This window comes from Trichosurus vulpecula, chromosome 1, assembly GCF_011100635.1.
Source record: "Trichosurus vulpecula isolate mTriVul1 chromosome 1, mTriVul1.pri, whole genome shotgun sequence".
Classification (NCBI taxonomy): domain Eukaryota; kingdom Metazoa; phylum Chordata; class Mammalia; order Diprotodontia; family Phalangeridae; genus Trichosurus; species Trichosurus vulpecula.
In genome coordinates this window covers 134389435-134966150 of record NC_050573.1, presented here as the reverse complement: position 1 = coordinate 134966150, position 576716 = coordinate 134389435, and the positions used below count along the sequence as shown (strand labels likewise).

Here is a 576716-nt window from a genome sequence, read left to right as displayed (position 1 = left end):
AGCCCTGTTTGCCTCAGGTTCCTCATCTGTAAAATGAGCTGGAGAAGGAAATGACAAACAACTCCAGTATCTTTGCTAAGAAAATCCCAAACAGGGTCACAAAGAGTTGAACACAACTCAAAAATGACTGAAAGACAATATTCTTAGTTGCTTGGGTTGCACTAAGTAGCATACTCACATTAATTGAGTCAGTATGTGTCAGAAGCAGGACTTAAACTTAATTCTGCCTGACTCTAAGACAAGGCCTCTATGCATTGCAGCTTTCTGCCTCTCCCTAACAATTACATAGATCCACCTGCATAAAGACATACATGTCCTCCAATACTTCAATGGACCTGTTATCTCATCAACATGTGTTCCCTCCATTATTTAGCTAATGTCTAAGTAAATAGACTTATAGGTAGTTTTGATCACATATAACATTTTGCAGGGATAAATAATTGAATACTTGATAATGTTAAAAATGAAATATAAAATCTACAAGTATTATATATGTACAATTCAATCATAAAATAAATCACAAACATTATAGTACTATACATATACATATACAAATACACAGATACATAAAAATAGAAATAATCGCTTCTTAGTATATTCTGCTCAAGAACTCATTCTGAATATTGCCTAATTCCTCATAAATGTTGATGTACATGTCCCTGGTTCGTCTGATGGACTCCCACACCATCGACTTCTTCATCAAGTCAGCATACCTCAGACTGACCTTTAATTTAGATAACACAACACCATTAGCTGTATCCCATCCTCCTAGGGTCCCCCACTATCAGCAAGATGTAGTATAAATCCTGTAGCCTTCCTAAGCCAGATGTTTACAGACCATCTTGTTTTTAATTTTGCCATACCTGGCTGGATGAAAGGCTGAGTATTCATTTTCAAAGGCTAAGATAACCTCTATGATGATGGCAGTGCAGTTCATATCACTGTCTATCTGTGCCCATTCACCCTAGGTGTCCATGTTTTCCATATGTATATATGTGTACATATAGGTGTATGTGCACATATATACACATGCATACACGCAAATATAATCACCCACACCCCACATTTACACAGTGCTTTGAAGTGTACAAAGTTCTTTTTCACAACAACCTTATAAGGTTGTTATGGCAAATATTTTCCCCCATTTTACAAATGAAGGAACTGTGGCTCAGAGAGAGTTTAAATGGGTTTCCCTGGTTCACACAGAATATATGTTTTTAATTGAAGCTTATGTACAAGCAGGGGGAGGGGGGAGAGACACACACACAGAGAAAGACAGACAGACAGACTGAGGCAGAGAGAAAGACATAGAGACAGAGATACAGACAGAGAGAGAGGGGCAGAAAGAGAGAGAGAAAGAGAATTTTTAAAGCTGGAAAGCTGTTCTGAGATTAAGTCTATGCAGTTAAAGCCAAGTAGAAAGTAGAGTAATTATCCAGGGACAGGTATAAATGCCCTGCCCAGACAACTCAGATGTGTCCAGTTTTAGACAGCACAGGAATATCAGGCTTCAGCCAAATCATTCAAAATTGCCAGAGGTACCTGCCTAGGCAAAGCAGCAACTAAGAAAAAGTAATGGTAACTGGAAAAGAGATATTTTTGCCTTTCCTAATCAACTAATTTCAAATATTTTAATAAATAAGTAAAAATTCTTGTTTAATTTAAGCAGTTTGATATGATTTCACCTGAATTCAAAATGCCCTTATTTTATCTCTTGAAGATTACTATGGAAACAGCAGAGAATCACCATGCAGGGCTTGCTTCACCAGAGTTAAATGAGTCTCCAATAAAAAGTGTGAAATCACAACCAAAGAACCATAAAATATACATCATTAGCCCAGCAGAGTTCTCTGCTTCCCTTGCATTAATACATGTTCTATGAGGCCTGAGAACAATTGGGTAAATGAAATTCTTTCCAGAGGGAGCGTCTACATTTAGAATATATTTCTTACTAGATTCTCTGGTCAGGGATATGAGTTTGCCTTTTGTGCAGTTTCAAAGGAATTTACTTCTTGACACCATGTGGGCTTATGACACTGCTTTCTTCTCTGTGACTCAGAACCCTGTATTTTAACCCATACCAAGGCATTTTCTGCTATTCCCTGAATCAGACATTCTGCCAGTTTAATGTCAGTAACTTCTATGTCCCGAGACTGACACTTTTCTGTCTTAGAGTTAAAGCATCCTAGAAACCCATCTGGTAAAGCTGCCTTGTGGGATTGTGGCAAGGAGAAAATTCTCCTCCCTCTAATTCTAGAAGGTTCAATGAAATCAAGCAATGAGCATTTATTAAGCACCTGCAATATTCCTGAAATTGTTCTAGGCATTGGAAAAACAAAGACAGAAATGAAACTGCAAGTATCTTCTGTTTTACTGGGGGAGATAATGTACACATATAAGCCTATACAACATAAAACCATTTGCAGAAGGTGAATACAAATGAACAAACTGTTAATGTGATAATGTGGCCTGAAAAACAGGCTCCTCATTTGGGGGACAAGGGTACGCCCAAACAAAGGAAGCTTTCTTCTTGAATTTCACACCTTTGGAACATATCTTTGTCGCCTAATTCCTCTAAACATTCTTCCGAACAGAGAGTCATCTGAGACATCAGTTGGTCAATAAACATTTATTAAGCACCTACTATGTGCCAGGCACTGGCACTGTAATATCATAACATTATGCATGGCTAGCTATAAAGAACCATTAAAGTATAAGGAATCTTGGAGGATAAACCACATACAGACTGACAAATTTCACACTGATAGTAGTTACACATTATAACTTTGTCCAACTTCAAAGAATTCCTGGGTTTGGGGGAAACCAGGTCTTTTCTGGCTGCATCGCCTAGTTCAGGCCAAAGTCACCCTTAGAACCCACACATTTTTCACACTGGAACGGCCTCATTTTATGGATGAGATACTTGAGGACAGAGATATTGAATGACTCATCCGTGCTGGGGTTTTTTTCCACTTTTCCTCATTGTCAATCTTCCTCCTAAGTATTTCCCTTGATATTGCAGGTGGATGGCTTTTTCCTCCATATTTTCCTTCACTAATCTTGCTGGGTATGCAGCTTGGAAGCTTCCCCAAATTTTATCCCGTTCCTGTTGCTTGCCCAGATTCTTCTTTTTCCCCTTCTTTATTTTGTTGTTCCTCAGTTTTCCAAATCCATTGCTCCCTACTCTACCTCTCTCTATCAACATCAATGATCTGCTCCACTCCCCACTGGTCTGTCTCTTGTCAGACCATCTCTGACATTTCACACTGTTAGCATCCATTAAAAATCATATTTTTACTTAACCTACTTCTCTCCATATGATACCTGTCTATTAAAAAAGAGGGATATATAATTCACACAGAGTTTGGTAGAGCATACTGTTGTCATAAGGGACACTTTGTTGCAACTACCTTGTATGTATTTCTATTCTTTTCATATTTATTTGGTCCATATTTATGTACATTCTTATTGTCTCTTCCTCCTTGTAAGTAGGGATTGTTTTGTTTATTGCATTTGTATCATCAGTACCTAACACAGCTCTTGGCACAGAGTAGACACTTAAAAATGTTTATTGATTAATTGACGTTCTCCAGGGCAGAAGAATCAAGGACGTGAAACGAATTTAAGGAAAGGAATTAGAGAGAACCAAATATAAGTTATACTTATATAATGATATAAATTAATATGATCATTTATATTTATATCATTTGACACTCACCATGATACCTCGAAGAATATCATGAGAAGTTTGTACCAATATTGTGACCTAAGCCCATATGAACAAAAACCAACATGGTAGTATTAAAAGAGCATTGAAATTGGTAGCAGAAGACTTGCCTTTAAGTCTTGCTTCAATAATTTATGACTTTTTTGACCTTAGGAAAATCAGTTTAACTTCTCTGTACCTCTATTTCCTTATATGAAAAAGAGAGTTATGTGTGTGTGTGTATATATACATACACACACACACACACACACACACACACACACTATATATATATATATATATATATATATATATATATATATATATATATACATATTTATGATTTGTTAAGGTCCCCTACAGCTCTAAATTCTATAATCCCTTACCTCTGCATACCACAAACACCTTTGTCAGTCATTCATCTGCTGCTGCTAGAACACCAGAGTTATTTCAAGCTGTACTGAATTTTAAATTGCTGGAAGCAAATGTAGCATCATGTAATTTGATGTTGCATGTGTATCCCTAGGAGAAGGGGGTGGTATTCTCAGGATTCTGCTTTGCCCTGGAGAGGTGGTGAATCATTAACATACACTAATTGAGACAAGTGAGGAGAGTTTAAAGTTGAAGCCTACAGCATCTCCAGTGAGGAGCAATCAATAGAGAGAATTTCAGTCTTTGAAGTATACTATCCCTTAGGTGGGTTGATTCAGACAGAAGTTGGTAGGAGAACCATAAATTTATAGAAATTTTAATTTTCCTTGCTATTTAGTTTATTAACTGACATATACTAAAAGGATGGTGGAGAAAAAGATGTTATTAGGCCAGAGAAAAAGCTAAAATTTCAGGTAATTTTGTATGTTTTTCCTCAAATATGGGGGCAATGTCAGTCAGTCAATAAGCATTTATTAAGTGCCTAATATGTGCCATGTACTATGCAAAGCCCTGAGGATGTAAAAAGAAGGGAAAAACCGTCCCTGCCTGAAAGGAGCTCACAATCTAGAGGGGAGACAACACACAAATGAATTTGTATGAACAAATTATATGCATAGGAAATATTCAAAAAAGGAGGGGCAATAGAATTAAGAGGGGTTAGGAAAGGCTTCTTGCAAAGGATGGGAATTTAAGTAGGACTTGAAGAAAGCCAGGTAAGCCAGAAGGCAGAAATGAGGTGGGAGACTATTCCAGACATGGGGTACAACCAGAGAAAACGGTCAGAGCTGAATCGGAGCATGAGAAAGGAAGTTAACAGAGATGTTAGGGCAACACAGGTAGATTTGAAAAATCAGCATAGAGATGAGCTAGAGCTATTCCTGGCATAGCCAGGAAGCTAGTGTCACAGTATGGAACAGTATGTGTTGAGGAATAAGGTATAAGAAGCCTGAAAAGGTGGGAAGGAAGTAGGGTATGAAGAGCTTTGAACACTAAACAGACAATTTTATTCTTGATCCTGGAAGCAATAGGGAGCCACTGGAGTTTATTGAAGGGGTGGGGGAGTAACAAATCAGATCTGAGCTTTAGGAAAATTATTTTAGTGGCTAATGAAGGATGGATTGGAGTGTGGAAAGACTTGTGGTAGGCAGACCCACCAGCAGGGGATTGCAATATTCTAAGCATGAGGTAATGAGGGACTATACCAGGGTGGTGACAGTATCAGGAGAGAAGAGGGCATATGCGAGACATTTTGCAAAGATAAAATTGACAGTCCTTGGCATTAAAATGGATGTGGAGTAAGAGACAATAAGAAGTTGAGAATAACACCTAGATTACAAGCTTGAGGGACTGGAAGGATGATGGTACCCTTGACAGTAATAGGGAACTTTGGAGGGGGAAAGGATTGGGGGAAAAAAGATAATGAGTTCAATCTTGGACATATCTGATTAAGCGTGTCTATTGGACATTCAGCTTGAGATGTCTGAAAGACACTTTGAAATATGAGAATGAAGGTCAACAGACATGTTAGGACTGCACAGGTAGATTCAATAATCAGCACAGAGGTGATCATTAATTCCATGGGAGCTATTAACATCACCAAGTGAAATAGCATAGAAGAAGAGAAGAGAACCCAGTACAGAGTCCTCTTGGACACCTGCAGTTGATGGGAGGGACCTGGATGTGGATCCAGCAAAAAAAAAAAGACTCGAGTGTTCAAAAAGCTAGAAGGAGCACCAAAAAACTATTTTTTGAATTAGAAAAAAAAATAACAACAAAATTCATTTGGAAGAACAAAAGATCAAGAATATCAAAGGAACTAATGAAAAAAATATAAAGGTAGAAGATTTCGAAGTACCAGATCTTAAAGTATATAATAAGGCAGTAATTATCAAAACTATTGGGTACTGGCTAAGAAACAGAAAGGTAGATCAGTGGAACAGAGTAGACATACAATCTATAGCAGCAAATGACTATAGTAACCTTGTGTTTGATAAGTGTAAAGACTAAAGTTTTGGGGATAAGAACTCCTTGTTTGGTAGAACATTGTTGGTAAAGCTGGAAAGTAGTCTGGCAGAAATTAGGCATGGACCAATATCTTACACAATTTACCAAGACAAGCTCAAAATGGATAAATGATCTAGATATGAAGAGAGCTATTACAGGAAAATTTGAAGAACATGGAACATATTATTTATCAGACTTATGGATAGGTGAACAAGTTATGAATAAATGAGATAGAGGGCACTGAGAAGTGTAAAATGGGTAATTTCAATTACATTAAATTAAAAAGGGGTTGTACAAATAAAATAAATGTAGCCAAGATTAAAAGGGAGGCAGAAAATTGGTGAAAAAATTTATAGACAGTTTCTCAGATAAGTTCTCATGTCTCAAATATATAAAGAATTTTGTCAAATCTATGAGAATATGAGTCATTCCCCCAATGACAAATGATCAAATGATATGAACAGGCAGTTTTCTGATGAAGAAATTAGAACAATTTATAGTCATGAAAAAATGCTCTAAATCATTATTGATTAAAGAAATGCAAATTAAAACAACCTTGAGATATCATTTTACACTTATCAGATTGGCTAAAATGATAGGGAAAGTGACAAATGTTGGAGGGGATATAGAAAAATTGGGACATTAATTCACTGTTGGTGGAATTGTGAACTAATCCAACCATTTTGGAGAACAATTTGGAATTATGCCCAAAGAATTATAAAACTGCCTATACCCTTAGACCGAGGGATACCACTATTATGTCTGTTTCACAAGATGATTAGGGGAAAGGAAAAAGAACATAAAAGTTCTAAATTATTTATAGCAGCTCTCTTTGTGATGGCAAAGAACTGGAAATTGAAGGGATGCCCATCAATTGAGGGATAGCTAACAAATTGTGGCATATGATTGTGATGGAATACTACTAAGGGATGATGAGCTCAATGATTTTAGAAAAAACATGGAAAGACTTGAAAGAAATAATTAAGAGTGAAATGAGCAGAAACAAGAGAATACTGTATACAGTAATAGCAATATTGTTTTAAGAACAACTTTGAGCACCAGGTCATTTTGACTATTATAAATATCCATATTAACTACAGAGTACTTATGAAGGAATATGCTATCCGCATCCAGAGAAAAAAAACTAATAAATAGACGTATAGTATGGATTTACATACGCACATATTTATATCTCATGGTAGCCATCTTAAGGTGGGGGGGAGAAAAAGTTACATAATAATTATATATGTAAAAGGAAAAATAAATTGTACCTAATCAAAAAAAAGGTAGGAGGAGAAACAGGAGAAAATGGTATCCTGAAAGGTTAGAAAGAAGAGACTATCAAGGACAAGAGAGTGACCAATAGTTTCAAAGGCTGCAGAGAGAGCAAGAAGAATGAGGACTGAGAAGAGGCCATTGAATTTGGTAAGTGGGGAATTATTGGTCACTAGAGAGAGCAGTTACAGTGAGATAATGAGGTTGGAAGCCATCTTATGGAGGCTTAGGAAGAGAGTTAGAGGAGAGAAAGCGTAGGCATCTTTTGCATCTCCTGTAGGTAGCCTTCTCAAGGAGTTTAGCCACAGAAGGCGAATGCAGTGTGGTAGAAAGAATACTAGCTCTGCACTCAAGGCACCTGGGTTCATATCCCACCTCTGATAGTACCTAGGAGAACTTGGCCTTGTCACTTAACTCCATTGGGCTTCAATTTTCTCATCTGTAAAATGAAATGCTTGGACTAGATTGCCTCTGAGACCTCTAGATCTAAGATCCTGTATTTCTTGCAAGTGTTTTGCGCTCTTGTTTCAAGAGTTTCCTATTGCCATAGAATAAAACAGAGTATGAGATAGGACTGGGGGTCTATTTACAGTGATCTGAAAGTAAATTTTGATTAGTTAGCTTATTTCACCAGGTTAGCATTCATGTCCTCTTTGGAATGCACTTTGGAATGAGAATATTCAATTTGTTGCCATCAAATACCAATTCAACTGCATTTTTAATGTATTTCTTTTGTTTTTAAGTTGTCGTAATCTTTAGCACAAACCATTTCATACTCCCTGCCTCATTGTGTGCATATCAGCTATACCAGTCAGAATGGTAACACCTATCCTTTGTTTGTTCTGGGATTTGGTGAACATAACTGGGCTTATCTTATCCCTTCACTTGATAAGCATATTTAACTATATCTTTTTCCCATAGAAAAGGCTAAACTGATGAAATAAGCAAACCTTGCAAGACCATGACAGAATCATCAAATTTCAGATTTGAAAAGGACTCAGTAGCCATCTAGTCTAATGCAAAAAACTGAAAAAGAATCCCTCAGGGCAACATATTAAAAAGTGGTCTTTCTAGCCTCTGCATGATGACTTCCCATGAAGGAAAATTGACTCCAACAGCTCTAATAGTTAGGAAGTTCCTATCAAAGTGGAATTTGATCCTTTGCAATGTCCACCTTTTTATTCTCAGACTAATTACTTCATTATGCTTCTTCCCTTCCAACATTTAAACTGCCCATGAAACCTCACCCCTTCAAAGAGCTTTTCTCACTAACTAGCAGACATGCAAGCGCCCTTTTGGAATGAATCTTCCTCCCCTTCACTTCTTTTTCTAAAGAAAAGGTCAGCACCTTGGCAAATTTATGTTATCTAACCTCAACTGCATCATGACAATCATTTTATTCCTCCCTAATTGGTTATATATCCTACTTTCCACAGAAGCAATTTCGAAGCTTTTTTCATCTCCTCAAAAATCCCTCACTTTGCCCTCCTCCCACCCTCTTAGCTAAGGACATCACATGAGAACAAGTTCTCTACTGAGAAAAAGAAGTAATTCACTCTGAGCTCTCATTTAAAGATTCTTTGACATCACCTTCCATTCTCTTCTTTTTTCCTCTAGTATCCAATAATGAGGTGGCCCCTCTGCTAGCTGTGGCCAATACTTCTACATTTGTCCTTCATCCCATGTCCTCCTGTTTGCAATTGATTGCCACCCAAATCAATTACTCTCTCTGTAACTCTTGTTCATTCTCTCCCTACCTACTGTTTCCTTCCCAACTGCCTACAAACATCTCCAAGACTCTCTATGTCTTTAAAGAATATTTGCTAGACACCATGATCCCTTCAAGGTATTATCCTATTTCTCTCCTCCCCTTCTCAACAAGGCTCCTACAAAAGTCTGTCTATACTCACTGCCTCCACTTTCTCTCTTCTCACTCACTTCTTAATCTGTTGCAATCTAGCTTCTTATCTCATCATTAAAATGAAATTGCTCTCTCCAAAGTTACCAATTATCTCTCGGATGCCAGATCTGATTGCCTATTGAAAATCTTCATTATTCTTGACCTTCCTACTGAATTTACCACAATTGACCACTCTCTACTCTGACTACAGCTTTTCAGTCTCCTTTGCTGCGCAATTTCCTTAGATTTTATGGGTTTAGTGTGTGTGTGTGTGTGTGTGTGTGTGTGTGTGTGTGTGTGTGTGTGTGTGAGTGTGAGTATGTGTGTGAGAGAGAGAAAGACTGAGATAGAAACAGAGACAGAGAGAAAAAGTTATCACCTTCCCCCTTCCCAAATCATCTTTCTACTTCTAGCTTCTTTATTTCTATTGATGTGGCTGCCATTCTCCCAGTCACCCAAGGTCAAAACCTTGGAACCATCTCTGATAATTCCCTTTTCCAATCAATTCTGAAGTTATGTAGATTCTACATTGGAAATAGAACAAGAATTAGTCCACCCCTTTGAACTCACACTGTTATGGAACTCCCTATGACACTGGTTTAGGCCCTTATCACCTCTGACCTGTGCTACTGTTATAACCTTGTAAATGGTTTCAGTGGTTCCCACCCCTTTTTTCTCCAATCCATGCCTCATAATCCTAAAAGAGAAATATTGCTAATGTCTACACCTAATTACATAACTCTCCTGTTCAAAAACCTTCCATCCTTCCCACTAGTTTCTAACTAAAATGTAATCTTAGTCTGGCATGCAATGACCTCCAGAAGCTGGTTCCAAACTAATTTTTCAGTATTACTGCTGACTATTCATGAATTCTATACTCTAATTATACAGAACTATTTGTTTTTCTCAGTCTTTCTCTATCCTTTCCAACCTCTATACACGTATGTATGCCATCTTTCATGATTAGTGTGATTTTTCTCAAGATTTCTGCCTACTGAAATCTTTCTTTTTTCTCTAAGACCCAGCTCAGGTCTATAAACTATCTACCTCCGCTATAAACTATCCATGATCCACTGAGCTATAAGAGATCTCTCTTTTCTTAAAACTCTTATAAAGCAGATTTGCACCTATTATTATAACCATTAAGGCAGGGCAATTGATTTAAGGGCAGGAAAGCAGAAACTATTTGCTGCCAATGTCCTTGAGAAAATCATGAATTTGTCTTTCTTATTGAGGTTGTCTGAAGTCAGATTATAAAAGCAAGGGTAGCCTAGGTCCCTAGGCCAGTGTTTATAAACTGATCCTTACAATAACAATAGCTGGCATTCATATAATAGTTTAAGGTTTACAAAACACTTTCATCACAATTGCCCTGGGAGACAAAGAGTGCAAGATGGATTATTCCCATTTTATAGGTTGGGAAATTGATATTTCAGAGATTAAATTACTTGCTCAGTGTCACAAAGCTAATAAGTGCTAGATCTTGGCTTCAAACCAAGGTCACGTGACTCTAAGTCAAGCTCTTTTTCCACTATACCACTTGATCTCATGATTATATTGCAGACCAGACAATATTGATAAGTGGAAGATCAAAAGAGTTAGTAACTTTGGTGAACCTGGTTACAGGTGGCTTTCCTTGTATATCTGTGTCTGAGTTTGCTAGCATATATCTGTCCTGAGGAAAGTCTCTTCCAATAAGATATATTTAAGTTGTTTGAGGCAGACACAAAAGAGTTAGACAATAGCAACATTGTGTTACCAGACTAGTGATATCTGAATCTTTGGCCACATATTCTAAGTAAGTCCTTTTCCTGTCAGTTATGCCTGTGCCAAAAATTAATGGGCCCTAGCAGTCAAAGGTCCCAGAACACCCACAGGGTCTTTCCCAAGTACTGAAGAGAATACTTATCATATTTTAACTTGTATCATAATTTTTGCCTCGTCTCTCACTCCTCCTTGATTTGGAATTATAAGTTCCTTGAGACTAGGGGGAGAATATAATTTTGCATATTAAGATTTAGTATGTTGCATTTATTGGGAAGTTAAAGGTTTGTCATTTGTTGAATTTAAAAATTGATTTCCCATCTACATCCTATTAAGTAAACCCCTTGAAATAAATGGAAAAATGAAATATGCGTTTAGAAATATAAATCCATCACCTATGAATATTAATAATCATACTACTAATAAAAATAAGTAAATTATTAATATTTAACTAGCCAATGAGTCCTTATTTTTATATGGAAGCTATCTGACAGGCTTTACGCTACCACCTTTGAATCAGTCCCCATTTACTATTATGAACTGATAAAAACTAGTTTGGCTGGTAGGGCTCCCACCAGACAGGATGCATGTTTGTTAAAGCTAATAAACCAAGAGACTGAGCTTTACCCCTAGCCCTCTTGCTAGATTGGAACAATTAGAGTTGTTTCCTATGTCCTTGAGCCTCATTCCTCACTATTTATTAGCCAGTTTAGAAAGTATCTTCATTTCATTGATCCTTATCATGGGACTATCTCCCCCTCTAGATGATAGGGCAGTCATCTCCTGGCACTAGTCAGCTCTTTGTTTAAAACTCTATATAAGTTTTAGCCCTGAGGGGCTCTAGGCCTTTAACCAAAGTGTAAAAGCTATTGTGTGTTTCCATGTCTGGAAGCTGCCACAGCTGTGTTCTGCCCTCATTTAAGGGCTGGAGACAATGAGACCACACATTGAGCTATCTGTCCCCTGTTAGTGTTTGTCCTCCTCCTCCTCCTTGTGAATAGTAACACGATTTTGTTCATTGCTGTCCCTGTGGCAAACTCTCTTGCACCACAACCTTCACTATGACCTCCTACAGGCTGCTGGGTCACTTATAACACCTGACTGAGGCTATGTGAACTTTGAGGAGCTAAACCTTGCCTGGTTCCATACATGAGTCTTGATTCATTCATGACAGAAAAACTAACATGGTTGTCTTTATTTCATAAGACAGACCTGGAAAGCGTCCAGACAGTCCAACCTCCTCATTTTATGGTTGAAGAAACTAAGATCCAAAGAGGTTAAGGAATTTGTTCAAGGTCACAATTGATCAATCAGTCTATGAGAATTTAATAAGCACTTACTATGTACTGTGCTAACTGCCGAGGATACAAAGAAAAGGCAAAAAATAGTTCTTGCACTTAAGGCACTTATGTTATAACAGGGAATATAACATATCTCATGTATATTCCTCCTTCTCTCCTCTGACACTGTTACCACCCTGGTGCAGGCCCTTGTCGCCTCACCTCTCCTCACATCACATCACATCTCCTCATATCTCACATCACATCACATCACATCACATCACATACTGCAATAATCTGCTGTTTGGTCTCCCCTACTTCAAATCTCTCCCACTCTAGTCCAACCACTTAAGCACAGGGCTCATCATGTTAGCCCCCTTATTCAATAAACTGATAGTTCAGTAGAGTGGTTTTCACCTACAGGATCAAATATATGATTCTGTTTGACTCCTAAAATCCTTCAAAACCTGGCCTCTTCCCACCTTTCCAGTTTTCTCCACCTCATTCACCACCACATGCACTGATCAATGACACTGGCCTACTTGCTATACCTTGAACACATCACTTCTCCTAACTCTGAATATTTTCATTAGATGTCCTCTATGTCTCCTCTCCTCTGCCTCGTGGCTTTCCCTAGCATCCTTCAAACCTCAACTAAAGTCTCACATTCTGCAAGAAGTCTTTTCTACCCCTCCATCTTAGTGGCTTCCCTCTAAGATTATCCCCAATTTGTCCTGTCTTTATGTTGTTTGTCCATGGTTATTTACATATTTTCTCCCCTCATTAGACCGTGAGTGCCTTGAGAGCAGGGGCTATTTTTGTTGATGTTTTTCTCTCTTTATTTTGCCAGCCTGTAGCACAGAGCCTGACCAATAGTAGGCATTTAATCAATTCTTATTGACTAACTGACATAAAAATCTGAACCCACAAGTTAAATACAGACTATACGAAAGTTTCCTTAAAAGTGATGGCACTAGCAAGGTCCAAGTAGTTAGTAGGAGACCCTAAATTCAAACATGGTTTCTCTGGGCCACATCCAAAGTTTTTATCACTCTACCACACCGCCTATCCAGTTATCAGTGGTACTTCAAATGGTGAATTTACTCATCACGATCTTGTTATTCCTTTACTCCTTGTCATATCCCATTTTACATGACCTGGCTTCTCTGCCTCATTCTTGTAACTCACAAAGCCAGAGTTGTGGATTCAAATTCTGAATATCCCAAAATTTTATTGATTTAGTTTTTTAATCAGTGAACAAATATTGATAAGTTATATTTGTCATTGTGTATTTTAGATTAACTAATGTCAGCACAGTATGAGAATATTTGCTATAATACAATATTTTAAATTAACTCTCTAGAAATCTGAGCATCTAAACAATAAAGTCACATGGAAATTGCCACATTCATCTTCATCAAAGAGAAAAAGAAAGAAACTCCCCTATTGGCACATCATGTATAGCATCCTTGTTTATGCTATAACTTGGATTACAAGAACAAGTTTCAAGGAAATGGACAAGCTTCTAGGAACTATGTTAAGTATTTATTTTGTTTATTATAAATATTCATTATAAATCTAATTTATTAAACAAATTTGTCAAGAAAGAAAAATACTACAGAAGTAAAAAAAAGTTATAGCTTTTCAACTAGCAATGCAACAATAATCCACCTGAAGCAGGAATTTTTTTTATTCATTCAGCGCATATTGATTGACCGTCTCCCATGTCCAGGACATAGTTCCACAGGGGAATGCACAAGTCAGTAAGCTAATCCCTGCCTGAAAGGAATTTAGCAGATAAATATTTGGTAGAGTACTTATGGTCAAACATTGAGAAAGCAAAGGCCTTAGAGATTACCACAACTATTTACAGATGAGGACCCTGAGGCCCATAGAGGTGACTTGGCTTGCTCAGAGTTGCACAACTAATAAATAAGGAGACAGGATTCAGAATCGGGTTTTCAAACTATAAATGCAAGGCAATCAACCACCTCTGCCCTACCACACTGCTTCTCTTTTTTCATTAAGATTTTTTATTTTTAGTTTATGACACTTAGTTCCACATGTTTTTGAGTTCCAGATTTTCTTTCCCTCCCTCATTTTCCCCCTTCCCCCCAAAATGGCATGGAATCTGATATATGTTCTACATATACCTTCCCATTAAACTTATTTACACAATAGTCAAGTTGTAAATAAGAATTATTATCAGTGGAATGAATGACAAGAAAGAAGAAACAAAATCAAAAAAAAAAAGAGAGCAAATAGTTTGACTCAATCTGCATTCAGACTCCATAGTTCTTTCTCTGGATGTAGACAGCTCTTTCCATCATGAGTCTTTTGGAGTTGTGTTTGAACCTTGTATTGCTGAGAAGAGACAAGTCTTTCAAAGTTAGTCATCACAGAATCAATATATCTGTGGTTGTGTACAATGTTCTCCTAGTTCTGCTCCGCTCACTCAGCATCATGTCATGTAGGTCTTTCCAGGTTATTATGACGTCCATAACTTCCCTATTTCTTATAGCACAATACTATTTTATTACATTCATATACCACAACTTGTTTAGCCATTCCCCAATTGATGGGCATCCCCTTGATTTCTAATTCTTTGCCACCACAAAAAGAGCAGCTATAAATATTGTTGTACCTACAGGTCCCTTTTCCACTTGTGTGATCTCTTTGGGATACAACCCTAGAAGTGGTATTGCTGGGTCAAAGGGTATGAACATTTTTATAGCCCTTTGGGCATAGTTCCAAATTGCTCTCCAGAATGGTTAGATCAGTTCACAACTCCACCAACAATGTGACTGGGTTCCAATTTTCCCACATCCTCTCTAGCATTTACCATTTTCCTGTTTTGTCATGTTAGCCAATCTGACAGGAGAGATGTGGTACCTAAGAGTTGTTTTGATTTGCATTTCTCTAATCAATAGTGATTTTGAGCATTTTTTCATATGCCTATAGATATCTTTAATTTCTTCCTCTGAAAACTGCCTGTTCATATCGTTTGACCATTTCTCAATTGAGGGATGACTTGTATTCCTCGTTCCCTGTACATTTTAGATATTAGGCCTTTATCAGAGACACTGGTTGTAAAGATTTTCTTCCCTCCTAATCTTTGTTGCGTTGGCTTTTTTATACAAAAACTTTTCCATTTAACATAATCAAAATTGCCCTCCTCACTTCTAGGGTCATCTCTCTATTGATTATCTCCAATTTATGTTGTACACAGTTTTTTTGTACGTAGTTGTTTGCATGTTGTCTCCCCTTTTAGATTGTGATCTCCCTGAGGGCAAAGAATGTATTTTGCCTTTCTTTTTATTTCCAGTGATTAACACAGTGCCTGGAACATAGTAAGAGCTTAATAAATGTTTATTGACTAAGTACTTTCTATCTCATAGTCATTGCTAGGATATTACATGTATTCCTTTTAGGACTGGTTGCAACATAATTTCAAATAAACCCAACCTTGTGCCTGCTGGGAAGCCTCTGTGGCTGACAGACAAGGACTGGGAAGAAAATTAATCTAAAACTAGAGTTGCAAGCAGCAACAGGCTTTGCTAATCATGCCCGCAATGTCTGGCCAAAGCAGAGGCTGTGTACTCAGGTACCACATAGCATCATTGGCAGGACTGTCTTTGAATAAGGAGCATATTAAAAGAGTTTTGTATTCTTTTTTTAAGTGATGGAGGTGCAAGAGAGAGAAATGTTTGTTCATTTAAAACAGAATTTAATGTAAAAAAGAATAAAGGAATAATCACAACATGCCAGAAATCTCTCTAAATGTGCATAATAGAATTCCATCTGAGTTTATTTGGGGCTACCTGAGGAGAATAGAAATATTCAGGGATGGCCTTTGGCCAGAGAGCGAAGTAGCTGACTTTTCTCTCCATCGATTATATAGATGTAAATTTCATTAACAAACAGCCAAATGTTAATATGTAAATTCTGCATATGAAAATTTGGCAATTATACATGTCACTATCAACACAAACAGTGAAATATACTTTTGAACATAAGAGCTATTAATATCTTCTGTATTTACATCACAATCATTTCTAAACATAACACACACACACACACACACACACACACACACACACACAGAAGGAGCTTCCTCTGGTAAGAATGAAACCAATTGACACGATCTGACAACGTATGCAGTATTGGACATCCATAGTCTCTCACCTCTCCAACGAAAGAAGTTAAGGTTCAGCACTTCTTTCATTACTCTTTTTCTCATCATCTCTCTCTTTTCAGCACTACCACCAGCTCCATTTGTTGTCTACACACTATCCGGCTACACTATTTCAGAGAAACATATCTGTTCAGCCTTTCCCTTAGGATAACCCCATAGGTAACCTAACCCTTTGATATATGCCTCTGGTCTGGCAGCTTGTCTTACTTGTCTAGCTTACTAAAAAACAGGCATAGGCCCCTTTTCTAGCTTCCATCAAAACTGAGCCAAACTTCCACAATGATAACAGATTATATTGTTCTAGCTCTTTCTACTTTACAAAATGCTTTTATATTCATTAGTATAGCAAAAAGACTGTTAGATCCATATTCAACAAGGACTCAGGTTCAAATCTTGAGCTTTTAAGCCTTATGACCTTGGGTAAGTCACTTACCATCTGTGACTTAGTTTCCTTCTTGGTAAAGTGAGTTTAGATTAGACGACCTCCAAGGTCCCTTCTAGTACCAGAAAGACCATTGGGTTTGGCATCAAGAAATGTGTGTCCTGGGGCTTATTCTACCATTTGCTAGTTCAATTCAACTGAATTTAATTCATCAAACATTTATTAAATGACCACTACATGGAGCTTTGCCCCAGAGATATAAAGACAAAAATAAAACAGTCCCTGCCTTCAATTAGCCTACATTTTACTAGGGAAGGGAGGGGCTACAGTATACATTGTAACAAGTAAGTGAATTTTAAGAGTCACCTGATGTTACCTAAAAGAAATATCTTAAATGGTGGGGTGAATAACTGAAGAGGGGAGCAGTCAGAGCTTTATGCCTACCTCTTAGTGCCTGAGATCATAAGACTCAAGCAATTACCTAATCTGCCATATTTTTCTGTCTGCCAGGGCTATCCCTTCATAATTGAATGGATTACTTTAGAGAGAAGGACTTACAGTCTTTACAAGTTTATTTTTTTCTAGTTGTTAATTTATTGACGTTTCCATGGTAGATTCTAGTTATAATAATAATACAAGTATATAGTATTATACTATGCCATACCGAACTACCATACCATAAAATGGACGGCTTTAATAACTCATAAACAGCAAGGTGTAGCATAGTGTTATCAAATTCAAATAGAAATGGGAACCCATAAACTGTATATAAGGATCCCTGTGGGCATATATTAACTTGGTAAACCACATATTAACATTCTCTATGTTTTATTATAATAGTATTCATTTTGTTAAATATTTACTATTTACATATTTATGTGGTTCAGGCCTCACTCGGGAGTGTTACCTGCTTGAATCCCACAAGGTGTATGTTTCACACCTGTGGTAAAGGGATTAAAATCCTGGACTTGGATCAGGAAGATCTGAGTTCAGATATTGCCTGAGACTTATTATCTGTATGTCCCGGACAAGTCATTTAACATTTCTGTGTCTGTTTCTTTTGAATGAGAGGATTTAAATTAATAGTCTCTAAGCCTTTACTGCATCTAAATCTATAAACCTATAAGTCATTAGGCTTCCTGAAGAACAGAATAAGAATGCCTCTGCTCTATAAAGAAAGTAACAAGAATCCCTGTGCTCTATAAACTCCATTGTCTCCGTATTATCTCAAAGATCAAATATAAGTTCCTCTATTTTGCATTGAAAGTTCTTTACAACCTGGACACGACCCAACTTTCCAACCTTATTACGTCTCTTTTTTCATGCACTTTACTGGGGTCCAGGGTTTTTTCTCATTCCTCACACAGAGCATTCCATCTTCTTTTTCTATATCTTTGCACAGGCTGTCTGCCATGTCTGAAATACACTCCTTTCTCCCTCCTACCTCTTTAGAACTCTGTTTTATTTTTCAAAAAGATTGGGATAGTGATTGCTTCCTTGATTTTACTGAGGTATTTCTCTAGTAAGGAAACTCCCTTCTCTGCAACTTATAGTCTTAGAGCACTGACTTGACCAGAGTCACATAGGCTCTATGTTTAGGTCTTCCTGGCTCCTAAGCCAGCATTCTATCTCTATCCCATGAATGCCTCTTTTCTTTAAAACTCAGCTCAATTCCTGATTCCCTGCTTTGAATTACTAGCTTTGTGACCCTGGGCAAGTCGCTTAACTTTTCTGTGCCTCAGTTTCTTCAACTTTAAAATGAAGAGATTAGACTAAATACCACTGCCCCTCCCCAGAAATTACCTTGAATTTTAAAATGTATTTCCTAGATGCTTATATTTTATATTTTGTCTCCCCCAATAGACCTTAAGCTCTTTAAGGGAAAAAATTGTTTCATTTGTGCCTTTGTATTCTCAGTGCTTAGAAGAATGCCTGGGTTTACTTATGTAGGTGTTTAATAAACGTTTATTATGGTTATTCCTTCCACATCATAGGGGTTAGGGGTCCAGCACCCCCCAATCTGGAAAATCCATGTAAAATTTTGGGACCTCCTTTCATACCAGAGAAAAAGTCTGAATTATTATGGTATTATAAATAAAATATGTTGATATTATATACTACTATACATATATTTTAGTTTTTACACTTTTTCTGTGTCATCTGCTGGCCTTTGCACATCATCTGCAGCTTCTGCAAAACTCCCCCAAAATTCCCATTTAATTTCTTATGCTGATCAGCAACATAGTGAAACCACAACGGCGAAAGTCATGATGTGGAAGAGATAAATATAATTAGATAGTACTGATAGTGAGCTCTATGCACCCCTTACAGGAGACACAGATGACTTGTGTTGAGTTCGTCAAGAAGGCCTAGCCTGCTGTGTTTCTGAGACAGAAGAAAGGGAGAGCATCTCCCTTCATTGTGGTTCTAAGCTGGGTCGACCATGCCATCAGTTCCTGTTGAGGCCATATAGCTGGTTGGGAAGGAGGAACACAGCACTTGAAATTCTGTTCTGATGTTTTTCCAGCTTCATTTTCCTTCAGTGTAGCCAAGGCTCTATCAAAGACTTAAAAAAAGAAAAAGAAAAAGTGACTCAAGACACTTAGCAACATTAGGATTTAATTTCCATATATATAATATGAGGAGGTTGAATTAGATAACTTCCAATGTCCTTTCCTGCTCTAAAGTTATGACCCCACCATCTCCAAGAGGATGAAGCATTTCAAGACCCCCCAATCTCCATAAGGAGAACTAGACTTAGTATCGACATAGGTTCTCTATGATAGGTTCCTGGTTTAAAAGATCATCTTTTTCTTCTCTCCAAGTTGATTGGCCCCTTGCCAATTCTGCAGGCATTGCTCTTAAGCCAAGGAAACTAAAGGGAATATCTCTCCTGCTTTCAAGCAGGCTATTTCATGACCTCAAACACTATCTTCCATTTTATAAAGCTAGTCTATAGATCTTGTAACAAACCAAAATGGAAATGAGGGAGAATGTTAAACAATATAAGGTTGAATTTTAGCTGTCTGTGTTATGAAGAGATGGGTCCTGGGCCCAAAGCAGAATTTAATGTTTTTGCATCTGTTCATGCCTTCAAATCTAGGGCTAACAAGATTGATCCCCACTCCTGATCCAAACACATTACAATGCATTAGGGCCAAGGAGAAGATGAGAACAGGAAAGTAAAAACAATAAGAAGAAGCTCAAGAAAAGAAAAGAAATCAAGAAGAGTGGTTTGAGGTGGGAAGAACAATATCAAAGGCATTTTAGAGCTGTTTCACCTCTCAGAATAAAATGAAATTAAAACACTCCAGTCACCGGGGACCCAACTGACCAGTTCCAGTGGGGCAATACTTCCTTCCTTCCTTTCTTCTTCTTCCTTCCTTCCTTCCTTTCTTCTTCCTTCCTTCCTTCCTTCTTCTTCTTTCCCTCCCTCCTCTCTCTCTGTTCACATGGGGAATCATACCCTTGGACATGTGGGTCTGTTCTGCCCAAATGAATATAAATTTTAATTGCAGAAGCCTCGCAAGATATCTTGGAGCTTGGGAGCTAGATTTTTTTCCTCTTCCCTACTTATTTATTCTATTTTTTAAACTGGGACAATTAACACTTTTGTCCCATATTTTTTCATTTATGATTTCTTGAGAGAGACCTCTGAAAAACCAGGCTTCGATAAAGCCCATGGGGATTCAAATGGAGCTACTTGACCATGCCTTAAACCCAAATCACTCTGACTCTCTTTGATTGGCCAATAATAGGTCCCAGCCCAAGCTTCATTTGGTCTTGTTTGGGTTTTGATGTCTCAGAGTGAGTGTAGACAGCAATTGTTTCTGCTCTGGCCAGAAACCCTAATGGTCTTCCTTTTTTGAGTAGGCAAATTAGGCCCTCTTTTGCCTCATTTCTTACCTAATCTTAAATAACTGAATGGGTATTGCCTCAGATGCACTGAAACCTGGGAAAAACCTTAGCTTAAAAAGGCCAAGGACTCCCACTGAATCTGGGGTCATCTCCACTCTTCCTTACCTGTGTCTTGCCACTGGACTCAGATGACCCTGGAGGACAGAGTGAGGCTGATGACTTTGCACAGCACTGCCTTGCTTAAATCCAATTCACTCACAAGTCAAGACATCACCCTCCTGATGTCATCGGTCCTCTTCAAAGGAACAGCCAACAACAATAATGCCCCACAAGCTAAAAAGGATTCTAATAGTGCACGTTTACATAGTTCAGTTATTTACACCTTTCAAAGGAATTTCCTCACAACAGTTCTTTCTGGTAGGTATTATAAATATTATTTCCATTTTGTAGATAAGAAAACTGAAGGTCAGAGAAGTTGATTTGCTTTTTGTTGACTTTGCTTTGCATGCAGCCTATTATTTCGTTCACTTTCAACGTATGAGCCATCTTGTCTGGATATATCTTCTCAGTTAGACATATACCCACACACGTCTTAAACACTCAGTAGGATGATTTGCTTCAGATGCTTATGTCCTAGAAAACTAACACCCCATATAATTTCTCCTCCAAATGAATAGAATCCCTTGCTTCCTTCAAAGCACAGCTCAGGTGCTATCTCCTACACAAAGCCTTTTGTGATCCCTACAGTTCTTAATGCTATCTCACTCTTTTTTGTTTTTCTTTTTAGAGAGGGGAAGGCAGGGCAATCGGGGTTAAGTAACTTGCCCGAGGTCACACAGCAAGTAAGTGTGTCAAGTGTCTGAGGCCATATTCGAACTCAGGTCCTCCTGACTGCAGGGCTGGTGCTCTACTCACTGCACCACCTAGCTTCCCATTGCTATCTAACTCTTAAAAACACTATATATAATTTTGCATTTACTTCTCTATGTGTATCTTGTACAACCTTAATAGAATATAAACCCCCTGAGGGCAGGTAATGCTTCATGGTGGTTGTTTTTTTTTTTGTCTTTTATCCTCACTATCTAACACAACGCTTTCTATATTATACATGCTTGATAAATATTTGTTGTTTTACATTAAATTGTATTGAATTTATTTTTGCAAATCTTTTTTTTTAATTTATTCAACATATTTAGTTTTCAGCATTGATTTTCACAAGAGTTTGAATTATGAATTTTCTCCCCATTTCTACTCTCCCACGAACTCCAAGATTGTGTATATTCCCCACTCCCCTCCCATCCCCTTTTCCCTTCTTCTCTTGTAGGGCAAGATAAATTTCTATGCCCCATTGCCTGTGTATCTTATTTCCTAATTGCATGCAAAAACTTATTTTTTGTTTTTGAACATCTGTTTTTAAAACTTTGAGTTCCAAATTCTCTCCCCTCTTCCCTCCCCACCTCACCCTCCCTAAGAAGGCAAGCAATTCAACATAGGCCACATGCATATGATTATGTAAAACCCTTCCACAATACTCATGTTATGAAAGACTAACTATATTTTGCTCCTTCCTAACCTATCCCCCTTTATTGAATTTTCTCCTTTGACCCTGTCCCTTTTTGAAAGTGTTTGTTTTTGATTACCTCCTCCCCCTATCTGCCCTCCCTTCTGTCATCCCCCCCTTTTTATCTTCTTCCTCCTTCTTTCCTGTGGGGTAAGATACCCAATTGAGTGTGTATAGTATTCCCTCCTTGGGTCAAATCCAATGAGAGCAAGATTTACTCATTCCCCCATACCTGCCCCCTCTTCCCTTCCTACAGAACTGCTTTTTCTTGCCACTTTTATGTGAGATAATTTACCCCATTTTATCTCTCCCTTTCTCCCTCTCTCAATATATTCCTCTCTCATTCCTTAATTTGATTTTATTTTTTTAGATATCGTCCCTTCATATTCAATTCACCCTGTGCCCTCTGTCTATACATATATATATATATATATATATATATATATATATATATATATATATATATATATATACACATATATGTATATATATATATACCTACATATATACAGACACACATACATATATGTCTATATATACATATACACACACACGCATATATATACACACACACATATACATATTTGTATATATATATATATATATATATATATATATGTATATTCCTTTCAGCTACTATGATATTGAAGTCTCATGAATCATACACATCATCTTTCCATGTAGGAATGTAAACAAAACAGTTAAACTTTAGTAAGTCCCTTATGATTTCTCTTTCTTGTTTACCTTTTCATGCTTCTCTTGATTCTTGTGTTCGAAAGTCAGATTTTCTATTCAGCTCTGATCTTTTCACTGAGAAATCTTGAAAATCCTCTATTCTATTGAAAATCCATATTTTGCCTTGGAGCATGATACTCAGTTTTGCTGGGTAGGTGATTCGTGGTTTTAATCCTAGCTCCATTGATCTCCAGAATATCGTATTCTAAGCCCTTTGATCCCTTAATTTAGAAGCTGCTAGATCTTGTATCATCCTGATTGTTTTTCCACAATATTCAAATTGTTTCTTTCTGGCTGCTTGCAGTATTTTCTCCTTGATCTGGGAGCTCTGGAGTTTGGCAATAATATTCCTAGGAGTTTTCTTTTTGGGATCTTTTTGAGAAGGCAATCTGTGGATTCTTTCAATCTATATTTTATACTCTGGCTGTAGAATATCAGGGCAGTTCTCCTTGATAATTTCTTGAAAGATGATATCTAGGCTCTTTTTTTGATCATGGCTTTCAGGTAGTCCAATAATTTTTAAATTATCTCTCCTGGATCTATTCTCCAGGTTGGTGGTTTTTCCAATGAGATATTTCACATTGTCTTCCACTTTTTCATTCCTTTGGTTCTGTTTTATAATATCTTGATTTCTCATCAAGTCACTAGCTTCCACTTGCTCCAATTGAATTTTTAAGGTAGTATTTTCTTCAGTGGTCTTTTGGACCTCCTTTTCCATTTGGCTAATTCTGCCTTTCAAGGCATTCTTCTCCTCATTGGCTTTTTGGAGCTCTTTTGCCATTTGAGTTAGTTTATTTTTTAAGGTGTTGTTTTTTCAATATTTTTTCTGTATTTCTTTGGGTCTCCTTTAGCAAGTCATTGACTTGTTTTTCATGGTTTTCTCACATCCTTCTCATTTCTCTTCCCAGTTTTTCCTCTACTTCTCTAACTTGCTTTTCCAAATCCTTTTTGAGCTCTTCCATGGCCTGAGACCAGTTCATGTTTTTCTTGGAGGCTTTTGATGTAGGCTCTTTGACTTTGTTGACTTCTTCTGGCTATATGTTTTGGTCTTCTTTGTCACCAAAGAAAGATTCCAAAGTATGAGACTGAATCTCAGATCATTTTTGCTACCTGGCCATGTTCCCAGCCAATTTACATGACCCTTGAGTTTTTTTGTCGGGGTATGACTGCTTGTAGAGTAAAGAGTACTTTGTTCCAAGCTTGAGGGGATGTGCCATTCTTTTCAGAGCTATTTCTATACAGCCAGCTGTGCCACACCAGCACTCCTCCTTCCCCAAGAACCACCAACCTGGACCTGACTCAAATCTTAAGCAGGCTCTGCACTCCTGCTCTGATCTGCCACTTAATTCCTCCCACCAGGTGGGCCTGGGGCCACAAGCAACTGCAGCTGTAGTTCTGTAGCTGCACCACCCCGCTGCCGCTGGGGCAGTGGCTGAACTGAGAACTCTTTTCACTCCATGCCCTGCAGCTTTTCCTGCTAACCTTCTTTGTTATCTTTGGTGTTTGTGGGTTGAGAAGTCTGGTAACTGCCACAGCTCACTGATTCAGGGTGCTAGGGCCTGTACCGCCCAGCTCCTGATCTGGTTGGTCCTGCTGCCACCCACGCTGGGCTCCGCTCCCCTCTGTTCCCCTCCTCTCCCAGCTCTGTGCACGATAGACCTCACCCAGTGACCATCCAGGCTATCCTGGGCTGGATCCCTGCTTCCCTCTGCTATTTTGTGGGTTCTGCAGTTCTAGAATTTGTTCAGAGCCATTTTTATAGGTTTTTGGAGGGACCTGGGGGGGAGCTCACCCAAGTCCCTGCTTTCCAGCCACCATCTTGGCTCCACCCTCTATTGTATTGAATTTTAATTAATTTAGTGTGGATAATCACAAAATTATATTTTAAAATCATCTATTTCTTATAAGCCACTAAAGAATCACCCAGCTATAATCTAATGGGGTAGGGATACTAGTAGATAGCACCCTTTTGAGGCTTATGCCCCCAACTAGCCCCAGAACTAGAAGTGCTGGTGTTCAGAGGGGCAGTCACTACTACTTCTCTGAGGGTTCTCTGGGTACATCTGTGGATAACTAACCTTCTGAAGCTCACAGCCAGTCACGTGTTCTTCCCCTTGCTAATCAGTCAAAAGAGAACCAATTCTTTCGCAGGGCATTAATGCAAAGGCATAGCAAAAAACACTAGTTACAAAGCATTCCCTCTTGCCTCAAGCTAGAGTTTATTCTCCCCACAAAGAGGAAGGAGGAAGGAAATAAGCATTTATTAAGTGCCTACTGTGTGCCAGACACTGTGCTAAAGGGCCTTAGAAATGTGATATCTTTTGAGCCTCACAAAAACCCTGGGAGGTAGCTGCTATTATTATCCTGTTTTACAGTTGAGTAAACTAAGGCAGAGTGCAGTTAAGTGACTGGCCTAGGATCACACAGATGTCTGAGGTCTCATTTAAACTCGGATCTTCCTGACTCCTGGCCTAGCATTTTGTGCACTATGGCTCCACCTAGCTGCCTCTGCACCATAAATACCATAGAGACCACACAGGGGAAGAGTGAATATGAACTTACAGTACATAGCACATTTCAGTGGTAGTGAGACATGCATGGAGGAAAAACATGAGTTTTGGGGGTAGCTTCCTGGCCTAGGAGGTTTTTCTCTTTTTTTTTTCCTCCTTCATGGAAACTTTCAATGTGGAGCAGGACATTGGTGATGAAAAAAATCACTCTGTGGTTGCCTACTATGTATAGATTTTGAGGGGAGAGAGGAAGAAGGGTGATGGGGGAATCTGCCTTGATTTTACTACTATAGGAAACTTCTCCATGATTTAATAGCCCTAGAGACCTGAGAGTTTAAATGATTTGCTCTGGGCCGCACAGCCAATGTGTAGAAGAAGAAAAATCATTTGAATTCAGGTCTTTCTGACTTCCAGGCAGGTTTTCTATCTCCTTTATCATGCTGTGTCTCACAACATGATTGCTTTACTTATTTAGCCGACAAAAAGAATGAAGCTAAGCAGTAGCAGTTCTAACAACAGTGTATTAGACAAAGTCCAGAAGCCATTTGATGAGTGAATGGTAAACTTGCCACATACCTAATATCCTTTATTACTTCAGTGGATGGAGGATCTCACTGGTGCAGGTAGTTACCCTACTTGGGAAAGTCACACCCTAGCCAATCTCTTCTTGGATGATTCTTCTCTGTGTTCCTCCATAAAGCCTCTAAAGAGGCATATCCAACTCTCCTAGGGCTAACCTTCCCCCAAGGCTCTGTGTGGGACTTTGCCTAGGACCTCCTTCATGACCCTGGGGAGTCCCTTTCCAGGGGTAACTTGGAGCATACCTCTGGCAAATGCATATCTCCCTGCTATATACTTGGCTTGAGACAATACTCAGCTGCTCACTGAACCAAGTTAACTCTATAGTTTGACCTATATTTCTGTGATCTTAATTGCTTTACTTGTGAAATATATCTTAATTAAAGAGAATTTTTAACCTGTTTCAAAGCCAAGTACTTTTATTAATCAACAACAAACAGGGAGAGACCTCATATAGCTGCCACCTAAGGAATTAGTTGGCATGGTGGATAGAAGGCTGGACCTGGAATCAGGAAGACCTGAATTCAAATCCAACCTCAGACACTTACTAGCTGTGTGCCCCTGGGCAAGTCACTTAATCTCTTTTTGTATCAGATTCCTTATCTGGAAAATAGTGATAATAAGGGTAACTATCTTACAGGGTTACCAAGAAGATAAAATAAGATATTATTTGTAAAGCACTTCAGAAACATCAAGGTGCTATATAAACGTGGTATTATTATTAATACGCAGTCACTCAATGAACCAGGTTCGCTCTATAGTTTCACTTGCCATAGAAATTTGCATGTTTTAAATACCTTATGTATGAAAGACATTTAACCTAAGACAGCCTTTAACCTATTCTACTGATATACACATATACATACATATAGATATATGCACATATATATATGGAGGGAGAGAGAGAGAGAGAGAGAGAGAGAGTGTGAGAGAGAGAGAGCGTGGAGAGAGACTGAGAGAGAGAGAGAGAGAGAGTGAGAGAGAGAGTGAGAGAGAGGAGAGAGAGGAGAGAGAGAGGAGAGAGAGGAGAGAGAGAGGAGAGAGAGAGAGAGAGAGAGAGAGAGAGAGAGCACTCTATGCCTCTCCTTCCATAGGGTGACTAGGATGATAGGCTCTGCTGTGGAAACTCATCTGCCAGAAATTATCTGTTGCCTTTCTTTTCACCAAGAATAACCTCCATATATTCAAAGACCATTCTCATAAAGATTTTAGGGATGAGAAAATGGGCCTATGGGTCAGTAGTTGCTGATGCCTTTTAAAAGCTATAACATCTTCTGTGATGTTTTTCATTTCTTTTAAATTTTCTCCTCTTGACTCTGTCTGGAAAATCGATTTTCCAAGTGTCTTTAAAATCATGTTACCTCTAAAATATTTTTGTAGGTCTTTGGATACTTTTTTTCCTCCAGAAAATGGCTACAGAATGGTAAGGGGATAGATGGTGTTATATGCATTTGTGATTATAGACTTCATATTCTTTTCCTACTCCCAAATATGAAACCTAATACATTAGGTATTAGAGCTTTGCAATTGGTGGAGACAAGTAGTTTACCTTTCCAATAATGCAGAGACAAAGAGAAAGTAATTGAAAGGACAATAGAAAGGAAGAGCAGCCTGAGCCCCCAAATGACAAACTTTAGGCACAATTTATTTTTCGCATTAAACAAAACTTCAGGCTTTTTCACAAGAAACATGAAAACAGCATCACTTTGCTGGTAGGTTATGTTATATAACGTGTTTTCATTTGGCCAAGGAAGAAAAAGCATTCCTTCTGCTAATATTTGAAATGTCGGCAAAGAGAGATTTTGTCTTTTCCCTATTAAATGAAGGTTTTCCAAATACCTCTTTATTCCTTCTGAGGTTTACAGACAGCTTTGAAGTAAAGGGCCCAGTACAGTTTCCCACTCTTCTTAAATGGAGGGGAAAATCCCAAATAACAAAGCTTTTCCTGGAGCCCTCTGTTGTAGTATGTTAGTTGCTCCTAACTGCAACAACTAATGTCTTGTACACAGAGAATGAAGAATGATGCGGTAGAAAATCATGTAACTGTGGCAATTGAGTTCATTATAAATTTATTCTTTTATTCTCCCCTGACTTTCACATATTCCAAAACAGATATTCCATACCTTCACCCTTTCTCCTCAAACATCCTATATTACCTTTTTTTCACCAGCTCAGCAGAAGACCTTAAAACATAGAGTCTCAGCATAGAGGCCATATGTTATAAGTTCTCCTCTCCCTAGCTCCACGCTCCAAAACTCTGTTTTTGCATTGCTCATTATCTCTGTTCCTGCTTTTGATCTCATCCCCTCCCATCTTTTCTAGGAGACCAACTCCTCAACTATTCCTCTTTTTCACTTTCAGTCTATTAGCTTAGTTCCCTGTAACCTACAAGTATATTCACATCTCCTTTATCCTCAAGCCATAGTTGATCCTACCAACTCCTCAAGGTATTATCTTCTATTTTTTGGAATGTGGGGCTAGAGAGAGGAGAGAACTCATAATATTTGACCTCTGTGCCATCCCCTCAAGGTATTATCTTCTACTTTTTCTCCACTTCACAACCAAACAACTAAAACATATGGTCTGTGATCATTTACTCAATTCTCTCACCTCCCACTCATTCCTTGATCCCTTGCAATGAAGCTTGATTCAGTCCATACCACTAAACTGAAACTGTTCTCTCTCTCCTGCTAAGTTCTCTCTTGTGCTTAACCCTCACACACACATATATATATACACACATACATACATATATATATACACACACACATATATATACATACATATATACACACATATATACACACACATATATACATATATATGTATACATACATATATATACATATACACATTTGTGTGTGTGTGTGTGTGTGTGTGTGTGTGTGTGTGTGTGTGTGTGTAGAAGAAATGTAGGATAGTAGAAAGAAAACTGTCTTGAAGCCAGGAATACTTGGGCTCCAATCTTGCCTCAGACACATCCTGGCTATGTGAATTTGGCAAGTTACTTACCCTCTCAGTGCTATACACCAGAGGTGTCAGTACTCTTCAATGTGGGCTGAAAGAGATTAAAATGTACTTGAGGAATATTTAACAAAATAAATAAAAATACAATACAATATAGATAATGTTAATATATGGTCCTTATATATAGTCTAGTGGTCCCTTTCTATAGGTGCTGTGTATGTGTGTGTGTGCGTGTGCGTGTGTGCGTGTGTGTGTGTGTGTGTGTGTGTGTGTAATATTTCATGACTACAAAGAATTCCTTAGTGAGAAAATTTCTTCTACCTACGCAGGGCTATACACTTCTTTGCAGTTTAAAATCTGTAAGAGTTGGGGGCAGAGCCAAGATGGCTATGTGAAAACAGCATCTTACCAGAGCTCTCTCACAAGTTCTGTCAGATACCTCTAAAAAAATGAATCTGAGCAGATCTGAGAAAGTTAGAAGCCACTAGTAGCCTGAGTGGGGCAAATTTCCAAGCCAGGAGAGTCCAGAAAGTCAACGGGACGGATCTGTAGGCTGGGAGAGAGCTCGGCATGTGAAGCTGCAACAGACCACACTAAAGCAGAAGCAGCTGCAGAAACCAGTCAGTGATCCAGGCTGGGAGAAAGCTGGGTGCCCGAAACTGGTGGAGATCCCCAGGCCTCCCAACATAGGACAGGAGTCTGTCAAAGCAATGAGAGGCAGCAGCGCAACACCGCCGGCCGTGAGACATCTACTCCTGAGGCTTGCAGCCCAAAGGTCTGAAACGCACCTTCTTGAACTTCCAGGAGACATAATGGCCAGGTAAATGGCTCTCATCCCTCCCTCCCTGACCCAAAGAATTCCTCAGAAAAAATGCTGGAATCGAGGAGACAGAAGTGGGGCTTAAGTGGCCGAGCAGTGGGAGTTCCTGAGTCTCAGAGGGGCGGAGCCAGCAGGGGTGAACACCAGGAGCCCTGACCTGCCTTTGCACAGCCAGAGGAAGTGGCAGACACCAGCACAGACAACAGCTGAGAGAGCTGGAGAGCACCCCCAAGGGAAGAGGAGACTTCTGGCAGCCAGACCACCCCTCCCCCACATCTCAGGAAACCATAGGCCATAATACACAAAGCCAGTAACTAGGCTCACAATCCCCAGAACAAGAACCCTGGGACAGAGACCCCTGAGCCCCAAAATAAGAAATCCACTGTAAAGCCAGGAAAAAGCTAACCAACATGAAGAAGAACACAAAAATCCGAGGACCATTGATTCTTTTTATGAAGACAGGGAAGATCAAAATACCAATTCAGAAGAGTACAGCATTGACACTATACCCACATCTGATACCTCAAAAGGGAATGTGAACTGGTCTCAAGACTGAAAAGCATTCCTGGAAGAACTAAAGGAGGATTTTAAAAACCGAATTAGGGAGGTAAAAGAAAAAATGGAAAAAAAAACCACTTATGAAATCAAGTCTTTAAAAAATAAGATTGGTGAAATGGCTATGGGGATTAGGAATCTAAATAGAGAAGATGGCACTCTGAAAGGTAAAATCAACCAATTGGAAAAGGAGACTCAAAGCAAAATGAAGACAGCGACTCATTAAAAATTAGAATTGAGCAAGTGGAGGCTAATGACTCTATGAGGCATCAAGAAGTAGTAAAACAAAATGTAAAGAATGAAAAAAATAGAAGAAAATGTGAAATATCTAATTGGAAAAATAACTGACCTGGAAAATAGATCCAGGAGAGAGAATTTAAGAATTATTGGTCTATAGGAAATCCACAATGAAAAAAAGAGCCTAGACAGAACCTTTGAAGAAATTATCAAAGATAACTGCCGAGAGGTCCTAGAACCAGAGGGGAAAATAGTCGTTGAAAGAATCCACCTATCACGCCCTGAAAGAAATCCCAAATTGAAAACTGCATGAAATATCATAGCCAAATTTCAGAATTACAAAGTCAAGGAGAAAATACTGCAAGTAGCCAAAAAGAAACAATTCAAATATCGTGGAACTCCAGTCAGGATCACGCAGGATCTTTCAGTCTCTACTTAAATGACAGAAGAAATTGGAATATGATATTCTGAAGGGCAAAGGAACTTGGACTACAACCAAGGAACCCAGCAAAATTGAGCATAATTTTTCAGGCAAGGAGATGGACATTCAACAAAATAAGGGAATCCCAGACCTTCCTGATGAAAAGAACAGAACTCAATGGAAAATTTGATCTTCAAATACAAAACTCAAGAGAGACATAAAAAGGTAAATGGGGGGGGGGGGAAAGCCACCACAAAAATTGTTAATCAATAAGGCAAAATTGTTTATATCTTTATATAGGATCATATCATTTATGTGTGTGTGTGTGTGTGTGTGTGTGTGTGTGTGTGTGTGAATCTTGAGAATAGTACAATTATTATGACAACTGAAAGGGATACACATAGACTGTGGTTGTCAGTAAAAAATAACTGACATGATAAAAAAACCTAATTAAGAGATGTAAAGGAGGTGTTCTAGGAGAAGAGGTAAGGAGGTAGTAGAAAAGGATAAATTACATCAAATGAAGTGGCACAAAAGTGCATTATTGTGGAGGGAAAGATGGGAGGGAGAAGAATAGTATACGAGCTTTACTCTCATCAGATTTGGTTCAAGAAGAGAATAACATACTCAGAAAAGCATAGAAATCAAACTTGCCCTACAGGCACTAGAAGGGGAAACGGGAAAGAAAAGCAGGGGAGTGGTCAGAAGGGAGGGAAGAAGTAGCAAGGGGAAAAGGGTAAGATAAGGGAGGGAAATCAAGAGGGAGGTAAATTGAGGAAGGCGGAGGTCAAAAGCAAAACTCTGTTGAGGAGCAGAAGGGGGAGAGAGAAATAAAAGCATAAATGGGGGGAAACAGGATGTAGAAAAAGACATAGCTTGTAATCACAAATGTGGATGTGAATGGGATGAACTCTCCCATAAAAAGGAGGCAGATAGTAGAATGGATTAAAAACCATAATCCTACAATATGTTGTTTACAAGAAACACATTTGAAAAAGGGGGATACACACAGGCTAAATGTAAAAGGATGGAGTAGAATATATTGTGCTTCAGCTAAAGTAAAAAAAGCAGTCTCAGACAAAGCAAAAACAAAGATACATCTAATTAAAAGAGATAAGGAAGGACACTATATCCTGCTAAAAGGCCCCATAGACAATGAAGCAATGTCATTATTTAACGTATATGCACCAAGTGGTATAGCATGCAAATTCTTAGAGGAGAAGTTAGGGGAGTTACAGGAAGAAATAGACAGCAAAACCATACTAGTGGGGGACCTCAACCCCTCCCTCTCTGAACTTGATAAATCTAACCTCAAGATAAACAAGAAAGAAGTTAAGGAACTGAATAGAATTTTTAAAAAGGCAGATATGACAGATCTCTGGAGAAAACTGAATGGAGATAAAAAGGAATATACTTTTTTCTCAGTGGTACACGGCACATACTCAAAAATTGACCATGTACTAGGACATAAAAACCTCACATTCCAGTGCAGAAAGGCAGAAATAGTCAATGCATCCTTCTCAGCTCATGACACAATAAAAATTCTTTGTAATAAAGGACCATGAAAAGATAAACTAAAAATTATTTGGAAACTAAATAATCTAATTCTAAAGAATGAGTGGGCCAAAGAACATATCAGAGAAACAATTAATAACTTCATTCAAGAGAATGACAATAAGGAGACAACATAACAAAACTTATGGGATGCAGCAAAAGCAGCTCTTAGGGGATGTTTTATATCTCTAAATGCTTATATGAATAAAATAGATAAAAAGGAGATCAATGAAATGGGCATGCAACTAGAAAAAGAACAAACTGAAAAGCCCCAATCAGATACTAAATTAGAAATACTGAAAATCAAAGGTGAGATTAATAAAATTGAAATCAATAAAACTATTGAACTAATAAATAAAACTAAGAGCTGGTTTTATGAAAAAACCAATAAAATTGATAAACCCTTGGTCAATCTGATTTTAAAAAAAAGTTAGAAGAAAACCAAATTACCAGTATCAAAAATGAAAAGGCTGAATTCACCTCCAATGAAGAGGAAATTAAGACAATAATTAGGAATTATTTTGCCCAATTGTATGCCCATAAATTTGATAACCTCAAGGAAATGGATGAATATTTACAAAAACACAAACTGCCCGGGTTAACAGGAGATGAAGTAAATTACCTAAATAACCCCATCTCAGAAAAAGAAATTGAGCAAGCCATCAATGAACTCCTTAGGAAAAAAATCGTATAAATTCCATCAAACATTTAAAAAACAATTAATTCCCATACTTTATAGACTATTTGGGAAAATAGATGAAGGAGTCCTACCAAATCCTTTTTATGACACAAATATGGTACTAATACCTAAACCAGCAAGAGTCAACACAGAGAAAGAAAATTATAAGCCAATTTCCCTAATGAATATTGATGCAATAATTTTGAATAAAATATTAGCAAAAAGATTGCAGCAACTTATTAGGAGAATAATATACTACAACCGGGTAGGATTTATTCCAGGAATGCAAGGCTGGTTCAATATTAGAAAAACTATCAGCATAATTGATCATATCAATAACAAAACTAGTGGAAACCATATGATTATCTCAATAGATGCAGAAAAAGCTTTTGACAAAATACAATATCCATTCATATTAAAAACACTAGAAAGCATAGGGATAAATGGAGTCTTCCTTAAAATTATAAATAGCATCTACCTAAAACCATCAGCAAGCATTATATGTAATGGGGATAAGCTAGATGCATTCCCAATAAGATCAGAGGTGAAACAAGGATGTCCATTATCAACCCTATTATTCAGTTTGGTACTAGAAATGTTAGCTTTAGCATTAAGAGAAGTAAAAGAAATTGAAGGAATTAGAATAGGCAAAGAAGAAACCAGCTTATCACTTTTTGCAGATGACATGATGATTTACTTAGAGAATCTTAGAGATTCAAGTAAAAAAACTACTTGAAATAATAAACAACTTTAGCAAAGTTGCGGGATATAAAATAAACCCACATAAATCCTCGGCATTCTTATATATTACTAACAAAGCCCAACAGGAAGCGAAAGAAGGAGAAATTCCATTTAAAGTTACTGTAGACACTATAAAATATTTGGGAGTCTACCTGCCAAGACAAACCCAGGGCCTATATGAATACAATTGTGAAACACTTCTCACATGAATAAAATCAGATCTAATTAAATGGAACAACATCTGTTGCTTGTGGTTAGGCCGAGCTAATATAATAAAAATGACAATTTTGCCTAAATTAATTTACTTATTGTTTTAACAATCTGGCTAGCAGCTTCTGTGGGGGTGTAAGATTCGCCCAGAGCCAGCATCCAGAAAGCTGCCAGCAGCACAGGTTCTTTTGATCTGCTTAATTAAGGAAAGCAAGGTGAAGGGGTTGACAAGCTTACTTTTAATTCAGCATTCAAATATCATTCAGTTAGTTCAGGGGAAAAATCCAGCACCCTGAACTTCAAAACAAAATGCAAACAAATTACAAACATCAACAGACTTTGTCTGATTCAAATCCCAACACGCAGTTACCAGAGTTCAACAAAGTTTCAGCATCCAGGTTTACAAGCTGGAGGGCTCCTTAGCTACAGCTGCCCAGAGTCTCCTCATCAACACCATCTCCAGAGCCCCGCACAACTGGCTCTGTCCTCCCTTCTTATAGGGCTTCAGACATCATCAAACATCATCTGAATCACCAGAGCTCAGGCTCTGGTGATCGGTTCTTGAGTTGGCCCCTCCCCTTAGGACCCTGGGAGGTTCACATCCACATGGATTACGTTAACACCTAATAGGGTTTGGGCCTGGGGCTTAGCACCTAGTAAAGCTCACTGAGATAAATTGAGTCACTCAAAGAAAAGAAAGTCCATTCTGGTTACACTTATTCAGTGCCATACCAATCGAAATACCAAAAAATTATTTTACAGAACTGGATAAAATAATAATAACAAAATTCATCTGGAAGAACAGAAAGTCCAGAATATTAAGGGAGCTAATGAAAAGAAGTGCTAGGGAAGGTGGCGTAGCCATACCAGATATAAAACTGTACTATAAAGCAGCAGTCCTCAAAATTACCTGGTACTGGCTAAGAAACAGAGTGGTAGATCAGTGGAACAGGTTAGGTTCACAACACATAGTAGTCAACGACTATAGCAATATACTGTTTGATAAACCCAAAGAATCCAGCTTCTGGGCTAACAATTCACTATTTCACAAAAACTGTTGGGAAAATTGGAAATTAGTATGGCAGAAACTGGGCATAGACCCATTTCTTACATCATATACCAACATCAAGTCAAAGTGGGTGCATGATTTAGGAATAAAGGCTGATACTATAAACAATTTGAGAGAGCAAGGAATAGATTACCTGTCAGATTTATGGGAAAGGGAAGAATTCATGACCCAACAAGAGATAGAGAGCATTACAAAATGCAAAATGGATAATTTTGGTTATGCTAAACTGAAAATTTTTGTATAAACAAAGCCAATGCAACAAAGATTAGGAGGGAAGCAGAAAATTGGGAGAAAATCTTTACAACTAGTGTCTCTGGTAAAGGCCTCATATCTAAAATATACAGGGAACTGAGCCAAATTTACAGGAATACAAGTCATTCCCCAATTGAGAAATGGTCAAAGGATATGAACAGGCAGTTTTCAGAGGAAGAAATTAAAGATATCTATAGGCATATGAAAAAATGCTCTAAATCACTATTGATTAGAGAAATGCAAATCAAAACAACTCTTAGGTACCACATCTCTCCTGTCAGATTGGCTAAAATGACAAAACAGGAAAATGATAAATGCTAGAGAGGATGTGGGAAAATTAGAACATTAATACATTGTTGGTGGAGTTGTGAACAGATCCAGCCATTTTGGAGAGCAATTTGGAACTATGCCCAAAGGGCTGTACAAATGTGCATACCCTTTGGCCCAGCAATACCACTGCTAGGGCTGTATCCCAAAGAGATCACACAAGTGGGAAAGGGTGTACAAAAAAATGTACAAAAATATTTATAGTTGCTCTTTTTGTGGTGGCAAAAAATTAAAAATTAAGGGGATGCCCCTCAATTGGTGAATGGCTGAACAAGTTGTGGTATATGAATGTAATGGAATACTATTGTGCTATAAGAAATGGGGAAGATATGGACTTCATAATAACCTGGAAAGACCTACAATGATCTGATGCTAAGTGAGAGGAGCAGAACCAGGAGAACATTATACACAACTACAGACATACTGATTCTGTGATGACTAACTTTGATAGACTTGGCTCTCCTCAGCAATACAAGGCTCAAAGACAGCGCCAAAGGACTCATGATGGAAAGAGCTATCTTCATAGAGAGAAAGAACTGTGGAGTCTGAATGAAGATTGAGGCAAACTATTCACTCTCTTTTTTTTTCTTTTTTTCCCTCTTTTTTTGATTCTGTTTCTTCTCTCTCATGATTCATTCCTTTGGTCATAATTCTTTTTTGCAACTTGACTATTGTGTAAATAAGTTTAATGCAAAGGTCTATGTAGAATCTATACCAGACTGCATGATGTCTTGGGGAGCAGGGGGGAGGGGAGGGAAGGGAAGAAAATTTGAAACTCAAGAACATGGAAAACTAAGTGTTGTAAACTAAAAATAAAAAATCAAATTAAAAAAAATCTGTAAGAGTTCAAAAGTAATAGTGTCAAACACATAGAAATGAGGATCACTAAACTATACATAAAGATCCCCATATTGACTTAGAAAACTATATACTAACATCATCTATGTTGTATTATATCATATATGTTTATGTGTATATACTGTATTCTAGGTGTATATGTTTGTATGTGTGTGCATGAGAGAGAGAGAGAGAGAGAGAGAGAGAGAGAGAGAGAGAGAGAGAGAGAGAAGGAGAGAAAGGAGAGAGAGAGAGAGAGAGAAGGAAAGAGCTACTTATATGTAGCCTATGTATTCTCTGAAGATCCTTAGCTCCTACTCCCCCTGATGACCTGGGTCCTCAGAGGGTGACTGACTACACATCCTTCTCAAGGTTTGGGGGTTATCCTAAGGGGTTGGGAGTGATTCTCTAATACCATTAGTTTGAACCCCACATCTGTGCTTCTCTTCAAGATTATTAGTTGAGAATCAATTGAAACAATGAGTCTTAAGAAGCTCTTATTTTACTTTTACATATAAAAAACAAAGATATTTATTTATTTATTAGATAACTAGGCTTAAAGTCAATGCAAAATTGTCTAACATGATACATATATAAATATATGTATATAAATGTATGTATATAAATACACATATAAATACAAATATGTATATAAATATACTTATATAAATGAGTAAGAATTATAATGAGCAGCACTTCAAACTTGTGGTTGCATGTTGAGGATCTCAACAGAAAGAGGTCCAACTACACAGTGTCTTGGGACTGTTGGTTGGGGAACCAATTAGGATTATAAACTGAAAGTATGTAAACTTATCAAATAAAATTATCTGCTCATGGCCTTCCTTTGACAATAAGTTATGAGATACTAGGAAAATTGCCCATGTGCCTAGAGGCCAATGTAATTTGCCAGAAGGAATTAAAATCTCCCTTATTTTGTTGGTGTTTCTGTTTTCAAAACCATTTTGTATTAAGGAGTTATGTCCATCATGAGCCAATTAGAAATAAATCACTAAACAAAGGTAAGTCCAATGTATCTCATGGCAATGACAGCAGCCTTCAATTTTAATGATGTGAATTCCCAGTAGTAATGAATAGCTCACGATTTTTCTCTCAATTCCATTCCAGATTTCTGCTTAAAAGAGCATATTTTTAGTTTCTAGACTTAACCTAATCCTGATAAAGTACTACATGGGAATGAAATATGCTTAGAAGTATCTTTGACTTTTCATTGACTGGCCATCTGACCTCTGCACTTTTTTTCTAAAGGCACAGTAAGTGGTACAGTACAGTAGTACAGTAAGGACAGTCGGTGTAAAAACTTCCCCCCACCCCACCCCCCAAAAAATCCATGATGCACTCTCCCACTAAAACATAAAGAGTCCAAGGAAAAGCAGGCTTAAGCTTAAAGAGTACTTATGTCAAAAGAGTAACTCATAGCTGCTAGTTTCTAACAGCTCTTTTCTCCCATTCATGGTGATTTCAGGAAATTCCCCTTAAGCATGGTGAATTTGCCTTGTTTGTACTTGACGTTATGTAGACATGTTGCCAGCTAATTTAAGAATGCCAGTTAGAGGGGCATCTGGGTGATGCAGTGAGTAGAGCACTGACCCTGGAGTCAGGAGGACCTGAGTTCAAATCCAACCTCAGACACTTGACACACTAGCTGTGTGACCTTGGGTAAGTCACAATCCCAATTGCCCTGCCTTCCCCTCCAAAAAATATAATGCCAGTTAGTTCACTGATTGGAAAATGGGAATTCTCACATTTTCATGAATCTTGGAAGCAGAAAAGTCCTCCTCAAGCTAGAAGGAGTTAAGAGGAAAGGATACCTGGCCAAGACCACTCTCACCAACTTCCCATGAAATCAGTTTCTCCTCAGGGACATGCTGGAAAGTAACAGTTTCTCAGATTTCTGCAATTTCATTTCAGCTAACTCTGTGGTTGTTTTTGTTTCTATTTATTTATGCTTAACATTTTTTTTTATTTTTGAGTTTCAAAACCTCTCCATCCCTTCAACCCCTCCCTCATCCTTTAAGAAAAAAACCAATCTTATATCAGTATTACACATATGAAGTCATGCAAAACATATTTCCCTATTAGCCATCTTGCAAAAAAACCACAACATCCTCTCTCTGGATGTGGATACCATTGTCTCGGATCATTGTATTGATCAGAGTCAATAAGTTGTTCCCAGTTGACTAGAGTTACAACATTGCTGTTTCTGTTCTGGTTCTACTAACTTCATTTTGTATTAATTCAGATAAGCCTTTCCAGGTTTTTCTGAAACCATCTCCCTCATTATTTCTTATAACACAGTAGTATCCCATTGTAATTGTATGCCACAACTTGTTCAGTTATTCCCCAATTGATGGGTATTTCCTCAGTTTCCAATTCTTTGCACCACAAAAAAGCTGCTACAAATATTTTTGTACAAATAGGTGCTTTTCCTTTTTCTTTGATCCTTTTGGGATAGAGACCCAGTAGTGGTATTGCTGGATCAAAGGGCAGAAGCTGTTTTATAGCCTTTTGGGCATAGTTCCAAATTGTTCTCCAGAATGGTTGGACCAATTTATTACTTCACCAACAATGCATTAGTGTACCTATTTTTCCATACCTCCTAAACATATATGTATATATATATATATGTATGTATGTATGTATGTATGTATGTGTATATATATATATATATACACATATACATTTTGTCCACACAATCAATCTTGTGACAAAGGTGCTGTAATTGCCTATTTAATAGTCTAATTGTCATGGAACCCGAGTCTGAGAGAGGTTAAGTCACTTGCTAAGGGTCATACAGTCCCTAAGTGTCATAGCTAGGAATTTGAACTCTGGCTTCCTCACTCAAAGACCAACACTCCATCCACTGTACCACCTAGATGCCTAATATATCAGCAGAGTGTGCAGACTGGATAAAGAGCAAGGAAGATCTTGCTAAGGAAGACCTATATTCATTTCCCCCCTCTGATACATATCCCAAGTAGCTCTCCAAGGCTTTAAATTGAAGAGCAGGTGCCAATCTGCATTGGAAGGAGTTTTATGACTGAGAGTTGCCAACACTAAAGAAATCATACAGATATAGATAGGTAGGTAGGCAGGTAGGAAGGTAGGTAGGTAGGTAGATGATAGGTAGATAGATGATAGATGAGAGAGAAAGAGGGGGGAGTGAGGGAAGTAAATTGATAGATTGATAGCGATAGGAAGATAGATAGATAGATAGATGGATGGGTCTAGATAGAAATGAGAGATAGGGATTGATACAGAGATAATATTTATCTCCGTAAATGTTGTTTTTCTCCTTTTGAATGAAAGCTCTTTAAGACAGGGACGAGTTTGTGTTTGTATGCTCAGTACTTAGCACATAGTAGACCCTTAATAAATGATTGTCAAACCAAATTTAATTGAAGTCTCACTGTCATTTCAGAAGATGAAGTTTGGGAGAACAGCTGGACCTGAGGAAATAGAAAGTTGCAATAATAACAATTGACATTTATTTAATCCTGACATTTATTTGTGAAGTGTTTTACATACATTATCTCATTTGATCTTCACAACAAACCTTAAATGGAAAATGAATTCTCTACATAGAAAAATGATTTTCCTACTTTGAAAGAATAAAGTTATATGTATATTTTACTACCTTATCTGATAATGAACCAATTCAGATGATTATGGATTTTTTGATGAATACATGACTTCATTCTAATCCCTCTACCAGTTCAGTTCCCAGACCCTCTCCTCTATACTTTCTTTTCTCTTGTAGTTCTCATAATTCAACAAATACTTATTAGCATCTATGTGGTGGGCATCAAGGAAACTTAGCATCATGAAAAGAAAGATCTCCCTCAGAATAGGGAAGAGATTGGACCAAGTCTTGCCTCTGGTATCTAGAGGAAAATACGATGAAATAAAGGCATGCTGTGGAGTTGTCACTTCTGTCATGTGTTCTGCATGAAGGAGGGACTCAGAATGAATATAGCTCTTGCCATGGTTTCTTGTTGTATTCTTATAACTACACCTACCTATGGCCTAAATGGCTATAGCCTTAGCTTTGACTGACTCTGTCAGGAAATTGGAAGTTGGAGTTAGTGAAGATGTTGAGGAAGAGAGGAAGAAAGGAAAAGGGATAAAAGACATTACAATTTTTGAGAGATGAGATATTTGGGATCAATAATCAGGTCCACAAATCTTATGCAGGCAGAATTTTTCAGTGTGATCCTGTAATTTTTCTGCATAACAAATTCCCACTGTAAAAACTACTTCTGCCAATGGAGATCAGCTACTCTCTGTAATTTGTAGTCTTAGAGCATTGCCTGTGTCACTGAGTAGGTAAGCAACTTAACCACATTAATATAGCTTTTATGTGTCAATAAAATGGTCTAAACCTAGTTATTCCTGACCCAAAGGCAAGCCCTCCATCTACCATACCAGGCTTCACTTTGCCTTGCACATAACGGATGCTTAGTAAATATTTGTGAAATTGATTTTTTAAAAAAATATCCCATATTAAGAACAAAGGGAGAGAGAGTTTGGGATCTGCATTGCATTGGTAGAGGAATTACTGACAATGATATGATCTTGGAACCACGAAAATATTTAGAACGATCTGAATTGGTTTATTTTCTGCCAAGGTGATGACATATAGGTAGAACCTATTTTTCTAAAAAGAAGAAAGTAATTTTCCTGTATAGAAAATTCATTTAAGATTATTTTGATTCAGTGGCAAATTGGGCCTTTTATAAATGTTGAATTTCATTGATAATTTCACTACAGAACATTGGCAAATTGCTTCTACTTGCACTTCTGCCAAGGACTTTGAATTTCCTTGGTTTAAGAACATAATAGCTGGTTATAGGCAAAGGGAAAAGGATAACATAGTGAATTACTGCTTGTTGCATGATGCTTTTTCTTAGAATTTTATGTCATATTTTCAAAGATGCTGTGATCTATGTCCAAAAATTCACACAATTTACACACTATGAATTTATACTCTACCATCACAGAATTTTGAAATTATATACCATCTATCTTTTTTATCTTATTTTACCTCTCATTTTTATATCACCACAGTTTTGGAAGATATTTCTCCCCTCTCCCATATTCAGCAAGTTATCCTATGTAACAGAATTTAAAATGAAATAGGAGGGGAAGCAGCTTAGGAAAGGCAATTTAAACTAATCTGCTATGCCTGGCAGTATTTGCAATATTCCTTACCCATAGTTTTCTATCTCAACAAAGAAGAGGAGGCACATTTTCTCAAGTCACATTTTCTCTAGGTCCCAGTTTGGTTATTGTAATTACATAGCATTCAGTTTCAGGTTTTATGTTCTTTCCATTTACATTACTCTAGTAAATTTCAATTTTGTTTTTCTGGCTATTGAGCATTTTGTGTGTCTTCACAAACTTTTTAAAGAATATATTCTTATCTGTCATTTCATATAGTACAGTAATATTTCATTATATTCCTGTATCACAAGTTGTTTAATCCATTTCTTAATCAATGAATTCCCCAAACTATTTCTGCTCCATTGTACCAACTTGCTACCTCTTTTGGGATCCTTATTTTTATCCAACTTTATCTATCACTGCCATCTCTTTAGCATCTACAAATCTGATAAACACACTATCTACTTCTTTAAAAAATGCTAAGTAGCATAGGGCCAAGGATAGGGTTTAAAATGTTGAGAGGAAGTGACCACAACATTCTGAGAAATAAAAGTCAAGTATAAACTGACATACTGCTATGTCTTATCTTCAAAATAATTTTGTTTTGACTTTCATATGTACCTATTTTCTTCCCTGACCAGACTATAAACTCCTTGAGGGAAAAAAATTTTCACTTTTGTCTTTGTATTCTGAGTGCCTACCACAGTTCCTGGCACATAACTAACATATAATAAGGGATTGTTGAGTGAGTAAATGACTGAGTGATATGTGCCTTAAACTTATGAGAAGCAGATGTTTTTCTTTAAAATTGATGTTTTGTTTTTTCATTAAATTTACAAATTATTCCCTCACGAGAGGTCTCTCATGAGAAAACAAAACAAGTAAACTTCATAATATAATGACTTGATCTAAATGTATGTAATCTGCAAAAAAGTATTAATTTTGTTTTTCTTTATCTGTGGTTATTTCCTCAATTTATTTTTCTTATAGTATTGCTATAGTCAGCACTTGCAGTATTATGGCAAGAAGTGGTTCAGTGAATTTTTTTTGTTTTAGTCCTGTATTTATTGGAAATGATAATAGTTTATCTCTATTACAAATACAGGTACTTTTTGTTTTGTACATATATATATATATGTATGTATGTATATATATATGTATATATATATGTATGTATTTATATTCAACATCTATAGCACCTTCTCCTTCTCTTTATTAAAAAAGATAACAAATATATTTTATTTCCATCCCACTCCCTACACCACTGGAAAAAGAAAAGAATAAAATGTTTTTATAACAAACATGCATCATCAAGCAGAATAAATTCCTTCAAACACACAAATATGTGTGTGTGTGTTATGCATCCTAAATCCATCAACTTTCTGAAATAGTTGCCATGTTTCACCACTGGTCCTTGAGAATCATGAATGGTCATTGTATTAAACATAGTTCTTAGCTTTGAAAGTTGATTATTTTTATACTGTTGTTATTGTGTAAATTTTTTCTTGGTTCTGCTATTTTCATCCTCCATCAGTTTATATAAGTTCTCCAAAATGTTCGCTTTTATAACATTGATTTTATAAATTAACTATAGATTTTTATTCCTGTTCTGCTTACTTCATGATGTATCAGCCCGTATGTGAATTCACATCTTTTTCAAATCATGCATTTCTTCATTTCTTACAGAATAACAGTATTCCATTACATTCATAAACCACAGCTTATTCAACCATTCCTCAAGTGATAGGAGTTCCCTTGTTTTCTAGTTGGTTGTTGTTTTGCCACCACCAAAAAGAACTGCTATAAACTTTTTTGTACATTTTGTAAGGATTTTTCTTCTTTCTTTGATCCCTTTCTGTGTATAGACTTACCAAATGTATAATAATAAGAGTTATTCCTCAAACTGATAATTTAAGAATTTGAGTAGAGAGTTCTCAAGGGAAGAAACTCAGGCTATCTATAGCCATATTTTAAAAGTGCTCCCAATCACTAAAAATTAGAGAAATACAAAATAGAACATTTTTTAAAGATACCACATTACACTCATCAGAGTGGTAAATATGACCAAAAAAGGAAATTTATAAATGCAAGGGATTATGGGAAAACAAATACATTGATGCACTGTTGGTGGTCCTGTGAATGGTTACAACCCTTCTGGAAAGCAATTTAAAAATATTTGCAAAGACGTTAAAATAACATATTACTCAGATTATGCAGTATAATCAGGCTGGATTTATGCTACAAAGGCATTGTTAGTTTAATACTAGAAAAACTATAAATTTAACCACATTGATAACAAAATCAATAAATCATATAACTATATCAATAGACGCAAATGCTATCATTATTATTATTATTATTATCTCTTCTATCACAATAGAAATATTTAAAACACAAAAGATTAATAAATTCAAACAAATAATTTAAAATAAAAAAGATGTAGGAAAAATCTTTTGACACAATACACCACCAATTTCTGTTAAAATCCTAGGAAACATAGGAATAAATGAACTGTTCCTTAAAATGGCAAATATGTATATATCTATACATATATATGTGTATATGTATATAAAACCCATATGTGCCTTTTTGTAACAGAGATAAACTATTAGCATTTCCAGTAAATATAGGACTAAAACAAAAAAAGTTCACTGACACTACTTCTATTTGGAATAATACTGCAAATGCTGACTATAGCAATATTACAAGAAAAGAAATTGAGAAAATAACCATATTTAAAGAAAAACAAAATTAATATATTTTGGCAGATCATATGATGGTGTATTTAAAATGATGGCATATTTAACTTTAGTGTCAACTAGAATTGATTGAAACAATAACTTCAGCAAAGTTGCAAAATACAAAATAAATCCACACTGATCATTAGCATTTTTGTATATTACCAGTGAAATCCAGTAAGAAGAGATAGGAAGAGAAATGCCATTTAAGATTACTATATAATGTATTGAATACTTAAAGTCTAACTTCCAAAATATTCACAAGAACCATACAGCTACAGCTACAAACCACTATTTACATAAACAAAGACAGAATTTAACAAATGCAAAAAAATTTCTTGCTCATGAATAGCACAATATAATAAAATGATAACTCGTGACCCCATGGACCATACTGGAGTAGTCTGACATTACCTTCTCCAGTGGTTTAAGGCAAACATAGGTTAAGTGACTTGTCCAAGGTCACACAGCTAATAAGTAACTGAGGAGATATTATGTGGATTGGAAATGAAAGAACAAAAATAAGTAATAGAGAGCTGTCATTAATGCCTTGCTACTCTCTCTCTCTCTCTCTCTCTCTCTCTCTCTCTCTCTCTCTCCCTCTCTCTCTCTCTCGCTCTCTCTCTCTCTCTCTCTCTCTCTCTCTCTCTCTTTCTCTCTCTCTCTCCAATGATTACATGAGAGATTTTTTTTTCCAAGTGCTTTATTAAAGTTTAAGTAAACTATATGTATAGCATTCTATCTGTTGAGTAATCCCATCATAAAAGGTGTTATTCTGGTGTCTGTTCCAGTGGAATAAGAATTTGTTTTTCAAAGAAACCCATATATCCAAATCATATCAGAATAGAAGTCAGAGGAAAGTATACACAGAAGAATATCTACCAGACAATACAGAGGGAAAGAACTCTCACCCTAGGAGTGATGTTACTCAGTTCTACCAAGAAAGATAGTCCTAGATCTCACCAGAGGCTAAGTTCCCCAAAGTCTCTAGTGCAGCAAGCTGGGGACAAGGGCATGATGGAGACTGCTAGCTGCTGTCATATTGGCAACCTGAAAAAGCATTTATATAGCACCTACTATATACTATAGAAAGGAAGGAAACAAACATTTATTAAGAGCCTACTATGTGCCAGGCATTGTGCTAAGTACTTTACAAACATTGTTTCATTTGATCCTCACAACAACTCTGTGAGATAGGTGATATTATTATCTACATTTTACAGTTGAGAAAACTAAGACAAACCATTAAGTGACCTGCCCAGGGTCAAACAGCTAGTAAGTGTCTGAGACCAGATTTGAACTCAACTCTTACTGACTCCAGGCCCAGCACATTATGCATTGTGTCACCTTGCTGGTTAGGTCAAGCTTATCAGTTTTAAATCAAGCTCCAATATTTTTACTCTTTGAAGATCAGGAAAATCATTGCTTTTCTCCAGTCCTACAACATCTATCCCATCCTCTGACTTTTTAAAGATCAGCTGAGATTGACCCAGAAATCATATCTATCAATTATTTGATTGTCCTAGACAATGTTGTCAAATTCAAAAAAGAAATGGAGGCCACTAATCTTACTTAGGTTTCAAATATAATATTTATTATTATCTAATTAACAATCAGTTAACATTTAAAACATTACTTGTGCTTTATTATATTCTAATTTATTTTAGGCAGCTAGATCACAAAGTGAATAGAGTGCCCAGCCTGAAGTGAGGAAGGCTCTTCTTCCTTACTTCAAATCTGGCTCAGAAACTTACTAGCTGTGTAACCCTGGGCAAAGTACTTAACCCTTTTTGCCTCAGTTTCCTCATCTGTAAAATGAGCTGGAGAAGGAAATGGCAAACTACTCCAGTATATTTGCCAAGGAAACCCCAAATGGGGGCCACAAAGAATCAAACACAACTGAACAACAATTTATTTTATTAACTACTTCCCACCTAAATTTTAATCTGGTTCAGGCTGCACTTGGAGTATTGTGGGCCACATGTGGCTCTATGGTTGAGTGTTTCATACATCTGCCCTAGGATGTAGTTTAACTTGGCCTGGTGATTTAAACTTAGGAGCAGCCGAGTGCTCTCATAATATTGCCTTATTTATTATTGGATTGAATTCCTTATTCACAATTTCTATTCTCTCTTTTCCAGTCCAAAGAGTGTTCTTCCCAGTAGCAGGATAAGAGCTGAGTTTTGCCTTGTTTCCATCACTGATTATAACCATCACATCTTTAGTTCATTATGCTCGTTACTCATGCCTTATATATTTATGTATAAATATCTGATTTCTTTCTCAGATTTTATATTTTATTAGTTACTTGCCATCCCTAGAACTCTTCATCTTATTTTATAGCTATTCCCTGTGGATGAAATTGAAAAAAGCATTTATTAAGAACTTTCTGTGTGTCAAACACTGTGCTAAGTATTAAGGAAGGGCTGTCCAACCTATTTATTATTTAAACAATAGACAATATATTTTGATTTGCCATTTCAGTGAGAGCTCTGCAGTAGCTCAGCTTTGTTTACTAAAGCATTTATGTAAATTTCTATGCTTGTAGGCTGACTGCCTACGGTCTGAGGGCCACAGTTTGGACAGCCCTGTATTAGGGCATACAAAGAGAAAAACAAAGTCCTTGCTATCAAGAAGCTTCCATTCTAATTAGGGAAGACAAGATATGTATAAGAGTTCAGATGCAAGGCAAACAAGACAGATGACAAAGCCTAAGAGTCCTTAAAACTCAAAAGGAGTTGAGAGGTCAATATTCTGAAGTCCAGAGTAAGTGGTAGATTCAAACGTAGCTCTCATAGGAATCTTTCTCCCTCCTTTATTTTCATTTTAAAGCCTTTTCAATTATGTTTTCATGGCTCAAGCAAAAAAAAAATTATCATCTCTATTAGATACACTCCATTCCTGGCTAAGAGCCCATTATTTCTATCATTTAAACTGTGGTCCAAAATTTCAGATCCCATCCTCACATACTATCTCCTTAACCTGTTATTCACTTCACAGCTCTGCTCCTCTCATCTGAAGCCCTTACCTTTGATCAACAATAGTGATGGGAACACCACCTGAGCCTTTTTATTTTATTCCTGTTTTCTTGCCAAGACGAATGACCTCTGAACTGGAATGTGCAGAACAAAAAATGGTTTACAGGGAGTTGATAACTATGATAAGGAAGGAGACAATAAGTGAGCAGTGAGCACTTATCTACAGTTGATGAATTCAAGTCACCTGACTCAGACAAACTGCATGCTTGGGTGTTGAAAGAACTGGCACTTGTGACTGCCAAATCACGCAGTGATGTTTTAAAGATTAGACAGAATGGAAGAGGTGCTACAGGATAGGAAAAAGGCAAATGTTGATCTGTGTTACACACACACACACACACACACACACACACACACATACACACACATACACAAACACACACATTTACATATGAGTATGTGTATGTATTCAATTATCAGGCATTTATTTTTCTCCCTCCTATTTTCCCCCACCCATTGAGAAGGAAAGAAGGGAGGAAGGGAGGAAGGAAGGAAAGAAGGAAGGAAGGAAGGAAGAAAGGAAGGAAGGAAGGAAGGAAGGAAGGAAGGAAGGAAGGAAGGGAGGAAGGGAGGGAGGAAGGGAGGAAGGGAGAGAGGGAGGGAGAGGAGAGGAGAGGAGAGGAGAGATAGAACTCTTGTATCATCTAAGCAAAGTCAAGCACACCTGGTTTTGACAATAGGGAAGAAAATAGAATCTCCAAACTATAAGCCAGGGAACTTGACCTTGATTCCTAGAAAAAAATCTAGAATGAATTATTAAAGATAAACTTGGTTGAGGACTTATAATCCATGCCAGATGTGGAAGTAAGCATTCCTAGTCAGACTTGGATGTGGTAGGGAAATTCCTTCGATTGTTTATCAAGACTCAGGACAGGGAGTTTCTTCGTCAGAGCTCTAAGGATCTGAATCCATAATCGAGGATCCCAGAAATGGGTGGTACAGTTACTGCAGTCAGCCAGGGGCCTGGTCTAATCAAGACCATGATCAATTACATGTTTGACACAGAGTCAAAGAGAGTCAGGACAGTTGAAAAGTACAAGCTGCCATTGTTTCAATGTTCGTGGTCATTGGGACTATTTAGCTTAAGTGACTCCATACTGGAGTCCTATAACTTATAACCACAACATTAATGTATTTCAAAAATCACAACTGTCTCAGAAACACATTGAATTTTTCAGTGCTAAAGGCAACTTTCTAAATCTTCAAATTACTAAAGAGTTGCAAATCTGCAGTGGTAGAGAGAGATCCATACACTGATTAAATCTATCTGTACTCTAAGTTTAAAAAAATGTACCAGGGATAATGATAGGCTTTGGAGATACAAAGACAAAAACAAAACAATCCCTCATATTCAACTGGAGAACTAACATGTATTTGGTTAAGTGAATACAAATTAAATACAGTTAATACAGATTAATGGAGGGTGCCACTATCAACCAGGGAGTATCAGTATAGGCTTGGTTGGGATTCAGAGAAGTGGAAGTGAGCAAGGAGTGCCCTCCAGACATGAAAGGGAGTCTGTGTAAATTCATGGAGGTAGGGCATGAACTGTCATAGATGGGAAACTATAAGCAGGCAAATTTGGTTAGAGCCTAGAGGGTACAAAAGGTAGTAATGTGGAATAAGTTTGGAATGGTAGACTGGAAACACTGTGAAGGGCTTTATGTAACAGATGAGTTCTTGAGCAGAGGAATTACGTGTTTATACCTGTACTTTAGGGAAATATCAACTTGACATCTATGTGGAGGATGGAAGAAAAAGATTAGTGGTAGAGGAGACCAATTAGAATGTGATTGTAAAAGTCTGGGAAAGAAATGAAGAAAACCTCTGTCATCACTTGCATTTCTGAGATTCTGTGAAACCTTCTAGCTATGCCTGAGGATTGTAAGTATGATAAATGTCCAAGAAGCCTCCTACATATAAATATTGAAGCAATGAAATCATCTCACTTTCCGTTTACTTTTTCCTCCTCATGTCCATTCAGCAATTTGAATTAGCCCACCTTACTTGTGTGATTCCATAGCCTTTGGGTTTTTCCTATCCTTTCTTTAGATTTACTTGCTCTGAGTCATGTCCTCTCAAGGCTCTGCATTTTGCCAGCTAACTCAGAAAATGGGACAAATTGAAGTACACTAATATGTTTGGGGGCTCTAGTAGGTTAATATTTCTATTTAACTAAGGCCTTTTGGAAATGGTGCCTTTACTAAAAGAATAGCTCTATGTTCAAAATTGTGGCCCTTGTGCTAGTCCCTTAGTAGAGAAATTTCAGAGTAAGTCTACCCATCAGAATCTCACCATTCCGGTATGCTACTGTTCCATTCTTAAAGCATCTAAGTGGCACAGTAGATGCAGTACAGGGCCTGGAGTCAGGAAGACCCACATTCAAATCCAGCCTCAGACACTTACTAGCTGTGTGACTCAGGGCAAAGCAATTAACCTTTGTTTGCCTCAGTTACTTTAACTCAGTAAAATGGGGATCATAATGGCACCTACCTCCCAAGGATTTTGTGAAGATCCAATGAAATAGTATTTGTAAAGTGCTTAGCATGATGCCTAGACTTATTAAATGCTTCTTTATTTCCTCCCTCCCTCTCTTCCTTTCTCTCTCCCTTCTTCCGTCCCTCCCTACCTCCCTCCCTTCCTTCCTTCTTTCCTTCCTTCCTCCCTCCCTCCCTCCCTCCATCCCTTCCTTCTTTCCTTCCTTCCTTCCTTCCTTCCTTCCTTCCTTCCTTCATTCCTTCTTTCCTTCTTTCCTTCCTTCCTTCCTTCCTTCTTTCCTTCCTTCCTTCCATATATACATAGGGGCCAGACCAGATAATATAATAATCATCACACACATTTATATTGCACTTCAAAATTTGCAAAATGCTTTCCCCAAAACAACCCACTGAAGTAAGTGGTACAAGCATTAACTTCAATTTACTAATGAAAAATTTACTAATGAGGAAATTAAAGCTCAAAGAAGCTAAATGGCCCTACTGCACCATAGTCATGTGGTCCATCGTCATATAACTAGCAAATTTTAAGAACCCATGGCTTTTGAAAAAGTGAAGATGAATGACAAAGTATTTATTAAGTTCTGATTGGATTGTGTGACAGCCACCCTGCTAACAACTAAGCTCCTGTCTTCAAGGAGCTGACATTCTAATAGAGGAAGAAAATTATTAGGGAGAAAGCTAGAGAGGCCTGGTTTGGTCTGAAAAGTCACAAGGAGGGTGAGAGGAGCTGGAGGACAATTGACTGACACATCTTTTCCAGGAATGGTAGTGTTGATTTGATTAATTTTCCCAGAGCTAGGAACTTGGGGAGACATGGGCAGAGAGGTTAAAAGGAAAAAGATACTAGTTCAGCAGTATAGTACAAAGGTGGCCAGACAGCAGCGCTGTGGAATGGCCTTAGGCTAGATATGGAGGATTCTGAGCAGTGAGGAGACCAAGGTCCCACCCAGAAGCCCAGAGCCGCAGGGCAGAGGCTGGAGTGCCCAGGGGGATGCAGAGGTGGAAGCCAGTAGAACTTCACCACATCACCGCAAGATATTTAAGGCTAGAGTCTAATGTCTATGAATATTTTGAGCTTTTTGTCCAAATTGCCACTCCCATTTATTTTCCAACTGATGTAAAGAGCTTCTGGAATCTGGGGCTCTGGGTTCAAATTCCACCTGTGACATGTATTGTTTGTGTGATCTTGCCCAAGTCTCTCTACTTCCCAAGGCCTCAGTTTCCTAATCTCTAAAATGAGGGGATTGGACTAGAAGGTCTCTGATATCCTTTCCAGCTCAAGCTCTATCATCTTTTTTTTTTCTTGCATGCCTCTTGGCCTGCATTTGGGAAATATATTTCTCTCTGAGATAGTCAAGGTCTGAAATACTAGAAAGACAAAAGCTCCTAGTTGATAAGAACTTAATATGCCCCTTCCTGAGTTCTCTGTATGCTACAGTTATATCCCTGAATTGGCATAGTACATTGCATATAACTATTCAATGAATATTGGCTGGTTTGGGGCTGGAGACAATAACTTGATGTAAATGCCATTGTTTTGTAAATGTGAATTTTAGGTGGGTAGGAAATTGATTTATAAACATGGGACCACAGTAAAACACACAGTTTGAGGCCAATATAACTGTGAGCCAGGAGGTATGAGGCACTATGGGAAATATCAGGGAGGAGAGTGAAAGAGAAGAAACAAAGAATGGATGGCATGAGCCAAGAGTAGAAAGGAAATAATAAATCACTCCAAAGCTGAAGTGAAGAGAATAGCAGCTTGTGCAACTGGACCAAGACTGGGAATTTATGGAAGAGATAAGTTCAGAAACTTCTAGAATGGCAGAGCACTGCATGGATAGCTGTTAAAACCCCAATCTGGACACTATGACTAGAGTTTAGTCATAATGGACCTTCCTTGCCATGAAAATCAGAGGTTGAGCTTACCTGGCCTAAAGTGGCAATAAATGCAGGGTTTCTGAAAAAAGTCAGAATTAGGTGCGGGGATGAATAAAGATGGATTGTATAAATATTCTAGGTATACCAGAAGTGTCAAAATCCCCTCTGAGTTTAACTGGGAAATGTTTAACAAAATAACTAAAAAGACAATACAATGTAGATAATGTCAATTTGTGGTTACATTGCCCACGAGGATCTTTTTTTCTACTTGAGTTTGATTCCTCTAACTTCCTACATTTAAAAAATTAATATTTTCTGAAATGTGTTTATTTGTTTTAAGAATCTAACATAAGGAAGGTACTAAAATTAATGGAGTAGCTCCAAAGACTGTGTGTCCAGGTTGTAAGAGGGTTGAGGAAGGAGGTAATTAGGTTTTTTTTTAAACCAGACTTCCTCATCTTTGTTTTCCTAGTGTCCCTTCCCTGCAAAAAAGAAACACTCGCGTGGTAATATTTGATTGGATATGTGCTTTGTCAGTATAATTAATTAGTGGTACAAGAGAAAGACTGCTGGATTTGGAGTCTGTGAGTGTGGGTTCATATCCTAGCACTACTAACTACCTGTTTGGGCAAGTCACTTAATATCACTAGGATTCAGTTCATCATCTTCAAAATGAAAAGTTGATCTAGGTGACCTCTAAGGTTCCAGTTCTAAATCTAATTATATTCACTTGAAAAATCTCTCTTTTTGTCCCACATCCCACTTATTTACTTCTCGGCTGATGAAGAATGGAAGAGAATGAGCATTTATATGGTACCTACAGGCCCTGTACTAAGCACTTTAATCTTATTTGAACCTCATTAGCAATGGTGGGAGCTAGGAGCTATGATAGACAAGTAAAAAGAGCTTAAATGACTTGTCCAGGGTCATGCAGCTAGTAACTGTCTGAGGGTAGATTTGAATTTAGTCTCCCTGACTCTAGGCCCAGCACTTTATCCACTGTGCCACCTAGCTGCCTCTGATGAAATACCGTTGGTCCAGGAACATAGGAGTCATCCAGACTGGAATTTTGGAGGAGTGATCTTCAGGTGACTGACCAAGGGAATCAAATACGTGCCAGATATCAAAGCCCCTGAATTTACCACTGGTCAGGTGGATAAAGAAGCACCATAAATTATGCTTCATATGCAGCCTGACTGACCTTTCAACTAAATGACAATTCAAGCTTCTTTTTTAAAAAAAAATTTATTGACATTTTTAGAATTTACATCTCTTTTATTTTTAAATCTATTCTTCTGTCCTCCACTATCAAGAGGATTATCCCCAGCAACAAAGAATAAAAAGAAAAAACAAAAGGTTCAGCAAACCTAACTAACACGGTGACTGCATTTGATAGTATAATGAAGGAGATACGTTTTCTCTATCCTTCTTAGCAAAGTTTGTTCATTATAATTACAATGTTGAGTTTATTTTGTGGTTGTTATTGTTATTTCCATTTGGGTGTAGTTGTCACTGTACATATTGTTTTCCTGATCCTGTTTATTTCATTCAATATCAGTTTATTCAAGCCTTCCCATGTTTCTCTGAATTCTTCATATTTATTGTTTTTGACAGTGCTATAATATTCCATTCCACTCGTGTTGAGACAGTACCTGATCAACAGAAATCTAATTTATTCCTGAACTTTCTGTCTATTGGAGTGGTGGCGGGGCGGGGGGGGGGGGGCGGGGTGTGTGACATGGGGGTGGTGAAAGAGCTTCTAATTGTCTCCTATTTCATAAACTGATCTTGTATCCACTTCACTATAGCTGGGCCTTTTCTTCTACGTTTTGACCCAGGACTCAACACTGGAATTTGATACTTTCCATTGTAAGCCCTGAAAGGTGTTTTTTTCAGGATCAATTAACAAGAGGCTAACCACTGATTTTGAAGAGGCTTTAGTATTCTAGGGCCAACTGGGTTTGGGGAAGATGGATTTATTTTCTGGACTTTCAGTTGAGGTAATACTATATGCATAGGAGCTACAAAAAGGAAGTGAGGGTCAGGTTAACAACCCCCTGGGCCAACAATGTAGCAGGAAGGTTGCACTTTCAAGAAGAAAATAGCTTCTAGGAACCTTCTCTTACACGGCTGGAGTAACAAAAATCTACCTTGAACTGGATTTCTATTAGAATTCTCTTGGACCTAGGAACAAGAAGCAATGGAAATATAACAGAAATGGGTGGAATAGTTAGAATCGTTTGACAAAATGTACTAGAACTCCAGGGCCAAAAAGTTTTAAAAGTAAACTTGGGTCATTCCTACCCTCAAAATTATGCCTTTCACAAACCACTTTTTAATATTTTTTTCACAGACCCTAGAAGATTGAAATGGAAATGCTTCAGAATCAAATTAATCTTCCTTTTCTCCCTCTACAATTTGAGAGGTGAGAAGAGCCAATTCTGTCTTTTTGTGAGGGGAAACAGTCCACAGGTTTCTAAAGCAGAGAGTGAGAAATTGATTTCGGCTCAGACCCACAGATGTTTTCAAGATGCAGAGACTCTGGTTATCTCTTCAACTCAGAACTGAGGAGGTTTTGCTAGCCCCTTTCTCACTGTGAGTAGCATTGAACAGCAGGTGGCTGACTCAGAGCCAGAAGTTCCATCAAAAGAGGAGTGAGCACATCCACATTTCAGGTTAGCTTAGCTTAGAAATGTGAATTTCTGCAGTGCTGCTAGACTCCCGGTGAGTGGCTGAGAGCCCTGCTTTCTGCCAGGTCTCTCGCTTGTGGTTTGTTGTGTTGTTTTTTTTTTTAAAGTCCTCTTGGTTAAGGCCGTCAGAAAAGGAATTCTCTAAAGAAAAGATTCTGAATTGATGAATACTGGGTAGGAAGATCATGTGCATGTGTGTGGGTGCTCTCATTAAGGGGACAGTCTGTCATTTGACAGCTTCACTGAGGCTGTATGGTCTATCGTCCCTTGGAAAGGGCTGGGAGGGTGGAGAGGGTGGAGGGAACTGCAGTTCTGAGGACTGACTGAGCAGCTGCCAAGTGAGCTCTTCATGAAATAAAGTACAGACAAGATTTTCTGCAGGACTGGGAACTTGGACCTGTTACCTTTTCAGCTACCCAGGAAACCAAGCTGTGCTACAGAGGACAAGGTAAGGGAAGAAGCCCATCTATCCCTATCTGGTGTGCAGGGACAGAAAAGCATTAGGCAAAATTGTGGATCCTAATATTTGCTATTTTATTGCATAGGGACCTCATCCCTTTATAGGAAAAAGGGAAAGAAATGAATTGCTAAAATTACTGATGTTTCTCTCTGATTTTTTTTCATCCTTGTGCCTTTCCCTCCCACTTTATATTTCTCTTCAACAGAGAAGTTAGACTTTAAATTTTCAGTTCTTTGTATTTAGTTTCCTGTTTCAACATCACAGTCAGAATAAAGAGCTCTCCTTTTCTCTTTTTCCTCTCCCATTCAGTTTTCCCCAAGTGGGGTGGGGAAGGCAGGGAGAGAAAGGCTTTATTCCTGTAAATTATACCAGTATGCTATCACATTCTACAAGAGAAGGGTAAAGAGAGTTACTGAATCTCTGCTAGACACACCACAGAGGGGGGAGAGGGAGCTCGAACGAGAAGTTAAAGTTACATGGGAGGGATTGTAATTTGCTATGAAGTGGCAAAAAGGTGAATGACTGTCTTATACAATTATCCATTTGTACCCACTTTGCTACAGGGAGGGCAGTAACACTGAATGAAAGTGAAGACCCTAGAAGATAAGATGTGCTGAGCACCAGGGGCTTGGGAGAAGCTTCAAGCTGCTAAAGATGGAAAATAAGACAGGAGGTGAACTGAACCAGACCCAACTTCAGGCCCGAGCATTGGTATCTCTAGAATACCAAGTGGTCACCATTCTCTTAGTTCTTATCATCTGTGGACTGGGCATCATAGGCAACATCATGGTGGTCCTAGTGGTGATGAGAACCAAACATATGAGGACCCCAACTAACTGTTACCTGGTGAGCCTAGCGGTAGCTGACCTTATGGTACTGGTGGCTGCAGGTCTCCCCAACATCACTGACAGTCTCTATGGTTCCTGGGTCTATGGCTATGTAGGATGTCTCTGTATTACCTATCTCCAGTACTTGGGCATTAATGCTTCTTCTTGTTCCATCACAGCATTTACAATTGAAAGGTACATAGCCATCTGCCACCCCATCAAGGCCCAGTTCCTCTGTACCTTTTCAAGAGCTAAAAAGATCATTATCTTTGTGTGGGCGTTCACCTCCATTTATTGTATGCTTTGGTTTTTCTTGCTCGATCTCAATATGGTCACTTACAAAGATGCCACTGTAGTGTCCTGTGGCTACAAAGTATCTAGGAATTACTACTCACCCATTTACCTGATGGACTTTGGCATATTCTATGTTGTACCAATGATTCTGGCCACTGTCCTCTATGGACTCATAGCCAGGATACTATTCTTGAATCCCATTCCTTCAGATCCTAAAGAGACCTCTAAGGCATGGAGGAGCGACCCAACTTATCAGAAAAAGAATTTGAATACTAAGACAGCCAGCAGATGTTTCAATAGCACCATTTCTTCACGGAAGCAGGTAAGAAATCCAATTAAATGAACAAGCAATAGGGGGTGGAATACAGGAGTGAGTTGGGACTTTCTTTTAAGTGCTAAGCTAATGAAAAACATAACATGTCCAGTTTCCCGTGTTTCCTATCTTCGTTCTTCCCATTTAGCTAATGCTAAAATCATCAAGTCCAATTCCAAAGCAACTAAAAAAATCTAAAAACTGATATGATAAGGTTTTGAGTATATATGTTAAATCATAAAAGTTGAGCTATTAATAAGATTCAAAGGAATACTAAAAATCTGCTTTTAAATTTTTATTCATCTCTGGGAAATGTTGTGTTAACTATGTTACACAGACCAGCATCGAGAAGGCATTGTCATCTGAGAATGTTAGAAGTAAGGTTTTATTGAATGTCAAGAAAATGACAAGACCATAAAGATGAGTGAAAATATGAGAACTTAAAGAAAATCCTCTTGTCATTCTCCAGTAACTTACAACTCAGACTCACAATCTCTTTTGGGATCCTAGAATTAGTGCTCTAAACTACAGCAAACAGAGGCAGAGAAAAATGAGCTGATAGATTTCCTTCCTCTTCCCAGAAGGATAGGAATTCTCAAGAACAGTATTTAAGAGACTGAGCAACAAGCCCAGTCTAATGCAAATAGTGATTGAATTTTAAAGACTACCTTTCATTTTTGCAAAGCTGATTCTTACCAATTACACTGTTATCAAATGCAATAGAAGCACATGTGGTCACAACTGCATGGCAAAACTATAGGGTAGCTATGTGTAACCATAATTATCCAATTAACATCAAAACAGAGAGATGAATAGCCAGCAAATTACATATAAAGTTCATATATGTTTACATTTGACTACATTCCTTGTTTACATATAGTCATTCTTTTCCACATGAAAGAGCACGTATGAAACATTTAGTCTCTTTCAGTTCTTTGCTGAAGAGACAATACTTAGTAAACACCAATTGTCATTGAAAAAAGTAAACACACTGGAGAGCTGCTGTTTTCACATGGATGCTGAATGTCGTCATTATATTTGGATGATGAATGCTGTTCTTATTATGTGCAATCAAAAGACAGTATATTTTTACATGTTTTCTTAAGGGTTGAGAGTTAAAGTAGATTCAGATCAGGCATAGAATACCCTTTTCCTTTCCAATCACTTCAGATCTGTGAAAGAGACACTGGAAATAATAGGCAGCTGATAAATGTTGTTGAATGGGATGGAATGCAATGGAATGGAGAAGGGAGCATGTACAGTGGAAGGAGCAATAGCTTCACTTAGAGGCCCTGGGTTCCAATCGAGACTTTGACACTAAGTGATATTATTCAAGTCATTAAAAACCTCACTGGTTCTCAATTTCCTCCTCTGCTGGCCTAGGTTGCCTGAGTTTAGATCTATGATCCTATGCACATACTGGAATGGAAAACAAACTTTTTCATTGGTACTTTCCAATACAAAGTTTCAGCATTGACCAATGCATTTGGCAGAGATAGTGAAAACCCTAATTTGATTTGGGGAACTGTAGAGAACAAATTGGTTGACCACTGCCAAATCTATAATTAATTGACATAATAAAACAATAAAGCAAAGGCAACATGGTGGGGAGGAGATGACATGCTGAGTATCAGAAAGGCCTGAGTTCAAATTTCTTGTCTGATATTGTGTGGCCTGAACAAATTACTGAATGTCTTTGTGCCTTGGGCATGTATCTAGGACAAATCTACTACTATATCAAGTAAACAAAGCAACTACTATGGGCCAGGCACTCAGTTTCCATTGGTGAAAGGATTTTCCCCAGTGCAGATGAAATCAAATACATATATTACAGAATGAAGTCATGATAGGGACTAATATCTGAACCAGTTAGGAAGTTAATTAATTATACTATTTAAAATTCTGTTATCAATTCTATACACATTAGTCTGAATAACTTCAATGCTTAGCACAGTACCTGGCATATAGTAGGTGCTTAATAAATGTTAGTTGATTGTGTGAATGAAAGTTCTTATCCTCTATCTCATTATTAATATCTAATAATGAATGAAATGTTTCAAATTTAATGAGTTACTTTTTTTATACTCATGCATGTCAAAGCAGAAATAGAGGATCTACTCTCCATCTTCTCCCCTCACGTACCAATACTTGTATGCAAGGTAGAGAATTTGTTGTTTAGTCATTTTCAGTCATGTCTGACTCTTCATGACCTCGTTTTGGGTTTTCTTGGCAAAGATACTGGAGAGGTTTGCCATTTCTTTCTCCACATAAATTTGTCTAAGGTAAAATTTATTTATTCATTTATTGCTTCAACAAAAATTCTTTTGAGTCTCTTCTGACTATTCCAACCTTAGATTGCTACTGCCCCAAGGACCTTCATTTAAATCTTGTCTTTTCCCTTTACCAGGCAGGTGCAATTTACATTTTAATAAATGTCTTGTCTAAGTCAGCTCTTTGTTTATAATATAGCCAATTTCACACAACTCAAAAGAGCTACAAAAAAAAGAAGTAAGGGTATGAAAAAAATTTCTGGGAAATGTAAGGGGCAAATAGGACTTTTTATGAATTTCTATCTAATGGAGGGACAGCAAAGACTGAGGTGTTGCTATAGTAGAAAGAACGTTAGACTAAAAACTAGGAAACATGGGTTTGAATTTTGGTTCTGACATATATATGCTATGTGACTTTGGTCACCCTTATCACCTCTCTGAGTCTCATTTTCCACACCTGTGAAACAAGGATAATATTTACTATATCTCTTTCATAGGGTTATTGTGAAGAAAGTGTTTCACAGAATCCATTAACTGATTAAGTATAAATTGCTGTAATATTTAGAGTCCTTTCTGATGTTCCCTAATGGTTGTAAAATCAACCCTGAGTTCTCAAAAGCCATAATATCAGAGCCCATCTCAAGTAGGTACCACTAATCTAGAAAGACTTTGAGGTCTGTTGTATGTCTGACCTGTCTAGGTTAGTTCAATGAGATTTCAGCACATAAGCACAAAGTGACAATCTTTTGGGACTCATCAATTCTCAAGATCATATGCTAAGTCATGGAGAGGTTGTAATCTATGTTAGCAGAGGGAGTGCCCCAACTGGTGAAGTCAATAGTCCATGAAATAAAGAAACATTATTATTGTACACAGTGGAGAAAAGTGGAGGCAAGATCCTTTTCCTAACAGGAACAGATTCAACCACATTTAAAAGTCATACCTAAACATCTGGTTAACTGAAGCAAATCATTGAAAAAATTGTCAAATTGGTCCTTCAGCATCACAGATAAACCAATCAGCTGATTTTCCCCCTTTTCTACTTGTTTGGAGGTTGTATAGACATCATCTGAAATTAGGATCATTTCCCAATTGTTTCCTTGCTGGTGATTTTTTTTAAAATTCTATGTGCCAAGGGTCGAAACAGCCAAGAATTCAAACAGCATCCAAATGACTGATATCATGCAAACAAAATATCCCAGTGGTGGACTGAATTCTATACTGATCTGACTATATATTTTCATAGCGTGAGCACAGCCACAGCACAACACACTTTGGTAAAAATATTGGCTTATAGGCAAATTGTGATACAGTGGAAAAAATTGAATTTAGATCCAGAGGACATGGGTTCAAATGCTTCTTCTGCTATGCTTTGTGTTACCTCAGGTCACACAGCGACTAATGGGCCGTAGTTTTCCTTCCAACTCAAAAATCTATAGTCTAATAGGAATGTTTACTTTTAAAATTACTGCCTTCTGTTAAGTACAAAGAGAAGCAAGTAAGATATTTTTCACTGCCGACTTGTGCTTCTGTCTTCTGCCAATACCCATTAAAATGCTCCTTTGCTTTCCTCAGAATGAATGGTGTAATAACAATGTGTCATTATCCAAATGAGAAAACTTGAAGAGAGTTTGGGAAAATGTTTAGAATAAGCTTTGCTGACTACTAGGTGTTTTCAACCAGTATCAAAATCTATGTACCCATCAATGTTTCCAATACTTGTTTCGTCAAAGGAGCTATTTTTGTAGAAAAGTAGAAGAAAAAAAGCAGTCTTATTTTTATTCACCAACAATGCTGCAGACTTTAGGCAAAATCATGGGTTGATTCCCTCTCTCCATTACAGAAAGCTTTCTCACCTCTTTGGTTTCCCTTCGCTTTCACTACCATCACCACAACTGTGTCCCTTTCATACTCTCATTTGCATATCAGTTAATTACTGCTAAGGTGTTAACTGATTATAGTCCAAAATATGAATACAAAGTATTTGTATTTAAAAAGGAAACTCCTGAAATGGAAAAGCAAAACTATAGTAGCATCCTGAGAGGCAGCCTTTCTGAAATTCAGAGAGAAGGAGCATGCAATACTTCTTCAATAGCATAGCACATATGTAGCTGTCAAGTCTGTTTATTCCTACGACTGGCCTCTGTCTTGCATAATTGTTAACCACAGCATGATGGGTAAGTAAATGGCCATTCACAAGGCCAAATAAACTCACTAATAAACATTCACTCTCATCAATGATGAGTATTATGAGAAATAATCCTTACCTTCCAGCCTATCAGTCAAAAGTGTTTATCAAGTACTTTTGATTAAACACTAAGGTCACAAAGAGAGGCAAAAACAGTCCCTGTCCTCAAGGAGCTTACATTCTAATGGAGAAAACTACACGCAAAAAAAAAAAAAAACCTATGTACATACTCTATAAGTAGGGTGTCCCAAAAGTCTTAGTGAAATGTTAATGAAATGTGACCTCAAAGGGAAAGCAGTAGACCAATAGTATAGAGGTGGGGTGTGGTAGGAAAAGCCTCCAGCTGAAGGTGGGATTTGAATTTCAGCTTGAAAGAAACCAGAAAAGCCAAGAGGGAAGAAGAATAGCATTTCAGGCATGGAGAGGGCACCAAATAGACATGGAGTCTAATGTGTGACTGATAGCAAAAAGGCCAGTGTCACTGAAACAAAGAATGTGGAGGGGAATAAAGTATAAAAGGACTGGGGAAAAGAAGGAAAAGGCCAGTCTGTGAAGGACATAAAATGAAGATCATTTTAACAGCTGGGTGCAAAATGGATTAGAGTGGGGAGAGACTTAAGGCAAAGAGATCAACCAAGAGTGAAAGAAGTCCTGAAATCATATTTATAGAATCCAAGAGAAGTTGAAGGATTAGGTCTATTATAAAAGACAATCTGAAGAATTCAGGCAAAATATAACATATAGGTATAAATATTTGGTTGTTTCTTCATTCTCAAAGAGGACCAAAGTGACTTCGCTATGCTAGAGTCAAATTTCAATGTGTCCGACTGTGACTGATCAGACCAATATCAGCTTGGAAGGTTCTACCACAGATCAGGCACAAATACTCCATGAGAACATTTAGGGTGGATATTCTAAATTTGTGCATCCTGTGTTTCCTTTGAGCTGTTTCAATTTTGCTTTGCTCATAGAGCACAGCACCTTCTCTGATGAGAGAATGGCATGCTGAGCAGTCCTGTGCCAGTGTCTCCCATGTCACACAATCAATTCCAAAGTTCTTGAGAGAGACCTTGAGAGTGTCCTTGTATTGCTTCTTCTGACCACCATGTGAATGGTTGCCCTGTGTGAGTTCTCCATAAAATACTCTTTCTGGCAAGTGTACTTTTTGCATTTGAACAATGTGGCCAGCCCATCAGAGTTGTGCTCTCAGAAGCAGAGTTTGAATGCTTGGCAGTTTAGTTCGAGTAAGGACCTCAGTGGCCAAAGACCTATGGTGCATCTCAACTACTCAGTGCTGACAAAGTCACATTGATGAGTGATAAGCACATGATCCCAGAGAGATGGGCTGGACACCGCCATAGTGTTCTCAACAGACCATCATCAATCAATGCTGAATCCATTGACCATTTACCTCAGGTTGAAGTCAATCTCTCCCTAGCCGAAGCTCCAACTGAAGAAGAGGTTTTGAAGGTATAAATATTCGTACGCTTAATAAATATCCCATAATAGAATATAAATTCCTGAAGATAAAGGATTGCTTGTTTTTATCTCTGTATCCCTAACACCTATTAAAATGCCTGGAACAGAATGGGCTATTATTTAATGCTTGTTGAATTAAATATAGGTGTCTATTGACCCAACCCTATGATAAAAATTACTGAAATGAAATAGTATATAGTTAAAGGAAATGGTATGAGAATAGCTAGCTTCCCTTGATAAATTTGTCACCTAGTTAAGAAGAACTACATCCTCTGTATTGAAATAATTGGCAGATATGATTGCTAAATCACTGTCAGTGATATTTGAACTACCATGGAGAGTGGGAGAGATATAACAGGAATGAAAGATACATGTTGTTCTTATTTTGAAATACATGAATGAGAGAGGGAAGGAAGGAAGGAAGAAAGAAAGGAAGGAAGGAAGGAAGGAAGGAAGGAAGGAAGGAAGGAAGGAAGAAAAGAAGGAAGGAAGAAAAGAAGGAAGGAAGGAAGAAAGAAAGGAAGGAAGGAAGGAAGAAAAGAAGGAAGGAAGGAAGAAAAGAAGGAAGGAAGCAAGGAAGGAAGGAAGGAAGGAAGGAAGGAAGAAACGACGGAAGGAAGGAGGAAGGAAGAAGGAAGGAAGGAAGGAAGGAAGGAAGGAAGGAAGAAAGGAAGGAAGGAAGGAAGGAAGGAAGGAAGGAAGGAAGGAAGGAAGGAAGGAAGGAAGAAAGGAAGGAAGGAAGGAAGGAAGGAAGGAAGAAAAGAAGGAAGGAAGGAAAGAAGGAAGGAAGGAGAATGAATTCTACAAATAATAGACAGCAAGCTGACTTCCATTCCTGGCAAAATTCTAGAATGAATTATCAAAACTATAGGAAGTAAACATCTGAAAAAGGAAGCAGCAATCACAATGAGCCATCATGATCTAATCAAAATAAGGTCATTACAAACTAACATCATTTCCTTTTTTTGAATGAGTTACTGAACTGGTTGATCAAGAGAAAACTATAGATATAATTAAATGAAGTTTTAGCAAAGTGTTTAACAAGGCATTTCATGTTATTCTTGTGGAAAATACAAGGCATGTCCAGGGCTTCTTAAGCTTTTTCTACTCGCAACCCCTTCAGCACTTCTTAAATTGTCAACCCACAGTTTAAGAAATCCTAGACGATAGTGCAATTTCATGGATTCAGCATTGATTGAAAGGCCAGACACTAAATAGTTACTAATGGTTCCTTCTCAACTTGAAATTAGGTCTCTGGTGGAGTTCTCTAGGGATATGTCTGACCTTGTGCTATTTACTACTGTAATATGTGCTACTTATGTTACTTTTTTTTAAACCAGTTCCTTAGATAAAGGCATTTTGTTGAGTCATTTCAATCATGTCTGACTCTTCAAACCCCCTTTGGGATTTTCTTGGCGAAGATACTCAACTGGTTTGTTATTTCCTTCTCCAGCTTATTTTACAGATGAGAAAACTGAGGCAAACAGAGTTAAGTGAATTGCCTAAGGTCACACAGCCAGCAAGCGTCTGAGGCCAGTTTTGAATTCATGAAGATTACTCTTCTTGATTCCAAGCCTAACTGCCCATAATAAAGGCATTAGTGACATGTTTATTGAGTTTGTATGTAATACAAAACTAGGAAAGACATCTAGGTAAGAATAAGGATCCAAAAAGATCGTGAAAAACTAGAAAACAGGAAAGAATTGAAATGATGAAAGTACATACGTATACACGTAAAGTCTTTCATTTGGGTTTAAGAAATCAATCTCACAATTACAAGCTATGGGAGCCATGATTAAACAGCTATTGTAGTAAAAGATATCTAGAGATTTTAAAGGATAGTAAACTCAATCAATATGAATCAGCAGTGTGAAATAATAGGCAAAAAAACTCAACAACAGCACACTAAAGCAATCTTGGGCTTCATTAAGAGAACCATACCTTTGAGAAACAAGGAACTAATAACCTCTCTATATGCTGCTTTATTAAGTCTATCTCTGGAGTGGTTTGTTCAGATCCCGGGAATACAGACATATCATAAAAAGCTAGAGAACATCTACAGGAGGGTAACCAGAGAATAATCTTGACTCCATGCCGTATAAAAATGATAGATTTAGAGCTGGAAGGGACCTTAGAGTCCAATGAGTCCTACCTCCTCATTTTATGTGTAGACAAACTAAAAACTGGGGTGGGGGTTACTCACCCAAGGTCACATAGCAGAGCAGGTTTTGAACCCAGGTCCGTCTGAATCCAAACCTAGCAACCTTGCCATTGCACCAGACTTCCTCATAAATAAAATAGGTCCTGCTTTCAAGGAGCTTAAAGGCCCAAGAAGGAGAAGAGAAGGCTGGAGTTGGGCAGATGGGACATTATAGTTGTTTTCAAATCTTTGAAGGACTGTCATGAGGAAGAGACATTACCTGTCTCTACAACAGACAATAGGAGCAACGGGCAGAAGTTGCAAAGAGGTACATTTAGTCTTGATAAGAGGGAAAACTTCTTTAGAATTCTTTAGTCCTCTGTAAAAATAGAATGGGTGCTTGGGTTGGTTGGTTGTTGTTGGTTTTTGTCCTTCATTCTCTATAGAGAACTATGACATCAGGGAGGCGATACCATGGCATGAAGCGAATTGGATTTAAGTCAGGGAGGGCTGTGCAAAGTCACCAGGTCCTTTTCTCCTCTGGAACCATCTGGGTCCAGTGGCCAGGCATAAATCAGGACAACTGGAGATGGCCCAGGATGCAGTGGGGGATTGTGGCCTTTTTAATCTAAGGGCTTTCCCAGGTCTGTTTGACTGAAGCAATGCCCATTCAATGATTAAGGCTTGGCAAGAAGTGAGTACCTCTGTTGGTAAACAAAGGCTAAAGAGTTGCCTGTGAAGTGTTTAGTGAAAGGGCTTCATGTATAGGTTAAACCAAATGGCCTCTGATGTCCTCAGCTCTGAGACTCTGTGATCCAAGGTTTCAGTGGTAGCTGACATCATGATGGTCCTTTATAGTGTAGAGCACATTTTTGTCTTATGATATCTCACTTGATCCTTACATATCCCTGTGAGATAGACAGTGGAAATAACTTTATTCCTATTTTGCATGTGAAAAAACTGAGGCATAGACTTGCCTGTGTAGAAACCAAATGTAGCCTGTGAGCAATGCTATTTTTCAGTATAGACCTATGTTTTCCTATCCTTTGAAAAAGATCACATTTTTAGGGGTGTGGACCCTGTTTGTTAGTAGCCTATATTCTCCAACATATATGCCACATTCAGCTCTTACACATTTGTCCCTACTATGCAGAGAGACACTTAATACAATTTAAATCACTGAGTAACTGGACAACTCTATATTTCACTTCTGCTGTGAAGCACACACTGAGAGAGAATCACTGAGTTTGTCCAATTTATTATGTCTGTCATGATAGCACCTGGGTTGGTGTATTGGAACTCGTGGGGTCTGAATTTCCTTGCTCTGTTAAACTTGTTTTTCTCTTCACGGGTTTCTGGCTTAAATATCTTTAAATATCTTCTGGCTTGATATCCTCAATCACACAGAGATGGCCAAGTTTAAAGGAAGGCAGTTTGATCACCAAGTACCTGGCTGCCTGTTTGCCTTTTCATTTTCCTTGTTAATATGGCACCTTTCCACAGCAACCAGCAAACAAAGCAGTATACTGTGCACAGTGAACACTTCATGATTTATACACTGGACATGGAAAAGCTTGTGCATGTATTCCATAAATCGACTGGATGGAAATATCCTGTAATTAAGACTTTTTTTTTCTTCTGTTAAAGAATAAACCATCTGTTTTCAACTAATTTTAGGTCCTTAGCCATAAACTATCTTTTCAACCCTAGGAAAAATGCTTTTGTCCCCCTAAATGTCCAAGAGAAAATAGGATCTTTACTTCTACAAATTCACCAATTTGAGCAAAGTAAAGTTCTTAAAATGACTATAATTCAATCAACAAAAAATTATTAAGTGCCTACTATGTTCAAGATACATCATTACGTACTAAGAATGGAAAGGCAACAATTTTTAAACAGTTACTGTCCTCAAGGAGCCTACATTTTACTAGGCCAACACAACATGTGAGAAAGAAGTATATTCTAGGCATAGATAATGGCTTTCATGAATGAACAAAGGCCAAGATGGATTGTTGAGCTTGGGAGATGACTAACAATCCAGTTTGGTTAGATCATATGAGAAGAAGTACAGAATAAGGCATTTTCTTTGTTATTAAGAGTTCAGCCCACTTTCTGACACACAGTAAGTACTTAATCATTGTTTGTTGATTGACTGAAAAGCTCGATTGATTGATTGATTTGATTTCAATCAAAGTTGATTGAAAGCTAGGTGGGAGCCAGATTGTGGGAGACTCCAAATACCAGGTTGAGAAATCAGGTTTTCTAAAACACTTTGTATATAAGTCCTTGCTCAAAATGTCTACCAGTAGCCTGCATATCAATCCATAGTGTCCTCTTTCCCTCTAGAGCTCCTCTTTTCCCTCTCTCCTTCCCTCCATCAAGGATAGATCCTAGAGTAAGGCTATCAGAAAGTCCATCCCTTCCCCTTACTCTCTCTTTCCTACCCTGACTTTGTGACATCTATTTTGTCTTTCCCAAGTTCCCCTTGTGGAATTAACTGAAAGTGAAGATCAAGAGTCTCTTGTGGTCCTCTGGAATCCCCTTCCTCCCTGTATTGGATAAAGATATAGGGGCTGGCCTAATCAAGTCTGTGTGGGTCTGTGGAGGCCCTTTGGTTGTTTAAATAATGTTTCCCTTCACATCCAATGATGAGCCCTGAGAAGAAAAAGAAAAAGAGAATTATCTAGGGCTCACCATTAGGATTTTAGATCTGGAAGGATCCTGGAGGCCAACTAGGTCAAAATTTTCACTTTACAAAGGAAAAATTGAAGCTCAGAGATGTGATTTAGTCACAGTCACATAAAAAGTTTGAGGCAGAATTGAGACTAAAACCCAGACTGCCTATTTCCCAATTCATTGATCTTTTCATTAAACACCACACAGATCATTTGTGGCTAGATTCCAGGTGGTCCATGAACTTGGATAGGAAAAATTACATCTTTATTTTCATTAACCTCTAACTAAAATTTAACATTCCCTTCAATTATGAAGGTAGATAATATAACATTACTCTGAAAAGAGACCTGTTCATAGATAGGCTTCACCAGCTTTTCAAAGTGTTCTATGATCATCCCGAAAAGGTTAAGTCTCCTTAAACTGAAAATCCTATGCTCAGAGCTGTAACTATGGTTTTCCAATCAGGCCTTTTCCCACTGTGGTGCTAAAATCCAAGTGATAGTAATTTTGTAGCATAATGTCTTTGTTTCTCCATTCCTCTTCCTGGACCTGGAAGATCCCACACACACATACTGTTGCATGACCACTGCTGTTCTCTCACTTAGCCCAGAGCTGCTACCCCTGGGTGTCTTATCAGTGCCATCTCCTGGAGTTCACATTCCCTTATCAGTAGCACCTCCTCTCATCTCTATCTGGAAGTTGGAGTCATCTGCTGGGACACAGGTCAGATTCTCTTGAGGACCAGCTTCACCTCCTCCACAACTGCAAGAACAGGCTACTTGGGCCTCATTTCTCACCACAAAATAAATTTTCCCCAGGTACTAGATTCACACTTATGTCTCTGCCTATACTGAATAAGGACACAAAGAATTTAGAAATTTTAGCATAGACGAGTTAGGTAATTCAGCTCATATGCTCACCAACTAAAGAAATCGATCAATCAGTTGATAGATATGTGTTGAGTGCCTATTTTATTTCCAGTACCACAACAAGTAGATACAAGAGAAGAGAACTTATGGAATAATCCTCCCTAATATTATTCATAAATTACGTATCTATAGATGATTAGGGGTAGCTAACACTTAACCTGCAACTTCTGGGTAGTCTTCATACCATTGCTTCTGCTGATCATCATCTTTATCTCCTCCCTCTGAAATTTTGGACTCCATCCCTTGATCTGCCACCTCTAATAGGTGAGATTTTGCCTTATCTTTCCAGGATGCAGGCCTCTATTCCATTTGACTGTCTCCTCTTCATGTTGCCTCTCCGGTTATGCCCATCCTTTCCTAGCACCTCTTTATGTGTTGTTTTCTCTCATTAGAATTTTAACTTCTTCAGGGAAGAAAGTATCTTGCTTGCTTATGCTTGAATCTCCAGAATTTAGCACAGTTCCTGACAAATAATAAGCGTTTAATAAATGCTTGTTAACTAATGGACTTCAAGTGCTTTCTTTGGAAGTACTATACTGGTTAAACAAAAATTAGTTAAATTGCTTCTCAGAATAATTCTTCACAATGGGAAGACCCAACTCTGAGTAAAATGGCATGTTTTCATCTTCAGATCCTTTCTTAGACTGAAGAGTACACAATTCAGGGCCAGGGAAGAAGGGCTTTGAGGTATTGCCATGGGAAGGTGATTTCTGCAAATGGCAAAAAGTGCAATAGAACGTCCTGATTCCAAAATCATTTTACAGTGAGTCTTTCAATAACAAATCCCTTACTCAAAAAAAAATGAATCCAGTCAATTTCATGGGCAATCATTCTTCCTTTGCTTTTTAGAAATTCTTCTAGTAGGAAGGATATCTTAGTTTTCTGTCTCCCTATCTGTTTTCTAGCAGACAAAGTTTATTTTTCATTCCCCCAAATGGCCTCACCACTACCTTGTTATTTTTCTGGTCTTAACAAATTAAAAACAATGCAAAACAAAATACTCCTTGAAATAATTATCTGAGCTCTAAGACAGTCTATTTTACCCATGATTCTTGACTTTCTCTACATAAAAAATAGATGATATTCTAAGATGTAAGCACATAACATGTAATAAATTGAGATTACCAGGGCCTGGGATGCTGGATACTTTTGTTTCTTCTGAAGTACATCACTGTCACTCCTTCCCAAGAACTTGGGAAGTGATAAAAGTGAGAGCTATTGTCTCCCCTCATGAGTTTTCTACATCATCACTTTATTCCATGTAAGGTCAATGGGGAATAAAATCTTCCCCACCTGTCAATAGGCCTCATGTGGAGCCCATTAAGGGAAGCTTGCTTGCCTGTAGGAAGGCTTACATACTTTTTGTTAATTTCTAATTAAGCACTGATTCAGGAGGGTTCTGGCTCTGAGCCTATTAGCTGAAAGAGTATATATTCTGAGAGGTGAGCTTTTTGGCTTGGGGGCTCGCTTACAAAAAGGATCTTGTAATTCCCTGGTTGAAACTCTGAGTAGCCATATGTTTAGAGCTTTCCAACTGCTCAGAGGTAAAGGCTCTCTCGATCCAGTGGTGAATGTAAAGTATATATAGCTATTTTGCTTTGATTCAGGCAGTAGAGCCCTGTCTGTTCGTCTTTATTTCTCTTCTCTGTATTTTTTCTGTTTAATTAAAGAAGATTGCTGACCCCTGAAATAGCTGTCTTTCCAGTAAAGCAGATAAAAGAACCTGCACTAGCGGCCATCCTGGGTATGCCTGTGTGGTTGCCATTACAAAACTCTTTTGCCTTTTTACTCTGTGGTTGTTTATTTCAGAAGGTACCTCTTTCCCAAATGAAGTTATACAAAATAGGATGTACTTCTAAAATCCAGAAAGGTTTTAAACCTGTTGTTTCTACTATATTTGCCAAGCAAGTAAGTTCTAGATTGTTTCCATCTCCCATTATTTTCCAAACATATAATAGAACCATGAGGTAGGGTAATCTGAGTAACACTATTCTAATTTCTCAAAGAAGAGAAAGTGGACAGGATAGAAATTGGATGTAATTTCATTTCAGCTTACTTTATCTGTAAAATTTGGGAAATTGATGGTTTTCAGCATAGATGTCACAGTGAAGTTTCAAATCTTATTTTGTTTTAAAGAAGGGTGATGACTGAATAGGCAGCTAGGTGGTGCAGTGGATAGAGGACTGGGATTGGAATCAGGAAGATTAGTCTTCAATAAATTTAAATCTGGCCTCAGACACATGCTAGCTGTGTCAACCTGAGCAAGTCACTTAACCCTGTTTGCCTCAGTTCCTCATCTGTAAAAATCAAGCTGGAAAAGGAAATGGCAAACTACTCCAGTATCTTTGCCAAGAAAATCCTGAATGGGGTTACGGAGAGCTGGACATGACTGAAACAACCAAACAATAATGACAGATAACTGAATGGAAAAATCATGGGCTCATTATGCAACATTAGTCCTAGTGTAGAAACTTCTGGCCTGTGGCTAGATAAGTTAACTTTCTAATGATTTTAGTTATCATTAGGCAAAGAGGGAGAACATATTTGAAAGTTATGCTGATTTTGCAACAGAATGCCTGTGTATAAGGCTACCTCATCCCTTTAATTTTTAGAAGAGATGCTAAGTAAATACATTGTGATTGGGTCTCTATAATTAATGTAAAATTGGTGTCAGTTCTATAGATCTACCCCTACAATACTGACAGGTAAGGTCAAGGCCTATAGAATCTTTACATACTTAGTAGCTACCAAGAGTTACTTGGATAACATGACCCCAATTATTGATATTAGGGAAGGAAAGTTGTTTAGTGGTACCTAAGAAAATGAAGCACACTTTTAGAAAAGCCATTTATTTATTGACATTTGTATTATAGAGGCAATTTGAAGTGGAAGCAGTTATCAAGAAACTTATCAAAAAAAGTTTCTGGAAATAAATGGAATCACTGAATTATAAACTGAAACTCTCCTGAGAAGCCAATGTTGTCTATAGTTGTAATGCTAAAGGAAAACAGAATATTCAAAAATCTTTCACAAACAATTCTCGGCTTTCCTGAGATTGCTTTGAGATTCTCAGAATACCAACTGCATGTATGTTTGCTGTATTTGAGCTCATTAGCACATAAGATTTGTTTGTCACATGGTAGTAGCACAGTTAATATGAACGAGCTCAGGGTCTTCATGTCGATGATGTCTAGTTTATATCAGATGGAGATGAAAGGTATGCGTAACCTTGGGTAGTATTTTAGTTCTGTGACAGCTGTCATGAGATTTCTGGGTTTTGAAATACAAGGTCAAAGTGGTTTAGCTTCAACAGCTTAGAAAGAGCACTGGGATTAAGAGTAAGAAGACCTGGTTTTAAATCTCCGTTCCATTGGTAGATGTGTAGGGAGAGGCGTACAAGTTTGGAGTTCAATTCTCTTATTGTGAAATGGAGACGATCAATAAATTAATTAACGAGCATTTATTAAGTGCCTTCTCTGTATAGGCACGATTACAGGCACTGAGGATACAAGTACAAAGCTGAAACAATTCCTACTTTTATTTTAATAACGGAGACAAGTACATATAAAAATATATACAAGTCAAATATAAAGTTAAGAATGATAATATTTGAATTATTATTATTATTATCCTACCTCATATGGCTATTGTATATTTGGTAAGCCATAAAGTATTATATAAATGTAGGTTATTGTTAATCAGCTCAAATGTTAGAAGAAAAAAAAAGATAATCTGATTTGGGTTTCTCACAATCCAGTTTCACTAATTTCTATCTGTGTGACCTCATACAAGTCACTTCATATCTATGGGACTCAGTCATCTCCAAAAAAGAGGATTGGCCTGGGTAAGCTCTAAGGACTCTTCCAGTTCTAGATTCTTTGAAATGAGTATATCCCTGCTGAGTATTCTTCATCAGTGAATCACCTCTTGCAGCTATTAAACCTTAAAACTGCAGTAAGACTTTTGGGAGAACCTATGTATGTCAATAGAACATTGCGATCCTTAGGAACCTTAGGGACCATTTAGTCCAAGCACTCCCATTACAGATGAATAAATGGAACTCGAGAGAGGTGAAGTGATTTATCTACCTCAGGCTATTCATAGTTTCAGTGTCTTATAGGCAGGGCAGTCTGAAGGGAGAGGAAAAGATGCTTTCCAAAAACATATTCCAAAAGTATTATTATAATAACAGAGATCCAGGAAGCTTCCATGCCCAAGGATAGAAGAGACCAAGAATTTCTTGAATTTCAGATATAGAGTTTATTAGAGTGAACAGTCCAGAGCCACAAGCACAAAAAACCAAGGAGCAAAAAATTTCCTGCTGGCAGGAAATTTTGTTTAGCTACATTTTTAAGTGATGTCCTAGTAATACTAAGAAAAGACCCATAGGAAATTCTCCAGACCAAACCCAGCACAATACAGAGTAAACTATAGCATTATTCTACAGGGTTTCAGGGAAGAATTCAGAATGGCTTTTATTTTCTAAACTGAGATATCATTATAATTTGAATCCCAATTCTACCAGCTGAGTTTTTTTTCTTTTCCTCTTCTCAGTATGTTTTCAAATGTTCACCTGTGAGCAAAAAACATCCAAGCAACAAGAGGAAACTAGGCTTTCATCATGTGCAATTTATAGGCCTCTGCAGTCAATATTCAAGTTTGCAAGTCACCATGGTTGCTGCCATCTTTGGAAGGTTTAAACTTGATCCTTCAGTCCAAACACAGGGCCTACCTAGCGTACCTACATATTTCCCCCCTTTTCAGCAGAGGCACACCTTGTAACAGGCCCATAAGGTAGGCAGAGTCATTATGCCTATTTTATATCTGAGGAAAGTTAGTCACAGAGAAAAGTAATGCACCCAGAGTCACAAAACCAATGTTAAACACAAACCTAGCATTTCTGCTTCCAAACGTATTAATCTTTCTGGTACACCATGATGTCTCTCAGGAGATTCAGATAGCCCCATTTTCCTTCAAAGAGAAGAGAAAAAGAAATAACAAACATTTACAAAGTGGCTACTACTGCCAGCCACTATTCTAAGTGCTTTATAAATATTATCTCATTTGATCCTGACAACAACTCTGGGAGATAGGTGCTACTGTTATCCCTTTTATAGTTGAGGAAACTCCAGCAAGACAAAGGTTAAGTTACTTGTCCAGAGGCATACAATTGGCAAGTGCCTGAGGGTGGATTTGAACTCTCATTTCTCCTGACTCCAGGCTCAGGGCTCTACCCATTGTACCGTCTAGCTGCCTCTAAAGGTTAAGAGAATTTTATAAATTTTAACCTTCTTCACTATTGCACTATTCTCTTCTTTTTCTCTCTCTTGTACATGCCCCAACAACACCCTCACTAACACCATAACTATCAGTGCAGAGAATCATAGAATCTACTAGTTGGTAGGGACCTCACTGGCTATCTAATCCAACCCTCACCCAAATAATAGTCCATCTAAAACATACACAACAAGTTCTCATTCAGTCTTTGCTTGAAGACTTCTAATAAAAAAGAACCAAAACAATTCATTCCACATTTGAATAGTACTAATAGGTAAGAAGGTTTTATGTGCATGCAGGTATGGGACGTGAGTGTGTGTGTGTGTGTGTGTGTGTGTGTGTGTGTGTTTTCTTTACAACCTTCCATTTCTAACCTTTGGCAAATTTTTTTTTCGTGGAAACTTTTAATATGGTCAAGTACAAGAACACACTGTACATTACTGGGCAGATTAGCCATTCTGAATATGAAGTATTTTGATATTGTGCTTAACTGATGGAGAAGAGAACTTTTGCATTAGTCTCGGTGGCTTCTTTTCAAGACAGCCATAAGCAATCTATGCTGAAGGACATAGCAGTTTCAAAAATCCTTTCACCATCAATCTTGACTGAAATCATATCCATTTTTATTCATTTGAATGAATTTGGTTTGTATCCCGACCTTTTCCAAGGTCCTATACTTCATTTCATTTAAAAGTACATGGTGCCCTAGATTATTTCCTCTCGTGATTCAGAATTCTCTGCATGGATTATGTTTTCTTAATGTTCACTCAGACACCCGAGAGCAAATGATACCTCCAGCTACAATGGCCATGGCAAAGAAAAGCAAAACAAACTCATGGAGGGGGGAGCGACATCCTCATGAAGCCCCTTAGCTCACAGAAGAGGTTTGGCTAAGTTCAGAGTTATTGCATTATTCCAAGTCCAGTTTACCTTTCAATTTGTTCAATTAATCTGCCAAAATGAAAAGGGGTCATCAATCATTTCGCAAGACATACCATTGAGATTTAAGTATTCCCTGTGATTGCATTAGTATATACAGCAGAGTTGAAGTCTATGGACCTAGCCCAAAGGCAGAGCAGTTGGATAAGAAAGCATTAAAATGTTAAGGAAGATTATTTGGGCTCTTGAAAAAAAGAAATGACCGAGCCAGTTTTTTTTCTAGCATGAAGTGGACTCTTTAAAATAGAATGATGCATCAAAGGAGAGGGAAGGAGAATGAGTAGTATGCTAATGTAAAATGCACTAAATTAGAACTGAACTCTGCAACCATATTCTTAAATTGAGAGCAAATGGCAATTTATATTTCAAACTTCCAGGATATAGTGTTCTCCTTGAGGATAAGAGCAATCTCTATTCTCTTTAATATTCAGTTCAATCCAACATGCTAGGCAGTGTGCTAGCTACTGAGGATAGGATAAGGCAGTATTGAAATTGGATCCATAATTTCATTTTTTATAAAAGAAAACTCCCTCCACCAAAGCAGATCAGCAGTTTCTTTGCAGTTTATAGTATTAGCGTGTCACCTAAAGTATTGAAGAGGTTAAGTCAGAAGACTTGAACCTAGGTCTTCCTTGCTTGGAGACCAGCTCCTATTCACTCTAATGAAATGGCCCTCAGGGCACTAGGAATACAAAGGAAAAAAAGTGAAGTGTTCCTTGCTTTCAAGGATTTTATTTTCTATTAGGGGGCTACAATTTAAAACTGGTGATGGCTCTAGACTCAGCAATCTCACTAACATGAAAACATCAATACTTTAAGTGTCTGTCATATCCTCTGTGTAGGTTCTCCTTCCACCAGTGCAGATTGCTTCTCTGTGATTTAGTAGATGATCCATCAGTCCATTTAATTGCCCTCCCTAAACCCCACCAAAAGGCCTACCTAGTTGTTTTCCCAAAGTAAACACTAAATAAATATTTGCTATTAATTTACATGGCTACACACTGAATCTATTCTGATTCTCATATACTGTTCAAGGGGACTATTTAGTAGTATTCCAAAGGGCAATTAATAGAGAAATTTACTGAGAACTAACTATTGTTATTGATAAATTGGCTTTAGGTGGGCCAACATTTTCAAGGAGTTGTTATACTACTAATACCAATTACATGGGCTACATGACTTAGTAGAAGGTCTTTAAGAGTCACTGTGGCTAAAAAATGTGTTACTCAGAGGCAGTTAGTGACACAGCAGATAGAGCTCTATACCTCAAGTCAGGAAGACCTGAGTTCAAATCTGACCTCAGATGCTCAATAGCTGTGTGATCCATGGCAAATCATCTAACTTCTCTTTCCTTCAGTTTCTTCAGCTGTAAATTGGGAATAGTGATAGCACCTACCTCACAGGGTTATTGTGAGGATCAAATGGGTTAATATTTGTAAAAAGCACGTAGTACAGGGCCTCGTACATAGTAGGGACTATGTAAATGGTAGGTATTATTATTACTCACCCAGTTTTATCACAATTCAGTTTCTACAACAGTGCTTCAATGGACTATGTTGACATTGATATTCAATAGATTGATCGCTATTAGCTGTTTATAGAAATGCGCTCCTATCCCCACCCAGCTATTTTACTAGGTGAGTTTCTTGAGGGCAAGTACTATACTTTTTACCTTTATTTGTATCTTCAACATATGGCACAGGCCTAGCACACAGTAAGTGTTTAATAAATGCCTGTTGGCCAACCGACTTAGTGACATGTTGTTGGTTATCTGGGAAGCAGGCAAAGAAGAGATGGATCAAGGAAAGTCTGTAAATGGCACCAGAATAAGTAATTCTAAGTGCCTGCCCTTTTGATAATGGGTCAAGAATGCAATATTTGGACATGAAGGATAGTCCTTTAGATTTCTATTATTAAAGAACCTATCAAAAAGACCCAATAAATAATTATTATGTGAGCAAATTAAAAGTAACTAGGGAAGGAACCTAGCAGCTATGGGTATGAGGAATATTAAGCATAGCTCTGAAAGAAATGAGTACTTCAAAGAGACAGAGGAAGAAGTAATACATTCCAGAAATGGCCAATATCCTGTGCAAAAGCATAGAGATGGGGGATGGAGGGTCATATCTGAGGAAGAGTAAGGAGACAAGAGTTGTGAAGCAAAAAGCGTACTAGAACTAAGTTGTGAAGGGCTTTAAATGCCAAGCAGAGGAGTTTTGTATTTACAGATTTGAACAATGAATGTATATACCCAGAACACAGCTCAGAGATGGGGCCAAAAGAATTCTATTGATTTCATCGTGAGGAGCTGGAAGTCACTAGAGGTGAGAGGCTACCAGTGCTCAAAGTAAGTTTTGGGGTATGAGGAAGGATAAGAGTAATTGAGAACATCAGAATGAAATAAGGGAGCCTAATAGAATCTGGGCTAAGCAAGATGATAAAGGCAAAAAGTTATATTAATTTTAGAAGTTCACAATAACAGTTTTAGGAAGAGTTGGAGCAGGAGTCTTTGGTGAGGTCAGGCTGAAGTGAGGTCTGACCCAGAAGGCCAGAAAAAATTTGGCCAGCCAAGAAGGTGGAAGACAGGAAGCCAAGGAAATGAAGAGAAATGTGATTTAGAAAAGGAATAGGCAGATAAACCAAAAGAAGAACTGAAAGTAAGAGAAGAACTGATGGGGAACGATAATGTGGAAAAGTGGCCCCCAGTGAATGTATGAATGAGGAAAAACTCTCACCCAGCTGGAAGTTTTCTTTGAACACTACAGAATTCACTATGATGAGGTGGGGATAGATGGCCATTATGATGCAGTTCCCTCTCTTATCCCTCATTGTGGAGACATGCCTGAGAGACCACTACTAAACTCTGAGCAATCCTGACTTGAAAGAATGAGTGAGGGAGTGAACGAATGAATGAATGGAATGAAAAATGATTAAGTGCTTGTTATGTGTTAGGCATTGTGCTAAGGGCTGGGAATACAAATACAAGTAAGCAAGACAATCCCTGTTCTAATATATAATACAATGCCTAAAGGAGAACTAAAAAGAGGGATGCCATATGTAGCGACATAGGTTAGAAATGACTGAAAGTGACTGGGAGGCCTGATTCCACACAAGATGACAGGAAAACTCATCTTGGAAAGCCAAGTGAGGTAGAGTCCAAGGTCCTAGTCAGAAAGGGAATCAGAAGAATGAGGATACTGGCCAACATGTAAGCAGCATGGCCAGGCTATAAAAGAGAGTTCACTGATAACACTAATCATTGTCTGATCTAGTAGTATGTTAATCATTCCCTGGGTGCTCAGAGATAGAGTGGCTTCAAAATGAAATATGGATTGAGAATAGAGTGTGATTAGAGAGTTCACATTGCAGTCGCTGTGATTAAACTTATAAAGAGAATAAATGTAATTGGGCCCATACCACCCCCTTCCAATGAAATTATTAAGTAGAAGAAAAGAACACTTCCAGGCCAACTCCAAATCGTGCTGCCTCCACTCCAGTCTTATTACCACCAGAAATTTGACATCTGTCCCTGGAACCACCCAGGCTAAGTTTGTAGGTAAGCTTTCACCTAATCTTGCCCAGATATATACCTACTCCTCTCTTCACAGACATGTGCAAACCATGCTGCTTCTGGTATACTTTCCCCCACCCCCTCCACCTCTGCTTTCTTGCTACCCTTTCGTATGGCCTAAGCCCATTAGAATGTTAGCTCCTGATATCAAAGGCTATTTTGCTTTCTTATATTTCTGTCCCTAGTCCTTAGGACAGTGCCTGACACATAAGAAGCACTTAATAAATGCTTTATCTATCTATATAGATATTCTTGCACACTTTGTTTTTTTCAGTCTTCTTTCCTCAGTGAGAGGCATAGGCTGTTTGGTGTGGAAAGGACATAGGTAATCATCTAATCCAAACCACTTATTTTAAAGATGAGGAAATTAAGGCCCAGAGCGGATAAGTGCCTAAGATATATTTAGTTTGTATCAGTGGCAGAGGTAGGCCTAGAGCACAGGTATCTAGACTGACAAATTGCTTTTTCCATAAAGTCTCCACTATTCTGTTTCACGGTAAGCATATGCCCTGGATTTTTAGCATCAAATAATTATTGTACCAACAACAGCAAATCCCGAAGCCATTCACTGAATTCCTCCTGCTTTATAGAGAATGTTCATGGTGATTCTCCATGTAGCTTTTGAATCCGAAATGAACTACTGTTCTCAGTATAGATTCTTCATAGAACATCAGAGCCCGAAGTATCCCAAGTTTTGATCCAAGGGAGCAGAGTCATCAAACAAAACCACAGGCTGTTTTCAGGTTACTAAGAAGTCAATCTTTAACAATCAGTTGCTGTGTGAATCAGAACCCATTTAATCAAAACCCTCATGAGAATACTTTTTAATTGGACTGCAGCTAAACAAACAGATGCTTCTGTTTGATTTTTTATTTAGCATTTCCAATCATTCTTTGTTTCAAATCACAGATTAAATACACACTTGGCACAGACTTTGCTACAAAAATATATTTTTCCATGTGTTGTATTCCTTACTCCCACCATGTTTCCCCATCCAAAGCTGAGCTAAGTGAGAAGCTCCAAGGTATGTCATCTATGGCAGTGTGGTAAGGACCACAGTATTAGCTGCAGGATCAGAATCCCTGAGTTTTAATCTGTTCCACAACTAACTTGCTGTGTGAACCTGGTCAAGTTATTTAATTCTCTGCAACTCAGTTTCTATATCTATCAAATAAAGGGTTGAGATTTTAAGGTACCAGTTACAAAAGCCTATAACTTTAAGTTCCAGGCCACCAGTAAATCTGTGCATCAATATCATACCCCACATCAACGTCAAAGTAGTTTGCCATCTCTAAAAGGAAAAGGCATGCTGGGGTCAGTAAAAGCTTCTCTGCTTGCAGCAGAGATATCCATCAGGTGCCTGGAGGTTATAAATACCCCATCCTCACCATATCAAACCTCAGTGTGAGGTTGGTAATTTATTTCCCAAATTCTTCATCTATTTTATCCCTTCTCATAGTCTTTATCTTGTTTCAAGGATTATTGTTGGTGCCACTTCCTACAGGAAGACTTCCCCCCTTGTCAGTGCCCTCTCTCTCTTCAAATTTACCTATTTACTAATCTGTCTATGTCTTGGATCCTCCCAGTACTGTGTAACATCTTTGATGCAAGAGACAGATTTATTTTTACCACTAGCATTTAGCACAGCGCTTTGTACATAGAAGGTATCTAATAACTATTTGGTGAAATGAATTTACTTCCCTCTTGTCCAAGTGGTCTGGAATATCCTCCCACAATATCATTTCCATTTTCCCCTCCATTGTCCCACTCCTAAACACTATTCCCTTTGTTTCTTTCTCATTCAATTCATGGATTTCCTCACATTAGCACTATTCTATAACCTTATTTTAAATCTATTCTGTTCCTTTTGAATAAAGGTTATCCTTTCGGAGCTACATTCCAGTCATGAATGCCATCCCAAGCAAGTTTTGGTAATAACTATGAGGTCAAATTTACCTCCTCACATTAGAATCTCAAGTTCACTTTAATTATTTCCTATACTTTTGCATTTGCAACCCCTGTGTAAATGCAGCCTGGCAATGGTTCCTGCGGGTACAACAGTCCCGGTTATTGAAGACGTAGAAAAGAAAGTTCTTCCACAGAGACCTTGTCACTAACATGGTTCTATGTCAGAAACTGGCATCATTTTGACAGTGGAAATGATAGTAAGAAAAAGGCATTAACCTCAGCTTTACTAGTACATTCAAAAAACTGGGACTTTTCCATCTTACTTGCAGCTGAAAACTTCCATATGTGTTGTTTCCCCCAATAGAATGTGATCACTGGGATCATGTTCCTTTTCTATGGTTAGTTCCACAACTTACCACAGTGCTTTCCATATATCAAGCACTTAATAAATACTTCATTCATTCTCTTTAAAACAAAATAAACAATAACCAAAATAACTGGAAAGCTATTTAGTTCTATGCTAATATAAAAATGAAAATACTGTCAAAATTCATTTGAAATTTAATGCTGTCAATAAGACAAAAGGATATTTGATAGAATCAGAGAAGATGATAACAAAATTCATTTTTAGGAATAAAAGATTTAGAACGTCCAGAGAAAAAAATAAAAAAAGGAATTATACTTCCACACTGCAAACTGTATTCCAAAGTAGTAATCATTGAATCCATTTGGTATTGGTTAAAAAATTAAAAGTAGATCAATGGAACAGACTAGACAAGGAAGAATCAGTAATAATCATATGATAATAACATAATGTTTGAGAAATCTGAAAACTTAAGTTGCCTTGAAAAGGATTTCCTATTTAACAAGAATTTCTGAGAAAGCTAGAAAACAGTCTAGTAGAAATAAGGTTTAGATCAGTATCTAATACCATATATCCCAATAAATTCCCAATTGATACTTGACCTAAATATTATGATTATACCAGAAAAAATTAGAAGTGAAGCAAATTGTATACTGTTCATGAATGATGAACATTAGGGAATAAATTCTCAAACAACCAAGGGATAGAGGTGATTTTATGAGATAAAATAGATAATCCTGATTAAGATAAAAATGAAAGTGGTTAACTGGGGAAAAATCACTATGTAAATTATCTCGGATAAGGTTCTAATGTCAAAGATAGATCACTAACAGGAATACATAACACCAAAAGCTATTCTCTAATAGTCAAATGGCCAAAGAGTTCTCAAAAGAACCATAGGAACATAGAACCATATGAAGGAATCTTTTGCATAAAATAAAAGTAAATAAAACAACCCTGGGGCTTCAACTCATACACAGCAAGTTGGAGAAATGAGGGAAAACTGGGAAGAGTCAATGTTGAAAGGCAGAATAATGCATTGGTTGGGGAGTTAGGAATTGATCCAACCATTCTGGAAAACAGTTCTAGAAGCAGAGACACTAAAATGTCCACGCTCTTTGACCCAGTTGTTGTACTGCAAGGTATATGCCCTCAAGGAGGTCAATGAGGAAAATAAAGGTCCTATATATAACAAAACACTTCTAGCAGCACTTTTTATGGTAGCAATTAACTGGAAACAAAATAGATGCCCATTGATTCATAAATGGCCAAAACAAATTACTGCATTATAAAAAGCAAATATGATAAATACAGAGAAGCACTGCGAGCTTTATACGAAGTGAAGCTAAGTGAAGTAAGGAGAACAAGGAAAACAATAAGCACGAGTACAAGGCTGATAAAGGAAAGAATAATAAGGATCATGAAGTAATCAATACCAAATGCTGCAAAATTATAATGACCAAGCTTGGTCACAAAGAAAAGTTAATTGAAGACACCCTTTCCTGTTTTGCAGAGGTAGGGAACAGTGACCGTGGTAGGGAGCAATGACCAAAGTTAGACTTTTTTGATATGTTGGTTAGTTTTGCTGAATTTTTTTTCTTCTTTCTTGTTTCCTTATTATAAGTGAGGGCTCTCTGGGAGGAATTCAAGGGAGGTGGAGAGTGCAGGAAATGTAGGTGATCTGAAAAAAGATGTAAATAAAAAGTAAACAAAAAAGTACTTTTGGAATCTGGCCACCAAACTAATTCTAAATCTATATAAATGGATTATTTTCTCTTTTCTTTTGGCAGTGGGAAAGTCAGGGCAATTGGGGTTAAGCGACTTGACCAAGGTCACACAGCTAGTAAGTGTGTCAAGTGTCTGAATGATGAACAGGTCCTCCTGACTCCAGGGCCAGTGCTCTACTCACTGTGCCAACTAGCTGCCCCCATAAATGGATTATTTTCTAATCCATCTCTGTCCATCTTCACCAAAACATCATGAGTTACTTTAACAAAAGTGTTGTCAAAAATCTAGGCAAACTTTATGCATTGCATCCTTGTCCCCTACTAGTTCAGTTAGCCTTTCACAAAAGAAAACGAGGTTAGTCTGGGATGACCTGTCTTTGATGGAGTCATGCTGGCTCTTTTTAATCACATCTGCTTTCCATCTCTTTCTTGTGCCTTCCATCTGCACTTCCTCTTAGGGAAGGAGGCAAAGAGCTGGGGCTGCTTCAATCTGTTCCAATGTGACTTGCTTCCTCCTGCCTGCCACTGCCTATCTAATCTCCAGTCTCTAGTCAGAAGGGCAAGAATTTCCTCTGACCACATGCCTTCCTTCAAGTGTTCCCTGAAGGAAGGTAGCAAGGGGCCATGTGACTACTATCTGCCCCAAGGTCCTCCTGCTGACTCCACCTGATTCCCAGCCTCAGATGAGAAGAGGAGACATACCTTTCACTTACTGTGTCTCTTCCATCTCCTTCTGCATATGTCCCTTGAGGGAAGGCTACTAGGGCCCTGCAGAATAACTTCCAACACAGTCAGCTTCCATCTTCTGTAGCCAGCCTAAGCAATGTGGAGAGTCTCCACTGCAAAGAGAAACAACTTTCCCTTTGACCTCAGGCCTTCCATCTCCTGCTGCCCCATCTACCCAATCTCCAACCTTTGTAGAGGAGTAGTGAGACAGGGTTTCCCATCTGACCACATGCTTTCCATCTTGTCTTGCTTTTGTCTCCTGCCTGATCTCCATTGTCCTATGGGAAAAGGAACTTCACCTTCCATTCAGTGATGAACATTCTCATATCTATTAATACCCTACACATCCTACTGATTCTGAATCCCTGTAGGTCATCAACCAAAGCCCATTCCTAATTCCCTGCTTTAACCAAACCCCATTCTCAATTCCCTGCTTCCAAATCCCTTATTCCCATCCCCCTCGAACCTCTCATCTGAAAGTCTTAACCAAACACTATCATTCTTTTCATTATGCCCTCTGAAATGCCTGTTTCATAGACAACAAACTTCCTTTCATCCTAAAACTTTTCTCATGCCTTCCATATTCTAGCAATCATTGGTACAGACACTCATCAATATTTCTGGACTATTGAAAAGCCTGCTTACGGATCTGCCTGCCTCAAGTCTCTCCCCTCTCAAATCCATCCTCCATTCAGCTGGCAAAGTAATTTTCCTCAGGCACAGGTCCAACCATGTCACCCCTTTACTCAATAAACTCCACTGGCTCCCCTATCACTTTCAGGGTCAAATACAAAACCCTCTGTTTGGCATCCAAAGTCCTTCACAACCTAGTCCCCTCCTACCTTTCCAGTCTTCTTATACCCCACTCCCTATCATGTACTCTCCAATCTGATAACACTGCCCTCCTGGCTGTTGCACAAACAAGACACTCCATCCATCAGTTCTGAGCATTTTCTCTGGCTGTCCTCCATACCTGGAATGCTCTTCCTCCTCGTCTCCACCTCCTGCATTCCCTTCAAGTCTCAACTAAAATTTCATCTTCTACATGAAGTATTTCCCAACCCCTCTAAATTGTAGTACATTTTCTCCTTTAAATATTTTCTATTTGTGTTTTTCCATTTTGTTTGCTTATTATATCTCCTATTAGATTGTGAGCTCCTTGAGGGTGAGGGTTGTCTTTTGCCTCTTTTCATATCCCCAGCCCTTAGCACAGTGTGTGATATATAATAGGTTCTTAATAAATGTTTACTGACTACTGACTTTGCTATGTTTGAAATCTGCTTTTCCGAAATCTAGGGTGCCTGTCAGACTATGCCCACATTTCTTCTCCTCTATCAATAACTATAGGATAGAGGAGTGATTACCTGGGTTCATTTCTAACCCAGCTACTGGTTACCAGTAGCCAAGATTAAAATCCAGGTCTTCTGACTTTAAATTCTACCATGTTCTACCATGCCAAGGTCACATTGCTTAGTAGTGGCAGAGCAGGAATTATGATCTGAACATCCTGATTGTATACATAGTATGCTTTTCACTAGATTTTGATGCTTCAGCAAGCCTCACTCTTCCAGTTAAAAGGGCATGAGAATACAACTGGCTTGAGGGGGATGATCTGGAGCAATCATACTTTGCTTGTGTTTTATGGGAATGAGGGAAAGACTTCTGAGCTGTCTTCTTCACCGGATTCAGGGCAACATTAACTATCACAGAGGTTCGTGTCTGCCTCCAAGATGCACCTTTTCCCACCTCTGGCTATACTCTTTCTTAGACACGAGGCCTGTTGACACCATTCCATCTTAGGGTTCACAGTACACATAGACTTTGATGTGAAAGAAACCTTAGAGATCATCTAATCCAATCCATTCATTTCTTATATGAGAAAACTGGGGCTTAGAACCAGATTATAGGATCATAGAATCATGGAATTAGAGATAAAAAGGACTTTAGAGATCATATTAATGATGAGGAAGACACTAAAGCCTAGAGAGGTTAAATGATTCACTTAGGGTCACACAAATAAGTTGAAGAGCTGTGATTTGAACCCAGGGCATCTTACCTGAAAAACAGTGCTCTTTCTGCTATAGCATGGTGCTATCATTCATAAGAGTGCATAACGATGGCTCCCAGCATTGATACTCCATCCAAAAGGGTAAATAGACTAGTTCACTTCGTGTTTATTTGCCTACTATTGAAATAGAATCCATGATCACAATCAATCACCAGTGAAGGACTCAGGAAGGACTCCTTTCATAGACTGTACCCATCATACTATTTTTTTAAAGAGAAACCTTCCCCTCTTTGAGAGAACTAAACTCTTTAATGGCTGATACAGCTTTCTTACTATTACAGAGTCAATTTTAATGATGAAGATTGAGAAGAAGCTGTCCCTTGCCTTATTTAGCCTGATAATGCTTCTCAATTTGCATTTTGTCATATTATTCAGGATTAGAGACAGTGACAAAACAAGAAACCAAGTAGCCAAAGAGCTAAGGTCAGCAGAATGAGAAAGCTAAACCCCTGGGTGTTCTCATTCCAGGTGTTCGCTCCTATGTTGATTCAGAATATCTGTTTTTTTTAATCTATACTAAGGCCAAAGGACAGGAATTGAAATACAAAAAAGTGGAATAAAAATATTTAAGCATTTTCGAAAGTTACGAGCTCTTAGCAATATTCAGTGATAACTGAAACATAATTATAGAGAGTATCCAAAACACACATGCTATTGTGCCACCACCACCTCCAGCCACAGATTTAATGACCAAGAGGATGATTTATCCTCTCTCCCTCCCTAAGTGAACACAATGCCCCCTTCACTGAAGGATCACCCCACTCCACCACCTCTACTGATCTTGAGAGCTCCCCAATTCTCTCAGCAGCCCCCTTCCCCCACTCTTTTTTTCATGAAAGAAAGGACTGAATGTAATCCTATTGAAAGGAAGGAGAAAGTTAGCATAGGCTAAATATATCATAATTGGGGAAGGCTTTGATGGTATGATGGTATTTAGGGCTAAAAAAGTTTTATAGGTAGCTAAACCCATTGCCTCAAAAAAAGGAGTCTTACAGGTGACCTAATCCAATCTCTGACCCAGAAGGATGAAATAAATTTGCCTAAGGTCACACAAGTGGTAAGGATCACAGTTGGGATTCTAATTCAGATTTCCTAACTCTAAATTCAGTATTCTTTCCATTACATCGTCATATTACCTCTCCATTCACCTTCTGAGGTTAATATATTTTCTCTAGCTTCCACTAGCTGCTTCTTTGCTATTAGAGATCTTCAGATCTTGAGCCAGAAAACAGTAGAGACTAGATTCTAGATACATCAGCCAATCTAAAGAACTAAGCAAAGGACTGAGTATGTCCAGAACAGTGTTTAGATGAGACGGTTTGCCCAGTCTTCTTGAGACATAGATATTTCTTTTTCCCACTACCTGAAGTGGGGGCAGGGTGGAGGAGCCTAATTCTGCTTATAGTGGGTGAAAGTGAAAGAAAGGGTGAAAATTTAAGCAGCAGGAGGATATGGATAGGGCTAGCATTAGTGACTGAGTCCTGGAATGAGAATCAGTGGACATGAGTTCTAGTCTTGGCTTTACTGTTACATAAAATCAAGAGAATGCCCCCGCCCCTACCTGCACAACCACTATGTTGTTCCTTCATCCAATAGAATGTAAGTTACTTGAGGGCCATAATCACTTCATTTTTGGCTTTATGTCCCCAATGCCTATAACATAGTATTTGCTCAAGGACTCAATGACAATTAATTGCTATAAAATAGGACAGTTATAAAATAATAATAGTAATAATAACACCTGTTCTTCCTATTCAATAGATATTTCATAGAAATTAAATTAGATAATAGATATGAGCATGCTTTAAAAAGGAACAAGCTAAATGAAAAGGCATGTTTTCTATATATGAAATAAATAACATTTTTAAACCAAACCTATGATTTCAGCAGTAGAGGGAACTACCAGTAAGGAATTTCCTCTTTCAATGAAACTGGCACTTTCCCTGCAATTTACAGTCATAAAGAATGGCCTGTGGCAAGGTTATATAACTTGTTCAAGGTCAAACCACCAATATGTGTCAAAGGCAAGATCTGAACCCAGAGCTTCACAACTCCAAGGCCAGGACTCAATCTGTTCTGTCACACACTGTTTCTCAAATGTCTAATAAATGCAGTAAATAAACACAATACTAGAAGTAGTTATGAGAACAATGTAAATATATCATGACTGAAAATGAATTAAAATACTTTCTGCTTCACTGAAGCAAACTAAGCATCCTATATGTGCCCCCCCCAACAAAGACCAGAAAAATACATAGACCTTCTTCTCAGTCCAGAATTAGCCTTCCAAATTTTTATAGATGTAAGTAAATGTTCACTGTCTATATTAAAGAACTCTACTATGCAACTCCATGACGATCTTCATCCAAGCAAATCAACACAAAAATCTTTCTGTTTCCCACTTGTGCTAGAACTGTCCACAGGTTCAATTTTGGTTTACGTGCATTGATTCTGATCAGAAGTTTGATCTTCCTGGCAGTGGAAGTATCCTAGCTCAATTATTTAAAGTCGTATTAATGTTTTTTAAAAAAATCTCTGTTACTTCACAGTGACTCCTACCCCCGCCAGCAAAAGAACACTTCTTTATAACAAAAAGTACAGCTAAGTGAAGCAAATCAATAGCACATTGGGCGTTCTTTGACATCTAGGAGGAGGGAGGTATGTTTCAGTTCTCTGGGTAAAGATGGGCAATTTCATTGATCAGAGTTCTGACATCTTCTCCTGCTGTCTTCTTTTACATCATTGTAGTCATTTGTAAATTTTTCTTTTGGCTATGCTACTTCTCTCCATATCAGTTCACAGAAAACTTCCCAGATTTCTTTGTGTAATAGTCCTCTCTAAAGTGAAAGGAGAGAAGGCAAATACTACTCCCCCAGAAGGGGGGAGCAAAGCAGACATTCATGATCTCTGGGATTTTGAATTTCTCTTCATCTCCCTGGTCAAGGAAATATCACACAGTTTGGGAGCTGGGAGAAGATTTAGAGAGCCTGAGGAAAAATAAGTTTTGGAAAGAGAAAGAAAAGGGAGGGAGGAGACTCCCCCCCACAAAAAAAATTGGAAGCAGTTTATTAACAGCAATGCCAATAACAGTGGCTAAGATACAGCTCCCCTCCCAGGTCTAAGGGGAAAAGTGAAAAATTGGGGATGATTGGAGAAGCATATATACAGACTGTTCTCTGTCATAGTAGCTTGCCTATATGATTGGAGCTCTGGTAAAGGCAGATGCATTACATGGAATGTGGAGAAACTGAACAATCCTTATCCATTCCCCTTTCCCCCCCCGCTTCTGCTAGGTATGACTAGCCCCTATTTTTGAGCTCGATTCCTTATGCTGTTAAATGTTACTGTCATCATTATTGCTGATGGTGTTGTTTTGACTAATCTAGTTTTAGTTCTGGTCATTTTAGCCACACAGGATGACTAGGCAGTCATCTTTCTGGCTCAGGCAGGACTGGAAGCTCCAATTCTTGGCCTGTTCTTAAATCTTAATTCTTCATACTCTTTATTTCTAATAATACAATCATATTCCATGACATTCTTTCACCACAATTTGTTCGGTCATTCCCCAAAGGGAACCCCATTATTTCCAGTTTTTGACCACAAAAGTACTATCGTGTACGTATATGTGTTTATAATATGTATATAACCCTCTATATATACATATGTATGCATATATATTTATTTATATTTACATATCTATGAAAGCTTTCTGCCTTGGGGGAAAGAAAACAGTAAGATAACCATAACAAAGAATATATACACTTTAGTGACTTTTCTAAGATAGTTCCAAATACTTTTATAGAACAATTGGACCAATTCATAGATCCATGAACAGTTCATTAGTATGGTTATCTTTCCACAGCCTCTCTAACATTTACCATTTCAAGTTTCAGACTGTGATTCTTTAGTGGATTTCTGCTCTCTACCAAGTAAAGTTTAAACAACTTTACCTGGTTTTTGAACATCCCCTACTATCTAGCCTCTTGCACTTTTTCCAGCTCTATTCCTGTTACTTTTCACAATTGTATTAATATTGACATATTCATCATATCCCTTAGTAGACAATAAGCTCTAAGAACACAAGGCCTGTGTCTTACCTAATTTTTTCTTGCCATCCCTTCTTATACAGTGATCTACACATATTAGGCACCAGCGGATGGTCTCTTTCTAGTCCAATGTCCCTGTTGGAGAATCAACTAATAGTTACTTATCTACTGTTGCCTATGAACATTACCTGCACTGGTTTCAACCACCCTTTAAAAATTTTCACCTGACTTTTTTAATGTCAAAAAAATTTCACAGGTCCTCCAGCTATCTAATTGTAGTTGACTAAGAAAACACTTGGAGCTAAAAAGCTACTATAAATTCATCAGTGTTTTTTTGTGAATTTGTATTTTACTCATTGCAACAGTATATACTTACGTTTGAAAAATAGTAATGCATGTATGGCTGAGTCACTCTTGATTCAGTCTACAGAACGTGTGCTTGTTTGTTTATTGCAATGAGTCAGACTTCACATTTTGTTGGAGTTAAATATAGATCAAAGTGACAAATGCTTGGTGTATCTGTGGATTTACAGTGCCATTGCAATAAGTCAGTATCTTTCAAAGGCCCAAGAGTTTTGTAACACTACTCTAGAAGGGAAGAGGATTGGACTCAGGTTCTTTGCATTTCTACATTCTTGTTTTGTCTCTTTGCACTATTGGTCATAAAGTCTGTATTCCTACCATTCGAAGAATAAAACTTAAAAGGCTATGTGCATGCCTTTATCTGAGACCTTGTTAAAGAAAACAGGGTCAAACACAGATCCCTTTGACACTACTAGAGACCACCTTCCTAGCTGATATCCAACAATTAATGGCTGACTGCCTTTGGGGTCCAATCAATTAAATGAGTTCTAAAGCCACCAAACTATACTATGGTTTAATTCAATAGTCTCTAAACTTTTTTATTATGTACCACAAGCGAATTTTTAGAAATTATACACTCATGCCCAATATGTACATGTTTACTTGTTTATAAAATATGTCTATGTAATAATAGCTAACATTTATACAGCGCATTAAAGTTTGCAAAGTGCTTTGGATATATCATTTCATTTGATCTGCACAACCCTATGAGATAGGTGCTATCATTAGCAACTAGGAGGTGAAGCAGATAGAGGGCAAGATTTGGAGTTAGGAAGACCTGATTTTGAATCTTGTTTTAGATACTTACTAGCTGTGTGACTTTAGGCAAGTCTATTAATCTCTCTGTGCTTCAGTTTCCTCTTGTGTGAAATGGGAATGATAAAAACCCATACCTCATAGGATTATGATGCGAATCACTTGAATTAATGTATATAAACACTTTGTAAACCTTAAAACATTCTATAAATATTCGCTATTATTGCTATTCCTATTATACAGATGAGGAAACTGAGGCTGAGATTAAGTGACTTGCCTAAGGTTACACATTTAGGATCTGAAGACGACTATGAACTGAGCCCTTTCCTAATTCCACGGCCAGCATTCTGTTCCTTCATATACAATTATATTTACAATTAGGCATATTATAAAACTTAAACAAAAACAGAAATTTTAAAAGAATAAGAAAATGATGAAATTATATTTATTTATATTATATTTATTGAAAGAGGTTAGACCAATTAAGAGGCTTTTGTAATAGGTTAGTGAAAAGTGGCAAGAGGCAGAACTAGGGGGTTAGTAGGATAGAAATGGGGAGGTTTGTCAAGTGATTGGATATAGGTAGTGAAGGAGAGTGAGGAAACAATGATATGAAACTGTGAAAATGAGTGTACGGATGAAAGGTACCTTCAATAGTAAAAGAAATTTGGAAGATTTGTGGGTTTGGGGAGAAAGACTATGTAAATAATGTAATACAAAAATAATCCACGATGCACACCACAATCCATCCAAGTCTGTTCTTGCTAAGTAACACCTAAAATGAGTTAGGGAAAGGTGGAGTTCTTACTCACCAGTCACTGCCCTCCCTCTAAGGGGGGTGCCTGTCTCAGCCAGTGTTAAGAGATTTTCCCAATGGTACTAGCACAGCCACTGCTTTGGATGCCTGAGTATTGGATGGGTTACAACAGCCCTGAGGGACCAATACGAGTTCAGAAGTGCAGAGGACTGAAGCTTGCAGAGGAGGGAGGGGACAGAATGGGGAATGTTGAAGGATTAGTGTCAGTGAAGTAATATTGGAGATAAGTCCCACTATGACTATATAGGGATGAGATTCAACTGCCTTCCATTTGGTTTAACACATAGCCCTTTGGGTCAGACCATGATCCCTTTGAGGTCAAGCCACATTTCCTGCTTTGGAGACATTAGTACAAGAATGACATAGAAGAATTTGTCAAAATTTTTAAAAATCTAAACTATATCCATAGTATTTCCTTAATTTGCCAGTCTAGGAGCCACGGAAATTAGGTCAGAAACATCGAGTTTTTGATGAAGGCATGCTGACTCTGAGTTATCTCTGCTTCTTTTTTAAGATATAAACTAATCAAACTTTCAATAATAATTTTACCAGACATTGCAGTTAAGACAGCCTATTCTGGTTTTCAGACTTCCACTCCTTTTATTCCAGTCACCCAAGGCTGTCAGCTGACCTATACTAGTTACTCACCTTAAGGTGAGACTACATCTTTGGTTGTTCTTAAGGCATGCATGTCCTCAGCCTACTACTATTCTCTTAATGCAGCTTGAGATGGTAGAGAAATGGGAAATATCTGAGCACAGGCTTTGGCAGCACAATATCTTATAGGTCTATGTTATAATTTTCAAAGATCTTTTGTATATTATCTCTTAATCTTCACAGGAACCTACTGAGGTAGGTATTATTTAGCCCATTTTAGAGGTGACAAAACTGAGAACTAAAGAGGTTAAGTGACTTACTCAGAGTCACATTGATAGCAAGTGACCAAGGTAGGACTATTATAACCCAAGTGTTCTGATCCCTAAAAAGTTACTTGTCTGGAGATACTGAGGACTTCTTTCCCATCAGTTCTCTTTTTATTTCTTTTTATCCCCCAACAGGTTACCAAGATGCTGGCAGTGGTTGTGATTCTATTTGCCCTTTTATGGATGCCCTACAGGACCCTGGTTGTGGTCAACTCATTCCTATCCAGCCCTTTCCAAGAAAATTGGTTCTTGCTGTTCTGCAGAATCTGCATTTACCTCAACAGCGCCATCAACCCAGTGATTTACAACCTCATGTCTCAGAAATTCCGGGCTGCCTTCAAGAAGCTCTGCAACTGCAAAAAGAAGCCTTTAGAGAAGCCAGTCAACTACAGCGTGGCCCTGAACTACAGTGTCATCAAAGAGTCTGACCATTTCAACACAGAGCTTGAAGATATCACGGTCACAGATACTTATCTGGCTACTACTAAAGTGTCCTTTGATGATACGTGCTTGACATCTGAGGTAACATTTAGCTGAACTCGAGTCACAGTATGAAACATGATGGACCACAAAGTGGAGGAGACTATTGGACCATTATGAAAGGAGAGGAAAAACTGCCTAAATGATTGGTCATATGTGAAGTGGACCAGGGAGAGGTTTTCCCTAGGTTCTTTAGTCTCCTTTGACTTGTTGCCCACTTGTCCAGGAGAGGAACTCAGATCTTTATCTTGGTAAAATTATCATCCAGAAAAATGAAGCTCATCAGAGAAATACTTAGGTTAGAGCCAATCAGAGAAATTTCCTCTTTTTAATTAGTTGAACCAATTCACCTTATTTTTAAGAATTCAGTAACTGAGTACAGCTTCTATGAGCTCTGGCCATCATTTTACTCAACTTACAAAGACTTTCTGATCTGAGATTATTCTCCCCACTCTTCCAAAAGGCTACATAATGCATTCAAATGACTTTTAATGCTTAAAGTATTTACTGTAGATTCATTTAAAATATTAATTTAAAAATCAAGTTTCCTTAATATTCTTAATAATATCCACTTAAAACACTCAGATTCCTGCTAGCTAATGGATTATTAAACTTTAATGTAAAATGAGTCTCAACTGTTTCCAAAATTGTACTAATAAGACTTACATTTTGAAGCTAAAGCCAGCTTCTTCTAACTATTTAAGTCTTTCATAAATAATGATTGGATAGGATGCAAGAAATATTTTCAAGGAAAATGTTTTGGGATATCCTTAGGTATAAATTATTGAGTCATGTCAAGAAAATTCACTTGAAAATCTAAATCATTTATAAAAACTCAGTTAACTTCTGAATTCTGCCAAAATTCAGATTCCAAATGTGGGCTATCTACAGAACAGTCTATAGTCTGAATTCAAAATAGTTTTCAATAGTCTTTCTTGTTTAATTTTCTTTTCATTATGCTTAGGTTCAACTTTTTTTTCTAGAGGTCAGAGATATTCTCTTAAACATTAACTTTTTAGAAACTGTACAATTTCTGCAGACTTTATTTTTCCTCGGTGTTTAGGCAGACTGTTTAATATCTTCAGTTGATATGTTCAATATATGGCTCATTCCTGTCCTTCCCATGAACCATTAAGCATGATTGAATGTGAATTTGCCTAGAATATTTTGTCATAGCTCTGCCTTGAATGCTTTCAAATATGTCAGTCCCTTGCTCAACCATTTGATAGAGACCGTACATTTGTACTCACTGCATTGTCATCAGCCAGATCCTCCCAGTCCAGAAGCTGCTCTTTGTAAGTTAAGCACCCAGCAAGGGAATCTCAAATGATTGACCCTTCCAACTCATTTTTGATGACAAATTTAAGAGATGCCAAACACTTGAAGTAAGGTATAGTCTGGCATCTGTCCACTCTAGCCTACATTTCTGGACCCTGAGTTAATTCTAGAACCTCAATCTCTTTTCTTTCTTATGAAGTCAAATCTATATACTACTTCTAGTGTTAAATCCTTCTTCGTGGTGGTCTTGCCTCTGGAAGTTCCATACAGGACTTTTGTGAAATGGACAATCGATTTAAAAGGGAGGAAAACAAAAGGCACGGTGACATCAGATTCTTCATTAGGCCCTTCACCAGATTCCTGAGGTAGCATATTACAGTGGCAATAATCTTTATTGCCTTTGGAGTCAAAGAAATTATGTTCAAATTCAAGCTCTACCACTTACTCCCATTGTGATCTTGGATAAATCATTTCATCCATCGAGGCTTCAGTTTTCTTTCCTTTAAAATGAGAGAGTTGGACTTGATGGCCTCTAAGGTCCTTTCTAGCTCTAAGTCTGTGATAGTTTTCTGATTAATTTTAGATTAGGCTGTTGCTATGTTCATAGAAAAGGTGAAATTGTGAGAACGAGGTTAAGTGAAAACCCAGCATAGTGGGAAGACTACAAATTCATGATCAGGAGATGCCTGGGTTTAAATTTTATCCCCAGTATTTTAGCCACTTGTGTGGTTGTGGAAAATTTAATTAATCTCTCTAAGCCTCAGTTTTTTCATCTGTAAAATGGGGTAATCAAAGCTGTTATCCCTTATCTCATAGGAATGTTATGAGTTTCAAATGAAATAATGTATGGACAGTTCTTTGATGTTAAAGACCTATGGAAAATCACCCTTTTATTAAATAGGTGTTCAGGACTTGTACTGGAAACTTCTAAGACCTTATGACAAAATTAGTTTTAAAAAAAAGTATCCTTGGCTTAGCAAAATGATCCTATAAAGTAACAAATAGAAAAATGCATATTTCATTATACATTAAAAAAACCACCTTTCCATTTGATTCACTTCAATCTAATATATGGGTTCAGTTGTATTCATTTTTAACTTTTCCCAAAAGGTTATTAGCTAATAATCTCTCAGCTCTGAACAAAAAGGGGAATTCAAAAGAACAGGGCTCAGAGCATTTCAACTCTAAAAGCAAATGTCATTACAAAATTAAATGTTCCCAAACAATGCCCTATAGACATGGTGCTTAGCCAAGAACCAATGATACATTTTAAATATTTGTTATCTCACAGTACCAAATCATTAAAGATTTCTGTAAATAATAAAAACCGAATATACGGTCAAATGAAAAATGAAGGGCCAGAGCCACTGATTACTAACGATACCACACTATTTTTAAAGCCCTCCTTCACCCAAATGCTTTGCACTTTCTCCCCTCTTTGTTTCCAGGTATCACTGGGCATATGCTCTCTTATGTTTGAACTTGAACCAGGAGATAATTTAGGCAAAGCCTAGAGAAAGTTGTTGGACATCACTACCTTGGACACTTTTCAGAAACATACTCTCTCACATCTCCTACCTCCCCACCAATCAAGAAAAAGAAAAAAAACTTTCCAATTCTTAAGATGAATGGAAAATAGCCAAATATTAAGCTAACTAGAGTAGGAGACTTTAGCTAAGACACTACAACACCCAAGGCAGTGGTCATTTCAACCAAATGTCCAGATAATCAAGTTGGGGGGAATAAATATATATATATGTGTGTGTGTATATGTATGCATATGTGTGTGTATATATATATATGTATATATGTATGTGTGTGTATATATGTATGCATATGTGTGTATATATGCATACATATATACATACATGCATACACGTATGTATATATATATACACACATGCATGTGTGTGTGTAAATAATCAATCAAAATGGTCATTTCATATCATAGCTCCTCACAGTCACCCTCAAAAACATTTGTTTGAATTTTTCCCTTTTCAACAGATTGTGTCGGCATTGTAAAGACATTGCCTTTGAAACTGGTTTCTTCAATATTGATGCATTGGCCTAAACAATTACTCTTTCCCATACCGGTCTCAAATCAGGAACATATCGCAGAATCATAGCTCTTGAGTTGCTAAGTTGTGTAGTTCAATCCTCTCACTTGATAGATGAGAAAATGGATTCTCTGAGAAGGGGAATGATTTGTTCAAAGTCAAAAATGTAGTAAATAGGAGAGGAGGGATCCAAACTTGATTTACTCACCTCCAAATCCAGTGTTCTTTTTTTTTTTTCATTATACCATGGCAACACAGTCATTCTTTTCAGGTCTCTTTTACATCCTGGGTAATACAGAACCAGACTTCAGTAGATCCCTAGAAAGGGACTTTTTAATAGGAATTTCTACTTTATCATGCACTAAATTAGACCAGGAGGAAAGAATAAGGGGGTATGACCTGTTCCAATCTATATGACCATGGGCAAATCATTTTATCCCTTTGGGGTTCTATTGACTCATCTATAAAATGAAGACAATAGCAGTACCTACCGCCTAAGTTTTTTAAAACATTTGTAACATTTTGTAAAATCTAGAATGCTTTGTAAAGGTACATTGCTCATTGCTATGTATAGAAAATACAGACCTTGAAGCAAATTTTCATTAGTGCTTTCTTGTTTCCTTGGTGATACAGAACAATTTACCAAAATATATAAGTATGCCATCATCTAAGAAAAGTTCTTTCGATTATTTCATTTCACTCTCAGAAGTGCAGAGGAAAGTGGTTTGATTGATAATTCCCATTATAAAAGTCCTTAATTACATATTAAAATGTCATTTGTAGCACCTGTAAATACTCCATTTTTAGATTTGACTGCATAACAAATACATTCATTATATGTAAATACTAGACAATAAAAGCCCTCAAGCAATCTTTTTTGAATTGTATTCATTTTTATAGACTGCAATAAAAAGCATAGACATTGTTTGATTAACATATAAAACAATCAAAAGCTATGAAATCTCATCTGGTTATATTACAGCATTCCTTATCTCTTAGGAGTACACAAAAGCAAATACTATTTGGTCCTGGGTTCATAAAATTAGAGCTGGAGGGGCTTGGAGTACCATAAATTTAGAACTGGAAGGGACCAGAGAGTCCATAGGCAGCAACCCCCTCATTTTATAGATAAAGAAACTGAGGGTGAGAGATGTTGTATGACATTCCAGAGTCAGAAAGCAAGGAAATGTTGAAAGCTAGATGTGAGCTGAGGTCTGCCTGACTCTAGGTCTATCTCTCTAGCTACAATGTCACCTAGGAATCTTAGAGGTCATATAGTAGAACTACCTTACTTTATTGATCAGGAAACTAAGGCCCACATAAGTGCATAATTTCAGCAAGATCAAACAGGTCGTGAGTGGCAGACTCAGGATTAGCACTTAGGTCCTCTGCCTTGAAATACAAGCTTTGCACCCCTATAACATGCTTTGGATAGTCCTGATTTTCATCCTGTGGCCAAATACCTACCTACCTCCCTCTCTGAAAGAACATTTAACCATCAGAGTTTCTTAGTTTTTCTGAGCCTGATCCTGAGTCCTTTCGATTTGTGTTTTTAAAAATTTCCCTCCTCCACTCCCCATCTTCTGGGAATTCTGGTTAGATATTTATTTATCAGAAGATGTAACTGTTTGGTATTTTTCTGAGTCTAAATCTGAGACTTAAGAACTGTGTCATATGATAACAATTATGAACAATAACTACATAACCTCTTTGGCAACATTGCTAAGCATTTCTTAAGGTATTGTAGCAATTTATGTGTTGATATTTCCATTGACATTTGCATAGGAGTTATTCAGTGATTGCTTGACTTTATGCAAGACATGATGGAAAGGACTATAGGCCAGTTGTGTTCTTTATATTTTGTCCTCTTAGTATAATCGCTAGTAATGCCTTAGCAAATTTCATGTGCCTACACTGAGTATTAGTGAGCATTATTATGCCTGAAAACGTTAGCTCTATTGGATTGTGCTAGCTTAACCTAATGCACTGTGTAACCTATTTAGATATTTCCATGCTATGTTTAAAAGTTGTACATTTATTAAGAATTGTACATAATACTGTGTTGCCTTTTTGCTTCTTGGGGAATGTACTCATGATATTAGACTCAATACAGATTTTTATAATCAAAGCTGCAAATAAAAAAAGGCAGAAAGAGACCTGGAAATTTCACACTGCTAGGACAGCACCCCATTGGAACCAGGATCTGAGTCTATCATGCTTTCAAGGGGAAGCTCTGCTGTGGGATTAATTAATGCCTGCAGTTGTGGTCGCTGAGACCACAAATTAAGACACTTTTCTGGTGTCGTCTGGTAAGACTGACTTTTAAAAAAATAAGCTTACCTGGATTCCCTTTAGGTCATCAAGGTCATGTTGTAGTGACTGAGAACCACTTGTCATTGGTCAAGAAGCATTAAAATACTTCCTGATAAATGGAACCATTGGGAATATTTTTTCTTTGGGTCCAGTTTGCCTGTATACATGAGTTAAACTCTGTGATTAATGCTGTAAGGCATGTGGCGAAGAATACAATGGAATCCAGTAAGCACTTTACTTAGGGTTTAATTTAACCAGTTCAAGGTACAGGGCTAGATAATGAGAAAACGGACAAAAAAGAAAAAAAAACAGTGCCTGCCTTCAAGGAGCTTGCCTACATTTTACAGTGGGATGCAATATGTAAACCGCTAAAGACTCCACATTATTATGTGAGAATGGTGAGAATACTGAAGCCTGAAGGATGAAAAATACCATCCAAGCCCTCAAGAATCATACTGAGTAGTTGGGAAGACAAGACTAACTTGCATGATATAGCAGCAAATAATACAAGGCACGCACGTAATTAGGTATTCATCTGTGTGGTCCAGGCCATAACTATAGGTAATTAGAAGCCTGATCGCTGGGTGGAATGAAATAGTCAGGGAGCGCTTCATAGAAGAGGTAGCACTTTGTACTAGGACTGAAAGAATATATACATATTCCTTGAGTAGAGGCACTGTTATATTTTTGCCTTTGTATCTCCAGTGCCAGAAACACAGTAGGTGCTTAATAAGTGCTTCACGATTCATTGAAGCATTGGAAGGATTTAGATATGCAAATGGAGAGGGAAGATGAAGGAAACAAATGAAGGAAACAAAAATAAACACTTGAAGATAGGGAAAGATTTTTGGGGTGAGTACAAGGTACATGGCAAAGAGAGAGAGAGAGAGAGAGAGAGAGAGAGAGAGAGAGAGAGAGAGAGAGAACTCTCCTAGATCCTTACACATGGTAAGCATTTAGTAAGTGCTTATTGAACTAAATTTAATTGTAGACTGAGAATGAATGAGCTTCATCCTTTTGGAGAGTAAAAATTTCATAATTGGAAAAAAAGGAAAATTTTGGGTGTAGATGCTCATACACGTACTTGAGAAACTCTTCGTACATACAAAAGAACATGAAACAAGTGTGCTTGTATATATAATCCTAAATCAACTGTGATTATTCTCCAAACATTGTGAATTCTATTTATTCTCTTAATAATATTGTACTATTTATTCTAGATGTGGCATGATACCGGAAGTAATTTTATGTCTTATTTTTCAAAGGTGGGAATACATTATCACTATATTATGTGGTCTCTATATATTATATATATTATATGTACATGTGAATATTTATGTGTATTTTTGCAAGACCCTTAACTAACTAAATCAATACAAATATATACCATAGTGGAGATATCCTTATTGAAACAAACTTTATAGTTGAGCCTTGAAAATTCTTAAGTGTTTAGGAAAGTTTGCATGGATTCTACTAGATTAGTTATAGCCTCCTTCTTCATTGCATGTAACTTGTGATCTAGCTCTAAGACTCAAGAGATACCTTTTTTCCTGCTTTAAAAACGTGTGTGCTTAGGAATAAAAAACCCAAGTCTCCAGGAGAAACAATACTCTTTCAGAAAGTGGAATGTTATGTCTGTGATGTCTCTGATCTAATATTTGTATGATAAATAATAAAGTATCAAAACAAAAGTCATGGCTATACAGCTTGCATTCTTTTTCTACAACACAGCTTTTCCAATAAAACCTGCCTATATATTATCAAGCTAAGAGAAACTTCTTCAAGCAGCTGAATTAAATAGGCAGCAAGATGATGCAGGGAATAGATCGTTGAACATGGAGTTAGGAAGACTTGAATTCAAATCCTTCCTCAGGCACATACTAATTGTGTGACCCTGGACAAGTCATTTAACATCTCTGTGCTTCAGTTTCCTCATCTGTAAAATGGAATAATAATAGCACCTATTTCCCAGGGTTACTATAAGGAAAAGACAAGATATTTGTAAAATGTTTTGCAAACCTTAAGGTGACAGATACATACATAGATTAATAGATAGATATTATTATTATATACCCATAACTTGTAATCCAGAATTAAAATGAGATATTATCAAATTTCCCTAGTGTTCTAAGTTTGGCGTGTGGTCTATTATATTTAATAATTGTTGTAAAATACCATATTGGTACAAATTGATATCACATTTCCCACACACACACACACAAATCAGACTTCTTTTTAAAAAATCTAAGTGCAGCCTACAATTGTGCTCTTTAGTGTCATAAGCCTCATAGAATTATTAGATTTAAAGCTTGGAAGGGACCTTAGAGGTTATATAATCTAAATATATCATTTCTCCAAAGCCCGAAGAGTTTAAATGACTTACCTAAGGTCACATAGATAGCACGGGGTAGAGTGAGGTTCAGGCCTTCTGGCTCTAAATCTGGCACTCAACACAGTCTGTCTAGCAGCAGAAGAACGGCAATAGCTTCCCCACCAAACTCTTCTCACCTCCTCATTCCCTGCCCTACCAACCCACATACACACACAAACTGAAGGACCTATGCCAGAGGGTGTTACTACAGGTTGTTAGGGCTCTTGTTCAATCCTGTTCAGTCATGTCTGACTCTTCGTGACCCCATTTGGGGGTCTCTTTAGCAAAGATACTGAGGTGGTTTGCCATTTCCTTCTGCAGTTCATTTTAAAGATGGGGAAACTAAGGCAAACAGGGCTAAGTAGCTCGCCAAGGGTTACACAGCCAGTAAATGTCTGAGGGCAGATTGGAACTCAGGTCTTCCTGACTCCAGGCACAGCATTCTATCCATTGTGCCACCTAGAAATGAAACAGATCATTTCCACTTGATCTTATTTCTGAGGCAGGCTGCTCATTTCTTCCTCTATCCTGTGAATCCCCAGGCCAGAGAAAATGACAAGGACCAAGTTCTTAGCAAAGGGTTTGTCCTATGTCACACTTTCAAGCCCTATTTCCAAAGTGGCGACGAGACAACATGGTCTGGTGGAAATTACTCTGGAGTCAGAAGCCCTGAATTCAAGTTTCACCTTTAATGTTTGCTACCTGTGTTTTACTTAACCACCCTAAGTTTCAGTTCCCTCATCTATAAAATGAGGTACGTGGAATAGAAAGCCTCTGAGTCTCCTTCCAGATACAGGTGCCTTTGATCCCATGATCTTAGCATCCAATAGTCATTCAAGTAATTCCCCTGATCTGGCTTTCTAATTATACCAGTTTCCTTTTTCATTTGCATCTCACCTCTTCCTGCCACAAGAAAAGATCACCATCCTTCTTCTTGCCTATGGGTTTCCCTAATTATTGGCTTTAGTCAGCCATAAACTGGGCAGGGTATGACATTTCCATCCAACTCTAACACATTGCCAGGAAGTGTAATGGTAGAACTGACTACCAAGTTGTGGTTATTGTTACTGTTCAGCCGTTTCAGTCATGTCTGACACTCAGTGACCCCATTTAGGGTTTTCTTGACAAAGATATTGGAATGGTTTGCCATTTCCTTCTCCAGCTCCTTTTTTGCACATGAGGAACCGAGGCAGATTTAAGTGACTTGTCCAGGGTCACAGTTAATAAGTGTTTGAGGTTAGATTTGCACTCAGATCTTCCTGGCTCCAGTTCCAGCATTCTATTCCCTGAGCCACCCAGCTTCCTCAACTTGGAGTCTAGTACCTTGATTTAAAAAAAATAGTTTGATAAACATATTTCAATAAAATTGGCTTCTTAGCCAGTTGGTACAGAGCATTGGATATAAAGTCAGGAAGACCTGAGTTCAAATCCAGCCTTAAATGTTTATGACTTGTGTGACTATGGACAAGTCACAACTTCTACCTACATCTGTTTCCTCCTCTTTAAAATAGGGATAATAATAGTACATACTTCCAAGGGTTATTGTGGAGATAAAATGAGATGATAATATCAACCTTAAAGTAAAATGTTACTTATTATTAGACATTATTATTATTATAATCCCATGCATTTTATTTTACGTAATTAAAGACATCACTTAAAAAAAAGAGTATGTGAGCTTCAATATAGGAATTCATGACACATAAAAAGTTAAGAATCCCTGGAAGTCTAATGGACCACACTAAAGGGTTTCTCCAGGAATTAAGAGGTTTGAGAGCTCCATTCAAGTCAAAGTGGTCAACCATCCCAACTTGCTAGCTCCATCAAGTGAGAGAGACTGTGACAGAATGTTCTTTCTGGACTCTAAGCCATGACTTGGTATGGAATATCTTTGTTATGGTAAACCAGTTTTTGGAGGGCTAGGCTGTACCCACTCTGAATTGATTTCACTCAGACAGATGTTTTTGCTTGCCTGTTCTCTTTAATCCAGCAATGTGTACATGTTAAGTCTAGTAGCCAATCAGAGGCAGCCTTATGACAGAGACTGCTTCACCCACTGGGAACTAGATGAGCAATGGAGGTAAGGGAGCAGGAAGCTGGTACAGCTAGGGATGTACCATGTCTGGCCTACCCACACTACTTGATCAAGGCAGAGAGCTACCTAAAAGAGATCCATACTTATCCTATATTACTAACCCAACTCTGCCTCATTACTAGGCCCTCAAATACTAGGCCCCCAAATGTAGAATCCCATCTATGGTGAATTCATAACCCCCTGCAAACTTTGTAAAGTACACTTGTGTTAGGCAAAATGATCAGTGGGTTCAAACCAGAGATTCAGCAGACCTATGTCCTCTGGGTTTAAGTAGGAGAACGCTTTGAGATCTTTAGGTAAGTATGGATACAACAGGCTTCAAAACCAAGAAGACAAGTTTAAGTCCCACTTCTGACACATATTGGATGTTTGACCCTAGCCAAGTTACTTAGCCTTTCAGTGCTCTGGGTAGTTTTATAAAATTCTAAGTTTCAGGGGTCATACCAACCTTTCTTGATCAAAGGGGTTTCCTCACCCAGGAGTTCCCCAAACCAATGAAATCACAGATTCAATCCCTATCCCTATGTTATTTATTATTGTTGTTGGCTACAATCATTATAATTCTACATATTTTATTTTATATATTTCAAAATATTATTCTTAGAAGGGCTTCGCCAGACTGCTAAAGAGATTACGACACAAAAATTTAAGAACCCCTGTAAGTCCAGTGGCCCTGTCTAGTGGAGGGGTTTCTCTAGGAGCTCAAAAAAATTTTATAAGCTCCAATCCCTATGCCTAGGCAAAATAGGCAAAAATGATCTCCCACTCCTAGTTCTGCTTCATTGACTACACTAAAACCTTTGACTGTGTGGATCACAATAAAATGTGGTTAAGTCCTCAAAGAGACGGCAGTAGCAGGTCATCTTCCTTGTCTCCTGAGGAACCTGTACATGATCTAGAAGCAACAGTTAGAACCAAACATGGAACAGCTGATTGGTTTAAGATTAGAGAAGCAGTACAAGGCTACATATTGTCACCTTATTTATTTAACTTATATGCAGAGTACATCATGTGAAATTCCAGGCCAGATAAATCAAAATCCAAAATGAAGGTTGCAGGGAGAAATACCAGCAATCTCAGATATGCAGACAATACCACTCCGAGAACAAAAAGTGAAGAAGAATCAAGAAAGCCTCTTGATGAGGGTGAAAAAAGGAGAACATAAAAGCTGGCTTGAAACTTAACAACAATAAAACTAAGATCATGGCAACTGATCCTATCACTTCCTGGCAAATAGAGGGAGAAGAGATGGAATCAGTGTCTGATTTTATAGTCTTGGGTTCAAAGATCGCTGCAGATGGTGACTGCACTCGTGAAATTAAAAGATACTTGTTCCTTGGAAGGAAAGCTATAGCAAATCTGGATAGCATCTTAAAAAGCAGAGACCACCTTGCTAACAAAAGTCCACATAGTCAAGGTTATGGTTTTTCTGATAGCAATGTATAGCTTGGATATTTGGATTATAAGGCAAGCTGATTGCCACAGAATTGATGCTTTCCAATTGCAAGGCTGGAGAAGACTTTTGAGAGTCCCTTGATTAAATCAGTTGATACTTAAAAAAATTAATTCAGACTGTTCACCTAGAAGGTCAAATACTGAAGTTGAAGCTTAAATACTTTGGCCACATAATGAGAAGACAAGACTCTTTGGAAAATACCCTGATTTGGGGAAAAATTGAAGGCAAAAGGAAAAGAGGATGGCAGAGGATGAAATGGATAGATAGCACCATGGAAACAATGAACATGAACTTGGATAGACTTCTAGAGACAGTGAAAGATGGAAAGGCCTGGCATGCTATGGTCCATAGGACCACAAAGAATCAGAAATGGCTGAACGACTAAACAACAAGATCCCCTTTCCAAAGGTAATGGGAATTTATTGTCTGGTGCAGCACAATATGAGGACTTGGATGGGACTTGGGAACCTGGTTTCTATTCCCAGAACTACTGAACAAGTTTTTCAGTTGTATTGAGCCAGTCTTCAGATAGTGCCCTACCAGAGTTCACTCTTAAGTAAATGATCATTTGAATGTGTTAAGTAAAGTTGAAGGAAAAATATTGGCTCCATGTAAGCTCTTTAGTTGTATAAACAATCTAAGTATGGGGGGTATAGCCCTATCTGAATGAATCTACTTGTTCATCAGACTAGAGACAATGGTCCCATGAGAGTTCTTAGGAAATAACAAGAAGATATAGAATCATAGATTTGGATCCAGAAGCACTTTAGACACTTTTTTTTACTTTTATGAATTAACAAGATAACAAAATTTTAGTTACTTTCAAAATATAACTTTGATATAAAACAGTTGATTTGGTTTTACTATGGGATTAACTTAGATGAGACTCTAGCAGTCATCTAATCCAGTTGCTTCATTTTCCACAAGAGGAAACTAAGACCCAGAGGGGATGAGTGACTTGTTCAAGGTCATACAGTTTAGTTAGAGGCAAAGAATTCCAACCTATATATTTGAGTTCCAAAGCCAGTGATCTTTCCCCATGGTGCACGGGTTCGTCCTGAAGTCCACCTCCCGTATTTGTTCCCCACTGTTATTCATCAAAAAGAAAACTAAGCATATAAGGCTGTGAGTTTTTGTAATGCCCTAAACATTATCACCCTCTGAGACCACTATTCCTTACCCTAGCTACTTGATCGGTTGGGACAAATAGCAGGAATGATGGTGTTTCCCAAAGTGGACATTCTAACAGTTTACAACCTTGTCCAAATCTAAGGGAACAACAAGTGAAAGATTGCCTTCTATACCTGGCACTGTCTTAGGTGACTACCGGGTTATCACACCTGGATTGTGCAACAACACTCCCATAGCTTTTTAGAGGTTCATGAACTTGTTCCAAGATCTGCTGGATCAAGAATTGGTACTTTATTTCAACAATATTCTCATCTGCCACCTGAGTAGAGGTCTTCCACGAATATCATCCCTCCAAACCAGTCTCAAGATCCAGGAAGGTATTCTACAGAAGGGATTATATACAGCCCTGTGCTTCGATAGAAGTGACTGTATCAGGAGAGGATGACAGGCCCCAATCAAAACTATGTATGGCATCAGAGCCAATTGAAGGAGGCAGTGAATAGAGAGCTGAACTGGGATCCGGGAAGAACTTAGTTATTTAATATCTACTTTAATAAGAGACCAAATCAAAGAACACACATTTAAAAAGCAAAACATTTAAATTGGGATTCATGCAAACTCACGCCCGTTTCCTACCAGAACATCCTGGGAAAACAGCATCTCAGAGACTTATGGCTCTGAACTAGGGGAAAAACCATCCTTGAGCTTTAAGATTATTCCAACCATCATTTCAGTTTCAGTATGAAAACCCTGGGAAGATGATGTCCAGAGGAATTATTCTCTGTTACTTACTATTTTTATGATCTTAGGAAAATAATTTCTCCCGGACTCAGTTTCCTCATTTATAAAATTAGACTATTGGCTGGGTTATCCTTAAATTCCCTTCTAGCTTTAATGTCTATTTAAACCCTGAAAGCTCCATGGCTCTGTTTCATAATCTGCAAAATAAGAAGATTGGACTCAGTCTCTAATATCTTCCATCTCTAAAGAGTCTCTGATTTATATGCAGCCCATCTGGATTTACTACATGAAATAAACATGTAAACAAAAAAATTATTTTGGTCTAGACTAGTGGTTTCACTGGTGAAGGGCACTACTGATATGGAAACTCGCTCTATTGATACAGATTTGCAACTCATATGCAAATTAGAGAATTGCCTGGGACACAGAATATTTAAGAGACTTATCCATTTTCATGCATTTAATATATATTTATATATATATGCATATACACACATACATATATATATATGTATATATATATATACATATATATATATGTATATATATATATATACATATATTAGAGTCAGAATTCAAACCCAAGTCTTTCTGATGATAAGGTCTATCACCTATCCACTATACCATCACATTGAAAAATAAAATAAATGAAACAAAATTATTATCTATTGAATGAAGCTAAAAGCTATTAGTTTTATGAGTCTCTCAGGGAGAAAAAATATTCCTATGCTCCTGGCCAAGCAGTAGTTCTAATATTTCAGCTACTGTATATTCTCCCTCAGGTCTTTACAGGAGTTCTTCCTGCTTTTTATTACTAATGGCAACTAAGCTATGATAGAGCCTCAGTTTAGATTAAAGACCCTAAGAATTAGAGGGAGAAATCAAAGTAGATTTCTAAAGTTAGTTGGTGTGGTGGCTAGAGCTCTGGATCTGAAATCAGAAGATCTGAGTTCAAATCTGACATTTGACACTAGTTGTGCAACGTTGAACAAATCATTTAGCCTCTGTTCCCAACAATTTCTTCAACTATAAAAAGGGCATAATAATAGCCCCTACCTTTCAGTGCCATTGTGAAGCTCAAATGAATTATGTGTAAAGTGCTTTTCACAGTGCCTGGCACATAGTAGGTGCTATTTAAATGCTATTGTTATTATATCAAATGAACATGTATTTATTGAGCTCCTACTATACAAGGCATTTTGTTGGGTGTTATCAAAGTAAAAAAAAGTCTCACATTCAAGGAACTTATAATGGTCCATAATGTAGTATATTGAGCAAAGCAATAGCCTATGGGTCAGAATACCTGGGTTAAGTCCTACTCTGTGATTTAATATTTGACTGATATTAGGTGAACCATTTATCTTCTCAGCACCTCTGCTTTCCCATGGGAAAACTAAGGAGATTCCCAGGGATCTATAAAGTCCATTCTAGCTCTAAGACACTGTGATTTTTCAGTATGCAATAATGGAAATAGCAATGAACTTGGCATCAGAAGTCCTGGAGTAGAGTCCCCGTTCTGCCACTTCCCATCTGCATGATCTTTACTAATTCAATTAACCTCTCTGAGCCTCCATCTCTTCCTCTATAAAATAAAGACAGTAATAATTGCACTCCTTACCTCAAAGGGTTGTTGTAAGGACCGAAAGATTGAATATACATGAAAGGACTTTATAATGGCAAGATACCTTTCAAAGATCAGTTATTGCCTTTACAAGCTAGTTTGGGAGCCAGGACAAAAATACATGAAAAATTAAATAACAATAAAAGATATAAATCACAGGCCAAGCCAACAATAAAAGAAATGAAAGATAGTGATTACTACATAAATTCTACAGACAATTTTATAAAGGAGAGAGGAATCAATTGGTCAAAGTATTTTATGAAAGAGGGACTTCAGCTAGGTATTAAGAGATGGATAGGAATTGGAGAGACTGGGAAAGTAGGGAGTTGGAAGAAGGGCATTCTACACAGTTGAATTTCTGACTATAAAATTAAGAATTGAAAGGGGTCATAGGGACAGGTAGGTGGCACAGTGAGTAGAGCACCAGCCCTGGAGTCAGGAGGACCTGAGTTCAAATCCGGCCTAAGACACTTGACACTTACTAGCTGTGTGACCTTGGGCAAGTCACTTAACCCCAATTGCCCTGCCTTCCTCCCTACAAAAAAAAAGAAAGAAAGGGGTCATAAATAAGACCAAGTCACTCATTTCCATGAATGAGAAAGCTGTCATGAGTAAATGTAATGAAGGTAGACTGAGGTACAGACTCTGAGCAAGATCAGTTTATTTACAATGACACATATAACTGTTAACAAAGTAGGTCAGCAAAGTAGGTCAGCAAAGGACCCTCTTTATTGACATACAGGAAAAGAGAGGGTCAAATTGGGAAAAATTTAATTAGCTATACTGAAAAAAGTGGGTTGGCATTCAGGTGCAGCTAATAACACCTCTGACAATTACGGAATTTTAATTGTTTTATAGGATTTGTCTGCCTCCTGTAATGTTTGTTAGATCAGCACTCCCAAGCTTGCTGTACCCTTGGAGGAGAACAAATCTCCCCTAATTGCACAAGGACAGGCAAGGAAAGACAACATGTCTTTTGGGGAATGGGCCCCAGGTTAAGCAGGTTGGGGTTTACAGATGACAAGTAGATGTCCCAGGTGCTAACAGTATAATTGATAACAGCATTCCCTTTTAATTATATATTTAAACTAACTAGAAGGGAAAACTGTATTCCTGAGTTTAACTCAGGGACAGAGAAATGTGGCATGAGCAATCATACAAAATGGGGCAGTAATACAAAATAGAATCAATTATAAAAGAGTCAATCTTAAAATGATACAGAATAATTTTAATTTCCTCAAAATTGAGGCTCAGAAATGGAAAGTGACATTCATAGCTCAAAAAGGCAGAATCAAGATTTAAACCCAAGTGTTCTCTCACCAAATACAGTGTCCTTTCCATACTGTTCACAAAATCGCTGAGGCAGTAGAAAAATAAAGAGTATTTGGGACTAATCAGCATTGGATAATAGAAAGGTCAGTGGGCATGTATTTCAAGCACCTGGGTTTAGAACTGAGTTCAGTTCTAAGCTCTGCTACCTAATACGTAAAGGCAGCTTTAGGTGGCCCAGCAGATAGAGTGCCAGGCCTGAACTCAGAAAGTCTTGTCTTCCTGAGTTCAAATCAAGCTTCAGGCTCTTACTAGCTGTGTGACCCTGGGCAAGTCACTTAACCCTGTTTGCCTCAGTTCTTCATCTGTAAAATGAGCTAGAGAAAGAAATGGCAAACCACTCCAGTATCTCTGCCAAGAAAGTCCCAAATGGGGTCATGAAGAGTCAGACACAACTGAAACAACCCCATAACACTTACAACCTATGTAACCTTGGGGATAATCACAAACTCTCTGCACCTCATTTTTTTCATAATGAGGAATCTTCTAGTGCATCCCATCTAAGTGTTCTTTCTACACCACCATACTAAGATGCACCCAAAGTGTTTTTAGTTCTTGAGCTTATGTTTCCATGGGGAGAAGGGGCTAACAGAAGGAATGGTCTCAGAAAGGTGAGCAGTTAGGTTGGGGCCAGGCAAAAGGAAAAATCAGCTGAATTGTGAATAAACACCCTACTTGCAAATTCAGAAACAATCATTCAAAGAGATATCACTGATTGTACTATGTTTCCTATGTTAGAATTAATTTTCTTAGGCACAGAATTATGTACTAGAGATGATGTAGTCTATTTCTAAACATATTAACAGCACAAGGCAGAATATTTCTGCCAGGATAGTTAGGACAGAGGCATCCATCAAAAAACCTAGCCTAGTAACAAAATTCATTGGATTGCTCTTTCAACTGACCTTTATTTTTGCAGATTTGCTCAATATAAGAGGGCAAACAAAGTCACCAGAAAGATATATAACCAATCAAGTAATCAACAAGCATATCTTAAGCGCCTACTATGTGCCAGGCACTAAACTAAGCACTTGGGAGACAAATATGGAATATTCTATAGGGGAAATCAATATGTATGTAAACATTTATACATTTTAAAAGATAAATTTGGGTCCAGGGACAAGGATATAGGCACCAAAGGCCATCAGAAAATCGTATTAGCAACTTATTTTAAATTTATCTATGGCCTTAGAGTGTTGCCCAGAACCCTGAGAGGTTAAGTCTTTTGTCTGTGGTCACATAGTATAAGTGAAAGGCATAACTTTAACCCAAGTCTTCCTAACTCCAAAATCATGAAATCACTTACACCATACTGTCTCTTTCTGGTACTAGCAGGAACTTTAAAATAATGCTTGTTTTATGGCTAATATGGGAATATGTTTTGCATGACTTTACATGTACAATTGATATCAAATTGCTTACCTTCTCAAGCAGGGGAGGAGGAAAAAAGGAGAGAAAAAATTCAGAACTTGAAAATTTCTTAAATGAATGTTAAAAAACTTTACATGTAATTAGGAAATATTTAACAAACAAATAAAAATATATTTTAAAAATCATGCTTATTTAATGGATTAGAATGGAGTGATTAGAATTGAATAGAACCAAAGACCAGCTGGGCTGCAGACACACACATAGCACACCAATAGTTTCTCAGCATATTCATAGAGGGATGTTTTGAGCCTGCTTTATCTTGAGCTAGCCAGATCCATTTGTTCCCAATGAAAGCATCTGTGAACATTTCCAAACAGCTTAAGCAGAGAAGGTAAGCATCTAAGGGAAACAAAGCGAAGAAGATTCAACTTAAAACAGTCTGGGAAAGGGGTATTTTAAATTAAAAATGAAAATAGCCAAGGCCTGTGAGTGTTCTGACACCTTGCCATTATCATTCACTGTCTTGTTCAGAAGCTTTTAATAAGACCTAATTATGCATGGAGCAGTTAGGCGGTGCAGCCGATAGAGTGCCAAACCTGGAGTCAGAAAGACTTAAGTTTAAATCTGGCCTCAGACACTTGCTAGCTATGTGACCCTGGGCAAGTTACTTAATGCTGTTTGCCTCAGTTTCCTTATCTGTAAAATGAACTTGAGAAGGAAATGGCAGACCATTCCAGTATCTTTGGCAAGAAAAAGCCAAAAGGGGTCAGGAAGAGTTAGGCATGACTGAAAAGTGACTAAACAACAGCAAATTGTATATGGGATTCTGTAGTAGTTCTCAAACATTTTAACCTCAAAAAAAATTATACTCTTAAAAATTATTGAGGACCCCCAAAGAGCTTTTGTTTAACTGGGTAGTATCTACCCATGTTTGCTATGTTAAAAAGTAAAAGTTATAAATTTTAAAATATTTATTCAACTAATTTTAAAGTAACAATAAACCTATTATATGTTAAAATAATAAATAATTTACGAAAAATAACTTTATTTTTAAAAAACTTAGAAAAGTGACAGGGCTTTAAATATTTTCACAAATCTCTTTAAAGTCTGTTTTAACAGAAAAAAAATTGGATTCTGATATTTGCTTCTGCATTAAATCTGTTGTGATATGCTATTTCGGGTGAAATATATAAAGAAAATCTAGCCTCACACAGAAAAGTAGTTAGAAAAGGGAAGAGTATTTTAATAGGCAAATAATATCTTAGTATTCCTATGAAAATATTTTTTACCTCACAGACCCCACTGAAGGAGATTCAGGGACCCCCTAGGGATCCTCAGACCTCAGACACTTTGAAATTTTCATTTATTGTATTGTAAGTCTTTGTGCTTTAATATTCTTCATTACTTCTAGAATTTGAAATGTACATTTCATATATGAATTCATGGAATATCACATTGTGGATATCCTTGACATGAATTGACTTGTATAGCCTTCATCTCCTCAAAGTCTTAGTTGTCAATCTTCGTGAACCTCTAAAGCTGAAAATATTCATCATTCTATGATCAAATCTGAAAGTCAGAGGTCAGTAATAGACAGTGAGCTAACCTTGGAGTCAGAAAAAAACAAAATCCATTGTCTGAGAGATACTGGCTTGTGACCCTGGGTGAATCCTTTAACTTCTGAAGGCTTGAAGAAATACTTTAACACTATAAATTGTGGAAAAGGTGCCAACCTTCATGGGTAGAGGGATTTTCATCATCGAGGAGCTCCCTATAACAATGAAATAATAGGTCCAATCCCTATTGACACCTATGACCAAACTTAAGTGGCAAGTTTTTCCAAATTTTATTAACCTGGACCTTGTATGATAGACACACAGTCTAGTTAATACTGGGGCCATACTAACAGATTTTTGCCATCTATTTATCGACCAGGAAACCAGGGATTCTGAGACACATATGTGAGGAGGGGGAGCATTTCAAGCATAGAGGATGGCCTACAACCATGAATTGAGAAGTGGTAAAGGTGGAACATAGGAGGGAATGGAATGTCATTTAGAGAGTACAGCAAGGCTAGTTAGGCTGTCCATTGTACAATCCTGGACTTAATCTCATCCCTATGAAGAAGATTACTTGTTGTATGGTGAGCTTGCAAGTCTTTGGCCCCAACCTAACTGCTCACCATTCTGAGACCTTTCCTTCTGTCAGTCCCTTCTTCCCATGGAAACATAAGCTCAAGAACTAAAAACACCTTGGGTGCATCTTAGTATGGTGGTGTAGAAAGAACACTTAGATGGGATGCACTAGAAGATTCTTAATTCCCTACCCTCACCTGGTGGAAAAACAAAGAAATTTTTTAAAAATGTAAAAGCACTGTCTTCAGTGTTCTGTTCATGAAACAAAATGTTCAGGGTTACAAATACGGGAAACCAAGTAAATAGAGGAAATTAAGCCTATTTTCAAACTGAAAAATTGCCATATGTAATTAATATATTTGATCCAAGCCAGAGCATTGTTAGACTTTCATGGTACAAGAAGTTTTAATTATTTATCTTTATGAGTTTGTAGGTGTGTAAGTAATAAACTATAACAGCGATATGCCAGTTGACGTTGTGATTAGGGCACTGTTCTTGGAGTCAGGGACCATCGATTCAAATCCTGCCTCACACCCTTACTAGCTGGGTGGCTGAGCAAATCATTTAATCTTTCTCAGATTCAGTTTCCTCATCTGTGAAAGTGGGATGATAATAGTACTCACTTCAAAGGGTCTTTGTGAAGATCAAATGAGATAACATTTAAAGTGATTTACAAACCTTAAAGTGTTATGAAAATGATAGCTATTATTAGCTAAGAAAAAGGTTTAAAATTCCCTGTTGGTCTCTTCCCTGTGACTATTGAGTTCTGCTTATATTTCTCACCTCTCTTTACTTCCTTCTCTTCAGCACCCTTCTCCAAGTCCTACCAGGCTTTTAACCTATGCCAGTTTAGAGGCCAGGAGGGGAGGTTTACAAATAACAAGCCATATCTATCTGGGCATCATGCTGTGATTTATTGAACGAGGTCGTGGGAATTGGAGCAGAAACGGACAACAGCCTGGTTTCAGGTTAGGTACTGGCCCACTAAGATTTGCATAAAACACTGACTTTTTCACATATCCACTTGCAGCTACAGGAGGAGCTAACACTTTTTTAAAAGCCTGGGGAGATGGGCCATGAAACCAAGACAGTAGAGTAAGGAAGGAACTCATCTGAACTCTCCCAAATTCACCTCCCAACAACTATAAAATAACACCTCAAAATTAATTCTGGAGTGGTAGAATCAACAAAAAAGGGGAGAAATCATTTTCTAACCCAAGGCAACTTGGAAGGTTGTCAGGAAAGATTTGTCTCTCTGGGGTAAAAGGGGAACACAGTTCAGTGCAGGCAGCATTCAAGCAAGTCTGCAGCCAGGCCTGAGCTCCAAAACAGCCAAGCAGCAAGGCCCATAGCACTGGGAGCAGATCATCAGTAAGGCCATACAACTCCTTGGCCCCCAGTGCAGCTTAGCAGTGAGGCCCTGCAGCCCCACTTGTAACACATCAGTGAGGCCTTGAAGCCCCTGATGCCCTGCATAGTCCAGAAGTAAGGCCCCAAATTGTAAATAACTTTAGAAAAGTTAGGTGTAATAAGACCTCTGGAGAAAATTGAATGGGAATAGAAATGAATATTAATTTTTCTCAATGATACATGGCACATACACAAAAATTGACCATGTATTAGGGCATAAAAACCTGACAATCAAAAACAGAAAAGCAGAAATATTAAATGCACCTTTTTCAGATGATAATGAAATAAAAATTACATTCAATAAAGGGAATTTTTAATAATAAGTGACTCTCATAAATGCCTCGTTTGTCAAATATATAGAGAACTGAGCCAAATTTATAAGTCATTCCCCAATTGATAAATGTTCAAAGGATATGAACAGTTTTCAGACAAAGTAATCAAAGCTATCTACAATCATACAAAAATGCTCTAAATCACTACTGATTAGAGAAATGCAAATTAAAACAACTCTGAAATACTATCTCACACCTGTCAGATTGGCTAGAATGACAGAAAAGGAAAACGATAAATATTGAGAGGGATGTGGGAAAATTGGGACACTGATGCATCGTTAGTGGAACTGCGAACTGGTCCAACCATTCTGGAGAACAATTTGGAACTATATCCAAAGGGTTATAAAACTGTGCATACCCATTGATCCGTCAATACCACTACCAGGTCTGTATCCCAAAGCGGGGGAGGGGGAGAAAGAGAGAGAGGGTGGTATATAAAAATATTTGTAGCAGCTCTTTTTGTAGTGGCCAAGAATTGAAAATTATGGGGATGTCCATCAATTGAGGAGTGGCTGAACAAGTTGTGGTATGTGATTGCAATGGAGAACTATTATGCTATTTAAAAAATGACAAGCAACATGATTTCAGAAAAACCTGGAAAGACTTACATGAACTGATGCAAAGTAAAGTGTACAGAACCAGAACATTGTACATAGTACTAAAACTATTGTATGATGATCACCTGTGAAAGGCTTAGCTATTCGTAGCCATACAATGATCTAAGACAATTCTAAAGCACTCATGATGAAAAATGCTAGCCACCTCCAGAGAAAGAACTGACGGAGTCTGAATGCAGAGTGAAACATGCTATTTTTAACTTTATTTTTTTCACAGTTTATTTTTTTTGGTGTGTTTTTCTCTTTTGCAATATGATGGGGGAAGCTAGATGGCACAGTGAGCAGAGCACCGGCCCTGAGTCAGGAGGACCTAAGTTCAAATACGGCCTCAGAGACTTGACACACTTACTAGCTGTGTGACCTTGGGCAAGTCGCTTAACCCCAATTGCCCTGCCTTCCCCCTCAAAAAAAATACAATATGACGAATTACATAAATATGTTTTGCATGATTGCACATGTGGAACCTATATCAAATTGCTTACTGTCACAACAAAGGGATAAGGAAGAGAGGAAGGGAAAGAATTTGGAATTCAAAGTTTTATGAAAGTGAAAACTAAAAACAAGTAAATAATGAATGTTAAAAAAAGTTTTATATATAATTGTGGAAAATAATAAGATATTATTAAAAACAAAAGGCATGGGGACTTTGATTTTCAGTTTTCAGTTCAGGTTTTGGATTTATTTATGTTTTGATTTTTAATTGATTTTGGTTGGAGGAAGAGAAGAACAGAAGGGCAAGGACCAATGAAGAGATTGCCAACATCTTTTGAAATTGATGATAGGAAAGTGTTTTTGTTTTGTAGCTTATCAAAATATCCCTTTAAAAGCATTTATTTTCTCTGAATGACATTAAACTGGCTACCAAGTGAAACTGAAACAGCCAAAAAAGCTAGGAACGTTACACTCATTTTTTAAAAATTCCCCATAATTAGGAAAGCAGATTTCCATTACCAGATGGTAAGCTGAAGCCTCTAGAAAAGAGGCTTTAACATCAGGCTCTAGCCCTATGGACAATCTATTCATGAATACTGTCTGTTTAGGAATATTTTTCTAGTTGTAAGCAAGGACCAAGCTTCAGGAGGTACATTTGACATTAGGAACACTTAAGCCGTGTGTAACCTCCAAGATCAGAAAGATAGTACAGGCAGTTAGCTAACCATAGGGATTGTGTCTGGTGTAGTAGATAGCAGTCTTGACACAGCTTTCTTCCCACACAACTTCCTTTGGTCCCAGCTTCCCTAGTGGCTTCTCTGGTGAAGTTTCCTACCCTCATGAAAACTGAGTGGCCCCAGCTTGTCCAACATAGCTTCCTGGCTAATAAAAAGCCCAAACCATGTGGGCTCCAGGCTTCTCAGACTTGGTGGGTACCGGAGAGTATGAAAGTTACTATACTTGATGACTGACAGAACTGACTCATTTTCAGATGAAGATGATGGAAGTCTAAACTAAGGAAATTAAGAGCCGGTGTGTCTTTGCTGTACAATCTTGCTGTGTGTGTGCAAAGTAAAGCTCCTCTTTTGTTAAATGTTCATTGCCTTGATAACACCTCATGTCATCCCAACCTTGAACCTGAACTAAGAAGGCATCAGCTTTACAATGCTACAACACGTGTCCATTGCCCCTACAGAAAGCTTTTACATTTGGTTAATCCAATGAAATGAGCACAGGTTAGAACTAGAATAGACCTTGAAAATGAGACAGGACTTCATGCTGGAAACAGCATAGGGAAGTTGGATTAGTGAAGACCTTGTCTTATTGTTTAGGATAATAGAGACAATACTAATCTAGGGCAAAAAGTGAAAGAGGCATTTAACAACAAAGGACGATGATAATGGTGATAATTCCCTTGAACAAAAAGAAATGAAGAGGATAGGTTGAAAGTCAGAGAAGGTGAAACCTTGCAGAAAAAAAGCAGTAAGAGGTCCAGAATGAGAATGAAGGAGATCAATATAAGGCCTGCAGCCCACCAGGGGATAGTTTGAAAATCCAGGAATAGGAAAAAAAATTAATCTGGAAGCCATGAAGGGGGAAAAAAGGAAAGACCTCTCTAGTACCTGATCAGTGGTCCTAGGGTGAAGTACAAATAAAGATGAAAATCCATTGAGAAGAGATTGAGCAGGACTGACTGTAAAAGAAAGATTTTAGCCCCAAGTCCCAGGTTCCCACATCCAGACCTGAGGACTGGAGGAAACAGAATCCAGGAGACTGAGAAAAAAAGCCTTGGAGATCAAATCTACCAACTTTGAGAGATAGACCCAATCTACCATAAAAGACAAGACCTGGCAGAAGGGTCAGAAAGGAAAGGCAAACTAAGAAGAATAAGGCCTAGTTTTGTGTACTAGTACACAGCACCTGCACTAATTCAGAAGAGCACATTTTGGGCACCTTATTCCAGTGTGCCGTCATAAGCGCCCCTCAAAAGAAAGGAGTTCACAATGATCAAAGAAGAAAATGTTATTTGTAAACCTATAAAATCAAAATAGAACTCAAATCAGAGCTTATGGAAAAGACTACCCATGTTACTGAGCTGTCCTTCGTCATAGACCTGTGGAGCTTCAGACACTTATGGTAGCAGATAGGTCACATTTGAATTCTTAGAGATTCTCAGCATGTGTTACATTATTGTTCTCACCTACTCCTAGAAAGTGGCATTACTGGCCATTTTTTTAAATAACTAGTAATAATTCACATTTTTTTAATTAACAAGCATTTAATTTCTCTCTCTCTGCCCTTCTCCCTTACTCCATTTGGGGGGTCAAGAGCACACACTCTAGTCTTTTCAACCTCTGCTTTATCTTTATTTTGGACAGCAAATTGTGATTTGGTGATGACGAAACACATTAATTTCTTCCTAATTGTCTCTTCAAGCACATAAGTCCTTCTGTGAATAATTGGGTGTCCCTGATACTGTATAGCCTTCAAAATTGTGACACCCAGTGTACCGGACTTCAAAGATTCCTTAGACATGTTTTCGACCCAATAGCTAACAGTCAGCACCTTGTTGATGAAATTTCCTAATTACCAACTAGAGGACAAGATCATCTATTCTATTTAATGAATTCTTTAGCCCTGGACTAGCACCTTGCTTATATCTGTAAAAATGGAGACACAGGTAAGCAGTTAAGTTTTCTGTCACAATTTTGAAAGCCACACACACAGATATATATTTCCTTTTTTACCTGAACCCCAGACTGAAGAAAAAAAATTCTAAGTTTTTATCATAAATTCTGTACATTCAAGGACAAGAATAGGTATATTAAAGTGAGTGTGGATAGGGAGAAAGAGGAAAAAGAGAGAGAGAACATGAGATTTTTATTCCCCTTTAAGGAATATGTGATTAATAAAAATTGAGTTGAAAATGATGAATGCTAAAATATTTGTTCATGCCTTTTTTTAAGCACAGAAGTAAAAATGGTGTACATTTACGTAGTAACTTGTATATATTATCTCATTTAAACATTATTATGCCCTTTTTACAGGTAAGAAACTGAGGCTTAGAAAGGTAACATGATTTTCCTGAGAAGTAGAGTTGCGACTCTGATTACAGTGTTCTTTTGTTGTAACAACTCAGCTAGCAGCTGTTGTGGGGGTGAAAGACCAACACAAGCCCAACAACAAAAACGCTGCCAGCACAGGTTCTTTTGATCTGCTTTACTAAGGAAAACAACGTTAAAGGCTTAACAATTTCAGTTTAATCGAACATACAAATATCATTCACTTAGTTCAGGGGAAAAAGCCAGCACCCTGAACTTCAGAGCAAATACAAATTACAAACATCAACAGACAGACCTTGTCTGATTCAAATCTCAGTGCATAGTTACCAGGGTTTAACAAAGTCCCAACATTTGGGTTTACAAGCTGGAGGGCTCCTAACTACAGCTGTCCAGAGTCTCCACATCAACATACCTCCAAGAGTGAGAGCCTGCAAAGGAGAACGCCAACCTCTGGGTTTATATATCTTGTTCAGGGTCAAAGGTGAGTCACACGTGCGACTCACCCACACGACCTAAAAGCATCACAAAAATGCTTTTTAAACCCCTGTGGTCTAAAAGACTCTGATGTCACAAACATGTCAGTCAAACTCATGTAAACTAGGCTTTCCCTTGAGGCAAAGAGGTCATCGAGGACTCCTAATTTAATCAAGGAAATAAAGACCAAACTCTTCAAGGGCACTTGATTGAATAAGTGCTAAAAGCCCATCTTGATTGCCAATACATGTTTCAACCACACTGAATTGCCTTTTTTTGGTGGCTGCACATGCCAGTATTCATTTATTCAAACCCACTGGGTGTCCCTACTTTTCTAAATTTTCTACATTCTGGTTTCTGACCCCATTATTCAACTGAAACAGTTCTTTCCAAGGTTAACAATAACATCTTATTTGCCATATCTAAAGTCCTTTTCTCAGTTCTCATCCTTCATGACTTTTCTGCAGCATAGAGTATTGTTAACTACTTTCTGCACCTGGACAGTCTCTCTTTTCTGGGTTCTTGTGACCCTGTTCTCCTTTGTTTATCCTCCTCTGTATGTCATCTTCTTTTTTATAGATCTTTGTCCATGTCATGCCCACTAAAAATGGATGTCCCTCATGGCTCTCTTCTATGCCCTTTTTTTCTTTTATCTCTCATTTGGAGATTTCATTAGTTGCCATTACTTTAATTAGCATCTCTATGAGAATGATTCTCAGATGTACATAAATAGATCTGGTCTCTCTCTTGAATTCTAGTCCTGCATCACTCAAGGCCTACTCACCATTTCAAGCTAAATGTCATGTAGGCATTTCAATCTTAGCAAAGCTATCTCTCTGCTGAATCATTATTATTATTTATATATGATTTATAATTATTATTATTATCAAGGGCAGCAGCACTTGTTCTTAACCTCATTGTCATCCTCAACTCCTGACTGTTACCCCTCAAATCGAATCAGCTGCCAAATTTTGCCATTCATTTCTCAACAGCCTTTCTCATAGATCCACCTTTTCTCTCCACAAACTTGACCACCATTCTACTTTAGCAGCTTATTACCTCTTGCGTGAACTAGTATAATAGTTTTGTAATTGGACTCTCTGCCTCAAAACTCTCCACACTTGAATCCATTCCCCATACAATGCTGCCAAAGTGATCTTTACTTTTTGGGGGATGGAGGCGACTGGGGTTAGGTGACTTGCCTAGGGTCAAGTGTCTCAGCTAGCAAGTGTCTCAGGCTAGATTTGAACTTAGGTGCTCCTAACTCTGGAGCCAGTGTTCTATCCACTGTGTCACTTAGCTGCCCCTAAAGTAGTCTTCTTAAAGCACAAGTGTGATCACATTACCTCTCAACTCAATGACTTATACTGGCTCCCTATTCCCTTGAGGTTCAAACATAAATGCCTCTGCTTGGTATTTAAAAGTCTTCACAATTTAGCCCATTTATGTCTTTTCAGTCTCCTTATACCTTCCTTGCTTCCACAGACTGTAGTCCAGCATATTGGGCCACTTGCTCCCGTCCCTGTCAAGCCTTTGCACTGACTGTTCCTCATGCATTAAATGAACTTCCTCCATATTTCTTCCACTTTGACTGACTGACATCCTTCAAGATTCAGCTCAAGCACTACCCACTACAGAAATGGTAATCTAAAGAATCTAATGAGATTCTACCCCCAGCTGCTCATACCTTCCCCTCTTAGATTACCTTATATCTACTTTGTACATATATTGTATAAACCTGTTTAATTACAACATGTCTTCTCTATTAGAATGTAAGATCTTAAAAATCAGGGACTGCTTTTGTACTTTTTCTCTCTCCCTCTCTCTCTCTCTCTCTCTCTCTCTCTCTCTCTCTCTCTCTCTCTCTCTCTCTCTCCCCTCCAGTTAGAATAGTACCTAGTACATAATGAACACTCTGTTGACTGACTGATTGATTGATCTCACTTTGGCAAGGTGGGGGGGGGCGCTTATTGAGATTTTGCTCTCTAAGTAGTAATGACAGCATCCAGGTAACTGAAAAGTAGAGGGAGTAAAATAGTGTGTTGTTCAATCATTTCTTACTCTTCATGACCCCATTTGAGGTTCTCTTGGCAAAGATACTAAAGTGGTTTGCCATTTCCTTCTCTAGCACATTTTATAGGTGAGGAACTGAGGCAAACAGGGTTAAGTGACTTGCTCAGGGTAACACAGGTAGTAAATGTCTGAGGGCAGATTTGAACTCAGATCTTCCTGACTCCAGTCCGAGCTCTATCCACTGTGCCACCTAGCTACCCCAAGTGAAACAGTAAATGAAAACAAGTTAAAGGAAGGAAGTTAAAGAACATCAATAGTCACACTGATGGTACGTACCATCATCACATGCCAAAGCAGCAGAACAACTCAGTCTGAGGCCAGCCTTCGTTTGTGGCTATACCACTCAGCGATTATGACAGGGAAGACAAACTCACCATGAGACCCCGGGCAGAGGCTATAATTTGACATCTGGCAATGGAAGTCTATTACTCCATATTCTTAGTTGCTTGTGAGTTTTAAAATATGCTTATAGCGTTCCTATTAAAGGCATTTATTGGTAGGTTATTAAATTCAAAATGATCATGGCACCATTCTCCCCACTGTTTATCCTCCCACAGCTCATTTCACAAGGCGACTTTTCCAGGAGTCCCCTCCCAAATTTTCATAATCTGCCTCCACCATCGTCTGAAAAGAGAGAGTTTTAGAAACCAACCAGCTCATTACTGCAGCCGCATGTCTACACAAGGCTATCAGCTTGGCAAAAATTCTTTATGTTTGTTTTTATCACACCTAGAGGATATAAACTTCTGTCATCTCTCTACTTCTAGTGCAAAGGGGTAAGTTTTACTAATCCACTGAGGCAGGTTTGAGAAAAAGTAATCAATATGCAAATTGCAGCGATGATGCAAATGCAATGGAAATAACAATCTGCTCTGCTAATGATTTGGTATTAAATTCCTCCTGCCTTAAAGCAGAGTCCACTCAGTGTTGCTATTTGCAAGTGAATTATTCTCTGGGGTTCCATACAAGTCTTTGGTGACCACTGAGGCAGAGGCAAACAAACAGGCTTAAGGCAAGAAATGGTCACAGATCAAAGAACCAGATGGTTGGAAGAGATCTCAAAGGTTATCTAATTCAACCGATTTCTAAAATCTGCATTGCCCTGCATATCCACATTGGTCATAACTAACTCATAAAGGTTCTTGACACACTGGGGTGTAGCAACAATCTACATATTTGCCTTGAGGAGGGGTAGACTGGTATCGGGGTAGGCAGCTGGGCTTAATGGAATGAATCCTGCACTTAAAGTCAGGAGGTCTGAGTTGAAGGCTCAGCCCTGGAATTTACTAGCTATGTGAATCTGGGCATATCACTTAACCTTACTGAGCCCCTTTTATAAAGTGAGGTTTGTGGGATAGAATAGATTATCTCTCAAGTATCTTCTAGTTATGAGATTCAGTGGTTCTATCCTGACTGTAGTACCAGAGGATCATAGGTGTAGACCTGGAAGGAACTGCAAAGGTCATGCAGAGGCTAGCTTCTTCATTTTACAAATGAGAAAATGGAGGCCAAGGGCAGGTTTGTTGCTTGCCCAAGGTCGTACAAATAGTGTCAGAGGTAGTTTCTGATACAAGGTCATCTGATGCCAGAGTCACTGCTGTTTCAATCAGTTTTCCAACACTGGTTCGGAGGTACTGCAGTATTTCCCTAAGTCCAAGAAATATAGAATCCACAGTGGTCATGGGGAACTCTCAGAGAATAATACATATTTGTAAAAACCAATATGGTCTTGTCAGGATCAAATGAGTTGCTATGCATGAAGTATTTTGCGACACTTGAAGCACAGTATAAATATTACCTAGGGAATTGGATCAGGTTAAACACCTCATCTCTTACTTTACTGAGAAAAGTGAGACTATGCAGAGTGAGATCCCTTGGACCATTTCTCTTCAACTTAAGAACTCTTGAAGCCATCTCTTGCTCTCTAGTGATGAAGAGACCCTTTTCTGTGCCAAGAGCAATCCTTTTACATATGTCCTTCATCCAGTCACCTCCCATCTTCTCCAGAAGATTGCCCCTACAGTCATTTCTTTGCTCTGATCTTCAATCTAAACTTTCTCCCTCTCTATTGGTTTCTTCCCTATTGCTTTCAAACATGTCTAAGTCTCCCCATCCTCAAAAAGCCTTCATTAAATCTTACCATCCCCTCAAGCCATCATACCACATTTCTACTTCATTTTGCAGTCAAACTCCAAAAACTAAATAAATAACTAAAATAAAAAGCTGTCTATACTCATCGCTTGTACTTGCTTACCTTTCACTCACTCCTCAGTCCTTTGTAATCTGGCTTCCCAACTAGTTGCTCAAATGGTACTGCTTTGTCCAAGTTACCAGTGATCTCTTAATTGCTAAATCTGATGTGTTTTTTCCCCTCAGGTCTCACCCTTCTTGACCTCTGCTGTATTTATTATTGTTGATCAACTTATCCATTTGGATACTGTCTCTCCTCTGGGTTTTTGTAACACCTCTCTCCTGATTCTCCTCCTGCTTGTCTGACTGCTCCTAATCTGTCCAAAACATAACTTATCTCTCCTCCAAGACTGGCTCTTTCAAAATCTCCTATTTCTGTCAAAGGCACCATCATTCTTCCTGTGTTCCAGATTCCTAACCTCTCCTAACTCTCCCTTACAGCACATATCCAGTCCCCTGACAAATCTTGCCATTCCCACCTCCACCACTCCTCTGGCATATGGTCATATGCTCTATAAGCACATAGCCATCTCTTAAATTTTGGCCCTTATCACCTCTTTCCTAGACAATTGCAACAGCCTCCTATCTGGACTTACCTCAAGTCTTTTCATATTCTAATCCACTCCCCAGAGAGCTGACAAATGATTTTCCTAAAACTCAGGTCTGGGCATATCATAATACTCAACAGACTCTAGTGGCTCTTTGTTACTTCTAGGAGAAATTCTTTTATTTGGCTTTTAAAGTCTTTCCTAATCTAATCTGGCCCATTCCTTATCTTTCCAGTTTTATTATACATCAGTCCCACTCTGTGATGACACAAAAATGGGCTTCCCTCCATTCCTCACATCTCACACTCCATCCTCCATGGCCGTGCACTACCTGTCCCCCTTGCTTGGAATATACTCCTTCTTCACCCCCACTTTATAAAATCCCTCTCTTCTTTTAAGAGAGAGTTCAAGCATCACATTCTACATGAAGTATTTCTTGATCCCTACACCAAATGTTTGTGTCCTCCCCACAACTACCTTGTATTTAATTACGTTGCATTCATTTATATGCGTTCACATGGTGGTCAGAAGAAGTGATACAAGGACACTCTCAAGATATCTCTTAAGAACTTTGGCATTGATTGTGTGACATGGGAGACACTGGCACAGGACCACCCAGCATGACGTGTCCTCATCAGAGAAGATGCTGTGCTCTATGAGCAAAGCGGAATTGAAACAGCTCAAAGAAAACAGAATGCACAAATTTAGAGTATCCACTCCAAAAGTTCACACAGACTCTTTGTGCCAGACCTGTAGTAGAGCGTTCTGAGCTTGTATCGGTCTGATCAGTCACAGTTGGACACGTTGAAACTTGACTCTAGCACAGTGATGTCATTTCGGTTCTCTTTGAGAACAGAGGACTACAACCACCATTCTCTTTATTTCTTTTTAGCGTATGCTTATGTGACTGGGAGTTGGTATATGCCACATTACCTCAGAGAGAAGGCTCCAGCATTAAGGGAAACTTAACAAGGCAGTAAATATATGCTTGTTGATGAATTGAGAAGTTTCTCCTAGTTAGTGCATCTGACTGGAAAGCTGGTAAAATTCAGACACTTTCATGATCTCTACTTCTTGATACTGTAAATCATCTGTGGACTCCATTTCTGCTTAGATGGTGATGGAATAAATCTTTCTCTGGAGATTTTGCTATAGGTATTACAGGAATAAACAAAAGGAAGAAAGTGAGGAGAAAAGCCATCTTCGGAAAGAAATGTGGTAAGTGTTAAAAATGTCAATTGTAATCTGGGTTTCTTGGACATTCATCATGATTTCTATCTATGATTATTGCTTTACATGACTGACAAAAATAATCTTGTTAATGTACAAATCTCATAATTTTCCTTCTCTCTCCTTGCTTCTTTCCCCTCCAAAATCTTGAGTGGCTCCCTATTGCCTACAAAATAAAACACAAACTCTTCTGCGCGGAATTTCCATTTAAAATCCTCTTTATCCTGAGTCCAATTGACATTTTTAGATTTATTTCACAGGATTCCCTTTATACACTCTATGTTTCAACCAAACAGGAACACTGAGCTTATCTTGCTTTCTCTGGATGTGGGAACATTCACATAAGCTGTTTCATAAACTTAGAATGCTTCCCCCTTATCTCCAACTATGGAAATCCTCTTCCTGCAAGTCCCTGATAAGGATCCATTTCATCTATGACTCATTCCCTGATAGCCTAATAATGAGAAGGCTAATAGATAGGATTTGTTTAGTACTGTAGGGTTTGCAAAGTACCTTATGTGTCTTATCTTATTTGGTCCTCACAACAAACCTGTGACTTGCTCAACATTGCACAGCTACCAAGTATATATGACAGAATTACAAGGAAGGCCTTCCTAATTACAAATCCAGGGCTTTCTCCACTGCGCCACATAGCTGTAGACCCCCAGTTTTGTATGTCTCCTTTGCCTGTATCACATTTTATCTATTATACTTTTTTGCGTCCATATGGTATCCTAATAGACCATAAGCTCCTTAAAGATAGGGATTATGCTGTGTTTCATCTATGTATCCCCAGGAAATGATAGCGTACTTTGCGTACAGCAGGAGTTCAATGACTTTTTGTTAACTTTAATTGAATAATTAAGAGCCATAAAGGTATGAACTAGGGCAAGTGTGAGAGGTAAACTGATTTATCTGTTTTAATGGACCGCTGAGCTCATTCAGCTGGCACATGTTAAAAATTGAAATACAAAATCAAATAGTAGAATGCATTGTATTAAGACACCAAAAAGCAAATTGATTCAATAGCCTTTTTTTCCCTCCCTTTCCCACTCTTTATTTCTCATCACATAGCTGGTCTTTGTATACTTTGTTGTTTTTTTTTAATCCATCTGAATTTTATTTGCACACTTCTGAGTACTCAATGTCATTGTCATAATAATAAAAACTTACTTTTACATAGCACTGTGCAATCGCAAAATAATTTTGTTACATGAGCTATCTTATTTAGTTCTTAGAGCAACCTTTTAACAAAGATATTTGGAAGATGAGGCTCAGGAGCGTTGGTCTTATAGTCAATAAGTGGCGGAGCAGAGATTTGAACCCAGGTTTTTTGTCTCTTTCTACCACACCATGCTTCCACATAAGGATTCAGCCATTCAAGTCAGTGCTGCAAGTTGTCTGCTCCAGGTATCCATGAATTTCGAATTATCCATTGTATTTTTGTTCATTGCGAGCTCCCCAGAAAGGCTTAGGTCTAAATCCTCACCCAGAGGTAAATGAATTACTACATTTTCATTAACAAATGAAGGGAAAAATTCAGAGACATGATCTAGCATGTATTAGCCAATCTCAAAGGGACTGCCAAAGCTGGAAGCCTAAAACCAATCTCAGAAAGTTCAGGGGAGACATCCTTTAGCAAACTACTCTCCATCTTTGCCCTGAAGAAATTCCTGGAGAAAGTTCCTGACAATTTTGAGGTACTGCATTCATTCAGCCTGTGGGTTGACCAGCTGAGATGTCAGGCACAAAATTGAGAAAAACACAGCGGCATCAAGTACTGTAATTAAGAAAATTGTCTTTCTGCTTTTCTATGAATATGAATGATTGAATAGATGGCTGAGCAATGCGACCTTTTCATTACCAAGACAACCTGATGCAAACAAGGCCCCCAGATCCTGTGAGAGATCTCAGAGGTTACCGGCAAGGACTGTAGCTTCAGTGAGTGCCTTTCATCAAAACACAGGCAATAGGATAGAGTTCAGCAAAGAGTTTTAGAGAGAGAGGCAGACCCACAGCTGGATGGAAACAACAGCTACAGGTGCCAACACTGAAATGTTAGCCTAGCTCGGGAACACATTAATAAAACACAGAGCCTTAAGGATGAATATGACCCAGGACATTGTGAAACATCATGTTCTGCCTGTAGTGAGTATCTGATGAATGCTGTTAATAGACTAATCTATATAAAAGCAGATTAAGTCATTCCTTTCTTCCAGGAAAAAAAAAATAGATCACTATATTCCAATGCTTAGAATTTTAAAAAATTATAGGATCATAGTCTTAGAACTGGGAGAGACCTCTAGGGTCATCTTATCCAATCAAATTGTTTAATCAGTTTTTCAGATGAGAAAATTGAGTTCCAGAAAGGGGAAGTGATTTGTCTAGGGTCATATAAGTGATAAAGTAGCAGGACCAAGATTCAAATCTGGAACCTCTGATGCCAAATCCAGTAATTTTTTTCTGCTATCCTACTTTTCATCAATGTAGATATTCCTTCCAGTGATAAAGATCACAAATCATGTTGTTCATTTCTTTCCATATGCTCACCAGAGCAGACTGGAGACCTTCCTTGTTTACCTTTGACACCACAAGGACACCCTATAGTACACAGTCTATCCATCAGTTAATACCCATTCCTCCCACATAAACCTCTCTTCTTGATATATTTCTCTTATGATATCTTTTATTCCAAATGTTCTCCAAAATTTCAAGTTTCAGCCTGTTTGTGTGTGTTATAAACCTCTTCATTGCTCTTTGGGCAATCTTCTATTTAAATTCTTCAGTGACCATAGTCTGCCAAGACTATGGGGGGGTAAAGGGAATGAGTATTTATTAAGCACCTATCATATGTGAGGCACTGTGCTAAGTGTTTTACAAATATCATCTCATTTGATCCTTATAATAACCCTATGAGGGATGTGCTACTACCATCCCCATTTTACCATTGAGGAAAGTGAGGAAAACAGAGGTTCAATGGCTTGCCCAGGATCACGGATTTGAACTCAGGTCTTTCTGACTTCAGGCAATGTTCTATCCACTGTACCACCCAGATAACTTCTTTCATGAGAAGATTATTGGGATTAAAAAGATAGTACTTTGTTTCAGGGAGAAGTTTGAGGTCATTAAAAGGATTCTTTGGCTTTCCGAGGGCAATCCAGAACAGTCCCACTTGTGTTCCATTTTGGGGCACAGGACATAACAGTGCTGCCCCGGGACGCCACTCTCCTGAATGGTGACTTCTCTCCCTGACCACTATTTCTGGAAAGCCCCAGATGCCCTTTACTTCACTCTCTCCTCTTCAGTCACCCCATCCATAGCCACCTTGCCAACTGCTGGTTGCCTATAATAAAGATGATGTCCTAAAGGAACTTTCCCCTTGGAGTCCTATTTTGCTTATTGATGACTGCCTCTCTGGGATTACTATTTCAGGAAAGCCTCCACCACGCCTCATTTCCCTTTCTCCTAAACAGATAACCTGGAATACTACTCTTTCCTTCCTTCTATCTCCAATTCTAAAACCATGAACCATAATCAAATCAATTTTGCCATTGTTCCTGGTGGACATACCTTGGAGGCATGTTAATCTATTCCCTTATGCTCCCACTCCAACCCCTTGGACTTTTCATCTGGCCACCACACCTCTATATTTGAAGTCTGAGGACATGGATTTGAATCCTGGCTCTGCTACTTATTACTGATATGTCTTTAGGCATGTCACTTCTCTCTAGCCCTTGGTTTCTTAAACCATAAAATGAAAGGAGACATTCTAATTGATCCTTCAGGTCCCTTTTAACTGTAAATCTGTGGTTTTAATGATGACCCAATGAGTTAATTGGTACTTTACTCTTCAACATTAAGAAAACAAAATCAGAATGCCTACCATACAGGCAAATCTTGTTAGAAACTTGTTCTCAGTAGTCTCAGTTAGAAAGAAAGTTAATTAGAAGTCCAAAGGGGCCATAGTCTTGAAACAGAAAAGAAAAAGGAGTCTTCTTCCAGGTTTTAGGGGGAATGGCTGTTATATAAGCAAGCTCTAGTAAAGGGGTTTGTTCTCCACATTTCTTTGTGTCAATCTGGTGAAGCCTATGGACCCTTCTCAGAATAATATTTTAAATGGATAAAATAAAAAAAAATAGGGTTACAAAGAAAACCAATTATATTAAAATAAAGATGAATTTTTCCCCTCATCTGTAATAGGATTTCCATAACCCAGCCTCTTTCCCCCTACCCACACCATGAGGTAGATGTAGGCCCTTCCTCCTACCCTCATTTGACAGAGATTAGCTTTCCTTAAAAGGAAACAAATCTGTCTCTGGGATATGATTAATCCTGGATTTCCCTAAATATCTTTCTGGCCACCTAAAGGCATAGAAGTCCCAGCCATGAACAGTCAGAAACCTTCTGACTTGGTGGATTCCTGAAGACCCAGGAGTCACGATGTCCTTCACCCTGATAATCAGATGAATTTCCATGTAGAGATGTGCAGGACCTGACCAGAGAATCTAAGCACCATTGTTTCCTTTGTTGCATTATACTTACTGTGTTAGGGCAAAGAAAACTTCCTTTTATTAACTGTTCAATGACATTTCATCCCATCATCAAACCTGAACTAAGAGAGTACTGGCATTAGAGCTACTCCAACACCATCTAAATTCACAGATTCCTTCAAATCTATCCAATGACAGCCTGGGGGTTATGGATGCATGTTAAAAAGCCCTACGGAGCCTTAAAGTGTTGTCTTCCATTAAGGCTGCTAAAGGTACATAGTTTCTAGTGGGACTTAGTATGGATACTAGTTCAGATTGATAGGTAAATAACCCATCTTAGCAAGAGCTAGTGAAAATGTTTGTTTGTTTAGGCCCAAATCCTTCTCACCCCAGCAGTAAGATCTGACCCTATGTCATCAATCCTTAGTTAAGTAAATTCAAAATGCCAATTTTCCATCAGATATACAGTGCTGGTCAATGATAATCAGTTTGGAAATCCTTGTAAATGTTCATTGTCTAATGCCCATTTCTAGGTATGTTTGCTTAAAATATATTCATTGAACCTGAGAACCTTCTGCCAACTGGGGACAGGAAAAGCATGGATAATTGAAATCCGTAGATAATCCAAAGGCCTTGTTTGAACCAAGAATTTTGTATCATTTCCTCTGACAAACTCTTTGTCCCTAAGGCTGAGGGGTTGCCAGGTGTATTGATTTGGGTTTCATCTCATCAAATACTCTATGAAGGAGGCACAAATAGACCATGAAAGAGCCAAAAAGACAGCAGCTGGAGGCACAAAATTGAGACCTGACTACTGGAGAGTCAGCCCTCAGGTCAGCCCTTTACTAAAACAACAACCACCATGCCAATCACAGCAACAGCAGAAGCGGGTTTGCAAAGTGCTTTCCATCTGTCATCTCATTTGATAAATCCAGAAACAGGTGAGGTTTGCTTTGATCGTCTTCTCTCTCAATTCCCTTCATCTGGAACCATTTTTCCCTTTTAAGATCTCTCCCTTTCCTATTCAGGGGGAGTGCAGGTTTCTCCTTGACTGTCCAGAACCATCCACTGTAGCTACCCCTGAGGTCGACCTTGACAATACTTGACACTATGCTCCTCATGTTCCAGACATTTCTTGGCATACTTTTCTAAATAATAATTTGCTTTCCTCTCTCCCATTCCTTCATGAACCTATTTTGTCTCTAGGTGAACTGGCTATTTAATGTGATAAATCAATCTAGGCTAATTTGTATAGTAATAAAGAATTTTCATTTTAAGACTGCCTTTCTGAACTCAAAGGAGGACCTCTATTGGGAATTTCAGTCAGCCAGTCCAGTCCAGGATTTCAATCCACAAAGACAAAACCCTCCACTCAGTGAACATAACTATGAGATTTATTGATGATATACAACTGGATCTAGTAGACAAAGTTAAGTCACTAAGCATTAATAAGTGCTTATTATTTGCCAGGCACTGTGTTAAGCATTGGGGATACAAGAAAGGCAAAAAAAGAAACCAGTCTCAGCTCTCAAGGAGCTCACAGTCTAATGGGGAAGACAACGTGTAAATAACTATGTACATACATGATATATACAGGGTAAATTAGAGGTGGCCTCAGAATATTGAGCATGCATATTCTTTAACTATCTCACTGTCAACTGGGTCTCAATATTGGTCATGGTTTGGAGAGATGAAGCAGTATACGATAGTCTTGGCAACCAATCCTGCCCAGAAATGCAGGCTAACTCTCAGCAGTCCAATTTGTGTAGAGTCTCTGTGGTTTTATGTTGAGGAAAACAAAGGGAGCTAGAGCCTTTACAGGTGCATTTACAACCATGAGCGGACTCCAAACCCCCTAGAACGCAGCATGAATAGGCCCAAAAATATAAGGCCAGAGGTTGTTTAAAAACAGAACAAAAAACCTTTGTGTCAGGACCTGTGCCATGGATTCATCTGTCATTCTAGGTACTTCTATCTACATGCCCTCCTTCTTTCCATGACAGGAAAGCTCAATCATCCCGCATCATTTAGACCCCATGTAAGGTTGATTAAAGAGATATTTTTGGGCAGGCAACTCTTTTGGTTCCCTTCAAATCATTCCATGCTGGCAGTTGCTTCCCCTGTGGATGTTAATGCTGGTCCCCTGAGGTCCTTTCTAGAACTAAATCTATGATCTTATAAACCTTTGCTTCAACAAGGTCTGAATAATTGAGCTTTGGCAGCACTTCACTGCCTCCTTGCATGGCATAACTCAATTACATATGGGGTACTTAGCTTGATTTAGTTTGATTTCATTCAGCTCTATGGAAGGGGTCCCTTCTGGACAAATCTGACAACTCCCTGATTTCTGACACATTGTCTATACCTCGCCTCAGCTTACAAAAAGATGGCCTGACAGCCTGCTTGTGAGACAGATTAGGTAGGCTCGTCTTTCCTGTGGAAGTTTATTGATCCGTGAGAGAACTCAATGGATAGATAAGCATTGCCTGGCCATTTCATTACAGTGGCAAGATGATAGATAGATAGACACAGCTTGGCCCTTCTTATCTGCTGTTGTAGGCGATAAATTGAAGTGAGCTGTGGAATGCCTTGGTTTCCACTGCTGAACTCCAATGAACTGCTCTTCAGACTCAGCAGAATAAACATTAGTCTCTTTCAGTCCATGAAGTTACACAGGAAGCCACAGATTAGTAACTATAAAGATTTTAGAGCAAATGAGTGTGATAATTTTTTAAATAAAAAAGTTCAATTTTCTCATACATATAAAAGTTTGAGGACTTGATTTCAGGGAACCATAATGAAAAATGCATTGCCTTTTGATATATTTGGATCAAGAGATGTTCATTTTGGGCATAGCAGGCTACTGATTATACAATACAAACAAGGAATTACAAAAGAGAAGGGGAACTAGGAATGTTAGCAAAGAAACAGATTTAGGAACTGAACCTGTGACTTCATTGGCAGAAGCAGCTGCTGGATAAGGAAACTTCATTTACTGAAGCAGATCAGCTCCTTCACTGCAACTTATAGACCTATTGCCTTGAGCATTGAGAAGTTAAGTAACTGCCCCAGGGTTCCACAGACTGTGGCAGAAGCAAAAATTGACCTATTTGGAACTCTAAGGCCAGTTATCTATCCACTGTACTAAGATCCCTTTCTTTCTTTTTTTGGAGGCAATTGGGATTAAGTGACTTGACCAGGGTCACACAGCTAGTAAGTGTCTGAGACCAGATTTGAACTCCTGACTCCAGAGCTGGTGCTCTACACACTGTGCCACCTAGCTGCTCCTCAAGAAGCCTTTCCTTGCAAGAAATATACGAGTGAAAAAGAAAATAGACTATACATTTTAATGGAATGACAGCCAATGGACAGCCTATGATCTCTGTTGATAACTTCAGTATATTAAGAGAAAGCCAGGAGTGATCCCAGAAAGTTGAGGTTCCCCACTCCCACAGAGAACTTATGGGAAGACATGAACTAGAAAAGCACAAAATGGGCAGGAATGGATAAGTTGTAATCTGAAACATGGGCGGGACTCCCCATAGTGATGAAATCATGGATTCACCGGAAAAATTGAGTAGTTACGTCTTCCCCCTTAAATTCTTCTAAAACTCTCTATCAAATGAAAAGGAATATTGGTACTATATTTTCTTTTCCTTAGTGTCATAAAATTAAAAAATTGAAGGTTAATGGGTGCTTCAATATGACATTTAGTCCATTCCCTTGGATTTATTAGGATTTCATAGCCAAGTCCACAGCTTCAATGATACAACTGAATCAGGAGAAAGTACAGCTTGTCCACTGGCCCAAGCTGATAGACACAGACACATCACATCAAGGCAGGGGAAATGAGCTCACACTATTGTCACAAAAAAGTAAAGCCTCTAGAAGGCAAATTATACCATCAGTCATCCCAGGACATACTGGGTAGAAAGCCTCCAAATTTCCATGCAGAATGAAATATTTGGCTTGAAATCCTTAGACTGGTTCCAGCTTTCTTCATCTGCCTCATTCTTTGGTCTTTGGCACAACTCTGGCTCTTGACCGAGCTTAACCTCTGCCTTATGCTCTCACTTGTATATCAGTTTAGAGGGTACCTCTTTCCCCAGAAAGGATATTTTACTCACAGTTTGCAAGATTGCCCTTAATCTTCAGTATATGTTGACTCCCTATGGGAGAATTTACTCTTTATTCTTGAAACAAGATAATTTTCTCCATTCCCTGTGGCCCTTCAGAGGAAAATCTCCATTCCTTTTTGGTCAACTATTTCAACAACTAACACTCTTCAAAAGACTTTTGTAGGATAAGGAATGCAAATGGTCTTAGAGGTCATCTAGTCTAATTTCCCCATCAATTTACAGCTGAGGAACCTAAAGTCTAATGAAGTCCAGTGACTTGACTGAAGTCAAACATATAGTATATGTTAGAATTCAGACATCAGTCCTCTGGCTCTAAGCACAGTATTCTTTTAAAGTCCACACATCTTATCTTGGGGAGCTAGGTGGTGAGATGGATAGAGCACTGATGTTGGAATTAGGAAGATTCAGCTTCCTGAGTTCAAATCTGGTCTCAGATGCTCACTAGCTATGTAACCCTTGGCAAGTCACCTAATTCTGTTTGACTCAGGTCCTCATCTGTCAAGTGAGCTTGAGAAGTAAATGACCAACTACTCTAGTATTTTTGCCAAGTAGACCTCAAATGGGCTCACAAAGAGTCAGAAATGATTAAAAGGACTGAACAACAACACACCTAACCTTTAGAGACAGTAAGTTGCGAAGAGGTTTAATGGAGAAAAGATGAAGGAGGGGGAGAGGGAAGGAAAGAGGAAAGGGTGACACAGAAAAGGGAGAGAAGATAATGAGAGAGAGAGAGAGAGAGAGAGAGACATAAAGAGACAGAGAGACAGAAACAGAGGCAGAGAGAGTTAGAGCGAATAAGGAGAAATAAAGGAATAAAGCAAATAAATAGAAGTTTCCTACCTCTTGGATAAAAAATGAAAATAGAAATTTTGTTTTTCGTCTACTTCCAATGCTATGGAAAATGACGGCAGTGAGGCTTGTGAGACTGCATCCCAGTACTTTAGATGACAACAATATTTTTAAAAGACGAGCAAAAACACTGACATTCTTGTGTCACAATACTTTTGATATTGGAAATGTCAAATATCTTTATTTTTCTCCTCTGTGAGTTCAAAGTGAGGTACTGGGATATAGTCTCACAAGCCTAATTTGGTGATAGTGCCTTTTATTTACTATTATTTAGTCTCATGACATACAGTGTTCTAATAACCTGTATGCAAAAGCTCTTCATTTTTATCCTTAGGTCTTGGAATGTTTCATTACCTTGTAGGATAAGTAAGGTTTCATTTCTAGTGTTTGAGTTTCAGTCAAGGCCAGGGAGGAAAAGGGAAGGAAAGAGATGTAGGAAAGAGGCATGACTGAAGGAAATTCCTTGTTGTATAATCCTGGATGAGTCACTTAACCTCTGTGTACCTCAGTTTTTTCAGCTGTAAAATGGAAATACTTATCTCAGGGTTGTTGTGAGAAGAAAGTGAGATAATAGTTGCAGAGCATTTTGCATACTCTGCGGCAGTTAGGTGGTATGGTGGATAGAATGCGCTGGAGACAGGAAAAACCTGACTTCAAATCTGGCATCCGATATTTATTAACTATTGTAAGCATCAAATGAAATAACATATGTAAAGGCATTTAGCATAGTGGCTGACACATAGCAGATACTTATAAATGTTTATTCCCTTCCTCCCTTCAAAGAAGCTTTTAATAGATATAAATATGTATATTAAACACATAAAATTCTCATAGGTGTCTATATGTGTGTGTGTGTGTGTGCATGTGTGTGTGTGTGTGCAAAGACTCTAAGGATTAGTGATTTCCTTAGCATGGGTAACTCCAGACATAGGAACTCTGCACAGATAGCAACATTCTATGACTTAATACTTAAGTAGATAGGTCCTAGGGAGGTATCTGAGCAGGAGTATATCGGAGCCAGCTTTTAATCTAGAATCAGCTAGTGTTAGAGGCATGATTTGACCCCTGGTCTTCTTAATACAAAACCAATACTCTATCCACCATGTTGTTGTTCAGTTGTTTCAGTTGTGTCTGACTCTTCATGGTCCCATTTGGGGTTTTCTTGGCAAAGATACTTGAGTGTTTTGGCATTTCCTTCTTCAGCTCATTGCACAGCTAGGGAAATGGAGGAAAACAGGGTTAAGTGACTTGCCCAGGGTCATATAGCTAGTAAATTTCTAAGGCCAGATTTGAACTCAGGTCTTCCTGACTCCAGGCCTGGTGCTCTGTGCTACCTAGCTACACTCTATCCATCTTGCCAAACTTCTTTTATGTATACATGCTTACATATTTGTATAACCTAGGCTCTTATCTCTTTTCCTGAGAATTAGCATAGTTGGTCATTCTTTATGTATACAGAACACACAGTTGGAAATCTTAAGGTACTCTACAAATGTGAGTTATTGCTGTTGTTCAATGTTTCTGCTAAGAATGGCTTTTAGGTTTAAAGAGAAGTTCCAAGAAGCTAAGAAAGGTCTTAGTCCAAAGTCACAGAGGAACTTTAGTAATATAGCCCTGCTATAGGATTCTGACATGGATCCTTTGGGTCTAAGTTCAGGACCCTTTTGAATTTAGTCCATCTAGCATTTGGAGATAGTTGGGAAGAGATTTGATGAAGGAAAGAGATGTAGGAGATAAGACAGGGTGACACAGAGAAGAGAGAGAAGGTAAGAAGGAGAGAGAAAGAGAAAAAGGAAGATATATAAAGACAGACAAAAAAGAGAGAGACAGAAAGAAAGAGAGAGAAAAAGAGGCAGAGAGAAGTATGGTGAATAAAGGGAGAGGAATAAAGGAACAAAGCAAGAAGATAGAAGTTCCCATCTTTTAGGAAAATAGAAATAGAAAGTTTGTTCTTCATTTACTTCCAATTCTATTTTAGGAAAATGAAAACAGAAAATAGAAAGTGTGTTCTTCATTTACTTCCAATTCTATGGAGAGTGATGACTGGAGTTAGGATGAAACTGGATGGATGCCCCACATGGCCTGAAAGACACGCTACCTTCTTGGTTTGCTTTTGTCCTTTTGTAGCATCGCTTCATTCTTGGAGAATGAGAAAAGTGCCCCAAATGAGAAAATGTATTGTCAGTATTTGATTAGGACTAATTCATAGGAGAGAGGCAGTGTGGTATAGTTACCTGAATAGAAAGTTAGCTTCATTGTCAGGAAAAAATGGGTTCAAGTCCCACCTCTTACATAAAGTAGCCATTTGGCCCTGGTGAGATCATAACCTCTTAGTCCATCTCAAGCAAATCTCCAAAGCTTTAAACTGTAGAGCAGGTGCTGACCTGCATTGGTAGAGAAACTTTCTTCACCAAGAGCTCCTCGAATCAATGAACTCACAGATCTAGTCAATATACATGCATACATCACCAGCTGTAGATAGGTTGATATGTAGATAGATGGTTATGCCATTATATATGTAGTTTTATGTACATATTTATATGATATTTCATATAATGCAGTTGCTTAGCAAAACTGTTACCAACAATTCTAGTACCCAGGGTGCAGTTCACAAAATGCATCCAAGGAAAACACAATGGGTAGGTGGACCTCAGACATCATGACACCAGTCTCTCTTGGATGAAAAACCCCAGGACACCCCATCTGAGGATGGGGCTAGGGAGAAACCAAGAATCTCTGGGGCACCAGTCCCAATGAACAGAGACACCTGGATACTATGAGGATGCTTCTGGGAAGGCTACCAACAGGACTTTGGGCAGAGAAATTCTTGATTGGGAAGAGTTCATCTGAAGGAAAGAGAAACCCATCTGACAGCTTCCAATTTTAATTATTCCAGTTGTTATTCTTGCTAAGCTCAGTTGTTTCTAATTGTTGAGAGAATACAAGCTCTATCAAAGTCCTCCAAAATCTGGCAAAGCCACAGTTATGGTTCAGCTGTTTGGGAGTTGCTGTTTTGGGGGCAGACTGGGTACTTCCATCTTCTTAGAATTATAGCACCACACTAGCTGGGCAAATTTGCTTTTGGAACAACCAGAAACATAGAGAAGATGAGATATGAATATTTACCATCAAATAACTGATCTCAGCCTACACGTCTTAGGCAATTCATATGAATCAACAATTTCTACCCACTGTAGATTTGTGACTTAGATTTTTTTGGACCCATTAAGCAAAGGAAATCATTTAAGAATGAAATGTCCAATTGTGACAACAACTACCTTTCAGAGAAAGCCCCAAAAATTCCTTGGTGTCAGTGGGAGCTTGGTAAAGGGAGGGGAGTGAATATCTTTAGGTTCGATCTTTTGATTTAAAGAGGTGGGAGAGTGAAAACCATGCAAAGAAACCACAATCTGGATAGGTGAGATTAGGTCATTTGGGCATCAATTTGAAGTTACTTTGTATAGTCAAATCTTTAGAGCTGAAAAGAACCTTGAAGATCATTGAGTCCAGAAGCAACATGTGGTAAATATATGGTTGTTGGAAATGAAAAAACTCCACAAAGTCCTCCTGTAATGGCTCATTGTGGTATGGATATGGCTCTTGGTTCTTGAAGGCTATGTCAGCTTTGGCAGGTTCTAGGTGAAAAGACTTCAAATATAGTCCTAACAGATTACGTCTGCTTTCCGGACCACCCTACAGAGAGATTGCCCGTCAGTAACCTGGCTGCTTAGTGATGAATCCTTTCACCATGACAACTCATAAAAACCAGAAAAGAAAAAAAATGGCCCTCAGTCAAAGGATCATAGAATCATATATCTAAAGCTAGAATGACCCTCAAAGGCCATCTAGTACAACTCTTATATTTTAAGGATGAGAAAACTGAGACTGAGGAGATTTACTTCTTGGCCCTCCTCTTTTTTTCTGAAATAAAAATGGCAAAAACAGGGGACAGATGATACAAAGATAAACAATTTTTAGACCTTAATACATTACCTTACTCTAAATATGAAATCCTTATCAAGAAAATAATGAGTGGGTATACTATTGGAGGAATTGAATAATAACAGTCTTGACATTCTCACCATAATGAAACTAGAAGATAAAAGGGATTTTCAGCTAAATGGATGAGTCACAGATTCTGCTTAAAGAGACAAATAAAAGAGTTAGTTTAATTAAAGTTCATTCAAAAGCAGGAAGAAACATCACTTAATAGATATTTGCTCATACACACACCCAATCTACCAACAGGCAGCAGGGAGACCAGAAATAGCTGTTTCCACTGAATGGAACCATTGGTTTTTGCCTTTTCCAACCAACCTCCATTTCCCCACTGTCTAGTTCCCAACATCTACAGGATTCCCACTGTCAGCTGGATACTAACCCCAAATCCTTCCCTTTTCTAGAGATATCCAAGAGCCACATTTCAACTTTAATCTTTAATCCTACTGTCCTCTTGATAGAGGACTGACCATCTGCCTTCCTGTTGCTCCCTAATATGCCCTGCTATTTTCCCTAAATAAGTACTATTTGGCATTTCCATCTGCCATGAATGAACATACATATGGATTTTCTTTTATGTGTTGTCTCTCTCAATAAGAATGTAGAAATGTTCTATTTGTATCCCTAATCTTAAGAAAAGCCTTGTCACATAGCGAGGGCTTAAAAAGTGCTTCTCCATTCCATTGTGTTCCATTTACTTCATATTACAATGCTCATGGTAAGAACTTGCAAAAAGACCATCATGAAAACCAATTGTAGTTATGTGTCAATATTGAATGCAGAGTATGAGCACGTAGACTCCATTAAAAATTCAATAAGACCATCCAAATTAAATCAATCATATTAATTTAATACTTGGTGATTTCCATGGATGGGTACACATAACACAGAATGGTGAAAAATACATTGGAAAAAATGGTTTAAGAATAAGAAATGAGGTGGGGAAGACAACAAATATTTAGAATAGTGCCAAGCCCTTTATAAATATTATCACATTTAATAATGATATCTAACATTTATAGAGCACCTTTTATGTGCCAGGCTTTTGTTTGATTCTCCCAACAAACTTAGGAGGTTGGTGCTATTTTTATCATCCCCATTTTCACATTTGAGGAAACTGAAGCAGATACAAGTTAAAGCTAGGAAGTATCTAAAGCCATATTTGAATTCAGATCTTCCTGATTCCAGGCCCAGTGCTCTATCCACTGTGCCACCTAGTACTAATCTGTATGAGAGGCTCAATCTAAACAATGACCCCAAAAACATTTTGAAGAAAGGACAAAATCATGAAACTGGTTATCATTTGGTCATTAAGAAACCCTAAACATTTCACTAAAAGCAAATAATTCAGTCATGTTAAGAAAGGCAACATGATTTAAGGATCTAAGGTATTTTTCCCCACTGGTTAAAAAGTTCCTAGCTCTGCTACCCAACTACTCACAGCTAGAACCCAGAGGTGGTTGAAGGAAAAACAAAAACATAAGAGCAGCTCTTAAAGTCCCAGCAAGAACTACGGAAATGCAGTCCTTTTTTTAAGCCCTGAAAACATAAGCTTAAATATACATTGCTATTTCCATGAGCATGACACATAGCCAGCTTCTTTTTTATAAGTGAAGCTCTCACCTATGTGCTATGCTAAAAGAAGCCCCGGGAATCACCACACCCCAAAATGTCTCAATGACATTGCCTGATATCCCACTCATTAGAAGTTCATTTACACTCATCAGCATCCTATTAAACGTAAATTCCCCTGGGAAGGTCAATCAGGTCTGTCATCAACATAATCAGTAACACATTTATGTTGTAAAAAAAAAGTTTAAATTGTTGTCCTCCTAAATCCACACTAAGAGCAATATACTGAATAGGAGTTTTGGGGTGTAGGGGTTGACAGATAATTTTGAGAGTTTGGGGCATTTTGGAAAAGGTCAGGCCTAGAGGGGGCCTGACCAAGGGTGTTTTCAAAAGTAGGATGCAGAGGTTTAGAAAGGTTTGAAGAAATGGAGGTGAGACAAATTTTACCTACCTAGCAATCCTGCCTCTCCCCACCATACACACATCCAGAAACAGCCTTGAATCACTAATTAATTTAAAGCCCACAAACACAGAGGCTATGGAGCAAATATTTTCATTAAAGAAAAGAATCTAGGGCAGAGCCAAGACAATGGAGTAAAAGCAAGGATGTTCTTGAGCTCTCCCCCAAACTCCTCCAAATATCTGTAAAAAATGACTCTAAACAAATTCCAGTGCTATAGAACCCACAAAATGACAGTGTGAAGCAAATCTCCAACCCAGGACAACCTGGAAGACTGACAGGAAGGGTCTACTACACTGAGCTGGGAACAGAGCGAAGTCAAATATAGGCTGCACTGGCACAGACCAAGCAAGAGCAGGCCTCAGGGAACTGAATCACTGGCAGCTGTAGAGGTTTCCAGACTTCTCAACCCACAAAGGCCAAAGATAAACTAGAAGGTCAGTGGGGAAACTGTCAGATCTGGGTGAGAGAAGAGCTTGGTCTGGCCCCAATCCTGGGACAGCAAAGGTGTTGGCTGCTGCTGTGGTAGCAGCAGCTGCTTCTGGAGCTCCAGGCTCACAGACAGTGGGGAGTTCAAGCAGCTAATCAGAGGGGGACTGCAGAGATCGCTTTGTGGGTGCAGAGGCAGGATTCTCTTGCTTTGCCCTATATGGATCTGGGTTGCAGTCCTAGGTATATATATAGACAGAGGGCACAGGGTGAGGTGAATATGAAGGGGCAATATCTAAAAAAAAAAAATCAAATTAAGGAATGAGAGAGGAATATATTGAGAGAGGGAAAAAGAGAGAGATAGAATGGGGTAAATTATCTCACATAAAAGTGGCAAGAAAAAGCAGTTCTGTTGGAAGGGAAGAGGGGGCAGGTGAGGGGGAATGAGTGAATCTTGTTCTTATTAGATTTGACCTGAGGAGGGAATAACATACACACTCAATTGGGTATCTTACCCCACAGGAAATTAGGGGGAAGGGGATAAAAAAGGGGAGATGATAGAACAGAGAGAAGATGGGGGAGGAGGTAATCAAAATCAAACATTTTTGAGAAGGGACAGGGTCAAGGGAGAAAATTGAATAAAGGGGGACAGGATAGGATGGAGAGAAATATAGCTAGTCTTTCACAACATGAGTATAATGATAACATAATGATTACATTAATAAATTACATAATAATTAATAAAACACGTAATGATACATGTGTGGCCTATGTTGAATAGCTTATCTTCTTAGGGAGGGTGGGTGGGAAGGAAAGAAGGGAAGAATTTGGAACTCAAAGTTTTAAGAGCAGATGCTCAAAAAAAAGTGTCATTTTTGCATGCAACTGAGAAATAAGATATACAGGCAACGGGGCATAGAAATCTATCTTGCCCTACAAGAAAGTAAGGGGAAATGGGATGCGTGGGAGTGGGGTGACAGAAGGGAGGGCTGACTGGGGAACGGGGCAATCAGAATATAAGCCATCTTGGAGTGGGAGGAGGGTGGAAATGGGGAGAAAATTTGTAACTCAAAATCTTGTGGAAATCAATATTGAAAACTAAAATATTAAATAATAAAATAATTGTTAAGAGAAAAAAAAAATAGAATAAATAGGGGGCAAGATAAGATGGAGGAAAATTTAGTTAGTCTTTCACAATATGACTATTATGGAAATGTTTTACATAACTACACATTATAACCTATATTGAATTGCTTTCCTTCTCAATGAGGGTGGGTTGGGAGGGAAGAAGGGAGAAAATCTGGAACTCAAAGTTTTAAAAACAAATGTTAAAAATTGTTTTTACATGCAACTGGGAAATAAGATATACAGGCAATGGGGATATAGAAATCTATCTTGTCCTACAAGAAAGTAAGGGGGGCGTGGTAGAAGGGAGGGCAGACTAGGGGAAGGAGTAATCAGAATGCATGCCATCTTAGGGTGGGGGGTAGGAGAGAGATGAGGAGAAAATTTGGAACTCAAAATCTTGTGGAAATGAATGTTGAAAACTAAAAATAAATACATTAAATCAGAAAGAAAGAAGAAAAGGATCTAGTCAGGGGTGCATGGAAGCCAGCTTTAGGCAGCTACATGGTGCAGTAGATAGAGCATTGAGCCTGGAGTCAGTAAGTAAAGCCTGAGTTCATATCCAGTTTCATTTACTTACTAGCTGTGTAACCCTAGGCAAGTCACTTAACCTCTGCCTCAGTTTCCTCAATTGTAAAATGAAGATAATAACAGCACTTCCCTAGTAGCGTTGTTGTGAAAATCAAATCAGATACCTATAAAGCTTTTGGCACAATGGAGAGGAGCTAGATGGCTCAATGGGCAGAGTATTGGTCCTGGAGTCAAGAAGATCTGAGTTCAAATCCAACCTCAGATACTTACTAGCTGTATGACCCTGGGTAAGTCACTTAACCTCTGTTTGCCTTAATTCACTACAGAAGGAAATGGAAAACCATTTAGTACCTTTGCCAAGAAAACCCCATGGACTTTATGGTCTGTGGCATCAATAAGAGTTGGTCATGACTGAATAGCAATAGCACAGTAGCACATAGTAGGAGCTCTAAAAAATTCCCTTCCTTTAACTGATTTATGAGTTGATTGTTGAATTTTTAGCATGAGGATTTACCTCATGAAATCAGAAAATCAGCAAACAGAAGAAATCAGGATTTGTTTTGTTGATTATATAGACTTAAGAAAGTGATACAGAAAATGTTAATCATACAAATTAAACTTAAAAGTGTTTGGAGCAATATATATACATATATATGAGCTGTTTGTTAAACATTCACTAACATATCCCTGGATCTACCTATGAAATATTCATTTGCCTCAAAAAACACTTGTGACCTTCCTCTGAGACTTAATATTTGGTGTGTGTAAGTACAGCACTCAGGCTCTCATTCTCTACATTCTATTCCCTCCAATAGTCATTTAGTAATCACGCCCTGTGTGCTGAGTGCTGGCATTATAATGACAAAAACGGAACAATCTGTGGTTTTAAGCTCCTTACTTTCAATTAGGAGGATATACATGTCCACATACTCGTAAAGGACAAGGCAAGCATTCTCACACCTGAGAGAATAAAAGGAGGTTTCAAAGAGGCGACAGTCCCTTGAGCTGAGCTTCGAAAGATCAGGGTTCTGAGAGGTAGAGAAGACGAAGAAGGTCATTCCTGCTTTGGGGTCTGGCTTATGCACATGCAGGAGTGAAGTACTGAGTTCAGAGAATATTCAGTCCAGTTTGCCAGAAATGTAGAGCTAATAGATAGTAATAGCGTGAAATGGTGTTTTAAAAGTAGTTGGCAACCAGACGTGAGAGGATATTTTATGCCAGATTTAAGAGTTTGTGTTTGGCAGTGGGGAGCCAATGAAGTCATTTTAGAACAGTGTTGATGTCTTTCTTCTGATTATACATTTCCTTAATGGTGTTCTTTACATGACATCTTGCATGCAAGTCCTTGTTGATAACATGCTACAACATACTTATGCCCACCAAGAGTTTGTCCATCGTCCTGTAGCTCACCTAGAGTTTTTATCCTTCGAGGATTGTGATGTTCCATGATTCCTAATCAAATAGTGTCATTAGAATTATATTGGCATAAAAAAAAAAGATGATGGTATGTGTATGACGAAGCAATTTGGAATCATTGAAAGTGCTGCACAGTTTCCCAAATATTAGCCATGAAATGATTTTTTAGCATTAAAATTAGTTTATCATCAAAGCATTTATATTATTGCTTCCATATAAACAGTGCTGTATCAAAGAGAGTTACTATATGTTTATGTTGCTTAATACTTTGAGACTCAGACATCAAGTAGCCTCTAGCCATTCATATCACTCAAATACTTATGAAAGCATTGTATTAGGAGGCAGGAGTCATGAATTTGAATCTTGGATCTGACATTGAGACAGCATCTAGAAATAAGGAGGTGATGGATAGTTTTCCCTGTTCAAGTCACATCTTAAATACTAAGTTCTGGGCACCACATTTTTAGGAAAAACATTAATGAGCTGACAAAGGTACAAAGGAGGGCTATCAGGATGGTGAAAAAAAAAAACCGTTCTCAAAATGATGCCCTATCAGGATTTGTTGAAGGCACTGGAGTTATTTAGCTTGGAGAAGAGAAAACTCATCTGAATTTTGAAGGAGGAATAAGATCTGTTCTGCTTGGTTCCAGAGGCCAGAAATAGGAATACTTGATAGAAATATCACAGAGTCCAATTTAAGCTTGATACATATAAGAGAAAACTTCCTGACGGTGAGATTCATCCCCCCAAAATGGAATAGGCTGCCTAAAGAAGTTGTGACTCTCATTTCCCTTGAAGTGTCAAAAATGACTACAGTGATGATTATTTAGTTAGCCAGTTGTAGAAGGGACTTTTCCGCCGGTCACTGACTGGACCAGACAGCCACAGGGTCCATTTCAACTCTGATAATTCTATGATTATTTTACTTAGGAGCACCATATATGATGAGAATTACCTTGGGCAAGTCACTCCTCTGAAACTCAGTTTCTTCATCTTTATAGTAATAACTTGCACTACTTGTATTTGCAAGGTTGTGAGGAATTTTTAAAACAATAAGAATATGAATTATTATTATTAACTAGGCAAATCATTCAGCAAAGTGTCAGGCAGATGAAGTGATTTCTATTTGACCAGCGTTATTGCTGAATACTAAATAATTAACGTTTGCAAAGTTCTTTGTAATGTGCCAATGTAATATATTCACATTTTTTGGGTCCCACTATCAAAATGTCAGCAATTCCTGAAACAAAGAAAAATTAAAAGTAGAAAATTCAAATTGCAAAAATCATGCTGTGAGTTCATAGCTTATTGACTGCTTGAAACAATAACATCTACGGCTCTTTTATCTTTCTGTCACCATCAAAAGCACTTATCCTGTCAATCCACATGTAGTAACAATATGGAAGGCTTTCTACCAAACACACTCAATATTCCATTCTGGTTCTTTATTACCCTAAACAAACATTTACAGGCAATTTAAATCAATAAAAAGCATTAAATAAACACGTCTGTAAGTTAAATAATTAGAGATTACACCAAGGAATGGCAAATGATAAGAGAATTATGTTGAACTGTATAATTTCTGCATACTAAAGGTATAGATGATGATCAACTCTCTTCTAATTAACCACTTTTTCATGAAGGAGGGAGGACTGAGAAATTGTTTTAATGGTAGACAGCATCACGATTCAATTCCATTCAATAGATGTGCATTAAGCACCAAGTGATCAACCAACAAGCATTTTTAAAGCTCCTATTATGTGCCTACTATGGCACTGCAAGTAGTAAGGTCATGCATTGAGATGTGATAGAAAAGTCCAAAGAAGCCTAAAAGGAGTATATCTGGTGGAAAAGGGGAACAAGACTCTCCTGGACCTCCTTAAACAGAGGCCCTGGAACCTATGGCTTTGTCCTCCAGTCAGAGGTCCAATCAGAGGGGTAGAAGATGCTGAGAAGATGTTAATATCAAGGTTGATTCAGTCTTGGAGGATGTATCCATGATAGAACATAAGGGTAAAACCCCCTGACCTAGGATGACAATTCCACAGAGGAATCTAGCAACCCCATAGGGGAAAGAACATGGAGTTACTAGAAAGTTGAGTTCTTTCCCTCAAACCTAAAAGTCTATTCAGCTCATAATACTAGTGTAGGTTCTGATTTGCTCCTCAATGGCTCTAGCTACTGATCTGTCTGGGAACCTTTCCTTTTCTTTCTAAGAGGCATGATCCCACAACTTGGTCTTATCCAGAAACCCTCCTTTACTCGGCCGCTGTTTCTGGCTTTTATTCCTATAACTCCCAGCTTGGCCCCAGAACTCCTAATCACTCTATTTTTGCCTTTTTCTGCTCATTTGTGGGGGGAGGTTCCTCACAGGTACTCAGGCTTCCCTCCAGAGAATTAAAACTTGATTCTGTTAGCCCCTCTTCTCTCCATGACACTAAATTTTGGTTCTCTCTCTGTCTCAGTACTTAGTCTTAACTTGAAAAAGAAAATGTCAAAAGATATATCTCAGGAATATGACTAGTCTCTACTCAATAAACAATCTTTAATGACTTGTGGGCTGATGGAGAATTCATACCTTATTAAGGAGATATCATCAACATCTAAAAAACAAAAGAGTTGACATTGTTAACATGCCATCCAGTGCATAAGCATATCAGAATCAGGCCTGAAGAAGAAAAAGGCGGCTCTTGAAAACTGACCCCAAAACACAACTAGCTAGTCATGAATACATATCAGTTTCCTAGACTGCACTTCTCCATGTGGCATCATTATACCAGTATAAAAGGAAGGCTCTAGGTAGGTATATAGATTTTGGTTAATCCTGGGAAGTCACTGAATTTCCTAACCAGAGTGAAGCTACCCGAGCTGTTTTCCTGAATGGGAATTTGCCCAAAGGGAGTAAATTTGCCTTGGGGTAGGAAGATTTAAAGTGCCTCTAATGGTGGCGCTATACTGTGGGGGTAGAGTGGGAGGGGTCAACAAAGACAGTGACAGGATAGAGTTGGCACTAGAGGAGCGGCTCAGTTTCTTCAGTGAGGAAAGTAAGAGGGCCCTGTCTAAATTCTGCTCTGGTCTCCTCTCAGGAAGGAAGCCCAGCCTTGGTCCCATAAACTCTCAGCACTGACTACTTTACCTCTGGCTTCTACAATAGATAGCCTAGACACTGGGAAGAGGGACCCTGCCTACAATTGGAACCTGAATCAGGGCAAGGCAGAAGAAGAGACACAGGGCCTTGGTCCCTTCTAGACAGCCATGTTTTCCCAGTTCCCAGAAGGCTATTTCTTTCCCTCAAAGTTATGTCTTCCTTGGCTTCTCAAATTTTTCTCTGGGCCAGAATTGGGGTGGACGTGGGAGGGTGGAAAACTTCATTTAAAGTATGGTGGGCAGCCCTGGGAGTTGAGCACAGTGCACTTTAGGGCCCCCCAGCCCAATCCCAGAACAAGGGTGCTGACTACTCTACAGAGGTGGAAATGATTCCCAAATCCTAGGAAGTCTTACATAGCTACTTCAAAGTACATTCTGCCTCAGAAGTAAGATGGTGGGGGGAAGGAGCAAGTGGGAAAAGGCAGGGAGCAAGCTAACCCCTCAGCCCTTGGTGGAGGGCCAAGCCTTACCAAGTATGCTGTTGCCTCCCCTCCTAAGAACTTGGGCTTTTCCTTAAAGCTTTGCCTCATCAAGGTGCTTAAACTCTGCCATGGCACAGAGCCAATTGGGAAGAGGCAAGGAAGAGCTCGAAGTCAGACTACATCTGGAAGCACTCAGAGGTCTTCATGTCTATTTGTCCTAAGTCACATGAGACCAGGGGGCCACCATTCCAGGGGATAGTAGTGTCTCCTCTTCCCAGTCCCATCCTTTCAAAGGCCAAATTTCAATAACCTGATTGAAAGAACATTGACCTTGGAGTCAATAGCTCTGGATTCTAGTCCCTTCTATGTCACTAACTCTAAATTTCTGGTTTCTCTATAATATCTGAGGGTTGGACAAGATGGCCTCTAAGATCCCTTCTAGATATGTTTGTAACTCTATATCTAGGCTCCATTTAACTATACCTCAGTTCAGCCTCAGTTTCAGTAAAAGCAGAATCAGCCTTTTTTTTAGTGACCTTAGATAAGTCCTTACTGATCTCTGGGGCCTCCCTTTCCTCCTGGGTAAAATCAAGAAATTGGATTAGATGTCTCCTAAGGTAGCTTCTAGCTCTGACACTTGGGGCTAGAGAGTGGGGGGGTAGGGGGGGGCGTGTAATGACAATTTAGATTTGAAGATCTTTCCCACCCATTAATAGGCCAGGTGACCTGCTTATGTCACAGGAAGCCTAAGTCACATATGGTGGGAGGAGCTTGCTGAGAGGAAAAGCAAAGTGTGTCACAGGAAATGCAGAGAGAGTAGTTAGAGCTGAGGGAAAGAGCAGACACATGCTGTGCTGTGCTGTGCTGTGATGTGATGTGAGTGATTGTTAGTGGCAAGGCCCCAGCAAGGGGGCAGAACGTTATGAGATGACTAGGCTCCATGCTGTAATATTGTGTTTTAAATTCTTTGCTGTGAGGATGAAGTGGGCTTACTGGTTTTGGGAGATGGTTGCTGCTATGATGGATTGGACTTATTGGTTATGGGATCTGGTCCTCTGATGTCTGAATAAATGTTTTACTTCTACCTTCTATATGGGAAGTCTCTCATATTTTGCAATATAGAATTACACAGGCATATTCACAATTATCATCAATGTTGTGTTTATTGCCTTGCTAATACAGGGGGAGAAGTGTGACTCCATCCCCTCCATAAAAGCACCTGTATCCTATAAAGGTTACCATCCTACCCCCATCCCCAGTAATCAGGTTTCTTGAATGCCAGTTATGAAGAAATGAGTGAATTTTATTAACAGTAATAACTAGCATTTACATAGTGCTTTAAGGTTTGCCAAGTACTTTTCAAATATTATCTCATTTGATCCTCACAACAGCCCTAGGAGGTAAGTACCATTATAATTTCCACTTTGCAGATGAGAAAAGAGGGAGACAGAGGTTAAGTGACTTGCCCAAGGTCATACAACTAGCAAGTATGTGAGAAAGGATTCAAACTCGGGTCTCCCTGACTCGGAACATGCTCTCCATTGCGCTAACACCTAGATATCAAAAGTAATTAATTTGAATAGGAAGTTTCTAAATCAATCACTTCCTCCCAACAGAGCCCCTATGGCAGGGGTGGGGAACCTGCAGGGGTGGGGAACCTGCAGCCTTGAGGCCACATGTGGCCCTCTACGTCCTCAAGTGCAGCCCTTTGACTGAAGTTTGGATTCAGTCAAAGGGCTGCACTCTGCAAGTTCTCCCATCCCTGCCCTATGGCAATTCAGGATTGTATCTTCACCCACAAGGCAATGTATATCGTCCCAACTGAGAGTGACTTTCATGCCACATACTGCAGGATTGGTTTGTGGTGTCCCAGGTATAAACATCTATAGGAAGGAAGGAAGGAAAGAAGGAAGGAAGGAAGGAAGGAAGGAGGGAAGGAAGAAAAGGAGGAAGGAAGGAAAGATGAGGCAGGAAAGAAGGAAGGAAGGAAAGAAGGAAGGAAGGAAGAAAAGAAGGAAGGAAAGAAGGAAGGAAGGAAGGAAGGAAGGAAGGAAGGAAGGAAGGAAGGAAGGAAGGAAGGAAGGAAGGAAGGAAGGAAGGAAGGAAGGAAGGAAGGGAGGAAGGGAGGAAGGAAGAAGGAAGGGAGGGAGGAAGAGAGAGGGAGGGAGGAAGGAAGAAGGAAGAAAGGAAGGAAGGAAGGAAGGAAGGAAGGAAGGAAGGAAGGAAGGAAAGAAAGATGCATTTATTAGGTACCTTCTATGTCCTAGGCACAGTGCTAAGCGCTTTACAAATATTATCTGATTTAATCCTTACAATAACACTATGAAGTGAGTGCTTTTATTATCTCCATTTGCAGATGAGGAAACTGAAACAAACAGGTTAAGTGACTTGTCCAGGGTCATATAGCCAACAAGAAATCAGGTCTACTTGACAATAGGCTCCTACCTAGTCTAATCTCTAAATTTTACAGATGAGAAAATGAGGCATAGACAGGTTAAATGTCTTCCTAGTGTCATAGAGTTAAAAATAAGAGGCAAAATCCAGTTTCTTACCCAGCCCATCACCAAAGGAAAATGGCACCAAGCATCCATTTCTCCCCCTCCCTCTTCTCTGCCACCAGTTTATCTAACTTTTGAGGCTGTTTCATTTAATTTCATTTAGCTCCCTGGATGGATTCTAAATAACTCCCCGTTTCTACAGTCATCATTTGTATTTTATGAAAATCCTTCAGAGGGTTTGCTTGTACAGAATTAAAGGGTTGTCTTGGGAACTGCTATTTATCTTACCTTTTGTATGGATTCTGAGGCCGTGGAGTTGGGATGTACAAATTCATTACCATCCATGCTCCTGACAGTGACTGGAGACTAGAGTAATTTGGATAGTTTAAATTTATTTTTTCAATTTGCTCCTTTTCATGGTCATATACTCATATATTTTCTACTTATTATTCTCACTGATAAAATTTTAAAGACATTTCCCAATCTTATCTATAACTCTGAAAAGGACCTTAAACACAGAACTATAAAACACCATTTACTGTTTGCATGTTGGATTTATTTATGATTTTATTTTTCTTTGTCTTTTTGTGAAGTAGATTCCTTAGCAAGCTGACTTCCAGAAAGCTTTTTGGCTTCCTTCGTTTTAACTCTGAGAATAACCTCATTTTCAAATTGATCTCAGGTAGGATTTCAATGTATTTGCATTCTCCACTAATTTCACAATCAGTTTGATCCTTCCTCTCTCTGCAGTGTGGGAGGTCAAGTAGGATACAGCCTATTTATGACTTATCTGGGTGGTCAAAGATGGATCTGTAGTACTCTCTTCCCCTGAGAAAGCATCAAAACACTTTGGACATGATCAATGCACAAATTAATTTTGCATGACTATGCATATGTTAACAAAGTTTTTGTTTTCATTTGATGGGGGAAGGGGAGAGGAAGAGAAAATAGATTTTTGCCAATAAAAAAATTAAATTTTTTTTAAGAAGAGAAAGAACTGCTATGCTTATACCCACTCATCTCAAGATCAGGGGTCTGATAGTTCAATGGGTTAGGAATCTAATGGGCCAGGTACCAGAACCCAGTCCAGTTGAGTCCCTTTAAGTACCAAAAAAGGATTGTTAACAAGATCACCTCCCCACACCCTGCCCCACATCACCTTTGCAAAAAGTAACTTAAGGGTCCTTTACTTCTTTCTTTGATCTCTTTGGAGTATAGTCCTAATAACCCCCTAAGATTTTTAAGACACATGCAGAAGTTGAAAGCAAAGTGAATACGTCTGGAAGAATGCAAAAGTGTGGCATAATTATTTAAAAATAACATCAGGAGCACTGAAGTTCAAAATGAACTTAGACAGATCACAAAAAAGAGCTTTTTTAAAAATTATATAATAAGAATAATAGGTAACATTTCCATAGAACCTTAAGGTTTGCATATTCTACCATCTGATCCTCACAACAATCCTATGAAGTAGGTGATATTATTATCCTCATTTTATTGATGCAGAGAGCAAGTTTGAGAGAGGTTAAGTGATTTACCTGGGTCATACAGTTAGTAAGTATCTGAGGTGGGATTTAAACTCGGGTTTTTCTGACTCTAAGTCCAACACTCTCCCATTGTACCACCTAGCCATTTCTGGATCGTACTGCTGCCTAAGGTGGATGGGAAGATGATGGTGATAATAATAATGGACTACAGGGAGGGGTCAGAACTAATCAACTCTACTCCACTATTTTGCTTCTGTTTTCTCTACTGAGGAAAGTGGTCTTTGGATTGGAAGGACAAAACCAAAATAGTAAACAGTTGGAACCCAAGAGAAGTGAAAAGATGGTAAGAGAATATCTAGGTGTCCTCAATTATTTTAAATGTAATATTGGTTTGTCGTCCAAAAGATAGTGAAGGAGAGAAAGTCTAACGGTCTAGATGTTTCACAATTACTGTCACACACACACACACACACACACACACAGATTTGCCCATGGAAACCCTGCAAGTGTGCTCAGTATCTCAGATTCTCCGATCAAGCAAGGCATCTTTGTGTGTGGTACATTTCAAGTTGAGTTCACTTTTATATTTTATCCAAGATTAAATAGTTAACCATTACAGACAATAAAACAATGCATTTTCCCTGTCTTCATTTTCTAAAAAATTTAAAATTGTTTCAAATTTTACAAAATTGTCTTCCAATGGCCTTTTCCATTTTTTTTAGAGAACCAGGAAACACCTTTTCTTCAGCATCATGATTCTGAACTCTCTACAGAAGCATTCACATGCCACATATTTGTATTTTTATAATTATCCCAATGGCCTTTATTGTTCCTTTTCTAGAGTCTTGTTTACCTCAGAGTCCATCTCAGATTTTCTTCAGTTCATTCCATCTTATCTTCAGATGCCAGTACAGCTGGACTTTAGACCTCTTTTTTCTAAGAGTAAAGTAACTAATACTTCTGTCCTTTGTCTCTAATATCATCATGAACAACTGTCAACACATCCCTGCCACACAGAGCAACCAGCAAATCAACTTATATTGTGTACTATTCTCATCCACACATCCATTCATACTCATTATCTTAGCAGTTGTATGTAAATGCTATCTCCTGTTCCAAAAATTGATTTCATTTGGTGTTGACAAATTCATCTAGTTCTAACAAACAGTAAAATAACAGAAACAACAAATAATGTACACAATAAGACACACAACTTAGTAAAAAAGTGGGGGGGGGGACAAAGTCACATGTGCCTTTTACCTTCTTTCCTAAATTTTCTCTCCTCTCTTCTCCCAAAGCTAAATCTATCCTCTCTCTCTCTCTCTCTCTCTCTCTCTCTCTCTCTCTCTCTCTCTCTCTCTCTCTCCATATGTGTGTATGTATATATAATATATACACATATACATTTTATATATATATATATATATATATACATATATATATCATATTTGTCTTCCCCATAAAAATATAACCCCATTGAGAGTGAGCCCGATTTCATTTTTGTCTTTGTATCCTCCGTACCTGGCATATAGTGGGCACTAATAGATGCTCATTATATGGGTTGATTGATTGATTGATTGATTGACTTTATCTAGATTAAACATCCAGATGTTTGATGGAATTCTTTACCTTAAATGTTTTGGCATTATGTCAACACAGCCAGAGGCTATGCTTACAAATGATCAAAAAATGCTGAATAAATCTGAAAATCAGCCATTGTAAAAGAAATACAAACCACTTGAACACTTCTGACTTGGAGGCAAATGATTTTCTGCTTTCCTGTGAAAACAAAGGGTTTTCTTCTTTTATCTCTTTTCTTTTCCTAGGGTGAGAGTAATCTGAGGGAAAAGGAAAGGTAATAAGTGAGAAAAATAAAAATGAGATTAAAAAGTGAAAGTATGAGAGCTGAAATTTGCCTACTAGTAAATTATACAACCTTGGAAAGGTCAAAGAAATATATTATACACTATCTTCCACAGAGAATTAAAAGTCTAATTATTATGACAAGGTCTGCTTTAAGAACACATAAATCTTTCTCTTCCTGTCATGCTAGAATCCTTAATCAAAATTAACTGTATAAAAATATCACTCAAACATTGAATCATTATCGTGATGAATAAGACCTCCTTTACATTAAAGGAGCAGATACAGCTAAACTAGCACTGAATTTGACTGTCCCCTTCACAGCCTAACTTTACACCTAACAATGTTCTCTCCAGAGTATGAGAAGAGACATTAGGGGAAGCTTTGCTTTGCTTTTCTTACAGAATCGTAAAGCTTGAAGGAAACTCCAGGAATCATCTCATCCAATCCCCTGCTTCTGGGTAGTAGAGTGCTTTAACAGACCAAGATAAACGGTTGTGTGATTTACTGTGACAGCTCTCAGGGGATGCAAATTCTATGATTCTGTTTCCTTTGTTTACTCACCTATGTGGTCAACAAAGTTTTTTACTTGTCTGACCAAACTCTTGTAACACCTCAGGTTCATTTCCCTTCATTAAATCCTCTGTGCAAATAGAGAATAATTGGTCTGTGTTCTGGCATATAATGGAAAAGTCATTAAATCACCCTTTAGATTTACTTTTCTCCAGGTTAAACAACCTCAACTATTTTCACTTTCCCTAATAAGGCCCATTTTTTTACTCCAACAGGTTTGCTGCTTTTCTCTGGACCTGCTCTAAAGAACCTAATACTTCAATGCAATCTCATTAACATGGGTGTTGCCTCCAATATTTTGGCTTGAAACCCATCCACCTTTCTCATCATATGTGACTCTTGTCCACATCTTCCCATAAATCTTCAGCAAGCTGAGTCTTCTAAGTCTTCTAACATTCCCCAATCTTGACCTATATTTCCTCTCCATATGCTGATGGAGACAGCCCTGAACCCAAGAACCTTTGGAATAGCAATGCTTACAGCTCACTGCCCTTAGTCCTCATCTTTGGATGCAACCACTGTGGAGATACGACTTAACTGCTCTTCCATATCTATTGAAGATCTAAAGAAGAAAATCTTTACCACCAAAATCCTTGGCACTTTTGAATAAACAGACATCAGAAACTAATATGATTTCATCAGTGCAAATGACCTTAAATGACCTGCTTTGCCTCTTCACCCTAAGGACTATGGGAACTTTCCATCTGACTTGCAGCTAAAGCCTTCCATGTGTGCTATCTCCCCCAATAGAATGTGAGGTCTTTGAGCGCAAGGACTGTCATACTTTCAATATGCCTCCCAGGTGCTTAGCATAGTGCTTTGTGTGTGGTAATTGCTTAATAAATGTTTCATTTACTTATTCATTCCATTGATGTCAGATCTGCAGCACTCACATTGTCCATGTGTTGTCTCGGACTCTAATTATATAAACATCTCACCTCTTTTTCCTATCATCCATTTCCTGGATATCATTTATGCCACTTTATGTATATTTCTTCTATGATAAAATACTGTAATCTGTTTTGCCTATCGCATGTTTCACCACAATTTTGATTTTTGGAGCTGTTCAGTGATCTAAAACTCACAGCCATATTTTCATCACCTGAAGAATAATGGGTTTTTTCAATATTAAATAAATTATTTCAAATAATAGGCAAAAAGGAATCCTAACAAACTCTTTTTACAAAGCAAATATGATGCTTATACCTAAACCAGGAAGATCAAAAATAAAGAAAGAAAATTATAGACCAATTTCATTGATGAATATGGAGGCAAAAATCCTAAATAAAATGCTAACTAGGAAACTACAACAGTACATCAGAAAGATTATACATTGAAACCAAGTGGGATTTATTCTAGGAATGCAGGGATGATTTAATATAAGGAAAACTATTAACATAATTGATTATATCAATAACAAAAATAATGAAAATCATATGAGTATATCAATAGATGCATAAAAAGCTTTTATATTTTAATAAATTTCAAGAAATTTACTATATAAATTAATAAATTTTAATAGAATTCAACACTTATTCCTATTAAAAACACTGGAAAGCATAGATATAAATGGATTTTTCCTTAAAATGATAAGAAGCATCTACCTAAAATCACTAGCAAGCATTATTTGTAACAAAGATAAGCTAGAAGCCCTCCTAGTGAGATCGGGAGTGAAACAAGGATGCCCATTGTTGAACATGAAAAAGCTGGGTCATTGCTCCCCTTGGATTAAGTTTCCTCTTGCAAATGGCAATGGTATAAGATCATTCCATTAAGGCTACTAGTAAGGCAGGATCATGGTTCCCTTTGGGCTGAGTCAGGTGGGCTTCCCCATCCTGCTAGTGAGTTAGCTTTGGTGACCAAACTGGCTGGTCTGTTCTGGCTAAGGCTGGCTGACCAGTGAACAAGACACAGGTTTTCATACTTTTTTAAAAGGGTGAAACTGTTTGTAAGGGGAGAGGTTGGCATTTCTGAGGTACACACACGGTGAGCTCAGCTACAGCCTAAGCACCAGCTGAACTTATCTATATGAAACTTATGCCTAAGGGTGTGACTATGCTTTTGAAGGTGCAACTATGCTAAGTTTATGTGCTTCTTTATATTAGGAAAGAGCGTGGGCACATGCCTTGCAGTTACATGTACACATAATATTAAAAATATAATTAAGTTGTGAAAACAGCTGACAGGGTAATGTCCTTTGCTGTATTCATTGCGCTGCATAAATTACCTGATAGTATACCTGCCCAGATAAACCCAGGAACTACATAGATATAATTACAAAACACTTTTTATACAAATAAAATCAGATTTAAATAATTGGAGAAATATTCATAGTTCATGGGTGGGTGGAACCAATATAATAAAAGTGACAATTTCTACCTAAATTAATTTATTAATTCAATGCTATCCCAATTAAATTACCAAAACCAATAGTTCATTGAACTAGAAAAAAATAATAAAATTCATTTGAAAGAACAAAATGTCAAGAATATCAAAAGAATTAATGAAAAAAATGTAAAGGAGGTCTAACCTTGTTAAATTTACAAGAATATTAGTCATTTCCTCAGTTGATAAAAGGTCAAAGTGTATGAACAGGCAGTTTTTGGATGAAGAAATCAAAGCTGTATATAGCCATATAAAATGCTCTAAATCATTACTAATTTGATAATGAAAATTAAAACAACTTTGAGATATCATCTCGCAGCTATCAGATTGGATAAAATGATAGAAGGGAAAATGACAAATGTTGGGGGAGATGTGGAAAAATTGTGTGTATACCCTTTGATCCAACAATACTACTATCAGGTCTGTTTCCCAAGGTGATCAGAGAAAAAGGAAAAGAACCTATATGGTGGGTTTTTTTTCAAATTAAGTTTTTTTTTGTTGTTTTTATATTTCAATTGGCAGATGCTTGGCAGGATAATAAGGCAGACTATGGTTATAGAACACCTTTTTATGCTTCCAGATCAAGGAGAAAATATTGCAAGCAGCCAGAAATAACCTATATGTTCTAAAATGTTTATAGCAACTCTCTTTGTGGTGGCAAAGAACTGGAAATTGAGGAAATTAGGTACTTAATTCCCCTTGTGTGTGTGTAAAATGGTAGCATTCTCTAGTGCAAGGTGGGAAAAGAGTTAATTCAGAACTTAAATTTTAACCAAAAAAGTAATCGAATTTTTTAAAAGAATAATGATGTTAAAGACGGGTTCTTATTTGGGGGAACACCTCGGGACTACTGTACACACTATTCAACTACACAATGTATATTATTGGGCCTTGAGTAGTTGAGAATTTCATTTAGAAAGCTCTGTAATATTCCAGGGTTTAAAGCAATGCCATGTGTAAATAGGAGCATCTGGAGGACCTTCCCATTTGTAGGAAATTCTGCTTCCTTTTGGTCTCTAGACATTTATTAGCTGTGACCTGGGCAAGTCACTCAACCTTGTTTGTCTCAATTTCTTCATCTGTAAAATGAGATGGAGAAAGAAATGACAACCACTCCAGTATCTTTGCCAAGAAAAAAAATAAAAACAAAAACAAATGGGGTCACAAAGAGTTGGACATGACTGAGCAGCAATCTTTTATCATTTCATATTTGCCTCTGCCCCTAATAAGACTCAGTGCTTCTGTCCCCCTTTCTTCTATTTTTCTACTATCATTGCATAAACAAAAGACAGCTATCTAGTATTAGCACTGCTTTTTTTTTTTGGTTTGTTTTTCGGTTACCTTGGTTGCCATGACTACGGAAGTCCTCCTGTAGTGGCCAGCCTACTTGTATCGAGCTTCTCTGTATGCAGCTAGGCTGGCCATACAGTCTGTCTCTGGGGTTGTACTCAAAACTTTTCTGGCATAGAATTTGGCCTCTGCCAGCAGTAGATTTCAAAAATTCAGGGTCACCTACCAAATATTACAGGCCACAGAGACTCTTCTCCAACACTTCTTTAAAATGTAAAGACTGACATTAAATAAATTCCCAGTTCTTACATTATATGTGGCTAGTACTATAGCCTAGTATCATGCGGTTTCCTTAAACGGTGACTAAATATGCTGACCCATATGCAATTTCTGATTTACTACAGCTGTGGGGTCTGTTTTCCCTCTGCTTATACTTAGATATTTTTCAAGTTGTATTTGAAGATGTTAAAAGCTGCTAGGTGGCATAGCAGATGAAATGCTAGACCCGGAGTCAGGAAGACATAAGTTTCAATCCTGCCTAACACTTATCCTGATACCTAAGTGACTATGTGAGCCTGGGCAAGTTTAACTCCTCTCTGACTAGTTTCTTCATATGTAAAGTGGGGGTAGTAATAGAACATACTTCACAGGGTTATTAGGATCAAATGAGATGAAATGCAGAAAGTATTTTGTAAACTTTAAAACACTGTATAAATGTTAGTTGTTACTTTTTCCTGGAGAACTTCGTATAGCCTTTTGGTTTTCTTTTTAGTCATAGTGGTACTAAAAGCTAGAGACCCTAGCTTTCCATCTATATCAGATTTAAAGAGTATCTCTAGAAGGGTTTTATTATTCTTTCTTCACTTGAGAACCGGCATAAGCACACAGAAACTAAGCCATCCACCACACATTGTTGGCCATGATCCTGTATGTGACTGTAGTTCTGGATTAAGCCATGAATGGCACTCCATTGTTTGTGCCTGGCTTTGAAGCTGGGTAATTCTAACCTCTCATCCCCCATCTCCATCCATATGATAAAAAGGCAGCGTGGTAGAGCAGAAAGAACACCAGAATTAGAGTCAGAAATTTCACCTTTGACCATGGCTATGTGATAATTATGAACAAGTCAATTGGTCATAGCACGTTTGTTCACAAATGTTCAAGGCACTTTTATTAAGCAATCACATGTAATGTCCTGTGTTAGGTCCTTGGGGCACAAAGACAAAAACGAAACAGTCTCTTTATTCAAGGAGCTTACATTCAATTGGCAGAGACAGGATATGATAAATAATTTAGGAAATAGGAACTGGACCTGTGATTTTATTAGTAAAGAGAACTCCCTCTAACTAATGTAGGTCAGCACCATCTCAGAAACGTGGTCTTAGGCACCCAGAGAAACTAAAAGAGTAAGTGACTTACCTAAGGTCACAAAGCCAGTATGTAGTAGAAGTAGGCCTTAAACTCAGTTCTTACACACACACACACACACACACGCACACAAAATTGGTCAGAGGCAAAATACTGGGTTATCAGGAAAAGATACATTTAAAAGGTGTCTCTTAAACTGACTTTTTTATCTTTTAACCTCTTTGGCTAACCTCATTTAAGTCACTTAGCCTCTTTGGTCCTCAATTTCCTTACCTGGAAAATGAGGATAATAATATCTGTAATACCTAACCCGCAGGCCTCTTGTAATGATTAAGTGAGATTATGTACACTATAAAGTACTTTGTGAAATCTATATAAATGCCACTTAATATTATTATAATTCAAAATAACATTAAAGGATTATCCAACAACACACTTACCCTCATTCAGAGGGAAGACTCGGCCTTTACATGTTTGAAAGACCTAGTTCTCTAAGGAACCTATGAAGTAATAGGACTCTATGGAACGCCCCTCTATATCATAATCTGGATAACAAGGACTCCCTATCCACTTTGTTTTTTCTTGTGTGTATGGTTAGGCAAAACTCTCCTGAGAGGTCATGGATCTCACTCAGAAGATGCTGTAGTGCTTTAGGGCTTGATGCATGCAATTTAATGTGATTCACAAATTAGAGTACCTGAAGGATCTTACCATGTTTAGATTATAAGTGAAGGCATCTCCCTATTTTATTCCTCCCTTGATACAAAAATCAGAAGGTTATCAAATAGAGTTATCTATGTTGGTATACCTTTTAAAGGGATCTTTTAAGATTGAGAAAGAATTCAAGAAAGAACAGGAAAGTTGAGTCCCTCCCATTCTAAACTAGTATAATGATCATCTTTTGCAGTCAGTCCCCACCTGGATCACTGCTTTGTTGGCGCAAGGACTTGCATAGCTCAACGAAACAATGAGTTATGACATGTAGGGTTACCTAAGATGGACAGGTGTGTTGGCAACCAAAAATGGGCTCCTTAGCACTTAGTCAACAAGTGCCCTTGACTAGTTTGGCTTTTTGCCCTGAACTGAATGCTGTTTGTATGTTGGACTGGAGTAAGCTTGTCGGCCCCTTCACCTTGCTTCCCTTGCTTAAGCTGATGGAAAGAACCTGTGCTTTCCCCGGCGTACCTTACACCCCCGCAGAAGCTGGATGGTTAAAAGCAGCTCCCGTTGGAGCCAGAGGCTGCTACAGCCACAGCCACAGCTGAAGCAGGAGCTGCCAGTAGCAGAGCTGACCTACGGGAGGAAGCTGAACAAAGACTTCAGGCCATTGGGTAATCTTTTTACCATAGAGGGGGAAGCATGATTTTGCTTTATGCAATCATGCTTCTCTGTAGCCTCCTGGTTACTCTTTCAAGGTGTACTTATTGGGCCTGGAAGCTTTTGATCAATATATCAAAATGGGGTTGCTGGTTCATGGGTTGGTTACTGTGGAGCCTAAATATATGTTTTGATTCTTCTGCCTTCTACTTTGAGAGTTTCTTATATCCGGCGGTTCCGAACCTTTCAGACATGTTTATGATCCTCTTTGAGATTATAAACTCTGCCCTCCTAATACAACAGGTCATAATGGCAAAAGGTGATCCACTGGAGAAGGAAATAGCAAACCACTCCAGTATCTTTGTCAAGAAATGCCCACGAACAGGGGGAACTAGGTGATACAATGGATTGAGCACAGGCCCTGGAGTCAGGAGGACCTGAGTTCAAATCCAGCCTTATATGCTTGGTACTCACTAGCTGTGTGACCCTGGGGAAGTCACTTAACCCCAGTTGCTTCACCAAAAAAAGAAAGAAAACCTCATGAACAGTACTAACATGATAAAAGAGATGACATTAGAAGATGAGACTTTCATGTCCAATAAACTACTGAAGAAGAGTGGAGGACAACAACAAGTAGCTCCAATACTAATGAAGCATCCAGGCCAAAATCAAAAGGAAATCTCAGTTGCAGATGCATCTGGTGATGAAAGGAAAGTCTGACACTGTAAATATCAATAGTGCATAGGAACCTGGAGTGTAAGATCTATGAATCAAGGTAAGCTGGATGTAGGCAAAAAAGGAGATGGAAAGATTAAACACCAACATCTTGGGTGCTGGTTAACTTAAATGGATGGGGGTGGGTGAATTTAATTCAAGTGATTGCTACGTATACTGCTGTGGGCAAGAATCCCTTAGAAGAAAGAGATGGAGTTGCCTTCATAGCCAATAAAAGGGTAAGACCAACAGTATTGGGGTATAATCTCAAAAATGACAGAATGATGTTTGAATCCAAGGTAAACCATTCAACGTCGCAGTAATACAAGTCTATGCTCCAACCATTAATGCTGAAGAGGCCAAAATTGATCATTTCTATGAAGACCTGCAACACCGTCTAGAAATAATACCAATATGGGGCAGCTAGGTGATCTACAACATCTTCTAGAAATAGCACCAAAAAAACCAATGCCACATTCATCATAGAAGATTTGGAATGCATAAGTAGGAAATAAGAGAAAATAGAATAATAAGCAAGTTTGACTTGGAGTATAAAATGAAGCAAGGTAGAGACAAATTTCTTTATCAAGAAAATTCACTGGTCATAGCAAACACTCTTTTTCAACAATACAAAAAGCAACTCTACACATGGATATCACCAGATGGTGAATATTGAAATCACACTGATTATGTACTTTGCAGCCAAAGGTAGAGAGATTCTATACAGTAAAACAAGACCTGGAGCTGACTTTGAATCAGATCATGAACTTTTTATTGCAAAATTCAGACTTAAATTGAAGAAAGTAGGGAGAACCATCAGACCACATTGGCATGACCTAAATAACATCTCTTCTGAATATGGGGGTAAATAGATTTAAAGGATTAGATCTGGTAGATAGAGTGCCTAAAGTACTATAGGTAGACATTTGCAATGTTGTATAGAAGGCAGCAACAACAACAAGGAAAAACATTCCAAAGAAAAAGAAGAGCAAGAAGCAAATGGCTGTCTGATGACAGTCTTCAGAAAGAAGGAAAGTGAAAGGTAAAGAAGGCAGAGAAAGATACATATCCAACTGAATGTAGAATTTCAGGGAATAGCAAGGAAAGACAAGAATATTTTCTTGATTGAGCAATGCAAAGAAATGGAAGAAAACATAAGAATGGGAAAGACAAGAGATCTCTTCAAGAAAATTAGAGATATCAAGGGAATATTTCCCACAAAAGTGTATATGATAAAAGAAAAAATGGTAGGCACTTAACAGAAGAAGCAAAAGAGATTAAGAAAAGGTGGCAAGAATATACAGAAGAACTATACGAGAAAGATCTTCACAACCCTGATGACCAAGGTGGTGTGGTTACTTATCTAGAGCCAAACGTCATGGAGAATGAATTCAAGTGGGCCTTGGTATGTCTTGCTAACAATAAGGCTAGCAGATGGAATTCCAGTTGAGCTATTTAAAATCCTAGAAGATAATGCTATTAAAATGCTGCACTCAATATGCCAGCAAATTTGGAAAACTCAACAGTAGTCACTAGATCAGAAATCATCAGTTTATATCCCAATCCTAAAAAGAGCAATGCCAAAGAATGCTCAAATTATCAAACAACTGTGCTCATTTTACATGCCAGCAATGTCATGCTTAAGATTCTATAAGCAGGGCTTCAGCAATATATAAACTGAGAATTACCAGAAGAGCAGGCTGACTTTTGAAGAGGCAGAGGAACTAAAGACCAAATTGCTAACATTATAGATTATGGAGGAAGCAACAGAGTTCCAGAAAAACATCTACTTTTGTTTCATTGACTATACTAAAGCCCTTGACTGTGTGGATCAAATCAAAATATGGCAAGTTTTCAAAGCGATGGCAGTACCAGTTCATCTTATTTGTCTCCTGAAACACCTATGCATGGACCAAGAAGCAACAGTTAAAACCAAAAATGGATTAACTGTTGAGCTTAAAATTGGAAAAGGAATATGACAGGGCTGTATATTGTCACCTTATTTAACTTTTGTGCAGAGTACATCATGTGGAATGCCAGACTGGATGAATCAAAAGCCAGAATCAAGGTTGCCAAGAGAAGTATCAATAATTTCAGATATGCAGATGATACCACTCTGATGGCAAAAAGTGAAGAGGAATTAAGAAGCCTCTTGATGAGGGTGAAAGAGGAGAATATAAAAGTTAGCTTGAAGCTTAACATTAAAAAAAAAAGAAGCTGAGACTTTGACAACTGGTCCCAACACTTTCTGGCAAATAGAGGGGGAAGAAATGGAAGCAGTATCAGATTTTGTATTCTTGGGCTCAAAGATCACGGCAGACAGTGACTGCAGCCATAAAATTAAAAGATTCTTGCTCCTTGGAAGGAAAGCTATGGCAAATCTGGACAGCATACTAGAAAGTAGAGACATCACCTTGCCAACAAAGGTCTTCATAGTCAAAGCTATGTTTTGTTTTCCCAGTAGCAGTGTATGGCTGTGAGGGTTGGACTACAAGGAAAGCTAAGCACTGGAGAATAGATACTTTTGAACTGTGGTGCTGGAGAAGACTTTTGAGAGTTCCTTGGATAACAAGGAAATAAAATCAGTCAATACGTAAAGAAATTGATTCAGGCTATTCAATGGAAGGTCAAATACTAATTCCGAAGCTTAAATACTTTGGCCACTTAATGAGAAGACAATTCTCATTGGAAAAGACCCTGATGTTGGGAAAGATTGAAGGTAAAAGGAAAAGGGGATGGAAGAGGTTGAGATGGATAGATAGTGTCATGGAAAAATGAACTTGAACTTGGACAGACCATGAGAGATATTGGAGGATAGAAGAGCCTGGCATGCTATGGTATATGAGGTCACAAAGAGTCAGATATGACTGATTAAATAATAGGAACAATTTGCAATCAATTAGTCAGAGGTTCCAAAAGGGAGGCTTTCAATTCTATCATTGTGATAGACTGTACCTGGGTTCTTTGTGATCTAACTTGCAGAAAGACTTAAGGTCCATAATTTTTCACCTCACCTCATCTACTTATAAGCAAATCAGCCTTCAGGGAGACAAGAAAAACTTGCCTCTCTCTTTCATAACTCTAAAATTTCAGAGTAGTCCTTATTTTTCCGGATTTATACCCTAGGGTTTTCTTATAATTCTGATCACTCAAGAAAGGGTTGGAGTTCAGTAGACTACAAGAACACACACCCAAATCTTGAAAATCTGGAAAATGTGACTATATTGCAACAGATTATTTTCAGTGTTCCTGGAGTAAGCACTCTATTTTCCACACTTTCACACAGCAGAGACAATGGCTCTGCCTAGGTTCTATTTTCCAAGAACAAAATAAAGATTTTTAGTAAAAGAAAATGCCAACTGTGTTATTCTTAATTATGGAGCTAGAAGCATATGAACATGTCAAGTAAATTTTATCTTGAATCCCATAATCTCTTGGCTCTGCGTATTTTACCTGTCTCCCATACCTGGAATATTCTCCTTCCTCATCTCTGCCTCCTGACTTCCTTCAAATCTCATCTAAAATCTCGTCTTCTACTGGAAACCTTTCCCAGGCCCTTTAATTCTAATGCCTTCCCTCTGTTAATTATTTCCCATTTATCCTGTATAGATTTTGTTTATACGTGTTCTTTTTTCTTATTGTCTCCTTCATTATATTGTAAACTGTTCAAGACCAGGGGCTTTTTGCCTCTTTTTGTATCCCAGCTACTTAGCACAGTGCCTAGCACATAGAAGGCACTTTAAAAATGTTTATTGAATGACTACATCAAAATTTGATAAAATATCCAAATCACCACAAATACCTCCTCAAACTCAAGGAATTTTAGTGAAGGAAAATGGAATCTAATTTCCTAGAATTTTCTCACAAGAAATTTCAGAGTAATGAAATACTAAGGTCATGTTTACATGGCAACAGAAAAAAAAAAGTTTAGACCTGGAAGGAACCTCAGAGGTCATCTAGTCCAACTCCATCGTTTTAAAGATGAGAAAATTGAGGCCTAGGAATGTTAAGTGACTTGCCCAAGGTCATGTAGTAACCATCAGAGGAAAACCCCCTGATTTGAGGCCCTGTGCACTTTCTACCACATCATAAGAAACAGATCAATATAAACAAGTTGAGGATGATACAGTCAGATTTGCCAGGTAAATTTGTTTTGCTTAAATATTTGCTTTGAATGAAAATTTGTTGAAAAGGAACCTAAGTAGATGTCATTTGGATAGTATGACTGAGCTGAAGGAAAAATGGGGGAAAGAGCATGAATGAGAAAATCTCCTCCTCCTCCTCCTCCTGCTTGTCATCAGCATAATTGTCAATGACAACAACATGAAGAAGCAGAATTTATTAAGCATTTACTATGTATTAGGCGCCTAACACTACTGTAGGAATCGTACCTTGACCTGGGTGTCATCAGAGTTAGCTTTGAACTTCTTTAGCCAAGAGCAAAAGTTCCACGAATTTTACATTATGCTACTAGAATTCTGAGCTGTTTCATTACACCACCCCCAGAATTTACAGAGGAGAAATAACAGATTTCCATCATTCATTCATTCAACAAATACATATTAAGTTTCTACTATGTATCAGGCTAGATAAGGAACAATGTAACTGTGGATAGAAAGTTGACCTTGGGGCCTGGAGGCCTGAGTTCAAGTCCTACCTCTGAAGGGCTATGTGGCCCTGGACAATTGTCTAACCTCCCAGTACTCTAGGCAAGTCTCTAAGATTTTTGTTGCACAGAATGTGTTAATCCGAATTATTAGAATGCCTTACCTGAAAGTCCCTTAAGCTAAGAAAATCAAAGTTCCTTCCTTATCCCCATGCCTGCATCTCAGCAGGATATGCTGGGGCCAACTTTAATCAGGAGAGCCAGTTGTTAAATGTTCAGTGTGAGCATTTATCCCTCAGAAATAAGCAACTGTTACAAATCAGGGCTAGATTTGTCCTTTTGTTAGTTGCCTAGATTTCAGAAAGTGTTAATGCTGATAAAGCTTAAAAGTCTATGCAAACCTTTGCCCTCCTCCCTGTACAACCTTGTATTTCCCTACAAACATTGAGCTTAGCAGGAGGGCTGAAGAAGGCTCAGGGAATGAAGTCATCACAAGACTGGAGGACTGATGAGTGCAGATTAATAATGATAATAACAATAATAATAACTACTGGCACTTATGTAGCAAGGTTTGAAAAGTTCTTTACATCCATTATCCCATTTAAACTTCCCAGCAACCCTGTCAGGTAACCGGCTAGGTAACAGGATAAAAAAATAAAAATGAAACAGTCCCTCCACTCCAGGAACTGGGGGCAGAGGCACGTTGGGGTAAGGGGAGATGGCAATTAAGTATACTAATAACATAACCTATGCCTAGAGCTCAGCACCAAAGGACTCTGAATTTGAAGGCCTAATTCCCAAGTCCCCACTTTCCAATCTCTAATGCCAATTTTCTCTTTTATTTTTCATCCCTGTTGCAGAGTTTTGCTATGGAGAAATCTCCAAAATAAAGATTAGCTATAGCTTGTGTCTAGGCTTCTCCTAATATGGATAGCAGGGTTCCCAATTCCTATGTAGACATTCAATACACTAAAAGCATTGGACAGATTTAATTTCACCTCACAAAAAATGCATAAATTGATGCACAGGAGCCAATGAAAAAATATAGAAGCCTAAAAGCATTCAAATAGACCAAAACATTCCCTCTGGAAAGCTATTTGTATTTTGGAGTTACGAGACATGAAACTCCCTTCCCATAGGCCTTCACTCTCTGAGAAACTCAAAGAAATAGCAGTGGTGGCAAGATCCAGATGTCATCTCTCCTTGCTATATAGCTTTAGTCCTTCAGCTATGGAGTGATCCACTGTTGGCAATCCTCTTCCTTCCATAAGAGGCAGATCTCCCTGTAGGATTCTAATGCCCAAATGCTCAAATTTAGGAACTCTTCAATTTAGGACTTCCCAATACTGAAATGATTCAGGGGTTACTCCAATGTTTGGATAGTGTACTCTTGGGATCTCTCCTCTCAGGCCTCATGCCCCACCTCTGCCATATACTTCTGAAGAAATTTTGTCAAAGTTCCCAGCTGCTTGGACATGGACAGTTCATCCTGAGGAACTCTGTCTAATCTCTGACCTATGCTTAGAAAGAGAAACAGGCAAAAGTGAGATGCAGTCAGAAACAGAAGAGAATGGAAGGGAAAAGGAGTGAAGGCAAGAGAAAGGAAGGTCATCTGGGTAGCACATGACACTTTTTATTGCTTCCCCTAGAGGAAAAGAAGCCTCTTCCTTCCCCCATGATATAACCTAATCTAGAAGCCTAAGAAGAAAAGAATGTATGAATAGCTTGACCTAGTGCCTCAGTTCCTACCATGGAAGGGAAAGGTGGCTCTTCCAATGAGTGTTTGTCTTCCAATAAAGATGCTCTGAAACTCTTATCAGTAAGATGTTCGAGGGTTCATCAACCCTACCACAAACCTAAATAAATATACAAACTAAATTGAAAGTCATAGCCTATATTAGACTCTGATGTTTATATTATTGATTGTATAGCATTCTATTTTAGTATTCCCTCTCCTGAGCCTGATGAGATGTTCTAGCCATCTGAAGGGTGGTTAGAAAGGATTTCTATTACTACTAAGGACACCACTAGCCTCCTAGTCACCCAGAGTCACAACCTAGAGTCGCCTTTGACTCTTCACAATCTTTCTCACAGCCCAAATCCAATCAGCTGCCATGACCTGTCATTGCTATCAGTCATATACTCCCACTTCTCTCTACCACCCTGATGCCTCATAACCCACACCTTGTATATTACCATAGATTGCTGGTTGGTCTCCCTGCCTCAAGTCTATTCCTACTCCAGCCCATCTTCCACTCAGCTGGCAAACTGATCTTTCTAAAATGCAAGTCTAACCATGTTGATCCTCCTCACCTCCCGTAAGCACCAATGGTTCATTATTTCCCTTTCTATTAAAAAGATAGAAAAAATGTGAATACCAAAATATATAGTATAATAAAAAAATGCTTAGCTGATATGGACATAGCCTAAAACACTCAGCTGTGAGACCAAAAAAGCCATCTACAAATTTCATCCATAAATAATCCAATGTAATTTTATAGTTTATGATTTAAGGAACATAGAGATAAAAATAAAAGAATACACATTTATAGAGCGTTTTAAGGTTTACAAAGAAGGTTCATCACAACAACTGAAAATAAATGGCACACAGAGGGCAATGGAGAGGCCCACAGTTTGTACAGTCATCAGGAAAATGTATGATGGGAAGAAAAGACAGGCTGCTCACATGGTAAAGGCAAGGCATGGAAGATCGGCACCTAGAGAGTCAATAAATATCTAAGTTGCCAAACAAAAAGAGATAGCTGCCAAAGATAATGCATGGCTGAAACATTAAAGATTTTGTAAAATCTTGGGAAGAATGATGAATAATTACTATCATTATCATCTCATTAAAAAGAGAGGTGTTATGGAGAGCCAAAGTAGGTTAAAGAAAGCCTGACACAATATACAACTAAGTAAAGTCATTCTGTTTTCCTTTAAGAGTGAAAATAGAAGAATAAATAGGAAAAAATGGATAAATTTTGCAAAAAATATTATAACAAACTCCATAAATGACAGTGGAACCATCACACCTGGGCCTTAACATCACAATTCCAGATGTGCTTATAGGAAAAGTTAAAATGACACTAAAGAAAGTAGGAAAAATAGGTGGATTGGATCAAATAGATACGAAGGGGATCCATACTAAAATCAACATAGTTATGAGGGCATTGAGAGACAATTTACCTAATGGAGGAGATACAAGGCATCTAAGGGAGGGAGAGATAACAAAATATATGGGGGAAAATCTTGGACCTTATTCTTAGAAAGAATGCCACACAGATTACATTCATAACTACCAATCTGTATGCTTCACCTCTTCTATACAAAATCTTCATGAGTCATCTACATATAAATTGAGAGCATCCTTGATGAAGATTTGAGTAGATAATAAGCTTTCGTAAACATTATTCAACAATGAATCACATCTTTATCAGTCACAATTATCTGAAATATTTAGAGTCTATAAGATCCTGCTGTGCTTATCATTTATTGATTACAAAAAAAAATTAGATAAACCAAAAATCTATTTTTCAAACTCTTTAAAAACCAGATATTACCAATCTATATATTCAAGGTTCCTTGAAAAATATAACAAAAATAAAGAATTTAAATGACCCTTTGATCACAAACATAAGGTGAGCCACAAAACAGGGAGATTTATCTTTTCCAAAGCTAAGATGTTCCTGTTTACAAATGACATTGTTCTGATTTTATCAAACCTAGAACATTGCAGAGGCTCCTGGAAGAGATAAGAAATGACTAAAAGGAGTTTAGCATAGTCATCCACAAGGGAAAATCCTAACAGATGAAGAAAATCTATTGACCATATTGCAACATGAGTTTGGATAGACAATCTAGAGAGCTTATCCATTAGTAAATCTATTTGGGAGAGATAACACAGGTGAACAAACAAATGAGCAAACAAAAAATATTTATTAAGTATTTACAATGTGCCAAGCATTATTCTATGCACCAGGGGTACACGTAGAAAACGTGAGACAGTCCTTGAAGAAGCTACACTCTATTTGACGGAGACAATACATAAGAGAATGTTCAGACACAGTAAAGATGGAAAAGACCAGAAGTCCTAAGGGTACTAAAAGGGGTGGAGAGGATAACAAGGCCCAGAGTTCTTAGGCTACGTTAGTAGATCAGATAACAGTGCTTGGTGAGATGTAGCTATAGGATAAATGGTAAGGCCTTATGGTACTCCATTTAACTGGAAGAAATAGAGGAATAAAGTTGGTGATTCCCACCTATCTCCTCTAAGCCATGTGAGCAGTCAAGTAGCGCACATAAGTTCTGGTCATCCCACAGGTGGGAGCAGAAGAGGATCCAAGGAGAAAGACAAGCAGACAATGTGTGTCTTAGTTGTGATGGATCTTCTCATTTCCTAGCCAGGTGGTCCCTGTCAAGGGAGATGGCAATGGAGGAAACTAAAGGGGGAAAAACATCCCCATTGGTTGTGGGTCTTCTTGCCTTTCAGCTGGGTGGTACATGCCAGGGGGCAAGGGAAGAAGGCAAGTGGCAAAAACATCCTCAGTGGTTGTTGCTCTTTCCACCACATAGCCATCTCAAATGTACAAGTTAGGCTTGAGAGTTAAACAGGAAACAGAAACCAGGCTGAATTCCCTTCAGGAATTTAGAAAGGTTCTTTAATGATGTCAAGCTTCCCATGAAAACAAAATTCCACCTTTTAATTTTGGGGTTTTTTTGTTTATTTATTTCATTGTTTTCTTTTTAAATTTTGTTTTCCATATTCTCTCTCTCCCTTCCACCCCATGAGAAAGCAAGCATAATGGTATAAATTAATTATACATATGAAATCATGCAAAACATATTTCCACATTAAACATTTTGCAGAAAAAAATAAAGAAAGTGAGGAAATTCTACTTCAATTTGCACTCAGAGTTAATCAGTTCTCTCTTGGGAGGTAGATAGCATTTTTTCATCATGTGTCCTTTAGAATTTCAGAGTAGGATCGTCATTTCAGAGTAGCCAAGTCTTTCACAGTTGATCTTCATTACAAGATTGCTGTTACTGTGCACAATGATCTCAGTTCTCACTTCCCTTTTCATCAGTTCACGTAGCACTTGCCATGCTTTTTCTAAACCACCCCTCTCATCATTTCTTATAGCACAGCGGTACTCCATTACAATCATAGGCCACAAGTTGTTCAGCCATTCCCCAATTGATGATCATCCCCTTAATTTCTAATTCTTTGCCACCACAAAAAGCTGCTATAAATATTTGTATGAATAGAAGTTCTTTTCCTTTTTCTTTGTTCTCTTTGGTGTACAGACCTGGTAGCGGTATTGCTGGGTCAAAGGGCATGCACAGTTTTTTAGTCCCTTGGGCATAGTTCCAAATTGTTCTCCAGAATGTTGGGCTAGTTCACACTCCATCAAAGTTATTGTGTCCTTTTCATGTTTATCTTTTTATGCTTCTGTTGAGTCTTGTATTTGAAAGTCAAATTTTCTATTCCATTCTGGTCTTTTCAACAGGAATGCTTGAAAGTACTCTATTTCATTAGATATCCATTTTCATCCTAAAGGAATATACTCAGTTTTGCTGGGTAGGTGATTCATGCTTGTAATCCTAGCTCTTTTGTCTTCTGGAATTTCATATTCCAAGCCCTCTGTTCCTTAACATGGTAGCTACTAAATCTTCTGTGATGTTGCCTATGGCTCCATGATATTTGAGTGGTTTATTTCTGGCTACTTGAAGTATTTTTTCCTCAACTCAGGAGCTCTGAAATTTGGCTATAATATTTCTGGGAATTTTCAATTCTGAATCTTGCTAAGGAGGTGATCAGGGGATTATTTCAATTTCTATTTTTCCCTCTGGATCTGAGATATCATGGCAGTTTTCCTTGATAATTTCTTGAAATATGATGTCTAGGCTCTTTCTTTTTTTTACTATGGCTTTCAGGTAGTCTAACAATTCTTAATTTGTCTTTCCTCAATTTGTTTTCCAGGTCAGTTGTTTTTCCAACGAGATATTTCTAATTTTCTCGTGTGTTTTATTCTTTTGACTTTGTTTTATGGTTTCGTGATGTCTCATGGAGTCATTAGCTTCCACTTGCCCAATTCTAATTTTTAAGTGGTGATTTTCTTCAAAAAAGCCTTTATACCTTTTTTCATTTAGCCTATTCTGTTTTTTAAGAGTTCTTTTCTTCAGTAAATTTGTGTGCCTCTTCTGCCATTAGACCAATTCTGATTTTTAAGGTGCTATTTTCTTCATTACTTTTGTGTGCCTCTTTTACCAAGCTGCTAATTCTCTTTGCATAGTTTGCTTATATCACTCTCATTTCTTTTCGCAATTTTCCCCCTACCATTCTTACCTCTTTCTTGAACTCTTCTAGGAATTATTTTTGGGCTTAATCCAATTAGCATTTTTATGGCTTTGTTTATAACTGTTTTTACATTGTTGTTTTATTCTGAGTTCGTGATGTTCCCAGACACCCATAGTACCTTTTTTATAGTCAAGTTCTTTTTCTGTTTGCTCATTTCTTAACTTTGAACTTTATGTTACAGTTGGGCTCTGCTCGGTGGTGGAGAGGCACTGTACCAAGCTTCAAACTTTTTTCAAGCTACTGTTTTCAGACCTAGTTCTAGCAGTCTGTGAGTTTTTGGTTCTTCAAAGGTGCTGTTGTACTGGGAGAGGTGTGGTCACTGCTCTCCTGGTCTTTGGTTAGGAAGGGTCCCGGCTCCCCTGAAGCCACAAGCCCCAGCACTCCTCTGTGCCCTAAAACTGTGACCATGTCCCCAGATCTCCTGCAGGCATAAGCACTAGTGCTCCTCTCCACCTTGGAACTGTGACCACAGCCCTGCTCCCTTGTGACTGAGCACAAGAATTCCTCTCCACCCTGGAACTGAGACCCAGAACTGCTTACGGGCAATAGAGTTGCCAATCAGTGCCAGCTGCACTCAGTGTCAGCCAAGGGTACTTTGTAATTTCTTTCTTACCAATTGTCTGACTCCCTTACCCTCTCTGAGCTAAGAGCTCCAGAAGCTGCTGCTGCTGTTGCCCCTGCTATTGAGGGCACCTCCAAGACCCACCACTGGTGTTCCTGCCATACCACCTCCCTCCCCAATGTCGAAGACATCACCTGCTAACCTTCTAAGTTGTCTTAGGCTGGAAAAATAGCTCACTTTGACACTTGGTTGGCTCTGCCACTCCAAAATTTGATTTGAGGAGTTAAAGTTGTTTGAAGCAAAATGTTGGGAGGCTTTAGCTGGGTTTTAGTTCCCTGTACTCTGCCATCTTTGCTTTGCCTCAAAGTCACAGCTTTTTAATGCCAATATTTTACTGGTATTGACATCTGTAAATGAGGAATGATCTTTGAAGAATTAAAAATGAATATCATAGTATGTACAAGCAGGCTATAACATATAACCAATGATGAATTTTGAAGAATAAGATTTAAGTTATCATCAGAGAAATGTATGATAAGAGAAGATGGATTAGTCACATGGCAAAAATGAAAAATACCAGGTTGGCTGCTCTACTGGTATCTTTCCCATGCCAGTAGAAGCAAGGAAAGCCTCCAGAATTTTGAGTGAACCTCTTGTAGGGAATTTATGGGAAGGAATGGACAGGAAGAGTCTCATGGGATGGGCAGGTATAAATGGATTATGATCTATAATAGTGGTGGCAAACAAACAGAAATAGATCCTTGCAGAACCGCAAATTAACATTATCTATGTTATATTGATTTTTATTTATTTTGTTAAATATTTCCCAATTATATTTTAATCTTGTTTGGGTTACACTGTGGCAGACCATGAGTTTGACACCTCTAATATATACCACTGGAGAGAGATTACTGGTCTATTTTAAATATTACTTAAAAGAGAATAAAAGTTGCTCCTTTAATTGCTGATAATTTCTTCATTAGGAGATCTCTTTAAGTTCTTGAGTGAACAGTTCTTCCATCAACCAATTTTTCCTTCTGTTACCTAAAATTTGTCATCTTTACATTCCTGAATCTTTTTTCCATTTCACGCCCATAAAAGAGGCAGCTAGATAGTGCAGTAGTTAGAGCACTGGGCTTGGAGTCAGGAAGTCCCAAGTTAAAATTTGGCTTTACTTACTAGCTGTATGATGCTTGGTAAGTCACTTAATCTCTGTCTGCCTCCATTTCCTTAACTATAAAATGAGGATAATAATATCACCTACCTCCCAGGGTTGTTGTGAGGATCAAAAGAGATATTTATAAAGCAGAGCAGTGCCTGCCTGTCACATGGTAAGCACTTAATAAATGCTTATTTTCTTCTTTCCTATCTTTTCCAATCTCTCACTCCCATTCTTTTATTATTCCCCCCTCTTCCACCCTAAATGCCATTATAATGATTATTGCCCTGTGTCTCAGAACATGATTAGAATAATTTGTTGCTAATTTTGCTTGTAAAATAGTCATATTTTGTTTCTGTGTTAGCATCGGTGGTACTCAGATTTGTCAAATGATCTGGAATCTCATTAATATGAACATTCTCTCCAGTGATACAGCTTGTATCTCATCAAATGCCAGCCAATTCTTTGAAGTTCTCATTTGTGTCTTCCCATAAATCCATCCAATATGTTTGGAGTCCTTCCTTTACATGTACAGCTATCAATAGAACGCATAGAATGTCCACTAGTTATTTTTTGTTCTCATTAAGTGATGAACCAATCTTTTCTTTCCAGGTCATCCAACTTCTTAATGATATCTTTTATACCACTTCTCTTGAGTAGTTCCTTATGGGTAATGTATTGTAGTCTTCTTATGCCCACCATGGACCTATCTGATGACTTTTAAGTGATGAGTGAGGTGTTTTTGATGACCTTCTAAAACATAGTGATCTTGAGAAAAGGGAGCATGTCTGTTTCATTTAATATATTTGATTGCATCTATGCCATCAATATCCAAGAATTGCCTCTGTATCAGAAAATATCTCCTTGATGACCATGCAATCAACAAGGACCCTCCAGATATCCTGTGGGAGGCTTCAAGGAGTACTCCACATGTACCAAGTCAGCCTTACAGGTACTAATTCTGTTTATCAAATTCTTTAGAAAAAATTACTTCACAATCTCACTCCTCCAGGATTTCTTTCTACAACCTTTATGGCTGGGCAAATTTCCTTTTCTGGGTTGCTTCATTAGTGAGTGATTGCTGTGGACCCACAGTCTACACAGTCTACACAGTACTGTCCTCAGTGTTCAGACTTCATGTGAAAACTTGTCCAAGTTATTCTCTTCCTGGGGTAAATGCATAGTTTGGCTACTTTGGCCATTTTCAGGTTTTTTTCAAGTTAGGAAGCCTTTCACTACCAGCTAAATAAGCAAAGCTATAAGACTCATGCTTGGGTAGCTAAGCCAAGATGTAGACTCTCTAGATACTTGAAGGGAGACTGGCTTTTATACTTGGCAGGATAATTGGAATTGAGTGTATTCCTGTGGATCCCTAGATATTCAGGACCTGATTTACAAGCATTTAAGTGCTGGAGGCATGAAAGGTCTGCTAAGCTGGGAAGGAAAACTAGCATTCTGTGATTTGTACTGTTTGGAAAATTACTTATGTGAGTATCTGTGTGCTGGACATACATACACACTCACAACACACACAGGCACACAGGCACACAGGCACACAGGCACACACACACACACACACACACACACACACACTTTTCTCTCCCATCAAATTTTGTCCTCCTCTGCTTTTCAATCTTTTTCAAGACCCATGACCTGAATATTTGGGCTGTAGGGATAGGTTAAAAGTATGGTGGGCCATATTGTAAGAGGGTATAAGATAATATTTCAGGGATCCTTGGGTCTTGTAGGAAATTGGCTACTGCTAATAAGGAGAAATGGTGTGGGCTTGTTCCATAAGAACAGTAGTAGGAGTGGGATTATTTCAGGTGGGGCAAAGCAGGAAAGGGAATAATTCCTTCAATTACCATTGGAGGGCCATAACTTCTTGAGGATACTTCTGCTTCCTCCAAACCTGGGCCTTTCTTTCCCTTAAAGCAAATTTAATCTCCAAAATAAAGTAAATTTAGTAAATTCACCTATCAGCTATCCTTCCAACCCTTATTAGAAATTACCTCCTAAAGACTGGAATAGTTGCTGTAGCATCAGGATTATTACCAAGTACTGTAGCATACGTAGCAATAATCTCATATGAAAAGCTGATCAGGAAATAGGAGCCTGGAAGTAGTCCCACAGCATAGAAAAACAGAACCAATATTTATCGTTAAGGTAAATACATTGACAAGGACAACTAGGTGGCACAATGGATAGAGTGCCAGGCGTGGAGTCAGGAAGACCCATCTTCCTGAGTTTGAATCTGGTCTCAGACACTTACTAATTGTGTGACCCTGGGCAAGTCACTTAACTGTGTTTACTTCAATTTTCTCAGCCATAAAATGAGGCGGAGAAGGAAATGCCAAACTATTTCCTTATCTTTGCCAGGAAAAATCCCAAATGAGGTCACAAAGAGTCAGACACGAAGAAAATAACTGAATAATAACAACAATAAACAGTCAACAAGCATTCATCTTTTTCCCATTCTCATCATGTCATTCACGCATTCATTAATTCAACAGGGTCATCAAATATTCACAATGTGTCAGATATTGTGCAAATCACTGAGCTTAAGATACAAAAACAAAAATGAAAGCTTCTGCCCTCAAGAAGTTTATACTCTATTGGGTAGAAATATATGTCAATGATACAAAAAATAACTATCAAACATATGTGAAGTAATTACAAAGGACATTAACATATGGGGGTGGGGAGGGGTCAAGATAGGCTTCATGTTGATGCTGGCCCTCGAGATAAGCCTTAAATTGGATAAGAGATTCTCTGTGGTGAAGGTAAGTAGACAATGTAGCCCAGTATGAGGGGACCACTTGTGTAAAGGCAGAGAGATAGAAGATAGGAAATAACAAGTGGGCTAGTTTGTCTGGGATATATAGTCTATAAAGAGAATCTTGTTGTAATAAGCCTGAAAACTTGATTGGAACTAGATTGTAAAGGACCTTAAATACCAGAGGAGTTGGTATCTAACCCTAGAGGCAGAAGGGACCTTTCTGAGTAGGAGAGCAACATGGCTAGACCTATACTTTAGTAATATCACACTGAGAAGTGTATGGATGGTTCACTGAAGAGGGTAGAGAGGCTAGATTTGGGAATTCCCGGTGGTTGTGGCATAAGTGGAGAAAGTGAACAAATCTGGTAGAGATAGAATTAACAAACCTTGGCAACTAGTTGAATATATAGGGTAAGGGAGAATGAGGAGTAGAGGATTAAAATGACATTGTAAACCCAAGTGACTGGAAAAATGGTTGTACTCTTAAAAGAAATAGTGAAATTAGGAAGATGGGAGGGTTTGGGAAGGAAAATAATTTGTTCTGTTTTGTAAATGTTGAGTGTGAATTACCTATGGGTAAAAAATATCCGGTACCAATTAATGAATTGAAAGTGGAAATAAGGAGAAACTAAGACTTGGGGTGGGGAGAAGAGAAAAAGACAGGGAGAAAAACAGAGACAGAGATGTAAAGACAGCGACAGAGAAACAGAGAGACAGAATGAGAGGATGAATCCAGGAATAATCCATATTGTGATTAGAACTGAAACCATGGAAGTTGATATCAATAAGAGAAAGAGGAGAGAGAGAAAGAGAGAGAGAGAGAGAGAGAGAGAGAGACAGAGACAGAAAGACAGATGGAGAGAGATGGAGTGAGAAGGAGAGAGAGGGAGAGAGAGGGAGAGAGAGGAGGGCCCAGGAAAAAAAGTTCGATAATAAACCCACACATAGGAATTAGGGCATTGATGATGAACACCCCCCCCCAAAAAAAAAAGAGAGAGAGAGACAGAGAGAGAGAGAGAGAGACAGAGAGAGAGACAGAGAGACAGAGAGACAGAGAGAGAAAGAGAGAGAGAAAGGAATGGATAAGCAGTTAGGAAAACCAAGAGAAAGTAGTATCTCAAAAACCCAGGCAGAAGTAGGTGTCTGTTATAGTGGTGGTTAACAGTAACAGTTGTTGCAATGAGGTCAAAAGTGACAAGGACTAAGAAAACTCAGATGGTTAAGGGATCATTGGTATCCATGGAGAGAGCAGTTTTATTTGATGTCAACTAATCAATCAATATTTATTGTCAACTATGTGCTCCAAAGACAGATTGGAATGAGTTGAGAAGTGGGAGGTGAGAAAGTAGAAGCAGTGAGTGTATACAGTACATTTAGCTGAGAAAAAGAGAAGACATATAAGTCAGTGGGAAGATCTAGCGAAGGTGGTTTTTTTGTTTTGTTTTTATAATGATGTGGGTGATCAGGGCATGTTTTAAGTAGTAGGGAAAAAAGCCAATAAATAAAGAAAAATTGAAAATCAGGAATTGGGAATGATAAAAAAAAGGACATGATCCTGATGAGATCAAGAGTAAAAGTAGAAGGGTTGGTATCTGGAAGAAGAGCCCCCTCTCTCTCTAAGTCTGACATAAAGGAGGAGAGAGTTGTGGGTGGGGTGGGGGGTGGGGGTCAAAGACTTTTTTTTTTTTCAGTGAGGTATGAAGCAAAAGGAAGAGGTGGTGTAGGAGGCTTCAGGAAAGATAAGAAGGTTTGAAAGAGCCACTGTGAGGAGTGTGTTAGAAAGTTGATCATGGGAGAGTAAAAAGACTGGTATGCAACAAGGAAGGCCCAATCATTCACTACATGAATTTGTAGTCGACCCCATCAGTGTGGTTGTGTGACTTCCTCCATCAGGGTTTAGCAATATTGGTATAGGAGTGGAGAAGGTTGATAGTGGGAATACACAAGGCTGGTGTTTGGAAAAGACCGTACTTGGGCAAGAAGGAAAGGGAGTCAAAGGTTAGGTAACAGTGAACACTGCTCCTCACGTACAGTATCATTCCTTCCTCCCTGATGGACTCATCACACCCTCTCTGCTGCCATATGTTCTCTTCCTAAATTTGGAAAGGGCCCAGGGTGTGGAGAGGAAAGAGTATGGTCATCTGGGCTTGTCAAACTAAGGAAGACAAGGAACAAGACAAGGAGGACCGGGCCATAAGGTGGGGCGTGGCAATGTGAAAGTGTTGGGTGTTGTGGCAATAGACAGATTGACTGGAAGGAGAAGTGATGTCAGTGGGCAGAGGATTTAGTACCATAAAGTATGGTAGCTGAAAAATGACCAATTTCAAGAAAACATTTTTTGAACTTGGAGCCACCAAAACAAATTAATTTTTTTTTAGCATGCACAATTGATTTCAAGTATGACATGCCATGGGAATTTCAAGGGCTTAGGAAGCACCTTAGAACTTAAAATACCAACACTGAAACTTATGTGTCCTTTAATATTTCATCTTAATAATAATAATAATAGCTAGCATTTATATAGCACTTGAAAGTTTGCGAAGAGCTTTACAGATGTTATCTCATTACTTCATCACAACAACCCTAAAAGGTTATTATACCCATTTTACAGATGAGAAAATGGAGGCACGGAGAGATCATACAACTAGTAAATGTCTCTGTTTACCCATAGGTTGTAAAGCTCTCCATTCTCTGGGCCATCTCGCTGATCAGTCTGCAGTGAATAAAGCTCTATGATGCTGAAAAACCCTGTCCTTTGAACTTTTACACTGTAAAGAATAGGGACAGGAACTTTTTTTTGTTAGTATAGCGTATCCCCAGAAGAGGAAACTCCCTCTACCAATGAATGTCAGCACTTTCAATTTATAGTTTCAGAGGGTTGCCCTAAAGCAGGAGTACCAAATTCAAAAAGAAACAGGGGCCACTAAACCATGCATAATGATCCCTGCCTTATTGACTTAGAAAACTACATAGTAACATTGTCTATGTCCTATTGTATTTTTATTTATTTTTGTCAAATATTTCCTGATTACATTTTAATCTGGTTCCAGCTAAAAATGCTGCTGGAGTTATTCTGCCAGTTTGACCTTTGCCCTAGCCCTAGAACATTGAGAAGTTAAGTCATTCACTCAGCATCATATGTATGCATGGGTCAGAGTCAGAACTTGAACTTCTAGGTTCAAAGGTCAGCTCTCTCTCTCTCTCTTGTCCTCTCATGGCCTCTATTCACAAAACAAACTGTAAATAAAGCACAGCCAGGCTGCTATAGCACAATTAACAGAAAAGAGAGAGCTATTCAACCTACATTTTCATTTGGAATGCATTCTTTTATAACACAATTATTTTTATAGTGAAAATGGCTACCCAATACGCAAAGCAAGAAGCAATGAGGAAACTTTAGAATTTTTATCAGCTTTGCAGCATTTTAACATTTGCATGACCCCCCATCCCTCTGCAACTTGTTATTTGCATGATATTCTCCACCCCTGCATAAACTGAATACACTTCTCCACAGGGGGTCCAACGGAACCAGCTGCTACTATTGCCTCACAGAGAAAAATGTACATTTGTTAGCAAGAAAGCTATGGAACAGATAAGCTGACTATATTTAGAGCTCAGAAGGAACAGTAGGGGCATATAAATTAAAGATAGAAAATGAACATTAAAATGCTCTGAGTTAATTATCTCACTCAGGTTATACTCTGTTAAATGCATTCAAACCATTTGTGATCCATTTTCAATTCTACACACAAGTGTTTTTCAGAACTGATGTCTGGAGATTAGACATGAAGGCAGTGGCATAGGAATGAGGTGGGGGGATGGGGAGAAGGTATGGAAGGGAAGGAAGGGTTGCACAATATTGTTTCCAACCTTTGAAGGGTCATTGAATATATGCCCTTATTTCTTCCTGTTAAGGTTTATCATTCTTTTCCCCTACCTGTTCTTTCCTTCCCTCTTCTTCCTCCTCTGGCTGCCCTTCATTACCCAATGCTATTTTCTCCTAAAATGTCCCGTTGCTGTCCCTCTCTAAACATTCCCACTTTCAGTCTACTCAAATAAAGCAAAGCATGAAAGCAAAAGAACCACAAAGAGTGATAAATGGGTTAAAATAAAAGGTCCTCTCATCCTCATCTTCTAACACTCTTTTTCTTCAAATGACAGCTTTCCAGTCATATCTCATTTTCCAGTTTTCAAAACACTTTCCTCCTGGAAATACTGTGAGGTATGTAATGTATATTTCCATTTATAGATGAGAAAAACAAGGCAGAAAGTATTAGTGCCACTACTCCTACTTATGCTGCCTTCTAAATGAAGCTTTTCTTGATTCTCTCCAACTATATATATATATATACACATACATGTATGTATGCATGTATCTATGTATGTATATGTGTTATATATGTATGCATATATGTGTATCTATGTATGCATGTGTACACACACAAACTTATATATGAGGCCCCTCCCTCCTATAACTAAAATGTATTTATTTTGCATATATGATGCATATACTTATATATACCTGTTGCCTCCCTCATTGGAATATAAGCTCCTTGAAGGAAGGGACTGTTTCACTGTTGTCTTGTTATTCCCAGTGACTATCACAGTGCCTGAAATATAGTAGGTGCATCATAAATGCTTGTTGATTGACTGACGTCATCACTGTGATGGAAGTGGTGGACAGTGTTCACAGTATTATCAGTCTGGGTGCCTAAAGTTATTTCTCAGCTGAAACCACCAATCTCTGCAGCTGTCACCACTTCTTCACAGTCCCTTGTCATCTGCTGGAATGGTGATGCCATCAGCCTGAGGGTTGCTGGGCTAAGCTGATTGTCCTGTATTTCTCTGCTCTTCTCTCCCTGTTGGTGCCATCTGTTGCTCTACCATAGCTTGGATGCTCTCTATAGGGCCTCTGCTGTTCTCTGATATCATCATACAAGATTTAGCTGAATTGAACTTTTATTTGGCTTTTCCTATTCCCATTTGAGATGAATTTTAGTTCTTTCAGCACATAGTCTCCATGACTATCTCGTATTTTTGTGATTTTAAACTACAGAGGCACAGGCCAACCTGCAGGAGTTCTGAAACTCAGGTTAAATTTTTCTTTTGAATTCATCAGTCAATCAGCAGGCACTTATTAAGTGTTCTTATATCCCAGGATACTAAAAAGTAAATACAGCCTGCCCTCAAGGAACTTATAGTCTAATAGGAAAGATGAGGGGGAGGGTAAAAGTGGAGAGAGAGAGAGAGAGAGAGAGAGAGAGAGAGAGTATTCATTAAGTACTTACTACGTACCAGGGGCTGTGCTAAGTACTGGGGATATGAATATAAGAAAATAAGACAGTCCCTACTTTCAAAGAACTTAAATTCTATTAGACAAAGACAACAAAAGGGAATACAGGAGAGAAGAGTGTACCTACTCAGTGCCAAGGCAGGTGCTGGAGAGGTTCAGTAGAACAGAGAATAAGTTGATCTGCAAATGAAGTGAGCGATATGGCTGGGGTCTCAAGAAATTGTAATCCTAGCCAGACTCACCAGGAGAGCAGATCTTAGGGTGTAATCAGTCCAAGATGGGCAAAGCAGCTGATGGGGAGAGGGCTCAGTGTTGAGCAAGGGGCTACGTACACGCCCATAGATAGATTTATATAAGGTATATACAGAATAGATGGATGGTAACCATAGAGGCTAATGCCTTAGCAGCTGAAGGGGATGCCTCCTGGAGTTGATAGAGTTGAGTCTTGGAGGAGTCCAGGCATACTCAAAGGTGGAAGTCAAGAGGAGACTTTTCCAGTCATGAGGGATAGCCATCACAAAAGCACAGAGGGGGCAAGGTAGAATATATTTATGAAGAACAGCAGGTGGGCCAGTATGGCTGGACTTTAAAATGTGTGGAAGAGTTAATATATAGGAAGACCAAAAATATAAAAGGCTTTGCTTTGTGAAGAGCTTTACATGCTAAACAGAAGAGTTTATTCTGGATCTCAGAGGTAATGGAGGGCCACTAGAGTTTACTGAGTAGGAGGGTGACATGAATAGACCTGTGCTTTAGGAAAATCACTTTGGCAACTGTGTAGGATGGATTGAAACAGGGAGAGGCTAGAGGCAGATGGACCAATTAATAGTCTATTACAATAGCCCAGGTGAGAGGTGATGAGAGCCTGAACTCCAGTGGTAGCTATGAGAACAAAGGATTTTAGGAGAATGTTGTGGCAATAGAAATGACAAGATTTGTATGTGGGAGAAGTGACAGTTAAGAGTTGAAGAAAACATCAAGGTTAGTCCTTTGATATTAACGGGGAAGTTCCAAAGAGGAATAGGGTTGGGGTCGGGAGGGAGGAATGATAATTTGTCCTGTTTCAGATACGTTGAATTTGAAATGCTTATGGGACATCCAATAAGAAATATCCAAGTTTGGTGATGTAGAGTAGGAGCTCAGAAGAGAGAGTAGGGCTGTATATACAGACATTGAAATCACATGCTTAGCAATGACAGTTGAACCCATGAGATTTGATGATAATACCAAGTGAGAGAGGAAATAGAGGGAGACAGACAGATGGGGAAGGGGGAGAGAGCATGAGAACAAGAGCCAGAGAGAGAGAGAGAGAAAAAGAGAGAGAGAGAGAGAGAGAGAGAGAGAGAGAGAGAGAGAGAGGGAGGAGGGGAGGGGAGGGGAGGGGAGGAAAGGGAGGGGAGGGGAGATCCCAGGACAGAGCCATGAGGAATACATACAATTAATGAGTGTGATATAGATAGAGATCCACCAAAGGAAAATGAGAAGGTGCCAGCTATTACCTGATCCCAATCTATTCTTTGAGTTGGGTTTAGAAATTTCTTTTCCACCTCCATTATACCAATTATGGTCAATATAAATCAACCAAGACTTAAAGGTGCTGGGTCGATTTGCTGACCTTTGATCTAGTTCCTTGTCTAAAACAGTTACTGCCTTACTCAGATGTGCATCTCGTAAACACTTATTAAGTTATTATTAAATGAATAAATACTGTTAAGGGGGCTATGGCAGTGGAAAATTAGTTGGGAAGCCAGAAAGCCAAGCCTAGCATCCACTTCACGAGTGGAAGAAAAATGGGACATCATACAGAGACAACACAATGAAGATGGATTATGTTATTTCTAAGGACCCTTCCAGCAATAAAATTCCATAATTCTATGACCTTACTGATATCATAATACACCTAAGAAATGACTGTCTCAAGATACTTGAAAGCACTTTTGACTTCTTGGGAATGGAGACTCCTCACATGTACATTCATGCTATTTTTCTTATTATTACTACAAGTAACAAATGTTAGATTTTCTAAAGTGAGACAAATTTTCCTCCAGATATCACTAGAACAAAAAGCTAAAATTGATCTGGATTTTTCCCCGTCTGTTATACCTTTATCTTTAGCATATTTTTCAAATGTCTATGGCCCAGCTGAAATTTCTGCTGTTCTTTTTCACCTGCTTGGATGTTCACTCATAATTTCCTCCTCTGTTTTCCATATAGCCTTTACTCCATAGCAAACCTTTTTATGCTGGTCTCCTATTTGCAGTCCTATAGGCTACTTACCTCTATAAATACCAAAAAGTGAGGGTGAGAAATCAGACTAGCCCTCGTAACAAATTATCTCCTTGGATAGCTTACTTCAGTTCAGGACCGGTAACACAGGTGGCAAAGATATGGGGGGGGGAGGGGGAGCTGTCAGAATATCACCTCACCTTTCTTTAAAGACGATCTTAACCTTACTAAACTAATGAGAAGAAAATCATTTCCACTCAGAATTACACTCACTATATAGAAATGGCTACTTGAGCATTAAAAAAAATTCAATGATTTCTAAAGTATTTTTATATATGTATATGTATGTAAGTATATGGATATATGTATATGGATATGTGTGTATGTATGTATATATGTATATGTTGTATATGTGTATGTGTATATATTTTATACACGTATATGTGTATACACATATACATACACACACACACTATATATATACATATATGTGTGTGTATATATATATGTGTGTGTGTATATGTATGTGTATATATATTCCTGACAGAATTTGTTCAGATATGTTTTGTAAGTTGTTGTGGAGGAGGTATATTGGATAAGCTGGGCAAAAATGCTGACTCCCATGCCACTATCTTGACTCCACCCATATAGTAGGCTCTTAATAAATGCTTATTGACCGACAATCTATTGCATGACTTTTATAACATCATTATATGTAACTGCAAAAAGCTGGCAGCACTCTAAATGTCCAACAAATAGAGGAATGGTTAAATGAACTATGATTCACTAGTATAATGAAATACTATAATGCAATTAGGGCCAATAAAAAGGAAGTACAAAGAAATCTGGAAATATCTTTATAAAATAATTTCAAGTTTTTTTTAAAAAATTCAGAACCAGAAGAATGTAGGATATATGTGTGTGTGTGTGTGTGTGTGTGTGTGTGTGTGTGTGTGTGTGTGTGTATATATATATATTCACTACAACCATAAAAGAGGTAAAGTGATTATGGTACTCTATGAATTGAGATTAATTAATTTAAGTGTAAATAGTTACTAAGCAAATTTAGTTTGTTATATCAATGCTAATATTGCTCTTAATAAAAAATCTAATTAAAAATCAACGTCTAAGCTCTTTTCATTTAGAAAAAAATCAATCAAAATTAATTCACAAAGCACCCCTACTGAGACCACCTAGAGAAATCTAAAGGTACATTTTCCTGTTGTCCTAGTGATTCTCAAAGGAACTTTTTTGGTCTATTCAATAATTAAAGAAATTAATACTCAGTCTACAACAGTAGCAGGCCCATAAACTCTTTCTCCTTGGTAACTTAACGTCATCTTCAGAAGATGGGGGGGGCAGGGGCAGACTTCACAGCACGATCAATATTCAAGTGCCATCAGTTTGTGAAAGATCATTTTAGTTGATTGCCCAAGACAGCTTGCCATAGATATTAACTTTTTTATGAACCCTATTTGGTTTACCTTAATTCTTTTTGCTTGTTTTAATGTTGAAAATATGTTCAAGAATTTCAGAGTTGAAAGGGACTTTGTCATCTAGTCCAACTCTTCCCCACAAAACAACACTCTCTTCCACATGCCTGAGAAGTAGGCATCCAGATTTTGCTTAAAGAGTTCCAATAATGAGGAACCATTACTTTCTGAAGGAGCAAGTTCTACTTTTCAGTAGCTGTAATTGTTAGAAAGATTATTTTCCTCCTGAGATAAAGCCTAAATAAAGATCTTTACAACTTCTATACATTGCTCCTAGTTCTGCTTTCTTGGGACAAACAGATTAAGTCTAATCTTTCTTCCATGTGACAGTTCTTCAGATACTTAAGGACAGCTTTCCTTTCCCCTCTGAGTCTTCTCTTTTCCAGGTTTAAAATACTCAGTTCTTTCAAGTGACCCTCATGTAGTGTGGACTCAAGGCTCTCTGGCATTCTGATCTTCTCCCTCTGAGTTTTCTTCATTTTAGCAATACTTTTCTTTAACTGTGGTGCCCACAACCAAACCCAATATTTCAGGGTCTGACCAGAGTGAGTACAGAGGAACTACCACCTCAAAATATCATTACTTTTTTGTTTTTGTTGTTTTGGCTGCCTTGTCACTCAGCTGACTCAAAATCCTCCCAGATCTCTTAAAAATAAACTCTTGTCTAACTATGCCTCTCCCATTTCTAGAAGTCAAGGGTCACAACTGCCTCCTTTTAAATTCTGTTTGATAAGATTTGGTCCAGTGCTCTAGCCTGTCAAGATCTTTTTGGATCCTGATTCTGTCATTCAATGACATCTATCTCCCACATCCATCTTTGTGTTACCTGAATTTGTATAGCACTCCATCTGCGTAACTCAATCCAAGTCACTGATAAAACATGTAAAACAACGCCCAGACAGATCCCTGGGGGCAATGAACGTGATAGGGAGGAGGCCTAGGAAGCTTGCTTCAAGAATGCTGAGTCTCAATTAATCTTAACCAGGTGATAACTCCGTTGTGTAAGAAAGTTGTAGCCAGAATCAGGTTCTCTCAAACAATTTATCTTCAGGTGCCCTTGAATCTTCAGTTCATGCCTAAACTCAAATGAACAACATTCCTATAGGTCCCTGACAAGGGACCTGCTACAAGGCAAAGAAAGGTCACCAAGGCTCTGAAGGGTGTTGTTGTTGTCATCATTAGGCTTACAGGAAATTTTGGCGTAGAGAGATTTAAATGGTAGCTTCACCCCCATTGGCTCTGCAGATAGGCAGATACCAAACATCTAAACCCAAGGTTCCTCTGGTAACAAGAAGAATAACTATGTCAACACATCATCACAAAAGGTAAGACTAGCCCTACATATTATAGTTTAAACTTATAGATGAATCTATAAAACAGGTATCCTTAAAACCAAATTATGATTTTTTAGGAATTAAAGGACTCGAGTTATTAGTGGATATAACCTATCCATTGTACTTATATTTTCAGGCAGAACCACATTTAAGAAGAAGGAGAATTTCCCTCATTCTTGCCCAAAATGGAATAGATTCTTCCAGGATTAATGAGGATGCATTCCAGGAAGTCCCCCAAAGGTGGGAATCGACTGAAAGGGGTGGTGATGAATAAGTGGAAAGGACATAGCACGTTCCAGCCGAAAGAGCATTGGAACTGGAGTCAAAGGACCTCAGTTCAAATTCTGAGGATCTATAGGACCTTGGATAAGTAACTTAGCATCTCTGAAATAAGGGAGTTGGATCACATGACCAACTGAGCACCTGAGTTCAGTTCCCAACTCAGCCACTTAATGGTTGAGTGACCTTGGGTAAGTCATTGCAGCCCTCTACATATATACAAAAAAATACATGAGTCAAAAGACATTAATTTCTGTTAAAACTCTGTGACAAATGATAAGACCTTTGGAAATCACCCAGTTTATTCCTTGCCCTCAAGTAGTTTGGGTATTGTTTACATCCTCATTTTAGAAGTCATTTAAATCACTTGGAAGGTTAAGTGGGTCCAAGTTCACACAGGTAGTAAGTTGTGGTATGAGGACCAAAATACAGGCTTCCCTACTTCCCAACAAGTATACTTTCTAAACAATTGCAATAAAACATTATTTATAGGAAAGACTTCTCAAAGTCCTAATTTGTGGCTCAAAGTGCTATAAGATACAAAAGTAATACTTTGTTGATTTGGGTTTTTAAATTCTCCAAAGCATAGCAATAGAAGAAATATTTTCTTCAGGGCATGCTCATGTAACAGCTGTTCTCTATAATAACTTTCTGATTTTGAAGAAAGGAGTTCCCAGAGAGGTTAAATAATTTATCCAAGGTCACATGTAGAATTATAGAACAGAATAGAGAACCCAGAAATATAGCTTATGAAAAAAGAGATTTGAAAAACCTATTCCTTGAAAACATTATAAAATGAAATAATCGGTTTTATCTAAATACTTAAAAATCATTTTTAAGATTGGAAGAAAAAGAAGCAACATCTTTTTCAACTAGAACATTTTTTTAATCAAACAAATAGATGAAACTACTGGATGTAAAATAAGTTGGTTTAATTTCCACAAAAATAAAAGGATTTTCACAACACAAATCTTTTAAAGTTAACAAAAAAGACTGAGAAGAGTATTTATAGTACATATATATCAAATAATGATATCTGCAAGGAGCTACACCCTTGCCAATGGAACAGTGATCAAAAGATATGAATAAATTATTTTTGAAAGAGATCTGAGATCTCTTTCACTTCTAAATCTCTGCCCTACAATCCCAAGTGCTATCAATATAGATTGAAACTTAATAGTGATATCAGTGTCAAATGGTAAGAATAGGTTACCAGTTAAAGCTAGTCTATAATGATTAGGCCTAGTCCCTTAGGAAAAGTGTGTGTAAAAAAAAAACGCATGTATTCAGATCAATTGGGGGTTGATTTTGTGATATCCTGAGGACTGATGACTAAGAATTTGGACAGAATACAGGGACAAGGGAAGGTCAAGGAGCTGGGGTCAGTATGGGAAGTAATGGGAGCAAATAAGGTGGGAGAGAGATGAGGTGGGAGAAGCTGATAGACAAGAACTGATCCTAAGCAGATAGTAAAACATGCAGAGTGATATGTGGTCAGTGGGTTATGTTGCTGAAATTTGAGAAGTTGAAAGATGGTAAAGGTGGAAACTGAGTCAATATCAGAAAGAACAACTAAAGTCTTAGTCAGAATGTAAGTTTTGTCATCAAATGACGTTTGGCTGGAGAGCAATTGAAAGGGACTCTATTGGCCACCAAAATGGGCTCACTGTCCCTGTACCTTGTGAAGGAAGGTTTGTTTCTGCTAGATTTGTCTCTGGAGCACTGGGACCTGGGTGTTAAATATTTATATATAAGGAAATTCTCTAACCTGCTATAGACCTCACTTTTCAGATTACATAAGCGGCTCGAGCTGCTGGTAGCCTTACATGTTAGAGTTCAACCTTCTCATTTTATGGATGACGAAACAGATCTAGAGATGATAAGCAACTTGCTCAAGGTCACAGAGTTAACAAAATGGCAGAACCACTATTTCAATTTAGGTCCTCTAACTACAAATCTAGTGCTCTGTCCAACTTAAGTCTAAGCTGCTATAATTTAGGATAATTTCTTTTTATTGCAATCAGAAATAAAGCATAGTTAGTTATTGTGTTCCTAAATTGATTCATTCCTCTTTTTGTGTTTTTTTTCAGATTAAAATAAATCTCAGTTCTTTTAACTTATCATAACACATTTTATTTGCCAATTTTTGAATCGTTGCTGTGACTCATTTATAAATACCTATGTCTTTCCTCTAAAGTCAGATAGCTTCAGATGTTGTCATGTGAAGGGTTCAAGTATAACTCAAAATTCTGATTTGGTTCTTTTTGCACTTGGTGAACAAGTAAACAGTCCCTTGGTATGTTACAACGTTCAGAAGATGGGGAAGAATCTTCCCAGCAGCAGCTTTGCCAAGAGTGAATTAATAACAATCACAGGCTCTCTGGCTATAGAAAACAGGAGTGACTGAAAATAATAGTTTTTTCTTGGGCTTTTAAAGAAGATATTAAATACACTTTCTCCACAGAAAACTTTAATAGTGTCTGTATCCAAAATTGTAAGGGCAAGCAAAGTGGGACTTTTTGTTGTCTTTTGTTTTGGAGTGCTTCTCAGCAATCACGTGCCTTTGATTGAGCCTTATCTGTGTTTGTAGGAAGGCACGCACCCTTTGGCTAGTTAGGTCACAAGAGGTGTGAAACCCTCAAGAGGTGTGAAGTGCTCTGACCCTGAAGAAGTGTATATATACTCTGAGGTTAGCACTTTGTTTGGGGCTCACTCACTGAAAGAGTGTTGTGTGATTTGGCCGGATCAGACTCTGGATAGCTGTTAAGGATCGGGGTCCAGACACACCTTCACCCCCCGCCCCAACACCCCCCACACACACGTGGCTTTGAAAAACCCAGATGTTGGTGCTTTTCTCTCTGATAATTGTGTATGTAATGTCTTGGTCAGACAGCTAGAAGCCCTGTCTGTTGGTTTGTGTTTATTTGCTCTGTTTATATAATTTCTGCTTATAATTTCTGTTTGTGTTTCCTCTGAAGTTCAGGGTGCTGACTTTTTTCCCCTGAACTAAGTGAATGGTATATATACGTTTAATTAGGGTGAGATTGTTACCCCTTAAAGTTGCTTTCCTTAGAAAAGCAGATCAAAGAACCTATGCTAGCAGCCCTCCTGTGCACCGATGTTATTGGCCTTACACAGCCATAGTAGCTGCAAGTAACATTGTTGTTACAAAAATAAAAACCAAAAATTTATGGCAGAAAATAAATATTTTAGTTAGGAAAATGTTTTCTCAGAAACCAGGACTTAAGCCTTGGCAATTTGATTTTTGATGAACTAAATAACCTTAGCCAGTCAGCTCCCTTCAGAGAGATTGTGAAAATTAATTGAACCTCCATTTAGAAATCATGTTTTGACACCTGCCATAGAAAGATATAGAAAACAATACAAGGAAGTGTGGCAGTCAGTCTTGTCTCAAATGTTACTCAGTTGTGGAATCTTCAGTATATCTGAGTCTCAGTTTCCTTATCTCTAAAATGGGGACAATAATATTTCACAAAATTGTTGTGAGGCCCTAATAGGATAATGTATGTAAAGCACTTTGCAAATCTTAGATTGCTATATGAATACCAGCTATTGTTATCAACACAATTAAAAACTCTTTAATTAGTAGCAGGTTTGTTTCATGTCATAGATCTAAGAAGACTGGAGAATTTTAGTAAAGTGCCCTTCCAGTCAGTAGCTGATTTAGGTGTAGTTCCTGCCCATGCTTTTATTGTTTTCAAGTAGGAAGATTCAAGTTGCTGTTTCATTTTGCAAAGCTCTAGGAACCTCCGGGCTCTCTTCGCAAAGTAACAGCAGGTATGTCTTAACAGAAGTTTTGTGTTCTCAATGAGGACTTGAGCTCTCTCGCCGGCTTTTCAAAGATCTATTTATGAATTTCTGAAATGAACTGTGGCTCCTAAGATGTGTGGTGTTAATCCATTCCATTTCAGTTCTTTGCAAATTGATCTCTAGCTAACCAAATAGACCAAAGAAATCCAAATAATAATGAAATGTAACACCCAAGGACCCTTCTAATATATGGCCCCCTATTAGATACTCCTAGGTCAGTGGTACTCAAGGGGTAATTATCTATATCAATCTACAACTCACAAGCCATTTCCACATAATCTCCATAACCAAACATGATGTGGTCTCCCTGGCCATAAAACCCATGATATTGCAGTAGAGGACATTTACTTATGTAACGCTTGCACTGGGTGTCCATTATGTGGTGCCTCAGATCTCCTACATGGGAGTATGAATGCCAGTCTCTGGTCTGGCTCACTCACTCCAACCAGCCCTCACACAGTCAGGTCTAGGTTTTTAAGAGAGACCGCCATCACCTTTCCCTCAGGGTCCTGGTGGTAGCCCTAATGTATCTATAGTTACACCTTAAGTTCTTAAAGGAAAAATATCTTATATTTAAAAGAAAATTCAGGACAAATGACAGAGGATGAACTTTCCCTCACGTATGAGCACTTTCTCCCACAGATTCCTTCAGAAACATATATCCATGATTGCATCCCAACTGGAATGCAGCTAGCTGGGTGGTGCAGTGGATAGAGCATTGGGCCTAGAGTCATGAAGACCTGTAGTTCAAACACTTAGTAGCTGTGTGACCCTGGGCAAATTATCCAGCTTCTATTTGCCTCAGTTTCCTCAACTGTAAAATAGGAGTAGTAACAGCACCTACCTCACAGAGTTGTGGTGAGGATCAGATGGGATGTCTGTAAAAAGCACTGAATACAGTGCCTAGCACATAGTAGGAGCTATATAAATGCTTATTTCCTCCCTCCCCTCTTCTTCCTCGCTGCCTCTGAAACTTGCTACTTCAGCAGTTAGCCGTTGATGGCATCTGAGGGGCTATTTTCTCCTTTGAGTTGCTATTTGCTGCTTCTCCACTTCTCCTGTTGCTTCTCCATGGCATTGCTATTCCTGGTGACCTTCTTCCTCTCAGAGGAATGGTTACAACCTGTTGGTGAATCACCACAAGACCTTAGGACTGTTTTCAGCAGTTAAAGCCCTTAACTCAAGTCCGTTTGCTTTAACTCATTCATTACTCCCCACCTACCCACACAGTGTAGACTTCTTAGGCCTACTTGATATATGGACTGCACTCAATGCATTCCTTTCAATTCCCATCATGCCTCTGACTACTGCCATGAAAACTGCCCTTGAGCTTCACTTAGTGAAGCCCTCAGGGGTAGAGTGAGTGGCATTTGTCATTCCTACATTTGCATTCAATTCTCTGCTTTACATGTGGATGGTGAAAACTTTAGGAAAATATGAGACTGAAAAATATTAAAATGATAGTTGCTATTGTGAGAAATGTCACCACTCTAGAAAGAACAATACTCATGAAGCCAAGAAAGTTCCCATTTTATTTTATATTCATTCCAAATAAATGGCTAGCTCCCTAGTGGTGTATGCTTGCTCAGAGAAATGCAATGCTTTTTATGCTGTTCCCGATTCGAATTTCACCCCTTGCTCTCCATTGAGTAGATGCAACCTCCTGAACCACCTACTTCATGTTCTCTTACTTGATATGTTCCCCCTCAAACAGTTCGTTAAGCATGCGTACAAGCTTCCGACCTTCTACCTGATCAGAAGCCTGGGTCTGCTCTGATTAGAACCAGTCACCTCTGGCTTACATTCTGTTCTCACTCAAAGCTGGCAATAGTTTTAATCCTATGGAAACAGAATTCTTTCTTTTGTTTCCCACACTATTAATGAAGAGTTGAACTGCAACCGCTAGCAGATGACTCTAATAGCCCTAGAGATGATTTTCAGTTGCATGCAGTGGCATGGTAGCATCAGAATCCTTGGAATTTTTGTAAAGTAGATGAAATTTTTCTTTAATACCTTTGAGTGGGATAGTGAGGAACTCTCATGAAATCATGAAATCTAAATCTCAACCTTTCTGTAAATTGAATAGGATCAGCATGGCTCAGGGCTTCTGACTGACAGCTAGGCCTAAGTCTCGAGTTACTGAGAAATCACCTGACTTATAGGAATCCGGAACTTAGAGTAGCCGGACCCACTGCCTCCCCACTACCATCTCAGCATGAGCCTAGCCAAATAAGGAAAAAGATGTTTTTATGAGCTTGCATTAGCTAAACTAGTACTTCCTTGTTCCTGGGTTAGATTTCTCGAGAGATTGTGAGCCTGAACTCCACCAATGAGGGTGAAGGTCAGTGGCGGAAGGAGGATGAAACCGCTAAGGTATATAATCATGCTTCACTTCCTGTACTGGGCCTCTCCTACTAGCTCGTTGCTGGTGGTGATGACTCTCATGAGATAGTAATAAAGAAGTTTTCTGTTTCTACTTTGAGAGACCTTTGTCTCTTTTAATTAATTGCTGGTGGGTGGTCTCACCCCACACACCTTCATACCTCTATCATTTTTACCCCTTTTCCTACTTCCTGGCACTTAGTACTTTTCCTCTGATTTCCAGATAATTCACCGATCTCTGCCTCTTCATCCTCTCTCCCCACCCTTACTCCATCAAGATCTGTCACCTAAAATGCAATTACTCATCTCCTTTTCCCCTCCCTACAAAAAAAATCTTTCTTCCCTGAATTTTGAAAAGACAAGTAGATGTCAGTAACTTTGTGATTAATTAGTTCACTTGAAAGTACAAAGAAATGACAGGCTATCCTTCTCTGGTGATATTTGCATTTAAAAATCAATCTATAAGCATTTATTTAGAACCTACTATGTTCCAGCCTGAGAAGCTAGGTGACACAGTGGATAGAGTGCCTGACCTGGAGTCTGGAAGACCTGAGTTCAAATATGACCTCCAATATTTACTAGCTATGTGAACCTGGGCAAGTCGCTTCACCCTGTTTGCCTCAGTTTCTTCATCTGTAAAATGAGCTAGAGAAGGAAATGGCAAACCACTCTAGTATCTTTGCCAGGAAAACCTCAAATGGGGTCAGGAATAGTCAGAACTGACTGAAATGACTGAACAACAAAATGTACCAGTCATTGCATAGATACTGAGTTTAGAAAATTGAAAAATTAAAAAAAATCTCTACTTACATTCTATTTTAAATAAGAGGCTTGATTACTCAAATCAGATTCTTAAGCCTTAGAGCAGGGCTTTCTGGCTGCCACTTAGCTTTTCCTTGACTGCTCTCACCCCTGTCCCTTAAGATTCCCATGGAACAGTGATCACGAAGCAACTAGGCACCCCACTGCCAATTGCCACACTAAGCACTTAACATGAGACTGTTGACTGAGGGCCCAGAGTACCTGAAAAGAAAGGGGTAGGAACAGTTATAATGAAAGGAATGAGACTAGATTTACTGATTTAGGCATGAAACTCTTGGAAGATAATACATAGAGTTCTCTGAAAACATCCTGTTCCCACTCCCTGTTCTGCACTCTATTCTGACAAGGTCAAAGTGAAATGAGGATGCATAGGGATGCTCTTGGGGCCCCAAATGGAAACATTCATTTGGTCTTAATGCCAAAGGCAGCTTTTTGAAGGTTTCTTAAGAATTACTTGCACTTAATTCTACCACTGTTATTAAGTCTATGAAAAGAAAAATGACTATAATTTGGATCTATTAAATAAAGATATGTAATTTTCTGACGTCATGCAAGCCCTTGCTTCTCATTACTTAGCATCAATCTAGCATACATTGAGTTTTCCCTATAATCAATTGACTACAATCTTGATTCCAGTTTTAAATTAGTTGCCCACCTATAGTACAACAATGGTCACAGTGCCACAGTACTTTTGGGATTATGCCAAAGCTATAGAAATCTTCGTTAAAGATGAAAAGAAATGAAAATGATTTGGTAATATACCTCAGAGAAGTAAAATACTTTTTCTTTCTTATTTTCTCTCCCTCTCAGCTTTTAAATGTTTACCTTTGTTTACCTTAAATGTGAGTAAGTCAGTTTTCCAAAAGGATGTATGACGTGGCTGTCACTGTTGGCTTGAAAACCTTTATTTTTGCCTTTCCAATTTCTCAATAGTAAAGTTGTTTATTTTTCTTTCCATACTTTTCTAGTAAATTCCATGAAATTCTTTAGCAAAATCAACTCCAACAAACATAATTTAACCCTTTACTTTACTAACTCTACAGATCTTTTACGCACATCTTAAATAGTCTCATAGAGGTGCTATGATCTTTAATGCATTTCTTTAAAGCAAATATAAAATAAAGGAGATCTAAAAAGCACCTCATTTCACTGATTCAGAGGAGAAACTGTCCTAAATATATTTGGTTCTCAGTCTATTTCTTCTACAAGCAATTTAATAGACACTGGGAAGCTAAAAATCATCTTTCAGTATCTTTGCCATTAGATTAACAAAGAAGGATTTTTTCTTCTGTTAGTTCACTTTCCTTGTCTTTTCTTTTTTCTAAGGAACATCATTTCTTTCTCACTTAATGCCCTTCTATCAGTAGAATTTATTCATTTTTCTTTCAATCTTTCCCTATTAGAGTTGTTTCTTATCCTAGGAATTTAGGACTAGAAAGAACCTTCCAGATAACCAGTAAAGGAATCTTAAAGCCTTCCATCCCAAGCACACATCCCATCTCCAACATCCCTGACAAATATTCATTAAGTGATAGGGAGCTCATTCCATTACAATTTCTTTTTTGTCATTTCTAATTATTAATAATTCTTCCTTCTATTGATCTGAAATTTGACTTCCTATCCCCAGTGAGGAAAACCATCTCCCCAATGTCATTGAATTCCCAAATTTCCTTTTTGTTATGAGCAGGATGTATACAATCACATTTTCTGACTGCCTGTTATTTGTAAATGCCCATTAATTCTCTGTGTTCTAAATGACTAGAAGTTCAAAATAGATGATTGTAGAGAAAACAAAGAGTCATTAAACTATTCAGTGAACCTAAGTGAACAGAAATGTGTGAATTTAATTAGAGTGATCATTTGTTAAAGTGGTGCAGTTGATAAGCCAGCAAATTTGGGAAAACTCAACAATTACTACTAGATTGGAAAAGAGTAGTTTATATCCCAATGCTAAGGAACGGCACTGCCAAACAATGTTCTAATTACTGAACCATCGCACTCATTCCACACGCCGGCAAGGTTTATGTTTAAGATTCCGTAAACTAGGCTTCAGCAATGTGAACTGAGAATTACCAGAAGAGCAGGTTGATTTTCAAAGAGGCAGAGGAACTAGAAACCAAATTGCTGACATTCACTGGATTATGTGGAAAGCAAGGGAGTTCCACAAAAACATCTACTTTTGCTTCATCGACTACACTAAAATCTTTGACTGTGTGAATTATAACAAAATGTGGCATGTCCTCAAACAGATGACAATATCAGATCATCTTACTTGTTTCCTAAGGAACCTATGTATGGATCAAGAAGCAACAGTTAGAACCAGACATGGAACAACTGATTGTTTTAAGATTCGAAAAGGAATACAACAAGGCTGTATATCATCACCTTATTTATTTAATTTGTATACAGATTACATCATATGAAATGTTAAGTTGCCTAAATCAAAGGCCAAAATTAAGGGTGCTAGGAGAAATATTGAACATCTCAGGTATGCAGATAATATACTCTGATGACAGAAAATAAAGAGGAATTAAGAAGCCTCTTGATGAGGGTGAAAAAAGGAGATATAAAAGCTGGCTTGAAACTTAACAACAACAAAAAACTAAAATCATGGCAAATGCCACTTCCTGGACAATAGAAAGAGAAGAAATGGAACTAATTTCAGATTTTATATTCTTGGACTCAAAGATCATGGCAGATAGTGACTGCAGCTGTGAAATTAAAATGCTTGCTTCTTGAAAGGAAAGTTATGGCAAATCTGGACAACATACAAAAAAACAGAGATATCACCTTGTTGACAAAGTCTGGATAGTCAAAGCTATGGTTTTTCCAGTAGCAACGTATGGCTGTGAAAGAGCAGGACTATAAGGAAATCAGAGCACTGCAAAATCAATGCTTTTGAATTGTGGTGCTGGAGAAGACTGCTGAGAATCCATTGGACATTCGGGGCTCTTCTCTTTATACAGATATCTACTGGAGATTTCTTTCTGCCAAAACCAGAACACAACACATTCGAGAGGACATTAAGAAGTTAAAGTGCATCCAGATCATGAGAGTCTCATATTTAAAGCTTTCAAAAATTTATCTCGTTTGAACATCATGATGGCCTTTTGAGGTAAGTGTTATTATTGGGCTCATTCTAAAGATCAGGAAACCTAGAGACCTTGAGAGGTTAAGGGACTTGTCCAGGGTCATGCAGTTAATTAAGTGACTGAGGCAGGATTCAACTACATTTCTTCCTGACTCTAAACCCAGCACTCTATACATTACAGCACTCTGCCTCATGCCTAAGGTGTCAACCAAAGCAAAGGGTCTTGGGTCCACGTCTCACGGGGATCTAGTGGAATTAGGATGATCAGCCTAAAATAAATAGGACTTAGGGGAAAGAACTGGATAGCTGTCATCAAGTAACTGAATGGATGGTACATGGAAGTGGGGTTGAACATGTTCTGTTTGGTCCCAGATGAGAAAACTAGGAGCAGTGAGTGGGAGTTATACAGAGACAAATTTGGGTTTGATGTACAAAAAAGCTCTCTACAATTTGAGCCATCCAAAAGCTGATGGTCTGCCTAAGAGGATAGCAGTTTTACCTGACTTGAAGTCTTCAAACAAAGGCTAGACGATGAATATGAGTAAGATGTACAGTGTGTTTTCTTTTCTTTTTTTGGTACAGATTGAACTAGAAAGCCATTGACATCCCATCTAATTCTGAAATTCTGTGATTCAGACCTTTCCCTCCTTGGATTCATAGAATACTTGATTTGTACTTCTTTTACCCACTTTAATGCCTTATTTTCTATTACAGCTATTTCTGCAGGTGACCCAAGGGGCAATGGAAAGACACATGATTGATATTAGTAAGATGTATAGCCTATTGCCAGCATCTGAAAATGTCATATTTGGAGAAATTAAGTATAGTGCTGCTAGTCATGAAATATCAAAGGGATCTGAGAAAGAACTTCTCTTCTAATTTCCTCACCCCACATATGTATGCTTAGCTACTGAGACACACCTCCTTGGCATATCCAATTGCCACTATTTCCTATCTAATCTCAGTGACCAAGTAAGTATTAGAAAACAAAGGGAATAGGAAGTGCTAAATTTCCTTGGATCATCTGAAAAAAAAAACCACATGACATAATACACCTATAGATATTTCAATCATTTGTTGTAGTTTTAGTGCTTGCTATTTTTTTTTTCCTTTTTCAGTCCAGATCTCCATTTTCAATTTTGGGAACTCATTAAGAATAAGCTATGTATGTGATTAATGTCTGTGGTGGTACTGAATTATCCTTGGACTTAGTTAACTCAGAACGCACAAATGAACACATTCACACACCATTTATTAGAGGCAGATGCCATCTTTTAGTTTGGTTTCTGAGTGAAAGGTATACACATTCTGACTCAATTTTTGTTACATTAACAAAAGGAATGCAAATGCTGTAATTACTCATTAACTGCTGAGCTGCCTAGTCAGGATAATACAAGGTTAGAGAGTATATACTCTTTGTCTGAGGCTCTTTTGTTAAAACGTGGTAGAAAACAAAGTCACCAAGCAAAATTCTTTGGAAAAAAAGAGGTTCACATAAAGATGGGGAATACAGGTGATGGTGGTGGTAGCGTTAAGGGCTTGGGATCAATATGTGGATAGTAAAGTTATGATAAAGTTCGAAAACTACACAAGAATAATAGAAATGATTTAAAATACTTGGCAAATAGAACAAAGAATATTCTGCAAAGTCTTATCTGAAAGCCTGGGTTTAAAAGACCAATGAAATTGTTTCCTCATTTTCCTGAATACAGTTCATGAGGTTTACAGGAAACCTAATGTAGTTATTCCCTTTAATTCTAGTACCTGATTTTTTCTTCCACGTCAGCAACTTTGGACAATTTGTCATTTCCCTTCCTTTATAGAGGGCAGAAATTAGACTCCTAGATCATGCCACTTTCTATCTGTAGTTCTGCCTGATTTAATTCCAAGGAACAAGATGCCCCCTAGGAATCCCCGCTCTTGTAGTAGTAACGCAATAAACACAACATCAACGGTAATCGTGAGTATGCCTATGTAGTTCTGTATCACAAAGTATATGAGACTCTCCACATAGAAGTAAACCATTTATTCAGACACCAGAGAACCATATCCCACAAGCCATTTATCCAGTCAGTCCACTTCATCATAACAGCAAGGAACCCAAAACATTCCATACACGATATCACAACATGGAGCCTCTGACCCCCTGCTGGGGTCTTCCCCAAAACAAACTCACAGTACAGCTAAGTCAACCTGTTCAGTTCTAACAATCACAAGGGCCGCCATTAGCAGCCATTAATAGCCATAATCTCTCTCTCTCTTTCTTTCTCTCTCTCTCTCTCTCTCTCTCTCTCTCTCTCTGTCTCAGCATTTCCTGTGACATAACTTCCTTTTCCTGTCAGGAAGCTCCTCCCACCATGTAACTAAGGCTTCCTGTGATGTAAGCAGGTCACATGGCCTATGAATGGGTGGGAAAGATCTTCAAATGTAATTGTTACTACACCTCCCAGTTTCCTTTGTGTATTCTCTTCCTCCATTAGATTGTAAGCTCCTTGAGAGCAGGGACTGTCTTTTTGTTGTTGTGGTTGTTTTAATTATTTGTATTCCCAGGGCTCAGCACAGTCCTTGACATATAATAGATCCTTAACAAATGTTTATTGAATTCAATTGAATTATTCTGCTTTGCCCCAGATGTAGAACCAGAACCAGTGACTAAAAAGTACAGAGGTAGGTTTCAGCTGAACAGAAAAGAAAACTTATAAATGATCATGTAATGAATTGCATCAAGAGAAATTCAATTTTCTTGCCTTAATTCTCTACTCTCTCCAATCCATCCACAGCTACCAAAGTAATACTCCTAAGTCACAGATCTAACCATGTCAGTCCATACTCAATACATTTTCCCAGCTACCTATTAACTCTGGAATCAAATAGATGAATGACAAGTTGAGAATTTTAAAATTTTATCCTAGATGAAATAACAGGGAGCCACTGAAGATTCTTGAGCAGTCAAATGGAATTGTCAGGCCTATGCTTTAGATTATTTTTGGGAGGTATATTATGGATGAATTAGAAAGAGAAGAGATGATCAGTAGGCACTCAAATTAGATCCAATGTCCACCATGCCACTTCCTGGATGTTTCCACCCCACATCCCACCCACCAACCTCTTTGACTTCCCTTTTTGTGTGTTGTCTTCCTCCATTAGGATCTATGTTTCTTGAGGGCAGAGTCTGCCTCGTTTGCCTGTATTCACATATGAAGTACCTAGCACAGTGCCTGGCACATAATAAGGGCTTAATAAATGATTTTTTTCATTCAAATACATAGAAAAGTCCTAAAAGAAAATATATGCAATCCTTTTACATAGAAAAGTTAATGGAAGACTAAAAAATAATTTAGGAGTTTAAAACCTTTAAATGAATATTAGGAAACATTTATTTTAAAAGTGATATCTCTAAGTGTAACAGAACAGCCTAATACTTACACACAGTCTAATGATTCATTGCACGAAATTAAGAGTAGTTTCAAATGAGTGCAGGTCAAAAGGTTAAACCGATTTAAAAAAGTAGACCTATTATATAATAGGTATTTTATATGTATGTGTGCATGTACATTTACACACACACGTATATAAACATACACACACAGCACAGTCCCTGACATACAGTAGGTGCTTAACAAATACTATTTGACTGACAGTCAACTAGAGCACTTCCCAACTCACAGGGTTTCCTTCAGACAAGTGTACTCCAGATTAAAGACACTATGTGAGTCTGCTTCCACTCAAAGCCATAGCTTAGAGGCCCTCACCCAATGTATTTACATTTACTAGTCAGCCAGAGTACATAATTAGTTTAAAGCAAAGGCATTTATTGAAATGGCATAGAAAATAAAGAAGCAATAAAGGGTTTCTCCCATAAATCTGTGGTACACTCTCTCACAAATACACCATCAGTGGAAGGAATGATAACACGTTGTAAATATCATGGAGAGGGACACAGGTAGAACACATAGGGCAAGGATGCACATGTGAAAGCTCATCCCTTTGAAGCTACAGGACTTCCAGTGTCTTTTGGGGTTAGCTTCACTATCCTCCCACATCCGGCTCCTTGCTGGTATCTCCGGAATGTAATTTCTGCTGGATACTGTCCTTTCTGGTCACTGTTCTTATCTCATGATTGCTGTGAGGTGCTGCTCCACTGAGCTTGAGATATGGTGTTCTTTCTACTTCCAGCTTTTGTTACCCCTGTAACTTTCCAGAATAAAGTGTCCCTCTTTGGCTACCATGCTCTGTTAGACTATCAACTCTTCGAAGAGTTTTGTTTCCCCTGTGTTTAGAGATATTGGTTTCGTCATTACTCGAGAGTTCACCTTTCTTTTAGTAATGTGTTCATTTTTATTATTGTAGTCATTTCACTATGCATCAGCTCACATAAATCTTCCCATTTTCTCAACAGTACTCATCTCATAATTTCTTATGGTACAATACTACTCCATTACAGTCATATAGCATGCTATTTTAAAGCCTGTAGAAAGGCAAGCACTTTGTTTCCAGATTTTTGCTACCATAGAGTGCTGAAAAAAAATATCATTATACATCAGATCTTTCTTTTTGTCTTGGCCTTCCTAAGAGTACATGCCCAGTAGTGGGATTGTTGGGCCAAGGATGGCCAGCTTAGTCACTTTTTAAAATTTAATCAATTTCCATGTCTTTCTGATATTAATACTTCTTGTCTGACTCGAACTATCCGTGCTTGAAGTATTTGTTTTGCTTGCGTTTAGACTCTGGTGGTATTTACATCCAAAGAGAGAATATTTGCAAAGGGCAGATGACAATCCACAATTCTATCCTCTTCTCCCACTGCCAATTAAGTTGACTCATAGAATTTTAGAGTTGAAAAGGACCTTAGAGATCATTTGGTTCTACTCTTATGAGTCATCATTCAAAGGGTATCCAAAAATCTATGAGCAGAATGGAAATTGCCAATGCATTTCCTACTGGCGAAGTACCCGTGTTGTACAAATCTGTCATTACGATTGCTGTCACAGTTGGCAGACTTGGCAAACAGGTCAACAGGCTCCATTGCTATTAATGATCCATCTAAGGATTGCTTGGGGCAGTATGGGAAGCTTACTTTGCTTCTCTGTATTAAACAAGATTTTTGGATGAACAAAAGAGAAGCTGTCAGGCCAGTATCTTCCACAAGCTGAAAATACATTTTGAAGGCAAAAAAAGGCAAAAAGGGAAGTAAACATTGGTCATAATATTGAGAAAAGCTTCAAAGGAATAGAAGGAAAATTAGCCTGAGAGAAGATGATTCAAGGACTACACTGTTGTTGAGTTGGTTCAGTTGTGTCTGACTCTTCATGACCCCATTTGGGGTTTTCTTGGCAAAGATACTGGAGTATCTTTGGAAACTCATCTGTAAATAGGGTCAAGTGACTTGCCCAGGGTCACACAGCTAGTATGTGTTTGAGGACAGATTTGAACTCAGGTCTTCCTGACTCCAGGCCAGGGACTATCCACTGTGCCACCTAGTTGCTCCAGAGACTATACCGCTGAATGTCAATTTTTCTTATTTTACTGAGTACTGGTAATTCTTGATTATATGTAAAAGGATTATCAAACAGCAGGAGCCAGTCACTCCAGTAGATCCCCTGGAAATTCATTAAAAATTATATAGCTGAAGGTAATTTTAAAATGGTGCTACTAACCTTGGTAATGAAATTGTGATCATTCTAGGCTACAATACAAGGCTTTACTCCTATTACTTTGCACTATTTTCTAGTTACCTGAAGTTTCTACAGTTATTTTTTTTTGAGGGGGGAGAGAACAAGTAAAATTATAAAATTTATTTACACAATAAACACCATAACTTTTTACATCTTTGATATACAACTTTTCACATCTTTAATATATAATGTTTAATACATGTCCTGCTGCAATCAGTTGTTTTACATGATTTGGCATGGAATTGACAAGATTTTGACACATATTCTGTAATTCTTCATCATGAAAACACACTTTTTTCGTATTGTCTATCAATTTGCGCCTTTGATAAGCAGTCCGTTTCTCCAAGTCTAGCTCTGATTCTATCCTATAGGTTTTTGTTTTTGTTGTTTTTTTGGAGGGGGAAAGGCAAGGCAGTTGGGGTTAAGTGACTTTCCCAGGGTCACACAGCTAGTGTGTAAAGTGTCTGAGGCCTGATTTGAACTCAGGCCCTTCTGACTCCAGGGCCAGTGCTCTACTCACTGTGCCTCCTAGCTGGTGCATCCCATAGGTTTTCAATGGGGTTTAAGTCAGATGGGTTCCCAGACCACTGAAGCACATTTATCTCCATATCTTGAATAAATTTATTAACCTTTTGGTTAATAAATTCCATGGTGCAAGACAATATTATTGCACTCTATCTCCACTTGAGATTTTCTGTAATTTTGGAATAATTGGGCTTTTCAATATATCAATATATTTATCAGAGTTCATCATTCCCTAAATGGAGACAAAACTTCCAGGCCTACTGGAAGTGAAAAATCTCCAAAACATTTCCATAAAACTTTGAATGAAAAAGTGAGCTTCTTCGGTAAAAATTATGTTTTTCCGATCTTCAGCATTCCAGTCTTTGCATTGCCATGTGCACAACAATCATTTTTTCTTCTTGCTATGATTGGCAGCTATTTCCTTACTGGTCTTCTCGATACTCTGACAATTTCAAGGAGCCTATGTTACACTGCCGAAGAATCAGTTACAATTCCTTTAGCTGCCAAGCCCTTCTGAAAGTCTTTACCCATTTTCTGGGGATTAATTAGGCTATTTTACCACAATGCTTGATGTTATGTTCCTTTTTCTAACACACTTACCTCTGCACTTTGGGGAGATTGATTTTGTCTCATTGTGTTCTTGATTGATTCTTTGAAACACTTAACCTACCCATACCAAAAGCTTCTGCAATATTCCTAAAAGCCAATGAAGCATGTTCTTTAAGAGCTAGAACTTTTACATGTTTCACTGGAGAAACATCCATTTTTTTTAAAACCACAAAATTAAAAAAAAAAGGTGTCAGCTTCAGGTCAATAAAATTGCATATGCATGACCATTGCTTATCCCTAGTAATACCACAAGCTGTTTAACAAAGATGTGCTTTAAAATCTTCTTACCTCCTGTCTAGGAAATGCTGCAGGTGGAGAGAGTACCCAGGTGTCTCTCAGATGTGTCTCTATATACAAAACTCCTCTCCCATGGAGCAGCATGACTCCCCACCTTTATGGCTAAAAGGAACTGACATGCACAGAGCATGCCCATTTATACCTGGGGGGGTGGGGCTTGGAGGGAGCACAGTGGCTTCTATGGAGGTGCATATTTTGGTACCCACCCTGTGGGGTTCTAAGTAGATTGAGGTGGAAATGACAAAAGAAATGGCTACAGCCGAAGGTTATGATCAGGAAATCTCTGACGAGATTTCTATCTTTCTCAGGGAACTTCCTATTTGGTTTTCTTTGGTTGGTTTCCCAGGTGCAGCTTGTTGCAGGGAACCAAAGGGAGATTATATTATGGCACAGTGATGGACCCGAGGAGGCTAGCTATGAAGTGGAAGCAGGGAGTGGTAGACTGTCTGCAAGCCTGATGGGAAAGTTATTATGGTCCTTGAGGTAAAATAGCAAAACAGATGGTGATGCATCTTCTTTAATGTTGTTTTCACTGATAAAATCCTATCTCTTTCTGCTTTTGAACCACTTGGCACCTGAAGAGGCTATAACCAGGTAGCCTAGGGGACACTGCCTATTCTTGGGATTCTTGGGCTTACCTGCCCATCTATGGCAATTGGTCAATGGTTGATGTGGGTGAAGAAAGTGGGTCCCTTCGTCACAGGGATTGCTTTTTCCCCTCAAAAAAGGTTGTGAGGGCCAGATTGGAAGCAAGACTGGTCTGGGCCACAGTGCTATCTCCAAAGCTCTTGGTTTCCAGGTCTTGAGCTATTATTTCAGAGTCTGAAGAAAATGTGGAGGGAGAATCGGTGGCAGTGGTTTGACTGGACTGATACATGCTTAATCCTTCTGTCTTCCTCTTTGCCTAGAGCACTGAGAAGTTAAGTGGGGCACATAGCCAGTACGTGTTGGAGGTAGGACTCGAATACAGGTCTTCTTTGAGGTGGGCTCTCTATCTACCATTCCATGCTGACTCCATTCATTCATCACAATGTAGATTTTTTTTTCCTTTTTTTTCTTTCCCCCACCACTCCCCCACCCTAGGGATGGCAACCATTAGACATAAATATGTGTATTCTCTACATACTTCTATTTATCAGTTTCTTTTCTGGATGCAGATAGTGTCTTCCTTTATAGGTCCTTTGTAGTTAATTTTGGTATTTATAATAGTTACAATGACTTATTTGCTCAAAGTTGCTCTTAGAACAATATTGCTGTGACTATATACAATGTTCTCTTGGTTCTGCTTGTTTCCTTCCTTGTTTTGCAGAAGACTATCCATGTTTTTCTAAGATCTTCACTTTCATCTTTTCTTACAGCACAATAATATTCCACCACAATCATATACCACAACTTGTTCAGCCATTCCCCAGTTGATGGGCATCCTTTTAAATATATAATAATAATACATACATACATACATATATATATATATCTTAAAGTCATCATGTAACTTTCTTTTTCCCACTCCCTTACATTCCTCCCTCTACCACATTGATGGCTACCATTAGACATGAATATGTGTATTTTATATATATATGTAAATCCATACTATACATACTCCATTTATCAGTATTTATCAGTTCTTTCTCTGGAAACAGATGGTATTTTCCTTCATAGGTAATTTGAACTTAATTTGAGTATTTATAATAGTCAAAATGACTTGGCTGATCAAAATTGTTCTTAAAACAATATTGCTGCTACTGTATGCAACGTTCTCTTGGTTCTTATTTGGCTCTTCATTATTTCATGCAAGATTTTTCATGTTTTTTCTAAAATCATAGAGCTCATCATTTTTTATAGCACAGTAGTATTCTATCATGTTCATATACCACAGCTTGTTTAGCTATTCTTCGATTGTATGTCTACTCTGTTCCACTGATCTACCTTTCCATTTCTTAGCCAGAAGTAAATGGCTTTGATAATTACTACCCTATAATAGATTTTAAGATCTGGTAGTACTAAACTTTCTTCCTTTACATTTTTCATTAGTTCCTTTGACATTACTGACTTTTTGTTCTTCCAAATGAATTTTATTATTTTTTCTAATTCAGTAAAATAATTTTTGGTAATTTAATTGGAATAGCATTGAATATATAAATTAGTTTAGGTAAAATTGTCATTTTTATTATATTGGCCCTGCCTAGCCATGAATAATTAATATTTCTCCAATTGTTTAAATCTGATTACTTTTTTAAAAGCCTCTATAATTATTTACAAATACTAACTCATTCAAGTCCTTCTTGACTTGTGTCTTCTAGGTTGGATATTAAAAAATTATTAATAAACATAATTAAGAATGCTCCAAAGATGAAAAATTAGAGTATTTCAAGACTAAAAGATTTTGCTCTACATACCAGTTGCCCAAAACTTCATTTGGTGCAGAATGAATTCTCTCAGTATAATATAAACTGCTTTAGGAGGTCAAAGATTGTTTTGTGTCTTTGTATCCCTGGTGGTGGCTAAAAATAATTAACAGCTAGCATTAAAGTTTACAAAACACTTAAAAATATCTTGTTTTATCTTCACAACAACCTGTTGAGGTAGGTTCTTATTACTAACATTTTGCAGATGAAAGAACTGAGGCAGACAAAGTTAAGTAGCTTGCTCGGGGGCGGGGGGGGGGGGGTCTTACAGCTAGGAAGTGCTTGAGGAAAGATTTGAACTCAGGTTTTCCCAACTCCAAGTCAAGGGCTCTACTGTACCACCTAGTTGCCTGATTAGTTCAATGTAATCATTTTGAGCCCTAGTTTCTTGATCTGTAAAATGGAGCTACCACATGAATATCTACCCAAACCCCTCTTTCCAAGGTTGATCTCTCAAGTGTTAAATCCAGGGGCCTTTTTTCAGTCTTCATTTTTCTTGACTTGTCTATAACCTTTGATACCATTGATTACCCTCTTCTCTTTAAACTTTCAGGACTCTACTCTGTCCTGATTCTCCTCTTCCCTGTTCTTATTGCTCCTTCTCATTCTCCTTTGGTGGATCTCCATCCATCCAGGTCATGACCTCTAACTGTGGGGATCTCATTGAGTTTGGTCCTGGGCCCTCTTCTTTTCTCCCTCTATATTGTTTCAATTGTTGATCTCATTAGCTCCCACAGAATCAATTCTCATCTTTATGCTGATGATTCTCGAACCTATTTATCCTCTCTGTTGACCTCAAGACTTGCGTCTCCAACTGTCTATTAGACATCTTGAATTGGATATCCTGTAAACATCAAAATTAACATGTTGAAAATTGACCTCGTCTTTCCCTTCAAACCCTTTCCTATTCCAAGCTTCCCTATTACTTCTGAGGGCATTGACATCCTTCCAGTCCCCCAGGCTTGCAATGTAGGTGCCATTTTCGACTCTTCCCTATTTATCACCCCTCCCCCATATCTAAAGACTGCTGAGTTCACCCTTGCAACCTCTCTCAAAAACGCCTCCTTGTCTCTGATGTTGCCACCATATTGGTGCAAGCCCTAATCACCTCACACCTGTATTATTACAACAGCTGCTGGTTAATCAATCTGTTAATCCCACTCTACTCAGCCACCAGAGATTTTCCTAAAGTGTAAGTTCAATCGTGTTGCTGCTTCCCACACCCACCCCCAACTCAACAAACTCCAGTGGCTCCCAGTCATCTCCAGGATCAAATACAAAATCCTCTAGCATTTATAGCTTTTTATAACTTAACCCTCTTCCTCCAACTTTCTGATTTTCTTACAACCTATAACCCTCCACATACTTTTCAACCCAGCGATCCTAGTCTCCTGACTGTTCCATGAACAAAACACTCCATCTCTTGACCCCTGGCATTTTGATGGACTAGTTATTATGTATATGTGTTTGCAGTATTTCTGGCTTAGGTCATTATATCAGTCATTTCCAGAGGAGGGGAACAGCAATCTATGTCCTTCCCGCTATAGATTGAGCCCTTCCTTGTACAAAGAATAATTAAGAAAAAAAATATGATGTAGTGTTCACATCTGACAAGGTGAACACCATTTCACAGTAGAAACCCTGACTCTGATTTGAGGTGAGAGATATGTTTCATTGTCTGTTCTTTGAGAGGTGGTTCAGTGGTTTCTCAATTACACAGAGCCTTGCTTCCTTTTAGTGGTCTTCGTTTCCATTGTAGTCACTGAGCATTTCATACTTTTGTCTCTATTTCTTTCCCTCTGTATTGGTTCCTACAGAGATCTCCATTTTCCTCTGAATTTTTCATATTCATGGTTACTTATTATACAATAATATTCCATTACGCTCAGCATATACTGCTAGTCATGACAAAAATTGCTCTATTTTTCCTTTGAAAAGGCATCTGGCAGTACCCAGTGAGAACCACAAATCTTTTGATATTTTTGATCTGGTGATTTCATTATTGAGAATATATATTAATGAAATAAATCAGAATAAAGAATTTTTAATAAGTTAAGTTTATATCTGTAGAACAGCCAAAAATTGGAAACAAATTAAGTGGCCAGTAGATGAGGAGCCAAACAGACTGTATTACATCAATGAAATGGAATCACTACATGTCACAACAAATAGAAAGTGGAAAAGAAAAATGTCAAGAACTATATGAAATAATGCAAACTAAAAAGTGGAAATAACAAATGTACTACTTGAAATTCACCTGTAAATGTACATACATAAGGACTGGAAAGGGGTACTGTGAATTACTGATAAATTTCCATCAGTGTTTATATTTGTTCTTTCTGTAAGGGATATTAAAATAAGCTACAATTCATTTAGCATTTGCTTATAATAGTGTACAAAGCAAACTGGAAAAGATAAGCTCTTCAAGGAAAAAAAGTATTTTCTTGTTGCAAGAAATTGGGAAAGGATCATAGCCAAGTTTTTGGATAAATACATTTAAGTTTAAGTCCTAAAATTATGAAATAATTCCTAAATGTAGAGGATTTCAAAAATGAGAACTGGAAAAACAGGAAAGGCAGTATCTTAACCTGCTTTGTTCAGAAATTCTATTTTTGAAAACTAATTTCTCTTATAGGTATAATGTTATACAAAGAATCGAGCCCAAAACAGACTCATTACCTTGGGAAACCATTACAAATTGTTTAACAGCCATTATTCCTTAATGATTTGCATTTCCCTGAGATGAGCCATGTCCTATGTCCTCAAAGTGACATAACACATGCCATGTCCATAGTGATGGCTCAATCAACACATCTCCTAGGAATAAAGCACCTAAGAAAATAACCATGTTTAAAAAAATACCACCTCACAATCCGTCATAAATTAGGAGCAGAATAGTGGATGTTTCAATAACAATGTATATAATAACTAGTGAATGGAAAATTCTTTCTTCCACGCCTTTGGTTTGTCCATACCTTTGACACGAAAGGTAAACAGGGAATGAGGAAATTGTGAAATCAGATGTTTTAGTGTCTCCAAGCCTCATTTTTTCAAATCTTTTTCTTTTGTTCTTTCTGGTGCCTAGAATCTATATGCTAAAATGACTTATTAAGACTGGAAAGAATTTGATAGCTTTTTTCTCCCCTCAGTATAACCAATCAAAACATGTTATTGGAATAATATCTTGTTATTGATGTTTACATATCACTGTGCATATCCTGTCCTTTCCATTGTGGAGATGGCACTACTGACCATACTTACTAAGATTGAACCCTGAGGTCCCTTCTGAGGTCCCAGAATATGTATTGATCAACCTAAAAATTTTCATCTGGTCTACCTGACAGACACCTTTCTGGGATTATTAGGACTGCAATTTCTAACCAGGGAATGAGAGTGAAAATGACTAGGTCATATGGGTATTAAATATATAACCTTGATCTCATGTGTATAATGTCCTTATAAACTAATCTAATTACGTCCATCCATACCACTAATAGCTCCATATTTCTATGAGCACGCCAAGATTTACAAAGCACTTTCCTCACGACTCTGTGAGTAGGTTGTACAAGTTATTATCATTACTTTTGACATGTGAAGAAACTGAGGTGAATGTCAAGTGACTTCCTCATGATCACAAGCCAACCAAGTTTCAGAACCAGTAATGAAAGGGTCTCCTGATTCCAATTCTAGGACTTTCTACTGTATACACACACACACACACACACACACACACACACACACACACACTCACACACTACTAACCTTTGCTTTTATCTCTATAAACAGGTGTGAATTTAAGGAACAATAAAGAAAATATGGAACTCATAGTCCCCTCCCCATGCCTAACAGACTATTCAGTACAGGATATAAAACACAAGGAAACGAGCCAAATCTAGCTATTCACAAAATATAAAAGCAATAAAGGACATTCACATTTATTTGAATACAAATGATTAAGAGCTAAGTCAGCCTTGTAAAATTAAGAGTGACTAAAAACTTGGGACTACCAAATTTACACATATATGTCTGTATGTGTATGTGTATGTATATACACGCATGTATATGGAGAGAGAGAGAGCGCACGAGTGCACAAGGAACTATTCGGTAAGGACCACAAGTTACTAAATAACTTTAGTTTATTGTTAGTGCTTTAAATTTTTCTTTGTATATTTAGCGTTGGTGTAAGCGAACTGTAGCACACTGGCCTCCACTCTCCATGGCTTTACACACACACACACACACACAATTTTTCTTCCTTGTTCATCTCTCCCCTGCCTATGAAAAATATACCTAAATTCTTCACAGGCAGATTTTCAAATAAAAAACAGCAGAGATCAGTTCTTCTAGGCCCAACTTCTAAATTCCCGTTGCACCTGCCACGATTACTCTCCATCAGCAAGTCCTTATTTTCACTGCTGGTTTCTATTATTGATTACTAAAAATGTTCAAATGAGGCTTCAGTTAAATAAAAATTAAAATAATAGTTTTACACCTGTAGTACTTCAAATAGTTATAAATTATCGGAAATGTCACAAAAGGTATAACCGTGCTCCAGATGTACTTGATTTAAAGATAATTGTGCTGATTGTAAATCAGCAGACACACGGTTCAAGATTTCAAAGTACTCTTTCAAAAGGAATGGGAGAACTGCCACATGAACTGAAAGAGCTGGAGAGCTATAGTCTGTTTTGTTAAATGGGGAGGGAGATGGCCAGTTATTTTAAGGTCTATGCCTCTTTTCTCCTAAATTATGAGGTTTGCCCAAATGTTCACCAAACTTAACAACCTAATTGATAGTATGTAGTGTTAATCTCACTAATGGCAAATTTCAATCAGCAATTGTCATAGTGTTTATATTGGCAGATGATGTTGGAACAGAAGTTTGGGGATTCCTGTCCCCAGAACTAAGAAATGGTAAATCTGTCGTTCAGCATGGTGGCTTAAGGTTCATCTGATCTGCTAACATAATAAAAATGAGACTAAGGAAAAGGGTCTAATCACACCAAAATCCCCTCCTTTAATCTGTGCAATGGAAAATGAAAAATACCCATTTAGTAATAGAAGCCAATTTTAGTTCATTAAAGCCTCCAATGAAATCTTCTCATTCTTCACTTGTTTTGCAGGCTCCAGCGTAATGACTTCCATCAAATTTCTGTACTATCAAAGGGAAGCAGAGGTGATGGAGAGATGTGATGTGGGGTGTGAGTAGGTTGTAGAATATTAAAAATGAAGAGTGGCCTAAAAGATCACCAGAGAGAAGAAGGGGTAGGCATGCCCGAAGGATGATCACTGGATACTTAGTATGTGCCCCTTACTCACATAATATCAAGAGATATAGAGGAAGGCCCTCAGCAAGTTAGATACCCACAATAATTATTAGAGAAGCCATGGGAGTAGAGGCTAGTGTGATATAATTTGCTTACACCAACCTTAAATACAAAAAGAAAAATTTAAAATATTAATTTAACACTTAAGTCATTTAGTAGCTTTAAGTCCTTAATAGTTTGTCCTCCATCTACATTAACAAGGGAAACTTAAGGGTTGGATAAAAAACTGAAGATACCCTCAAAATGTCTAGAGAAATCAAAGAATGGCCTTGAACCCATCAGTTAGACCCCTTGTGGTAAAGTCTGGATGACATGGAAGATTTTATATATATATATACAAAAGAGACAGATACGGATGGGTAATGATATATATCATTGGAAGGGAAGGGACTCCTGAATTAATAAGATCATAGATCCATTTTTGTGTTTGAGTATCTGATTTTCTCTGAAATGCTGTTAATTTTCTGAATACACAGATAATGTATAAAATAAATGGTGTTTGCCATCACTTAAATTTTGAGTTTTAAGGCTAGTATCTTACAAGCTGATATTTTCTTTAAGATTCAATATCCCTGCAATTTGGGCAATTAACCCCCCAAGAGTGCATGAGAATATATCACTCAAACAGCCAAACTTCTTACAGGTGTAACTGAGAAAAAGGAAAACAAATTCGACCACTCAAAAATGTGTATCAAAAGTACAAATTACAAACATCTCAGTGCAACTGGGTATCTTCCTTACTAATCTTTGAGTTATAAATTAATCTTCGGACTAAATTTGTTTTCCCTTAGGTATAAGTAGAACTAATAGGAAATCATTCCTGATTCCATTATTCAGATTCTAATTGCCTTATCCATGTATAAAAAGTCAAAATTTTTGCTTAAGATAGAGGCACACAGAATAGAGTACTGGGCCAGGAGTCAAAAGCACCTGAGTTCATATCCAGCCTCGGACATTTATTTACTAGCTGTGTGACCCTAGGCAAGTCACTTAACCTCTGCCTGCCTCAGTTTCCTCAACTGTAAAATGAGAATAATATCACCTACCTCCCAGGGCTATTGAGAATCAAATGAGATACTTGTAAATGCTTATTATTTTCCCCCTTACTCCTAGATATTCTATTTGATCCATTAAAACCCTTGAAGCCGTTCTTCTGACATCCACCTTATCTTAAATTTTTTATCCTGAAAGAAAAGACCTGACAACTTCCTATTTACATCCTGTGGAGGCAAAGACTTCCTTACTTCCTTTACCCATGCTTCTTTTCTTTCCTCATTGGGTAGCAGAGAATTCAGGGTGCGTAGGGATTAAGCATGCAGAAGGTGGCCTATTTAAAACCCAAGTCTTTTTTCCAATCAAATATGATACTCTCAGGTACTTTACTGACTTGTTCCGAATTTTCTTTTATTAATCATCTGGAAAACTATAAATTGGTACTGTTATCAAGAATTCTCACATACTTCCAGGTCATACAGAATTAGCCACCTGGAATATAAAGTTCCCTAATACACAATTTAAAGGGATGATAATTCCATTTCACAAATTATCATTTTTAAGACATTTTTAAAGGTGCTAAAAAGGTTTTGAAATGGACATAAAGTAATTTATGTTATAACAAAAGCAGTGTTTTATCAGCACTACCTTATGTAATCCTTTGAGTGTTCTGTAACAAAGTATACCACACACAGAATCATCTGGTGTTTCCCTTATGTTATTTATTTGGGGGTGGTTCATGGAATCAGCAAGCAGAGAGGGAATAGCAAGTGATGGGCATAGTTAGGAGTCCAGGGTTTGATTTCTAGCTCCACTCCCAGTCATGGGACTCTGAGCCTCAGTTTCCACATCTGGAAATAGAGATAATGATATTTACATTATCTACCAATAGGGTGGATATTAAACTAATCTGACTATCCCCACTTGTGAAGGTATTGGCACTTTTTTGTTATTGTTATTTTTAGTCATATTGACCCTTTGGGACCCCAGTGGGGTTTTCTTGGCAAAGATACTGGAATGGTTTGTCATTTCCTTCTCCAGGGGCCCCACTGAGGAAAGAGAGGTTAAGTGACTTGCCCATGGTCACACAGCCATAACGTATCCAAGGTTGGATTTGTCCTCCTGACTCTATCCATGTCTATCCTGACTCCCAGTACTCTATTCATGGCGCCGCCTAGCTTTAAATGTGAGCTGTTATTATTATTATTGTATGAATAAAATGGGTTTTCTTTAAAAAGGAAAATCAGTTTCTAATTTGCCTTAGTGTAGAAAGAGACAAATTTATAGCTTACAAAGCAATATACTATCTAGTATTGAAGGAGGAAGAACAAAATAAAATGCTTATTTAGTAAATAAATTTTCTATGGATTTGAAATACAACAAAAGAAATACATGCAGACATGCACATAGTCACACTTATAATTCTCTTCATAATTTGGCTGTATTGTTAATGACCTAATAATTATATGAGGAAGGCTCCCACACACTGGATAACTAGATTAAGCAGACAAACTACTGGCCTTTCATCATGAGCTGACTCTCAACTGTTTTTAGTTATTATATATTTTTTAAAATCAGAAAAAGTCAGGGAGAACAGTTTTAAGTTCAAATTAAGAATTTATTATATTTAATTGTTACAGTAATCATTCTCTCATTTAAGAAGCTGACAGTCCATTTTTTTCATGCTATTATGCAGTCACAAATTTAAGGATCTGATATTTTAATATGATTTTTAAAAAAATTTAATATTTACTGATGTTTTGGTTTTGCATCACCTTTCTTTTTGATATCCCAATATCCCTCTCCCCTCACCTCCACAGAACCATGCCTTGTAACAAAGGATAAAAAAGAGAGGGGAAAAATAAAGCAGTTCAACAAACCAATTAACACATCAGCCAAGTCTGAGTATATGCATTATTCCATGGCCATAGTGTACCACTTCTGCAAAGAAGGAAGAAAGGTAGGGAAGGAGGTTTATTTTCACATTTCTTCTTTAGGGTCAAGTTCGGTCATTATAAGCACATAGCATTCAATTTCTTTTTTATTCATGTTCTTTCCATTTACACTTTAGTAGTTATTGTGTTTATACTGTTTTCCTGGTTCTGTTCACTTCATTTTGCATCAGTCTTTCCATGCTTCTTTGAATTCTTCAAATTCATTACTTCTTATGGTGCAGTAATATTCCATTATTTGAATATACCACAAGTTGTATAGGCTTTTCCAATTTGTTTCCTTATTTTCACTATAGCAAAATGTGCTCCTATAAATACTTTGCTGTATATCAGATCTTCTTTTCTGTCTGTGACTTCCTTGGGATATATGTAAAACACACAAACACACACACGGAGTTATGTATATTTCCAGTTGTGGGATCTGTCAAAGGGTATAAACATTTTAATCACTTCTTTTTAGCATAATTCCAAATTGCTTTCCAGAATGTTTGGAAAAATACACAGCTCCACAGTATGCCTGTCTTTTACAGTCCCTCCAACATTGATCACCCCCATCTTTTATCAGCTCTGCCAATTTTCCAGCCATGAGGTAAACTCAGATTTGCTTGATGAGTTATTTCTCTTACTAATGATTAGTCGCAGTCTCATATGGTAGTTAATAGTTTTGAATTTTTCTGAGATAATTTGTTCATATACTTTGACCCAAGTAGCCACTGAAAGTAGATTTTGGTCTTACATATTTATTAGTTCCCTATAGATCTTTAACATTAGGTCGTTACTGAACTATATTAAGTGGTCACTAGGAATGGGAACAGGTACAGAAAAACAAATGGATAGGGAAGATGTGAAATGGAAGAAAGACAATTCCTATATCACCACTATTTAACAGCATTATTTGTATTTGTTAAGAGTATTTAATGATGTAGAGATACATCTATGGTTCTATGTTGGGAATTAGTGACAGCAGGTTTGAGAACATAATAAAGGGAAAGGAGAACCAAATCACTGTAATGCTTAAAATATGATCAGCTAATAAGGCTGGTCAGCATTCAAAGAGTTGTCTTCAAGTATTTGTAAACCATATTGGGGGATAAATATTAGAGTCTTCTGACTATACTCGGGGCAGAAGGAAGAATGGGCAGAAGTTGTGGAGGGGGAGATTAGGCTGGAAATATGGACTTCTTGGGCATGTTGTAGAGAGGACTCTTGTTTAGATGTGTAGTATTCTAGAATATCTCTGATATCTCTTTCAATTCAAAGACTCTGTGATTCTGTATGTACAAGGACAATAAATAGTTCACATTTGATAATAATTTTCTTCCCTAAAACATAACTGGAATGACTGGAAGTTTTAAATGAACTTCAGTCAACTTATTAAAAAAAATGTTAATGCCTATAATCCAGAACATAGCAAATTATACCAAAATACAAAGGGAATGTAGCAAATATTTTTATTGGGCAAATACTGCATGGTACAACTACATACAAAAGATCAAATTCTGAGCTTTTTTTTTTTTAATAAATCAAAATAACAAAAATATATATGTACATATTATTCATATTCATGCATTTTCAATTAAAGTCATTTCCCTTAGAGCTGTAACTAACACTGCAGCTGAAACACTTGATACAATTTTCAAATAGCTAAAAATCTACTGAGTACAGTGAAGACATCCTTTTAAAAAATAAAACTAGATACAGTACAATTTTTTTTACATTAAAATCAACAGTATTCAGTTTAATTTTTCAGCCTTCTAGATACTTCTCAACTTTTCTCAAGTACAGAGAAGTCAGCATGTTGACATCATTAATTATCTGTATTTACCTTTATTAAAAAGAGGTTTTTTGTAGTAAGGACAAATAATCTCTCATTTGTAGCTTGAAACCCCAAAATAGGATCATTAGTTTCCAGGCTGGCTACCTGCTGCTTAGCAACCTGCCCAACCTGCCTTCCCTCCTTTCTGTTATATAGCACAGTGGACATGGCTGTGGGCTGACGATAGATGAACACTCGGCGCAGGCACTCACAAAGGGCAGCGTAGGAGTAATTGGGGGCACAAGCAAAAAACTTCTTGTCTCTCTTCGATGCTTGGACATAGCCTGCCAAAACCAAATGTAGACAAATAAAAAATTACATATAAATGTTTTAAAATTTTGTCCACAAATTAAAATACAATGCTGAAGTAATGGGCAAAAGGCACAAACACATGACAACTGAGCTTCGCTTCACTCCAAAGTCATTGCAGCAAGCTCACCTCCCCAACACAGCCTAAAAACAAGGTTTCAGCTCCCCAAACAGGAAGCTTTTACCGAGTAAGTCAAGTTAGCTTTTTTTTTTAAACTGCAAATTATTTTAAAATCTGTAGCGGGCAAAAGTAAATTTGATATAAAGAGTATTATTACTAAAAGCAAGTTCTGACTTATACATAATTCTAATCCACTAGAGACAAGTCTGACGTTAAAATGTCTACCTAAGATGTTTATATCCAATACAAATATGATGTTAATTTTAATAAGAATCATAATCTTGCTCGAAATCTTACAATTTGTTGTTCATTTACATAAAATTACTAAGCTTCCAGAGGTCCACATAAGGGCAAAAGGCTTTATGGTATAGTAGAAAGAACAGTGGGTTTGGAGGCCAAGGATCAACCTTTTACTACCCCAGTTTGGGTGTGACTTTGGATAAGTTATTTGACCTCTTCAGGCCCCAGTTTCTTTATCCACAAAATGTAGAGGTTTGGGCTAGATGAGTTATAAGACTCCTTCCAGTTCTAATAAATGATTTATGATCCTATATTATCTATGCCTTTTATTCCCAGGTATACATTTGCAAATTCATGTGTCAAACAGCAAAGTGACCTAAAAGATATCAATGAGCTTCAGTAATCTCAAAATACATCTTTCCCATCAAATAACTGACAAATTTACTTGTATCCTTTATTTCTCATAATTCCATAAGACCTCAATGTAAAACTGTACCAGGGATGTGTGTGTTTATGTGTGAAATACAACCCCCATATATGTAGTAATATGCAGTATATCTTTTTGTATGCCTAAAAAGGCATTCTACTATAAGTAAAACCAATATCATAATGTAATTTACTACAAAGCAAAATAATATTAACAAACTGTTAAGAGCTAATAATAAGTCATTATTTATGCAGAACTTTAAGGTTTGGAAAGTACTTTAAATATCTCCTCTCGTATGGTCATCACACCACTGTGACATAGATGCTACACTGTATATATCTTGTATGTCCCTACTTATTTACATCTTGTTTCCCACATTAGAATGTGAGGTCCTTGAGGTCAGGGGCTATTTTACCTTTTTTTTTTTGTTTTTTGGTATACCCAGTTCTTAGCACAATGCCAAATACAAAGTAAGAAATTAATAAATGCTTTCTGATTGCTTCACCTGGTTGACTTCCATTTTATTGCTAATAAGTGTTTGAGGTAATATATGAACCCAGATCAATGCTTGGAACCTATAAGCAGAGTCTATATATTCAATTTCAAAATTATAATCAATTAGCATAGCAACTGAAAAGGAAATTACACTTAAAACGTTGCGTTTTCAGTAATCTGAATGTTAAAGTTACATATTCAGATGACAGACAAAACACTCAATATTTACTTGTATTTACTCTCAAAAACAAGTAGGATTTCTCAATTAGAATATAATTACTGGAGTTCTCAACATTGCAGATCAAAAACATGAAAATTACTTGAGAAGGGATCTTGCCAAGGTATGAAGAAGTGAAATAAACACTCTATAGAGATGAATACTTGCTACCTGTTTCTCTTGAAAAGCTATGATACGAATGAACCAAAGCCTAAGTTCGGGAGAGTGGGGTACTACGGAAGTGTACATATGGAAGGCCTGCAGTTGGAAGGCTTCAACCTGAAGCCATGAAACTAAGTGTAACACAGGATTCAAAATGTATACATGATATAGATTAATTTCCTATTGCAATATGCTTTTTTGTATTTGAACAAGCTAACTAGACTATGGTCAGAGAATCACAATACTCAGACCAGGTCATAATGCAGCAGGACTAAGGAGGTGATAGTCCCACCGCATTATGACCTGGTCTGAGTACTGCGTTCAGCTCTAGGTACAACATTTTAGGAAGGACTTTGGTAATGTAGAGTTCCCAGGGGAGGGCAACCAGGGTGGTAAAGAGCTTCGAATTATGTCATGTGAAGATCAGTGGAAGGAACTGGGTATTTTAAGCCCATCATCTTTTTTAAGGGGGCTGGGGTTTGGGAGAAAGAGCAGGACAGCTTTCCTTAAGTATCTAAGAGACAGAAGAAAGATCAGACATTCTGTTTGTTCTCAGAGTGAAGAACTAGGAGCATGAGTAGAAGTAACAAAGAGGCGCATTTAGCCTTGATTTAAGGAAAAATATCCTAAATAATTTTAACTATATAAAGATGGAATGGGTTGCCTCTAGATAGTTGATTCTCCTTCACTGAAAGTCTTCAGACCAAGGCTGGATGAACACTTATTGGGTATCTTGTAGAGGAGATTCTTTCTTGGACTAAAAAGTCTTAAAAGTTTTTTTTTTAAATCAAAGATTCTATGATACAGTCTTAAGTGATTTCAACAAAGAAATGTAGGTAATTAATACAAAACTTTCTCTTCCAAAAATGCCAATATATTTCAACAAAAAGTCAATTACTGTAAAGTTCTAAAACAATGTGTCTATTTCTAAGACTTAATTAAAAGATTATGTTTTCATTTAATGTACAGCTTAAATTTAATACTATTTTGGTCAACTGATTTTATTATGAGAGGCAATAGTGGAAAGAGAGGACTAACTTTAGGGTCAAGAAGATTTGGGTTGAAGTGCTGCTTCTGCCACACGCTAGCTGTGTATGACCATGAGTGAGTCACTTAATCCTTAAGAGACTCTTTAAGACCATAATTTACAGATAAGTTTCTGATAGGAAAATTCCCTCCACCATTGTCTATCAAGAGTTCTCCATATCAATGAAATCATGGCCCTAGAGGTGCCTTCTTCCCCTACCCCAAGAAAAAAAAATTATGAATCATTGTTTCAGTACTTGTTACAGAAATAAAAAAAGGGCAGGATTCATGATATTTATCATGTTAGGGCATCTCCATTATTTCACATATTACTCCTAAGGACCCTAAACAAAAGTCATACAGAGAAGTAGTAATTCTTTTATCCTATATATTCAATATTCCATATCATGTTGATTATATAATTTCACTAGAATAACTGAATGAATTGGAATGATTCATGTGATTAGATAACCAAAATTCCTATTTAAATTTATCTTGTATACAAGCAGAGATTATTTCTACTGTTATGATGTTAAAAATCATTTACCATTTTATAATAAACCAAATTATAGTACAGATCAATTGAAATGTAATTAGTACAGCCCAAGAAAGGTTAAAAATAAGAACTAATGTAAAATGAAATAAAAATGTTGACTATAATATCTAATAGGATGGAAAATATTATCCAACAGGTCACTTTATACCTAAAGCATTGAAAGTTGCAATGTGCTCCCACATTTCATCTTGTTGGCTAGAGTGGGGTTGCCAAAGTAGGGCATCTACGTCATGACGCAAACAGAAACAGGGCATTTCTTTGGGGTCCACTAAGGCTGAAAAAAGGTACTGGTTGCTTCCAAGATTCACCTAAAAAAGTAAACAAAGATAATGGTAATTATTTGATATGAAAGCAAATAATATAAGAAAGATAACAGTAACAACATAACCTTCATTAGTACATGATAATTTCTTTAAAATAATTTTGATGTTTTGTAATCATAACATATATTCTTGAAGTACATGGAATACATATTCTAAGTTGTAATACTTGGAATCCAATCAAATTTATTTGCCAAAATAATAATTTATGTATTGATAGATATGATATAACATCATTAAATTTTAGAGGAATCTAACTACATTAATACTGCTATCATAAAAAAATGATAGGTTGTGATTATATGCTTTGTCAAAAACTTCACTAACAGAAGTAGAACTAAACAGGTGGCACTGATATACATTTGAGAAGAGACAAGATCAAATGTGCTAGGAAATACAAAATTTCCATCTGGGTATCATTGAGGAGGTTGCCCCCTCTATCTGTCAGGGATAAGTGGGGTAAGAAAAAAGGGTCCTGATTAAAGAAGTTTGTTTATAGATTTTGGGCTCCAAGGCTTGTCATTCACCAAGGAAAAACAAGCTTCTCTGCTTCAGTAGGTCCTGAGAACAGGCTACAAGCAGGATTAAATAGTTGGTTAATCTATAGGGGTAAGGGAAGTGGGAATGGGGAGATATTACAGATCCCTCCTGTATTGTTCCCTAGCTCCTTTGTATCAAAGACCCCTTTGGCAGTCTGGTGAAACCTACAGACCCCTTAATAGAGTAACATTTTAAATACAAAAGGTTATGAAGGAAACCAGACAGCTAGGAGGTACAGTGGACACGACTGCGGGACCTAGTCAGAAAGCTGAGTTCAAATTTGGTCTCATACATTAGCTGTGTGACTTTGAGCAAGTCACTTAACCTACTTGCTTCAGTTTTCTTAAGTATAAAATGGGGATAATAAAAGCACTTAACTCTCAAGACTGTTTTGAGGATCAAATGAAATAAAAGTTGCAAGGCACTTAGCTGAGTGCCTGGTACACAGCAGACAATACATAAATGCTTTTTCTCCTCTCCTACCTTCCCCTATATTGAAGTATTTTTTTTAAACCTTTTTTTTAAGTTCACAGTCCGTAGGTTAAAAATTCCTGCAATTATAGGCATCAAGTACTCAAACTTGGGAATGTGCGAGAAAAGTCAGCACTGCAGAGAAGGGCACAGAAAAAGGAGGCTAAGGGATCAAGATAAAAAAGTATGGAGACTTCAGAATTTTGCTTAAAGCTGGACCTATTTGCTTTTAAGAGGACAGAATCAAAATGAAGCTGTGCTGCTGGGTGCACAAGGTCACAAAAATGGAGAAGCAGCCTGATGTAGGCTGGAGCGTCACCTTACTACTTAGTGCTCCAGGCAACTTCCTACAACTAGAAGCTTCAGTATAGGTGAAGACTGATATTGTTTGGGGGAGTATTTTTATGTGGGAGTACCTTTTATCAATGAAATCACAGGGCCAGGACCTATCCCTATCCCATCATTACAAAACCTGTGTATTGCGTGATTTATGAAATAAAGGAAAAAAAAACCCAAAACATGAAAAAATATTAAGTGCCTATGATATGTTAGGAGCTGAGATACCAAATTTAGATGAAAATAATGCTTGTATGCTGATGAGCTTTTAGAATTAGAGGTTTAATGAGGGAGGTGACTAAAGATTTTCCTATTAGATATCATTATATGTATATTTCAAAGTACCTTTATGACTAGATGAACTATTTGGTATTAGGTAAAAATGTTACCTGGACTATTAATATTTTTATGCTATTTCTACAAAAGCTAATCTGCCATGAAATTTAGTCTTTGGGGCAATTTCAACTATCTCCTAAGTAGAAGGGGAATTTGTAAGGTAAAAATCTACTAAGTTCTCCAGGAAAAAACAAAAATAAATCAGTAGAGAAATTGCCACTGGTAAAGTTTATAGACCATATAAAAGATAATCCTTTTCTAATCTTTCTGCTCCTCTCTTCAGGAAGTTCAGATTATAAATGATCTGGTAGTAAAAACTTATTACTTTAAAAATGTAGAAATCAGATGGAGCCAAGATGACAGAGTACAAGCTGGGACCCAGCTGAATTCTCCCAACATTTTTCTCCAAATAACTTTAAAATAACACCTCAAATCAAATTTTGGAGTGGCAGAGCCAACAAAAGGTCAGGAGATATTTTTTCCGGCCTAAGGCAACTTAAGAGGTCCAAAGGAGAAGTCTGTAACACCAGGGTGGGCACAGGCCAGGAATGAGGTACCAGTGGTAGGTCTTGAAGGAGGCTGAGGCAGCAGCAGCTTTGGGAGCTCTAAGCCCAGAGATGGTAAGGGGCTCAGATAACTGGTCAGAAAGAGATTGCTGACTGGCAACTCTATTTCCTATAAACATCTGATGTTCAAGGAAGGAGAGAGACACTTGTGATCAGTCACAAGGAAATACGGGCACTGATCAGAGTTGCAGGGTCAGAAGGAGCCCAAGTACTTGTGGAACAGGGGACTTTCCTGGGTAAAGACCAGAGCATTGACCAGGTAAGCAGTGACCACATCTCTTCCATGATAACACCTCAGAAGCACCAAAAAATTGCAGACCTCAGATGGTGGAGTAGGTCAGAAAATTCCAGGTTCTCCAAACTTTTTCCACAAACAGACAAGGTACATGCTGTTTAGAGTAGTTTTAGTGCAGAGTTCATGTCACAAAGAGTTTCAAATGTACAGTTTACTTTTTCCCCTTAAAAAAAGGGGCGGGGTTGTTGTGGAGAATGTAACCTTAAGGATGAAAATTGGTGAAGAGAAGAGGAATACAATTACATTTCAATTAAAATTTAGATTCTTTAAACATATCACATGGAATTATTCTTGGCTTGATTTCATTCAGCTGCTAATACTCATAAACCCCTATCTTCCCACTGCTACAGTTCGAAGATTAAATCCTGCTTTCCTTAATGCACTGTTGTGGCCATTCCATTCAGAGAAGAACCTTTTAGGTTTTTAAGGAAAAATTTGTAAATGGTTAATAAATTTGTCAAATTTTCAAAGGACATTAATAATACATAACTTATCAGGAGAATTTAAAATTATTTGAAGGCCTAGCTTGTGGAAAGGGAATTAGAATTGCTCTATTTGGTTCTAGAGGGCAGAACTAAGCAAGAAATGGAAATGGTGAAGGAGGAAATTTAGGTCTGAGGTAAGCAAAATTACATAATTGGTGTGATATAAAATCATAATTAAAATTATGCAAAAGCAGAATGGATTGTTTTAAGAGGTAGTGAGGTTTGTCTCATTTTAAGCAAAGCCTGGATGGTGACCCTGTCAAGTCTAATATATACAAGAATAATATTTCAGTTATGAGACAAAATAGATGGTTCTAGAGTCCCTTCCAGCTCTGAAATTCTATGGTTCTATAATAGTCAATTGTTAAGAACCAATGAAAATTTAAGAAGCAAATAAAGAAATACTGCACCTCAGAGTTGGAAAAGATCATAGAGGTCATATGGCCATACCTAAATAAGAAACCTTCTACAGCATCTCAAAAGGTAGCCGTGGAGTTTCTACTTGGATCTCTCCTCCATTACAACTGCAAACACCTTTGGTGAGCACATATTCTCTTTTTTTATGTTTTACTTCATGTTTATGATCAGAGAGTAGTTGAACAGTACGGATGGGAGACTTTCCTAGAAGAGGGCAACATACAAGGCAACATACTGCTCCACCAAATAAGAGTCAGCAGTATGATGTCAGGAAAAAAAGCTGATGTGTGCAAGGACTGAATTAAGAAAGGAATTGTGATGACAGGAAAAAGGTGGTAGAGGGCCAAACCATGTGCAATGGGTGGAAGATGCAAAGAGGAAAGTTTAAGCTTGAACAACTTTCTAACAATTACAGTTGTCCAGAAATTAAACAGGCTGCCATGAAAGGTAACAGATCTGCCTCAGTGGAGGTCTTTCAAGCATACGATAAATGACTATTGAGTATGTTTTATTTGGGAAGTTAGAACCAGCAGCAATGGGTAGAAATTGCAAAAAAGGCAAATTTAGGTTAGAGGTTAGGAATAATATTCTAACTTCTAAAGCTATCCAGAATTGAAATGTGCTACCTTGGAAGGTAAAGGGTTCTGCTTTATTAGAGGTCTTCAAGCAAACGTTGAACGAGCACTTGTCAGGTCTGGGTAGTACTAGGTGGGCACTGATTTTCTAATCCTAAGAACTGGGAAGCCAGAGTGATCTGATCAGGTAAAACCAATGCCACGAAGTCCATGCACTAAAACACATACACTTTACTTACAGAACGGTGCAGGGGCAAAGGGATGGCTCCTTGAAGTTAGAAAAACCCAGGTTCTAGGCCTGTTTCTGCACATATTATCTATTCTACCCTGGGAAAATTACTTAGAAGCTGGGGATTCTGAGAACCAAAGATCACAAATTGGCAAAAAGGCCGCAGTCTGCTTCAGTACACAGAGGTTTTTAGTGATATCTTCTGGTGAAATTATAGGTCCAATCCAAAAAACCCTGAATACAAAAAATAAAGGGATGAAAAAAACCTCATTCATAAGAGAGTTTAGGCCCTTACCAAAAGAAATGACCCATTTCCCCTTATTTTAGATATTTCAAGGGGCTTGTCTATGTGATTCCCCAGCTGACAACAGATTAAAAAATAGACAGGAAGGGGACAGAGGTTGGCCATGGAGAAATGGATACTTGTTCTAGCAAGGAAGTAACAGCTTGGCAGCTAAGGAAGAGAAGAAAGGAGAAGGGCAAAACTATTTAAAAAAAAAAAAGCAGTTTTTGGTCACTGAGTGTAGAGGAAAAGAAATAAGAAAATATTGTTAATGTGCATAGAAATAACCCTGACCTATTAAGAAAAGGTTAAATTTCATTTTGAATATTTGATTTAAGGAGAAAAGATGACATAATAGATAAGTAATATTTCCATCAAAAATTGTTAAAATAAAGTTTTTGAATTTCAAGGATTAAATTAAAGCAAGTTCACATATATAATAATATTGAACCAATGCCAGATAAACATCTCTTTGTGTCTCTGTCTGTCTCTCTTTTAAAACCAGATCTGTAATTACACTAGTGTTGAGAACTCCCAATGAAGGACTTTCTCTACAGATGAAGATGAGACACTGGTTCTACATCTTAAGGTCTAGTTATCTAGAGCCATGAGAAGTCCATCAACTTGTCCTGGGTCATAGCCAGCATAAATCAAAGGCAGGAGGACTTGAAAGCAGGTTTTCCTAACACTGAGAACAACTGTCCATACACCATACTGTACATTTATATAGCACTTTACAATAATATCACAAACCCCTCTCACTACTTTTTATAGATGAGGAAAAGGGTTTCAAAGAAGTTAATTGCTTTGCCCAAGATCACATAACTAAAGGTTCAGAGCTAAGATCCTTATCCAGTTCTACTTCTTAGAGTCCCTTGACCCCTTCAAAGCTAAGTTCCTTTATTAGGCCTCTTCAGATTCTCCACCCATTCCCTCCAACCACTACTGCTCCTCTAGACTACTTTATATTTATTCTTCATTGATTGCACTGTGTCTGTGGACATCCCTTCCAACCCCACCCCTTAACCCCATGTATGTTTCTTGGTGAAAGGAGTGATTTTTTTTTGTTTGTATTTCCAGGATTTAGCAGTGCCTGGCATAGAGTAGGGACTCAATGTTTATTAACTACAATAATTTAAACCAATCAGCAGATTTCTCATATTCGTTGAGCTTTTATAAATGTATGCTGCCAAGAAGTTTCCAAAATTTACCACCTGCCAGTGCAAAAATAAATATTTCATCATTTCTATACTGGTACTTGTTACAGACATAGTCATCAATGATTTAAGAGCCAAAGAATATGATTACAATAAAATATTCCCTAGAAAAGATTTGAAACATTCATTTCAAATTGTCAATTGTTTTTTTCTTTTTTGTAGACTACTTAACAATTAAGGCCTAAGAAGATTAAATGTCAAAGTAAAGACATTTTACCAACCTTTCTTTGTTCATTGCTATTATCAAATTAAACTTAAACACAAAAAGTATTTAAGTTTCAAAAAATATGAAATGGCATAATTTCTTTGCGTATATAAAATTAAAGCATTCTTGTTGTAGATTTTCAAGGGGCAGAAGAAAGCTAGAAAGTCAGAATTTTATGAAAAGAAATCTTTCAATTCCACGTTCATCTTCTAAAAGTCACTGTCAAATTTTAAATATTCAAAGATATGTAGTAGAGAAGCCATGACCACCGATACATGGTCACTCACATACCACAGGAATCATCCAAATGTATTTCCTTTGAGATTTACTTTCCTTAAAAATATGACACATGTACAAAATTATGTGTATACACACATGTGTATATGAACTACTAAAAATAAAGACTGAACTACAGTGTCCTAGTTCAATTTAGAACTGTGATTTCATTAGTATGGTTATTACCTCTACTTATATTGATCACAACTTCATCTTTCATCTTGTGAAATTCTTAGCCATGTCTGTGTGCAAATTCTCCATAGAGAATCTAATACATATCAATGTATCACTAGAGTAGTCTGTCTCTCTGTTGTCATTTATTCTTTCTATGACCATAACATCTTTTCTTACTTATCAGAAACCATCTTTTATTCCTCTCATCTTGTACAAGTTATCTCTGGTAGCGTGTTGTGGCCAATCATTTGAGATCATGTTACTCCTTGAATCATAGTCACATAGCATTAATGGGAGTTACTGGTGTTAGTTCATTGTCCATCTATAGTGTCTTTCTCTCTCTATCTTTGTCTCTGTCTCACTCTCACAGCCACATACAACACCTCCCCCCACCGCACACTCAGTAAATTGCAAACCTAAGGGCATGTTACATTCTCAGCAGTATGCCTTTTACTTTTAAATTCAGTGTCCAATGTTAAATGACTTTCTTTAAAAAGTTTTTTACACCTGCTTATAATTTCGCCCTCAGACTACCTTCCAGACATGGGGAAGAGTTTGTGGTAAGGCATGGGGATAGGGTATGCTATGCTTTCTGAATGGGGAACAACAAGCAGGCCATATGGCTGGAATACAGTTTTATGGGGGTGAGCAAGGTAGAAATGTGAAGTATCTGGAAAAACTGATTGAAGCCAAATTATGTAGGACTTTAAAATGCCAAATGGTAGAACTTTTATTTTATCCTAGAGACCAACGAGTTTATCCACAAAACCAGAAGAGGTATAGAATGATAATTACAGGGGTTGGAAAGATCAAGTGAGAGGTTTTTTTGAGAATGGGGTAGACATGGGTATGTCTGTAGGCAATAGGGAATGAACCAGTAGACAGAGACAGATCGAAGATAAATGAGAGTGTAGAGATGACAGAGGTGACAATCTGTTGGAGGAGACAGTATGGAATGGAAATCCTTATACCAGTAATGGGGTTTGACTTTAGCAAGGTATGAGATGGAGGTGAAGGAAGAGATAGTGGCAGAAGGCGTCTGAATGATGAGATGAGGAGGGCAAAAGAGAGAAATCTTGGCAAATGATCTCAATTTTTTTAATAAAACATAAGGCAAGGTTTTCGGTTGAGAGGGTAGGAAGAGAGGGAGCCATGGAATGTTTGAGGAGGGATGCAAAGGTTTGGAAAAGCTACTGTAGAGAATGGGATAGTGACTTGAAAAGGGAGGTATAGAAAGAGTGTCAGTTTGTAAGTCGAAATTCCCTATTTTGAGGGCAGGAGTTGGGGAGGAGTGAAAGATGGTGAGCTATGTGCCAAACTCATTGAGGAAGGAAGGCATATTCTAGAGGTCAGTAGACCATAGCTACAAAGATTTTGAATGAGTAGAAGATGTGGATTGTATGAACCTCAAAGGGGGAGAGGTTACTAAGTAATGGAGGTAGGAGGAGAACCTGGAAATGGCAATTGAGAGCAAACAGTAGTCTAACTCCCTTGCCTTGACCAGTGAACTGAAAGAATGGGTCAAAGTGGCTATCATGGTGGGGGAGGGAGGAGGGAGAGAAGAACCAGGTCTCAAAACTGTGAGAAGACAAGAGTGGAATAGGAAAAGATTTATCACGAAACTTCCGTAAGTTGACTGCTTATGGAACTGGCATTCCAGAGGGCACAGTGGAAGGAGTAGGTACGTTTGGTTGGGACTTTGGGGTGAAAAGGTTGAGGGGGATGGGAATAAAGACTTGGATTGTGGGGAATGGGGTTCAGAATCTCTGGGGTGTGCAGGGTATGATCAAGAGTAAATACATTCATCATGTAGTGAAAGGTGCTTCTCCTTTTCCTAGGAAAGGCTGGAGATCAGGCAGAAGACACGTGTAGAACAAGACAGAAAGCTCACAGTCAAATGGAAGGCTTCAATTTCTTCTTTCCTTTTCTCTCTGCAGGCTGGAGATCAGGCAGTAGACATAGCATAGGATGGAAGGTGTCATCGGAGATTAAGGTGTAACTCACCTCACCTCTTCACACAGAGGTTAGAGATCATCCAGATGCAGCACAAGGAAAGATGGAAGTCACTTGATTGTACCCTGCCTGTGGTGTCTTTCCTGTATGAATTATATTGTGCCCTGGTACCCTACAAAGTTTCCTCAGGGAAATTATGAATAATATAAAAGTCATTGGTCTGGATAAAAAGAAGTGGATGAAAAATGCATGTTACAATGTGGTCTGTGCTTATTGGGCAGCTCACTGGTTAGATCATCAGTAATTTTGAGTCTAACAAGAAATGATGTTCTTCGATTTTTAGCTATATTGTATCATGAGGAAAATATTCTTAGACACTGAATTTAGCAGAAGAGACCAACCTACTAATATCAGACTGGGCCCTGATTTGAATAAGAAGAGTTTAATCTGGGAAACTACCTAGTCTTTTTAATGATCCTAAAATGGTGTCTTTTAAAATATTTTCCATGTGATACAATATAGCAATAAATCATAAACCACCACTTCTTGTTAGAATCAAAATAACAAAGGATAAGAGACAATAGATGAATAGCCTGCTCTATTAATGCATGCAACAGAATGTGACTAGGGGATGTTTTATTTTTTAATTAAGTGCCTTTTATGTAGAAGGCATTCAATACAGATTAAATTGGTTCAATATTTAAAAGGAAGAGAGAAGACTAAAGTATGAATATTTATGGGAGATATGGGCAAAAGTCACATAGGATGAGAAAGCAAGGAGGAGTTTACAGCTATCTACAGAACTGGAGAGTACTTACACTGATAAAATCATATAGCCAAAGTATTAAGGAACTTCAATATTAACAGTGATACCATTAAAATTGTGGTGGTTTATTTTTATGTACCAACATGGCTAAGTTCTAATTCTATTTAATTACTTCCAAAATTTTCTATTAAAAAAGTTCAGCTAATTGGTGACTTCTGATCTTTCCTTCAAATATAACTTGAGAAAATGGGTAAAAATTATGTCTTTTCCAATTCCAGGCACTATATTAATTTAAAATGATGAACTAGAGAACATCTTATTAGTTATATTCTCTTGTTTCTATCACTGTTTCCTTTAGAACTCTCAGGTGAAAATCAGTTTCTGGCAATTAACTTTTTTTTTAGCTGTTCCATCACCTCTATTTTTGATACTATTTTATTTTTTGACAGTACATTTAATAAAATATTTCACATCTTCCAGAGTTCAGATTGATGCAAATAAATCATTAATGTATTCTGTACTTGCCTTCTCTTTCCTGAGTTGAACTTTGTACCCCAGTTATTTTCTAGACATGATTTTATATTTATTTTTTGCTGGATAAGTCTCTTAATATTTATTTTTCTACTACATTTTATTTTTCTTTTAATAACTATTGCCTAAAGGCCATGCTAAATATTTGATTTCTCCTTTTAAAAAGACTATTATCTTTTGGGAATACTACCATTAGACAAGAATTCTGATCATCTGATTTCTCTCCTCATTTTTAAACAGTACAACCACCTAAATTTGTTATTACCTAAGTGATGCAAAGTCACACTCAGTGAATCAAGCTTACTATGTGTCAGGAATTGGGCTAAGCACTAAGGATACAAAGAAAGACAAAAACATGGTACTTGTTCTTAAGGAGTTCATAGGCTAAAGATGAAGACAACATAGACATAACTATGTGTACACAGGAAACATACATCAGTGGAAAGTAATCTTAGAAGCAAAGCACTAACAACTGAAGGGGCAAGAGAAGACAGAAAAACCTTCCTGTAGAAGGCATGATTTGAGCTGTCTTTAAAACAGGGAAGCTAAGAGTTGGGAGGTCAGGAAGGTAAAAATTAAAGGCATGGGGGACAGCCAGGGTAAAATCACAGGGCCAGGACATGAAGGGTCATGCATGAGGAGCAGCAAGTAGGCTGTCCTTACAGATACAAACTTTTACTCCTCTCATCTCTCTTATTTTTCTTTCCTAGAAAAAGAGAAGCTGAGTTAAATTTCCTACAGGCCCAACCTCCTCCTCCCCTTTAAATCTTTTTTTTTTAAGGTTATTCGATTTTATTGTGTGTGTGTGTGTGTGTGTAACATTATTTATTTTTTAGTGTTTGACATTCATTTTTATAAGATTTTGAGTTCTAAATTTCCCCTCCCTCTCTCCCCTTTCCCCTCCTCTGGACAGCATGTAATCTGATATAGGCTATATATGTATGATCATTTTAAACATATTTCCACATTAGTCATGTTGTAAAAGAAGAATCAGAACAAAAGAGAAAAGCCATGAGAAAGAAAAAAAGTGAGAGAAAATAGTATGCTTCCATCTGCATTCACACTCCATAGCTCTTTCTCTGGATGTGGGCAGTATTTTCCATCATGAGTCTTTTGCAGTCGTCTTAGATCATTTCATTGCACAGAAGAGCTAAGTCTATCAAAGTTGGTCATCTCACAATGTTGTTGTTATGTATAATGTTCTCCTGGTTCTGCTCACTTCACTCAGTGTCAGTTCATGTAAGTCTTTCCAGGTTTTTCTGAAATCTGCCTGCTCATTATTTCTTATGGAACAATAGTATTCCATTACATTCATATACCATAACTTGTTCAGCCATTTCCCAATTGATGGGCATCCCCTCAATTTCAGTTCTCTGCCACCACAAAAAGAGCTGCTATAAAAATTTTTGTGCATGGGGGTCCTTTTCTCTTTTTTACGATTTCTCTGGGATATACACCTGGATCAAAAAGTATGCACAGTTTTATAGCCCTTTGGGCATAGTTCCAAATTGCTCTCCAGAATGGTTGGAATCAGCTCCCAACTCCACCAACAATGAATTTGTGTTCAAATTTTCCCAAACTTCTCCAACATTTGTCATATTGGCCAACCTGACAGGTGTGAGGTGATACCGCAGAGTTGTTTTAATTTGCATTTCTCTAATCCAGTGATTTAGGGCATTTTTTCATATGACTATAAATAGCTTTAATTTCTTCATCTGAAGACTGCCTATTCATATCCTTTGATCATTTATCAATTGCTCCCCTCTTAATAAGATCTTTGGTGTGAGAAATATCATGGTTTTATCTTTCTATTTTATAAGCTATAGGACATTTTGGCTCAAACTAGAAAAGAGATATAAAATTTTTGATACTCTGGAAAGCAATGCAAAATTTCCTGGTTAATATTTGTTAATTCTTTCTTACACTTTTCAGTATAAAGTCTCACTCTTTAAAGGAACACCTAACTTTCATATTTAAAAAAAAATCATTAATTTAAAATTAACATTTCCCTAAACAATTATAAAACTATATCTTGAAGCAGTACCGATTAATTTCTTTTCACCTTGTAGAAAAGATGAATAAACAGGGATGACTTGATAGTACAACTGGATGAATCTGGAACTGGTTGAATGACCATGCACAAGAAGGAATCACTACTAATTCCATACCACCTTGGAAGGAGATCTCCAGTGAAAAGCCTCAGGAATCTATACTTAAGACTTGTGTTGTTAAACATTTTTAAAAATCATTCTTAAAAGTATAAATGGTGCTCTTATCAAACTGGCAAATGACAGAAAGTTGAGGGGTATAGCTAACACCATGGATGTCAGGATCCAAGTAAATCTTAAGTAGCTAAAAGAAGAGGCAGACTCTAATGAGGTGAGTAGTATTTAAAAAGTCTTGCACTTGGGTTCCAAAAATTAGCTTCAGAAGGACAAAATGGAGAACACATTCAGATAAGGGGCAAGTGAGGGAACAAGCATTTATTAAGTACCTATAATGTGCCAGGCAAAGAACTTTATACATATTATCTCATTTGATCCTTCAACAACCCTGGAAGGTCCTGGCACATGGAAGACACTTAATAAATGTTTGATCATTGATTAAGGTAAGTGCTGATATCATCTCCATTTTACAGGTGAGGAAAAGGAGGCAGACAGAGGCTAAGTATCTGAAATCATAATGGGTATCTGAAATCATAATTGAATTGGCCCCCTTGACTCTATCCACTGTCATCTAAGTCATTCCAAAAAAAAGAAAGTGAATAACAAGCTCAATGAGTCATCAGTGACTCACATTGTGATACAGCAGCCAAAAGAGTTAAAGGGATCATGGGCTTCGTTAAGAAAGTTTTGCTTATAAGACTGAGGAAATGATAATTCTGCTATACTCTACTCTGTTTTTAGACCACATGTGGAGTACTGATCTTAGTTTTAGGCACCACACCAAAAAAGACACTGATAAACTAAAGAATATTTGGGGGGAAGGTAACTAGGATTGGTAAATGGCTTTAGGTCATGTCAAACAAGAAATGGCTGAAAAAAACTAGGGATGATTATCCTGAAGAAGAGAAGAGATTTGGAGCAGGGGTGAAGGGAAGAGTAGAGCATGGGGGAGAATGTGATTTAAGTAAAGGATTATCACACTGAAGAGAGGTTGGAGAGACTTGTACTATTTGGCCCTTAAAGGTAGGACCAAGAGCAGATGGTGGAAGTTTCAAAGAGGTAAATTTAGATATAGGCTTGAAATCAAGAAAGACTTCACATCTATCCAGGAATGGAATGTGCTGCCTCGATACAAAGTGGGATCCCTCTAATTTGGGGTCTTTCAACAGTGGCTGGCATCCAGTTAGCTAGACAATGGTAAACATTCTTTTGGGGGTGGGGGGAGGAGTTGGGCTTCTTAGATGTTAAGGTTCCTTCCAACTCTAAAACTTTAGATTTTCTGATTGTAAAGCAGTAGGTTATGTAGAATAATCAGAATGAGCAATTTAAAAATATTCAAGCTGATTTAGTCAATCTTTTCAACTCATTTTCAGGCCAATACAGGGACCCTTCAAGCTTATCTCTTAAAGACCATTTGTGTGACAACTTCTAAAAATGTTTAGTAAGTTGTTAAGTAGCATTTTCAAACTGTGAATCTATTTTTATCTACAAAGAAAGTACAGAATATGAAGAATTACTGCTCAATAACTACGTATGAATTCATGTCAGGTTATGTTCACACCATACAGTCTTCTCTTTACGGGGGAAATATTTTCGCTAGCAACATTAATAAAGACCAAAAAACTTAAAGAAAGATAAATAGTAGTATAACTAACATGTCCACTGGTAAAAGACCAAGTTAACTGAATAAATACAGGTATCTGGGGCTTCTGTCTCTGTGATGCTCCCTTATTTGTTATGCATTTTATATAAAGTTTTTATTTCCAAACACAACCACTTTATTTTTTGTTATATATTATACTACTTTAATTTTGTAAAAAAAAAAATCACGCTACTTACCATCTATTGAATTTGAGATTGAATGTATTGTTTCTCTCTGGCTAGTTCAATTAGCAATTGAATTATTGTAAACATAGACAACTTTTAAAAATATAATCATACCCCTCCCAAAAAATCTAAAGAGCAATTATCTTTAATTGATGATACCATTAAGATGGATGCAAGATTTAATCCTAGCCCCGTTGCTCTTTCTTTCCTATTTCTTTATTTCTTTCTCAGACTTTTTTCTCAAAATAACTAACAGCTAAGTAGGATTTAACCTCTTTTGAGCCTTCCTATTAAGCCTGGGGGTTGGGAGAAAGATATATCTTCTTTAAGAGTGATTTTTTCCTAAACGAAAATTATGAAGTAAATCAAAAACATTTATTAAGTGCCTACTATGTGCCAGACACTGTACTAAGTGCTGGGGATACAAAGGGAGACAAGAAATAGTCCCTGCCCACAAAGAAGCTCATAATCTAATGATAGAGACAACATGTAAACAAATATACAAAAAAGCGATATACAAGATAAAGAGGCGATAATAACAGAAAGAAGGCTTCCCATAGAAGGTGGTATTTTGGTTGGGGCTTAAAGGATGCCAGGAAAGTCACTAATAGGAGTTGAGGAAAGAGAAGAATTTCAGGCTTGGGGGACAGCCATGGAAAATGCCTGGAGTCAAGAGATGGCATGTCTTGTTGGTGTAACGGCCAAGAGGCCTGTGTCACTGGATTGAAGAGTACATGGTGGGGACTAAGGTATAAGAATGCTGGAAAGGTAGGAGGGGGGGTAATTTATGAAGGGCTTTGAATGCTAAGCAAAGGATTTTGTATTTGTTCTTGGAGGCAGGCAATAGGGATCCAGTGGAGTTTATTGCAGGTGGAGGAGGTGGGGATGCATGGTTGGACCTGCACTTTAGGAAAATCACTTTGGTGGATGAATGGAGTATGGATTAGAATGAGGAGACACCTGGGGCAATCAGCCTCACTAGCAGACGACTACAAGAAAAATCTAATCCAAATACCAACCCAACAGAATATAAATGCAAGTTACACTTATTTGTTCAGTCATGTCTGACTCTTTGTGACCTAGTGGACCACAGCATGCCAATACTGGCCATGGGGTTTTCTTGGCAAAGATAATGGAGTAGTTTGCCATTTCCTTCTCCAGCACACTAAGTCAAATAGTGACTTGCCCAGGGTCACACAATATTATGCGTATGAGGCCAGATTTTAACTCAGGTCTTCTTGACTCCAGGCCCAGTGCTCTATCCACTGATTCACCTAGCTGGCTCAAGTTATGTTTACAGACACCACCAAAATATTTGTGAACAAATAATATTAATAATGATGATGCCCAATTTATATAGCTCTTAAAGATTTATAGACTCACAAAAATCTTTGAGATAGATAGCGAAAGTATTATTACTATTCCCGTTTCAGAGTTGAGGAAAAAGAGGCTCTGCTCACAGACTTTAAATGTCTTACCCAGGTTCACATAGCTAATGTGTCAGTGCTGGGATTCAAATTCAGATCTTATGATATAAAGTCTAGTGCTCCTAAAATTTTGTCAAGAATGAAGAATAAAGGACTGATTAAAATAAAAACTCTAAGCAAACTGCCTTTTAATGTTTAGGCAGGGTGATATAGTGAATACAGTGCCAGACTCAGAGCTAGGCAGACCTTGGTTCCAGTCCTGCTTCTGACAAACAGTTGCTGTGTGACCCTGAGTAAGTACTTCTCAGGACTCTAGGTAATTCTTTAAGACTATAAGTTGCAGAGATGATTTTGGTCTACCTTGGGAGCACATAGGTTCCTCATCTAGACATTCCTTTTATCAACTGTATCATAGCATCTCTCTAAATAAATCAGCCCTACAAATTAAAATCCTGCCTATGTGGCATTAAGAAAAACAGAAATTTTCCCTCCAGGAGAAAAAATATCATCAGGTTCACAGTTAGGATGTTAGGCTAAATCTCAGGTGTATTGACTATGCTGAAAGTACTCATCCCACGATTCTTTTTATCTCCCTAACTGGTAAACCAATCCAGATGAAATAAATGGCAACTTAATCCTTTTAAGTATCCTTTACTAGAACATCATTCACAGGGTCACAAAGTCAATATATGTCACAGGTAAGGCTTGAGCTCCGGTCTTCTTGGTTCTAAGGCCACTTCTCTATCCATTTTGATATAATGCTTCTTAGAATAGAAATAACCAGATAATCTCATCCAAAATAGAACTTGTTTCCTCCCCAACCTTCCCTTATTCTAATTTTCTATTAATGGGCAACACCATTTATTCAGTCATCTAAGAGTTTGCAATCTCCAAGTCATCTTTATCTTTCCACTCACCCTGATTCTGAAAGCCAACCAGTTGCCAAGTCCTATCTGTCTGTAATGGTAATCAGGGTGCGATTTTTTTTTGTTTGTTTTCTCGTTTGGAATGCTAAAGCAATGAAGTGCCTTTAATGAGTCTTGCCTTTGTTTGAATCAGGCAGGTAAAGTGGGACTTTGTGTTGTTTTTTGTTTGAGTGTTTCTCAGCACTGAGGTAATCAAGTGCCTTTAATGAGTCTTGCCTTTGTTTGAATCAGGCAGGTAAAGTGGGACTTTTTGCTGTTTTTTGTTTGAGTGTTTCTCAGCACTGAGGTAATCAAGTGCCTTTGATGAGTCTTATCTTTGTTTCAATCAAGAGTCTTTGATAACCTGCTTAAGAAACAAGAAAGCCCCAGGCTGCAGACCCTTTTGCTAATTAGGTATGAAGCCCCAAGGCCCTGAAAAGGGTATATATGATCTGAGCTTGGCCTTTTGTTTTGCGGCTCTCACTCACTGGATGAGTGTCTTTGATTTGACCAGATGAGACTCTGGGTAGCCATTAAGAAGCAACCCCATCCCCCACTTTGAAAAACCCAGATGTTGTTGCCTCTCTCTCTGGTAATTATGCATATATATTGCTACATGTGCATATACGCATGCAACAAAAGCCTATCTGTTGATCTGTTTATATTTTCTCTGTTTGTAATTTGTGTTTGTATTTGCTCTGAAGTTCAGGGTGCTGACTTTTCCCCCTGAACTAAGTGAATGACATGTATGTTTAATTAAAGTGAGATTGTAAAAACCCCTTAAAGTTGCCTTCCTGAGAAAAGTAGATCAAAGAACCTGTGCTAGCAGCCCTCCTGCGTGCTGGTGTTACTGGTCTTACTCTGCCACAGCAACTGCTAGCAACATTGTTGTTACAGTCCTATCTCCACAACATCTCTCCCATCCCTTCACCTATCTCCACTAACAAGCCCATCTCAATACTTCAGACTGTCATCACCTCTCTCCTTGTCACAGTATCCTAACTGGGCTCCTTGCCTCCAGCCTCTTCCTTCTCTAAGTCATCATCCACGATATGTCTAAAGCACAGGTATGACTATGTAACTTTAAGAAACTCATGCCTTTTTGTGGAATGTAATTTAAAATATAAACTCCTATGTTTAGTGGATGAAGTCTTTCACAATTTAACTCTAGCCTACCTTTATAATTACACCTCATTCTTCCTCATGAACTCTTTTCCAGGCCAATAAGCCTCCTTGCTTTTCTCATACATGACATCATATAACCTACCTCTGTGCCTTTACACAATCTGTGTCTCATGCCTAGTATGCTTTCTCTTTCCACCTTCATGCCTTAGGCTAAAGTGCCAACCTCCTACATGAGGCCTTTTTTCATCTTTCCCACTGCTACTGCTGCTCAGTCAAAAAAATATATAGGTTGTATTTGTTTTCTACACATATATTTTCAATTTGTTAATCTGTGTATGCATCTTTTTCCCACAAAAAAATGGAAGCTATCTCTCCTGTCAGATTGGCTAAAATGACAAAACAGGATAATGATAAATGCTGGAGAGGATGTGGGGAAATTGGAACATTGTTGCATTGCTGGTGGAGTTGTGAGCTGATCCAGCCATTTTGGAGAGCAGTTGGGAACTATGCCCAAAGGGCTATAGAAATGTTCATACCCTTTGACCCAGCAATACCACTTCTAGGGTTGTATCCCAAAGAAATCACACAAGCGGGAAAAGGACCCATATGTACAAGGATATTTATAGCGGCTCTTTTTGTGGTAGCCAAGAATTGGAAATCAAAGGGGTGCCCATCAATTGGGGAATGGCTGAACAAGCTGTGGTATATGAAGGTAATGGAATACTATTGTGCCACAAGAAATGGGGATGATACGGACTTCGTAACAACCTGGAAAAACCTACACGACATAATGCTGAGTGAGCGGAGCAGAGCCAGGAGAACACTGTACACAACCACAGATATATGGATTCCGTGAGGACCAACCCTGACATACTTCGCTCTTCTCAGCAACCTAAGTTGCAAGGACAACTCCAGGGGACTCACGATGGAGAATGCTATCTTTGTCCAGAGAAAGATCTGTGAAGTTTGAATACAGATTGAGGCGCACTACAAGCTCGCCTTTTTTTCTTCTCTTTTGTTTTTGGGTCTTTTTTTTTTTTTTTGGTTCTGTCTCTTCTTTCTCATGATTCATTCCATTGGTCATAATTCTTCTCCACAACTTGACTAGTGTATAAATTAATTCAATGTGAAGTTATACATGGTAGATATATGAGATTCCATGCCGTCTTGGGGAGGGAAGGGAGAGGGAGGGGAGAAAATCTGGAACTCAAAATTATGTAGAACCGTAAGTGGTAAACTAAAAATAAATTTAAATAAAAAAAAATGGAAGCTCTTAGAATGTAAGGAATATTTTATTTTTGCCTTTGTATCTCCAACACCAACAATGCCTAGCACATAATAGGTGCTTTTAATAAATGTTTATTGATTAGTTGATAGCTAGATTGCTAGAGTGACAATCATACCAATACACTAAAATAAAGCATTGTTAAAATAAGGCAAGTCAAAAGGTGCCTAGAAAACCAAGCTATTTTTTTTTTATCAAATATCACTTGGTCATGCCACCAGATATAAGTTTGATCAAAATGTGCTAGAGTTTAGAAACCCCCAAACTCTTAACAATTTATTTGCTATTAAAACTGCAATTTTCTGGTGAATAATAAGGCCTCAATATAAATGAAGTACAAAAATAAACTGGCAGTTGTTGCATATCTGATGAAGTTTTACCAAAACATTTACTTTATTTTAAAATTTGGAGCATCAAATTAACATATATTTTAATATAAATTTTATGTTTTGAATTGTAAAAATTTTATCTTTCATATTTTCAAACCTGATTTCCAGTTGTTCTTTACAATTCTAAATGTCCTTGATTTTCTGGTGTTAAGGGGTCCCCTGAACTTGTCTTGAGTTGCCATATTTTCCAGAAGCACTGGACCCAAAGCATGCAGGAGGCTCTGAATGTGTCAAGGACAAAGCTCCCCCTGAGCTGACACACAAGTTGTTAGTACCCCAAGTTAGACTCCCTGTGTGTTCTTGGGAGGTCAGACAGGCACCAGCCAGTCTGTGATAGGCTGGGAAAAATGCTTGTGCAAATGGGGTCCTCTACAGATAAGCAGACCCTCCTATCTTCACAGTATAGTGGTTCCCAAGGGAACAGAATGCTGCTTTTGCCATTGCCTTGCTCCTTCCCTTTGGGAGGGGTTACTGCACCTTTTCCCTCTCATGCCACGCCCTTTCCTGTTTTTTCCTCCTCCTTTTGTTGTACAGTGATAAATATTCAAAATTCTGTGAGGACTCAGAACTCTTTGGATTCTACATCTATGTTCATTTCTCTTGCCTGATTTTCACATATGTTTCATGACACTGTGATTGCCTGTTGACACTGGGTACCTCTTAATATGTTATAATGTCTTATTTTAGTGTGTTGTGTGACTGAATCATATATATTTACTTTTAGGGGAGAAAAACAGGTTTCTCTCAAACAATGAGGTGGTTTTTAGATGGTAATTATTTTTCAGCACATACTTGTGTTTTTTTCCTCCCCTTTTAAAGAAATGTGATTTTAGCAATCTACCAGGGCATAAATCAGATATTACCATTAGGCTAGAGTCTATATAATTGTACATGTGGATTAAAAAAGGTTTAAATATCAATGAAATAAAATATTAAACTTTTTCTATGCCTTTATTTTTAAATACTTAATCATTAGTCATTTCATGCAAGTCTCCTCTTTTTCTCCTCCTTGGGTCACTGTTCTAAAATGACATGATAATCTAGTAATCAGTAAAGTGCTGAATCTTTAGCTCCCTAGTTCTAATTAATCACCTGGCTATATAACTTTTTCATGCTTGACCAGTTTTATTTTCTGGAAACACAAATAAACACAAATCACTTACCACATGAGTGGTCTTCAAAGTACTGCCATCAAATCTGCATAAACTGGAGCTCTCTTCAAAGAAAATATCACACTCTTCTAATTCTTGAGCATTACATGGTGGTTTTTCCTTGTCTGGATCTGGATTCTTAAACCAGAAAATAATCATAACCAACATTAGACACTTAAACAATACTGTCACATTATAAAATGTATAGCATAACAATATTCATTGATTAAATATTAATTTCAATATGCAGCTGTGCTAAAATAGGATTTCTGCTATGTGATCATTATTTGACTATTATAAAGACTGCAATTTTATTAGTTATTTAATTATAACCAACATGAAGATACACATAAACAAAATACTGCACAACAGAAAGGATTCATGATCTTGACAGCTTAGAACACAGGTGGGGAACCTGTAGCCATGAGGCCACATGTGGCCTTCTAGATACTTGGGTGCAGCCTTTTGACTGAGTCCAAGTTTTACAAAATAAACCCTTTTATTAAAGGGATTTGTTCTGTGAAGTTTGGATTCAGTCAAAGGGCCACACTTGAGGACTTGGAGGGCTATCTATGGCCCCAAGGCAGCAGGTTTCCCATCCCTAGGATAGAATATTGGGTGGAATCAAATTGGATGAAAGTTGTTGTTGTTCAGTTGTTTCAGTCATGTTCAACTCTTCATGACCCCCATTTAGGGTTTTCTTGGCAAAGATACTAAAGTGGTTTGCCATTTCCTTCTCCAGTTCATTTAATAGATGAGGAAACTGAGGCAAACACGGTTAAATGATTTGCCTAGGGTCACAGAGCTAGTAAGTGTTTGGGGACAAATTTGAAGTCAGGTCTTCCTGACTCCAGGCTTGGTGCTCTATCCACTGTACCACCTAGCTGCCCAAGATGCCCAAAGATGAAATTGGACAGGGGGTAAATGTCAAGTCTTAAAACGCAAAGTTAACCCTGGGTTCCAAAACAACAACTTAATAAGTAGAAGACATGGAAGGTTTGACTGGACAGGAGGTCATCAGAAAAAGATCTCACTATTTTTGTGGAATGTAACTCTACAAGAGTCAATAGTGTACTACCAAGATTGGCTAAAATGACAGAAGAGGAAAAGTGACAAATGTTGGAGGGGTTGTGGAAAAATTGGGACACACAAATTCATTGTTGGTGGAACTGTGAACTGATCCAATCACGTTCAGAGCAACCTGGAATTATGCCCAAAGAGTTATTAAACTACTTATATACTCTTTGACCCAGCAATACTGCTACTTGGTCTATTTCTGAAGACAATTAGGGGAAAAGGAAAAGAGTCTACATGTTCTAAAATATTTATAGCAGCTCTCTGTGGCGGCAAAGAACTGGAAAGTGCAGTGATGACCATCAACTGGGGAATGGCTGAACAAGTTGTGGTATGTGATCCTGATGGAGTACTACTGTGCTCTAAAAAACGATGAGCTCAATGATTTTGGAAAAAATGGAAAGACTTGCACAAAATAATGAAGAGTGAAATAAGCAGAATCAAGGGAACGCTGTATATAGTAACAGCACTATTGTTTCAAGAAAGACTTTGAATAAATTATTTCAACTATTATAAACACCCAAATGAACTATAAAGGACGTATGAGGAAATACATTATTTGTATCCAGAAAAAGAACTGATAATAGGTGTGCAAAGAATAATTTGATATATATCTGTATCTGCCTAATGGTGGCCATCTGGGGGGAGAGGAGGAAGAAAAAAAAGGAAATTTATATGATAATTTTGTTATATATTTGAAAGGAACAGCAAGTTTTGTATAACAGACCTGCAGTTTCACATGCAATCTTTTTTATTGTACTATATTATGGAAATAATGTTTTATTCCATAAATTAAAAGTAAAGTTTCATAATAAAAAATATGAATCTTCTTACTAAAAAAAAATTCAATGTGTAATATAGTAGTCAAGAAAGCTAATCTTAGAGTATGTTGAGAAAAACATAGTCAATAAACATTTATTAAGCACCTACTATATGCAAACTTCTAGGAATAAAGAAGTGATAGTTGTTTTGCACTCTGCCTAGGCCAGGCAATATCTGGAGTATTTCTGTCAAATTCTTGGAAATAAGTTTCTAGAAAGGACATTAATAAAGCTGGCAACCATGATGGTGAAGGCCCTCGAAGTCGTACGACACAAAATGAGTTCAAGGAAGTTAGGCTATTTAGCTTGGAGATGAGAATATTTTGGTGGAACACGGTAAGTATATTCAAATATTTGAAGGGCTGAGAGGTCAAAGAAGGACTATACTGTTGTATTGTCCAAGATGGCAGAACAAAGAAAAAGGGAAGGAAGATACAAAAGTGCAAATTTGGAACTGATGAAAAGAAAACATTTCTAACAACTGGAGTTATACAAAAGTGAAAGAGGTTAGCCCAGGAGAAGGAATCAATGAGGCACCTACCAATCTTCATCCAGCCAGTCACAACTAGAAGTCTTCAAGAAAAGATGAACACTTCAGGATGTTGTAGAAAGAATTATTTATCAGGCACCAGTTTTACTAAAAGGCCTATGAGGTCTCTTCAAACTTCTAATTCAGTAATTCTATAATCTGAAGGGATTTTTTTTTTTTTTACACAACAGTCCTGAAAATTGCTTTAAAATAAGGGGGTTGCAAACATTCACAGTAGCACCTTTTGTGATAACAAAAAACCAGAAACAAAATAGATGTTCCCTGCTTAGGAAATGACTACACCGTGGTACATGAATGGAATGGAATATTACTGTGATGTAACATAATAAGGCACCCTGGGCAAGTCACTTAACCCTGTTTGCCTCAGTTTCTCATGTGATGAGGGTCCTTGTCACCTCATGCTTAGACTATTGCTATATCCTGTTGGGGGAGAGGTCTGTTCACAATCCTCCTGGTCTGTGCTTGGCTAGTTCATGACCCAGGTTTGGGTCTATTGTCTTGTGCTTAGTGAAGTTTCAATAGATTATTACTGACCTCAGTCACTATTAGCTCTCTGGTTCAGGGCACCTGAACTGCTTGACTCCCCCTTGGCTAAGTTTTCTGCCCTGTTTTTTTTTTTCACTGCAAGATTATGTGCTGGGCTAAAGGTTAGAAAATTCAATCACTGTTCTGCTTCTGTACTCAGAGCTACACAGCTGTTTCTGGAATTTGTTGTGTGCTCAATATGCTGCTAGGTGACGCAGTGGATAGCGTGATGGGTCTAGCATCAGGAAGACTCATGTTCCTGAACTCAAATCTGGCCTCAGACATTTATTAGCTGTGTGAATCTGTGGTCATTTGGCCCTGGGATGCCTCACTTTCCTCATCTGTAAAACAAGCAAGAGAAGGATATGGCAAACCTCTCTACTATCACTGACAAGCAAACCCCAAATGGGGTCAAAAAGAGTTGAACACAACTGAAACGACTGAACAACACAGGCAGAGAGAGCCCTGTGGATATGTGACCAAAAGTGGTTAACAGGTGAGTGCCAGATATCACCTATTCCTGCTCTGAGGGCTAATTCTGGGGTACCCAGGAATCTCTTTCTGTTTTGGTGCTTCCTGCCCAGGTGCTCTACTTCAGTTCCCTTTCCATCTTTGGAGATCTTCTCAGTACTATCACTGCTACCGTGCTTTGCTCCTGCTTGGCCCCCACAGTCCACAAACTTCTCTATCTTCCTAAGCTGCCCTGGGCTACAAAAATGACTCACTGTGACTTTTCTTGGCTTTCCTGAACAAAGTTCAGTCTAACAAATCTCCTGGGTTATTGTAGAGAAGGTGTGTTTTGAGAGAGGTAAGCAAATACAATGACTCTCACTCCACCATCTTGACTTCCTCACAAAATCCTCACCAGACCAGATCACTGCCTCAAGCTATTGTTCCAGAGCTTTCTTCCCTTTGCCAACCAAACTGCTAGAAAAAGCTATTTGCACTCAGAGCCTGTGCTTCCTCTCCTCCCTGTTATTCCTCAGTCCCTTGGTGGTGAATGATTTCATTATTTAACTGGATGTATCATTTTCTCCAAAGTCTCTCAATTGCCAAATCTGATGATCTTTTTTCAGTTCAATCTTTTGACATCTGCTGTACTGGATTACTGGTATTTTCTCTTCTTCGTACTTCTCTACGAACTGTATTCTTCTAGGTAGTCTCTCATCTCTCTGGGCTTGGTATATTATTCTCACCTGGTTCTCTTAAATATAGGTCTAACCAGTCCTTCTAAATCTCCTTTGCTTGTTCATTATCCAGATGATGCTCCCCAACTGCATATATTTACTAAAGCTCTGACCTAGGTCTCTTAATCTTTTCAGTCTAATATCTTCTAATAATGTCTTCAGTCATTCCCATGGTTTTAACAATCACTCTATATTAATGAGTCCTAGAACTAAATTCGGTCCCACTCTCCCCTCAGATTCAAAACCACGTCACCAACAGTTGTACATCTCAAATTGGATGTTCCAGAGACATCTGTTGAAGGCACCATTATTCTCCCAGTCTCTTAGGTTTGTGGCCTTGGCATTATCTTGCACTCTTCAATTTACTTTCTCCCACATATCTTATCAGTTATCTGCATACTATTGCTCACATGTGACTCCTCTCTTTACATAGCTACCACCTCAATTCAAGCCCAAATTATCTCTTGCCTAGATTATTGCACCAGACTCCTAATTAATCTCCCTGACTCAAGTTTCTCCCTCCTCCAAACTGCTACCAAATGATTTTTCTTAAGTAAAGATCTGGCTGTGTCATTCTTTTAAGGCCCCTGTGACCTCTAGGATCAAAAGAACTCTTCTACTTCCTATTTTTCTAATCTTATTGTGGAGTACTCTTCCTCCTCTGCTTTGTGATCCAAAAAAGTTCCCTCTGTTCTTCACAAAGATGACATATGTAGCTTATGGACCACTTTCTACAGGAAGCCTTTCTTGATCCTCTCAAGTGTTAGTATCTTTCCACTCAAAAAGTCTTATTAGCTACTTTGAATTTAATTTCTCTATTTATTCCTCATATATACACTTGTGTCCTTGTTTCTAATAGAATGTAAGTTCCTTGTGAGAAGGGATTGTTTTATTCACTGTATTTGTCTTCCCAGGACTTAGCACATGGTTTATTGTGTTCTTCAGTTGTGTTCAACTCTTTGTGACCCCATTTGGGGTTTTCTTGGCATACATATTGGAGTGGTTTGCCATTTCCTTTCCAGCTCATTTTACAGGCAAGGAGACTGAGGCAGACAGGGTTAAATGACTTGCCCAGGGTCACACAGCTATTAAATTTCTGAGGCCAGAGTTTCATGCAGGAAAATGAGTTTTCCTGACTCTAGGGCCAGCACTCTATCCACTTCATCACCTAACTGCCCCTAAGGACACAAGGTAGACACTTAAAAAATACTCGATTAACTGATCACTCCTTTTTGCCTTTCCATGAAAGGCTTCCTTAAGTATTGAAGCAACCCCTTAAAATTTTTGGAAAAATGTTTTACAGATCCGCCAGCTAACTATAATATTCCTATTTTAGTGATATAAAGTATACAAGTTTCTATTTCACAATTTGGGAAAAATGTTTATGGATATTATATACATATTTGAAGAGCAAGTGAAACACGGGGGGGAGTAGTATTTGTATTTAATTTGTACTATTTATAGTAAATAATTTGTACTTCAAAAAAATTAAGTTGTTTAACTTGTGAAGACAATGTGACTTTAGAAGATGAAAAGCTAGAGCTAAAAACTGGATCTCAATTCTAAATTAAAAGTATCTATTGGTAGAGATAGTGAACTGCAGTAGAAAAAATACCAGGAGTAGGAGTTGAGGAACTAATTTCTAGAAATGGCTGTCATTAAGTATGTGCGTGATTTGGGGTAAATTATTTAAGATTATATGCCTTAAGTATCTTTGCTTTTAACTCAATCCTTAACTATTCTGAGCTTTAGTTTGTTCATCTCTAAAATGAAAGGGTTGGAGAAGATGAGCTCTAAGGCACTTTTTCCAACTTAAACTGTATGATTATGTTTGACATCACCATTTTTAAAAGGAGCTTACCAAGTACCTATCTAAAAATCATTAACAATTTAAAACAAAAGCTTTTAATTTTTTTTTCTAAAAAATATTTTTAACATTCTTTTTAAATTTTGAGTTCCAAATTTCCTCTGTCCTCCTGCCTCCTCCTCCCACTCAATAAGGCAAGCAATATGATATCAATTATATATGTGAAGTATAGCAAAACATAGTTTCATATCAGCCATGCTGCCAGCAAAAAAAAAAAAAAAAACTCTAGAAAAATAATGTGAAAAAATTATGCTTCAATTTGTACTCAGAGTTCATCAGTTCTCTGGAGGTAGAAAGCATTTTTCATCATGAGTCCTTTGGAACTATCTTTATATTGATATCATGGATGTCATTATATTGATGAGAGTACCTAACTCTTTCATAGTTGATCATTGTTATAACACTGCTGTTTCTGTACAATGATCTCCTGGTTCTACTCACTTCATTTTACATCAATTCATATAATGCTTCCCAAATTTTTCTGAAATCCTCCTCCTCATCATTTCTTAGAGCACAATAGTATTCCATTACAATCATATAGTACAATTGTTCAGCCATCCCCCCCCCCCCCCCAACTTGATGGACATCCTCTCAATTTCCAATTCTTTGTCACCACAAAAAGAGCTCCTATAAATATTTTTTGCACAAATAGGTCCTTTTATCTTTGATCTCTTTGGGGATACAGATCTAGTAGTGGGATTGCTAGGTCAAAGAGTATGTATGGTTTTATTGCCTTCTGGGCATCATAGAATGAAAGTATTTAAAAGGAAAGCCTTACTCCTTTTTAGAGAATTTTTTTTCAAATTAAGTTTAAATTAAAATTATTTCTTGTGAAAGGAAAGCAGGCAAACAGAATATAAAAGACAACAAAGGTTTGATGTTTAAGAGAATGCTTTCAGAATGATAAATAACCTCAAAACTCAATATGAAATAATTTTCATAATAATGTAGGTGGTCTCTACAAAGTTGGTACAGTCACAAACACTGAAATCACCAAATCTCATTTTAAATTAACAACCTGATGTTTAACATGGGGTACAGAAACCAAATCTGCTGTCTCATTGGTATAGGGTAGTCTTAGATCAGGAAACTTCCTCTCCCAATTCAGGCCAGCATCATCTTTATAACTTGTGGTATTAGAGACTTTCCCAGAGCACCAAGAGGTTAAATGACTTGCCCAGGGTTACACATCCAGTAATGTAAGAAGAGGGAGTTAAAAACTTATCTTCCTGGCTCTAAGTTCAGCCCCATCTCCCCTAGGCCATACAATCTCAATGCTGCTCCCTGTCCACTCTATTTTTTACCCCACTCAATAAAAATATGTTTCACTTCCTCTTCTTGCTTCACTTGGATGGAAATGCTGATGGTGAGGAAGAAAAACAAACAAAACCAAGCTAAGAGTCACCTAATCTATCACAATTGGAGAATCAGAAAAAAATCTAAAAATTGCTCAATCACCAAAGGAATTACAGAGCAGTTTTTATTACAAAGTGATTTAAATTTTAATTTGGAAAGTAAGGGGAAAATGTGGAAAGAAAATTACAATATTATTGATGAACTTAAAAAATATTATGACATAAAAATTACTGACTTTAAAAAGGGCTTTAACTATAGATTCAGTCATCCATAGTTGAAAAACGCACATGTAGATAAATGTTTATTAAACTTTAATGTACTAGAATTCTACTGAGGAGTATCTGATCTGACTCATTATTTAAGTGAATTCATGGGATAGGAAAGTAATTCCTAATGGATTTTGCTGCAGTCTAGCTGAAAAGTACCACAGGTTGCAGAAGTACCTATAATAATGGGAAATAAAAGTACTTAATCCTCCAGATTCAGTTCTTCTAAAACTGGAAGTCTAGAAAACTTGCATGTCAATAGACACAAAAGTTTACAAAACTAACAGCAATTTCTAAAGAAAACCATTCATTGACTTTGCCAGAGTATTATGAAGATTACTCTCTACTCCAAATTACCAGCTGATAAAAAAGTGAATTTTGTGCAATTTGTATACATATTGCTTATAAAGCCACTTAACTCTTATGCTTATATGTGGTTATGCAATCAGAAAAAAGTTTTTGTATACAAAACTAATAGTATTGATTGTATTAGTCTCCTGGGAAGATTTCCATTATCAATGAAAATTATTTCATTGTCTATGGTACCTTTTAGCAAAATGTAGTTTCCCTACTATCTCTTTTAATTAGATTTATTTTTGCTTTTGCTTTGTCTGAGATCATGATTGCTACACCTGCTTTATTTTTTCCTCCAGCTAAATAGATTCTCCTCAAGTCCTTTACTCCATGTATGTCTCTAAGCTTCAAGGGTGTTTCATGTAAACAACACGTTGTAGGATTCTGGTTTTTAATCCACCCTGCTATCCACTTTCATTTTATGGATGAGTTCATCCCATTCACAGTTATGATTACTGTTTATTTCCTGCTACCCTGTTTTTCCTCCATTTAAATTCTTTTATCTCCTACTCTGTCCCTCCTCAAAACTGTTTTGATTCCAACCACCTCCCTCAATTCATCCTCCCTTCCATCAGTCCCCCTTCCTTCTCTTATCTCCTTCTCCTCCTACTTTCCTGCAGGGTAAGATAGATTTCTATACCCAACTGGGTGTGTATGTTATTCCTCTTTTCAGCTAATTCTAATGAGAGTAAGGTTCAAGAGTTGCCAATCCTTCAGGCCTTTTTTTACATGTGATAATTTAACCCATTCTACCTCTCCCTTCCCCCTCCCCCCAGTGCATCCCTGCTGTGTTCAGAGCCATTTCTTGGGGTCTAGTATGATCTAGGCAGAAGTATGGCCAATGCTCTCCTGGCCTGAGATCCTGTCTGTGAGACACAAGCACTGTTTTCTACCCTGGAACTGTGACCAGGGTCCCTGTCTCCTGCTGAGTCCTCATCCTCGCCCTCAGACCATGACCAAGAACAGAGTCCTGCACCCAGTACCAGTAAAGCATCTCTGTAATTTCTTTTGACCAGTTGCAGACCCCTTTACCACTTGTGGGCTAAGAGTTTCAGAAGCCACTGCTGCTGATTCACTAATCCCCCAGGCCTGCTGCTGGCTTGCTGTGGGGCAACCTACTCTGGACTGCACTCCACTACCTACCCAGTGAGGCAAACCTTTTCTGCCAAACTTTTAAGTTTTCTTGGGTTCCACAGTTGTTTGACTCCATCTTTTTGTTGGTTCTGTCACTCCAGAACCTGTTCTAAGTTGTTATTTTAATGTTGTTCAGAAGGGAATCTGGGAGAGGTAGGGCAATTACCTGCCTTTACTCTGTTGGTTCTGATTCCACCTTATCTAAGTTTTTGAGAGCACAATGGTTGTAACACTTGTGAATATGAACCTAAAGCTAACTTCACTTGTTTTCTTGAGTTGCTCTATTTCCAGAGGTACTGAACCCAGGGCATACAGGAGGCTCAGAACAAGCCAATGATGAAGTCCTCCGAGCTGATATAATGGTGATCTTTTGCAACTCTCAACTCTAACTGAACTCTTAGTGCACATGAAGTAGAGTCATCTATAAGGCAGGCTCCAGACAGTCTGCACTAGACTGATAAACTGTACAAGTGGGAGTTTTCAGGTAGGCAAGGATTTCCTGCCTCCATGGTCCAGCAATTCCTGGAGAGGGCTGTCCCTCCTCCTATTCCTGCCCCTTCTCCTCTGATGACACCTCCCATTTTTGCTGTAACCCATAAACATTCAAGGCTTTATCTGCTCTATTGGGCTTGTTTGTACTTTGTATAAAGGGTACCTGACATGCATGTCTTCGGCTTTCTCTTCTAATAAAATAAAAAATCTATTCAAATCTTTTGGAGTTTGGTACTTTGTTTCTCATAAAATAAGATCATGTGCTAAGAAAGTAAAATGTAATTTAAATCTAATTACTTTTCAAATATGGAATCTCTTTCTTTCTCTACATAATTTAAACTAATTTTTATTGTAATGACTGATTTTTACATAGTACAACATTTAATACAGGGTAATTCTTTTAAGTCTATTTAAATGATATCCCTAAAATTTATAACAGGGAGTAAAGTATTACAATACCTACAAAGAGCTACAAGAGAAGGGTGAGGTTAATAATTTGCTCTTCTTCTCTCTTATAGTACATTATGCTTCAATTATTTGGCAAATTCTTTTTCAATTACTTCAAATGAGGTTTCAAAGTATTCCCTTCAGCAGAAGATTAGATTGCTAATACCACCGGTAAAAAATTTTCCTTTTCCCAACACCTTTATTCCCCCACTACACACATTGTTTATTCCAAGTCTGTCAGGTTTCCAAACTACCCTTTCCTTCTAATCTCAACAATGGTAATACTGGAGGAAAGAAATGAAAACAAAGTTTATCAATGATAACAATAAATACCAACAATAATATTAGTCATGAGAAATTATGGAGAGGTCACCCTTATGGAGCCCAAACATCAATCACTGCAGATTTTTCAAAGAATTGGTAGAAGCAGAGTAATGTAGTGTTACAGGTCACCAAAAGTTGTTTGGCTGTTGTCCTTCATTCTGGAGAGGATCAAAACAACATCACTGTGTTGGAGTAAAGGTACAGTGTGCCCAACTGTGGCTGACCAGACTAATACAAACTTAGAATGCTCTACCACAGGCTGGATAAAAATAGTCCATGTAACACTGGGTGGAGATGTCTCTAAATCTGCACATCTCACATTTCTTTTGAGCTACTACAAGTCTGCTTCACTCACAGAGCACAGTATCTTCTTTGATGTGGGCACAACATGCTGGGCAGTCCTTTGCCAGCATCTCCCGTGTCACACAATCAATTCCAAAGGTCTTCAGACCTTAAGAGTATCCTCATACTGCTTCTTCTGACCACCCTGTGAGCACCTTCCTTGGGTGAGCTCTCCATAAAATAGTCTTTTACATATGTTTGGCATTAGAACAACATGACCATCCCATTGGAGTTGCACTCTCTGTAGTAGAGTGTGAGTGCTTGGCAGTTTAGCTAGAGAAAGGACCTTCATGTCCAATACCTTATCCTGCCAGGTGATCTTCAGAACTTTCCTAAGACAATTCAAATGGAAGCAATTCAGTTTCCTGGCATGGCACTGGTACTGTCCAAGTTTCACAAGCTCATAACAGTGAGCTCAGCACAACAGCTCTGTAGATCTTCAGTTTGCTAGTCAGCCTAATACCTCTTCTTTCCCATGCTTTCCTTAGAAGTCTTCCAAACAGCGAGCTAGCTCTGACAATGCATGTGCCAACTTCATCACTATTTGTACATCTCTGAGAAGTATAATATCACAGTAAGTGAACTGATAACATGGATATGTGGTTCTGGTTAGTGGAGAACCTGTGTTTTCTTGGTGTTAATCCTTGGGCCAAAATTAGCACAAGCAGCGGAGAATTAATCCACACTTCGTTGCATCTCAGCTTTAGAGGTTGCACTGAGTGCACAACAATCAATGAACCAATTCTCCCTCTACTTTAGTTTTGGCTTGTAGCCTTTTCAAGTTGAATAATTTACCATAAGTGAATTAAACTGACCTTGATGTTGTGTCTTCCTTGTTGAAGGCATCTGACAACACTTCTGAAAACACAATGCTAAAAAACATGAGAGCAAGCCCACAACCTTGCTTCACTCTAATGATGACTGGGAAAGTGCGAGAGCATTGTCCATTATCCAGAACCCAGGCAAGCAAGCATTATGAACTTGACATACAATACTGGAACTTCCCTAGGCAATCAAGTTTTGACAAAAATAGTACATAATGAATAACTAAAAAGGCATGATGATCAATTGGCAAGAATCATATGGAAGTTTGCCTTCCTTTAGACAAACACAACTTCACTATATTCTTTATAACTCAACAAATAAACTATACTAGAACCATAGCTTCATCATAAACAAAAACTGTTCTATACAACTGACCAGGCATAACAATAATATATAAAAATTCTAGAACAGCAATTATAAAAAATGTTGCCACATTGAAAGCCCATAATCTCCAATCTATAAAAAATGGAAGACAACAAACAGAGACCTTGGAGAAGAAACCAAAACCATGAGTGGTCAGGATGAAATACATATCATCCAGAGACTTCTGGAAGCCAAGATGGCAGAGTAAGCAGTGGGTTGCTTCCTTTATTGACCTCGAAAAACTCAGAAAATGTCACCCAGGAAAAATCCTGGAAGAGCAGAGCCAGCAGAAAGACAAGGTGCTGCAGTCTTTTAGCCTGGGAAGCTTGGGAGATTAATAGGAAAGATCCCTCATGCTGTAGTGGAAGGGGAGCAGTAGAGAATGGGAAGCATCCCAGTAAGCCCCACCTCAGCAAAATAGCAAGAGATCCTGAGCCCCAAGGTGGTGAAGCAGGCAAGTGACAACACCAAAACCCCCTGCATGCCTTGGCACAGCTGGGGGAACCAGCAGGCTCCAGCTCAGGGAACAACCATGAGTGCCAGAGGACAGGGGTCCACTAGCAGCTAAACCTACCTGTGCTCTAGTGTAGCCCCAGTGAGGAGGTGTCTTCCAGAAGACAGATCATCCCTTCCTCTCACCCCCACCGGGCAAGCTTCAGCGTAGCCCCAAGGAAACACACAGAAACCTCACCTGGCCTTGTCACACCCCAGTTACCACCACCAGCTCAGCACCAGGTAAGCTATTAGACCCCTACAGCCTCCAGCTGCCAGCACCTGAGGCCCCAGCACACAAAGGCAGTGACCAGGCCCCTGGCCCCCAGCACAAGAAGCATGGGACAGTACCCCCTTTGGCCCCAGAAGCAGATATCAACTTTAAAAGACAGGAAAAAGGCAAACACCATGAGCAAAAAGCAACACAGAAAAACACTGACCATAGGGAATTATTATGGTGACAGGGAAGATAAAAACAAAAATTCAGAAGAGGACAATATTGTCAATATACCCACATCCAAAACCTCAAAGGGGAATATAAACTGGTCTCAAGCCCAAAAAGCCTTCTTGGAAGAGCTCAGGAAGGATTTTAAAAGGCAAATGAGAGATAGAAGAAAAACTGGGAAAAAGAGAGGTATGCAAGAGAAAGTCAACAGCTTGGAAAAGGAAAGACAAAAATTGAATGTAGGAAACAATTCCTTTAAAAAGAATTGACAAAATGGAAAAGGAGGTACAAAGGCTAACTGAAGAAAATAATTCCTTAAAAATTAGAATTGGGCAAGTGGAAACTAATGACTCTATGAGACATCAAGAATAAGTCAAACAAAATTAAAAGAATGAGAAAATAGAAGAATATGTAAAATACTTCATTGGAAAAACAGCTGACCTGGAAAATAGATCCAGGACAGATAATTTAAGAATTATTGTTCTGCCTGAAAGCCATGGTTAAGAAAAGAGCCTGGACAGCATCTTTCAAGAAACCATCAAGGAAAACTCTGTCGAGGTCCTAAAACCAGAGGGTAAAGTAGTCATCCAAAGAATCCACTGATCACCTTCTGAAAGAGACCCCAAATTGAAAACACCAAGGAATATTGTAGCCTAATTCCAGAATTATCAGGTCAAGGAGAAAATACTGCAAGCAGCCAGAAAGAAACAATTTAAATATTGTGGAACCACAATCAGAATTACAAAGGACCTTGAAGCTTCTACATTAGAGGGCTTGGAATACGATATTCCGTAAGGCAAAGGAGCTTAGAATACAACCAAGGATCAACTACGCAGCAAAACTAAGCAAAATCTTTCAGGGGAGGAGACAGACATTCAATGAAATAGGGGACTTTCAAACATTCCTGATGAAAAGACCAGATCTCAACAGAAAATTTGATTTTCAAATACAGTACTCAAGAGAGGAATAAAAAAGGTAAACAGGGGGCAGCTAGGTGGTACGGTGAGTAGAGCATAGGCCCTGGAGTCAGAAGGACCTGAGTTCAAATCTGGCCTTAGACACTTGACACATTTACTAGCTGTATGACCTTGGGTAAGTTGCTTAACCCCAACTGCCCTGCCTTCCCCCCTGCAAAAAAAAAAAAAAAAAAAAAGTAAATTGTAACTCTTGAGAATCGTATCTTTATTAAGACATTTAGAAGGGATATACGTAGACAGAGGGTGTGAGTATAAGTTGACCTTGATGTCATGATAAAAAAGTCTAATTAAGTGGTGAAAAGGGATTGTACTGGGAGAAGAGTAAAGGCGGCGGCAAAAGGTAAATAACTTGAAGAGGCACAAAGACCTATTACAGAAGAGGGAAAGAAGGGAGATGAGCATTGTTTGAACCTCACTCTCATCAAATTTGGCTCAAAGAGGGAATAACATACTGAGGTATAGAAATTTAACTTACCCTATAGGAAATGGGAGGGGAAAGAGGCAGCTAGAAGGGACGGAAGAAGTAGTAGGGGAGAAGAGAAACAAAAGGGAGGGCAGATTGAGGGACGTGGTAGTCAAAAGCAAAAGTCTAGTGAGGAGAGAAAGGAGAGAGAAAAGCATAAATTGGGGGGGGAATAGGATGGAGAGAAAGACACAGATAGTAATCACAACTGTGAATGGGATGAACTCTCCCATAAAATGGAAGCAGACAGCAAAAGGGATTAAAAACACAAGCCTACAATATGCTGTTTAAAAGAAACACATTTGAAACAGGGGGATACACAGAGAGTAAAGGTAAAAGGCTGGGGTAGAATATATTATGGTTCAGCTGAAGTAAAAAAAGCAGGGATAGTAATCCTGATCTCAGACAAAACAAGAGCAAAAACAGAACTAATTAAAAGAGATAAGGAAGGAAACTATAACATATATGCACTAAGTAGTATAGCATCCAAATTCTTAGAGGAGAAGTTAAGGGAGTTGTAGGAAGAAATAGATAACAAAACTATACTAGTGGAGGATCTCAACCTTCCCCTCTCAGAACTGGAAAAATCTAACCACAAAATAAACAAGAAAGGAGTTAAGGAGATGAATAGGATTTTAGGAAAGTTAGATATGGCAACTCTGGAGAAAACTGAATGGGGATAAAAAGGAATATACCTTTTTCTTAGCAGTACATGGCACCTACATAAAAACTGACCATATATCAAGGCATAAAAACCTCATAATCTAATGCAAAAAGGTAAAAATATTAAATGCATCCTTTTCAGATCATGATGCAATAAAAGTTACATTTAACAAAGTGACATGGAAAGATAGCCTAAATTAACTGGAAATCAAATAATCTAATCCTAAAGAATGAGTGAGTCAAAGAACAAATCATAGAAATAATCAGTAACTTCAAAGAGAAAGACAATAATGATACAACATACCAAAACTTATGCGATGCAGTGAAAGCAGTTCTTAAGTTTTATATTTCTCAATACTTACATGAATAAAATAGAGAAAGAGGAGATCAATGAATTGGACATGCAATTGAAAAAGTTAGAAAAAGAACCAATTAAATATCTCCAATTAAATACCAAATTAAAAATTCCAAAAACCAAAGGAGAGATAAATAAAACTGAAATTAAGAAAACTAACTGAACTAATAAATAAAACTAAGGGCTGATTTTATAAAAAAAAAAAAAAAACCAACAAAAAAAAACAAAAAAAAACCACAATAGATAAAACTTGGGTTAATTTGATTTAAAAGAGGGAAAGAAAACCAAATTATCAGCATCAAAAATGAAAAGGGGTGAATTCACTACCAACGAAGAGGAAATTAAAACAACAGTTAGGTGCTGCCTCCAGCAGCTGTGGTGTCCAAATGGAAAAGAAAAACACAAAACACAGGCCAGGTGGAAGACTAAAGAACAGCTCCTTTTATTAAACTGAGGGACAGGGCTTACATACCTTTTAGGCAAGCAGAATCAACAAATCCACATGCGAGGCATTTGCATAATGCATGACTTTCTCATGCTTTTGTTCCCCTTTTGCCATAAACAATATTGTGTTAATAGCCCACAGGTGGTATTTAGCACATGTGCCATGAGGGTATTGGAGAGAGCACTTGTATACCAAGGACGCTTGAAGAGCCTTCATCCTGAGCAGCAGGTGCATGCCCATGCCAAGGTGGGGGATGGACAGCCCACCTGCCGAATTATCAGCCCAAGGGCAACAACAGGCCTCTGGCCTGTATCTCATCCCAGAATAAACTTTCTCTAGCCCTCTACAAGGAGCTACTTTGCCCAACTGTATGACAATAAATTTGACAATCTAAGGGAAATGGATAATTATTTACAAATCGCCCAGATTAACAGAAGAAGAAATAAAATACTTAACTCCATTTCAGAAAAAGAAATTGAAGAAGCCATCAATGAACTCCCTAGGAAAAAATCCCCAGGAACAGATGGGATTTACAAGTGAATTCTATCAAACCTTATTAATCAATAAGGGCAAATTATTTACATCTTTATACAGGATTATATCATCTTATGTATGTTTTATACATATATATATATATATATATATATATGTCAATCTTGAGAATAGTACAGCCATCATGACAATTCAAAGGAATACACATATACTGTGGATGTCTTTATAAAATAACTGATATAATGATAAAAACATAATTAAGAGATGTAAAGGGAGGGTTCTGGGAGAAGAGGTAAGGAGGTAGCAGAAAAGGGTAAATTACATCAAACGAGGAGGCACAAAAAAACCTCATAGTAGAGGGAAAGAAGGGAGGGAGAAGAGCAGGATTTGAGCTTTACTGTATCTGATCTGGTTCAAGAAGGGAATAACATACCCTGATAAGTATAGAAATCTAACCTGCAGGCAGTAGGAGGGGAAAGGGGGAAAAAAGGGAGGGGGGTGGTCAGAAGGGAGGGAAGAAGTAGCAAGTAGAAAATGGTAAAGATAACGGAGGGGAAACAAGAGGGAGAATAAACTGAGGAAGGCAGCAGTCAAATGCAAAACTCTGCTGAGGAGTGGAAGGGGAAATGGAGAAGTAAAAGCATAAACAGGGGGAAAGAGAATGGAGAAAAAGACACAAATAGAAATTATAACTGTGAATGTGAATGGGATGAACTCTCCCATAAAACGGAAGCAAATAGCAGAATGGATTAAAAACCATAATCCTATAATATGCTGTTTACAAGCAACACATTTGAAACAGGGGGATACACACAGCATAAAGATAAAAGGCTAAATATATTGCACTGCAACTAAAGTAAAAAAAGCAGGTGTAGCAATCCTAATCTCAGACAAAGCAAAAGTAAAGATAGATTTAATTAAAAGAGATAAGGGAAGACACTACATCCTGCTACAAGGCACCATAAACAATGAAGCAATATCATTGTTTAACATATACTAACCAAGTGGTAAGGCATGCAAATTCTTAGAGGCAAGGTTAAGGGAGTTACAGGAAGAAATAGATGGCAAAACCATAATAATGGGAGACCTCAACCTCCCCTTCTCTGAACTTGATAAATCTAACCTCAAAATAGATAAGAAAGAAGTTAAGGAGGTGAACAGGATTTTAGAAAAGGCACATATGATAGACCTCTGGGGAAAACTGAATGGGGATAAAAAGGAAAATACTTTCTTCTCAGCAGTACATGGCACATACTCAAAAACTGATCAGGTACTAGGGCATAAAAACCTCACATTCCGGTGCAGAAAGGCAGAAGTAGTCAAAGCATACTTTTCAGATCACAATGCAATAAAAATTGTTTGTAATAAAGAACCATGGAAAAATAAGCTAAAAATTAATTGGAAACTAAATAATATAATTCTAAAGAATGAGTGGGCCAAAGAACAAATCAGAGGAACAATTAATAAATCCATTCAAGAGAAAGACAATAATGAGACAACATACCAAAACTTATAGGATGTAGCAAAAGCAGTTCTTAGGGTAAGTTTTATATCTCTAAATGCTTACATGAATAAAATAGAGAAAAAAAGGAGATCAATGAATTGGGCATACAACTGAAAAAGTTAGAAAAAGAACAAATTGAAAATCCCCAATACCAAATTAGAAATACTGAAAATCAAAGGAGAGATTGATAAAATTGCAACCAAGAAAACTATTAAATTAATAAATAAAACAAAGATCTGGTTTTATGAAAAAAACCAATAAAATTGATAAACCTTTGGTCAATTTGATTAAAAAAAAGAAGAAAATCAAATTACCAGTATCAAAAATGAAAAGGGTGAGTTCACCTCTAATAAAGAGGAAATCAAAACAATAATTAGGAATTATTTTGCCCAATTGGGTGCCCATAAATTTGACAACCTTAGGAATATGGATGAATATGTACAAAAACATAAATTGCCCAGGTTAACAGAAAAGTAAGTAAAATTTCTAAATAACCCCAACTCAGAAAAAGAAATTGAGCAAACCATCAATGAACTCCCTAAGAAAAAATCTCCAGGGCCAGATGATATCACATGTGAATTTTATCAAACATTTAAAGAACAATTAATTCCTATAGTTTATAGACTATTTGGGAAAATAGGGGAAGAAGGAGTCCTACCAAATTCTTTTTATGACACAAATATGGTACTAATACCCAAACCAGGTAGAGTCAAAACAGAGAAAGAAAATTATAGACCAATTTCCCTAATGAATACTGATGCAAAAATTTTAAATAAAATATTAGCAAAAAGATTGCAGCAACTTATCATGAGAATAATACACTATGACCAGGTAGGATTTATTTCAGGAACGCAAGCCTGGTTCAATATTAGGAAAACTATCAGCATAATCGATCATATCAATGACAAAACTGTAGAAACCATGTGATCATCTCAACAGATGGAGAAAAAGCTTTTGACAAAATACAACACCCATTCCTATTAAAAACACTAGAATGCATAGGAATAAATGCAACCTTCCTTAAAATTATAAATAGCATCTACCTAAAACCATCAATGAGCATTATTTGTAATGGGGATAAACTAGATGCACACCCAGTAAGATCAGGGGTGAAACAAGGAGGTCCATTATCACCCCTACTATTCAATTTGGTACTAAAAACGTTAGCTGTAGCAATAAGAGAAGTAAAAGAAATTGAAGGAATTAGAAAAGGCAAAGAAAAAACTAAATTATCACTTTTTGCAAATGATATGATGATTTACTTAGAGAATGAAGTAAAAAACTACTTGAAGTAATAAACAACTTTAGTGAAGTTGCAGGATATAAAATAAACCCAAATCCTTGGCATTCCTATACATTACTAACAAAGTCCAACGGCAAGAGATAGAAAGAGAAATTCCATTCAAAGTTACTGTAGACACTATAAAATATTTAGGAGTCTGTCTGCCAAGACAAACCCAGGGACTATATGAATATAATTATGAAACACTTTTGACATGAATAAAGTCAGACCTAAATAAATGGAAAAATATCAGTTGCTCATGGTTAGGCTGAGCTAATATAATAAAAAAGACAATTTTACCTAAATTAATCTATCTATTCAGTGCCATACCAATTGAACTACCAAAAAATTATTTTACAGAGCTGGATAAAATAATAACAAAATTCATCTGGAAGAACAAGAGGTCTAGGATATCTAGGGCATTAATGAAAAGAAATGCTATGGAAGGTGGCCTAGCCATACCAGATATTAAACTGTACTATAAAGCAGCAGTCATCAAAATTACCTGGTACTGGCTAAGAAACAGAGTTGTGGATCAGTGGAATAGGATAGGTACACAAGGTGGAGAAGTCAACGACTATAGCGATCTACTCTTTGACAAACCCAAAGAATCCAGCTTCTGGGCTAAGAATTCACTATTTCACAAAAACTGCTGGGAAAATTGGAAAATGGTAGGGCAGAAACTGGGCATAGACCCTTATCTCACAGCATATACCAAAATAAAGTCAAAAGGTTCATGATTTAGGAATAAAGGCTGATACTATAAGCAATTTGGGAGAGCAAGAAATAGTTTACCTATCAGATTTATGGAAAAGAAAAGAATTCATGACCCAAGAAGAGATACAGAGCATTACAAAATGCAAAATGGATAATTTTGCTTATGTTAAATTGAAATGTTTTTGTATAAAAAAAAGCCAATGCAACAAAGATTAGGAGGGAAGCAGAAAATTGGGAGAAAATCCTTACAACCAGTATCTCTGATAAAGGCCTCACCTCAAAAATATACAGGGAACTGAGATAAATTTATAGGAATACAAGTCATTCCCCAATTGAGAAATGGTCAAAGGTTACGAACAGGCAGTTTTCAGAGGAAGAAATTAAAGATATCTATAGGCATATGAAAAATTGTTCGAAATCACTACTGATTAGAGAAATGCATATCAAAACAACTCTTAGGTACCACATCTCTCCTGTCAGATTGGCTAAAATGACAAAACAGGAAAATGATAAATGCTGGAGAGGATGTGGGAAAATTGGAACATTGTTACATTCCTGGTGGAGTTGTGAACTGATCCAGCCATTCTAAAGAGCAATTTGGACCTATGTCCAAAGGGCTATAAAAATGTTCATACCCTTTGACCCAGCAATACCACTTCTAGGGTTGTATCCCAAAGAGATCACACAAGTGGAAAAAGGACCTATGTGTACAAAAATATTCATAGCGGCTCTTTTTGCAGTAGCAAAGAATTGGAAATCAAGGGGATGCCCATCAATTGGGGAATTGTGGTATATGAAGTTGTGGTATATGAAGGTAATGAAATGCTGTTGTGCTATAAGAAATGGGGATGATACAGACTTCATAACAACCTGGGAAAACCTATACGATATAATGCTGAGTGAGTGGAGCAGAGCCAGGAGAACATTATATACAACCACAGATATATGGATTCTGTGACGACTAACCCTGAAAGACTTTGCTCTTCTCAGCAACACAAGGTGCAAAGACAACTCCAAAGGACTCACGATGGAGAATGCTATCTACATCCAGAGAAAGCACTATGGAGTCTGAATGCAGATTGAGGCACACTCTATGCTCACCTTTTTTTTTCTCTTTTGTTTTTGTGGGGTTTTTTTTGGTTGTTTCTTTTTTTTCTCATGATTCATTCCATTGGTCATAATTCTTCTTCACAACTTGACTAGTGTGTAAATAAGTTCAACGTGAAGTTATACATAGACGATATATTGGAGGGGTGCGGGGAGGGAGAGAAGAAAGTGTGGAACTCAAAATTATGTAGAACCAAATGTTGTAAACGAAAAATAAAAAATCTCAAAAAAAAAAAAAAAGAAAATTCAGCAAAGAGACTGTACTGGAACTGGAGCATCACCATCAGGGATAAAGTAATCAACCATAATCACTAAGATATTACAGTGCTTCACATAAATTTAACAATGTGTTCAATAGACATTTCCATATTGAAAATTTAGAGCCACCAACTTACGTGGATTGAAAAGGTTTTAAAAGCAGACGTAGTAAAGTCAAAAGCTTTTTGCAAGGAAGGATTATTTTTGGTTTTTTGTATTAGTATCCCCAGCTCCCAGCAAGCACAATGGCTGGAACAGATTTGGAGCTTAATAGGGACTTCTTGGTTGGCTGACTGATTGATTGGGGGAATAGGAAAAAATACTTATCATCATCCCAATCATCCTGTCTGCTACTAGAGCTGTCCTGAAAATCACTGCTGGGAGTCTTTAGATCCCAGTACTTCCACTGAATTACATTTCATCTTGCCAAACACTAAGTATCAAAGAAAAGCAGAATAGCAACTTGTCCCAGAACCACTTCTATCTGAGCCAGATGGGGCATAAAGATGATGAGAAGAATAAAATAAAACAAGAGACATTTACAGACTGCTTTAAAGTTTGCAGTGTGCTTTACATACACTTTCAGTTCTTCCTCACTTCAACACTGTAAGTAAGCAGTACAGGTATTATTACCTCCATCTTCCAAACGAGGAAACTGAAGCTTATAGGGTCTAAGTGATTTGCTCATGGTCACACAACTCCTAAGAGTCAGAGGTGGGATTCAAGCCCAGGTCTCTCTAGACTTCAAACTGAACACTGAATATTCTGTTTGGACTCTTCACAGAATTATTTTGTAAGGACTGTATCGATTAGATTAAAACGAAAATATAATTTCATAGCTTCTAAAGATTAAAGGTTTAATACAGTATTTCCCTTAAACTAATCTCTTGCTACCTTGTCCTATCACCTATTATGCCTGTTCTCATGCATCTTTACTTTTTGACAGTTTACACTGTTGGCCATCCCTTTACTTGGATACTCTTTCCTCTTGGGATTTTCTTGTTATCACTACCTCCTTCTACAGGGATAGCTTATTCCTTCCCAGTCTCTTTTGCTGTCCTGTCCTCATGTCCTGTCTACTATATATGACTGTGCCTCAGGGCACTCACTGCTCTTGGGCCCTCTTGTTTTCTTTCTACATTTTTTTCTCACTTGATAAGAGATAAGGTCAAGCCTTCTACATATACTCTTGATCTCATTCTCTCCTATCTTCATCAGGAAATCGCCCCCAATATCATCCCAACTGTTCATTTCCCTCCAGCTGTTCTGCTTGGTTTTGAACCCAAGATCATTGTTCCCAAGATGAGTAACCTTCCCCCCACCCCCTTTCAGCCCCTTTTGAGTGTGGTCTTTCTCCTTTATATTATAAGCTTTTTCAGCGCAACGACTGCCTTTCTTTTTCTTATGTGTATTCCCAGAGTTTAGTACCAGTGCCTGGCACACAACAGGGAAATTAATAAATGTTTATTGACTATAGACTCCTTAATAGTGAACCTCTCCCTACTACTGGTTCTTTCCCTACTGCCTACAAAATTCTTTAAAAAAAAAAACAAAAACAAACCCATTTTTACAAGACCCTGCCATCTCCTCAAATATCATCCTGTATCTCTTTTCCCTTTCTTAGACAAACTTCTATATCAACTTTCTCTTTTCACTCACTTTTCAACCCTTTATGATCTGGGTTCTAACCCTCAGTATTCAATTGAAACTGTTCTCTAGTTACCAATGATTAACTGACAAATCACAAAATATCATTGATTTAGAAGTAGAGCAAACCTAAGGTTATCTAGTTATATCAACAATCCGGCTAGCAGCTGCTATGGCAATGTAAAAACCAACAACAACCAGCTCACAGAACGCTGCAAGTCCAGGTCCTTTTGATCTGCTTTACTAAGAAAAGCAATGTTAAGGGGTTAACAATCTTACTTTAATCCAGCATACAAATATCATTTACTTAAGTTCAGGGGGAAAAAACCAGCACCCTGAATTAAAGACTAAATACAATTCATAGTTATCAACATCTGAGTCTTCAGCCAGGGAGCTCATTACAAGGGCTGGCCCAGAGTCAGACGCCACTCTTGCTGTGGCTAAGAGCTCCCAGAGAGAAAGCCAACCTCTGTGCTTATATATCCTGTTCAGGGCCCCCGAGGGCCCTGACCTCACCGAGGCTAGGCATGAAGAAGTTCCCCACCCCCAATATCACCTCAGATACAAATCAATGACTCCCAATAGTCTCAGTGCTGAGAAATACAAAAACATCCCACTTTATCTGCCCCATTCAAACAAAGGCCAGAATCATTAAAGGTCAACAGCAAGAAGTTCCACCTTAATTACTATTACACTAGTCCAACCTCTCTTAATTTAATAGTGTGGAAACAAGCCCAAAGGGTTTAAGTGATTTTCCTTGAGCTGGGATTTTAAAATCCAAATCCAATGACCTTTTTTTCCTCAATCCTAATCTTTCATGATCTCTCTGCAGATTTGACAACACTATGGATTTGAACACTATCTCTTCCTAGATATCTGAGAGTTTGTTTGGGTTCTGGTTCATTTTTTTTTTTTTTTTTGGTAAGAGTGATCATGGTTCTCTTCCTTCTTGACCTCCTATGGTGGATCTTCATTCAGATGTCTACCTTGGCCCTATTCTCTTTTCTGTCTACACTCTCTTACTTATCTCAATGTCAATATGTTCAAAACAGATCTCAGTATCTTTTCCCTATAAACTTCCTATTCCTCCTAACTTCCCTACGTTTGCCAAGGGAAATATTTTCCTTCTAGTTTCCAGGTTTGCAACCTTGGAATTATCCTTTGTCATTTACTCATCTTCCCCATCCATCATTTTCAATTAACTGCCAAGTCTGTCAATTCTACTTTCACAACATCATATAGGCCTCAGTTTCATGAATAAAATGAAGGCTTGGAATTACTTCCTCAATCAGTGAAACCAGCTATCTCTTGAAGAACCCTTACCAGTTCTGGTTGCTCCTTTTTTCCTGTCCAATAACACACAGCAGCAGAGGAGGAGCTGACATATGTTTTGCTCCTCTGAGAGAGAATTCACTCAGCATCCTTAACTTCCTTGAAGTACATTCAATTCATTTATACTGTCCAACACAGGCCCTTCTGGCATAAAGGAGGTAGTCAGGTACAGTGACAGGAGCAGTGGTGCTAGAGTTAAAAGGCCTGAGTCAAATCCCACCTCAGATACTTACTATCTGAGCAATCTTGGGCATGTTACTTAACCTCCCTGAGCTTCAGTATCTCATCTGTAAAATGAGGGGAGGGACTAATTGGCCTCAAATTTGCAATTATTTCTTAACTGCTAAATCCAGCGGCTTTAGTCTTTTCTCAGCCCACATTCTTGACCTTTCTGAAGGTTTCACCAATGTTCCCAAAGAAATCAGACTGCAAACAAGTAAGGAAATCTTTCAATTTTATGCACCCCCCCCCCCCCCCCCCGCAACATTTCTTGAATCTGTTCTCTTCTGGCCACCACTCACACCAGCCATCAACAGAGTTCATGCTTTCATGACCCCTTGCTTGGATTCATGAAAGAGACTCCTAATTAGATTCCAGGCTATTAGTCTTACCCTTTTCAACCATTCTTCACACAATATCTCAACACACAAGAGACATGTAATAAATGATTATTCATTGAATAGCTGATTCAAAAAGCCCAGTTCTGGCCATGTCATTTACCTGCTCAAGAAGCTTCAAAGGTTCCCTTTTGCCTAAAAAACAAAATACAAGTGCCTTGGCTTGCCATCTGAATGCCTTCAACACCTGCCTCTAACGTACTTTTCCAGGCTTACTCTATCCTTGCCAGAACTTGACACAATCTACTGTTTAGCAAAACTGTTCTACTAGATGTCTGGCTTTCCACCATGCATGGTTAGAACACTTTCCTCCTCATCTTCACCACTCAGAATCTAACTTCCTTCAAGTTTTAAACCATGTAACATTTCTAGGAACACTTTCCTAATCCTATTAATAGTTAATACTTTCTCCATTTGTATGTTGTATCTCTCCAAGTAGAATTTAAATCCCTTGAAGACAGGGGCTGTTTTTACTTTTATCTTTGTATCCCCAGACCCCTGTACACAGTAAATACTTAATAAATGTTTGCTGAACCATAGATAGCTACAATTTTTAGGAAAATTGTACTTATATCAAGCTGAACTCTGAATCTCTAAAGCTTCTACCCATTCACTGTTCTTAGTTTTCCTCTCTGGGAGCATGCTAACAAATTTAATTACTCTACCAGATGCAAACCCTTCACATACTTTAAGAAGTTAAAATTGTATCTTTTCAAGCTTAACATCTCTATTACCTTCAGCTGATCACCGAGTGAAATATTCTCCAGTCTTCTCATTATCCTAGACATCCTCTTCTGGACACATTCTAGTCTATCTAGGTGTTTCAGGGTGCACTATTACTAACCCTACATTGCTGCCATTATCATAAATATACCTTACGATTTTAGGTTAGTACTTTAAAGATTTATTACAAGAAAACAACTTTACCTCAAAGAAAATATAGTTCACCACACCCCTACCAGTTTGATGTGGTTATCTTTTTTCCTAGGAATACTTCATTTTTTTATTTAAGCTTTAAAAAGCCTAGCAAAATCTGCAAAATTAAATACAGTGATAAGTCTTTCCCTCTAAAATACAAGCCTTCAACGACATGCCATATCAGATATTAAAATGTTACAAAGCGTGCAGGTGAATAATTTTAAGATATTCTTACAATCTGCCTTCTTGAATACTATATGTAACAGTTTTTCAAGCAATAACTTAATATTTTCATCATACACTGTGCAAGGACAGCAACCATGGGATTTTACTTAGCTATTGTCTTTTTATTTACATAAATCTGGGTGTTATTATTTTACAATGTCTAGAGGCTTCACAGAAAGGTCAACTCAAATCCATAAGCCTAAATTTAGCTCCATAAATCTTTGAGAATATTGTGATTAGTACTAAGGGAGATGCAAAGTTTTAAGAAGACCAGATCCTTGCCCAACTTAGTAAGATTTGTTCTCTCTCTGTGTCTCACACACACACAGATTGTATACCAATTAATATACAAATGTGTAAGAGGCAAACTCTTTCCCCTCTACTCTACTTTCCTAGCAAGGGCACCAGTCTACTTCCACAACATCTCTCCCATACAACCCCTTCTCTACTCACATAGCTACCACCTTAGTTCAGTCCCTCATCACCTCTTACCCAGACTAATGAAGTAGCCTTCTAATTGGTCTCCCGGATTCAACTGTCTCCCCATTTCAGTCCATCCTCCACAAAGCACCCAAAGTCATTTCCATTAACTACAAGTCAAATCATGTTACTCCCTTTCTCCTATTCCAGTAGTTCCCCATTATAAATTCCTTTGTCGTTTAAAATCCTTCGCAACTGATGCAAAGTAAAGTGAGCAGAACCTGAACAGTGTACATAGTAACAGCAATACTGTTATGATCAACTGTGAAAGACAATTTCCAAGGTCTCATGATGAAAAATGCTATCCACCTCCAGGGAGATAATTGATAAACTTTGAGTACAAACTGAAATATACTTTTTTCACTTTATTTTTCTTGCCTTTTTTGGGGGGGGGGGTGAAAGGAGACATGTAACATGGCAAATATGGAAATGTTTTGCATGATTTACATATATAAGTGATACATTGCTTGCCTTCTCAATGGGGGGGGGGGAAGGGACTGGAGGGTGGGAAAGAATTTGTAACTCAAAACTTTCAAAATGATGTTAAAGTATAGTTATTTTAAAAATGAAGTAAAATCTCTCACAATTTGGTCCCAACTTCTCTCTCTGGCTTGAGTATATATTATTCCTTACAGTACAGCCAAGCTGGCTTTCTTTGTTCTTCATAAATGGCATTTCATCTCCCATCACCAAGACTTTGTATTGTCCATCCCTAATGCCTGAAACACATTTACTCCTCACATATTCCCTCAAAAAATTTCTTACTTTCTTCAAGATGAAATTTAAGCACCATATTCTACTGGAAGGCTATCCTGATTGTTTTTAACTGCTAATACCCTCCCTCCCCAAATACCTTGTATAAAATTATATCATATTTATTCTTTATTTCCCACCAGCTTCACTGCTAGGAATGATTGACTCCTCCATCATTATGTCTCCTTAAGAAAAGTTCTTCGCCAGGAGGAACTCATCACCACTGAGATTGCATCAGCTTTGGTAATCAGTGGTCTCAGCCCCTCGGATTGGAGAGCTGGAAGGCAGAACAAAACAAAACGAAACAAAACAAAAAAAAAAAACACAACTCCTCCTAAAGCCCCAATTGAAAGAGAACTCAGAAACCCAGCTAATTCTTCACTTTCCACCAGGTATACTCCTTGGATTTCACTAGTACCTTCTCTTTCCCCAATCCCCTTTTCAACTTCCTTTTATGTTATCTGTCTTCATTAGATTGCAAATTCCTTAAAGGTACAGTCTGTCTTTTTTTTCTTATTTGTATAAGCTTAGCACAGTGGCTGGAATACAGTAGGCACTTAATTAATGTCTACTGAATTGTATTTTGTTCACACACACACACACACACACAGAATTTTCTCTGACAGGCAATACAATTTTGGTCTCAGCATCCCCAAGCACCTAGCACAGTGCACAGTGCATGGTAAGTACTAAATATGTGTTGATTGACTAAAATGCATCATGTGTTTAAAAGGGGTTTAAAGAAAAAAGTACTGGAGCAAGACAAGGAGCAATGAATAGAAAGTAAAATGATAGCTATTATATAGCACTTTAAGGTTTACCAAGCACTTTAGATATCTTATCTCTTTTGATCACAACAACCCTGGGAAGAAGGTGCTATTATTATCTCCATTTTAAAGATGATGAAACTGAGGCACATACAGGCTAAGTGACTTGCCCAAGGTCACACAGTTACTGTTTTTTGAGGATACTGGTCTTTGTAAATCTAAGTCTGGTGCTCCATTTCCACTACACTAGAGGTGTCAAACATATCACCCTCTACAATACTCCGGAGTGCAGCCTGAACTAGATTTAAATGTAATTGGAAAATATTTAACAAAATAAATAAAAATAAAATAAAATATAGATAATAACACATTTTAAAACTAAGGCAATATGTGGGATTCTTATGTATGGTTTAGTGGGCCTGTTTTGTTAACGTATTTTTTGCTTGATGGGAAGATCTTTCCCATACTTTAACAGCCCCATGTGACCTGCTTAAGTCACATGGAAGCCTAAGTCACATAAGCCTAGGTCACAAGGGTTGTGATGCCCTCTGACCCCCTTGGAGGTTGGCATTTTGCTTTGGGGGGGGCGGGCTCACTCATGGGAAGAGTGTTCTGTGATGTGGCCAGATGAGACTCTTGGTAGCCAATAAGGAGCCCCTGGCTTTGAAAACCCAAATGTTGGTGTTTCTCTCTCTCTCTCTCTCTCTCTCTCTGGTAACTACGTATGTATTGCTATGATCAGACAGCTAGAAGCCCTGTCTGTTGCTTTGTGTTATTTGCTCTGTTTATGTAATTTCTGCTTATAATTTCTGTTTGTATTTGCTCTGAAGTTTAGGGTGCTGACTCTTCCCCTGAATTAAGTGAATGGTATATATATGTTTGATTAAAGTAAGATTGTTGACCCCTTTAAAGTTGCTTTCCTTCAGAAAAGCAGATCAAAGAAACTGTGTTAGCAGCCCTCCTGTGTGTTGATGTTATTTGTCTTACACCCCCACAGCAGCTACAACCAACACTGTTGTTACAGGGCCCCATTTCTACTTGTTTAATACCTCTACACTATACTACCTAGTTACAAAAAAGCAAATACAGGCTTTATATATAAAAACTTCCTAACAATCAACTGGCCTAAAGTAGAACAGGATACACATCAAGAAGTGGTAGAATCCTATTTGCATGAAGTCTTCAACTAATGTCTACCTAGTCTTCAACTAAAGAGTAGGTGATTACTTGACAGGTATGTTGGAGAGTGGTCACGAGGTGGCACAGTCCTGTCACTTCTGATCATTGAATACAAATCTAGCCTCAGACACTTATTAGCTTGGCAAATCACTCAATCTCTGTTTGCCTCAGTTTCCTCATCTGTAAAATGGGGATTGTAACAGTACCTACCTCCCAGGGTTGTTATGAGGATCAGATGAGACAATATTATAAATCTTGCTAAGTGTTTAGCACAGTCCCTGGCACACAGTAGACACTACATAAATATTAGCTATCATCATCATAAAAATGATAACTATTATTGTTATTATAAAATGAAGACCAGTTACAAAATGGAGTTGGTTCCATGTGGGAATCAAAAGAACCAATCAGATTCTATCTTATGAACAATGACTCCTTCTGTGCTGCCACATGTGTTGTCCTCCATTTTGCTGTTTTTCTGTAATTCATGCATGGGAAACTAGACTATATAAGCCATCTACTGTTTATACATGCAGGTGGATGTGACTAATCAACACCTTTTCATTTTATGAATAAAAGAATCCCAAACCTCCATGTGCCCCTCCCAACTTGACCGAAATTCCTTTACCCTCATTACTTAGGAAATCCCTAATCTTTCCTCTAATTAGAAAGCAGATTAATTTTGTTACCTGATTATTTTTATTATAGTTAATTTGGTCTTATTTGATTAATTTTTTTTGTATAATTTTTTTTTAATGTATAAAAATCTGCTTCACTATGTATTCACTATGTATCCCATTTGGAATGAATGGGAAATAGACATTCATTCTGACTTCCAAGCCAATAAATTTTTTTTGCTCAAACTGTTTTCTCAGTTATTATTAATCACCCATCACACAGTTGACTAGATAGCCTCAGAACTATCAGTCCTTTCCAATACTGAAATTCTTGGACTCTACCAATTTGGTCTTAAGGGAAATCAAGTAAGTATCATGGAGACTGCAGTTAAGCTGGATTTTAGAAGATTATTAGGATTTCAACAAGCAAAGACGTTTGGGTGTGAGAAAGAGTTTTCCAGGCATTGTAAGCAATAAAGGCGGGAAGCACGAGACATGTACGTGGGGCAAAAAATGGCCCAGTTTCCATAGAGTAAAAAGTATGTGGAGAAGGCTATATAAGATAATGTTGGAAGGGTAACATTTGATGATGCATATTACAGTTGGCCTTGAACGTCAGACTAAGGAACAGTATTTAATGACCAGAAGTAACAGGATTAAATCTATGTATAAGATCTGTCATAAGCTATTGGAAAATAAATAGTACAAAAACGGAAGATTTAAATTTTCTTGGTCAAGTGAGAAGAACCAGTTATGTTATTCTTCATCTACTACTAACTATGAAAAACTTCTCTATTTCCCTGGGTAACTTGAACATTCCAATCCTAGCTCTAAATGCTCTATAACTTAGTTCTTTAGAAGTCAAAAAAATAAACAATTTAAGAGTTCAGAGATCAAAGAATCCTAGAATTAGAAGGTCCCTCCAAAGGTAATCTAATCCACAGCCTAATACGGAACATAAATCTCCTCAATAACATACCAACAAGTGTTGATTCAGAGTCTATTTTAAGATCATGAACAGGCAATATGAAACATTAGATCTGGAGTCAGAAAACCTGGGCTCCAAGTCTGTCTCTACTTCACACCTGGGTGACCTAGATAAAGTCATTTTACTAGACTATGGTTGCTTCATCTATAAAATGGGGTTGTATTAGGTGCTCTCTAAGGTCCCTTCTGGTTGTAAAACGCCATGATGCTACAATACATCTACCTTCTGAAGCAACTTGTTCCAACTTAAATTTCATTAAAAAAAAATTAAGAACCTAACCCAATCAACAGTACTTCTGGAAAAGGTGTATCAAATACATCAACTCATTACACCTCTCTGACTCCCTACCTAGGCCAAAACTCCCTTCACTGGTCACCATACCTCTATTGGTCAGGTCTTGCCTTATAAGAAGACTCACTCTTTGCTCCTTGAGGGGAAGGACTATCTTTCTTTTGATACTTGAAAGACTAGAACTTAACATAGTGCCTAGCATATAGCAAGCATTTAATATGTTTTGTATAGATGTTATAGAATTGTATAGATGTTAAAACAAGCTGGCAGAGGTGGAATAGTTCTGCTTATGGTCCATCAGCCACTATGTAACAGCTTCCTAACGCTCGGCTCTACCTCTATCACAAACACTCTGTCTCTTTCTGAAAACACTCTATTTTGGATTTTCTCCCACAGTTCATTCCATTGTTTAAAAAGTCACATTTTAAAACACCAAAATACGGCAGGTAGATATATAAAAGTGCTTCTGATCTCCAGAAGTTTTCTGTCTCAGTGACACTAGAGGTTTGGGAAAAGAAACAAGTATTTATTAAGCATCTACTATGTGCCAGGCACTGTGTTAAGTACCTCACAAATATTATCTCATTGAATCTTCACAATAGCCGTGTAAGGTAGATGCTATTAGGATTCCCATTTTACAGATGAAGAAACTTAGGCAGTTTATGTGGGTTGCCCAGGGTCACACAGCCAATTAAGTGTCTGAAGCTGGATTTAAACTCAGGTTTTCATGACTCCAGGCCATGCACTCTATGGATGTCTTATATTTGTGGCCTATATAATATGTTAAGGTTAATAAATTCAACATGCTTATTATCCAATATGATTTATAATTCCTAGAGTTCTATCATTTAGAATTAGATAGATTCAGTAAAAATATCTGTGCTCACTCTAAAAATACATGTGATATGTTAATGTTACACTCTTAACAATTCTATCGAAGGCAATTAATTCTCTTCCTTCAACTATCCTTCTTACAGACCAAAATACTGTTTTTCATTGTGTATATCTTCATACTGATACTCTATTTAATAAGCTCCTAACTTACTCTCTCTCCCAAAGTCACTATCTGGTTTTTTAAAAGACAAACTCTGCTGTAAAATTTAGTTTGCTAATTATAAGAACTCCCTAGTCAATGCCAAAAGGTCATCATTATCCATTGTGTTTATTATAAATCTTTAATTTTCCTTTTGTCCCTCTATGCAATTTTATCATGCTTACATGTCCATTGAGGGTGAGTGGGCACTCAGCAATTCTCTTTAACAACAGCCTTTTTCCTTTCCATAATTCAAAAATCCTCTTACCTCTCTTTCACAAAATCCTCCCCAATTACCTAGAAAAAGTTGGGAATGGAGGAAGAGAAGGATATCTTTAAAAAGTTCTTAACCTTTATGCATTATAGACCCCTCTGGCAGTCTGGTGAAACCTAGGAAACCCCTTCTTAGAATGTTTTTAAATTCATAAAACAAAATACATAGGATTACAAAGGAAACCAATGATACTGAAATACAATTATTAAAATACACTTTTAAAAAACAAGTTTATGGACCATACATTAAGAATCCCTGCTTTAAAAATGACTTGAAAATTTTGTCAAAACAGAATTGCTATTCAGCCAATAAAATATATTTTTCCTAATTAGCATTATGTAATGACTTCTTTCTGCTTCTGTCGTGATAATGTGACAGGGAGGCAGATGACACTAAGAATCCACTTTTATCTACAAACATTAACTTAGATGCTACTTTAAATATGAACAAAGACCTGACTACTGGGGGAAGTGAGTCAAATATATACTGGAAACACTGCTAAAAAGGAAATTAAAGTGTAGCTTAATGTAAAGGCAACTCACAATTTCTCCTGAGAGACATTTGTGGATTTGGTTTCATGTACCAAAATGCAAAAAGAAACATTATTTCATAGGACATTTAGTCATTCTGCCTTGCAGGGCTCACAATGAGTACAAGCAAACAGACATAAGCTAATCTACATTATACTTTATGGGTCAACATCTGTTGCAGAGGATGAAGTACTAGAAAAATTACACAAAAAACCAGGCAAGATCCTCCAAACCCAGTCAACATTTCCCTCGATACCCAGCAACTACAATGTACAGGTGCGCAGGAGTGGTTGCCAAAAGAGATAATGTATTCAGAAATATAGTTCATGAGTAAGAAGTAAATGTGAGTAAATGTAGGATATTCAGAAACCACACTTAAATATAATGAGTAACAAAAGAAGAGAACTAGACTAAGGCAACAGTGGAAATGGTAAAAAAAAAAACAAAAAAAAAAACACCAAACATTATAATCAAAATGAAACTGGCTAGACCTTAAACAGAAAACACCTCAGAACTGACATAGGAGCCATTTCAGAAGTGGCTCTGTGGCTCTGTGTGGGCAATCAGATTATGGTCTGATTAAAAAGGTCACGATCAACAATAAATGTGAAGAAAGGATAGAATGTGAAGACACTTCACACAATTACAAGCTCCAAATCAAACTACTAAAACAATTCACTGATAATGAAAAAAGGATAAAAGTAGAGGCATTGACTCATGAGAAGTTTAACTGACATAAAATAATTGCCAACAGAAAGACCAAAAAGCATTTCAACAAAAGAGACAAGGCAGCTAAGGGCAACAAGGGTATATAGAATATGAAATCATTTGCAAAATTACACACACACGCGCACACACACATACACACTGCTGCAGAGAGAGCAAGGAGCAGGACTGACAAAAGTATGTCAGCTCTCTTAATTGCCAAATCATTGGCAAGCTTGAAAAGAGAAGTTTCAGTTGAATGATGAGGTTTGAAACCAAAATGCAAAGGGTTTAGAAAAGATGAGGAAGTTGAGGCAATGAGCACAAATAGCTTTTTCTAGGATTTTAGCTAAGAAATGGAGGAGAAAACAATAGATGTTGGCTTACTGGGATGGGTGGGGGCACATAATATAGAGGCAGGGCTTAGGGGGATGGCAGTTAGGGGAAATAGGGTTTAAGGATGGGGGAGATCATCAGGGATCAGGAAAAATCATCAGGAAAGGAACCACTAAGAAAGAAAAAGATTGAAGATTAGAGAGAAGGAAATAATTGAGCAGGGGAACCTTCTAGAAAAGATGAAAAGGAATTATTATAGCTAGGGTCCATGTAGAAAGGTTAGCCTTGGCAAAGAGAAGGGCCACCGCTTCAATAGAGACAGTGGTAAATGATGAGATGGTGGGAGATGGTGTCAAGGGGTTGTGAGACAAGGGAAAATGGGAGTAAAGTGAGAATTTTTAATAAATGATTTTGTTGCTAGAAAAAGAAAAAATATCAAAACTTAGTAGAGCAAAACAACCTTAAAGGTGCTCTTCCAACAAAGCTTCTCCTATGCATAAGTTAAATATTTAATAAGATTCTATAAGACCTATAATATCAGAGAATTTTTGTTAAGTGAGGCATGAAAACACATGCTCGTCTGAGGTACTCATCACTGAAAAACAGGATAACCCATACAAAGGTCAAAATGGGTGATTCCCAATAGGAAAGAATTTCTCAAGAACAGTAAGTAAACTAGTTTAGATCAAACTGTGGGAGGGAGGAATATGAAAAATTTGGAAATATAAAAATTTGGAAAGAATGTGAAGGAGCTTTAAATGTCCAACTAAGGAATTTATAGTTCATCCTAGAGGCAAGAGGGAATCACTCCAACTGCTTGGACAGGACAGTAAAATGGTCACTCAAATGCTGAAGAACAGGAAGGGTTGTGTGGAAGGGAGTATAGGAGGAGAGTGTAATAATCTAATATGGCAGCCAAAAGAGCTAACGCAATCTTAGGCTGCACTAAGGGAAGGATGGGAGGCAGCGAAGTGGCTCAGTGGATAAAGCACTGGGCCTGGAGTCAGGAAGACCTAAGTTCAAATTCAGCCTCAGACACTTACTAGCTGTGTGACCCCAGGCAAGTCACTTAACCTCTGTTTGCCTTAATCCACTGGAGAAGGAAAAAGAAAACCACTTCAGTATCTTTGCCATGAAAACCCCATAGACAGTATGGTTCATGGGGTCACTAAGAATTGGACATGAATGAATAAATCAACCAAAATGACGGAAGAACAGTAACTACAATGAGGAAGAACATAAGCTGCTGGTGACCAAACCATACGTAAAATACCGTGTTCAGTTCTAGGTGACACATTTTAATATAGATATCAATTGCTGGACAGCATCCAAAAAAAGACAACCAGGATGTTTGTAAAAGGCCTCAAGATCAATCCCAAAAGAAGACTGGTTAGGAAAGAGAAAGGAGAAGCGAAGGGCATGTAGAATAACAGATGTAGCGTCTCAAGTGTTACACTTTAAGAAATATTAGGAGGATCTCCTCCAGGCTGCTGAATAGATCTTCTGCAGAGTTTATGAAAGGACATGGACATGAATGCACAGATGGATTGCAAACTGTACCAGTGTAGGGAGTACCTATAACCAATGAGATAAAAGATTCATCATAGTACAGAATTTATCCCAAATTCTTATTTACAGTGTGCAAAATCACGCCCTACTTATTATCATTACCTTAATAGCACGGAGCTACCTTTGAATAGTTTACTCAGATTATTCAATTATGGATTTGACGTTTGGTTGGTCCTACATGTTACAGATGTTAGTTTTGACAAATGAAATTTCTAGTTAGCTATAACAAGAAGATGAAATTATACTACTAAATTTCTGCCTTTCTTTTCTTCTCTAATTACTGTTAATAGTCAACTATTTTCTTTGTATCTTAGAGGTTACCTAACCACAAACTTCCTATATATCTAGAAGGCATTCTGCTCTTTAGGTCATTTATCACCATTCAGTGTAATTAAAGAAGTCATCATAGCAATTGACATTACTAGGTTATTAGTATATTTTTAGTCACTGTAATTTTGTGACTATTTGACAAAAATTAAAACATAATTTCATAAGTCATCACTACGTGAATATGATACTGTATTTTAAATTAACTCTATTTTTATGAGGCAAGCATCTAATGAGCTAATACTGTGACCTGTTAACCTAAAAAAATCTACTGAATGTTAATACAACAGTTAATTCAACAAATTATACTATAATCTAGGGTTATGCAACCTCCAGAAATGATGATGGTTTATTAGTAATTTGAACAATGTGAAAATATGATTTAGGCAACAACCACAAATCACAGTCAGCAGTCAATCTACTTAACAAGGAAAGAAAACTTAACACATTCATAGTACAGAAAAATGAGTGTCATACTGGAATTTTAAGTCACATTCATATATTCAAGGTTAATGACCCAATCAGAAATATTTTTAAAAGAAAGAACAACGTGATACCATCAGCATAAAGCATATGATAGCCCATAATATATAACAGCCCAAACCTAAGACTGTTTTAAATTCAGAAGAGCTGTTTAAATTGCTTACCAGTTCTTCAGATGTCAGATGCATCAAACGTTCAGCTATGGCAGCACACTGGGCTGAATCTCTTATGAATTCTCCTCGCTCATCACCTAACACTAGCTCTGGCCATGTTAGTCCTTCATCCTTCTTAATCAAAGACACTTCCAAACTAAAAGATTAATGGACAAAAAGTTTTATTACTATAAGCTGGTCTAGAAATAAATTATTCATAAAATACTAAAACACACAGGAGAAAATCGTCTAAAATACCTAGAAGAGAAAGAGGATTTTTACTACATATTTCTGAGTCTTTTGGGCTAAAGACAATCAGATAAAGAAACTGGTCTAAGGAATTTAGATTTGGTAAAATTGGCAATAAGCAGACACTCAGTCTTGAAAAGAATTATTGACTGCTTCCTGTATTCACAGACATTAAGTGCCTACTATGTGTAAAATATCATATTTGCTATGAAAGATTTTAAGGAGCTAACAAATTAGCAAATGTTTGAAAAAGATTATTCTAGCAATTTTGTAGGATGAACTGCATTTAAAAAAAAGTAGCATTTAGAATAGTTAGATGATTATCATCAAAGGCCAGGTATGAAGTGATGTGCAACAGAACTAGTGATGTGGGTAGGGAAGGGGGAAATCTACAAAAGCCTGCTGAGAAACATCAGTTGGCTTTAACAAAAATTATGCTCATATACCTCACAGACTAAAAGAAGAGGGAAACAAAATTAAAAGGGGAAAAAAATCCAAAGGCTGAAAGCCTGAAAAACAGACCAAAAAGACAATGGTACAAACAGTTGTTGTTGCTCATCCTTTGTTCTCGAAGAGGATCAATGACATCACGAGTGTGATGTCTTCACTTGTGTGTGAATTCGATGTGAAATGAGGCAGAGCTGAGCAAAGTCGTCAACCTCGCTCTTTCCTCCAAAGTCATCAGAGTCCAGCGGCAAGACAAAGGTCAAGATGACTGTCCCCTCCATGAAGGGTAAGATAGATTTCTATACCCAACTGAGTGTGTATGTTATTCCACCTCTGAGCTAATTTCAATGACAGAAAGGTTCAAGCATTGCCTATGACCTCTGATCTTCCCCTCCACTGTAAAAGCTCTTCATTTTCTGCCTCTTTTATGTGAGATAATTTTCCCCGTTCTACCTGTCCCTTCCCCCTTCCCCAATACATCCCTCTTTCTCACCTCACTTTATTTTTCTGAAATCATCCCATCACAGTCAACTCACACCCATGCCCTCTGTCTATATATACTCCTTCTAACTGCCCTAAGAATAATAAAGTTCTCAGGAGTTACAAGCATCTTCTGGTATATATCATAGGCATGGCTTAACTCCACATCTTCCTGATGGCAAGGCCAGCTCTCTATTACACCATCTGTGAGAGCTTGCCTCTGCATTAAGGATAAATAGTACTCATGCCAAATGATTTGAAAAAGTTAAATCTCTCATCCCTAACTTTCAATTAACTAAACATGGCATTTTAGCATTCATAATACTTACTAATAAGAAACCCTCTTTAGTTACATCTACTAAAACCCCCTTTATCTGGTCAGCTGGTAGCACTATCAAGCAACTAGAATAGCCACAATACTGAAAGGAACCAAAAGAAGTCACTGGTTCAAGAAGCACAAAACAAAGAAATGTACAGATCATTTGATGCAGCTATACAGAAAAGAAATTATTTAGAGTAGCTGGAAGTAGAGACAAATAGTGATAGTAGAGAAGAGCCACTCAACCAAAGGGGTTGAGGTGAGAGAACAGAAAAAATACCAACTAGAACTACACAGGAGTCTATGATAATTCTCTTATCTGACGAAAATACTACACCTAGAGACAGAAAAATCTTAATCTGAAGAAGCACTTCAGATCCCTTCATGAACAAGTCACTTAAACCTTACCTGTAAAATGGCAAAAATATCTGCACAGGGGTGGTGTGCTTTTTGCAAGCCATAAATTGCGCTACAAAGACATGAATTATTACTAGCAATTTTAAGACCCATAACTACATTACAGCAGTCTAGGGCGTTCAATGAAGGAGTAAACCAAGTCCTGTGCACTTCAATAGCATCCTAAAGAACACCAAATTCAGATATGACACACTGAAGGTATAACATAGCAGTCTATAGTGGAAAATTAGTATAAGGCCATGTAGTTGTGTATATGTAATACACAAGAACTGAGCCAGATATACTAATAAAACCAAACTATGACCCATACTTTAAACATTCTCTAATGAAATGCAAAGTAGGAAATGATCTGGATATGACTTGAAAAAGAATACAGAAATTTTGAGGTATTACTACAGTATTAGCTCATCTTAACAAATAGTCATGCAGACCTAACTTAAAGCCTTTATAAAGGGGAGCCTAACAATCCCAAGGTAGCTCTTAAGAACATTCTAAAAAATGGTCACCCAAGTTTCAACCTAAAGACCTCTGGCAAAGGAAAACTTTTATACTCTCAAGGTCACTGTTTAGGAGGTTTTCCCCTTATATCAAGGCAAAATCTGGTCCTCTGCAATTTATATCCTTCACTCTTGGTTCTGCCCTTGGAGTTCAAGCAACACAATTTGAATCCCTCTTCTATGTGGCAGTCTTAAATACTTCAAATACAGATAACATGTGTTCCAAGTCCTCTTTTCTCAAAGCTAAACTTATCCAGTTCTTAAAACAATGGTCTAACAACAGAGTCTCTATTCTCCTCACCATCTGGGTCATACTCCTCTGAATTTCTTTCAGTTTGTCAACATTCTTCCTAAAATGAAGAGTTCCAAATTGACCACAATAATCCACATACAGTTTGACAAAGGGAAAATACAGCAAGATACCATCTCCACAGTTCTGGTCACTGTCTTTTTTAATGTAGTTTTAAGATTACATTAGGGTTTTTTGGTTGTTGTATTACTTTACTGTAATATTTTCAGTTCTCTAAATCCCCCAAGTATTTTCCCCATCATTCAATCTTTTATTAAATACTTATTATGATAGGAACTGTGCTAAACATTGGAGATAAAAGACTAAACTGAAATGGTTTTGTTAGGCTCCTAAAGGACCTATATGAATGTATATAAATACAGAGAGAACACACGTAAAAAAACATTCAGATGAATTTAGGGAAGACTGGCATTAGAAGTTTTGAAATCAAGAAAGGCTTCATGTGGAAAATAGCACCTGAGCTAAATTTTGAAGGAAACAAAGGATTCTAAGAGGTGAGGGAGTGCACTCTAGGCATGAAGGTACCCAGTGAAAAGATGGGAGATGGAGTACTGTGGGAGCAATAACAATATGGGGGTAAGATTAGGAAAGGCCCCACATAGAAACTGTCACTTGATCTATACTTGGCTTCCCGCCTGGGCCCGCCTGGACTGACTCCCAGGTTGTCACTAAGGGGAAAGGCTATTGCAGAGCAGAGGTAATGTCAGGGAGGGGCAGGGCTTCCACTGGGTGGAGCAAAGGAAGAGCCAAGATGAATATGACTCAAGCAGGAGTTCTACAGGCTGAAGCTGCAAGAGGGGTGGGGAGTGGGGTGGGGGGGTTGTTCTCTTCTATGCCTTTACCCATAAGATGGAGGAGGGACATTTTTCTGTGTATTAAAGGGAGGAGCTTTACTTAGTGGACCAGGCTATCCTGTTATGCTGCCTTTTATTACCACCTACAGTTCTGTGCAGACAACACTATAAACAGATGAAGTTAAAAATGTGCCCTGTAAAACAAGTGGTGGGGTCATGATCTATAGTTACTGAAGACAAGTTGTTAATACCTTGGTTCCTTTAGTAGTATTTGATATCATGAGGAACTACAATGATCAAACTTTAATCTTCAGTAAAATAAACTATGTGTTGAACCAGTTTTGCAGTGTCCACACTCTTCAGGAAGTTTATACTGAATTGCCTGATCAGATAGCAGAAACCCTGAAGCAGGCCCTACAAGTAATGTGAACATCATGGCCCCCAGGCTCACCATACAGGTTCCATGTGTTTCAAAACCCTAAATCCCAAAAGCCCTAAGAAGAAATTTTGAGCTAATGGAAGTTGAGAAGACCAAACTCCTTATAGATGCATGGAAACAAAAGGTGGTGGAAAAAGAAGCAGAAACAGGGGGAAAAGCTATTATAGAGACAGAGAAACTGTACAGGTGGCAAAAACCCAGTTTCAGCAGAAGGTGATAAAGAAACTGGGAAATGCATTTCTGAAATTAAATATGCTGCATTCCCGGCCTTAGAGAAGGCAAGAGCAGAAGCAGAATACTACACTGCACACAAACATGCCACTTCAAACATGCTCAAACTAACCTTGGAATATTTAAAGCTTAAAAAGTGCCAGGCCACTACTGCAAATTACAACTACTTTGGCAGCAGCATCCCCAGCATATTCATGGACTCCTCTTGAACTTTCAAATATCCAGATGCCAGTACTGGGAGAAAAATCTCTCTCCTCTCTAAGGAGGCCCCAGAGCCCTCCAAGAAAAGACCCATTGGAAACAAAGTGAGCACAGGTTGATGTAAAGAGCTGGAAAAATCCATCTGTACCAAGATATGGCAGTCAGGAGGGTGGGGGGCGAAGGGGTGAGAGCAATAAACAGGACAAGGGTTACAATGATTCTGCAAATTAATTCACAGAAATACTGCTCAGTCCGTTCTGCTCTCCTGGGATAGGCCTGGTTTATCCACTAACTGCAGGACACAGCTCCCTGGCAGTCTGGTGATTTTCCTCAATCACAACTCTTTCAAGCTCCTTCTGTGTTCCTTTATATGCTACGTTTTTATGAATAAGGAAAAGACTAATGCTAAGACAATACTTGAACTGGAATGTTAAACACAAAAATATGTAATGAATTACTGATTTTCTAAGTGGCAATCTGCAGATGTTCACGAAAAATCTTGGAAAATATGTTTATTGACCAAAGAGACCCTGGAACATTCTAAGTACAGTAAAGATAAACTCCAAATGACTGGGTCCCCTTTGGGATCTGAACCAGAATTCACAAAAGTGATTGACATCTAGTCTATTCAGGTTATTTGAGAAAGGACCTTCTAAGTAAGTGGATTCTATTGTTCAGCAGCAAAGTTTGCAGCCAGTTGATCCACAGATCTTGCTATCCAACCAGAAACTCCTAAAAATTTCTTGCTGCCCTATGTTGGGTGTGTGTGGAGGTTGCATATATGCAGGGAGATTTCGCAGCAACAGGATCAAGGACAGGGTGCTCCTGACTCTAAGGTCATTAAACCCATCCTCCCCAAGTGGATCAAAGGACTAATGTTCCTGATTTCTCCTCATTTGTATAACAACATTGTGCTTTATCTCTGCCCAGGGAGTTTGGAGCAAGCTGTCTCAAGACTCTGACTGGGGTATTGCTTGCTCTCAGCTCAGCAGCTGCCTGAGAATGGGGTAGGGCCCTGCCATGCACTACACACTTTCATCCCAAATGAAACAAGTTTTGTTCTTAAAACTGGATTTGGGATACATTTGTAGATGTATGGACCAGCATCTCTACCTACTTCTGAGGTCAAGCGCTATGGCTGCTCTGGTAATTCTGTAGTACAATGATTCGTGCTACAGTTCATCAATAACCTAAATATAGTGGAGAGGTATTAGAGCACTTTGACATCCCTTATTTTTTGCGTCCTTTTCACTGGCTAGTTGTTAATGGCCTTATCTTAGGAGGCTAAAGTGGGCAGCTTGTTCGTTCTTTCCAAACTGTCACTGGGAGGCCATCATTCCGCCTACACTGCCTGAAAAGAAGAAAGAGTCCCTTTTGGGCAGTGCCACAGAAAAATTCTGAATTTTTGAAAGACCCCGAAATTGGCTCTCCCAAAAGCAACAGTAATTGAGTGTGCAGCTTCTAAAGATGTCTCTACTTGGACAAAGAAACCAAACAAGATCATTTGTCTATTCTTGTAGGTGGTGGTAGAAGATGTTCCAACTGAGAATCCATTGTGCCAAGAAGGCAAAGACCAAACCTGAAATAGAACATTTGCTTCTTAAGATCTCTTTCCTGGGCTGTACACTGTGGTGGCCTTATAATTTGAAATTTGTTTTTATTCTTTGCTTACTTTATAAATTCAATTTTCAATTCAATTTTGCATCCCCTGTGCCTCCTATACCTGTAAAGTTTCTTGTTAAGTTGCTAAAAATAAAATTGGCAATCCACATGGCCAAAGAAAAAAAAAAGAATGATTCTGAAATGGAGTTGAGGAGGGAATATATCCTAGATCTTTGGTGCAAAGGCACACAGAGGGGAGAGGGAATGCGATGTTTGGGGGACAGTCAATAGGCCAGTTTGACTGACACTAGAAACATTGATGACTAGATGACAGCTTTATTTCTTAAAGTAGGTCATAGTTTTTGAAATATTTTCAACTGGTTTCTCTCCTTGCAAATTTATGTAATTTATCAATTTAAGTAGAAATTGAAACTTGCTCTGAAGTCATGTTCTTCCTCTCAAACCAATCTTATACTTAAGCATTTTGTAGGTGCTGTATTTATTCCCTTTATAGGTATTCTGTATGTATTTATACATGGCCTTATTTTCTCCTTCTTTCTTCATTCATTATATCTGTATACCTAATACCTGTGTGCTTAACACATAGTAGGCACTTCATATTTATTGACTGATAGACTGATGTCTAATTGGCACGTTCTAGTGCTGAACTGTAGAGTGACATCAAAGCTAATTATATTTCTTTTGTTAAGTTAAAAATAAAACACTTTAAAAACTTTATCAGACTGATTTTATTAACCATATTATTTTGGGGATCCTATTATTCAGTCATTTTAAACTTTGCTTTCTAACCTCATGAAACTATTGTGAGGAAAGCATTTTGAAAACTATAAAGAACTATATATATGTAAAATGATTACCATCATCAAACCCACGTAACAGCAAAGATGACACTTTGCCAAATTTCTCAAGAACAACTACAGCATATCACTACAACATCTTCCTAACTTATTAGTCTAGTACTTTTCTTAACAAAACCAAACTAAAAAACCCAAAGAAACAAAGTTAGTCTGGCATGACCTGTTATTAGTGAAACTCCAGCTATAGCATAGTGAATATCACTTCCCTTTTTTACGTATTTATAAACCATCCCTATTTTATAATTCATCTAATTTGTACAGAGAATATGAAAATTGAAAGAGTGTTAACAAATATTAAAAAGAATAAGGTTAACTTAAAGGACTTATGTTTCTAGAGGAATAGTGACTATTGATGGCAGCTCTTTGAAATACTGATTTGCTTTTTTCTGAATACATTTCTTCTCACCTTGGAAGATTACTCCATCCCGGTAGCCACTTACTTCCTCTGACTGACTATTCCTTCTGGAACATCCACGTTAGGGAGGTAACACTTTTGGGAAAGTGTCCAAGACAGCCACTTTACTCCTTCAATTCCTTCTGGACCTTCTTTCCTGACTCTCTGGACTTCTTTCACCACCACATCCTCATGGATACTTTTTCCCTTCTCTTTCTCCTTCTTGCTTTTCAACTTTCCTTTCATATGTTGTTTCTCCCATTAGAATGTGAAACTCCTTGAGGGTAAGAACTTTCTTTTTGCTTGTATTTGCCCAGTGCTTATATAGGGCCTGACACCTAATAAATGCTTGTTGATTTGACTCAACTACAATCAAATCAGTGAGAACAATTCTTTAAGACACCATGTAAAGGATAAAAATGAATATATAATTTTCATGTTTTCTCAGAGCTATTTCATATATTCCTATATTTCATATATCTATTGTTGATTTTAGTTCTGACAATGAAAAACTTCTGCTCTGCAGCTCTGGAAATATCTAGTATGGAATTTACAGGGGTAGGGAAACTTTGGCCTCAAGGCCTTCAAGGTCTTTGGGTGTAGCCTTTGGACTGAGTCCAAGTTTTATAGTACAGATCCTTTTCTTAAGGGATTTGTTCTGTAAAGTTTGGAATCATTCAAAGAATGACCCAGAGGGCCACATGTGGACTTAAGATAGCAGGTTCCCCACCCCTGGATTAGAACAGGAGCTGAACCCAGCTAAATAATTATCCCTTTAACTACAAAGAAAAGGCATATTTTCGTTAAAGGCCACTAGTAGACTTTTTGCAACACATCCTTCTATTTTACTTATTTTTGTTACTGTTTTCTTTAACTGGGTAACTTGATTTCTATAGGTACCAATCAGTCTGAAGACTCATATACTAATTCAAGTACTAGAGATTTCAATCACCTTTAGGTCTGCCCACAATCTAATGACAATTTCTCCATTTTTTTTCCCCAATATACTTTATTTTTCCCATCATAAGTTTATGCATGTAGAGAGAGGTGGACAATTCTAGAGCTATGTCTATAAGAAGGAATACATCCAAAAATGCTGTCTAATCTCTCTATTGCTTGGCAGGCCATCTACACCAACAGAACTGTGTAGAGATCATAGTAAACTCTGGAACACGAGAGAGAGGGCACTGTTTACCCAGGCATTTCTGAGAACATATATTCTTTTCCAAATCAGTAGTAGTCTCCAACTTGAATTATTTTTTTTTCCCTGTCAGATCACAGGGCCATAGAATAAAAGACTCCAGACACCATCTATTCCAACCCCACTCATTTTTCTGATGAGGAAACTGAGTCTCAGAGTGGTCAAGTGACTTGTCCATGGTCACAAAACTAATATGTGTCAGAGGCACTTGAACGAAGGTATTCCTGATACCAAATCCTGAAAACACAGATAAACATACTAACTTCAAGCCACTCAAAGTACCATGAATTCAATTGCCAATTTAATGCATTTATGCTGGGAAGCAAAAAGTTTTAACACTGCCTTCCTCCCTAAAAAGGTACAAATTATTCCATGCCACAAGAAGAATAAATAATGAGACTGCCTTTTTGGTAAAACTCTTTCCTTGGCAAGCCACTTATTCCTGATTGCCTCACCAAAAACAAACAAAAAAACCCCCCTCTTTTATGACATGAGATAGTAAATTAATAAACAGAATTAAGTAAACTATCAAGGGACAATGCAAATAACACAAAAATCTGAAATGACAAAGACATACAAAAGACATCAACAGATTATTTTTTCTTTAAAACCACAGGTTATACAGGCAACAAACATTGCCTTAAGTACTATTATCCCTTAAAATCAGGTAGAAAACAATAGCAACAATGGACAATAAAATAAAAATATAATGTTATATAAAAATACCTTTTATTCTCTTTAATTATCCATGTACTACTTTCATGATCAATAGATGAATACAGTTTTCCTTCCAAATATGGCTGCTTTTTTAGGGCAATACTGAAATGATCAGGGGAAAACCGTACTTCAATGTCCTCTTTAGAAACATCTTGTGAAAGATGTATTGTTATTGTCAAATCTTCTTCAGTCTGCTGCCAGTAATACAAAGGTTCTCCTGTAGGAAGAAAATAACCCAAATAATTAAAATTATATACCAAATACTCAAACGCGTTCTGAAATCATTACAGATGATCATCTCAAGCAAATTTGACTACAGATCTCAAATCATTCCAAACTTTCTTACAAGGGCCTTCAGTTACAGAACTTTGGCAAACTCATTGAACATTTTTCTTTTTCTCAATTAATACTCCACAGAACAAGGAATTCTAGTGTCAGAGGATTATGAATTTCATCAATTTCCTTTCCTTTTCTTTTTTTAGGTTCTGTGTGACCACGGGCAAATCCGTACAATCTGTGCCCCAGGTAGCTCTCTAAGACCATAAATAATCCATGACTTGCTAATCTGTATCAGTGGAGGTAAATTCAACAGTAGGAGCTCCTCATACCGATAAAATCAGAGGTCCAAATCCTGCCCCTTCTTCCCATACCATCTCCCTCCTTCCCCCAATCCATCTAAAAGAACTTAAAAGTAAACAAAATAACAAATCATTTCTACCAATAATCTGATGAGGACTCTAGCTAGGTAATCTCTGTGTCTTGGAAGAAGCAACATAGTCAGGCTGACAATTCACCTATGCAACTAGATAATATTTTCTCTTTTCCAATTCTATATAGTTTCTAGAAATCCTTTAGAAAGTCAGACTACTATCAAACCCACCATAATTTAATGCCATCAATAAAGTAAATCTTCCACAAAATCCTACCCCAAGTCTTTATCACAGCATAGAGATGACTAAATTTTAAATAGCTGTGCCAGTGGAAGGCAAAGTTTCATCAGGTTCTTCCCTGCTGAAGAGGTTTTAAGTATAGTCCCACATCATCGACCACATCTGCTTTATGAGGACCAAAGACTCACAGAATCTCAGAATTCAAGGGACCTTAGAAGTCATGTCCCTACTACCACCTCCATCTCCTTCCCTTCTCTTTCCAAGCTAACAGACTTGGTTCCTTCACCTGATAGTCATGCCACAATCTCTGGATTCTTCTCAATTTTGGGTGTCCCATCTCCAAGTACTTTTCAGCCTGTGAATATTCTTACTAAATATGAGTCCCATAATGGAACACAGTCCTCCAGATAAGGTCTGACCAGGGTGGAATACAGTGGGCCTCATACACACTCTGCTTCTAAAGCAAATGGAACAGTTGAAAGATCACTGGATTTGAAGTGAGAAGAACTGTGTTCAAATGCTGCTTCTGCCATTTTGTACTATGATCTTGAGTAAGTTACTTACCTTCTCTGGGCCACATCCATCTAAGATTCCTATGAAATGAATGCAAGCTAAGATCACCTATATTTAGGTGGGCTGCCATATCACATGTTTCACTCACAGTGAGCTTGTAAAAAGCCAGTAAAACCCAAAGATTCTTTTCAAGTAATCAATCAATCAACAAACACCAGCCACTGGACTGACAAAATGCTCTAATTAAGGAAAAAGCTAATTAAGGAAAAGCTCTATACCAGTAGGATGGCCTTTAGGTTCATGAGCTGTATAACCATGACAATACGTGAAACAGAAAAATACAAAATGTCCCTCAGTTCTGGGAAGCTCCCTTCCATTTTGTCAGTGACAGAGTAGAAAAAAAAATGACATAGTATGAATCACACAATTTTTAGATTGCCTATCATCTTAACCATCACCTTAACTGCTGGTGAGATTTTGGCTAGTGATCAATGAATAGACATTATATGGAAGGAAGTGAATCCCATCAGCCTCAACATTTTCACTATAACACAACAAAAGGAAAGTGAAGTTAAATGGACAAATGATCTCCAAGTTCTCACTGGAATTGGCATACTCAATTTTATCATTCACTAAAAAGAAACAGGAAAATATAATTTCATAGCCATTTCATGTCACATTGTTTACAGTAAGCATTTCCAAAAAGATCACCATGAAAATAACTGCATAACATCTGTGGCAGAGGATGTTTAAGACAGAGAAATTTTATGAAGAAATTGGTAAGAATTTTCTTTTTAACTCAAGACATATTTGGGGAAGTCAATGCAAAGGTTTCAATGGGGTATTTCAATGCCTCTATAGCAGGACAGAAAAAAAAATATGTTGAAAGATAGGGTTCAGGAAGAAGAAATAAGAGCTACTAAAAGCTTAGTCTATATGAAGATCTCATCCCTTTAATCAATGATATTCTGTTCAAAAGGAGAATCAGAATGCACAAGACAAAGCAAGAATAATATAACATTTAAAAAATTGGCTATATCCTAACACACAGGAAATGAATGATGATCAACATGGAAGTCACTTCTGGACCAGCCAATTGCATATGGTCAAGTCCAGGATATGTTATAACAAAGATAAAATTCAGTATCACATTAGAAAAAGTAATAAAGGAAAATATATTATATGTAATAAAAGAACAACTCCAGGTTTATTTAAACAAACTATTCAATTGAACAAATAGAAAACAGATAAAAGAATTGACAACAATACCAACTGGACAATTAAAAAAATGATAAGCCAGTCATTTAGCACTGGTATCTATGTAATGTCAAGAGATCTAGAAAAAGGACCTCTGCACAACAGGTAGATTCCTGGGAAGATTTAATCTAAGTCATAAAGAACAATAAGGTAATATGGGAAGAAATGGAAGGGATATAACCTGTGCCAATGTAGAAAGTACCAGCTACACTGACATTGCAAATCTTGTTATGTATCTAATTAATAACACATCAGATTTCAATAAATATTGATTAGAACAGCAGAAAAAGGAATGTTAATTCAGAATACCAGAGCTCAAAGGCATTTATAATCTTGGTAATATGGCAACCAAAAAAATTAACATGTTCTTAGAATAAATTAAGACATGTAATGGCCAAAATAAGAAATTGTCATCTGGCCAAACCTGGCTTTCCATATCTCATCTAGAGTTTGTGTTCAGGTGCCAGAGTTGAGGAAGGGTGCTCATAAACTTGACTATGTCCGAAGGAAGAAAACCAATATGAATGAAAGGACTCTAGCAAAATAAAACAAGTAGGATAAAGTAAGGTTATTTAGCCTGGAAAAGAAAGAATTAAGGGTAAAAAGAAGAAATGGCTGTCATGGGAGATAATGAATTATTAAACACAGACTGGATAACCACTTGTTGGTTATGCCATAAGGTACAGACTGGACTGGATAACTTCAAATTCCCTTTTCAACTCCGATATTCTGCGACTAAAGTACTTTAAAGGTTTTATATGGCAAAGCAATTAAATCTGTTCGGTGAGACCTGACAAGACAGGGATAAGAGTGATGGATCCAAACTAAAGAGTGCCAGTGTGACTATTAGGAAAAATTTCTTACCAGTTATAACTTTCCAGAATCAGCACATGCTACTTTCATAAGCTGTCAGTTAATTTCCTATTACTAGGGATTTGAAGCAGAGGTGATACAAATACTTGCCAGAAATGTACTAAGGATTCTTGTTTAGGTATTCTTGCTCAGACCTTTGACATCTATTCTACCTCTGAAGCTATGAATGCATATGGAGCTCAGAGTTCATGGGTTTGTTTTTTTTTTTTTGTGAAAATGAATGAGGTTAAAAAAAGAACAAAGGCATAAATGACCTCAGTAGGGTTAAGAAAAGCTTGAGGTTGAAATCACATATTCCACCTTGGTATTTTATGATATCTGTTCAAAGGCAGAAGCAACTAAGGGTAGCAGATGTGGACAGAGAAGCTGAAGCAATCTCCAAAATGAAGTTTCCTGGTGATGAGTTTATCTGATGATGAATTTATACTGGGAAGGGGTGTACCCCCACGCCCTAGGTGATGGATGAGGATGATGGAGTTGAAACCAAGCAGATCAGCAAATAAAGAGAAGAGTTGGCAAATGATGAAGAGTAGCTGGGTAGCAACGGAGAAAAGGTTCTAAATTCCCAGGTGATACTGGATAGCATAAGGCTGCCCATATAACCCCAGTGCTCCTGGATTCTTCCTCTTCTCTTTCTCCTGTAAATTTCCTTTAACTTTTTTTAATACTATATTAAGAGAAAGGTAGCTTTTTTTTATTATACCAATATGCTTTGATGATTTTTTGTTGTTGTTGTTTTTGTTTGTTTGGTTTTTTTTTGCAGGGGGAAGGCACAGCAATTGGGGTTAAGTGACTTGCCCAAGGTCACACAGCTAGTAAGTGTGTCAAGTGTCTGAGGCCAAATTTGAACTCAGGTCCTCCTGACTTCAGGGCCAGTGCTCTACTCGCTACGCCACCTAGCTGTCCCTGCTTTGATGATTTTGATGACTATATTAAGAATATTTTATATGTTTCATCAAATAAGTCAAACTATGTTTAGCAAGTCTTGTCTATGTGGAACACCACACTAGGCATTAAGTACAAATAATATAAGAATGTAGGAAGTAAAAAGACCATTGTCCTCAAGGAACTAATAACCTAATTAGAGAAGCAGGAGAAACAAACACAAAAAGAACAACACTATTTACAAAGATACACGTAAGCAAGTGCAAAATAGTTCTGCTAAAAATAAACTAAAAGTAACATTACCTTTATTGTTCTCTGTCAGTTTCTCATCTTTATTTTCTTCATCTTGCTTCTCATCATGAACAAATCTGAAGGATTTGCAGGAAGCAATCATTAGACCACTGCCATCAGGCTCAATAGCAGCATAATAGGGAACTGTTTTACCATGGAGTACTTTACGCTCAGTAATTTCATATTTTTGAATCTCTATAGAAAAAGAAAAAAGTATTTTTTAATGAAGTATAAAAAAACTTCAAAAGACCTTTTCAAAATATTTCTTAAAACTAGGTTTTCACATGAATGTATTAAAAGAATGAGTTAATTATGAAAGTGTTCTCACAACAAAAAAAAATTTTTGCTTCACTTATGTCAACATGCATTTCTTCACAGTTATATATAAATCAATTTATGTAGGCTAAATATTTTAGCTTTCCTGAAGAAGGAAATGGCAAACCACTTTGCCAAGAAACAAGTTCAGTATGGTCCACAGAGTCACAAAGAATCAGACATGACTGACCAACAACAAATATTTACAATGTTTTAAGGCAGCTTGCTAGAGAAATTCCAAAATTATTTTGAAAAGCTAATTACTAACCTAATAACTAGTTTTATATAAAAAATCCTTTTTTTTCCCCCAAACTTCCCTATTACTGTGAATGCCCTCACCACCCTCCCAGGCAACCAAGCCCAGAAGCTAAATGTCATCTTCTACTGCTCACTCTCTCACCCTTCCTCCCATAACCAATGAGCTGCCAAGTCCTACACTGATTGTACCTTCACAATATTTCTTATGATGCCCCTTTCTCTTCTCTTAAACTGCTTACCACCCTGGTATAGACCCTTATCAACTCACATTTAGACTACTGCAATAGCCTGCTGATTGATCTCCCTGCCTGTCTCTTTCCACTCCAGTCCATCTTTCATTCAGCTGCCAAAGTGATTTTCCCAAAGTACAGATCTGAGATATCACCACCAACAACTCAATAAAACTACAGTGGCTCCCTACTTATTACCTCCAGGAGCAAATATAAAATTTTCCACTTGGTTTTTAAAGGTTTTCACAATCTAGCTCAGGGGTGGGGAACAAATTCCTTTAATAAAAGGGTTTGTTCTGTACAACTTGGACTCAGTCAAAAGGCTTAACAGACTTGAAATGCTCTCCCTCCTAACTTTAGACCCCTGGCTTCCTTCAAGTCCCAGCTAAAAAAATCCCAATTTTTGAAAAAAGCCTTTCCAGTTTCCACTTAATGCTAGTGCCTTCCCTCTGAGATTATCTTCCATCTACTCTGAATGTATCTTGTATGTACACAGGGGTTAACACATTGTCTCTCCCCTTAGACTGAGAGGTCCTTCAGAGGAGGGACTTTGAATCCTCACTGCTTAGCACATAGTAAGTTCTTAATAAACGCTTGATGACTGACTTAAAATGAGGCATGCTTATAATGTGTTTTATCTGTAGAGAAGAGACATACTACCTGATATAACAATGTAGGAAGTAAAGAGACCAAAAACAAATGCCTCAAATAGGGCATTTAGCCAGAACCTAAAGTTCTTTGCCAACTACTGACTCTTTACCTTAACAGAAAGAAAAAAAATCTCCTAAAAAGACATTTCTTAACAGGTTATATGTCAGGCTAAAAGATTCAAACACAGGCCCAAAAATCAATAAATCATGCAAAGTGAAGCTGGGCCTACAGGGCTCAAATCAAATAACTCTACTACAAATCAACTTAATAGTTCTTGTTTAAAAAAAAAAAAAAGCCCTCCCTACTGAAAAAAAGTCAATTTGTTTAAAAAAAAGTTAAACCTGAAGACCTAACATAAAAGACCTTTTCTAAAAAAAAAGAACCATTATGAAAGTCTTATAAATAGGAAAATACTGGAAGAAATGAGGACAGAAGTCCTCTTCACATAGAACAATATTCCCTAGTCTCATCCATTCATAGAATATTTTTAGAAAGACAAGGAGAATTGAGACCTGACTAGTAGCAATTGAATGAGTCTTCACATATAGACAAAAGGAAAAAGCGTTGGTGATTTTCAAACCTTGGAAGCACTGTTAGTGAGAATAAGAGATTTTACTGAGAGTAGGAAGGAAAAGCAATATTTAATTGAATCTTTAAGAGCTGAGTTAGTTATCAATGCACTTAGTTCATTTTTTTCCATATTGTACCATTCTCAGTACCCAAGAGTAATCTTGTAAACACTGAATTTTAGTATAGGCTATCCTTTTAATAAGAATTCTACTAAATAAAAAGTAAAATTAAACATAGAAGGATGTATTATTCCTGTTTCTTCCCATTATCCCCGAAAGGAGCATTTAAGCTAATGCTCTGGACCTATGCACCCAGAAGCAAAAGTCAACAAGTCCAGTTTCTTGGCACCCAAATCTGAGAAATAACCTGCATTCACAGGAATGGGTTCACAAGGCTAAACTATATAATGAATACACACGTCACAGATTTAAACATTTTAAAACTTGGCACATTTTACCTTTATTTATCTTACTGATAGTAACCCACTCCAAAGAAACATAGAAGCCACTTCCTTTCCTATCTAATTCTTCTTTCTCAACTCGAAGAAGTATGGTAGCTATTGAATGGTCTTCAGATTTTATGATGGAAATACTGTGAAGTACAACAAACGGATCCCCAAGATCTTCATTAAATACAATCTGTAAGAAAAATAAAATGAGAAATTAACATGTTTAAGTGATAAATCCTGACATACGGCTAAGGTTCATTTTGACAAAGGAGGGAAATGACACAAAAGGTCAACACACTACTATTGTGACCTGGCAGCTTAAAACTGGAAGTTTTGAACAAAATAACTTTTGAATATAAAGATACAACCAGAGGCTCCCAAAGTGGGCAATATCACCCCCAGGTGCTGGAATGATCCAGCGGGGCAGTAGTAGCCTTGGTAGCAACTGGGAAGTATTGAATAAAAATAAAGGGGCAATGGAAGCCTAAGAAAAGAGAAGAAAATTCTGAAAAACCATTCATACGTGTTTCATCTATTATGTAACAAAAGTTAAAGTAGCAGTGATTATATTATCTTCCAACTAAACAGAGAAAATGCAAGTTATGACTGATCAGTAGTCAAATCCACCCACAGCTCTTAACAAGCAAATACTGGCAGGCAAGCTTGTCACACATTGTCAGGAAGTCCAGCATGCATCAGCAGGAATACATGTCAGGAAATATATGCATGTAATGACTTGTTTACAATACGATACTATATGCTGTCAAAATTTCAATGCAGGAAAAACCCACAAATTTATAATAAATAATTAAATTTAAGATACATCATTTCAAAAAAAAATTTTTTTTTGAAATGACACAAATTTTTTTTAAAAAATCCATTAAAGGGTTAAAGTAGGTTTCCAGAGGGGCATTGAGTAAATTTTTTTTTTATGGGAGTGGTAAGCAAAATAAGTTTGAGTACCTCAGGATACAACAATAAGATATCACAACAATAAAGACATGGACAATTCAGAAGCAATAATAAGTATCCTTGATTTAAAAATAAAATGAAATGAAAGGATGCAACATCTAAAATTCTCCTTGGAAATGGATTATGTTCAAATGAGTATTCTGCTTGAAATCATATTCCTAAATATTAGGATCCAGAGAAGAAACTGAGTGGACGCCAGGCTCTAGGTATAAATTAACAAGTGAAAAGAAGAGCTCTGAACATGGGAAGTAGAGAGACATAATGCTGCCTAAGGGCCCACCCCTCTCCCCATTTATTCTGTCTCTCAGACAGACCTCAGACAAATTCTTCCTCCTAGGTCAGGCCTGCACAACAAACAACCCATGGGTGACCCACTAAAGGATTTCAGGCAGCCTACAAAAAATGTAGGATTGCCATTGCACTTTCTCTGTTTGTCACATGACCCATGGCAACTAACCATTGTCAGTCTATCTCTAGTCTAACATATCTGTGGCCTAAAGAAGCTTAGCTTATTTTAATTTTGGCCCCTACCTACTGCTAAGTTGTGCAGGTCTGTCCTTAGATTTTGTTGTGTGTATTGTTTTGGTGGCTGGCTCTGGAATTATAGAGCTGGGATATTTTAATAATTATTACTGATACCCTATAATACTTTAAGGTTTGAAAATCACTTTACATGCATTAGCTTACTTGAATCCCACAGGAACTTGTGAGTTAAATGCCACAGCTATTATCATCTCCATTTTAAAGATGAAGAAGCTAAGGCTGAGAAAGTAATTAAGTGACTTGCCAAGGGCCATAAAGTGGTCTGAAGTGGGCTGTGAACTCAGGACTTCTTGACTCCCAAGTCCAAAGTTCTATGAACTACCATGTCACAATGATTATTTCAAATAAAGGGCTCAGGTAAAAGAAAACCTCATTAACTTTCCTCTCCTTGACCACAATAGAAAAAGCACATAATCAAGTTGTTCTCTGTTGACTGGTTGGCTATTGCTTCAAATAGGTAGTAATTATTACATAAACAGGATACAAAATATTTATTTCACAGATTAATTCTGAACTAGAACAAAGCACTTTTTCAATGGGTATTTTTGTTCATGGCACCATCACTCATCCAGATATGCAGGTTTTATACACAAAGTAATCTCAAACTTTTCCTCTCCATTATGGCCCGTATATAATCAGGATCCAAATAGTGACAATTCTTCCTCCAAAACAGCTCTGGCATTTGTCGCCTGCTCTCCACTCACATGGCTATAGCACTAATTCAGACATTCCTCACCCCTTGTCTGGACTATAGTAACAGTTTCCTAACTAGTTTCCCTGTCTTCAGTCTCTCCCCTCACCAATACTGCCTCTATTGAACCACCAAAATATTGTTCCTGAGTAAAATGTCTAATTGTGTCACTTCTCTGCTCACAACCCACCAGGGGTACCCAAGTGCCGGTAAGGTAAATAATAAGCCCTTCTGTTTGGCATTTAAAAGGCCTGTGCAATCTATCTTTGCCATCTTCTTTAAGGTCTTCTTCATGCATCCTAAGTTTCATCTGTCTGGTCCCAGAGCCCAGAATTCCATCTCTGGTCTCTATGCCTGGAAGTTATCCCACATGCCTGAAATATTCACCCTCCTCAGGTCTGCCTCTCCAAATCCCAATCTTCTTCCAGGTGCCACCTCCACTACGCTCCTAGTTGTTACAGTTCCCTCCCTCCTCAATTTACTCTTTATTTACTTAAACATCCATATTACTCCCCTTAAGTCTAGTAGAGTACAACTTTCTTGAAATCAAGAACACTTTCAATTTTCATGCCTGGCCAAAAGAAAGACCTGAATTACTTTCACCATCCATTTCTCCATTCATATTTATGTGCAGCTAAATGGAGCTGGAGGAAATCATATACTGGGTACATGGGAAATTTTTCTGGCTTTAACTAGAACCTCAGAGCAAGGAAGTCTTTTTATCCTTCCCTGATCAATTCTCTATCTTACTCCCTTCACAGAAGCTATTCCAAATATTCTCTTCTTTCTTTTTACAGCCTTCTACACCTCCCATTTACCCTCTCTCTCTCAAATGAGGACCTTTTCTCTTTACTGAGAAAATTGAGGTCCTTTTCTCTCTATCTCAAAACATTTTGACATCATCATCAGCTTCCTCTTTTCTTCCACTTAGATAAGGTAGCCCTTCTTACCAAGGCCAACTACTCTACAAGTATCTTTGATTCCAATCCCTCCAAACATTTACATTCCTTATCTAATCTTCAACCCCTCCCCCAACTACTGGTTCCATTTTTATGGCCAGAAAATAAGCTCAAGTTTCCCCTATCTTTAAAAAATCCTCACTATCTGATGGTCTCTTTTCTTTAGCTATTTTCCTATACCACTCCACACTTTGTCAGTTTAAAAAAGCTCCAAGAAGAAAGCTGTCTACACTCATCACCTCCTCTTCCTCTCCTTTCAATCATTACTGAAACCCTTTGCAATCCGGTTATCCTCACCTCCTTATTATCCCTCAACATATCCCACCAAACTTTCTACAATATCTCTAGTATCTGACCCATTCTCTTTACTCACACAGCCTAAAAAGTTCAGGTTCTTATCACCTCTCACCTAGACTACTGTGATGACCTCCTAAATGGTCTCCCTGTCCTAAACACACTCCCCAGTTCCAATCCATCCTCCACACAGCGGCCAAAGTGGTTTTCCTTAAGTGAACATCTGACTGTCATTCTACTCAAACTCCAATCATTCCCTATTGCCTCTAGAATAAAATATAAATGCCTGTCTTTCAAAACCCTTCACAACCTGGGCCCACGCTATCCAGGCTCATTGTACATCCCTTTCCATACTTTGCAATCCAGGCAAAATGGGCTTCTCTCAGAAACTCATGAATAACAAGCTATCTCTGATCTCTATGCCTTTGCACCAGAGGCAGTCCCTGGCCTTAAGAAATCAATCTAACAGGGGAGACAACATGCATAACCATCTACAAACAGTATATACAGAGTAAACTGGAGAACATCAGAGGGAAGGCACTAAGATGAAGGATGGCTGGAAATGATCATCAAAGGTAGAGCTTTAGTTGAGACTTGAAGGAAGCCAGAAGATGAAGATGAGGGAAAAGCAAGAGTTCCAGGCACAGGAAACAATGAAAACGCATGGATTTGGGTGACAGAGTGTCTTGTGAAAGGAAGGCCAAGGAGGTCGATGTCACTGGATCACAAGAGTACAAGAAGGATAGGAGAGAGAGTATTTTTTTAAGAAGAATGGAAAAGGTTTCTTGTTTTATTCCATAAATAAAAAATTAAATTAAAAAAGATGACCAGAAAAGTAGGAAACGGCCAGATTATGAAGGATTTTAAAAGCCCAAGAGAATTTTATATTTGATCTTAAAGATAATAGGGAGGTATTGGCATATATTGAGTGAGTAGAGGAAGGGGTGACATGGTTAGACCTGTGCTTTATTAAGACTAATTTGACAGCTAAGTGTCGGATATAATGGAGCGGGGAGACACGTAACGCAGAGATCACTTAGGAGGCTGCTGCAATAGTCCAGTCACGAGATGGGTTATTGTAGTATCAGGAGAAAAGTATACATATTCGAGAGATGTGGAATTTAAATTCAGGTCTTCCTGACTCTGGGTTCAGTGCACTTACTTGCTACATAACCTAGCTGCCACCAAATGTGAGCACATGCCTTTTATGAATTTTAATTCTGTATATAATTATATGTGTACGTGTCTCTGCTAATAGAATGGAAGCTCCTTGAGGGAATAAAGATTGCCCCACTCTCTGTATTTACAGTGCCTAGCTCAGTACTTGGAATACACAGTTGGCACTTTATAAAAAGATGTTGAGCTAAGACCAGAGCTAAGAACACTGTAAGTACTTAAATGGTGAATGAATAAATAGGTCACAGACTAAGACTTAAGAATAACTAATTTCTGCTAACTTTAGGTCTCACTTCTGTGACAAATGGCTTGAAACCAGCAATCATTTAAGCTTTTCCTTTTAGATTAATCTACTATTAATACAAAAAAGTACAAACAGTATTTCCCTCTTGAAATATGTACTTTTCCCACTTCAACGTAATGCATTACTATTTCTTATTCAATGAATGATTTTCTTAATACTGTCCAACAGTATATTGCCTAGATTAAGGTGAATGTGAAACTGCTATGTTTCTTAGAATAGATATAACATGTGTCACATAAAATGGCCACTTAAAGGCTCAATATAATTCAACAATGTCTATTTAAAGGACATCAATATAGGTACCCTTGATATGTCAAATATGCTAGGGCAATTATTGAAATAAAATGACTTTGAAAATTCACATACTAACCTAAAAACTAATTTTTCAAACAGGAACTTTGGAGTTGATTCCAAAGTAGGATTGGAAATAGAGCAGAAAGAAAATGAGATAAAGAATAGTGGATGACAGGCTATGCTGGGACAAAAAAATTGAGCAAGGTAGTCTTATGCTTCCAGACCTTAAAATATTACAAAGCAGCTACTCTCAAACTAGCGATGTGGCAGAAGGGAAAGAAATAGATTGATGAAAAAAAAACCAATCAACTAGCATTTATTAAAGATTATTATGTGTGAGGTACTATACTGGGGGGAGACAACATGTACTAATGATACCAGATATCCAAACAAATAGATAATAGCTGGCATTAATGCTAAATTTTATTTAAACCTTAAAGTCTGCAAAGTGCTTTGCATATATTATCTCACTTTTTCCTTACAATAACCATAGGAGGTAGGTGCTATTATTATCCCTATTTTACAATTGAGGAAACTCAATCAAAGGTTCAGTGACTAGCCTGGGCCACACAGCTATTAAGCATCTGAAGTCATTTTTGAACTCAGGTCTTCCTGACTCCAGCTCCAGCATTCAGTCTACTGTGATACCTAGTTACCTCTAGATAAAAGTAAAGTCATATAAGACTAGAGAAAATAAAAATTTGGGAAATGATTCCCTATTTTACAAATGTATTTTGGAAAATTAGCAAACACATTTTACACATCATTCTTCTCACTGAATTTTAGCAAGATAATGTAAACATAAATTATAAAAACTTGAAAGAAATTATAATAATACATTTATTTCAATTATGGAGGCATGAGAATTCTTTCTAGTAAACAAATACTTTCTAATAAACAAATAATAATCGAGAGTAAAAGTATAGCTTAGTTCCTATTTTTTCATTAGTTTGAAAACCAAAAAAAAAATAAAAATGTTTATGGTAAATATAACAAATGAGAAAAATATTTATGGCTAATATAACAAAAAACTGAGATTAAAAAGGGAAGAAACAAACATTTACAAAGGTAACTCCCAATACACAATGGATAGATGGTCAAGGGATATGAAAAAGTTAATTATCAGAGACACACACAATAATAAACTTAAGTATATGAAAAAAGGACAATCTCTCAAATAATCAGAGATATAAATTAAAACAACTCGAAGGTAGTGATGAGGTTTTGGAATGCTGGGACCCCAAGAATGCCAAGGCAGAGTTGCCTGGAATGAATTCACTCACTCAAGCCTTCTCTTAATCAAGTGGCAAAGAGTTCATAGTAATGCTTTAGTATTACAAAGGGAACCAGAGAGAGACTGAGGATAGTGCTGGGGTTTATATGGAAAAAGGGCATGGGAAAGTAATGCCAGGGATACTAATTAGGCAATCTAAGGGTCCAGGGGTCTTTGGGAGCTATGGATGGGAAAGTGTGGGGAGTATGCCAGACATTGAGAGAGCTGTAAGAGGCATGGACCTTGGGGATTTGGTGGGAGGAAGAGTCCTTGGGCCAGTAAGGGTCAAAAATCCTTGGGTCAGGCACCCCTCTGTCTATTCTGATAAGAGAATGTGTTCTGCAACAAGAGAAAATTTTTTCACAGGACAGAGGGGAGAAACTGGGTGGCTTCCAGAGACATGTTCTTAGGGCTGGGGCCCAAGCATCCCAACAGTAGCACCCTATATCCATCAAGTAGTAAAAAATATTTAAAATAAATGTTGTTAGGATTGTAGAGAAAAGGTGTACTCATTCACTGTTACAGAATGAATGAATGAAAAAGTATTTACTAAGTGTTTACTCTTAGCCAAGCAGTGGGCTAAGAGCTGGGTAGCAAATAGAAAACCAACAGTCTCCGACCTGAAAGGAGCTCACTCTTCAACTGAGGGAAATAAACAATAACAGAAATTTCAGATGCAAGGTAGATAGCAAGGTCCAGGGGTCAGACTTAGAAGCAGGTTATTTCCTGAAAGACCCTATGAGGGAGTGGTAGGGCAATTGGTAAGGACTGAATTCACCAGAAGGAATACAACCAGTGAATTCCATTTCATACAAGTTGTATGGGCAGTCAAGCAACCCAGTGGAGGGGGGAAAGTATATGAACAAGGTTGGGATAGGGAAATGGGGGAAGAAGAAAAGAGAGAAAACCACCCTGAGTGTTGATGGACTGTCCCATTGCCTTGCATCTTAGATGGATTCTATTGAAATGGCAAATTACTAGAATCTTTTGGAGATCAAGTAATAAAGAGCAAAAGTTAAAAAAAAAATCCCATCCTTTTACTCAGTAATTTCAATGTTTGGAATTTACTCTGAAAATGTCATTTTAAAAAAGTTAACATAAGCATTATTTGTGAATGCAAAAAAAAAAAAAACCAACAAAAAACCCCAACCCCAAACCGTTAAATGTTAACAAAAACAAAATGGTTAAAGTATGACATTAATACTTTTCAAAGTTCTAAAGCTCAAAAGTCCTATAGGTCTCCTGTCTCCCAAGTATTCACTGCCCTCATGCATCCTTACAGAGACCTTCAATCTACGCCAGGCATTTGAGTCTCCGGAAATGTTCTGAGATATCAAATGTCCCTCATTCTCTGCCTTCCTCCAACCACATACCATAAGCAACCAAAACACCATTCACTAATGTTACACCAATAAGTACAGGATCACATATTAGGAGCTGGAAAAGACCTTAGGAGTTCACACAGCTCAACATTTATTTTATGGTTGAGAAAACTACGACCTAGAGAAATTAACTGACTTCCTTAAGTACACAAAGATAGTAGGTAAGTATTGTCTGACTAGCTCAGAGCAATTAACATTAAGGTATCAAGGAGTGATATACTTAATTTTTCAACACCAGTACCCCCAAGCCAGTTTACTATACTCAACTTCAAATGAACACTTATGAGCCTAGGTACTAAGAAAGTTGGAGGATACTACATGAAGAAATTAAAAATCATATATAAGTGAATGGAAATTACAAAATAACAACAACAATAATAATAACGATACAGCATAAAGTAGAAAGGTTCATAAGCTGCTTGGAGCTAACAAGGAATTGTACTGGTCATTTAGTTTACCTCCCTCATTTACAGATGAAAAAACCGACTGCCATAGGAGGAAAGTTACTTGCCCAATGTCACATAAGTAAGCAAGAGTTGAAGTCAGACCCGCCCTGACTCCAAATCCAATGTTCCCTCCACTATACCATACTATTCACAATGGTGAGCATAAGAAAGGGAATACAAAATTGGAAAAACCTAAGCTAAATCCAATAAACATTTCTTGAAACCAAACCGGCAAAATATTCAGTTTAAAGGAGTAAAAAAGACACGGATGAACAAAAAGGGGCAGAGTTAGAGAGGACTCTATCATATCCAGGGTATGATGTGAAAGTAAAAAACGATGTTAGAGCCAAGAGAGTGCTTTAGAAGAAACCTGGGCTCCAGTGAGAGAAAAAAAGCATTCGATAACACTTCAGCTCTTTCCTCCTCTCATACACCCACTGTATGCTTTGTCAGCGCTTTCCTTCCAAAGGCAGGATTCAAGAACATCAATCTAGTGCCTGCAAAGCAGTATGTTGAGACTAAAGACAATTTCTTGATCAAGCTATTTGTTTAGTTTGTTAGATTCCATGATGAAAAAAAAAAATCTAATGGCTCCCCCAGTGGGAAAGAAATTATCTTCTAAAGTCTTGGTTTATCTTAATCTGGACACAGTGGTTTATTCAAACCTTACCTCCCACTTTTCAGAAGTACCATTTCCACGCTCCCCGGTTCCAATGAGATACAATCTACCTGTTCCATCTGACAGGGTAGCCCATGTAGAAGATGTAAAATGAAGAGATGCACAAAGGCGGTTGTCATAAGCTGATAAATCTGTAGGGAGTCTGAAAACCTCTCTTGGTTTTCCTAAGGCAGTGTCCTAGGGGGAAAAAAAGAAGAAGAAAGAAATGCTATATATCAACATCTTGCATAGATACATATAGATTAATACTAAAGTAATCTTGTTTTGATTTTTCATTTTGAAGTTTTTTGGGTAAGAATTTCTACATTTACATAATTCTAACCTCAATAAAGTCGGTTTGATCCAACTTAACTGATACATTATAATCAAGTCTCGCTCTAAAGTGCCCAGGCTGTTCTTCAGCCAGTCCTAAGAGGCTATCCCAGCTAAGGCTAGTTACCCAGTTTTAATCTGTTTTCAATGGGATTGCTTACTGATAACCCACTATATAATGCTGAATATCTCTTTGAACACCACCCTGAAAGAAGTCTTAATTAATTGTTTTGTATAGCTTTCTTCTAGAACACATAAGAAAATATGAAAGAAAAAAAGGTTAGGCTGAATGTTTTGTTTTTATTTTTTTTTATTTTTTGGGAGGGGGGGAAGGCAGAGTAATGGGGTTAAGTGACTTGCCCAAGGTCACACAGCTAGCAACTGTGTCAAGTGACTGAGGTCACATTTGAACTCAGGTCCTCCTGACTCCAGGGCTGTTGTTCTACTCACTGCACCACCTAGCTGCCCTGAATGTTTTGTTTTTAAATCACCTTCTGAAAGTTCAAAGTTTAAGCCCCACTGGTTGCCCTTATCTCCATCTCTTTAAGATGAGTGAAGGAAGAATAGGGAGAGAACGAAGAACAGGTCAGCCACTCTAGCCCTCTCATTTTGTAAATGAGGACACTGAAGCCCAGAGGTTGTACACAAGTGGTGTACACAAGAACAAGCATCTGAACCCAAGTCCTGTGACTCCTCATTCAGCATTTTCTATTATAACAAGTGGCTTCCCACATCCAAACCTGGATGCAAGTTGTCACCTGGTTAAAACTTTACACTTTCAACGGGACCCTAAAGTAAGGAACACAGAGCTACTCCCTCTTTCTACCTCCTCCATCTTCTCTGTTGTCATTCAGTCAGCTGGCTCCAGGTGCAAACACACACACATACCCCACCACTAAGTCCAGTCAAAAATCTCAGGGGGTCCTTTGGTAGAAGAGGTCTTTATATTTTGGGACTGTGAAAACTCTAAATACATGTCCTTATTGTTATTCACAAAGCCAACTCCAGACCAGAGTTATTAGAGCCTCTTGTTTCTGAAAAGGAACATTTCTTCCATCTATAACATAGCTGCCATGAAAAGAACTGACCCCAGTAAAGATATTTCTTCCAAAGTAATGTTTTCTTAGAACCAATTCAAAAGGTTAAGTGGGATATGCCTGTACATTCCATGCCATTATCAGAAAACTATTTCAGATTTGAATTACAAGGAAAATTCACTCAGACTACTGGTCACTTTTTATTTTTCCTAAAAGCTTTTTAATGTGTTCCATATCCACACTATTACAGAGATTCACCATTTAAAGATTGTGAAAGACATGTAACATCCCTTCCTAAACCCAAACCATCCTTTCAAACTTCCCTCTTTCGCTTGAGGGCACAGTCATCCATCTAGTGTCTCAGGATCACAATCTCAGTGTTCTTCTCAACTCCTCACTCTCCCTCACCACACATAGCCAATCAGTTGCCAATTCTTGCTGTTTCCACCTGCACAGTATCTCAGCATCTTTTCCTTTCTCATTACATATATACTCACCACTTTCATTCAGAGCCCCAGCATCTCTCACCTAGCTTATAATGAATTTGTAATTCATTTCCTTGACTCAAGTCTCTCCCCACTCTAAAACACACTCTTACTTACCTGACAAAATGATTTTTATTGTGGTCTGACCATGTCACTGCTCTATTAAATAAACTCCAGTGGCTCCCTACCACTCAAGATCAAGTGCAAAATCATGTTTTACTTTTGAAACCTTTCACCTTGGTCCTAACTACCTTTACAATGAAATCATCATGCTTTCCATGCTCCTGAATGCTACCAAGGTGGCTGTCTTGTTGTTCTGCACATAAAACGCTCGAGGAACTGGAACCAAGATTTTGGACTTTACCTAGTCCCCACCCTCACCCCTGGCCCCCACCATACTAGGATTGCACTCTTTCCTTAGCTACCATATTTATTCTATATATACCTATATACATGATGTCCTAAAAGTCTTGGTGAAGTTTTAAGCTTTAATAGCTTAAACATCCTAGAACACCCTCTGTGTACCTGCTGCTTCACTATTCATGGCATATAAGCTCCAGGAGAGCCAGGCCTGGTTCACATTTTGCCTTTGTAAGACCAGTGCCTAACCTATGGCGCTTAATAAATATTTGTTGATTGATCCAACTGCATCAGCCATTTCTTTCAGATACAATTTGGCAGGTTATCTAAACCACCAAGGATAAGCAATGGTCCATGTTTTTACTTCCCCCACCCCAACATATCTTTAATCTTTACTAGATAATCATATGTGCCTAAATATTAACTATATGTGACTTGTCGGCCCTCAAGTACATAATAAATGACCAACAAAGACACTCTTAACCACCTCATTATACTTGACTATTAATGGCACATCTGAATCAATGACACATGAATACAACTGTAAATCAGTATCATTGCCTCTGCCATTGTGGAGGGAGAAAAAAAGTCTTATTTATCCATCCGTCAAGGAATGAGGTGTTCCACATACATAAAGCTTCCAAATGCCTGAATCATGCCAATTGCAACATTTAATTTAAAAAAATCAACCACTTATGATAGAAATATCCTTAAAACATTAAGTACCGGCTTTTTTTTTTCTTTACCTAAAGCTGTGATTTCACTGGTATAGGAAGGCTTCTGGTGAGGAAATGTGTGTTCTACCAATGCACCTTAAGACAACCTTTCTATCAACTGCTTGGAGCATTAAGAAGTTAAGCGACTAGACCCTGAACCTCAGTCAGCTCATCTTGAGGCCAGCTTTCTATCCACTACCATCAGGTTTTCTCACTACACATTACATATAGAATATATATAATATATATGTATTATATATAATATTTTATATATGTGTACATATACAAAATAATAAGCCCATATCAACATTTTATCCTCCTTTAGACATCTGTACAAACTAGAAGCAAAGCTCTCTGTCTCCTTAATCATGGAGGAACAAACTAGATAAGTAATCTGTGATTGTGGGTTCTCTAGGTTACTGAAATCTCTGCCTAAATATATGACACAGATAGACTTTAAACACAGGACAGGAATCTTATCTCTTTTTCTTTATATTCTTGAAAAGATAAAGTTACTCATGGGGCTAATTAATGTACCAGCACTACAATCAGTTTAATATCCTGAGAAGCACTCTCTATAGATGATTTGTAGGCATTTAAAATTTTAGAAGTTGATTTAGCTATCTTTCCTCTAAGAAACAGGTGCAGTTGGTTTATTTGTTTTTATGTTTCTGGAACTTTGGAAAACATAACAAATTTTCCTATTCAAGGCTAGCAGAATACAAAAACAAGAATCAAACAACATTAAGAGACTTTTGAGGTTGCAAGATATGTCTACTTTCATAAAAGGAATATGCAGTCATAAAACTACAGATCTAAAGTATCAAAGACATATTTCTAAGACAAAACTGTACTATTCAAGTACAGCATCAATGTTCTTTTCTCCTCAAGCAGGCCAATTACATTCAATATGTAATGAGTACATTTTAACAATTTTAACTATATGTGAAAGCCTTAGAAAAACACTACAACTACTGTAAGGGTAACTAACATAATAATAGCAATATGTGATAAATCAATATTTATAAAAATATTATATTTTAAATATGCCAATTATAAATGTTTTTCAAAAGCTGGGTCTACTGAGCAGCTTGGACAAGACTGCAATGTTGAATAGTCTTAATCTTAATGCTTATATCTATTTGCAGTGCCTTAAGTGGATCCATTCACCTTTGTTAGTTTAATTTTAAAAAAATAATATCCAGGATGAAAAAAAAAATCAAACACAATCAATTAGAATAAATGAAAATCAAAGAAGACATTTCTGCCCTTTAAAAACAAGCAATTTGTTCTAAGGAAAGGCTCTCAGCAGTAACATTCTTTGCCTTTATTTGGCTGTATGACTATTAATACTTTTCTTTTTCCTTTAAAAACAAATCTCAGAAGCTTAAGAAAATGTATTTTTATCTTGTATACAATTTTATTTAATAATCTTTTATGAAACATAAAAGCATCAACAAAAAATTAAAGCACACAATCACTAGGACTTTTATGTCCTTTTCTTTTTTCTCCTCTATAAGTCAAATATCAGTTTCCTCCTCCTTTCCACACCATTTCACCAACTTTGGTTTTCCTCATTAATAAGCTGTAACCTGTTGGCAATCAGCTGAAATCCAGCAGTCTAAATTCAGAAAGAATGGGAATCTAATGATACTGAACTACTAGAATGTAGGATTAGATGCCATAATTCCAAGTAAATTTAATTGCCTAACTATGAAGTGATGAAACAGTTTTCTCAATTCAATCCAATATCGCAGTTTTTCTGACTTAAAAATCACAGTGCTGGATTACATTAAGCTTGTAGTCTACTGGAGATCACAAGAACATAGATTTAGAGCACGAAGGGCTCTAGAGGCCACTAAATTCAATTCCTTCATTTAAAATATAGGGAAACTAAGGCATGGAGCGTTAAATGACATGCTCAAGGTCACATAGCTAGTAAGTATATAAAGTAGGATTTGAACCTAGTTCTTCCTAACTCAAACTCAAATTAAGACTATTCAACTCCTATCATCTAGGTCTTAGAACTAGATTACACATAGGAAACTACACAAAACACTGACTCCTCAATACTAGAAAAGACAACCTCTTAAAAACTAATATTTTCCCAATGATGTCATATTGCTGCAAATCACAGAACATCACAATCTCAAAAAAATCAACATTGAGGATGACCCAAATGGCTTTAGCACGTTATTAGGTTTGTAAATGAGAAGCCAAATGAAAACCATCAAAGACATAGAAAACTGGGTGTATCACTTAGATAGCTAGTAAGACCACAGCAAAATATACTAGACCAGGATGCTCAAGATATTAAAAGAATGAGAGAAAGTCATTCTGTGCACTGGGCAAATAGGATAATTTACTGAAGTACAGAGATGAAAATCATATAGAATGAGGAAGTTTGAAGGGCTTCTTATTTGTACTGGGAGACACTTACTAGCCGTGTGACCTAGGGCAAGTCATTTAACCTGCCTCAGCTTCCTCAACTATAAAATGAGGATGATAATAGCACCTGCCTCGCATATTGTAAGGGCTGAATGAGATAATATTTGTAAAGCACTTAGCACAGTGCCTGGCACATAGTAGGTGCTATATAAAAATGCTTATTCTCTTCCCATTCTCTTCCCCAGTACAGACACTCTTTAATCATTAAGATCACTAACATTTTTATTTAATAAGGTAAGTGTCTATATCAGGAAACTGACCTACCTGGCTATGATGACTGTTATGCAGATTCCCCTTCTAACATTTCAAACTGTATTTATACATCCTACAAAGAGGTATAAAAATCTATCAGTTTAATACTAGCTATTATAGTATATATGAATATAAACTACGAAGTCTGAGGAAAAGAATACAAATAGAAAATGGGCTTTCAAATGCACTGGGCCGCTTAATAAGAAAACAGCGGTCTTTGATTACTAGTCCTTCATCAAGAAGACCTCCTCAACCATCCGTTACCTATTAATATTTTAGATCTAGTATTTATGATATGCTATATGGGGGGGGGAGAAAACTAACTGAATTTGAGCTAAGTACTATTTTAATTAGAAGCAAAGAAATATAAAACTACAGATTGTCAGACTGATAATAAATGCAAGACAAGCTCCAACCTGCCTTTTGAGACCAACTAGATCTAAATTAGAAAGTACAAATTAATCAGGATGACTAACAAACATTTACAGATTCTGATGCTTTCTAGCTATGTGAGCACAGGCTAATCACTTATCCTCTCTGAGCATCCTCAGCTATAAAAAGGAAATAATCATTCTTTTCCCAGGGTCACAGTATTAAATGTAAAACCGTATGTAAAGTGCTTTGCAAACTTTAAAGGTTGACATATAAATGCCAATTATTAGCAGTATCATAAACGAGACCTTGTACCCAAGATGCCAATAGTATCAGTAGTCATCTACTTACAAATAGATTATATTCCAAAAGGACATTTGCAAATTTGTTTGAAACTGAAAATGAATAAATCCATAGAAACAATATTACACAAGACAGTTATGTTCTCATAATAGACCATAAAAATATTTTATTCATGACCTGCATTAAGTGTAGTACTATACTAACAATGCTAAGGAATCCAACCACAATGTTTCTACAGGAAAACATTCAGAGCTCTAACTTGGGATGTTAGGAATTTATCTTTCCTCTGATGTAGTCTCAACATATGGAATATTCATTCCTACCAGTGTTGAAACCTATAACCTGAGACAGGAGCTTCATCTGGGTAGAGGGAGAGTGAAGAACTTTTGTGTACTAGGGCCTCCGGCCAATATAAAATTAGAACTGGCATTTCTATACCACATTTTCTTTTAAATACCCCATGGGTCTACTGCTGCCACCAAGTTTTTTTTGTTTTATTTTGGTTTTTTGGCGAGGCAATTGGGGGTTAAGTGGCTTACTTAGGGTCACACAGCTAGTAAGTGTCAAGTGTTTGAAGCTGAATTTGAACTCAGGTCCTTCAGATTCCAGGGCTGGTGCTCTATCTATTGCACCGTCTAGCTGCCCCCTGCCACCAAGTTTTTGCAAACTGGGCTTCTTTCTTTTCTTGGTCCATTTCAAAAAAGAACTAATAGCTTCTCCCTTCCCTTCCTACCCTTAAAACAGGAGGTAATGAAAATTCCCTTCCCTTAATATTTGTGAAAATGGTATGATGTCATCTGTTTCTTCATCTACAAAATAAGGATATTACTATCTACCTCACAGAGATGTTATGAGGGGCAAGGGGCAATAATATATGTGAATCTACTTTGCAAATTAAAACTTACAATATGAGCTACTAGAGGAACACCAGTGACATCTAGCTGTCCAAATACAGGCATAATTCTGGAACAGTGATGAACCATACAAAAACAAAACGACCATGACAACCATACAACTACTCAGTTATCCAATTATGTTTTACATTATGGGGTTTTACTTTGGGATTAGAATATGAGTCACATTGGAATAGCATAGTAAAGTGACAGGAACAGAGATAACCACAGAGTTCTGGATCTACAAGGAACTTCTGAAAAAAAATATTTCAATAAGGTATCACTATATGTAATTGTTATCCACAAGGGTAAGACTAAATAATCAAGAAAAGGTTGAATTATGTCCATTATACTCCATTTGAGGATGGAGTGAAGTATTAATACATTTTAGAAATATAGCCATCCATCAAAAATGGCTAGGGTAAAAGAGTTTTAGCTCTTGAAAGAGAAGGTTTAATGTTATCAGAATACCAGTAATGACACAATATTCCAACCCTCCATACACATACAATTTTCAGTACCTTAAAACTACAGGACAACTTTTGAATACTCATCATTTGTGTACGTATATGTACACATGTGTACTGTATGTATCATTAGTGTGTAAGTATATGGGGGTATGTGTGTGTGATTTGCTTTGTTTTAAACATACCCATGATTCCCTGACACAAGGAATTGCTAATAAGGAAATTTCCCTTATTAGTGTAGATCAGCACCTACTCTGAAACTTAAGTGTGTTAACAGAATTAAATGGCAGCATGGAGAGGTTAAGTGATTTGCCCAAAGGCATAAAAAAGGCAGGAAGAGGGATTTGAACCCAGGTATTCTTAACTATGAGGCTGGTTCTAACCTCTACAACACAGTACTTCTGCATTATTGTGTCAATAATATGTTTTAAGATTAATATTTATATACCACAGGAGAATAGGATAATAATTAAAAGTAAACTTGAAGAGCTAGTAGGAAAAAATGAAAGTATCAATAAAATTTTTCTACAAAGAATAATTTCTTATGATTTTTTTTTTTTGCTTCTCATTTTTTTTTTCAATTTTTAAGACATTTTTATTTAAAGTTTAGAGTTCCAAATTCTATCCCCACCCCAAGACACTAAGCAATCAGATGTAGGTTATACATGTGCAATTATGAAAAACATTTCTACATTGGTCATTTTGTACCAGAAGACTCAAATAAAAGAAAAAAAATGAAAGAAAGTGAAAAATAGCATGCTTCAGTCTATATTCAATCAATATCAGTTCTTTCTCTGGAGGGCAGATAGCATGCTTCATCATTAGTCCTTTGAGACTGTCTGGGATCACTGAGAACAGCTAAGTCATTCACAGTTCTTCATTGAACAATATTGCTGTTACTAAGTACACCGTTCTCCTGGTTCTGTTCACTTCACTATGCATCAGTTCATGTAAGTCTTTCCAGGTTTTTCTGAAATCATACTGCTTGTTGTTTCTCATGGCACAATCATATGCCACAGCTTGTTTAGCCATTCCCCAATTCATGGGCATCCCTTTGATTTCCAATTCTTGGCCACCAGGATACAGACCTAGCAGTGGTATTGCTGGATCAAAGGGTACGTAGTTTTATCCCTTTCGGGTATAGTTCCAAATTGCTCTCCAGAATGGCTGGATCTATTCACAATTCCACCAACAGTGAAATAGTGTCCCAGTTTTCCCAAATCCCCTCCAACATCCAACATTTTCCTTTTCTGTCATATTAGCCAATCTCATAGGTGTGAGGTGGTACCTCAGTGTTGTTTTAATGTGCCTTTCTCTACAGCTGAAGAGGCAGCCCATTGACTTAGTCCATAATAACATATCTCTTAGGTACTCCAGATATAGGGCAGCTAGGTGGATAGTGGATAGGGTGCAAGGCCTGGAATCAGGAAGACCCAAGTTCAAATCTGACATCAGACACTCAATAAGCTGTGTGACCCTGGGCAAGTCACCTAACCCCATTTGCCGCAGTTTCCTCATCCAGAAAATAAGCTGAAGAAAGAAATGGCAAACCACTCCAGTATCTCCGTAGGGATTAAAATTGTCCAATCCACAATAAGAGACTGAGGCAGAACTCTGAGCCAACAGCACTTTTTTTAAGGGTCCATGGTCCTTTCTAATGAAGAGGACCTTAGATCTTCCTCATGGTATGAGATACCCCCCTTCCAGGGCCTTATTTGTATAAGGTTTGATGCCAGATTTGATATTTGAACATTCTAGAGGGGATGTACAAAGCACAGAATCCCACTGGCTGATAGATTATAAGCTCCTTGAGGGCAGGGACTATCTTTTGTCTCTTTTTGCATCCCTAGTACATAGGACAGTGGCTGATACATAGTAGGCACTTAATAAATGTTCAATGATTGAATGATTACTATGTAAATGTATCAAATTTCTCTTTTTCAATGACTTTATTCTTACCAGTGTAACTGTTAAGTTCATAATTCTTCCAAGCTGATCAACAAAGTAGATATTATCTTGATTCCATGAATCACAATGCAGGTAATTAAACATGCCAAAGGCACGCATGTGGTCCAGTGTATACTGATCATCTCTGAGCTTTACTTCTGCCACAGCTAGGAAAAAAGGGAAAAAAACAGTTTTGTAATTAGATTCCTTTCAAGGCCAAAGAAATCACCAAATGGACTAAAGCAAAGCACATAGCCTTCCATACCACTAACAGTGCAGTCAAGAAAGGAAGAGAAATTCTGAAAAGTATACTCTTTTATCAAGTTGGTAGAGCAGTTGTAAAGTACTTTATCATTTAACATTAGAGAGATGAAAAATTTCCAGAAATGACTGTAACTGTGAAAACAAAAGGGAATCCCCATTTTTTAACAGATTAATTCATGAAGCTCCTCGCTTAAACCAAATCACTCATCTTACAGAATCAGAAAATGACAAACCTGAGGGGACATTAGTGACCTTCAGATCCAAACTCTTCATTATATACATGACAAAACTAGAGAAGTAAAGCACCTGGTCAAAAATCACTCAGACAGACATCAGTGTGGTACAGTGGAAAGAAACGGCTTTGGTGCTAGAAGATCTGGGTTTAAACTCTGACTCTAGTACTTATCACCTGTAACCTTAAGCAAGTCATGTAAGTTTCTCTAGGTTTAATTTTCTAATGTGGGGAAAAAAGAAAGGCAGGTTAGAATCAGCAGTCCTAAACTGGCGTCCATGAATTTTTGTATTTTGATAACTATAATTCAATATAATCAGTTTCCTTTATAATCCTAAGTATGCATTTAAAAACATAGGCTTCCCCAGCCTTCACAAAGGGCCTATGACACAAAAAAGGTTAAGAAGCCCTGCACTAGATGATCTCTAAGGTCACCTCCAAATCTTATTCCTATTACCTGAAGTGGACTTTGAGACCAAGTCTTCTGATTCCAAATCCAGTCTCTGCTCCAAACTTCTTGGCATCCAGGATCCCACAAGTCAAGCAATTTGGCTTAAGTTGGCTTCAGTAGTTGATTTTAAAAACTTACCTTCACCAGATCAGAATTTAGGAGAAAGCACTGAGTTTGCAAACTGTAATCTCTGGCAATTTCAATTATCTTTTAATTCCAAGTAAAACGGTCAATCACTTAAATTCTTTTTTTTTGGGAAAATATAATGAACACATTTTAATGTGATAGTGTCTGAAAATACAAATTAATAAACTGACCTCCATGTAGATATGAAAGCATGTAAACATGAAAAAAATAAAGGAAAGATTCTCTGCACTCAAAAAGGATGAAACCACTTTTTCATAATTTCAGTGTATTAAAACCATTTTGTCTCTAGTGACATTTGGAAAACATTTTTTTTTGCTTTTTTTTAATAATTATTTTTATTTAATCATCCAATTCCTTTTATTTGATATCTTTTTTTTTTTAGTTTTCAACATTGATTTCCACAAGATTTTGAGCTACAAATTTTCTCCCCATTTCTACCCTCTCCCCCACTCCAAGATGGCATATATTCTGATTGCCCAATTCCCCAGTCAGCCCTCCCTTCTATCACCCCCCCCTTACCCTCCACCCCCATCCCTTTTCCCCTTACTTTCTTGTAGGGCAAGATAGATTTCTATGCCCCATTGCCTGTATATCTTATTTCCCCATTGCATGCAAAAACAACTTTTTTTTTGAGCATCTGCTTTTAAAACTTTGAGTTCCAAATTCTCTCCCTTCTTCCCTCCCCACCCACTCTCCCTAAGAAGGCAAGCAATTCAACACAGGCCACACATGTATCATTATGCAAAACACCCCCCTAAATAGTCATGCTGTGAAAGATTAACTATATTTCCCTCCCTCCTATCCTGTCCCCCTTTATTCAATTTTCTCCCTTGGTGCTGTCCCTTTTCAAAAGTGTTTGCTTTTGATTACTTCTTCCTCCTATCTTCCCTTCCTTCTTCTATCATCCCCCCTTTTCTTATCCCCTTCCTCCTACTTTCATGTGGGGTAAGATACCCAATTGAGTGTGCATGTTATTCCGTCCTCAAGTCAAATCCGATGAGAGCAAGATCCACTCATTCCCCTCACCTGCCCCCTCTTCCCTTCCAATGAACTGCTTTTTCTTGCCACTTTTATGTGAGATAATTTACCCCATTCTATCTCTCCCTTTCTCCCTCTCTCAATATATTCATTCCTCTCTCATCCCTTAATTTTATTTTATTTTTTTAGATATCATCCCTTCATATTCAACTCATCCTGTGCTCTCTGTCTACATATATGTATATTCCCTTCAACTACCCTAATACTGAGAAAGGTCTCATGAATTACACACATCATCTTTCCATGTAGGAATGTAAACAAAACAGTTCAACTTTAAGTCCCTTATGATTTCTCTTTCTTGCTTACCTTTTCATGCTTCTCTTGATTCTAGTGTTTGAAAGTCAGATTTTTCTATTCAGCTCTGGTCTTTTCACTGAGAAAGCTTGAAAGTCCTCTATTTTATTGAAAATCCATATTTTGCCTTGGAACATGATACTCAGTTTTGCTGGGTAGGTAATTCTTGGTTTCAATCCCGACTTCTTTGACCTCTGGAATATCATATTCCAAGCCCTTCGATCCCTTAATGTGGAAGCTGCTAGATCTTGTATTATTCTGATTATGTTTCCACAATACTCAAATTGTTTCTCTCTGGCTGCTTGCAGTATTTTCTCTTTGACCTAAGAATTCTGGAATTTGGTGACAATATTCCTAGGAGTTTTCTTTTTGGGATCTTTTTCAGGAGGTGATTAGTGGATTCTTTCAATTTCTATTTTACCCTCTGGCTCTAGAATATCAGGGCAATTTTCCTTGATAATTTCTTGAAAGATGATATCTAGGCTCTTTTTTTGATCATGGCTTTCAGGTAGTCCAATAATTTTTAAATTATCTCTCCTGAATCTATCCTCCAGGCCAGTGGTTTTTCCAATGAGGTATTTCACATTATCTTCCTTTTTTTCATTCCTTTGGTTCTGTTTTATATCTTGGTTTCTCATAAAGTCACTAGCTTCCACTTGCTCCAGTCTAATTTTTAAGGTGGTATTTTCTTCAGTGGTCCTTTTGGACCTCTTTTTGCATTTGACTAATTCTGCCTTTCAAGGCATTCTTCTTCTCATTGGCTCTTTGGAGCTCTTTTGTCATTTGGGTTAGTCTATTTTTTAAGGTGTTATTTTCTTCAGTATTTTTTGGGTCTCCTTTAGCAAGTCATTGACTTGTTTTTCATGATTTTCTTGCATCACTCTCATTTCTCTTCCCAATTTTTCCTCTACTTCTCTTACTTGCTTTTCCAAATCCTTTTTGAGTTCTTCAATGGCCTAAGACCAATTCATATTTTTCTTGGAGCCTTCTGATGTAGGCTCTTTGACTTTGTTGACTTCTTCTGGTTGTATGTTTTGCTCTTCTTTGTCACCAAAAAAAGATTCCAAAGTCTGAGTCTGAATCTGGGTCTGTTTTCACTGCCTGTTCATGTTCCCAGCCAACTACTTGACCCTTGAGCTTTTTGTAAAGGTATGACTGCTTGTACAGTAGAGAGTATTTTGTGCCAAGTTTTAGGGGCCTTATACTTTTCAGAGTTACTTCTACACAGCAAGCTCTGCCATAGCAGTGTTCCTCCTCCCCCAAGAACCACCAACCCTGACCACAACTCAGATCCAAGCAGGCTCTGCACTCCCACTCTGATCTGACAAGAGCACTATCTCACTCTGTTCTAGTAGTTTTTCCCACTAACCTTCTCTGCCGTCTTTGGCGTTTGCAGGTTGAGAAGTCTGGTAACTGCCATAGCTCAAACATTCAGGGCCCTACCGCCTGTTCCGCCTGGCTCCAGGTCTCGCTGGTCCTGGTGTGGCCCAGACTGGGCTATGCTCTGCTCTACTCCCAGCTCCCTGTGATAGATCCTTCCCCGCAACCATCCAGGCTTTCATGGGCAAGAGCTCTGCTTCCCTCTGTTATTTTGTGGGTTCTGCAGCTCTAGAATTTGTTCAGAGCCATTTTTTACAGGTGTTTCGAGGGACCTGGGAGGGCAGTTTAAGCAAGTCCCTGCTTTCCAACTGCCATCCTGGCTCTACCCCAGATCACTTAAACTCTTACAAAAAACACTCAAGTGATTTTCCTAAAGTACAGGTCCAGCTATGTCACCCCCTTACTCAATAAACTCCCCAATGACTCCCTATTACCACCAGGATCAAATACAAAATGCTGTTTGGCATTCAAAGCCCTTTATAGCCTAGCCAACTCCTATCTTTCCAGTCTTTTTATACCCTACTCCCTGCCAGTGACACTAGCCTCCTGGCTGTTCTACAAACAAGACATTCCATCTTTCAGCTCTGGGCATTCCCCTATACTTGGAATGCCTGCTCTCCTTCCTCATCTGTCTAATGGATTTTCTGGCTTAAGTCCCAACTAAAAATCTTCCCTTTACAGGAAGCATTTTCCAACCCCTCTCCTAATTATTTCCTATTTATCCTTACACAGTTTGCATTTATTTATTTGCTTCTCTCCTCTATTAGACTGTGGGCTCCTTATAGACAGGGACTGCCTTTTGTCTCTTTTTGTATTTCTAGCACTCAGTACAGTTCCTGGCACGTAATAGATAATAAATGTTTATTTATAGAATATTTGTTTATAGAATACTAAAATTATAAGTATCACAATATAAGGACTTATGGTATAGTGGTCATCCAGATCATTCCCTCAACTTTCTCAAAGAATTCAGTGGTTGACTTACTGTCTCTTCTCTACCCCAACTCATGCCCTCTTAGTAGAAGACTTCAACATGATATTCTCTCAGTCTACTCAGTGATTTTGATCAATATTCCTCTACTCTACCTTAGCTCATTTTACACATAAAGAAAATAAGGCTGAAAAAGGTGAAGTGACTTGCCTAAGATTGAATAACAAGCCACAGAGCTGAGTCAAGAGCCCAGATTCCCCAACTCCAAATCAAAGGTTCATCTATCTCCCTACATTAAACTCCATAGTATTTTTTACATTCATTCCAATCACAGTAACCAAGTACAAGTGACAATTCTATAACCTAAGGAGAAAAGTGATATACCCCTATCACAGTACACAGTTTATCACCGTATCAAAGCACAACAAAAGGTTTCTCCTCATATAACAAATATTGAAAAAAAATTTTTCTTTTATTTAGTTTACTAATAACTATTTCATGGCTTTCAATAAAAATAAATAAAAATCAAACTGCCATTTAGAGAGACATCAATAATAGTACCAGGTCTCCCTCTCCTGGCCACTGTTGTCACTACAGGTTGTTTTATCATTAATGGGGCAGAAGAGATTTTATTTTGTTGTTGCTGGGTTCATTATACTTAGCTTCATTATTTAAATCTTAAACCTGTTTATCTTTAGAAATTTCCACAAGTGATATAATCTATTACTGTGAACCTGAAAGTGCATCCATCACAATCAGTGTTGTGCAGAGATCTGACAGGATTCCTGGTTGAGCCAAACCTTTTCTATCCAGATGTTCAGATTCCCAGCATCAGGAAGGAATAATCAACTACTTAATATACAATGTCTTTTTGCATAATAATTTTCATCAGTTTTGACTTGGCATACCATAACTTGAAAAAAAATCATTTTAAATAGTCTAGAAAAAAGCAGTCTTTTACAACAAAGGATAAAAAAATATTTAATCACACTGAGTGGATAGGCATCATTCAATAATGTGATTCTTTGATCTGTAGTACTACTGTGTGGATGAAACATAATACATATAAAACAATGCAAAAGAATATAAAGCAGTGATACATCATTGTAGCAAAAAATATATATATCAACAAGCAAATGTGGATCAAAGGAGGTAAGCTATCATGTCGTGTAAATGAAAGGCAAGAGATGAAGAGCAGGTGTGCTATATTACTAACCAAAAAAAACCTTTTGTTTTTTTGTTTTTGTTAAAAGATCTAGGTCTTTCTAGTTTATTGGGCTGGCTCTCTTTGGAGGATGTATATATAAGGAAAGACATAAACAAGAATCAAAGATTGATCAGCTCACAATCTGCATCAGTGAAGGAGATAACTATATCAATAGGATCACAGATCTAGTCAAATAATTCCTATCAGTTCTCTTCAATTTAACAATCACATATTAAATATCAACTAGTGAAAGTCCCCATGCTATACAAGAACACAAAGAAAAAAAATGAAACTACCTGCCCTCAAGAAGCTTCTATTCTACTCTGAGAATAATCTCTTTAATCAAGTATATTCAAGACTTTTAAGTCTCCACAAGATATACAAGAATCATGTAGTTCTCCTTGTTAATGGAAATTACAAACACTGCCCCAGGGTAATATTAACTCTTGGTGAAATTGATTATGAAGGGTGAGTGCTGGCCAATTTATAATATTTGAAAATGTGAAGTAGAGAAACATAAAGTGCAGAAATGATCAAATGTTCAAGAATCATAACTGTTGGAAGTACACCTTAGAGACAATAGCCTATATTATATATGGGGATTAGCTGAAGGAAATGGGGTGATCTTGCTAAAGGAGACTTGAGAGGATCAGGACGATTTTATTCAAGTATTTAACAGGAGCTCATGGATAGAAGGAACCTCAGAGGCCACTAGGCCATCCCCTTACATCATCACCAGCAAGTGGTCACCTAGCTTTTGCTTGCTCCCTAGTGAGTTCTACTATACTTATCACCTCCCAATATAGTCCAGTCCAATCAAGGTTAGCTAATTAAGAAATTTTTCCTTACATCAAGCCAAATTTTGCCTTTAATTAATTTCTACCAAGTGCCTAGTTCTGCCCTCACAGCTAAAAAGAACAAGCCTAATGGCCCTTCAAAAACCTGAAGAGTGTTAACATCCTCCCCTCATACCCAAGTCATCTCTCCTCCAGGTTGAACATTCCCATTCCCACCCTTCCCAATCCAGATCACTCCTTCCTGGCTATTTTCAAGCTTATCAATGGCTTTCCTGAAGTGCATTCCAGGAGCTGCCCACTTATATGCCAATAAATTTAACAATATAAGTAAAATGGAAGAACACTTACAAAAATAACAACTGCCTAGATTAACAGAAAACTTATTTTAGAAAGAGAAATTGAACAAGACATAAATGAGTTTCCTAAGCAAAAAGCATCAGGACCCGATTGATTTACAAGAGAATTCTACCAAATATTTAAAGACCAACTAATTCTAATATTAATAAATTATTTGAAATAAAAGCAAAGGAGTCTTATGAAACAAATATGGTGCTGATATACCTAAATCAGGAAGAGCAAAAACAGAAAGAAAATCGTAGATCAATTTCATTAAGGAATAGGGATGCAAAAATCCTAAACAGAATCCTAACTAGAAGACTATAACAATATATCACAAAGATTATACACTGTGACCAAGTGGAATTTATACTCGGAATGCAGGAGTAAGATAAGGAAAACTATAACATAGCTGATTATATCAATAACAAAAGTAACAAAAAAACATACGATAATATCAAGAGATGCAGAAAAAGTTTTTGACAAAATACAACAATTAAAAACACTAGAAAGTATAGGTGAAAATGGATTTTTCCTAAAGCTGAAAGGAAGCATCTACCTAAAACCATCAGCAAGCATTATTTGTAATGGGGATAAGCTAAGAAGCCTCCCTGATAAGATCAGGAGTGAAACCAAGGATGCCCATTATCACCAATATTATTCAATCTTATATTGGAAATGCTAGCAAAAGCAATAAAAGAAGAAAAAAGAAGCTGAAGGAATCAGAATGGGCAACAACGGAATAAAATGATTTCTTTTGCAGATGATATGATGCTATACTTGGAAAATCCTAGAGATTCAACTAAAAAGTTAGTTGAAATGATAATTTTAGCAAAGTAGCAGGATTTAAATAAATTCACCTAAGTCATTAGCGTTTTTACATGTCATCAACAAAACCCTGCAAGAAGAGATAACAAGAAATATTCCACTTACAATAGCTATAGACAGTGAAAAACATACCTGCCAAGACAAATCCAGAAACTATATTAATATAACTATGAAACATGTGTTATACAAATAAAGTCAGATTTAACTAACTGGAGAAGTATTAATTGCTCGTGGGTGGGCAGAGCCAATATAATAAAAATGATCATTCTACCCAAAGTATTCTACTTATTCAATGCCATCCCAATTAAATTACCAAAAAAAATTTTATTGCGCTAGAAAAAAATAATAGCAAAATTTCATTTGGAAGAACACAAGATCAAGAACATAAAGGAATTAATGAAAAAGTAAAGGAAGGAGGTTAGCAGTACCAGATCTTAAGCTATATTATAAAGCAGTAATTCCCTAAACTGTGTGATATTAGCTAAGAAATAGAAAAGTAGATCAGGTGAACAGAGCAGACACAATAATAAATTATTACAGTATTATTATGGTAACATTGTTCTTGACAAATGTAAAGATTTAAGCTTTTGGGATGAAAATTCACTATTTGGTAAAAAAAAGTTGTTGGGTAAACTGTCAAAATGGATACATGACCTAGACATAAAAAGAGAAATGATCTAAATCACTACTGATTAGAGAAATACAAATAAAACAGCTTTGCAGTATCATCTCACATCTACCAGATTCAATAAAAGGGCAAAATGACAAATGTTGGAGGGGGTATAGAAAAAGTGGGACACTAATATACTGTTGGTGGAACTGTGAACTGATCCAATCATTTTGGATAACAATCTGGAATTATACCCAAAGAGTTACAAAACTGTGTATACCCTTCCACCCAGCAATACCACTATTAGGTCTGTTTCCCAAGTTAGTCAGGGAAAAAGGAAAAGAACCTATATGTTCCAAAATACTTATGGCAGCTCTCTCTGCAGTGGCAAAGAACTAGAAATTGAGGGGACTCCCCTCAGCTGGGGAATAGCTAAACAAGCTGTCGTATGCGATTGTGACAGAATACTATTGTACCATAAGAAACACTAAAGCAGTATCATTTCAGCAAAAAAAACATGGAAAAACTTGCATGAAATAAGAGTGAAATGAACAGAACAAAGAAAAAGTTGTACACAGTAAAAGCAATAGCTGTTCAAAGAACAACTTGTGATCAACTGCAAAGGACCTAGGAAGATGCTATCCACCTCCAGAGAAAGAACTGATAAACAGAAATATACATAGTATGGTTTTACATAAAGTTATATAGACATATACACATACATATCCACACAAACACATACATACACATGTGTATGTGTGTGTGAGAAATAGTGGCCTTCTCTAGTGGGGGTGGGGAAAGGAGAGACTTCATAACTTAAAATGTAAAAAATTTAATTTTTAAAAACCTAAAATTAAGAAAAAAGTGTGATATCCAGAACTGAACACAACACTTCAGATGTGATCTATGCCAAGCAGAATACCAGGACTACCACCTCCCTAGGCCTAGACACTATTCCCTAAGAATGCTGGATAAATGATGTGTTGCTGTATTCACAACTTTCAGTAAAAAAGGATTCTGCCACCTTCCTTTATCCTTAGTTGGATGACCTACAGAGTTCCCAAACTTTAGATATTCCCAGGGTTAAACCCTTGCTGGGATTACTGGAGAAGGACATTGGCAAGTTCCTTAGAATATTAAGGATGTGCCACTTGAAGGGTTTTCACATGAAAGACGGATCAGGTTTCTCATGTTGCACCTATAAAAATTAAATCAATGGATATAAGCTCTGTAGAGAGAGAGAACGAGGACCAAATTAAAGCTACTCAAATGTGGAATGGAGGGGGCAGCTAGGTGGCAGAGTGAGTAGAGCCCCAGCACTGGAGTCAGGAGGACCTGAGTTCAAATCCAGCCTCAGATACTTGACACACTTACTAGCTGTGTGACCTTGGGCAAGTCACTTAACCCCAATTGTCCTGCCTTCCCCCTCCAAAAAACAAAAAACAAACAAACAAAAAAAAAACAAATGTGAAATGGATTGCCTTAGGAGATAGTAGGGCCCCCCTTCTTTGAGGTCTTCAAGCAAAATTTGGATAGCCACCTGTCAGTTATGTGTTAGAGGAAATCTTTTTCTCAGCTATGGGTTGAACTAGATTGACCTCTGAGGTCCCTTTCAAGTCTAAGATTCTACAATTTCCTCACTACATATGTGTGTATGTATATATATATATATATATAGTGTGTGTGTAAAATATGTATGTATGAAATTTGGAGTCAAATTACTTGCTTCAACTCACTCAGTAATTGAGCAGAAACAAAACCAGAACCACTGACCAAATTCAACATTCCTTCTACGGTATCACACTCTATGTAGTTTCTTCTTTAATCATTTCAACCCTCTTCTGTATTTACTTTTTTCCCTGCCCATCAAGCAAGGATTCTTGATTTGTACTTACTGACTATACCTGTGAATAGCTGCACATACTGTAAAAGTGAATGACTATAAACGCTATAAATGAAATAAGAATTAAGTTGCATGAAGCGCATGACATGCATCAGTGTTTTTTTGTTGGAGTACCTTGATTAGGAAAAGAACCAGTTAGAGGCGCAAGTGTAATTGACTGCTTACAAACTGATTTAATTTTTTTAAAAAACGAATAAAAACACAGGGTGTGACCATCATGTAATGATACTGCAGGCTTTGTTGTTTTCAGGTTTGTGTCTATGTCTCACGCCGGCTCTGGGCAAATATGGTTCTGGGTAGGTAGGTAGACAGGTATAGGCAGATGGATAGACAGACAGATATTTCACATTGCATCAGAAGTCAATTTCAAAAGCATTTTTTGTGAGATGGCAAGAACAGTGGCTGCATCCCAGTGTTAACAACTTTGAAGAACACCCATTTCTATGTGTGGCATATTTGTTGTTGTTTTTTTTTAAATAAGTTTCATTAACTTTATAGTCATATCTCACATGTGTGACAGTGTGCACATATATATAACAGGCCTAACATGCCTAGAGGCAATATGTATAGCAAATAAAACCAACCCCCTCATTTTAAAGATGAGAAAATTGAGGCTCTGAGAAGTTAACTGATTCATGTCAGAGGTAGAGTATGAACTCAGGTCTTCTGCCTCCAAGGCAGTACTATATCCAAAATGCCACAAAGTATTATCTAGGAGACCTTCCTTAAGGCTATCTACAAATTTTTTTGAACTGCTAGTTAAGTGGCATTAGTGCTCTAAGTGTTTCTAAAATACTAGAAAAGTTTAAGTCTGAGCAATTCAAGCATTATCCTTATTACAGACATATCACTGGATTAAGAGGCAGCATGGTTCTCAGGATAGTCAACTTTAGAGTCAAAAACACTTGGATTTAAATTCACACTGGCACATATTGTTTGGCCAGGAACAATACATGTGCAGAGGAGATGGGAAGCCATTGTAAACCTGAAGCTTTCTCAGCAAGAGCCATAGCTGGGCTGGTTTCTTTGGACTAGTTTGCTTTATTTTAGACATAAACTTAAAAGAGTCCCAAACCCACAAAGTAAGGCTTAGTAGGTGCTTTATTCACAATTCCTGCACTGGACAGTTTCCATCTCCAAAGAAGGACAGAAAGAGCCACAATCAGCCTGTAATCTTTCTCCAGGGCTTGGTTTTTCTTTCTCTTTCAGGGCCAGGAAGGGAGGGAGGGAAGAATGTTTGTTAATTGAGAAATTTAAATAAATGAAACATGTCAAGATTAAAAAAAAAATACATGTAAGATCTGAGGAATCCAGGCCATTCCCTAAGTCTAAATTATGAGACTAATTGCTGCTGGGCTATGGTAAAAGGTCCCTATCTAACCGCTTATACTGGGCCTGGTGGAATAGATCTCTAAACAAGCCTAGAAATAGTTTATCAGTAACGACTTCCCAAAGGACACTGTTGGAGAGGTTTTTAATTCTGAATAAAGCCATTACATGACAAAATCTATCTCATTTTAGGCAAATATTTTGGCAATTTTCATTGGCTATCAAGAATATTACCAGTGTAGTAGCAATTTAGATTTGAAGATCTTTCCCACCCATTAATAGGCCACATGACCTGCTTACAACACAAGAAGCCTAAGTTACGTGTGGCAAGAGGAGCTTCCTGACAGGAAAAGGAAGTTATGTCACTGGAAATGCAGAGAGAGGGAGAGCTGTTATGGCTGCTAATGGCCTTCATGATAGTTAGAGGTGAACAGACTGTGGTAGCTGTACTGTGAGTTTGTTTTTGGGAAGACCCCAGTAGGGGGTCGAAGAGGTTTTGGGATGGCTCCATGTTGTGATATTGTGTTTTAAGTTCCTTGCTGTTATAATAAAGTGGGTTAACTGGCTGTGGGAGCTGAACATTTGGCTATACGTTATGTTTCTCTGGTGTCTGAATAAATGTTATACTTCTTCTACCTTCTATATGGAGAGTCTTGTATACTTTGCTATACAGAACTACAAAGGCAGTTTGCGACCATTGTCACTTATGTTGTTTATTGCCTTACTGATACAACCAGCAAGCCATAAAATTTACAAGTACAGTTTTTCATGCACACTGAAAATTGTATTATATGCTGAATTCAGGTCTTGCCTCTAGGGCCAGTGTTCTGTTCACTTTGAAAGTAGAAAAGAACTCTTGCTGGTTGTGGGACTTGAGCCTTCATTTTAGGAAGGGGAGGACAGCCTTCAATTCTATGAAAAAGCACTGAAATGGAGATGCAATGCTGTGGTTTGCTAGATGTTATCAATTTTGTTATTAAACAGAAAATGTCCACAAAATTTGCCTAAATATGATACTTCATAATCTGATATGTCCAATCAGTACTACCAGCATGATTACTCTAGGGATAGCATGAGGTAGAGGAAAGAATATAATCAGAGGACCTGGCCTCTACTAGTCACAGCTCAGTCATTTTAATCATTTTGGCTGATTAAAGCTGCTCAAAGTGTTTCATCATTAGTAAAATGGGGGTATTATTACTTACACTACCTTACAAAAAATTGTAAGAAAATAAGCACTATATAAATATAAGCTATTATCATTATACTTCATAATCTGTCCCATTACTACTTTTCCAGTCTTCTTACATCTTACTTCCCACAAGGACTCCGGATCTAGTGATATTGGCACAGCAAACTACAACTCCCCATGGAAGCATTTACATCGACTGCTCATCTCTCATGCCCCTAACTCTCTCTCCTTCCCCATCTCTGCCTCCTGGCTTCCTTCAAGTCTGACCAAGTACCACCTTCTGCAAGGTGCCTTTCCCTATTCCCCTTGCTTTTAGGGTCTTCCCTCTAAGATTATCACTTTTCATATCTTGTTTGTACACAATTATTTGCATGTTGTGCCGCTGCCCTCCCCCCCTCCCCCATCAGATTGTGAGCTCCTTTAGAAGGATTTTTTTCTTTCTTTGTAGTCTCCAGTGTTTGGTACAATGCCTGGCAGTGTAGGAGCTTAATGTTTGCTGACTGATTTACTGGAAATTTTTTTAAAAGTGGTCACTACCAAGTGCTTCAGTGGCCTGTTAACGTGGGTGTTTCCTAGTAAATTCAAATAAGAAACTCAGGAAAACAACTCACCTTAGTGCTAAAGGGTTTAAGTATATATAGCAGTATTTGGAAGACAGGAGTGTGAAAGAAGGATTAAACTTGTCTGTTACACCAGGGCACAATTAGCAACAGTGGGGCAGGTGATGCAGGGAAGTAGTTTTAACATAAAAAGAAAAATTCAGGTTGCCCCTTCACCACTGATCTTTAAGCAAACAGTAGATGACTACCCTGGGAACAGAAAGGTGAAGGGGATGGTTGAAGGTCACAGGGAATTCAAGTCAACTAGCATTCAGTAAGCACTGAGGCTTAGAGGGCACTGGAAATTTCCACTCCATCTCTCATCTTCCCATCACGGTGGGGAAATCCTGGTAAACTTCCACCCAAGGAGATCAGCGGCCCTTTATAGTCCAGTGAGAGTTGCCTGGGATACGCAAGAGAGGTTACGTGACTCACTCATTGTGTACTCCTGGAACTTGGTCTGACTCGAAGACCATCTCTAACCACTCAACAATGCTGCCTATGAATTAGGCGCTGAGGATCCAAAATCAAAAAGGAAAAACTATCCCTAACCTCTGGGAGCTTAGGTCTTTGAGAAAACCGACCAAAAAGTTCTATGAAGTCAATTCGACGGAATGCTACCAACCGAGGATGATGAGAAAGGGGGTCCGAGTGTGGAACGAGCCCCTGAGCTGAGCTCTGAAGGAAAATAAAGGTTGTCTAAAGGGAAGAGGTGAAATGGTGGTGCGTACCAGGTGGGGGGGGGGGGGGGGCACACACCTATGCAAAGGCAGAGAGGAGGGAAATTGAGTGTCGGAGACACGCATAACTGGGATAGGCCGGTTTGTCTGGAAAGGTGAGAATAATAAAATACTGACTTCTTATGGAAGCCTCGTTAATGGTAAGATTCCTGGGCGAGGGTCCTGGGCTAACTTGTTGGGGCTGAGACGAAAAGCCAAAGGGGAGACTCGCGGAGGGAAGGAATGACCGCTGAGAGGCCAGCGTCTGGCGAGACCCAGACTGGGGCGGGGGTGGGGTGGGGGGGTACTCGGAGCCGGCTGCCGCGCTCCAGCCACCGGCCGGACATTCGAGGGAAGGAGGACGGGAGCAGCACCAAGGGGCCAATAGCTCCGAGGCCGGCACGTTTCCTCCAAGGCCGGACTTCCGGGAAGGACGGGCAGCCTAGGCTGCAGAACCAGAGGAGACTGAGCCGGAGGAACGAGGAAAGGCAAAGAGCGAGGAGATCTTGGTGTCCTACCCTACTCACCTGAGTCCAGCTCCAGCTGGTAACAGGGCAGAGGCTCCAGGGAGAGTTTGTAGCCCTCAAAGCGTGGGTCCAGTAGGGGCCGCTTCACGCGCAAAGAGCAATTAGCCGCCACTTCCATCTCTCCGCGACAAGTTGAGCGCGGGTCTCAACTTTAAAAGTGAAGTTAAAAGGTCCACGTTTCTATGCGCTGTTGCAGGGTTGGAGAGTAGCTCAATCCTGTCCCAGAGAACTCAGCAGGGTCGGTGGGCTTCTGGGAAATGTAGTTTGCGAAGAAGGCAGAAGCCGCCGGGGAACCGCAATGCATGCTGGGAAGAGTAGTTTTTTGAGGTGTGAATGTAACTCCTCCATTGGCTCATAGACTCGTTCACCCAGAAGACTAAGCGAATAGCAAGCCGGCCACGTGAGAGTTGCGAGGCTTCTTAGACTCCGCTACGCCCCGGAAACACTTCTTATCGCTTCTTGTAGCAGTTGGCGTAAGGCGTTTTTGGAGAAAGGTTTGAAGGAGGCAAGACTAAGGTAGGTTACAATCTACTAAGATTCAGTTACTTATGCTTTCTTTCTTGGAGATAACGAAGGGTGTTGCCAATTCCTCTTCCTCCTGCCGAGTGCCTGGGACCAACCAAGAGAGACCCCTGAGGTAGATCGCACCACCCGTCCACCCCTCCAGACTGGACGGCCATACCCTATCCCGGTGGCGTTATCCCTGGAGCTTGAGGAAGTAAGATGGACCCGGAGCCAGTTCCTTGTCATATTTCTTTGTCATGCCGGTCCCCATACTCTGTATTCTCTGTAGCCCCAAATTTCATCTTTTTCCTCCACCAGCATTTCGCGGCTAATCTTTCCGGGTGAAGGGGACTGGTGCAGACCAGGCCCGCGGGCTGTTTTGAAACTGTCATCTGTTCACTGGACTGCGGAGCTTTCAGGGAGAAGGGAAAATTTGGTTGGGCTAGGTTAAAATCAGTTTAGTGAATGGATTGAAGGGAAGTTTAATGACTACTTGTTGGTTTCTAAGGTGATTTCCATCGCTTAGCACTGTGCATGGCACATAGCTAGGCGCTTAATAAATGCATCATGACTTAACTTAAAGTCATTTTATGTCCTCATATTTTCTGACTTTGCAGACTTTCCCGCGTGTTAACCTCGCACCCCTACGAAGGAAGCATAAATTCCTTTGCTTGTCCTCCCCAGTCCCTCAAAACATTGAGCTACTGTATGGAAGCTGACTACAGATCAGAGAGTTCATCCTCATCTTCCAGATAAAGAAATTGAAGCGTAGAGACGTGAAGTGTTTGCTTAGGGACACAGAGAGTATAAGGGGCAAAGCCAGGTTTGAAGCTAGTGCTTTTTCCGCTATTTCAGTGTAGCTATTTCCCGCTAAAGGAAAAGACAAAGGAAAGCAGCAGAGCTGTTAAAGAAATTTTAGCATTCAGTGAAAGCCAAAATTTCTACATGAGCTTTAGTTGGAATGTCTTCAGCTTATAAGTATATGTGTTTTATGCGTTTTCACTAGACTGCGCAAGGAATCCATGACACAAAGATATCTAAGAACCTCTGGTTTTATGGCTCCATTTTTTAATCAGTTTTAGATATATTGTGTTGGAAAATTTTCCAGAAGTATGAGGAGTATAATCAGAAATAGTGCCTTCATTTTGTTAGATAGCAAGGTATTTTTTAAAGTGCATTTATTGCCATTGTACAAGTGTTTGTTTGTTTTTTTTAATGCCATCCTCCAGGCCAGGCAACTCATCTTAAAAATGAAATCTAAATATGTCTTCTCACCTCCATACACAGTTGTGCAACCTTTCAAAAGGAACAAATAAATTGTTTGGGTTTTTTGTTTGCTTTTCCTGTAAGTAAACTGACACAGAAAGAAATATCTGTATAACCACTTGATAAAACAAAAAACACTTCATTAGTGGAAATCCAATTGAGTACAACAGAGGGAAATTTCATCCAAAACCTACAAGGACCATAGAGTACAGAAGGTGTAGAGAAATAGTATGATTAATATTAAAATGGTTTTTAAAAATATAATTAGCCTTCCTCGATACCTTTAGAGGTTAATACTTTTCAGATTAACTCCTGTTAGTTTGTGTGTTCTACTACTCTTTCTTAAGTAAATTATCAGCTCCTTGGAGTGTGGTATTGTTAACTTTTTGCCTTTGTATCCTCAGTACCTAATGTGAGGGTATCTTGGATTTAGATGTAGAAGAGAGCTCAAAGGTCCTTGAACCCAACCCCTTAGTTATACAGATGAAGAGACAAGTTAAATGACTGACTTCCACTGTCATATAGGGATTAAGTGTCAAAACTAGAATTTGAAAGCAGGTCCTTTAATTTCTAATTCGGTAGTTCTTCCACAAAATAGTCTTGTATCTTTGTTGAGTTGGATTTTCCAGCAACTATGATAATTCTTTAAATGATTTCTAGGTAGTATAAACTGATGAAACATTTTAAAGTCAATTTTTTTCATGTACTGAATTCACTGTTGTCAAAGTAGTAATACTAATAGACCTACTCTAGGAAAGTAATTTATACATCTCCCAGAAGTGATTATCTGAAACTGACAGAAATCACTGGCTGTCAAGCATGGTGCCTCACTCTTGTGTGTAAACTGATTGGTTAGTATTTTCTTTGGCTTTATGATGTCAACATGGAATGTACTGTGTGGGTACAGAAATTGAAATTATTAACCAGATTTTTGCATCCTGGGATTCTGTAAGTAAATACTGTTGAAAATCATCTTTAAAACAGTATTCCAAGCAGTGGGTAAAATATGAAATAGATGTGATCCTGCCTATTGGATTTGGAAAATAATGCTGTAAAAACATACTTTTTTTTTTTTAAAAATGTAGATTAGCAAAATGAACAAAGATGCACAGATGAGAGCAACTATTAACCAGAAACTGATAGAAACTGGTGAGCGAGAACGGTAAGTAATATTTTGCTTGAATGGTCAAACACTTTTATATCACTATAACACATAAATCTTTAGAAATGTTTTATCATCAAGGAAAGTAGCAGGCCACATGTGAAAGGTTTATAAAAATTGAATTATGAACTTCATTCTTAACTTTTGTAAAGGAAACTTAGTTAAGGATATCTTACTTGAAAACTTGGGTTTATATAAATACTCCTCTCGACACTACAGATCAAAACCCATCCAGACCTTATTTTTTACTACTCTTTTTCACCTCTTCCCATAAAATGCATATGAGGAGTCCAGTCAATTTGCTGGGAGCCTTCTTTTACTATAATGTGGATACCTGTGGTGGTGCATAAAGGTCATCCATTGGTTATCTCTCATTTTTGAAATATGACCTGAGTCAATCCTTTTCTGATCATAACTTCTCTCTGATATATTTTATACTGTTTCTCATATAAAATTCTATGTGGGTAATGTATTACAACCTACACATAACTACCTTGTGTTTCTCCCTTTTCCTTTGGGTGAACCAAATTTTAATTCTTGAAAATTCTTCCATGACTTACAACCATATAGTATCAGCGGAATAATACTGCTTTTGAAAAGATGTACCTTTGTTTGAAGGAGATACTTGGGGGAGAAGTCATTCAGAGCATCTAAACATGCTCCACCTGATTCTTTTCTAGATACTTAGTTCTTGGCCTAGTATATAGGCACAATAGCTCTGGGAGTGGTAGTCCCATGTCTCTCCCCACCCGAAACTAGCAGCTTCCAGCCCAGCCCTCACAGCCCTTATCAAGGGAAGTAGCTCCTATAGAAAAGGGGTAAGTCAGCCTAGATGAAGTAGTAGGGTACCCTGAGAGAGAAGTAGGAGGCTGCAGCTTGTACTAGTCAAGTCAAACCACCTCCACCATCTTAACCACCATCTCCCCTCAGAACCTAAAGGCAGCAGCCTAGGATACTGAACCCTGAGAATAGTGACAGTAACTAATGACATTAAAGAAGAAGCATTACTATCTGCTTTGTCAATTCACTTTAAAGACCATGGGAATTTTCCATTTGACCTGCATTTGATATCTTTCAAAATTTGTCATCTATCCCATTAAGATGTGGGCTTCTTGAGAGCAGAGACTATCTTACTTTTCTAATTATCTTCTCAGTGCTTGGCTTATAATAAGTGCTTACTTAATAAATGCTTTATTCATTCTTTCATTATCCATCTGAAATATCTGTCCAAGATGTATACTGATGGACCATCTCTTTGGCTTGTCCATTTAGTTACTAGACCATAAACATTCTTCATCCATTTGGTTTTTCCCTTGTAAATAGGTCAAACTTGGGTGATTGTGGATCTCATATAAGATGCAATCAATACATATCATCCAAAAAAGAAAAAAGAAAAAAACTTCCTTGTGTCAGAAGTATCTCACCATCTATTGGAAATCCCTCTTTTGTTTGGATTCTGTGCTGGTCGGTCTCTATTACAATGACAAACACCTTTTGCTAGGATGTGTCTCCCTGTTTATGCCTCACTTGATATTAAAAATTAAAATGTCACCAGAGTTATCTCTGTTATGTCTCAACAGAATCATGTATGATGTTTACTTATGTATGGGAGATACCTTGTTGGAGGAGAGAGTCCATAATTTGGGATTTTACGTTACTAAATTAAATGCTTTTTTATAGTCAACAAACAGTAAATGGAGCGACAGTTCATTATTCAGCACCTCACAGTCATTTCCTGTAGCATCACTTACAAAAGGCTGCCTCCCTTTTCGTGCCTTAGTAAACTCCAATTGTTCCCTATTACCACTAGTGTCAAATGCAAATTCCTTTTTAAAATCCCTTCATAAGCTAACAAGTTTACTTTTCCAACCTTATTATACTTACTTCCCTTCTCATATACTTAGTCCTACCAAACTGACCTTGCTTTTCCTCACTACTGTTTCTTTTCCTTTGTATAGGCAGTGTCTTCTTGCCTGGAATTCACTCCCTTCTCATCTCCACCTCATTGAATCCATAGTTAACATCAAAATTGAGTTCAAATGCCATTTTCTACAAGAAGCCTCTGTAGAACTAACCCACAAGCCCCAAATGCTATTTTTTATTTATTTTATATATACTTAAATATTCCTCTGATTGTGTCATCTGATAGGGCAGGGACCATTTTATTTTTGTTGTTGTATTCCCTAGCACCTAATACAGTGGCACTCGGTAGGCACTTAATGAATGCTTGTTGATTGTCCTCAGTTATGTTGTTTTCAAAGCCTATTATTCTTTCTGTACTTGGTCTAGTCCAGCAAATCTTCCCACTTTTGTTTTCTTTAGTATTATCTCTTTTCTCACTTAATATATATGGGGGACTGCAATGTCAGTATCCAGATATGGTCATCAGTACTTACTGATGGAAAGAAAGTTTGTTATAGAAATAATGATGGTTTCCACCCATTTTTCTCCATCCAGTTTCCTCTTTCATTGTTTTCTTGATGGCCTAGCTTAATTAAGTCTCCACCAAGCTTTCTGTAAACTCATTCTTCTACTCGTTCTCAATGTTTTATGAAATGATAAGTAATCAAAATCATCCATCATTCTTTCCATAAGCTTTTAGAAGTGAGTTTGCATTTAAACTAGTGCTGTCCTATATCTGCTTGACAAGGAGGAAAAGTATTTACTTTTTCCTGAGGTACTTTATGGGCTTTGTTATAGTGACTGATTTATATTTGTTAAATTTCCTTAAAAGAAATGTTTATTGTGTGTCAGTGTATGTTCTTTTACCCATTTCCAGTTTCTTGAGAAAATTATTTTACAAAGAGAAGCTGTAGCAAAGCCCAATTTCCAAAGGATGTTTTTTTTAAACTCTTGTTTTTTATGCAACTTCTAAATCTCTGCCTCTGCCAATGCTCTCACTTCTCAATTTATTAAGATCCACCTAGGAGCATTATCAGACTTAGGTTTGTAAGTTCCTGATAGTCAGTTGAAAAGGGTGATTGGGAAGAATTATTAGAGATCTAGCCTACTCCTTCATTTTGTAGATTAAAAAAAAAAAAAAAAGCCCAGAAAGGTTAAGTCACTTATCCAAGGGAACGCAACTAGTTAGTTATTGAACTGGAACTAGAGCACAGATCTACTTCCATTTAAGTGCTCTTTCCACTATGGAATGCTGCATTATGAGTTTGAGGTGAAAAAGGAGGAAGTATCACCAATTAGTGTAACATACATAGGACATTGGATAAGGAATTAAGACTTTGGTCTATCCAGTTCAGATATTCTTTAAGCACTTACTGTCTACGAGGCCCGAGAGATTCAAAACAGTCTCTGCTCTTCAACAACATGTAGAGAAATAAATCAATATAAAATATGCACAAAATTTGGTAAGGAATATTAACTATAAAAGGTATCGAGAAAGGCCTTGTAATTTAGTAAACATTTAATAAATACCCTATGATGTGCCAAACACTGTGCTAAGCACCAGGGATACAAATACAAAAAATAAAAAATAGTCCTTGCCCCTAAGGAGTTTACAATCTATGGGGAAACGAGGGAGGAGAGTAGAGGAAGGATGGAACCAGGAATTCAGCTGTTGAGAAATAAAGAGAAAGCTGTCCTGGAGGTTTGGGGATGAGTTCTGTGCTCCTCTCTCAGAGGTGCAGAGGGTACTGAGAGTACTGATGAGGTGTGGACACCAAGGTTGATAAAATCTCCCAGGATGATAACTTTCCTAGAGGCGTAATGGAAGACCAGTCCATGGGAGTGTAGCTAGTGGAAATGAAGAGATGGCTAGCCTGGGAGTGCTCTTTAAAAGGGCTTTTGTATAAGTAGTTAGCACCTTGAAGGCAGTTAAGGATTCTGGAGTCAGAGCACACTCTTGTGCATCTTCTAGGCATGGGGATTAAGCAAAAGCCTGGATATGGTAGAATAGCAGGTGCAGGGACAGTTCTGCCACAAACTGGCAGGGTCATTTAACCTCAGTGAGACTCAGGTTTTGTCATTATGCAAAAATATGAAACTTGACTACATGATCTCTTAATTATTTGAATTAATCAGCAAGCATTTATTAAGCATTTTCTACATACCGGAGGTCGTGCTGGATGCTAGAGATTCAGAGAGAAAAATCAAACATTCTTCAGCTTATATTCTACTAGGGGAAACTATAACATATATAAATATATACAAAATAAATAAAAAGTGGTCTGGGGAGATCAGGAAAAGCTTCATGTACAAGGTAATACTTGAATTGAGTCTTAAAGGAAACAAGGAATTCTAAGAGGTTGAGATGAATAGAGAGATAGCCAAAACAAAGACATGGAAATGGGAAATGGACAGTTGTGTGTGAGGAATATCAAGGAGAGGTCCATTTGGTTGGATGATAGAATGTAATAAAGGGAGTAAATAATACTGAGGCTAGAAAGGTAGGCATATAGGTTGTGAAGAGCTTTAGGTGCCATTCAGAGGTTAATAGCAGGAAAGAAAAAATTAACAAATTTAATGAATTGGACTCTGGGTATCATTAAGATGGCTTTTCTTCCTTGATTAAGGTCATTAGTAACTACCAAAAATTGAAAATATTTTAATTTCCAGAAGAACCTCTGGATTTAGTAATAGACCAAGGTTCAGCCAATATTTTGATAGCAAAGATTTGGAATATAGTATAATCTGAGTTCAAATCTCACCTCAGTCTCTCTGAACCTTAGTTTGTTCTTCCATAAAATGATAACATTTCCTGTAATACCTGTGTTGGGGAGGTGATTGTGAGGTCAAATTTGAACTCAGGTCTTCCTGATTTCAAGCTCAGCACACTATCCACTGCTCCACCTAGCTCCCTCATCCTTAAAAGGGACCTTTTAATTAACAGACTTTCTTTGACTATATGAAGTGGACTGTAACTTCATGTACCATAACACAGTGTGACCCATATGAGCTATAATCCTTTGGGGAAGGTGGGTGGAGCTAATCAATAGAGTTGATTACTAAGGAACAGGTTTGAACTTGGGCTTATGAAAGAAGAGTCTAAGATTCACAAATGAAATCTGTACTAAAACACTCTATACTGCAAATGTTTAACATTCTTTTCTTTTTTCAGACTTAAAGAGTTGCTAAGAGCTAAATTGATTGAATGTGGTTGGAAAGATCAATTAAAAGCTCATTGTAAAGGTAATCAGTATTTAATTTTATTACAAATTTAAGCTAGTCTTGCTGTACTGAGGTCTGTTGATTTTGTGTCTATTAGAGAGATACACATATATACGCAATAATTTGTCCTTACCCAGATTCTTACTTTAAATAAATGCAGACTAGAACGTGATATTAAGATCTCTCTCAATCTCTCTCCATAGATTGAGAAGACAGAGAACTACTTACTAATGAAATTTGTCATTCCTAAATAGTTCTTATTTTCCAAGGGAAACTCAGAAAAAAGTTCTAACTATGAAAGTTTGGATATTAAAGGCAACCTTATAAAACACTGTTAATATGGTATAAAAGATAAACAGATGTCATGTTCTCACCTAAAATCTTCCCTTATATACAAAACGGATTTCCCTATGTATAAAGTGTTCTTAACTATTTTATTTAAAGTTTGCTCACTCTACTAGACTTGGGATATCTAATGGATAAGTTTCTTCATTTATATTTACAAAGTGTTTCATAGCTTGTTGAAACTAACAGATTATTTATATTTATTATTTATACCTGACAGAAGAATTTTGTTAGGCATTAATAGTCTTTGAAATATGTAGATTGGTCATTTGTTACAATTCAAGTTTTTATGATTTACGATAGGTCCTATGCTCATTAAGTACCTGCTATGTGTAATGACATCATCCTGCTAGGCACTAAGAATGCCTAAATAACTCAACTCAGGCAGAACTGTGACCTCACCACTGTGAGCACAAAGACAAAAGTCTCTGTACTTTATGATAATGCTTTATTGGAGGCAATACAGCATGTACAGAAATGAGTAAGAAACAAAATCATTTAAGGAGTTAATGTCAGAGGGGTCTTCCTAGAAGGCAGCATCTGAGTCAACCCTTGAACGATAACAGAGACTGAAAGCGGGAAATTAGCATTTTGTGTGCTCCTTGGGTTCCTTTGAGAGAAGTCAAATCAAGAAGTATTTATTAAGATCCTAAACTGTCCCAGGCACTGTGCTAAGGCCTGGGGATACAAAGAAAGGAAAACAAACAGTCCCTGCTCTCAAGGAGCTCACACTCTAATGAGGGAGACAACTTGCAAACAACTATGTAAAAACAAGATTAAGACAGGATAAATTGGTGGTAATCTCAGAGGAAAGGCACTGAGGTTAAGAAGGCCTGAGAAAGGTTTTTTTACAGAAGGTGAGGCTTTGGCTGACACTTGAAAGAAGCTCAGAAATCAAGAGGCAGAGATGAGGAGGAAGATAGTTCCAGGCATGAAATCTTAAACAAGATTTGGATACCAAAAAAAATTCCAACCAAACAAAAATCCCCATAATACAGGATAGAGATAAGGACTGTACCAATGATATCATTGATAGAATGCCTGGAGAAGGAAACTCCCTCTACCAGCTGCAGGTTAGCACATTCTTTGCAAATGATAGTCTAAAACAGAGGTGTCAAACTCAGGCACTGGCAGCAAAATTCCCAAGGGAGGCCCAAACCAGATTAAAATGTAATTTCAAAATGTTTAACAAATTAAATAAAAATACAGTACAGAATAGATGATGTTAATTTGTGGCTTTCTAAATCAACATGTGGCCTGCAAGGATCCATTTCTATTTAGGTTTGACACCACTGGTCTAAAGCAGTAGAGAACTAAATAATTTACCTAAGGTCACAGAGCTATTTTGTGTCCAGGATGACCCTTGAGCCCAGGTTTTCATGCACTGCAGCACGGCAGCCTCTCATTACAACATAGTCTTACCCAAAAATAAAGACCTTTGGGTATGCACCCTGCACACATTATAATTACATTAATAGGGGACGGCTCGACGGCACAGTGAGTAGCACACCAGCCCTGGAGTCGGGAAGACCTGAGTTCAAATGCGGCCTCAGACACTTGACACATTTACTAGCTGTGTGACCTTGGGTAAGTCACTTAACCCTAACTGCCCTACCCAAAAAAAATTTAAAAAAAATAATAATCACATTAATAGTCAGAGTATGCTGTGTCATTTACCTCATTCTCTTCCCATGAAGTATGAGCACTGAAGCCTGCAAAGGTACATACATATATAAGTATGCTCATTTTTAGAGTTTTTTTGCGTAGTATATCAGTATTAATGACTTTAACACATCTAGGTGCTTATTACTTAAATAGTGTATTCTAGAAATGTACATGATGTGCATCTGAACATTCAGTAGATCTGAAAACAATTTATAGCATTGATTTACACTTTATTTTTTTAATCCTCACACTCTCTACTGATCTACCTTCCCACTCTTGCACATTAACTTCTTTATTTTATCAAATCAGAAGTGGTTTAGGTCAATGCCTGGCACATAGTAGGTGCCATATAAATATTTTTATTTCTTTTTCTTCCCTTTCCCTTCTGCATATTCCTTCTCCTAAGACAGAGGGAGCAAGCAACATTTGAAGGTACATTGGGTTGACTGCTTTGGCTCTGGGCAAATATTATTTCAGTCCAAAGTGGGGCACAAAGGGTAACAACAGAATAGTTATACTACATAGAAACTTTGGCCAAACCAAGTGAATTAAGCACAGGAAAAAAAAATAAATTTTGGTTTCCTTATATTTGAGAACTAACCTAAGATTATCCTAAGACAAACTCTTAACTGGACAGAAGATTTCAGATCTTCACAAATGCGGTATTTAAGTCTCATAATAAAATGGTAAGTTTATTAATTTGGGGCTTTATGATTAGTACTTGTTAAATGTACAAGTTATATATTTTACAAGAGGGTAGACTTTTTTTTATAATGAACTAGTAAACATTTAAAATTTATTTGCAAGGTTACATTATATCCATCGTGTTTTCCCTGACATGAATTACGCTATTTAGTCAAACAAAATGTATAGTCTTAAAATTAATTATATGGCTTTTAAAAATTATGGTATTTGTATTTTGTTTTGGACTTTTACAGATGTGATTAAAGAAAAAGGATTAGAACACGTCACAGTTGATGACTTGGTGGCGGAGATAACTCCAAAAGGCAGAGGTAAGAAATGAGTTGTTTGAAACAGTCTCCTTTTAGGAATATAAATCCTATAGAACTAAACACTCTGGATTAACTATAAGTCTAGTACACTAGATTGATTATTGGACACGTAAACAGTCTATCTTCATTTTCTAGCCATTATTCTGGGATTTCTTTTCTTGCTTAATAGGTCTGTCCCAAGCCCCTAATTTATACCACCTCAAAATGTGACAAGAATTGGCCAATTATTGCATGACAATCTGTTAAACTGCCAAGTTTGCAGTGCAGCCTCATCCATAGCTCCTCCTCTGATGCTTTGTTTACTCAGAAGTAGCAAAGGAAAGAAATGTTAATTGATCTGAACTCTGGAGCCATGGGAGAGTTAGTGACCTCAAAAATCTTGTCATGTTTTTCTCTTGAAGTTGTTGATACCATGATAGCATTTATGATTTTGTTTGTAGCATAAATTATTTGTGATGTTTAATGAACCACATAGCCCTAAAGACTCAGGCATCCTGTCTTGGAGTCAGGAAGACCATAGTTCTAGTCTTGCCTTTAATAACATAATGGTTGTGTGATCATGGGCAAGGTCACTTATCAATGAATGTTTTTGTGGTTCCTATATTTCCTTATGTTTTCCTTACCCCTCTCCCTTTCAGAGATCTGTGCCTTACAATAGAGAAAAAAGAAGGGGCAGCTAGGTGGTGCAGTGAGTAGAGCACCAGCCCTGGAATCAGGAGGACCTAAGTTCAAATCCAGCCTCAGACACTTGACACACTTACTAGATGTGTGAACTTGGGCAAGTCACTTAACCCAGATTGCCCTGCCTTCCCCCCTCAAAAAGAAAAATGAAAAAAGAAGAGGGAAGATGAAGTGGTGGGGGAATGGAGACATTCGAAAAAATTTTGGCATTATATGCAACATTTGATACCCATAATACCTCATGCTTGCCAGGATGCAGGGGGAAGTTCATTCTCATATCTCTTTTTCAAGGCCAAGCTTAGTTATTATAATTTTATAGCGTTTAGATGTGATTTTTTTGTTGGTTTTTTTGTAGTCGTGTTGTTTTTTAGACCACTTCACTTTATATCAGTTCATGAGTTTTCTCTGTAATCATCATTTCTCATATCACCATAATATTCCGTTCATGCACCACAGTTTAGACATTCTCTAGTCAATTGGCTTGGTGACTTTTAAGTTACCAAGTAGGTGCTGATCACATCTATAGGAGTTTCTACGCAATGGAGTTTCCATATGGACAGAACTATGGGTCTAGATGATATAAACCCTCCCCCCCCAAAAAAATCCCTGTATCAAATATCTTTGATAAAATTCTGATATCAGAGAAAGAGCTAGCATTAGAACACATTAAATACACACACACATGCAAAATTGTATATGTACCTGGAGGGGTGTATGAGAAGAGAGATTAATCTAAATGACCAAGAGACTTTGCCCATCTATTAAGTGGTCAAAGGATATAAGCAATTCTCAAAAGGAGAATTGCATATTTTTAACAGCCTTATGGAAGATTCCTTCAAATCTCTAATAAAAAATGCAAATTTAAGTGATGGTTTCACCTTATACTCAGCAAATTGGGAGAGATGGCCAGAAATTCAAATAGTCAGTATTGGACAGCCTGTAGAAAGACAGGTACATTAATTTTGCACACACGAGTGGGATCTCAAGGTAAAAGACAATGGACATTTTAGTCACTGTTTTAATATAATAGGTTATAGATAAAGATATATCTTGCAATGTGTGTGTATGTACATATACCTACATGTCCCAAAGAAATCAAAACACAAAGGAAGGTCCCTTATATACCAACATAATCGTAACACCTTTTGTGATGGGAAAACTGGAAACAACATACCCATCACTTAAGACAGGTAAAGGAGAGAGTCTGACAGAATTAAAAGAAAATTTGAGGAGTGAAATTTCAGATTTAGCCAGGAGACTAAGGAATTTTTCATGAAGGAAGTGTTGCCAGGTAGACACATGGAAGGGAGGGCCCTACACATGAGGAATCACCTCTACAACTACATAGAGACAAAAGACAAGATAATATCGGAGAACAAGTTATCCAATTTGGCTGAAACTTGGACTAGGAATAAAGAAGGTGGATCCTGAGAAGCCCTTGCTACTAAGAGGTTCCATTCCATAATCCAGGTTTTAGGGGAATGAACTACTGAGTTTTTGAGTTATCAATTGCCAGGTAGCATTGTGGGCCTACCTAAGGGCAGAGAAAATGAGTTGTTAGTACAAGTTCTTCCAGGGATGTTCAGCAACCTGGGAATAGGAAAGAACGGGAACAGGGAGGCCCCAAATTGCAAATTGGTTTGGTTGGCACAAAAGAGCATCAATAAGAAGGTTGGCCACAAAAAGGAGACCTTTCGTAGCTCATTCAGATCCTCTGCTAAGGTAGAGAATTAGTACCTATGCTGAAGAAATCTCAGCTATCTGGTAAATGTATTTTAATGTCTTTCATACTTTTAACTTAGACTTTTAAAGTTCCTTTCCTGGTGTTAACCTGGCTTCTTTATAGAATCCTCTTTCACAGGCATGAATCATATGGTAAACTTTACTGTATATGAATTGGAAGTGATCTATATACTGTTTTACTTCTGTTTCTATTTCACTTTTTCAGCACTAGTACCTGACAGTGTGAAAAAGGAACTTTTACAACGAATAAGAACTTTCCTTGCTCAGCATGCCAGCCTTTAAGATGAGTTGTAACATCACCACCATGTATTTTGATTTCTTTAATCCGTAAAAAACATGCCATATGTTTGGATTGCATTTTCTAAATTAGTCTTTTTTTTTTGTATGATGAATTTTACATGTTTTGGTAATGACCCATGTGTTGTATTGATATTTTTTTCTTGAAGATTATTTTAATAATAAAAATAAAATATAAATGTTTGAAAATGACATATTTCTACTGTGTTATTCTGTGTTCTTTATTTCCAACTTTTAACATTGACTAGAAATGTTATCTTCAGGTATTCTCTTTTATTATAAAAATGTCTTCAATCAATAAATATGTTTATTAAGCACTATACTAAAATTTAAATATAAGATTCTACTCCAAAGGACTTATAGGCCAAGCTCCCTATCCTTTTCCTTTGGCCTATACTTTATCTTTTTCTTTTTTTTTGGAGTGGGGAAGGCAGGGCAATTGGGGTTAAGTGACTTGCTCAAGGTCACACAGCTAGTAAGTGTGTCAAGTGTCTGAGGCTGGATTTGAACTCAGGTCCTCTTGACTCCGGAGCCTGTGCCACCTAGCTGCCCCTTTGGCCTGTACTTTAAGGCCTCATTGCTGGCCAACTAGAAGTAAGAACATTGACGAAGAAGACGATTCTGAGGGGATTCTTTGGCCCCATCTGGATCCCTGGTCTTGAGATGAAAGCGCACCGTACATAACCCAGCCAACAGGTTAGAAGGAGGGCAGCCTTTCCTTGGAGAACAAGAATAACCGACTGATAATTATATTCTATCGCAGGCCATTCCATTTGCAAACTTTAATAATTTGGTGTACGATAGGATATCTTAACTAAATTTTAAAATTTCTCAGATTTTAATTAGCCCTACTTATGCCCTACTAAGGAATTTCTGCAATTTCGTAGCTGTGCTTTCATATATAAAATACTGCTTAAGCATAGGCCTTTCTCTCTATGAACTCTACAAATATTCATGATTTGTCAGCTATCAAAATAATTGCTAAATTGTATAAAGTTTTTAGTCTAAAGAAGGGAAAAAAATGACCTTTTCATGCTCTGGAAGTGAAGTTGCAAAATTGTTAATCTCCTATTTTTGAGTAAAGGACAGGTATAATTAAGAATTGTTTAGATATTTGCTCATTCCTTCACTCATTAAGCATAATGATAGGGTATTGCTTACTGAGTGCAAATGGTCCACAGAAATAGATTTTTTCAAAGATCTGAAAGCTAGAAGGGGCCTTTGGAGATTGTCTAGGCCAGGAGTTCTTAAGGTGGGGTCAGTGGTTTGTAAACAAATGGGGAAAAAACTGCATCTTTATTTTCACTAACCTCTGACTGAAATTAACATTTCTCCTTATTAGGAATGTAGGCAACAAATCACAGTAGTTTAGGCCAGCCTAAGGCGTCTATGACGCAGAAAAGATTAAGATAATATAATCTAGTTGAACTCCCTTATTTGACACATCAAGAAACAAGCCCAAAAACCTTCAATAGCTTCTGTGATTTAGTTGATGGCTTTTGGTATAGAAGTTCACTATCTGTTGCTGATGTGGTGATGAATCAATCTAGGTTAATCCTCAGATGGCAGGAATGTAATGTCACCAGGTCTCCTTTACAGTAGATGGGTAAGACCTATAAGAAACTGTTCTCCACAGGCATTGCAGCCGTAAGAGATCTTAGAGACAAATAAAAGGTGACTAAACATCCTTTCTCTTTTTTTTTTAATGTTTTTTTTTTTATTTTTAGTTTACAACACTGAGTTCTACATAATTTTGAGTTCCAGATTTTCTTCCCTCCCTCCCCAAGATGGTATGGTATCCCATCATCCTTTCTCTTTGACCTAGTTTCCATTGCTAGACTTACACTCAAGGAGTTCGTGAGCAAAAAGAAAAGCTCCACATAAAGTAAAATATTTACAGCAGTACCTTTTGTGGTAACAAAATAACTGGAAAAAGTAAATGCCTATTAATGGAGGGAAGGGGGCAGTGACTAAACAAATTGTGGTACGTGAATGTAATAGAATATTACTGGACTGGAAGAAATGATGAATTCAAAGAAGCAGAAAAAATGTATATGAACTGATGAAAAGTAAATTAAGCAGAACAAGGAAAGCAACATACAAAACAAACTGCAGCAATGTAAATGTAAAAAACAACCCCCACAAAACAATTGAACCTGAATGTTGTACACAAAAATGAGACATGAGAAGCCCCCTCCCCCTGCTCCTCTCCAGAAGTAAGGATCTACAGGTGTGAAACATTGTATCAAGTGTCAGATTTTTCCAATGTTGGTTGATTTTTCTGATTTTTTTCTCTTTTAAAAAAATTGCCATAAAGGAATTACCCATTCTAATGATGGAAATTAGACAATTTAAAGAAAAATTAATAATTCACTTTTTTTTAAAGTTCATCCCACCTGGTCATCTTGCCATGAACCCTGCCAGAGTATCCTGGGAAGAGATAGCTGAACCTCAGACTCCAAAGCTAGTGTTCTTTCCAGTGGACTATCAGATGTGTTAGAAACTCACTATGAAATTATTCCTATTTATTGAATAAGTAAATGCAGTTATTACAACTCCTGTATACTTTTCTAGTATGGAGTAAAAGGAGTTCAAACTAAATTATTCAAATTGCCCCTTTGCTTTGGCATAGCAAATATATCATTTTATTCAGCAATGCCAAAGGAAGGACCAGATGATTTGGAGGAGTGATAGGTAATTGGATGTTGAATTTTTCATAACTTTGTAAATGGCCTCATTCCAACTCAAGAGAATTGTTACAGCTACTCACCAACTAACATGTGAACTTATCCCATCTTATTTATTGGCTTTTTAAAAATAGTTATCTAAAGTTACCTTCTAGCTTCATCAAAAATTCCTTGCTGTGACCACCAAAGTTCCTGAAAAGCCTTGGCACTTGGGCATCAGAAAATTCTGATCTCTAGTCCTCATCTCTAAATTGCCCTCTCCCTTAATTTCTTCATCTGCAAAATGGATCTGACAATGTTAATCTGCCTTTCAAGAAATGCTGGATAACTAAGATTGGAACAAGCAAAAGAGCAGGTATAGAGTCTCTGATACGCTTTGTGTAAACAATAGGTGCTTAATAAATGCTGGCTTGACTAGAGAAAGGCAAAGTGGTATAAAGAAGAGAAAGCTGAATTTAGAGTCAGATGGTTCCAACCCCTGCTCTGCTGTTTACTACTTGTATGACCTTAGCCAAATAATCTCTTGGAACCTGAGCTTCCTTATTTATAACATGAAGGAGTTAAACTAGATAATCTTTAAAGGCTTCTCTAGATTTAGATCCTGTGAAAATTTATGAATATGTGAAGGACCTCTTCATGGCAAGGGGTACAGGCTTTCCAGAATTTATGAAAGCAAAGGGATTTTACCTGAAAGAAAATACTTCCATCCTCATCCCCCATGATCCCTCCATGCTTTTTATCTTTATATCCCTACTGTGCATAACACAGTCACTAGCAAGTAGGTGAGCTGAATAAATGTTTATTGAGTTGAATTCATTTTCCATTAATCAAACTCATTTCATTTTGATTTCAGAAATGTTAATGATAATATTGTTGTCTGCAATAATAAGTACTTAATACTTGTTTGTTGAATTGATGATTGTTGAATTTGGAATTGGATAACAAATATCAAAGAAGAAGGGTCAGGGTTACATATAGAGGGCCAGCCCTTGTGTCAGTCAGGAAGACCTACCTCTGACAAATACTGATTATGTGTTCATGGACACCATTATAAAGGATGTCTAAAGAGATTTGACTAAAAGCACTGTGAATACAAATGGTAGAGGACAGAAGGACAAGTTCTTCTGGGGCAAGGGAGAAAGCTATTTAAGTATCTCTCGTAGTTCTGTGTATCCTTCACTGGACAGAGCTGTGGCTATTACCTACTAAGTAGCCAGTAAACTATGTGGGTTTATTGACAGCATGTATGCTTTTTCCAAAATTCAAATGGCTATCTTGCTGTTCTTGTAACTGACCAGCAGGGCGCACCTGGAGACTTTCTTATGGCCGTCTGGAGCTAGCTGCTAATGTGCGGAAAGCAAATTATACTCCCTGTTTTTCAGTTCTACTCAATTACCTCTTTCAAGATGAAGGAATAATTGAATTCAAGTCTTATTTGGGGATTTTTGATGGTATTTGTTATAAATTTGAAGGACTAAGCAAAACATATTTTGATGTTTGAGTTAACCAGACTCCTCCTGACGCCCTCAAAAAAAAAAAAGGTAATTCAACTCGTCCATTCAGATCTGTCAACTTAGGTCAGCAAGTTGCTTTATATAGGAATAGCTGCTATTGAAATGGTTTTCTTTACAATGCCAACTCTTAAAAGAATCCACTAAGCTAAGTCCTTTAATTCTAACTTTTTATGAGTAGGACAGCTAGTTTAGGACAACTTAGTGGCTAGAGTGCTGGATCTGGAGTCAAGAAATGGAATTCAAATCCAACCTCAGATAATTTATTAGCTGTATGACCCTGGGCAAATCACTCAACCTCTGCCTTAATTTCCTTATCTGTAAAATGGAGATAATTATAGCACCTAGCTCCCAGAGTGAGCAACTAGGTGGCCACTTGGGTGCCACTTGGTCCTGGAGTCAGGAAGACTGTTCTTCCTGAGTTCAAATCTGGCCTCAGACCCCTACTAGCTATGTGACCCTGGGCAAGTCACTTAACCCTGTTTGCTTCAGTTTCCTCACCTGTAAAATAGAGAAGGAAATGGCAAACCACTCCAGTATATCTGCCAAGAAAACCCCAAATGGGGTCATGAAGATTCAGACATGACTGAAAAACAACTGAACAACAGAAATCTCCAGGGTTGTTGTGAGAATCCAATGATATAATATTTGTAAGGCACTTTACAAACATTAAAGCAGTATATATAGATGCTATTAATATTATTGAGAAAACAGTGAATTATTAATAAAATAAAATCGAAACATTTTATATCTTGTTCCTTCAAATACTGTGCCTCAGATATGGAGTGTTCCAAGGAGTAACTCTGAAAGATGATAATAATCAACAAGAGTGTGTCTTCTTTCTTATGATATTCGCAGTCTAAAAGGAAGTAGTGCAGTAGATAGAGCACTGGAGTGAGGTAGGTCTAAGTTCAAATCTAGCCTCATATCTTTACTGGTTGTACGGCCTTGACACACAGTGTCAAGTCTCTTAACCTCTATCTGCCTCAGTTTTTTCATCTATAAAATTGAAATAATAGAACCTACCTCCTAGGGTGGTTGTGAGGATCAAACTAGTTAACATATGTAAAGTGCTTTGAAAATCTTAAAGAACTATATCAATGATAGATAACAATGATAGTTTTGAGTATGATGTGGTAGCTTGCAATTAATGAATATCCTGCAGATACTCTGTGAGTCTCAGTTTTTTGTGACAGGGGAAAAGACAGCCTATGTGTAGGTAAGAGATAAAAATTGATAACCAGATGAAAATTGATGTATACCATGTCCAACATCCCTAAATGCATGATGTTAAGATATTACCTCAATGGCACACATAACCCTTTAGAGGAGATTCTACCACATCCACAAACACATCTCTTTGTGGATCTCTATTTTGGCTTTGAGCCTGAGATGGGAGATCACTTATCCTGAAACACCAGAAGGAACTGATAGGGAGCATTTCCTCCCCTTGTAGCCTGTCTTGTTACTCCCAAGCTAGAGTTCTCCATATGGTTAGATCATCAAAAAGCAACCTAACCGACCCATGTTATCCCAGCTCTCCCAAGAACTGAACTTCAACTGCATTAAGATTTAATGTGATGCTCTCAACTGTTATGGAGGGCTGTTATTTTTTAAAGTTCATTTAAGCAGCTTTTCTATGTCTTTTGCAGAATGATCATGGAAGACAATGGCTGTTATGTTGCCCAAGGTCTTTTATATGAGGATGCACACAGTAAATTCTTCCTGGATTTTAGTGCCAAAGTCTTTTATCAGACTCTGTAACCCAATGTATTTCCCTTTAGGCTTCAGCTGCCAAGAAACTCAGAGTTAAATTCATTGCTCATTTTGTAACACCCATTTTTCCATTCCTTTTAGCTATTGGGTTGTGTTTGTGTGTGTGTGTATGTGTGTGTGTGTGTGTGTGTGTGTGTGTGTGTGTGTGCTATTCTTATTTCGAATTTCGTTTTTTTAAGTTAAAAAAACTGGAAATGTGATTTTATCAGTATATGGAGCTCCCAGTAAGAAATTTTCGCTACCAAGTCATATGACAACTTCTCTACAACATACAGTTTTCGAGACAGTAGCTTGTGACGCTCAAGGTTAAGCAGTTTGTCCAGGGACACATAGCTAGTATGTGGAAGATGTAAGATCCTCTCATTTTATGTTGCATTTAATTTTGTAAGTCTTGTGAAATGATTTTTGGAAGTAGGTGGAGTCTAAATCTCAAATAAACACACACACACACACACACACACACACAAAGATGGTACCTTGTGGTGAAAGGATTGTGAGTCATACCTCAGGTTTAAAGTTAGTTTCCCTCCCCAGATGCTATCAATAACAACAACAACATAATAATAATAATAGTAGTAGCATTTAGCTAACTCTCCAAGGTTTACAAAGTATTCTATAAATATTATTTCATTTGATCCTCACAACAATCCAAGATCTTAGGTGTTCTTATTATCTCCATTTTACAGAAGAGAAAACTGAGGCAGAGAGGTTAAGTGACTACTCTGGGACAGACAGCTAGTAAATATCTGAGTCTGGATCAGAACTCAGAACATCCTAATGCCAAGTCCACTGCCTATACATTACATCACCCAGATGCTTCTTCAATTGTAAAACTGCTATCTTTAAGCATGAAAGATCGAGGCATAGAATATCCAAGCTGGCAGATCAATTTCCTCCATTAGGATATGTTTCTTTGACGTTTTCCAAATTTTATATTATGCATTTGCCATGAGTAAAGAAGTGTTGTCATTGTGTTTTTCCTATAGGAGTGCACGAGTGTGTTTGCTTTTGTATGGTTAGAGAACCTGAGACTCATAAAATTATACCAATTATATCTATTCCATGGATAAATACTGGAAAAGTGGAAAGAACATTGGATTTGCAGCTGGAGGACATCTATTTGAATTCCATCTCTGGTAATTTACTACTTGTATGGCCTTGAGCAAGTCATTTAATATCTGTGGGTCTCAGTTACCACATCTGTTAAAAGAGAGAGTTGAACGAGGTGATCTCTAATATCTTTTTGAACTTTAAAAGCACAAAATTGTGCTGGACTTGAGTGCTAGTCTTGATTCAGGAAGAACTGGATTCAAATTCTGCTTTTGACACTTAGTAGTTCTTACTAGGTACTGTGCTACCATGTGCAAGTGACTTAACCTGAGTTACAGTTTCCTCATCTGTAAAATGGAGATGATGCCTATGTTTCTAATCTCATGGGGTTATGAGTCTTAAATGTGATTATGTAATTAAATGTCAGGTATAAAATCCTATGAACTTAAGTTGCTGGAGGAGTGCTATAGTTGTTACAAAGGTTCCCTTGACTTTTGTAAAATTTATTAGCTGCGTCTTCAGTTAGCAACTATAACAACAAATATTTTGCCTAAACAAATAATGTCAATGTGACAGACAGTCGCAGCAAAGCAGCCAAGACAGTAACTAGGTCAGCTTAGAGTGCAGACTGACAAGAAGTACAAGTAATTTTTGACTATCTGACATTTTGATGTGCACGCTTACAGGTTGGAGTAAAGTAATTCCCATCACATGGAAGCATATCATAGTGAAACTCAATGGGATGATCTGAAAAAATGAGACCAAAATTTCAGAAAAGTGCCCTAGAAATTACAGTCCTAGATGCCCTGCATTAATTAATAAGCTTAATAATGATAATGATGAAACCATGCCCCCTGTGTATTGGTTTCAGGAACTGGTTATGTTTAGCATGTCGAAGAAAAGACTTAGAGGATATGTATTAGGGGCTATTGCTTTAAAATATCTGAAGTGTTGATATGTGGAAGCTAATTAGGTATCTTCGTGGTCCTCTAATCCCTTAGTTGGAAGTTAGAGAGACTTGGATTTTGCTACAATGTAAGAAAAACTTTCTAAAAATCAGGAGCTGTCCACAGGAATGAGTTTCCTCAGGAAATAATGAGCTGCCTATCACTAAAAGACTTCAGGTGAAGGATTACTGAATCATAGGATCCTAGGTCTGGAGCTTAGCAAGGACCTCAGAGGCCATCTGGTCCAATGCCTTCATTTTTAAAGTTGAGAAAATTGAGGTCAAGAGAGGTTAGGTGACTTATCCAGGGTTGCATGGGCAGTAAGCATCAGATATAGGATCTGAAGCCAAGTTCTCTAACTCCAATTTCTGTTCTATAAAGATACACACAATAAATTCTTCTTTGATTTCACTGCTCTTTCCACTGTACTGCATTTGTTGGAAATATTGCAGAGAAAATTCCTGCTCTAGGTGCAGGTTGGAATAAATTACTTCTCAGCTACCTTCTACATCTCAGATTCTATGACTCTCAAAGCAATTGGATCACGTTTTTAAAGTTTGCTTGATTTTTTTTTAATCACACTCATTTCTGAATAAACCCATCTGCTCATTCTGCTAATACCTTACTTCTGAGGTTATCTTCCATTTATACTGTGCATATGTATGAATACATATATATGTGTAAATACATACATATAAACATTTTTCCCCTTTCTTTGAATCCCCAGCACTTAGTGCCATGTCTAGTACATAGCAAGTGCTTAATAAATACTTATTGATTGATTAATAAACTTCTCTTTCCTCTCTACCTAGCAAATCTTCTCTTGTAACAAAGATGAAAGAGGGGAGGAAGTTCAACAAATCAATATATATATATATGTATATATATGCTATATCTGATATCTTATGCTGCTTTTGATAGAAATATGGAAAGGCGGTGAGTTTTAAGAAAAAAAATAATGAATACTGTTTTTGTTATTTTGAGTTTGGGATGTCTACAAGATATCCAATTCAAATGTCTGATAGACAATTTGTAATATAAGACTGGAAAGCAGGAGAGAATAGTACTGGATATATGGATTTGCAAGTCATCTTCATAAAGGTTACAAATGAACCTATGAAAGTTGATAAGGCAACCAAGAAAGACAATGTAAAAACAGAGGAGAAGTCCCAGAACAGACCTTTGGGGAAATCACTCAGGAGATGTGATATGACTATGGATGGGTCAGATATGGTGAGATAGATAAGAGAAGAACAGAGAGAGAGAGAGAGAGAGAGAGAGAGAGAGAGAGAGAGAGAGAGAGAGAGAGAGAGACAGAGAGAGAGAGAGAGACAGAGAGAGAGAGAGAGAGAGTCAGACGGACACAGAGAGAGACACAGAGACAAAGACAGATACAGAGAGGGAGAGAGACAGAGGGGGGAGAGACAGACAGACAAAGACAGACAGACAGAGAGACACAGATGTATGGATAGGCAGCAATTTGTCTGAACAAGATCTGGAGCTTTAGGACACTTCAAATGCAATGAGTCAACAGTGTGATATGGCAACCAGGAGATCTAATGAGATCTCAGTCTACATTAAAATAGATATAGTATGCAAAACTAGAGACAACAGGCTCACTTTACTCTGCCATAGTCAGACCACATCTGATGTATTGATCAGTTTTGGATACCATAGTTTAAAAAGTACATTAATAAACTAGAAAGTATACAGAGGGTAGCAACAAGATTGGTGAAGAGCCTCAAATACATTCAGTATCATCTGAAGGAGTTGAGCACAGTTAAAGAGGAAGATAGAAGAGTTAAGAGAGATATGATAGATGTCTTCAGAAATTTGAAGGGTTGTCACATGGTTTACGTTTGGCCCCAGAGGATAGAAATGGGAACAATGGATAGATTTGAAGAAAGGCAAATTTAGGTTCAGTGTAAGGCAAATATTTCCTTTAAATTGGAACTACTCAAAAGTGTGTGTTACCTAAGTAGGTAGTGGATTCCCCTTCATTTGAGGTCTTAGAGTAAAGTCATTCAATAAAATAAACATTTATTAAGAACCTCTCATGTGCCAGGCACTGTGTTAAGTGCTGATGATACAATCCAAAAAAGAAGGACAGTCCCTGCCCTCCAGGAGTTTACAATCTCATGAGGAAAGAACCAATTGTTGTTCATCCTTCTTGAAGAGGACCAATGACATCAGGAAGGTGATGTCTTGACTTGCAAATGAATTAGATTTAAGTCAGGCAGAGTTGTAAGAAGTCGTCAGCCTCACTCTCTCCTCCAGAGTCATCTAAGTCCAGTGGCAAGACATAGTTCAGGACAAGTGGTGATGGCCCCAGATGTGGTAAGAGACATTGGCCTCTTTAAGCTAAGGTCTTTCCCAAACCTCAGTTTGTCTGAAACAACACTCATTCAGTAGATAAAAGCTAGGTAAGAATTGAGGCAAAAGGAAATCTGAGCCAAGGTGGTGGCTGGAAAGCAGGGACTGGCCTAAAGCTCTCCCTCAGGACCCTCCAAACACCTATAAAAATGGCTCTGAACAAATTCTAGAACTGCAGAACCCACAAAATAGCAGAGGGAAGGAGGGCTCCAGCCCAGGACAGCCTAGATGGTCTCTGGGTAAGGTCTATCACACAGAGCTGGGAGCTGAGCAGAGCTGAGCAGAGCAGAGCACAGTGCCGCGCCCAGACCAACCAGACTGGGAGCCAGGCGGAACAGGCCCTAGTGCCCTAAATCAGTGAGCTGTGTCAGTTAACAGACTTCTCAACCCACAAACACCAAAGACAACAGAGAAGGTTAATGGGAAAAAAACTTCTGGGACAGAGTGAAAGGAGTTCGTGGTTCGGCCACCATCCCGGGGACAGCGGAGGTGGTGCAGCTACAGAGCTACAGTTGTAGTTGCTTCCAGCACCAGGCCCACTTGGTAGGAGGAATTAAGTGGTGGATCACAGCAGGAGTGCAGAGCCTGCTCAGATCTGAGTCACAGTCTGGGTTGGCAGTTCTTGGGGGAGGAGGAGCACTGGTGTGGCAGAGCTTGCTGTGTAGAAGAAACTCTGAAAACAACAGCACAGCCCCTCAAGCTTGGGACAAAGTACTCTCTACTCTATAGTCATACCCTGACGAAAAACTCAAGGGTCAAGTAATTGGCTGGGAACATGGCCAGCAGTGAAAACGGACTCAGATTCAGACTCAGACATTAGAATCTTTCTTTGGTGACAAAGAAGACCAAAACATATAGCCAGAAGAAGTCAACAAAGTCAAAGAGCCTACATCAAAAGCCTCCAAGAAAAACATGAATTGTTCTCAGGCCATGGAAGAGCTCAAAAAGGATTTGGAAAAGCAAGTTAGAGAAGTAGATGAAAAATTGGGAAGAGAAATGAGAATGATGCAAGAAAATCATGAAAAACAGGTCAATGACTTGCTAAAGGAGACCCAAAAAATACTGAAGAAAATAACACCTTAAAAAATGGGCTAACTCAAATGGCAAAAGAGCTCCAAAAAGCCAATGAGGAGAAGGCAGAATTACCCAAATGGAAAAGGAGGTCCAAAAGACCACTGAAGAAAATACTACCTTAAAAATGAGATTGGAGCAAGTGGAAGCTAGTGACTTGATGAGAAATCAAGATTTGATAAAACAGAACCAAAGGAATGAAAAAATGGAAGACAATGTGAAATATCTCATTGGAAAAACCACTGACCTGGAAAATAGATTCAGGAGAGATAATTTAAAAATTATTTGGACTACCTGAAAGCCATGATCAAAAAAAGAGCCTAGATATCATCTTTCAAGAAATTATCAAGGAGAACTTCCCTGATATTCTAGAGCCAGAGGGTAAAATAGAAATTGAAAGAATCTACCAATCACCTTCTGAAAAAGATCCCAAAAAGAAAATTCCTAGGAATATTGTCTCCAAATTCCAGAATTCCCAGGTCAAGGAGAAAATACTGCAAGTAGCCAGAAAGAAACAATTTGAGTATTGTGGAAAAACAATCAAGATAATCCAAGATCTAGCAGCTTCTACATTAAGGAATTGAAGGGCTTGGAATATGATATTCCAGAGGTCAATGGAGATAGGATTAAAACCAAGAATCACCTACCCAGCAAAACTGAGTATCATGCTCCAAGGCAAAATATGGATTTTCAATAAAATAGAGGACTTTCAAGCTTTCTCAGTGAAAAGACCAGAGCTGAATAGAAAATTTGACTTTCAAACACAAGAATCAAGAGAAGCATGAAAAGGTAAACAAGAAAGAGAAATCATAGGGGATTTACTAAAGTTGAACTGTTTTGTTTACATTCCTACATGGAAAGATGATGTGTATAATTCATGAGACCTCAGTATTAGGGTAGCTGAAGGGAATACACACACACACACACACACACACACACACACACACACACGCACGTATATACATACATATATATATATATATATATATAGACAGAGGGCACAGGGTGAGTTGAATATGAAGGGATGATAACTAAAAAATAAAATAAAATTAAGGGATGAGAGAGGAATATATTGAGAGAGGGAGAAAAGGAGAGATAGAATGGGGTAAACTATCTTGCATAAAAGTGGCAAGAAAAAGCAGTTCTGTAGGAAGGGAAGAGGGGGCAGGTGAGGGGGAATGAGTGAATCTTGCTTTCATCAGATTTGACCTGAGGAGGGAATAACATACACACTCAATTGGGTATCTTACCCCACTGGAAAGAAGGAGGAAGGAGATTAAAAAAAGGGGGATGATAGAAGGGAGGGCAGATAGGGGGAGGAGGAAATCAAAAGCAAACACTTTCGAAAAGGGACAGGATCAAGGGAGAAAATTGAACAAAGGGGGATAGTTTAGGAAGGAGCAAAATATGGTTAGTCTTTCACAACATGAGTATTGTGGAAGGGTTTTACATAATGATACACATGTGGCCTATAGTGAATTGCTTGCCTTCTTAGGGAGGGTGGTGGGGAGGGAAGAGGGGAGAGAATTTGGAACTCAAAGTTTTAAAAGCAGATGTTCAAAAAAAAGTTTTTGCATGTAACTAGGAAATAAGATATACAGGCAATGGGGCATAGAAATCTATCTTGCCCTACAAGAAAGTAAGGGAAAAGGGAATGGGGGGCAGTGGGGTGACAGAAGGGAGGGCTGACTGGGGAATGGGCAATCAGAATATATGCCATCTTGGAGTTGGGGGGAGGGTAGAAATGGGGAGAAAATTTGTAATTCAAACTCTTGTGAAAATCAATGCTGAAAACTAAAAATATTAAATAATAAAAAAATTCAAAAAAAAAAAGAATTGAGGCAAAAGATAGCCTGATTTGCCTTCGCAAAATAATCTGAGACGGGAAGACCCTCAGAGTTTCTGGCTAGAAGAGAAACAATTGCTATTTACACTCTCTCTAAGCTATCAAAACCCAAACACTGAGCAAGTGAGGCTCAGTCTGGGACCTATTATTAGCCAATCAGTGAGAACCAGAGTGATTTGGTTTTAAAGGCATAGGCAAGTAGCTCCTAATATACAAAAGGAAGCTAAAAAGCAAGGGAGAGAAGATTGGGAGCTGGGGAAGTTCCCTACTCCAGCCATAGTAGGAAAATAAGAGAATCTTCCTTTTATATCACTCCTTCCTCAGATGAATACTCACTCTCTTATTTTCATTAATTCTATAAGTTTTAAAAAATTGAAATTAGATCATCTTCTCTCAACTATGAACTGCCCAAAGCAAGTTTTTGCCAAGTATCAGATTATTATTAATTCATGGATGGATTCTCCATTGCAATCCAGAAATTCCATTCTGCATTGTTGATGAAGGAGGGACCAAAATATTTTATATGCCTGATGTGTAAGGGATTGATCTGATATTCTGGCTCAAATAGATGACTATGACATTTTTGCACAGATGTTGAGCCATAAGGGAACTTTCAAATAATGGCAATGCTGTCATCAAAAAGAAACTCTGAAATGTCCCCTAAGCATTTGGACAAGTATTTAATAAAGACTCTAGAATTTTGTGCCAAATCCCATGAAAGTACCTGTTTTTATATGAAAAAAATGTCATGTTACCAATTGCTTACTTTGACCATACTAGAATGTATAACTTTGAGTTGGACTTTCTTTCTGAATGGCTGAGAACATGTTAGCTATTACATGTAGCTAACATGGGATTAGCTCTTGAATGAGACTTTTTTAGTATCATCAATTTAAATGATGGACATTGTCTAACAAATGCAATTTCAAATTTATATAAATATAATTAGTTTTGTTAAGCTGCATTTTCTGGCAATAATTAGCAGATTCAGCTGCTTCTTACCTCCATACTCCTGGTTTGAGATGACAAATTCATGCCATTGGCTTATTGTTGTTCATTCACCCATCATTTCTGAAGAGGATGAATGACATCATGGGTGATAGCTTGATTTGCACATGAATTGGATTTAAGTGAGGCAAAGTTGCACAAAGTTGTCAGTCTCACTTTCTCTTCCATTGAAGTGTAGTGGCAAGACGAAAGTCAGGACAACTGGCAATGGCCTGGGATACAGCAGATGACCTTGGTGTCTTCAGTGTCTGATGAAGCTCTAAGCACTCTATAGAGCTTGCTTCAGCTGCCTTCATGGCCATTGGAACAGATTGTACTCATCTGCCCATTCTACTGGTGGAAGTCGTCACCTGCTTGAAGTAGACATTCCCCTAACTCACCAACAGGTATAATCTAGTTGGATGACATACATGTAAGTCATATAATAGCTAAGTCTTTTAAATAAAAATTTTAAAGATTACCTTCTTTACACTTCTTAAGATGGAAATTTCATCTGTCATAAGGCTATTTGCACCTCCTCTGATTTTAGCAACAGTGTTATGATATAGTTAATGGATACATAGATACAATGACACATTAAGAGGGGTCTTGAATAGGATTATAGTTTGGTCCTTACTGGTACCTATTTATGTTACTAAAAACTGATGAGAGCTTTACCAAAGTCTTATACTGCTTTTAGTTCTTTTTTTAAGGAGAAAAAAGAGTATAACAATGATCAGAGGTATAATGGTTATACCAAAAGCCTATTTTCTTATCAGTTAATATATTGTAGATTGAATGATCCTGTCCCACAATTTGTTGAAAGTTAAAAACTGAACATTTTTGGTGGCAAAGACCTAGAAACAAAGTAGATTCGCATTGATTGGAGAAAGGCTAAACAAATTGTGGTACATATATGCAATGGAATATCATGATGTTGTAATAAAGGATAAGTATGATAAATAAGGGGCATGTGGAAAGAGCTCCATGAACTGAGGCAAAGTGAAGTAAGCAGAGTCAAGAAAACAATATACACGATGACTTCAACAATGTAAAGAGACTTCTGGTGTCAAGATGGCAGAGTGAGGATGGATTGGTTGGTTGGTTGTTGTCCTTTGATCTTGAAGAGGACTAAAATGACATCACTATGCTAGAGTCAAGTTTCAGGGTGTCCAACTGTGGCTGATCAGACCAATATGAGCTTGGAATGCTCAACCACAGGTTGGGCACAAATAGTCCATGGGAACATTTGGGGTGGATTCTCTAAATTTGTGCATCCTGCATTTCCTTTGAGCTGTTTCAATTCTGCTTTGCACATAGAGCACAGCACCTTCTCTGATGTGGGTATGCCATGCTGAGTGGTCCTATGCCAGTGTCTCCTATGTCACACAAGCAACTCTGAACACACCCTGCACCCCAGCAGAGTGAAGAAGGAACCCTCTGAAGCCCTCCCAAATTTTCCTCTCCAAACAACTAGAAAAGCCACCTCAGAATTGACCTAGGAGCAGGGAAGCAGCTTACCAGCACAGGAGGAGAGGTCTGTCTCATTGGGGGTGAGAAGGAAGTGAGGTCCAAGAGCAGCAGCAGCCAGCCTCACAGCAGGGGGCTTGTGGCAAGGCTTCAAGCCTGGGGCAATCCACCAGTGAGACTCCATGCTCCTGCAAACCAGCAGCCCCCTAGGCAAATGAGCAGTCTGTGCTGCACTGCAAGGCCCCACCTCTGTGACCCCACCCCCCTACAAGCAACCAGTGAGGCCTTGACCCCATTGCTGACCAGTAGGAAAGAGCATGAGATAAAAGATAGCCAGCTGAAGTTTTGTTCTGATATTTAAGAAATATCTAATATGCCATAAAATACCTTTAGCACATTGACTAGATCCTCTTCAGAAGATTTACGGAAAGTTGTGAACTAGAATTAGAGGGTGAGAAGTTATGGAGTCTCATAGTATAGTGCAAAGAGCATTGGCTCCAGCCAGAAGACTTGGGTTCAGATCCTACCCTTATAATTTACTACCCATGTGACCTTGAACCTGAATTTTATCATCTATAAAATGAAAAGGATTGGACTAGATGGCCTCAGAAGTCTCATTTAGCTCTAGAGTTAATATCTTATTAGTATAGATTATGATTATGATTGTCCAATAGTTAAGAGAATACCCATACTAATGAGAGTCATTGAAGTATCAAATTATGGATGTTTAAGGAGATAGCAAAAAAAATGAATCTGTAGTTGTGAAATATGAAGTTTTTTCTTCTATAACACCATAGAGTTAGTTAAGGTAAATAGTTTGGCCTGGGTTGGTCCCAGTACCCAGTACCCAGAGCAGGAACTAAATAATGGTATTAAGAGGGCTTCATACGCTTATTCCTTATTTAGATATGTTAGGGTGGAGAGCTACTAGACTCCATTTAAGAAAAGCCCAGGATCGTAAAAAATATATACTCCTTGATCTGAAATATGTAGCTGTCTGACCACTTCTTTCCTTTTCCTTGTAAGATCATAGAACCAGGGCCAGAAGGGGAAATCAAAGGTGATGTAATCTAACCCCTTCATTTTACAGATAAGGAAACTGTGACCCAAGTTGGTTTAGTGATGTACCCCAGGTCACCTAGTTAGCATGTCAGAGGTAGGCCTCAAACCCAGGTCTTCTGATGCCAGAGCCAGTACTCTTTTCACTTTGCCACACTGCCTGTCTTACCATTTTTCTCTCTCCCCCTCCTCCACCATCTGCCAAATGTACTAGTGCCCTAATCTGTAAGTACAGGCTTACTGTCCTCTGGCAAAAAAGAAGGGATGGGGAGAGAGAACATTTGTTGAAGAAGATATAGGGTGTGATTCTGAGGGTGACGCCAGGTATTTAGGGCTTTCGCGGGAAAATTTCAGATTTTTGTATAATATTATCAATTTTGTAATAAAAATGGAGGGTGTTAGGAGAAAGGAAAGGACTATAAAGTTAAGTGCACTAAATTATCTAATCATTAATTTGTGCCTTTCTAATTCCCCTTAGATGTGGGTGATGATGTTTCCAAAACTAGTTTAATTGTTGTCTGTCACAGTTGAAGATAAAGTCTCCTCTTGGTTTCCATTATAATCTAGTGGTGATGGGTTGTTGTTTTTTTCTCCCAGAATATAAGTTTAAAAATATTTGAACTTAATGTTTTGATGAGTTCATTTGGATTCCTTTTGAAATACCATCTTAATAGCTTTGCCAGGATTCTTTCAACTTCCTAGAAATCTTTATCAAGCCTAGATAGGACAAACAGTTCTATCATGGCCAAGGTATGAAGCAGCAGTAAGTTTCATTCTGGCAAGAATGTCTCAAACATAGACAAATTCAAAGAACTTTCCTTCTAATCTTGGTTACTTGGTTTTATTTGTATAAAACTTTTTAAATTTAATGTAATCATAATTATCCATTTTTGCATTTCACAATGCTATCTATCTCTTGTTTATTCATGAACTCCTCTCCTATCCATAAGTCTTTATGTAATATGTTCCATGTTCTTCTAATTTATTTATATCTCCCTTTATATCTAGGTCATGTATCCATTTGACCTTATCTTGGTAAATGGTGCAAGATACTGGTCTATACCTAGTTTCTGACAAATGTCAGAAGGGATGTGGAAAATTTGGGACACTAATACACTATCGGTGAAACTGTGTACTTATCCAACCATTCTGGAGAGCAATCTGGAATTATACCCAAAAGAGTAATAAAATTGTATATCTCTTTCACCCAGTAATACCACTATTAGTTCTGCTTCCCAAGGTGATCAGGAGAAAAGGAAAAGAACTTATGTGTTCTAAGATATTTATAGCAGCTCTCTTTGTGGTGGCAAAGAACTGGAAATTGAGGGGATGTCCATCAATTGGAGAATGGCTGAACAAATTGGGGGTATATGATTGTGATAGAATACTACTGTGCTATAAGGAGGAATGAGCAGGTTGATTTTAGTAAAAACATGGAAAGACTTGCATAAAATAATGAAGGGTGAAATGAACAGAACCAAAAGAACATTGGACACAGTAACAGCAATATTGTTCAAAGAATAACTGTGAATGACTAAGCTATTCTGAGTGTTATAAATACTCAAATCAACTACAAAGGACCTATAGTAGAAGATGCTATCTACCTACAGAGAAAGAACTGATAAATAGTAGTATGCGTATTTGGTCCTTCATTCAAAAAAAGACATAAATGACATCACTATGTTGGAGTCAAGGTACAATGTGTCTGTGGCTGATCAGACCTATATGAGCTCAGAATGCTTTACTACCAGTCAAGCACAAATAGTCCATGTGAACATTTGTGGTGGACATATCTCCAAATCTGTACACTACACATTTTTGGTTGGTTTTTTATGTTTGAGCTACTGCAGCTCTGCTTTCTTCATAGAACACAGCACTTTCTCTGATGCAAGTACACCATGCTCAACATTATAGGTCTTACCTTCTAGGAGAGTGAGCTACTCAGAAGTCATTTCCAGGATTGTCTCAGAGAAATAAAGACTAGTAGACACCTAAAAGGAGTCAGTTCTTCCAAAAAACATGTAAGCACAACTACTACTACAAGAGTTAGGACTCAGAAATTTAGAAAGAAGGAAGTAAAAAGTGCCAGCTGCCAAGACATGAGTGGGGGAAGGCTTCTCTGGACACATAGGTTCTTTGAGAATCCATCTCCCCTATTATTATTTACAGTAATGCTCTGATAAGAATTTCCCAGTAAAATGAAAACAGCATTTGAAGTAACAAAGCTAGACTTGCATTACTTGCAGATTTTTTGCAAACCCCACTTACATGGGGTTTATCAGAAGGGCAACACCTGCCAAGTAGCATTTCAAAATTATTGCTAGCACCTGAGGCTTCCACCAGCTCCTTAAGTCCTAATGAATCAGTAAAACAGCACCAGGTGCTAAGAGCAACAATCTTTGACAAAATTGTTAATCCTTGAATTCACATCACCTAATTTAAGACGACTAACATATACATGGGAAACATAAAGTCTGGAAGACCTTCAAATTGGTTCTAGACATCTGATGTATCACACAGCATGGAGCCTTAGAGTCAGAAGGTTCCTTACAATTAATCCAGTCCAGGTGCTGCCTGAAGCACGAATCCCCACTGTAGAACACTTGACAAGCCATCATCAAACCTTGAAGGTTTCTAGAGGAATCTTTTAGATCATTACCACTACTAGAGCCCATTCTATTTTCAATCAGCTTGTTTAAATTTCCTTAGGCTTAAGATAATTCATAATGGAAGCTTAGTGGAGCAAATTCTGACATTCTGTATTCCTGGTATTCTCTCTTCACCACCTGGGGTTCCATCGATCCCTTTGTGATAAGAGTATGGTTGGAGCCAGAGCCATGATACCAGATTGAAGCGAAGTTACCTGTGTTTGCTATGGTTTTTTTTTCCTATTCTAGTTTCCAGAGGTGAGATGGTGGCACCTCCTGCTGAGAGACCAGAGGCTGTGGCCGGAGCAATGAGCATAGTATGAGGCACTGGAGCAGAAAGAACTAATCAGGGCTGTAAGGGGGATTTATCCACCTTGAATCTGCAAGCAATATAAACTTGTGAGCCGGGGAAAGAGGCAACCCCATCTTTTTCATTCATTTATATTCTCCAGCATTTCTTTGTCATTGAGTAAGGTGAGTGAAAGTTGTCCTTTTTTTTCTATGATTCTTTGGTACATATGCTAGTGAACCTTACCCTGTCTGAAGAGAAGATTGAGGCAGAAGGAAGACTGGGAGGAGATAATGATGATTACCTCTACAAAAACTTAGAGGTTTAAAATCTCTTGAATTTTAATTCTACATTATTGAAGTTACAGAATTATTTACAGTCTAAGTCTGTGGGTGCTGAGGGAAAAGATTGCAGAAAATAAACTCTCTTATGAGGGTGGGGCTAAAAATAAATTATTAAATCACACGCTGTAATATTTTATCAATATTTCTTCTCCTTGACAAGATTGGGATCTGGAGAAAGGAGAAAAAGTCACTCGTTAAAAGCCAAGTTGTGGAGTGTGGACAGTGAGATAATGTCACCAGGCCTACACAGGCTACAAGACTGGCAGAAGTTTTGATCACTAGAAGACATGGGAAAATAGAACAAGTAAAACATTGCCTTGTCATTAACTCAGTGATACAGAGTTCATTCAAACAAACAAAAACTTACAGTGTGACTTTATTATATATTTAAGAGGAATAGCAAGTTGTACATAATAGATTTGCAGTTTCATGTGCAGTCATTGTTTAAATTTTTTTTTACTATATTATGGAAATACTCATGTTATTTCATAAATTAAAAATAAATAAATAAACAAAATCGAACAACAAAATTCCAAGGAAATACCATATAAGTATTTACTATCACATGTTATAGTCAAATGTAGGAGTTTACTACTACATGTAGCATGTGAGTCAATAAGCAAGCATTTATTAAATGCTTACTAAATGCCACCAAAAGTATCTGATATGGTCACTTCTAACCTTAAACCTACTGGGAATTATCATGACTTGCCAAATTCTCTTTGGTTTTCATGATAAGAAAAGGAAATTGTAAAATATTGAACTTTGCAAGAATCTTTTCCATGATGGGAAGTAGATAATTCATTCAAGTTTCTTCTAGAAGTAAGTCAATATAAGAGGAATGCTAATGCCAAATTAGAATAAAATATAATGATACAAAAATAATGTAGTATATTCAATGATCTTAAGCTATTCCCTGATGCAGAAACCCATTTTAAAACAATATTCCCCCATAACTCCCCAAAGTCCTACTTTGATGCCTTATTGTAACAGGTGACCCTGCATTCATAAATAGAATGCCAGCAAAGAATAAATTCTAGCAGGTACTACCATGTTGGAAAAACTTGGGCCCTAGCAACAGACCAAAACTGTTTTCCAAGGATGAAACTTCCTAAGTATAAAGGATTTCATTTCCAGGAGGCCAGCCACTTGATGAAGAATGAATTAATTAGCCACAACAAACTATGAGATGAAGAAAATGCTCCTCACTCATGTATAGCCACCTACTGTTTCTGTGATAATAGTGACAAAGTGGCAGGAAGGGATAGTGGGATCTTAGATTTAGAACAGAAAGAGTCACTAAGTCCAGCCCCTTAATTTTGCAGAAGAGGAAATTGAGGCCAGGAAAGATAAAAGTGATGTATCCAAGAGCAAACAGGAACTAAGAGGCAGAGTCAGGATTTATAACCAAATTCTGAATCTCTGACTCCAAATCTTCCACTTTTCCCACTGTTCCACTTCTTTTTAGGTGAAAGTTGCAGAGTGATAGATGTAGCCCCAATGTAAGAAAAATTATTGGATTGCCACAGGAGGAAATAGCTTCCTTCTTTCCTCAAGATCTTTGAAAAGAGACTCGAACACCACTTGGGGATATTATAGAAAGAATTCCTGTTCATTTATATAAATTCAATTAGGTGGCCTCTGAGGTCCCTTCCAAATGGGATTCTATAGTTTTTTACCATGTCACAGGTTTTAGTGTTAGAGGGGAACCATAGAAATTATCTAATCCATGTCAAGATAATTTGTGAGTTTTCAAAATTTCGTTCTTGAAAAGTCTTCATCCTTTATTAGCCTATTTTCCCTTAAGAGTCTTAGGTCAAGAAATTACACCAGTCAGTTACCACAATCAGGAATGCCAGGCAGTTGATCAGTTCTAAAGAGCAACCACCCTCTCGCTCCCTTTAAAGCCGCGCATGTGAAAACAGGGAGAGCCAGGATCTCTGTGGTATCATTTTCTTGTTTTAGGCTAGAACTATCACAACTGCAGAGAAGAAGGTGGCCAGGTCATATAGTTCCTTTCATTTACTTTATTCACTTGTAAATATCCCATTCTTCTTGCAGATCTCCTACATTCATATGTATTACAAGATAATTAAAATATCACCAATACAAAGAAGCATGACAAAATGCACTAGTTCATTTTTTTAAGATCGGTTATTTCATTAGTATACATGAAACTCCCTCTATAAATGCCAATCTCTACCTCCTCTGCAGATTCTAGTATGAAAATGTTATCTGCGGCAGTGATATCAAACTCAAATAGAAAGGAGGAAGGAGGGTCACTAAACCATACACAAGGATCCCTGCAAGCTGCATATCAATTTAGAAAACCACATGCAATGTTATATTTTGCACAACTTCACATGTATAATGTATAGCATACTGCTTGTCTTCTCAAGGCAGGAGGGAGGGAGAGAATTTAGAACTCAAAAATTTTTTAAGTGAATGTTAAAAATGTTTTATACATAATTGGGAAACATATAATGAAATAAATAAAAACATTTTTAAAAAACATATTAATAACATCTATGTTCTATTGTATTTTTATTTATTTCATTGGATATTTCCCAGTTATATTTTTATTTGGTTCATACTGAACTCTGATGTGTTAGGGCCAGTGTCTTACTACCTTTGATCTGAGGGGTACTTAAGGATTAAAGGAGAGAGTTGCCCATATTTTAAAAGGAATAGTAAGTTGTACATAATAGATTTGCAGTTTCATGTGCAATCATCTTTTTTTTATTATACTGTGTAAAGGAAATGCGTGTTTATTAAATAAATTAAAAATAAAATAAATAAAAATAAAAAAGACTTGCCCAGGACCACATAGCCAGTATGTGTTAGAGGAGGGTTCAAAACACACTCTTCCTGACGGTGAGTATAGTTCTCTAATTAATACACTATGGTCTCTCTATACCAGTCTCTTATACTGCTAAATACTTATATGAGCCAATAGGTGCAGATTGTGCCTTGGATGTGTCCAGGAAGACCCTATGGATGATTAGTAACAGTTTTATCAGCAGAGCTAAAATTAAAGCTTGCAGTTGCAGGACCTAAAAAGAAAGCAACATAGACAACTAAGGCAGCGAACAGACAATGCAACATAAATTAAGAGCAACAGTATCTATTGATTCTCTGCTGGGTAAGCCAGGACAGAACTGATAGTGTGTCACGGGCTGGGCTCGGTTTCCCTGGGGATCTGCAGAGCTTTGTTATCAGCACAAGCTGTTTGTTGGTAGTTGGGTTAGCAAGTGGTGGGAGCATAAATGGGGCGGGGCGGGCTATTTGTGAGCGTGCCAGTGTCTGGGAGGGTGTGAGAACATCCCAGTTGGTGTGCTTTAGGTCCTGGGTGTGGAACTCGTTGGAGAACCGCTATTCCAGCTGCCAGAGGCTGCCAGGGAGCTCGGGGCGAAGACCCCAGCAGCGTCCCTAACAGCAACTCCTGAGTACAGATCATGGGGCGCCAGGGCGTATGCGCTACTTTGTACCTGTTGGCACTGCTCTTCAGCGCGGCGGAGCATGGCACAGGTAACTCGGTAGAGAGACGGGGTGGGCGCTGCCGCAACGTGGACGTACTATTGTCACGACCCCTCCTAGCTTTCCTCTCCCTAACCCCCAACACAGTCCCAGCTCCGCCGGGCGAGAAGTGAAAACTTTCAAGCACCTACACTGCCAGAAAGAGAAAGTTCCGAATCCAGAGAAAACTCCTGGAGAAGCCAGAAAGGATAGGAGAAAAAAGATTTGGTGGGGTGTCTGGGGCACAGTTGAGACTTTAACTTGGTTACCAGCTTTGTAGGCATTGGTGGAGGGGGCGGGGGGAGCATCTATTGGGAAGGAGGGAGTGTGAGTAAAGCTCAGGAGGGGATTATAGATATAAGTGTGGAAAAGACCCCAGAGGCCATGTAGCAGAACTTCTACATTTACAGATGACTGAGACCCATGAAAATTAAGTGACTTGCCCAAGATCACACGGAGATTAGTCATCAAGGTAGAACTTGGGCTTATGGTCTCCGACTCCACAGTCAGGGCTTTTTCCAATAGATTGAAGGCTCAAGACAGAGATGGTTTATGTTAGGTTTTTAATTATTTCATTTTAGTAATTGATTTATCTAAATTTTCCCCTATTGTTTCACCAGGGAAGAGAGCAACCAGGGATTGTAGGTTTGGCTTGGAATATTTTGTCCGGCACACTTCCAAAGCCCCTTATGCCCCAATAAAGGTAAACTAGCAAAAGCACTGGAGAGCAATGAGGTGGGGTATGTGCCAACAGGGCAGATTGCCTAGTGTCCTCAGACTGTTACCAGGGAGAGGTCTGGGAAGAAACTGATGAGATAAGAAATTGGAGTGAAGTGCAGAGCCAGATAACTGTAAAAGAATAAACTTGAGACACATTATTGGGCTAGATAAGATATAGTAACAAGTACTAGGTTTCCTATCCTTGACTGTACATTGTCTGGAGATATAAACATATTTTAAGCAGCTCTAGAATTCTAATGGCAAAGAGGTATGTGTTTAGGGCATGGAAAAGGAGCTAGGGAGAGAGGTTTCTGCAAGGAATAAAGGCCTTTTGGCTATTTTCATTGAATACATTGATATATATTATGTATTATATATATATATATTTATATATATATGTATATATATATATATATATATATATATATGTAGTGAACATAGCCTTCTCCTAATCTTAAACTACTTAATTACAGTTCCTTTACCCTTTTCTTATGTCCCATTTTCCAAACATTTAACAATTTTTATGGCATTTTCTTTCAGCCTTTTGTAAAATTGCCCCTATTTCTAAACTATGAATTTGGTAAAGTATTACAATAAGGTCATAGTACTGGTGACATTTTCACCTGATTCTCATGTATTATCTTCCCATTTGCAGTAACAGCAACAAAATGCTATGCTTACTTTCCTGAAGCCTGCTTTTTAAAAAATGATAGGTTTCTTCTAGATTTCTAATTTCTTTTAATTCCTGTGGCAATGTCCATGATGTTTTTCAGATCTGAAACTTAGTATACATGTAAAATTTAGTACATACAAAACTTGGTAGATATACAGCCTTATAGTCAGGAAGACTTGTATTCAAATCCTCCTTCCGACTACACAAGTCACTTAAACTCTCAATGTCCTTGGCAACACTAGAAGTTCCTTGGTGCAAGTGTTGGCTTATACCGGTAGAGGTTATTCTTCCTGTGCCAATGAAATTTCAGATCCAATACCAACCCCTCCCCAAAACTAAAATTAAATTGCATTCTTCTGTGAAAACTTTAGGTAAGATTTCTAATCAGAAAAAGTTTCACAGAGACTAGACTATTATTCATTTTTGTGAAGCTCTGATTTTAAATATATATATGTGTGTGTGTTTGTATGTATGTGTGTACATACATCTATCTATGTATGCATGCAATTTTAAATCTGTGCATGTCTTTTGCTGTGGCCAAACACTTTACAGATGTTTATCCAGATTCATCTTAATTATATTGTAAATTATGTGAGGGTAAGGTTGATCTCTAAATCTACCCTGACTTGACTGTGTAATCTCATAGTTACTTTTTCCACTTCCCACCCCAATATTTTCTTATCCTTAAAATTTTCATATTTTTTGTTATGTTACAAGATTGTAAGACATTTTGTCTAACAGTGTCATATGAAATTAAATATTATTTAATAATTGTTTTTTGTCAGTTAATAATAATGAAGAATTGTGTACAGTAGAATGTCAGAGCAGGGACTGTTTTGTTTGTCTTTGTATTCCCAGTGTCTAGTACAATGCCTGGCACTCAGAAGACTCAATATATGCTTGCTTATTTCTCTATCCCCACTATAACTATTAACAATGCTCTGCACATAGTGTTAACTGCATGAGTAACTAATTCTGAGCCTAAAATTATATATTTTCCATGATCATTAGGTGCTATTATTTACTAAGTCAAAATAAATATCTTTCAGATACCCAGTAAATACTAATAAAACTAGCAATAATATTTAGTTGCCTTTCCTGCCAGTTCTATAATCTTGGTGATCCTTTCTCTTATCTGGCTCTACTACACAACATAAGCATCAGAATACTGATGAATGATAGGAGTTTTGTGCTTTATGTTTTTACTTTCTTATCATTTGACTACCTTTCAGATGGCCAGAAGACTATTTCTAAAGTCACGGAGATATTACCTAAATATGGCAGCATAAATGGAGCAACACGACTGACTATCAAAGGAGAAGGTATGTTTCCTTTTTGTTTGTTAGTTTCCAGTTTTAAGGTAGAATGCATGTGTATATCCCTTAAACATGGTTATTGCCATGAGTGCAAATGAACATACAAATATGTGTTTATATCCATATGGATGTATGTGTATGTATTCATTTGTATGATATGTATTTCTATATATTTAAAGTATTTAAGTTTTATCCAGTGTATTTTTTTAATCTTATTAAGAATGTAAAATCCTTGAGGGCTTGAAATATTTGTATCTCTATACCTATTATAGCATTGGCCTATGGTAGGCACTTAATTAATGCTTCCTGATTAATTTATTGATTGACTGTTCTCTCTACCTGGCCAGCAAAGTAAAATTCCATTCCTTAGCCTCCTGATCAACAACCTTCCAAGAATTCCTGGGAAACTGCCCAGCTAAGTTGTTGTTTTTAATTACTTGCTTGGATCTAAGGCCTGGATCTGGATAAGTGAAGAGTTCATACTTGTCACTTCATTTATTAAGTGGGATTTTTGTCATGCCAAATAAAAGCACTAGGCTTTTTTTCTTTTGGCCGGGGGTGGGGTGGGGGGAGGGTTGAAGGAGAAAAAGTGAAAAGAAAGTTCCCCAAACTGCTTACCCTGTCTCTGTCCCATCACCTTGATTATCTAACCTCTTGAACATCATTTTTTACTTAAGAACAAAGTTATTTTTTTTGGCCTTTTTTTTGTATCCCTCATATTGTCTGTCACAGTGCAAGCATATAATAGGCTTCCAGTAAAAATTTGTTGAATGAATAAATGGCTCCTAGAAGCAGGTAGAAATGTGCTTTTCTTTCCTAACCTTCCCTCCTCATTCTTTCAATTCTGTACTTTCTGAAGGCTAAAAATAGTTCAGTTCTCATCTCTAAAGGTTTTTTAGGTAGTGGAAAAGAAACAATTTAAAATTCAACAAAATATCCTACTTTGTCTTTCTTTAAAATTAATGTGGAATTTTGAGAAGTATTGTAAGTTGTCCTTCCACTTGGAAGAAATAGTTAGCTATTTAGTTACAAACACCACATCAAAAACCAAATTCATTATCTTTCCCTGAAAATTCTCCCCTCTTTCGAACTTCCATATTACTGTCGAAGACACTACCATCCTCCCAGTCTCTTGACTTAGGCTTTGTCCTTTACTCTCCCCATATTCAGTCAGTTTCCAAGTTGATTCTACTTTCATAACATCTCTCGTATATGCCCCCTTGTCTCTTCTGAAAATGCCGTCACCCCGGTATAGGTTATTATCACTTCAAAGTTGGACTATTGAAATAGCTTCTAATTGTTCTCTCTGCTTTATCTCCCCAACTCCAGTACTCTACTCAGCTATCATAAATAATCTTAAATCACTAGACTGACCATTCAGTAAACTCCAGTGTCTTCTTATTACATCTCACTCCTTTCTACATACTAAATGATCCCATGAAACTGGCCTCCTTGCTCTTCATACAAAACATTCCATCTCCCAACTCATTGTATTTTCACTGGCAGTCCCCCATCCCTAGAATTCTCTCTCTTCTCTTCCCTGGCATCTTTCAGAACCCAGATAAATCATACATTTTGCCAGATGCCTTTCTAGATCCCCCTTAATCCTAGTGCCTACCCTCCATTGTTTATTTCCAATTTATCCTGTATAAATCTTGTTTGTACATAATTACTTTGATGTTGTCTCCACCATTATACTGTGAGCTCCTTGAGGGTACAGATTTTTATCCCCTTGTATCCCTGCAAAGACAGGAAAAAAGAGAATGATTGAGGTGAGGCCAGAAACACTTTTTGCCTTCTTTTTATCCCTAGCACTTAGCACAGTGTCTGGCACATAGAAGCCGCTTAATAAGTTCTTATTAACTGAACTCCCTGGACAACAATCATACTTCAATAGACTGACAGACTCACTGGTGTAGGTGATCCTCCCTCAAAGCAAATGATGCTTTTTTAACCATGTAATTTTATTCCATCGATGATTTCCATAAATCCTCCATAGAGGATCTCCCTCAGTGCCAGAGGCCTTACTCCAGTCTTTAATATTTCATGGATATGAATGGAATACAGTTTGTCCATCTATAACCCCTTGCTCTCACCAAGAAACAAAGGTTAACTAGGTTGAAGTGATTTTCAATAGTGTAAGTTAGTGATTCTGCAAAGGTCTGAAGCAATATGTGAAAATATTTCTAAGTTCTGTACTCCAATTCTTGTTCAGTTTTCCCTCCCCCATTCCTTGTATAGTATACCTTTCCTTTTATTTGGAGTTATTAACCAGGGCAGGCCATGTTTGCTAAAGATAAATTTTGAAAGTTCACCTGCTTTTTAATTCTCTTAGAAATTCTTTTAGCTACTGCAAAGCTTTTCTTTTCTCCTCAAGTCTTAAAGACATTCCTCTCCTCCAATTTCTCTCAGCTGAAGACCTCATCTCTTATCTTACTGAGAAAATTGAGGTCATTCAACTTGAGCTCCCTCTTCTTCTTTTCATCTCAAAAGACATTGACATCACCCCCTACTATTTCTTCCTTTCTCCCAGTGTCTGATGGTAAAGTGGCTCTTCTCGCCAAAGCAAATCCCTCTTTTTGTGACCTTGCTCCTGCCATCTTCTCCAACAATAACAATAACAACTCCAATATGCGTTGATTAAGTAATGACTTTATACCTAGCAGTGTGCTAAGCACTAGGGATAAAAAGAAAGTAAAAAACAGCCAGTCCTCTCACCTCAATCATTCTCTCTGTGTCTCTGTCTCTGTATTTATCTCTGTCTCTGTTCCTATCACTCTTTGTCTCTGTTTCTATTTCTAATTCTGTCTCCGTGTGTCTATGTCTGTCTCTCTTTGTATGTCTCTGGCTCTTTGTCTCTGTCTCTCAGTCTGTCTCTTTCTTATTTGCTTCAAACATGCCCAAATCTCCCTCATCTTTAAAAAAACCGTTAAACTCCACTATCCCCTCCAATTGTCCTGTATGTCTCCCTTTTCTTAACTAAACCCCAGAAAAAGGAACCTAAAATGACTGTCTGTTTTTTCTCCTCTCACTCTTTATTCTTTTGCAACTTGACTTTTGACGTCATTACTAAACTGATACTGTTCTCTCCAAAGTTACCAATGGTCTCTTAATTGCTAAATGTGATGGGATTTTTTTTGGCATTTTGGAATGCTTCTTGATACTGAATATGACACTGTTGACCACCCTTCTCCATCTGGATACTTTACCCTGCCTTTTAGAGGTATCCACAAGGCACAGTGAATGAACACTTCACTTGGAGTCAAGAAGACCAAAGTTCAATATGGCCTCATACACTAGCTAGCTGTGTGATCCTGGGTCACAGAACATCATTCCTTCTCTTTCCCCTCAAAGCTATTCTTCTAAACTCCTCTGTTTCTGTCAAAAGCATCATCTTCTATTTTCTCTGATTTTAGATATTTATATCTCCTTACTCTCCCTCACTCCAAATATCCAGTCATCTGTCAAATCTTATCTTTTCTACTTCCATATCTCTCACATCTGACCCCTTCTCTTGATTCATACAGCTCAGACCTTCATCACCTCTTACCTAGATTATTGCCATGGACTCCTATTTGGTACCCCTGCCTCAAGTCTCTCCAATCCAGTCCACCTTATACACTGATGCCATAGTAATTTTCCTTAAGTACCATGATATGACTCATTCTCCTCAATCAATTTCAATGCGAGGCTGGTTGTTGCATCTAAGATAAAATACAAACTCCTCTGTTTAGCATTTAAAGCCCTTTATGATCTGGCCGCAACCTGTCTTTCCAGCCTTGTTGACTATTACTCCCCCCTCCACGCTCTGAGATCCAGATAAACTGGCCTACTCTCTGTTCTTCCCACGTGACACTCCGCTTCCCATCCCCAATTGGGACTGGGTATTCCCAAAATCTGGAATACCATTCTCTCCTTCCTCACGCCTCAAATAAGCCCTCTCGTCCCCTGAGACAGAGCTCAAGCATTACTATCTTTGTGATGTCTTTCCTACTTTCTGAAACTCTTATATTTAACTGTTATTCTTGTTTCTATATATTACCTTTATATTTATTCCAAATATATATTTACTTATATATATATATATATTTATACACATGGATGTGTGCACATCTATATTTTATCTTGTCTTTTCTGTTATAACGTAATTTCCTTGAGGGTCAAAATTGTTTCAGTCTTTGTTTTTGTATCTCAAGTATCTAGCAAATGCCTGGAACAGTAGATACTTAATAAATACTTTTTGATTGATGGCAAATTGCTGATTAAGATAGTGAATATTGTATTTAATAGTAATTTGTCATTTAACAAAGTCTCGAACATTATGGAACTAATGCCCTGGCAAAAATTACTCAACTATTCCTTGTTTCTAAATGCCAAACTAACTCTGGCCTAGCCCCAATAGTCTAGGAACAAGATAGCCATCAGATCTAGTCTGGCCTATTCTACCCTTGGGAAAGTACTTTTAAGTATCTGTTGTAGATGTCACTGTCATCTTTGTTCTTACTGATACTTCCCATGATAAAAGCATAGGAATGAAACATCAATCATACTGCTCTCAAGAGGCTGTGATTTTCAGTACCTGGTACCCAAAGCACCATATACCTTAGAAGTCTCAAAATAAAACTTTAGTTGTTTCTTGCTCCTGGAGATCAAATACCTCTTCCTCTAATCCTTGGCTTTTAAGCTTGGTCCTTAATGACTTCACATTTAATTTCATTTTGGGAACTTTACATCTTAATTAAAATTATTTTTGGAAGAGTACACCCTTCTATATTTCAATAAACTCTTTGAGATAAGCTATGCGAATAAAATAAAATGATTTGATTATTATTATCAACAATAAATTATTATTAATATCAACAATAATAACAATAACTAATATTTATATAATGCTTACTATGTGCCAGGCATTGTGCTAAAGGCTTTATAATTATTATATCATTTAATCTTTACAACAATTCTGGAAGATAGGTATTATTATTATTAACCTCATTTTGCAACTAAGGGAACTGAGGCAAATAGAGGTTAAGTAATGCCCATAATCACATAGCTAGTAAGTATCTGAGACTAGGTTTGAACTCTGGTCTTCCTGATCCAGGCCCAGGACTCTATCCAATGCTCCACTGTATTAAGTTAAATTAGTAACTAAAATATCAGAAGACATTTAAACATTTTATTGATTGTGATGCAGGCTTTAATTGACTTCACTCATTTTTTTTTTCTATATGATAGAGGTAAATTAGTCTTTGACTTTATAAAAAGCTTCAAGTTATTGTTATTATGACAAAGTCCAAAACCAATAATTATTTCTTATGAAACTTAGAGTTTTCATTTCTTATTTTTGGAATAGTTCCATTCATTGAAGGTTAGATTCCATTGGTGAGGTGTGTACCCACATAGAAAAATAAATGAAAAGCTGTTTCCTTAGTAACAGCACAAGTAAAAGTTTCCATGCCCCAGTGAATTACCAGAAATCTTTTCACTTTTTTTCAAACCCATTGTGAATCCTGAAGATAAGAAAAAACTGGCAAAAGGACAGCATTAGTCTGTATAAGGCTTTTTAAAAACTTTTTTTATTACGTAGTCAAATAATTTCACTGTAGAGATATCTCAGGTTCAAAACTATAAACTGAGATCAAATATTAATGAATCAAACAAACATTTACTTTTAGGTTATCAGATTTAAACAAAAGACAAATATAGCACATAAACTTCTCTTTAGTAGGTCAAATTATTCCCTTTTTCAGGGTAGAGAAAAATTTCAAATTTTCTGGATTTTGTCTCTCCTCTCTCACTCTGCATTTCAGGCTTTTCACCCATATTAGCAGAGACCAGGGTCACCTGGGAGATGTATTGAGTTATAAAATGAAAAGAAAATAGTCAAGAAACATGGATGATCAAGCCCTGAGTTGCCAGATTCCTGTACTTGAAATAGACATCAATGTCTTATTGTAGGAATTTTGCAGTAAGCATATAATTTCAATTCTATTCAATAAGCATTGATTAAGTGCCTCCCATCTCTGTTCCATCTGAGATCTGATGGATGGAGCAATGGAGTATAATGGAAACAGCAGTTAATTTAGAGTCAAGACAGATCAGGTTAAAATCCCTACCTCCAACACTTAGTGTGATACCTTGGGAAGAATGCTGCCTGGGGTCAGAATACTTGGGTTCAAATCCTCCCTCTGTCACTTACTACTTGGGTGTCCTTGGGCATGTCACTTAACTCATGATGAGCCTGAGTTTCCCTATCTGGAAGACAAGGGGCTAGGACTAGAAGACTTCTGAGGTCCCTTCTGTCCTATCTCTCCCATTAACTTCCCCATGTGATCTTAGCATAAATGTCTACAACCTAGGTTTCTTCATGTAGTAAGCAAAGAAAATAATATTTGTGTTAACTACTTCACAGGCTTGTTGTGATCAAGTGAGATCATACAGCTAAAGCCTTTTTAAAGCTTAAAATCCTGTGTAAACATCAATTGTTCTTACCTTATCTGCAATGTGAATACAACAAACATTAACTAAGTGTTTACTATGTGCTAGGTACTCTGCTAGGCACTGGGGCTAGAAAGACAGAAACAGAATAGTCTCTGCCCTCAAGGAACTTATATTCTACTAATGGGGACTGTGGTGTTTATGGAGCCACTGGACTGATTCTATTCTATTCAGAATCTGGAGTGAGGGTGAAACAACAATCCTACTTGGAGCTACTCTGACTGTGTAAGGCCAATAACAACAGCAAACAGCAGGGCTACTAGTACAGATTCTTTGATCTGCTTTTCTAAGGAAAGCTACTTTAACGGGTTAACAATCTTACTTTAATTAAACATACATATGTCATTCACTTTAGTTTAGGGGGAAAAGTCAGCACCCTGAACTTCAGAGAAAACACAAGAAATTACAAGCAGAAATTATATAAACAGCAAAATAACACAAATCAGCAGACAGGCTTTTAGCCATATGACCAATGCTATACATGCATAGTTGCCAGAGAGAAAAGCACCAATATCTGGATTTTCAAAGCCAGAGGGGGCTCCTTAACAGCTACCCAGAGTCTGGTCTGGTCAAATCACATGACACTTTTCCAGTGAGTGAACCCCAAGCAAAATGCTAACCTCAGAGTATATATACTCTGGGTCAGGAGGCATCATAACCATGGGACTCCAACCCATGTGACCTAGGCCTTCCCATAACTTAAGCAGGTCATCAAAGACTCCTGATTCAATCAAAGACTCTTGATTGAAACAAAGGCTAGACTCAAAGGTGTTTGATTGCCTTAGTGCTGAGAAGCACTCCAAAACAAAAGACAACAAAAAGTCCCAGTTTGCTTGCCATTACAGGTGCATCATGAACATTAGGAATGACCACAGCCAATTGTTTAGTGACTTAATGAAAAGGGACATTTATGAAACCTTGGGAAGCCAGATGAGATGAGTATGTATAGATAGGAAAAATCACAAGTGCCAGATGTTGGACAAGTTCAATTATGCATTATCAAAATTTCCAACACTTTCACAATAATAGTGATTACTTTATTCAAATATATTGAAAGCCATTGTTTACACAAACATATGTAATAAAAAGGGGAAAAGAACTTAGAGTCAAAAGACACATATCTTAGATCCAAGTCCTACATGTTCTATTTACTTTATGAACTTGGATAAGTTACTTAAATTTCAGTTTCCCATATGTAAAATGAGAATAATAATATTTGCATAAAATGCAATGCAGGATGATAAGAATTAAATGAAAAAATATATGTGAAGTGCTTTGTAACTATGAAGAACTATATAAATATGCAGTTATAATTGTTCTTTGTTATATTTCCCTGTCATACTAATACTAATAATATGCTAATAATAGTAACAATATAAATGGACAGAATTTAAGCTACATCACTGGCTTTCTTATTTTTTCCCCCATTCACTGATACTTGAATCAGGAGTATGTGGGGGGAAATGCAGTGTGGGATAGTGGAAGGGAACTGGGCTTCTGAGAAAGAGAGACCTGAGTTCAAGTCCTGCCTGTGACATATACTATCTGTCTGACCCCGGACAATATATTCACGTACCCTTTCAGTGCCTCAGGCAATTCTTTATGACTATAAGATACAGAAGTGTTTCTGATCTGCATTGTTAGATGGAGTTTCCTCACTGGATGCTCCCTATTCCTGTGAAGTCACAGTTTATGTTAAAAAAAATAAAACTTATGTTGCAGAACAATATTGTAAAGATATCTCATTTTCCCCTGACAACCTGCTCTCCCTGCCTGTCCTGTCTTCATTAGTGGTACATGCCACCACAGTAAACAAGGTGGAGTGGTTGACCTTTAAAGGCTGGAAGGCAGGCCTGACTAGTATACCAGCCTTTCGTCCCACATAGTGCTTAAAAGTAGAGAATGAGGCCTACCTGTTGGAGTTTTTGAAACCTATTCAAGTCAGATTATCGTTAGAGTTTCATGTTCTTTGAGAAGGCAGAACCACATCATGATGGAGCTCTAACAATGTCTTCATTCTATTTCAGTTTCTTATCACCTCTTCCCTGACCCACTACAATAGCCTTCTAATATTTCCCTGCTTCCAATTTCTCCCTCTTCAATCCATTCTCTTTAGTGCCTTTCAAAAAACTAATTCTGTTATATATTCTCATATGCATGATGATCTCAAAGGAAATATTCAGGCTCTAATGAGTCAAAAGACATAGTAGAAAGAGCTTTGAACTCAGAGTCAGGAAGACTTAAGTTCAAATGCAGACTGGGAAACTTATTAACTGTGTGACTATGGGTAAGTTCCTTAACCACTGTTTGTCTTAGTTTACTCGTCTGCAAAATGAGGATGATAATAGTACCTGACTCCAGGTTGTGAAACGATATTTTTGAAGCATGCTATAAATGCTAGCTATTATTATTATTACCAAATTCTACCTGCATTTTCATAAGATCAAATAGACGTTCCCTGGTATATTCATGGGAGTGGGTAAAATCTGGGAGGGCATCTGTTGGGGGCTTCATCACAGTCACATTCTTATTAGAATTTATATCCTAAAAGCGTTTACTCTTATTTCCCTTTACTTCCCCTTTACTACTTGTGGTGGCCCACAAAAAATGTAGAGGAAAACATCTTTTGTATGTAGAGGAAATCCTTTGGTGGGCCGCAGGTTGTGCAGGCCTGATTTAATGAAGATCCAGTAAAGGAGATGGAGAAGGAACATTCAAACAGGTGGGAGGAGAACCAGGAGAGAGCATGAAAATTTAGTGAGAAGATAACATTTAGGAGGAAAAGATTATCAGCAATCTCAACTGCTACAGAGATGTCAAGAAGAATGAGGATTGAGAAAAGGGAATTCAATCTAGCAATTAACAGGTAATTCATTACTCTGAAGAAAGGAGTTTCATTTGAAAGACAAAGTTTGAAGCCATGCTGTAGAGGATTAAGAACAGAATGAGAAGAAAGGAAGTTGTGGTACCAGGATAGCTGGCCTTCTCTAGGAGTTTAACTAGAAGGACAGAAGAGATATAGAAACATAACTATCAGGAATGACTGGAGTGACTGAGAGTGTTTTTTTTAAGTGGCAGAGACATCGGTATGCTTATAGGCACCCAGGAAGAATCCATTCAATAGGAGAGAGATTTAAGATTAGAGATAGATTGTGTATGATAGTGGGGGTAATCTGCTGGAAAAGACAAAAGGAATTGAATCAAAGGTACATGTAGAAGAGTTGGCCTTGGCAAGGAGAACCACCTATTCATTAAATGTTGGAGTGAAAGAGGAGAGAATGGGAGAAGACATCTGAGTGATGCCTCAGTGATGTGAAATGAGGGGGGGATAAGAGGGAGTTCTTGGCAAATGTCTTTATTTTTTTTTTCAGAAAAGCATAAGGCTCATTTTAGATGGGTTAGGGTACTGTAATAGCTTGTGGAGAAATGAGAAGTTGCTTTGGAGAATGGAATAATGAATTATTTAGGGAGGAGTAGAATGATTTCCTTGGGGGCAGCTATGGCTCAGCGGATAGAGCACTGGGCCTAGATTCAGGAGGACCTGAGTTCAAATTCAGCCTCAGACATTTACTAGTTGTGTGATCCTGGGCAAGTCACTTATCCTCATGTAACCTCTGTTTACCTTGGAGGCAGGTAGGTGGCTCAGTTGATAGAGCACTGTCAGGACCATCTGAGTTCACATCCAGCCTCAGACACATGCTAGTTGTGTGACCCTGGACAAGTCACTTAACCTCTGCCTTAATCCACCAGAGAAAGAAATGGCACACCACTCCAGTAGTATCTGCCAAGAAAACTCCATGGATACTATTGGCATGCTGTGGTCCATGGGGTCAGACACAACTGAACAACAGAATTATTTTCTTTTTTTCATGTTTTTTTTATTATTTTTTTGAGGGGGGAATGCAGGGCAATTGGGGTTAAGTGACTTGCCCAAGGTCACACAGCTAGTAAGTGTGCAGAATTATTTTCTTACTGAAATGAAGGCCCACGTAAGATTAGATAATAAATTTGTAGTGGACCTAACCAGCAGTTTCACGATTTTTACTGGCTCCATCCTGCAGCACATGAATAGCTATGACAGAGACAGATGGTAAGAGTAATGCAGATCTAGGGTTCAGCAAGGCATGATTGTTGATAGTCCAAGGTGACAAAGGATTTGAGACTGGCAGGGAGTATAGAGCTGGAGTCATTCACCAAAAAGTCCATTCAAAGAATGGAAGAATAAAGGTGATGGCCTTGGAAAGAACTATGAAATGAAAGTCACAGTGGAGACTAAAAACAGGGTTAGGAATCATTAAGGTAAAGGAATTTTGGTGCTCATGAACAAGAAAGTAAAACACTAGTGGAGAATGTGTTGTGGTTTATCTTTTCTTCTCAAAGAGGACCATGACATCAAGATGATGCCATGACTTGCAAGCGAATTGGATTACAGTGAGGGTGGGCTGTGCAAAATCACCAGCCTCACTTTCTCTTGCAGAGCCATCTGGGTCCAGTGGCCGGATATAGATCAGGACAACTGGAGATGGCCCAGGATGCAGTGAGAGACCTTGGATTTTTTAAGCTAAGGTTTTTCCAAGTTCTTACTTTAACTGAGGCAGTGCCTATTCAGTGATTAGGGCTGTTAAAGAAGTGGATAATGACAAGATCAAAGGGATGACTATCTTTGTGTGTAGGGGAGGTGGAGTAGAGGAGTTCTCAGTTACTGAGTGATAATGGTTGAGGGTTAATCTGGAAGTAGCAATGGGGGAAAAAAGGATTCCAGTGACTCTCCACTCCTTTTTCTGACATAGTTAGTTGGGAATGTGAGAGAAGGTAGAGATAGCACTAGAAACAGTTTTTAAGAAAGCAGTGTCATCAGAAAGAATCCATGTCTCAGGCAGTGCCAGAAGCTGAAAAGCATGAAAAAGAAAAATGGTTAAGGTGAAATGAAGCTTATTATGGAGCAGGCATTCCCAAGAATATAATGGAAGGGGGCAGGCAGAGTTGGAGTAGGACAGTGGGAATGGGACTAGGTCAAAAATATGAAAATAAGGTAACAGACTTTTGGGGGTGGGGAAGAGGGTTTATATAATGGCAACCCCAGATTCAGAATCGCTGCACTAGGGAGAGCATGAGGGATATAGCAATCATTGAGAAATTTGTCCAGGTAGAGTATTAGTAATTGAATGGAGGAGACTAGAGATTAGACTATTAAATACTGGGCAATTCCTACATTATACCTTCTTCACTCCTACTCCCCAAGTACCAAATAATGCTAGAAGTGGTCATCAAACTATGTTGAAAGGGTCCATTACAAATGTGTGCAGTGTAGACTCAACTGGGGCCTGATACCTAATGACCCTTTTATTAATCTCTGCTGGGGTGCCTCTCACACTGCTCATAGTAGTTGTTTCCTACATTTCTTTCTTTCCTCCATCTGTATTCCTTCCTCTTTCAGCAGATATTTTTTCTCTTACTTTACTGAGAGGTTGTGTCAAGAGCCTATCCTCCATATTTCAAAACTTTTTTCTACCTTCTGTCTTCTCCTTGACTCTAATCCAGAGGATGAGACAACACTAGCTCCTAACCTTATAGTAAGCTCTTGAATTCCAACCCTGGAAGTTCACATTTCTTTGACTTGTGTATGTTACATGGTACACTATAGCTAGGTGGCTTCATGGCTTGTTTATACCCATCAACCTTTTCTTCCATCTGCCTTGCCACTGACTCCTCTGGGCCAGAGACCATGGCCTATGGGACTTGACCTTTTCAGTTCCAGAACTCTCATCTTGGGGCACACACTGTCCCAGCTGGTGAGTGCCTCACATGACCTAGCTACCATCCTCTCAGAATTTTCCCTGTGTACTTGCTGTTTCCTAAACTTTACACTCCATCCTTCCTGCATTTGCATGAGCCAACACCCATGACTGGAATTTATTCCTTTCTAATCTTTTCCTTTCAGAAAGAGTTTCAAACCCCTTTCCTTTCCTTTTATTTTTTCTTTTAGCTTTTCTTGTAGCAGGCTGTCTCGGCTCCAGATAATCCCCTTTCCTCTTGACTGACATCTCCTTTTTCTTCCTGTTTTTTAGAAACTTCTGCAATATTCATGTTCCATACTTACATGAGTTCATTGCCCTACTAATCCCTAATATTTCTCTCCCAGCCTGTGACAAAAAAGGGGGTAAACCAATCATAACCAACTGAATGGAGAGTCCACTCCCTCTCAGTAAAGTCCATTGCCCTTTTCTATATCATAAACTGCCATGGTGGAAGGACAGTGGCAAAAAACCCTAGTGTGGAGGAGATAGAGCCTTAACCATGAGTGATGAGAGAGTTAGCAAAACTGAGTATTTCAAAGCCTGTGGGATTAATGCTGAACATCCTGTTCCCCTCCCCCATTCCTAACATGGCTGGCCTGCACATTATGCCTGAGGTTCTGGTAATCTTACTAATTGTAGCTTTAGTTTATCTCCATGGCTTCTCTGTGTTCCTCATCATGCAATCTCAAGTTAGGCCTTTTCTTGTGTGAGTTAAAATAAGCAAAGAAGTATCACAATGAATAGAGCACGGGCCTGGAGCGTGGGCCTGAGTTCCAATACAGCCTCAACTTCTTACTAGCTGTGTGACGTACCTACTTGCCAGAATTGTGAAAATCAAATGAAATCATATTTGTAAAGCACTTGCAAATTTTAAAGTGCTAAGTAGATTCTATTATTAAGACGCACCATAATAAAGACCTATTGATCTCCCTGATCATTTTATGAAACCTTTAAGTTCCCACATTGTTGAAAGGGACAGAGACAATGCACAATGCACAAGCACAACCATATCACTGCCCTACTTAAAATCCTTAGAACTTACCATAAGATAAAAATGGAAATGTATCCAGTGCCTTCCATAATCTGTTTCCATACTGCCTTTCTAGAGAGGATAGAGAGATAGCCTTGAAGTCAGGAAGACCAAGATTCAAGTCCTGCCTCTAACATATACTGGCTATGTGACCCTGCATTACTGAAGTTAAGTCACTTACCTCAGTATTCTAGGCATCTAGTGGGAGGAGTTCTCCACCTTGGGGTTCCATATACCAATAAAATCATAGGTTCAGTTCCTATCCCTATCCTTTCCAACTTTATTTCACATTATTCTTTTACACGAGCTTCAACTAAACTAAACTGCTAGCTGTTCCTTCTCTTACAGAATCACAGAATTCGAGGTTAAAAGAGAACACTGTCAATGGCCATCTAGTCCAACCCATGTCCCAGACTAATTCCCACCATAACATACAGACTTTGCTTGAAGAACCTCTAATGAGAGGTAACTTAGCAAGACAACCCACTCCATTTTTTGAATAGCTAAAAGTTAAAAATTTCCCCTGACATCATCTAAATTTTCCTCTGCAACTTCTACCCATTGCTCCTGGTTCCTCCCTTCGAGGCCGGAAGAACAGGTCTAGTCCACCTTCGCATGATAGCCCTTCAGATATTTGAAGATAGCTGCCATGTTGCCCTGATTCTTCCCTTCTTCAGACTAAGCATTCCCAGTACCTTCAACTGCTGATCATGTGACACGGACTGTCACCATTTTGGTTGCCCTCCTCTGGACGCTCTCTAATTTATAAATCTTGTCTTGCTGTCTTCTGTTTCCATGCATTGGTGTGGGCTGTCCTCCATTCTTGAAATGCACTCCCATCTACCTAGTGACATTCTTCTCTTTCTTGAAGACTTAGCTCAGGAATCACCTCTTCCAGGAAGCCTTTCTGATTTTCCCAAAGGAAATTTCTCCCCCCATTCTTCCAATTTTCCTGAAATACTTTATCTGGATTTCTCTCTTTCCTCTATCACATTCTACCTGGCATTAATTAATTAACTAATTAACTAATTACATGTTTATTTCCACCCTCCACATTGGATTGTGAGCAACTTAAAGCCAAGTGACAACTATGTTCATTTACATCTTCGCATCCCTAGTAGCTAATACAGATCCTTGTACATAGTTAGTGCTTAATAAATGTTTGTTGAATTAAATGAAATAGAATATAAATGATTATTAAATAGTTTGGTATTGAATAAAAACTGTTAGATTTGTGCCATTTTGTTCTTATTATTAATTATTCAGTTTGCTTTCTCTTTCAGGCTTTGCTCAAGCAAACCAGTTTAATTATGGAGTTGATAATGAGTTGTTGGGGAACAGTGTTCATTTTGTTTCTGCTACCCGCTCAATACCCTGTGATGTTGAAAAGGATGCAAGTCATTCAACTCACATAACCTGCTATACTAGGTATTCTTAAAAAAAGATCTTTTTAAAAATTCTTTTGAAGTAGCAATATACAAAACTCACATGTGTCATCATTTGTGTCAGTCTAGACTTCAAAGTTATAATTAGCATTATCATTGTTGTAACATTATTGGGATTATTTTTAAATATTGGAAACATGCAGAATAGGGATTCTTAACCTGGGGTCTATGACCTTATTTTTAAAAATATTTTTGATAAAGTATTATAATTATTCTCTTTTTTACCCTATGTTTTTAGTTTATACATTTAAAAAACCCTGTTCTGAACAAGGTTCCATAGGCTTCACCAGATGGTCAAAGGTGGGGGCCCATGACACAAAAAAGGTCAAGAACCCCTCATGAAGAATATTGTTAGATCTCAGGGTAATACATTACAATTATTATTAATTACATTCAGAATGATGGTTGGAGTTGGGAAAGGTGATGGTAGGGGAAGGAGATGAGTGCAGAACATGGCAACATGAGTTATTGAAAGAGTGCCAGATCTGGGGAACAGTGGACCTGAGTCTGAATCCTGTCTGTGCTAATTATGTGCATCACCTTGGGAAAGTTACTTACCGTTTTTGGGCAGACAATGACTCTCGATCATGGGGATTAAGAGAGCAGGAGTTGAAAATTTACCCATGATAGCTTGGAGAATGCCTGTAGCACATACTTTATGCCCTTATATGTTTGTGGCTTATAGAGACTGGGAAGAGATAACCAGGAGTCCAAGACCCAAACTCAGACTTACCTAACTGTCCTATGTGAGTAACTGCTTTAGGAGTTTAGGAAAAGGGGAAAGATTTTCCCTGCTCCTCCCTCTTCCCTAACACACACACACACACACACACACACATGCATGCACGTGCACACGCACACATACACACACACACGCACGCACCCACACACACATCAAGTCTCAAAGAGAGAGTTCCATTTGACACATTCCAGAGAGAGGAATTAGAAGTGAGAGCAGAGTTTGTCTTTCCCTTTAAAGTCTACTAAATTGATGACTCTCCCTGGTTAAGTGACCAGTTTTTTAAAAACATATTCCCCTGTTCCCATGGCCATTACAGTGACCAGGGAATTGCTGTGTCATACCAAGGTGTCAAATCTTTCAGTTCTGCGGTCAGACCCCATGTGATCCCCCAGAATGGGCCCAGCTTCTTACAGAATAGGGGAAATCATGTTTAACCCATTGCATAAAGTACTTTGTAAAACCTATAAATGATATAGAAACATAACTGCTATATCATTTTGTGCATATTAGCTTCAATATGAAATACATGACCAATGATCATTTTGACTTTTTAAGTCATTTAATACAACCGCATAACAGATAAAAGAGATAGTAGTATGAGAGTGGTCTCAATTTGAACTTGCAGCACTAAGACAAGATTGGAGGGTTGTATCTGTCATTAAAATGTTATCAAACTTGCAAGGATTGGGAATTTATTGATATTTTTAGGAAATATTTAGGGTTAGGTAGGATTATTTTATTAATATGATATATTAAATTTAAATCCCATGTGTGATTTCAATTCACTTTTCTAGAGCAATGCCTGAAGATACTTACACAGTTAAAGTCAGTGTGGATGGAGTTCCTATCACAAATGACAATATCTGCAGAGGCCATATCAAGAGTTGGGCATGTAGCTTCCAGGTGTGTAGATATTGCAATTCTTTTGTTTAAACTTGGTAAGAAACACAATGAGTAAATCAGGTTTAAAATACTAACAAATGAAGACCTCATTTTCAGAGAAAGTGATATAATGGAGGATTTTTTCTTATCATTGCAGCTATGTGGCCCAGTAGATACATGCTGGCCCTGCAATCAGGGAGACTTGAGTTCAGATCTGGGTTCAGGTACTTACTAGTTGTGTGACCCTGGTCAAGTCACTCAACTTCAATTTGCCTCAGTTTCCTCAACTATAAAATGTGGATAATTACAGTACCTATCTTACAGATTGTTGTGAGGACCAATTAGGATAATATTATAAAGCACAATGGCACAGAGCAGGTGCTATGTGAATGCTTATTCCCTTCCCTTATCCTTTCTTACTTTTACTTTATACACTGTCAGTTGAACCAAAAATGAATCAGAAAACCTGGGCTCTAGTCCTGACTCCATTATATGCTATGCTTTGTGTGACATTGGTAGAGGCACTTGACTTCTCTTAGCCTTAGTTTACTTATCTGAAAAATGGAATAATAGTGCTTTTATTCTTTACCTCGCATAGCGTTGTTGTTGTTAGAAAAGTACTTTGCAAAATATAAAGACCTATATAAATATGAACCATCATCATCTCTTCATAACATTTTATACAAAGATTAGAGATGCCTTTGGGTTACCCACTCTTAATCATTGGTTTTATGAGTATGTAAAAATAAAGCTATATATTTTTTAAGTTTAACAAAAAGGAAATTTACTTAACAGGAGCACAAATGGCTATTCAAAAATTTATAGCAATGTTTCACATATCCATAGACCCCCTCATGTCCAAATGGAGAAAGATATGTGAATTCATATAGCAGGGAAATTTCTCTCAAGTCTGAAGGTCTCTTATTCCTCACAGGTAAGCTTTTTATCCCCCAAGTGCCTAAAAAGCTGTGGCAATGACTGGATATCTGGTCTCTTGGGCCAATCAGGTCTTCTAGACAACTTTAGGTCCCTTTAAGGAATATTAATTTTGCCCATGTGGCAAGACATTAGTAAGTGTTGATCCTGCCACATCCTCAAATTGAAGATATAATTTTGTGATTAACTGAACGTTTTTTGTCCATTATTGGTCTGTCTAGGAAATTCAAATGAAATGAATATTAAACATAAGTGTTTTTTTCCCTACTACCAATTCTTTTCCAGACTTTGTTTATAGAATAATTTTTCCATAGTTGTACTTAATGTAGTATCATATTCTTTTGATTTAATATTTGTATAACTATTTCTCTGATGCAGTGTGGCACAATAGCTGGCTTTAGAATCAGGAAGACCTGGGTACAGGTCCTATCTCTTACATTTCCTGTTTCTGTGACCTAGGTCAGTCCCTTCAGCTCTTAGTGCCTTGGGCAAATCTCTAAGACTTTAACTTGCAAAGTAGTTGAGGATCTGAATTTGATAGAGTTTTCTCACTGGGAATTCCTTTGCTGTATTATAGCTGTAGAGTTGAAAAGTATCTCTGAGACCATCTAATGCAACCCTTTCATTTTACCAATGAGGAAACTGAGGCCCAGTGAGATCAAGTAACTTGTTTAATTCATACAGCTAGAGAGTGTCAGAGATGGACTTTGAATCCAGGTCCTCTGTCTCCAGAGCCAGTACTCTATCTACTTTACCACTACTGCCTCAAAAAGAAAAAAAAAATCAATTAGTTCAAAAACAAACAAAAAGACATTGATGGTTTATATCAGTGTCTTTTTTCACAATGATAAAACATTCCATCTGAGTCAACTCTCTAAGACTTTAAGTTGCATCCATGGCAGGTGTCCATAGGTGGGGAGAATTTTCTTATCTATTCCCTTTATCATTGAAATCATAGGTTAGTTTTTAAAATAGCTTTCTATCACAATTTGATCAGATATTACCAAGTTGTCAGATATTTTGATTATATATGATGTTTTACTCATAAATAGGTTTGTTTCAAACATCTTGTAAAAACTACTGTTTTTCTGGATCAATAGATATAAAAAATTTCATAGCTTTTGTTATATATTTCCACACTGCTCTTTAGAAAGGCTTAACAAATTTGTTATACTCTGCTCATGCCCTCTTCCAACTGCTACTACCCCACCCCCTTCAAATTACCTTGTATTTTGTTGTGTTTGTTTATTTAGGTATATGTTGTTTCTCTCCTTTAGGGCAGGGGCAATTTTATTAATTTAAATTAAATTAAATTTAATATTAATTTTGTCTTTTTATTCCCTAGTCCCTAGCACAGTGAGTGGATATTGGCTCTTAATAAATGCCATTGATTAATTGATTAGTTGTTGAAAGCTTCTTTCTGTTCTTAGTTAATTTATGCCGTCTCCCAGTTTAATCATCACTCTCTTCCTAAATGCTCAAAAACAATTTTCCTCGGATTTGGTGGTAAACGACATCCACTCACTAGTCTACATTATGGTTCCATCATTTCTCCCTTTTAAAAGATAGAGACATTTGCCCATAACCAATCTTCTTATGTGGCACAGTTCCTCAAAATTTATTGACAACAATTTAGTAATCTTATCTCCAGGTTGATCAGGACATGTTGTCCATGTTCTTAGGCAGCAAGTATACATAAAGATGAAATAATACAGGAAATACAGAAAAGTATGATATATTTAGTGGGAAAGGAGTCATCTTTATCTGGGGAACCAGAGAAGGATCATAATGACATCTGAGCTGGTCCTTGAAGGAAGAAAATTTTCAATAGAGAAACTGGGTATAATCTGTTCTAAATCATAAGGGGATGGCTGGTGGAAAAGCCTAGAACCAATAGAGGGCAGTATGAGATCACAGAATGATTACTATTCCAATTTTAAATTTCAGGGTATGGAGAGAAGTAATAAGACAATAGGATGAGGAAGATTAGTTGAAGCCAAATCATGGCTGGTTTTGAATGCCAGAATAAGGAGGTGTTTCTTTTTATTGTGCCCTTTTGGCAATAAGGATGTACTAAATGTTTTTGCATGGTGAAGGGTTATGATTAGATGTATCCACTACAAAGATTACGTTAGCAGCAGCATGAAGGATGAGTTGGAGAAGAAAGAACATGGAAGTAGGAAGATTAATTACGAAATTAAGTAAGAGGTTAAAAAAAGACCTGAAGAGAGGCAGTCGGAGTGGTAGATAAAAAGGAGGACATGGATGTGAGAGATATTGATTGAATGTAAAAAAATGAAGGTTATAGAAGAGTCAGAGATGACCCCAAATTTTGGAGTGTGGGTGTCTGGAAGGATAGTTGTACCACCAACGGAGTAGTAAATTTAGGAGAGTCAGATTTTGAGGGAGAAGATGCTATAAAATTAGAATATGTTGAGTTTCCTTTGAAGTTAGAGCATCAAGGAGGAGCTGCCCAACAGGTATGGAAATTTGAGACAGGGACTCTGAGGAGAAATTGCACTGGATGTGTACCTCTGAGAGTCGTATGCATGAAAGTGAAAATTCAAGCCATTGGAATTGATAAGATTGTTGAGAGAGTGTAGAAGAAGAAGGAAGAAGGACCAAGGACAGAGTCTTAGGGGGTTACCACCCTTAAAAGGTAACAGGACAAGAGGGATCAGGCATCAGGGAAGGAGAACATAGTGGAGCTGTCAAAGAGATTGGAGGAAAACTAGGAGGGAAGTATCACAGAATAAAAGGGAAGAGAAAGCATCAAGAAATGAGAAATAGTCACCAGTATCAGATGGTATAGAATGGCCAGTGGAGGTTGGTTTGGCATTTATTATATGGAATAAGGCAGGTACTAAAGCATTAACATAGGTGGGAGAGTATCTTACAGACACATAAATGACAACAAAAAGAATTAGGAGAGGGTCACATGCACCTTCAGATCTGTAGTGATAAGCAAGGTCATCTAGCATATGAGACCATCTAGTCCAAACCCCTCATTTTATAGCTAAGCAACTGAGGACTAGGGCAGTAAGGTGACTTGTCTAAGACTACACAGGTAGTAAACATCAGAAGGGGGATTTGAACCCAACTGATCTCATTCCACAGCCAATGATTTTTTTTTTATTATGCGAAATTGGATGAAATGAACTTAGATGGAGGTGAGGCTATTGAATAAGAGTGACAGAGCAAGGCTGTGGATATTTTCAGGCCTTGGGTTTCAGGGCAACTAGGACTCTCTCTTCACAGAAACACAAAATATAGAACTCAATTTTAAAATTCAAGGCACATGTAGTCTTAAATAATAATTGACTTTTGGTTCTGTCTCTTTCTCATGATTCATTCCATTGGTCATAATTCTTTTCCACAACTTGACTAGTGTATAAATTAATTCAATGTGAAGTTATACATGGTAGATATATGAGATTCCATGCCATCTTGGGGAGGGAGGGGGGAGGAAGGGGAGAAAATCTGGAACTCAAAATTATGTAGAACCGTATGTGGTAAACTAAAAATAAATTTAAATAAAAAAATTATTATTATTAAAAAAATAATAATTGACATGAAAAATACCTTCAAAGGGTTAGAATTATCAGTTTAATTACTTCAACTCAGCATTTCAATTTATATGTATAGTCAATTAAGATAAAAATATCTGGACAATTTGTATAGTGGAGATTAGTTTTATATTCACATTGGAATATGTAATGTTTAGGGAGTACTGCAGATATAGTGCTCAATATGTATTCTTGTTGCTTTACAGACCAAAAATTTCAGAACTCCAACAATAAGGAACATCACACCTTTGACTGGACTACCAGGTCAGTTATAAAACAGCTAAAATGCCTTCATTTCGTCTATAATTTTGTGATATTCCATTTTATATTATAGACTAACATACATTTAAAATGCAGTTTTAGTTAACTAATACCACCTTATCCCTCTATTTCTAGGCTCAATAATAACAATCCAAGGCAGAATCTTCACAGATGTCTATGGAAGTAACACTGCTTTGAGCTCTAATGGAAAAAATGTTAGGATTTTGAGGTATTTGTTTTATCTAGCAACATTCATTTAACTAACAGGCAAGATGTAACATTCCATTAATAGTGTGTATGATACTATCAAATATGTCTGCAAAATGAAGAGACTGAAGGAAATGATTACTAAGGTACCTTGTGGTTCTAACTTGCTCTGGTATCAAAATGTTTCCATGTAGTGTAATGCGACCATGAACCCCAGCAATATTGCAGAAATGAAAATATAGAGATTGTGAGATGAATGTGATTGACTTAGGGGCCCTGGCCAGTTGTCCTCATTTTCCATCTGAGTCAGCTCCATCCGTCTCTACTGGGGAAAATAAAAGTGACATTAATCAAAGTCACTTGGAGCCAAGTCAGTATCGTAGCAATAAAGGGAATTAGTATAATTACATTTGAGAGCTGGAAGAGAACTTAGAAATTATTTAGCCCATACATTTTACAGATGTGGAAACTATACCCAGAGAATCTGGCTGACTATTACAGAGTCACATGACTAGGTAGTGTTTGCATCAGAGCTAGAGCCCAATTCTCGTGATTCTTAGTCCACTACTCTTTCCACTATACTGTGGTGCCTCTATGAATCATCATAATATATTATCATATATGTAATACATCATATGCAATAAATGAACATATATTATATGGTATATGTAATATACAAGATATACTATATGCATAATGTAATAGCATTAGATATTTAAAAACTAATAGGGGTTTTAAAAGGCCTTTGTTTTAGACAAGGTAATTATTATTGATTTGGTCCTGGTTCTTTTCTTTTTTAACTGTCATGTGTCTACTGTGAATCATGAGGAGGTTTGTCTTGCTTTTGTTCTCACTGCACTCTGTTTTGTCGCTCTTTTTTTTTGTGGAAATCCTTTTTGTTGCTCCCTGTATTTACCACACATATCAGACAGCAGTGTGTGGGAAGTAATGATGATAGTTAATTCTGCTATCATAGATAAAGAAAGGAATGTAGAGATCATTTAGTCCAATCTTTTTATTTTACAGATGAGAAAGTAAAAAATCAAAGAGGTTAACTCTCTTGTCCAAGATCACATTGATAGTTAGCGGTAGAGCTATGACTTGGTCCAGTGCGCTTTATATTAAGCCAAAGTAATCAGAATCATACTTGTAAATATAATACTAATGATGTCATACAAGAACCCCCAAAGAAGGAGGATTTGGTCATTTGTGGTTATATACGCAGGCAAAAGAAGTCCAATAAAATGACAATTCAAGTTGGATCAAGCAAGAAACAGAAAGCTTATGCGCTATCAATATGACTAATAACAGAATAGTTACATTAAGGGAATCATTCTGCAAAACTGGGAAGTAAAGAGATTGGCTGATTATCAACTATCATTGCTATAATTATTATATAACTATATTAGACTAGTTCCATAATTATTAGCTCTAATACTTCACAGTGTGAATTAACTAGCAATCAACCTTATTGGCTTCCTCCCTGACACATCTGACCCCATCTTTCTTAACAGAAGGTATCACATATCTACCATTGAAAGATAAAAACATCAGCAAGCCATCCAAATGTAGGCCAAATTTATGTTTATGTATTTTATACAGAGCATTCACTGTTAATATCATTTTTAAAACAACATAAATAGAAGAAAACTTTGACTGCAAGGGATAACATAGCAGGATAGTGACTTGTTCCAGGACTGTTTCTATCTGAATCTCAAACAAAAAGATGAGAAAAATTAGGTGGTAATGATGTAAAACTGCAAAATCCATGTTCTAAATAACTTCTAATGTCTCTTCTAACTCTTAAACATAGTTATGCTAGCTCAGATTATTGCTATGATATTAGCATAATTCCAAGTGACTGTGCTGATAACTGACAATAACTTAAGCTATGTCTCTTGGACCTGAATATGGAAGTACAAGAAGTAGTAAAGATCTTTATTTGGTTGGTTAATTGTAGTTTTCTGAATAGGAGCATAAAGAACAGAAATCAGAAGGGTGTTAGATAGTTTTTTTTTAATTAGGAAAAGGGGGTGGGAAATTGTAGAGCGGATGAGGAATTTCATTAACTTTTAAAACAGGAGAGATACAGAGAAAAAAACATTTCATAGGTAGCAAGGAAGTTATCTTTATACTTTCTTATTTCAAATTTATTTCTAAGTAGTTAAGAGCAAGATATTGAAATATCTTACTGATTTTTAGGTGAGGAGTTTAGAACTAGATTCATTTAAAGACAACAGATGTGGGAGTAGAGGACAAATTTATGGTGAGACAAATAATGGAGATGCGTAGAGAATGAAGGAGGCAATTTGGGGATTTTTAAGAAAAATCTGACAAGAATTTGTGAAAACTCCTCAGGGTTTTTTTTAGGTTTTATTAGAAGAAAAAGAAAGATCAAAAGAAGGAATAGGAGCTTTGTATGATGACCTTTACAGTGGAAATGATAGGAGGAAAATGATTATCAGAGTTGATACCTCAGATAAAATAGGAGATAGAGGGCACTTAGTTGCATATGTTAAATTCATTTCATCTGGCCTAGATGAACTATATCCTTGGTTTTTGAAAGAACTAGCGAATGTGACTGCTGAACCATTAATAGTTGATGAGAGAAGCTGGAAAATGTACTAGGTATCACAAGATTGAAGAAGGGCAAAAGTCATCCCAGTTTTCAGAAAGGGGAAGAGAATAGTCTCAAAACTATAGTCCAGTGAACCTGAAATACCAGGAAATATTCTAGAAGGGATCATTAAAGAGATGGTCCACAAATAACATAATTAGGGAAACAATGGATACATGGAGCCAAATGGCTTCATCAACAACAAATCATGCCAGAGTAACATAATTTCCTTTAAAACAAAAGCAGAATTACTAAACTCAGATGGGAGAAATGCTGTGAATTCGATTTGTCTAGATTTTTTGCATATCTCCTCATAAACGGATCATATGTTGACAATCAGATTCAAATTCAAAACTCAAACTCATTGAATAATCAGACTCAAAGAATGGTCATTAATGGTTTAATGTGAGCATGGCAGGTCTTCAGTGGAGTGTCCTAGGGATATATACTTGGCCCTGTGATTTTTAGGATTTTAAACAAATACTTGGGTAAATGGGTAGATGGAATCCTTATTAAATAGTTAATGTTGTACAAGTCAAGATCCAAAAGGATATTGACAGGCTAGAACATTGGGCTGAATCTAATAAGATGAGATTCAGTAGGGATAAATGTAAAGTTTTGTATTTGGGCACTAAAAAATCAGCTTTATACATATAAGATGGGGAAAGCATGAAGTTGCTCTGAAAAAAGTATCTTGGGATTTCAGTAGACTGCAAGTTCAATTTCAGTCAGCAAAATGATGTAGCAGCCAAAAAAGCTTATGTGATCTTGGACTGCATTGGGATGGAGATGGCTTCTAGTAAAGAGAAGTGATAGTTTGCCCTTGTCAAATTTCATCGGGTATATTATGTTCAGACATGGGCACCATGCTTTGAGTAGGACATAAAAAGATGGAAAGTATTGAGAGCAAGGCAGCTAGTATGGTGAAGGGTCTTAATATCATGTCACATGGTGAGAAGTTGCAAAAATTGGGCATGTTTAGCTTAGAGAAGAAAATACTCAAGGGAACATGATAGTTCTCTTCCAGTATTTGAAAGGTTGTCATGTGGAAGAAGGGTTAGATGTGTTTTGTTTGGTTAAAGAAGGCAGAACCAAGAACAATGGGTGGAGGTTGCAAAGAAACAAATTCTAACTTGAAGTCAGTAAAAAAAAACTCGGTAACCATCAGTACTGTACAAGAGCGGAATGGGTTGTCTCAAGAGGTGCTGGGTCCCTCCTCCCTGGAAGTCTTTAAGAAAAGATTGATTGACCATTTATCAAGTATATTACAGTATGGATTCCTTTTGGATATGGATTCCCTTTGAAATCCCTTCCTAATTTCAGATCCTGTAAAGAGAAAACCCATGACAAAGCCTTCCAATACATTCACAGTTAGGGAAAATGCTATGGATGGTGACCTGGCAAAGGAGAATTAGAAGGAGTGCTCAAATAGTTAGGAGGGGAACCAAGAAAGAACAATGTCACAAAAAGCCAAAGAAGGGAGAGAGTAGCTAAGAAATAAAGATAACCAATAATGTCAACATTGTTTAATGTCATTTAACAATAATGTCAAGACAAGTTAAGAAGGAGGGTTAAGAAAAACCAGATTTGATCATCAAGAGATTGCTGGTCGGGGCAGCTAGGTGGCGCAGTGAGCAGAGCATTGGCCCTGGAGTCAGGAGGAACTGAGTTCAAATCCGGCCTTGACACACTTACTAGCTGTGTGACCTTGGGCAACTCACTTAACCCCAATTGCCCTGCCTTCCCACCTGAAAAAAAAAGTGAGATTGCTAGTCACTCCGGAGAGAGTAGTTTCCGGTGAATGGTAAAGTCAGAGGCCATGGCAAAGGTTCGAGAAGTGAGAAGAGAATGTGCAAGCACCTAGAGCAAGTAAAGCAGAGTATCTTTATTTAAGAGTTTTGACTATGAAAGGGAGAAGAGATATAGGATGATAGTTTGAAGAGATGGTAGAGTCAAGTATGTTTTTGTTTGTTTATTTGTTTTTAAGGGTGAAGGAGACTTGTTTAAGTTTGTAGGCAAAGGGGAGAATCAGTAGATATAGATTTAAGATGAATAGATGGGAGGATGATTGTAGGAACAACCTACCAGAAGACTTGAGAGAAATGGAAATCTAAGGTACATGTAGATAATATTGAACTTGGTGAGAAGGACCACCTCTTCATCAGAGACTGGAATAAAGGAGGAAAGAATGGGGTATTTATTTATTTATTAATCCATCCATCCATCCATTTATTTATTTTTGCATTTGTGAGATTTAAAAGGCAGAAGATGAGAGAACTTGCAGCAAATGTCCTTGATTTTCTTTGTAAGGTATGGGGCTTGGTCCTTTGCTGAAAAGAAGGGAAGAAAAGTGGCATAAGAGAATTGAGGAGAAAAGTGATGTTTTGAACAACCTCTGCAAAGAGTGCAGTAGGGAATTAGTTGGGGACAAACAAAAGGATTGTCTTGCAGTGTTGTGGACCTGATAGGGATTATATAACAAATACGTAGTGGACTCAATCATCATGGGCACATGACTTCTTCCACTATGTGAGGTAAGAGCAGACTGACAGCATTATAGAAAATAATGCCTAAAATAATAAGAAAGATTTGCAAAGGGGGGATTGGGTAATGCAAGGAGAAATGCCAATACAGTTTATCACATTAAACTTGTTCTTTTTCTTAATTAAAACAAATGTCTAGAGTTTATGTTGGTGGAATGCCCTGTGAGCTTCTCCTACCTCAATCAGATAATTTGTAAGTAATATAAAATGACTTTATTTAAAGAATAATAGTTTTAGTAAATCTTAATGTAGAAAATGTTTTAAATTAAGAAAGTAATTTTAATATTTCACATAATTCTCTTAGTACTTAATATATAGTATTTGTAAATAGATGAGTAGCAATTGTGTGGAACTAGATGTATGTAGATAATGTAGATAGGCCTGATATTAGTAAAACAAGAAGTATTACCCAGGAAATTATTGCATTTAAGACCATATAATGAATTGTTTCACTTTTGGAAAGAGTATTTTTATATTACATATATATATTTCATTTTTTCAAAAGTAAAACAATATTTTTCATAGGGATAATATGAAAATATTTTTCAGAAGTGAATCAATATTTTCCACATAAGCAAATACAAAAATATTGTTTCAAAAATTAAACATATATGTGAAAAATACTGTTTTAAAAATAAAACTATTCTTTATTGAGCTATATATTTAAATTAATTTCTTTAGAATTAACTTTTGGGGACATTCATGTTAATTCTTTAAGCTTTAAGGATTTCATTATATTTAGTACCACTTGAATATGTACACCTTCAATTGGGACTAGGGAATATCTTGATTTTACATAAAAATAGTTTAATATAATTTGTCCTGTGATGAATTTTTATATAATTTGAAATTAATGATTAATTTTAGGAGATGCTGCTTGAGTTAATATTTATTGATATATGAATTTTATTAGGTATGGTCTAAAACTAGACCATGAAAATGGTGACATGGGCACCATGATTTGTAAAATGACTGGAACCTATATTGGTAAGCGTTAAGTTATTTTTCATCATCTTTTCCTTAAAAGCTTCCAAGTATATGCATCATCTCAAGATGTCTCTTCAATTTTCTTATGACTATATATATATATATATATATATATATATATATATATATATATGTATATTCTTCTCACTTCTCTACTACCCCTTCTTCCTTTCTTTGGCATCCATTTAATTCTATCTGCATATAATCTTTTTTTCTACATTTTTTATTGTTATAATTAGGCTTCCATATTTTCTTTATTCTTTTTCTATTCCATTATAATTTCTGTACTATTTTGACTGTTTTCCTGATAGCCCTTTTTTTAAAAAAATGTTTTTGTTTTAATTCTTCCTTTATTCCTCATTCTGATACTCTTTTTACTTCACATGATTTTAATTTATGTACATGTTTCTCTAGCTTTATTTATTTTATCCTTTCATAAAACAGTTTTGTTTTCAGATTTACTTCTCTTCCCTATTATCTTTTCATCAATTTGGTAATACACATAGTTATTTTTTTCTATCAGAAAAGATTAAACAATGATGGAGAATTTGATTAAGTATTCTATTTTTAATTGACAGGTCATCACAATGTCAGCTTCATCTTAGATAGTGATTATGGGAGGTGAGTCATTTCATTATAACACAGCTTTCATAATGGGTTTTATCTGTAGAATGCAAACTTAGTAATGATTTATATTTATATCATAATTTACAAAAATGAAGAACATGTACCACTCCAAAGAAATTTTAGAGGTTTTAATGACACCATTTAACATAAAACATGGGCATAGCATTTACTCTTATAAATTGTCTGAGTATCTAGACTTTGCTGGAAAAAAGTTTTTGTTCATCTAGATATTGGGCACATTTTGTGATTCTTTTAATTTAATTTTGAACCTGGTTCTACATGCATACCTTTATCAGGCAACTCTATGTTCAATACACATGATAATTTTAAGAACAAAGTACTATCCTCATAGCCAATTACCACTCAATATTAGTTTTAGTTATTTTTAAATGGTCAGAAATTCTATATTTGTATTAAGGCTGTGGGATTTTACAGAAAATAGTTAGCCATTCCTCTAAATTGTCAGTCACATACTAGTTTCCAGTTGCATGCTACTCTAAGAAGTTCAAGAATTCAAAATTATTATTAACTCTTAGAAATATTTCCATTTGCCGAACTCTGTATTTTTCAGACATAGAATCATTGAACATCATGGAGCTGGTGATCTCAGAGCATATGAACATATAGGGGGGATACAATTCCCATGTTCACTTATTATAATAGTTAGGAATTCTAGCACCTGGTGCCACTGAGTAGGGAGTATGTGTCTAAAGTGTTTTGACCATTCTTTTGTATGATTAAAGCAGACTTGAGACGAGGTCATGAGAATTGTTGAGTTTGAGGAACTGAGAGGCCAAAGTATCAAAAGAAGCAGGAGCTAAGGTACAGAAAAAGAGTGTAAACCAAGAATTGAACCAATTTGGAAGGAAAGAGGGTGATCTGGAGGCCCACAGAAGAAAAGTCACCTCATCTTCATACTGGAGGGATGATGTCAAGTTTTAAGATGTAGAGAAGAAGAATGGCAAATGGCCTGAATTTTCTCAGTAAAGTATGTGACAAGGTCCTAAGAATGGGGGAAAGGAGGTATGGGGAGGCTTGAAGAAAAAAGAAATGGATTGGAATAGTTTATGAAACAATTAAAAGACTCAATTAGGAAGAACCAAAAGCCAAAGTAGGCAAAAGCCACCTTGCTGTCATTTGCTTCAGGCCTGTATAACCTGTGGCCCACAGACCATAAATGGCCCACAGGCATGCCAAAGGATTTGGGTGTTGGGTGGGCCATGAAAAATATAGAGGATATTTTCCTTTACGTTTTTCACCAGCCACCCGAAATGCTTTGGTGTGCCACAGCCTGTTACGCACAGGTTGTGCAGGCTTGGTGGATCATCGCTAGAAGGAAATTCTTTGTCTGAAAATCATGCTGATTGCCAGCTAACCTTCTGCATTTTTCCAGGTGCTAAAAAAATGTTATCATTTGTCATAGTATTTTTCTAAGTATTGAAATTAACCCAGAAATTGACACAATCATTATTTCTGCCCTGTTCAAGTAAAAGCCTACATTTCGCTCAAATGAAGGTAAATTTTAAATGAACTTGTACTTTCTTTCACAGGAGCTTTCCACAGTTATCAGCATATTTTATCTCCTCTCTTAATAAAATTGCAATGTTTCAGACATATGCAGGTATGTGGCTTTTTCCTTCTAAGTTAACATACACATGCACATAGTACTATGACAGGATCAGAGAAAATAAAAATCAGCAGCATTTATGAAAGCAAAATAAAACAAAACAACCAAAACTTTATTGTGTGAAGTAACATGAAAACTGCTTGCAGGAAGCTTACTGTTGGTCTTGTGGAAAAGGATATCAGTATTCTGTGTTACTTAATTACTGCCACCCACATCAGAAAGCTCACATTCATTTTCTATGAATTCATTTTCTATGCAATCAGGAAAAGAGAATTCCTTGCTTAACTCCTATCAATCAATCAACCAACAAATATGCATTAAGTACCTACCATATGACAGGCACTCTTCTTCTCCCTCCTCTTCCTCCTCCTGCTCCTGTTCCTTCTCCTCTTTTCTTTTTTGTCCAGGCTTATAGTCACAGGTCTTGTTTTACTACTGTTTGTTACAAGAGTTTTGACCTGCTTTATTTCCAGCCTGGGCTGATTTGCCCCTCCTTAGGCAAGTGTATCCCTTCCTTGCCCCTCTCTGCTCCCCATGCTCCTATGAGATCACCATATTGATGTTGGATTTAGCGTAGATGCCTAAACACGTGATGGACGTAGCTCACTGCAGTTAAGAACTCCTGAGCTCAAGAGATCCCCCAGCCTCAGGCTCCGTGGTAGCTGAGATTACACATCGTGCCACCACTTCTAGCAAGATCTTACATTCTAAGGGGGCCTTTTGTAAGAGCCCATGGGGACAAAGTGGTTCTTAGGAATCCTTGGGTTTATTGCAAGAATGTATTCCTTAGTCTAAACCCCGTTCAAGTAACTTTATTTTCTTTCATAGAGGTCACTAAAATTTCACCGTCACAAGGGAGCGTTCAAGGTGGCACGTTATTGACCATAACTGGACATTTCTTTGACCAGACTGACTCCCCAGTCCGTGTTATTATTGGAGGTATTTTCAGGGTTTTCCAGTACTGCTGCTGAAGTTTCATGGGCATCACAGAGAAGTATGGTTTTCTTTTTGAAAATATAATAGAGAAAATAATATTTCTCCCAAAAAGTTACTTATAAATGCATTCCAGCTATCATGTAGTGGGTGGACAAGAGTGGTCTATTTAGCCCACTGTTTAATGTGTGTCACTAAGAAAATTTGGAGAAAAGTATTGTAGTTATTCGATAGCTGTCAGGCATGGAACACATCAGCCTCTGAAAAAATGAAAATGAATATCACACAGAAAGCAATGGAGAAGTGCATGTTGTATGTAAGCAGGCTGTAACATATAATCAATGAGGAAATGTAAAGAATAGGAGTAAAAGATGTGATCAGGGAAATGCATGATTGAAAAACAAGATAGGCTTATCACATGGCAAGAGTGAAGAAGGACAGGTGGACAACTTGAATATTCCACTAGGATTCTCGTGATGTCAGAAGATAAAAAAGGCCTCTAATACACCAAGTGACATGCAGAAATAATCATAAAATCCTTCTTTAAGACTTTATAGGCCAATGCTGAGTTCCACCTAAGGTTGGAGACAATATTACACTTTCTGTAATGAGTTTTTATCCTGGATCTTGTGCTCCCCTTTCAGGGTGCCAACCCCTTTTAAAAGAAAGGCCAGTTTTGAACCAAGAGGTTCCAACTTTGTTAACAATGAAAAGTCCCTACCTCAATCCAATCACATGGTACTTTACTGCCCATTTTTAAAAGATCTACTGTTCTAAGGGGAGGCAGCAAAGGGAGAGGGAAGATTATTATGTGGGAGCAATCTCATTCCAAACATTATTGTGAGGGAACTATTTCATTTAGAAGGTAATGAATTGTCTTTTGAAAATTGTATCAGGAGCCTTTTGCCACTAGCATAGTTAAGCTTATGTCAAAGCACTATAGAATTTGTTTTCTTGTAGGACTATATCTACTTTTGCCTAGTTTTATTTTGCCTTTAGAAAATCTAATTTTTATTCTAAATTCTTTCCATGAAGGAAAATTTATTTTTAAATATAAAGTCATGTGTATATGATTTTTTTCTCCCAGGGAATAACTCAGGCTGAATTCATCATCCTTTTCACCAAAGATCTCTCTGAAGAATTTGTGCCTTAGTTTTTCCCTAGTCAAACATGCTTAGGATGAGGTGCAGAGGCAGAATAACCTTAAAAAGCACTTGCTTAATTTTATAGATGAGAACACTGAGCCTCAGAGAGTTTAAGCAGTTTTCCCAGTGTTGCATTGTTAGGAAGAAGAAGAGGCAGGGACTGAACCCGAGTTCTCTGTCTTCTCAGCTACCACTTTTTCCTGTTTCATGTTGCTTTCTTATTTGTAAGCTTCTTTCTGAAGAATAAATCTGAGGCCTTACATTTATTTTCTTTCAAATATTCTTTCACTTTTAAATTTAATAAAATTCTTTCATTTACTTCCTTTCAAAAATAAAATTATTTGTAAAACATGGTTCTCCTAAGTAAGAAATAATTATATTGTATGTTGTTTCCTAGAACTTGTTAAAATTTCAGTTTCAGACTAATTTTAATAAGTTTAGAAGAGAGATAAATATGGATGATTTGTTGGAGGGCATACATAAGTTAATTAATTTGTTCAATATAAAATAAACATTAAATGCCTCATTTTTATAATGAACTGTGCTTGGTACTAGGGGAACAAGCCTTCAAGGACTTTAGAATCTAGAAAGGGGAGGCAAGACATGTAATACAAATATGATACAAATTGGAATATATACTTTTAAGCCAAGTACAAAATGCTGTCAGATCAGATAAGGAAGAACCCTAGCTTTATTTAGAAGGTGATTCAAATACTCTGATAATTTAATTCCAAAGAATAAAAAAAATAAGTTGTCCACCATGCCAGAAATCCTCCCCTTCCTTATCTCAGATAATTTGGATGAAGAGTTTCTCCATTTATTCCTGGCTTTGCCTCTGAATTAGGCAACTTTAGGAATTTTACTTGATCTTTCAATGAAATTATGCTGCTAGATGAACTGGTGTAGGTTACTTTCTAGAAGCTCACCAGTAGCTTTATGTTCTCTGCTCTTTGAATTACTACAGGTCAGAGCTGCGAGGTCCTGAGAGTCACAGAAAATAGTATATATTGTAGGACACCACCCAAACCTAGTATCCTTAGAACTATATATCCAGGTAAGTGGTCATAAGAAAGAGTAGTTTTTTTCTATATTGGCAAAGAGGAGTACATTCCATCAAAAGTAGCAGACTTTGAGGATTTCTTCAACTGGTGGCAAAATACTGCAGAATTTCCCATAATTCTTCATTAGGATTTTCTGTACTGGTTACGTTGACTATTTGGAATGATGTAGATGAATCAAAGAAGAGATCATTGTATTCAGGGTTGGTATTAATCCAAAAGTTCATAAAAGAACACAAAGGAGTACTCTTCCAAAAGCCTTATTATCTATAACTGCCTATAAAAAAAATAGAGAAGAAGGCCAATTTCTGGGCCTAACTTTCTTCATCTGTCAGATCAAGACAGTAGGGCTTACACTGCCTACCTCATGGTTTATTCGCATGTGTGTGTTGAGCAAAACCCATTTAACTCAATTGACTATTCTGCAAAATGAAAACGTTGGACACCGAGGGCTCTTTCACTCCTCAATCTCTGATACTATAACTTTAAAAAGAGGTTTTCTATCTCAGAAATCAAGCTATAAAAAGCAGAGGTGGCCAAATCAGAAGAAACAACTTCAACAGAAGAGAACCGTCATATATAAATTCTAAGAAGGGAGAAAGTTATTTTGGAGAAATAGCATCTCTCTGTTTTGGAGAGGGGCAAATTATTAGACAGCTAGGTGGCTCCATGGATAGAGCACTGGGCCTAGAGTCAGGAAGACTTGATTTCAAATTCAGGCTCAGATACTTGCTAGCTGTGTGACAAGTTACTTAACCTCTGTTTGTCTTAATCCATGGAGAAGGAAATAGTAAACCACTCTAGTATCTTTCCCAAGAAAACCCCATGCACAGTATGGTCTGTGGGGTCACAAGGACTTGGACACAACTGAACAATTTCATTAAGGCAAATTACTTGGGTATGTATTTTAAACTTCAGTTAAAAGAACTAAAGGCATTACAAAAGAGGATTTTTAAAAAATTACTTATTTTCAATTTTCAACATTCACTTCAATAAGTTTTAAATTTTCTCCCCTTCCCTCCCCAAGACGGCATGCAATCCAACAAGGGCTCTACATATACCATTCCTATTAAACACATTTTCACATTAGTCATGTCGCATAGAAGAATTATAACAAATAGGAGAAACCATGAGAAAGAAAACAAAACAAAAGAAAAGAGAAAAGAAACTGCTTTGCTCTGCATTTCGACTCCACAGTTCTTTCTCTGGATGTAGATGGCATTTTCCATCACGAGTCCTTTGGAAAAGTTTTAGGTCCTTGGCCATTACTGTGTATAGTGTTCTCCTGGTTCTGCTCACTTCACTCAGCATCAGTTCATATAAGTCTTTCCAGGTTTTCCCAAAGTCTGCCTGCACATCATTTCTTATAGCGCAATGGTATTCCATTACATTCATATACCACAACTTCTTCAGCCCATTTCCCAATTGATGGGCATCCCCTTGATTTCCAGTTCTTGGCCACCACAAAAAAAGCTGCTATAAATGTTTTTGTACATGTGGATCCTTTCCCCATTTTTGTGATCTCTTTGGGATACACCCCTAGAAGTGGTATTGCCGGGTCAAAGGGTATGCACATTTTTATAGACCTTTGGATATAGTTCCAATTGCTCTCCAGAATGGTTGGATCAGCTCACAACTCCACCAACAATGAATTAGCATTCCAACTTTCCCACATCTTCTCCAACATTTATCATTTTCCTGTTTTGTCATGTTAGCCAATCTGATAGGTATGATGAGGTACCTCAGAGTTGTTTTGATTTGTATCTCTCTAATTAATATGTTTGAGAGCATTTTTTCATATGACTATAGATAGCTTTAATTTCTTCCTCTGAAAACTGCCTGTTCATATCCTTTGATCATTTATCAATTGCGTAAAAGAGGATTCTTATTAGATCTGAAAATTAGGGTTAGAATAGAAATCAAAATAGGTAAGCATCAGTGACAAAGGTACCAAATACACACATGTGTGTATGCATATGCATATATGTCTATACAAATACATATACCTGTATGTGTATATGAAGGAAAGAGAATTCGCATTTATATAGCACCAACTGTGTGCCTGGCGTTGTGCTAAGCACTTTACAAATATTATCTCATTTGATCTTCACAAGGACTTTGTGAGCTATTATTATCCCCATTTTACAAATGCGGAAATTTAGGCAAACAGAGGTTAAATGACTTATTTGCCTAGGGTCTTACAGCTAGTAAGTGTTTGAGGCTAGATCTGAACTCAGGTCTGACATCAGGTCCAGCACTCTCTATCCTCTGTGCCCCCTAGCGTGTTCTCTGTGTCTGTCGATCTGTCTCTCTCTCTCTGTACACACACACACACATACACACACACACACACACATATACATACACATATGCATATGTGTGTATGTATATGCAGGCATATGTAAAAATATATCTGGTGCTATGAAAGCATATTTGTAAATATAGTGCTTTTTACAAAATAGAATTTTTTAAAAGAATAATTGAATGAGGAAATATGTCAATTTCTTTCTCATTTAATCGTGCCATTATTTGAATGCTGGCTATTTGAGATGCAAGGCCACAGCCAAGGCACCAGCATTTACCCAGTGGCAGCAAACCATAATTACAGGTAAAGTATTTAAAAGGAGAGAATAAGTTCTTGACATTTTAATACATAATGTGATAGTAGTAATATCTTAGAAAATTCAAGGTACAGACTAATTTTAATTATGTCAAGAGTTTATTAAATAAAACTATAATATTTTCAGGACAAAATATGACCCACACTCCAGCTAATTCTACAAATGTTATCATTGGGTGGTACTCATTAGCTTTTGGAAACCATTGTCTGTGTGTATTTATATGTGTATGTCTATGTGTGTATCTATCTGCAAATACATATATGTCTATACATGTACATGTTCACATACATGCATGTATACTATGTACATATGCAGATGTACATATGCAGATATAGATAGACAAAGCATTCCAAAAGCCTTAAGCTGTTAAAGCTTAAAATTGTACTAAGACTTTTGGTACACCCTGTCTATTCACATACAGAGAGTAGAACATTTTTATGACATAGTTCACTATTATATCATGTATATTTCTGTGAGTAAAACTGTTGGTGCTGCCACAAACCAGAACTAGAACCAAAGTTGAATTCACCAGCAAGGGAACCCCACCGACATTGTCAGAGACTCCCCAAAGGAACAAAAGGACAAAGCTGATACAGGTTTCAACGTAGGCAGAAGGTGAATTGGATATGTGGTACCCTAAGATTGAACAGGTTCTATTGCTGGGGGCTAGTAGGAAAGGAACAGAGGGTGTGGTATCCTGTGATTGGCCAGGCCTATTTCTGGGGGCTCATAACAGGAAAGGCCCTTTTTTGGGCTATCTCTTGTAACCCCACCCTAATAGACAGGACTGTCTTTGCTGTTTCAACAATAAGGAAGGTGGAAGACAGGATGAAGATTGCAATACAAACAAGGTCAGAAGCAAAACAGAGGAACTACAGACAAAATGGAGTTATTTTAGCTTTCTCTGCTATCCGCTATATATGAGCTACCATATGTGTGTGTATATTTATGTATATACATACATATTTAGAAACACACAGATACACATATATGCTACCCACTAAATATGTGCTACTACATATATATGTACATATATATATGCTGCCCACTATATATGTGTGCATACGTGCTTTATACATATATATGCATACATATTCACAAGCACAACATGAATGTGGACTAAGCATCTGTAACTTCTGTAAGACTGAATGAGTCCTAGTATACATGATACTCCCAATATAGACTGGTTTTATTTTATTCTATGTAGGTGGCAGAGGCCTAAAGCTTGAAGTATGGAATAATAGCCGACCTACTCATCTTGAAGAAATATTAGAGTATAATGAAAGCACACAAGGTTACATGGGGTCCACTTGGGTAGATACAGCTTCCTATGTTTGGCCTATGGAGCAAGACAAGTTTGTTGCCCGATTCAGTGGATTTCTAGTAGCCCCAAATTCTGATGGCTACAGATTCTACATTAAAGGTGATGACCGTTATGCTGTTTATTTCAGCCCGACTGGAAATCCAGAAGACAAGGTAGGAAAGCCATAACATATATCATCCATTTGCCATTCCAAATGCGATGTATTAGACTTCATCCTCCACTAAAATTCTACTCTGAATTTTTGTCTCGGTATGGAGGTGACCATGGGTTCCTGAAGGCTATGCAAGGAGAGCTCAAGCTCTGGCAAGTCCTAAAAACTTGGAGAGACTTCCATGATGGGCTTAGATTATGTCTGTCATATAAGGACCAGCATGGGGGTGGTAATGAGATGATGAATTTTATAACACATCAACCCATGAAACTGGTACAGTTGATAAAGAGCTGGACTGTGAGTTCAAATTCTGCCTCAGATACTTGCTATCTGTGTGACCCTAGACAAGTAACTTAATCTGTGTCTGCCTCAGTTTCCTTCTCTATAAAATTGGGATAATGAACTTCCCGAGGTTATTATGATGATAAAATAACATATTTGTTAAAAACTTTGTGAACTTCAAAGTGCTATGTAAGTATTCAGTTATTATTATTATTATTATTAGTCATGGGAAGGATGTGCCCATATGAATGAATCAGGAATCCTTGAAATAATAATGTAATAACCTTTGAATTCATCTCACCTCCTGTCTCGTGGGTACTCCCATAAGTTGTTCCCAAGATGAGAAAGCATTGCCTCCTCATATCTGATTATCAGAATCCCCATCTTCCTTCTAGACTCAGTCTCAGTATCACCTCCTTGGAGAAGCTTTCCTTGATCACTCTTACCTCAAGTATTAATCGGTCTTCTCTCTCTCTTGCCTGGCACTATATTTTTTCTCTGTGCACATGCAGCGTTCTCTCAGTGGAATGTAAGCTCCATTAGGGCAGGTACTCTCATTTGTCTTTATATTTTCAGCACCCTACACAGTTCCTTGAACACAAGAGACACATCTTTGGGTTACATTTTTGATACTTTATTGTAGCATGGAGTTGACCATGCATTCTGTAGGACTAACATGAGGTTATACTATGCTAGAAATGACAAATTATTAATTTGTTTTGTATTAATCATTCAAAGACCAGACTACCTAGTTTAAAAAAGCTCATAACCAAAAGGTTGGCTAACTACTTAAGAATTTTTTGGGCCATAGCAATTCATGAAATAGATTGATCAGGAATTCATTAGTAAATACCAAGGGGCAGGTTCTGCTATGAACAAAATCACAAATATTGAAGTATTAAAATACTATAGAGAGATTAGTACATTATAAGGTTTATGAGAAAAAGATCTTGAGTTTGAAGTCTCTTCTGTGAATGGGGAAAACTAAGTGGTTTAGTGGATAGAGTGCTGGGCCTGGAGTCAGAAAGACAAGTTTAAATTTGGCCTCAATCATTAACTGTGTGACCCTGGACAAATCACTTAACCTCTATTTGCCTCAGCTTCCTCTTCTGTAAAATGAAGATACTAATAGCACCTACTTCCCAGAGTTGTTGTGAGGAACAAATGTGAAAATAATTGTAAAACACTTAACATAGTGCCTGGGACATAGTAAGGTCTATATTAATGATAGCTATTAATGTAGTCATGATAATAGCTCTAAAGTTGACTTGAAGATCCTATTGCCCCAGAACCAAAGTTGATCACTCCTGAATTTCTTCTGATCTTTGAGAAGTCTGTTCTCCAAATACAGAGGCATAACTAGAGTATTTTAATTTTTTGAAATAGTTTTTAAAAGTACATGCAGTCTATTGCCATTAATTATCAAAACATATTTATGGTAAGATTAATAATAGGGCAACATTCATATTATGATGGTAGCCACAATTAGTTTTCTAATCATAATTGTCACGACGCTTGTGACTTGGAGTTGTAAGGGAACATAAGTAATTTTTCCCAGCTTGAGTCAAAGGTCTATGACAGAAAAAAAAATCTTTCTCTAAGGAACAGAAGCATTGCTATTTTTACTGAAATTTTTATGGATTTCAAATATTTTTTCTAGAACCAAGAATTTTGGTATTTAACTTTTCATTATAGTCATTGGTACCTAAATCTTCTTGCTATGTTAATATTTTTCATATGATCTCAGTAAAAACGTTTTGAAACAATACCATATTAGCTAGAGGTTATTGGGTTGAGATTGTGGGAAGGAGGCAAGAGCTCAAAATATATTTGTAAAATGAAATTTTTATTATGGAGGAAAGAGCCCAGGAGTAAGAAATGTATTGTCCCTAATCTGTCTTTTTATCAGAAAGATTTCTAGAAGTTAGAAGGAAGAAATTGTTATCCTTGGGTTTTAAATTACAGAAAATGTGCATTTATAAATTTCTTCTTTGGTGGCTTAGGTAAAGATCGCATATCATTCTTCATATGCCAATAGTTATTTTTCCAGTTCAACACAAAGATCAGATGTTTTTCAGCTTCAAAAAGGAAAAGAGTAAGTTTCATTCCTTTATTAAATTGCTCGAAGATATTTTTAACTTTGCAAATGTATAGAGATTACATCTGGATTTTTGTGTCAAGAATCTACGTAGAATAGGACTAAAATACTGACATTCTAAAATTGAATGTGTATAAGTGAGGTATTTGTGGATTTTAATCTCAAGGAACTTTCAGAAATGGTAGATTTGGACCCTCTCATATTTGAGTCAAAGACATGTTAATAAAATTTATCTATCAGAGAATCAGTAGCATTCAGTTAACTAAGCAAGTAATTTATAGTTTGCAGCTCTGAAATCTAAGCTTTTCCTGAGGAACTGATATAAAAGATTGGGAAGCTAACTTACCCCTATTCTTTAGATCAGTGGTTCTCAAGTTTTTTGGGCTCAGGTCCATTTTATACTCTTAAAAATTATTGAAGATCCCCCCATCAAAGAGCTTATGTTTATGTTAATTATAATTTTTGATGTTTACTGCATTACAAATTAAACATCTTAGTATTATTGTGAAAATATTTTTGTCCTTTTGGACCCTCTAAAAGGATATCAGGAATCACAACAGTTCGAGAAACTCTGCTCTAGATTCTCATATTGTTGACTATAGATGAGAACATTCATTAACACTAATCGGTTGAATGAATTATCATTATCCTTTTCACCATCACCCTCAGCATCATAATCATTGCCAAATACTTGAAGTATTTGGAATTATTTCCTATTCTAATCATATCTTATTTTAAAAACATCTGAATATTGAAGTAGTTAAAGTCTATGTTTTCTGACACGTAGTAACGTTGAATTTATATATTATCATATAATCACATGGTTTCAACAGCAAGATGGGATGTCAGTCAGTAGTATGAGCATTTATGGTACTGATTAAAGAAACTGTACCTGATTTATTTTGATGTCAACAAAATCTTGTGACTTATTTAGCAGATCAATATTTTAAAACAAAAACAGAAATAGTGGAAGTTACCACTTATAGTACACTAGACAGAATTACTTATTTAATGTTGCTTAGAACAGATGAATATTCCTTTTGACTTCACAACATCCAATTCACTAATTATTCCTTTTTCTAGATACTACATTGAAATATTACTGCAGGAATATGGACAAAGTGCTTTTGTTGATGTTGGATTGTACCAATACAGAAATTTCTATACTGAACAACAAACAAGAGATGCTGTGAATGAAGAGCAAGTTATTCAAACTCAGTCTATAATTGTGCAAGAAATACAGGTTTGCTATTTTTAGAGGTAACTATATTGAAAATGGGTTTCTACAATTTTCTGTAATTTCTCCTGGATAAGAAGCTACTTCTGAGGAAAGTAGCAATATAGAATTAGAGAAATGTGTTTAAAGATACATATTCTAGGCTGTGTCTCTTCCCAAGTCACTTAATATTTCAGAGTTCTCAGCAACTCTGTAAGACTACAAGTAACAAAGGAGGTGCCAACCTACCCTGATAACATGAAGTTTCATCATTCAGGAGCTCCTGACACCAATGAAATCATAGGTCCAAATCCTATTATCTATCTATCTACATACATGCATACATACATATCTTTATATTATATATATTTATACATACACACTTATAATGCACCTATAGATACCTTGAAGTTAAGAATCAATAACTTGAAAAGAAAGTGTATAAGTTTAAAAAAATTTTAAGTAGTATTTTTTAGTATTTGCATTAAAGTAGAATGTGGAACTGTACACCTTATTTTTATATTCTTAAAAGTGGGCTTGGCTATATTTTGAGAGTTTTTTTTAAATAATAGGTCATAACTTTGGAAAACTGGAAAACAACTAACCCAAATAATGAAATTCAGAAGATCACAGTATCCAGCCCATGTGTGAAATCTAATACATGTTCATTTTACCAGTATAGCTTAATCTATAACAAGGAAAAAACAGGTGAGTTATTTTAACTAAAAAATATTATGTTTGGATTCATGTATGGATGTGTTTGAAAGAGTGAGTAACTAAATCATATTACCCAGAGAACACAATTTCCAATGATGTACTAATAAACAAAGTAGTAAAAGTGAAGCTAAGAGCACCATGACTCTCAGAAGGCTCAGAAAATGGTTTCATTTACATGTCACATGGATAACCATTTCATCAATGCTATCTTTTCCCAGGTTAGCACTATTATATGCACATATATGTATGCATGTATATGTGTGTGCTTACTTAATATGATATATAGTTATGAGTGTGTATAAACACACATTTGGTCAGAAGGAAGAGATTATTGTATAAACTTCATTGTTCCTCCTTCCCATCAGCAGGTCACCCCAGATTCCATGGTGAGGGGTTGGGGATGCCTTGAGGGTCCCAGCCTGAACTGATGCCTGGCTAAAGCCCCATTTTCCCTTCCCCTTTGCCCCAGGCTTTTCTAACCTTCCTGCCAATGGTGCCTTCGCCTTTTCACTTGGTCTAATGTTGAACTCTCATCCCCACCCCTGTTAGAAGGAATGTAGAATCCCATCTTTACTCTTATCCATAGACCCATTCCCCCTTTTCCAAAGGTGGTGGGCCATATCTATGGAAGATAGAGGCCAATATAGCCTAAGAACTTCTAGGCCTTACCATTGGCCATTAAAATTGTACCCTTAGGACCTCTGGTCTATTCCATAAGCCCTACAGCTGAACTTTCTTCCAAAAGTTGTCTTCACCAATCAGCATGAGCTCTTTGAGAACAGGGACTGTCTTATATTTATTTTTGCATCCATTGCATTTAGCACATTGTTTGGCATATTGTAAAGACTTAATAAATGATTTTTGCATAATTTGTTCATTCATGGATCTCTAATTTCATTGGTGTGATTACTTGTTCCATTGATGCAAATCATTTACTCCAATACCTATACCAGAATCTATCTGCAACATCCCCATCAAGTAGTTGTACAACCTTTGTTCATGATCCCTAAGGAAGATTCACTGCCTGCCTCAAAAGGAAGCCCATTCCACTTTTGGATAGCTCTAATGTCCGAAACTGTAATACTTAGGGAAAATTTTCCTTACATTATTCCAAAATCTTCATCTCTTAAGCTTTCGCCCATTTCTCCTACTTCTTTCTTCTGGGACCAAGCAGAATGAGTTTAATTTCTCCTCCACATAAATTCATCAAATAGTTGAAGACTATACATTGAAGACAACTATCATGCAACACTCACTTACCCGCCACCCCCCACAAAGAAAGGAAAGAGACAAGCATTTATTAAAAGTTCCTGCTATTGTTCTGAGCACCTTATAAATATCATCTCTTCCGATCCTCACAACAACCCTACAAGGTAGGTATTATTATTATCCCCGTTTGACAGTTAAGGAAGCCGAAGCGATCAGAGGTTAAGTGACTTACCCAGCTAGTGAGTGTCTGAGACAGGATTGAGCTCAGGTCTTCCCGATTCCAGGCCCAACACTCTATTCACTGTATCACCTACTTCCTCAGAAAATTAAACTTCTCCAGGATAAATATCCTTGGTTCTTCAAAATGTTCCTTGTGTGGGATGACTTTAAGATCCTCCACTATCCTGATAACACAAGAAAGAATCTTGTCTATTTATGATTGCATAGGTCCAAATGATATACAGCTAGGTCATATGGTGGTTAGAGTGCTGAGCCTAGAGTTGGGAAGCCCCACATCCAAACTGGGCCTCAGACACTTACTACGTGGGTGGCTCTGGGCAAGTATCTTAACATGTGCTTACCTCAGTTTCTGCATCTGTAAAATAGGGATAACAACAGCACCTACCTTGTAGGGTTATTGTAAAGATTGGATGAGATAATACTTGTAAAGTGCTCAGCACAGTATCTGGTACATAGTAAGCACATTATTATTATTTATTCCAGGATAGCAAGATATTCTGTTTCAATTTCTGTTCTTATATTTGATATTGTACAATATACCTAATAGATCTGTAGAAATATTTAGAGACAGAAAACAATAAATATCAGCTCTATATTTATGGAACCTTCATATTAAAATTTAACTACTTTAAATGATTTATTTAAATAAATTTGTTTAATCAATCAGTAAGTATTGCTTGAGTGTGCCTATTAATACTAAGCTAGATATTATGAACATTGAAAAGCAGTAGACAACTTAATAACTTAGTCTTCAATACATCTAAGAAGAAAAATTGCTTCAGGGAAGAATTCTCTGTTTGATGAGAACTGCTGAAACAAGTGAAAAATTATTTGGGAAAAATTAGGTTTAGAGCAACATGTTACACTAAATATGACAATTAGTTAAAAAGGGATATATGACCTGATAATTAAAGGTCATGCCATAAAAAATATAACAGAACTAGAGGAGGTATATGCAAATCTTGAAGCACTATATAAACACTAGTCATCTTTATTTCTACTATAGTAGCTTGCCCTCATCAGAACTAATCTAGAGCATTGTGTTCAGTTTTGGGCACCATTGTTTAAGAAGGACATTGATGTGTTGGTGAGTATCCAGAGGAGGGCAACCAGAATGCTGAAGGGCCTTAAGTCCATGTAATACAAGATGAGTTGAAGGAATTGGGCATATTTAGCCAGAAAGAGAAAAGATTCAGATGAGATAAGAAAGCTCTCTTCAAGTATTTATAGTTCTATCATATAAAGAAGGGATTATATTTGTTCTGTTTGCCCATCAGAAAACAGAACCAGGACCAATGAGTAGAAGTTGAAAAGAAGTAAATTTAGGTTTGATATCAGGAAAAATATGGCATCAATTAGAGCTGCCCCAAGATGGAATAGAGTATTTCAAGCAGTGGTAGGCTTCTCCTCCTTGACCTTCAAGCAAAAGGTTGGACAAGTGCTTGGTATATTTTAGTGGAGATTCTTTTCATGAATGGGTTGGACTAGATGACTTCTGAGGTCACTTCAAACTCTCAAATTCTGTGAAAATGAAAAGCTCTTACACTAACAAAATAAATGCAACTGGTATAAAAAAAGATATTGAGTGGTGACAAATCGTTTCATCATCTATTTCTGATGTGTCTGAAATCCACAACACATAGGGAACTAAGATAAATACATAAAATCAAGAAACATTCCCCAATACACAAGTGTGTAAAGAACAAGCAGTTCTCAAATGATGAATAGCAAACTATTAGCAATGAAATGAAAAATTGTTCTAAGTTACTAATAAGATCATTGTAATCTGTTCTGAGGTTTTGCCTCATATTCAGTAAGCTGGCAAAGATAACAAAAACTGGAAATAGTCAATATTAGAGGGGCTTCGATAGATCTATGAATTGGTCTAATCATTTTGTAAAGCAGTTTGAAATTATGCTAAAAATTGTGATTAAAATTTCTATACCCTTTGACTGAGAGATTTCATGGCCAGGTATATATTTCAAGGAGGTCAAAGATAGAAAGAAAGGTCCAATATACATCAAAATATTCACGGTAGCATCTTTTGTATTAACAAAGAAATGGAAAACAGCAAATGCTCATCAATTGGAAAATGAATAAATATTAATGTAATGGAGATATAATAACTATGAGTCATTCTGAGAACCATAGGAAGACATAAACTGATGCAAGGTGATGAAAATAGAACCAGTAAGACAATATAAACAATAAATGAATGAATGAAAATTATTTATTATTTGCTGTGTTCTAAGTACTATGTTATATACTAGGGATACATATACATAATATAAACAAGGAGTTTATATTCTAATGGAGGAGATAATCCTTATATGGAAGTGAAGAGGGTCATTTTGTTCTGGAAAGTCAAAAAGACAATGAGGAAAACAATAGGATAATCCATTGGCATGGCCTTTCTGTAGGCATGTTGTGATCTGATCATAGTTTTTGTGGAGGTAGTTGTGATCTGATCATAGTCTTCAGAGCAAAGGGAGGAAAGGGGTGTGTGTGTGTGTGTGTGTGTGTGTGTGTGTGTGTGTGTTTGTCTGTGTTAGTGTGTCTGGGGTGGGGGGCAGGAGTAGGGATGGGAGTGGGGCGAAGAATGATCTTTTAGCAGGGGAGAAAATGGCCGGGATGCAGATGAAGATGCTTGGTCCCAGGCAGTACAGTTGAGTAGCTTGATTTGTCTAGAGCATAGTTTTTAGTGACCCTAGGTCCAAATTGGAAGATGAAGCAGCAACAATAATAGCCAGAAGGAAAATGTCTGGTATAAAGATAAGGGCACGTGTTCTCTGAAAGTGCTTTAGCTCACAATGATGACTACAATGCAACTGGAAAGAACTGTAAGAGAAAGCTGAAGTCTATGAAATTATAATTTCTAAGATTGGCCTCAGAAAATACATGGGATCATTTACTTCCTTCCTTTGTTTGCAAGGGTGGGGAACTGTAGGCCTGGAATGTTGCAGACTGCGGTATGTTGATTTGTTATGTTGAACTGTAGTTTTTTTATTTTAATTTTTTTTCCTTTTTTAAGATAAAGAAATATCTAGGTAGAAGAGGGAAGAGGGATATATTTAGAAATGAAGGTGACATAAAAATATAATTTAGCAAAAAAAAATTAGGAAAAGGAAAACAGTAAGCTCCCACAAGGCTCTAACAACTGCATTAAAGAGACCAAAACAACATACACAAAAGAATTACAGACCACACTTTGAAGAGGTGATAAATTGTATGGTAGTAACTACTCATGCTTGAGAACAGATAAAGCTCTGTGAGCTGCAGTAGTTGAGGAAGGAGTCAACTTTAAATACTCTTTTATGCCTCTTTCTATAGTTTTGCTACCTGCTGATGCTTCAGACACTGCCATGGAGTCAGCTTTAAATGCTCTGTTGTCTATACAACCTGATGTGGTTCATGTGGTAAGAAAAGAAGGCAGCCAGAGCTATGTTTATATAGTAACCTTTACATCAACCAGAGGTGAGTATGGGGCCTATTTTGGCTAAGTTCCAGTTACAAAGCAGCAAGTTTATGTCATGTTTAGCCCTGGTAATAGCTATAGAAATGGGGAGTAAAAGAATCTGATCATAACCTGGTCGATAAAACCATTTTGTAGGGGGCAGCTAGGTGGTGCAGTGAATAGAGCACCGGCCCTGGAGTCAGGAAGACCTGAGTTCAAACTGTGCCTCAGACAGTTGATACCTACTAGCTGTGTGACTGTGGGCAAGTCACTTAATCCCAATTGCCTTGCCTTCCCTCCTCTCCTCCCAAAAAAAACATTTTTTTCTACCTTTTCAGGGAGAAGAACTGCTTAGATCATCAGTTATTTTGGGGGGTTTTGCTGTTATTTTTCTTCTTGCAAGTAGTTTGTATTTTAATGATTTTTCAAGGAATTCATAACCCAACCTAAACCAATAAATATGAAATGAATTCCAAAAGTGTGTAACATAGTATGAACATTCTAACTTGTAGGCAAATTATAATCTGATTTTGCCAAGCAATGTGGATGACTGATTTATGAACCCTTTCATCTTCGTTTTTTCTATTACATTCTTTGCATTATACTTTTCTTAAAATATAGTTCTAATTATTATTTTGCTTCTGTTGTATCTCATAATAATGTTAGCAGTAGTAATAACAAATCCCTACATTCACATGGTACTTTGGAGTTTACAATGTGCTTTTTTCATATCCTTTTGTGTGTTATGATCTATCATGTAACTTCCAATAAATAAAATAATTCTTTTAAGAATTCAGCACTTTCTTATAGGTGATTTCGATCTGATCACTTATGAGGTACTTGAAGGGAGTAACATCACAGTGGATATTGTTGAACAAACCAAAGGAATACCCAGTTTGGATACGTTCACATTGACTTGGGATGGCATTTCTTCTAAGCCTCTCACCCCGTGGTCATCAGAAAATGAGGTTTGTTGTAGAAATTCAAGATGTAGAATATTGTTGGTTGCCAGTAAAAACTGACCATGACCTGCAATTTAATGCTTCAGGTCCATTAGGATCATGGGAATTATAGCTGTAACTGACTGTTAGATGTCATCTTACCCAATTCCCTCATTTTGCAAATGAGAAAACTGAGGATGAGAGAGAGAGAGGGAGAGAGAGAGAGCGAGAGAGCCCTGCACAAATGGCTCTGTCCTCCCTTCTTATAGGGCTTCAGACATCATCAAATGTCATCTGAATGACCAGAACTTAGGCTGCTATGATTGGCTCTTGAGTTAGCCCCTCCCCTTAGGACCCCGGGAGGTTCACATCCACATAGGTTAGGTTAACACCTAATAGGGCATGGCTCTGGAGTTAGCACCTCCCCTTAGCCAGCCCCACCTTGGGCCCCACCCAGTCACCAATCCACATCCACATAGGTTCCACACCTAATAGGGGTTTGGGCCTGGGGCTTAGCACCTAGTAAGGCTCAATGAAACACTGAATTACTCAAAGGAAACAAACCAAACTCTTCAAGGGCACTTGTTGACCTAAGTGCTAAGGAGCCCATTTTGCTTACCAACACAATGATGCTAAAGACTGCAGAGTTACAGGAGTTTGTGTGACAACTAACTGAAGCTTTATTATATATTGAAGCATTTGACATTTGATATTCGAAAGAAACTGTGGACACATCTAGTGTCACTAAAAAAAAAATACTTGAGAAAAGATATTGTTATATTAGATTTCTTGCCACCTAAACTTATTTTCCAATATCCTTTTTTTTTTTCCATGTTATGACTTTACATTGAAGTTAGTAAATATATTGTATGTTTTGACTTAGTCTGAGAAGCATGTTGAATTCATAGAATTTCTCTACTTCACGCACTGCTATACTTATCTTCATGGTAGTCAGTTTACTTTTGTTTATGACTGAGAATTTCTAGGCAAAATATGTCTCATGAATGGCACTTTGCATTGCCTTTGAACACATGCTAAAACCATTTTTCTCAACCTTCCACAGAAAACCATTCCCAGCCCCTCCCTCTGAGATTACTTCTCATCTACTCTCCATTTCTTTCATATGCCTAGTTATTGACATGTTGCCTCCCCAGAAGAATGTAATTTGCATGAGAATAGGGACTATTTTTTTACTTTATTCATATCTTCAGCACTTAGTACCATGTAAATGCTTAATAAATGCTCACTGGCTGCCTGACTTCTATTTGCTAAAATTTCTGTATGTTTTCTGGTTTCTTTAAAACAAGAATGTCAGTATCAATGGGATTCAATTCCCCTGGTAATATGTCAACATTTAGGCTATTAGACATTGACATTAAGAGTACCAACAGTTAAATTAATATTTGTAGGCAGAAAACTTAAATCATTCTTAGTCTCTTCTCTCTTTTCTGCTCCCCTGCCTATCATCATAGAAACAGAAAGACTAAGGGCCATTTTTTATTTTTGTTAATTTCACAGATCACTCTGGCCAAAGAGAAACTCAAAACCTATGGCCAATCTTCTGGATATGAGCCTCTCTATGAACCTTAGTATGAGTACTTAGGCTGGTCCCTGGATAAATAGACAAATAGTATAAGTCTACATCCCAAGTCTTTTTATCTTTAAAGCACTGTGCACCACAGTGAAGATTAAAGTAGAACTTTAACAGAAATTGAATGTGATATTTAACAATTAATAAAAATGAAACAAGCACCTAAAATAACTTGGAAATGTAACTAATAACAGAGCATTAATATTTGAAATTACTATATGTCTTACAGGAGTCTTTATGATTGATTATTTGGGCTTATATTGTTTCAGGTTCAAGCAGCAATAGAAGAAATGGTTAGTGCCAAATGTCCAAAAGAAATTGCCCACCTTGAGGAAGGTTTTGCTGTGAAGTACTTCAAAGATTATGAAACTGACTTCCACATGGTAGGGAATACTTTATGAATTCCGGAACAAACAAATGATATAACATTTATATAGGGAATTTTGTAATTTAATTGTTAGCAGTTTATTTTCTTTTCATTGCTGTGGATTTGTCTTAGCAATCATTTCCGGATTGGGAAAAATTTTAGTTTGTGAGTTCAAAAATCTTGGACTCATTCCAACATATTTTGGCCTTGGAATTCATTATTTATGATAGAACTGTTATAAATTATTGACCAATAGGAAAACATTTAGAATGGGCAAAAATGGCCACAATATTTTTCAGCAGGAAATTGTTTCACATATCTTCATAGGCTTCCAAAGATCCATTTTCTTTTTTATGTTTTAATGCTCTTTTCGATATTTGTGGTAAATTTGAAAGTGATGATCCCCATTTTTATGATGGGAGGGAAGATAAAAAGACCAATATGCAATTGTAATACCACAGAGTAAACATTGTAATCCCACTTTTTAATATTGTAACACATTTATTTTATTTTTATTTATTTATTACTGGCAAACTCAGGCCTCAGGTTATTGCCGTTTCCTCCAGGTTTCAAGATTCCATTATTTCTCCATGCCTATTAGTCTCTAAGCCACAGTTCCATGGCAGGAGGAAGACCACAGAGTTTTTCTTAACTTTCTAGTTAAAGCCTTTATAGTCATCATACTTATAAAGATGGAACAGACCTAAGAGACTAGCTAATCCAATTTTCTCGTTTTATAAATCAGGAAATGGAGACCCAGGAAGTTGTGACTTGTCCAAGGTCATTCATAGAGGTGGTGACAAGCTACAAGACAGGATATGAATGGAGGCCCTTATGACTCCAGAGTCAGCCCTCTTCCTAGTTTGCTACCTCTTTTGATACTCCTTCATGACAGCACACAGAACTTTTAGTTATTTAAAGATTTCCTATGAAGCACTACAAGGCAATATACAGTTTTAGGAAAAAGAGAAAGCACAGATTATCTGGGAGGAAACTGTCTACAGTTATTAGTAATAGTTTAATTCTGCTTCCCCATCAGCCATTGACTAATAGCTCACAATTATATAATACTTTAAGGTTTGTGAAGTACTTTACATACATTTTGTTATTTGGTCTTTGCAACTTCCCTGTGTGTTACCTATTATTAATTAAGAAATAGAATCTAAGTGACCCAGGATCACATAGCTCTTATCTGTCAGAGACAGGATTAAAATTATGTCTTCCTGACCCCAGCTTCCCTTAATTCTACCCTTTGGAGCCAAACAGAACAAGTTGGATTCTTTTCCCACATAACAGCTATATAAATACTTGAGGTTAGCAATTATGAGCTCCCTAAATCTTTTCTTCTCCAGACTAAACATCCACAGTTCCTTCAACCAATGTTCATTTATTATAGCCTGAAAGCACTTTTCAATTCTCACTGTACTCTTCTGGATACTTTTGTACTTATTAATGTCCTTCCTAAAATGTGGTGGCCAGAAATGAAAATAATACTTTGGAAATGGCCTGTTCAGGGCAAGCTACAGTTAGAGCTATCCATGTTCTGAATGCTCTGCTTCTTTTGGTGTTGCAAAGATGGAATTTTTTCTTGTTCAGTCATTTCAGTCGTGACTGACTCTTTAGTGACCCACATTTGGGGTTTTCTTGCAAAGATACTGGAGTGGCTTGCTATTTCCTTCTCCAGTTCATTTTACAGATGAGGAAATTGAGGCCAACAAGGTTAAGTGACTTGCCCAGGGTGACACAACTATTAAGTGTCTGAGGCCAGATTTGAACTCAGGAAAGTGAATCTTTCTGATTCCAGCCTGGCGCTCTATCCACTGTACCACCTAGCATTAACTTTTTTGGCTTCCTTGTCACACTGTGTCATATTGTTTGCAGTTTACCAAATCCTAGATTATAGTATCATGGATTTAGTACTAGAAGAGACCTTAGAGATTGTTGAGTCCAACCCCTTCATTTTCAGAGGAGAAAGCTGTTACCTAGAGAGATTAAGTTATTTGCCCACGGTCATATACCTTGTAAAAAGCAGAGGTAGGATTTGAATTCAGTTCCTATAATTCTAAATCCAACACTCTTTCTAGTGTTCCATGAGATCCTTTCCATATGAACTACTATCTAGATTTTTGTAAATTTATGAAGCTGATTTTTTTTCAAAGTTATAAGTTACATTTACCTCTGTTAAATTTTATCTTGTTATGTTTGACTTAATCTAGCCTGTTAAGATCTTTTTGGATCCTGACTGTCATACAATATGTTTGCCATCATTCCTAAATTTGGGTCATCTGAAAACCTGTCATTTATGCCATCTATATGTTCATCCACATTATTAATACAAATTCTAAACAACACAGGGCAAAGACTATGCCACTTGAGACTTCTCTCCAAGATGACACAGAGCCAGTCTCAATCATTGTCCTGCAACAGACACCTGCTGAAGACTTGAAAATGTACCCCATATGATCCCTTTATAGGAATGTCTTTACTCAGAAGAGAAGAGTTAAATGTTTAAAAGGAAATCTTTCAGTGTCCATCTTTTTCAGAATAGGAGCTATATATGCTACTGAGTCCTCGCTATGTTCTCATGAATGTGCTAGGTACTGTGTGAAGGTAAAAATGTGTGACAAGATATCAGTCATCAGGAACCCTATAGTCTAGTTGGGGAGAAAATAATACACATACTCCAAATGTGTGTATAAATTCTCTATGTCAAATCAAGTTAATAAGCATTTATTAAGTGCTTACTATTTGTCAGGTACTATGCTAAGTGCCAGAGAAACAAAAAGAGGCAAAAAACAATCCCTGCTCTCAAGAAGCTCACAATCAAATTGGAGAGACAACATGGAAACAACAAGCTGGGGGTACTCTGAAAAGGAGGGTGCTAGCATTAAGGTGAACCAGAAAAGGCTTCTTGTAGAAGTTGATACTTTAGATGATGATGGAAGGAAGCCAGGGAAGCCCAAAGGTAAAAGTAAGTAGAAAGAGAGTTCCGGGTGTAGAGAACATTCATTTAAATTCCAAGTTAAATTACAATACAAAGAACCAAAATGAATGACATAAGCGATAATGGTTTTAAGATTTTATAGTAGAGAAGAGATCAATATAGTTTGGTATAATTAATTTCTCAGAGAATAGATGGCATTTGAACTGGACCTTGAAACACATAGGCTTTCATGTCTAGGTGGCAGGCACTTTTACATTTATGCTTAAATTATAATTTCGTTGTTCCACAGAAGGATATTACTAGAGGTCAGATGACATCTGAAACTGTAGCTTACTGTGGTCGTTATTCCCTGAAAAATCCAGCTGTTCTCTTTGATTCAGCAGATGTTAAGCCAAATGGAATGCCTTATGGAAATATCTCATTATTTCCTTATAATCAGGTAAGTTTTGAGAAAATCACATGCAATTGTATGTGATAATAATATAATATTAGTATATTATAGTGTAATAAAAATAAAAATTCTGATAAGTTGGTAATAGAAAATTTTTCTCTGACTTCATGTCATTTGGGCAATTACTGCACTTAATGTTATATGTTTATAATTTCCAGCTATGGTAGGTATCAAAGAAAGGGATAAAACAAGACTAAAGAAGCATTAAAAATTATATTGTTCTCAGTATGTCATTAGTTATCTGAAAAGAACATTAGAGTGACATCATTTAAAATTATGGAATAAAGAAAATCTTTGTGAAGTCTTTTGTCTCCTACTGTTAATTAAAAAGACATAAACATATGCTTAGCATGAAGGACTCATGTTTTTATTCATTCATTCATAACAATAAACATTAAGGAGCTACCCTACACTAATGCATATTGTTGGGTACTGGGAAAGATACAAATATAAATAGGACACAGATTACTGAACAAGAATGAAAGAAAATCAGAGGCATAGCTAAACATATTTTAATAAGTATTATCATAAAAGAACTTTAAGACCAACTTTTATAAGAAGTCATCCCTTTTCTTATTTAAGGATGTAATACTACACTCTAATTATGTTCCCAGTGTGAAAATATGTATTGGACTTTTCTGAAGAATTTCCAAGTATAAAAATAATATGATAATATCACATGATGTGATAGCATTATATCATATCATATCAAACCTTCTAGTGATTCTCTCCATCTGTGCAAACTGGAGCAGATTTACATGTGAATTAAACTCCTAAAATATTCTCCTACATTAAGCTAAATCACTAAAATGTTTAGTGATTTTTAAAATATTTTTGAATAATTCAATAAAAATTGCTCCAAATTTTAATATAACTCCCAAGAAGTGAATTTAGGAAGTAAATCTTCTCCTATTGTGCCAAATATAAAATACTTCAGAAAACAACATAAAATAATCAGGATAAGTAATGTGGTTTCAGATTTTTATAATAACTTTTAATTTCTTTCCTGTTTCTGGTGTAGTTTTGTCTTGCCTACAAAGGATTCCTTGCAAATTACATTGGCCTAAAATTTCAGTACCAAGACATTGAAAGCAAGGAAACTAAAAGCACTTCTATGCAGTTTTCATTTCCCTTTATTCAAGGGAGCAGGTAAGTATGCTTTGCTTGTACGTATGTGCTGCACAAATATATCAAATTCTTCTTATGTGATTTTGTCATAGAACAGATTCACTATGGGTTCATTTCTTCAATCAAGTATCCAATGTCTGTGCAGATACCTCCTTAAAAATCCACAAAAGTTCTGTTAAAAAACAAATATAGGGGGCAGCTAGGTGGTGCAGTGAGTAGAGCACCGGCCCTGGAGTCAGGAGCACCTGAGTTCAAATCCAGCCTCAGACACTTGACACATGTACTAGCTGTGTGACCTTGGGCAAGTCACTTAACCCCAATTGCCCTGCCAACAACCAAAAAACAAATTAAAAAAAAACAAACATAAAGGTCATAAAAGGAAACAAATATTATTTCAGTATCACTAACACAAATGAATCTGAGTAGAGCCAAACAAGAGAATCCAAATTAGGTCATTAAAGTAGGTGGTTTGCTTCCTTATTCTTTAAAAAGTGGAACATTCAAAACTGACTTCATATTGGCAAGGGATAGGGAATATAGCACATGACTTTTAGGAATAAAAAAAGGAATATATGTATAAAGTAAATGCTAGAAATTTCTTTATAAAAACATGTTGCAAGTAGAGAAATGAAAAAGACAAAGACATATATATAAGCAATGCCTATAGAACTATTAGATTAGCTCCACTCACGTTAACAACTCAGAGTTCTATTCAATCATGGTTAATATGTTTTGTAATTCCCAATTGTTCTTAAAGGCATATTTTTATTATTGTTGAATCATGTGTAATATGCTGGTTTTCATATTGTAATCATACATTTGAATGCTTATGATGATTTTTTTAAAGTTACTTTTTAAAATGAAATGTCTCTTTTAATTTATTATTCTTCTCCCAAGCTGCCAGATCTCTTACTAACAACATTATCTTAAAAGCATGGAATAATATCTAGTTTAAGGAGAGTAGTAACATTTATTTTCCCCCTTTGTAGAAATGATTGGATTTTTTTTTCTTGAGCTATATATATAGAAATATAATTAAATGCTGTTTGAAAAACAAAAAGGTAAGGAGAGAAGACAGAGTACATCATTATAGGTTATATTATAATGTCATATTATAATAATATATTACATTATATTTTAATTATATTTAATTATATAGAGAGGGCTCAAGAAAAGGAAATTTGGTAGAGTTTATGGGTAAAGATTGTATGAATCATTTTAGTCTAGATACCCACTTTCCAACTTCTGATCTTCCTGGCTTATGATGCCAATTAATAATATTTGTGTATCTTTCTGTTGTATAACGCTTCATTAAGGCTTCTGAAGCACCCTGTATATGTTGCGATATGCATGAGTATATAAAATACATATGTATGTGTACATATAATACACATGCACATGTATATATGTGTATGTGGATACATATATTATACATACTTGCCTTTTGGTTTGGACCTTTGATTCCATTTATGTAGAGAATTTCTGTTAAGGAATCTCCCTCTCCCAATATGGTAGACTGGTACCTTCTCTGCAACTTATAATCTTAAAGAGTTGCCTTGGGTACTAAGAGTTTTGAGATAGCTTGATGTGGTAGACAGAGGAAAGAGGAAAACCTGGGTGAAGGTCCTGCCTCTGACACACTAGCTCTGTGTCACCCTGGGTACGTTACTTAACTTTCTGGTTTTCTAGGCAATTGTGTAATAGAGTTAGCTATCCTCATAACGTATATATAATGTATGTATGTATATGTGCACATACATATACATATGAGAACATGTGTATATGTATGTATGATGTCTATTGTACTTAATCAGACTTATAATTTTATTGGTATAGGGAATTTTTGGTATGAAAACGCTCTCCATCTGCACAGATCAGCAATTTGTCTGTAATTTAAAGTCTTAGAGAATTTCTTGAAACACTGAGAAGTTAATTGACCTGCCCATGGTCACTCAGCTAGTATATGTCAGAGGCTAGATTTGAAACTTGGCCTTCTTGAATCCAAGGCTAGCCCACTATTCCATAGGTCACATTATCTCTCACTAGTAATATTAATTCCAAAATAGAAGAATTATGCCCTTCTTTGCATCTTCATAGCAGCAGGAGTACCATCCAGTCAAATAAACTTCTAAGTGGAGAAAAAAATACAGCAAACATCCTGCTAATTTTTGATCCTCTTTGAGATATTACTATCTTTGTTGATGTACTATTTGTTCATTCTGATGGCACAATATCACTGATTTCATATGGAATTCATTTCAGCTGGACATACACTTGCATAGATCTCCTGTACCTCATACAAGGAAAATACATTGGAAAAAACTTCTTTCTTCAAAGGATCAGTTTGCAAAAGGCATCTGAAGTACAGTCTTTCTATGTGGATGTTGTATACCTTGGACAGATAGCTACGATCTCAACTACAGATGGTATTTTGTGTGATTTGCCATTTACAATGTTGTATTGAGCCAAAAAATACTTTTAAAAATATTTTTGTACATCAGTGGTATTATAAATACAATCTAATGTCATTGATAGAATTTTGTTTGTTTCAGGACTCAAAAAATTACTGCTAGTATCACGTATTCAGCTTACTAATATCACTAGGTGGTAGAGTAGAGAAGTTAGGGTGGCAAAAAGAACAGATCACTGGCCATGGAGTAAGAAATTCCTGAGTTCAAATTCATTCTCAAACATTTATTAGCTATGTGACTCTGAGCACATCACTTAATCTCAGCCTCAGTTTTCTCCTCTGTAAAGCAGGAATAATAATTACACCCACCTCAAAGCGTGTCATGAGGATCAAGTAAAATAGTGTAAGTAAATTATTTTTCAAACCTTAAAGCATTATCTAAATGTTAGCTATTATTTTAAGGAGTGACAGAGTGGCATTGTGAATGGAGAACCAGCCTCAAATTCAGGAAGATCTGAATTCAAGTTCCACTTCTGACACATACTGATTGTGTGACCCTGGGCATTAGCCTCAGAAAGCTCTAAGCAACTCTCTAAGGTTATATGTTACAGAGAAAATACCTACCTGCATTGGTGGAGGGAGTTTCCTCCCCTGGGAGTTCCCTATACCAATGAAATAACAGGCCCAGTCCCTGTCCCTATTATTTCTAGAAAACATTCATTTAAAAAGAGAAAATGGACGTTTATATTATGACAGACAATAGTTACATATTCATGAAATTCTTCTGCTCATGCATAAATGTAGCCTAAATTTTTGTACCTCCCTAACTAAATGTTTCATGTGTGGAGGAACCAACTCTCAAAGTGCAGGTTTGGTTCTGTGTGACAAATGACTGAGCTGAAAACCCCAGCTCACATAGGTCATTAATAATGTTCCTACTCCCCTTTAAGAAGATGCCACTTCTGCTAAGCATTCATCAACAAACTTTCTAAACATATGCACCCAATTGTGTATTTTTCACAGGGGTTATAACAGGAGTAAGTGGTGCTCATATTTACACATCTTTCACTTCTCTTCTTTGAATTGTCTTTAGAACTAGCTGACAAGCCTTATAAGAAAATCACTTTCACTACATTGATCCTTGCCCTACACCTTCCCCACCTCTCCATCCTACCCCTATCCCCCTTTATGACACATGACATATATTCACAAAACAACTGGCAAAATGAAGAAGTGTCATCCGTGGCAGTTGAATAAAGATAAATCAATCGGTCCCCATGGAGATGGAAATGATAGCACCAGCGTCTTTCTAAGCTTGCTCTAACCCTCAGAGCTAACTGCTAATAGACTTCAGAGATTTTGCTACCCATATTTTGATCTGTCTTTTTAAAGTAAAAATCATTTTAATTTAAGTTTTTTGAACTGCTTGCCTGAAGGTTACTTTTCAGATCTTTACTTTAAACATCTCAGCTTTTGACCTATGAATGCAATCTGATGATTTTGGTTTTAAAGAAATTCAGAATCAGCCATGATTCCTATTATGTTTTGTTCATTTGTATTTTTTAGAAGTACCAAAGAGAAGACTTCCAGCATTGGCCAGTAGAGGAATATTTTTAAAGCACTTTCAAGTGAAGCAGACTAAAATAGTTAAATCATCTGTGACCATCCAGTACACTGTGACAATGACTTCATGTAATTGTAGTTACAGGATACCTTTACTGGCTGTAGGATTTGCACAGGTAAATCTCTAAGTAGCTATAATTCTTACTGTTTATAAGTATTATCCATTGAGTTTGATGACTGGGTTTTGTTGTTGTTGTTGTTGGGTTTTTGTTTTGTTTTTGCCTTTCTTTGTATCCCCAGCACTTAGTACAGTGTTTTGCATATAGTAGACATTTACTGTATGCTAGTAGACTTACTGATATGCCAAGTACTTTCCTGCCTTTATGCCTTTACTTAGACTCCTCCTCTCAGTTCTGGGTCAGAGGAACAGGGAAACCAGGAGGAATCAAGACACAGAGGTGGGATAAGCCACTAGAGAACACTGAGTGGATCTTTGAAACCTGAATAATAAAGTGTGGTGTTCACATTATCTGGGACCAGTAGCCATAAATCCAGACAGGAGGGCACAGGCAGAGTATTACTCTGATCATTCAGGAGGATTTTATGCCTAGAGATCCAGACTAGGTAGAAGGGTATAGGCAGAGTCTGTGTTTATAGTTAAGATCTATGATTTGGGTTTCAAACTTGGCATGAGGAATAGTTGGAGAATGAATCTTGACAAGGAGCCTGAGAGAAACACCCCAGAGTTTGGCAGAGACAAGTAAGCTTACAAACAGTACCTCTGTTCTGATTCAAACCACCACTCTTCATGATGTGCACCATTAGGAGTATAGGTGTATCCTGATCCCCCGAATGAAGTAGGTTTCAAGAGGTGCCTATGGTTGGTGATTAAAGCATAAGCAAGAGACGAGATACTCTGGGGATCCCTTGTAATTCCAAAATTAGGTACTCTCCTAAATATATCTTAACCTTTATTCAGTCAACTTAAATCCCAAGCACTCTATAAAGTTGTCCATGACCACTCCAGGCCATAGTGACTACTGTGTCTTTGCTTTGTTGCTTACTTTTTAATATGAGTATTACTATGATTTCACTCATACTCAAAACAATTTAAGCTATTTGGCAGCAGGACTATTCATGTTGTATTTCTTTGCAGTCCACAAAATGTCTTACACATGATAATTGCTCAATAAATACTTGCCAATTGATTGATAGTAGGGCCTAAATTAATGAGATTTTGATGAAGTAACTGAATGCCATGTAGATGATTGGATTTGTGTTGGTCTGGTTATTTCAGGCACAGAGGTACAATTTTTGTTAAGTTATGAGACTTCTCTGTATGTTTTGAATATTCTTAAGCTTGTTAAACTCATCTCTAATGTTGTCATTGTGTCATGCCAGATTGGCATGAAAATTGTATTAGCATTGTCAAAATTAATCATTATAATAAATATTTACCTTGGAATCTTAGGTTATCACTAACAGCACAGAAAATGAATCAGTGTACAGAGGGATGAGCTGGCCTGGAGAATCACAGATTCGTATCCAAAGAATTCAAGCAGCATCTCCACCAATACGTGGCAGCTTTGACATCCAAGCTTATGGCCACGTACTTAAAGGTATGAGAAAAATGCTTGGGTACTGATTGGTATTTTGGTAAAAAATATTACTGTGGATGACTATAAATTTATAGTTACAAAAGAACACATATCAATATATACATTTATGTGTATGAATTATAATAGACGTGAGCATATATGTATGTGTGTATAAATGTGTATTTATACATGCACACATATGCAGCTCATGATGCATTGGATATAGTGGGACTCGAATCAAGAAGACCTGGTTCAAATCTAGCCTCAGATACTTACTAGCTGTGTGATCCTAGGCAAGTCACCTAACCTCCGTTTGCCTCAAACATAAAATGGAGATAATAATAGCACCTAACTCACAGGGTTATTATAAGGATCAAATGAGATATTTGTATGTGTATGTGTGCATGTGTGTGTGTGTACACACATGCACGCACACAAATATATACATCCACATAAATATATCCACACACATATATCCACATGCATACACAAAAAATACACACATACACGTACAAGTATATATATATACATATACATATATGTATGTATGTACACACACAGAGTAGCCTAATCACAGCCAATCATGAAGCCAATCATGTCTTGAAAATTCCCTTCAGTATAATAGTTTGAAAGGATCATATTTAAGACAACTTTTTAGTGAAATAGTTTACAAAGCAGAATAACTTTTCACATTAAGACATCAATTACCATTCCCTCTCCGTTTATCTCATCATATAATATATCAGCTATTGTTACCCATGATGCTCACTTATATTATCAACAAAACTTAATATCTAAATGAAAGGTATGAGAGCCAAGGCTCAGGTTTAAGTGAAACATTGACCACATATCTTATGAGGCTGAAAACACCTGAACTCTGGGGGAAATTGACCTGTTGAGTTTATTTTTAATGTGCTGAAAGGAAGGAAGGAAGGAAAAGAAAGAGAAAAAGAAAGAAGGAGAGACAAATACAGAGACAGAAAGAGAATATTTATTAAGAATTTACTATGGGTCAGATGCTGTGCTAATTACTGGGAATACAAATTGAAGTAGAAAGACAGTCCTTGCCCTCTATTCTATTTGGAGAAGTCAACACCTAAAAGGACGTTGAAAGGGGTGAGAGTAGAGGTAAATAAGTGATGGAGTCATGGGCTAAACTTTGTATTAAGTGAATATGACTGATGTGGATGTGTCGTCAAAAAGAAGTTTCAGGAAGAAATTCACCAACTGAAGGAGGAGGCCATAAGGGTGGAGTTGTTGCCAGTGGAAGAAGGCAGCTGGGATGGAGGTGGAAAATGCCTGGGCTGAGCTACATTTGAAGTGAGGATGACTGGTGTGGGTGTTTTCTCAGATGGAGGTGGAACATGTAGAGAACATTTGGATTGACAGTAACATATAATGTAAACGTCATACATGCTGAAAATGTTTTATGAATCCATAACATCTGCTGTTTGCTTTCTTTGTGTATACATAGGTCTGTCTGCCGACATTTCAGCTGTAGATTTACAGTATGCACTCCAAAGTATTCCAGAAATGGGCCAAGTTTCAGTGACAAGAGAAGGCAGCTGTGTTGGGTATTCATGGAAAATCAAGTGGAGAAGTACATGTGGAAAGCAGAATCTTTTGCAGGTTCTGTCCTTTGGATTGATTTCAGGATTCTTCTAGAGCAGATAATCTATATCAGGCAGGACAGTTGGGATATAGACAGTTGCCCTAGAACAGGACAACTAGAATAGTCCAGTTTCAGTTTAACAAACACTTTCGGAGCACCTACTATATAGCAGGCACTGTTATGTCTAGGGGATACAAAGCAAGAAACAAAACAGCCTCTGCCTTTAAGGAGTTCACATTCTACAGATGCAATACAAAATGAGCGCTACGTATAATACGGTTCAAGAACCAAAGGGACCAAAGAGCAGACAAATAGCTCTAGGAGAATTAAAGGAGGAAGAAAACAGTAATAACTGAGGGGAGGAAGTCAGGATGGTGATAGAGCTGAGCCTTCAGGAAATGAAAGGATGCCAACAAGTGGAGATTGGGAGGAAGTACATTCCAGGGATGGAGGATAGCCTATGCCAGGGGTGGGGGACCTGTGACCTTGAGGCCACCTGTGGCCTTCTGGGTCCTCAAGTGTGGCTCTTTGACCAAATCCAAACTTCACAGAGCAAATCCTTTTATTATTATTATATTTAATTTAATAATTATAATAAGTAATTTAAATAAACAAATTTGGATAAATAAATAATTTGATTTAATAATAATAATAATTATAAAAGGATTTACTCTGTAAAGTTTGGATTCAGTGAAAGGGCCACACTTGAGGACCTCTTAGAGGGCCACATGTGGTCTCAAGGCCACAGGTTCCCCACCCATGGCCTATGCAAACACGCAGAAGGAGAAGAGGGTAAGATATCATCATAATAGCTGGCATGTACAAGGTGCTTTAAGGTTTTACATATGTTATCTCATTTGAGCCTTATAACAACCCTATGAAGTAAGTACTGTTACTACACCCATTTCACAGATGAGGAAACAGAGGCTGAGAGAGATTCAGTGAATTTTCTAAGGTTTCACAGCTAGTAAGGGAAGCAGGAATTGAAATCGAGTCTTCATAACTCTGTGCGGCACCCTATTCACTGTGCTAACTAGCTGCTCCAAAGACATGATCAAAGAATAGATAGTAGCCATGTCTGGCTGAAATATAGAGAGGAATAACGTGAATTAAAGATAGAAATGAAGGTTGAAGCCAGATTGTAGAGAGCGTTGCACACCAGGCTAAGGTGTTCATTTTGTTGTTGGTGATGGTGGTTTTGTTGTTGTTTTAAACAAGGAAGAAACACCACTAGACCAATGCTTTTAGAGTGTTATTAGGATAACACAGTGCATATAGCATTGGAGCTGGATTCAAGAAGACCTGAGTTCAAATTCAGCATCAGACACTTCCAGCTGTGTGACCCTAGGCAAGTCACCTCACCTCAGTTTCTTCAACTGTAAAATGAGGATAATAATAACATCTACCTGTCAGGCTTTTTATGAGGATAAAATGAAATAATATTTGAAAAGTGCTTTACAAACCTTAAAGTTCTTCATAAATGCTAGCTATTATAATCATTAACTATTATTTTGTCATCTGCAAGGAAAGATTGGAAAGGGGAGAGACTAGTGGCAAGGAGAGAAATCAGGAAGCTAGCAGAATAGTCCAGCTAAGAGGTAATGATAGCTTACACTAGGTTGGTGGTTACATGAGTGGAGAAGGGAAGAGATCCTGTGAGACAGTATTGACAGGACCTTGCAACTGATTAGATTTGGGGGAAAGAGAAGGAGGGAGAGGGGGAAGAGAGAGAGGGAGAGACAGTCAAAGATGTCACCAAGGTTACAAACCCAGGGGATGAAGATGGCAGCCCCCTCGATGAAAATTAGGAGAGGTGGGTTTAGAGGGCATAATGAGTTCATTTTAGAAAATGTAGAGTTTGAGGTGCTCATAGGACACTTAGATAGAGATGTGGAATAGACAATTGCCAGTCCTGTACTGCAGTTTAGGATACAAATTAGGTATGGATATATACTTGGGAATCATTGATTTTGAGATGGTCATTTAACCCATAGAATCTCATGAGCTCCTTAGAGAAGAGATCAAAGTAATAAGAGTAAGGTGCCAGGAACAGTGATTGGGGTGGATAATGTTGCAAAGTAGTACATGGATGATGATTCAGAAGAACCACTGAGAAGGAGGAGTCATATTGATAGCATGAGAATCAGATGAAAGTCATGTCATGGAATTCAAAGGAGAGATTGTGTAGGAGGAGACGTTAAGTAACAGTGCTATAGAGAAGTCAAAAAAAATGAAAATTGAGAGAGAAACATAGGAATTTGTAAATTTTGAGAGAGTAGTTTGAATAGAATGATGGAATTGAAAGCCAGATTGTAAGCAGCTGGTAAGCAAGCATGTGGTAAGGATAGCAGGGCAATGAGTATAGGCTACTCTTCCTAGGATTTTCAGTGTTAAAGGAGAGACAAAACTAGAAGAGATTGCATAGTCGTATGAAGCTTTTTAAAGATGAGGAATAACTGGGCATGTTTATGGGCAATAGTAAAGGAACCAGTAGATAAAAAGATGTTGAAGACATGGGAGAGAGAGAATAAATGAATAGAAAAGCATCCATCAACCACTTACTATATGCCAAATGTTTGCTAAGTGTTGGGGATACAAATAGTCAAAGACAGTCCCTATTCTCAAGGACCTTTTATTCTTTTTAAAAAATATATTTTAATCTATTTCGTTGAGTATTTCCCAATTACTTGTAAAAACAATTTCCTACTGTTGCCATACTGTAATGGTTCTACTCTATGTTTCCTAGTGGGATAGAATATTATAATTTCTAAAATGCATATATTATAAAAGAATATTAATGTAATAATGAAAACCTTTCTATACTTATTTTCTCTTTTTAGTTTATTCTTTCCATGTTTAAAATTAATGGTTTGAAAAAAACAAAACCAAGGAATGTAGCATGTCAGCATTTATTATATGGTCTTTCTTATCAAGTAATTATATATAAAAACAGATTAAAGATTTCAACATCACTGGAGAAGAGGCTAATATTACAGTTACAAAAATAACAGAAGGTGGCTTATTCAGACAACGCATACTAGGAGACCTACTTCGTACAGCCAATCAGCAGCCACAGGTATTTATGAAACTCTTTTCATGTAGTATTTGTCTTCCTTATCAATAGGAGGGGGAAAGAGAAATTTAAGATACTCTTAAGATGTACTAAGTCATAAAATTTTATATATTTACATTTGTATATGCAAATATGTATATATATGTGTGTGTGTGTATATGTGTTGTGTTGTGTATACACACACACACACATACACACACACATACCATGTGTTAACATTGGGTTAACTCAATAATTTTTATGGCTTGTGGAAGAATAATATTTATTATTTGAATTTTTATTTTTTATGATTTTTTATATTTTATATAATGATTTTTTATTTGAAGGTTGAAGTTTATATCAATGGACTTCCAGCTAAATGTTCTGGTAACTGTGGATATAAATGGGATCCACTGAACACTCCTGTAATTTTGGTCACAAGTCCTACTCAAGGTAACTTCCTCTTATGTTTTGTATTTGGTGTAGGAGTCACACTACCACTGAAAGGTTAGCTCAGTTGAAAATGGTACATAACAGTGTCACTCCAAAGAGTCAGACAGTCCACACATGCTACAAAACTCATGAGAGCATGAAGTCCTTTGAGCAAGGAAGGCAAAGGAAATGGAATGCTACTTACCATTGAAAAGAGACTTCCCCTTTGAAGCTAAACCCATTATTTTGTATCTCTCGACTTTGAAGTGGGCAAAATTTATCTCTTTTAAATTTCATTCCATACATTGAAGCATCTTTTTTATCCATGCTAGTTATTGCATTAATTAGCATTTCTCTTCACCTGTGACCATTTTTTCTAGTGCATTTATTATTAAAGGGATCATAACATAAGTTTTTTTCTCATGAAAGGCAATGATCAGGTTAGAGAATTGATGAATAAGTGGGACCAGAACTATTGCTGAGAGCTGTAGAGCACACATTTTATCTTTTCATCAAAGAAATGTTTTGATAGTGCTTAGAAAAAATGATGAAGTATAATTTGTGCCTGCCTAATGTTCCCCAGAATTAAAATTGGCTAGCATCAGTATTGTAAGGAAGAATAGAACTTTTTTTCTTAAATAAATAAGCTTAGAGTAAAAAACATTTCCAGTTTTCTTTGGGTGGAACACCTTATCCTGGCACCATTACTTTGTGCTATTTTTATGTTAGTTGTGAGAAATGTTTGGCATTTTTAAAAGTAATGCATCTTTCTGGGGAAAGCATGTATTCTTCAGGGCTTTTGTAAGTAATTCAGTTCACTTCAAGATAACTCAGGTTGTACAAACTTCCCAGTAGAAATGAGATGATGTGTTGCGAGTTCCTCATTGCCTTTTAATCTCTGGTTTGTGATTATTTTTGCATCTTGATAATATATTTCTTTTTGTTTTGGTTTAGACATGATTATGTTTATTTAGGGGAGTCTCAGTATGAAAACTTCCTGGTAAAAAAGAGTTCCTGGGGCACTGAGAGGTTTAGTGACTAGCTCATAGTCTGTCGGTCACTGAGAATGTGTTACAGGCCCATCTTGAACCCTGGTCTTTCCTGGTTCTGAGGCTTCTCTCTATACTATGTTTATATATGTGTGTGTGTGTGTATATATTTGTATACACACACATACACACACATACACATATACACACATACATATATACATGTAAATATATGTGTATATATGTGTGTATGTATATATTATATATATTATTTGTGTGTATATATACACACACACATACCAATTATATTTGTGTGGTTGATAGATGGCTGACCCTGAAGCCAGGAAGACCTGAATTCAAATCCCACTTCCCACACATACTGGCTGTGTAACCATGGGAGTATAATTTAAACTGTCAGTGATCTAGCAAAATCTCTAAGACTGTAAGTTGGAAAGTAAGTACTGACTTGCATCAAAGGAGGCAGTTTCCTCATTTGGGAATCTACTGTACAAATAAATCTGCAAATTCAATCCCTGTCCCCAAACCTGTATTCAGAATGGGAGAACAGTTTCTTCCTCTATAAATGTAACTTGTTTAATCAATTTCCTAAAGAAATAGTCTTCCTTCTCTTACTTTATTAAGTACTTAGTTTCTGTATTTTTACTTCTATTTAACTCTGTGCTGTCGTGGTTTCCTCAATGGTGAGATATATAAGGTTATGCATTGAACAATGCAGAGTAATCAGCATTTTTATTGCTCAAAATATACTTTAGTCCCTGATTAGATTTACTTTTTATTTCACTGTTTACATTATAATGCAATTTTCCTCTCCATTAAAATGTAGTTTAATAATACTAGATGCTATTTTTTAACATCTTAATTTAATCTTCCCAGGATCATATGAAGAAAAAACCATTCTAACAATATCAGGCTCTGGATTCTCTTCAAATCCAGCAACATCAGTTGCTGTTGGTTCAGTAGATTGTCCTATTCTTTCTGCTTATGGTAAGCCACATAATTTTAATATGTAAATTTTAGGATGAAATGAAATCAAATTTGAATATTAAAATAATAATTCTTCTGTAGGAGCAAGATGAAATTGGAAATGCATTGGATTATGCCTTTCCTTTTTCAATTTGGGTTACTGTATCAAACTGGTTCCTTTAGTGTAAGGGATGGAAATCTTGATCTCCGTATTTTGCTGATTTCTTACTTCATAAAACCAGTCAATAAAATCTTACTTTGTCCCAATTGTGCCTTAAGAACACCCATGTGGAAGATTTGTTTTACTGGGTCTGCTCTATTGTTTTTTTTGTTGTGCCTAGTATCTTTCTTTAACAATGTTATTGTCAAACATGCCATAATAGGACACAAGTTGTCTGTTCTAAAATAATACCTAGAATTTATACAGCATTTCATGGTTTACAAAGTGGTTTATATATGCTATCTCGTTTGATTCTCACAACAATCTTATGAAGTCAATACTATTGTTATTATTTTACAAATGAGAAAATTGAGGCTGAGAAGTTAAATGACTTACTCAGGATCACACAACTAATAAATATCTGAAGCAAGATTCAAATGTAGATCTTCCAGATTCCAAGTCCAACACTCTATCCATTACACCACCAGCTGCCTCATCTAACTTCTTTTCTCCCTTGACCCCCACCCAAATCTTTGCCTCTTTTAACAGCCTGTTGTGAATCTCCCAATTCAATTTTGTTTTTCGAAATTGTGTGGCCATATACCAGAATGCCACCATTGTGGTGGGAGCAAATAGAGAGAAACTGGAGGAAGGGAGTATAAGCTAAAAAATTTGATCATGAAGGGCAGGATAATGATAACTTGAGGAGCTGGTAAGGTCAAGGGAAGGTTTAAAGGTATCCCTGTACAGAGTAAAGCAATGTAAGACATGCTAGGGCACAATAAGAAGAAAATTGAATGAACAATTCTGTCATTTTAGCTAGCAAAAATTGTTGATTTGCCTTTTTTAACACAGCAAATGTCATATCCTTTAAGGAAGTTCAAGAAACTTCCCAATTTTTTTGTATGAAAGATAAGAAAGATATAAAGTAATTAGCACATTTTAGGTAAATGTTAAACTATAATAAGAATTCAAATAACAATTTTATATGAGTATGTTTTTAGACAGAGGGGAAAGAATTAGTGAAATTTTATAGGTTTAAAAAATGTCATAGGTTTAAAAAACCTATTTAATTTTTCAGGTCTGTACTGTCTTTGTAGGGTAATGAACCCCACAAATGTTTATTTCTCTTAAAAATTCTTGAACAAATATTTGGGAAAATATTCATTTCTAAAGTCACCTGTTTAATCATTTTAGTTGTGATCCCTAACTTTAACATTCTAGAATTTGATGAACAAGTTTATAGTCACCCTCTGCTACATGCGGGTTTTATGATTTTAATAGACTTTGACCATGTCCCTGGTCCCATGTGCCTGGGGACACAAAAGGATTTCAGCCCACCCTCAGAGGCAACATCCTCTTGATCATTTTGGTTGCCTGTCTCTAGATTTGATCTAGCAATTTGATGCCTTCTTGTTGGTACAGCAGTCAGAACTGCATACTGTGTTTCAGGCATAGATTCACCATCATTCTATACAAAGAGTTGCCTATATCTGCTGTTTGGTTCTTAGTGCCTTTCCTGATAATCCCTGCATTATTTTATGTCTTCCAAAATAGTATGGTCCATTACTGTGTCAGGGGTCACCAATGCCAATGTACCATGTGGAGTTTATTATCTCTTTTCAATAAATTCATTGAACTCTTTTTTTCTTTTGACTAATAAAGTTTGTGTGTGTTTCTGCTGCTTGAAATTTACTTTACAGAAAACAGTAAGAGTTGTTTGAGAACATACTGTTCGTTCAAAGTGTTCTGTGTGCAGTTTTTTCTTTAGAGTAATGGCTGACTGGCTTTCATGGAACATCTGATACAGGGTATCTCACAAGTCTTAGTGCAGTTTCAAGCTCTAATAACAACTTAATTGCTATTTTAATAGCATCTACCTTTCAGGGTTGTTGCTTTTAAAAAAGCTATTAAAGCGTAAAACTGTACTAAGATTTGTGAGACACCCTGTCCATTGGCAGCAAATATTTGTAAAGATTTTATATCTTCAATAAGAAAACATAAAATACATAATTTCCTTATACAGGGTGACACAGTGCAACACATGTCAAGGCATAATATGAAAAAAATGAATGAACATTTCTATAATTTTAACAAGCAAAAATAATTGTTCTTTTTTTAACACAAGAAAATGAGATCAAGTGTCACATCCTTAATGGAAAAGCAGGAAACTTTCCGATTGCTGTCTCCATAGCTGAAATGGGACTGGCACACCATGCAGGGGGAGAAATGTTTAACTTCACCTATAACACTCAGATATTGCATATCTGGCCAGCTTCAGGGAGCCTTGCAGGTAATTATGCTGAACCAGAAGATTGTTCACATGTTTTCCTTCACTTTGTCTGACATTCCTAGAACGGGTGAAAATAAAGTCACCCAAAAGTTCACATGAGCAAAATAAATTAAAGCATCTCTTTTAAAACTCTGTCTTCTTGGTTTTCTAATGAAAGGTAACATGAACAGAATATGAATGACTTACTGATTTTCTTTCTCTTTCAAAACATAAAACAGATTACTTATTGTTTATATTCTCATTTAGTAATACCAGCTGACACAAGTTGTATTTGAAGGTAGATTTTGCACACACTGTCTCATTTCATCCTAACAACAACCGCTTGAGATAGGCTATTAATAGATTTCATTAATAAATTAATAAGTTTTGTTTATCCTCATTTTACAGATGAGAAATTGAAGCTTACCTCAAGCAACTTGTCCATGTTAAAGTTAATAAGCTTCAGAGACATAATATGAATTCAGGTCTCTCCTAACTCTAACTTCAGCTCTCTTTCCACATCATCACTTTGCCTTTCAATTTATGTAGCAGTATCATCAGTTGTGTTGAAAGGATTTATTCATAATCAGGCTATTTATAAGCAGCTCCACTATTCATAGCAAACTATGTTGTGCCTGAGTTGTAAAATAGCAACAAAAGTCTTGCAATCAAGATACTATTACTACTACTACTAATAATAATAATAATTAATAATAATAATAATTAGCAATTAGCAATAACAACAACTAGTATTTATATAGCACCTACTATATTAGGTGCTTTACAAATATTATCCCATTTGATCCTCACAACAACCCTGGGAAGTAGGACCCTTTTACAGTCAAGGAAACTGAGACAAACAGATATTAAGTGACTTGCTCAAAATCACACAGCTAGGAAACATCTGAGGCCATATAGAACTCTTTCTGACTTTTCGACCAGTGCTCTATCCACCACACAACCTAACTGACAAGAGAAAGGAAGACAAGAAAAAAATAAATGAAAGGAGAATTTTTTTTTCTTTTCTGCTTCCTTTGTTCTTTCCTTCCTTCTTTCTTTCCTACCTTCCTTCCTTCTTTCTTTCCCTTCTTTCTTCTTTCCCTTCTTTCTTCTTTCCTTCCTCCCTCCATCTCTCCCTCCCTTTTTTCTGCTCAGTTCTAAATTTCTATCAAGTCCGCCAAATTTGGGGGATCGATAATAGCAAGTATTAATTTAGACTTACCCCCCACCTATGGTATAATAATAAGGAAAATAAGAGCACTGCCCCACCTCCCCCAGAATAGTCGTGCAAAGTCTTGGTGGTTCACTGGGGCACATTTTTTTCCCCAGATTGCCATATTCTATAAATTCATCTCTAGACTCCACCCACCCATCACCAACTCTATACTTCCAGGTTTCAAGGCATAAGCCTGACAGTGATTCCATGACAGTAGATTATGTACCCTAAGCCTATTTAATGCATGACATCAAGATAATGCTTTAGACATGTATTATTATCTCTCTGTTATAAATATCAAGATAATGCCTTAGATGTGCATTATCTTGCATTTCCTTATTTTCAACATGGATCTGTCCACCACTCCCCCTTCCTTTTATAGGAGGCACTCTGCTGACTTTGTCTGGATTTGGCTTTGCTGAAGATTCCAAGATACTAGTAGGAAATAAAAGCTGTAGTGTGATTCAGGGAAATCTGAATGAGGTGAAATGCAGAACTCCAAAGGTAAACAACTAGTTCCTCAGCTTTCTTCTAATGCATCTGTAAGTGATCCCTTGATTTTAGGAGGTGGTAAATAGCTCTGCTTGCAATACTAGCTATGTGGCTTGAACATGAAATAACACAGCCCTAGGGATCACCCCAGTCACAAGATTAGGGGAGTGACAGAAAGCCTTAATGTAAATAAACAGTGATTTTATGTGTCTTAAAAACATGCGCAAACACAACTGAAGATCTTCCTGACTTCACAGAATTTGACATTTTAGGGGGAAAATTGTTGTTTAACTTAAAACCAAATTACATGAGACATAAGAACTGCAGCAAAATGTGCCAGGTCAATGGCAAACTTCAGTCAGTACAACAGAAGCTTAGTATATGGGTCTTTTTGATTGGAAGACAATAATAAGGATAATTCACATTAATTGAAAGAGGGTTGCAATGATTATTCCCATTATATGGATGTTGGAACAGAGGATCAGAAAGATTAAGTGACTTCCTCATGATCACACAAATAGTACAGACATGTCTTCTTTTAACTGCCAACTCAGGAGGTTTTTTCCAAAAACATGAAATTGGACCACTGTTTAGGCAGGAGCATCTGAGTGGTAGGAAATAAAGAAAACTGATTTTTTAAAAATCATGCCAGTTCATCAACCAGGATTTATTCAAGATATGCTTTGTATAGAATACTGGGCCAGGAGCATTTTTCTTAACTAGGAATTGAGCCAACATCATCAAATGTTTGTATTTCTCCCAAGTGATGATCTTGACTCCTTAGAATGGGATCACTAAAAAAATGAAAGCAGTTGGTCAATACAGGAAATTTTTAAGTCACATTGAGGCATATTGACATTTGGAGGAAAAGTCAAACCTTTCTAGTTTTCTTAGCTGCTACTTACATATTAAAATAATGTCTAGAACATCTAGATTATTCTAGACTTTTAAGATCCTTGCAAGTAGGGAACATGCCATGATCATTTTTGTAAATCTTCACGACCTAGCTCTGCACAGAGTTGATATTTAATAATTGATTATTGAGTGGATAAATGAATGTATGAATATTCATATTGTTTACATTGTAAAGTCTCCAATTCATTGACAAATTGAAATTTAATTATATTTTTTAAAAATTATTTCAACAAAACTAGCCCTCCTCATCTTGTCTGTGAGTTAAATTTGTAAACTATGCTTTTAACAATAATTGCATAAGAGTATTTAAGTTTATTATTGTTAGAGGAAAAAATTCTGAGTTGTGTCTGTTGTCTATGTAAGTTAGGGGGAGCAAACTCAGAAAAGAGAACCAGGTGTGGGGCACTGGCTACACCTACAAAGTACAAATACATTCTAGGCAAATTGCCCTACTTGTACTTTCTGCACAGAGCAATACATTTCCTGCCTCCATACTTTTTCAAAGGCTGTGCTCCATCCTTGGAATGCACTCCCTCATCACCTCTGCTTCTAGACATCCCTAGCTCCATCGAAGTCTTAAATCACTACACAAGGTCTTTTCCTTTCCGGTTGTTGTCCCACTATAACTCTGTATTTACTTTGCATACGTCTAATATTTATTTATCTACATATACATTGTCTCCCCACCCAAAAAAGATGATAAGATCTATGAGGGCAAGGCTTCTTTTATTCTTCATCTTTGTACCTTCATCTTTGTGTCATTTTATAGTGCAGTGCCAGGTAGGCCCTTGATAAATGACTATCTTTTGAACCAGGAGGAAACAGCTAGACTTGGATATTTCTAGTTGATTTCATTCAAAGGCTTTACATTTTCCAGTTATTTATGGTATGTTTCTTTTGAATTTTAGGGGGCTGAGGGAACTTTTGATGTTACTATTATGACCAATGGACTACATGCAAGTGCTAATTCTGCTTTTAGTTACAACATCTCACAGACTCCCACTATACTGTACTTTAGTCCCAAAACACGAATGCTGCTGGGTAAGGAATTATTTCATAAGATCAAAGAAATCTCACATATAAGGTACTTTGAAAGGGTATTTCCTGCTATGTGTTTAACTTGAAATTTTATCACAGATGCTGTACCAATTCTTCACTTTAAGCTATGATACTAAATAGAAATATTTAAGTAAAGTATCCTGAATTTTCCTTTTTGTTCTGAGTAAAATAGCAAAGGAAAGAGTTGTGTGGCACCCTTTATCAGGATGTTCTATCTAATGGCCAAACATCTTGATTGACTCTTTAATTGCCTCCAAAAGTTTTAGAATTTTCCAGATACTATATTGGCTATGACTTTCTGTCCAATGACCAGTGTGAAGGTTGACCACCAACTAGGGGAGGAATTCTTTGGACATAATAAGCCATAGCAGATGAATAGGTTAATTCTCATTTTTACACATAGTACAAACTTTGAACTAGATATTCTTGTGGCCCTTCATTTGAAACTGCTTCTTTTCTTCATTTGCAATATAGGAGAAGTAAATTTAACTATTAAGGGCTATAATTTTGGAAATGAACACTCACAGAACATGGTATATGTCGGAGGAGCAAAATGTACTATTCTTCATTGGAACTTCACAGATATTACATGTCTTCTACCCAAATTGTCTCCTGGGAACTATGACATTTGTGTAGAGGTTGGAAACTGGGGATTCGCCTCATCAAGGTACAAGTTATGAATTTAAGTTCCTCAAACAATAAAAATAATATCCATTTTGCACTTGAGTAAAATGAAACTCAGGGAATTCAAGTGAGTTGGTGCTACAGTTCAAATAAAATTTAAAGTTTCCACACTCCCAAATGCAGAATTCTTCCCATTTGATATTATAGGACTAAGGAACTCACATTAATATGTTTGTCATTTATTGATAGATTCCTAACTAAATGAATAATCGTAAGGATATACAGCTTTCTGAATGTCTGTAGGACTGAGTAATTTATGGTAGTAGCATTGATGCTGGTATTATCTTGAGGAGAATGAGAATGCTTTTAATTTTACATATATGTGTGCATATGTTATAATTTTGATTATTTGCTCCATTTTTCATTATGGAAGACCCAAATTGTATCTCAGAAGCAATGACATGGCTCTAGATTTTTAGGTGAGGTGTTCTATCTAACCAAATATGTGTATATATACACATATATGCATTGTATATGTATGCATAAATATATAAATTCATGTGTGTATATAAAATCAAGTCACCTTTTAGCCTATTATGATGAATAATTATCAACATCTCTCCCCTTCTGTCCTAAAGAATTTGTTTCATGGTAAAAATTTAGTAGTATGAGCCCACAGAATATTCAATGAAAACATCTTTATTTTTCTTTTATAGTGAAGAATTAAATGTTTCTATACAGTACATTTTGCAAGTGACCAACATGTTTCCACAGAAAGGCTCATTATATGGTGGTTCTGAAATCACTTTAATGGGCTTTGGATTCAGCACAACACCAGATGAAAACAATGTATTCTTTGGTAAGTTTTTTTTTTCAATATTTCTTGGAAGAATCCTTTTAATTATATCCTTTTATCAAGATAGTTGGAACATGTAAGCAAAGCCAGTGTGCATTTTTAATAACATGAATGCTGAGAAGCCATGGGATTCAATTTTCTTTGATAGTATGTAATCATTTATTTTTAGTAAGTGGGCTTGACTTAGCTCATTCATTTCCTTGGCAATAATTTACTTAATATGTACTGTATGGAGAATATCAAATCAAAGGGGAGAATAATTCCATATCTTGCCAGGAACCAAAATAATCAAAATTTAAGTAGGTAGAAACATCATTGGATTTGAAGTCATAGGGCCTGGGTTCAAATTCTGACTCTAAGTGACATTGGATAAATCATTTCACTTCTGTTGGCCTCAGTTTCCTCATCTGCAAAATGGGAGAGTGAAACTAGATGATTAATTACATGGTTATAAAACTTCAGAGTTGTAATGGACCTCAGAAGCCACCTAGCCTAATCTGTATTTAACCAAAAATATCTTCAACAACAGTGATCTAAAACACGCTGCTCAACATGCCAGAAAGCATAAATTGGAAATATTTAACAAAATGAATAAAAACACAATAAAACATAGCTAATATTAATTTAAGGTTTTCTAAGTCAATATGAACCTGGCAAGGATACTTATTTATGGCTTATTCCCACTCCCCCCCACTTCTAATTTGAGTTCAACACCAGTTCTCTACTGCATCCCCAGTAAGTGTGTATCCAGCCTTTGCTAGAAGACTTCAAATAAGGGGAAACACACAACTCCCCAAGAAAGGTAACCCCTCTCCCTTTCATCCCCATCCCCACTTTAGATATCTCTAGTTATTAGGAAGGTTTCTGTTATATCAAAACTCATTCTCCCTGCTTCTGCTTAGATCCCCTGATTAGAAATCCATGGCCCTTTACAGTCTGTCATATTTAACTACCTTTTACAGATGAAAAAGACCCACCTATCTCACCGTAAATATGAACCAGAAATGGGAAAAACAGACTATTTATTGAGCATCAGTATGAGGAATATGGGTCCAATTTAATTGGAGTGTGGGATCATTTATGAGTAGAACCATTGGCTATGCTGAGATTAAGCATATTAAAGAGTCACAGAATCTGAATTTCAGAGTTGAACAGGACCTTAGCAGCCACCTAATCCAACTCATATCTGAAAAAGAACATCTACCCCAAAATGGTCATCCAGCCTTTGCTCAGAGACTTTCAGAAATGGGGATCCTCACTGTCTTCTGAGACAGCCCCCTTTGGGATAGTTCAAATTGTTGGGAAGTTTTTCTTGACATCAGTCCTAAATTTCCTCTTTATACTTTCCACCCACTCTTCCTATTTCTGTCCTCTGGGGCCAAACTTAATCTCTCATTCACATGACAGCCTTCAGGTACTTGAACCTAGCTATTATGTCCCTCACTGAGATCCCTCTTAATTCTAGTTCCTTCACTCTGTTATTTCCAATTAATTTTTTATACAGCTATAACAGCAATATTGTTAGCAGATGCTATGGAGGTGAAAGACCAACAACAAGAGCACACATAAAGGCTGCTAGCACAGGTTCTTTGATCTGCTTTTCTAAGGAAAGCAACTTTAAGGGGTTAACCATCTTACTTTAATTAAACATACATATATCATTCACTTAGTTCTGGGGGAAAAGCCAGCACCTTAAACTTCAGAGAGAATACAAACAGAAATTACAATCATACATTATATAAACTGAGCAAACACAAATCAGTAGATAGGCTTCTATCTGTCCATAGCAATATATACAGTTACCAGAGACAGAAACACCAACATCTGGGTTTTCAAAGCTGGGGGGGTTCCTATGGCAAACCAGAGTCTCGTCTAGCCAAATCACCAACACACTTCCAATGAGTGTGCCCCCAAAGGGGGCACTTCTTCAGGGTCAGAGGGTATCACAAACATGTCACTCAAACCCAGGTGAACTAGGCCTTTCTTTGACATAAGCAGGTCATCAAAGACTCTAGATTCCATCAAAGATTCCTTAGTGCTGAGAAGCACTCCAAAACAAAGACAGCAAAAGGTCCCACTTTATCTGCCCTATTCAGACAAAGGCAAGACTCATTAAAGGTACTTGATGGCCTTAGCATTCCAAAAAAGAAGAAAGACAAAAATGTCCCACCTCAATTACCATAACAATAGCTTGTTTGCACATAGTAATTTGTACATAGTCTCTGCCATTAACATTTGAGCTCCTCAAGAGCAGAGACTTTTTATCTTTTTTTGAATCTCCAGTGCTTCACACAGTGCCTGGCACATAGTAAGCATTTAATATAGCTGTTGACTGACTGACTGACCTTTTGGCTAAGTATCTTCAATTCCTTCAGCTTATCTCTGCATAGTATAAACTTGATAGTCTTCACCATCCTGGTTTTGTTCATCTTGAAGCCCTCCAGATTATTCACGTTCTTCCTGAAATGTGATGTCCAGAGTTTTCAAGGGCATTCTAGATATGGTCTGAAAAGAGCAGACTACACAGCAGAATGCATGTCCTTATCCCTGGAATTTACATTTCCTACATTAAACCTTTCCTGATCCCTCTTATTGCTAGTGCCTTTGCTCTGAAATTATCTCCAGTTTATCCTGTCTATATCTTCATTTGTACATAATTGTCTTCCTGTTGTCTCTCCCATTGCACTGTGGGCTCTTTGAAAACTATCTTTTGTCTTTCCACATATCTCCAGCACTTAGCATAGTTCTGAACACATAATAGGCACTACTAACAAATGCTTATTGACTGAGTGACTTTTAGTTCTTTTAGAAACAATTTATCATCTCTGATACTGTGGAGTGTGGAAGGGCATTGCCCAAACCCCTTCACCTCCCCTTCTAGGAGAAAGACCAGCCTTCACTTTGAACATAGATAGTAGTCTCTTGATTGTGGCAAAAATATAAATAGTACACACTCAAAGCAAGTCTCTGAAAGATTGCCCATGCTCTACATACTTGCCAGAAGTGAGTTCCATAGTACTTGCTTTCAAACTGCCTGAGGATGCCTAGAATTCATCTTCAAATCTTGTTAAACTTGACAACAAACTTAAAATTCCTTCAGTTTTTCTTACTTTGCCTTACCTTTTTCCTCTTCTTTTTCTTCTCCTTCAACTCCCATTGTTTATTTTCTTTCTCGAGTCCTTCAGCTACTTCTGCTCTTCCCAGTTCTTCTGCCCTTTGGTCCTTCTACTTGATCTTCATACTTCAGTCTGAGTCCTCCTGAAGAATAAGTCTCTTTCTCTTTGTCTTCCTTCAGCTCATGCCCTTTTTCTTCAACTCTTCTTCAAGTCCTCCCAAATTTCTCTTCTCAGATTCAGTCTTTGATGTTCTTCTGAAGCCCTGAAATCACATCCACAATTTGATCTTATTATTCACTTCAAGCTCTTTTCCAGACACTTCTGCCACTTAGCCTTCTCCTTTGGAACCCAGAAGTAGAATAATCTCTAAGGCCTCTCCCAGCTCTAGATTCTATGTTAAAGTCTACTTAACAAAGATCCTGATGCTTTGGATGGAAATGTTTGAAAGACCTCTGTTTCCCAAGTGATTAAATCACAGCCAATTTTTCTGGGTAATATTTATAAGATTTTAAAAGCTCTGTCCAACCCAAACAATGATATCCCTCCTTAAAATAGTTAACTGAGAAAAGTAATTTTATTTGACCCTTTCTAGGATCATTTCCTTGCAGTGTGACATCCTCTTCAGAGAATAATATAACATGTATTCTTCATTCAACAAGAAATGAATTCAGAGTTACCAACCAAGGAGAAGATTCAGGTATGAACCAATACTAAAAAAATTTAAAATTCATATCATTTCTCCCCATCCTCTACCCTCCATGCCATGCCTGGAACTAACTTCAGGAATCCACAGAATCTGTTGTTTCATCAGTGTGGACTGACTCTCCCGACACAATCTCAACTTTGCACGTTGGTATAAAGGTATCAAACATGCAGCCCACAACACTCCTGAGTGCAGTCCCAACCACATTACAATGTAGTTAGGAAATATTTAACAAAATAAAAACTAATAAAACAGATGACATGAATTTATAGTTTTCTAAGGGATGTATGGTTTAGTGGCCCCATTTCTACCTGCCACTGCCTTAAGGAGATAGTGTCATGAGTTGCTGGGGTTCAGAAATTCATAACTTTATGGCTGGTCTTGCAGTGATGAGCCTCTCTGAACTTAGCTAAGCTGGTCCTTGGTTAACAGTCTCATTGTCTTTCACTAGCTGGTATTCAAAGCCTTACCATATTATTAGTGAAACAGAGGTGATTCCATTGCTCTGGACTTTACTCTGATTCTATGGGAAAAGCCATGTATATTGGCCTATTGTTGAGGAAATCTAGTAATTCCAGCAGTCAGCAGGCACTTAATTAATGTTAATTGATTGATTGAACTCTTTATTGATCCCAGTAACTGAGAGTTGTGTCAAATAGAGTGGGCCATTAAGTGTCAAGTAAAGAAAAACTCTCCTGGAATGATTTCTCCATATCCCCTCCTCCCAGCACACCCTTGATTGGCTCTTCTTTGGACTTCCAACAAGAAAAAAAGCACACTTGTTACACTACTATCATCTAGGAACTCAGCTTAGATAGACTACTCAGAGTAGGATTTTAATGAAGTCCTCAGGTACCAAATAAGATTGTTTTTATTTCACCTTACAACTTTTTGACAAAGTACTTTAAAAACAAAGGTTAATTACCTCCATTTTTACCTAGGCAATCCGAGATACAGAAAGTGAATCACAGAAAGTGGTAAAGTCGATTCTAGAACCAAAGTTTGCCAATGCTCAAATCTAGACCCTTTTTTAGAAATATGGGACCCATAACATTATACTCTAGTACTCTAGTTTGTTATTGTTGGTGGTGGTGGTGGGGTGTGTGTGTGTGTGTGTGTGTGTACACATAATATTTGTTCATGGGAAATGGAAAGTTATCCAGATTCTTGGGTATGTCTAGGTCTAAACAGCTTGATGTGTTCAAGTATATTGCTGTCAATCAGTTAATGATTAAGCACTTATTATGCAACAGACAGACACTGTTAAGTTAAGGATGCAGAGAAAATAAAAGACAGTCTTTGCTCTCAAGCAGCAAAGGGGAGAACACATGAAAACAAATATACACGAACTAAGTAAAGGACAAATTGGAAGTAATCAACAGAGGGGAAACACTAGAGCTAAGGCAGATAAGGAAAGGTTTCCTGTAGAAGGTGAGATTTTAACTGAGACTTAGAGGAAGCCAGGAGGTAAACATGATGAAATTTCCAGGTATAGAAGACAGCTAGTTACGATGTCAAAGTTTTAAAATGGAGTGTCATGTGTGAAGAATAGCAGGGAGACCAGTGGCACTGGATCACAGAGTTTTGTTTTATTTGGGGAGGTGGGGGTTAATAAGGTATAAAGGTATAAACATGTAAGGTATAAGAAGGTAGAAAAAATATATAAGATATAAGAAGACTGAAAGGGTGGGGCATATTATAAATACCAGAAGGTCTTATATTTGATCATGGAGGTGACAGGAAGCCAATGGATCTTAATGAATGATGGAGGTGAGGGTGGTGGTGGGGTAGTGACATGGTCAGGTCTATGCTTTAGGAACATTGATTTGGCAGCTGAGTGGAGGCTGAAAGCTAACCACTGAAAAGAGACCTGAGGCAAGGAGACCAACCCAGTGGTGGGATTCAGCAGGTTCACACCAGTTCAGCAGAATCGATACCTAATTTTATGTTGAGTTCAGGGAATTGGTTGTTAAAATGTTCTCTCTCTAGTGGGCACCTGGGCAGCCACCCAATGTGGAAATCACAAATATATATTCCACCCCCCCCCCAAAGGTGTTGCTGTGTCCCTGTCCGAGAATGAGATCTGGGATGGAGGCACAGAGGAAAGAGGGAATGCAGTAATGAGGTGCCAGCAGGAGATGGAAGGAGGAAGAGAAGGGGAGAGCCAGGCCCAGGATGGGAGGGCTGGCTACACTCCCAGCAGAAGCTGCTGCCACTGCGGGTGGGGGAGAAGGACTCAGGGAGCTCATAGCAGCAGCAGCAGAGGCTGCTGCGGGCTTAGACCCTTCCCCCTCCCCCGAGCCCTCCCTCTCCATCTGTTTGTGAATGAATCACCCGCCAAGCCACGCCTCCAGGGGCCAGCAGAGAAGCTAGAGGCCTGGGACCCTATCTCTTAGTGTAAAGGCAAGAAAAAGCCAGCAGTTACTTTGGGCTTCCTCCCAGGGCCTTCTGCCTCCTGCCTGCTTGCCACTCCTACTGTACCTAGCACCAGAAGGCAGAAGGTGCTGATGGTGGAAGCCACCCAACACATGGCCTCCACTGCCCCACCCCTCCCGCCACCACCCCTGACCACCATCACTCTCTGGCACAACTGGCCTGGTTCTTACCAACCCGCTCCCTCTGCCAGCACCCTCTCCCCTTCTTGTAATCAACCTGCCTCTTTCTCCCTGGGCCTGACCCCTGACCAGAGCTGGTCCCAACTGATCCTGATGACTGAGGGACCCTTGTGTCATGGAAATCAAGGACGCCAAAGGCTCAGAGGGAGTGTTCCATGGGGGGAAAGAGGAGGGGGGCGGGGAGAAACGTGCTAAAAAGTCGGTTTGTCCTTGGTGCCTCGGAGTTGGCCTTTTAGTGCAACCAAAGCTTTTCAAGAGAAACACTGACTTTTTCCCTAGCCCTGAGTTCACCTTAGTCCTGATGTCTCCAGGTCTCAGGATGGTGTTGGCTGACTCCTGGGAGAAGTGGGGCTGTGAGTCCGTGGGTACAACAATCCCTTGTATACAACCCAACACAGACCATTTTTCTGAGCTGGTCCAGTGCCTTATCACAAACACACTCACTCACACACACAAACACACACATTCATACACATTTACCAGCTTCACTCACATACTTATACACATTTATATACACTCACAAATACACATCCACACACAGTCACAGACTCATATAGATTTATGTATGTTCACTTACACACTCATACACATTCACACATATTCACACATAGACAAGCTCACACACACACTATACATGTTCTCATGCACACACACACACACACACACACACACACACACACTCATACATATTCACCATCATTCACTCAACTATCATTAGGGCGGAGAACCAGTTGTTAATTTATTTGAATCCCACCACTGGACCAACCCGACAATTACTGCAAGAATTTAGGTAGGAGGTGATATGGACCCGAATCAGAGTGGCGAGGCAGTATCATAGTATAGAAGAGGGACATGTAAAAAAAAGTCACATAGGTAGATTCAACAAAACTTGGCAACAGATTGGATATAACGGATAAGAGTAAGGAGTAACCTAGGTTATGCGTCTGAGTGAATGGGAAGATGGTTATACCCTTCACTGTAATAGGGAAGTTAGGAAGTGGGAGGTTTGTGGGAAAATATAATGAGTTCAATTTTGGATGTGTAGAAAATGTTCTAAATCTTGGTGCTTTTTGTGACCAAGCCTTTCAATGACTTCCTGTTTTCCAGATGAAGCCTCTTGATGATTCAGGCTTAATTAATCTTTTTGGTTCCCCTTAGTTTCCCACTATCTTAGCTCCTCTGATTTCAGCTTATTTTACCAAATAATTAAATTCTGCATGTGAGAAGGTTAGAATGTTAATTACAAGATATTTTAAGCTCAGTAAACATTTATATTCAATAAAACTTTAATTCCCTTTTTTTTCTTCTTTCCCTTTTAAACGACCTCTCTCTTTTTGCTCTTAGTTTGTGGAGAAGGATATGCATGGTCTCCATCAGTCTTAAATATATCTGTGGGTGACACAGTAATATGGCGGTGGCAAGCTCAGCCTTTCATCAGAGGAATAGGCTATCGTGTCTTCTCTGTTTCTAGTCCTGGAAGTGTGATTTATGATGGCAAAGGCTTCACTAGTGGAAACCAAACAACCACATCAGGTATGTTTCTTTCCTGTTCAATTTGTATTATGTAACTTTTCCTTGAATGTAAAAAGAAATCAATTTTGTTTAAATTGTGTGACACAGTGACAGAAATTTTGGATTTAGAGCCAGAGGGACTGAGTTCAAATTTTCGCTCTGACACACCCACAGGATGCTTAATTTCTCTGAATTTGTCTTTTCATCAGTAAAATGCGGGGAGTGGACTGGGAAACCTCTTAATCTATGACCTTATGATGAATCCTAAATATTTAAGTGCCTTTTCATAGTCCTACAGTCTTAGAAGGGACTTCAGACTTTATCCTCTAAATTGGTGCAGGAACTACCCCTGACAAACATCCCTAACAGGAGCTCACTGTTCAGTGTATCCACCACTGTTAGAAGGTTTCCAGGGCTGTGGTGAGCTCACAGGCTCATAAATCTGCCTGTTTCACTTTTAGACTGTTTTCATTGTTTAAAATATCTTCATTATATGGAACTGAAGTCTACATTGCTAAAACAACTTACTATTCATTGGTCCTAGTTATGTCCTTTAAGATGATACAAAATTAGTCTTAACGCTTTTTCACGACAACCCTTTAAATATTTGAAAACAACTATTTTGCGTTTCTGCTACAATGTCTGAGTCTCTCAAACATTTCCCAATGAGGACAGGGTAGTTCTGAAAGGATTTCATAGATAGACAGTCTATGCTATGTGTGAAGTATTGTACATTCGTACATTTGCGTTGCAGTGAATTACTGCTCCCATCTCCAGGAAGCTACAGAGTTCAACCCCAGTGTCAGGAAACTACCCCTCAGTCATTTATGCTTTGTGTCTGGTTACCTGTACTTAATGCTTCTGGAAAAATGTTGATCTACTTTTTATCTTGTCCGTACTTCATTTTGCTCACTAGCAGGTTTTCCTCCTCTCTGATTCTCAGAGTTGGGAGGATCCTCATAGGCCAGCTAGTTCAACCTGTGCATCAGTGGTGTCAAACTTAAACTCATGGCCAGATATTGGCTTTAAAAACCACATATTAACATTATGTTGTATTTTTTATTTCTTTTGTTAAGTATTTCCCAATTACATTTTAATCTGGGTTCGGTCCTACTAAGTAGTGTCATGGACTGTATGAGGTGGCAAGGTGCGTGTTTAACACCTCTTCCATACATGACCAAGACTTCCCTTTACCTGAAAACATCCAAGCTTTGATTCCTTGAGGGTAGGAACCGCATTTTTGCCTTTCTTTGTATCCATAGTGCTTAGCATAGTACCTGACACAAAGTAAGTGCTTACTAAACACTTGCTTACTGACTACTTCAAGATTCCCAGGGAAGGGGAATCATCTTATTTTGCATTTAAACAGCACTATCAGTTGGGAAGTTTTTCCTTCTATCAATCCCAAATTTACCAATGCAGCATCCAAACAAATCCAATGACCTTTTTTCAATCTTCATTCTCCTCGACCTCTCTGCAGCCTTCGATGCTGTTAATCACTGCCTCTTCTTTAATACTCTTCTCCTTAAGTTTTTGGGACACTATTCTCTCATGGTTTTCCTTGTACCTATCTGACTACTTCCCTCTCTGTCTTCTTTGTTAGATCCCCTTCCAGACCACTCCCTCTATCTATCAGTGTCCTTCAGGGTTCTGTCCTGGGTTCTCTTCTCTTCTGCTGCTATGGTACTTTACTTGGTAATCCCATCAGTTCCCATGGATTTGATTATCATTTCTATGCTGATGATTCTCAAATTTATCTTTCCTTCCCCCATGTCTCTTCCAACCTCCAATCTCACATCTCCAACTGCCTTTGGAACACTTTGAACCAGAAGTCCAATAGATATCTTAAACTCAATATGTCTAAAATAGAACCCATCTTTTCCCCTAAACCCTTCCCACCCACCCCCACCTCCTATCTTCCCTGTTGCTACAGAGGACAACACCATCCTCCCAGTCTCTCAGGCTCACAACCTAGGAGTCATCCTGGATTCCTCACTATCTCTCACCCCCCATATGCAAACTGCTGTCAAGGCCTGTTGATTTCACCTTTGTAACATCTCTCCAATAAGCCCCCCTTTCTCCTCTGACACTGCCACCACCCTGGTACAAGCCTTCATTACCTCACACATGGATTATTGCAATGGCCTGCCAGTGGTTCTGCCTGCTTCAAGATTCTCCCCATTCTCCATTCAGCCACTAAAATGATTTTTCTTAAACTGGGGTCTGATCATGTCTCTCCCCTATTCAATAAACTCCAGTGGCTTCCTATTGCCTTCAGGAGCTCTGTTTGGCATTCAAAGCCCTTCATGACCTAACCCCCTCCTCCCTTTCCAGTTTTCTTACACTTTACTCCCTGATGTGTAGTCTTCGATCCAGTGACATTAGCCTCCTGGCTATTCCTCAAACAAGATAATCTATTTCTCAGTTCTGGGATGGAGGGCTGGTAACTAGGACTCAAGTTACTATATTTCCTTTACGTGGAGACCAGGGTTCTGTGTCCAAATGGGGTTTGACCCCTCTGTCAAGCCCTGGCATTCACTGACTCACTCAGTCATTCTCTCATGTATACTCTCTGAATCCTCTATCCACTCTTTCTCAATCCCCCAATTAAATCTCTCTCCTTTTTCCCTCATCCAAAGGATATATTGTCTCACTATAAACCCTACCTCCATACTTCAGAGTCAATGCTCCTCCTTCCTCCAGGCTAGTTGCTAACCTTCCAACAACCAAGTTTCAGCCCTGAAGCTATTTCCTAAAGCTCTTAAATAGACCCAGTGAATAAATAGAAAGCACACCTTTCCACTCCTTAGCTTCTCCTTTCCTATTCCTTCTCCTAACTTCCTCAGTATCTAACTCAGGGGTGGGGAACTTGCAACCTCTAGGACACATGTGGCCCGGGTACGGCCCTTTGAATTCAAACTTCACAGAAGAAATCACCTTAATAAAAGGATTTGTTCTGTAAAACTTGGATTCAGTCAAAAGGCTATACCCAACGACCTAGAAGGCCACAGGTTCCCCACCTCTGATCTAACTCATGCTGTATTTTCCATGCCTGGGAGAGTAGGACAAGCACAGAGAAACCATCTTCTCCCCTTTTCCACTAAAACTACTAAGTATGAAGGGAAATGAAAAATTAACTTTTACTAAGAAAAATTTAAGTGTTCAGAAAGAGTTAATTCCCCTCCTCAAGTGTCTGACATACAAGCATCATCACCATCGAGAACGAATGGCAAAAACAGACCCTGCCTTCCAGGAGCTCACATTATTACATGGAAGACAACATGCAAACTGTATAGATACAAGATATATACAGAGCTAAGAGTAAGTAATTCAGAAGCAAGGCATTAGCAGTCTGGGTGAGATGAGGTGAGGGCAGGCAGAGAAAGGCCTCTTGCAGAAAAAGGTGAGATTCAGAGTCCAGAAAGAAGCCAGGAAAGCCAGAAAGTGGAGAGGAAGAGGGAAAGCATTCCAGGTATGAGGGATAGCCATTAAAAAGGCATGGCATGGGTAGAGACAGTATAGTTTGTAAGGAATAGCAAGGCCACTGCATTGCAGATACAGTAAGAAGTAAAGTGTTTAGAAGACTACTAGAAAGGTAGGAAGGGACTAGACTGCGAAGAGCTTTAAAAGCCAAACAGATTTATTTATATTTGATACTGGAGATAATAGGGAGCCACTGGAATTTGTTGAGTAGGGAAGGAGGTGAAGGGGAGGAAGAGCCTTCATACAGCCACCTTGTCTTTTGGGAAGCTCGTTTTGGCGGCTTTATAGAGGATGGAATGCAATTGGGAAAGACTTGAGAGACTAACCAGAAGTCTATTGCAATAGTCCAGATGTGAACTGGTAACTAATCAATCAACAATCATTTATTTAGCACTTACCATGTGTCAGGCACTCTGCTAAGGGCTAATGAGGCAAATGCAGAGAATAAAATCTGTACTCGTGGGGTTCTTAGGTTCTAATAAGGAAGACAAGAAATACATATATAAATATATGCAGAATAATTCATATAAAGAGAATAAAGACAAAGAAATACAAAGTAGTCGAATACAAGATAGTTTGAGAGGAATTGCTTAGCTGATTTTGCCCATTTTGCTGAACTTTCAGTTGCCAAATTATCTTTCTCCAATATCAATTAAGCACCTACTATTTGCAGAGTGCTATACTAGATGCAAAGGTAACTTTTTAAAAAACTACAAACTGTTGACTGTCACTGCCATTAAGAAGCTTAAAATAGATTTGGAGAGACAAGATACACATATATAAATAAATTATTTATTTATAGAGCTGCATCAGTACAGTGCAAAGTAAAGATGTGCTGACAAGAAACATGAACACGAATGTGATCAATCATGGAACTCAAGTAGGACATTGTCAAAAAAATAATAAGACTGGGGATTGCAGAAATAGCAAACGTCTAGACATGGACATCAGCATTTCTGGATAGGAAAAGTATAAACAATAGAGAAAATTAGAGAAGAAAGTTTGTGAGGGAAATAATAATCAGCAGTGCTAAATCTATAATCCTGTTATTCAAAGATGGTTAAATGAGATGGGAGGGGAGAGATATGGTGTGAGCCCTTAATTAGGAGTATATTATCTTAGTCTAATAAATTTCAGTACATTTATCATCATTTTTACTTCCCAGGTAATATACAGATGATTGGGATATGGCCTTGATTAAAGATTAGAAGTAATAAATACATTTTCTTATCTCAAAAATCCTTCCAGCTTTATGATGCTAGAACCCAAAGATTTTTTTTTCAGTTTAGCTTTGGATCTAAGAGTTTGTTTTTCATTCATGGAAAATCATTTTAAATTTTGTTTTACTTTCGTATATATATATATATATATATATGAATAAAATTCTGCAAGTTAAAACACACTCTGGGATGACTTTGGTTTTGGTTTCTGCTTTAAAAAAAAAAAGTGGCAGCCAGATGTCTCAGTGGATAGAGTACTGGGCCTGGAGTCGGACTTCCAATCCTGCCTTAGGCACTTAATAGCTGTGCAAGCCTGCACAAGTCACTTAACCTCTGTCTACCTCAGTTTTTTCTTCTGTAAAATGAAGATAATAATCTCAGGATGAAGAGGCTGTTATGAGAATAAAGTGAAATATTTTTAAAATGCTTTATAAAACTTGAAGTGCTATACAAATACTAGTTATTATTTTAAAAATATGGAACTTGTTTATATAGGGGCATAATTTTACTATAAACTTTTTTTTGGCAGGAAGTAGGTCATTTGCTTTCTATACCCTTTTTAGACTGTGCAAATTTTGATGAATAATTAAGAGACCTATGATTTTAGCATTTGAATCTGTATTACAGTGTAGTTTCCCTGTTACATCCAAGTATTTTTTTTTATAATTTTGTTTCTATATCTTCTTATATATGTGGCAGGTTCTTTTTCTTACCAATTTACTTCACCTGGTATATATTATTATAGCAGTGGCTTCATCAATGAAGCACAGTCTATATTTTTGCAAGGAGTAATTAATGTTTTGCCAGCTGAAAATAAATACATTCCATTACATCTGTTCGTTGGTGGGACTGAGGCAACATACGCTCAAGGTAAGAGGAGATAAAATAGTTTATTCTGATGTTTGATGAAAATTCTAGTACTGCTAGATCATTTGGGAGCTCTTTGGATTAGAAGTTAGAAGACTAGCATTCTAGTTATGGCTCCATCATTTACTAGGCCTGTAATCTTGAGCAAGTCACTGATACTCTCAATATCTCAATTTTCTTATGTATCAAGTGAGGATATCAAGTGGAGTGCCCTCTAACCCATCTCTTCCATTACCCTATGGGCTCCTTAAGAGCAGAGGCTATCTTTTGCCTTGCTTTGTGTCCCTAGTGATTAACACAGTACCTGGCATGTAGAAGATATTGAATAAATGCCTATGGACTATGGACTGACTGATGAGTCATAGTCTATTTATGCCATCAGGAAGAATAGGAAATATAATGTGAAAACATTTAAAACTTCTGTAAAGCCCTACATGAATCTAAGTTATTGGTATTACTGCTGTTAAGGTTTTTCCCGTGAGTAGAACTGACTCTGAATGAAACTTTGAAACTTTAAATTAGGCTAATTTTCTTTCATTGCCTGTGTCTCCTACTGCTTTTCCTCTCCAGTGGGGACTCATTTAAAATACTAATGAGAAAGGACGCAAGTAGAATGTAAAGCAACCAAAGCTATGACTGCGTAATAAATAATTTGTGTCACATATCTTAAAATTTCCCATTAGATTATTGGAGAAAATAATTGCCTTGAAGATCCATACACACACACACACACACACACATGCATATATACACACATATACACACACACATACACACACACACATATACACACACACACACACAGAGCATCTTAATAATCTTAGTGTAGTTTTAAGCTTTAACTGCTTTCAGTTTTTATAGATCAAGATCCTAAAGCTAAGAGATTAGGTCACTCAACTAATTAGTGGGTGAGGTGGAATTTGAATTCAGGCCTTCCTGATCCCTAAATCTAGGACTTTAAATTTTAACAGCTTAAAACTGCATTCAGACTTTTGGGACATCCTGTATTTTAAATGCTTCTTATAATAGCTTTTGTATTTTTTAAAAAATCAAATTAATCATGTCCCTTCCTCTGCCTAGTACTGAGTCTAGTACAAGCAACTTTTTTCTTAATTTTTCAAAGCCTTTTTTGATTGTCGCATCATAGTCAAAATTATACTTTTGAGGGTATAGAACCATGACCAATTTTTACCATGTATAGTAGGCTATAAACAATAATTCTATAGTGTGCATATGCATTAGTGAAAACCTTTGACTCAAAAGTTTTCCCCAATTGTTCTGTTAATTTTACAAAAGTAGCTTAACCAATGATAAGTGAAGCAACTAGCCAGTATATAGATAAAGTGCTGGACTTCGGGATCAGGAAGAGCTGAGTTCAAATCTCACCTTACCCACTTATTAGCTGTGTGACTCAACTTCTCTTAACCTCAGTTTCTTCATCTATAAAATGGGGACAATATTTTTTGAGATGATGCAGTGGATAGAGTCATGGACTAGAATTCAGAAAGACCTGAGTTCAGATTCTACTTTAGGTACTTTTTAACTTCTTTCACCTTCAATTTCTTCATATATAAAATGGGGATCAAAATAACACCTACCTCATGGGGCTGTTGTGAGAACTAAAAATGATAACAAATGCAGTGCTTTGCAAACCTCAAAGTGTTATGTAAATGCCACTGCTATCGTTGTATTAGGTGCCCTTTAATTAAATAGATTATTCACATTTGCCAGGGCATTGTTACCGTCCTCAATTTAATGCAGGCTGACAACACTTCTTACTTTAGAATAATCATCTGTAACTTACACGTAACTCTTTTTTGTACCAAGGAGTACCTAATGAATCAAGCACGAGAATCTCAGCAGCAGATTGTATAGCAGAGGAGCCCTCATATATCAAGAATAATACTGGAGTTAAAAATCCCAATGGAATTTTCTTTGAGCTTTCAAGCTGTTACTCACCATCCATAAATAGCATTAGCCCATCCTTCGGCACGGTAAATGAAGTGATAACAATAACTGGACATCACTTTAGCAAGCTTGGATATGCTAATAAGGTAGGAACTACTTTCTGTACATACAATGTAAAGTCTTCAAAGTAATAATATAATAGTTTTTGGTTCTAAGCCTTGTAACTTTGTGTCACAGTTTTAAAAGTGCTGATATAAATAATAAATAGCAGCAATATTATTTTTACTATTGTATAATAATTATACTTCATGAATTTAAAGTGTTTGAAAATAATTAGAAATTTTTTCCAATTTAATTCATCATTCATCAAGAGACTTAATTGTCCATATATGCAAACTGTTGCTGATGTCATTTCACAATTAATATGCTTTCAGGTTACCATTGGTGGCTATCCCTGTGTAATAGAAGAAAGTTCTGAAAATGTCATCATGTGTCATATTGACCCTCAAAACTCGATGGCTGTTGGGGTTGGGGAACTTGTCACGTTAATTGTGCACAACCTGGGTACAGCCATAAACACCTTGACCAAAGAATTAGAGAGACGGTTTGTTCTTTTGCCCCATGTTGACACAGTGACTCCAAATGTTGGATCTACCAATGGGATGACAAGAGTGATCATTAAAGGGTCAGGATTTGCTGCTTCTTCTGCTCATATCAAAGCTGTCATCGGAGGTTTTCCATGCACCATTTTGTCAGTAAATTACACCGTGATTGAGTGTGAGACATCCCCTGCTCCTGAACAGTGTATGGACATAGATCTTCAAATACATGATATCCCTGCCCACTGCCAAGGAAACTGTAACTTTTCTTACTTGGACAACATCACACCCTTTGTAACAGGAGTCTTTCCAAACACATTGCAAAATGTGTCTACAGAGTTTCTGATAGAAGGACAAGGATTTGGGGAATGTCTGGAGGATGTTCTTGTTTATATTGGAGACAGACAGTTCAGAGCAGTAGATGTTAATGACACAAGCATTGCTGTGGTTGTGAATGCAATCCCAGCTGGTTATTATCCCCTTAGAGTTATAGTGATGACTAAAGGCCTGGCTGCTGGAAATTTTACTGTGCATAGCCCCCTAGTAGCATCTTTATTGCCAACTTCCGGAAGTATTCAGGGTGGTACTACTTTGATTATTACAGGAAATGGGTTCTCTCCAGGCAACACAACAGTAATAATTGGGGATGATCTATGTAAGATTGTATCTATTACCCCCAGCGAGATACACTGTGACACTCCAGCCAGATCAGCTGCAACTGTCCACGTGAGGATCCTCATGAACTCATTTGCCTCCCCACCATTGTCGTTTACATACTCACTGGATGAAACTCCACTTCTTGAAGGTGTTGTCCCAGACAGAGGTACTTTTTTACTTGCAGTTTTGCTGTGTTGGTGCTAGCTAATCAATGCCATTCAATAATAATGGACTAGAATACAGTTATTTTGTGCAAAAGGTGATGTGAGTACTTTCTTACACATAGTTCCACTGAACAGTGATTGCTGGAATTCTCAAGCTGGAATTTCTGAATTGCTTCTTTGTGTTTCATGGAATTTTTGAAAAATATATTTTTGATATAATTCACAGAATCACAGAATTTGAAATCAGAATGGACCTAACCCTCCAGCTAGACCAACCCATTCCCAAAAAGGAATACTTACTATAACATATCCAATAAGTGGTCCTCTAGTTTTGTTTGACTTCTTCCAATGAGGAGAAACCCACTACCTTGAAAGGCAGCCCATTCTATTTTTGGACAGTTCCAAATGCTGGGCAATTGACATCATGCCTAAATTTTCCTCTCAGCATCTTCTGTCTGTTACTCCTCATTTTGCCTGCTAGGGCTGAACAGATCAGATTTAATGTCCCCACCACATGATAACATTTTTAATACTTCAATGGTTTCATGTCTCTTCTGCCTCTTCTTTTGTACAGACTAAAAATTCCCAGTTCTTCTATCTATCCTCATGTAGTGTGGATTCAAGGATCTTTACCATTCTGATTGTCCTTCTTGGGACATTCTTCAACTTACCAATACGTTTCTTAAACTATAGTATTCAGAACTGAACACAATATTCCAGGTGTGGTTTGATAAGGGAAGAGTATAATGTGAATACAGTCTCATCATTCCTGGAAACTATACCTTTATATACAACTCAAGATCCCTTTTTGTGGTTCTTATATTACAATGTTGACTCATATTAACCTTATAGTACACTAAAACCCTCAGATCATTTTTTTTTCAATCAAACAGCTGTCTAATCTTGCCTTCCCCATCTTTTACTGGTGAAATAGAATTTTTGAACTCTAGTAGAAGACTACCATAGGGCTACCTACTCAAATTGGCCCAAAAACTATTTATAAAAAAAAAAACTTCCATTAACTTCAGTTAGGACTTTCATGTGATAAAGAAGCTTGTGGATGTGGAGGCAGAGAATAAAGCTATGAATGGAATACATAAAACATATTTACTCCTTGGTGCCACATTTTAGAAAGGACATTGATTAGTTGAAGGGTGCCTAGAGATGAGCAAACAGGATGATGAAAGACCTTGTGACCTATGACAATCAGTTAAAAGAGCTAGGAATATTTAGACTGGAGAAGAGAAGATAGAGGGAGACATGACAAGTGTTTTCAGGTATTTAAAGGATTTTAATGGACAAGTGGGTGTAAACTTGTTCTGTTTGTCTTCACTATTCTAGGATGCCTTTATAGTTGTCCCATCATTAATCTAAATATCATGAAAATGGATGAATATGATCAGAATAGTTCTAACAATTCAAGTGAAAGAAAGTGTAGTCAGTCTAAAGACCTGATTTCAATTTAAGTTTTTAGTACTTACATCTTTAGAGTAAAATATCTTATCTACCACCTTGATCTCTGCAATAAATAAATATCTGATTTTTCCTGCAAAAAATCCCTTACAACTTCATATATGTATATATTACATTTGCACATGTATGCATGTATGTATATATGTATGCTTATATGTATCTTCATATTTAATGTATGTATACGTGTGCACATGCCTACATGAATGCATACATATCCAAGCACTTCAATTCACAAATGAGAAAACAAAGGCCCAGGAGGTTAAGTGAATAGCCCAAGTTCACACAGGTGGTAGGCACTAGGGGTAGGATCTGAACCCATATTCTCTCACTCCAGAGACAGATGCTCTTTCCACTGTACCACAGTTATGGAGGGCTTCTAATGGCAAGTGAATTTGTGCATTTATAATGCATATTTGAGTTATATTTTTGATACAATTAAAGATAAAGATTCATTAATTTAATCACTCTTAAGTAGAGAGCTACTAATACATAAGATGATTCCAGATCATTTATCTTATGAATTGTGAATGATTATTTGATCAAATGAATGATCATTTATCTTATGAACATTTGCATGCTTATGATCTCAAATATCCAGGTTCCCTTTGAGCCTAATCTTGAACCTCCCCATTACTTTTGACTATCCCAATAAATCCAAGTCAGTGACCTAGGACCTGGTGGAACAATTAGAGGAGGAGCCCTGATTGTTAAATGAATTGCAGATAATTTGCTCCTAGAAGTCCATAGTAAACCATATAGAATGTGTTGGTACACATTGTATTTTTACTGAAATTAATGATATTTTTAACTATTTTGGTTATGTAAGTGATTAAGTGCATATAAGTAATACAGACACTGTTTTGTGGATTTTTTTTAAGGATCACCTGGCACTGAAATAGAAATCACTGGATCTTCTTTTGGTTTTGATGTCTCAGAGGTTGTAGTAACAATTGACGATGCTCAATGTAACATCACAATGGTCAGTGACAGTGTATTGCGATGCAGAGTTGGGGACCATGCTGGTGGAATTTTCCCTGTTATGCTGAGACATCTCACAAGAGGCTATGCAGTTTCCAGGATTGCTTTTGAGTATTCTCTCACAATTCGGAATCTTTTTCCAAGACAAGGTAGCTAATGGTATAGAAATAAAAAAGGTCATTTTTACAAGTCTATTCAATAAAAATATGTGATTATAGCATACATATTTTGCAAACTTTATCACCTGCATTCATTTTTTAGTTTCCATAAAATGCTGAAGGATATTTGTACAATGCTACAAATAAGTGAGTATATCAGAATTCTCTCAAATAACCAAAAAATACTAATTGAATGATGACAATACTTACCATATCATATGACATATGAACCAAAATGCTATCCTTAAAGTGTTCAGACCCTTTATAGAAAACAAATTAAAAAGCACACTTACACAGTGTGTGTGTGTGTGTGTGTGTGTGTGTGTGTGTGTGTGTGTGTTGGAGGGGCTACCAAGTGTCAGGTTATCAAGTCCCATTAATGTGATACTCTTTTCTGTTTAAGGTAAATATTTTTTCTATTGAAAATTTTTGTTAGATGAGTTTTACAATATTAATTACAAGCAGCAGGTATTTAAATTAGAAGAGTAATTTAGCATGGTGTTTGACTTTTTATATAATCAAATTATCAAAGGCTTTTTCTAAAAAAAGATGAAATCATTTAATTTTTTTCTCTTTTCTCTTCTCTAGGGATATAGTGGGAATATTTAATTACTGTTATATAAATAAATTCTATTAAGTGACTATACTGTTTATAAGATTTCAGATGATTAAACTTGTTTTTCATGATTAGAAGGCATTTTAAGGCTACAAGTCATATTAATTAAGGATACTTTTGTTGGTAGATTTTGCCTAACTATATTACTTTTTCTCTTTTTTATCTCCATGCCCAGGGAGCTTTGGTGGTGGGCTAATGATGACAGTAATTGGTTCTGGATTTAATCCACAAAGCTCAATGGTGTCAGTATGCAACACTGAATGTGAAGTAGATAGACTTCACTCTGATTATGACACCTTATTTTGTAAAGTTCCATTTAATAATGGTAAGTGATGATTTAAGATACTGGTGCCATGAAAAATGAGACACAATTTGTCCCATTATGAGATTCTATCTTGGGATCATTTAGCTTGGTAATAATTTATTTGAAAAATTTTTATAATTCTCTTTCTTTCCCTCTTTCTCCCTTCCTTCCTTTCTCCCTCTCCCTCTTTCTTCAGTTTCCTCCCCAGACAATGTTTTCTTGGTTCATGTATCTTTCAAAAACCATATTCTGTGGCTCAGTTATGGTTAGTTATAATAAAATGCTATTATTTAGTTTTAATAAAATGCCATAAATTATCCATATCCTAGCACTCAAAATGGAGAACTCCTCATTACTACTTCCATACCAGTTTTCACTTCATCTACAATAACAAATCACTTATCTGACATCATTAGTGAGAAGACCAATATTCTTAAAGACTGTATCTTCCCTAAGTTTTCATATCCATTGAATTTTATAGCTCTTCTTCTACCACCCTCCCGTTCCACCCTCCATACATATATACCCAATGCCCCATCTGTTCTTGATCATTAGGTCTGAACATTTCAACCTCTGGATAGTTTCAGTTTCTGATATGGTGGACATTAGGGCTTCTCAAAATGTTTATGGATTTGATTCTTAGTAGGAAAAACCAATGTGTCCTTTAAAAAACACATACCACCAGTGGTAGACAAAATAATCTATAAGCATCCTCTTCCTTCAGCATCAGTGACTCATAAAACTAAGTAATATAGTCAAGAATTACAACCAAGGGCCTGCTTCAACTTTTAATGACATATATACTTTAAATGTGGAAATATATGGGATTGGTATTAAAAAAGTGAAGTAGTAAACTTTTTTCATTGTGATCTTATTCCCACAGGCAGTGGAGTTCAGGAAGACTGTGAAGTGAGAGTTGCTAATGGGGCGTACTCCTTTCAATCAAACACAACCTTTACATATATGGCCTCTTTAACTCCAGTCATCACTGAAATAGCACCAAGAAGAGGAGGTACAGAAGGAGGTACAAGACTCACAATCAAAGGATCAGGATTCAGGTATTACTTTTCATAGCTTTTGATACCTATGGAAATCTTTCCTTCCTCCCTCTTTCTCAAACATACATTTTTTTCTTATTTCAGGGTAGTACTAGCTTGAATATATTGATGAAAAAAATTCTGCACTTATTTCCTAGTGAGACTATTCAGAAATGTTATCTTTTAAAATTATACAACAAAAAGAAAACTTGAAAAAATCACTAACCTAATGCCAAACAGGATTTCACTTCTTACAAATCTCCAGAGAAAGGCATTAAGTAGTATCCCTTAGTGATCTTTTATACTTAGGAAATTCTTCCTAAGACATCTGAATTTAAATTGACTTTCTCTTTTTTCATTATGTGAATCAGAATAGGTCACCAGTCAACTCAAAATCCCTCAAAACACTGGAAAATAACTATTGTTCCCACCCTTAACTCCCTTCTTTAGGTCAAATAAAAATCGTCCTTTCTTCATATGCCAAACTCTTATTTATTTATTCATGCTCAAAGAGAACATAAATAGCAAGGATAACTGGAATCCACAGATAATCCATAAAATTCACTTTAGCAAATAGTCCCAGATGTCTCTCCAATTAAATCCTTTAACCAGACTGTTAAAAATGAAAGTAGTTCAATTTACTAATTTGTAGTTTTGGTCCATTTATTTTCTGTATTCTCCTTCTGTGCTAACGAGTAATGAGGCAAGCTACCAGGGGAAAAGAAGGAACAATAATGAGGCTAGATAGTCTTATTTCTTGGCCTTTTCATCATTTTAGTTACCTTCTTCTGGACATTTATTTCATGCATTTACATAAAAATATAATCTGGCAGCTTTTTGACTGACAGCTCATAGTTCTAAGATTTCAAAGTAACTCATGAGAAAAAATGAAGTCATATGGATCAAAAGATAAGAAACTAGCTTAGTATCTTAAACATATAAACAACAGAGTTTGAAACTGTGGCAAGAAAGCCTAGGGTGAGCAAACACAAATGTCTTGGTATGTTTGTTTTTCTTCTTTGTAGTTCAAATATGGAGGATGTCCATATTACAATTGAACAAGCTGTATGTGATGTGGAATCTACCAATGAGACACACATTATCTGTATTACGAATGCCCATTCTCCTTCCCAGTGGGTTAAAGTTTATGTCAGCATCGGAAGCAATGGCATTGCCAAACTGGTAAAAGTACTGTCGGGCATAGTGACCGTAGTAACTAAGCCTAGCACACTTTAGTCTTAGGGGAGGAGGGGCAAATGGTTACGAATTACGTGCTCAATGACTTCTAATATAGATAATTGAGAAATGACTGCAATATAGGTGTATGTAAGCATGTTTTTTTATAGGAAACATGATATAGTAGAAAGTGTGCCCTACGTGTAGTCAGAAGACCTGGGTTTGAATGCTGGCTCCTTCCTTATTAGATGCATTGTCATAGGCAGGTCACTTGAACCCTCTAAATCTTCATTTCCTCATCTATTAATATGAAGATATTAGCACTTACTATACCTACTTCTCAAAGTCATAATGAAATCAAATCTGAAAGTACATTAAACTATAAAATGTTGCAAAAATGGAAGTTGTTAAATATTTTTGTTAGTTTGTCTAAAACAAAGTAATGATGCCAAGACATTCTATAAATTTCAGTAATGCTTAAGGTCTTGTAATTTTAACACAATCATTTTCTATTACAGGATAATGCTGATTTCCTCTATATTGATGTTTGGTCCTCCAATTTTTCATGGGGAGGCCAATCTCCCCCAGAGGAAGGGTCACTTGTTGTAATTACAAAAGGACAAGTAATTTTGTTGGATCAAAGTACCCCTGTTCTTAAAATGCTGCTTATTCAAGGTAAACTTCTAACTTCTAAAATTTATTCTCTCTCTCTCTCTCTCTCTCTCTCTCTCTCTCTCTCTCTCTCTCGCTCTCTCTCTCTCTCTCTATCCCCCCTCTCTCCACACCCTCCCTCTCTCTCTCTCCCCCCCTCTCTCTCCCTCCCTCCTTCTCTCTCTCCTCTCTCTCTCTCTCTCTCTCTCTCTCTCTCTCTCTCTCTCTCACCTCTGTCTCTCATATCTCTCTTCTCTCTCTGTCTCTATCTCTCTGTCTCTGTCTCTCTCTCTGTCTCTCTCTTCTCTCTATTTCTCTGCCTCTGTCTCTTCTCCCCACTCTCTCCTCTCTGTTTCTCTTCTCTCTCTCTGTCTCTGTCTCTCTCTGTCTCTCTCTATCTCTCCCTCTCCTTCTCCCTCTCTCCCTCTCCTATGCATGTGGTTGTTTCTGTGTCTGTGAAAATAGTTTAGCATCTTTTGATGACTCGGGGTCATTATGGACACTGCAGAGAATCGTAAGGACCTATAGGATTGTTTGTTCTTAAACCAAATGACCACCTGTCATTTCTTTCAGTGTCAGACTGTGCCTTATTGCTGCTATCATTGTACCTGCTTCTAACCATGCTCCTTTATTTCTACTTCAACCTCTTAAAATTTGTTCCTTCGAATCTGCTGATAATCAAGCTTGTTAGGATTGCATGTAAAATCAGTAGGTACCACAGCTGTCTAGGTGGTTCTGAATATAGAATACTGAGCCTGGAGTCTGGAAGACCTCAATTCAAATCTATTTTGATACTTACTAGCTATGTGATACTAGCTAGATACTTACTAGCTATGTGACCCTGGGCAAGTCATTTAACTGCTGACTATGTCAGTTTTCTTATCTGTAAAATGTAGATAATAATAGCACCTATTTCTCATGGTTGTTGTAAGGATCAAATGAGATAATATATGTAAAGCACTTACAACAGTACTTGTCACTTAATAAAATCTTGTTTCCTTCCTTCTATATTGAAGATCAGTGAATTCATCTTATAAAGTAAACTGCTTATGCTTTAGTACATAGACTTTGTACCTGCTGTTTCCACTACTCAGATACTTTTTTAAAAAATGCCTTTCTGGGGCTATGGTTGTACTCTTCCTGGGGAGTGATTGCCCAAAATCTGACTTTAAGGTAAAAAGAATCTTAATATAATTTTTGTTATTCAGAAAAATGGTACCTTCATTTTAATCTGGCCAATAGGTGGAAAAATGTTATTCCACAAAAAATGTTTATTAATGATGCTAATATGTATTTAGTAGATGTCAGCGAAAATTAGCAGACTAAAGGACAATACTAAATATGTGGATAAGAGTTTCATTCCTCATGGAAGTTTTTTTTTCCACTGTCAGTTTTTAGGCCCACATTGATTTTTTAAAGTCCTGAGTTTATGGTATTATAATAATTTGTATAACTGTTTTATATTATTGTTTGTAAAATAAAAGGAAATAGAGGAGAACTCTACCCTAAGTTTTGGTGTGTGGGCCTGATGGCTTTCTAACCACCAATAATATTTTTCTGCTAAAGACTTAAAAGCTACAATTCCATTCATAGCCCAAGCAATGCATGAGGTGAGAAGAAAAGTTAAAGTTTACTGTACTAAAAGCTCTGAGTTAATTTACACATTCTTTAAATGCTATAAACTGCTCATTTTCATTTCTAACTTTTAGTTGTACTTTTGATTGTAATGAATTTCAAAATGGCTTGATTCATAGGAGGAAGTCTAATATTTGATGAGGCAGACATTGAGCTTCAGGCAGAAAACATTTTGATTACAGATGGAGGCATTCTCCAGGTATGTACGAGGACTTCATACATTTGTTGGTTCACCTCTGCCTTTCGACTCTTTCCTTAAGTATGGTATATTCTTAGAAAGAGCCATAGTTCCTCCAAAGTTAGTATGATCTGTAATATCACTTTCATTCATGGAGTGTGAGGGGGATGAGAAATTGGGAATATTCTCTATGAATATACTAAGTCTTTTAATAGAAAAACAGCAAAGTGATGTCAAGTTGAACACTGATCAGTAGTAAAATTCAATTGTAAGAATTATTCAAACTATTTACTCCTCCAAAAAAAAGGAGGGGGGCATGCAATAGATGGCCAAAAGCTAAAACTAAAGATTTTGTGAAATGGAAACTTGAGTTGATCACAGAATCAGAGAATCACAGAGTTCAAAAGTACTTCAAAAGTTATATAGAGTAACAATCTGAAACACCTTCTATGATATCATCAACAAGAGAACAAACAGCTTCTTCTAGAAGTTCTAGAATTAAAATCTCTAGAAATTAAGCTCTAGAATTAAGACCATGGGTTCTCCAAGCTCTAGAATTAAGAGTATAGGTTCTCCTGAGAGATACAGGCCATTCCATTTTGGGGTAATCTTTTGGGTGGAATATATCAGAGGGCAATATGAGACTGAACCCATCGCTCCCCTCTGTACACATGAAATAAAAAAACCAAGGAATGCATGGCTTCAGATGACAGAAATGAAAATATTTCATTTTTATTATATGATTTTATCTCATTTAGATTGGAACTGAAGCATCTCCCTTCCAACACAAAGCAGTTATTACACTACACGGACACCTACGTTCTCCTGAGCTCCCAGTCTATGGAGCAAAAACTTTGGCTGTACGAGAGGGGATACTTGATCTTCATGGTATTTCAGCCAATATTTAAGGGACTTGATTATAGAAGTGTAGTGTTAGAGGTTGGAGGCAAGACTGTTGCATCATTCTACTGGTTTGGCCATTTGATGACTAAGTTCTCCATCCATCAGTTACAAGTAGAACTACTTATTGAATGGAATTCTTTAGGTGTTTATATGGCATTTAGGGATTCTGCAAAATCTAGAAACAGAGAATGGTCATTCATCTGAAAATAGGTTATTATTGAGTTGTGGTTTTAAATATTCTGGCATAGCTACCCACATACTAAATGTAGGTAATTGTAGGATTTTCAAATTGGGAGGTACCTTAGAGATTACCTAGTCCAAATGTTTCAGTTTATAGATGAAACCTAGAGAGAGGAAACTATTTTCCCAGGGTCACATATGAGCACATTATGAACTTGCAGCCAGATCACAAGCCTTTTTATTCAGAATCCAAAAATATTTTAAAAAGTTGTGTGTAAGTAGAATTTTTGCAAATATAATCATTTTAAAAGCTCCAAAAGGACTCACTATGTAAATTAATTCCAAAGAGTATTATAAAATGAATAACTCTATAATACCAATAAGCACCCATTCATTTCTCTCTTTTATAAGCCTGAATTTTTACACATGGGTTTACATATTGTGCTTCTAAACATCAGACAGGATACTGGATTTATTTGTATGAATGCAGTCTCTTACAAGAGAAACAGACACATTCCATTTTCCATCTACAATCAATTATTATCAGTTTAATTGCTATCAGTATAAAAACTAATTGTCATTCTATTTGTAAGATCATGCCATATTTGGATTGTTATTCTATAAAAGAGATATGTTATATTCCATGAGGAGATGACTGTTCTGGGGTTCTTTGAAAAGGTTCCTTTATTAGAATAATATCTAGCATTTATATAGCACTTTAAGGCTTACAAAGTGCTTTATAAATATTATCTCATTTGAGTCTCATAACAACCTTGAGAGGTAGGAGCTGTTATTATCCCTATTTTACAGATGAGAAACCTGAGGCAGACAGAGGTTAAATGACTTGCCCAGGGTCACACAGCTAGTAAATGTTTGAGACAGGATTTTAACTCAAGTCTTTCTGACTGTAGCTCCAGCATTCAATTCACTATGCCACCTAGCTGCCAATAATTATAGGTCTATAACTATAAATTTAAGTTTAAAAATACTTTAGTAATCATGTAGTTTATCTAATCCCCTCTTTTTAAAGGTCTGTAAGCTGAGGCCCAGAGAGGTGAAGCAATTTGTCCAATGTCACACCAATAGTAAGTGGCAGACAGAGGTTCTGAGTCTTTTGGCTTGAAATCCAATACACTTCCCCCTGACACACTGAATGAGTTACTTGATTTACAATTTGATTCCCGGATTTAAATCCTTTTTTTTATTAACCTATGTGATCTTAGAAAAATCACTTAACCTCTCTGGGCCTCAGTTTCCTCATCTGTACAGGAAAGGAATCAGATAAAATGGTCTCTAAGGGCCCTCCCTATGATAATAGTTGTATAACAATACAGAAGGCACTATACTTATATATTTTTTTAAAAATACGAAGAACAAAATGCTGAGGTAAAAACTTACTACAAATTTGCCCATAATCCAAGGAAAGGTGTGACATATCCATATTTATATCTCTATATATGTACATATATATGTATACTTACATATACATATATATGATTCAGTGTAAAATCCAACCTTAGTACTTTGCTTATAAAGCTATGAATGCCCAAGAAAATATATACAAATTTGGGATTTGTATGTTTGTTTGGAATTTGTATTACTCTAGGTCTGCCTATTCCCGTGACCTGGACTCGGTTGGCTCAGACTGCAGAAGCAGGGGAGAGCACTCTGGTTTTACAGGAAGCTGTAACATGGAACGTGGGAGATGAAATTGTGATTGCAACTACTGGACACAGGTACAGCAAGAGAAAGCTCTAAAAACCAAGATGGAACACAGCGGGTGATTTTCACTTAATGTAATAGTTCAAGCAAATGAAGTGGCACTTGCCAAACTCTAACCAAGTTTCTCAATTAGAGATCACTAAAGAAACAGAGGACATATGCTTAGTGACTATATCTTGCCCTTTGTGGCACTGTCCCCTCCTGATTCCAGGTGTTTGTAATGATTGGGGGAAAAAGCCACAAGCATAGGAGTTGACATCCACGGGACCTTTTAAATACATGGATTTTTTTACTGAAATTGCCTCCAATTCTTCCTTCTCTCTAACAATATAGTTTAGCAAACAGGAAATAAAATAAAGAAGATCACCAGCCTAACAATATCACTATACTAAGTTTTTAAAGAAAATAATTAATTTCATTTTATGGCTCAAATGACAGGCAACAGCAAGATTAGAAATGCCTACATTTATCAAGGAATAAATGGTAATTCATGACAGAAAACCACTCAATAATGGTAAGGCTGTGACACATATTTAATTTCAGGGTTTTTTTTAAAAAGGAAATTAAGACTCAAGCTGGCATTTTTTGTCACTTTGCCATTTTACAAGTTAAAAATAGACTTGCAGATGCTAAAGAGAGTTAAGTATATACTTAACTTCCAAGTGCTTATGTTCTGACATCTGAAAAAAAAAACTTTAATAGTGTATTAGCAAAAGCGTCACATTAGCAAGAATGTCTCAGTAGAATATTTTAAAGTCTATTTTATAGAAATGTCTTTCAATGAGAAATCATTGAGAATTGTGCAGTTTAGATTCTGGTCTAAGCATATACTGAATTCTCTCTTTCCATTTCATCCCCTTCAGCCATTTCCTTCTCAGTTTCTGTGTAGCAAACACTAAGAGAATATGCTTGGTTATTATATAAAGCATAGGAAAATACAGTTCCTATATCCTAGAACTTTATATTCAATTCAATTCAGCAAATACTTATTAAGAACCCATAATGTCAAAACACCAGGCTAGGTGCTTAGGGAGATGAGAAATTTAAACAAAATATGCTACTAGTGGTATATGACATACATAAATAACTATATTTCAAAATAACATACGAGTTTCCAAAAGAAGTAAAAGTCAAATATTTTAGGAGAGAAAGGGAGGACAGGACATTATTTGGGGGTCGGGAAAAATCAGGAAAAGCTTTCTAGAGTAGGCTTTAAAGCAGGGTCTCAAACTGGGAGACCCAGAATCTCTGAACCTGGGACCCCATGGATTCCAACAATAGGTTTCAGGGAGTCTGTGAACTTGGAACTTTTAATATTTTGAGAACTATGTTTCAATATAATTGGCAGAGACCCTGAGATCTGAGCTCTCAATCAGGATACAATACCGCTAAATGCCTAAGCCGCTGTTTATTTGTGTATCCATGGAACTGTAGGGCTGGAGAGCCACACTCTTGCATGCTAGTTGAGTAATAGGCAGCCTGACCCATGATTCTTTGAGCACTTATATTCCTTCTCATCTCCTCACTCACAATCTCCTCACAGATACTAAGTTTAACATAAAACTAATAAACGTATGATATGCTCATGCTTTTCATAGTAATCTTGTGGTTTTATTTTGTGTTTGTTTCACAGACACAGTCAAAGAGAGAATGAAAAGAAGACAATTGCATCCATTTCTGAGGATGGCACATCTGTAAAGCTAACCAATCCCTTGAAATATACACATTTAGGAAAGACCATCAGACTTCCTGATGGAGCATTGTTTGAAGCAAGAGCAGAAGTTGGTGTTCTTACAAGAAATATCCTAGTGAGAGGCTCCAATAATGTAGTGTGGAATGATAAAATACCAGCATGTCCTGATGGATTTGATACAGGTATTTTCACTGTGTTAGTGTAACTAGTTTACTCATGCTACCCTTTCTCAGAATGTTCTTGGATTATTTGAAGATGTATGAATTTAATTTTAAAATGTAAGTCAAAGTTCTTGTTCACCATATTATTGTATGCTGAAATTTAGAAGTACAGTTAAGGTTCTTAAAAGTAAAGCATTTCAGTAGTATATTTTTAATAATGAAAATGGAAAAATGTGTTAGTTTGAAGGCTGCACAAAAAACTAAATACCCTTGAGACAAAGCCTTCAGAAAATCAATAGTTTCTGTAGCAAAAGAAACTATTTATCCTTTTGATAGAAAATCATATGGTCCTTAACTTTTGCTACATTTATAGACTATTTTGCAGTTTTTGAATTTTTCTTTTACTAGAAACTAGTGTTCTATATAATTTAGTTTCAATTTACAAATCTACACGACCATAATCAGTTGAGTACTTCAAAAGCTGACAAAAGACTGACTGTCCGTCTTTCACTCATTTGGCCTTTTATTTTATCCTCAAAATACTACATAATTCCTGTCTTCAGGGATGTCATCTGTAAAAATAGCTCTACTAGAGGATTGGTATATATACAATTATAGAATGCAGCCTAATATATTTTACATATCTCCCTAATATTTCACTCAAGCATGATTTTAATACAGTGAATTCCACTAAACAACTAATAACAAAATTCTTTGCACTATATAGAAAAAGGGCTTAGATAAATTCAATTCACTCTTTATTACAGCATTTAGTAAATGCCTACAATGTGGATATAAATGTGATGATGGGGATACAAAAACAAAACAAAGACCTTACCCTGTTTAGACTCTGCAAAGTCCCTTTCTCTGTCTAGAACCACGGTGGCATAATTGAAATTAACTCAGGAGAGAACAGAGTTCTGGTTTGCTTAGTTGCTAACTAGTCGTATGACTTGGGCAAGCCACCTCCCGTCTCATAGCCACAGCTTCCTTTTTTGTAAAATGCAGTTAATAATGGCTGCCCTATCTACCTCAAAGAAAGCGAGGATGAAAGAAGATGATGGATAGGATTGCTTTGAAAAGTGCTGTACAATGGACTGGGCTCTTTCACCTAAATTACTCATGGAAAAACCCTGATGGAATGAATCAAAATCCCTTTATCAATATGCTTACTATGTAATTACTGCTTAGATTATCCATTAACATCTTTTTAAGGGGAATTTGCCACCCAGACATGTCTGCAAGGGAAATTTGGTGAAGAAATAGGAAGTGACCAGTTTGGAGCCTGTATTATGTTTCATGCTCCTGGACCTAGTGCAGATCTAATCACAGGAAGAATAGAATATGTGGAGGTAAGCAGTGAATTTTAAATAGATTCACATTCTTCTCATGTTGCAAATGAATGTGTAGCTAGTTTAATAATAATTAATAGCTAGGATTTATATAGTGTTTTAAGGTTGGTAAAATGCTTTACAAATATTATCTCAGGGGCAGAGCCAAGATGGCAGAATGAAGTGAACATTTTTTTTCTTAGTGTTCCTAACATACTCCTCTAAAGAACTTTTTAAGTGTGTCAAACTGAATTCTGAATAGGATGGCCAACAAAAAGTAACAGTGAGTTACTTTTTTCCAATCCTATACAGCAGAGGAAAAAAGAAAGAATGGTCTACAGATACTGGGATGGGGGCTGACTAGGAGTGAGGTAGAAGTGGCATCAGCTTTGAGCCTTCAAGCAGTGGTGGTAGCAATATCAGTACCAGGAATACCCCACGCACAGAGATGGTAAAGGGACTGAACACCTGGTTAGTAAGTGGTTCTGGGAAGACCTCAGTGTTATCACGGGGAGCAGAGTCAAGCACCATTTGTCAGCTGCTTTGCCCATCCATTTCTGGGTCACAGTTCCAGGGCACAAGAGAGCAGTGGTTGCAACCATGAGGGTGCTGGGTGCTTTCCTGTGTAAGGACAAAGTAAAAACGAGGAGGGCAGTCACCAGACCTCTCTACAAATCACACCATCCTGGAAGCACTGAAAACTTACAGACCATCAGACCTAGATGTGAAAATAAGAGGACATAGAAGTCATGAAATCAAGCCAGACATACCCCATATACACACACTCTCAGAGATGAGTAAAGTCAAACTCTGACAGAGAGTCCAAAGTCAAAAAATAGACTATAAAAATGATTAAACAAACAAAAAAAGAACCTGGCCATAAAATGCTACTGTGATGATGGAAATGCAAGACACAAACTCAAAGGATAATGATGTAAAACAATCTACAAGCAAAGCCTCATAGAAAAATGCAGATTGGAAACAAGCTTAACAAGAATTTCCAGAAAGAGCTAAAGAAATAGATAAAAAAAGAGCAAAAAAATTTAAAAGTCAGGACAGTAGAGGAAATTTGGGGAAAGAAATGATAGCAACACAAGAAAATTACAAAAAGAGAATTAACAGCTTGGTAAAAGGGGCAAAAATTAGAATTAGACAAGTGGAAACTAAAGACTCCATGAGTCATCAAGAAACAATAAAATAAAGTCAAAAGAGATTTTAAAAAATAGAATATCTTTTATTTATGTAGAAAATATATTGAAATATCTCATAAGAAAAATATCTCATTAGAAAAAAGATTGATGAGAAATAATTTAAGAATTATTGGGCTGCCTTATAGCCATAATAAAAAAAAGCTTAGACTTCATATTTCAAAAAGTTAAAAAGGAAAATTTCCCAGATGTCTTGGAACCAGAGGATAAAGTATCTCCTTTTATTTTCAGAATTTCTATTTTGGTTTTTTAGTTGAGGGAGTTTGGAAGAAATAGATTTATGGATAAGGGAAGAATTCATGTTCAAACAAGATATAGAGGTTCATGGGGGGGGCGGGGTAAAAGAGATAATTAATTACATAAACTTTTTTGTACAAACACACCAAAGCAGCTAAGATTAGAAGGAAAACAGGGAAATGGGTGAGGAGGGGAGGATTTTAGAACATTTTTCTCTGCTAAAGATCTCTTTTCTCAAATACACACACACACACACACACACACACACACACACACACACACACACATATATATATCAGAACAGCCAAAATTTTAAAAAGAAAAGCTATTCACTAATTGATAAATGGTCAAAGTAGATGAATAAGCAGTTTTCAGAGGAAGAAATCAATACTTTCAGTAGCCATATGGAAAAAAATGCTCTAAATCTCTAATAATTTAGAGAAATGCAAATTAAAACAACTTTGGGGGACCACTTCATACATATCAGATTGGCTAAGATGACAGAAAAGGAAAATGGCAAACACTGGAGGGGATGTGAGAAAATAGGTACACTAATGCACCGTTATTGCACCTGTGAACTACTAGTTCCACCATTCTGGAGAACAATTTGGAACTATGCCCAAAGGACTATAAACTGATGACCCAGCTATTAGGTCTATACCCCAAGTAAATCAAAGAAAAAGTAAATGGTCCCATATGTGCAAAAATATTTTAGCAGCTCTTTTTGTCATAGTAAATTAGAAATTGAGGGAATGACCATCAATTGGGGAATTGCCAAACAAGTTGTGGCATACAATTGTGATGAAATACTATTGTACTATAAAAAACAATGAGGTGGATGGTTTCAGAAAAACATAGGAAAATTTAAATGAACTGATGCAAAGTGAAGTAAGCAGAATCAAGAGATCAGTCTACACAGTAACAATAATATTGTAAAGATAGTCAACTGTGAAAGATTTAGTAACTCTGGTCGACATAATGATCCACCACAATTCCAAAAGACTTGTGATGGAAAATGCTATCCACCTGCATATGAAGAATTGATGGACTCAAAATGCAGATTGAGGGATATTTTTTCTTTTTTCTTTTTCTTTTTTTTTGAGGGATGAACATACCTCATGCAGAAATATATTTTACGTGATTTCATTCATATAATGGGAATCATAGTTCTTGTCTTCTCAATAAATGAAGGTGGGGAAAGAGAGAAGTGGAGAATTTGGAACTGAAAATAAAAATTAAATTAAAATAAAAAAATGTTATTTTATCCTCACAACAACTCTAGGATGTAAGCCTATCCACTGCTATACCATGCTGACTCACATAACTGTGGTTTTTTGTATCTAATAGATATTCCATGCTGGCCAGGCTTTCCGATTAGGCCGATATCCCATACACTGGCATCTGCTGGGAGATTTGAAATTCAGATCTTACGTAAGGGGCTGTGCCATTCACCAGACCTATAATAGAGCAGTTACCATTCACAACACACATCACCTTCTTGTTGAGAGGAACATCATTTATGACATCAAAGGAGGAGCATTTTTCATAGAAGATGGGATTGAACATGGCAATATCCTTCAATATAACCTGGCAATATTTGTACAGCAAAGCACTAGTCTGCTAAATGATGATGTCACTCCAGCTGCGTTTTGGGTGACCAACCCAAATAATACCATAAGACACAATGTTGCTGCCGGTGGCACTCACTTTGGCTTCTGGTACCGAATGAACAACCACCCTGATGGACCATCCTATGACCCAAATATTTGCCAAAAGAGAGTTCCCATAGGAGAATTCTTCAACAATACTGTTCATTCACAAGGTTGGTTTGGATTGTGGATTTTTGAAGAGTATTTCCCCATGCAAACAGGATCTTGTACATCAACTGTTCCTTTGCCTGCAGTGTTTAATTCATTGACTACTTGGAATTGTCAAAAAGGAGCTGAATGGGTCAATGGCGGAGCCCTTCAGTTCCATAACTTTGTGATAATCAATAATGATGATGCTGGGATAGAAACCAAGAGAATTCTGGCTACCTATGTGGGAGGGTGGGGTGAAATCAATGGAGCGCTGATAAAAAATGCCAAGATAGTTGGTCACCTTGATGAACTAGGACTGGGCCCTTCGTACTGTACTTCAAAGGGTCTACTTCTTCCATTTAATGAAGGATTAACCGTATCTTCTGTACATTTCATGAACTTTGACCGTACAAACTGTGTTGCCTTGGGAGTGACATCCATTCTCGGAGTTTGCAATGATGCATGTGGAGGCTGGAGTGCCAAATTTATGGACATTCAGTACTTTAATGCACCAAACAAAGCTGGATTTCGGTGGGAACATGAAGTTGTACTAATTGATATCGATGGTTCACTTACAGGTATTGCTATTTCTAATATAATAATAATAATAATAATAATAATATTTATATTGTGCTTTAAGATTGGCAGAGCACTTTATGGATACTATTTCATTTCATCCTCACAACAATCCTGGGAGGCAGATGCTATTATTATACCCATTTTACAGATGAGGAATCTGTGTCATAGAGAGGTTAAGTGACTTGCCCAGAGACACACAGATAGTTAAAAGTGTCTGAGGCTGAGTTTGAATTTGGATCTAAATGACTCCAGGATAAGTGATCTATCCACTGAGCTACCTAGCTCCTTCTATATCATAACATAGCCTAACATTCCACATATAATGGAATATAATAATAATAATAATAATAATCTCATTTGATCCTCACAATAACCCAAGGAGGTAGGTGCTAGTATTATCATCCCCATTTTACAGATGAGGGGCACTGAAATCTAATTAGCCTCAGTTTCCTCAGCCATGTGACTCAAACTCATGTGACTTAGGCTTTCTTGTGACTTAGGCAAGTCATCAAAGACTCTCGATTCAATCAAAGACTCTTGATTCAAGCAAAGCCAAGGCTCAAACAAAGGCACTTGATTACCTTAGTGCTTAGAAGCACTCCAAAAGAAAAAATAGTGAAAAGTCCCACTTTGCTCACCATTACAGTATATCATCTTACTCAGTCTTCGTGATAGCCTTGCAAGGTAGGCACCATTATCTCCTTTCTATAGACAAGGAAATTGGGAGACAGTGAAGTTAAAGAACTTGCCTGTGTTCCCACAACTAATAAATTTCAGAGCTAGGATATGAACTCAGAGGCAAAGGGGCAGATCCTGTTCTGCCCTGATAATAATAATAAAAGGTATATTCTCCTAGAGAATAATGAGCTACTGAAGAAAGAAGGGTCCATGCCAACTTGGTTATGATAGGTTTTATTAGGGTTAATTAGGGGAGCTTACTCAGAAGAAGCCAGTCCCGTGTGGCAGCAAAACAAAGTAAAATGGATTCCCTCCCTAACGCCAGGTCAGGCCAGGTATCACATAGAAACTGAACAAAGACGGCGTAGTGCCAGGGATGGTCCATGGTCACATGCAAGGTCTCTGATGGGATGATTGGAGCTTCTTTTGCTGTTTATATTCTCTATGGAGTTATAGGTCACATTCCCAATCTCTGGCTCCCACTGTACACCAGGTCTTTTTTGCTCTAAATACAGCACTTTAGCCACTGTGCGATGTAGCCTCTTAAGAGGAGAGGCATGTCTTCTAAGCAAATATTCACAGTTCATTGCCTGAGAAAATTGAAACAAGGCTGACTGTTCAGTCACTTATCTGGAATTAAAGAAACAAGAAAGAGTAACAGGATTTTCTTTTACAAATTGTATACTCTTCATTGACCAGAAAAAAAAGAAACACTGACAAATAAACAAGTTGACAACAAGCATTTATTTTAAAATGTACATACAACATGGAATTAATACAGATTTAGCCCATTCTAAATCCACTAGAGCATACAATGCTACCTGATATTTATAGCAAAACTCCCCAGACAACATGGCAGGATGTGCCTGGTGGGTCATTAAAGATAACATTATATTAAGCAGAGTTTTAGTGTTGAGTGTTTTGTTGTATTCTGATTCCTTGAAAACTAGGATATTCAACCACAACCCATCTTCCTCAAACATCCTCAGAAAATAAAAGTTTACTGAAAGTAGACAGTCTGTTACGCTAATGACAAATTATGGTAAATTCTCTTTCTTTGATGTACATGATTTTTAGATTGATAAAAGCATTTTTGAAACATATAATGTTCCTTTGAATTCTAGAAAGTCATTTTAGGGAAGTTTTTAAAATTTTGTGAATCTTAAAAGTATTTGCATTTTTTCCTTTTCAATTATCCACTCAAATTTGCTGTCAGATGGGAAGGATTTATAGATTTTGTGATCATTTTAATTAAATTTGTCTCATAACAATAATAACACTTCATACCCGTGCAGCACTTTTTATTTCAAAGGGTTTTATTATGTATAGTTTCATTCTCACCAATGTTTCTGTGAGTTTGGGTAGAACCGTATATTGCTGGTCTATTATATTCATTTATTTTTGAGGCACAGCACGCTATCATATTCAGAGTTCTAGATCTCAAGGCAGGAGAAGCCTGGGTTCCAGTCCTGTTTCTGACAATGGATATATGATCATGGACAAGTCATTTAAGCTCACTTAGCCTCAGTTTCCTTATCTGTAAAATAGAGTCAAGAAATGTAACATCTAGCTCATAAGTCTGTTGTGAGGATCAAATGAAAAATATATGTTAAATGCTTTGCAACTCTAAAGTGATTATATAAAATGTCAGCTAAAGATAATTGGCTTAAAAAGAGGGAGTAGAGGGAGTGAATGGAGGTTAGAATGAGATGAATTCCTTCTTCTCGCACCTCCTGTTCCCTCATTCAGCAACCTATCTGCCAACTGCCTTTTGCTGGCCTCTTAGGATCTCTGTCCCCTCTTGCTCAGCTGAGGTTTTGTATCATGTCACTTGCCAAGGATGAGAAAATTATGGCTCTACTGTGTATGGTAAGCAATTCATCATTTCTTAATTTTTCTGCAATAAAATGTGTGTTTATTCCACAGAACACAAAGGACACTCAGTTGTTCCACACAGCTCATTGTTAGACCTTGCACATTGCAAACAAGAAATCGAATGGAGCCTTGGTTTCCCTGGATCAGTTTGTGACTCCTCTGTCAGCTTTCATCGCTTAGCATTCAACAAGCCTTCCCCAGTCTCTCTGTTGGAAAAAGATGTGGTTCTTTCAGATTCCTTTGGCAAGTTTAATTTAATTGTCTGACTCCTCACAGATTTTATGCAGATGTGTTTGAGGGGACTAGATTGACTTACACTATTATTATTATCAACAATAGTTTAGATCATTATTTTGTTATGTTATCATTATAGGTATTATTATACTTATTTATAAAATGGAGATAGTAAGATTACCTTTCTCATGGCAGGGTTGTTATGAGGACAAAGTGAGATAAAACATTTAAAGCATATTGCAAATCTGAAAACACTATATAAATATTAGCTACGATTATTGCTAGTAATGATTATGGTTTGGGTCATTACTAGGTTATTGTTATTATTAAATTATTAAATGAGATAGTAATAATAACAGCTAAGACAAATAGCATTTTAAGATTTGCAAGGCATTTTACATATTTTACCTCATTTTTTCCTCCCGACAGTCCTCTGTGAGATAGGTGCTTTTATTATCCCCTTTTTACAGATGAGGAACTGAAGCTATAAAGATGTCACAACAAAGTGTCTCTAGTTGCATCGGGGTCTTTGGATAATTCACTTTGGTCTCTGTGATGGTAGTTTCTTCCTAGTCCAGCCCAAATTCAAAATCTACCCTGGGGCTGTGGCTTTATGGATTCCATAATGCTGTTTGATGCCTTCCAGCTTTGGGGGAGCAAGGGTGGAGCAGGGAAATTCCTGAATAGTTAATGGCCAGAACCACTGAGCAAAGAAGCTGAGGTAAGATATATGTCATGGACCCGGAGGGCCAGCGGTGGGAAAGAGTCTCTGGAATAGAAGCAGTGAAAAATCAAGAATACTGAGTCCAAGGAGCCTAGCACAAAGTCTGGGGGTGAGGGTGGGCAGGGGGAGGGAGGAGTTTGACCCTGAGGTAGATAACAGCAGCTGAGGTTTAAAAAGGTCTTCTTTCAATTAGGTGCACTCAAAGTTGTGTTAGTGTATTTACTGGCCAGGTGTTTTTGTGCATATATGTACCTGACTGGCTTTGCCCTCTAGTTTCCTCTGAATTAGTTTTAGCTGGATCACAATCAGTGCTGCTACCTTCACTGTTCTCATGACAACAGATGTCTAAGCAGTGGTAGGTAATAATAAGCTATTCATTTCTTCACTTTTGTCATACAGTGGAAAGAATGTTGGATTTGGAGAAAGAAGAATTGGGTAGAAATCCCTCCTCTGTCACTACCAGGGGTTGACTGGATAGATCATTTAACTTCTATAAGCCTCAGTTTCCTCCACTATAAAATTAGAGGGTTGGACGACATGACTCTACTACCCTTTCCAGCTCTAATGTTTCTCATCTTAGTTTTGAGGGCTGTGCTTGCTCTTTCCTTGAGTTACCAGTAGATGGCACAGTTGTGTCCTTCGTAAGAAAGTTAACAGCACTGGCTTCCCTTCTGATACACAAGCCCAGTGAAGACTCCAGAGTGCAATTTCTTTCAGTAAATTCAATTATTGGGAAAATGTGATTTTTTGGCGTGTGCAAAATTAACAATGATACAAAGGGCAAATCTGATGGAAAGATATAAAAACAAGCGTGTGATGTAGGTAAAAAAATTAAAGGATTCTTCTGTCAAATAGAGAAACATAGTTTTCAGGAATAAGGAGGTGCCAGACATTCTCACTGTTTAGTTCCCTGGTCAAATACATCTGGAGTAGGAGGGACCATTGTCCTTACTCTCTAGCAGACTTGTCAGCTTTTGAGATTTTTTGGATATGATAATCAAATACTCAAATAATCTATGAACGTATTGATTTGGGAGTCCCTCCACTGCTGCAGATTACATCCCATCCTTACTTGCCCATCCTGTGTGATTCTTACCACTTAACCATGTCCTCAAAACAGGTCATTAAAGGTCATCCATCCAAAATCCTAGAGGCCTTCTTTGACATTGAGAGGGTACAAGTGGAGCTCCCTGGCTTTCTAGTCACCATCTTTATTTCTTAGCACATGACCAGCCAATCTTCTCCTCCTGCCATTTAACTCCTTGATGATTTCCTTTGATAAAGTGAGAGTGAAAAATTATATGAGCAAAATGAATTTTTCAGAACCCTAAGCTAATGTTGTGAACAGTTGGCTAGTTTGGAGGGGAGGGCAACCAAGTGAAGGGTTGGAAATCCAGGCCATATGTGTGTGATTTGTCCTTCATTTTTGAAGAGGACCGTGACATCAGGAAGATGATGTCATGACTTGCAAGTCAATTGGATTTAGTTGAGGGAGGGCTATGCAAAGTTACCAGCCTCACTTTCTCCTCCGGAGCCATTTGGATCCAGTGGTTAGATATAAATCAGGACAAGTGGAGATGGCTCATGATGCAGTGGGAGGCCTTGACCTTTTTAAACTAAGGTTTTTCCAACTTCTCACTTTGAGGCAATGCCCATTCAGTGATTAGGGCTGTTTAAGAAGTGAACCAAGGGATGACCCCTTTAATTAAAAAAAAATTCAAACTGGGAGGGGAAGACCCTCATGGTTTCTGGTCCAAAGAGAAACAATTACATTCAGCCTGAGCCAGCAGGGCCAAAACAATAATCATTAAGAGGCACTTGGTTAGGGACCTGTTGTCAGAAAATAAATAAGAGCCAGAGTAAACTGGGTTTAAGGCATGGTCTTTAAGAAAGAAATCTAGCCAATAAACCCCAAGATATCTAGGTAGGTTTCAGCTTTCAAAATTTTCCTTCCTTTGGGCAGAGCACCCTCAGGTAAGGGCATGATACCCCATCATGAGAACAGAGGAAGAGGAGAGGTAGAGGAGAGTGAGTGGAGGGGAGGGGAGGAGAGGAAGAATTGAGTTATCCAACTGGAACTGGCCAGTTGGGTCCCTAGTAGGGCAGCTTGGACTACTCACAGGTAGGAATGGGAAGTGTTAAGCATCAAGAAAAGAAGTCTCCAGGGGAACATGACTGTTAGAAAGTTGTTTCCAAGTACAACTTGAATACAAGGAGAAGGATTTTTAAGTAGAAGGGTTAGACTTCTCTTTGGTCCCAGGGGCTAAATTAAAGTGGATAGAAGTTGCAAAAAGGTAAATTAAGGCTTGAAATAGGAAAACTTCCTAACAGAACTATCTAAAAATGGAATGAGATACCTTGTAAGATTACCCTCCCCTGTCTCCACAACCACTAATAGAGCCCTTCAAAGAATGACTGAAGATTCCTTGCTAGGTAGTTAATAGTGAGAATGCTTTTTTAGTTATAAACAGTCATAAATGGCCAACTGAAATCCCTTCCAAATCTAAAATTCTATGATTTTGTGAAATGACTTAAAATCCGAGCACCTTCTGCATCAACTTACACTGTCTCTACTTTAAGTGTACCCCCAGCCTCATGCCAGTATAACTCATTCTTTCCCCTTTCCCAATCTGGAATCTTGTCTTGTATCCATTTCCCTGTTGCCACCTCTCCCAGCACCTGAGTTTAAACCTTCTCTAAAAGCTTTGGTAATAAGTGGCTTCAGGATGCTTTGGTCCTTTTCAGGATTCACAGCTACTCTATTTCCAAGCTTACTGCTTCACTAGTGAAAAATCTCTGAGTCATGGCCTTCCGCCTCACCCCCAATGAGAGTCAAGTTCTTAATTAAGTGTTTAGGTATCTAAAGTGAGCTACTCTCATTCATTTTAGGATTTAAACTTAAAAGACTGTCTTTGGTTTCTGCACAGCACTTCTTTGAACTCTTATTAACCCCCAAAACTTACTCCTCCCTCTGGTCCCTTGATGTTTCTGCCCTATATAGAATATGACTGGCCTGTGTGACACCAGAGCCTTGCTCCTGTTTTCTGTCTCCCATCTCTGGGTAGGGTAGTTTAACTTAAAATACATATGGGGAAGATGAATCATTAACCTATGCTTTAAGCCAAAACTTTCAGATACTTTAAGAAAATTCTTATTACCAAAATATAGACTTTATATTTTATATTTTGAACAGAAAGTAAAAGGTTTTAGCATTTTATAATAGGAAACATATAGAACTTTAAGTAAAGCAAAAAAAAAATTCTAGAGCAGGGGTTCTTTACCAGTGGCCTGTATGCTTGGGTTTAAAAAATATTTTGATAACTAGTTCAATATAATGGGTTTCCTTTGTAATCCTATTTATTTTATATATTATTCTGAGAAAGAGTTAATAGACCTCACCAGACTGGCAAAGGTATTCATAACACACAAAAATGTTAAGAACCCTTGTAGAGTATATATAATAAAATGCTTTTCTAAATTTTCTGGATAATGCTAAAAGCTAGGCAGGATTTCCCATTTGCACTTGACTTATGAAAGTAGGAGCCTTTCAGAGGTACTGATAGATATTAATTGATCTTTTTCCATGGTTTTATATAGGCACAAGCATTATTCCATTTCAGAAGAAACGACTGACTCATATGTCTGGATGGATGGCATTGATCCCCAATGCAAATCATATTAACTGGTATTTTAAAGGTGTAGAACACATTACTAACGTATCCTATGCGTCCACATTCTATGGATTTAAGGTAAGAAAAAAAAACATTTGTATAGTCGTTAAGGTATAAGTGTGTTTTTTCCTTCACAACTGCCCTGAAGAGTACCTAGTGCTAGCATTTTTGTTCCCATTTGACAAGGGAGGAAGCTGTTGTTCCTCAGAGAGATGACATGAATCACTAGAGTTTACACAGGTTGAGCTGGGGTCCTCTGACTCCATGTACAGCGCTCCTTCCACTGGCTGTCTGTATAATGTTTTATAATTGTTAGTTGACTGTTCCTGAATATTGAAACTTTTACAAAATCTTGGTCATATGTTATAGTTATATAAGCTATCCCCGAAATCTAAGTTAAACACTTTAGGAGTGCAATTATTATAGATGACTGGAGTATCCATAAAACATCCTCCTTATAAGATCAAATTCAGAAATTTGTTAATTTGTTCATTATCATAGTATTTTCACTTTAAAAAAGATACAAGAGTGAGCACATATATTACCAATCAAAGGAGAGGGCAAACCAAAACTTTCAAAGCCCTAAAAGTTGTGTAACAATTAATCAGTCTTACAGTTGTAAAAATTCACTATATTTTTTAATATTCACACTAAAATATAAAGATCACAATGTAGGCTTTTTTAACACAGGATGAAGACTATGTCATAATATCTCATAATTTCACTCAAAAGGCTGATATGTTCAATATTATTGATATAAGGAATGGATCCTCAAATCCACTTGACTCGAACACTAGTAGGAATGGAGACTGGCACCTTGAGAAGAACACTAGCACTTTATACTACCTAGGTAGGTATTCGTTCACCTACTACAGTGTTCTATTCCAGGATCTCATCGTGCCATGGAAGTAATACTGAGTTCACAAAGGCTAGGTGAACCAAGCAGAATTTCTTGCCATCCTTATCAAACAGGAAAAGTTTCACCATGGAGTTGGCTGTGTATTGTATGTCTGCCCTCTGAAAATCAACCCAGCTAAGTTGAGCAAGGCTCATCATCAGGTGACTGCAATCAGCTAAAATTTTTACCAACATAGCAATAAATCAAACAGCCTAATGAGGCAAGAGGGGGAATCTCATTTTGCAAAGGTGAAGGATGTCTGCACATCGAGGAAATCACAAGTCCTTGAAGTATTGAAGTCTGCATTCATCAGGAAGAGGTTATAGTGCTAATTAATGCATTGTATAACTTATATTTCAACATATTTTAATTAAAGGCATAAGTTTGGCTTCCTGAGATCAGCTTAAGTACTCCTACACAAAGTCCTAGCTTTTTTTTCCTTTAACAAAGAGGCCAGATATGTTCAAAAGAGACACCAGACTTTATAATTTTTCACATTATTATACAACCTTTGTGCTTCATTATTTTGGGGAGATAGAAAATGTTTATGAAAAAAGTCTCCTCAGCCAAGTTTCTAAAGTTTCTATCAGTTTTTGCCAATAATTTTTGACTGTGCTAGATAACCTATGTCAATATTCATCCCAAAATGAATCCCTAGAAATACACTTTCATGATTTACATATACTTTAAATGTATTTTCTTCAAAATATCCATGACCATATTATAATACATCAACTTAGGATATGTCAAGGTTGTAATCTAAAAATAATTTTCAAAAAATGCAACATTTTTCTAAATTACAGGGGTTTTTAGATATAAGTAGTCTTTGGTAATTGAATATATTAAAGCTATTTCTGCTCTTGCTTTCAGTGTCAGGAAGAAATTACCTACCTTCAAACCAAGCTATTTCAAGGACATTGGATCCTGATGTAAAAGATGTTATTGTGAATTTCCAAGCTTACTGTTGCTTCTTTCAGGATTGTATTCCCATAGATTCTTCAGCACGAGTTCCTCTTCCTAGAAACCGTCCAGATATATACAAGTATGTCATTTTTCTTTAATAGTCCATTACTATTCTTTGAATAACACTTTCCCTATTTTATGCTCATCCTAGAAACCATCCAGAAATATACAAGTATGTCATTTCTCTTTAATAGTCTTCCATTATTTTTCTTTAAATAACACTTTCCCTATCTTCTGCCATTCATGATGATGTTCTTTCTTATATATTATAGTAGTCTCTTTATTTTCATTAGATTAATGCACATTTACATGATGTTGTAAAATTTTATCTTAAAAATTATCTTAGCGGTTTTTTTTTATAATATAGTCCTAATAATAATAATTACTACTGAGTTCTTGGTCACGATAGCAACCTCTAAGTTTCACATTGTTCCTGTAGGAAATCATATGATGCTCTTTATGATGTTTTGCTTTATAGTGATCTGCTTTATGATGCAAGCAAGGAAACAAACATTGAGTGCATGCCTATCATGTGCCAGGCACTACGCTAGGGGCTAGAGATACAAAGGCAAAAAGCAAAATAGACTCTGCCCTCAGAAGCTTATATCCTAATGGGGAATATACTACGTGTGTTTGTATATACATATGTTTATGCATATGTGTATGCATATATGTGTGTATATGAATGTGCATGCATATCTATGTGTATGCATATGTGGGGGTATTGTGTGCATATAAATGTATGTGTGTGTGTGTGTACATAAACACAACGCTTATAAAGCAGTTACAAGGTAACCTTGTAGAGGAAGGCTGAGCACACCAGAAAGAGCCTCATACAGAAGGTTGCACTTGATCTGAGTCTTAAAGAAAGCTAGTTAATTCCATGAAGTAGAGTAGAAGAGAGAGTGTTTCAGGCAGGGGAGACACTACAAAGGTGTGAAGATGGGAAATAGAGAATCTAAATCACAGAATGCATGGAGTAATGTATAAGAAAGCAATAAAATAGGTTGACTGATCTCAATGGGGCCGCAATGACCTTCTAGTCCAACCTCTCATTTTACAGATGAGAAGACTGAGGCCCAAGAATTTTAAGTGATTTTTCCAAGGTCACACAGTTATAAGAACAGGGATTTGAATTCAGGTCCTCAGAGTCCAAAGAATGTGTTCTTTCTACTATACCACCTAGCTTCCATTAAGACCTGGTAAAATTGTAAAGATGATTAAATGCTAAATAGAATTTCTATTTTATCCCAGAGGCTAATAGGCAGTCATTGGAGTTCACTGAGTAGAGAAAGATGCAGTTTCTAGGAATTCATCATATAAAAAATAAGAAAATGTCTATATTGCACTTTGTATTTTGTCGGATTTGCACTATTTCTATCTGTATTTATTCAACATAGGTTTTAGAGGGAGATAGGTGATAACAATAGACAGAGCACTAGAATTAGAGAAAGGAAGATTTGGATCAAATCCAGTTTCTGCCACTTACTGTTTGTGTGACCTTGACAAAAATCACTTAACTTCTGTCTGCCTCAGTGTCCTTATCTGTGAAATGAGGACTTTTAACAGCACCTACCTCCCAGGGTTGCTGGAAGGATAATGTGAGATATTTCTAAAATGATTGAAAAACATTAAAGTGCTATATAAATACTAGATATTATTACTATACATTTATGCCTAGAAAGAAATCTCTCCTCACTTCAGGCTCTTAGAATCCAGAGCTCTCTTCAAGCTTAGTTCAAATGCCATGAGGCCTTTCCTGATCTTCCCAATGTTCATGCCTCCACACTGAAACTACCTTATTTCTCATATACTTAAATTGCATATACTTAAATATTACGTATGTTGTCTCCCCTGTCAAAATGCAAATTCTTTGAGGGCAAGAACTATTTCATTTTTGTCTTTGTATTGCAGTATCTGTCAGAATGCTTGTTATATCAGGCATTTAATGAATTTTTATTGTTTTATTAATAACCTATGACAGTGGATACAGTGCCAAGCTTGAAGTTGGGAAGACCTGTTTTAAGTCCATCCCTCATGCATTTATTAGTTGCATGACCGTAAGAAGTTACTTAGCCTCTCTGAGTTGCAAAATTCTCTCAAAGATCTTAAGTCATAGATGAGTTGGGATAACACACCCCTGATGTATTAATGTGCTGCTATATCACTGACCTTTTTACTCTGCTTTTTACTTCGAGTACAAGTTCCCATTACCCTAAATAGCTCAGAAATATATCCTTTCTTATTAAACCCTCCCATCTAGAGATATTCCCTCTCTTACTGTTTATCCATCTCTTGACAGAATGTAGCAGGTCTATCTCCCACAAAATGGCAGCAATCCTATTTTGCAGCATGAAAGACAGCAACATGTAACACCTTTTTAAATTTAAATAAAATATATCCTTACCATGTGATATTTTCATTGCAAATATGATAGTAGATATAGTGAGGATGGTGTAATACAGGGGTTCCAAATCTTTTTCATCCCTGGTACCCCTTGACTTTTAGTAATATTTTCCTTTTCCTATTCCCCCATTCAATATGAGAGGAAGGAAGGGAGGGAGGGAGGAAGGAAGGAAGGAAGGAAGGAAGGAAGGAAGGAAGGAAGGAAGGAAGGAAGGAAGGAAAGAAGGAAGGAAGGAAGGAAGGAAAGAAGGAAGGAAAAGAGGAAGAAAGGAAGGAAGGAAGGAAAAGATGAAGGAAGGAAGGAAGGAAGGAAGGCAGGCAGGAAGGCATGAAGGAAGGAAGGAAGGAAGGAAGGAAGGAAGGAAGGATGGAAGGAAGGAAAGAAAAAAGGAAGAAAGGAAAAAAGGAAGGAAGGAAATGTTAAACCCTTACTATCTGCCAACTACTGCATTGTATGTGTGTAATATGTGTAGCATGTCAAGTACTGCACTAAGCACATATACAAGCAAAAAAAAAGATAACCCCTGTCCTCAAGGAACTTACATTCTAAGAGGAGAATATAACATATTAAAAGGACCTTAAAAGCAGGTGTAGTGAGCGGGGAGGTTCAGGAGCATAATTTTGAAGTCCAGAACATCAAAAACAGGGCTGGGAGGGGAATAAAAGTAGATCAGCCTGGACCCCTTTACAATATGAAGACTACAGGAGGAGCTTAATGATGGGGGAAAGGGGGAGTGGACTTGCAAAGAGATATACTGAGGTAATCACATCTCACAGTGCCCCAAGCACTGAGGGAAGTTCCAGGATGAGACCCCAGTAGAGGTATGATTTTGAAATCCAGAAAGTCAGGTACAGGCCTGGGAGGGAATAAAGGCAGGCCAGTTTGGGCCACCTCAAAATGGAGGCTTCAGGAGGAGAGAAAATAAATTATAAAGTTTACCATTTAAATGTACATGAGAAATAAAACAAAATAAATATTTTTTCGTAGAGAAAACTTTATTCCTTATTTATCATCTTTAGTATCATAAAGTTATTAAATATTAATCTATGTATTCAATTTGCATTTTGCCACACTGAAACACTACTTTGGGAATATTACAATAGGATAAGGTATGTGGCAAATATTTCCCATTATCCCTGAACACAAACCGCATTTTCCCTGTCCTAATGAGAGAATAGTCAGTTGTATAATATGGTGGGGGAGGGAGGGGAAGTGTACATTATTTTATTCACTGCACATGTCTGGTCTTACTCATGATATTGTAAACTCAAATGTAAACAAATGAGCATTCTCTTAGTTCAAATAGATACTCTGTTATCCCAAACATCTTGTGTGTATCCCCTACAACTTAGGGGCATTTATTCTACAAATATTATTGGCAGTGTTGATGGTGACGGTGACAGTAGGAATGAACTGAATTTTTTTTTTCCTCTTCCAGCTTATGGTCTAATGATTCTTTTTGGCAGTCATCACCAGAAAATAATTATAGCATCCCTCAAGAAGGAGCAAATGTGGTGATTCCTGAAGGTAAACACATAAACTGAATATCCCTATGTTTATGCTACATTTAAAAGACTCAGGGCAGAGTTGGTCATGATTAACAGTTAGATCATGTTTCAAGGCCAGAGGACTTAAAGGATATGAGGGAATAAGCCTCCTCTTGCTGTTGGAAGTTGGACCTTTGACAGGATGTTATACTAATGAGACCCAAAAGCACTAATCCTAGTTGATAAGAATTAGAATTAAGGGGCACTGTCTGGGATCAGAAAGCAAACAGAGGAAAATATCTGTCTAGGTCTGCCACACTCAAGCCTTGTCTCTTCTCCATTACCACTTCACTTTGGTGTTTTTCCTTGTGTTTTTTCTCTTCTCAAGGAGAATGGCTGGTACTTCCTGTTGCAACAATTCAGCTAGCAGCTGCTGTAGGGGTGTAAGACCCACCAACAGCCAGCACACTGAAAGCTGCCAACACAGGTTCTTTGATCTGCTTTACTAAGGAAAGAAGCATTAAGTGGTTAACAATCTTACTTTAATCCAACATACAAATATCATTGACTCAGTTCAGGGGGAAAAGCCAGCACCCTGAGCTTCAGAGCAAATACAAACAAATTACAAACATACATTTATAAACAAACCAAATACAATTCATAGTTACCAAGGAACCATCAACATCTGAGTTCAGCCAGGAGCTCCACAACGGCTGGCCCAGAGCCACGCACCACTCCTGCTGTGGCTCAGAGCTCCAAAGGAGAAAGCCAACCTCTGGGTTTATATATCTTGTTCAGGGTCAAAGGTGAGTCACACATGCCACTCATCCACGTGAACTAAAAGCGTCACAAAAATGGAACTTAAGCCCACGTGATCTAAAAGCCTCTGATGTCACAAGCATGTCACTCAAACCTATGTGAACTAGGCTTTCCCTTGAGGCAAGGAGGTCATCGAGGACTCCTAATTTAATCAAGGAAATAAAGGCCAAACTCTTCTAGGGCACTTGGTTGAATAAGTGCTAAGAGCCCATCTTGATTGCCAATACACTTCCTCTTGTCTCTCTGATTTTATCACCAGATACTAGATGGATGAGAATAACCCAGGAAATGGTGTTGGCCATTTATGGCTAGTCTAGGAATATTTGTAAATTGATTATTTTTTTATTTTGTTCAATATTTGTTTTACCCTCTTTCCCTTAAGTGCTAGTGAATTAATTTTGAAAAATCCAGTGTACTTTAGAAACACAAAGTGGAAGGAAAGAGGTATCCATAGTGATACTAAGTAGGGACTTCTAGTAGTGGTAGAGAGATTAAAAAAAAGATTTACTACCTACTACCTTTTGCATGCTGGCTGATAGAAGGTGAAAACAGAAAATTAAGAAAAAAAAGAACCAGGGGAGCAGCTGATTGAACAGCAGATAAAGCACTGGACTCAGGAAGACTGTAGTTGAAATCTCGCCTCGGACACTTACTAGCTGTGTGACCCTGAGCAAGTCATTTAACCTTTATCTGACTCAGTTTCCTCAACTGTAAAATGGGGATAATAATAACACCTCCCTCCCAGGATTGATTTAAGGATCAGATGAGGTAATATTTGTTAAAAGCATTTATCACAGTGCCTGACACATAGTAGGCTCTGTATAAATTCTTCTTTCCTTCTCCCTTTCATGGCTATGAGAACCAGCTCCTTCCTTCCTGAGGTTTCTACTATCATAAATCTCAACCTCTTAGAGCTAGTATGGAGATAAACCTTAGTACTTAGAATGAAGAGTTTCAATTTAATTTAACAAATGTTTGTTAAGTACCCAAATTATGTACAAGTCACTATATTACACACTGGGGATGGAAAGAAAGTCCTGCCCTCAAGAAATTTATTTTCTATTGAGAAGAATAAACATATACACATAATAAATATAAAGTAGTTTGAGGGAATAGAAAAAAATTTAAATTGGGGAAATCAGGGCAGACTTCACTTAGGAGGTAGTATCTAAACTATTCTTAAAAGGAAGTTAAAGATTATAAGAAGTGGAAAATAAAGAGGGAAAACTTTCAGACATGAGAGACAGCCTGTTTGGAGGCACAGAAACAAGATGGAATGCTGAAGTCAAGGGACTTAGAGTTTAGTTTTGCAGGAACATGTATTATATGAAAGGAGAATTATGCAGTAAATCTAAAAAGGTAAGTTGGAACAATATTATAGAGGACTTTAATTGCTAGGCTGAAGTTGATTTTGTATTTTATACTGGAAGCAACAGGAAGCCATCAGAGATTGTTTTAGCAAGTTAGTACCATACAAAAATTATGTATATAGCTATGTGAAGAGAAGAAAGCCTGGAAGCAGCTTTACAGCAATAAAGTTATTGCAATAACTAGTCCAGATGACAAGTGTTGGGAGTATAAGCTAGAATAGTGGCTGTTGCAAATGGCAAGAAAGGGATGGATGTGAGAGAAGAAAAGACCTAGGAATTGATTGGATATGGGAAGTGAAGAGAGTAAAGATAATTCTGAAGCTGTAACCTTGGGTGACTCAAAATATCATAGTACCTTCAATAGAAAGAGGAAGTTTGAAAGAAGATAATGGCTCTATTGGGGACTCAAGGAAAGTAGATGGCCTACTGCTTGAATTTGACTGCGAATAAATTTGGAAGCCAAAGTTAATCGATAGGGTTTATATCACATTTATGTGGGACATAGTCTGTAAATTATTGTGTTACTTGCATACTGTAATGAAAGTATTCTTTTCTAGGCATATGGATAGTGGTGGATATAGACATTCCATCCCTGGAAAGACTTATTATTTTGGGAGTCCTAGAACTAGAAGATAGTAAAAATAATGTAAGCACTGGAAAACCCATTTACAGAAAAGTTGTGTTGAATGCTACCTACATATCAGTGCAGGTAAGAAGGAGGAAGGCGTTTTAGAAATATGATTTCTTATCATGAAATGGCAGATTGTGTTATATTCTATATTCATATAATCATGAAATATTCAATTTGACAAATACTTATCAAGTTTCTACTACATACAAGGTACCATGTTAGGTAACAGATTTACAAAATAAGATAAAGAATATTCACCACTCTCAAAGAGCTTAAATGCTACCTGATAAATACCCAGTCAATTAATAGGTAATTTTTAAGTGCCAATTATGCGCCAGCTAGGTGCTGAGGATACAGATACAAAGAATAAAACAATCCATATTTTCAATGAGCTTGCATTCTAGTGGAGCAGACAAGTATATATAAAAATACATATAGCATTAATATAAAATGAGTAAACACAAATATGTGTATACCCATACATATATATACTATGTACATATGTATGTATACATTAGTTATATGTGCATGTATAGTTGTATGTAGTATGTGTGTATTGTATATATACATATTCATGCATCTAAACATGCATATATATTATACATACATACATACAAACATACATATACAAGGTAGTTTGGGAAGGAGGACACTGGAAGTTAGAGGGATTAGGAAAGGCTTCATGCAGTTGATGCCTGAACTGCAAATTATAGGAGGGGAACTCTATAAGGTGGAGGTAAGGAGGAAGTATGTTCTAGGCATGAAGGACAACCAGCACAAAGACACAGGAATGGGAAATGGAATTCTGTGAGAAGAGAACAAAGGCCAGCTTGACTGAATCACAGAGGAAGGGCAGTGCTTAGTGAGGCTAGGAAGATAATAGTAAAGAAGCAGTTACACTTTTATGACTCAAAAGTCCAAACTGGGTTTAGGTTAGGGTTGGAGGAGAGCTTCCTACTGTTCTACTTCACCATTATCCTGATTCCTTAGGCTGGGCTTTCCTTAGGAAGTGGCTGCCATGTTACTATTAAGTGTGAACTGTGATTGCCCCATTATCTGGACCTTTTTGTTCTGAATTCAAGTTTTATATAGATTAGTCACATGAATGGTTAGATGAAATGGGACTAAACCCTGAACAGGCTTGGCAAGATTCTCTAGGAGATTCTGAACACTTAAAGGAGTCAAGGACAGCCTTTAAGTGTCATTCCTTAGAATCATAAAACCATTAAAAACATAGATTGAATGATAGAAATGGGATTAAAGCTGAAAGTCTGTTAAAAATGCTTCAGTGGTTTGTACCAAATCATCCCCTTTCAATCCTGTATATCTTGTTCTTGAACTTGTGGTATTTTTATTGTTCTGTCAATCAATCACCAGTTATTTCCCATTAAAAGAATTCAACATTTATTGAGCATTGCACAATAAAATTATCTTAGCCCCCTCCATGATAGAGCCTAGCATTGAGAAAATATTATTGGATGAAATGGTTAATGCTATAAGGAAAGTAAGCAAGTCGGAACTTATGGCAAAAAGGTTCATTTGGACTAAAAGGGCAACCTTCAGGCATGAGAGGGATTAGATAATCTGTGAGGTCTCTTACACCTCTAAGATTCTATTACTCTGTATGAGTGAAGTCTCTTGAGGATATGGCCTTCACTTAAAAGACAATATGCAAGGATGATACCCAACTCCACAAACTTTACAAATAATCTTTTGTGTTGTGTTTACCCACTATAGCTAATACAGTAGTCTTTTCACAGTGGGCATGATCAATGTTTTCTGGCTGAAGGACAGAATCTCTGATTGACCCCTACTTCATTTTGTCCAGGGAAAGAGAGAGACAGAGAGAGAGAGAGAGAGAGAGAGAGAGAGAGAGAGAGAGAGAGAGAGAGAGACAGAGAGAGAGAGAGAGACAGAGAGAGAGACAGAGAGAGAGAGAAACCAGAGGAGTCTCATTCTATATAAGGGACTCTCCGAAGTTCAAGAAAATAGTCTACCAACTTCAGCATTGCCTCTGGTGTCAGAGGGTCTGGGTTCAAATCCTGCCTCTGACACTTACTACTTGTGTGATCTTGGGCCAGTTGTTTAACTTCTCTGGCTCTCAGTTTCCTCACATCTAGAATGAGGGGGTTGGATGTGGTGGCCTCTGAGGGCCCTTCCAACTCTCCATCATAGTAATACCTCATAGCAGCCTCTTTGTTTCCCTTGCCACATAAGCCAGTCTGATCAGATCTTCATTTAGTTAGTAAAGTAAATTTGCTGAGTCCACCAGATGTCTCTGGGATGAATATCAACCATATAAGATAATTCACTAATTTTTAGTGTAGATAGAAATGCTAATGACTCTTTAATCTGTTGTTGTTTTTTTAAATAAAGATTTTTTTTTCTAGTGTAGAGGATAGCAGCCTCCAAGGCCTACCTCTGACATGTACTGGCTATATGACCCGACTACACAAGCCACTCAACTTCTTGGTGTACTCTGCCAATTTTCTAAAACTATAAATTGCAAAACATAATGATCTGCATTGGTAGGGGGAGTGTCCTCACTGAGAATTCCCTATATCAATAAAATTATAGGGCCAGACTTCTCCCGCCCCCCCAAAAATTCTTGTGAATTGTTAAGTGCTAATAATTTTCTGATTCATGACAGGGTGGTCGATTAATTGGGGGCTGGGAAGATAATCCGTTTAAAGGAGAATTACAGATTATATTGAGAGGAAGTCACTCTACTCCAGAATGGTCTCTTCCAAATGGACCAAATCAAGGATCAAAGGTCTTAGGTATGTGCATCAAATACTAAAAGAATTTGGGTTTTGATATGGTGTTTAAAAATGTATGTAAAGGATCTAAGACAACTCCAAAGGTCTCATGATGGAAAATGTTGTCCATATCCAGAAAAAGAACTATGGAGCCTGAATGTAGATCAAAGCATATTATTTGCTCTCTCTCTCTCTCTCTTTCTCTCTCTCTCTTTTGGTTTGTCTCTTCTTATGGTTTCTCCCATTGCGTCTAATGCTCTTTACAACATGACTAATGTGAAAATAGGTTTAATTTGAATGTATATGTAGAGCCTGTGTCAAATTGCACGTCATTGTCAGGTGGGAGAAGAGGAGAGATAGGGAGAAATTTTGGAACTCAAAATCTTATGGAAGTGAATGTTGAAAATTGAAAATAAACTTTTTTTAAAAGTATGCAAAATAGAAAGATGTTTTATGTTGAAGATTTCTGGTTCTGTAGTATTGCAAATGTTATGTTAACACTTGTTTCTATTGACTGGGTAAACTATAAAAGTTACTAGGACATTATTAGACTTAAGAAATATGGCTTTACAGAATCACAGAATTTTAGAGTTGTAAGTTGTAATCCACCTAGTAGAACCAAGGCATGAAAGGAATCCCTGTTTTAACATACTGGACAAGTGTTCACGTAGCTAATGTTTTATGTTGAATATAAACAGACCAAACGTATTTTGGGAGGCTCAAATGAGAAAATGTATATAAAGCACTTTTCAAACCTTAAAGCACCATACAAGTGCCAGTTATCATTATCATCATTATTAAACTCCAGTCACCAGGCCTCCAGTGTGGTGATGACTTCATTCCCTCAGCCTTCTATTACACTCTCGCTGACCTCAAGCAATATTTATAGAACAATACAGGGGCATGCTGATAAATGTTTAACAACTTGACTGTCTGGGGAAGAAAGTTATATATTTATATGTGTGTGTGTGTATATTTAGTGTGTATATACAAATATACATACACGTTCAAATTTAATCTGCATTACTAACACTTTCTTAAGTCTAGATAATCAAAACAAAAATAAATCAAACCCTAATTTGTAGGAATTGCTAATTTGTGAGGTGTAAATGTTCGCCATGAAAATTTAATAATCAGCTTATGAAAACTAGTTAGAACTGTTCTACTGTTGATTAGTCTTGTCCTTGACATGTAATGACTGTGTGGCACTGGGCAAATCTCTAAACTTCTCAGTGTTCTAGGCAAGACTATAAATTGTAGAGAAGATACTGAACTGTATTGGTAGAAAGAGTTTCCTCACATGGGAGTTCCCTCTACCAATGAAATCTCAGTCCTAGTTCCTATCTCCCTAAGATCCATTAGCCATCAAAAAGTCTTTCCATTTATAAAAGTGGACTAGTATATTCTTACTTCACTTGGCTTTGATTTTCTCTGTTGTCTAATGTAGTCAGTCACAGAATTATATATGTCCCCTATGGGCATCCTTTATAAATGACTGGTCCCTGGGGGATGCTCACCCCAGCTGCTTCTCTCCTTCCCTCCTTCTCTTTCCTCTGCCACTCATTTGGATTGCTGTCCCCTTTTTTCTCTTTCCCCTTTGCTATTAAGATAATTCTTTCCCCTACCCTTACCCTTATTCCCATTCCTCACCTTGGTCTTGGCTGGTATCTATAGTATCAGAACTGGTAGGAGCAAAGGAGGAAGATGAGACCATGATGAACTCAAGCAGCTGCCCTTCTCAATACCACATATACACATGCACATATGCACAGTGCAATGGGGGCTGGGAGGTGGGGATGAAAGGATAGTCTGTTATGGTACACTTTGCTATATACTGAATGTTAAGCCATTTTTCTAAGGGTGGATCTTGATTATAATAAATGATTGCCTTGTGAGAGAAAGGATTCTAAGTTCTCTGAAATGACCTTAAAGCAAGAAGGTAGTGATGTCAGCAGCTAGGTCAGGTACAGATGTCCCAAGTGTAAATAAGCTTTAAAATGTGGCTCTCCTTTTATTTCTGCCACTAAGACAGAATCCAGGGAAGCTGCACCAGGAGGTGCCAGGGTCAGAACAAGTCAATAAGCATTTATTAAGAGCCCATTATATTCAGGCACTGTGATGACTGTATAAGTGAGGAAGTACTCTGGATGACGGCATTGCCTTCTCATGTAGTCTATAAGCAGTCAACCCCAATGCTCTCTTTCCACTTTAAAAGTTTCAATATCTTATTGAAAGAGATCACATAATCTCTTATTCCACATATATGTTTCCTTCTCCCAGGAATATTTGGTGAATTGGATCTTCATGGAATCCCACGTGCAGTATATAAAACGAAGCTCTCAGAAACAGCCCTGGCAGGTTCCAAAGTCATATCACTGATGGATGCTGTCGATTGGGAGGTAGAGACAATACTTGGTCATAGAAGCAAAGAAGCACATTTGTAAAAGTTGCCTCTTCCTTCCATAGACAATTCTCTTTGCAGTAGGAAAAAACATTTCTTTGTATATGCAGTTATTATGCTAAGACAGATTGATCATCATAGAATGTTCTTTACTTTGAGTCCCAAGTCACCTTAGAGAATGGAATGATGTCTGCCAGAATCATTTCTTCTTCGTTTTGCCTAAAATGAAAGCATGTAGATTTTCTAGGATGAACAAAGACTTGTTTATTGAATTTAAAATGTTCTCCTATGAACAGTTTATATATTCATTGTAAAACTGAAAAGGCCAAACACTCAAATGCATTTTGCTCCTAGATTGGTTATCACTCTTCAGTCTTTTGTCATGTAACATTTCAAAGTTTGGGGGAAAAGATAGACCAAGTTCAATTTTTTTTAATACTCATGTCACATGAAGGTTTTAAGTTAAACATAATGGAGAAAAATCCCTACATCAAATACTCATCTGTAAGTAATTGCAAACTTAACACCTGAGATCATCAAATACAGTCCATTTGATTCACTAGTACTGTGGTTTAGTAGAAGGAAAAAAACTGTCTCAGAGTCACATTACAAGAGTCAGTTACCATGAATAAATGAATGAATGAATGAATGAATGAATGAATGAATGAATGAATGAATGAATGAAAAAGCCCTATTTAAAACTTACCATGTGTCAGCACTGTGTTAATCACTGGAGCGACAAAGAAAATACAATAAAATCAACTATTATTATTACTTTGCTATTTTCTGTAACTGAAAGTGGAAAAATGCCTTTTGGGGAAAAATTTAGAGGATCTTTTTATACTAGATTTCTCTTTGTAACATTTTAGGTGCAATCAGTGATATGCTGTCAAATGTTGACCAACTGGCTTTCCAAAAAAAAGCACGCATGACACACTTTTAAATTTAATATGCATTAACATTTTCTCCATTACTAGACAATCAAGCCATAATTTATAGAGTTGGCTGATATTTGAAATGTAAATGCTCAAACTAAGAATTTAACAAGAGACCTTCCCAAGTGGGTGAGAGCTGGCTCCATCACATTCCTGAAAAATCCTGCCCCCCAAAAGGGATGGATTAGATCACTTTCTAGATTCTTTGTGAGCCTAAGATTATGGTCCTTGCCAAATTCAAACTCCCTTTGGGTCTAACAACTTTCAACAGGATGGAATAATCAATTTGAAGTAATAGCTCTCACTGAATCCCAGCATGAATATACCCTGGCCAGTTTTTAATGTGAATATTGACAAATTTGTTTTTGTCTGTTTTATTGCACAATGTTATAGTACTATCTATGATCTCTCAAAATAATGAAATGAGATATAGGAGAAAGTCAGAAATGATTCAAAGCAACTAGTAAATCAAACCAGGCCTTGTTATAGTTAGATAAGTGAATTTCCTCTTTTGTTCTAGTTCTAAGCTATGCTAATCACTTCAATAACTAACTAAAATGCTATGTTTTCTCTTATGATTATGAAATTATAATAAGTCACTAAACACATTAAATTCTAAACCTCCTGCTTAAAAGTGATTCTTGAATTTTTGCCTTGAATTTTTATAAGGTGGGAGAAGATATTGTGATAACAACCACAAGCTATGATTCCAGACAGACAGAAACCAGAAGGATTACCCAAATCCTGGCTGATCAAAGAAGTTTTATCCTAAATGATTCTCTTTCCTATACTCACATTGGTAGGTTGTTTTATAACAAAAAACTATATAAGTAATATGTTCTTAGACATTCACATTTGCAAAAGGAAGAGATAGAATACAAGGAAAAGTTCATAGGGTCATAAGATCTACAGTTATAAAAGAGTTGTTCAGTCATGTCTGACTCTTCATGACCCCATTTGGGGTTTTCTTGGCAAAGATCCTGGAGTGGTTTGCCATTTCCTCCTTCAGCTCATTTTTACAAGTGAAGAAACTGAGGTAAACAGGGTTAAGTGACTTACCCAGGGTAAGTGTCTGAGACCAGATTTGAACTCAGAAAGATGAGTCTTCCTGACTCCAAAACCCAGCACTCTAACTATTGTGCCATCTAGCTGCCCATAACAAACTTTAGAGGTTGTCTAATTCAAATTCCTAGTCTTAGAAATGAGGAAAGTGAGGCCCAAAGATGTTAGGTGTTTTATCTGAGGTTACACAATAGGAAATAGATGAGTCAAGATTTGAACTCAGATCTTCCAACCCAAATAAAATACTGCCTTAATATTATGATAGTTTAAATCACTTGAAGTTATATCTAAGGAATAAGAACATAGGAATTAATTTAAGTAACAGTTCCAACAAAGTACATTAGAGAAATATTTCTTTCAGTTTTTTACCATGTATTTTGATTTTTATGTACAGGCTATGCTTAGCCTGGCTTTTTATCTCTCAAGATGGTAATTTCAAGGCCAAAAAAATTCAGCAGATTTTATCATTTGCATTTCAATTAGAAAGGGCTTTGCATAGAAATTGCCTTGTACCATTTTTTGATGATGAAATTGAGGCAAATCTTCCAAGAATGTGAGTTCTTTAACAAAAAACCCACAGGATCATAATATCATATATGTAGAGGTAGAAGGGATATCGGAGACCATCTAGCCCAACTTCTTCATTTTACATATTAGCAAACTGAAGCTAAGGAGGTGATGTGATTTACCAAGGTCACATAAGTAGTAAATATTAGAGGTGAGATTTGTACCTAGGTCCTTGAGTTCTAGAATGAGTATCCTTTTCATAAGCTGTAAGGGTTGTATTCTAGGCTCCAAGTTCTATAAATCAAATCAACTTGCCAAAGATTCCTAATCCTCCTTAAAGTTGATCTAGGATGCTCTACTTTTCACCTTTAACCACTTCCCTAATTATTGAACTCTCATTTCAATGCACCGTGCTTTCTGATCTTCTCTGGTGTCACAACCTCCATGGTTCTCTGAATTTAGACTTAATTACCTTCCCACTCATTCTCTACTTTCTGACCATCTCTACGTCACTGGATGCTGAGATTTCTCTTCTGGCTCCAATAGGTGAGTTCCCAAGTTAGTTGGGAACCAGCCCTCCATGCAAATTCCTGAAATCTCCCTGCCATGCCCCCTGGATTCAATTATATATCCCCATTCACTTAGCAGCATCCTTTTACATGTTCTCTTTCCCCATTAGAATGAATGGTTCTTGATGACAGTGCAGCTTTAAATGCATCCCCAGTGCTTTGTTCAATACGTGTCACATAGCAAGCATCTAATAAGTGTCCCATCCATCTTCCTATTTTTTGTCATGGCCAATGCATCTGGATACCCTAATCTGGTAACGGTTTCATTTTTCCCTTATCTCTATCACATATTACAGACTATAAGGATAGCTCTTCCAGAATTCTAGCAGTTGACAGGCATTTATTAAGTACTTACTATATGCCAGTGTGTTGAGTCCCCCCCCCTGCCCTGTCAGGGGAAAAATGATATAAATTCATAAATAATACACCAGTGTGAGATAATTAAAATATACTCTAACTTAGTCTATGTCTATAATTCTTCATTCCAAGCTTAGTCAATAACCCTTTCTAGGATGCTCTACACCACCCCATCTGGTTTTTCATGGTCCAAAAAGAAAATGGTGTCTCCTACCCTAGAACCTCCCTCCAATTTGAAATAGGACTCTCTGAATACATTGAACTCAGTGGTCTCGGACGCACTGTCAGCAAATCAGGAAGCTTGCTGGTTGTATGAAAGATTTGTGGGTAATATGTCCACATTCGTACTGAATTCTTGACTGACTTTCCTTTATAGCCCCTCTCCATGCTCACGCCTGACCAAGAGGAAAAAAGCAAACACAAAACAGCTAAAGACAGAGTTCCCATCAATGCCAAATAGAATATAACCAATCTCCAAAACTATCTTTGCTAGCAGATATATAACTTTAAATAAACTCAACCATTTCTTATTACTTGCACTGTATATCAGAAATCAAATTGGATTTTCAGTAGATAGCAAAAAATGAGGGAAATTTTACATGTAAAGAACATTGGACATAGAGTTTGACATCCTGGGTTCAAGTTATAGCTCTTTAACCTTGAACTCATTGGTAAACTTACCAAGTTGGAATAAATGGTCTCTATTATTGCTTCAAGTTGCAAAATTCTAGGATTGAATAACATCTATCATTTTGGACTTAATATAACCTAATTAGATTCACAGTTGGGGGAAAAAGCCAGGCTTGTTTAATTATTGATGTAATTTTTTTTCAATTATGTAGCTGGTGAAATCCTTTCCAACTCTCAAATTCTGTCATTCCATGATTCTGTGGATAATATACAATGCTACAAGGTACATAAGGCAACTAAGGCATTGACCTTAGGCAAGGTGAAAGAGTTTGTCATTTTGGCTATTTAATTTCCTCATCTATCAAAATGATAATAAGCTTCTTAATTTACCACACAGACATATTTTAGTGAATAATTTGAGATGATTACAAGTTACCTCCAGGAACTAATAAGTAATAACTCTGAAATCATTGATTATATTCATAGTATTGAAATAATTTTGTACAAATATTTTAGCTATGTTTCAATGTGTAAACAAAAAATATGACAGTTTAATATGTAATATACTCAAGTCTGAATATGTAAATCAACATGGGTAAGTTTTAATTTACTGAACATTTATGCTGACATTTTACAAATAGAAAGGTCTTTACCATATTACTTTGGAAAGAAAATTGACTCATAAAAATAGCTGTTTCTTAGTATTGGTAATTGGATAACTTACATTTTTGTTGCAGCTGAAAGATATCAAATACAAAGCACAGGCCAGAACTACACATTGGCAGCTGATGTTGGTATACTGAGCAGGAATATTAAAATAATTGGTGAAGATTATCCAGGTCTGTTCAATGAATCCTTTGGAGCACGAGTGTTGGTCAGCTCATTCACTGAAAATGCGGTGACTTACAAAGGTATTGTTTGATTAATGCAAATTTGGTTTGTTTTCTAAATGAGGGAAGGAAAGGTGGTTTTTTAATTGATACAATCATTCAACAAATACTTATTACTTTGTACTATGTCCCAGGTACTGTGCTAGGCACTGGGGATATAAACACGAAGAAAGAAATAAGTCCTACCTACAATAAGCTTATATTTTAATTGGGGAGGCAGAAAGTATATATTAAAATATATACAACATAAATATAATTTAATAAACACAAATATATTCAAAGGAGTTAAATACAGGGTAGTATAAGAGGGAGTTCCCTAGAAACTGGAAAGTCTTCATTCATGCAAAAAAGTGATATTTTTGTTGTGTCTTAAAGGAAAAGAGGCAGAGGTGAGGATGATGTACATTCCAGGTGTGTGAAATGGTGGGGGTGGGGCAGGGAAGAAGTTGGGGCCAAATTGTGAAGAGCTTTAAAAACTAAATAGAAAAGTCTCTATGTAATAGAGGACTGGCCAACATAAGAATCTAGTCCTTGAGAGCATGTGCATTGCCTGATACCATCCCTCATGGGTAAAACCAGGACCCTCCACTGTATATGCCTCAAAGCAAGCTCACTCTACTTCCACCTGGTGACTTGTGCTGTGTATGCTCCTGAAGCCTGGGTTCTCGTTGACCAATTTCCACTGCATATATCTCAACATAAAGGCAATAGGAATCTATTGAAATTTATTGAGTATCTTTCAAATATCCATTGGGCAGACATTTATTGAGCTCTTACTAAGCACAAAACATTATGCTAAGTACTATGGGGGAAACAAACAAAAACAGCTATAGATCCTAACTACATCCTAGTAGGGTGATATAAAACATGCACGGATAACTCAAAGAGAGAACAAAAATACAATAAGGAAGTTCAACATTCTGTCCTCAGAGGATAGACAGGTTGCTTCCAGTGGTGGGATCAGGGAAAACTTGATGGAAGAGAGAACATATAGGTTGGGCCTTGAAAGGGTGGGAAAGAGGCAGATGAGCAGAGTTGATTGGGAAGAACATTCCAAATATAAAAGAATAGCTTTAGCAAAAGCACAGTTAGGAAAATGCAGAGTATGTGAAAAGAGAGAAGTCAAGTTTGACTGAAGTTTAGAGTACATATGTAGGTGAATAGCAGGAAATGAGGCTGGAAAGGTGGTTTCCCATCTAATCAAAGAGGTCTTTGAATGCCAAATGAAGAAATTTTGACAGTTCTAGCTTTGGGGAGATTAATATGACAACGCTGGAGGTCTTTAAACATGAGATATCATGAGGTTCTATGATCTGAACATTAAAGAAGAGAGGGAAGATCCTCAACATAAGATCAATTAGGAGGCCAGCATAAAAGACTGGATGAAAAGTAAGGACAGTCCAAAATAGGTTTGTGGACATGGGAATGATGGAAAGGGGTTATTGACATTCCAGAAATGAAGAACCAACAGGCCTGTGGTTATTTATGTCATGTTATCTCCCTACTAGCATAATATCTGCTTTTGTGTCATATGAAAATTTCGTAAGCATGTTTTCCTTTCAATAGTTGATAAGAGATTTTGAACAAGACATAGCCTAATCCTATATTATATTCCCTTCCCAAATGATAGATAATACTTTTGAGGGTACAATAGATGTGAGGCTATACATATATGTGTGTGTGTGTGTGTGTGTGTGTGTGTGTGTGTGTATGATGTTGTGAAACTCCAGGCTCCCTTTTAAAAATACATGTCTTCCTCCCATCTTCTGCCATCTTGCTGTTCTCCATGACTTTCCAAAGAATGTTGACAATTATTCAACAATCATATCTATCAGTTTTTTCAGCACATTAGAATATATTTTTATGAGTCTGATTACTTGGACATGTTCAAAATGGCTAGATACAATCTCCTCACTTTTCTTGATCTTCATTTCCTTTGATATCATGTTTCTTCTGCCCTACCAAACTACAAAGTAGAAGAAAAATAGAAATTGAGTGGTTCTTCCTCAGTATCATATCTTAATTTCACACCATCATTATCAAGGAGTGATCTATCACTTCCCTCTTCTTGGACAAAACCCTTTTTTAACTGTTAATGTAATTGTCTGGCATTCTGTGCACTCTTCTTTCATCTTTGCTGTATATCTTTTTTTAAACCTGAGTTCAGTATATTTAGCTACTGTTTCATCTTCCCCAGGATACTTTGTGATTTTGTCACAATTTCATTTTTAAGAGCTTCCCATTCCTCTTCAACTATCTCAAAGAACTATATAAAAGGTAGCTCTTATTATTTTATTGACATTTTATTGACATTTATTAGTTGATTATGTTTATATAATACTCTAAGGTTTGCAAAGCACTTTACATACATGATTTCATCTGATCCTTACAACAAAATTGTGATGTAACAATTATTTGCATAATTATTTCCTTTTTACAGATGAGGAAACTGAGGCTCGGACAGGCTAATTGAAATGTTCATGGTCACATTGTCAGGGCCAGGATTTGAACCTAAGTCTTCCCAACTCCAAATCCAGCATTTGTTCAGAAGCAGCTAGGTGGTATAGTGGGTAGAATATGGGACATGAAGTTCAGCTCCAGCCTCACACACTAAATATTTGTCTGACACTAGACAAGTCACTTCATCTATGCCTGCTTAGTTTCCTAATCCATAAAATGGAAACAATAGCACTTACCTCCCAGGGTTGTTGAGAAGGAGAAAATCAATTCTAACTCTAACATCTGTTCTATAATATCACAGAAGTTTGGGCCTTGGGATCTTTTTCCCCTGAAAAAAATTTGAAATCTTCTTTCCCGAAGTTTAGACTACATGTCTGATTATGCTAAACCTTTCTGACTATTCTGAATTACCACAACTTTAATGTAACATCATTGATTTCTACCAAGGTTTCTATCACTACAACTTCATCAACCAATTCTTTATTATTGATCAGAATTAATTCTAAGTAGCAATTACCCTCATTTCTTCCTCTACCCTTATGGGATATGAAATTGTAAGCAAGTCATATTTTTCAGGTACTTCTTTTTCTAAACCAGAATACAACTTTCAGCCTTACATGTGAACAGTACATGTGCTGAGTGTGCAGATACACCTGGGTCCGTCTCTATGCATGCCTGTACTTCTAGCCAAATGAAGTCAATAAGCCCTTATTAACTGCTTGCCATATGACAGGCCCTGTGCTAAGTGTTGGGAATACAAATACAAGCAGAAAGAACTCCTGCCTTCAAGGAACTTCTTGTCTAATGAGGGAAAACAGTACATAAAAGGAAGCTGAGGAGAGTGGGGAAATGAAGGTATGGAACAAAGAGACATGATAGGTATATATTTAGTTGAAATGCCCCATCATTATCTTGCCTCTGTGACTATTTTAAAATCGGTATTCATAAAGCATCATCTTTAAATGCTATTAGGTCAGAATTGTGGTGGTTGTTTTTTAATCTTCTTTCACATAAAATTATTAAGGCATAAGAAATGAAACTTCAGTTGCTCCAGAAAAAGACTTCATTTCTCATTCAAAGCACATGCCAAAAAGCTGACTATTCAACCTCAAGTTAAAAAAAACAGGAACTAAAAAATAGGCTCTGAGGGAACAGAAGCAAAGGGCTAAGAAACTGTTGCAAACTCCATTTCTACCAAGTATATAGCTCCCTACTCTGCTCTCAACTACTATCAACTCTAAAGGAAAGCAGAAATCACAAAAAAACCAGTAGAGAATGTCCAAGAATAGGTCATGCTCTACTATCTGTTTGGGGAGGAGCAGGGAATGTTGACTCCTAGAATTAAGGAAGTCATTTGATGAAGTCTCTCACAGGTATTCTGGATAAGATGGCGATAATAGGATAATAGATTTAAAAGTGGTAGGACTCCTGAGTTCATCCAGTTCAACTTCTCCATTCTATTAATGAGGCCCCTGAAAGATCAAATGAGTCCCCAAGATTACACAGATAAAAACTAGAAGAGCTGGAATTTGAACCCAGATCCTCTGATTCCAAATCTATGACTGTTTACCTTTGTACCATAATTGCCTTTCTAGAATGATGGTAACTAAATGGTAATACAATCAGGTAGATTAAAAAGTAACAATATAATAAGACCAAACTATCAAACTGGGCATGGCTCTAGCAGAATGCCACTCCATCCTTGTCCATGTTCTATACAAAATTTTCAATGAATGGCATGTTTATAACATTTACAGATGACATCAAGCTGAGAGGAATCTATAAGCTTGGTCTCAGAAATAAGATCTGAAAAGACTTGATAGGCTAGAATAATAGACCAAATTACAATTCTTTAATGTGGCATTTCCCAAAGATCTGTCTTTGGTATTTTTTTCTCTTTATAGTCTGAGTCTTGGAGATGGATAAATGATAGATATAAAGAAAGATAGTTAAAGGAAGGGAGGGAGAGAGAGAGAGAGAGAAAGAGAGAGAGAGACAGAGAGACAGAGAGACAGAGACAAACAGAGAGAGACAGAGAGAGAGAGAATACAAAATGTCCTAGAATTTTACCACTTACCTCTCTAAATACTTTCTTTCCCCCACTGACCTTTCATTTGAAGTTTCTTACAAATGCTACTTTCTCTACCTGCTAAAGACAAATCCGCTTGGAGAAAGACGACAAGAAAAAACTTTAAAATGAGTTCTTTACCAGGATATCCTCTTCTCTCAAGCGGCAGTGTTGGTCCTATTCATTGCCTCTCCTTCTCCCCTTTTAGTTCCTTCCTGATCTCCTAAAATCTAGCTTTTGATTTCATCTTTCTATGGTATCCTTCTTCACCAAAGTTTATTGTCGCCTCTTTTGGCCAAATCCAAAAGTATCATCACTTCCTCAATCTCTCTATAGTATTAGTATTCTCTTTCTCCTTCCCTTCTTCTTAGTTGACTTCTGGAAAATGAGTGGGTTAATCAGTAAGCATTTATTAAGTGCCTATTATGTGTCAGTCACTCGGAAGCTGCCTTTTGTTATGTTCCTACCACTTCTGATATACATAGTATACAAATAGTGATCAAAATACTAAAAGCACTCCAAAACATCAGAATTTAAATTTGAGTAAAATAACATCTGATTTGCTTGGGCACAAAGGAGCAAAGTAAAAATAGGTCAATTTAAGTTTCCATAGAACCTATAAAGAATTTTATCCACTCTCTCTATGTTATTTTAATGTAGCTATTTCACAAGAAAACCATATAACTCAATATGTGTTTCCCTTAGGAAATGCAAGAATCAGTAATGTTGAATTTTATCACAGTGGTCAGGAAGGCTACAGAGACAATACGGATCCAAGATATTCTCTGGCTTTTCTTAACCTTGGAGAGGTTTGTATTTTTATGTGTATAGAAAAACATGCATATATATTTATACAGATACAGAAATATTTATAATTTATCATAATTAATTTAAATAACCAACTTCGAAATTAATAGTTTAATAAGTCCTCAGATACCATAATAAATTTCCCATTGCTTTTTTTAAAAAGCAATCAGAAGTCCATTTCATTTGCAGAATTTGCTTTAGGTCAGTGGGAGAAACAAAGATTTCTAAAAGTGAAGAGGTTAAGACTTTGTTTTATATTCCACAGTTCTTTATTGACTTTGTATTGCCACAAAATATTTTCCCAAATGACATTATATTAAATGAAGGTAACTTTGTTGAAATCATCATCTTTTGGAATGAGAGGGAATTTCTGTTTACCAAATAGTGAAGGAGGGAATTGTTACTGAAATAGCATCTCCAACCTTCAAAATGTAGAAGTAATAGTTTATTTTTTTTCCATTAGAATTTAAATAAAGGCAGCCTAAAGAGAGAGATCATGATATAGTTTAAAAAACAACAACATTCTATACTGAGTCAGGAGATCTGGGTTCTAGTCCTGGTTCTTTCACTCACAAATTATATAATAATTAAACAAACATCTCATCTCTCTGGACCTTTCTTTCATCTGTGAAACAATGATGTTGGACTGGAAGATATTGAGCTGCCTTTTAGCTCTAAAAGTCTAAGCTAAACAGATTTTGCAGACATATGCAGACTATATATATGCATATGTGTGTATGTATAGGAACATATGAATATATTCAGAACATAAATATATATATATATATATATATATTCAGGTAAAAGCTAGAAGATCTCCTCATATAAAGGAAAACTTTTTTTGCTTTTTTTTTCCCCAAGAGGTTTCTTCTGAAAACAATATTTACAGCAAATATATTTTTTTTCTTGAAATGTATTTCAGCTTCACTTCAAATACATAAACTAAGTCCCCGTATTTTTTATAGGTTCAAGAGTATGGCTCATCTTATGTCCATGGTTGTGCTTTTCACAATGGTTTTTCTCCAGCAATTGGTGTGTTTGGTACTGGTGGATTGGACATTGAGGATAACATAATTCATTTAACGGTGGGGGAAGGTAAAATAAATGTTTTGGTTTGAATTTTACATTTAGGTTTCGTGTTTCATTAAACTTATAGAAAAGGGAAGAAATTATTACTGGTCATAACTGGTCATAGTTTGACATCAATGTAGATTAAATACAAAGTAGTTGAACAATGTGTCATAAATATAAACAATTAACAGATTTTAGTTTGAAAATATAAAATGATTATTTACTAATGAGGCATATTCTATGTCCAGCCTGACTCAGATCACTTCATTGATTCCACACCAATGTCAGAATTCAGTGAGGTGTTTGTGGCCTATAAAAATGCAACAAGACAACCTTATTCATATTAAAGAATAAAATGACATGATCCTAAGATTTAAAACACAGTAACTTAGGCAAAATGGCTAACTATCTCCACAATCCTATTAGCAACCTGCCATAGTAGGCCAGGAATACCACTCTCTACATGTTTATAGGAATGACTGACATCAGTACCCTGTAGACTGACCCCTTTATGCTTTAGGAGGCAAGGAAGCTCAACAGCCTCTCTGCCTACTTAAACACTATCCCAGCTCACTTAACAGTTGACATTCTTTCCACAAGGCAAGATTATTATTCTTTATTCACTAGTCATCTATTTTCTTCTCCGTCCTTAATGAAGTTAAACAATACTCTAAGTTTCTCTGTAAGATGAAATGAACTATAAAGTACTAAGGACCCCAAATTGGCAAATAACTTTATTGATAATTTTATTTCTCTACTTTTTATATTTTCTTTTAATTTGCAGGCTTAAAGATATGGGGAAATGGCAACCGAGTACGAGGGAATTTGGTTAGTTTTTCAGTTTGGCCAGGAACATACCAAAACAGAAAAGAACTAACTTCAACACTGTGGCATGCAGCAATTGAGGTACTAAGAAGGAATTTATAATTTCATGAAGTTAGAAGGGACCTTAGAAGTTATCCAGTTCAACTCTCTACATAATCCATGAGTCTGTTGAATATCTTCACAGACAGAAAATTTATCACACAAGGCCGCCAGTTCAGTATCCTAGGGAAAACCTTTCTTGCCTAAATGGTAATTGATGCAGTGCTATGATCAGTCAAATTAAATTATGCTTCTCTTGTAGACATACGGAGAGATCATGGAATAGTAAACTGAGCCCTGAACTTGCAGTCAGAGTAGAACTGGATTCAAAGCCCTCATCTTACACTTATGAACTACGTTGTTATGAAGGGAACATTTACACCAAAAAACTCATTGGAAATTGAACTGTAGAGCTCTATATAAATGTGAATGATGAGGAGGGGGAATATAAGGAGGAGGAGGAAGATAGTACTACAGGCTCTGAGTCTCCTTTTTCTTAATATTAATTCATATAATTTTTCTCTCACTTTATCACTTCCCCTTCTAAAATTTTCCATTGCTTTCAAATTCTAAATATTTGAGTTATGATCCCAGGTCTAGTGCTAAATTGGTAAAGTCCTAAACCTCTCTACACCTCTCTCATAGTTTCCTTAGCAGCAGAATAATGGTTCCTAAAGTCTCTAAGATTCCTTCTGGGTACAAATAGTACATGATTTTATAAATAAAGTTACTAATATTTTCCTGCTATTATTATTTTTGACCTCTCTTAGATACCTTGAAGTTTGTAGAATGTGTTGCAAAATTCTTTGGCTAGAAGTGGGATGGAATTAGGAGAAGGAAGTGCAGTATGGAGAAGAATAGGATTTGGGGGAGGGATGCTACCATATACCTTGGTCTTAGTATACTTTTCCTTTGACACTACATTGATCATTTGATCCTTTCCTCGTGTTTCAGAAATGACAAGGCTTATGTGTTTTTACTTTATCCTCTTATTTTACTTGGCTTATGAAAACATCTGTTTTAGTAAATATGTTCAGAAGGAACTAGTTTTTTTATTCTAATCTAATTTAAAATAATTAATTTCTAATGGCTATACTGAGGCTTAATAATCCTTTATAATTATGTCCATATTTTTCTTTAGCAAATAAGTCAAATGGATAACAAAATAGAAGCCCAAACAAGTAAAAGAAATACTCAGGAATGTAACACTACTTTTAATGCAGTGGAGTTGGACATAAGGCAGGTTAATCATGGAATCTATCAAAAGGAGTTTAGTTACTAAAATATCAGAAGTCCTTTATAAGGTAGTTTCAACCTATGAGGCAATCCTGGGAACCTTGAAAATAGCATTATGCCAAGATTCCAGTGTAATTTAATAGCATAACTTAAGCTCGAATTGGATGACTAATTAATTGTAATTGTTTTGTCTTTTACAATGGTGACAAAGATGGTATATTTTGCAATGTACACATGTAACATTACAGAGGAATCAATACATTGCATAATTTCTGTTATATGATTACCTAACCCAAAGTATTTCCTTTATTTTTGTACTAGATAAATATGGGTACCAATACAATATTACAGGATAATGTTGTTGCAGGATTTGAAAGAATTGGTTACCATATTGATGGTGAACCATGTCCAGGTAAGTTATTTGGTATACAACATACCTATAGCATAGATCATCTGCCATTCGATTAAAAGAAGTGTCAATATAATTCAGTAGGTGACATCATTTCTTCCTATTAGAGACCAAGCTGAGTGAATGAAATTGCTCCAAGATAATAAGGAATCCCAAAGAAAAATGGGTACTTTTAAGGGTAGTTTTAATAAAATGTGTATTCCAAACACCTCACACAATCAATGTCTTTGGCCTAAATACACACAAAAAATGTTGTCTACTTGGACCTATGGTGAATCTACTCAATTTGGAAGATAGATAGATAGATAGATAGACAGATAAATGTTTACTAATTCTAAGTTCCAGAGATACTTGGAAGAGTCAAGTAAAAGGCAACAGGACTAATCATTGGGAAAAATAATATTAATTCCAAAGTTGTACTACTCTTTTTAAAAAATAGTTTCTTTCTATAGGGGTATACTGATGATTTGAACCAGCATTTCTTTAAACAATTCTTAAGTTCTTGGGTTCAAAAGAAATAATTGTTACTTTTTTATATTATCTTTTTTTTGTTTGTTTTTTGGCAGGGCAGTCGGGTTAAGTGACTTGCCCAAGGTCACACAGCTAGTACATGTGTCAAGTATCTGAGTCCGGGTTTGAACTCAGGTCCTTTTGACTCCAGGGCCAGTGCTCTACTCACTGCACCACCTCGCTGCTCCTATATTATCTTTTAAACCATATTTTTGAAAAACTTTTAAGCCTTTTTGACATTAGAAAGAACTGATGTCATTATATATACTCTAATTATAGTTTTAAATTGTCTCAATAACTAGCTAATCAAGTTAACACTTCTTTGATTTAATATTTTAAAGTCTGTAATTTTTCTACCTCTTTATAAAAGGGTTTTGTTTTACCAAATTATTGAATGTCAAAATATGATTCCTAACCATAGGTGTCTGCTTAAGTATATTGGCCCAAAGCTATGACTGATCAGCATAAAGAACTCCTTTTACTGAAACTCTCTGTAACTCAAAGACAGGAAATTACCTAGGGCAGGCGCTAGAAAGGTACCATATTCAGGACTTGAACCCTGGCCTTCCTGAATTCAGATCATATCTTCTATATATTGTGCCGCGTTTTCTCTCATTATATGCATAATAACAATAACAATAATAGTAATAATAGTAAACACTGGTATTACAAACAGCAGGTCCCTTTCATCTATCTCATACTGCACTTAAGGAATTCTCTGCTTCAGGACTTGTGATTGGTTGGTATAGGAAACTTCTAGGGGAGGAAACTCCCTCTACCTAAGCAGGTCAGTATCTGCTCTCCAGTGAATAGTCTTGGGAAGTTGACTAGAGTTCTAAGAGATTAAGTGACTTGTCCAGGATTTCACAACCAGGACATGTAAGAGGTAAAACTTGAAATCAAGTTTTTCTGGCTCAATCTGTTATACCATACTGCCTCCTTTCTTCTTTATATCTTCTTAAATGCGTGAAGAAGGGTCAAGAACCCTTCATTATAGGAGGATCAAGAACCAATCTTTCACAATTCTTACATAAAAAAATATTTCAGAGAATTTTATTTTCATCATGTGGTATATTTTAGAAAACTTTCTTTTAAATGGATTTTTAAAATAAAAAGAGCAACATACCAAAAAAATCAAACATGAGTACATCATCTCAAATAATAATATGAGCTAATGGTCAGTCATATGACCTGCAAATGACAAATATAACATTATTTGCTCATCATATAAAAATTAAGTCAGAAATATGTCAATTTTTGTAGTTTTGTCAAACTAAAAAGTGAGGAGGTTAATAAAGACAGAAATCATGCTTTGCTCATTTAATAATTCAGTTTTGCATTTTCTTTCTAGATCAAGCTAATTCTGTAGGGAAATGGCATAACAATGAAGCCCATGGAGGTTTATATGGTGTTTATATGAACCAAGATGGCTTCCCTGGGTGCTCTCATATACAGGGGTTTACTGTTTGGAAATGCTGGGATTATGGCATCTATTTTCAGGTAAATGTGCCTTGTTCCTAGTGATTTGTTGATTTTTGTTAGTTGTTCTTAGGATTATGATGCCAAAAAAAAATGTTTTGCAGACCACAGAGAGTGTGCAAGTCTCTAACGTGACCCTGGTTGACAATGGAATGGGAATTCTTCCCATTATATATCTGCCAGCTGCAACATCTCACAAAATTTCCAACAAAACAGTAAAGATTAAGGTAAGAAGTGAAAACTGTCTCGCAAAGTACTGCTAGCAAAAAATAACAACCAGGATACCTGCAAAAAAGGTTCCAAAGAATAATGAACCTTTTTGGAGGGTTCACCTTGGTTTCTAATCTAGTACTTTCAACTTCTTGATTATAATTTATTTCAGGTAAATTCAGTGTCGTTATCATTACTAGTCCTAGGAATATTTCATATTATCACATATGTAATAAATGACTGTTTTCTAGAGCTTATTAGTTGTAGGAAGCAGCCCCCAATTTAACTGTTCTGATGTGCTCACCAATGATGATCCCAATATTGAGCTTACTGCTGCCCATCGGAGCACCAGACCCCCTTCAGGTAAAGTATTTTGCAAAATTGAGATTTGCCTGTACAAATAAACATTTAGCTAAATTTTATGATTTTTTTCCCTTTGGGACAAGGAGGGAGAAGTGGAATCTGCTGGCCTACTTTTGCCTCTGCACACAACATGGCGCCACGGAAACCCCATGCCGGGCTAATGAGTTACAATGCTATTAGTGGATTGTTGGAAGTTTCTGGTAAGTTAAAAATTTTAACTAGCAAGTTGTGTGATAGAATTTGAAAATGAAAGAGGAAACCACCATGTAAATATTTCATAGTTACATCTAAAAGAAAAAAAACCTTAAAATTAATACTTGTATGAATCAAGATAAGAAAAAGTAAGTCAAAGGTGGGAAGGGTAAATTTCAAAAATGATTCCCTTGTATATTACCTAGGGAAGTGAAGAAGTGACAATTGCTTGACTTTTAAGAAGGGGAATGAAAATGGTTATGATCATAATAGCAGTTCACACAGACAAGCACAGATTAAGATGGTTTTCATGTCCAACTCATTAGGCATACAGTGAAAGATTTTGCTCACTGCAAATTCAATTTTCTATAGTAAATTTCTTTAGATTTCATTTTAGAGAGTTACTTCTACAAAGGGGATAGCTCATGAGAGAAATTTGGAATCAAATTCCCTTGACTACATTTTTTTCCCTCATTTTACTCTTATTGACTTAAGGCTACTGTCTCAGAATTTCCGTATTCCTTTGATGGCAGGGAACCAATTTAAAGTATTACATAGAGTTAGAATAGAACATTTCATACTGATTTTAATGAAGTTCCTTATCTGTAAAATGAGCAGGGTAGGCCAGGTGATCTCCAAGGTTCCCTCCAGCCTTAAATACTATGACAAATGTGTTCCAGAAAATTAAAGGCAGTATATTGGCATAAAAATGGCGTTTGCAAAGTAAAGCCATATTTCATTAAGGAGCACAGATAACTACATTTCTTTTAAAATTTAAAACACAGAGCTGTAAAAGACAGTATACTAAAGATGAAGGTATCCTATTAAAACTTATCCTCCAGTTGGACTCCTTTTTTGTGGAATAAAAAGAGATAGCAAGAACTTGCAAAATGAACATAGCTGAGTATGTATCTACCTGTGTTGCTGTCTCTTTTTGATTACATATTTCTGAATAAATGCAATACATTAGGACCTGTGAATAACAGGGGCAACAAAAGAATAACATACTCCCCAAACAAACAAACAAGAAATTCCTATTGTACAAAGTGGGATTGGTAGATAAACTTGTGAGATTAGAATGCTATAAAAATGTTTTTATGTCATTATTACTTTTAAATAATAAATATGGTAGGTGATTTTATATTGTTTTTATTTTAGATTCCACATTTGTTGGATTTAAAAATGTTTGTTCAGATGAAACTGCTGTGATGTTCATGACAAACCCTTTAAATGAAGATTTACAACATCCAATCCATGTGAAAAACATTCAGACAGTTAACACAATTGAACAGTCAAAAATATTTATACATAGGCCTGACTTAAGGTAATACTCATTTGCACTGGTAACTGTAGTCAAACTTTTATCATTTCTATCCTATTGTTCATTTTCCCATATATCTAAAGATGTTAGTACACCAAAAATTACAACGAAGTGGCTAAAACTCAAAATATTACCCATGTGAAAACCACCAAGATTACATGCAACACCAATATAACTGAGGGCAATTAAGTTTGGGAATTCATTTATTATTAAGCAGAGCACCTCAAGCTTATGTTTGTTAAGTATTGTCTTTTAAGTTTGAAAGACAGACTTGGATTATGTGGCTATGCATCTCCAGTCACAGACACGATGAGGCAAGAAGTATCTGTACTGTTTCTCCTATCACTTCCTTGTACCCACCTTGGAGAAGAGAAATACATAAAGAAAGAAAGCCCTTTCTTAGGTACCCTAATCTTTTATCGGTGTATACTGTCTCCTGGCGACTTCATCAGTTCATCAGTTTATTTATCGTCTTATAGCTGATGACTCCCAGATTTATGTATCAAGCCCAGTCTCTCCTCTGGGGCTTCAATAATCCATTATAACCCATTGTTCCAACTGGAGTTCTGGAGGTATCTCAAACTCAACATATTAAGAACAGAACTCATTTTAATTCCCCGCCAAAACAATCCAACTATTCTTCCAAATTCCCCTATTTTTATCTAAGGCACCACCATTTTTCCAGTCTCCTTGTTCATAACTTCAGCATTATCCTCTACTTACTCTGACTTACCACACAAATCTAAGCAACTGCAAAATCTGCCATTTTTCTCATTTGTCATCTATCTTATGCAACCCCTTCTCTCTACTCACACAGCTATCACCTTAGTTCAGTCCCTAATCACCTCTTGTCTAGATTATTACAATAGCCTCTCAACCAGTCTCCTTACCTCAAGTCTTTCCCCATTCTAGCCCATCCTAAACATTGCTTCCAAAGTGCTTTTTCTTAAGTGTAGATGAACCATGGCATTCTCCTATTCAATCAACTTCAATGGCTTCTAATTGCTTATATAATCAAATTTAAACTCATTTGTTTAGCTTTATGACCTGGTCCAAATTTCTCTTTTCAGTTTCACTGAACGTTACTTCTACTCCTGTATTCTGGGATCTAGCCAAACTGGCCTTCTCTCTGTTCTTCACACACAATGCTCCATCTCTCATCTCCGGGCCATTGTACTGGCTTCCCTCATTTCTAGAATTCATTCCCACCTTACCACCTTCTCATGGAATCTCTCTCTCTTTATTCAAGACATAGCTCAAGCACCACCTTCTGCCTGAAGCCTTTCCTGATTGCCCTAACTGCTAGTCCTCTACCTCTCTAATTACCATGTATTTAACTACTTTGTATTTATTTACTTTCTCTTTGTATTTCTTCTATATGTATTTATATCTTTATGGTATGTATGTGTATATGTATATATGTGTGTGTGTATGTGTGTGTGTATATCCTTATTGTCTCCCTTATAGACTATAAGCTTCTTACAAGTTTGGATTAGTCTCTTCATTTTGCATGAATCCCCAGAACCTAGCAGCATCCTGACACACAACAGACATTTAATAAATACTTCTTGATTCATTGATACAGGATGAATTAAACTGGGTATGTGAACTTCCCTGCCTATTGCTACAATACATTTCCCAGAATTACTCGAATATTTATTTTCTATTGTACCATATTTGGCCTTCCTGCCTCACCATTTTTTTTTGTCTGCAAAAACAATGTGCTTAGAATTTTCATTTGTCTCTTATTATAAATAAAAAGATATAATGACAGACTAATGAAAATTGTTATAGTCACAAAGGACAATGGGTTGAACAAGGTGCATTTGAAGCTGTTTGTTTTTAGAAGAATCTATGATGTTAGACAGGTTATCATTTTGTTAAAGATTCTCTCCTGTCTATTTGATTCTGTGGCACCTCAGAGCTGGATAAAAGACCTAGACAGTATAATAGATCAGAGGATGCTAGGTAAATGCATTATGCCATTCACATTACCCTTTACAATCTTCTGATATAGGGAAATCTGAGATTTCTGCCATTTTACAAAATTGTGATCTATATTAAGAAATACAGTTTTTTTCCTAAGTAGTGTAACTAACGATTACTGTTTTATGACTGAATGAAATGAAAATGCCCTTAATGTGTTTGACTTAATACAAAATATACAATATAAAAGTCCATTCCCTTGGGACTTATTAGCCCTATTTTAAAATCACTTTTAAAAATTCCTATGGATCTCTGATTTCATCCCAGTGGGTAGCTCCCCTGGCAAATCATAACTCATCTATGCCTTCTCTTCACCTGCTACTCTTGCTCATGTCTTTCTATGAATCTTCCTTAAAGTATTTAACCATGCTGCTAGAAGCTCTCTTTTCATTCTTTTGATATCTTGTTGATATCAACACAAGAGGATTATACATCTCCGGGCTATTTTTTGCTCTTGCTTCATGACAGGTATGCTTCCTTTTTCTAGTCTTACATGTCCCTGAAGACTTCTGTATGTGTGTGTGTGTGTATGTGTGTGCTATATCATGCATACTAGCTACTATCATTGGTAACATTCTATGGCACATTACAGCCTGCTTAGGCCCATTATATATTTTTCCATTGTCATTTAGATCCCCTTCAATTCTCATTATTTATATATTGGTATTTCATTAATATTAAGTTCCACAATTCTCAAATTCAAAGTTTAGGCTAATATCTAGGTGATAAGGAAAGGGGTCAAAATGATATTTGGTTTGTTTAATAAAATGCAATAATAGTCATTTGCACATGACACATTTTACCTATGACAAGGACATTCCTCACATCCCTATGCAGTAGATAATACAAGTATTATTATCCCCTTCATGTATACAAGGAAACTGATATTCCAAGGGATTACATGAGTGACTTGCTCATCCTGACCCCATAGCTAATAAATGTTTGAGGCACTTTAAGTCAGGTCTGCTCATTCCAACAGTAATGCTGAATTTCCGAACCAACCAAACTCACTTTCAGTGTAACTTCAGGGTATCATTTAATGTTGACACTAATCGACTCTAGGTGGAGCCAAAACAGTGCCCCTCTTAAGAAACACCAAAGGTGTAGAGAAATTCACAAGAGATCACAACTGGTCATCTTATTGTTCAGGGATTCCAAATGATCATATTGCTTTATGGAAATACTCTGTCCAGGGGTGGGGAACATGAAGTTTGGTTTCAGTCAAAAGACTGCACTTAAGGACCTAGAGGGCCACATGTGGCCTCAAGGTGGCAGGTTCCCCAACCCTGCATTCCAATTTGCTGAAATAGATCCTGAACACCATAAAAATAATGCTTCTACCTTTCCTTCTGTGATGATTTTTTTCCTACTATACCTATGCTTTTTAAGATTATCCATCAAATTTCATCTGCAGTAATCAGCTCTCATCTCTTCTATAAATTAATCCTCCAAACCTCCTCTTCAGAAATTCTACTAGTGTAGCATGTAAAGCAGTGGCATTTGAGGCATCTAGGTGATGCAGTGCTGCTGGAGTCAGGAAGATCTGAGGTCAAATCACAAATAACAAATTTTTATGAAAAAGACTCTATTTTCCAAAACAAAAAAAATTGAAAAAAATGGAATTATTTCACATGTTTTTGCAAATCTCTTTGTAATATTTGGCTTAATAGAAGATGACTAAATTCTCATATTTGCTTCTTCATTCAATCTATTTTTAAATTTATTTTATTTCTAATTTATGGGATAAAACAAGTATTTCCATAACATAGTATAATAATAAAAAAGATTGCTCATGAAACTGCAAATCTATTATGTACAACTTGCTATTTCTTTTAAATATATGATAAAATTATCATGCAAATTTTTTTCCTTCTCTTCCCCTGCCCTAGAGATGGTTACCATTACACACAAATATGTATATATATGTAAAATCATTCTATATATACTTCTATTTATCAGTTCTTTCTCTGCATGCAGATAGCATCTTCCTTCATATGTCCTTTGTAGTTAATCTGGGTATTTATAAAAGTCAAAATGACTTATTCACTCAAAGTTGTTCTTAAAACAATATTGCTGTCACTATATATAATGCTCCCTTGATTCTGTTCATTTTGCTCTTCATTATTTCATGCATGTCTGTCCATGGTTTTGTAAGATCATCAAGCTCATCATTTCTTATAGCACAGTAATATTCAGTCTATTTTAATAGGTCATTTTAGTTGAAACATATGAAGAAAATCAGATCTCAGAAAGATATGCAGTTAGAAAAGGGAGAAATATTTTAATAGTTTTTTTTTTCAGATAATTGGGGATGTTATTCTTTGATACTACACCAATACTCAACAAGTAGTAGTTTCTTAAAGGTTAATTGCAATGAATAATCTGAATTGATATGGCTATTAATGAACTTTTCATATGCTGTTATGTCATAAGTCAGTCTTGTATCTTGAATGGATTTATTATTCAGACATGATTTGGTCACATATTAGTCATATGGGAAACGTTGGTTCTGTGAGTTATGTAGATCTTCCAAATGTTGGCACATTTCATTATACAATATCAAAATTCACAGTCATAAATATTACCACCAGTCTGATCAGAAAAGTTTGAAGTATGGGATGCTACTAAGCACATTGTAGCAGATACACATTTTCACTTAGAAGCTTGAATTTTAACACTGGCAACAAATGCTTTCAGTTATCTTCCTTGAAGTGATGGGCTCACTTCATTTGCTTTTGAGGAAATGTCTGCCAAATACCCATCTGTACAACTATTGTTTGTCTCTTAGTTGTTCTTTCAGGTAAAAATGGTATTCAGTGAAAAAAGGCAAGTTCAACTTGAAACTCAAACAATCACATAAGTGCTTCTCCTTGAGGTAACTGTTGGACTTTGGTAGGCACCAGAAGTACTTAATGTGTACTTCCCATTTCATCACACAGACCATTAAAAAGACATGTACTCAACAGTTGAGATTTAGTAAAATTAATACTTGATCGATTCTTGCTTTGGTGCCAGCAGTTTTACCCACTTTTGCTTTTGCTCAATCAATGCAAATATTATACAGCTGTACAGGATGAAATATAAGAGTCTAAAAAAAATTAACACTTTTTAGCACCACTTGTGTTTATAGCCATGTAAAAAATGGGGAAAAGTCTTAGTATGAATATAAAGATCTCTTGTGGTTTTAATCTCATGGGCCCTTCATGAAACTCACCCCCCCACACACACACACATCCGAAAGATTCTTGGTGACCCTCAGGGGTTTTAGTTTGAGAACTGTTGCTTTAAAGCAATGGTTACTGATATTAATGACTATCAGTCCTGTTTCAATCCTCTGATTCCTAATAAAAAATAAGAAAACCACTAATGGAAGGGGTATTTTAATATCCTATCAATTCGTCAACAAGCATTTGTGAAATGCTTACTACATGCCAGGCAGTGTATAAGCATGAGGAATACAAAGAAAAGCAATTTTGTTCTGTTCTGCACGTAATACCATTTATATGCATGGTAAATAAGTACATGGAATATTGCAAACACTTCACAAACATTAAACAAACATTGAACCCAATGATATCATTTTGTTATTATATTCCACAAATATAGTTTGCCTTACTGAAATTTTAAAGAAATTCACAAAAAATAACCTGATGAAATATAGACTTCAGCAAAATGTTAGTTATATATGCTATTTAGTTATACTGAATATTAAAAAATATTCAGTGGGATGTTGATGAGCAAGTGAGTGAGTAATGATGTTACTAAGTAATGATTAATTTTGCCTTTTTTTAACCCAGTAAAGTGAATCCATCAGATTGTGTAGACATGGTCTGTGATGCCAAAAAGAAAGCTTTTCTTAAAGACATCGATGGCTCTTTCCTGGGGAGGCCTGGTTCAGTGATACCACAAGCTGAATATGAATGGAATGGAAATAATCAGCTTGGAGTGGGAGACTATAGAATTCCTAAAGTGATGCTCACATATTTGAATGGCAGCAAAATACCTGTTTCAGAGAAAGCACCATATAAAGGTTTGAGGAAATTTTCTTATTTTTAAGGCAAAACATGTTCTTTGCAATGGAAACATACTCAACCAGTAGCTGGAGATAGCATTTCCTTAATATATTTTATATACTTATTATAGTAAGAAGTAATTCATGTGTCTGAAGAGATTTTGTTTTCATTGACAAAATTGTATATGCATCTAATTCTAGGAATCATTAGAGATTCTACTTGTAAATATATATCTGAGTGGCAGAGCTACCAATGCTTCGGGATGGAATATGCCATGATGGTTATTGAAAGCCTGGATTCTGACACAGAAATACGAAGACTTTCTCCAGTGGCTATATTTGCTGATGGTTATGTTGATCTTATTAATGGTAAGTATTCAATCAAAATGGGCTACATTAATAGGAGATATTTAACAAGTACCTGCTAAATTTTAACTATTCTATAATATTCACTGCATATTCTTTTTTAAGATTATCTCATAGTATTCTTTTTTTCCTGATTATTTATTTATTTATTATTTTTAGTTTTCAGCATTGATTTTCACAAAAGTTTGAATTACAAATTTTCTCCCCATTTCTACCCTCTCCCCACTCCAAGATGGCATATATTCTGGTTGTCCCATTCCCCAGTTAGCCCTCCCTTCTGTCTCCCCACTTTCCCCCCATCCCCTTTTCCCTTACTTTCTTGTAGGGCAAGATAGATTTCTATGCCCCATTGGCATATCTTATTTCCTAGTTGCATGAGAAAACTGTTTTTTTGAACATCTGTTTTTAAAACTTTGAGTTCAAAATTCTCTCCCCTCTTCACTCCCCACCCTCCCTCCCTAAGAAGGCAAGCAATTCCACATAGGCCACATGTGTATCATTATGTAAAACCCTTCCACAATACTCATGTTGTGAAAGACTAACTATATTTTACTCCTTCCTATCCTATCCCCCTTTATTCAATTTTCTCCCTTGACCCTGTCCCTTTTTGAAAGTGTTTGTTTTTGATTACCTCCTCCCCCTATCTGCCCTCCCTTCTATTGTCCCCCCTTTTTTATCTTCTTCCTTCTTCTTTCTTGTGGGGTAAGACACCCAACTGAGTGTGCATGGTATTCCCTCCTCAGATCAAATCTGATGAGAGAAAGATTCACTCATCCCCCCTCACCTGCCCCCTTTTCCCTTTCTACAGAACTGCTTTTTCTTTCCACTTTTATGCAAGATAATTTTTCCCATTCTATCTCTCAATTTCTCTCTCTCTCAATATAGTCCTCTCTCATCCCTTAATTTGACTTTATTTTTTTAGATATCATCCCTTCATATTCAACTCACCCTTCGCCCTCTGTCTATAGATATATATGTATATTCCCTTCAGTTACCCTAATACTGAGGTCTCATGAATTATACACATCATCTTTCCATGTAGGAATGTAAACAAAACAGTTCAACTTTAGTAAGTCCTTTATGATTCCTCTTTCTTGTTTACCTTTTCATGCTTCTCTTGATTCTTGTGTTTGAAAGTCAGATTTTCTCTTCAGCTCTGGTCTTTTCACTGAGAAAGCTTGAAAGTCCTCTATTTTATTGAGAATGCATATTTTGCCTTGGTGCATTATACTCAGTTTTGCTGGGTAGGTGATTCTTGGTTTTAATCCTAGCGCCATTGACCTCTGGAACATTGTATTCCAAGCCATTCGATCCCTTAATGTAGAAACTGCTAGATCTTGTATTATCCTGATTGTGTTTCCAAAATACTCAAATGGTTTCTTTCTGGCTGCTTATAGTATTTTCTCCTTCATCTGGGAGCTCTGGAATTTGGCAACAATATTCCTAGGAATTTTCTTTTGGGGATCTTTTTCAGGAGGTGATTGGTGGATTCTTTCAATTTCTATTTTACCCTCTGGCTGTAGAATAAGGGCAGTTCTCCTTGATAATTTCTTGAAAGATGATATCTAGGCTCTTTTTATGATCATGGCTTTCAGGTAATCCAATCATTTTGAAATTATCTCTCCTGGATCTATTTTCCAGGTCAGTGGTTTTTCCAATGAGATATTTCACATTGTCTTCCACTTTTTCATTCCTTTGGTTCTGTTTGATAATATCTTGATTTTTCATAAAGTCACTAGCTTCCACTTACTCCAATCTAATTTTTAAGGTAGTATTTTCTTCAGTGGTCTTTTGGACCTCCTTTTCCATTTGGCTAATTCTGCCTTTCAAGGAAATCTTCTCCTCATTGGCTTTTTGGAGTTCTGGGGAAAAAAAAACTTTAAGCTATATCTTGGAAATTAGAGTACAATTAGTCCTGCAAACTACTTAAAGATATGGAGCTAATAATGGCTTACATCCACCAAAGCTGTAGTTTGAATCAGAAAACATTTATAGAGTGTCTTTTATATACAAGAGACTGTGCTGGAAATAGGTGCTATGGTCCACTTGCCACCCATCCCTCCACCTCCCCCCGTATCCATAGATTTGGAAACACTTAGATGGTAGCCTAGTATATAATATAGAAATATATGGCATTCATTAAGTCTTTAACTTATCAATAATAATAATTATAATAATAATATAATCAAATAATCATTTATATAGCATTTCAAGATTTGTAAAGAGCTTTACATATTTTATCTCATTTGATCCTCACAACAACTCCATTAGGTCATATTGTTATTTCTATTTTATAGAGGAGGAAACTGAGACTGAGAGAGGTTAAGTGACTTTCCCAGGGTCACAAAGCTAGTCACAAAGGCAGGATTTGAACTCAGGTCTTCCTGACTCTAAGTCCAGCTCTCTATCCACTATAACACCTATACGAAAATCAGGTTTCATATGTTTTATAGTATGATTCTTTGTATTTCTATTTGTAATCCACACCTACAAACCTAGTAGTTTTGCTCAATCCCATTTCTCCTTCTCCCACCCCAATACATACACACCAAGGACCCAAAAGGGATGTTACCAAAGTAAGATATATTCCTATCTGTTGATAAGTAAAAGGCATACTTGGGGAAATGCATTACTTTTGCATTCTAAATTTGGGTCGATTTATAATTCTGACTGAAGTTCAGTTCTGAATATTGATAATTCTTCATGAAGGCAGGAAATTCAATAAAAGCTTATGAATAAATATATCAACATCCATTATTCAGTATTTCAGTCAGTGTTTCATACATTTATTATCCCAGACACTCCAAAATTGAAGTAATGGGGAAATATTTTTTCTATGAACATTGGACTTTAATATGGCACCCCATAACCAAAAAAAGCCTGGGTCTGAATGGAAAGCATCCATTGTTCTCTGAGTGGACTATCCAGAGGTTGAAGAACAGGAGCTCCTCCATTGGATGTTCTTGCCGAATGGACAGAATTTCTTTGGAGCCAGTTGGTTGCTGAAGCTTATTCCATTTGCTTCAAATTTCTGTGGTTGGTATTCCAGAAAAGGACAACATATTTCACAAGGATTCCATTTTTTAGAATGAAGTAAAAAACATGACATCATTCTTAAAATGTGGTCATAGGGCTCCCAGATAGCCTATCTTCTAAATAGTTGTAGGGATCTTCTAATGAGGCAGTGGGACTTAATGCCTGAAGTCAAGCAAAACCTGGGTTCTAATTGTTCCTGGAACATTCACAAGCTTTATGTCCACTGTCAAGTCACTGAACCACTCAAAGTCCATTTCCTCGACAACAGGGAGTGCACAAAAAATGTCCCGTTGCACAGAATAATATAAAAAAAGTTACCTCCATAATAAGACCAAATTAAGAGTTTATTTCAAAGTTTAAATTTTTAAAGTAACTCAAATTATATAAAAGTAAGTAAGTGAGTATCTAAGAAGCTTTGGAATTATGACAAGGATTATAAGATTAATGTGAAACTGATTGAGGGCATGTCAATGTTATAAGACATAAAATAGGAGTTTCCATTGAAAAATGTAACAATGCTGCCTAAATTGTTCATCACAAGTTCAATTACATTCCTGAAAATTTATTTTAAACTAGTCATACTTAGAATCCTTTAAGTAGGTTGCTTCTTTTAACTCTACATTAGTAAGTTTTATCCCACTTAGAACCTACATAGTGCTCTAAAGTGGTGTTTTGCTCCTCACAAAAATTGCTTATGTTACAGCATCTAACAAACACAGTCTAAGAAAGGGGAAATTGACAGGTTATCCCTAAATTAGAGTGCATGGGGCTTAAAGCCTTAACAATGTATTGAGCAACTACTATGCACTACTGTGCACTTTGCTAAGGACTGAGGACACAAAGACAAAAATGAAATATTCCCTGCCCTCGAGGAATTTATATTCTATAGGAGTAAACCACATATACTCATTTAACTACACATAAAATGCAAATAAAATAAATAAAAGATGATTTTGAGGAGGAGGCCAAAGGAGGTAACATTTGAATGGGCTTTGAAGAAAATTAGGGATTCTGAGAAGCAGAGGGAAGGAGAGAATGCATTCTAGCAATGGGGACAATTCTATTCAAAGGCATGAGGACCAGAATGGGATGTCATATGTGAGGAAGAGCAAAAAGGCCAGCTTGGCTGGACCAGAAGTAGACCAAAGCATAGATTGACTTAATAAGCAAGGCTAGGTAGGTTGGAACCAGGTTGGAAAGGGATTTAAATGCCAAAGCTTCCGTTGAATCTCAGATGTAATAGGGAGTCGCTGGAGTTTATTGGACAGGAGAGTTACATGGTCAGCCCTGTGTTTTGACAGCTATGTGGAAGATGAATTGGAGAGGGGATGGCCATGTAGTAGGGACCAATCAAGACATTTTTGCAATATATCTTGCAAGAAGTGATGAGGGCCGGAACTTGAAAGTTTGTAATGTAATTAGAGAAGGGGATAGATGTGAGACATCATGTGGAAGCAGGATCAACAAAACGTACAACCATTTGGATATGTGGGGTATGGGAAAATGAGGAGTTGAAGATGACTCTGAAATTTCTATTCTTCTGACAAGCAGACAGATGGTAGTGACCTGAAGAGGGATGCACTTTGGGGTAAGGATAATAAGTTCCATTGTTAAGTATCTCACTCTAATAATTTTATACCAATGCTGAGTTTCATTATGGCTGTTTTCTTTTTTAGGTTAATTACCATGCAGGGCTTTTTGCAAGTATGATGTCCAACAAAGGTTTAATTGCATAATTTAGGCAAATTATCCTAAATTTTCTTAGAGAGGTTTATAATAAATTTTTTAAGATTGGAGAAAGGTGACCTTTCATGGATTTTTAGGTCCACAGGATCATGGCTGGTGTGCTGGATACACATGTCAGAGGAGGTTGTCACTTTTTCACAGCATTGTTGCCCTAAACAAGTCCTATGAAATTTATTTTACTGGAACCAGTCCTCAGAATCTTCGACTAATGTTGCTTAATGTGGAGCAAAACAAGGTAAGAGAAAATATTATTAAATCTTTCCTAAATATAGCTACAAAATTTTGTCCCAGCTACTTTTGCCCCCAGAGCTACTTATTTTTTTTAATTAATTTATTTATTTTTAGTTTACCACACACGGTTCTACATAGTTTGAGTTCCAGATTTTCTCCCCTCCCTCCCCCCTCCCAACTGATATTTTTCCATTTATTTAGATCTGATTTTATTTGCGTGAAAAGTGTTTCATAGTTATGTTCATATAGGCCCTGGGTTTGTCTTGGCAAATAGACTCCCAAATATTTTATAGTGCCTTCAGTAACTTTGTATGGAATTTCTCTTTCTATCTCTTGCTGTTGGGCTTTGTCAGCAATGTATAGGAATGCTGAGGATTTATGCGGGTTTATTTTATATCCTGCAACTTTGCTAAAGTTGTTTATTATTTCAAGTAGTTTTTTACTTGATTCTCTAGGATTCTCTAAATAAATCATCATATCATCTGCAAAAAGTGATAATTTAGTTTCTTCTTTTCCTATTCTAATTCCTTCAATTTCTTTTTCTTCTCTTATTGCTACAGCTAATGTTTCTAGTACCAAATTGAATAATAGGGGTGATAATGGACATCCTTGTTTCACCCCTGATCTTATTGGGAATGCATCTAGTTTATCCCCATTACAAATAGTGCTTGTCGATGGTTTTAGGTAGATGCTATTTATAATTTTGAGGAAAGTTCCACTTATTCCTATGCTTTCTAGTGTTTTTAATAGGAATGGGTGTTGTACTTTGTCAAAGGCTTTTTCTGCGTCTATTGAGATGATCATATGGTTTCTGCTAGTTTTGTTGTTGATATGGTCAAGAGCTACTTATTTGATACAGTCACGGGCACCATTTTTAAGAAAGGACACTGATGAGTTAAGCAAGTCAAAGAAGGCAATTAGGGTGGCAAAGAGCCTTGAAGAGCACCAATGACCACAAGATGATGTCTTCACTTGCATACAAATTGGACTTAAGCGAGACAAAGTCATCAACCTTACTCTCATGGAAGTCCAGTGATAAGACAAAAGTCAAGACAACTGCAATGGCCTGGGGTAGAGTTTGCTTGAGAGAACTAGACCTCTGAGTAGCAGAGGAAGCATCTCTACCCCTTTCCTTCCCCTTCTCTCTCTCTCCATCCCTTCCTTCTCTACCCACAGGTCGGTTCCTCCTACCATTGAAAGCCAGTTTTCCACCCCCACCTATGACCCAACATTTCATGGCTCTATAGCGTCCTAATCTCTAAAACACCAGTTTAACTAAAGGTAGAATGCACTCACACACGCGCACACACACACACACATATCTTAGAACAGAATTATCCATAGAGAATAATTGCTCAGGCTGGAGCTATCACTGCCATCTTTAAAAGCTGTTAGCATGATCATTGACAAACTGGAAGGGTATGTCAGCAAATCTATGGCCCATAATACAACTTCCAGTAGTCCCCCAGTCACCCTGAGGCTTGGGGTCCCTACTACACTGTGAGGCTCCGTTATTGGAAAAGGATAATGTAAAATCAAGGAGCTATGAATAAGTACTTAGGCTCAAATGCAAGTTGCAAGGATCATGCTACCAAACTCAAGTAGACAATTGTTCTTTATGGCATACTAGACTCCATGATTTAGTGTCTCAAAAAGATTACATGGTAGAGTTTGAGACTTTCTCCCAGTCTCCCCTGAAGTGTATGATCATATGACCTAAACTGTCCAGGACTTTGGTCATCTTTGTTGAAACAATACAGATAGTTAGTATCTGAGGCCAGATTTGGACTCAGATCTTCTGACTCCAGGCCCAGCGGTCTGTGTGGGGACAGCTATATGGGATGATCTACGTCCTTTTCTCCAAATCTTCATCAAGTTATCCTTACATGTAGCTCCCTGCAGGGGATCAGCCTTGAGAGTTAGTTTCTCTGTTGAGTTCACAGCCAGCATTTCTCTTTCCTGCCTAGGGGGTCTCACTCCCTGAAGCTGTTGCCTTCCTCTGGTCTTTCCACATCTGTCTGAAGAGTCTTCTCCAGAGGGCATTCCTACTGCCTCTGTCTGCCAGTGAGACCTCTGCTACTCTTTCTCACATCCTGAATTCATACAGTCACTAACTAGACACATCTGCCTTGGGATACTTTTTTGCCTAATGTCAGGAAAGAATAAACACACACACGTGCTCACACACACACACACACACACACACACACACACACACACAAAACAAAACAGAAGCAATCGTGATCTTGGCCAGTTGGAAAGAAGGACATACCTGACCCTCAGAGTCCTGCTTCCTGGAAGGTATCAAGGAAAGAGACTACCTGACTCCTAAGCAAGCCTTAATTCAGGGGGCAGTGCAGATATGTGAGGTCCCTGCATTCAAGTGATGCCAACTGAAGGTGCTGGTGACTTGTGCCAGGGGACTGGTGATGTCTAAGGAGCAGCAGAGGGAAGAAAGGGTACAGTGGCCCTGCAGGGAAACAAGCTAGGGTCTTGTTGAAAAGCTGGCACTTTCTGAAGTAGAAAGGGATATGGCTGCAGAAGTTAGGAGGCTGGACTGGCTTTCACTGGCACATCAACAAAAAGCCAGCACCCCTCCCACCAAGTGAACCAAGTGGTACGCTCTGTATAATGATGGCAGTGGCAGGATTTGGATTAGTGGGATTAGCCTTTCTACTACTACTACTATGATGATGGATTTTAAACTAATTATGCCAATCTTAGAGAAGCAAAGATGAAAGATTTGGAAGAGAATGAGGTGTTGCTAAATTCACTGCTAAGTTCAATTTGTTAAGATGCATAAACTGAAAAGAAGTAGTCAGATGAACTTGGAATATCTCATCAGAACCATTAAAAAGTATTGGAAAATGAGCATCTTTTGGTTTTTGGTTAAGAAGTTGTTATCTCAATCATTGGCATAATAGCTAATGAACTAAGTGCTCCCTTAGCCAATGGATGCTTTACCTTTACACACCTTTATGTTTGTTCAGTTCTGGCTAACTTCTAAGTCATTGGTTCCTCTAAGTCTGGGGAAGACTTATTATCATCATGTAGTATTACCTCTGATTCATTATGGCCTGAAACAGCTCCAAACTAAAATTAGGTGGACTATGTCTGTGCATTCTCCAAGTCTGCCTTCACCCCCATTGAGTGTGTTACTAGAGGACTTAATCACATCTATACTCTATACTAGGACCTTGCTATAAATGAAGCCAGAAGGTATAAAGAAGTCATAGCTAAATAGAAAGGTGGCTTGGAGACTATTTTAAATGAAGCAGATAAGGAATAATAAGTACACTAAATGAAAAAAGCAAGACTACAAAGATGAAAATCTCATAATGAAACTAACAACTTGGAATTATCCATGGATAATATAAATAAAACTATAGATTTGTTGAGAAATTAATTGTTACATTGGATTACAAAAATAGCAGAAATGATAGAACAAATAGCAAAACAAACTCAAACACTAACATAACTAGAGTAAAGTGATATCATAATAAGAAAAAGTATTGTCAGAGATAATCTAAGAGTTATTGAACTACCCAAGAATATGAATAAAGATGGAATCTGAGCATAATATTTCAAGAACTCATGCCCCCGAATCTCATGGATTTATTAAAATTAAGGGAGAGATTACAAATTGACACAATCCACAGGATACCAACAGAGATAAATTCCAGATTCACTTCACACTAACATTGTTTCAAACTCTGAAACTACAATTGCAGAAAATTTTGCAAGCAGCTAAGAAGAAAAATATTGTATATCAAAAAATGTATTGATTACAGGTTTCATGTGATTAAGAACAGAGGCATCTAGTTGATACTATGAATAGAGCCTTGAACTTAGAGTGAGGAAGCCCTTAGTTTAAAACTAACCTCAGACATTTAGCAGTTATGTGACCCTGGGCAAGTCACTTAACCTCTGCTGCCTCAATTTTCTCATCAATACAGTGGGGATGATAATAGCACCTACCTCCCAGGATTGTAGTGATGATAAAATGAGATAATTTTTATAAAGTATTTAGCATAGAATGAGATGGAATGTGATATATAGACTCATATACTGAAACAGATGGGACCTCATTGATGTGAATGTTCCTCTTATTATATGGGTCACAATCAATCAATGTATGACCATCCTGTGCTACTCTTAACCCCTTTCTCCCAAAAGTTTACCACACAATCTCTACTCCACATGTTTAGAGACCTTCCCCAGTTTCTTCTGATATATTAAGGGTACCCAGTGGAGCCCATGTGCTTAATTCATTATCCCTCTCTCACCAAAAGACCAGCCCATCTTTTTTTCTATCATACATTTCCTTGATGTCATTCTTTATTCTGATTTTCTTTCATAGTTCCTGATTTGTCATGTAGCTTGATCATACCCGTTATAAGCCTATCCATAGTCTTCTGTGTAGTCCTTAGAGACTACAATATTCCATGAATTGAAATCATACAGAAACACTAATAGAGTATTACTATTTAAAATATGTAAGGAGAAAATTTTGCAGTTTCTCAAAGCCTACTTTCCTCCTGTTTAATCCTGGGCCCAACCCATTACCCACGGATTGCCACAGACAGAATTCATCACTAAGTGGTCAGCAGGCTGATGATTGGCTTCTCCATATTTTGCTAAACTTGTTCTCACAAAGTAGTCTCAGTCCACTGGAGGGACTACACAGTCCTTGCCAGTACGGTTGTAATGGCCATTGCTTACAATCTACTGGTATAGCCTTTGAAAATGTGGGGTCATATCCACACCATCATGAGGCAACAGTGCAGAAATTTGTGGAAGATAGGCCAATATAATAAATGAATATTGGTTCAAAAATACCAAATAAATACTGAAAGAAAAGAATACCGCAATGTTTAAGAAACTGATTTATTGTGTTCATGTGGGACTCAGATATGCAAGCACAGTTTGTTTTAGGAAAATAACCTTTAGGAAAACAGCATTGATAAGAAAACTCATAAAAATAGTAAGAAGACAATGGCAATAATTATAGAATAGGCTTTTGAGGAAATAGAAAATGTATTCATTTTAAACACATTAAAATGGTAACAATAGAAGAATTTTTAATAAACTGATAATAATTCCTTGAAAATAATGATTTGCTTTTTAAGAATAACTTAGAAGACATCATAAAGGCTTTGTAGAGATAACAAAGGAGGTGGACTAGTAATATAACAAGAATTTGTTATTGTTCAGTCACGTCCAACTCTTTGTGACCCCACAAAGATACTGGAGTGATTTGCCATTTCCTTCTCCAGCTCATTTTCCAGATGAGAAAACTGAGGTAAACAGAGTTAAGTGACTAGCCCAGGGTCACATAGCTAATAAGTGTCTGAGGCCAGATTTAAACTCTAGAAGATAAGTCCTCCTGACTCCAGGCCCAGCAGTCTATACACTATACCACCTAGCTGTCTCTGTAACAAGGATGAGACACAACAGATAGCCCAAGTAGTACAATAGCACCCAGAAGATATTAAAGGAATCAAAGGAAATGAACTAATAAACAGCTTCTTTATGGAAGATCTGTGCCAAGGCATGGGAAATAATATTATGGAATGAGGCATTCAGATTTGCATCAGGGAAGAACGAAGTCATGGGTATGTCAAAATGTCTAATCACCATAATATTGCCTCTCTCACAGATTCGCAAAGTAATCAGATGCCTCATTAGGCTATTAAAATTATATTTAATTAAGAGCTTATATATTAACTTTAATAACACTGCACAATTCCAACAATACACAATATTATCATCTTCCTTCTCTACTTCTTTCTCTAGCCAAGTAGCTGCAATATGAGTATAAAAAGCTAATATTTCCATAGCACTTTATGATTTACACAGAACTTTCATCACACCTTGGTACTATGGGTAGGAAAAATATTATTACTGCCATTTTACAGATGAGGAAACTGAGATCCAAAGAAATTAAGTTACTTTCCCAAGGTCATACTGTTAGCAAGTAATAGAGGCTGGAACTGAATCCAAGTCTTGTCTCCAGACCACTGTTCTTAATACTACATTATGGTACATCATGAGATATTTTTAAAGCATCACACCAAAGTTAATTCAAATGGTGGTATCCATTTTAAAATAGACCGTGACCACAGGTTCTATTAGGGTACATTTTTTATTTCTAATGACCATGGTATTCTTCCCAACACTTCTGATAATACCATAAGAGCTATAAATTCTTGAATGAGTTTGCTTTTTGGAAACTTGATAAAATTTTTAGGAGACAAATATAATGAATTAGGTCAAGCTTGGTAAGACCAGCCTTCGCTGTCATTCTTCATAAGAAAAAAAGATGAGATAGAAGTAGGTAGTTGATACAGGGAATAAAGTTCTAGACCTGGAGTCGAGGAGACCTCAGATAAGATCTAATGTCAGACATTTCCTAGCTCTGTGTTCCTGAGCAAGTCACTTAATTTCTGTTTGCCTTAGTTTCTTCATATGTAAAATGGGGATGATAATAGCACTTACCTCCCAGCGGTGACTGTGAGGATCAAATGAGAGAATATTTGTAAAGCACTTTGTAAATGTTGAAGTGCTATACCGATACCAGCTAAAATAAATAAAAAAGTATGACTATAATTAAATTAATTTTATTATTTGCCTTACTAAATTAGCTCTTAAGACAGTTCTAAAATAGGATTTTCAAAAATGTTTTGAGCAGAAGCATTATCGGAATGTGCTCTAAAGGTGACTAGCTGAAGTAGACAATAGTATTTGGATACATGTGCTCTGCTTTTCTTGTTTAAAAGTAGAAGGGAGGATACATATTTTTAAAATATTTGTTGATATACTTTTTAGATTAACTTCATTTCTGAATATGTTCTTCCTTCCCTACCCAGTGAGCTTCCCCTTGTAACAAAGAATATAAAATAAAAAGGGAAAAAATTCAATTCCAAACTAACCAACATATTAACTGAGTTAGATGATATATGTCATAACCATATCCATAGTTCTTCACTCCTTCAAAGAAGAGAGGGAGTTGTACTCCTATTCTCTCATCTTAGGTCAAGTTTTATCATTGTAATTACAGAGTATTCAGTTTCCTTTTTTAGTTTTTCCCCCATTTCCATTGTTGTAGTTAGTGTAATATTGTATTCCTGGCTCTATTTACTTCATTCCACATCAGATTCTATAAGTCTTCCTATGCTTCTCTGAATTCTTAGTATTTGTAATTTCCTACTGAAGTGATATTCCAGTACATTCCTGAGTATGACAGTGTTTACTATTCACCATCAGTGGACATCTAATTTCTTTCCAGTTCTTTGCTACCACACACATACAAAACACTGTTGTATGTATTTTTGTGGATATAGGACCCTTTCTGTCTTTGATCTCTGTGAGTATATGGCTCATAAGAGAATCCCTAAATCAAAGGGTATAGGCATTTTAGTCATTTTTTAAAAGATGATTCAAAATTAGAAAGCAGTTCAATTTAGATTTACATCTCATATTATATTAAGAGAATGTAAGTATGATAATGAAACAAAAAAAAATGAAGTCAAAAGAAGAGACAGGACATATTATTTTTCTTAGGTGTACTGACCGACTTTCAATACATGTTCTGCCAAATTTTCTGTAGGTTAACTTCATTTTAATTAGGCAATGTTAGACATGTGCTTATTTTCAAAACTGAAATTCATTACAGAACTAAATATTTTTAAAGCATTAATTAAGTGCCTAATTATATGTGGTCCTGTAATTTGTGGGATACTATATTAGGTAGGTAATTATACAAAAAAACCCATACAAACCTTGGGTTTTAGAAATCTACAATTATACTTTGTATTCTATGTTTTAAAGGAAGCAAGGGCTATATATTTATATCATTTATCTTTAACAGGCTGTTCGAGTAGCAATTTTTTATTCCACACTTCAGCGTCTGGATGTCTATGTGAACAATTCTCTGGTTTGTCCTAAAAATACAGTATGGAACCATCAACAGAAGGACTGTGAATTTAACATTCACCTACAGACAGGTAATCCCCCTGAAATTACAGTACCAAAAACACACAAAAATAACAGTTAATCGTATAATTGTGACTGATTTTGTGTAATTCAGAAGCATACCAATGGGGCCTTAGAAGCTAAAGTGGCCAATAGAGTATATCATTCCACATTCCAGAATCATCCAAGGGAAAGAGTAGTGAGTCATAGCCAGTTGGCTATGAACATGACTGCCCTTCTACTCTGACCCTCTGTATCCCCAATACTTGCCAATGTGAGTATAGATCAGAGTTGAGTAAGTCAGGCCAAAGAGAGGGAAGGAGGGTATGGGTACCCTGACAAGTATCATGCCCATAGGCATATTGCTCATACATGTAAGACCACACCATGCTTGTGCTACATGTACCATCTTTTAAGAATTGGCATGTTATTTGCCTTTCACACACCCTATGGAGTCAGTTCCATTTTTCACAATCTTTCAAAGATTTCTAAAAGTGGCTCAACAGTAATATCTTTCATTATCCTGTTATGTAGTTCATCTGGGTCTTTTCACTGAAATTCCCCTCAATCAATGAATTTGTGGTAGCGAAGAAAAGGGAAGTGAACTGAGATGGAGGATTTCAGCGGAAAGATCATAGAATTTGGAGTCAGAGAACCTGTGTTTGAGTCCTGGCCCTGTTGCTTCACAACCATTGTAACCCTGGGCAAATCACTGGGCCTCGGTTTCCTCATATGTAAAATAAAAGAGTTGTAAGGGTTAATTCTGAGGTCCTTTCTAGCTCTAAACCTATGATTTTATGATCATTTGTTCCCAACATTGCCTTTTTTTCTTGTTGAGCAATGACTTCTTTCTTGTTGCTCAGAATCAGGTACAGGGCTGGAGTTTCCTTTGTTACTAAAACACTTCTCATCTTTTTTTTTTCTTTTGTCCAGGCTATATAACACAGCACCTGACACATGTCTTGTACTTAATAAAGTCTTGTTAGTCAATTGGTTGTTTCCTTCATCTTTTAAAGAATGAAATTATCAGTTCCAATTAATGATAAATTATCATTAACTGCAAAGGCCAATATATGTGCTCCACAGTTATCCTGAGCGGGAAAAGATTTATAACAAATCCACCCACAAATAACAGTATCTCAAAGCAGAGTGGAGAATGATCACAGGATCTAAGAATTTTGCATTTGGAAGAGGATTCAGACTAATTCATTCCAGACCAATAGTCTCCTACAACATGCCCACTTGATGGTGATACAGTCTGCTTGAGGATCTCTAGTTGGGAACACATGAATTACTACCTCCCATGCTCATTCTGCTTTTGGATAGACCTGATTTCTATTTTTTTTTCTTTCACTAATCCAAAATTTGCCTTGGCAGCTTCCAAATAGTGTTCCTAGTCCTGCCCTCTGGAGCCAAGCCATGCCTTTTCCATCGATCACCTTGTAAAGGTGATTTTTTTTTTGTTTTAGCCCAAGAGGGGATCATCTAATCCAACTGTCTCATTTTACAAATCAGGAAATGAGGCCCAGGAATGTTAGTTGATTTACCAAGAGGTCACATAGATACTAACTTTCAGAGTCAATATTTGTACTAGTCCTCTGACTCCAAATCTGATACTCACTGCTGGACCATGATAGTTATTTGATTTTAAAGGGTGCAACCAAGTGCCTAATTTTTCTAAATTTAAAATTTCCTTTTCAGTAGGAATGCTTTATCCTGAGAGCTTCACATTATATTAGTCTTACCCAAGTTTATCTTTTTAAAAATATATCTGTTATATTGCAATGAACCAGCCACAAATTCTTGGACATTATTAAAACATTAATAAATTCCATGTGAATTCTGTCACCTTTGAAGAAAACAGTCCTAAGGGGGAAAAGTGGTTGTTTAGAATTCTCTAAGGCTTCTGTAAGATGAACAGTAAACCAATGTTATTGCAGAAATGTACCTTTGAGACCTTTAATATATGTTTTGTTCTACTATGTGCTTTTGTTTTTAGTGAAAATAGTAAGTTTTGCAGCACAGGTGTTCTTTGTAATAGTTGATAAGATGTACAACAGAAACCATATGGCAGTGAAAGTCAAGTTGATTTTTGTAGCACAGTCAGTTTAATTTTTGTCTTTGTATCTCCAGTGCCTAGCCAATGCCTGGCATGTAGTAGGTAGTTAATAAATGTTTGGTGAATTAAGTTGAATTTTTAATCAGAATAATCTAAACAGAACTACATGGACAAATGCTTTTTTATATACTTCATTTGCCATTCTAGGTGCTAGGGATAAAAAGGACATAAGTATATTGTTTATCATTTATATAGCAAATAGAGTGAATTTGTGATACATTTAATACCTATTTATAGAGTGATTTATGATAAGTTCAGCTAGTATATTGTTGTTGTTGATGTTAATAATATGTTGCTAAAGTAATGTATTTTCATTTTCTATATCAGTAGTGTAATATAAGGAACAAAGTGATAAAAATCTGAGGAGAAAATTTTCTGAATTCTCTAAATTCAAAGTTCTAAATGCTACATGATAAACGGAATAGACAAGATAAAGTATCTTGAATTCCACTATTTTGGCTATTTTCCTAAACAGGGGGATACCTTCCTAGCCTGAATTCTGCTATCTCAGGTGAAAACTATTTTGACAGAACCTACCAGATGCTTCACCTTTTAGTTAAAGGACCTACTCCTATCGAAGTCCATACCACCGCAGTCCTATTTGTTTCCTTTAAATTACCAGCAATGACAGAAGATCATTTTTATAGTTCTCGTAATCTGGTTAGAAATCTTGCCTCTTTCCTGAAGATACCAGTCAACAAAATTCGCGTGACCAAAATAATTAGAGAAAATGGCCGACGGAAGAAGAGAATGGCAGTGGTCAACATTGAACTAGAAATTGGAGAACCACCCACCCAGATACTAAGCAATCACACTGCAGGCATGTATAAATGAAGGATAGGATATGGTATATATTTGCTATATGAGATATAAGACAATTATGTGTATATTACATGATAAAAGGATATGAATTCATAGTTCAGTCTAAAACATGTTGATACTAGGGACCCAGCCTGACTCCCCAGAGACTAGGGAACCTGAATGCATAAAGTATGATGCAGTGTATTGTGGAAGAAAGTCCACTGATTTTATACTGAAAAGCTGAAGTCAAATCTTTACTTTGCCACCTTGAACAATTCAACTAATCTTGTTTCGCTTTAGTTCCTTCATCTGTCAAATGAAAGGGTTGGATAGATAACTGCTAAAGTATATCACTGCCTTAGTGGATCCTGTGATCCAACTTTGATTGGATACTCTGCCTAATATGCCATATGGGAGTTTGGGAGTCTTACCTCTGCTCCTGCAATTGTTAAGTACTGCATAGGAGCCTTGTTTTCTGCTTTGGTACTGTAGCAACAGAGCCAACTCCATGGGGGCAGGACATGAGTATTATGATGATTCCTAGCTGTTGTAAGAGGGCTTTTCCCTCTGCCTCATTTTGCTCATCTATATGTGATATACACAAAACAAAGTGAGTCTTCCTTTGAAGGAAGGATTAAATACAATGATGACCCCAGAAGCCATTTGTGGCTTCCCATCAGAAATAACAGCTGCAAGTACATGTGGTAGGGATGGCTTATGGAATAAGAAGCTCCCTTTTCTCCCTTTTCATTTTTCTTCTTCCACTTAACACTTCTATAACCAGATAAGAAAAGTTGAGTAGACCCCAATCCAAGATGATGAGAGAAGGCCTTATCTCCTTGGGTGAATAATAAACTTGCAAAATCAACTATGGTAGAAACCAACTTCTGACTGCTCCCTTTCCTTTTCTCTCTATTTTTCTCCCTTAGTGAAATGTAATGCTAAGAGATCTCAAAGCATAGATTTGGGAGTAAAGGCAAAAGAAAACAGCTTCACTATTGACAAAAATTGCTCAGGTATCCATGGGAAGTAAGGAAATTGGTGAAAAGTCACTGGTTGAGATGGGACATAAGGGGAAAATCTAAGAAGCTATTTTGCTGCTTTCATATATTGTATACCTCATGGAAATTAGCAGAAGTTATAAAACCACAGGCCAGATAAGACACTTCTCACACAAGGAAGCACTGAGAGAACCAGCAACTATGTTCTTAGTTTTACTGCTCATGGCCATCTTTTTACTCCAAATGTGCCTCAGTAAAATTTGTTACTAAGTTTTGTGCATGAAGTTATCTTTAACTTCCCTGACGTGCCTGCTGATTAATCACAAAATCATTCATATAAAAAGCATTTATTGCCAAATGGTAGGAAAAGGAGACAGGGAGTATGAATACCTTTTCTGCCCCTAAAAGCTCTAGTGAACCCTCAAAACTAAGTCAATGTGGTATCCTCTTTACTCTCTCAGATTACAACCTGGACCATGTCCTTTTCCTCTAAAAACATTATTTTACTTGAGCTCTTTTCTAGAGGGTGCTAGGTGGCACAATGGACAAGGCACTGTCTGGGCTCAGAAAGACCTGAGTTAAGATTTAGCTCCAGATATTTACTAGCTGCATGACACCCTGGACAAGTCATTAAACTTGTTTGCCTAAGTTTCCTCTCCTGTAAAATGGGAATAAAAATAGCACCTACCTCCCAGGATTGTTGTGAGGATCAAATGAGATATTTGAAAAGTATTTAGCATGGTGTAGATGCTAAATAAATACTTATTCCTTCCCCCCCCCAACACCTCTTTCTTTTAATTACCTCACATCTTGGTCTAGGCAATAAAGTTTTGACCCTGGCAATCAAAATGGAAAGGAAGGGATAGATAGATGATTCGTTATATAGAAAGAATAAATATGATCTGATGACTGATCTGTGTGTGGAAATCCATGGACAAGGAAAAGTCATTGATGACGCCAATGATTTGGACTTCAATGACTTACACAGAAACAGAAAAGTGAGGAGAAAACTGCTTTGGAGAGTGGTTGGGATGAATTTGGTTTTCGGTCTATTCCACTTAAAATAATAACAGGGCATTTAGATGAAAATACCATAGCTAGGAAGAGAAGTCAGGGCTGAAGATATAGTTTAGGGAGTCATTAATAGAGAGGTGATAGTTCAACCTATGGAAAAGATGAAATAGATCTTCAAGAGATCTGGTGTAGAAAAGTATTTAAAGCATAATAGAATTGTAGATAATCACTTGATTAGGATAAGCAACAAAATATGCAAGACTGCTCATGTTGTCAAGATAAATACATTCGTACCTCCTGAGAGCTAACAAAGCTACTAACATTTTGCTATTGCGTTGTCTTCCCCTTTAGAATGTAAACTTCTTGAAGGCAGAGACTGCCTTTTTAATTTTATTTATACTCCTAGCACTTAGCACGTAGTGCATGGCATATAGGAAACAATAAATACTTTTTTCCTTCCTTTTGTCCTTTCTTCTTTTCTTTCTTTCCCTTTTTCCTTCTTTTTTCCTTCCTTCCTTTCTTTCTTCCTTTCTTTCTTCATTCCTTCTTTTCCTTCCTACCTTGTTTCCTTTCTTCTCACCTTACTTCTTTTCTTCCTGCCTTCCTTCCTTTTTCCTTCATTTCTTCCTTTTTTACATCCTTCCTCCCTTTCTTCCTACAAATAGGCTAATAAAACTCCAGTGGGCAGATAAAATTTTGTTGCTATCTCCCTAGGCTATTTTAAATGATATAGGTGGTGGGTTTTTTTATTACCAGAAATTTCACAGTTAAGAAACAAATCTTAAACAAATCACTCAACTCAAACGCCACTTCACCCCTTCTCTTTGCCCCCTCCATTTGGAAATAACTTTGCTATCCTTAGACTCATTTAGCAATTTATATCTCTCCTATATTTATCATGATCAGTTTTGTACTGAAATTATTCATGTATTCCACTGAAGTCCTACATTGATGCTTCTTTTTAGTAAGGAAATGTAAAAAACTCACCCACAGTAATCATTCTGTCCTCTTAAATCCAAAATTTTCAATATTGTATTATAAAAAATATTATTTCCAATAGGTCAGATGCAATTATCTGCACTCCAAGAAATTGCCAATTGTCTTGGACAGGCCATAATCTTAGGAAAAATCAATAGTGTCCTTGGATTTAATATCTCTTCGATGTCTATTGCTAATCCTCTCCCCACCCCAAGTGACTCTGGTTGGATTCAGGTAAGTGGCATTACTTTAAGTGTCATTAATAGTCTCTTCTATTTCTCTAGATTTTAATATTTCCATGGGGTTATAGTCATTTTTATTATCACCTATACTTTGTAAAGTCACTGCCAACATTATTAACAGAATCAAGGGAAGTTATTTGAATAAAGATCATATCTTTTCACAATGTTTTTGACGAGAAATTAAATTTTTAAATAACAAAACTATCATGAATTACTTTCATGCTTTTTCATGTTTGTAAGAAATATGGTAGAAATGATATCACCACATTGAGCACATATTCTTATTAACAATCTATGAATATTAGAACTGCTAGGGTAAGATGAGTTTACTGCTACATGTTATGAATACACATAAAATGCAATTATTATTCATACCTATTTTCAGGTGACTGAACAGCCTGTGGAAAGGTCTACATTTCCAATCAATCACCTAGCCTTCGTGTCTTCCCTTTCTGTGATTACTCAGCCAGTAGCAGGGCTACCAGGACATCTATTTTCCCAGCAGCCTTCAATTAAGGCAATGGATTCCGATGTAAGTGATATCTCAAAGCTATGTTACAGCAATAGGTCATAAGTCAGATATAGATGTTGATTTTTCCCCATCTTTAGGGTAACTGTGTATCTGTTGGAATGACTTCATTGACCCTCAAGGCCATTCTCAAAGATGCCAGCAATAATCAAGTCAGTGGTCTTAGTGGAAATACAACAGTTCCATTTAGCAGTTGTTGGGCCAACTACACAGACCTGACTCTTATTAAAACTGGTAAGTAATGTTTTGGATCTACAAAGACAGATACAAAAATGACATGTACACTTATGTTTTCATGAATTATGTGTCCAACAGCAGTTTGAACTACAGCTTCTAGAAACCTGAACTTGTAACTGTGGTCTCAAATTAGTTCCTCTCGTCCCAAGTAATGCTGATACTTCTAGATAACAACCTTGAAAACAAATGTGAAGTAACAAAACAAAATTAAGCATTTCATTTTGCTGACAAAATGATATTAACACAAAAAACTTCACAGGTATGGAGTAATTTCTTTTTTTTAATGGTCAAGGCTTTCTATAGCAATTTGACCTATTCTTAAGAAAGCTATTCATCTACAGACTGAAGCATGCTATTTTTTCCTTTCTTTTTTTTTCTTCCTTTTCTTCTTTCTTTCTCTCTTTTTATTTTGGTTCTAGTTTTCTTCCATAAATTGACTAATATGGAAATAAGTTATACATGTTTACACATATATAACTATGTCAGATTCCTTAACATCTTAGGCAGAGGGGAGGGAAGGGAAGAAGGGATAGAATTTGGAACTCAAAACTTAAAAAATTGTTTTTACATGTAATTAGAGAAAAAATAAAATAGTATTAAAAATAAAAGTTATTCATCAAATATTTTTTCATGTTTGTTTTTGGCCACATGGTACTCACAATATTCTTTACCATGCTCAAATTGCAGGTAGTAGGGAAGAGAGAGCCAAGGATTACATGGTTTCAAGAACATTAATAAATGAATTATTCTACTATATAGTATTCTTCCTGAATAACTTACATTACTTCCTCCAAAAGTTCTATTCCAAATTCTCAATGTAATAGGAAGGGAACTCATGCTCTAACAATATGGAAAGATTTTGATGATTCGACTTCCGATAAACTATGTATCTGCTAATACCCAGACTAACTGAATATAGATTCATCGGCAGAAGACTGACTAACTGATGATCAGATATTTTAATATTCTCCTCTTAGTTTTTATGGCATTGCTGTCTTCTGATTCTCCTCCTACCTGTCTGATCACTTCTGTGTTTCCTTCAATGGCTTTTCATCTAAGTCATGTCTCCTTGCTATCCTAGTCTGCTCTCTTTTTTATGCAGTAAGGGCCACTGTTCCACTGTGAGCACAAGTGCTAGTGCTCCTCTCAGCCCTGCAACAATGACCAGGGCCCCTGCTCCATTATAACCAAACACAGGCAAGTCTCCTCTGCCCTGAAACTGTGGCCCAGAACTGCATATAGAAATAAAGTTGCCAAACAGCCCCCGGTTCTGCACCCAGTGCCAGCAAAGAGTTCCCTGTGATCTCTTTCTGACCACTTGTCCAACCCCCTTACCATTTCTGGGCTGAGAGATCCAGAAGTTGTTGCTACCCCTGTTGAAGCTGCCACCAAGGCTCACTACTGCTGCAGCTATGTGTACTCCAGGCATGCCCTCACCCTGGTGTCATAGATTCTCCTGACGAACTCCTAAGTTGTCTTAGGCTAGAAAAATGTCTCACTACGAACTTTTGTTGGCTCTACCACTCCAGAATTAGATTTGAGGTGTCATTTTAGAGTTGTTTGGAGGGGAATGTTGAGAGAAGGAAGAGAAATGGGCTAAACCTAGCAACATTTTTATAGTGGCACATTTTCCACAGTTTTCATATTTTCCACTTTTTCATCTTTGTAAGAAATATGGTAGAAATGATGCTCCACATTGAGCACATATTCTTATTAACAATCTTCCACATTTGAATGCTACCACCTCAGTTTCCAATGTACTATATGAGGAAGTAGCCATAGCACTTAAGAAAGTGACATTTGAGTGACTACTTAGAATTGACTGAGTACATACAGATGAAGTCTTTACCAAAGGCCACAGATTTAAAGGAATTTATAGATCAATTTTCAACATATTTCAAAGAATAGAATGAAAATGATCACAGATTATGCTTTTAGGGGAAAAAGTAATCAAGAACACACCTGAGACTACAAAATCCTCTGCCTACTTTCTCTTCTCTATAGAATTTTTGTGTGAATAGTTTAATCAGGCATCAAGCATATCCTTTATGAAAATATAAAGAGGAAAGAGGCAAGAACTTGCGAACAACTGAATCAAAGATATTGAGAATATCTGATCTGGCAATATCAACTGCTTAAGTACTTTTCAAAAAAGCATTTGACTCCCTCCCCCCCCCCCAAAAAAGATGCGTAGGCTTTCTTCAAACAAAATATCTCCCATAAACCATTCAAAATTATATGAAACTGATGAATACAACATTGGAGGTAACTATGTTCAGTATTGCCATCAAATAAGGTGTGAAATATCTTTGCCATTGTCATCAAAGATGTCCTTCGGGGGGTTGAATTGAAGGAAATTCCTTAATGATGGCTATATTTTCCCAATGGTCTGTCCTTAAACTACTAATTTCATCAAACTCTTGGCATGCTATAAATCCTCCATAGTGAAATCCACAGGAAATCAAAAGAGAATGGTCTAGCCATGAACTCTAGTCCTTTAAGGTTTACAAAGTACTTCCCTTTCATTAGCTCATTTTATCCTCACAACAGTGAGTTATATTAAATTATACCCATTTTACAAAAGAGGAAACAGACTCAGTAAGATTAGATGATTTGGCTCAAGTTTTACAGCCATGTATCAGCGGCATAGATCTTGCTAACTCTAAGACCAACATTCTTCACATTGTGCTATAGGGTCTTTCATGCAAAGGCATAGCTGTGTACCATGCATAGACAAAAAAAGGAATGTAGAAATATGTATACTGAGGCAAATTATATAGTTTATATAGTTAGCATAAATGTACACATATACATCTTACAAATATTTATAATTATCATTTACCATTCCTTTTCCCTCTTCTTTTCTGAAGAAATTCTACTGTTAAAAATGGGTAATGGGAAGAGAAAGTTATTATTAATCCCACAGCAGTGAATCATAGAGGGATATTTATGACAAAAGCTAACATGGTATAGTGGAGAGAGCACTGGACTTGCAGGTCAGAAAACCTGAGTTTGAATGCTAATACTACCACTTATTAGCTGTATGACCTTGGACAAGTGACCTCTCTAGAGGTGCTTCCTCCTAAAATGAAAGGAGTGAACTAGATTATTAATGATATCCCTTCCAGTTCAGTAGTCAGTAGTCAATAAACATTTATTAAGTGAATTCTACATGCCAGGTACTATGCTAAGCATTGGGGATACAAAAAAGTCAGTCAGTCCCTGCCCTGGAGGAATGAACAATTTAATCAGGAAGACAACAAGCAAACAAAGATGCATAACTAAGTTATATACAGAATAAGTAGGAAATAAATAAGAAGAAAAGCACTAGAATTAAGAGGGATTTGGAAAAGCTTCCTGTAGAAGATGAGATTTTAGTTGGAACTTAAAGGAAACCAAGGAAAGCAACAGGTGGGGACAAAGTAGGAAAGCATTCCAGGCATGGAGGCCATTCTATGATCCTGTATACTTCCCAGGAGGGTACTGGTTGTTAAAACCAGTAGTTCCTTGGCTAATTAGAACTTCAAATGGTACTGACATTTAAGTTTTAGGACCATACTTTAAAATACTATATTTGTGAATATTTCACCATTTTACCACATCAGTAACTAGTTTGGGTATGTTAGAGAAAAGTTGGCAGAGTTAGATTTCTTTTTTTAGAACATGGAAGAAAAAAGAAATTCCAGTTAAAAAAACATGAAGGAATATTTCCCCTGAACCTTATCTTAATCTGGTCTCCTAAATATAAAAAACATAAAGAACTTCAAGTGAATTTTTGCTATGAATTGCAACCGTGCCTGAACAGTCATCAGAACAGAACCCCTTCAGGCCAATTGTTATGAAAATACTTTGTCATTATTTGCCAGAACCCCATGAGGTCAAGACCTAACCTTGTTTTCCCCTAAAATAGCAAGAACAGTAATTAAGAATTCAATAGAAAATGCAAATGGTTAAACACTAGTTCTGTTTATTTTGCAGTAACTGGCAAATAGTAGGTGCTTAATAAATATTTACTGATTTATTGATTGATTATGCAAAAACAAAAATCCAGCCTTGAGATACCATTACAGGAAGATTTCTCCATCCCCTCTTAATTCCAATGTCTTCCCTCCATTAATTATTTCCTATTATTCCTGTATACAGCCTGTTTGATATATTTGTTTACATGTTGTAGATTGTAAATTCCTTGAGGGTAATGGCCTCTTTTGTAATTCTAGTGCTTAGCACACCACCTGTCACATAGTAGGCCCTTAATAAAAGTTGATTGATTAATAATAGTGAAGTTTATCAATTTTTCATGGCTTAGAATTAGTTGCTTTTGACCAAAGGATAGTAGTGAGGAAAGAATGGGAGGTGTAGATTCTATGGAGAAAAAAATCTTGTATCTCCTTATAATTGAAGAGAGGTAGAACATGTGTATTAATAAGAATTAAGAAGGATTCTTACATAATCATTAATAAGACGACAATTCCAAGAACCGTTTTATGCACCAAAATATATTCTAAGTCTGTGGAAAAAACTAAGAGTTGTATGGGGGGAAGAGGAAGAATTATAGTTTTGTTTTACAGAGAAACCTGGTCATGATTTTGTCTTACAGGGAAAAATTATAAGATTGAGTTTGTATTGAATGATGTCCGAGTGGAATCGAGGTCTTTCAGCTTGCCAGTACAGTCCAGCTCCAGCAGCAGTGACAGCAAATCATTAAATATGGACTCAGCTGCTCAGAAAGTCACTATTGTAGTTGTATGTCTATTAGGGGGAAGACTTCTCTTAGAAATATTTATGACTGCTGTTTTGATTCTGAAGGAAACTGTAGGTAAGGTTTTGTTTTCTCTCTTACAAATTATTTCACATATTAAAGAATTTGAAGATCCTTTTTTAAAAAAATGAATACCAAAAAAACCACTGACTATTTACTATGTGTCTATGTCCAGGACCATACATAAGGACTAAGCCTTACAAATAAGGTTGGAGGTAGGGGAGGGGAGAAAGGGAAAGGCAGGCCAGGTACAGAGAAGAAGAAAATATGTTCCCTATTCTTGAAAAATTAACAGTTTCATTGGGAAGATGAGGCATACATATGAAATCCTAAATAACAATTGAAAGCAGTGACAATATCATGTTATATACAGTGTAGTTCATCATCGGATGTCATTATTGTGAAGTGGAATACTCAGTGAAGACCTAGTAGAGGAAATGGCATTTCAGGTAAAGAATAAAACATGGATAAAATTGTAGAAATCAAAATAACTTATATATGTTCATAGTGATGGGGCTCATGAGGCAATGGGACCCCTAAAAAAAGTCCTTGAACTTTCTCACACATTTCAGCAACCCACCCACTAAATCCAGTTCCTGGAATTCCCCAAGGCATCTGGTCCGTCCCAGTATAATCTTTTTAATTGTCCTTTCATTGTGGGCCTACTGCTTAACTCCTTTCATACTCTGTACCTAGCCCACCCCAGGCTACTTGCCACTCCTTAGTCCCATCCAGATCTTCCCACGGTCTTTTTCTGTATAAAAGTATCAGTCCCATCCTCATGAAATTAGCAGATTTACTAGAAATCTTGCCTGCCCAGTTGGTGTGTGATAAAACTTCACTACTCTGACTGAAAGAAGGCTTGAGGGGTCAAATTCTTTCAAGGCAGGCCCACCCTACACCCTTGTATTTGGGGATTCCTAGTAACCTCAAACCACTTAAATAGTACAGTAAATAGAAATCATTTTATTCAGGGAGTAATAGCAATTAAAGTTAGAATTAAAGTTACTTTAGGGTAAGACTATGGAAATCCTTGAATGCCAGACTAAGGATTTTGGCCTTGAACCTTTGGATATCACAGAGCCATTGGAGTTTTTCAGGATGAGGAGAGCAAGGGATGGACAAAACGAAAGTAATGATTAATGAAGATTAATCTGGTAGCAGTATGCATAATTAGTGGACTAGGAAAAGACCAAAGACAAAGAAGCTAGTAACAAGTCTATGACAGAAACTTTCATATATTGGGCAGAACTTAGGGGGACAGAAGAAGAGAATGGGTCAAGGATGATTTGAAGTTTTCCAGTGTTCACAGGAAAATAATTCTTTTAGCAAAAATATGAACATCAGGAGATTTTGAGGGTGCTTCATTTTTGAAAAGTTGGTTTTGTTTATTTGTTTCCAGAGGGCCATGGGGGTGAAGAGGGATTGCAATTTGTATCAGTGTAGCCACTAGCCCCACTGATGAAAGCACAGATCTTTTGAAACATTGAAATATGTGGCACATATCTAATACTGATATACTGATATGATCTTAGAATCCTTTATGTTTCATGCACACTTTACACTGATAACTAATAATAGCTAGCATTTGATATCATGCTTTAAGGTTTGCAAAGCACTTTCCAAATATTATCCAGTTTTATCTTCACAATGACCCTGAAAGATATTCTATTACTATCCTCATTTCACAGATAATGAAATTGAGGCAGATAGAGGGTAAGTAACTTGCCCAGGCTCACACAGCTAGTAGGTGTCTGAGGTCATATTTGAATTCAAGTTTTCCTATCTAGCACTCTATCAAATGTAATACCTAGCTGCCTAGTATGATCTTAGCACCACATTTCCAACTTGCTGACCAGCATTCTGAGCTACTGCTAAAATGAGTTGCACCCTTATTTCCTCCACTACTCATTTTGTCCATAACTTTATTGTTGAAGAGGCTTAGATGTTTGTTCTTTCTAAAGATGTACTGGTTACTATAGAAGATCATGGGGAGCAGATTTGAGAGAGTTAGAAGCCACTAATAGATTGAGAGGGGTAGGAGTGCCAGGCATGCAGAATGGCACCAGAGCAGACCAAACCAACCTGGAACAGCAGAGGAATCCAGCCAGCATGTGGGTCTGGGAGAGCGCTGGGTGAGTGAAATGCTGGAGCAGGAACAGACCCAGGGTGGAAGTACTGGCTACAGCCATGATTGAGCTCCAGGCCTCTCAGCCCAGGACGTGAGTGTGTCAGAGCACAGAGCCTGCGGCCATGGGAGCACCTAGCCTGGAGGCTTCCAACCCACAGTCTAAAGGTTTGAAACTCGCCTTCTTGAACTTCCGGGAGCCATGATGGACAGGCAAAATGGCTTTTATCCCTCCCTTGAATAAATTGAGAGAATAATACCTCAGCAGAAACAGAGGAGCCAGAAGGGGGGCTTCAGTAGTGAGAGAAGTGGGGGAGAGGGCCCTTCCTGTGGTGGTGGAAGGAGACTAGTGCAGGAATAGAGGTGTCCCAGCAACCCTCACCTCAGCAGAACAACGAGAGTAACTGAGCCCCAAGGGGTAGAGCTAACAAACATCAAAGCCAGGAACCCAGACTGGGCCATTGCACAGCCAGGGGAAGTGGCAGACACCAGCACAGAAAAGAGCTGAGACCACCCATTCTGTAGAACACTGCTGGGGAAGAGGAGAACCCCCCCAGCAGCCAGATCACCCCTCTCCCACACCTCACAAAACCAGAGGCTATAGAACATAAAGCCAGTGAGCAGACCCACAGATTCAAACACAAGAAACTTGGGACAGAGCCTCCTGAGCCTCAGAAACAGAGATCCACTTTAGAAGCCAGGAGGTAAAAGAAATACCATGAAAAAACACGCTAAGAAGCCAAAGACAATTGATTTGTATTATGGAGACAGGGAAGATCAAATTACCAATTCAGAAGAGGACAGGATGGACACTACACCCACATCTGAAACTTCAACAGGGAAAGTGAAATGGTCTCCAGACCAAAAAACATTCCTGGAAGAACTCAAGGAGGACTTTAAAAACCAAATTAGGGAGGTAAAAGAAAAAATGGAAAAATATTCAATGAGGAAAACAAATCTTTAAAAGGTAAACTTGGGGAATCGGTTAAGGAAAATCAGAATATAAATGAGAAAATGTCTCATTAAAAGTAAAATCAACCAAATGGAAAAGGAGATAGAGAAGATAAAGGAAGAAAACAAAACATTAAAAATGCGAATTGGGCAAGTAGAAGCTAATGAATCTATGATACATCAAGAATCAGTCAAACAAAATCTAAAGAATGAAAAAATAGAAGAAAACATGAAATATCTGATCGGAAAAACAACTGACTTGGAAAATAGATCCAGGAGAGACAATCTAAGAATTACTGGTCTACCTGAAAGCTATGATGAAAAAAAGAGTCTGGATAGTATCTTCCATGAAACCTTAAGGAAAATTGCCTGGAGGTCCTAGAACCAGAGGGTAAAATTATCATTGAAAGAATCCATCAATCACCCCCTGAAAAAGATCCCAAATTAAAAATTCCAAGAAATATTATAGCCAAATTCCAGAACTACAGGTCAAGGAGAAAATACTGCAAGAGGCTAGGAAGAAACAATTCAAATATCACAGAACTACAGTCAGGATCATGCAGGATCTTTCTATCTTCTATCTTAAATGAGAGGAGAAATTGGAATACGATATTCCAAAAGGCAAAGGAGCTTGGACTACAACCAAGGACCAACTACCCAGCAAAACTGAGAATAATTTTTCAGGCAAGGAGATGGACATCCAATGAAATAAGGGAATGCCAGACCTTTGTGATGAAAAGGCCAGAGCTCAATGGAAAATTTGATCTCCAAATACAAAACTCAAGAGAGACATAGAAAGGTAAACAGGGGGAAAATACCCTTAGTTAATCAATAAGGCTAATTAGTTACATCCCAATATAGGATTATTTTGTTTTATATATGTTTTATATACATATATATATATACATATATATGTCAATCTTGAGAATTGTATACTTATTATGACAATTGAAAGGGATATTCATAGACTGTGGGTATCGGTATAAAATAACCGATAGAGTGATAAAAAATGTAATTAAGAGATATAAAGGGATGGGAGAAGAGGTAAGGAGGTAGTAGAAAAGGGTAAATTACATCACATGAAGAGGCACAAAACCATATTGTAGCAGAGGGAAAGAAGGGAGGGAGAAGAGCATTGGATTTGGTTCAAGAAGGGAATAACATACCCTGATAAGTATAGAAATCTAATGTGTCCTACAGGCAGTAGGAGGGGAAAGGGGAAAAAGGGGATGCTGGGTGGTCAGAAGAGAGGGAAGAAGTAGCAAGGGGAAAACAGTATGATAAGGGAGGGGAATCAAGAGGGAGGGTAAACTGAGGAAGGTGGCAGTCAAGAGCAAAACTCTGTTGAGCAGTGGAAGGGGAAAGAGAGAAATGGAAGCATAAACAGGGGAGAAATAGGATGGAGAAAAAGACACAGATAGTAATAATAACTGTGAATGCAATTGGGATGAACTCTCCCATAAAACAGAAGCAGACAGCAGAATGGATTAAAAACCATAATCCTGCAATATGCTGTTTACAAGAAACACATTTGAAACAGGGGGGATACACACAGGGTAAAGGTAAAAGACTGGAGTGGAATATATTGTGCTTCAGCTAAAGTAAAAAAAGCAGGTGTAGCAATCCTAATCTCAGACAAACCAAAAGCAAAGATAGATTTAATTAAAAGAGATAAGGAAGGTCACTATGTCCTGCTAAAAAGCACCATAAACAATGAAGCAATATCATTATTTAACATATATGCACCAAGTGGTATAGCATGCAGATTCTTAGAGGAGAAGTTCAGGGAGTTACAGGAAGAAATAGACAGTAAACCCATACTAGTGAATTTGATAAACCTAACCTCAAAATAAACAAGAAAGAAGTTAAGGAGGTGAACAGAATTTTAGAAAAAGCAGATATGATTGACCTCTAGAGAAAACCAAATGGGGATAAAAAGGAATATACTTTTTTTCTCAGTGGTACATGGCACATATTCAAAAATTGACCAAGTACTAGGGCATAAAAACCTCACAATCCAGTGCAGAAAGGCAGAAGTAGTCAAAGCATCCTTTTCAGATCATGATGCAATAAAAATTATTTGTAACAAAGAACCATGGAAAAATAAGCTAAAAATTAATTGGAAACTAAATAATCTAATTCTAAAGAATGAGTGAGCCAAAGAACAAATCAGAGAAACAATTAATAACTTCATTCAAGAGAATGACAATAATGAAACAACATACCAAAAATTATGGGATGCAGCAAAAGCAGTTCTTAGGGGAAGTTTTATATCTCTAAATGCTTACATGAATAAAATAGAGAAAAAGGAGATCGATGAATTGGGCATGCAACTGAAAAAACTAGAAAAAGAACAAATTGAAAATCCCCAATTAAATACCAAATTAGAAATACTGAAAATCAAAGGTGAGATTAATAAAATTGAAATCAAGAAAACTATTAAATTAACAAAACCAAGAGGTGGTTTTATGAAAAAACTGACAAAATTGATAAACCTTTGGTCAATTTGATTTAAAAAAAGAAGAAAATCAGATCACCAGTATCAAAAATGAAAAGGGTGAATTCACTCCAATGAAGAAGAAATTAAAACAATAATTAGGAATTATTTTGCCCAATTATATGCCCATAAATTTGAGAACCTTAGGGATATGGATGAATATCTACAAAAATATAAATTTCCCAGGTTAACAGAAGAGGAAGTAAAACACCTTAATAACCGCATCTCAGAAAAAGAAATTGAGCAAGCTATCAATGAACTCCCTAGGAAAAAATCTCCAGGGCCAGATGGTTTTAGATATGAATTTTATCAAACATTCAAAGAGCAATTAATTCCTATACTTTATAAGATACTTGAGAAAATAGGTGAAGAAGGACTCCTACCAAATTCTTTTAATGACACAAATATGGTACTAATACCTAAACAAGGAAGAGTCAAAACAGAGAAACAAAATTCTAGACCAATTTCCCTAATGAATATTGATGCAAAAATTTTAAATAAAATATTAGCAAAAAGATTGCAGCAACTTATCATGAGAATAATACACTATGACCAAGTGGGATTTATTCCAGGAATGCAAGGCTGATTCAATATTAAGAAACCTATCAGCATAATTGATCATATCAATAACAAAACTAGCAGAAACCATATGATCATCTCAATAGATGCAAAAAAAGCCTTTGACAAAATACAACACCCATTCCTATTAAAAACACTGGAAAGCATAGGAATAAATGGAGCCTTCCTTAAAATTATAAATAGCATCTACCTAAAACCATCAACAAACATTATTTGTAATGGGGATAAGCTAGATGCATTCCCCATAATAGGGGTGAAACAAGGATGTCCATTATCACCCCTATTATTCAATTTGGTACTAGAAACATTAGCTGTAGCAATAAGAGAAGAAAAAGAAATTGAAGGAATTAGAACAGGCAAAGAAGAAACTAAATTATCACTTTTTGCAGATGATATGATGATTTACTTAGAGAATCCTAGAGAATGAAGTAAAAAAACTACTTGAAATAATAAACAACTTTAGCAAAGTTGGAGGATATAAAATAAACCCGCATAAATCCTCGGCATTCCTATACATTACTAACAAAGCCCAACAGCAAGAGATAGAGAAATTCCATTCAAAGTTATTGTAGACACTATAAAATATTTGGGAGTCTATTTGCCAAGAGAAATCCAGGGCCTATATGAACATAATTATGAAACACTTTTCACACAAATAAAGTCAGATCTAAATAAATGGAAAAATATCAGTTGCTCATGGTTAGGCCAAACTAATATAATAAAAATGACAATTTTACCTAAATTAATTTATTCAGTGCCATACCGATTGAACAACCAAAAAACTATTTTACAGAACTGGATAAAATAATAACCAAATTCATCTGGAAGAACAAGAGGTCTAGAATATCTAGGGAATTAATGAAAAGAAATGCTAGGGAAGGTGGCCTAGCCATACCAGATATTAAACTGTATTATAAAGCAGTAGTCATCAAAACTACCTGGTACTGGCTAAGAAACAGTTGTGGATCAGTGGAATAGGTGAGGCACACAAGACGCAGTAGTCAATGACTACAGCAATCTACTCTTTGATAAACCTAAAGAATCCAGCTTATGGGCTAAGAATTCACTATTTCACAAAAACTTCTGGGAAAATTGGAAAATAGTAGGGCAGAAACTGGGCATAGACCAATATCTTATCCCATATACCAAAATAAAGTCAAAATGGTTCATGATTTAGGAATAAAGGCCGATACTATAAGCAATTTGAAAGAGCAAGGAATAGTTTACCTATCAGATTTATGGAAAAGAAAAGAATTCATGACCCAACAAGAGATAAAGAGCATTACAAAATGCAAAATGGATAATTTTGATTATGTTAAATTGAAATGTTTTTGTACAAAAAAAGCCAATGCAACAAAGACGAGGAGGGAAGCAGAAAATTGGGAGAAAATCTTTACAAATAGTGTCTCTGATAAAGGACTCATCTCCAAAATATACAGGGAACTGAGCCAAACTTATAGGAATACAAGTCATTCCCCAATTGAGAAATGGCCAAAGGATATGAACAGGCAGTTTTCAGAGGAAGAAATTAAAGATATCTGTAGGCATATGAAAAAATGTTCTAAATCACTACTGATTAGAGAAATGCAAATCAAAACAACTCTTAGGTACCACATCTCTCCTGTCAGATTGGCTAAAATGACAAAACAGGAAAATGATAAATGCTAGAGAGGATGTGGGAAAATTGGAATACTGTTACGCTACTGGTGAAGTTGTGAAGTGATCCAGCCATTCTAAAGAGCAATTTGGAACTATGCCCAAAGGGCTATAAAAATGTTCATACCCTTTGACCCAGCAATACTACTTCTAGGGTTGTATCCCAAAGAGATCACATAAGTGGGGAAAGGATCCGTATGTACAAAAATATTTATAGTGGCTCTTTTTGTAGTAGCAAAGAATTGGAAATCAAGGGGATGCCCGTCAGTTGGGGAATGGCTGAACAAGTTGTGGTATATGAATATAATGGAATACTATTGTACTATAAGAAATGGGGAAGATATGGATTTCATAATAACCTGGAAAAACCTATACAATATGATGCTGAGTGAGTGGAGCAGAACTAGGAGAACATTATACACAACCACAGATACATGGATTCTTTGATGACCAATCTTGATAGGCTTAGCTCTTCTCAGCAATACAAGGTTCAAAGACAACTCCGAAGGACTCATGAGGGCGAGAGATATCTACATGCAGAGAAAGAACTATGGAAACTGAAAGCAGATTGAGGCAAACTGTTTGCTCTCCTTTTTTAATTTTTTTTCCTCTCTTTTGTTTTTGTTTTTATTTTTTTATTTTTGGTTTTATTTTTTCTTTCTCATGATTCATTCCATTGGTGATAATTCTTCTTTACAACTTGACTATTGTGCAAATAAGTTCAATGTGAAGTTATATGTAGAAGATATATCGGATTCCATGCCATCTTGGGGAGGGAGGAGGGAAGGGGGGAAAGGAAAATCTGGAACTCAGATAACTGAGTTATAGATAAAGTTACAGATAACTGCATAACAGAGTTACAGATAACTGCATAACTGAGTGTTGTAAACTAAAAATAAAAAAAAACTTAATAAAAAAAGATCCTGTTATCTAAATGTTGGTGATTAATTTAGTTTCCAGACTAGAAGTCAAGTAATTTCTCTTCTGTGGCCACCTAAGTGATTTACTGTTAGTCATTGTGGTAAAAATTATATATTTTAAAAATAACAAATAATTAAAATCCCTGTTCTCCAGGATTTTGTGTTTTGAATTCACAAGATTTTAGTTTTATGAGATCCTTTAATTAGCTATAGATTGTTATATGATAGCTAGCTAGCTAGATAGATAGATAGTTAAATCAACTATCAAGAAAAATTGAGTAAGAACTGAAATTTGTAAAGACCTCCTACATACACAAAACAAGTATGAGGGTTTCTAACTATACATTTTTTGTTGATCATTATCATAGTAATACTTCACAATAAACTACAGCTATGTTGCCAACATAACTATGAAACTGTTACAGACTAAAATTAACACAGGTGTTAAATCACATTTGAATCAGTATTATTTTTATATTACAGATGAAATTGGTGAAATATTACAATGAAGAGCATGTTGAAAACCAGAGATATGTAAGAAACTACATATCAATGAACTATTTGGTAACCGTGATGCAGAGAAAAAAAAACAACAGATTTTTTAAATGTTCAAGTCACTTACCTGTATAAGATTAAAAAGATGTAAAAATCACCATTTACCTTCAAAATAATCATAGTATCATAAAATTTAAAACTGGAAAGGACATCAAAATTAATCAAACTTCCTTAAAGTAACAATTCAAGGATCAAATGTGAAAGTTTCCTTTTGTTATGTAGATTTTTTTTATTATAATTTTAAAATTTGTAGAAATCTCTGATTTGAACATGGATGTGCCACTTTCAAATTCTTGTTCCAAAAAGTCATGGAATCATTACAAATTAATCTAATATAATAGGTCATCAAATATTCATTTGAACCATTCTGTCCCAGAGGTCATTCTTATTCCAGTTTAACTTTTTTGGATCAGATTGGAAGCAGTCTGAAAATAGGCATCCATTGGGGGAGCCACACATTAAAAAAATAATAATAATAACAATTCACATGCAATCTTATTTAGCAAATTCCAAAAATGTTTACTTCTTGTTGAAGAGCTATAGTCATATCATACATCATATAATATATAGTCATATAATATATCACCCATGCTTATGGCAAATGTGGGTGATACACATGTGATTTACCTTGCTCGTCTAAATCTGACTGGATATCTTCAGTGTCTACTATCATTGTCTCCTAATTTTCCAAGTATCACTCTAGGGTCATTTAGGACAGCAGGGTAAAAGTGGCAAGCAGTTCTTCTATCACCCAACTTCTGTTTCCAGGATGATACCTCTTCCCCTCCCAGCATTATCTCCTAGTTTTATTCTAGCTATTATTAGCATAGTTTAGTAGACTGTGTAGATTGAATATTTAGCAAAGAAAAAGTTTTTCTATGTGATTTTCCAGAGGCAAGGATCATGTTAGAGAGGCACCTGAATAATCTGGTGAAGAATAATGAGTTATGGAACACAAGTATCAATCTCTAACTGCTGCCATCAGCTGACCTTGTCTTGTCTGGTGGCTCACCTATATGTATATATTCTAATTTCTGATAAAATACATCAATACTGGAGATTGTCCCGGCATTGGATTTCAAAAACACTGACATGTCTAGGCAGAACAAACCTCATGGGTGGGAAAGGAAGTTGGCATTTAGGTGACATAACTTTAAGAGCCCCAAGCAGCTTCCCTTCCAAAAAAAAATTTCTCCCATTCTGTATGATACCTGTTATTCCACCATTAAAGAGACATTCCTCTGAACTAAAGTACTGGCTTCTCCAAGCATCTTCTTTGAAAATGTAAATAATCTCAGGAGGGGTGGTTCATTAAGCTGTCATTTAGTGTGAGTTATTTTCTCAGATTTCTTTCTTATTGCCCACTCAAGGTAATAAAAATGTTACTGATTAGGAAGAGAAGGATAATATTGCAAGTACTTTGCAAGTATTTTAGATAGAGTAGAGCAGAAAAAAAAGACACTCAGTATTTGGGGTAGGGACATTTGACAAAAGGCAGGAAATGGGCAGAGTAAAGGGAAGTGAGAGGACACTGAGGATAAACTTCACCTGCTTGTAAAAAATGTTTAAGGATCATATGATTTAAAATTAGAAGGGAACTTAGAGAACATCAATCACAACTCTTTCATTTTATAGATGGGAAAGTGAGGAGAGTGAATGAGATTGGGATGTAACAGTAGCAAGATCAGAAAATAAAGTGGAATCAGGTTGAAAAGAAGTTCATACCACAAGTGGGTCATGTATCATATCTGTAACATAACCAAGATAGAAACTGTATCTTATCTCAATTCCTACATATACTGATTACCAAGTCTCATGATATCTAAAGATACATGGTTTTCATGTATTTTGACACTTTGGGTCATTTTGTTGTAAAAAAAAAGTTTACCTAATTTCCCTAACCATTTAACTTATTATTTATATAAAAAAGGATGTTTGACTTCATCAATATCCCTTTGGAAGTTCAAGCCCTGTGGAGGTAGATAAAGCATAAAACATAAAACAACTGTAACATCAGCATTTCCTACTTTGTTCCAACTGTCATTTCCCTACTCTAATACTGTTTAAAGTGGTGGTTTTATATTACATGTTCTGGCTTTTAAAATGTGTTTATTTTATAAAACAAAATATAATCTTTACAATTAATGTTAATAAGCCCAACAATAAGCTTTTAAAATAATAAACATATATGCTAGATATCTGTATTGTTTGGATTATTTATTACAAGATTGAGTAAAGAAATTGTTTATAATTGCAATCAATTTATGTCAAAGAATGAAAATATACAGCATATCCCAAAAATCTTGGTGCAATTTTAAACTTTAATACCTTAAAACTTCACTAATACTTTTGGAACACCTTGTAAAAGTTTTCAATAATTACATAAGAACTGAATTACAAACTACAATGTATTTGCCAAATTTACCAGTGTAACAACAATGCTGCTTGCCACTACTGTGTCTTTATAAACCCAGCACACAGGAGGGCTGCTAGCTCAGGTTCTTTGAATTGCTTTTCTAAGGAAAGCAACTTTAAGAGGCTAACAATCTCACTTTAATCAAACATACATTTATCATTCACTTAGTTCAAGGGGGAAAGCCAGTACCCTGAACTTCAAAGCAAATATAAACAGAAATTACAAACAGAGAAAATATAAACAGAGTAAATAACACAAATCAACAGACAGGCTTTTTGCTATCTGACCAAAGTTATACATACATAGTTACCAGAGTGAGAAGCACCAACATCTGGGTTTTCAAAGCCAGGGGTGGGGCTGCTTCAATGGCTACCCGAAGTCTTGTCACCAACACCCTTTTACTAAGTGTGTCCCCTCAAGGTGAAATGCTAACCTCCAAGCATGTATACATGCTTTTTCAGGGTCAGAAGGCATCATAACCATGCCACTCAAACCCATGTGAACTAGGCCTTCCCTTGAAGTAAGCAGGTCACCAAAGATGCTCGCTTGATTCAATCAAAGATTCCTTAGTGCTGAGAAGCAGTCCAAAACAAAGATAACAAAAAGTCCACTTTGCTTGCCATTACATTTGAAAGGCAAGACTCATCAAAGGTACTTGATTACCTCAGTGCTGAGAAGCACTCCAAAACAAAAGACAAAAGGGTCCCACTTTACCTGCCCCATTCAAACAAAGGTGAGACTTGATGACCTTAGCGGTCCAAAAGAGAACAGCAAAAAAAAAAAAAAAAAAATCCCACCATGATTACCGTAACAACAGCCACTCCAGGGAACAATTTAGAACTATCCCCAAAGGGCTATCAAACTGTGCATACCCTTTGACCTAGCAATACTACTATTAGATCTATATCACAAAGAGATCAAAGAAAAGGGGAAAGGACCTATATATACAAAAATATTTATATCATCTTTTTTTGTGTGTGGTGACAAAGAATTGGAAATTGAAATGATACCCATCAATTGGGGAATGACTGAACAAGTTGTGGTATATGATTGTGATAGAATACATTTGTGCTATAAGAAATGATAAGGTGGATGGCATCAGAACAGGACCACAGGGGTCTTCTAGTCCAACCCATTATTGAAATATGAATCAAGTCTACAACATCCTTAAATGATCATTCAGTCTTTAGTTGAAGAAGTGAGATATCCATTTGACTTTGGATGCCTCTAGTATACAGTATTTTTTCCCCTTTATTGAGATGTAATAAACTTCTCTGCAACTTCCCTGCATTGGTCCTACTTCTGCCTTTTGGGGCCAAGTAAAACAAGTCTGATTTCTCTTCCATATTACAACTTTTCAGATATTTGAATACAGAGATCATGTTACCCTTAAATGAGATCAAATGATATAATATTTGTAAAACTCTTAGCACAGGGTCTGGTATATGGGAGGCACATAATAAATGCTTCTTCCCTCCCCTACTTTAATTTTTCTCTTTTTCAGCCTTTAATAGTGTCTCACAATGCCTTGTTTCCATACTTGTCACCTCTTATTAATCCTCTTCTTAAAATGTGGGGCTCAGACTTCAATACAGTGCTTCAGAGGTTGTCTGATAGGGCAGAGTAATTTTTTCATTTTGATAAATGATTTCTACCAATGCAGCCTAAGTTCAAATTAGGTTATTTTATAGTTTGTCATTAAAGAACTTTCAAAATTAATAGACTGAAATTAAGTAGACTACAATATACAACAAATAAGGAAATGAAAAGTAAATGATGTGATCAAGGAAATGTATAAGTAATAAGGAGAACAGACTAGTTGCATGTAGCAAAGAGTAATAAGTCATGAGGCCAAATTGTTCCAGAGATATGCTGGCAACGACAAGAGAACGGATAGGAGTTCCATAGGATGGGCAGATGTGGACAGTTTGTTGTCTATATCATTAGGGAAAATATTCAAATCAAAAAGATTATAGACTCACTTGAGTATGTGAGAAGTTGAACTCTTAAAATAACAGCTGGTTTGGAGTGTTAAAAATCATTTGAGAAATACATGGCAAAACAGAGGCAGCAACCCAGTAGAATTCTCCCAACATTCCCCTCCGAACAACTCTAAAATGACACCTCAGATCTAATTCTGGATCAGACCATCAACAAAAGGTCAAAGTGAGGCAATTTTCTAGCCGAAGACAACTTAGGAGTTCATCAGGAGAGTCTATGACACCAGGGTGGGGGCCTGCCAGGAATGTACATAGCTGCAGCACTAGTAGTGAGCCTTGGAGGCTGCTTCACAGGGGCAGCAGCAACTTCTGGATCTCTCAGCCCAGAAATTATAAGGGAGGTGGACAACTGGTCTGAGAGAGATCACAGGGAACCCTTTGCTGGCACTGGGTGCAGAACTGGGAGCTGTTTGGCAACTCTATTGCCCATATGCAGTTCTGGGTCACATTTTCAGGGCAGAGAAGAGTGCATGTGTTTGGTCATAAGGAAGCAGGGGCCCTGGTCACAGTCCCAGAGGTGAAAGGAGCATTAGCACGTGCAACTGCAGGGGAACCCAGGCCCTTCCTGGGTAAAGGCCAGAGAGCAGACCAGGAGAATGATGACCACACATCTCACTGGATCACACCACCTTGGAAGCATTGAAAACTTATAGACTCCCATATCTAGCTCTGAAAACAATAGCATAAAAAAGCCTAAAGTTTGGGACAGTACCTCCCCACCTCCAAGTGAGCAGAGCCCAACTTTATCATAAAGTTCAAAGTCAAGAAATAGGCTGTAAGAAGGAGCAAACAACAAAAAAAGAACTTGACCATAAAAATCTACTATAGTGGCAGGAAAGACCAGACACAAACTCAGAAGACAACCATGTGAAAACAGCTATAACCAAAGCATCAAAAAAACATGCTAATTGGATATAAGCCCAAGAAGAATTCCTGGAAGAGTTAAAGAATGTGTTAACTCCACTATTTGTAGAGTTGTGAGCTGGTTCAGCCATTCTGGGGAACAATTTAGAACTATCCCCAAAGGACTATCAAACTGTGCATACCCTTTGACCCAGCAGTAAGACTACTAATCCATATCACAAAGAGATCAAAGAAAAAGGGAAAGGACCTAGATCTCAGTTTTAATCCTATCTCAGACACTTAACTAGCTGTGTGACCCTGAGTAATTAACCTCTGTTTGCCTTAATCCATTGAAGAAGGAAATGGTAAACCACTCCAGTATCTTTACTGCCCCCACCCCCAAAAAAGGCCTATGGATAGCATTGGCATGCTATGGTCCACAGGGTCATGAAGAGTCACACACAACTGAACAACAACCCTTCACTCAGTTTTGGTAGAAAAATCCCATTTTATTATTATTTAATAAGTGAATCCTTAGTTTAATAGGAATATTCAAGTGAACCCCTTTGCTAATGCACCTTCAAGCCTAGAGGCTCCTGGAGGCTCCCTTATAATCTTTGTGTGTGTGACTAGAGATTGGGTTAAAGACAATTGGCAACTAGAAAAAGGAAATGCAATCAACTGCACACACTCCATTCCCCAGGAGGCTCCCAAGTGTTGTAGAAAAACTCTGCTTCTTTCTTCTTCAGTCTCTGATTTGGAACACCTCTACCTTGTATTACCTACCAAGAAAAGGAAAGGAATTTTTCTCACTCCTTCCACCCAGCATCCTTGTCAGCCCACAGCTTGTGTATATGACAATAGTGATAAACATGCTTGACTAGGTGAGCGTGAGAAAGAACCTCAAGACCCTGGCTTCCTCTTCTTTGTGTTTTTCTCTTTAAACATTGTTAATAGTTAACTGAGCAGCAATCCTAATGATATACATTTGTAAGCCTTTAGAACTACTTCTAGTTCCAGAAGTCTAGAGTATCTGCATATTGTTGCTTCCTGTAAGAACACAATTTCTGATAGAAGAAGTAACATTGCCAGAAGCTACTGTCAGAAGAACGTGGCTATGCTCTGGTTGACCAGTAGGTCTGGGCCTTGTGAGTTTCTCAAGCAAATAAGACTGGGGTGAAAATGTTTATCAGACCCACAAAGTGCCTTTACTTTTTTAGGGATTTTATGATTGGTGTTATGAGTTACTCCTTGATATTTTAAATATTTGTTAATGTGTGTTTATATGTCTTCTATGTTTTAATAATTTTTTTGGTGGAGGAATTAAATGTCTGTCCTGTACCTAATATCTACTTTGTATACTGAATGTCTATTCTAGAAGGGACCCTGCTAAGCCTCTTTGGGGGAGGCCATAGAAATGAATGATACCTAATATTTAAGAAATTTTCCCTGGAACTCCAAGGTTGTGGCAATGAGCCAGAGACGATGAGAAAAAGCCAGACTACCTATTTTTACAGTTAGGCTCCTCCAGAACTTAACCCAAGTCCAGAGAGGGAGACCCTTTCTAGAAAGGTAAGAAATCTAGATTCAAGAAATATCAATTCACATGCTGACTTCTGTTGCTTGTTTTTAAAGATACCAGAGATAATCCTTTATTCTTGCTCTCTAGATAGCCCCTCTTCTTTTCTAGTGACACATCTTTAATAATGTCCTTTGCATCCATAATACTGACTGACCTGGCTCCCACTGCCTTAAGGCAAGGTATGCTACATTTCACCTTTCCCTTCAAAGTTTTCTGGCACCCTTAAGGGACATTGGTATATCAAAGCTCTCTACCAATGACTCCAGCCCCCTACCAATGGTGTTCTTGCAAGTATAGAATATGGTCCCCTATATTTAATCCCATTTAGCCACTAACAGTCCTATTAGGTTTTACAAAGGAATATTTACTTCCAAATGTGCAAACATCCTGTACAACATGTGGGAGGCATAATTCCCCCCTCCCCCATACCATCTCATTCTCTGAGGAGGGTAAAGAGATTAGGCCCATAGTTTGGTTCAGTTCCTATAGAGCAAAGTCCCAAGATTTAAATCCAAAATCTCACACAAGCTTGAGTCCCAATCACCCTAGCATCTCTGGCCTTCTTTGATAGGTTAGCTGATGGAAATATCCTACTGGAATTCTGGCCTCAGGGTCTCCATGACTCAAACTTCTGAGTCCAACAGGGATTACAGACTGCCATTGAAACTGAGAACAAATGAAAAAAAACCCTACAGAAATAGAAACAGAAACACCTCAAACCCATTTCTCAGAGCCATGGAATAAAACAAGAAGAGGAGAAGGTGCCCACCCTTCTGAGTTCAGTACATACCACTTTTGCTATGAATGAACTGTGCATAATCTTGACCCTCTGGACACAGCAGGAAGCAGGAAAAAGCACACAGAAAGGAGAATGAGCCTATTCTAATCTGGTAGTTATAAAGACTCAGCTAGCTACAGAGCTGGTTGACAGAGCCTATTTTCATCCATGTGGTAGGGAACATGCAAGAGGCCATTCCCACCCATGTGGTAGGGGAATATGGAAACAGGCTTCCTCCATGTTAGGTGATCTAGACATGCTTATAGGCCTTGTTATACGCTATTTCTTACCTGAAGGTCTCTTTTGGTAACTTTCTGCAATCTGTCTTACACCCAGTATGTATATTTCAACCAACCTTTATCTTATCCGTTATTGTTAATTTTCCAGGAATGTGGTATCTTTTTCTTATAAGAAAGGTGGGCTTTTGTGGCAGTGAACAGTTGCAGAGCATAGAAAACACTGCATAATTACCCAGATGTAATCCAGCCCAGGCATCTCCTCTTAATCATGTCTATCTGTGAGCTACATGTTAACATCTAATGGTATCGCCATCTCAGCAACAAGTCAAGAAGTTTTAAGGGCCTATTCTAGGTGCTAGAGACAAAAATACAGAAGTGAAGCAGTTCCTCCTCCTTATGGAGACTACATTCTCTTGGAGGATAAAATATGTTCACAAGTAGTTCAATGCAGGATATTTAAAAATAAATATAGAATGACTAGGTGGGTCATTAACAAATGGGGAAATCAGGAAAGGTCTCATGAAAGTGGGATTTGAACTGTCTTGAAGGGAACCTGGCAGAGCTGAAATAGGAGAGAATTCTGGGCATAGGGAAGCATCTCTGCAAAGGCATAGAACAAGATATATTGTGGTCAGGTAACAGCAAGGAAAGTAGTCTGGTGGGAGAAGTATCTGAGGGTAGGAATGTATAATAAGCCTAGAGAAATATGCTAGAGTCAGATTGTAAAGGGGTTTAGATGCCAAACAGAGTATTTTGTCCTAAAGCAATGGGGAGCCCCTGAAGCTGCTTGTATTTTAGACCTGCATTTTATGAATACAGGTCTATGGTAGATGTATGGAAGATATTCTGAAAAGGGGAAAGTTTTCATATGGAAAGACCAATCAGGAAGCTATTGGAATAATCCAGTTGAGTAGTGATGAGAGCGCTGAACCAAGATGGTTTGTGATATAGAAAGAATGGGAGGAATATGAGAGGTGTTGAGGATGTGGAAATGACAAGACAGCTACTAATTGAATATGGGTTTAGAGTAAAAAGCTGACAATAACTTTATGGTTGAGAACTTGGAATAGTGAAGAATAGTAGTGCCTTCAACAGAAATAGAAAAGTTAGAGAAAGCAGTAACTTTCAAGGGTTTGAGATGTGAGACATTGGAATGAAGATATTTGGCAGTTAATTGGAGATATAGGATGAGAGTTCAGTAGAGACGTAAGAACTGAATATGTAGAAATTGAAGTCATCTACACAGAGATAATAGTTAAATCTATGGGAACTGATGAGATGACCCAGAAAAAATGTAGAGAAAAAAGAAGGGTCTAAAATAAAGCACTAGAGTAAGAGAAATCATGAATAACCAATGATTTGGGGAGATCCAGAGTTTTCCTCCTTTTTCTAAAGTCTTGATTTTAAAAGCTCAGTCTCTTGAAAGATATTACTGATAATGAGATTGGATTCCAACCTCACCCAGGTAGGGAAGCCCTTGTGCTCTATTTGGTTTGGATGGGGATAAATTCTTTGAACAGATTGCCCAAGGCTGGAGGTAACAGAAGAAGTAAATGACATTATCAAAGTTCAGGTCTAGTCCCTCACTGTAACATTCATTCTCTCATTAATTGTTAAACAATCAGAATTGATTGCCACCCTTGGGAAACCCCTCTTCTAATGGACATATAAACCTGTGAGCCCACTGCCATGATAGTCTTTGTTCTAAGAGAGATGGGCAAATGATGATCCTTTTATTAATAAAAATGGTGGGATTAAATTACCTAGAAATTATCTCTCAATTTTTTAAATGCCACAAGAGTATGAGATGGAACATTATTGATTAGCTTACAAAGGAGAAGCCATGTCAGCTTAGCTTTAAATTAGTCACATTTAAAATAACATATATCATACTACCATTTCAGTGAATATATTGAAGACACCACCAACTAAAGAGAAAGCTTTCAAAGTCCCATTGTTCTTCCACTGAGTCAAATGCTTTTAAAATATAAATAAACATTTGGTTATATGAATTTGAAAAGCTTTTGCATAAACAAAGCTAATGCAACTAGAGAAAAAAGGAAAATCAATTCTGTAACAAACATCTCTGATAGGGGTCTCATATCCAAGATATATAGACTACTAATAGAAATATACAAAACCAAAGGCTAATCACCAAAGGATAATTTTTTTTAAGATATTGTAGCACCTATGCAATAACCACAGCAGCTGCTATGATGTACCAGCATATTTCTAACTTGCAAAATATAACACTCTCTCCATAGAAGACAAAACCAAAACATTTATTCAAACACCAGAAAGCCAAATCCATCATAGTAATAAAGAAATCCATCATAGTAACCAAGAAGCCTATACACATTACCAATACAGGGAGCACCACCGTCCCCAAGCCTTCCCTCTATTAGGGCCTTCCCAAGAACAAGCTCCCTTAAGCAAAATCACTACCTCTCTCACTCATGCTACATTCTCTGTGTCTCTCTCTTTCCCAGCTCTGCCTGTTCTGTCTCACTTCCTGCTCCACCCATTCCTGCTCCACCCTTTCAGCAAGCTCCTCCCACCACAGGCTCACATGACTCAAGCTTCCATGTGACTCAGGCAGTTCACACAGGCCTATTAATGGATGGGAAAGATCTTCCCATTCCATTTACAATGCAAAAGATCTTCCCATTTCATTAACAATATAGATATGAGGAAACTTCTCAAAAGAATAATTGAAAACTGTTAATATATCGCTACAGAATGCTCTAAATCACTGATAATAGAAGAAATGCAAATCAAAACAACTATGAGGTTTTTATCTCACACCCAACAAATTAGCAATAATAGTACATGGGAATAGTAAATATTGGAGAGAATACAAAAAGACAGACACAGTAGTGTATTGTTGGTGGAGCTTTATTGTTGGTCCAAACATTCTAGAAAGCAATTTTGAATTATGTAAAGAGAGTGATTAAAATACTGTTTGAACAATCTGGCTAGCAGCTTCTGTGGGGGTATAAGGTTCACCCACAGCCAGCAACCAAAAAGCTGCCAACAGCACAGGTTCTTCTGATCTGCTTAAGCAAGGGAAGCAAGGTGAAGGGGTTGACAGGCTTACTTTTAATTCAAATATCATTCAGTTAGTTCAGGGGAAAAAGCCAGCACCCTGAACTTCAAAACAAAATGCAAACAAATTACAAACATCAACAGACTTTGTCTGATTCAAGTCCCAACAGATAGTTACCAGAGTTCAACAAAGTTTCAACATCCGGGTTTACAAGCTGGAGGGCTCCTTAGCTACAGCTGCCCAGAGTCTCCTCATCAACACCATCTCCAGAGCCCCACACCAATGGCTCTGTCCTCCCTTCTTATAGGGCTTCAGACATTATCAAACATCATCTGAATCACCAGAGCTCAGGCTCTGGTGATTGGTTCTTGAGTTGGCCCCTCCCCTTGGGACCCTGGGAGGTTCACATCCACATGGATTACATTAACACCTAATGGGGTTTGGGCCTGGGGCTTAGCACCTAGTAAAGCTCACTGAGATAAATTGAGTCACTCAAAGAAAACAAAGGCCATTCTGGTTACAAATACCCATGTCCTTTGACCCGGAGATTGTACTGTTGGCATATACCTGAAGGAGATCGATCACAAAAAATGTTGCCATATACACCAAAATATTTATAGCAGCACTCTAGAAGCAAAAATATGGAAACAAAGCAGATGTCCATCAAATGAAAGATGGCTAAACAATTTGTGGTACCTGAATATAATAGAATATTACTGTGCTACAAGAAAAATATATATAGGAAGAAAGATACCCAGTAAAGTACACAGGGAGAAAAACAACATATTAAAGTATTATGACTGGTTAAATAGAAAGTATGACATTTAAAAAGTCCAAGAGACATATTTGGGTAATTAATTATTTTATTAATAATGCTAGCATTTTATTAATAAAAGAGGTTTTTATCTCACTTCTCCAGCAAAAGAGGTCAGTGGCACTCTCAAATGCCAAAGATGAATCATGGGGTGGGCTCATGGTTTATATGACCTTGGAAAAGGACATGTTGCTGAGGGTAGCAATCAACTCTGATCTTTATCAATTAATAAAAAGAATGAATATTACAATGAGAAGGGAAACATTCTAATGAAGGACTGGGGGGATGTAACTTTGTGTCATTTATCTTTAAATTGCTTAACCTTAGGCAATCTAGTCAAAGAATTTATCCCCACTCAAATCTGAGTAGAACACAAGGAAAGAGTATATTCAGAAATTACTAATTCCTTGTTTAAAGAGGAAGAAGGAGGAAGAGGAGGAGGAGTTCAGCAAAACCACTGGGCAAGTTGACTGCATCTGACAGTGTACATCACAAAACAAACCCATAGTGTCCCACTTCTCCAGCAAAATGAGAAAGATACATTTCCCCATCTATTCTCTAGCTTGGTTATTGTAATTATATAGTGTTCCACTTCATGGTATTGCTCTTTTCATTTACATTTGTGGTGTGACTTGGAAAGTTCATGCTACAACCCATCCACAAAGACCAGATTGATATACATAGATAAGTAACCTAAGAACATTGTGCATAGAAAGAATTTAACTATATCAGAATTGTAAATAAGGCTTTAGTGAGAGGAAAACACAAAGTTGTAAAATGTAAAGTGACATAACCTAATAGACCTACTAGAATCAAGTAGATCTTGTTTGACAACAGGCCACAAAAGCCTTGGGCAAATACAACACCTAATATTTAGATATAAAAGCAATTACAGGGAGAAGGGCTAGTACTTTTCCGACCTGAAGAAACCAGTCCTCAGCTATGATTGAAACCTGAGACAAGCCAGCCTCTTTGTGGAGGAACAATCCAGTAACTGTAAGGGTTAATTGTATCTTATCTTCTATTATGTATCCTTGTTTTGTGTTTGACAATTGTATCCTTACCAGCTGAGTATACCTTTTTTTTTTCCTTTTATATCTCTTTGTTCCATTGGGTCAGTCATTTTCCTAATCTTAATAACCAAGTTAATATTTTTTTACTAAACTCTGCATCAGTTCATATGTCTTCTCATATTTCTCTGAATTTGTCCACGTACTTTTTGCTAAATCTTGTTTACAGTCTTTGTTACCACAAAAAGGCTGTTCTGAATGCTTTAGTATATATAAAACTTTTTTTTTCTGTCTTTGACATCCTTTTGGTATGTGTCATGCAGTGGGAACTCTGGGTATGGACAGTTTTGTCACTTGAAAAAAAATTTCTAAATTTCTCACCAAAATGGTTGGAACAATTCATTGCTCAACCAAAAGTATGTCAGTCTATCTCATTTCCCATAGCTCCTCAGACTTTTTTTTTTCATCCTTTTTTCAATTTTCTTAATTTGCTGGTTGTGAGTTCAAACCTCAGAGGTTTTTTGTTTTGTTTTGTTTTTACACTTCTCTTATTATTAGTGATTTAGAACAATCTTTGATACAGTTGTTAATGGTTCATAATTGTTTTGAGAACTGTTCACCTCTTTTTATCCATTGGGAGGTGGCTCTTACACTTACACATTTATATTAATTTGCTATATGTTAGATCTCAAATCTTTATTGTAGAAATCAAATGCAAAGAGTTTTTAAAAAATTTTTAAGATAAAATTTTATTGAATTTTTTAAGTCAATTTCATTTCCCACTCTTTCTCCCAGAAAGCCATGCCCGCAAACAAAGAATTTAAAAGAGAGGGAAACATTTAGCAACATAACTGACATTTCAAAAAAATCTGACATTATGTTGCAACATTCCACGCCTATGATCCCTCACTTCTGTAAAAGAAGTAAAGGAGGTATCTTCTTATATCTCTTCTTTGGGGACTAGCTTGGCTATAAAATCACAGTATGTTGTTTTGATTGTTTTCTTGTTTACACAATTGTAGCCAGTCAAGTCAATAGCATTAATTAAGCACCCACTATGTGTCAAGTGGGTGCTAAGCACTAGGGATACAAAAAAAAAAACCCAAAACTGAACAAAATAAAAAACAGTCTCTTCTCTCAAGGAGTTCACAGTCTAATTGGGGAAACAACATGCAGATAACTGTGGCCAAATAAATAGTCCTAGTTCCATGACTCTGACATAAGATTCCATTGTCAGTGGAGTTGGGAGAGAAATCCCCTCTCCAGCCCTGAGGACAAAAGCTTTTCCCCTTCAAGACCTAAAGGTTTCTTCTGTAATTGGCCTTGGGGATAAATCTCTCTCAGCTGACAAATCTCCTTGTCTTTATTGACTCCTTAAAGTGTGTATCTTGAGACTAAAGAGCTGCCCAACTTTTTGAAGGCTACCAGAGGGCCTTGCTAATCCTTCTGCCAGCCAGTGGTTAGCCACTTTGTAATTCAGTTAGATGTTTATAATCTATAAGTGGGTCACTCTCACTTTAAAATCTGTGAATAAAATGTGAACTGCTTAAGGTGAAGGTGTCACACTCTTTACAAGGTACAAATTCAAGTACTTTAAAACTTCATTGTCTCCTTTACTTGCCTCTTATATTCTACAGTCTCACTAAGGGAAATGGAGAATTCACGATATCCCCAATTAACCCTTCAACATATTCTATGCTATTATTGTTATACTTTGTAATCAGGGATCAATACTGACCACTGTATTGGCAATCAAAATGGGCTCTTAGTACTTAATTCAACCAAGTGCCCTTGAGGAGTTTGGACTTTATTTCCTTGGTTAAATTAGGAGTCCTTGATGACCTCCTTGCCTCAAGGGAAAGCCTAGTTTACATGGGTTTGAGTGACATGTTTGTGATATCATAGGCTTTTAGACCATGTGGGTTTAAGTCACATTTTTGTGAAGATTTTAGGTCATGTGGGTGAGTCGCATGTGTGACTCACCCTTGACCCTGAAAAAGATATAAAACCAGAGGTTGGCTTTCTTTTTTCAGAGCTCTGACCCACAGCAGGAGTATTGCATGACTCTGGGCCAGCCCTTGTCGAGCCCTTGGCTGAACTCAGATGTTGGTAACTAATACGAAGTGTATTTGGTCTGTGTGTTGATGTTTGTAATTTGTTTGTATTTGCTCTGAAGTTCAGGGTGCTGGCTTTTTCCTCTGAACTAAGTGAATGATATTTGTATGCTGGATTAAAGTAAGATTGTTAACCACTTAAGATTGCTTTCCTTAGTAAAGCAGATCAAAAGAACCTGGGTTTGTAGCGTTTGGTGAGCTGGTTGTTGTTGGTTTTTCACCCCCACAGCAGCTGCTAGCTGGATTGTTGCTACAACCACTGAGAGTTCAGTCATTATGAGCATGCTCAGTGTGCTCCACCTGATGGGATCCCTATGTGAGATATGTGCAGCTATTATCAGTTTGCTTGTTCCAGGAAGTAGGAGTCTTCTGAATGGCTGCTGAGTTAGAACTAAGAATGCTTACTAAAAGCACTAACCAATGATTGAGTCTATCTCTTTTTGCCATCTTAAATTGAATGTCCAATAAACATCTTAATTTCACTATGTCCAAAACTGAAATCATTATCTCCCTAAACCCTCCCCTCTTTTTCATTTTCCTATTACTGTTAAGAGTACTGCCATTCTCCCAGTCAGTCATCTTGAAACCTAGGTGTCATCCTTAACATCTCATATCCAAACTCCCTGAACTCCCATGTCCAAACAATTGTCAAGGCCTGTTGTTACCTAAATAACATCTTTCATATACACTTCCTTCTCTCTTAAACTACCACCATTTTGGTAAAGGCCCTGCCTAGACTATTACAATAGCCTGCTGGTTGGTTTCCCTGCCTCAAGTGTCTCCCCATTCCAATCCATCCTCTACTCAACTGTCAAACTGATCTTCCTAAAGCATAAGTCTGACAGTGTTATCCTTCCATTCAATAATCTCCACTGATTTCTCTAGGTTAAAATATAAAATCTTCTAGCTTTTAAAACCTTTATAACCTGGTCTTTTACTACCTTCCCATTATTCCAACACCTTACTTTCCTCCATACCTCTTTGTTATTCCTTGCATGTGACACTTCATCTCCTAACTTCTCAACTCAGAGCATTTTCACTGGCTGTCCTCCATTCCTGGAATTCTCTCCCTCCTCATCTCCACTTTCTGAATTCCTTCAAATCTCAACTATAGTCTTACTTTCTATAAAAAGTCTTTCTCAGTCCTCCTTAATTTTAGTGCCTTCCTTCTAATATTACCCCCTTCCCAATTAATCCTTTATAGATCTTATCTGTATTTTTTTTGTGTGTATTATGTTCTCCTCCTCCCTCCTCCCCCAATTTACAGTGTCAGCTCCTAGGAAGCACACACTGTTTTGTGCCTTGATTTGAAACCCCAGTTCTTAGCACAATGGTCTGGTGCATTTAATAAACACTGGTTGACTGGCTGACTACATTCAAATGCAGAGGAAAGGAATTCTTTAAGCCTTCAAGTGGAGAGGAAGGCCTCAGACCTTTATTTCTTCACATGGGCTGCTAACATTTAGCTGTGAACAAATAGCCCTCCTTTTTCTCTGTCTTTGCTGAATTTATTCTTTTTCTGCTCTTAGGTAACAGAACATTGGAGAAAGAATAGATTAGACTGACTTTGTGAGATTTAAAAGGTTGGAGGACCAGAGGTCAAGTGAGAGCACCATCAAGACCCTAAAAAGTGACCTGTAGGCCCCAGTTGGGCAGCATATTAGACACGACAGCCAAGACAAAGTTTTCTAGAGTGAAGCCATCCATCAGCTATACCACATTTGGAAGTGAATTTGATAGGACAAACATTTGTATCAACTGCCTTGAATTCAAGCCCATTCTCCCTAAGGACCAAGAATGTATAGAAGAGAGTGTTGGGAGGAATGGTTTGCACTACTATTCTTGTTATAATTTCTTTAATAAATATTCCTTTTAGAATGCTAATTAATATTATTGATTAAATGAAAATTGGACACTAATCACTAGAGGACATTGATGATATAAGGGATTTACTAACTGGAGATTGATATTAGGGGAGAACACTGGAATAGGGGTTTAAACTGATAGCCTTAAGAAAGATATTTAACCCCACCCCTCATGGACACTCAGGGATACCTCTAGAAATCTGAGGGGGAATTGTAGCCTTATCTTTGTGAATCCAAGTAGTTAGGGAGAGTTGGAGTTGGTATAAGGATCCCTAGAGATCATAATGCTGCTTTTGTATTGTAATTGCCTCTTTCCCTCTGAGTCTTTGGAGCAATCAACAAGAGTACTAAAGCTACTCCTATCCTTCCCTTTTGGAAATATTTGAAGAATCCAGTCCAAAATAATTAGGATAACCTAGTCCACCTACCCAAGAAGACTTTGGGAGATGGAATTGCAAATGAAAAAAGAGCAGAACTTTCTAAACTCCAAAAGACTCACTAAGTAAGTCTAATGAAAAAGGGCAAATCATTCAGGGGCTGGGGAAGGGAAAGGTAAAATGGAATCATCACAAGCCAATCAGAGTAGAGATCAGAGACTTATTTGATTAACCAAAAATAATCTTTTTCTCAGAATCCTTGAAGAGACCTATGGGGGATGTGGGATGTGGGGTGTTGTATATAACTGCAGGTTTAAATGGGCCAGAGGCATTCATGAGCTTTAGAGGTGAGAAAGAGCTACAATCATGTCAGGTGAGGATCCAATATAACCCCTTCTACTGCTCCTCTCCTATCTTATTTCCCATATCTACTACCATTTCCTGCTTCCTTTCTTTAAAAATATTTATTCATTTTAGCATTTTTTCTTGGTTTTAAATTCTCTCCTTCCCTCCCCCACTCACTGAAAAGGCAAGCAAAATGATATCAATTCTACACATTAAATAATACAAAACATTTCCATGCTAGCCATAGTGCCCCCCAAAATGGCAAAAAAATAGAGTGAGAAAAGTATACTTCAATTTGCATTCAGAGTTCATAAGTTCTCTCTCTGGAGGTAGATAGCATTTTTTCATCATGAGGGCAATTGTCTTCAATCATTGTATTGATGAAGATAGTCAAGTCTTCACAGTTGATCATCATTACAACATTGCTGTTACAATGCACAATGATCTCCTGGTTCTTCTCACTTGTTTTTGCACCAGTTCATATAGGTCTTACAATGTTTTTTCTGAAAACATCATATTTATCATTTCTTTTTTATCATTTCTAATAACATGAGAGTCATCTTGATCAACCATTCCCCAATTGATGGCATCTCCTCAATTTTCAATTCTTTGCCACAACAAAAAGAGCTGCTACATGTGTGTATATACCTATACACACACACACACACACACACACACACACACACACACATGCATATTCCTTTGTATACAAGTCCTTTCCCTTTTTCTTTGATCTCTTTGGGGTACAGACTTAGTAATAGCATTTCTGAGTTCAAGTGTATACAGTTTATAACCTTTGGGCATAATTCCAAATTGCTCTCCAGAATGATTGGACCAGTTTGTAACTCCATCAACAATTTATTAACGTACCTATTTTCCCTTATCCCTTCCAGCATTTTCCTTTCTGATAGGTGTGAGGTGGAACCTCAGAGTTGCTTAAATTTGCATTTCTCTAATCAATAGTGATTTAGAGCATTCTGTCAGATGACTATAGATAATTTTGATTTCTTCTTCTGAAAACTGCCTGTTCATATCCTTTTACCATTTATCAATTGGGGAATGGCTCCTACTTTTCCAAATTTGACTTGGTTCCCTATATACTTGAGAAACAAGGACTTTATCAGAGAAATCTGCTGCAAAAACTTTTTGAAATTACTTGTCTATGGTACCTTTTAACAAAATGTAGTTTCTCTGATTATCTGTTTTAAATAGTTCTATTTTTGTTTTTGCTTTATTCGAGATCATGATTGTAACCCCTGCCTTTTTTTTTACTTCAACTGATGCGTAATAGATTCTGCTCTAGTACTTTATTTTAATTCTGTGTGTATTTTTCTGTTTCAAGTGTATCTCTTGTAAATGACATATTGTTGGATTATGGTTTCTAATCTGTTTTGTTATGCACTTCCATTTTATGGAATTTATTATTTATGGAAGCTATTTTATGGCTTGTCCCATTCATATTCACAGTTTTGATTACTAATTATGTATTTCCTTCCATTCCCCTTTCTTCTGTTTATCCTTCTCTCCATTTTTTAACCCAGTCTTGCCTCAAAAGTCTGTTTTGCTTATGACCACTACTTCCTTTAATGTCATCCCCTTGTTATCATTATTCCCCCTTCCCCATATCTTATATCCCTTTCTCCTATTTCCCTAGGGGATAAGAAAGATTTCTACAACCATCTGAATGTGCATGTTACTTATTCCCTCTTTGAACCAATTTTGATGAGAATGAGGTGCAAACATTGCCCATTACCACCCTATCTTCACCTCCTTGTATAAAGACTCTTTCTTGCATGCCTGTTTTATGTGAGAAAACTTTCTCCATTCTACCTCTCCCTTCCTCCTTCTTCCAGGACATCTTACTTTCTCACCCCTTCATTTTTTCAGATCATCCCAACATAATCAACTCATGCCCATGCCCTCTATCTATGTAGATTTCTTCTAACTATCCTCGCAATGATAAAGTTCTTAGGAGTTATTTGTATTGTCTTCCCATATGGGAATGTGAACAGTTTGACTTTATCCTTATGATTTCTCTGTCATATTTAACTTTTTATCCTTCCCTTGAATCTTGCGTTTAAATGTCAAATTTTCTATTCATTTCTGGTCCTTTCATCAGGAACGCTTGAAATTCCTCTTTTTCATTAAATATCCATTCCCTCACCCAAAGGATTATACTCAGTTTTGCTGCATAAGTGATTCTTGGTTGTAATCCTAGCTCCTTCGCCTTCTGGAATATCACATTCCAAGCCCTCTAGTCCTTTAACATGGAAGCTGCTAAATCTTGGGCCATCCTGACTGTGGCTCCACAATATTTGAATTGTTCCTTTCTGACTGCTTGGAATTTTTTCTCCTTTACCTGGGAGTTCCGGAATTTGGCTAAAATATTCCTGGGAATTTTTATTTTAGGATTTCTTTCAGGAAGTGATTGATGGATTCTTTCCATTTATATCCTACCTGCTGGATTGAAGATATCAGGGCAGTCCTCCTTTATAATTTTCTTGAAATATGCTGTCTAGGATCTTTTTTTTAATCATGCCTTTCAGGTATTCTGATAATTTTTAAATTATCTCTCATTAATCTATTTTCAGGTGATGTTTTTCCTGTGAGATTTTTCACATTTTCTCCTTTTTTTATTCTTTTGACTTTATTTTATTGTCTCTTGATATCTCAGGGAGTCATTAGCTTCCACTTGCCCAATTCTAATGTTTAAAGATTATTTTCTTTAGTGAGAATTTGTGCCTCTTTTTCCATTTGACCAATTCTGCTTTTTAAGGAGTTTTTTTCAATGAATTTTTGTGCCTCGTTTACCATATTAGGCCAATTCTATTTTACTTTCTTCATTTCATTTTTGTGCCTCTTTTACCAAATTGTTAATTCTTTTTCATAATTTTCTTGCATCACTCTCATTTCTTTTCCCAAATTTTCCCTATACCTCTCTTATCTTTTTATTTAACTCTTCCAGGAATTCTTGTTGGATGTAGGTCCAATTAGCATTTTTCTTTCAGCCTATGGTTGTAACTGTTCTCACATATTGTCTTCTTTTGAATTTATGTCTTGGTCTTTCCTGCCACCATGGTAGCTTTTTATGGTCAAGTTCTTTTTGTTGTTGTTTGCTCATTTTTGCAGCCTATTTCTTTGCTTTGATATAGTAAAGTTGGGCTCTATTCACTTGCATGTGGGGAGACATTGTTCCAAGCTTCAGGCTTTTTTGTGCTGCTGTTTTCAGAGCCAGTTCTGTGGGTCTGCAAGTTTTCGGTGCTTCCAAGATGGTGTGATCTTGGGAGAGATGTGGTCACTGCTTTTCTGGTCTGCTCTCTGGTCTTCATCTTGTAAGGGCCTCTGTTCCCCTGTGAGTACAAGTGGAAACACCTCTTAGCCCAGAAACTGTGACCAGATTGCTTTCTCTCTTGTGACCACAAGCACTAACACTCCTTTCTGCCCTGGAACTGTGACCCAGAACTGCTTATGAGCAATAGAGTTGCCAGATGTACCAGCTATACTCAGTGTTATCAGAGGGTCCCCTGTAATCTCTTTCTGACTAGTTGTCTTGACCCTTTACCATCTCAGGTCTGAGAGCCCCTGAAGCTGCTGTTGCTGTTGTTATGGTAACCACCCTCAAGGCCAACCTCTGTGCTACACCATGTGCTCTCTGGGCCAGCCCCCATCCTAGTGTCACAGACCTCTCCTGATGACCTGCTGCATTGTCTTAGCCTGGAAAAATGTCTCACTGACTTTGTGTTCACTCTGAGGATCTAAAATTTCATTTGAAGTTATTTTAAAATTGTTTGGAGGGGAATGTTGGAAGACCTCTGCTGGGTTGTCACCAATAATCTGCCAACTTTGCTCTGCCCTCTCCTTCCTTCCTTCCTTACCCCAAATACTACAGTGAGATGAACGATAACTTATCTAGCCATTGTGGGGTCTTCCCCTAAGCCAAATCATCAACCATATACATCACATCAGGATCTCCCCTTACCAACAATCACAAGCCTGGCCCACAAGAATATGATTACTCCTATACTCTCTAAGAGCACAGGGAGTCATCAGCTATATTGGTTTCAGGAAGATGGAGGACCCCTGGCATTGCCATCCACTCTGCTGCTGAATTCGAAGGTCAATCAGATCTTTTCATGTACTCTGCCACTGAATTCTGCTATATGTGTTTTCTCTCCCAATCAGAAATGTGAGTTCTTTGAGAGTAGGGCCTGGCTCCCTTTTCTATTTTTATTCCCAGAATTTAGGAGAGTTATTGACATATAGTGAGTACTTGATATATGCTTTTCCATCCTATTCCTTAGTAGGTGTTTAGTCAGTTCCTGTGAGATGAATGAATAAATAAATGAGTGTTCAGCATACTCTTACTAAATAAATAAGAGGGGGAAAGAATGAGCAGTCTAATAAATCTTCTCTTTTAACATATCATCTTTAGAAAATCTTAGAAACTTTGACCTAAGTGGGAGCATCTAAATTTTAAAGGAAATAACACTGTGTAAAATTTATTTCCTATTATATCCCAACTAGCTCCACTCAAATGTGGTTGCTATAGTAATAAGCTCAATGCTATGAGAACAACAAATGATTTCTTCAGGCAGGATCATAAGATCATAGATGTCCAACTTGAAGAGAACTTAAAGGTTATCTAGTCTAACACCCTTATTTTATAGATGAGGAAACTGAGACCCAAAGAATTTAAGTAACTTGCCCAAGACCAAGCATTCATGAATGTTACAAGTTACACAGTCAAAAAGTATTTCTTTTTATTAATATTAGAATATTCAGAGCAGTTGAGTAGCTAGTCCTTTTCAGATACAAATGTGGATTTATTTTT

General features: G+C 37.2%; 4 protein-coding genes and 1 pseudogene across 4 annotated transcripts; 4 read left to right on the top strand and 1 right to left on the bottom strand.

Annotated features, from left to right (window-relative positions):
• Window positions 1–55990: 55990 nt before the first annotated feature.
• TRHR (thyrotropin releasing hormone receptor) lies at window positions 55991–92843 on the top strand. Its single transcript, XM_036741864.1, has 2 exons — window positions 55991–56779; window positions 92073–92843. Exons 1-2 carry the CDS (start codon window positions 55991–55993, stop codon window positions 92472–92474), a joined length of 1191 nt encoding a protein of 396 aa, XP_036597759.1. The 3' UTR covers window positions 92475–92843.
• Window positions 92844–216192: 123349 nt separating this feature from the next.
• Window positions 216193–326710, bottom strand: NUDCD1 (NudC domain containing 1). The gene is made up of 10 exons (XM_036741757.1): window positions 326470–326710; window positions 311698–311852; window positions 302085–302270; window positions 293090–293270; window positions 290621–290803; window positions 285909–286116; window positions 276736–276880; window positions 240386–240511; window positions 220273–220432; window positions 216193–216855 (listed from the first exon to the last, which is right to left on the bottom strand). The coding sequence occupies exons 1-10, from the start codon at window positions 326585–326587 to the stop codon at window positions 216563–216565; spliced, it is 1755 nt and encodes a 584-aa protein (XP_036597652.1). The 5' UTR covers window positions 326588–326710; the 3' UTR covers window positions 216193–216562.
• Window positions 280268–281226, top strand: LOC118834300 (annotated as a pseudogene).
• Window positions 326711–326906: 196 nt separating the features above from the next.
• ENY2 (ENY2 transcription and export complex 2 subunit) lies at window positions 326907–340461 on the top strand. The gene is made up of 5 exons (XM_036737998.1): window positions 326907–326985; window positions 329325–329401; window positions 334476–334546; window positions 337474–337548; window positions 340178–340461. The coding sequence occupies exons 2-5, from the start codon at window positions 329334–329336 to the stop codon at window positions 340252–340254; spliced, it is 291 nt and encodes a 96-aa protein (XP_036593893.1). The 5' UTR covers window positions 326907–326985; window positions 329325–329333; the 3' UTR covers window positions 340255–340461.
• Window positions 340462–363782: 23321 nt separating this feature from the next.
• On the top strand, window positions 363783–554453 carry PKHD1L1 (PKHD1 like 1). Its single transcript, XM_036765700.1, has 78 exons — window positions 363783–363855; window positions 366469–366558; window positions 381159–381303; window positions 382857–382965; window positions 387653–387710; window positions 387843–387936; window positions 393214–393267; window positions 393988–394061; window positions 394640–394682; window positions 396239–396309; window positions 397144–397254; window positions 399358–399447; window positions 403280–403548; window positions 405833–405924; window positions 407011–407170; window positions 407716–407851; window positions 412640–412783; window positions 413574–413731; window positions 415565–415678; window positions 418896–419045; window positions 420079–420206; window positions 422448–422611; window positions 424162–424334; window positions 425630–425777; window positions 427231–427385; window positions 430322–430444; window positions 430768–430873; window positions 432736–432846; window positions 435114–435278; window positions 436856–436977; window positions 438789–438921; window positions 439414–439606; window positions 440280–440422; window positions 444128–444232; window positions 448198–448386; window positions 453768–453938; window positions 455763–455989; window positions 456278–457265; window positions 459615–459863; window positions 460664–460813; window positions 461676–461850; window positions 462855–463011; window positions 463524–463680; window positions 465411–465490; window positions 466228–466357; window positions 468159–468288; window positions 469908–470149; window positions 471344–471480; window positions 474252–475281; window positions 477887–478078; window positions 482391–482542; window positions 483155–483314; window positions 484233–484404; window positions 488171–488259; window positions 490966–491117; window positions 493690–493819; window positions 496079–496197; window positions 497804–497933; window positions 500997–501170; window positions 506383–506486; window positions 507450–507579; window positions 508340–508461; window positions 509977–510067; window positions 511926–512074; window positions 512158–512280; window positions 512515–512626; window positions 512710–512826; window positions 513977–514142; window positions 519923–520155; window positions 520339–520506; window positions 525363–525520; window positions 533387–533522; window positions 536085–536429; window positions 539486–539637; window positions 540031–540177; window positions 540255–540408; window positions 545009–545227; window positions 554385–554453. The coding sequence occupies exons 1-78, from the start codon at window positions 363783–363785 to the stop codon at window positions 554408–554410; spliced, it is 12738 nt and encodes a 4245-aa protein (XP_036621595.1). The 3' UTR covers window positions 554411–554453.
• The last annotated feature ends 22263 nt before the right edge of the window (window positions 554454–576716 follow it).

Bases quoted from the DNA above. Each gene is read 5' to 3' on its own strand.
- TRHR (XM_036741864.1), top strand. From the start codon at position 55,991: ATGGAAAATAAGACAGGAGGTGAACTGAACCAGACCCAACTTCAGGCC. The intron at 56,780-92,072 runs GTAAGAAATCCA...ATCCCCCAACAG, and splicing joins CCATTTCTTCACGGAAGCAG to GTTACCAAGATGCTGGCAGT.
- PKHD1L1 (XM_036765700.1), top strand. From the start codon at position 363,783: ATGGGGCGCCAGGGCGTATGCGCTACTTTGTACCTGTTGGCACTGCTC. The intron at 465,491-466,227 runs GTATGTACGAGG...TATCTCATTTAG, and splicing joins CAGATGGAGGCATTCTCCAG to ATTGGAACTGAAGCATCTCC. The intron at 478,079-482,390 runs GCAAGTTTAATT...GGTTTTATATAG, and splicing joins GGTTCTTTCAGATTCCTTTG to GCACAAGCATTATTCCATTT.
- NUDCD1 (XM_036741757.1), bottom strand. From the start codon at position 326,587: ATGGAAGTGGCGGCTAATTGCTCTTTGCGCGTGAAGCGGCCCCTACTG. The intron at 293,271-302,084 runs GTAAGGTTTGAA...TTTTTCTTACAG, and splicing joins GTACTTCTGAAAAGTGGGAG to ATTGTATTTAATGAAGATCT. The intron at 220,433-240,385 runs GTAAGTGATTTG...TTACTTTTTTAG, and splicing joins CTTTGAAGACCACTCATGTG to GTGAATCTTGGAAGCAACCA.
- ENY2 (XM_036737998.1), top strand. From the start codon at position 329,334: ATGAACAAAGATGCACAGATGAGAGCAACTATTAACCAGAAACTGATA. The intron at 334,547-337,473 runs GTAATCAGTATT...GGACTTTTACAG, and splicing joins ATTAAAAGCTCATTGTAAAG to ATGTGATTAAAGAAAAAGGA. The intron at 337,549-340,177 runs GTAAGAAATGAG...TCACTTTTTCAG, and splicing joins GATAACTCCAAAAGGCAGAG to CACTAGTACCTGACAGTGTG.